The sequence below is a fragment of the Oryctolagus cuniculus genome, chromosome 10 (assembly GCF_051225735.1).
Source record: "Oryctolagus cuniculus isolate XC-2025 breed Fujian yellow rabbit chromosome 10, ASM5122573v1, whole genome shotgun sequence".
In the NCBI taxonomy this organism is placed as follows: Eukaryota; Metazoa; Chordata; class Mammalia; order Lagomorpha; family Leporidae; genus Oryctolagus; species Oryctolagus cuniculus.
This window is the reverse complement of record NC_142876.1, coordinates 125606165-126182880: the sequence shown is the minus strand read 5'-3', so window position 1 is coordinate 126182880 and position 576716 is coordinate 125606165. Positions and strand designations below refer to the sequence as shown.

At 48.2% G+C, this 576716-nt stretch overlaps 2 protein-coding genes and 3 long non-coding RNA genes across 23 annotated transcripts; 3 read left to right on the top strand and 2 right to left on the bottom strand.

The window, feature by feature from the left end:
* Window positions 1–28098: 28098 nt before the first annotated feature.
* LOC149124481 (uncharacterized) lies at window positions 28099–31700 on the top strand. 2 transcript variants are annotated; one of them, XR_016215176.1, is made up of 3 exons: window positions 28099–28208; window positions 30275–30395; window positions 30717–31700. It is a non-coding gene; the product is annotated as an uncharacterized LOC149124481 (long non-coding RNA). The 2 variants fall into 2 exon arrangements; XR_016215175.1 differs by having other exon boundaries at window positions 28110–28275.
* Window positions 31701–55453: 23753 nt separating this feature from the next.
* LOC149124480 (uncharacterized) lies at window positions 55454–76123 on the top strand. Its single transcript, XM_089304928.1, has 4 exons — window positions 55454–55565; window positions 55714–56350; window positions 60334–60446; window positions 74958–76123. The coding sequence occupies exons 1-4, from the start codon at window positions 55454–55456 to the stop codon at window positions 75110–75112; spliced, it is 1017 nt and encodes a 338-aa protein (XP_089161054.1). The 3' UTR covers window positions 75113–76123.
* A 202922-nt stretch (window positions 76124–279045) lies between these two features.
* Window positions 279046–286340, bottom strand: LOC138844155 (uncharacterized). The gene is made up of 2 exons (XR_011379693.2): window positions 285376–286340; window positions 279046–282134 (listed from the first exon to the last, which is right to left on the bottom strand). It is a non-coding gene; the product is annotated as an uncharacterized LOC138844155 (long non-coding RNA).
* Window positions 285586–536705, top strand: CNTN6 (contactin 6). Of its 9 annotated transcripts, none has more exons than XM_051831866.3 (23): window positions 285586–286061; window positions 342693–342826; window positions 411866–411992; window positions 417116–417291; window positions 449565–449660; window positions 457528–457731; window positions 459416–459518; window positions 486696–486880; window positions 490264–490400; window positions 491496–491625; window positions 492999–493149; window positions 509448–509575; window positions 522020–522195; window positions 522537–522654; window positions 523161–523319; window positions 523422–523571; window positions 525702–525772; window positions 526899–527133; window positions 527217–527332; window positions 529007–529193; window positions 534911–535023; window positions 535655–535823; window positions 536471–536705. In XM_051831866.3, exons 2-23 carry the CDS (start codon window positions 342772–342774, stop codon window positions 536572–536574), a joined length of 3090 nt encoding a protein of 1029 aa, XP_051687826.3. In that variant the 5' UTR covers window positions 285586–286061; window positions 342693–342771; the 3' UTR covers window positions 536575–536705. The 9 variants fall into 9 exon arrangements, 8 of the variants coding, with proteins under 8 accessions (XP_051687826.3, XP_069907347.2, XP_089161844.1 ...); XM_089305718.1 differs by lacking the exon at window positions 285586–286061 and adding an exon at window positions 311503–312301; XM_089305719.1 differs by lacking the exon at window positions 285586–286061 and adding an exon at window positions 336913–337093.
* LOC103352100 (uncharacterized) lies at window positions 527158–562614 on the bottom strand. 10 transcript variants are annotated; one of them, XR_016214523.1, is made up of 5 exons: window positions 562191–562614; window positions 547748–547936; window positions 535130–535362; window positions 530445–530678; window positions 527158–527295 (listed from the first exon to the last, which is right to left on the bottom strand). It is a non-coding gene; the product is annotated as an uncharacterized LOC103352100 (long non-coding RNA). The 10 variants fall into 10 exon arrangements; XR_016214525.1 differs by lacking the exon at window positions 530445–530678 and having other exon boundaries at window positions 562191–562470; XR_016214524.1 differs by lacking the exon at window positions 535130–535362 and having other exon boundaries at window positions 562191–562470.
* Window positions 562615–576716: the final 14102 nt, after the last annotated feature.

Sequence of the window (576716 nt, the reverse complement as noted above, 5' to 3'; positions counted from 1 at the left end):
AAACATCTGCCAAGCTCATTCCCACCAATCAGTTGAGTAAATAAAGGTAACAAAATGGTATGTTTGGTTTTTCATCTAGCACAGCATTTCTTTATTACCAGCGTTTAAAAGATGGATTTTATCACCATTTTATGTGCCTTGTAATTTGTACGTTAAAAATAAAGGTTTCAAAAATGATGACCACTTTGAGTTTTATTCATTGGAAATGTAGGGTATGAGATCTTGCTTGGATTGAATACTGAGTCACGTTCGGAATTCTAAGTGCCCCACATACCATTCAGTCTTCCCACATACTTATATGATAGTAACTGAATTTTACTGGAAAGCTGACAAACATGTCATGCATGTAAGTTTGTGTGTCCACAACAACTCACTTCAAATGGAAATCCTTCACCTTGTCCAGAATTGTTTTCCCTCCAGCTCTGGAAATTCTGCCATCAGTGTCTGACCTCAGTTCTGGTTGTTACACATAGATACAAACACCCCCACACAAAACACACCTCTAAACATGTATGCATATACAACGCACACAAACACATATATAGTACATGACACACAAGCAAAACATACACACATACAGGTACAAATATACATACACACAAGTACATATTCTCACATAGAAACACATACACAGGTACACATGTACTTGTAGGTGTACAGATACACAATATACAACACACAGCACGCAAACTAATGACCACACTCATACATATGCACATATATACATACATACATACACAACACATGTTGATGTGCACACATGGACATAAACACAGATACATATAAACACACATGCAAACACATAGACACACACTTGCGTTTTATAATGTTAATGTAAGGATCCATCATCTTGATGATGTAACGTGTTTTGTAAGCACTGACTCTGGTTCAAGTCATTGGGTTCTAGGTTTGCAGCCACAAGGAAGTTACATAACCACTCTTCTTCAGTCTCCTCTTCTGTGAAATGGTCTAACTAAGAGAACATGCCACACAGCATTTTGATGAAAAGCTCATGCCTGCATAGTACTTGTAATTTGGTCTGCCACATGCTAGATGCTGCGTAAGCTTTTGTTAAGCTCAAAATATATGAAAACAAGTATTTGCTAATTGGGTTGTTTCTTTCATTGGTATTGACTTGTTCCAACTCCTTACATAGTATGGATATTAACCTTTTATCTTTGTTTGGTTGCAGGTATTTTCTTTCATTTGCAAGACTGTTTGGTCTGTCAGTTCTCCCCCTTGCTGTGCACAAGGTCCTACATGGGATGTGATCCTCTTTGTCCATCTGGGATCACGATGAAGACCTGCAGAGGGCCAGCAGCACATGGGTAGGTCTCGGCATCACTGACCCTCAGGGAAATGCATGTCAGCACTGCAGCCACCTGTCCACTCTCACCTCTTGGAGTGGAATTGCCAAAAAATGTGCAGTAGTGAGTGTTGGTGAGGATGTGGAGAAAGTGATGCCTTGTACGCTGTTGATGCGAATGTAAATTTCTACAACCACTAGAGAAGTTGGAGGCCCCACAGGGACCTGAGGAAGCCAGGCGTAGGGGACAGATGAGGGAAAGCTGGCTGGGACAGGGGGACAGACCTAACAGGAGACCCAACAGTGCAGGCTAAATGGTCCTGTGCAGCACAAAGCCAGCCAGGGTACCTGTGCAGATGGGAGGTGTTGCAACTTGGAAGAGCATTGAGAAAAGCAGCAAGTGGATGCTGACTGCTACACTGTCTCCCATCTGCTTGGAGTGGCACAGGGAAATCCAGGTCTCCGTGGGGCGAATATCACAGTCAGTTAGCAAAGGGCGGTGTGCTTAGAAGGGGAGGAGTGGTCACGTGTGGGTCCCTGCTCGCCGTTCTTGCTCTGGTTCAGTTGTTCCTGTGGCACGTGGCTTGTTGATTCACAGAAGTGACCTGGTTTGTTCAAATTTAAAGCCCCAGCTAAGGATGTGTTTGACTCCCACGTCTTTTTAAAAAGCAGCCTTTGCTCCATGTTTCCCTCAGACAACCACCATTGCCTGTTTGTTCATTTAAATTGTAAATAAGATCTTCAATTATACAACATTAGTATTCACGCATCGTGTTGGAGCTTTGAGAACGTCCTCTCACAACCGAAACAGTCAGAGAGCTGTAGGTGCATAAAACCGGGACGCCATCCTGACTCACAGAGCAAGCTCAGGTGGGAATCTGCGTTGCTATATTTAGCAGAGGAAGCAAGTGACAGAAATGTGTCCTTGTGCAGCACAGTCAAGGTGACTGTTAGAGCTTTGCTTCATTTGGTGCCTTCTTGAAAGTCTTGGGCTCCCGACTGCACAATCACAGGCGTGCTTTGTCCTTGGTACAGCGTTTGCACACATGACAGCGGTTCATCATTCTGAACAGAGAGCGCGAGCGCGCCGTGCTGAGCTTCCTGCCTCCGCTCTCTCCTCCTTCAGGTTGAAGTTTAATGGGATATCAGTCACCCTCTGTTTTTCTGAAAGTTACTGTGAGTTGAACATTTGGTAGGAGATGGTAACAAAGAATTGTAGACTTTTGCTGAGCAGACAGGGAAACAGGTGGACAATAAAATAACTAACATCTCACAGATGAAGCAACTATAAAAATGTGGTGAAGCCACGTGCTTTGGTTTTCTCCTGAGTAAGAAAGTCTTTTACAGATTCCAAGTAACAGAAAGCTGAAATTCCACAGTGCCTGCTTTTGACAGGTGTAGCCTCGAATCTCTGGCCAGGCCTACACCAGGTGGTAAAAGAAAGCAGAAACGTCTCCCATGTAAGAAAATACAAGGCCTCGTCCACAGGATTAGAGGAGTTTAGAGCTGTGATGGTTGATGTAAAGACTAATTTAATCCTCTTTTGTGAAAACAAGGAAGCAGAGACCCAGAGGTTGTAGTGACTTGTTCCCCGTGGTGGCAGCAGGCGAAACTCAGGCTGTAGACTGTCATTTCTGTGGCCTTGCACTTCATTCACAGAATGTTCTGAAATGGACAGAATCATAAACGAGTTAAGCCAATTCCTCCCTCACAGGCATTTGCAACAGTGGTGATTTGGAAACCACATGATTTTCTCCCTGATTATTCTATAAAGGAATGTGCACAAACACCACTGGAAGACTTTATGTAATATCAGCTTTCTATTACAGTTGTCAAATACTGGCGCACTCAGAGCTGGTTTTGAGGACACAGCTATTTTCAGACTTTTTATTGTGGTTATATTTTATCAGATTCTACACATCACAAAGTTGAAGAACTCTAATTCAGAGAACCATCCAACAGCTGCTACAAGCTGCTGCTTACACGGGAACACGTAATTCACACTGGGAAAATACCTGCTAGCTATTAAATATGCACAGGACGCTGTAGCCAGCTTTGTAAAATGGAGTGGTTGCTTTGCTTGGAGATTCCACTGTTAGAGGCACATTGCGTTGATGTGTGTTGAGTGTTGATCTACATGAAAATGCTGGCATATACCACGGTTCCCAGCACTGTGGGCTGACCTCTACACCGTGCTATTCTTTATTAAGTAATTCTACACCATGTTATTATTTCAGTGCTTACTTAGAGCTGCCTTCTGCAGCTGGGCTTATTTTGTTTGAAGAATGAGTGGCTGTTAATATATAGATGACACAATGCATGTTTGCTGTTGAGTTGGTTCTCCATGTTTCTGCAGTTAATTTGGCAGTTGTATTTTGAATATTTTATACAGTGACCCTGTCAATCTGAGTTGGAGCCATTTGAGATTAAAGCGAAGGGAGAGAGCCTTTCAGAGGAAACCTTCATGACTTTGGGTTAGGGAAAGTCTACTTAGATCACATCAAAAGCATGATTTGTAAAAGAAAGTGATAACTCCAGTATATTTTAGGGTGTTTTATTTTTATGACAGTTGATAAAATGTGAGCTGTTACCAGTAATAAAGTTTAAAAATTGTTTTCCAGATCATTCCATGAAAAGAGAACGAGTTTTAATCACGCTGTGTCCCTATCCTTCACTGTATGGGATGCACAGAGTTTTTATCCTATATTTGAAATCAAGACTCAGGGTGGTGAAACCTGACCACCATCTGCCAGTTCTACCCAAAGCAGGCAGATGAATGCCCCCAGCTTATTTCTGGTGAGATGCTGCCCGTTCACGGTAGATCTGCAGCCTTCCATGGTGTGCTACGCGGAGTGGGTGGTGCCTGGCTCTGACACGTGAAATCTTCCTCAGGATGCCATCAAGCTGGTGCTCACCTCTCCCTAACACCCTCACCCTGCACACAGCCATGCCTTCCTTTTTCTCTCCCCTCCTGTTTCTTCATCCATCCTCTCTCCCAGACGCCAACCTCCATCATCTTTCATACGCGCATCTCAAGTACCCTTATCCTTTTAGAGTTTGACGAGGTTTTTCGGAGGGCGGGAGCAGTGTCCTGGGTGCTTTGACAATCTTTCCTCATTCTGAATCCCCCAGAGTGTGCTCATCAGCACCTTGGGGGAGAGCCACCCCACCTGGCTGAAGTCGCAGATATGCTGGTGTTTAGCTCTGTGACCAAGGGTGAGTGACTTAGCCTCTTTGTGCCTCAGTTCTCTGACATTTTATGCCCAGGAAATGCTGACACTTTCTATTAACTTGTTCTACGTGTATATAATTGCAGTGTCTTGCACATACTCAATGATAAGTTAATGTTAGATATTGTTGAAACAAAATTTTTGCTTAATATATAATGATAATAATGGTCTAGGCTGCTTTACCTCCTGTCTGATTTTAAGAAAAAGCACTTCTATATGGCTGTCACTAAGCAGCAGTTATACATAATTTTCACTCCTATTGATCCAAGCTGCTAATACACATTTAGCAGTTTAAATAGATAGTGTCATTAGCGGCAAGATGGCGGAATAGGAAGGGAGCACACTGATAGTCTGAGGAGAGATAGTTTAATAAAAGTGGAGATACTGCAGGTTCAAGGAAGAGTAGGGGAGGAAACAGCAGAAGAAACTCTTCCGGAACGCGTGACTCACAGCGGACCTGCGTGGAGAGCGTGGGAGCCCACAGTTCGGGACACCAGCGGCAGACTCAACACACCAGCACTGGAACGCAAGGTGAGCCGAACCTCAATAGCCTGAGACACCGGCAGGCAAGCGGAGAGAGGAGACTAGAGGGAACGACCCCTCGGGGGGGGGAAGTTTGCCAGGCTAGCTGGAAGAGAGAGAGAGAGAAAAAAAAAAAAAAGGGTGACTGGTACGGACACGGGTTTCTCTCTCTCCGCTCACCTCTCAAGGGCGAGCAAGACAAAGAGCAGGCGCCATCTTGGACATACGTCATAAGCAGAGCGACCTCAGGTCTGCACCGGCCCTGAGACTAGCAGAAAAACCTGACTCTGGGCGGGGCGAATTAACAGGAGATTAGGACCTAGTAAATTTGTGGTGCTACTGAACTGAGACTGTGAAAAAAGAGACGGTGGGGGAGAGAACTCACAGAATTCACGTGAGCACTCTCCAGAGACGCTACAATTCCGTAACTTTGGCAACCCAGTGGGAGACTGAAGGAGAATTTGAGCCCACTCTGAGGGCCGAACAGATTCCCTGTGGGGTCCTTGGGAAAGAGCTTCCGATCTCTGGCTCCTGTGGGTATATCATTTGCCTGCTAACTACCTCCAACTTCGTTCAGCTGTGCGGAATTACTTCCCTTTTGAATCAAAAAAAAAAGAAAGAGAGAGAGAGAGATTTACCACGCCTAACCTGGGAGTGTCACCTTTGGCACACCAAACAGAGCTCTCAGGCCACACCCATCTCAAGCCCTAAGGCTCCATCAAAAACAGATAGTCCACTTAATCTAGAGTCATAGTATAACAAGAAAAAGCACCACAGTGAAGAAACCAAATATCTCCAATATGCCAAATAACAAACGCAAAAACCGAGGTAATAAAAACAAGGAAGTCACCATGACGCCCTCAAATGAAAAAGACACCCCAATTCAAGATTATGAAGATGATGACATAGATGAAATGCAAGAAGCAGATCTCAAAAAATTGATAAGAACATTAAGAAGTTCTCAAAAACAAATTCTTGAACTACACAAATCCTTAATGGACAAGATAGAAAATCTCTCTCGTGAAAATGAAATATTAAGGAGGAATCAAAATGAAACGAAACAACTAGTACAACAGGAAACTGTGATAGTGACTGAAGTGAAGAATTCAATAGATCAAATGAAAAACACAATAGAGAGCCTTACAAACAGAATGGGTGAAGCAGAAGAGAGAATATCGGACTTAGAAGACAGAGAACAGGAAAGGATACAGTCAGACCAAAGAAAAGAAGAGGAAATTAGAAATCTAAAACATATTGTCGGGAATCTTCAGGATACTATTAAAAAACCAACATTCGGGTTCTAGGAGTTCCTGAAGGCATGGAGAGGGAGAAAGGATTAGAAGGCCTTTTTAGTGAGATATTAGCAGAAAATTTCCCAGGTTTGGAGAAGGACAGAGAAATCCTAGTACAGGAAGCTCACAGAACCCCTAATAAACACGACCAAAAGAGATCCTCACCACGACACGTTGTAATTAAACTCTCCACAGTGAAACATAAAGAAAAGATCCTAAAATGTGCAAGAGAGAAATGTCAGATTACTCTCAGAGGATCTCCAATCAGACTCACAGCTGACTTCTCATCAGAAACTCTACAAGCTAGGAGGGAATGGCGAGATATAGCCCAAGTACTAAGAGAGAACAACTGCCAGCCCAGAATATTATATCCTGCAAAGCTATCATTTGTGAATGAAGGTGAAATAAAGACTTTTCATAGCAAAGAGAAATTGAAAGAATTTGTTGCCACTCGTCCAGCCCTGCAAAAGATGCTTAAAGATGTGTTACACACAGAAACACAGAAACACGGTCATCAATATGAAAGAAGGTAAAGGAAGGAAACCAAGGAAGGAAACCTCACAGCAAAAGATCACAGGGAATTCAAAGCATATATTAGAACTTATCTTTGGCAAATGGCAGGGCAAAGTTACCACTTATCATTAGTCACATTGAACGTGAATGGCCTGAACTGTCCAGTTAAAAGACACCAAATGGCTGATTGGGTTAAGGAACAAAACCCATCTATTTGCTGCTTACAAGAAACACATCTTTCCAACAAAGATCCATACAGACTGAAAGTGAAAGGCTGGAAAAAGATATACCATGCCAACAGAAATGAAAAAAGAGCGGGCGTAGCCATCTTAATATTGGACAACATAAACTTTACCACAAAAACTGTTAAGAGAGACAAAGAGGGACACTATATCATGATTAAGGGATCAATTCAACAGGAAGATATAACAATTATCAATGTATATGCACCTAACTACAGGGCACCAGTTTATCTAAAAGATTTATTAACGGACTTAAAGGGAGACTTAGACCCCAATACAGTAGTACTGGGGGACTTCAATACTCCACTCTCAGAAATAGACAGATCATCCGGTCAGAAGATCAACAAGGATACAGTAGATTTAAACGACACTCTAGCCCAAATGGATCTAACAGATATATACAGAACTTTCAATCCTACAGCTAAAGATTTTACATTCTTCTCAGCAGTACATGGAACCTTCTCTAAGATTGACCACATACTAGGCCATAAAGCAAGTCTCAGCAAATTCAAAAGAATTAGAATCATACCATGCAGCTTCTCAGATCATAAAGGAATGAAGTTGGAAATTAGCAATTCAGGAATCCCTAGAGCATACGCAAACACATGGAGATTGAACAACATGCTCCTGAATGAACAATGGGTCATAGAAGAAATCAAAAGAGGCCGGCGCCGCGGCTCACTAGGCTAATCCTCCGCCTAGCGGCGCCGGCACACCGGGTTCTAGTCCCGGTCGGGGCGCCGGATTCTGTCCCGGTTGCCCCTCTTCCAGGCCAGCCCTCTGCTGTGGCCAGGGAGTGCAGTGGAGGATGGCCCAGGTGCTTGGGCCCTGCACCCCATGGGAGACCAGGAAAAGCACCTGGCTCCTGGCTCCTGCCATCGGATCAGCGCGGTGCGCCGGCCGCAGCGCGCCGGCCGCGGCGGCCATTGGAGGGTGAACCAACGGCAAAGGAAGACCTTTCTCTCTGTCTCTCTCTCTCACTGTCCACTCTGCCTGTCAAAAAAAAAAAAAAAAAAAAAAAAAAAGAAGAAATCAAAAGAGAAATCAAAAACTTTCTGGAAGTAAATGAGGATAACAGCACAACATACCAAAACTTATGGGACGCAGCAAAAGCAGTGTTAAGAGGAAAGTTTATATCAATAGGTGCCTACATCAAGAAATTGGAAAGGCACCAACTAGATGAGCTTTCAATTCACCTCAAGGATCTAGAAAACCTACAGCAAACCAGACCCAAATCTAGTAGGAGAAGAGAAATAATTAAAATCAGAGAAGAAATCAACAGGATTGAATCAAGAAAAACATTACAAAAAATCAGCCAAACGAGGAGCTGGTTTTTTGAAAAAATAAACAAAATTGACACCCTATTGGCCCAACTAACTAAAAAAAGAAGAGAAAAGACCCAAATCAATAAAATCAGAGATGAAAAAGGAAATGTAACAACAGACACCACAGAAATAAAAAGAATCATCAGAAATTACTACAAGGACTTGTATGCCAGCAAACAGGGAAACCTATCAGAAATGGATAGATTCCTGGACACATGCAACCTGCCTAAATTGAACCAGGAAGACATCGAAAACCTAAACAGACCCATAACTGAGACAGAAATTGAAACAGTAATAAAGGCCCTCCCAACAAAGAAAAGCCCAGGACCAGATGGATTCACTGCTGAATTCTACCAGACATTTAAAGAAGAACTAACTCCAATTCTTCTCAAACTATTCAGAACAATCGAAGAAGAGGGAGTCCTCCCAAATCCTTTCTATGAAGCCAGCATCACCTTAATTCCTAAGCCAGAGAAAGATGCAGCACTGAAAGAGAATTACAGACCAATATCCCTGATGAACATAGATGCAAAAATCCTCAATAAAATTCTGGCCAATAGAATGCAACAACACATCAGAAAGATCATCCACCCAGACCAAGTGGTATTTATCCCTGGTATGCAGGGATGGTTTAATGTGCGCAAGACAATCAATGTGATACACCACATTAACAGACTGCAGAAGAAAAACCATATGATTATCTCAATAGATGCCGAGAAAGCATTTGATAAAATACAACACCCGTTCATGATGAAAACTCTAAGCAAACTGGGTTTGGAAGGAACATTCCTCAATACAATCAAAGCAATCTATGAAAAACCCACAGCCAACATCCTATTGAATGGGGAAAAGTTGGAAGCATTTCCACTGAGATCTGGTACCAGACAGGGATGCCCACTCTCACCACTGCTATTCAATATAGTTCTGGAGGTTCTAGCCAGAGCTATTAGGCAAGAAAAAGAAATTAAAGGGATACAAATTGGGAAGGAAGAAGTCAAACTATCCCTCTTTGCAGACGATATGATTCTGTATTTAGGGGACCCAAAGAACTCTACTAAGAGACTATTGGAACTCATAGAAGAGTTTGGCAAAGTAGCAGGGTATAAAATCAATGCACAAAAATCAACAGCCTTTGTATACACAGACAATGCCATGGCTGAGGAAGAACTTCTAAGATCAATCCCATTCACAATAGCTACAAAAACAATCAAATACCTTGGAATAAACTTAACCAAGGACGTTAAAGATCTCTACGATGAAAATTACAAAACCTTAAAGAAAGAAATAGAAGAGGATACCAAGAAATGGAAAAATCTTCCATGCTCATGGATTGGAAGAATCAATATCATCAAAATGTCCATTCTCCCAAAAGCAATTTACAGATTCAATGCAATACCAATCAAGATACCGAAGACCTTCTTCTCAGATCTGGAAAAAATTGTGCTAAAATTTATATGGAGGCACAAGAGACCTCGAATAGCTAAAGCAATCTTGTACAACAAAAACAAAGCTGGAGGCATCACAATACCAGATTTCAGGACATACTACAGGGCAGTTGTAATCAAAACAGCATGGTACTGGTACAGAAACAGATGGATAGACCAATGGAACAGAACTGAAACACCAGAAATCAACCCAAACATCTACAGCCAACTTATATTTGATCAAGGATCTAAAACTAATTCCTGGAGCAAGGACAGTCTATTCAATAAATGGTGCTGGGAAAATTGGATTTCCACGTGCAGAATCATGAAGCAAGACCCCTACCTTACACCTTATACAAAAATCCACTCAACATGGATTAAAGACCTAAATCTACGACCTGACACCATCAAGTTACTAGAGAACATTGGAGAAACCCTTGAAGATATTGGCACAGGCAAAGAATTTCTGGAAAAGACCCGGGAGGCACAGGCAGTCAAAGCCAAAATCAACTATTGGGATTGCATCAAATTGAGAAGTTTCTGTACTGCAAAAGAAACAGTCAGGAGAGTGAAGAGACAACCGACAGAATGGGAAAAAATATTTGCAAACTATGCAACAGATAAAGGGTTAATAACCAGAATCTACAAAGAGATCAAGAAACTCCACAAAAACAAAACCAACAACCCACTTAAGAGATGGGCCAAGGACCTCAATAGACATTTTTCAAAAGAGGAAATCCAAATGGCCAACAGGCACATGAAAAAATGTTCAAGGTCATTAGCAATCAGGGAAATGCAAATCAAAACCACAATGAGGTTTCACCTCACCCCGGTTAGAATGGCTCACATGCAGAAATCTACCAACAACAGATGCTGGCGAGGATGTGGGAAAAAGGGACACTAACCCACTGTTGGTGGGAATGCAAACTGGTCAAGCCACTTTGGAAGTCAGTCTGGAGATTCCTCAGAAACCTGAATATAACCCTATCATTCGACCCAGCCATCCCACTCCTTGGAATTTACCCAAAGGAATTTAAATTGGCAAACAAAAAAGCGGTCTGCACCCTAATGTTTATTGCAGCTCAATTCACAATAGCTAAGACCTGGAACCAACCTAAATGCCCATCAACGATAGACTGCATAAAGAAATTATGGGATATGTACTCTTTAGAATACTATACCGCAGTAAGAAACAACAAAATCCAGTCATTTGCAACAAAATGGAGGAATCTGGAACACATCATGCTGAGTGAAATAAGCCAGTCCCAAAGGGACAAATACCATATGTTCTCCCTGATCGGTGACGACTGACTGAACACCAAAAAGGAAACCTCCTGAAGTGAAACGGACACTATGGGAAACGGTGGCTTGATCAGCATAGCCCTGACTGTTAATGAACAACTTAATACATTATCCCTCTTAGTAGTTTTTTTTTTATCTGTTCTACTTAATATGACTGATTTAGTTCTGTAATTGATGCACAGTTATTCTTAAGTGTTGAAAATTAACTGAAATGTGATCCCTGTTGAACATGGGAGTGGGAATGGGAGAGGGAAGAGATGTATAATTTGGGACATGCTCAGGCTGACTTGCCCCAAGTGGTGGAGTTGGAAGCATACCAGGGGATTCCAATTCAATCCCATCGAGGTGGCATGTACCAATGCCATCTCACTGTTCCAGGTGATCAATTTCAGTTCACAGTTGGTCATGGTGGAGGGACTGGGAGTCAAAGGGAGCACATAGACAAGTCTAGTACCTGCTAACGCTAACCGATGGAGTAAATAAAGGGGAGAGTGATCCAACATGGGAAGTGAGATACTCAGCAGACTCATAGAATGGCAGATGTCCTAAATAGCACTCTGGCCTCAGAATCAGCCCTAAAGGCATTCCGATCTGGCTGAAAAGCCCATGAGAGTATTTCAGGCATGGAAAGTCAAGACACTCTGGCAAAAGATCTCTGTGAGTGAGATCCCAGTGGAAAGAACAGGTCATCAAAGAAGGAGGTACCTTTCTCTGAAGGGAGGAGAGAACCTCCACTTTGACTATGACCTTGTCTAAACAAGATAAGAGTCGGAGAACTCAGAGGGCTTCCATAGCCTTGGAAACTCATGACTGGAGCATAGGGAGATTACTGATGCCATAGACAGGAGTGTCAATTGGTAAAGTCAACAACAGGAGTCACTGTGCACTTACTCCTCATGTAGGATCTCTGTCCTTAATGTGCTGTGCATTGAGATTTAATGCTATAACGAGTACTCAAACAATATATTTCACTTTGTGTTTCTATGGGGGTGCAAACTGTTGAAATCCTTACTTAATGCATACTAAACTGATCCTCTGTAAAAAAAAAAAAAAGAAATTATCAATTCCCAACTTGACTCTCACTGGGATTAAACATGACAATAGGTCTGCTCTGATTTCATCATTATTAAAAAAAAATCATCTATAAAAAAAAATAGATAGTGTCACACGCCTGAAGCCAGCATGCTCGAATCTGAGCCCGTTCTCGATCTGTGGAAATTGAGAAGAACTTTCTGACTCTGTCTTCGTTGGTCTGTGCCATTCTCCCTTCCCTTCGTGGTCAGAAGATTGCTATTTACTTTTTTTTGCCATTTACTCTTATGGTTTTGAAAATTTCCAGGGACTTTTTAAGGATAAATGCAGAAATGGGTATGCGTAAGAAAGGTTTGGAACTCTTCCTTATTGAGTGATGTACTTTCAGTTTTAAAATAAAACATCGCACCGCTGCAAAAACTGGACCTGCTCCTCAGGAGCGATGCTGTGTGAGTTACTGAACTTCCCTTTGGTGGTGGATTCTGGGTTCCGATGGTGGAGGAGCTCTAGCCTTGCCTGGCTGGAGGCCTAGGATCCTGGGCACGCATACAGTAGCTCCCTGCAGCCTGCTGGGTAATGCTCTGTTTTCTCTGCATGTACCGATCTGTCCCCAGTGCCCATCACCAAACGCTGGCTGTGCTGTGGCATTCAAGGAGCCATGGTAAAGCAGTGCTGTTGGGCATGATTCTGGAGTCATTTGGTAACGTAGGGAATTAATAATGGAACAATGAAAAGTCAGATCACAAACAGCTAGAAAGAATTAGGCACTGCTGTAATTGCCCATAATATTTCTCAAACCTTTAGAGTTTGGCTTAATGGAAAAAAGTATTTAATGGGAGTGTAACTCAATTAGTGGAAGGTCACATAAGTAGTGACAATTAGGTAAAATGTATAGTAAATACAAAAACATAAATGCCATTATGAATTTAATTGGATTTTTATTGTTTCCAGAAAATATTAAAATTCATTAGCCAGGTTCCAAAATATCTCCAGTTGAATGAATAGCAATATTACTCAAAACACTAACTGTTTTAAAGTTAGTACGTACTCTTGTCTGCTTTTGCCTTCTGACTACATTTTTTTTCTTTTATTACACTTGTGTGCAATTGCATCTTTGCTCCATTGGTTTAAATTGCTGCACGAATTTTAAATATGTGCAGATTTGATCAGGAACTGCAAGTACGGTGTTTTTAACAGCAAAACATGACTTAGTGAAATTATTGCAAATTTTGAGTGCAAGTTTGGTCCTGTTAAAATAATAAGCAGTTTATATGGAATCCTAAATCATATCTTACCATTGATGCAGATAATGATTGTGCCTACTCTAATATTTTCTGTGTCTAACATTTTTATAAGTTCACAAAAATGACTGTCCTGTGCTCACCACCCTGGCCACCACTTTCAGTTGCTTTCTGTTCTTAAATGTAATAAAAGTACCTTTGCTATCTGAGTTCAGTAATTAAGACTTTTATACAGTTGAGGCTGATCCTCTGAATGACTGGAAATGAGTGAGTAGAGTGAGATTCCTGGTATGTGTTCTCATGTTTCATAAGCAACCTTTGCCACACCTATCAGTTAGATGGTTTACTACAATGAGGTGCTATTTTGTCCATTTTCAGTGAAAATTTGGCTGTCTCAGATTTGGTCGATTTTTCTCAGTGCTTAAAAATAATCTTAAACTACAGCTGGTATGTGCAAAGATTGCCAGCTGGTGTTTATCAAATTTCTTCTAAATGTACTTGTATAGACTTTAATTCAATGCTTAAACATTTTCTTTTTAATATTGTTTAAAGATAAAGAAGGAACTTGATTAAAATATCATGTATCAGTCTGCTGAATATCCTGAAAAATGTTGCAAAAACCAATAATCCGAGATTTCCCTTTTGAAGCCCCAAAGTTCTTTTTTCCATAGCTCATGGTCCAATGAGAGTTGGTAAGTAGTCCATTTTCATCGTGGTCACCCAATGACTCAGTGTTGGAGATGTTTTCCCTTCCACAGTCCTGCTGATGGGATTGACCGATGCTCGCCCACACTTGCCTGCTAGAAAATGGTACACGTAATTGAAACTTGCATTGCAGGGCAAGGCCAGGTCTAACTTCCGGAAGGCTGACCAGGAACGAGCCTGCAATGAGTGGGATATCTGTGAGCACCTCTGTTGACCACCTAAATTTTTCCTTATGGTCAACAAAGGGATGGTTAATCCCTCTTTTCCATACATATGTGAACAGACCCATCTGCACACGGGACAGCATCCCCACGACAACATCCGCTGGCGTAAGAGAGAAGCTCAGTGAGTCCAACCGTGGCGTTAAGATTAATGTCTGCCACAAATGGGGTGATACTTGTTTGTCTAAGATCTTTATAATCGGCCCGCGACAATGAGAAATTAGTGTAGAAATACACGCAGTGAATGAGGATAGTCCCTCATACTGGGTATTAATGCGTAGTTGGTACACACAACTCTGTTAAAAATGTTGGTAGCAAATCAAATACAGCTATATATATATATATATATATATATATATATATATATAAAATGCAAAACTACTACAACATATATATGTAATGCAAAAATTATACACAATAATAATATATAAGACTTATTCCAGGTAGGCAAGACTTGTGTAACATTTGAAAAATGAATAAATATAATTTGCTGAATCAACACACAGAAAAAAATCAGGATTTTATCAATCAGCACATTGAAAGTTGGACAAAATCTAATAAATTTATAAGAAAAAATTTTAGGAAACTAAGAATAAAGGGGAACTTCCCAACTTAATGAAGAGTAACAATAAGAAATATAAAACTAATGTTACACGTGATGATATAAGATTGCCTGCTTCCAACCCAAATCCTGGGAACAAGAAAACATTTTTACTCAACATGGTAATGGAAGTTCTATTCACTATAAAAATAAAATAAATAAAAGGCCTATAAAACAACCTTGATTTCTAGATGATATGATTGATGTAGACCATAGGAGAATTGTATAAAATGAACTCTTATAACCATGATGTGAGTTCAGCATGGTGGCAGGACAGATCAATACATACAAAGTGAGTTATATATCTATTATATAGTAGCAATGAGCATGTAGAGACTAAAATGGAATACACTTTACCATTTATAACTCATCAAAACTGAAATATTGAGGTGTAAGCATAGCAAAACATTTACAAGAGAAATATGATGAAATTTAGAAGATAATGAAAGAAATCAAAGAAGCTCTAAGTAATTGGAGAGATTCACCATCTTTGTGGACTATATAATGTGTTCACTGACTGGATGAGCCAACATGCAAAGAAGTCAATTTTTCCAAATTAATTTAACTATTTGGATATTTTATGTCTTCAGTTAATTATGTGTATATCGGGAATATTTGCTATAATTCTCTTCAAAATCCCAGCATGTTTCGTTGTAAACACAGCCAAGCTTACTCTAAAATTTATGAGGGACACATAGGACTTGGAGCATGCATACCAATCTTGAAAACTAACTGTATGATGAATCACTCTATCTGATTACAAGGCTTCATAATAAGTAAAATACTCCAGATATTGTGGCATTGACAGAGGCAATAATCTGCAGTGCTCAGATTAGTAGCCATAATACAATAGACCAATAATCTGTAATTCTCAGAAGGACACCACTCCAACTGTTTTTTGACAAAGGCAGCAAAGTAATTTAGTGGAGGAAAAAATAGTTTTCTCAACAAATTGTGATAGAACATTTAGACATGGGTCACAAAGGGTGGACTTTAACCTCACCTCATATCTGATGCAAAAAGTAACTCAAAACAGACCACAATCTTAAAGATAAAAGGCAAAAATATAAAAGTTAAAAAAAAAACTATGCAAAATCTTTAGGTCTAGAGCTAGCTAAAACATTTTTAGGCTAACATCAAAACATGGACCCTAAGAAGAATGACTAATACACTGGACCTTTTGAAAATTAAAAACTGAAGCTCTGTAAAAGACGCTGTAAAAACAATGCAGAGAGTAAGTACACGCTGAGGAAAATGCTTACAAACCACACACCTAAGTGAGACTGACTTCTAGAGAGTATAGAATTCTCAAATTCGAAAGCAAACAAAATGAACAGTTCAATTAGAAAGTGGGCAAACGATATGAAGATGAATTTCCCTGATGAGAGTGTGCAGATGAAAAATAGCTGTGTGAGAAGATGCTCAACATCACTAGGCAGCAGACAGAAGCAGACCAAACACACAGTGAAACCTTACTGCACATTCGTCAAACTGGCTAAAAGAAGAAATGATGACATAACCAGATGAAGACAAGGAGGCAAGGGAGTCAGATCATTGCGCAGGGCTTCTGGGAATGTAAAACCCGATAGCAGCTTTAGAAAAGAGCTGGGTACAGCACAGTACATCCTGGCAGTTGAACTCATGGGCATTTATCCTAGAGAAGTTGATATTGACTAATGCGTATTGACATAAAAGTGTGTACACAAATGTTCATGTCAGCTTTATTAAGTAAGAGCCCCAAGCTGGAAACAGCCCAGATGATCTTCAGTTGGTATGCAGATAAAGCAACTGTGGTTCATCCACCTGCCATGGAGGAGCACTTCATAACCAACAGCAAGAAACTTTTGATGCATGGAACAACTTGTTTGACTTACCAGTGAATTTTTTTAAAAAATTGAATTATTTGTGTGATAGCAGAGTGACACAGAGAGAGGGAGACAGACAGACAGACATTCCATCCACAGATCAACTCCCCAAATGGCCCGTACAGCCAGACCTGGCCAGGCTGAAGTCAGGAACCAGGAACTCTGTCTTGGTCTCCCACATGGGTGGCAGGGATCCAAGGATGTGGGCCTCCTCCACTGTCTTGCAGGTGCAGGATCAGGAAGCCAGTCAGAAGCACAGCAGCCAGGACTGGAACTGGCAATCCTCTATGGGATGTTGGCATCACAAGCAACAGCTTAGCCTGCTGTATTACAGCGCTAGCCCATGTGATATTTCTTATAACTGCATGCATTTTTACAATTATCTAAAAATAAATTTATTATTTAAATTTTATTTGCATATCTTTTTGCAGTTGACATGGTTTTGTATATAGAAAACCCTAAAGACTGCACCAAATCACTGTTAGAACTTATAAATATATTAAGTACAATTGCAGCTTAAAAAATCAACATGCAGAGGGGATGGCGCTGTGCTGCAGTGGGTTAACGCCCTGGCCTGAAGTGCCGACACCCCATATGGGCACCGGTTCTAGTCCCGGTTGCTCCTCTTCCAATCCAGCTCTCTGCTATGGCCTGGGATAGCAGTAGAAGATGGCCAAGTCCTTGGGTCCCTACACCCACGTGGGAGACCTGAAAGAATCTCCTGGCTTTGGATCAGTGCAGCTCCAGCCGTTGCGACCATCTGGAGAGTGAACCAGCGGATGGAAGACCTCTCTCTCTCTCTCTCTCTCTCTACCTCTCTTTGTAACTCTGTCTTTCAAATAAATAAATCTTTAAAAAAATCAATATGCAGAAATATGCAGTAGCATTTTTATACAATAATAACGAACTATCTGAAAAAGAAATCAAGTGAGCAGTCCTTTTTACAATAGTATAAAAATTCTTAGGGATAGATTTAACCTAAGAGGTAAAACTAAAAACTATTGAACATTGATGAAATACATTTAAAAGGCAAAAGTGTATAAAAACATATCCTGTATTAAGGGATTGAAAGACTTACAATTGTTAAAATGCCCACACCACTCGGAATGATCTACAAATTCAGTACAATCCATATCAAACTTCCAATGATATTTTTCACAGAGATAGAAAGAAAACTGTAAAATTCTTATGGAATCACAAAAGAGCCCAAATAGCTAAAGCAATCTTGAGCAAAAAGAACAAAGCTGAAGACATCACACTCCTTGATCTTAAAATATACTACAAAGCTTTTGTAATCAAAACAGCATGGTGAGGGCACACAGACTTGTGGACCAATGCACAAGAAGGAGAGCTCAGAAGCTCAGAAGTGAATCTGTTGATTTGCATTAGGCTGTTTTATTAGCAAGAGGCCCAGACTGGAAACAGCCCACGTTTTGACAGCCCCGATTTTGACAAAGGTGGCAATATACACACTGGGGAATGGCATTCTCCTCATCAAGTGATGTGGGGGGAAAGTGGACATCTACCTGCAGAAGAATGAACATGAAACCTTGTTTCATTTCACATATAAAAAGCAAGACAAATGCATGAAATACTTATACACAGGACTTGAAAGTACGACAGGGTTGTGAGAAAACATAGGGGAAAAACTGACTGACATGGTTCTGGAGCAAGATATTTTTATATGCATCCCAAAGGATTGGCAGTAGTGCAAAAGTAGTCCAGAGGAACCGCCTAAATTAAAAACCTACACGTCAAAGGGAACAGTCATCAGAGTAAAGAGACAACCTACAAAACAGGAGGAAATATTTGTAAACCACCATCTGTTAATTGGTTACTACCCAAATATACAGTGATTTAAAACAGTTCATAAAAACAAAACATGATATAAAGCTGGACAGATAAGGCATGTGTTCAGCCTGGTTGATAAGACACCAGTTCTCATGCTGCATTGCTGGGTTTGATGCCCAGCCTTGTCTGGTGGCTCCACCTTCGTGTCGATGGAGACCTCGGGAGGCAGCAGTGAGGGCTCAAGTCATTAGGTCTCTGTCACCCACCTGGGACACCTGGATTGTCTTTCTGGTGTCCAGTTCTGGCCCCAGCCCATCCTGGCCCTGGTGGGTGTTTGGAGAATGAACTAACCAATGGGAGATCTCTCTGTGTGTCTGCATGCCTCTCTCTCTCTGTGTGTGTGTGTGTGTGTGTGTGTCCTCTTAAGCAAATAAAAAAATGGAAATATAAGTAAAAATGGGCAGAGGACCCAAAAAGATATTTCTCTGGCCAATAGGCATATGAAATATACTCAACATCACCATCAGAGAGATATAAATTAAAACCACAGTAAGAAATCATCTCATGCATGTTAGCATGGCTGTTGTCAGCAAGAGGTGATTTCTTGCTGGTGATGTTGAGAGTAAAACCCTGTGCACTGCCTTTGCACACGTCACTTGGTATAGCCATTGAGAAAGATGATGAACTGCCTTACGGTCCGGTGCCCTCACCTGTGGGGTGTGTTCAAAGGAGATGAAGTCGGGTCTCACAGAGATGCCTATGCCAGATTTCACTCCAGTGCTGCTCACAGTAGCCAAGATTTAGTCTTAAGACAAGCAGAGGATCCTGCCGTTTGTGATGATGTGGGGTAATCTGGGGGACATTGTGCTACATGAAGTAGGCTAGACGCAGAAATACAAGCATTCATGGCAGCTATGAAGGAAATCAAGCACACTTGAGGAATGTTTGTTTTAATTGTGTATGTGGATTATTAAAAATCTTGACTGCTCAAGTTTTCAAAATTTGTAGATGGACAAAACAGCACCCTTGCTAGCTTGTGAGAACTCAGTTGCTGATATATGTGAGAAATGTAATCCAGCCATGTTGTCACTGGTTTTATTTTAAATACACCATCATACAGTGAGGCATGTGTCCTCAGGGCAGTCACTGGAGGCCTCTTGCTAACCCTGAACTTGGCCTTGCCAGCCGCAGAGCATAAATTGGAAGTGAAACCTACACGCTAAGCCCCAGATCGCTGAACGGTGTTCCCTTGTTTGACATGTTGGCATTTCTTTTAATGATCTCCCGTTTAACTTGCTTCTTCAGCACTCACGCTCATTTTAATCATCGCGTGTCCTTGAAGTAGCCGCATCCAAATGTCATGTGATCATGGGATCAATCTCATTACACCCTTGAATGCTCAGCATTTACAAGGAGACCCTCCTTCTAAGAAGTCAATTTATGTTTAACTAGGGGAATGATATCTTTTTCTGTAGCTGGCAAAATGAGGATGAAGGGAGAGGCAGCAACTCCATTTACCATGTTAAAGTGTTGCTGTGGCTGCCTCCCGCTAGCAGGGTCCACCCAGCAGCTAATTTACATTGTCAAATCCTGTTCATCTCACCGTCACACCCTTTGTTCTTCTGCACGATGTGATTGAAGTAGGTGCTCTGTGGATCCTGTGTCTCAGTGTGACAAGTAGATGGTGAGGGATCCCAATGCATTGTTGAGTTCAAGAGGACAGTGTGACCAGAGCAGCTCAGCCCTTGCTGTGTCACTGGGATTTGGGGAAGATATGCTTGGTAACTACCAACACAGAACTCGGAATGCCCCAGGTCGTGGGCTATCCTGGTGAGGATGACAGAGAAGACACTGAATGGCATTTGCATCTTCAGCTGTTCCTGCATTGTCACCCTGTCAAGGTCCACAGTGGACTCCCTCTGAGCTTTCCCTTGCATGGCTAGGCTGCCTATCAGAGAGCATTCCAGAAAGTCCTATTGCTCTACAGAAGGATTTAAGATACAGGTGTGATGATAATCTTTGTGTTTTGAAAAATCAGTTGACAGAGCTTCGGCTGGTCCTAGCAAAAGCCTTGTGAGTGGGCAGAGGGAATCCTAACAGAAGAAAGGTTAGGTACTCTATCAGGATCTCATATTCAGGGCCGGCGCTGTGGCGTAGCTGCCGAAGCCTCTCCACGAAGTGCTGGCATCCTATAGAGACGCCGGTTCAAGGCCTGGCTGCTTCACTTCCCACCCAGCTCCTTGCTGAAGTGCCCAGGAAAGCAGCAGAGGATGGCCTAAGTCCTTGGGTCCCTGTACCCACATGGGAGGCCCAGAAGTCTGGCTCTTGGCTTCAACCTGGCTCAGCTCTGGTTGTCCATCCATTTGGGGCAGTGGATGGAAGATTTCTCTCTCTCTCTCTCTCTCTCTCTCTCTCTCTCTCTCTCTCTCTCTCTCTTTCTCTCTCTCTCTCTCTCTCTCTCTGCCTTTCCTTTTCCTCTCTGTAACTCAAACAAAATAAATAATATTTAAAAACACATCACACAACTACCAAAACACAGAGTCTAGACGTAATCCTTCCTGTCCATGGAACAAAAGCATGGATTCATTAATTAAACATAACTGCCCACCTATGGACAAATGCATACGTGCATAGAGGAATTAGGCAAAGCGACCAACTCCAGATCTCCAGGCATGGCTTGGCGTCCATGACATGCATACACATAGCATTGAGTTGTGCAGGTTCCTGTGGGAAAATTAAGTTAAATATGTTTATTTTGATGGAAAAACTTTTTGCCATCCCCTTAGAGGTTTTTTCATAGAAGGCACATTTTTCATGGGTTTTTTGAAGACTTTTTTTAATAAGGTCCCCCTCAAACTGTTGGTTAGTCTTATGCTTTTAGAGATGACAGTTTAAAAATGTGGCACTGACAAGCCCCCATGCAATCACCACTTCTGTCAGTAAGCGTCTAGATGTATCCGATTAGACAGAAACAGCATTGGATGAGTTCTGGCAATTCACATGACTGGGCACCCTGAGATTTATCTTTGCTGGAAGGAAGCTAAGGCCTCTGGTGAGGGGTGGGGAGGCGGCATGGAGTGTACAGCCCAGTGCACACCATCGCAGCAGCAGTGATACTGGGTCCTGGGACCCACGGTGCTCTTCTCAGATGCTGTCCAGTGCACACCATCATCGGATGCATTAGTCTGCCAGGCCATGCAGGTGCATCATGCTTATCCTCATCCCTGTGGAACCCCCAGAGCAGAGACAGATAAAAGAGGAGAGTGGGAAAGGGCCTTGAAATACCTGCTAAATAAAGCAGTGACTATTTGGAACTTTCTGTTTGCTTTCAGTTCTCAAATTCAGTATCGTCCACAGGAATTCTGTATAATATTGATGTCATTTTTATGAACTGCTACATCAGTGACTAATTAAAGTGTATTTTAGGCTTAAAGAATGTGCTGCTTTGCTTAATTATCTTAATAGACACATTTTATCAGTTCTAGCACATACGCCATTTCATTAAATTAATAGTTTTCAGGAACACTGATTTAGTTGACAGTTTGCAATTCTATGGTTACTTATTTGTGGAACAAATAAGTGAATGCATGTTTTATGTCTTACAAGTTGTGGGAGGCAGATTCATGAGCCATCCTTGCCTACAGATTTCATTAATTAACACTATTCCCATTAGCTGCATTGTACACTTCAGAGCAACAGAAGGAACAAGCAGCAAGGCATGGATTACTTTTTTCCTATTGCAAACAAAGCTTAGGTACAGGCATTGCTGACCGGGATCCTCTTGCTCAAGTCCTAAGCTGTTGTTGACTCTTACTGCAGTGTTAGCAAACCCACTCCCGCTCTGTCTGGTCTCAAACTCTGTCTTCAGTGTGGCACCAGAGGAAGGTTTTCCTAAAGCAACTGTGTTGTCCTCTCCATAGCAGAACCACTCAATGACTCTGGATTTCCTTTAGTGCAGAATGTAACAAGCCAACTCGAAGTTTTATAGGCTCAACATAGGCCTAGCTCAAGGTTATGGGCCTTTTATTCATACTGTGTACACACCAGATATTTCTCGTATGTGATATGCTGCCTGATTTTGATTCAAGGACCCAGGTTCCCCCCATGAATGATGCACAAAGAACAGGTGAAGAAACAACGTTAATTCCTGGACAGAGCACCCTAGAAGTATACTTTGGTTCCAATTGTCAGATTCGTAGAACTAGTCTGACGGCTGCCTCTCTGTGGACTGAGTCTGGGGTCTGTTCCTTCCAGTTCCTAGGGGACCGTTTGCCTCTACAAGTGACAGATGCAGGTTTTGTGAGTGGCTGTCTCTGCCACCCATCCCGCACTCCTGAAATTCCATCTTTCTAGCCGTATCAAGCACACAGCTGTTCTCATCCTGACATCCTTTCTGTCCTAGAACTCACAGGTCTCCTTGCCACACAGAGTCCTGCATGGGCTTTTCCTCTTTGCTATGATGACCTTTCAGATCTCAGCACAGCTCTGATTTCTTCCTCTAGTTCTTGCTCATCCTCTGAGAGCCAAGCTCCCATGTTGGGCATGCTGTTGTGTGTCCGACCACGCACCTCCACAGAGCAGCACTTGTCTCTCTTGCGATGCTCACATCTGTTTATCCTATGAGATAGACCCTTGCTACATTAGCATCATGAAGGGAGGATTTTTGGGGCGGGGTTGAATCATAATTTATGGTCTTTAACAGCGTTTTTAGCACAAATTAGGTACTTAATAGGTGCTGCATGAATATGTGGATCAATACCTTGACCTCATACTCTTCAAAACTTCGTAAAATGCTGTGACTGTGTTCTGAGTGCAGTCATCAATTGTGTTTTCAGTTGGGAGGGGTGTTTGGCCCAGAGACTGAGGTACCAAGTAAGATTCCTGCAGCCCAAATCATAGCACCTGCTGCGTGCCTGGCATGGACTCCTCACTCCAGCTTCCTGCTCCTGCGTACCCTGGGAGGCAATCCTCATAACTCAAGTGTTTGGGTCCCTGCCACTCACACAGGACCTAGATTCAGTCCCTGGTTCTTGATTTTGGCCTGTCTCAGCCCATTATTTGGATATTTAAGGAGCAAAACAGGAGATAGAAGATGGAAGCTTTTTCTATCTCTTGAATAAATCAGTTAATAAAAATTATATACAGAATGTCCTTGGTGAAGTACTAAAAATATAAATGAAAATGTTTCTCTTCATTTGATGAAAGGGTGCCCTTAGAGCCTATGCTCCTAAGTGAATAATCGGGCAATTTGGACTCTGATTCTAAAGCAGTTTACTAGCAGGTACAAGGAGCAAACAGGGGATGCACAAGTCGGGGCAGGAAGGGCAGTTGGGAAGCAGGGGTCACAAAGCCTTGGTTGGCAACTGAGTAACTCCATAGGGATGTCTCAGAGGTGATGTGCAAACCACATCTGGATTATCCTGTCTGCTGGTCATGACTTGGGGTCAGTTCAGGACTGGAGCGGGTGGTGCTGGCTTTCCCACAGGAGTTGTGGGGTAGGGGCCTCCCGGGAGACTCTGGACAGGGCACGCAGGTGTGCAGGAGATCCCAGGCTCTTCTCTTTCACCTTTGACAGTTACCATTTTGTTGGCCCTTTGTGTGCTCTGTTCAGTCCAGACTTCTCAGAACTACCGTCTCTGCCGCACATGCCTTCTCTGGACCCTGTGAACTCCACAGTTCCACTGAGCCTGAACTCATCCCTCAGCGGAGAGTTCAGTCTTAACCCACTCTTCTCACTCCTGCGTCCACCCTCAAACCTCGTTCTTTCTACATCTCTTTCTTGATCTCCCCTCACCAGAATAATCTTGCTATTGAATTCTATGTATTCTTCAAGGCAGAACCCTGATCCTGACATTCTCTACTAGAGTGTTGATCTCACTGCTTCCCAGACAGACTGCCTAGGAGGTCATGTGGTGGCTACTGCTGTGCATGCCTGTTACCCAGACGGGAGTGGGTGAGTGATGGGTCAGGCTGGTGGACCTGCAGCTGCCTTCTTACCCTGTGACTCCTTGGCAATCAGTCCTGCTGTGATTGATCATTCGTGAAATGTCCATGACAGACAGAGCTTTGGTAAAGCTTTTGAAACTAATCGAATGCATTTTTGTCCTCTGTGACCATTTTCATAGATCAGGGTCCTGTCTCCTTCACAAGTTTGTAAATCCTCAGCCAGCAGAGATATGCCATGATCAGTCTGCATCTGAGTGCAAGTATTTTGCTGTGGTAAGCAATGAAATTACCTAGAAAGGGTCACTAGATTTTTAAAAACCCTGAGGAATTTCATTTTTCTTGCTTCCTCCTGAGATCTGACAAGGGGCCAAGTATGTAATGATCCTGTTTCATTGACTCCAAGCTGACCCTTAAAGAGCGTGTGCTCTTCTGATGATCAACGCAGATGGCTCTGTGATGATCCCATTTCTAGAAATCACGTTGGAGACTTGCTGCTGCATGCACGATGCATGTTTTCTTTGAGCTGACTCTACAGATGCACTGGAAGGGTTGTGGTCACCTGCTAGGAACTTGGAGGGGACTTCGCAGACTCCAGCTGTGCCTGTGGTCTGACATTTCCCCTACCCCAGGTCACACCCTGTGGACATGGCTGTGCCTTGCATTTCTATCCACTGCCATCTCTTTTGACTGGGCACAGAGCTGGATTTACAAAACAGAGACAAGACTAACTGTCTGATCTGTCTGAGGTTAATGTATATGCCCAGTGCAAAAACAGTTGTCAACTGCACAAGTACAACACAAAAGCTAAACAGGCTGCTACTGAATAGAAATTAGCTTCTCCATTTCCTTCTGCTGCTCTCGCAGTACAACATGCGCTGTCAGTGCATGTGCGGAGCCAGGGTTCCTGCTGCTCCTCTCCAGCATGCATGCACACACTGAGTCCTCTTCCCAGTTCACTTGTGAAGTGTCTCAGTGATAGGTTCAATACCCACTGGCACAATGAGAAATGTCTTAAAAAGGATTTATTTATTTATTTGAAAGTCAAAGTTACACAAAAGAGGGAGGGAGGGAAGGAGGGAGGACACACTTCCATCCACTGGACCTCCCCAAATGGCTGCAGCCGCTGGGGCTGGGCCAGGCAGAAACCAGGAGTCAGTAGCTTCTTCCAGAGCTCCCACATGGGTGCAAGGACTCAAACACTTGGGCCATCCTCCACTTCTTTCCCACACATATATTAGGGAGCTGGATAGGAAGTTGAGCAGCGAGTCGCAAACAGGCTCCTCTATTGGATGCCGGCATTGCAGGTTGCAGCTTTGCCCGTTATGCCGCAATGCTGGCCCCTCAAACTTTTCTTATGTAAGTTCCACTTATTTCTAATTTTATTCACAAAGGCAGTGCATTATTTGTGATTCTTGTTTCCACCCTCACCATCCCACAATGAGAAAATAGATCATAGCGTGAAAGCTTTACTTAATGTGAATAATGGCTCATTTTAAATTCTGGCCGGTAGTGTTTCTTCCAGGGACAGCCTGGGAAGATCTTAGAAGTCCATGTTTGGGTCTTGCATCACAGACTCCGCACTTCATGGGTGCTTCTCAGAAGTTGGCCTAGAACCACCACAGACCTGCTCATTACTATTTGTGGTCTGACATGGTCCTCACGTACTTTATGTGCACATTTTGGATGCATGGGACTTGGACGTTCCTAGAGCAAAGATATATAGACATCTCTCCAAAGCATTTTCTTTTTGTTTAATTCTAGAGCTTTCTATATTTATGGTTTCCAGGTCACCTGTGGAGGGAATGCATTGCCTACCCTGGCTTGTATCAAGGCATGGCGTGAGAGAGAATCATGGTGGGTGGAACATCCATGGAACATCTCTGGGCTTTCCTGGTCAGCCTGGAGGGAGAATGTATATTAACCACCCTGGTAGATGGTCAAACTTGGAGCAGCTAAATCAGTCCAGAGCAGGGTGTCAAATCTTCACCATGGCTTCCCCAACCCTGGATATGCCAAAAGAATCGACACATTTTATCTTGGACAAGCCACACAAGATAAAATGAATTTTTTGATGTCATCATTTTTATTCCTTTTTAAAATAAGAGTGAACATACTATATAGATTTTTTTTCTATGTAGATATATTAGTGACAGTTATTGCAGGGCCCAGATGCATCCCCATTATCTCAGGCTGTTTCTGTGACATTGGTGGGAGGGGAAATGAGGGTCCGTGGTTGCCAAAGGTTGAATTTCTCTTTATTATTGAACTGCTGGAGGAGAACCGAGGCTGTCAGACACCGCTGAGGTGAGGAAGCCAGGAAGGGAGCAGCAGCCACTAACGAGAAACTCCGAGCCCAGAACAGGAAGCGCAGCCCATGGCCTGTCCCTGCCCCTGGCCCTCTGTACCAGGCACCCTGGGCCTGCTGAGGAGATACTAAGTAGGACAGGCAGGAGTAGGGCTTGGAAGGGCAGGGGAACAGTGTGTGTGTGTGTGTGTGTGTGTGGGCATTACTACAATTGTGAGATAATGTAACATCCAAAAGTTGATTGCATCTCCATCACATTTAAACCATACGTAAAGTGATTCAAAGTAAGGCCTGGGGTTGTTGTCATAACCTTGCATATTGACTTGTTCAACAGCTTGTTCATCTTGGTACACTGAGTTGATTAATTCAGTTTATAACCATTTTTGTCTGTTTTGCAACTTCTGAATTCATGCCCCTGAGCAGCATTTAAATTAGGCATGTTCCTCTATTTCTAACAGGTAAAATGAGGCGAGTGTTACTAGAAAAGTTACAAAAATATATTAGAGTATATAACATAATTAAGCAATTGTTTACCTTTCTGATTGTGAATGTTAATTTTGGTTTTATGTCTTAAACCCCACTTAATTGCTGTTTTTTCTGATTGTGCAGGTCTGCACTTGGCAAAATAAACACTGTTTAATTTAGGGACTTATCCTTCTACACACGATCCCTTGAGTATCAGGATCCATTCGTTGCACACTGCTCTGCAGAGAGTGTTTCCACTACAGAGCCTGTCTCCACTTTGCAGCTTTGGTCTGAGCAGAGATTTTTTTTTAAATACTATGTTTAGAACAGTTTTAGATTTAAAGAAAAATTGCAAAAATGGTGAATGGATACTTCCCACATTCAGGTGGGTTCTGCATGCATAGTTTCACATTCTCAGATCCAGCCAACCACAGATGCAAGATAATTGAAGGAACAGTTGGATATGTACAATGAATTTTCTTGTCATTATTCACTACACAATACAGTAATGACTAATAGAGCACCTAAATTGTATTGGGGATCCTAAGTAAGTTAGAGGTGATTGAAGGTTCCTGGGAGGGTGTGTGTGGGTTCTGTGCTAACACCACACAGCATTGCAGAGGGCGTTCAGGCACTGAGTGCTTCAGTGTCCAGAGGGGTTCTGGGACCCACGTGTTTTGGATCCTGAAGGGAGACTGCCTGTCGCTGACGGCTTGTGTGGATGTAGAGTGTTTGTTAGAACTGATGAGCCACTGCTGTGCGTGCCTTGTTAAGTACACATCGCAGTTCATTCAGGTGTCCCTGGTTTCGTGGATTGTTTCTCTCTTCTAGGACTCTGCCTGGTTTCATGTCACTGTCCCGCCGTCCTGGACTCTGACAGGTTGTGACGGTTTCTCATACTTTGCTGGCTTGGGACGATGTTGGCAGTCTTTGGAGGTGCTGGTCAGGTATTTCATGGGAGCCCTCCCGCTGCAGTTTGTGTGATGCTTTCCCTGGGGTCACGTGGGGGCAAGGTTTTGGGGAGGAAGGTCTCATAAACAAGACACTATTTTCCCACCTCGCATTAAGGGCACACGGTGGACATTGTTACAGTGGGGTGTTGACCTTGAGCACCTAGCTGGGCCGGTGCTCGCTGGGCTTCTCCACAGAGGTCACGTGCCCCCTTTGCATACTGTGCTGTTTCACAGCCCGACACGCCCACAGCCCACACCTAGGGACTGGATAGCCCACCCTCCTCTGTGAGGACTAGGCATCTGCTAGACTGAGCAGAGCTTTACTGTGGCTTTTCTGTGCATTTTACATTTGCCTTAGTTCGTCTCAGAAGATAATGCTGTTTCTGAGTATCTGGCAAACAGATTTCAGAGAAGCCTGAATGCCCCTATCTTCAGACAGTTAATATGCGCAATAAGATGATGAGAACTGTTCTGAATTTTTGGTGGTTCTGAATTTTGATTAATTATGGAGTCCACGTTTGTGTCGAGTGTACTGGTTCTAGGAAGATGTCTTAATGAAAGAAGGATAATATTTATTTATCTGTGCTGTATGTTAGAACTTTTCTAAGTGTCCTAATTAAATGTATCGCTTAATTGATCTTAACTCCCTATAGTGTATGGATATATGCATTATTACTAATCTATCACTTATTAAATATTTTTCCCAGTTCCCAAGGTGACTGAGTGGTGGGTCAGAGAATTTAGTTTGGTCTTATTCAATTTAGGTTTGTCAATATTTATAAGATTGTTTTTACATATTCAAATATTTTATTAAGACTAAAACAGTATATTAAGCAAAACTTAGACACACATCTTCTGAAAGTTCCAGGCATGAATATTTTTGACATTTTTTTCCTAATGATAGTTTTGTGATCCAATCTAAGTATTCATCTAAATTGAAAGGCTAATCCATCCTACATTGGTCACCTGGGAATCCCTGAATTTGAAATGCTTTGTCGCTTCAGTCCCTGAGGTCTTTCGAAGCCCCAGGGAGAATGCTAGCTGCTCATAACTGAGAGGGATAGGAATCAGGCAGTGTTTATTCTTCTGTTGAGAGAATGAGTACGGAATTTCATTTCCCAGTAGATCTTTCCATTGTATGGTTTTAGCATATACAAGTGTTTCCAATATTCACTGCATTGGCTGTATCAGGGCATAATTGCATAATGACATTGACAAGTAACAAAGAACCATGGCTATGATACCAGGCAGGCGTAGCAGAAATTTGTGTTTTTGACATTAACAGGCTTCGGTTTGTTAAAACAAAATTTATTCATTCATTTTAGAGAGAGTTACAGAGAGAGAGGGAGAGACACACACACACACACACACACAGATCTTCCATTCGCTGGTTTACTCCCTAGATGACTGCAACTGTCAGGGCTGACCAGGAGAAAGCCAGGAGCCGGTAGCTTCATCCGAGTCTCCATGTGGATGGAAGGGGCTCAGATACTTGGATTTTTTCCCCACACCATTAGCAGGGAGCTGGATAGGAAGTGGAGGACCCAGGACACAAACTGTTTCCCATATGGCATGCTTGTATCACAGGCAGCAGCTTCATTTGCTTATCTACAGTGCTGGCTCCAGGCATCAAATGAAGAGCACTTTAACTGGCATTTAAAGAGTTAACAAGACACCCATCACTGGGACAAGTTCCTTAAAGCACTGACACTGAGCAGAAATGGCTTTGCAGCACAGACAGCAAATGGAAAGACTTGCAGATTTCTGCTTTAATGGGAAGAGTAATGATGCCTTTGATAGTGTGGCATACAGAAAATGAATTAAGGGTGTTTTGTCATCATCTCATACTTTGAAAGAATAATGCCCCTTTGGCTAAATTTCATGTTAGCAATGGATCTCATTTACTTTACTGTTGCAATTTCTGTGGCTCTAAAATAAAAGTTAGATGAATTCATTGGACACTAACTTTGATGTCCATATTTTAAATCTGCAGATTCTGCTGAGGTCCAAATGGCTTTGAATCTCTTGTTTCCAACTATGCTGTGATCGCACTGTTTATCTTCTTAAAACCATGAGTGTTAAATACCTGAGGTCATTGGGAGAACTAAATCAAGGTACTGAGCATTTATCCTTTCAACTAGTGTTACAGACATAGGTCTCAAAAAAGACTCACTAAGTAGTATGGACTTTAGGAGCTGGTATTTCTATGTTATTACAGTTACAAATCAACAGTTTCTATACTATGTAACACAATTCCGGTGAAATACAATGTAAGATAGCTATTCCTTCAATATGGCACCAACGTTTAGTGCATGGAGCACATGCTTTTTGTTCCAGACTTTCTCTCCTTGTGTTTTTCTTGTTGGTAGCCTTCCTTAGAATTTATTTAGTTTCAGTTCACTGATGATGCATCGGGTTCTTTGCCATCCCTGCAGGCTCAAGTCTCTGAAGACGCTGATGTCATTACAGTCAAATTTCTCATTCCAAACCTAATCCCAAGCACTCATCGTCTACAGTGGAGGCCCTGATGGGAAGAAAGAAAGGACTCAAGGCTACTTAAACATTTCACCCTAAGCAAAGCAAATCAATAATAGAAGGTGAATCTACCTACTTTCTAAAGCAAGCACTGATGGAATGGCTATGGCATGGCCTGTCAATGAAGGTGTTTCTGCATAAGAATGCCTCATCATATGCAAAATGCCCAGGATACATTTTAGGGAAAAATGGAGTCTGTCCAACCCTAAAATCCCAGTTTTGAAAACAAACGTTTGACTATATGGACAGAGAGTCCAACAGGCAGATAGGTAGAGGGAGCAAGGAAGGGAATGGAAGAGATGAGAGAGTTTAAGGAAACAGCAGTGATATTATTCTGGGTTTATTTCTTTGTGCTTTTGAATTTCTACAAACATTGATAGTAAATTGCATTGATAGGCATCAAGAACAAAGCGATGCTCCCATTATTAAAACTATTAGAAATGTTGCGAGTCATCTGTGCCCATGCCCTTTGTAAAGATTTAGCCTGACTTCCAGATGGCGACGTCTTGCCCCAGGACCTCAGTGTCCCAGTGGGAGCAGCTGCCCAAAGCTAGGCATTCCCTGATGATGGTGCTAGCAGCAGCAGAATCCCTGACCTCTTCCCCCACTGGCCGGCGAGCTGCTCACTGAGGGCTGTAGTCACTCTCGAGTCTGGATCATTCATAAGGCAGTGGGTACGAAGTGATCTGACAGGGGGGTAAAAAAGAACTTCCTAATCTCCTAAGAGTTTGGGGAAGAAAGAAACTGGAAACAGACCTTCTTTCCTGAAGGTGGGCTAGCCCTGAACGGCACACTTGCAAAATGATTTACGCACAGAACAATCTCAGAATCAGGAGCTGAAAGACGTGGGACTTCACCCAAGGTGCGTTTTGAGTGGTACTTTACAATCCTATACCATGTGTTTGATTCAATTTTATTCCTCAATTAAGTTAAAGGGCATTTTTAAGAGCTTTGCTGATTTATGAGCAGTCAAACTCATCACATATTAATAGAAGGTGGTATAAGAAAGCTGTTCTTCATTATTAATTGTGGCAGAGAAATTGGTGAAGCACTGGGCAGCATCTAGATACTGCCCTTTCTCCCTCTCACGTTGCTTTTGCAGGAAATAACCAGGTGAGGTAGAGAACCACAGATTTGTACAGTTGGACTGAATTGGCGCGATCTGGACTTCAGGACTTGCTAGATTTGTGACCGTGTTCAGATGACTTACATTCTCCGATTTGAACATTAATTTCTTAGCATGTGTATGTGCGTACCCATGTGTGTATATGTGCGAGCACACGTGCCTTTTATTTATTTATTTTTTTTTGACAGGCAGAGTGGACAGTGAGAGAGAGACAGAGAGAAAGGTCTTCCTTTGCCGTTGGTTCACCCTCCAATGGCTGCTGCGGCCGGCGCACCGCGCTGATCCGAAGGCAGGAGCCAGGTGCTTATCCTGGTCTCCCATGGGGTGCAGGGCCCAAGCACTTGGGCCATCCTCCACTGCACTCTCGGGCCACAGCAGAGAGCTGGCCTGGAAGAGGGGCAACCGGGACAGAATCTGGCGCCCTGACCGGGACTAGAACCCGGTGTGCCAGCGCCGAAAGGTGGAGGATTAGCCTAGTGAGTGCGGTACCGGCCGAGCACATGTGCCTTTAATCTTTGGTTTATGGTATGTGTTAGAAATGTTTTCTCACAGTTTTACAGTTCTTTCTTGATTTTGCTTTTAGTGGCTTTGTTCCTACACAATTAAAATGCTTGCCTCATCAAAATTGTTAAAGCCTTCCTTTTTCATTCCCTCTGAATTCAAGTCTCAGAACACAGGGTGCGAGGAATGTACTCATGTTTCCATGCCCTTCCTTGGTTTCATTTCATGACAGTAGAATTTAGGTCCTTTTAGAGATGATCATGTGTATATGGGTTTAAATTTACCCTTTCAAAAAGGTGCCTGTTTGCCCCATTTCCATGTGTTAATTGGTCTAGCCTTGTCTAGGTGATTTACGGCATTCACCAAACACTCCTAAGTGTTTGTTTTTCAGTGACCCTGACTCTAATCTTTGAGTGAAGCATCATGTTGGTCTTCTACTTTCACTTTTTAATCCATAATTTCATATAGAAATTATCTCTTAAATAGTTGTCCACTACATGTAAAAGGTAGACATCTCAGGCTGAAGAGAACTGTTGGAAGTTGTTGTGTTGTTGTTTACAACAGTAGCCATGTACTGAAAGTTTCTCCAGTACTTCATTAAGTTCATCTTGCATTCATTTTTCAAGCCATATTTGTATTTATTTAAATGTTTGAAAAGTTTCTTTTTGCAGAAAGGCTGATGTTACATTGAGTGTATTCTTAGCTGTTTACAAGATGATCCTCTATCCAACATTACTGACTTCCAGACATGAAGTAAAGACAGAGTGGCTTATCCACAGACCTCAGGAGCAGCAGTAGCCCTGACCAGGGATCCTACACTCGGTTTTATTGATCTCTTTACTTAGTGGAGCGGTCAGCCCCTGAATGTAATCTCAATTAATATATTATCTCAAAAAAAAAAAAACAAGATAAGGAGGAAAGAAGAAAAGACAGACTGAGAGAGGTGAAGGGAAGGAGGGAGGAAGAGAGCATCATTGTCTTCTTAGAATTGTTATCTATGAATTAATTGAATCTTTCCTGTGTGTATTAATATTACATTAACATGAAAAAATAAAGTATCATAAAAAGAAGTCAAGGCACCATAGACTTTATCACCTATGACCTATTTTTTGAGAATTCACTACTTTAAAAGCTCAATACACAGTAGAAATTACTTGTCTTTGGAAGGGGAGCAGCAATGCTGACTTTTGTCTGTGCTTGCTCCTGGGGCATGCTCAGTCAGTGAGATGCTTCCAGCAAGATCTCTAAATCGGGAGGTGATGATGCAAAGAAGTCCTCTGGCTGATGCTCTGGCGAGGCATTCTCCCAGGGCTCAGCAGCGGCAGCACCAGCTGTCGGAGTACCAGAGCTGAGGTCGGAGCCATGCTGCGGCTTTGAGGTCTACAGTGTCCGTCGTGCCAGGGGTCAGCTTTAGTTAGCCTCATCGATTGACGTCATGACAAGACTTGTACCATGGTCGTCCCAGCTGGGTGCTTCTTTACCCCTGTCTGTCTTTGAGGCTGGCCTCCAGTGTCTGATAATTCTGTACCTTTGAAACTGTTCAAGGGATTATGTTCAGATTTGCAAAGGCCAGTTCCTGCAGTGCAGCCAGGGGCTCTGCTGCAAACATCCCGCAGCACTGGTAATGCGCATTTGCTGCTGGCTTTTTCTTCCCTTTCCATCTAGATATGAAATGTCCTATCTCAATTTGAACTGCCTTCAATCTTCATTTTAATCTCCCAGTGTCTCTTCAACGGGGCAGCCCCAGTCTCAGGGCCCAGAGAGCCTGATGGTTAAATCAAGTGAAAGATAGGATTCAGAGGTTGATTCTGTGCCTTAGTCGTTGTTCAACTTTTAGTAAATTAAGGACATGATTTTTTTCCAGTGCGAACTGGTAAAATGGGCATGCCATTACCAATTGTATGGCATTGTTACAGAATGAAATGAAGCAATGTCAGCAAAGGCCAGAGACCGTTTGCATAGAACTCACACGCGCTGGGCACTCCTACAGCAGGTGGTCACTGTGGTTGGTGACTGTGAAGGCTCCATGTTGCTGTGGTACCTAGAATCATATTTGCATCCCAGTGTGTAAAACCTGCCACGAGTTTTAGCTTGATCTATATGTTTTTCTTGCTTTTATTTTCTCAAAATTATGCCTGCTCACTTAGTTCTTGCTTTTAAAATGACACTTGGGCTTTCACAGCAGTGATTAGAGGTGTGAGAGAGCGGCACTCTCCAAGCCAGAGTGTGTTAGGGTAGTAAGGGTGGTGCTGGTTAAACACATTTTTACTGCTATTCATTTAAGTAGGATTTTATATTGCTCCCCAGGTGGGGAGAAGTGATGGAAGAGATCCAGCTCCACCATGCTGCTGGCACCTTGTGCCTAAGCAGCAGGTACAGGGCACAGAACACGGGACACTGAGTGGGTCAAGGGTCTCAGCACCCTTACCAGGTCAGTAGAGTTGTGAGCAGGAAGAGCTTTCTAATCTGTTTCACTGGAATCTCTGCTTTTTGGAGTTGCCCACTGAATGTCAGAATAACAAACATATAAGTCCCTCAGAGCCTCTGATTCCCAGTTCGAGAATATTTATTTATTTCAACCTGTTGGGAATATTTTATTTTAACTTGTTTTTGTAGGAAACTTGGTGATAGCTTCAGGAATACAGTTGATACAATTTAATACTAAACAAAGCTGCAAAGGGAAGTGTGAGCCATTGGAGAGGCTCGGGATATTCAGTCAGAATACATGGAATTTGTACCCTAAGCACTGGGGAGCCAGGGGAGACTTTTGGGGTAGGAGTTAGTGGGGACAGAGCCAACTCTTGAGGAGCAGCTTCACTGAGAATGAGGGGAAGAGCTGGCAGCCTGGGGAGTCATTATCAGCCTTTGCAACACCTCAGTTTGAGAAAATAATTAGAAATCAGAATGAAGTAAAATGTGAAAGGGTGCCACCAAGAGAAGAGATTAACTCATGGGTCCAGATGGTTAATGGACGTGCATAAGAAAGAGAAAAGAGGTCGAGTCAAGGAGAAGAAGTAAAAGCTGGCAGAGTCCACGTCTGAGTGAGTGGATACCATGTCTTCCAAAGTGACTGCACCTTGCTTCCCCACTGCGGGATATGGAAGTTTCTGTTTCATGCCGTTCTCACAGCATGTGGTGTGATTGTTTTGGATTTCTACCATTCTAATGGAAGTCTAGTGTGTTCCATTGTTATTTTAGTTTGCAATACCCTAGTGACATGTGACTTTAACATCTTTTGATGTGCTTATTTGCTGTTTTTCTTCTTTGATGTGATGTGATAATTAAAGTCTTATGCCCATTTTTAAATTAGATAGCTCATTTTCTTATTGTTGAATTTTAAGAGTTCTTTGCATATTTTTCCACTCCTTTGTCTGATATGTCTTTTGCAAATAATTTCTCCCAGGCTGTGGCTTCTCTTCTCTTGTTCTAGACACTATCTCTTGCAAAATAAATTTTCTGGTTTCAATGAAGTTACTATTAATGAAGTTCTCTAGAGTTTTCTCTTATTATCTTCCAAGTGGTTATATAATTTACATATAGGTATCTGGTGTATTTTTGAGTAATTTTTTAACGTCGATGCCCAATTGTTCCAGCACATTTGTACTGCCTTTGCCACTTTGCTAGAGATCAGACGGCTGTGTTGGTGTCTATTCCTTTGTGCTGGCTCTCTATTCTCTTTCATTGATCTGTTCAACTACTATTTCACTGGCACCACACTTACTGTAACTCTATAGTGAGTGTTGAAGTTGGACCAGTCCTCCAGCTTTATCCTTCTTCACTATGGCATGAGCTGATTCTTTTGCCCTTCCAAGTAAACTTTAGAATCAATTTGCTAATATCTGCAAAATATCCTGACCCAGTAGAGTTTTTTTAAAAGGATTTATTTATTTATTTGAAAGTCAGAGTTATACACAGAGAGAAGGAGAGACAGAGAGAGAGAAAGAGAGAGATCTTGCAACTGATGGTTCACTCCCCAATTGGCTGCAATGGCCAGAGCTGTGCCAATCTGAAGCCAAGAGCCAGGATTTTCTTCTGGGTCTCCCATGTTGGGGCAAGGGCCCAAGGACTTGGGCCATTTTCTACTGCTTTCTCAGGCCATAGCTGAGAGCTGGATCGGAAGTGGAGTAGCCGGGACTAGAACTGGGGCCCACATGGGATTCCGACATTGCAGACGACGGCTTCACCAACTACACCACAGTGCCAGCCCCAACCCAGTATAGTTTAAAAATACTGTTTAGGGGCCGGCGCCGCGGCTCACTAGGCTAATCCTCCGCCTAGCGGCGCCGGCACACCGGGTTCTAGTCCCGGTCGGGGCGCCGGATTCTGTCCCGGTTGCCCCTCTTCCAGGCTAGCCCTCTGCTGTGGCCAGGGAGTGCAGTGGAGGATGGCCCAGGTGCTTGGGCCCTGCACCCCATGGGAGACCAGGATAAGCACCTGGCTCCTGGCTCCTGCCACCGGATCAGCGCGGTGCGCCGGCCGCAGCGCGCTGGCCGCGGCAGCCATTGGAGGGTGAACCAACGGCAAAGGAAGACCTTTCTCTCTGTCTCTCTCTCTCACTGTCCACTCTGCCTGTCCAAAAAATAAAAAATAAAAAAAAAATACTGTTTAGGAGCTGTATGTTGAGAACATGGCAAGGCCTATAATAATGTGCTTTAGGCATTGCCAACATTTGCAGATTGAAGTGAGTGATATCAAAAGGTGCAGAACAGGGTCTCCAGTTTTCATCACACTAAATTTCGAGTTTTCACCAGGTTTCTTTGCGCCAGATCCCTTGGAGTAGAATGGAATCTGCTGTAGGACTAAGGAACCCTAAAGGTGTGCAGATACATAGTAAGTGGTAGATGCGTGAGAACTGATACTGTATGATGACCATGTATTGCCACATTTCAAGTACTCTTTACTAATCTGAATCTCACAAAAACTTTCTCCTGCAAACTACAGATGATCTGCCAATTTTGGTCCGTGAAATGCCTTCACCACCAGTTATGTGACATTGGTAATGAAGGTAGCACTGAGTGTCAGTCTCTTAACTCCTGATTGAAAGAGTAATGAAGGCAGGACAGGAATATAGGTCTTTTATTTTTTTTAATTTTTTAAAGATTTATTTATTTATTTGAAAGGCAGAGTTACAGAGAAGCAGAGGAAGAGAAAGAGAGAGAGGTCTTCCTCTCTGCTAGTTCACTCTCCAGACAGCTGGAGATGTGCCAATCCAAAGCCAGGAGCCAGGAGCTTCTTCCAGGTCTCCCACACGGGTACAGGGGCTCAAGCACTTGGGCCATCTTCTGCTGCTTTCCCAGGCCGAAGCAGAGAGCTGGATTGGAAGTGGAGCAGCCAGGACCCGAACTGGCAACCATATGGAATGCCAGCACTGCAGGAGGCTGCTTTACCTGCTATGCCACAGTGCTGGCCCCTGAATATAGGTATTTTAACTCCTAGTGTCATACATGTTTTTCTCTTCTACTTAATCTGTGTTTAATGGGGACTCACTTGTGTGTTGCAAATTTTTTAAGACCTATGGAAACCATACTTTAGAAAGAACGCACAACAGGTGTTTGTGGTTTGAGTTAGATGGAAATTTCTCAGTAAATACTTTAGTGATTCTGTGTGAAGCTCTGAACATACTGAACGACTCCATCTCTTCCATTTCTGATGGCAACACCACCCTGGCTGTTTCCCCAGTTCCTTTGTAACTTATCTCATATTTATCATATTCAAAACTGCAGTCTTGATGCTATTTTTGTGATTGTAATTCATGCTCAACAATCTGCTTCCATTCTCAACTCAGTGAGCTGGCAATCAATTTCTTAGTGCTATTTGAGAAGAAAGCAAAATCTAAAAATGAAGCTATTAATACATTACAAGTAAGTACTAAATCTGCGAGGCAGGGGCTGACAGACCACATTAGCATGGGCACCCTGAGGCTCTGGGAGGCAGGAGAAGGGGCTTGTGATGCATGATACCATTATTGACCTTTGAGTTACACAATTTATCAAAGAGGGAAAAATGGCTTCCTTTGTGTGGGTAGAAGCCACTATGTGAGCCCTTTGCCCTACATTCCCAGGAACAGCAAATCGGTCACCGGAGAAGTTCACTAATTAGGTTGTTTATTCTCCCAAACAGAAATGTGATTGCTGTGACCTGACCGGAAAGCATCTAGCATTAGCTCTTGGCGTGCTTGCGTGTTGGAAGCCAGGGTAAAATCTAGGCTGCATTGTGAGGTCTGTGGGATGGAGTGGCCTGTCTGATCAGTCTTCTCCACCACCCTCCTTGCACTCATACTGTTAAAACATGAGATTACAGCAGAACAAGCACAGCCCTCGGTTCCTGCATGGTGCTTGCGAGTAGCTCCCAGTTTAACTTATCTGTTTAACCTGTAAACTGTGCTGCAACATAAGTATCAGTATTCCCATTCCACTGACGTGGAAACCGATGGGGAGGGTGTCCGCGTCTGCGCAAGAGGCATGTGGCAGAACTGGACTTTGACATGTTTTTAAGCATTTCTCTGCATTCCAGTGCATATAAAATGAATGGATACTGCCTGAAGTTGGTTCCTGCTAGTAACTCTTGTGTGCGAAGTAGGGGTGGCTCTCAGTTTACAAAACATCTACTTCCTGATGAGCCCATCCCAGCCTGAAAACAGTGAGTTGAACATGTGTTTACATGTTCCCACGGGGCGTGTGGTTACATGTGTTTGCATCTATCCCACTGGGCATGGTAGCTCGGCCTATTTTGCCTCAACTATGCTTAGAGCCCTTGCATTACCTACAAACCATCTAAGAGGAGGCTATTGCATAATAAAGTGCTGAATATGTCACATGATTTGCTGAGCACCTGCATCCCAAAAGCTGCGGCAACACAGTTCACTTAGCACGTGGCTTACTCGCCCTCCCAGCCACATGGCTCTAAGGCAGCTGTAGGTGCTGCCGCCCAGCACACGGAAGTTCATGCTGGTAAAGATCCAGGTTCAACATGTGAATGAGGTCTCCATGAAATGCTGTCATGAACTTGGAGCATCCTAAGTGGAGGCACCTGAAATCTGGGACCATCCGCATTTGAAATAAACTGAATGTGCCAAGATCCAGTCACTGACATTCTGCCTGCAGGTAAAGCAATGGGCGTTACACCTTTCTCCTTATCTGTCACCAGTGCTAGATGAAGATGTGTTCTGAGTCTTACTGTTTTCACACAATACCTGACAGCCATGTGCCCTTCAAATTCCTTTTTTTGGGAGGGCCAGTTTAAAGCTATGTTTCTCGGGTATAATTGGCATACCATAAATTTAGTCTTTTTGTGGGCTGTTTTATGAATTCAGGTAATCTGTGTAAGCAACATGAGAATCAAGACTAATCGTTTTCCTCACCACAAAACTTTTACCATTAATTTTAAATAAGTCTTTTGTTTAGGACAGTTTCAGATTCACAGGCCAGTTGCAGTGAGAGTACAGGGAGTCCCCATGCTCCAGCGCCTGTTGTCTGCCTCTTAGCTTAATGGGCCCACCTGTCATTTTCCTGACCAGCTGGTTCAGTGTGGCTGTCCACATTGGTCACTCCTAAGGCTCCTGCAGACTGTGAACTATGAGGACCTCCCTGTGGTTGGCGGAGGTGGCCTTACAGGTCTGAGGACTGTCGGTGGACGTCTCTTGTAGAATGCCCCTCCTCCGGAACTTGTGCCGTCCCGAGGTTAGACAGGGTCATGTGTTTTCAGCAAGAAGACAAGGGATTGAGGGCCATTTCCAGCACCTCAGTTCACGAGCACTGACCACCACACGGCTTGTTGCTGTTGGTGCTGACTTTTCTGGCCTGGCCATGTCAGGGCTGGTCAGTTTCTGCACAGAGCAGTCTTTCTCATGTGAACGTGGAGAGTCACCGTGCCAAGCTCTGAGATTGAGGAGCCGTGCCCTTCCTGCAGGGGTAGCGTCTACAAGAACTATGCTCTGTGGAAGTTGGCCGTCACCTTCACTTGTCTGTTCATTCAGTCATGAATCCATGCCAGTGTGCACTCACAGGGAAGTATTTCAGGATTCGAGTTGTGATCTGGTGCTAAGAGTTTAATTTGGTTGCTCACGTGAATGTTGCCTTGACTGTGGCCAGAGGAGCCCCTTCGACTGATGACTGTGTGGCCGTGACATAGCCTTGTGGTGTTCCTTTTATTTTGGATTCCTTTTCAGTAGTTTCTTGCTCTCTGATACTGCATGGCATTCCAGGATAATGATATATGCCCCATTCAAGCCCTAGAATCAAACATTTCTCCAAGGAGTCCTGATTCTCGTCATTAGAGAAACAAGATGTAGGCCTGGCTGTGGCCACTGCTGCTGGCGTGGTGTCCTGCTATACATGGGGGGCGTTTTCTGGCCCTGTGGATGCTGATCGGCACCTGCGTTATGAGAGACATTGTCCACTCAGATTCTCTGTGATGGGGACCATTCTAAGTGTTCCTCCAGACTGCCTCTCATCCCGCACCCCCACTGTCAGCTCTGGCTCCAACCACCTGTCACACACTGGAGTGCCCGTCTCATACAGAGCACAGGTGGCTCTGCATTGCTAACCTGTACCCCCACAGGGACAGCGGTGCCACCTGCAGCTCACTTTCCTTTGGTCTGACAGCCTCACTCCTTGCGAGAGTTCATTAGGCCACACAAACAGACTTTTTCACAAGAATACTGAAGTTGATTTAGCATATGCCTATACTATCACTGACTTAGCAACCACAGTGTTCCTTACAACTGTGGCTGTGTAGTCATGGAAAATAGTTCTTGGTCTATGGTGTTCGTTGTATTTTAACTATAGTGAAATTGCTTTTCTTAGTTAATTTTATGTTTTTGATTTTCTCATTTTCTTCTCTACTGTGCATAATTAAACATAGGGTACCACAGTACTGATCAACAGAAAGTTTAAAAATATTTTCTGTAGGATTTGAAAGGCAGAGTTACAGAGAAGCAGAGGCATAAAGAGGGAGGGAGAGATCTTCCATCTGCTGGTACACTCCCCAGATGGCTACAATGGCTGGAGCTGTGCTGATCTGAAGCCAGAAGCCTGGAGCATCTTCCAGGTCTCCCACATGGGTGCAGGGGCCCAAGGACTTGGGCCATCTTCTATTGCTTTCCCAGGCCACAGTAGAGAGTTGGATTTGAAGTGGAGCAGCCAGGAATTGAACCAGCACCCATATGGGATGCTGGCACTGCAGGTGGTGGCTTTACCTGCTACACCATAGCGTTGGCCCCATACTTCTCTTTTAATTAACTTAAAATACATGAAAACATAAATATCTTCAACTGGGCTCCAAATATCAATGAAGAAATTGGCTATAAAATGTGATTATAGAGGTACATTTTTAATAGACATTAAATAAACACCTACCCTATTAATAGTAATATAAAATTCTTCTGAAAATATTTATCAGCTGAGAGAGAAATTCCCACCAAATTCAGGGCTTTCTCCTACCAGGGTAATCTTAGGAGACCCTGAACTCTCCTGGACCTGAGACATATCTTCTCAAAAACTCTTCTGACATTTCCTTTTAGAACTTCAAGAATGCATTTGTAAAATAATCCAGAAACAAAATACATGAAAACATTAAAATGATCAGAGACAAAGAACATCGCAGACAAGCATATGAAAGGGTTGGGCTGTCAGGCTGGCTGGCAGGGTAGGACTCTGACTTCTCCAGAGTCAGCTAGGGCACAAGCTGGTGGGTCTGGGACGCAGGCAGGTAGAAGAGGGGTTGCAGGGGTGAAGCAGTCAGAAGAGTAAACCTTTTGGTGAATATTGGGTATAAAACATTTAGTAGCCTGCACTGAAGGAATCTTCTTTTGATTAAAACTTAATGATTTTTATTTGTAAAATGACTAGCTTTGAAGTCTTATAAATTCATAGCTTCAAGGTTTCCCCAGATATTTGAACTGTATTGAAGCCTTTGTGATTCACTTTACATTAATGATTTATTACTTCCAAAAACATTTTTCAAGTTGTTTGTAGTGCATTTTTGGGCTCCAAATAGAAACAAGTGCCTGGAGCTCTCCCAGGTGGATGTCTGTCTTGCAGATTCACACAGAGAGAGGTTGAAGCCACCTGCATCCTTCTCAGACACAAGCGCTGTGGAGAGTAACTGAGCCTGTTTCAAAGCTGACTGTGTGGTCAAACCTGGGAGGCAGTGTGGGTTTTCTCGTGAAATTGCACTGGCCAGAGTGTGAGCAAGACTTTGAGGAAGAATTTATGATTCGTAGTCACACGTTCACTAACTTGAATCTCCTAGACTGCCCTGACAGAATCCCACCACCTCCACCACTGCAGCCCAGTGCACCAGGGCTCTTGGGGCCATTTTCCTGTGTGTGCCTCACAGAGACGTAGGCCTGTGGTGCAGAAGCACAGCCATTTCTTGAACAGCAGAACATAGCTGTTCCCAGTGGCTGGGGAGTGAAGAGAGGAGCGCGCAAGCGTGGTTGGCAGGTACAGCTAATACCTCAAAGAGTGCAAACGCAACGGCACAGGTTTTAAAGGGAGGCAGAAAAGACATTTCATTTGGGGGTTAGGAAAACTCTGGGGAGTTGATGAATAAAACGACTACAAAATCAGCCTGAGTCAGGAGAGGCTGACAGTGGGCAGTGGCTCAGAATTCCTGGTGAAGACACAATGGACAGAGAGAAAGGGACACACAGGGTCCTCCCACAGGCAACACTGCATTAGGGTCAGGCATGTGGGGAAATAATGAGTGATAAAACTAAAAGTGTCAGGGACATGCTGCTGAGGGTCACTCATGTTAGGGGAGAAACAAATTATGTTTTTATTCCCTAGGAAACCAACAAGGATGCCTTGTGCACAGATTTCAAAGGAAGAGCAGATACGTGGAAACAGGTTTAAGACAACCGCACAACACAGGGGTGAGGCCACTGGTGTTGGCGCATGGTCATCATTGAGAGTGGAAGAAGACCAGGTGAAGACCTGAGTGCGTGGTGATGTGAGACAGAGCTTTTGGAAATACCTCCACATGTTGAAACACAGAATCAAAGATGATTTGAATCCTCGGATTCTGTCACCTAGGAGAGTGAGTGTGTGCTCATCATCACACAGAGAGATCAGGCCTTAAGCAGAGAGCTGGATTGGAAGAGGAGCAGCTAGGACATGAACCAGCGCTCATATGGGATGCTGGCACCCCAGGCAGAGGCTTAGCCTGCTATGCCACAGCACTGGTCCTGAAATCTGAAGTTTCGTGAGGTTGTACACATTTGTAGTATCCCCTCAAGCATTAATGAGAATTATAGAATTTTTGGAGACTAACATGGATATCTATCTATCTAGGTAGCTAGCTAGCTGTGTGTGTGTGTGTGTGTGTGTGTGTGTGTAAGAGGAGGAAAAAAAAACCTTTAAAATCACAAAGTCATTTCTAGGTGTCTAAAGACACCCAGCCAAGAGAAGCAAGAAACTGGGATCTCAGCTCTGCAATTGCAAGAGAGGCTCCTGCAGACAAGGCACACACGAAGCCCAGAGCCCCAGGCAGGAGCAGCGCTGTTCACACAGCTTGGTGCCGTTCACTCTGTGAGATGGGCTGCGCTGCCTAACCTGAGAGGTGAGGGGTTTGGTACCTGGATGCAACCACAGTCTCCATTGCATCACAGGTTCAGATTTACCCAAGGAGTCAGTTGGTGCCAAGGAGGCACAGATGCTCTGTAACTCACGCCATGATGGAAGGGCAAGCAAGAGGATGTAGGTTGAGAGGAAGCCCAAGTTCTGAAGAGGATAATACGGGGGGAATGGAAAATCTTGATGGACAGCGAAAGGAAAAGGAATAAGGATCCAGAAGTGAGAGGAGAGAATTAACCACGTAAACGACAACTTACCCAGCTCTCTCCATGGTATGATTGTTGTCTTGAATCCTTCATTTTGTGCTATTAATATCTCTATTTTCAAGAAAATAGTAAATATATCCTTATTTAGTGTCTACATTTGAAGTTAATATGACAAAATGTTAAAATTGTTCAATTTTAAAACTAAAAGAGAAAATTATCACTAAGTATTATAATTTTTTTGTTTGAGCCTTCATTTTACAGAATTGGGTGTGAGGCATTTGTGGCAACCCCACTTTCCTTCTTTCCAATCCTGCTTTCTGCTCTGCAATTCTGCCCTAAATTTTAATCATGGATATCTTAAGAAAAAGATTCACACCATTCCTAGCTTCAGAAAGAATTTTTCCCAGCTCAGAGAACTATCGTAAAGAGTGAATTTGCCTGCAGACTGGCTTGCATTATTTGTGTAAAGATGCTAAGTATAAACAAAACACTGCTATTGCAATGATGTATTTGAGGCTCCCCATGCACTGTAGCAGAACAATGTTATCTAAGTGGAAAGTGCCTCATTTATTTTAAAAGAATACATGAGTTTATTTCTCAAGGGAAATTGTGAATTTATGTTCTGTGCTTGTTCTAAAGGTATGCACATGATTCATAAGTTAGTTTATAAGTAATTTTATGCTGTAGGAAGAGAGCTAAGAGGATGCTCAACTATTTCCAAGTATTTGAAAGAGGTATTTTATAATAATCAACTGTTCAACATTTTATTGTAGGAGAGAAAAGGAAATCAATTTAAATTTTTCTTGTTAAAGTTTGAATGAGATACAAATTTTACCTAAGCATCTTGATTTATGGAATGACATATAAATTTTACCTAAGCATCTTGTTTTATTATGGACTCTTGGAATAGGAAAATAAATATTTCCTTCTTTCCATTTTCTAAATTGTGTGCCCCTCTCTTTTCTATTTTTCTTCTTTCTTTCTTTCGTTCTTTCTTTCGTTCTTTCTTTCGTTCTTTCTTTCTTTTTAAACTTTTATTTAGTAAATATAAATTTCCAAAGTACAGTTTGTGGATTACAATGGCTCCCCCCCCATAACTTCCCTCCCACCCACACCCCTCCCATCTCCTGCTCCCTCTCCCCTTCCATTCACATCAAGATTCATTTTCAATTATCTTTATATACAGAAGATCCATTTAGTATATATTAAGTAAAGATTTCATCAGTTTGCACCCACATAGAAACACAAAGTGTAAAATACTGTTTCAGTACTAGTTATAGCATTAATTCACATTGGACAACACATTAAGGACAGAGATCCCACATGAGGAGTAAGTACACAGTGACTCCTGTTGTTGACTTAACAATTTGACACTCTTGTTTTTGGTGTCATAATCTCCCTACGTTCTAGTCATGAGTTTCCAAGGCTATGGAAGCCTCTTGAGTTTGCTGACTTCGATCTTATTTAGATAAGGTCATAGTCAAAGTGGAAGTTCTCTCTTCCCTTCAGAGAAAGGTACCTCCTTCTTTGATGGCCTGTTCTTTCTACTGGGATCTTACTCGCGGAGATCTTTCATTTAGGGTTTTTTTTTTTTTTTTTTTTTGCCAGAGTCTCTTGGCTTTCCATGCCTAAAATACTCTCATGGGCTCCTCAGCCAGATCTGAGTGCCTTAAGGGCTGATTCTGAGGCCAGAGTGCTGTTTAGGACATCTGCCATTCTATGAGTCTACTGTGTATCTCGCTTCCCATGTTGGATCGTTCTCTCCCTTTTTGATTCTATCAGTTAGTATTCGCAGACACTAGTCTTGTTTGTGTGATCCCTTTGACTCTTAGACCTATCAGTGTGATCAATTGTGAACTGAAATTGATTACTTGGATTAGTGAGATGGCATTGGTACATGCAATCTTGATGGGATTGTATTGAAATCCCCTGGCACATTTCTAACTCCACCATTTGGGGCAAGTCCGATTGAGCATGTCCCAAATTGTACATCTCCTCCCTCTCTTATTCCCACTCTTACATTTAATAGGGATTGAAGAAGCAAAGTGACTCCATTTTTAAACAATAAAAAAAAGCAGCCTCCATTTCCCATAGCAGACCCGGGTCCTCATAAAAGCAGGCATTCGAGAGATATCAAAGCTTACCAGGGATAGCTAGCTCGGTAGACCAAGGACAGCACAGTAGAGATTGCTGAACAAAGTAACTCCCTGTACCCAAAGTTTCCATGCTGTATGTAACTCTTTTTTCCTGCTGATGTGGCCCTATTTTCCTTTAAAAACTCTCCCTAACAAAGACCGGGGCCTCACTCCTTCCTCTGCTGTTCTGGTTGGTTGGATGGGGTCCCTGTCGCGACTTGTACTCCCGAATAAACCTTGCTTTTACAGTTCGGTGAGATCGACTCTCTGGGGGTCTCTGTGGGGATCTAATGATCTGGGCACAACATACTTTTTGGTGCCCAACAGGATCACTTTTCAGTTAAATTTCAACACCTAAGAATAAATGTGTGTTAATTACAGAGTTCAACCAATAGTATTAACCAGAACAAAAAAAAAAAAATACTAAAAGGGATAAAGTATTAAACTGTACATCAACAGTCAGGACAAGGGCTGATCAAGTCACTGTTTCTCATAGTGTACATTTCACTTCAACAGGTTTTCTTTTTGGTGCTCAGTCAGTTGTCACCGATCAGGGAGAACATATGATATTTGTCCCTTTGGGACTGGCTTAATTCACTCAACATGATGTGTTCCAGATTCCTCCATTTTGTTGCAAATGACTGGATTTCATTGTTTTTGACTGCTGTATAGTATTCTATAGAGTACATGTCCCATAATTTCTTTATCCAGTCTACTGTTGATGGGCATTTGGGTTGATTCCAGGTCTTAGCTATTGTGAATTGAGCTGCAATAAACATTAAGGTGCAGACAGTTTTTTTTGTTTGCCAATTTAATTTCCTTTGGGTAAATCCCAAGGAGTGGTATGGCTGGGTTGTCTGGTAGGGTTATATTCAGGTTTCTGAGGAATCTCCAGACTGACTTTCATAGTGGCTTAACCAGTTTGCATTCCCACCAACAGTGGGTTAGTGTCTCCTTTTCCCCACATCCTTGCCAGCATCTGTTGTTGGTTGATTTCTGTATGTGAGCCATTCTAACCGGGGTAAGGTGAAACCTCATTGTGGTTTTGATTTGCATTTCCCTGATGGCTAGTGATCTTGAACATTTTTTCATGTGCCTGTTGGCCATTTGGATTTCCTCTTTTGAAAAATGTCTACTGAGGTCCTTGGCCCATCTTTCAAGTGGGTTGTTTGTTTTGTTTTTGTGGAGTTTCTTGATCTCATTGTAGATTCTGGTTATTAATCCTTTATCTGTAGCATAGTTTGCAAATATTTTTTCCCATTCTGTCGGTTGCCTCTTCACTTTCTTGACTGTTTCTTTTGCAGTACAGAAACTTCTCAATTTGATGCAATCCCAATAGTTGATTTTGGCTTTGACTGCCTGTGCCTCCCGGGTCTTTTCCAGAAATTCTTTGCCTGTGCCAATATCTTGAAGGGTTTCTCCAATGTTCTCTAGTAACTTGATGGTGTCAGGTCGTAGATTTAGGTCTTTAATCCATGTTGAGTGGATTTTTGTATAAGGTGTAAGGTAGGGGTCTTGCTTCATGCTTCTGCACTTGGAAATCCAGTTTTCCCAGCACCATTTATTGAATAGACTGTCCTTACTTCAGAGATTGGTTTTGGATCCTTGATCAAATGTAAGTGGGCTGTAGATGTTTGGATTGATTTCTGGTGTTTCTATTCTGTTCCATTGGTCTATCCATCTGTTTCTGTTTTTAGTACCATGCTGTTTCCATTACAACTGCCCTGTAGTATGTCCTGAAATCTGGTATTGTGATGCCTCTGGCTTTGTTTTCATTGTACAAGATCACTTTAGCTATTCGAGGTCTCTTGCATCTCCATATGAATTTCAGCATCATTTTTTCTAGATCTGTGAAGAATGTCTTTGGTATCTTGATTGGTATTGCATTGAATTTATAAATTGCTTTTGGGAGAATGGACGTTTTGATGATGTTGATGCTTCCAATCCATGAGCATAGAAGATTTTTCCATTTTTTGGTATCCTTTTCTATTTCTTTCTTTAAGGTTTTGTAATTCTCATCATAGAGATCTTTAAAGTCCTTAGTTAAGTTTATTGCAAGGTATTTGATGATTTTTGTAGCTATTGTGAATGCGATTGATCTTAGCAGTTCTTTCTCAGTCGTGGTATTGCCTGCGTATACAAAGGCTGTTGATTTTTGTGCATTGATTTTATATCCTGCTACTTTGCCAAACTCTTCTGTGAGTTCCAATAATCTCTTAGTAGAGTTCTTTGGATCCCCTAAATAAAGAATCATATCGTCTGCAAAGAGGGATAGTTTGACTTCTTCCTTCCCAATTTATAGTCCTTTAATTTCTTTTTCTTGCCTGATGGCTCTGGTTAAAACTTCCAGAACTATGTTAAATAGCAGTGGTGAGAGTGGGCATCCCTGTCTGGTACCAGATCTCAGTGGAAATGCTTCCAACTTTTCCCCATTCAATAGGATGTTGGCCATGGGTTTTTCATAAATTGCTTTGATTGTATTGAGGAATGTTCCTTCCATACCCAGTTTGCTTAGAGTTTTCATAATGAAAGGGTTTTTTTTTTTATCAAATGCTTTCTCTGTGTCTACTGAGATAATCATATGGTTTTTCTTCTGCAGTCTGTTAATGTGGTGTATCACATTGATTGTTTTGCGCACATTGAACCATCCCTGCATTCCAGGGATAAATCCCACTTGGTCTGGGTGGATGATCTTTCTGATGTGTTGTTGTATTCTATTGGCAAGAATTTTATTGAGGATTTTTGCGTCTATGTTCATCAGGGATATTGGTCTGTAATTTTCTTTCAATGCTGCATCTTTCTTCGGCTTAGGAATTAAGGTGATGCTGGCTTCATAGAAATAATTTGGGATGATTCCATCTTTTTCCACTGTTCTGAATAGTTTGAGGAGAATTGGAGTTAGTTCTTCTTTAAATGTCTGGTAGAATTCAGCAGTGAATCCATCTGGTCCTGGGCTTTTCTTTGTTGGGAGAGCCTCTATTACTGTTTCAATTTCCGTCTCAGTTATGGGTCTGTTTAGGTCTTCTATGTCTTCCTGGTTCAATTTAGGTAGGTTGCATGTGTCCAGGAATCTATCCATTTCTGTTAGGTGTCCCTGTTTGCTGGCATACAAGTCCTTGTAGTAATTTCTGATGATTCTTTTTATTTCTGTGGTGTCTGTTGTTACATTTCCTTTTTCATCTCTGATTTTATTGATTTGGGTCTTTTCTTTTTTTAGTTAGTTGGGCCAATGGGGTGTCAATTTTGTTTATTTTTTCGAAAAACCAGCTCCTCGTTGTGCTTATTTTTTTGTAATTTTTTTTGAGTCAATCCTGTTGATTTCTTCTCTGATTTCAATTATTTCTCTTCTCCTACTAGATTTGGGTCTAGTTTGCTGCAGTTTTTCTAGATCCTTCACATCCATACTTTGGAATTTTACCAAATAATTGAGAGAGCATGCAACATCCACCTACTGTATGTTACTCCTCTTTTTAGTCTTTTTCAGACCTAAAAAAATGGTCCAGAGATTTTGGTCATTAACTAATGTATCTCCACCTGTTTTGGAGTTTGAATCTGCACCTGCCTGTAAATGTTTTGTCCATTCACACAGACACTTGCAAGTAGTACCTCACATCTGTGTAATTTTGTAACTTGCTGAGGAACAACACCCTGAGGGTAATGCTGTTCAGGGGAATGAGGTGACTGGCTTTTTTGTTTTAATTAATTTTTTGTTTCATTTTTGTCCAGCACGAGCAGCCTTTCCTTAAGGAGATGAACGGTTTCCAGATCTTCACTGAAAAGGTACCGGGGAAGGTGTTCTAGCCAAGAAGTCAGGCTGGCGTTTGCATTCTCAGGTACTGCTCATTCCCGCCCCCTGTGCAGCCATTAGTTTGATGTGCAAGAGTGTACGTGCAGCTAATTGTTTCTCTCATATGACTGGGGTTTGGCGACCGCCGTCTGCACCTGCTTCACGGGAAGCAGGCAGGAGGCTCAGTGGCACCAATGATAAAGTGGGAGGAAAAATCCCATGGCACGTTCCTGGGCTGGAAATGCTTCAGGCCATTTCAGTTCCAGCCTAAAAGTGTAAAAAAATTAAGAAAAAAAAATACATCGCTGAGAAGAGATCCTTCTGTGTATGTGAGTAAACCAGAAGGCAGGGAATCAAAGGGAGACACAAAAGCAGGGATGGTCTTGGCATCCAGATGGAGCCCCAAGCAGCAGCTCACAGCTGTGGTACCCATGGCTGCAGCCGAGGCCTCGTGCATCTCACACCTCAAGGGTTTCTTCTCCAGCCAGGTGAAGGTTTCATAAAGCTGAACTTTATCAAGAATTGGAGAAAGTACAGGTCAGGAATGAGGGAGAAGCAAATCAGAGAGCAAAAGGCATTCTGGAAAACACATTGGTAAAGAACAAGAGGAGCCAGGGAAGGAGCAGTGACTGAGTGCCAGGCACCACACGTGTGATGCTCCTTTGTAGCCTCTTGTTTCCATCAGGAAAGCTGTCCCATCGGCCACATAAAAAGAAACCAGAATTTAGACGTGGGTGTAAAGCCACCACACTGGCGTCCCATATGGGCACTAGTTCCTGTCTCAGCTACCCTACTTCTGTTCCAGCTCCTTGCTAAATAGCCTGGGAAAAGCACAAAAGAGAGCCCAGGTGCCTGGGCCTCTGAAGGTGGCACGTGGTTGAAGTTCCTGACTCCTGGCTTCGGCCTGGCTCAGCCCTGCCTGTTGTAGCCACTGGTGGAGTGAACCAGTGGATAGATCTCTCTCTTTCTCTTTAGCTCTCCCTCTCTCTAACTCTGACTTTCAAATAAATAATTTTTTTAAAAAAAGAAACAGTAAGTATATATTTTTTCCCATAGTTTGTCTGAGTACAGGCCCATTCAAGTCTTGTAATGCGTTTTTCTCAAATCACTGTTTATAATTAAATGTAGGCTAAGGTGTATGTGTTTGTTTCTTAGAGATGTGCATGATGCTGACCGGTGGTAATGTAGAAGACTAGTTTGTTCCCCTGCAGGTCTACATTTAACCAATATTTTTATCTTAACATTCCATTATTAATTCATAAATAAATACCAATTTCTTCCAAAAATGTCCCTGGAATCAGTTTAACATCCTATGTCTGTCTTCTTTAGTTAAGCATTGAATAAAAATTTGAGGCATTTTATATTTGCAATGGAGTTAAAAATCAGAACAAAGGCAAACGAGGTACAATGAGACAAATCACACAGACATCATTTCCTTGTTTTTTTTTTTTTTTAATTAATTTATTTATTTGAGAGGAAGAGTTACGGAGAGAAGAAGAGACAGAGAGAGGTCTTCCATCCCCTGGTTCACTCCCCAAATTGCCGCAATGACTGGAGATGGGCTGATCAAAAGCCAGGAGGCAGGAGCTTCTTCCGGGTCTTCCACGTGGGTACAGGGGCTCAAGTACTTGAGCCATCTTCCTCTGCTTTCCCAGGCCATAGCAGAGAGCTGGAGTGGAAGTGGAGCAGCTGGGACTCGAACTGGTGCCCATATGGGATGCAGGCACCACAGGCAGAGACTTAACCTACTAAGCCACAGTGCTGGCCCCTTCCCTGTGTTCTTGATAAGCAAAACAAATATTGATGAACCACTAACTGGAAAATAAAATTACAGGATCTAAGAGTAGAGTTTGGACTGTTACAATATTAGCAAATTAGTATTGAGATCAATACTGAAATATGAAAATATGTTCACTCTGCAAAGGTAGTGGTTTGAGAGGTGTTTCTACTTGGATATGTGATTATGACACAGAGTGAGCTTTTAGACTAGTGGTTAAGATACCTGTTGTGCACTGAGTCCCTGGGCTCATTCCTGTCTCCATTCCCTGAGTGCAGCCTCTTGCTAATGTGCACCCTGGGAGGCAGCAGGTGATGACTCAGGTAATTGGGTCCCTGCCACCCATGGGGGAGACTTAGACTGAGTTCCCATTTCCTGGCTTTGGTCTTAGCCAACCTCAAATATTATGGAAATTTAAGGTGTGAACCAGCGTAAGAGAACTGTTTCTGTATGTCTCTCTCTGCCTTTCAAATAAATAACAATAAGGAAATATTAAGACGCAGAAAGGGCATGAGCCTAGATTTTGCTGACTTGCAGGCATGTTTTCATTTTATTTTTCCTTTTGCTGTTTTCTGTCCTCTTCAGAAGACTTAATTCCCAGTATCTGCAGCCTCTCTGGTCATGACACCCTTCATCTCATAAACAGGGGTGTAGGGATGAGGAACCGATTACATTTATGATCAACCCATTCTTCTCACTATAGTGTTCTGTGAATTAGAGCCCAAGTAATTAGTTTTTGCCTATTGCCTTTTGTCACTCCCCCATTCGCGGAGGAACGACACTAGACCCTGCGCTGTTCTTTTTGCCTGGCTCTTCCCGGGTAAGCTGCTGGTCCCTCACTCACGGAGGAACGATGCCATCCTGGGTTAGCTGCCGACCCCTCCACCTCCGTGGAGGGGCGGCACCCCCTGCCGCTTTCCCCACTTCCGCGGAGGAGTGGCACACCGCCGGCCGGCTCTCTCGGGCGGGGGGGGGGGGCTGCTCAGATGTTCCTCAGGTGTTCCTTCAGATGTTCCTGGTGCATGTTGTCTCTCTCCTCCTTTATAGTCCTCTTCCACCAATCTCAACTCTGCTGCCCACATGCCGAGCACGCTGCTCTCCTCCAATCAGGAGCAGGATCAGCTCCTGCAGCTTATCAGTCAAACTGATGAGGCAGCTGTGTAGTTGTTTGCTCCTCCCCAGCGCCATATTGTGGGAGAGCAGATGCATAGAATTAGTCCTAGTTCCAGTAATTTAGTCTAGTCTCAGTTGCTCCCCACACCTTTGCTTGTTTCCCCCTATTTATTTTATGTATTTGAATTTGTGTTTTTGTGACAGAACAAAGGAATGAGCATAGATAAGCAGCTGTCTTATCTGTTAAATGTCACCAAGCCACACACTGTTTTCTGTCCTCTCCAGCCATGAGAGGGTGGGAAGGATTATGTTTTAGTGTCCTAGGAACATGTTGAAATGTCTCAGATACAGTCAGAGCATCATGTAGTTTTTTTGAACATGAAAATCTGCATGTTGTGTTCATATATATGACCACTCACTCACTATTTATCTTCATCATGAAACTGTTGTTTTTTTTGAGAATAACAAAACATGATTATACACACATAAAAATTTAAATAAACAAATGAGTAAATGAATGTATATATACAAATATCTAGGTGCATGTGTGTGTATACACACACTATATGTACACATATACACAAATGGATATTTCAAAATGGTCATAGAAAAAGAAAAGGGAATTAAAAGATATGTTTATTATTGTGATGCAAATTTTTTGAAATCCATGCAGTTTTTTAATAATATGCATTTCCATGAACATTTTCAAGACAGTTCAAATGCATGGTTTTCAATTTCTTTGCATGAAATAAATTCATTTTTAAATTGCATTTCTTTGAATATATATGTACATATATGTACATCAAACAATATTTGTGATTCATTCTCTTGAATTATCTCATCCACTTTGTTTTCCATATTAATTTATAAATTAAATGATCTATTTTAGGATCATATTTTCTATTAAGGGTTCTGGAGATGTTTAGAAACCTATACATTATTTTCTTTACATTTTGTTATTTCAGAAGAAATGTGTCCACATTTTAAATGAAATAGTTTAGAGCACTGAAATTTTAAACATCACCGTTAAACTTTTAACACGCAGCTATTTGCATTGTCAGTGGTGTGTGACTGTTGTCACTCTAACTGATCTTCTGTTTGTGACTTTGGAACAACTACTGATGAGTTTGCCTCATTCATCCGTCCTCTTCCTTCCCTAATGATTACAGACTCATAGTTTTCTGTTATTCAAGGTCACAGATTATTTCTAAATGCTTTTCATCAATGATTCATTCATTATTTCACTTACTGAATAAACATTACAAACATTCCAAAACTTTGTGGGTGATATTATTTGGAATATTGGCAAGGCTCTTAGACAAATCAAATGTACTCCTTGATTTTGTAATTACAATGTCATAACTACAATGCGGTAATAAAATATATAAAGATCACTTAATATTAATAATGTAGTTTTAAATTGTTTAAATTGTAACTGTGATTAATTTTGATGAAAGTATCCTTTTCTCCTCAGAACGTTATGCCCTATGGATATTTTAAGTAGGTGGAATGTAAATACCAGAGAGGTAATATCTTCTTTTTTAAAAAAATATTTATTTTTTTATTTGAAAGTCAGAGTTACACAGAGAGAGAGAAGAGAGGCAGAGAGAGAGAGAGAGAGGTCTTCCGTCCGCTGGGTCACTCCCCAGATGGCCATAATGGCTGGAGCTGCGCTGATCCGAAGCCCGGAGCCAGGCGCTTCCTCCAGGCCTCCCACGCGGGTGCAGGGCCCGAGGACTTGGGCATCCTCCACTGCTATCCCAGGCCTCAGCAGAGAGCTGGGCTGGAAGCGGAGCAGCCGGGACTTGACAAGTGTCCGTGTGGGATGCCGGCACTGCAGGTGGCGGTTTTACCCTCCGTGCCACAGTGCTGACCTTAGAGATAATATCTCCTTAAACTGCCCGAGGAAGTTGTGAGATACAGCTGAAGCTCTGTAGCAAATGTTGCAAACCCATAGCCTTTTCCAGGCGCGAGGCAGTGCAGCCGTCAGGGAGAGGCGGTGTGCAAGCTACGGGCCTGTGAGCCAGGCTGGCCCTGTTGCCGAGGTGAGGCTGCCGGAAAGCAAGGGCCGACCGTGTCCCCTTTCTGATCTGCCCCAGAGTGCGATGTCTTCCATAGATACTCATGAGCTGTTGCTAGGGAGAGTGTACGACACCTGCGCGGCGGTGACAGCTCTCACCGCAAGATGATGTCCTGGAGGCCCAGCGCGGTGAATTGTCTGCACGCTGTGCGTGTCCTGTGACTGCACCGCGCGCCTGACGCTGCTCCCGGGGGCGGCTGTTCGCAATCGGCAGAGTCTACCTGAAGTCGGTTCAGTCTAGGAAAACCGGCCTCTTCCAGGCTTCGAGACGACTCCTGACGAGCCTCCTGGGACGGGCTCGCCCCGGGAGAGGCTGTGACCGGGGCCGAGGCCGCCATGCGCCTGTGCGGGGCGCACGAGCCGGAGGACCAGCCGGGGCCCGCGCGAGCCCTACCCTGGAGCACCGGGGACGGAGCTGGGGGCCGCGGGAGGACCCTCAAGGCCGGGGGCCGCCACCGGGCGCCCGGGGCAGCCCCGTCCCACTCAGGAGCCAGGATCTCGCTCTGATTTCCACTGCACACGGCGTACGCGCAGGACAGGGACGTGGACCCTGTCAGGGTGGAAAATCAGGTTTGGGTTCGGCCTAGAGCGGTGAGGACCCCGCGCCCAGACTCCGCGCGCCTCACGTGATGCACACGCAGGGCACCCCGCGGCCGCGATTTACGTGCTGCCCGCTGCGCTTGGGCGCACGCTCCCGTGCCTCCGCTTGGCTCCGCACGCGCTCAGCGCTCGTGCACACTGCGCACGCGCACAGCCTGTGCCCGCCGCCTGCGCGCTCCCGTGCCTCCGCTGGGCTCCGCACGCGCTCAGCGCTCGTGCACACTGCGCACGCGCACAGCCTGTGCCTGCCATCTGCGCTCCCGCGCCTCGCGCCCCGCCCCCGGGCCTGCGTTTCCGGGCGGAGGGGCTGTTTCGCTGTTCTGTGACTGGTGCCCGTGTTGTCCTGGCAGCTAGTGCGCGCTGTCAGGCGGGAGCGCTGAGGTCGTGCGCGTTCCGGAGTCAGTCAGCCGGGCAAAGCCGGCCGCAGCCGGCCGCTAACGCGGAGGGAGCGCGCGGGCCGGCGCCTACAAACGGCCGCCCTGCGCATTTCCGCCCCGCAACCCTCAGAACGCAGATGGAGCCCAACAATGGCGTATCTCCCTGCTGGGGAGCACTTCACCGCCGGCTCTCGGGCTCTGCGCCCGGCACTCGGGACTCTGCACCCGGCTCCCGGGGCTCTGCGCCCGGCACTCGGTACTCTGCACCCGGCTCCCGGGGTCCTGCGCTCGGCACTCGGGGCTCTGCACCCAGCTCCCGGGGCTCTGCGCCCGGCACTCGGGGTCCTGAGCTCTGCACTCGGGAGTCCTGAGCCGACTCCCGGCTCTCGGGGCTCTGCACCCGGCTCCCGGGGCTCTGCGCCCGGCACTCGGGGTCCTGCGCTCGGCACTCGGGGCTCTGCACCCGGCTCCCGGGGCTCTGCGCCCAGCACTCGGGCTCTGCCCCCGGCTCCCGGGGCTCTGCGCCCGACACTCCCATCACCACCGGTCGAGGCTTGCGGCCCGCCATGTGGAGCTCTGCTCCCAGGACTGGAGCTTCGGCGCCCGCCATAAGGTGCCGTCACGGTCACTCGAGCCCCTGCGCCCGCCATTCGGTCCCTTCCCGCGCCAGGCCCCAGGGTCTCTGCGCGCCGTGCGGTGCTGAGCTTCCGTCTCCTGTGTTGGATGCGCTTCCCGGACAGCGCTCAGGGCGGCTGGCCCGTCCTGCGGAGAGGGCCGCACGCGTCCCTGGTCGCCGAGCAGGCGCTGCCTGACCCTGGCGCGCTCTGGCCCGGAGGGCGCGTGTTCACGCGGCGAGGGCCTAGGGTGCCTCTCGGTGAGTCGCTCGGTGTTCGCCTCGTGGCTTAGCCTCACGGTTTTATTTAACGTGGAAGAGCACCTCAGCTCACCTCACGCGGAAGAGCCGTCGAGGGGGTTCCTTCCGGTCCGCTGATGTTTGGGACGGTGAGATCCTCCAAGTTCACAGTCAGCATTTCCCAGGGAAATAAGAGAGCCGAATCTGCACATTTCCAAGGCCAGGACAGGCAGTGTTGATCCCGGATGTGTTTGTGCCGTATGGTGAGCAGATATCGACACATTTTCCATAAAACATCTCCTGAGGTGGACTGCAGTGGCGCGAAGTGAAATCCAGTCTTAATCCTGCTGTGCACCTCATGTGGATGACAAGTCATTCAGCCCCCGGCAGTCATGTTAGTACTCCGAAATCCTTCCGATTGCGTTACTGTTAGAAACACACGGTTGTGAGGCCCCATTATGGACGTTGTGTTCATTTCTAATTTTTGTGTGTGTGTTCCTAGAACATTTTAAAAGATAATGAGACCATTTCATTTATGGTACTGTGTAATAAATTTACATAATGAAACGAAGATCTAGTTTGACTTAAGGAAATTTTAAATACGGTGTGAAGGTTTTATTTTGAACTTAAAGCAATATACATTTCAAACAGTTCAACAATGCAGAGTTGAAAAAGATCTACTTTCTTTGCTCCACACCTAAACTCTTTTTTTTTTTTTTTAAGATTTTATTTATCTGAGAGAGAGAGATACAGGCAGCGAGAGGGAGACAGAGGAAGGCCTTCCATCTGCTGGTTCACTCCCCAGATGGCCGCAATGGCCGAAGCTGAGCCGATCCAAAACTAGGAGCTTTTTAGGTGTCTCCCTCCTAGGGTGCAGGGACTCAAGCTCTTGGGCGTCTTCCACTGCTTTCCCAGACCATAAGCAGCGAGCTGGATTGGAAGAGGAGCAGCTGAACCGGAGCTGTTGGAGGCTCAGCCTAGGAGGCCACAGCGCCAGGCCGCACACCTGAACACATAAACTCTTCAATTTGGCACTTGACTAGTGTTGTCAGATTGACAAAGCTGTTGCAACTTATTGTGCTTCCAGTAACATTCTTTTCTACCTTTTAAAAATATTTACACATAAGAGTAAAAATACTAAAGTTACTAGTCTGCAACTTGCTTTTATTATTTAACTTATTTTATTACAGTTTTCTAGGTTACTACTTATAGCTTCTATATGAAAAGCATAGTTGGTGTTTATTAGAAATATGTGAATATTTAAAAAAATTTGAAAAGGTAATTAAGAGGTAAGTTTCTTTTGATGCAAAAAAATTGAAATCGACGCACATGAGAGTTCTTCATAAACAACATTGGTTTCACAAATTTTTTTGTATCAAAGCAAACATCTTTTAATTACTTTTCCCACAGTCTTTTAGAAGTGCTTTTATTTGTGCAATAATTTGCTGAATAATTTCCTGCTCAAAATATTTAAATAATTATCAACAAAAATGCTACAGCAAAACTCCTTTACACACACCAGTGGCCTTAGAGCACGTATGGTTTCGTTTCTTGTCAGAGAAGAAGAATCGGGCATTATTGTATATCAGGCTAAGCTGCCGCCTTGAGATGCCTGATTGAGATTGCAGCTCCTGTGCTTCTGCCCCAGCTTCCTGATAATGTGCACCTTGGAAGGGAGGGTGTGATGCCCAAGTGCTTGAGCCCTACCACCCTGTCTGCTAGACCTGGATGAAGTTCCGGGGCCCCAGCCTAGGCATTACAGACATTTAGGAAGTCAACAAGCAGTTAGAAGCTCTCTCTTCCTCCCTCCCTCTCTCTCATATCTGTCTCTGTCTTTCAAGAAGATGGAAAAATAAATAGGTAAACAGTAAGAATAAGAATGTGATATAATTTACCAGTGTATAGACAGAAAATAAGAGCACCCTCTTTGAGAATGCACTTTCACTTTTCTTCCCTCCTCTCTGCTTCCCTCCTCTGCCCCTCTCCTCCCTTCTCCCCCACCCTCCCTGCCTTCCTTCCATCTTTTTTTATTTTTCCTCCCTCTGTCTTTTCATACTCCTTCCTTCCTTTCCTGCATTCTCCCATTTTTCTTTCTTAGGTTCCATGCATCTCTTCTATGTTTCTCTTTTGCATTTTATTTTATGTAGCTACAAAAAGTTACTTTTCCAAATTATGAAAATCCAGATGTTCTTCTGCTTACTAAGTAGAGAAGGGCAGTGTCGAACATAAAATGCTTGCTTGCTATTGATTTTTCACATTGACACTTAGACTTGGAGCTCTGCTCCCAGGACTGGAGCTTCGGCGCCCGCCATAAGGTGCCGTCATGGTCACTCGAGCCCCTGCACCCGCCATTCGGTCCCTTCCCGCGCCAGGCCCCAGGGTCTCTGCGCGCCGTGCGGTGCTGAGCTTCCGTCTCCTGTCTTGGGTGCGCTTCCCGGACAGCGCATCCAGCGTTAGCAGGCTGAGGAAACGATCCTCCACGCGGAAAGCGCACACGTGTCTTTCCTGGTGGTGATGTCCTGGGCTGCTGAGGCAGTGAAGGGAACACAAGTTTGTGTGAGGACTGCCGTGCTGGCCCCATTCTATGTGTCATAGTAGACAATTTGTTCAGTTCTCGTATCTCACTAAAAGAAGATGAAACTATCATGATAGTGCTGCTAAGTGGAAATTAGGTAACATATGTCACACGCATATAAAAATGCGTTGGATTGAGCCAAAGTTCCGAGAACTCAAAATTTGAGGAAGCATGAAAGCCGTCTTGCCATTCTTTCCATTATAGATGCCTCTGCATGCTTTAGCTTGATGCCTGTCCATCATTGCCTCTCTGAGCTTGTATAACGTAAGGAAATCTGTTTGCTGTCTCCCTTCCCAACCACTATAACAAATCACTCCAGGTTTCATGATATGACTGCATACTGGGAAGTTTTCTTTCAGGCCTTTCAGCAGTCATTTGAAGAGGTGGAATGGAGCTTACTCATTAGGGACTGTCTCAGAGGCCCACAATAGCAGTAGCTTTAAAATTAGACATGTGAGGCTCAAGACCCAAAGCTATTCGCCTTTATGGGGGCATAAAGTTGCTGCTGGGGAATCCATTCAGTTTACCAAATTGTAGACCAAAATTTTGTTTTGTGAGCAAAGGGACTTGGGGGCGTTAAGGGATATTTCTAGGTTTGCTGGTGAATTAAACTTCTTTGCTTTGAGGATATTTCTTGTTAAAGAAGTAGAAGTCACTCTTTAAGATCTGTGCATTCTTCTCTACTAAAAACTAATATGGACACCTTATTAAATGTTTAAAGTTCCTTTCTTATTAAGTAGATTTTTTTACATGAGTACAACTGATATACTCAGACCCTAGTAGTCTCATAATCTTTTCATTGCCATTACAGTATGGCAAAGAAGTCAGAGGGCAAACTGCACGTTGAACCCTGGAGATGTCGGATTAGAGGCAACACCTGCCAGTGGTTTCATCTGAGCAGAGAATCTTCCTCGCTGCTAAAATGTGAGTTCTTGGTTTTCAAAACTAAGAGTAGGCGGCCATTGGAGGGTGAACCAACGGCAAAGGAAGACCTTTCTCTCTGTCTCTCTCTCTCTCTCTCACTGTCCACTCTGCCTGTCAAAAAAAAAAAAAAAGTAGCTTTTGTGAACAAGCTGGGAATCTCAGTTGAAAGAATTTCATAGTTTGAGATATTTTCTTCCTGGTATTAGTAACATTTTGTGTATAATTTACATTTAGTCTAATCAAGAATCAAGTGATTTTTCTGTAAAAGGTTGCACACTTTGAACTTTTTTGGCTTTATGGGCGAGCAAATTTAGCCACACTAATCAGAAACAGACCAATACTGCTGACAAAGTGGAGAATTTTGGAATCTAATATTGAGCCTCAGAGCTGGACTCTTGGCTTAAATAATACATTTCTAAATTATGGCTAGTAAAAATAATACTAAAGTGAGTTTTTTCTTCTGTAACAGGAAAACTTTGGTGGTTATGAGGAACTAAATATAAAGCAGGCCACAAACATGTTTAAGGGGAAAATGACAGTAGTATGTGCTAAAGTGTCTGTGTGAGACTTGAGTCTGCAATGCAAACTTTCGGTCTGCCTGACACGTGCCACCAGCTCCCAGCTGTGATCGCAAATGGAACTGTCGCTCCCCCTCTTCGCGGAGGAACGACACAGGACCCTGCGCTGTTGTTTTGTCTGCTCGGCCCTTCCCGGGTTTGCTGCTGGTTCTTCCCGGGTTGGCTACCGACCCTTCCACCTCCGTGGAAGGGCGGTTCCCCCTGCCACTTTCCCCACTTCCGCGGGGGAGCTGCACACTGCCGGCCGGCTCTCTCAGGGGCTGCTCAGATGTTCCTTCAGATAGACGTTCCTGGTGCATGTTGTCTCTCTCCTCCTTTATAGTCCTCTTCCACCAATCCCAACTCGGCTGCCCACACGCCGAGTACGCTGCTCTCCTGCAATCAGGAGCAGGATCAGCTTCTGCAAGTCATCACTCAAGTTGGCAAGAGGCAGCTGCATAGAAGTTGTTACTCCCTTCTCAGCGCCATACTGTGGGAGAGCAGATGCATAGAATAAGTCTTAATTCCAGTAACTTAGTCTAGTCCGAGTTGCTCCCCACAGGAACCTCCAAAGCAAGATGGGGGTGGAGGTTGTGGACACAGCTGAAATGCTGAAATGGCTCTGGGTCACTGGTATGCCATCCCTGAGGGACAGGGCAGTGGCTTTACTGCGAAGGCACGCTGGGGCCTTCTTGCTGGCTCAGCAGAGCTGCCCTTGCAAGCTGCAAGGAATGCGATCCTGTTCTGCTGACTCTGCTGTCCATAAAGCTTTGAAGTTTACGCCGACCTCCTCAGTGTGGAGTGTCAGCCCAGGCCTGCACTCCTGACATAGGAAGGGCTGGTTAACAATTTGGCATTTTTCTATGATGGATGCTTTAGGATGTTTCCTCTTTTGCATTACGTATCATAAGACCTTTGGGATACATTGCGACCTGCTTGAATGTTTTCTCTTCACTGCATTCAGTGCTGTGGTCAGCAGGAGAATTGGGTGTTCATTTTGAAAAAAAAAAAAAAAATCTATTTGCTTCTTGCCAAAGCTGTTCAATTTTAGCCTTTGGCTGTGAGAATTTTATCAGAAGTATTTGTGATTCAGAGCATCATACATTTTATTTTGCAATTCCTTATAACAACCAGCCCTTGGGAAAACATGACAGTGAACAACCTATAATTTTACAAATTAAAAATGTTTTTTGACCTATTATTGAAAGGAAAAAGTAATCAGTGACTTCTCTGTGGACATAGACTCTAATGGTTTGAAACCTCAGCAGTTGTTTAAAATGCTGTTTATTTGTAATGATCAAGCACTTCTTAGACATTTTTTTCTTTCAGTGATTTTTGAAGCATTATCCTTAGACTCCCTGCATAATTATGGGTCAGAAATGTCTGGAATTACTGGTGATAGAATCCAAGGCTCTGCATTTTTCCTAAGCTTCCTAAGTAATTATGTGATATAGACTAAAGTTTGAACTATGCTATTCAGAACCTCAATTTTACATAAAATTATGATCGTGAGAAAATAGATGTGTTGTGTTTTTTCCCCAACAATCTGAAAAGTTATTAGTGGAACTTGAAGGAGAATTCAGGTCTCTTTACTCCAAAGATGGTTTCTAGAGCCAGTGTGAATTTGATCTCAATCGATTCTTCTTCCTACAGAACTCATAGAAAATGAATTTCATAATTAAAGAATTCTTGACATTCTTAGGATAAAATTAACATTTTCACAATTTTTCATTCTTAGGCTTATGTCTCACCTTTTTAAACAAACCTTTTCCTGACTAAGTCTAATTTCTCTTTATTTTGTGTGAAACAGTTCTGCATTTTGATTTCTGATTGGGTGTTCCATTCTCAAGACTGTGTGTTTTGTTTCATTTGTGTGTTTCCCATTAGTTTTCATCAAGATAAGGCTGCAGTTGCAAATGAATGAGCCAGAGTCCCAGCCCATCACAACAAAGGCTTATTTTTCACACACACACATTGCATGTCCAGCTTGGTTCAGCATAGAGCTCTGCTTTATTCTGGTGCTGTCAGTGTTTTACTTGTATAGAAAATATTTCTTGTTCTTCCCCCTTACACATATGGTAGGATTACACAATGAGTTTCTTTATGGTTGCATTGTGCCATGTGACTACTTCTTCTCAGTAACTTGTAAGTGGCAGTTGCAGCCATGGCAGTGGAACAGTTCCTTGTTGATGTGGGAACTGTGACATCTCTCTGGCATGGCAGCTGGGAGCATTGAAGATGGTGCCTGGTCCCTTGGCATGGGTCCCTGAAGCACCAGGACCAACAGAGCATTGCTGCAGACTCATAAGTGATACCTTGCAAAAGAGAAAAATGAACTTTTGTTATTTTGTCCTCTGAGATGTCTGAAATTGTTTGGAACCTTGGTATCAGATGGACTCTTTTGGCCACCTGCATAACAGTCAGAGAACCAGCCTGGAGGAAGCTGTGCCTACTGGCACGTGTGGCAAGTGTAGCATGTGGCCTCTTGATCACTAGTGACATGGAATATAGGTGTACACAGCCTTTCGCTGCTCAGCCCAACAATGGCACCAGCCATTTTCCCTCAGAGTCCATTAGCCAGGGCTGGTTCCTTGATGCTGACATACCACAAGGAGGGCAGCAGGCGTAGAGAGAGAAGAACTTGATATGCTGAACTCAGTCATGAGTGAGACACATCATTCTTGTTCTTAGGAGTTTTTCCATGATGCACTACTTAGAAGTAGACATAATGACTAGTGGACTTCACATAGCATCGAGAAGCCATAATGGAATAGACAGGTAAATATGCATGTAACAAAATTTGTAGACCATAGGTTTAAAGATAGATTTTTAAAAACCTGACAAATATTTTTGCAGGTAGTGACAGAGGTTGATGTTGTTACTCAATAAGTTTTCCAAGCTAATTTTTTAAAACTGGAAACATCATCATTGAAAGACAGGGGTAGTCTGTGAATTCACAGTGTGAATACACAAACCCATAAACCTGAGAGGAAAATGTGTACTCTCAATATCCTCAAGGAATGCAATAAAACAATCAAGCATAGATCTAGCCCACCAGATTGGCCAAAGTATTTTAAAAGATGATAATTACAAGGCCAAGAGTTGAAAATCTACAATTAGTTTAGAGATCAATTGAATAAAACTTATGAAAATTAAAAATATACCAAGAGAAGTATTGAAAAGTATAAATGTGTATATATATTCACTGGAGCATCATTTCTAACATTTAAAAATTAGAGCTATACTTATAAATTGGGGATGAGTTTAGCATGTTATGGTATACACATGTAATGGAATTCTGTTACAGGCAGAAAATAAAAATAATGGAATTCTGCTCAGTAGGAAAATCTTGGGTGTGTACAAGGAAAGGAGAGTCCAGGAGGCAGTGGCATGGTCAGCTGGAGACAGCAGGATGAAGGAAGGGCAGTGGGAGTTAAGCGTTAAGTGGTTGGTAGGTAGAGCGAGAGTGTAGCTTTTACTATGACTGATATTTGAAGCCTGTTTGATGGATTGGAACAAAAAAAGCAACAGTACTTTAAAAAATCAATTAAAATGATCTCTCTGCCTATTGTGTGGTGAATTGAATAAAATGCCAAGAAAAGAGGAAAGGAAACTGGGTGGGTAGCTTTTTTTTTTTTAATTGACTTTTTTTTGAAAGTTTATTTTATTCATTTGAAAGAGTTAGAGAGGTAGAGACAGAGAGAGAGGTCTTCCATCCACTGGTTCACTCCCAGATGGCCACAACGGCCAGAGCTGCGCCGATCAGAAGCCAGGAGCTTTCTCCAGGTCACCCACACAGGTACAGGGACCCAAGGACCTGGACCATACTCCACTGCTATCCCCAGGACATAGCAGAGAGCTGGATTGGAAGAGGAGCAACTAGGAATAGAACCACCAGTGCCCATATGGGATACCGGCACTTCAGGCCAGGACATTAACCTGCTGTGCCACAGCGCCGGCCCCTTTAAATTGACTTGTAAAATTTTGTTTCGGTGGGGGGGGGGTGTGAGCATTTGCCATATTTCTCATTCACTTGTTTATTCCCCATATGTTTGTGAGCAAGGCACTCAATCCAGCTCTCCTACTTGCATTGTGGGGACACAACCACTTGAGCTATCACCTTCTGCCTTTATAGGTAGCCAATTCTCATGTAAAATAAGAGATGTCAGAGACTCAGAGCAGAGTGGTAGTGTTGAGAAATCTGGAATAATTTTAAGGTAAAATAATTCATAATTTGTAATGGATTAGATACAGTGAGTTAGAGAAAGACTGGAGTGAAATATGATTCCAAGACTGACCTAGTGAAAGGCTGTGTGGCAAGGGCTGAGAAAGGAGTAGTCTCTGGGAAGATCACAAATGTAATTAGGGCATGATGATGCTGAGTTGCCTATTTGACATCCAAGTCTGACTGAATGTGTGCATTTTGGAGTCGTGAGCACACAGATGATATTAAAGCATTTTTATAGTGATAAACCATGTGATCATCTGGACGGAGCAGTTACACAGAAAAGGCAGCCATCCACTGTGCCATGCTGAGATGAGCAGAGTAAGCTAATAACAAAGAAAAGAAGCAAGTATGCAATTGCAAGGGTCATGCAGAATGGCACCTAGGAGCCAGTTGAGATATTTCATGGGGAGCTTGTGATAAGCTCTGTCAAATATGGATCAAGAGCAAGGAAGATGGCTGAAAATTGAAACCATGACCAGACAGCATGAAGATTACTGGTAGTCTTTGCATGAACATTTGGTGTTGTGTGAAAGTAAAGTGTAATTGCAGTTGTTTTAAGAGAAAAGGAGATAATATGGAAAAGTGTTGGAAGAGGGTAGAGTCTTGGAATAGTAGATGGCAGGGCATATGGAGTGAAGGCTTCTATTGCTGTTTATAAATAATAGACATTTACAATGTGTGTGTGCTGAGGGCAGTGATCCAGTACAGAAGAAAATACCAGGATGCACGGGATAGAAGGAGCAGTGTGTGAGAGGGGGTGAGGGGAAGACTTTTTTTCCATTAATTTTTAGGTATAAGTGCAGCATTGTAGCTGAAGATTCAACAGGAGGGAACGAGATGTCCTGTTAGAGAAGGGTGATACAGTGGAAGAAGGAAGAGGAAAGGGACCGTGAACTAACTTGTGCAAAGTAATTTACATACTGCATCACTTAGTCTTTTTCCTTTTGGCTTTTTTTATTTTTAGAGCTATTTTGGATTCACAGTCCAATTAAACAGAAAGCGTAGACTCATTTTACCTATGCCCACACCACACATGTGAAGCCTCCCCCATGCATACATCATGCACGTGTTTTAAAACCTTTATCCACATAGCAACATTATCTCAAGTCCACAGTTTACGTTAGTGTACATGAGGGTACAGTGCTGCTGCTGCACATTCTGCGAGCTTTGACACGGATCTACTACTGCAGCAGGTGCATTTCATTGTTCTAAGAATCCGATGCCTCCTATCTATTCACCATCCCCCCTTCTCCACCTAATGCCTGGAAACTATTGCTCTTGCCATTGTCTTGCAAATTTTAATTCTGTGTGGTACAGTACACACAATACAATATTTACTTTCTTAGCCATTTAAGTGTACAGTTCAGTGATATTGTCTAGTCATAATTTGTGCAACCATCCTGATCATCTACAGAACTCTCTTCATCTTATCTAACTGGAAGTCCAATATACACATTAAACTATATCTCCCATTCCCCTGTACTGCAGTTCTTGGCAAACACCCTTCTACTTTCTGAAGCACACTATACTGTTATTTTTGTGACTGACTTTTCACTTACCATAATTTACTCAATTTTCATCTATGTTATAGGAGATATAAGAATTTATTTCACTTTTAATAATGGATAATGTTTCATTGCATATATGTACTTTTTTATATCTAATTGAGTCTCTTTTAGACTGTGTATAGTTGGATCAATCTCTGTATTTCAGAAGTACTTAATCCGTTGCATCCAAAGTAAGAGACAATTTGTGTCATTTACTCATTGTTCTCTATATTTCTTGTAGCTATATCTGTTCTTCATTTCCTGTATTATTTTATTCTGTGTTTAGTTTGCCTTTGGTAGTAAAATTTTAAAATTTACTTCTTATTTACTTTTGTGTATAGTCTGTAACTCTTTTCTTTGTGGTTACCTTGCAAATTACATCTACTATCCTTAAGTTTAACATTCTAACTTAAATTTATATCAGCTTAAATAACATACAAAAACCAATTCTTTGTAGCTCTGTTGAGGTCACTCTCAGTTGTTCGCATCAAAAGTTACATCTTCTTTATATAAAAATATGTACCCTAAAATAGAAGCATAAACTAACATTTTTTAAAAAGAGTTACTAATTTATTTTAAAGGTGGAGTGATAGAGAGGGAAGGCAGAAAGAGGGAAAGAGAGAGAGAGAGCGAGAGAGAGTCTGATTTGCTGGTAAACTTCCCAAATGCCTGGACCCGCCAAATCCTGGAATTTGGAATTCAATCCAGGTCTCCAAATGAGTGACAGAGTCTCAACTACTTGAGCCATCACCTAGTGCCCCCGAGAGAGTTCATTAGCAGAAAGCTGAAATTGGGAGCAGAGTCAAGACTTGAGGCTGTGCACTTTGATTTGGGATGTCGGTACCCAAGTGGTATCTTACCTGTTAGGGAAAATACATGTCGCTGTTATTAAATAATATTAGCATTTATAATTTTTGTGTTTTTACCTGTACTGAGATACTTATTTCTTAACTTGACTTTGAATTACTGGTTAGTGTCCTTCATTTCACCTCGCAAGATTCAGTAAGGCATTTATTACAGTGTAATTCTAGGGGGGAAAAACTAGTTTTTTTATAGCTGGAAATGTCTTACTGTCTCCCTAATTTTATGGACAGTTTTGCAAAATACTCCACTGACAGTTTTTTCTTTCTGTCTATACATACATATATATAGCTTTTATTCTATTTTTCTCTTGTAAAATTTTTAATTTTGACAGCCTTGGTATAGTTTGTAGATACAATTCTAAGAGTACAATGCTATCCCCTCCCCCTTTCCCTCATTGCTCTCTCTCTCCCACCCTTTGGTTTAAATGTATCATTTAACCTTCTTCTGGCCCATAAAGTTTCCCATAGGAAATCTGCTGATAACCTCATTGTGGATCCTTTGTATGTGGTAAGTCACTCTTGTTTAGCTACTTTCAAGATTCTTTGTGTCTTCAAAGATTGGTTGTAGTATGTTTTGATTTGGGTCACTAGGTTCATCTTGGAGTTTTTTTTTTTTTTTTTTTCCAGCTTCTTGGCTTCTTGTATTCATGATTTTCATCAAATTCAGAAGATTTTAACAGTTATTTCTTCAACTATTCTCTCTGACCCTTTTCTATATCTTTGCATTTTTTTTTAAGTTTAATTCCATCCGCAGCCCCAGCTGCCCTGTGACAGGGCATAGCACATTCCCAAGATCCAAGCACTAGGATGTGGACATCATTTCTTGGCAGCAGACATTATTCCGCCTATCACACCTCACTTCTGGGTGCTTACAGTTTTTTTTTTTTTTTTTTAGATTTATCCATTTATCCAAAAGTCAGAGTTACACAGAGAGAGGAGAAGCAGAGAGAGAGAGAGAGAGAGAGAGAGAGAGAGAGAGAGAGACACTTCCATCCGATGGTTCATTCCCCAATTGGCCATGATGGCCGGAGCTGTGCTGATCTGAAGCCAGGAGCCAGGAGCTTCTTCCAGGTCTCTCACATGGGTGCAGGGGCTCAAGGTGTTGGGCCATCTTCCACTGCTATCCCAGGCCACAGCAGAGAGCTGGATTGGACGTGGAGTAGCTGGGACTGGAACTGGCACCCATATGGGATGCCGGAGCTTCAGGCCAGGGCATTAACACGCTGTGCCACAGCGCTGGCCCCTACCTTTGCATTTTGGACTCTCACAGTGTCCAGGTTGGTCTTCCTGATGAGTTCACAAAGAAATGTTTGACTTTATTTTCTTCAACAGGTTTTTCTTTCTGTTACTCATACTCAGTGATTTCCACTGTCCTCTTCACATTTGCTGATGCTTTCGCCAGTTTGAATCTGCCTTTGAATCTGTCTAGTGACTTCTAAAGTCTCAGATAGTACTATTTTTCAACTCCAGAATTTATTTTGTTTTTATTTGTAGGTTTTCTATCCCTTTATAGACAATCCAGTTTTGTTCATGTATAGTTTTCTTGACCTTCTCCACATCATCCTTTGCTTCTCTGAGCATCCATATGACAGTCATTTTAAAGTTTTATCTATGGATCAGTCATCAGGCATTTTTAAAGTACAGTGCCTGGCTCAAATTTTTTCCTTTGGATGAATCATAGATTTTTTTTTATTTACTTAAGAGACATAGTTAAGAGAGAGGGAAGGAGAAATAGAGAGAGAGAGATCTTCCATCTGCTGGTTCACTCCCCAAATGGTCTCAATGGCCAGTGCTGGACTGATCTGAAGCCAGGAGCCAGGAGCTTCTTCTGGGTCTTCTACACAAGGGCAGGGGCCCAAGCACTTGGGCCATCTTCTACTGCTTTTCCAGGTCATAGCAGAGAGCTGGATCGGAAGATGAGCAGCCAGTACTCCAACTAGCATCCATACGGATGCTGGCACTACAGGCAGAGGCTTACCCTACTACGCAATAGTGCCGACCTCGATTTTTTTCTTATTAAAAACTGTACTTGAGAATGTAACAATGGAATGTGGAAATAATGGAATAATAATGGAATAATGGAAATCAGACTCTCCCTCTTCAGTCCAAGCTGTGTCCTTATGGAAGCTAAATATTTGAGACGATCCGAGAAGAGATTGATAATATGAGGTAATTTGCTGGAGAAAAGAATTTTAGGAAGCACAGAAAGAGCAAAACAGATTTACAAGTCAAGGGGAGTGGGTGGTGGGACCAAACCAAGTTCTTCAGTGCCAGAAGAGAAGAGCCTTGCCAGAAAGGCTTCTTGGCCGGCGCTGAGGCTCACTTGGCTAATCCTCCGCCTGTGCCGCTGGTACTCCGGGTTCTAGTCCCGGTTGGGGTGCTGGGTTCTGTTCCGGTCGCTCCTCTTCCAGTCCAGCTCTCTGCTGTGGCCTGGGAGTGCAGTGGAGGATGACCCAAGTGCTTGGGCCCTGCACCCCATGGGAGACCAGGAGAAGCACCTGGCTCCTGGCTTCCATTTGGGGGGCGGTGAACCACCGGAAGGAAGACCTTTCTCTCTGTCTCTGTCTCTCTCTCTGTCTAACTCTGCCTGTCAAAAGCAAAAACAAAAACAAAAACAAAAGAAAGAAAGAAAGGCTTCCCTAAGGCACTTCCAGAAATAGAGTGAGCGCTGCTGTTGACAAGCACTGGTGGTCTGTGAAACAGACTGCAGGGCGGAGTCATGCTGGAGGAGGGGTCAGTGGAGTCACTGGGAGCACTCACTGAGCTGGGCTCCTCTCTAGGTCTGTGAGAAGCTTTGGAAAGAGACTGTTGCTGGAGGCTGTGCATATTCACAGTATGGATCGTTCTCTCAGGGGCCAGCGCCTTGGCGCCACTGGGTTAATCCTCCGCCTGTGGCACGGCATCCCATATGGGCGCTGGTTCTGGACCCGGTTGCTCCTCTTTCAGTCCAGCTCTCTGCTGTGGCAGCTGGGATAGCAGAAGATGGTCCAAGTGCTTGGGCCCCTGCACCCATATGGGAGATCAGGAAGAAGCTCCTGGCTCCTGGCTTCAGATCGGCACAGCTCCGGCCGTTGTGGCCATTTGGGGAGTGAACCAGTGGAAGGAAGATCTTTCTCACTATCTGTTATGTCTACCTGTCCAAAAAAAAAAAATTGCTTCTCTCAGTATGATGGGTTATACAGGATTCCAACAGTCTCATTTTACTTAATATTTTAAATAGTTATTAATGTTTTGTATTATAGTGAGATATATCGTGTGTTTTTTCTCACTTTTAAACTTACAAGAAAATACTGGTCTGGAATCAGGAAGATATGGTAAGTGCTTGAATTGTCTAATAAGGAAGAAATCCTTACATCTCTATTTTACTTCAGCTGTTTGCAATTACTTAGCTAAAGTAAACCCATGTTCACAGAGAAAATTATAATCATTTTACATAAAGTTGTTAAAATCTGATGGAACAGATTCTAAGAATCATATTTATTGATGTATGAGCAACTAACCTCCAAGCAGATGCCTTCATCTGATTTTCTATAATGTCTAGATAGTCTTAGGAAGATCTACTGTTTTCACAAGTTACATAGTGACTCCCTCTGAATACAGTCACCTACACCAAAGCTTTATTTCCTACATGACTTATAACGCCTCTGACCTGGGAAGTATCAGACGCTTGCTTGTGTATTTCGCATTCATTAGGGGATTGCAAGGATCATAAGGTGAGCTGTGGAAGTAGACTCCTAGTGTTTGGTGTCCAAAAGTATAGGCTTTGTCTTCAGAGAATTTACAGCATCTCTAAAGACAGTCATGTGCAGCCATTTCTACAGCACAAAGTAGACAGAAATAAGTATCACAAAAATGAATTTGGTTGAACCAGTGGAAAATATCATGGAGAGCATGACACTGGAGATTTTATGAATAGACTATTTTAGGGATAAAAATCTGTGTTAGGAATAAGGGAATTTCAGGCTAAAAAAGACTTTAATGAAGATGTGACAATGACAACCTGCTCTGATAAACAGGGAAGTATCTAGAAGGTGAGAGTAAACCCTGACATGGGAGAACCGAGAGATGTGGCTAAAAATATCTTTATAGGGCATGAATACCAGTCGAATAATTCTGATTTTAGTATACATTTGAATTTATGGGTTATTAAAAATTTATCTTAAACATTCTTAACCTGTATAGCTCACACCATGGTTGATCTTGCACCTGAGAGCAGTTAGTAAAACATAGACAGTTGGCCGGTGCCGAGGCTCACTAGGCTAATCCTCCGCCTTGCGGCACCGGCACACCGGGTTCTAGTCCCGGTCGGGGTGCCGGATTCTGTCCTGGTTGCCCCTCTTCCAGGCCAGCTCTCTGCTGTGGCCAGGGAGTACAGTGGAGGATGGCCCAAGTACCTGGGCCCTGCACCCTATGGGAGACCAGGAGAAGTACCTGGCTCCTGCCATCGGATCAGCGCGGTGCGCCGGCTGCAGCGCGCTGGCAGCTGCAGCGCGCTGGCCGCAGCGGCCATTGGAGGGTGAACCAATGGCAAAGTAAGACCTTTCTCTCTGTCTCTCTCTCTCACTGTCCACTCTGTCAAAAACAAAACAAAACATAGACAGTCATTTATTTTACTGGAGGGTACAAGACTATATCTTTCCTAATTTTTCTCAACCTTTAAAATTGGATGAATTACTATTGTTTCAGTTAATGAGATGATTCAGGACAAGAATAACTGCAAGTGAAACACCAAAAGATTAGGGAAAGTGCATATGCACACCAGACAAGTATCAAGTTGGAAAAAAAAAAATCTGAGCCATTTTTGGGTTACTGATATTCCACATCTGCCAGCTTTTGTTGCAAAACTTCCTCGACTTAGGAGGAAATTAGTGTTTTAGAACAGGAGCTAGCAGATCTACTGTGTCATAGGCTGGGAGGTATGTACTCTTGTCTTTGTAGGGCAAACAGTCTTGTCCCAAGACTCAGCACTGCCTTTGTGGGTGGAAGCAGACAGAAGCAGAGTGCCAGCGGATGGGATGCTCACCTTGTGCTAACATGTTTCACAAAACCATCCATGGTTTATTGGCCTTGTTCTAGAACATTGTTGGGAGCAGGTGTGTGAAGAGTTGAAGAAAATGACTGTGATATTAAGGCACTCTCATACGATGAAAGCATTCCCTGAGTGCTCACTCTGATCCACCCAGTGGGATCGAGGCAGGAACCAGGCCTGACTGTGGCACTGGCCTTTCCAACCCTGGGCTAATCAGCAATAAGAAAAGTTCTTCTTTGACAAGTCTTTCACTGCTGCAGGGCAGAGAACATTCAACACAAGCTACGTAAAAGACAGGCGCACATGAATGGCAAGGAGATCGCACAGAAGCGTAAGCCAGAGACTGCCCTAGAACTGGGTCTCAAGAGAAATACAAGCTGACTGGCGCCGCAGCTCACTAGGCTAATCCTCCGCCTGCGGCACCGGCACCCCGGGTTCTAGTCCCGGTCGCTCCTCTTCCAGCTCTCTGCTGTGGCCCGGGAAGGCAGTGGGGGATGGCCTAAGTCCTTGGGCCTTGCACCTGCATGGGAGACCAGGAGAAGCACCTGGCTTCTGGCTTCGGATCAGCGCGATGCGCCAGCCCCAGCAGCTATTGGGGGGTAAACCAACGGAAAAGGAAGACCTTTTTCTCTGTCTGTCTCTCTCACTGTTCACTCTGCCTGCCCCCCCCCCCCAAAAAAAAATAAGAGAAATACAAGCTGAAGGAGATTTTGAGGATAGTGACACATAGTTTTCTCTCATTTCATACCTTGGATGATGAATTTTTTTTTTTTTCAGTAAAACCCTTGAGGTGAATGCTATACCATCTCCATTATATAAGAAAATGGAGGCAGCTAAAGAATAATTGTATCCAAACAGTGTACAGAATGTCAGAGAAGTCAGAGAAGGTCTTTTAGTCTGACCCATTTGCCCCCAGAGCCAATGAAATTAAACATGGCCCTGAATAGTCCTCAAGCTTAAGGTGCTTTGCTCTGAAATGTGAGCTGGATACCGAAAACACCTAAGATTTACTTAATCATAATATGTAACATTAATTGATCACTTAATTTATGCCAGGGCTTCATGCAAATTATCTTCTTTAATCTTCATTACCCCTGGGTCCCTCCCCCCCCCAAAAAAAAAAAAAAAAACCATGAATAGCGATGACTAGAACCTGGACCCTAAACTGTTGTGTCTGACTTTAGAGTTTATGCATTTCACCTTCAGGCAGAAGAATACCTATGAACCAGACCCAAAATGGACACAGGGGCGGGCTGGCAGTGAGAGAAGGGAGATGTCACCTGGGTAAGAGCAAGCGTCTGTTTGATGAGGCAGAGGGGCCCTCAGATTGTCATCGTGGGTAAAGAAGGTAGAATTTTTATAAAAGAAGCAATTGAGAACTGCCACAGCATATGGCTGGGTTGGAGGTGTCAAACACCACAGCCTAGGAAGATGAGATCTGGACGAAGGCCAGCAGGTTTTGCAAAATATTGGCCTCTGGTTACATTTAAAGGAAGGGACAACCTGTGTTTATCTCTCAAAGGTCAATGGAAAAGCAAGTATCTGTGAGGAACAAACTAGCCACCTACTGACTCTTGAAACACTGTGGCTCAAATACAACAGCACAAAATTTGGAACATATGATTATTTCATGTATAATGAGTAATTGAATTTATTAACACACACTTTGTGAAGCTAAGTAACTTCTGTTGAGTAAAAGCAAGCAATAAATGCCTGGGAGGGCAGGATAAGAAGGGTGTGGGCCTGTTCGAGATGGTGGATTATGTTATTCATGGTGGTTTCATGATTGTATAACCATGTTTGTGTCTACATTTCAAAATTCATTGAATTATAGACTTTAAATATGTGTAGTTTGCGGTATGTCAATTATAGCTCAATGAAACTCTAAAGTAATAAAGAGTTTGCATAGAGTAGTAGTTAGCTTGCAAGGGCTTAAGGAAATGGCAAGTTAATATGGATCCTAGAGCACACAGTGTGCATTTCAGAACCTTGCCTATACAAAGGAGGAAATGGAAATAGATGACCTAGAAATGACAGGGTTTTTAGTTTTTAAAAAGTGAAATCTTACATTTCCTTATCTTGTATTCACTTTTGCTCCTGCAGCTCCAAGTAAAACATAGAAATGCTATTTGTTTTCTACTAATATTTTTTACTCAGATGGATTATAAATTGTAGTAGAAATATGTTTTAATTATTTTTTAAACGTAAACTGTTTTGAGCAGTATGATCCCATGAATAAAACTGGCTAATGTTGAACATGAATGTGTACAAATTCTGGTCCCTTCAGCTCTTCCTGGACTCCACTTGGCAATGCTGGAATGCACCATACAATCCCCATCTCCTGGCCACATGTTCCCTCCGAGGGAAACCAGTCTTGAAGGAGATTCTGCCTGCTTTGGGTGGGAAAATGTATATGGGAATAATCTCAAGATGAAATTTTAATGGTGTTTTTTGTGAAATGCTTGCAACATAACTGAAAATACAGCGTTATCCAAATTACTACAGCAAGGCTCTCACAATGGCATCGCTCTCTAATTTTAAATCCGTGGGTCTATTTTCGAGCTATTGTACTAGCCGTCATTTCCCTTCTCAGCCACCATGGTCTGCTGACCAGCAGTGTTCCTTGCAGAGGGATATCTGACTTTGCCGATCACTTTGTGTGCTGTGAGCCTGCAGGCAGCATGTGTGGCTCCCCATCCAATCTCCAGTTTACTCTCAGGGAATGGGTTTTCCTTTCCCAGTCAATGAGTATTTCACATAAGGACAGGGGGGAGGGAAATGTTTATTGAAGTCTCTTTAGAAGAGGAATGAAGGTAATCCCCATTTAAAATCGTTCTTGCCTTTCGCTCTAGTTCATTTTTAAAGGTCGAATAGTGTATGAAGGCTAAGCTTTAACGAAGGGATTTGTTTTGTATTGTAAGGGCGTTCCAACTAATGTGACATCTGTGCATATCTTTTTGTATTTTTGAAGGTAATTTTGTTAATATTGCTGCTGCATCACAGTGGTCAGGTCTTGGCAAGACTTGAGAGTGCAGTCTTTGTTCTATGGATGTGGGCTTTGGTGACTGGTGATTAACACAGTGGGGCTCTCAGGTGGCCTAAGAGAGCCCTGTGTGGTGTGAATGCAAGCAATTTTCCCTGTGCAGTCACTGAAAACTGGGCCTGCTTCATGGATTCCTGTCAGGGTGATTCAACCTCTGGACAAAATGCAGAGCGCAGATTGTGTAGTAAGTGTCCCTGGGTGTGAGGAGTAGCACGTGTGTTCACCTTTGTGTTTTTGTGCCCAGAGGAACTGTTGGGACTCAGTGCTCAATACTGTGACAGTTTCCCCTGCTAGCACAGAGACTGAGCATATGGAAGTCAGAGATGGGGAGGATATTTCTTGGTATTCCTTAGCTCTGTTTTTGGATTGTGATCTAAAATTGTATTATAATCTGTTTAAAAGTCTCCATATTAAAGCCGCCTACCCTTGTTTATGTTTGCTTGAGTGTCTTCTCTGGTGATTGTTGCTTTTAGCCGTAAGAGGTCCCTGGGGATGTCTCTGCTCCTGTTTCCCTGTAGGACTTGTGGGCTGTGTGGCCCTGGGCTCTGGAGCAGTGAACCCCACTGGAGCAGGAGGGAATACGCACCTGGTGTGCAGGGGGGCACTCCGTAAAGTTCATAGAAAAGGCAATTTAAAGATAGGTTTATTTTTTTTCTTTTCAACTTTTATTTAATGAATATAAATTTCTAAAGTACAACTTTTGAATTATAGCAGCTTTCCCCCCCATAACCTCCCTCCCACCTGCAATCATCCCATCTCCTACTCCCTCCCCCATCCCATTCTTCATTAAGATTTCATTTTTAATTATATTCAGAAGATCAACTTAGAATATACTAAGTAAAAATTTCAACAAACTGCACCCACAAAGACACACAAAGTATAGAGTACTGTCTGAGTAGTAGTTTTACCGTTGATTTGCTTAGTACAACACATTAAGGACAGAGATCCTACATGGAGAGTAAGTGCCCAGTGACTCCCATTGTTGATTTAACAATTGACACTCTTATTTGTGATGTCAGTAATTACCCAAGGTTCTTGTCATGAGCTGCCAAGGCTATGAAAGCCTCTTGAGTTCACCAACTCCGACCTTATTTAGACAAGGCCATAGTCAAAGTGGAAGTTCTCTCCTCCCTTCTGAGAAAGGTACCTCCTTCTTTGATGGCCGTTCTTTCTGCTGGGATCTCACTCACAGAAATCTTTCATTTAGGTCATTTTTTTTTTTTTTTTTTTGCCACAATGTCTTGGGTTTCCATGCCTGAGAAACTCTCATGGGCTTTTTTAGCCAGATCCAAATGCCTTAAGGGCTGATTCTGAGGCCAGAGTGCTGTTTAGGGCATTTGTCATTCTATGAGTCTGCTGTGTATCCTGCTTCCCATGTTGTATCATTCTCTCCTTTTTAATTGTATCAGTTATTATTAGCAGATACTGGTCTTATTTATGTGATCCCTTTGACACTTAATCCTATCTTTATGATCAGTTATGATCTTAAACTGATCACTTTAACTAGTAAGATGGCATTGGTACTTGCCAACTTAATGGGATTTGGAGTCCCCTGGTATGTTCCTAGCTCTACCCTTAGGGGTAAGTCTGAGGGAGCATGTTCTGAACTGTACATCTCCTCCCTCTCTCATTCCCAACAGGGCTCAATTTTCAGTTGAATTTAAACACCTAAGAATAATTGTGTGTTAATTAAAGAGTTCAACCAATGGTATTAAATAAAGAAAACACTGAAAAGAATAAAATAGTAACCTGTTCCTCGCCAGTCAGGACAAGGGCTGATCAAGTTATTGTTTCTCATAGAGTCAGTTTCACTTCTACAGGTTTCCTTTCAGGCGTTCAGTTAGTTGTCACCGATCAGGGAGAACATATGATATTTGTCCCTTTGTGACTGGTTTATTTTACTCCGCATGGTGTTTTCCAGATTCCTCCATTTTGTTGCAAATGACCGGATTTCATTTTTTTTACCCCTATGTAGTATTCTATAGAGTAAATATCCCATAATTTCTTTATCCAGGCTTCTATTGATGGGCATTTAGGTTGATTCCATGTCTTAGCTATTGTGAATTGAAGTGCAGATAGCTCTTTTATTTGCCAATTTAATTTCCCTTAGGTAAATTCCGAGGAGTGGTATGGCTGGGTCGTGTGGTAGGGCTATATTCAGGTTTCTGAGGAATCTCCAAACTCTCTTCCATAGTGGCTTAACCAGTTTGCATTCCCACCAACAGTGGATTAGTGTGCCTTTTCTCCCACATCCTCGCCAGCATCTCTTGTTAGTTGATTTCTATATGTAGGAGTGGCAAACTTGTAAATTATATTTTTTATATGCATGAGGTGCTAGAAACAGCACATCCTTATAGCAGAGGGTGCAGGTCCCCAGGAGTACTGAGCTCTCCTGGGAGTAGGCACCCTTGCTTCTGTGTCTGGTTCCTCTTACGGCTGCCTGTTGGCCTCTCTGTTGCCACCCAGGCATGACCTGAAACTCATCATGGTTGTTTGGAACCAGCTAAAGTGATGTGTCCCCTTGCTAAATATTTGAGGAAGTATTTGAATCAATGAAGATCTTTTCATCCATCTTTAACACATACCTTCAACTCTGTACATTTCCACCAGCTTCTCGTTAATAGGGTGGAGACGTGAGAGACTTCTTTTCCCATTTCTGACATGCTAGTGGGAGAAAACAAAGCCACTTCACCATCCCCCACATGGAGAAAACACTGTGCTAGATGGGCTTCAAGATACAAAAGCAGGAATCAAAAGCTTCCCACAGCACATCTGTCCTAATTTACAGGAATGAGACAACACAGACTGCAGCTCAGAATCGAGGTGAGCATCATACCCAGTCTGTCATGTTTGCAGGTTTTTATGAGTTCAAATTATTCCAAAGGTTTGGCTTGACACAGCTGCCTCATTAGGCTATGTGAGGCAGCACTGCCATCTTTGTCCAGCATCTCGCTAACATTTCCAGTTCAGAGGAGCAGACATTGTTCACTGTGTTTGATTTGATCTCAGGCTGTTTAATACTGGAAGATGTTGTGTGCAGACCATTCCTTTTGGATTTTAAAACACTGGGTTAAAGGTACATCCAATTATATTTTATCTTTAAGCCACTTGAAAGTACAGTTATGTGGAGAGATTTGTGACTGAACTGTGCTGATATGAAGTTAGGACCACGGTTAGGGTGACATCTTGTGCTTCCCTTGTGCTGTTGTGAAAATGAAGAAATTTGAGTCCAATGCAAGACCAACTCGCCAGCTCTAGAGTTTCAGTTTCCAATTTCTTCATAGATGCATATATACATAAATATGTTAATAATTATAACTTTTCTTACATGACAACTGGGAGTTTCAAAATGCCTTTCACCTATGTGATTTTACTCATGCCTTAAAACATCTCAGTGACACACATGGAGGAGGTGATGTTAGCCTGTTTCGCCTTTCAGAGGACATGTAAAATCTAAGCAGATGTTTTCTTCATGGCTGTAAGAATAATCAGATTGCATCTGCTGATTGGGCCCTGTTTTTTTTTTTTTTTTTTTGACAGGCAGAGTGGACAGTGAGAGAGAGAGACAGAGAGAAAGGTCTTCCTTTGCCGTTGGTTCACCCTCCAATGGCTGCCGCTGCAGCCGGCGCACCGCGCTGATCCGATGGCAGGAGCCAGGATCCAGGTGCTTTTCCTGGTCTCCCATGGGGTGCAGGGCCCAAGCACCTGGGCCATCCTCCACTGCACTCCCTGGCCATAGCAGAGAGCTGGCCTGGAAGAGGGGCAACCGGGACAGAATCCGGCGCCCCAACCGGGACTAGAACCCGGTGTGCTGGCGCCGCAAGGTGGAGGATTAGCCTATTGAGCCACGGCGCCGGCTCATGATTGGGCCCTGTTTTGCAAACATCAACATTGACATGTGGTCTCCGTGCTGCCAGTCAGCACATGTGTGGGTGTGCTTACCATGTGCCCTATACTTTTTCTAGTGGACAGAAATGGGAGAGCAGTAGGTTCAGAGACCAAGCTAGGTGCATTTCCTAGAGGAATATGATGATGCTGTCAGCTCCGTGAAGTTCAACACAAGGTGCTTAAAACAGCGATGAGGGTTTAATATTTGATGAAAATAGAAGTCCACAACCATCTATCACTCTTACAAACCTCCCAGATATCTGCCAGTCTTCTTGTTTCTGAAAGGTCAGTGTCAATTTCAGGAAATCTGTGACCACAAGGTTGCTGGATAAATCCTGAGTGCCACACAAGTTGAAGTAACCATGAAACCATCCCTGTAGCACAGGGTGGGATGCCTAGATGTGGGTAAGCTGCAGTGGTCCCTATAATGAGGAAAGGTTGTGGGGGTCTATGCTTTGGAATTGTCCTGATTTTGTCTTCCCCTTTGCTAGGGTTGCCAGCCTAGCACCTGCAGGGATGCTGTGGGAAGGGGACATGAACCCTGTGGAGACAATGCCCTATAAGCCGAGCTCTGACGTGTCACTGTTCAGTGCCTGCCCTGTACACACTCTGATGTGTCACTGCTCAGTGCCGGCCCTTTACACCTGTCATAGTCTGATTCAGGTCCAGAGGGAAGAAACAACATGTGCCTGAGTACATCCTTTACAAACTCATGGTGTATCCAAAGAAATGGAACTTCATTTCTCCTCGTTCATTCACTTTGATACTCGCTTTTCAGTTTCCACGAGGGAAACCTCATAAAGCAGTGTTCTAATGGAAGCCTTAGCTGCTGTGCATTCCTGACCTTTGTTTTTGTTTGTGTGTGTGTGTGTGCAATTTCAGCTGTATTTATGACACTGTACTGTGTAATTTAACCATATGCTATCATGAAATTTCTAGATTGTCCAGGCACATTTAGGTCATTTCTTCTTTTTGTACAGTTACCCGAGAGGAGCAGATACTGCATTTTACTTAATCACCCCCTTAGTCATAGGTGACGGTTTTGATTTTGACTTCTACCAGCTCAAGTATCCTTGTGATAAGCTCCTGCAGCACCTTCTTACACACATGTGTGAGGTGCGTTTGGCTCATGCAGTGGGGCTAGCATTCCCCACAGTGGCTTCCTGTGTCCTCTTTCCCCAACAGGAACGTGGGAAGACCTCCTTGCATCAACTGCACTAGGCATTACCCAGCGCTCTCAGTCAAGTCTCAGCACAGGAAAAGGGGATCATTCCATGTATTTTGGGGACAGCAAGGCTGTTTTTTTTAAAAAAGATTTATTTATTTCTTTGAAATTCAGAGAGAGGAGAGAGAGAGAGAGAGAGAGATATCTTTCATCTGCTGGTTCACTCCCCAATTGGCTGCAACAGCCAGAGCTATGCTGATCTGAAGCCAGTAGCCAGAAGCTTCTTCCGGGTCTCCCACACGAGTACAGGGGCCCAAGGACTTGGGCCATCTTCTACTGCTTTCCCAGGCCACAGGAGAGAGCTGGATCGGAAGTGGAGCAGCCGGGACTCAAACTGGCACCCATATGGAATGCCAGTACTGCAGACAGTGGCTTTACCCACTTAGCCACAGTGCCGGCACCAGCAAGGTTTAATACAGGTAATTATTTGCTTTTAAGCAAGTGAGGGATTGCAAACACTAGTCCAAACTGGGTCTCAAGAGAGACATCAGATAGCATTCAAATATATTCAGAAGGAGCTGCCACCTCGGAATCCAGCCTGGACCTCTTGGGCTTGTGGACTTGCCGCTTTGAAAGAGCCAGGAAATGAAGGGTGAAGGCGCCCCTGCTATGACCACAGACGTGGGTACAGCTTGAATTCCCAAGGTGACACTCACATGTGGGAGAATGGAGCATTGCCGTAAAATATTCACATGTCTAGGTCAGTCCCCAGCAGCAGAAAATTGTGAGAAGGGGAAGAAGAGGCCTTCCAAATCTCCATGTCCCAGACCGATGAGTGCTCCCCGGTTGGCAGAAGTTGACTTGTTTCTTGAGTCTTAGCTGCACGGAGTGTGGGATGCATGATTTAGCTTTAGCTTTAGCTTTCTGCCCTTTGTAACATGGGGAGACCCTTCACCAGGAGCTAAGAAGGATGCCCAAGGAGCCCATCCCCCATCCACTGCCAGCTCCTTAATGCTGCGGAGTATACCACATAAACGCGAGTTTGAGCTGTCTCTCTCCGTTTAAACTTTTAAGTAATTTATTTGAGAGGCAGAGGGAGACAGAGAGAGGAAGACACACACACACACACACACAGAACTGATGCACTGATTCACTCTTCAAATGCTTATAGTCTCCCATGTGGGTGGCAGGGACCCAAGTACTTGGGCCATCTCCTGCTGGCTTCCAGAGTGCATATTAGCAGGAAGTTGGATCAGAAGCTGAGCAGCTGGCACTCATATCAGATGTGGGCATCCCAAGCAACAAATTAATCACAGTCCCTATTCTCACCCCCTGTGATTTGAGGTTTATTGGGGAATTCCTTAGTCATTGCACCAAGAAGGAGATTTCTGTATTGAATTTTTTATATTAATACTTAGGTTGCTGTGTTTAAGTCTTCCGTCATTGGACGAATGATATTTAGGGTCTCAGAGACAGAATCAACATGGCTGAATAGAGGGGGATCAGAGGAGTCCATTAAAGGAATTGGCTCACATCATGATAAAGGCTGACAAGTGGTCTGTAGGTAGGAGACCCTGAAGGCTAGTGGTGTGACTCTGCAAGCACAGGGGTCTCAGAACCAGGGAGGAGGTAGTATAGCATGACTCCAGACTTGAGGGCCCAGATGTAACTGGGAATAGCAAGCTTGGTGCCACCCATGTTGAGGGCAGGTCTGTCCAGTCTGGGCCACTGAGATATACATCGGCCTCTTCTGGGGATATTTTCCCTGTAGCTCTTCTTCTTCCTTCTCCTCCTCCTCTTCCTTCCTTCCATACTTCCTTTCCAAAGCCAGGAGTCAGGAGCTTCTTCTGGGTCTCCCATGTGGGTGCAGGGGCCCAAGGACTTTGGCCATCTTCTGCTGCTTTCCCAGGCTATAGCAGAGAGCTGGATTGGAAGTGGAGGAGCTGGGACTCAAACTGGTACCCATACAGAAGTTGGCACTACAGGCATTGGTTTTACCTGCTATGCCACAGCTCCAGCCCCATCTCATTTTTCTTTAACCCAGTGAAGGTGATGGCTAAATTAACCATCAAAACTGAGATCCTACTTCCCATTTTTCTCCCCCTTTGTAGTCTGCTGGGTTTGTCAATAGTCCCTTCCTAACAACGTATCCTTTCTGTGTCAGTCTGTGGTGTACCATTAAGTTTCTATGTGTGTCTTTGTGTGAGTACGCACACATGTGTGGACCTGTGTATATCTGGATCCTTTGGTCTGTGTCTCCACCTGCCACCACTGCCTCCCTCGTTCCCCTATTTGGGGTTCATAGAATTTGCTAAGATACATCTCCCTCTTGTTTTTTTCCTTTTTATAGTTAATGACAGTTTGTTGACCTATATACTTAATGTAAATTTTCAATTGCTTTTATTCAGATTTTTAAAACAGTACTTTAATTATGATTACATTGACTTTATAGAGCATTATGCAAATAATCGCATAGTTTAATGTTATTCCATCAAAGTGTCTCTGTTTCTTGAGTGACAAAACAACTGTCCTTCATTAAAATTTTTAAATACTATAGTGTTTTTACCTATGAGAATGGCCGATTCTCACACAGCAGATTGAACCATAAGCATCTATCATTTTTATAACTCATGAAAACCCCAAGTATTCATGTGGCTCAACCTAGCACTTTCCATTTGAGTTGCTACAGTTGATGTTATATTTCAGCTTTCCATTTATTGTTGGTGTTAAAATAACTAATAAATACATGCTTTTTTTTTTTGACAGGCAGAGTTAGACAGTGAGAGAAAGAGAGAGAGAGAGAGAGAAAGAGAGAGAAAGGTCTTCCTTTTCTGTTGGTTCACCCCCCAAATGGCCACTACGGCCACAGCATGCCGGCCGTCGCGCTGTGCCGATCGGAAGCCAGGAGCCAGGTGCTTCTCCTGGTCTCCCATGGGGTGCAGGGCCTAAGGACTTGGGCCATCCTCCACTGCCTTCCCAGGCCACAGCAGAGAGCTAGACTGGAAGAGGAACAACTGGGACAGAATCCGGCGCCCCGACCGGGACTAGAACCTGGGGTGCTGGCGCCGCAAGGCGGATGATTAGCCTAGTGAGCCGCAGCGCCGGCCAATAAATGCATACTTTCTACTGAAGCAATGTCTTATAGTTACTTTGTTGGTCACATTGCCATTTTCCCCCTAAAAGCTGTCTCTTGTCATCTACACCAACATACACAATATTACCACTACTGTTCTATACTTATGTTTCACCTTTTTTCTATTTCCTAGAGCATTGATTGGGATGTAGAGCACTCAGTATAGCATGTCAGTAGAGTGTGGCTTGTAGTAGGTATGCTCTTTCTCCTACTCTTAAGAGAAATAATTTTAGATTTTTTCTATTTACATTTCTATTATCTACACTTTGCTATATTCATAAAGCTTTTTAGTTTTTTATTGCCAAGAGATTATTATTTGTGTATTACAAATATTTGAAGACATGTATTTAAATATTACATATGGAATTGGATGTTTTACTCAAATCCAGGCACTCCAATGTGTACACTGCTGTGTGGGTTGTGCTTCCTTACTTGGCTGAAGCAGGTTGCTACTTGTCCTCAAAAAGTCCTTCTCCCTGCGTATCTGGTGCACACTGCCTGGATGGAGCCTGTACTTCCAGAAACCTGTCCTTCTCCCTGCGTATCTGGTGCACACTGCCTAGGTGGAGTGTGTACTTCCAGAAAGCTGTCCTTCTCCCTTCATATCTGGTGCACACTGCCTAGGTGGAGTGTGTACTTCCAGAAAGCTGTCCTTCTCCCTGCATATCTGGTGCACACTGCCTGGACGGAGCGTGTACTTCCAGAAAGCTGTCCTTCTCCCTGCATATCTGGTGCACACTGCCTGGACGGAGCGTGTACTTCCAGAAAGCTGTCCTTCTCCCTGCGTATCTGGTGCACACTGCCTGGACGGAGCCTGTACTTCCAGAAAGCTGTCCTTCTCCCTGCGTATCTGGTGCACACTGCCTGGACGGAGCGTGTACTTCCAGAAAGCTGTCCTCCTCCCTGCGTATCTGGTGCACACTGCCTGGACGGAGCCTGTACTTCCAGAAAGCTGTCCTTGCAGCTCTTGGGGCTGCACGACTCAGTGTGGAGAGTAGATGAGAATGAAGTTCTCATCTCCAATCTGATACCCAGTTCCTGCTTGGGACATTGACCCCTCATCATCTGCAGGTGACAGGAACCGGTGACTTTGGAAGCCAGAGATCAGGCAGGGAAGGCCTCTCCCACCACTCTGTGCCTTTCAGAATCCCCCCTGAGAGAAACACAGACTTCTAGCCATGTGTACATCCTTGCGGTTTGGGATTCCCTTGTTACCCTGGTTAAACCTTTTCCCTAGCAGATGGCATCTTTGTCATTGGTGGTAAACTAGTTCCTCACAACATACTATGGACTTTATAGATACATGGGTGGACTAGTTGCACAAATACTTTAAGCGGTTTTCTGCATTTATATTAACAAAAAATGTGGCTAAAATTCTTGTACAGCCAGTATATCCAATAGTATTTTCATACATAATTTATTTAGATCATCATGACTTTTGACCAAAGATTATACTAGGCTTTGAAAATATTTTTGGAAACTTTCATTCTTTTATTGCCTGGAAAAAATAGTAAAATGTCTGTGTTCTGGATTGAATTGTGTCCATTTTTGGAAATAAGGTCTTTATGAGGTTGATCAATAAGTTGGGGAAATGAAGGGAGGTCCTGATCCTGTGTGAGTGGAGACACAGACACACAGAGAGGAGAGTGCTGATGCAGACACAGATGCAGCTTTCCTGATTCCTGCATATTTTAGTGAATCTGTCTTGGCATCCCTTCTCCTTCCGTGCTCATTAGCATAACCCTAACAGTGTGATGATGGCCTGTCTGTCCTCAGTAGTCTTCTGGTTTATCACCCACCCTCTGTCCTCTAAGCTATTTTATAAACATGAAAGAGAAATCAGGGAACATTTTAAATACCTTGTTAGGCATCTCCCAGTCCTCTATGTTTCTTTTTTCTTGCATATCACTGTAGACAGACCACAGTTTTCAACAAGATTTTCTTCACTTTCTTCAGATCTTTGTGTGTGCAGCACTTTGAGCTCTCACCAGCCCTCCCCAGCTTCTGTCCACTCCTTGTCTCCAAAGTCATTTGCATGGTTTAAAATTCTCATGATTCCTGCAGCCGACAGGAATTTAGTCATCTATCACTGCATTAAAAGTAGTTCCAAACTTAGGTTAAAATAACACACTTATTATCTGACAGTTGCTAGGGCCAGATGCTCAGTTCCTTGCCATGTGGCCTCACCATGGGCCACCTGGGTGTCCTCACAGCATGGCAGCTGACTTCCCTTGGGAGATATTGTTGGAGTCAGTGGAACCCTGGGAGACAACTGCATGTGGTAGGGGCATCCTTAAGTTTGGCAACTGCTGTCACCAAACCATAATCTCCATCATTCAATGTGGGTGCGAGTTGAGGCATAGTCTCATCACTCAATGTTGGCTCTGTTGAGTGTCACTGCCGAGTGACTGTGGATTTCATCAACCAGTAGCCAATTGCAATTACTAGTATTTATCATTTCATAGGGGTGTTTTATTATTTTGCTATACAGACCATAGTTTCTTGTAAGCAACAAATGATTTTAACACTTATATCAGTACAGGACTCATCTCTCATATATTCCCCTCATTCTACCTTTGAGATTGATACAATGGAGGTCTGTTTTTTAAGTGGCCTCAGTGAAGCATCAGTGGGACGTAAGTGCTCTTTTGGACCAACAGTGCAGCATCAGTTAGCGGTGCCAGTGACCCGTGCATCTACTGTATTATTGGAGGGTTGCCTTCGAAGTCTTGACCATGTCTCGCCATACTCACAGGCAGCATCAAATATGATTACTTCCTAATGTGTTCTTGAAGTTAGGAAGTCTATAAAGCAGTTTTAACAGGGCTCAGAAATGTCACTCCTATAAAGCAGACTGACATAAAGTTAATTCCTAATGCATTTAATTAAGAAAAAAGTGTTTTCTCTCCTCTCTACACATGATCCCCTAGCTAATCTGGGAAGGGTCACCTGCAAATGCTGTTGAAATCAATGAAATAAAATGAAATAATGACAGGTGTTGATGAGAACTCAGTGCTGCAGGATGTGTTCCCCTGTTGAAGCTGTGGTAAACCATGCTTGGTTTTGGCCATTCTGGCAGAGTAGACAAGGAACGATACGCTCACAGCAGTCCCATTAGGAGAGGCTCACAGCAGCGAGTCCTTGGAGAGGAGGTGTTTCTTCTCAGCCAGCATCTATTTTCAGTTGTGCATGCATGACTTCCTTTCCTTACTTCCTTTCAGCAAGAGTTAGCAGATATTCTATGGGAATAAGCTCCTCCTTGACAGAATCGCCAAATGCTGAAATCCGGAGGAAGCCCAAACTAGGCCTGCCAATTCTCATTCAGTCTTGACTCCCTTTGCAGCAACCAATTTTATATCTGGATTATTCCCTACAAACCCATGTTAAGTGTTTAAGTGTGGAACCATGGAAGAAAATACATTGAGGCCTTTCTCAGCAAGTAGGTTTGTACCTCTTCTCTGAGGGGCACCTGTTCACAACAGAAAAGCAGTAAAGTTATCAGAGATGGTACCAGCTCACTTGTTCTCCAGATTTGTACTTAACTCTTCTCCATAATCTGTGAGAATGGGTGCTGGGTCCTTCCAGCAGACTAATGATGTGATCCCATGACATCATGCTTATTGACAGAGCCGACTTTCCCAGAGTGAAAGCATTCGGGCAGAAGGCAGAGAGGGATCCTAGAATGGTAGGGGACATGGTGGCAAAGATGCTACCTGGGGCTACCTGCATCCTGCATTGGAGTGCCTGGATTTGAGTCCTTCCTCCACTCCGGATTCCAACTTCCTGCTCATGCATCCCCTGGGAGACAGTAGGTAATGGCTAAAGTCATTGGCTCCTGCCACCCATGTGGGAGAACTGGATTGAATTCCAGGCTTCTGACTTTGCCTTGGTAGTTGTGGCATTCTGGGTATTTGGGGAATGAACTGTTGGATGGAAGATCTCTGCCTCTCCCCACACCTTTAAAATAAATTAAAAACAATAAGGCTTTATAGATGCCATTGGTAGGTTGGGTTAGAGCCAGTGAATCTGAAATAGTAAAACCTTTAGGCATATCTAAAATGAAATGCAGATGACATTGTGGAGACAAGTTTATAAGAAAATTGATCACATGAAGAGTATTTTTTGACTTCCTATAAAAACATATTTAGATAATAACAAGCTGTTCCATAAAGCAAAGTTCCTACCCAAATAGGTCTTCTGAGTGAGGACAGCTTGTGCCTTATATGCATGTCAGTTTTTCTCGCTAAAACATTATCTGTGTGTTTCAGAACAATTTCAGCTGCTGTTGAACTACCTGTCTTTGTATATCCTAGTGTATCCTTAGTATTCATTAATGGATTGATACCTTGATAGTAAGAACTAGTCCAGTAATTCAGAATTAACAGTAATTTCAGGTGTGTTGTCAGGTTCTCAGGGGACTCTGTTCCTTCTTGAATGTAACAGTGAGGACGATGGACAACAGAGGGCAGGATGAGAACAGATGGATCTTTGTGGATATTTTAGGTGAAATCCAGGGCTAGTGACAAGTCAGAGTATCTCAGTTTTGCGATAAAGGAAATATAAAATGCAGCATGTCACTCAAGTATTCTCATAGACACTGAGTAGGACTTGAGATTAGTAATAATTATAAAAATAGTTGGATTATTAGATCAATGCTTTTTATCAAACAACTCCATGTGAGTGAGAAATGTGTTCCTATTCCTTGTTGTCTCTCTTGAGATGGTACCATACCAGACTGAAGGCGACCTCCTGGCTCCTCTCTCGTTGTTTCCATTATTTTATTAAGCTACCTTTTCCACCTCATTGTCTGAAGGAACTAACTACAGGGACTTCAAGGTTTAAAAGTGATTTATATAATCAAATAATTCATGTATAATTAATTCCACCAATTTGCATGAGTGTTTTAGGTCATTCTGGTATAATTAGCCATTGTTGAGGTTCTTCCCCCCATCAATTAAACTAATTGCTTTCACATAGGTGTACACTGGATATTGAACCCACTTTTTTCAGCTCACTTGCAAAAGCAAATTATCCCTAATTGCCAGCTTACTACATCATTACACACTTACCATCAATTACACAAAAATATACTCTGCTAATGATTTCTTTGTGTGGTGTTCTGCAGGGCTTTTTAATTGTGAGACTTGAAGCAACACTGTCATTTAAAAATATTAAACACTGTGTTTAAAATGATAACACAATAAATCACATTATTGGTTCACAAATATGCCAGGTCCCGACTAGAGGGTCATTTATCTTGGACTGTAAAGAACTACCTGAAAGGATTTGAAAGAAACTTACTGTCTTTTTAATTGTAGCAACAATACCAGTAGCCTGGTGGAATCCTCATAGGCTTGGCTCATTCCCTCTCCTTCCTGTTTCTGTGGTGGTTTCTACCCTGCCTGGTGAGGAGTGGGGGCTGGAGCACCCCTGCCCATAGTTCTTATGTGCGTCGTGTTGTTCTTTTCCCATGGTCCCGCTGGCTGGTTCTCCCTCTGTTTTCTTGGCTAGATCCTCTAAAAACAGAAAATACATGAGAAGGATACAACCCCAAGGTCACCTTTGTACTTGTGCCACATAACGTGATTCTCACAGGTTAGCTCTTCCTAAGGGCTGGTCTTCAAACCATTACCTATCTAAGTGTCTAAAATGTGGAGGGCCTGCAGACTCAAGTGGATCCACAGAGAGCCAGACAGTGGAATGCGGTCAACACTGGCCGCTTGGACGCTGGTGAAGGCACACTCCCCAGGGGCACCCACGCTCAGCGACAGCACCTAGGGCTGCATCCCAAGACGGCATCTGGACCCACAGAGAGCAATGTGGAGAAGAAGGGTCTCAAATTGTCAGACATTTTCTAGACCCCTTGGGTTGGCTGTCACCAGTTATGTACACCCAGAGCCAGCCCCTCTCTTCTCTTTTTCAACAGTCAGGGAAAGGAAAAGGAGAAAACAGAAGAGAATATCTCCAGGCCATTTGATGTCTGAGACCAAAGTGGAATCATCTTAAAAAATTATTTTATTTGGGGCCGATGCTGTGGCACAGCGGGTTAACGCCCTGGCCTGAAGCGCTGGCATCCCATATGGGCACTGGTTCAAGACCCAGCTGCACCACTTCCGATCCAGCTGTCTGCTATGGCCTGGAAGAGCACATGGGAGACCCGGAAGAAGCTCCTGGGTCCCAACTTCGGATCGGCGCAGCTCCGACCATTGTGGCCATCTAGAGAGTGAACCAGTGGATGGAAGACCTCTCTCTCTGTCTCCACCTCTCTCTGTAACTCTGTCTTTCAAATAAATAAAATGAATCTATAAAAAATAATTCATTTTAAAGAACATTTTGATTTTAATAATTTTAATGTAATTTACCCATTTTCTTGAATTAGGTGGTGATTTTGCACTGCAGGCCTAGACTCAGCTTACAGATCATAGGACATCAGAGTTACAGGGCCACTGGAGATAAAAGAGCTGTTCTGCTCATTGCCATGAACGTGCTTTGCACCTCTGGGGATGGGCACTCAATTTCCTGTTTTGGGAAACCATGGCATTTCCCAAGAGCCTTAATACCATGCTACTCTTACCTCACTCACCTTAGTCCTGCTCTTTGAGTCCAGGGAGTGAACCTAATTTCTTCTCTTTGCAGCTTTCTGCAGATAACTCATTATTCCTTGCTGTTTTCTGTTGTTGGCCACACACTCTCATATCTTTGTGCCTGGTTGCATTCAGTGTATATCTCAGTTTCTGATGGCATTTGAGATTTGTGTGCAGAAAAGTGGCATCTCTAGAATCCAAGAAAACAAAACAATATCCCAAACAGGCAAAAATCTATTGTTTTCCCATTTGCATCAAATATAAAGAGAATCAAATATAAAAATAAAAAGTCTTCTTTTGGCATCTGTGTCTGATTTATCTATATCTATATTTACTCCATCTAAATCTATATTTGCATCCATATATTATATATACAAAGAGAGAGAGGCTTGCTATGACAGAATAAAACAAAACTCCTACATTTTGTGTTATTTTTATTTCTGAAAATTTGTATTATATTGCGTTACTAAATCTTTCCTCAAATGTAATGTAACAACGATTGATTCATGATCATTTTCTAAAATCTGAAATACGTTTTGTTTAGTCTATAAATTGCTGACTAGTGATGAAAATAGTACAAAAGTTCAAATGTCATGTGATGGTCATTGAGATGTTTGATTGAATGTAAACTTTCAGTGCCTCTGTGATGGAGCTAAAACCTGATGAAAGCTTGGGAGCCCCAAGGAGGACTTGAGTGTTCTCAGATACTGTGTTCCACATGGCAGCATTCATATTTTCATTCCACATGGCAAGGAAACTGACCACTGAGACGCATTTCTGCCCAGGACTTCACAAACTGAACCAGCGCCCTGTGTAGCTTCTACTGAATCCCACTTTATGATTTATGTGGACAACGTATTTGCATTTCCAGTCATTGACTTGAATTAAAAATGAAAACATCACAGGTCAGGCCTGAAACTAGTTGGCAGATGTTTGCTTTGACAGAGAATTCACTACAATGCAGCAGAAATCAAGGGCTCGCTCGGCTTTAATTGCCGTGGAGAGGTCACTGTCTGAAACTAAAGACTAAGGAGCTGCTTTCCAACACACTGAGGGCTCCCCTCCCTCCTCACCTGCTCACTTCTGGTGCACCTTGTGACAGATTTCAAAGCAGATTTCAAAGGGCAGCGTCTGTTGTCTGAACTATGCATGGAAAATTTATAGAAAACTGGGTTTACAGATAGCTGAGGCTTAGAACAGCAATGGAGGAGGATGCTCAAAATGGAGTCAAAATGAACATTGAATTTGGCGAAATATAGGGAAAGCATTGTTATTTTATAGGGAGGGAGTAGGGTAACATTTATTGATGGGATTCAGACTACCCCAAAACAGGGCACCTCAGCACTGGGGAGAGAGTGGATGTGGGAGGGGCCCTCTCTAACCATTCCTCTCCTTCTCCCTAAAGGAGATCAGTAGGCCGTGCTGGTCCTCTGCTGGCCCTCTGCCGACAAGCACGGCAAAACTCTGACCACACAGGCCTGTGAGTCCCCTCCAGTGTATTCCTCACAGGTGCGGTCCCTCTCCTGGCTGCACTTTCCATACCTGTCAGGTTTGGTGCCCACTCCTCATCAAACCTGAACACACAGTGGCTCAGGTTTCCCTGGTTTGGGGGTGCACTCTGGAGGCTCCTGTGTGATATGAGGCATACCCAGTCCTGTGGCACGTAACCTTGTCGACAGTGGGCCGTGTGCAGCACAGTGGACTCGCGGCCTGGGACATGCAGGGCATTGCTGCTGCCCAGTGGCGTTGCGGCTATCGTAATGACCTGTGCATTGTGCTGCTGTGCACTCCTCTGTGTCTGTGGTGATGCTAGTGTGCACAGCCTTGCTGCACTGCCTGTCATAGGGAAGTGCATCACACGAGAGTGAGCACCACGTGGTACTTGGTGATGGAGGATGACTGTGCTACGATTTATCTGTTTGCTCTTCCGGCTTTTACCTGTTTTTTTAGAGTGTGCTTATTCTCCTTATACAAACGTCGCCGTTAAACAGTATGGCTCTGTCCCACAACAGTGACCTCAAAACTTTGCGGTTACTGGGTCTCTTGATCATGTCATTTTCCATGTCCTTGATGAATTCATCTTGTGTTGCTTCATTCACCACGGTCCTGGGAGCAGTAGGACACACCGCATGCGTATACCATACAACCTGGGTTTGGTTTGTGTGATCATATCTTGTGAGGATGCCAAAGGATGCATTCCTCAGCATGGGTTCTCGTTAAGTGACATATGATTGTACTGAGTAAATCTACCTGTTTTCTCTTGTCAGCCATGAGCCTAGAGACTGGTGAAGGAGAGAGATCTTTCCTGCCCACGATATTCATAGCTCAGAAACAGCCCTCCCCTAAGACCCTGGGCAGCTTGGTCTAGGACTCACACACAGGGCAATGAGTGTGCTTGCATGTTGGCTGCACCAATGTAGGCTCCTCACGATGTGTGTTTCTCACAAAAGCTTTGCTGCTCTCTGTTCCTCATTGTAAAGAAAAGGCTGGAAATGTCAAAAATGGCCTTCAGGGACTGAGGGGGCATTCACGTTGATTTGCTTGCAGCACAGGCAGGTGCAGGGCACGAGTGGGAAATGTCCTGTGAAGAGTGGGGTGTTGGGACCACCTGAGGGAATGGAAGATCTGCCCTTGAAATTCTGTGCCAAAGGTGGTGAACAGGTTAATGCAGAACAGAAAAGGCCCACATACAAATGGCCTTGGAGACCTTCCCCATCCTGAAAGAGTGGGTCCCTCAGTGTCAAGAGAACACAGGTCACTCACTGGGATGCAGGTCAGGAATCAAGCAAAGCTCCGTGGGGCCCGGGCCACCGAAGGGAACAGTGACTGCTCTGCACCTCAGCAGAGCTCAGGATGAAGGCTTGTGGTGAATTCATACCTGCTGATCCCCAGGCTGCACAAGAACTCATGGAGGAGTTTGCTGAGGCTGCTGTGGGTGAGACCCTGAGGCCAGACACCACCATCTGGGGGTTCTGCCCTGAGGGACACTGGCTGCAGCTGGCTAGATGCTGAGGACAGAACACCAGTGTGGGAAGTGCCATGTGTGCTGTGACAGGCACATGCTTGCATCCTCTGTGTGCTACAGGGCTGGCTTTCTCACCAGCTCCTTACTTTGCTAACAGAAAGCCATGGTCACCAGGGACATCTTTTCTGACAGTCTCACAGGTATTTTTTAGCAGTGTTCAAGTTCACCGCAGGAAGCTGGGCTGGATGATGGATGCAAGGACTTGTTCCCTGACAACTGTCCGCTCTTCCTCCAACTGAAATTCTTGTTAAAAAATCATGTTTATGTGACATACTTTCTGCTCACAGTGACTTCCCTAATTCTGCCATGTTAGCAGGGTGCTCTTAGATAAATGAAAAGTGAACACAAAGTGTTTCTTTGAGCAGCAGGGAATGGGAGTAGATGGTCTCCAAAAGGAGTTTAAAATGAAGTGTGCTGCCCGTATATGCTGCTGCCGATTCATGGCCACACCAACTGAAGACACAGTTGTGCAGGCCTGTCATGGTCTCTGGTCTCTGCCATGTCATGATCTGATTAAGTGGTAACTCTCAAGGCCTCTGTCCGCCAAGTGAGGAAGATGATGTCTGATCTGTTTCCATACCTGTCAGTGGGAAGAAGCTGACATTGAGGAGGCTTTTAATGTCAGTAATGAGGCTCTGATTACTTATTGATTTATGGATTGGTGGTAAAATAACAAGATGGTTGTGATTCAAGGTGACTATGATAGCAGTAATGATGAGGATGGCCTGACATCCTGCAGGGAAGGGTCTAGGGCAGACGTGGAGACAGTGTGGGATAGACTCAGGGAAGGACTGGAGCCACCTGAGCTGGTGAAAGAAGGAGAAGCGGTGTCTGTCTATAAAATAAAGAGGAACTTCTAAGGCAGAACCTCTGTGAATGGGGCTGTCGACTTGAGGAAGCACTAAGCAGAGTCAGAGTGTCTCATCGTTACAGGCACTTCCTGGTCTCTTAACATTCCTCATGTTTTCTCTCATCTGAAGAATAATATCCAACAGCAGGCCTAGTGAGAGTGGTCAGACCCCCGTGTTCCCTTCTGGAGAGCCTGGGTTGCCTGACTCCAGTTCCTAACTCCAAATTCCCACCAGTGCAGATCCTGGGAGGCAGCAGTGAGGCTTTAAGTAATTGGATCCTTGTCAGCCATGTGAGAGACCATGATTCAGGGCCCTTAGCCACTGCAGGCTTTGGGGAGTGAACCACTGGAGGGAGGCTCTTTCTAACTTTGTTTGACCACCAAAAAGTCAATAAAATGCAGTGCCCAGTATTCCTTAAATGAAAACATAGCATTATAGGTGGAGAGTAAATTTCTCAAATTGACACAGTCTCCAGTATGTGTGATACCACCCATGTTTTTCAATTTTGTATTTAAATCGTGTCATTGTAATTGAAGTATAGGGATTGCCCTCTTTGCTGCCTAATCTTTAACTTGGATTCTGTACTTGGCAATTATACTTTGAAATGATTTAAACAAAAGGTTTTTTTTTTTTTTTATTTACTTACTTGTTTGAAAGGCAGAGTTACAGAAGCAAAGAGAGAGAGAGGTCTTCTATCTGATGCTGGTTCACTCCCCAAATGGCCTCAACAGCCAGAGCTGGGCCAATCCAAAGCCAGGAGCCAGCATCCAGGAGCTTCTGGATTTCCCACATGGGTGCAGGGGCCTAAGGATTTGGGCCATCTTCTACTGCTTTCCCAGGCCATAGCAGAGAGCTGGATCGGAAGTGTAGAGTAGCGGGACTTGAAGCAACACCTATATGTGATGCCAGCATGGCAGGCAGCAGCTTTTCACGCTACACCATGGCACCAGCACCCTTAACAAAAGTTTTTGTCTCAAGTATGTATTTGTTGTGGAGACAGTCATCTGCTAATCACCAGAATGAAACGATTCCTTCTTCCTTAGTTCCGTGGATAGATCGCCTTTGCACCAGAACTTATCAGCAAGACGATGTTTCCACTGTGGAGAGATGGGCCCTGGCAATGGCCTGCAGTCTTCCGCTGTGGTCGCATGGTCATAAAGCACCTTGTCAGCCTGGCTACGGTCTGTTCCTCACCCCATCAGGATGAGAGTAGCGAAAACCAGTTCTGAGGTGATGCCTTTGCCAAGTCTGAGCTGGCTTCAGAGTTTGGCTTCAGACTGCAGTCATGGGTGATCGGGAGGTCAAACATGATTTCTGTATATCCCGAAGAAGACAGAATTTCCTCAAGGTCCTTGCAGTAAACACCTACTCTCCTTATTGTCTGGCTTGACAATCTTTTCTTTTCCTCCTGAAATTCACTGCAAAGCAAACTAGGATTTCCAGTTGAGCAATCTCAGTTTTAAACATGTTACAAATGTAACTTGGAGTTTTGTGGCACAGCCATGGTGTTTTGTCCTCCTGAATGGCAGCTGCAGACAGTTCTCCAAGACTGTCAATCTGCTCTGCCCTGGGAGCTGGCCCTCAAGGTGGGAAGCAAGGGGAGAATTGGGGAGACACAGGAGGAGCAGCTTGACTTCACTCCTGGAAGGCCACATGATTTCTCCCTAAGATCCTGTTTTTAACTTTTTAAAGATTTATCGTATTTATTTAAAGGCAGAGTTACAGGGTGGGGGATGGAGAGTGGTGAGAGAGAGAGAGAGAGAGAGATCTTCCATTTCCTGGATCAGTCCCCCAAAGGGCTGCAATAGCCAGAGATGGGTCAGACCAAAGCCAAGAGCCTAGAAATCCATCCGGGTTTCCCATGTTGGTGGCAGGGACCAAGTACTTTAGCCATCAAGCACTGCTTTCCCAGGCATATTAGCAGGTGGCTGGATCAGAAGTGGCACATCTGGGACTCGAATTGGCACCACTATGGGATGCTAGCATTGCAGGACACAAGGTAACCCACTGTGTCACAATGTTGGCCATTAAATTCTATTCTGAACCTGAAAACCAGACCTAAGATACAATTCAGAAATGGGCAGGGCGAGTGAGGGACATTTCCCTCTGCCTCTGAAGGTTTTCTGGAAGAAATTGACAAAGATTAAACCACAGAAAAGGTGAATGAAAATGAAAATCTTTATGAATGTGAGAAGGGAAATATCATATAAAAGAAGAAAGTCAGGGAGCAGCTCAAACAGGTTCAGAATTAGCGGGGGAGGGGCATCAGTGGACACCTTGGAGGTGGGAGAACTTAGCTGGTCTGGAGAGCGACAGTGGCCTGGTACAAGGCCCGCAGGGTCCTGGAGCAGACAGCAGTCTGCAAAATGTTTCCTGTGGCTGAGATGGGAGATGATGGTGTGTGACAAGCAGCCACCAGGGTTGTCCTTTGCTGTTCCTTCTTCTGGTGGCTCTCTGGCCTGAGGCAGATGTGGGAACTGCTCCCTGTGCTGGGGTGAGGACCTTCACTCTGATCGGGTTTTCGGGGCTCTTCACAGTCAGGGCCCCAAGTCTTTGAGATGTCTTTTCTGAGTTGCAACAGCCATTTTGAAGAAAACCGAACCTGCTGGCAGTTCCACACTCAAGCTTGGACCGTGGATATCTGGTATTTGCCGCATGGAGCACTTGGCTTGAGTTCCTCAGCAAAGAACCCATTTCATGACAGTTAAGGCTCTGAGTGTGGCTCTTGGCACCGAGTCTTAACATCAAGGATGCCCAACAGCCAGCTATGCTGTCAGCCTCATACATTCTACACAGAAAAGCGAAAGAAAATGTATCATTGATCAAGTAACTGAAGAACAGCATCACACCGTCATTCATTAAATGTAAACATCTTTAAGAGCTAGATCCAAGAAACCCAGAAAAATTCGATGCTAAGAGGAAACAGGGCTACCTCAGGGAACAGAGGAGAGCATAATGAAGCCTGGAAGAGAAGTTTGGCAAAAGGCCACATGCAAAGGGGCCTGTAGAGATCAGGAAATCATCACTATCTGTAATAATGGTGGCAGAAGAAGTTAAAGATTAGAAAGCAGAGATAGAATACAAATAAAAACATGACGTAGAAGTCTGATGAAGGACTTTTGTGAAATAAGGATCCCGTAATGTGAAAACAAAGTGAAATGACACAGGAAGTATAAAATATATAATATTTTCCAAAACTGAAAATTGTTATACAACTTAGATGGAAAGGGCTTCTAAAAACCCTGGAGACATAATGACAGGAGAAAATAAAGTCATCTCATGCAGTCTTTGAACTGCAAATATTTGAAAGTGAATGACTTTTAATTTCAAATTCTATTCTAGTCAAATTAGAAAGTAAGTGACAATCTTAAATGCATAGCACAATATTGGTGGTTCTCCCTGAATAGACCCAATCTTTAAAGATTATGTCGGGATGATTTCTGACAGAACCAAAGAGCTATCAAGGAGAAAAGATCACATGAGATCAGGAAATGGGGGATCTGGGTGAGTAGAGATGTGGTGGGAGGCCCCAGGGTAGCAGCTGAGCAGAGGACCTAGGTTGGAACCTTTTCTGATTAAAACTGGGACCCAGAGGATGGGGTGTGGCGCTGCAGATGCAGGCGAAAAATAAAGGAAGCCACGGACGCTGCTGTACCCAAAGTTTTACATGAAAGGCATGCTGCAACTTTAGATAAGGAAAATGCAAGGAGCTGAGTGTGTGATCTTGTGAACACATGGGATAGGTGTGGTGGTAAAGCCAAGAGAATTTCAAAAGTACTGACTCTGATACCCACAAGACTTCACTACCTACCCTTACATTTCTTGTGAAAAATGGATAAGTCTAAGCCAATGTAAGTGATCTCTGCCACTAGTGGCCAAATTAATTCCTGAGTGTTATTGTATCTTTCTCAAGGATCAGATGATACAATGTGATATAGAGAATTCTATTCACTTCATAAAACTAAAAGAAATAGCTCTTGTCAGAATGGAGATTGGATCCTGAACAGCATCTGCAATACCTTTGGCTGTACTGGGGCAGAGAAGGAGATTTTAAGGGATCATATCCTTTAGCTCAAAGTCTGCCTTTTCTTCTCATTGCTCTGCAAACCAAAGTTGCAAGCATTCAATGACTGGATCAGAAGAGCTCCAGTGATCTTTATTCCTCTTCACAACTTATTCCTGTGACTTGTGGTCTTTATTAAGCACCTGCTATCTAACAGGTGTTTTTAAAGATCTGAATGTAGAGCGATGCCTTCATCAAACTTACGGAAGTGACAAAATTCCAGGACTCAAACTTGAGTCCAAATTACCGGAAGCTTCGTTGCATCCGACCATAGGAGCATTGATCCCGGGTTCAGGGTGTACCTGGGTGGAGAGGCGGCTCCCTATAATAGGAAACCCCAGTGCCTTTGTCAGAAGGAGGCAGGGACGTAGGAATCACACACATTCCTGGGCCAGGGCTCCAGCAAGACAGTGTGGGACCCCAAACCTGAGTTAGTTATGCAGTCATCATGTGGTATTTATGATATAAAAGTGAAAATAGCAACCTTGCCTTTTTTTTTTTTTTTTTGACAGGCAGAGTGGACAGTGAGAGAGGCAGAGACAGAGAGAAAGGTCTTCCTTTGCCGTTGGTTCACCCTCCAATGGCCACCGCGGCCAGCGCACTGCGGCCGGTGCACCACGCTGCTCTGAAGGCAAGAGCCACGTACTTATCCTGGTCTCCCATGGGGTGCAGGGCCCAACCACTTGGGCCATCTTCCACTGCACTCCCGGGCCACAGCAGAGAGGGGCAACCGGGACAGAATCCGGCACCCCGACCAGGACTAGAACCCGGTGTGCCGGCGCCGCAAGGCGGAGGATTAGCCTAGTGAGCCGCGGCACCGGCCGCAACCTTGCCTTTTTACCTTTTGCAGTATTATCTTACAAATTCTCTTTTAAAGTCTAAGTTGTCCTTTTCTAGAATGCAAATCAGAATGATTTTTTTTCTCCTTAATTGTATTATTCCCCTGTAAAAACTTTTATGCAGTAAAATGGTTGCTCTGTCTTGGAAAACTGGCCAGACTTCCCATAAGCCATCTGCGGCATGCATGGACTTGAGAGTGGTGGAGTAGCCTCCGGCAGCAGAGGGGAGGTGTTCCAGGATGGGTCTGTGTGTTGGAGCTGAGGCAGCTCAAGATGGCAGCTGCGTCAGTGCTGTCGCAAGAGGGCAGTTAGCGAACATTTGCTGTGTTCCCATTGCTGATACAGGAGAAGGGCCGTGCAGCTGACCTTCTTGGCCAGTTTGTGCCAAGGAAACCTCTTCTCTAGCCCAGGACTGTGGTCTCTGCTGAACGGCAGGCTGGAGACCAAGGAGCCAGCGGCGTGGTCCTAGCAGTCCAGAGCTTCTCCACAGCACTCCGTTAGTGCTGCAGCACGGTCAGGCCCTGTCCTGTCCCCCGCCCCCCATCGTAAGCCCTATCCTGCCTGCAGCTCCTGGCTGAGCTGCACTCAAATGGTGTGTATAAAAAACTGCATCAACACAGACACAGAATAAAAAGCACCACAACACAGCCTTGCAGGGAAGCCAGTGGGTCAGCTTGGCTCACAGCGAGCTTTGTCTGCCTGTGTTGTGGTTCTGCTCCTACCAAGGGGACAGGAGTTTGCAGCCCGTGCTTAGCTAGGACTGTCCCCAGTTTACTGCCTACTCTGTTAGTTCACCACCATTTAAAAATCTGCCAGCTGTTCTGAAAATCATCCAGAGAGAAAATTATCCGTCATTTTCATTGCACCAAGAAGCAGATTTTTACATGTTTTAAAAACGGTCTAAAATTAAATTATGTCGACATAAGCAGAAGTCTCCTAAGATTTAGATTATAGTGCACTAAGTTTTCTTTGGTGCAAGGCAGACCTTCATGCTTACTAAAACCCAGACAAGTGGATGAGCTGATCGTGGTACAGAACATGACAGTTGGAAGAGAGCATGCTTTTCAGCTGCTGTGCCGTCCTGTAGTGCAGGAGAAGGCACGCCAACAAGGTGTGGACAGCAGTTACTTCACTGGCTTTCTTAGATCTAAGTATCCTATTTTGACAAGTGAGGGTAAAAATTGATTTCAACTTAGAACTTATCACTGATAATAATACATGCAGTTTTTATGTTTTGTGTGAAAAATCTCAACTACGACTTAAGTGTGAGTGCTAAATCCTGCAGTGTCTCAGATACTTAGAAGTGATGGGTGAAAATCCTATATATCTTTTCTGTTTACTTGAAGATAGTTAACAGCAGAAAAGATTAGGGAAAAAGAAACACTCTCCATATGTATGCATAAATTTTTGTGAGGAAGGAAGAAGAAATAAGCTCTGCCAATGTGCTATTTGCAGCTATTTCCAAATTTGATTCTGTGATGTTAGGAAGTTTTTGAAGTCCTACCTGAGACAGCAGCTGTGAGGCCTGAAATGAGTAATATCTAAGTGGCTCTAAAGTGAAACCAAGGATGTGAGCATGAGCAGAACTTTAAGTAGGTGAATCTCCGTCTGCCTGGTTTTCGTAGTATTCGTGTTAGGAATCTGCCTCGTCCCTGAGGTATGAGGTCACCCAGGATCCTTATCGAGCCCATGTGGTGGGACCTCTGTGAGGGCTTCGGGGATGGACGCTGGGGAACCCACCACTCTCTGGACGAACGTAACTGAGAAATTCAACCAGGGCACGTCTAACTCCTAACAACCACGCGTACTGGGAATCATGGCCTCCGTTTTGTAGCTGAGCACCAAATACAGAGAGGTCAGTGACACAGCCAGTGCTAGAGCTGTCCACCAGCACAGCCAGATTGAAAACCTGAGTCCCATTCCAGAATCCACGAAGCTTCACTTCACTGTCACCTCCAACACCAGCCTAGTAGCAGTGACTTCTGTGCTTCATAGGAAATCAAATCTGTCGACACGAGCACTAGTTCTGCTCAGAATCGAAGACTGGCCGTCTTGTGTAAACCTTTCAACTGCATTGCAGTAATTAAGCAGTGCAAGACTAAGTTTACGATTTAGGCAGACAAGGCAGGGAAAGCAGAAGGAATCCTGGCTACTGGATGGAGCCAGCCAGGTGGGGTACTGGGATCAGGGAAGTGGGTGTCCCAGAACCCAGGAAAGACACAGTGCACTGTTCACAAGGTGACTACCTGATACACTACTGCTTCATGCTGCCTGTCACCAACTCATTTTGAGAATAATTCACAGTAACGTCTGCAGATATCCAAGTGCTGCCCATGGAATCCAGGGACCATGGCTGTGGCTTCCCTATCTGATGCCATTCAGCACACTTGCAGGTGACTTGATCCACACTGATTTGTTACATCTGCCACATAAGATTTACCTGGAGGGGCCAGCACTGTAGCACAGCGAGTTAATGCTCTGGTTCTAGTCCTGGCTGCTCATCTTCCAGTCCGGCTCTCTGCTATGGCCTGGGAAAGCAGTAGAAGATGGCCCAAGTCCTTGGGCCCCTGCACCTGCGTGGGAGACCCGGAAGAAGCTCCTGGCTCCTGGCTTCGGATCGGCGCAGCTCCGGCCATTGTGGACAATTTGGAAGTGAACCAGCAGATGGAAGACCTCTCTCTCTGCCATTCCTCTCTCCTGTAACTCTGACTTTCAAATAAATAAATAAATCTTTTTAAAAAAAGATTTACCTTGATAATTAACAATTTGTTTTAAATAGACTTCTCATCAAATCTCCACATATATGGCCAGCTAAATAAGAAAGCATGTTAGAAATGCATGTGATTAAGAAAAGCCATGTGCTGAGGCCATCTTTTAGACTTCAGGAAAACAATGAGGATTTCATTTCTAATTTTATATGATTTTTCCCCATATATTGCTAGAAAATTTTAACTGTTAAGCATCCACAGCAGGCCTCAGCAGCAGCTCTGCTGAGGAGGAGCCAACAAGGCCTCCTGGGGAGCCTGCACCTGGACTCAGCGGCGCTCCACAGCATCTCCCCACACCTATCACCCATCTTCCGAGTTTGTTTCTTTCCTGCTCCATGCAGGGACCTCTGCTCTCATAAAAAGCAAATTTAAGAACTTTCCTTGTTCTGGATGTACTTTTGATGGCTCAAATGCAGCAGGGAGAATTAAGTTTTCAAAACTGAATGATAAAAAGAAAAGATATTAAAGAACACAAAGGTGCTGCCGAAACAGACTCAATAAAGAATGTGTAGCAGGGCGTTTGCACCTCTGAATTTTCCTCTTCTGAAGACAGTAAGTTGTTTTTTGTTTGTTTTGTTTTGTTTTGTTTTGTTTTTGACAGGCAGAGTGGACAGTGAGAGAGACAGAGACAGAGAGAAAGGTCTTCCTTTTGCCGTTGGTTCACCCTCCAATGGCCGCCGCGGCCAGCGCGCTGCGGCCGGTGCACCGCGCTGCTCTGAAGGCAGGAGCCAGGTACTTCTCCTGGTCTCCCATGGGGTGCAGGACCCAAGCACTTGGGCCATCCTCCACTGCACTCCCTGGCCACAGCAGAGAGCTGGCCTGGAAGAGGGGCAACCGGGACAGAATCCGGCGCCCCAACCGGGACTAGAACCCGGTGTGCCGGCGCCGCAAGGCAGAGGATTAGCCTAGTGAGCCGCGGCGCTGGCCCGACAGTAAGTTATTTAAAAATATTTTATTCATTATTCAAATCCTTTTCTATTTGTATCAATTATCCATTAGGTGATGGATACGTATTTAAAAAATGACTTCCCTGTTTTATTTCTTTGTATAGAATCCATCCCCTGTGAAGACTGTATTCTCAGAGCGTACAGAATATGAAATCTTCCCAGAAACGTGTGAGGAAAGGAGCAGCTTGCAGGCTGGTTATGGGGCTTAGGGGACAACTTCAGACGGAGGATGTACATACACACAGCTGCCTCTTTTTAGATGAAACAGGATGCACAGCAGGAAATGCAGAGGCTGTCCATCCCCTCAGTGTCCACAGCAGTCCCCAGCAACCCAACTGAGAGGTGGGCTTGGGGGGAGGCAGTTCAGTCGCTGCTTGAGACACCCATGACCCGTATGGAAATGCCTTGGTTCCAGTCTGGGCTCCTCTGCTTCCATACCAGCTGGTGGCCTACAAAGACCCCGGGAGGCACCGGAGATGGCTCAGGTACTTAGGGGCCTGCCACTCATGTGGAGTTCTCGTCTCCTGGCTTTGGCCTTGTTCAACTCTCACTGTCATGGACACTGGGGGAGGGAACCAGGAGATGGAAGATCTCTCTCTGTCTTTCACTGTCTTTCAACTAAAAATGTGAAAGAATTTCAGAGATTGCCTGCCTTGGCCTCAGACAAAGAGTCCTGTTTAGTTGCACCTGGTGTGGTGCTCCACACTCCTGGGAAAAGACACTAATGCCAGTCTATCCACTGCCCTCCCTGAGCCTTCGCCCATGCAGCCACCAAGGCAATTAAAGGACGGGTTGATGACTGAGATGCAGCACTGCTGCATGTCCTGCGTCCCTGCAAATCATGTTCAGCTGCAGGTGATGCAAGATTATTTAAATATGTCACACCTTTCTTAATCGTCTTAATGCGAATTTCAAAAGTGGAAGCTAATTAAGTAAATCACGGTTCAACTATGAAAGAAAACGTGCATCTTAAAGGAATAGCTGGGTGATAGAGGAAACAGTTATTTTGTTAAGTGAGAAAAAACCAAGTTTTGACATTTTGTGTTCCATACACTGCATGTTTCTAGACCTGTGCAAATAAAGGGCCAGAAAGTGATCCATCAAAATTGTGGTGGTGAACTTTCCCTAAATGACGCTGTCCAGATGTGTCAATAGCTTCGTCCCGCTTTGACCCCTGAGGAAGGACTGCATTGTTTTTCCTGAAAATGTGTCTTCCTGTATTCTGTGTCTTTTCTAAGCAAACCCAACCATTTCGTACAACCACGAAGATTTTGATTCTTTCATGCTTTATTTTTCTGAAAATACTGCTACTGGGAACATTGTGTTCTTAGATCCACTCAAAGGAAATCTAAGTTCTTTGGGGGCAGAATCCTTATTCTGCAGTACCTTATATTTCTTATAGCAGCTATATTAGAATAAAAAGTGGTTTGGTAAACATATGTAGGGTGAAAAAGGAAGTGTACAGGACATAATAGGTGCATATGCACTTACACATACAAACACACATACACATGCCTACAAATACACATATATACTCACCAGCATGCATGACTACACATACAAACATACTCAACAACTCACATGCCTACACTTATGCACATATACTCAACACACACATGCCTGCAAGCACACACACACGTTCAACAACACACAAGGCTACAGTGACACACACATGATCAACACACATGCCTACAAATACAAACACGTGCTCAACAGCACACATGCAGACACAGATGCAGGTACACACACAAGTGCTCCTTTCTCTGGAGTGGAGCCTCTCTGGTCCTCTTCATTTGTCCCAACTGTCGACAGAAAGGAAGCCTAGCAGCCCCTCACCTCGTGTGGTCTCCTCCCAGTGGTCCCTTTGCCCCCCGCTGAATTGTGGCTTCTCCAGCCACAGAGAAGCCTCTGGTTTATCGTGATGTCCTCCTTGGGGATGCCTGGTTTAGATGCCCAGCTGCAGCACTGCCAGTACTCAAATTAAAGAAAAAACTCTCTACCATCCACTATGCAGTTTAAAAGTTTAATGAATATAAGGCCTAAGATCTAAAATACAACAAAACTTTATGTGGAAATTAATGCATAGAATTACCTGGTTTGCTTATGTTGTTTTCCCTATCCTCAATATAGTTTAACTGTTTAAAGTATGTGGTTATAATCAAGGTGGCATGTACCAATGCCATCTCACTATTCCAAGTGATCAATTTCAGTTCACAATTGAGCATAATGAAAGGACTAAGAGTCAAAGGGAGCACATAAACAAGTCTAGTACCTGCTAACACTAACCGATAGAATAAATAAAGGGGAGAGTGATCCAACATGGGAAGTGAGATACTCAGCAGACTCATAGAATGGCAGATGTCCTAAATAGCACTCTGGCCTCAGAATCAGCCCTAAAGGCATTCCGATCTGGCTGAAAAGCCCATGAGAGTATTTCAGGCATGGAAAGCCAAGACACTCTGGCAAAAAGATCTCTGTGAGTGAGATCCCAGTGGAAAGAACAGGTCTTCAAAGAAGGAGGTACCTTTCTCTGAAGGGAGGAGAGAACCTCCACTTTGACTATGACCTTGTCTAAACAAGACAAGAGTCGGAGAACTCAAGGGGCTTCCATAGCCTTGGAAACTCATGACTGGTGCATAGGGAGATTACTGATGCCATAAACAGGAGTGTCAATTTATAAAGTCAACAACAGGAGTCATGGTGCACTTACTCCTCATGTAGGATCTCTGTCCTCAATGTGCTGTACATTGAGGCTTAATGCTATAACGAGTACTCAAACAGTATATTTCACTTTGTGTTTCTATGGGGGTGCAAACTGTTGAAATCTTTACTTAATGTATACTAAACTGATCTTCTGTAAAAAAAAAAAAAAGAAATTATCAATTCCCAACTTGACTCTCGCTGGGATTAAACATGACAATAGGTCTGATCTGATTTCATCATCATTTAAAAAAATCATCTATTATTTTCCACTTTATGTTTCTGTGTGGGAGCAAACTGTTGAAATCCTTACTTAATGTATACTAAGCTGATCTTCTGTATATTAAGATAATCGAAAATGAATCTTGATGTGAATGGAAGGGGAGAGGGAGTGGGAAAGGGGAGGGTTGTGGGTGGGAGGGACGGTATGGGGGGGAAGCCATTGTAATCCATAAGTCGTACTTTGGAAATTTATATTCATTAAATAAAAGTTAAAAAAAATAAAGTATGTGGTTATAGAAAATAATAACGTGGTTATAGAAAGTAATTCTGAATACAGTACATGCTGTTGTGTTATATTTATAAATATCTAACCTTATGACTTGAATTTTATTCCTTATATATTGATATTTTGAGGAATAAGCTTATATAGTTAAGGACCAATGTTATTTTTTTATTACACACAAAATAAGTACATTGGGCATATGTGAGTAGTGGGATTGCTGGATCATATGGCAAGTTTATTTCTTGTTTTTTTTTTTTTTTTTTTTTAATCTCCATGCTGTTTTCCACAATGGCTATACTAATTTACATTACACGACAGTATGTAAGTGTCTCCCCTTTTTCCATATCCTTGCCAGCACTTATACTCTCTGTCTTTTGGATTATAGCAATTCTGACTTGGGTGACGGAATAGCTTATTATGATTTTGATATGTATTTCCCCGATAACTAGTGATGTTGAGCATTTATATCCTTATATTTGTTGGCCCTTTGTGTTTCTTCTGTTGAGAACTGTCCATTAGGTTCCTTTGCCTATTTCTTAATTGGATTGGTTGCTTCTATGTTGTTGAGTTTAAGTTGCTAATATATTCTAGACATTAATCTTTTGTTGGATATGTAGCTTGTAATTTTTTTCACATTCTGTGGGATGTCTCTTGACTCTATTGATTATTTCCTTTGATGTGCAGAAGCTTCTGAGTTTGATATAATCTCATTTGTTTAGTTTTGCTTTTGTTACCTGTGCTTTAGGGGTCTTATGAAGAAGTCATCACCTATACCAGTGTCTTGAAATATTTTTCCTATGTTTTCTTTCAGTAACTTAATAGTCTCAGGTATTAAATTTAGGTCTTTGATCCATTATGAGTTGATTTTTGTATGTGATTAGAGGTAGGCATATAATTTCATTCTTCCGCATACATACATACAGTTGTTGGCAGAAATATTTATTGAAGAAATGATCCCTTCTCTAGTGTATGATCTGGAAACTTCTGTCAAAAATCAATTGGATGTATATACATGGATTAATTTCTGGATTCTCTATTCTGTTTCATTTATGTATGTGTCTTGTTTTTCTGACAATACCATGCTGTTTCACTTGTTTTAGTTTTGCAGTATGCCTTACTCCAGCTTGATTTTTTTTCTTCAGGATTGCATTGGTAGTTCTGGGTCTTTTGTGATGAATTTTAAGATTACTTATTCTAATTCTATAAAAAATGTCATTGGTATTTTGATAGGGATTGCTTTAAATCTGCATATTTCTTTAGGTCATTATAGACATTTTAACTATATTAATTCTAGTCTATGAGCAAAGGCTATCATTCCATTTTTGTGTCCTTGATGATTTCTTTCATCAATGTTTATAATTTTCATTGTAGAGATCGTTCACTTCTTTGGTTAAATCTATTCCTAAATATTTGTGGAGTTTTGTGGCTATTGTGAGGGGGGTTTCTTAATTTTTTTCCCTATTTCTCTTTGGGCAGGATCACCATTAGTTGCTGATGCTCTTTGGTTTTGTGTGTTGATTTTGTAACCTGCAACTTTCTAGATTGGTTTATCAGTTCTCATAGCTTTTTGGTGGAGTGTTCAGGTTTCTCCATGTACAACTTAATGTCATCTGCAAAAATGGATATTTTGACTTCCTCCTTTCCAATTCTGATGCCCTTTATTTTTCTCCTCCCAAATTGCTTTTGCTAACATTTCTAACACTATATTGAGTAAGAGTAGTGGAAGTGGACATCCTTGTCTCATTCCAGATCTGAGGGAAATGCTTTCAGTGTTTCTTCATTTAGTATGATATTGGCAGTTGGTTTGTCAAATATAGCCCTTATTATTTTCAGATATGTTCCTTCTATGCCTAATTGCGCCCATCCGAAGCAAGGAGCCAGGAGCTTCTTCCAGGTCTCCCACACAGGTGCAGGGGCCCAAGTGCTTGGGCCATCTTCCACTCCTTTCCCAGATCATGGCAGAGAGCTGAATCAGAAGAGGAGCAGTGGGACTTGAACCGGCGCCCATATGGGATGCCAGTGCTTCAGGCCAGGGCCTTAACCTGCTGAGCCACAGCGCTGGCCGCAGCAGTACATTTCGACATAAATCTTTATATACTGAAGTGTGGATCAACTCTCTTTTCCTCCTTTCCATCCTTTTTTCCGTTCTACCTTTTTTCTATTGTACTGCACTGATGGTGTGCTTTCTCAGTTGAATAGTTGTGGCACCCTTATTGTTGATCTTTTGGAGGGTGAGTCTATTTCTGAGTTCTCTATTCACTGCCATTAATATTTATGTCCCCCTTTTTGCTAAAACCACACTCTCTTGATTACCATTTCTTTGCAGTAAATTTGGAAATAGTTTAATGTGAGTCTCCAAATTGGTTCTTTTTTGAAATTTTGAGTTCTACAGTAATTAGACAATGTATGTATTGAGCAATATAACTTTAAAGAGAATGGTGCAAGAACTGATAAAGCCAAAAAGAAATAGAGAGAAACACATGCTTTTTCTTGGTGAGTTCAGCCTGCTCTTCTCAGTAATTTACAGAAGAAGCAGAGAGAAAGAGACAGAATATCAGCAAGAATACTGAAGACTTAGTGTCACCATCAATCATTTTGACCTAATTGACTTTTACAGGACATTCTTCCAACAAAAGCAATATGTGTACCAAAGAGTACCACAGTCTGTGCCAAAACTCTCAATTTTCTCTTCAGTTAGTTTAATTAAAATATTAGCAAATTAACGAGAAAAATAGCGCATAATTGTATCCATAAGTGAAGAAAATTCATTCCACAAAATTAACATCCAGTGGTGACCAAGAATAAAACAGTACTGGGGAAGAAAGTGAGTTCCTCCATGTGAAAGTGAACACCCATTAGAAAGAATCTGTGGCTTGCATCCCAGGAGCTGCTGAGCTCCTCCCCCTGTTGGAGAGGAGGAGCCATGGAAGCTCATCATCACTGCCATTCTCACTGCTTCTGGGTCAGGAAGGTGTGCTGAAGGCAAGAAGAAGATTAAAAATGGCAAGTTTAAAAGAAGTAAAAATCTCCCCAGTGACAGGAATCTACAAAAACAAAATTATTAAGAGTTCACAAGTGAGTTTAATGTGTTTGAAGGATACAAAGTTGGCATGGATAATTAGTCATTTTTTGTACACTAACAATGAACAATTAAAATCAATATACTAAGTACCCATTATCATTCCCCAGAAATAAAATATGTAAATATAACAAAATATGTACAGGATATATATGATAAAAATCAGAAAATGCTGGTAAAAGAAATCAAAGAGCCATGCCGTGCTTGTGGACTGAAAGGCTTATATGTGTAGACCACAGATGTAACTTTTTCAAGTAGACTAAATGACTATCAATAATTTAAGTACAGATAAAGGATTCAGTTGTTTTTTTTTTTTTATAAAATCAAGAACTAGCATAACAATAATATACAGTGTCAGATGCTCAAAAAGTTGTGGTCAAATAGATTCTTTTTTTTTCTTCCCTTTTCTTTTTTTTTAAACTTTATTTAGTAAATATAAATTTCCAAAGTACAGTTTGTGGATTACAATGGCTTTTCTCCCCCTATAACTTCCCTCCCACCCGCAACCCTCCCATCTCCTGCTTGCTCTCCCCTTCCATTCACATCAGGATTCATTTTCAATTATCTTTATATACAGAAGATCCATTTAGTATATATTAAGATTTCATCAGTTTGCACCCACACAGAAACACAAAGTGTAAAACACTGTTTGAGTACGAGTTATAGCATTAATTCACATTGGATAACACATTAAGGACAGAGATCCCACATAAGGAGTAAGTACACAGTGACTCCTGTTGTTGACTTAACAATTTGACACTATTGTTTATGGCGTCAGAAATCTCCCTAGGCTCTAGTCATGAGTTTCCAAGGCTATGGAAGCCTCTTGAGTTCGCTAACTTCGATCTTATTTAGACAAGGTCATAGTCAAAGTGGAAGTTCTCTCTTACCTTCAGAGAAAGGTACCTCCTTCTTTGATGGCCTGTTCTTTCTACTGGGATCTTACTCGCGGAGATCTTTCATTTAGGGTTTGTTTTTTTTGTTTGTTTGTTTGTTTTTTTGTTTTGTTTTGTTTTGTTTTTGCCAGAGTGTCTTGGCTTTCCACGCCTAAAATACTCTCATGGGCTCCTCAGCCAGATCTGAGTGCCTTAAGGGCTGATTCTGAGGCCAGAGTGCTGTTTAGGACATCTGCCATTCTATGAGTCTGCTGTGTATCCCACATCCCATGTTGGAGCGTTCTCTCCCTTTTTGATTCTATCAGTTAGTATTCGCAGACACTAGTCTTGTTTGTGTGATCCCTTTGACTCTTAGACCTATCAGTGTGATCAATTGTGAATTAAAATTGATCACTTGGACTAGTGAGATGGCATTGGTGCATGAAATCTTGATGGGATTGTATTGTAAAATAAATTCTTAAAATGAACTAATGGTAACAGTTTTTAAAGAAAACAAACACTGAATTGGAACAACACATACAGGACATGTGTTGTGATTCATGTCCTAAGAACTTGTGTGAAAATCGGGACCAGGAAAGAATGGGTCTGCCTCAGCAAAGGTGTGGAAGTCTGTGGCGCAGATGCACACAGAGATGGCATTTTATGATTAAGTCAAAGAAACTTCCAAGTAGGGATGGGACAGGACTTGACACAGTGAGAAAGAAAACAGGCAACAGTGTAGGCCCCATTGGTTATGGGCTGCATTGTGTACTCCTCCAACATCTGTCAGGGCCCGAATGTGACCCTATTTGACAATAGAATCTTACACCTAGATGTAAGTAAATTCTAAGTAAAGGGGTCGGCATTGTGGTGTAGTAGGAAAGCCACCACCTGCAATACTGGCATTTTGTATGGGAGCTGATTTGTAACCAGGCTGCTCCACTTCCAGCTGAGCTCCCTGGTAATAGCCTGGGAAAAGCAGCAGATAGCCCATGCCCTTGGACACCTGCCACCCATGTGGGATACCCTGATGAAGATGCTGTCTCCTGGCTTCCACCTGACTCAGAGCTGGCCTTTGCAACCATCTGGGGGAGTGAACCAGTGGATGGAAGATCCTTCCCACTCTCCCTCCTTCTCTGTCTCTCTCTGTGTGTCCCTCTCTCTCTCTCTCTCTCTTTCCTCCCTTAAGATGGGGTCATTCTGCAGTACCATGGTCCCATGTTGGAAGATGATTAATGTCCTTGTAAGAAAACACATGCAAGAGAAAACCCCTGTGAAGGCAGAACAGGGAACATACCCTGTGCCAGGGAGGCAGAGATGAGGGCAATGCAGCTGCCAGCCTAACTGGTCTCTTAGGATGGGACACATCTTGACAGAGTCTCTGATGAGTGGACTCAGGAAGAAGAGAACTCAGATGCATGGTATGGAGTCCTGTGACTGACAGTGAATCTTCCAGGGATGGAAAACCAGGACTTTGGCCTCTGTCTGGCAAGGAATACTGGTCTTGACCTGTCGTTAATTCTTGGGCTGGATCAGTTGTAAATGTATACTTTATAACCCAAAAGTTTGGTTTTTTTTTTTCAGCAAACCTGAAACTTTTAGTCATAGGTGAATTGTAATGATGATTAATTATTTTTAAATTCAGCCTAAGTAACATTAACTATGGAAAATTATAGGGACATCAACAGTCTGGTGAACGTTTTACAATACTACAGTTTTATTTGGTATAAAATTCTTGGTTTGAACTCACAGATTCACTCTTATTAAACAACTGTATGTTTGGGTGTCATTGAGATAAATAGTATGCTTCATGTTTTATGGCCTTGGGCCACTACAAATGTGTAAAATATCTGGAACAGTTCTGTTTATTAGTGAAGATTGTTTTCAAATGTCTAAGAAAGTCCCTACATTAGTGAGGTGATTATACCTTTATGCAGAATGGCAGTGGGGTCCCAGTTCTCCTTGAGTGCAGAATATCCCAGCCTCTGCAGGTGCCTGGAGTCTGCAGGGAGTAGAGATGAGAGAGGCGCTGAGTGATCCGAGGCTTCCTCTCCCTGAAGACCTGTCCTTTCTGTTTTGGCATTACTGTACCAGGATGAACCTTGTTATCAGTGTTCACACAAGAGTGCACACCTTACCCCTTACCAAACACTTCCCAATTGCGTTTTGGCCTTACTGCTCAATTTTTCAGAATAATTGTCAAATCTCTGAGCATGAATAGAAACAATTTAGAAAGCAATTGAATTTTGTGGACTTATACAATTGTCGCAAGAATCATCTTTGACAGAGTATTTCAGAAACTGTGAAGCCATCATTAACTAGAGAAGCACAGGTGAAAGCCTTGGTTATTCGGACAGTGTTTTGGTGAAGCAGAAGCTACAGGCAAAGCCTACACACAATTTGTCAGTATTCTAAATAAGACATTTTGGAGTGCCACCGTGCTTACTTTATTTTTGTTGAAATGATTAACATGTCATGCCTGACTCAGTGAACAAAATGCAAAGCACTCAACATAAGAAGCAAGTGTGAATTAACGGAAAACAAAATCTCTTTGTATGTCCAAGTGTTTCAACAAGAATTTAGGAAATAGTCAATATGATTCTTATTAGTACTTTCCTTTAGGCAAAATCAATAATTCTGATGAATAAATAGAATATTCAAAAGAATATGCAATGAGGAAGTAGCAGAAAGTTCAATGCAAAATGTAAAAAAAATATAATAAACCTTGTTGCAGATAGATGATATAGATATACAGATGACAGAGAAAAAGAAAAGAGACAGATGTGAAGATTGACTGATTCCAGATCCATATTTTATATCATCATTTAATATTACATAGAATAAAATCATCAGTCATAGATGCAGGGAATTTTATTTCAGAATACAGATGCCGTTAAATTCACTTGTATAAAACTATTTTGCCATAGGGCTTTCTGGAGAACCATAAAGTGAAGAAAAATGTATCCCCATTTACTAATAAGCAAAGTTGCTGGGTTTCAGTGATTATAAGGAAAGGAGAGAAGAAATCTAGAAAGAGACAGACCATTGGCACACAGATGAGTTTATAAATAATAAAGTTCTGCATCTGTTGTTTTCTTTCTCACAGACCCCACATAATGAAATTTGTGCTAAAGGTATTTAGACAGAATTGAGACCAGTGAAAGAAAAATGTGACATAAAATCTTGAAGTTTTGTCAGGACAAGAATTGTAAAACACATTTGCTGGAGACCTTTATGCTTAGTGAAATAAGCCAGTCCCAAAAAGATAAATATCATGTTTTCCCTGATTTGTGGTAACTAAATATATAGAGAACCAAAAAAATGTATCATATATGAGTGAAATTGACATTTTGAGATTTGATTATTGTTTATACCCCTTGTCTATACTCTTGAGGAACAGTGGTTTTTCTGCTTGCTACTTGTTGACTTCTTTTTCAGTGGAGTTTTTAAAATTTTATTTACTTATTTATTTTTTGTCAGGCAGAGTTAGGCAGTGAGAGAGAGAGAGAGAGAGAAAGGTCTTCCTTTTTCCATTGGTTCACCCCACCCCAAGTGGCCCCTATACCTATCTGAAGCCAGGAGCCAGGTGCTTCCTCCTGGTCTCCCTTGCAGGTGCAGGGCCCGAGGACCTGGGCCATCCTTCACTGTACTCCCGGGCCACAGCAGAGAGCTGGACTGGAAAAGGAGCAACCGGGACAGAATCCGGCGCCCCACCCGGGACTAGAACCCTGGGTGCCAGTGCCGCAGGCAGAGGATTAGCCAAGTGAGCCGCGGCAACGGCCTAGTGAAGGTTTAAGCTTGTGATTATGAATAGAACTGAAAATATGTCATTGCAAAATTTAAAAGAAAAATAAGAAAGAGGGAGGTTTGGGGGGAGGGTCAGCGTGGAAAGTGATTTTCCTCTTAAAACTAAGTATATGAAATACATAAAATTCTTTCATGAATAAAAGAATTTAAAAACATTTTATGCCCATACAATCTCCATTCAATGAGATGCAGAAATATTGTTGTTTAGATGGGCAGTGGCATCTGTCCACAGGGTATCCAACACCCTGAGCCAGACACAGCACAGCCAGAACTTTAGAGAGCCCCCAGATGCTGTCTCTTCAGTTTCCACTTGGAAGTGGGAGTCATTCTCTGATTTCCAACAAACCAAACCAGGGTATTTTTCCTGTTTTTGCAAATTATATTATGCAATGAGTAAATTTTGGTCCAACACCTTTCACATAATGTTTTTAAGATCCATGCATGCTGTTGTGTGAGTAATTCATTTGTTCTTTTTGTTTCCGATTAGAGCACCATTTTAGTAATAAGCCGAAATTTGTCATTTCTCCAGTTGATGTTGAGTTGCTTCTAACTTTTTTTCTACCATAATTAAGGCTGCTGTGTGCATTCTTATCCAAGTTTGTTTGTGGACATGCTTTAGCTGGATTTGGATGAATACCCTTGACAGGAATTGATGGGTCATAAAGCTTACCTGTGTGTATTTAACTATGAGAACAGGCTATCCTGTTTCTCAGTGGTGTTTCATGGCAGCAGCAGCAGCGTTATTTGAGTATCCAAGTTCAGTTAGTGAAGATTAAGGCCTCATCAAGAGGTCCTACTCCCATTCCTGGGAATCTGCCTCCTTCCATGGCCACAGATGTGATGCAGTTGTAGATGATATTTTTAAATATTTATTTATTTGAAAAGCAGAGTTGGGGAGGAGGCAAGAGGAGGAGAAAAAGAGAGAGATTCCTTCTGTTGATTTACCCCTCAAATCCTCAAATGTCTGCTGCAGCAGGGGCTGAACCAGGCCAAAGTCAGGAATCAGGAACTCCCATATGGGTGGTGGGAACCCAAGTGCTTGGGGGCTGCCACCTGCTGCCTGGTAGGATGTGCAGTTCCAAGCAGCTGGATCATAAGCAGAGGTAGGACTTGATCCTGGCACTCTGATAGCGGATGCAGGCTTCCCAGATGGTGGCTTCACCTGCTGTGCCTCATCAGTTGCCTCACAGTTGAGAATCTGGACATAGCAAGGTCCTCCTGGGTTATCTTGTGACCCACAGGTCACAGGGACCCTGTATGTTGTTTAAAAATCTTTTCCTAAAGACTTTTCTTAACTCTTTGAAATTACTCAGCACTAAAAAATGTTAACTCTTGACAACAATAATTGATCTGTAAGTAGGTAGACGGACAGATGTATTTTTTATGTTTTAACAAGATGAATGCTGAGAATCTTGCCAGATGGAGGCTCATGAACTCTACTCATATCTAAGTACACAATGGATCTCTAAAAACAGTTCAACACGTGAATTAGTACAGAGATAGCCTAGGATGAAAAAGACCGTTATCTTTCTGGGCAGACGATGCACTTTCTTGGTGGTCTTGATGAGGACAGGGCACAACCATTACAACCAATGAAAAACTATTCATGATGCTGAGGGACTTACTATATTTTTGCCAAGTCTAATCTATGCAATGTGACCCCTAAATAGTTCTTTATGAAAACTCATGTGTTTTCAGCATTGCCGAGCATCGTCTCCACAAGGCAGAGTTGGGGTTGTCATGCCGTCGTCCTGGAGCACAGCCCTGAGGGGCACACCCCTTCCTGTGCAAACCTCTCTCACCCCTCCAGGTTCGTATTGCACAAACGGTGCTAATTACAGCCGTGATCACTGATCCCAGGCAGAAGCTTGAAAGGGTGGAACAAACATGCATCTTGTCTATATGGACAGCAGTTTGTCGATCTGTTAATTCTGTGGAATCTGGCTCAAGGGGAGTTTCAGAGATGGGCTTTTTCCCCAGCACTGGTCAGCAGCCTGGTGAGCTGCCCACTCCTCAGTTCCTTGACTACCTTTGTTGTTCTTTGCAGAAAACTGTTTCCCCCCACCCCATGTTTTCAGGTTCACTGCCCGCTAGATAAAAACTTTATCACTTTCAGGATCTTACCAGTGTATTCTTTTGTGCCAAAGTTGAGCTGTTTCATGTCTTGTTTGGAGTCCAAAAAATGGGAGTTAGGACACTACAAGTCAGATACTTAAGTGACCTACTGAACAGTGTAACTCACACTTTAACTCCTGCTGCCCCATGCAGAGGCCTCATTGTAAACAGACTTTCTGCCTGGGTCACCTGGAGAATGGTCCAATAATTATCTTTCTTTTAATTCACAGAGATACAGGCTAAATAAAAAAATATGTTATGATCACCTGGGTTATAGGTGAAGCTACAGCAGTCTTATCAAATCACGTGTGCTTTTTCATTTTTTGACTGAAGGAGACTAAGTTTGCTGCCCAGAGAAGTCACTAGAGAGCAAGGAAAAGGAAGCAAATAAACTTGTCTGGGTCAGAAGTCTCAAGGAATCGCTCACTTCCTGCAACACGCAGATGATGTCAGGGCTCATAGATTTTCCCAGGGCTGAAGTCAGAGGCAATTGCCCTCAGTCTTCAAAGCCCCATTCATCATTGTTGCTGTCACAGCTTCACCGAAATGTCTGTGACTCAATGTGTCCCATTCAAACGTGAGGGAAGACTAGAGCCAGCAAGATAAATCCATATCCCCAAACTCTAGAGTAATACTTTATTATTCCTCAGTCATTATTATTATCTTTATTTTGTGGAATGTAGTAACAAATAGTTGTATTCATTATTTTTCTATACCAAGAGTGTTTTGTACTGATCACAGCACTTTTGTGAGATCAATTATGTGTATGTGTGTGTGTGTGTATGTGTGGTTCCTTAATATATTACTGCTATAGAGCAAAGGCGATATTACAATAATTATTGAAATGAAATAGTAAAACAAACAACAAGCATGGCTGAAATGATCCAATCTGGGAGAATGCCCCATGTGTTTCAAACTGAAGCTTGAATTTTCATTCTAAAATGTACTGGACAAGCTTTGAGCAGTTATTTAATGTTAAAAACTTTTTATTTATTTTCATCTACGAGAGAGCGAGCGAGAAATCCTTTATGCCCTTCACCCACCAGATATCTACAGCAATAAAGAATGGGCCATGCCAGTGGCAGGCGCCAAGAAATCTATCCATGTTTCCCATGTGGGTGCCAGAAACCAAGCACTCGAGCCATCCTCCATTGCCTCCCAGGTCTTGCCAGCCGAGAGCTGCATTGCAAGTAGAAGAGCTGGCACTCAAAAGCAGACACTCTGTTGTGGGTTGCTGGTGTCCCAAGCAGTATCTTAAGTCACTGCACCATACACCTGTCTTGATTCCAATTCAATAAGTTATCAGATAAAAGTATTAGAAACAGGGCCGGCGCCGCAGCTCACTTGGCTAATCCTCTGCCTGTGGCACCGGCACCCCAGGTTCTAGTCCTGGTTGGGGTGCCGGATTCTGTCCCAGTTGTTCCTCTTCCAGTCCAGCTCTCTGCTGTGGCCCGGGAGGGCAGTGGAGGATGGCCCAAGTGCTTGGGCCCTGTACCCACGTGGGAGACCAGGAAGAAGCACCTGGCTCCTGGCTTCAGATTGGCGCAGCGCACCAGCCATAGCGACCATTTGGGGAGTGAACCAATGGATGGAAGACCTTTCTGTCTGTCTCGCTCTCTCACTGTCTAACTCTGCCTGTCAAAAAAAGAAAGTATTAGAAACAGGACATATAACATAACCATTAGTAAATAAAAGTACTACTTACTGTATTAATATTAATAATAATATAATACTTGTACCCATACTCAGTTTGAAAATGATTTCTTGCATTAAATTTACTATGAAAATGACTAGTTGATTATGAAAAGGTGTTTATCAAAAGTTGTGAAAACATTGATTCATGATGGGTCATATCTCTGTGTGATAACTGCAAATTGAAAATATTGCAAATTGAATGGGCATTTAATGCACCTGACCTACTGAATGTCATAGCTTAGCTCAGTCCACCTTAAATGTGCTCAAACACTTGAGATAGCTTTCAGCTGGCAAAATTAGCTGACACATGGCTTGTTTTGTGATAAGAGGTCCAGGATGTACATTTTGTAGGCAGAATGGGATGCAAAAACAAAGAGCACAAAAATCCAGAAAACACTGACAGGGCTGCAGACTGGAGTACTGGTTACTCTCCCTCATGGTCCCGTGGCTGCCTGAGAGCGTGGTCGCTCCCATTGCCAGTGTCATGAGGCACTGATGTAGTTTCTTTACCGCATACCCCTACCTCTGGAAAACATCAGAAATCGATGTCCAAAGCGTGCTTTCTTGTGAATGTGTGTTGTCACACAGTTGTAAAGGTGAAACTTTGGAAGTTGAACCATTGTGAATAAAGGACCACCTGTCCTTCCGTGTGGCTGGGCTGTCTTAGATAGTTTCTCTTCAAACACACAACCCAGCCTGCACTGGAGTCGCTCATGTTTGTGCTTCAGATCATGGATATGCAAATCCCTGTAGGACTCTGCTCCCTCCTGCTCTTTCCCTGCCATCCTATTTGTTACTACTTCTAACTTAAACAAAATTCCAACATACTCGTAAGTGCTATAACACACTCTGGGCATCTCAGTATAGGGCCCATATTTTCACCAAGTGCTGAAATCTCATCCTGGATCTTCCTGGCATTCCATACACAGCTGCCTCTTTCCCCAGAGTCACCCTGTGTGGAAAAACTGAGTTCACAGCAACCAGTAGCTGCCCGGTCCTGAACCCACCCTCATCATCATCCATTATCACCTTAAATTGCTTTCCATTGTCTTCATCCCATTAAATTTGACACACTTGAAATTGATGTGAACAATTGTAGCCACTTGTGATTCTATTATTTCTTTTTTTTCTCTTTTTATTCGAGTGATTCTATTATTTCTACCTGTAGTGTTCTATTTTTCAAGAGTCTCTAATACCAATACCTGTGTGCCCTTAGGTTCCAGTGCTGCAAACCCTCTCAGGGCTTGGCTCCTAAGTGGTTATTCTAGTTGAAGCAAAATCCAAGTAGACACCAACTGATTGTTAACAAACTCAGGCTTAATCACCAAGCAAAAATATGCCTGTATGTCTATTGTATTATGTGTAATGCATTTTAGTGTAATATACATCTTTGAGTATAGTGCATATTCATATTTTCCAAAGAAATAAAGTATTCCGGATTTTTCCTAGATGTACAACCTGTCAAGGTCCTTGAATTACAAGGCATGATAAACTTCACAATTAATTTAAGAATTAAATTGTATGCCAATTGTACAGCATTACTAAATGTGTGAATTAATGTTAGAACTCAATGTGGGCCGGCGCCGCGGCTCAACAGGCTAATCCTCCCCCTAGCGGCGCCGGCACACCGGGTTCTAGTCCCGGTCAGGGTGCCGGATTCTGTCCCGGTTGCCCCTCTTCCAGGCCAGCTCTCTGCTGTGGCCAGGGAGTGCAGTGGAGGATGGCCCAAGTGCTTGGGCCCTGCACCCGCATGGGAGACCAGGAGAAACACCTGGCTCCTGGCTTCGGATCAGCGCGGTGCGCCGGCCGCAGTGCGCTGGCCGTGGCGGCCATTGGAGGGTGAACCAACGGCAAAGGAAGACCTTTCTCTCTGTCTCTCTCTCTCACTGTCCACTCTGTCTGTCAAAAAAAAAAAAAAACTTAATGTAATTTTTTATCAGCAGTCTTTTAACTAGGAAAATTATCAATAATAATGGGAAATCTGATAAATTGTACACTTGCATCCTAATTTCTACTTGTTTTCTGAGTACATATGGTTATCATTTGGCTTTCTACTATATTAGCCATAGATCTTTTTTAGTTGAAAAAAGATCTAGCTTAATAGAAAAATTAGAGCTTAGAGTAAGTATTAACACATTTGGAAGAAATCACAGAGAAAGGTTCAGACCTCTTTTGCTTATCAAAACAATGCTGTGCAAAGCCATCAGAGAGTCAGGCCAGGATCTGTGCTCTTTGATTTGATGAGCATCTTGAGAGTAGAACCACTGTTTCTGACACTGAACTTTTCTTTTACTGTTTAAAGAAACAGTTTTAGCTAGAAAACAAGAAAGAGTATTTTTTTAATCCTCTCTGTATGCAGGGCCTTTATCCCCAGGAGAAAAGCTTGAGAGAGGGCTTTAAATTTTCACCCAAACTGTTGTGCTGAGGTGAAACAACAGGGAGAACAGCTCTCTTGGAAACACATTGTTCATTATAGCACAAGTCTGCGACAAGCACTCTCTTCACTCTCTGTGGCACGAGTTTTGTGGCCTTGGCATTTGTCTTGCATTGTCAGTGGGCAAATAGGAGATCCACAGTTAGAAATAAACACATGGCAAAATTTTAAAAACTAGAAGAAGTGGAGCACATAACACAGAACTGAGATGAGTGTTTGGCTAGTGATTGAGACACAGTTTAAGATGCCATGTCTCACACTGGAGATCCTGGATTCTATTCCCAGCTCAATTCGTGATTTCGGCTTCTTGCTGATGGGGACCCTTGGAAGCAGTGGTGATGGTTCAAGTAGTTGGGTTCCCACAGCCCAGGTGGGAGGCACGGGTTGAGTTCCTGGCTCTTGTCACCTTGCAGTCACTGTGGGAGTCTGGGGAGTAAACTGGCAGATGCGAGAGCCCTCATGAGATGGCATGTTCCAGCTCCAGGCTCACTTGTCCTGTGTAGCTGAAGCATTGTGCCGTTCAAGCAGCATCTCCTCTTTCTCCACCCCAACCCCATTCTGCAACTCTGTGCTGCTGTCAGTCTGACTGGGTTAGACTCCACATGTCCGTAGCTCATGCTGCGTTTGTGTGTTTAGTTCCTTCCATATCACAGCTACTGTGAAAAATAATGCAACAAACATGGAAGTACAAATATCTGTATATATTTATATATACACACATATACACATGTGTATATATATATATATTCATTTATTTGAGAGGAAGTGTTACAAAGAGGGAGGGAGGGAGGAAAAGAGAGAGAGAGAGAGAGAGAGAGAGAGTCAGTTTTCCACCTGCTGGTTCAGTCCCCAAATGGACGCAAGGACCATGGCTAGTCCAGGCAAAAGCCAGGAGCCAAGAGCTTCATCCACATGGATGCAGAGGCCCAAGGACTTGGGCCATCTTCTGCTGCTTTCCCAGGTGCATTAGCAGGGAGCTGGATTGGAAATGGAACAGCCAGGACTCAAAATGGTATCCATATGGGATATCAGCAATGCAGGTGGTAGCTTTACCTGATATGCCACAGCACCAACCCCAAGAAATATCTCTTTGAGATAGGAATTTTCTTTTGTTTAGATATAGATGCAGAAGTGGAAATGCTAGATCACGCATTAGTTCTTTTGCTTGTTTTTGTTTTGTTTTAGAAAATTCTATATAGTTTTCCCTAGTGGCTGTATTGATTTACATTTTCACCAAGAGCGTACAAAGTGTTTTTTTTTTTTCTCAAATCTTCACTAAGACTTATCTTTGTCATTTTGCTGTTACCATTCTAACAGGTATGAGTTGATATCTCATTGTGCTCTAGGTTTGAATTCCCCTGATGATTAGTGATGTTGGACATTTTTACATATACCTTTAGATCTTTCATGTGTCTTCTATTTTAAATGTCTATTCATGTCCCTAGCTTATATATTAGTAGAATTATTTGTGGTTTTTGGTTTTCTTTTGTTTTGTGTTTGCTATTGGATTACATACATTGCATATGTGTGTATGTGTATGTGTGTGTGTATTCTGAATCCCTTACCCTTTGTCAGATACAGATGTTCCTTGACTTGTAACGGTACTACATCCCAGGAAACCCATTGTAAGTTGAAAGTATTATAAGTCAAAGTGCATTTAGGGGGCCAGGCCATTTGGAGCACTTGTTAAGACATTAATTGAGATGTCCACATCCCATATCAGAGTGCTTAGATTGGAGTTCCAGCTTTGCTTCCAATTCAGCTTCTTGCTAATTATCATTCTAAGCCGCAGCAGGTTGTTGCTCAAGTATTTGGATCTCTGCCACCCGTTTGGAAGACTTTGACTGAGTTCTGGGGCCCGGCTCTACCTTGGCCCGGTCCTGACTGTTGCAGGTATTTGGGAGTAACCAGCAGATGAAAGATCTCTCTGTGTCTCTCTTTGTCTATCTTTGTTGCGTTCTGTCTCTGCCTCTCAAATGAAATAAAATACAAGAGCTCTTAGCAAACCATTTAATATACCTACATAGTGAACATCATAGTCTAGCCCAGCCCACCTTAAGTATGCTCAGTACATTCATGACAGCCTGCAGTTGGGCAAATCATCTTGTACAGTGCCTTTTTACAATCAAGTGCTGAATAGCTCATGTGATGTATTGAACATTGTGCTGGAGATGAAAACAAAATGGTTTCACTGGTACATTTTTTCAATATCATAATGTCAAAAAATTGCAAGTCAGGCATCGTTAACAGGACACCTTGTAAACATGTTCAGCATGGGCTTTCTCCCATTCAGAGTGGTTTGTTCTGTTGTCTCCTTTGCTGTGCAGAGGTTATGAGTTTGGTAGACCCACTTGTTTGTTTTTGCTTTTGTTGCCTGTATTTTTGACACCGTGTTTAGGAGATTGCCCCCCAAAAATTTTGAAGAGCTTTTCCCTCTATTTCATTTTCATGTCTAGTTTTACAATTTCAGGTTTACATTTCTGTTTTTGATTGATCTGACATAATTTTTGCATGTGATGTAAGATGAGGGTCCAGTTTCATTCTTTTACATCTGGATATTCAGATTTCCCAGCATCATTTATTGAAGAGAAAATCCTTTCTCCTTTTGTGTTCTTTTATCTGCTGTTAAATTTATTCCTAATTTTTGTCCTTTTGTGGCTATTGTAATTTGAATTGTTTCTTTAATTCTTTTTCAGAGAGTTCATTGTTATTTTATAGAAATGAAGCTCATTTTTGTGAGCTGTTCTTCTATCTTGCTATTTTACTGAATTGCTTTAGTAGTTCTGATTTTTTTTTAAAGTGGAGTCCTTCTGGAATTCTACATATACATCATAGCATCTGCAAACTCGGATGATTTAACTTCTTCCTTCCTTTCCTGTTTTGATGCATTTTTTTTCTCCTGCTGAATTGCTGTAACTAGAATTTATAGTACTGCATGAGGTAGAATTTCCAGTATGCCATGAACACAAGTGGTGTGAACATCCCAACATTATCTCTGATGTAAAAGAAGTATTGGCAGGCACCGCAGCTCAATAGGCTAATCCTCCACCTGTGGCGCTGGCACCCCAGGGTTCTAGTCCCAGTCGGGGCACCAGATTCTGTCCCGGTTGCTCCTCTTCCAGTCCAGCTCTCTGCTGTGGCTCGGGAGTGCAGTGGAGGATGGCCCAAGTGCTTGGGCCCTGCACCCCATGGGAGACCAGGAGAAGCGCCTGGCTCCTGGCTTCGGATCAGCGTGGTGGGCCGGCAGCAGTGGCCATTGGAGGGTGAACCAACAGAAAAGGAAGACCATTCTCTCTGTCTCTCTCTCTCACTGTCCACTCTGCCTGTCAAAAAAAAAAAAAATATATTTTCAGCCTTTTCTCACTGAGGGTGCTACTAGCTGTGGGTTTATCATAGAAAGGGTTTCAAAAAGTAGTAGAAAATGTGTGTAGTGGGATTGGCATTGTGGCTCAGCAGGTTAAGCTGTTGCCAACAGTGCTGGCATCCTGTATGAGCCCCAGTTTTGAGTTCTGGCTGCAGCACTTCTGATCCAACTCCCTGCTCATGTACCTGAGAAAGGAGAGGAAGATGGCTGGAATGTTTGGGCCCCTGTACTCACATGGGAGACCAGGATGGTGTTCCAGGGGCCTAGCTTCATACTGACTTATCCCCAGCCATTGCAACCATTTGGGGAGTGAACCAGCAGATGGAAAATATATCTCTGTCTGTCTGTCTCACACTCTGGCTCTGTGTGTGTGTGTGTGTGTGTGTCCCTCTCTCTTTGTAACTCTGCTTTTCAAGTAAAAAATGCGTATTATTTAAGAAACCCTCTACATGGATTTCAAAAACATTTTGCACCAATTAAATTTATCTTTTCATCATATATTCTACAACTTTGTTCAAGTATGTTCTTTCTGTGCTCAATTTGATGAGAGTTCTTACATGAAAATTTCTTTTTAATATTTTATTTAATTATATAAAGGGAACAGATTTCATGTATTTCATATATACAGTTTTAAGACATAATGATTCTTCCCACCCTCCCTTGCTCCCATTACTCCCTCTCTTTCTTTTTCAAATTTTTTCAATACTCTACTTTCAATTTACTTTAGCGCTAAGTAAGTAATTCAACAAATAGTAAGTAGAAAAAACACTGAATTTTTTCAAATGGTTTTCAGCATCTACTGAAATGATTGATTTTTTAAGAATTTATTTGAGAGGCAAAGTTGCAGGCAGAGAAGGAGAGACAGAGAGAGAGAGCAAGATCTTCCATCCACTGGTTCAGTCTCCAAATGGCTGCAGTGGCTAGAGCTGGGCTGATCTGAAGCGAGGAGCCAGGAGCTTCTTCCTGGTCTCCCACGTGGATGCAGGGGCCCAAGCACCTGGGTCATCTTCTGCTTTTCCAGGTGATAAGCAAAGAACTGGATCAGGAATGGAGCAGCCAGGACAAGAAGCAGTGCCCATATGAGATAAGGGCGCCTCAGACAGAGGTTTAACCTACTAAACTGCAGTGCCAGCTCCTTATATAATTTTTAAAAGGTTATTTATTGATTTGAGAGACAGAGAAATAAAGAGAAAACTGCCATTATCTACTTGTTCATTCCCCAAATTCTTGCAATGGCTGGGATGGACCAGTGTTGAAGACAGGAGCTCGAAAATCAATCCAAGAATTCCTGGAGTTGGCAGGAACCTAGATTTTTGAGTCACCAGCTGCTTCCTCCCAGGATCTGCATCAGCAGGAAGCTGTAATCAAGATCCAGAAGCACATATTGAACCAGATATTCCAATATGGGATGACGTAGGCCACCAAATCAATGACTTTACCTGTGGTTGAAATGCCTGCCCTAATTGTGTAATTCCTATACTTCATTCTTATAATGTGATGAATTTCTTTATTAATGTGCACCTGAATTGAGATGTCCTGGCAACCCAGAGTAAAACCTTACTTGATCATGGTGTATAATACGTTCATTTTCTTAGTTTTTTTTTTTTTTTTTTTTATAGATTTTACATTTCTTTTTATCAGAGATACTGGCCTGTAATTTTCTCTTAGTTTGTATCTAGCTTTGGCATCAACATGCTGCTGGCATTGAAAAATGAACTTGGAAATAATCTCGTCTCTTTAATATTTTTGTAAGAGTTTGAGAAGCATTGGTGTTAATTCTTCTCTTAAATGCTTGGTAGAATTCACCCATAGAGCCATCTAGTCCTCAGCTTCTCTTTGAATTTTATTTTCTTTGTAACTGCCAAATACTTGTACATATTTATGGGGTGCAGTGTGATGTTTTGATCTATGTATACGTTCATAATAAGTGAAGACAATAAACATATCTGTCACCTTACACACAGCTTTTTCTTTGTGGTAAGCACATTGAAATTATTATGATATTTTTGATAACTGATTTATCTTCCTTAGTCATTTTTGTTCTGTTTAGATTTTATTTTTTTTATGATGAAGTCCTTTTAAGTTTTATGCTCCAGAAATTTATCCATTTTTTCTGTTAAGCAATTTGTTGGCATTTAATAGTTTTTATGATCCTTTGTATTTCTTGTTTTGATCCTTTTTTATTTCTGTAGTATTGATTATATAGTCTCTTCTTTTACTTATGTGAATCCTCTCTCTTTTAGCTTAGTGTCACTAATGATTTGTCAGTTTTAATTTTGTTCATCAAAATAGTTCTTAGTTCATTGATCAGTCTTTTTTGTTTTCTGTTATTATTTCTGCTCTAGTAGCTATTGCTTCCTTCTTTCTTCTAGCTTTGATGCTAGTTTATTCCAGTGTTTTAATTCCTCAAGTTATCATTAGGCTGTTTCTTTGTTATCTTTCTTTTTTCTTAAGGTAGGCATGCATCACTGTAAATAGTCCTCTTAAAACTTCTTTGCAACATAATTGTGTTTTATTGTGTTTCCAGTTTTGTGTCATTTTTGGCTTATCTTGTGATTTCTTATTTGGCCCTTTGGTTGTTCAAGAATATGTGGTTAAATTTCCACGTATTTGTGAATTTTCCAATTCTATTCCTGTTATTGATTTCCATTTTTGTACTCTGGAAATCTCAAAAGATATTATCTATAGTTTCAATCTTCTTAATTTTCAGGAATTTGTCTTGTGGCCTCATGTGTGATCTGTTCTGGAGAATCATGTGTACTTCCCTGCTAGTGGACTCAATATTTCGTGTGTGTCAGCTAGGTCTGTTTGGTTTATTGGGTAGACTGAATTCTACTGTCGCCTTACTGGTTTTCTGTCTTTTGTTGGGTCATTAAAGTCTACTGTTACTTTACTGATTTTTTTTTCTGAATGTTTCATCCATTGTTGAAAATGGGATATTAAAGTTCTTTACTGTTTTTGTACTGCTTTCTGCTTCCCCTTTCTGGTAGTATTTACCTTATATATTTAAGTGTTCTAAAATTTGATGCATTTGTATTTACAATTGTTAGTCCTCTTGAGGGACTCTCCATCTTACCATTATATGGTGACTTTTCTGTCTCTCACAGCAGATTTTGGTTGAAAGTCTGTTTTGACTGATATAGGAACCTCTGCTCTGATTTGGTTACCATTTTCACAAAATATCTTTTTTTTTTAATCCATTAACTTTCAGTCTATGTATGTCTTTAAAGCTAAAATGGATCTTTTATGCACAGCAAACTGCTAGATCTAATTTTTCTTCCAATCATATACTCTTTTGCCTAGAAAATTTAATCCACTTATATTTGAAGTAATTTTTGATAGGTAAGGATTTGTTGTTGCTGTTTTGTTAATTATTCTGTTTGTAATTCCTTTTGTTTATCTCATCTGTTATTTTTATTTGTCACATATTGATTTTTCTCTAGTGGTATACTTTTACTCCTTTTTATCTTTTGTGAATTTATGCTTCAAGAATTGTTTGTGGTTGTCATGAGATTTCTATGAAATATCTTATAGTTATGGAATTTCTTTAATTTACTCACATATATACATTTTATTCTATTGATATCATTCTTTAAATCTCTTTACATTGGGAGTCCATTATCAAATATTATAACAATAGTGATTTTAATACTTTGTCTTGTAACTTTTATATTAGAGTTGACTTTGTTTACATAAAACCATGACAGTATTCAGCATTTGACCATATAGTTATCTTTACCAGTGAGTCTTATATGTTGCATATATTATATATTCATATGTTTCATATGGTTGATTAATGTCCTTAGGTTTCAACTGAAAGAACCCTCTTTATCAATTGCAGTGCAGACGTGGTGGTCATGAACTCCCTAAGCTTTTGTTTGTCTGAGAACATATTTATCTCCTCTTCATTACTGAAAGAGAGCTTTGCAATGTACAAAATTCCTGATATGCATTTTTCTTTTTTTTTTAATTCTTTCAATATATTTTCCATTATCCTTCTGGTCTACATAGTTTACACAGACAGCCTTACGAATGTTCCTTTGTATGTCTTTAACAGTGCTGCTTTAAAGATTCTGTCTTTGATTTTTTCAAAAGATTTATTTTATTTATTTGAAAGGCAGAGTGACCCAGAGAGATGGAGACACAGAGAAATAGATCTTTCATCCACTACTTAGCTCCTCAGTTGGGTCTGGTCCAGGCTAAAACCAGAAGCCAAGAACTCCATATAGGTTTCCCAAGTAGCTGGAAGGGACCCAAGCACTTGAGCCATTTTTCGCTGCTTTTCAGGTGCATTACCCAGGAAGCAGAACGGCCAGGACTTGAACGGATGCTCTGATACGGGATGCCAGCATCACAAGCAGTGGCAATGATACATTGCTGGCCCCTGCCTTTGATTTATGAGTGTTTGATTATAATATGTCATATTGTAATCCTCATTGGGTTGATATTGCCAAGGATCCTTAGAAGTTCATCAATATGTATGTCTGTAATCTTCCCAGGACTTGAGAAATTGTCGGTCATCGTTGCTTTAGATAAGTGTTTCTTCTCTCTGTTCCTTTTCTGGAATTACCATAATTCATACATTATTTCTAATGAAGGAGTCCCATAGTTTGCTATAGTTTCGTCACTTTTCAGTATTCTTTAAATTATTATTTGTGTGATTAATTTCTAATGACCCATCTCTGAGTTCTTGATTCCATCCATGTGATTGAATCCGCTGTTGTTATCCTCTATGGAATTTTTCATTTTAGTCGTGTTTATTCTTCAGCTCAGGAACACCTGTTTAATTATTGTATATGGTTTATGTTTACTTATAAATCATTCAGTTTTGCTGATATATTCTCCCACTTTTATTGAGTTATATATGTTCTCTTATAGTTCATTGAACTTGGGCCTATTATTTTGAGTTCTTTGTCAATCAGTTTATGAATTTTCATTTATTTAGTGTTGGTTCCTGGAAGTCTGATAGTTTCTTTTGGTGATGTGTGGTGCACTGATTCTTTATGATCCATGTAGACTCACTCTTCTGTTGATGCATTTTAAGGAGCAAACATTTTGTTCATACCTAACAGCGTACTTTCAATGGGGAGCAGTCTCCTGTTGGCTCCAACACTATGCAGCTGCTCCCAAATCACAGCCAAGTGGGACCTGAGCCATGCTGTGGCTACTGCTAGGTCCACCACTGGATCAAGGGTTGGCTGACCAGTTACCAGGGGAATAGGTGGGCATATATCTGCCAGGTACCTGGGTGGGTAGACACTCTCCATGATCCTGTCTGAGCAGGGCTGGAGCTGGGCCGTGGGGCCTGATTTGGGTTCACAGATGGTGGGGCCTGTTACCAGGATATGACGAGTGGGGCTCCTGCCTGGCCCCTGGGTAGACTCCTGATTGGAGCCTGTGTTTGTCCCTGAGGATGGAGAACTCCCTGTGGAATTACCATGGAGAAGAGCTAAGGATGAGTCAAAGGTTGCTTCAGGGTCTGTAGCTGAGTCTGTAGGCAGAGATTCTGCCACTGAGGAACAGCCGGGTGTGCCTCCTTCCAGTTTCCAAAGTTCCTGGGCAGGCTGAATTTCCCAGGCTATAACAGCGCAGGCCTGGACTGAGTCACAAGGCTGCCTCAGGATCCTCAGCTGAAACCAAAGCCACCCGCTGAAATCATAGGTGGGGACACCCCCACCTGGCTCCGGAGGTGGCAGATTGTCTCAGAGTTTAACAGAATTGGGCTGATCCCAATGCAAAATGAAGATGTTTTCTCCTTTTCACATCATATCAGCTCCCAGAACCCAGGGACACAATTTCACTCCATTCATTTCCAACAACATTTGACCTTACTACTGAAATGTGTTGAAGATTTTATGTGCAATTCTTTATAAAGCAGTGTAAATTTAAGTGTATTTTAGATTTAAAACCAGTTCACTCTTCACAAACACACACATATGTAGATTATGTGCTCACATTTCTACACTTACACAAACAACTTTGCACTGAACTTTTTACTGGTTAGTTACACTTCCCTCAACTTAAATACTCTACTTAATAAGTGTGATAGTCTTATGCAAATAAAATAATCATATTTCAGACCGACTGAAAATATTTAATAGTACAGTTATTTAATTAATTTTATTTTCATTAAATATTGTATTTGCACATTCAAATTTCTGTCTTTCAGTTTGTTAAGCAAGTTATCAACTAAAACTAAGTTTACTATTCAAAAAACTGAAGTAAATATTGAAATGCTCTAAGACAGCCCCACTGTTGAGTGCGGGTCAGGTTAACCACAACAAGCAGCCTTTCTTTCCCACCCTGGGAGAAGTACTTAACATAACTGAATTTTGAACTCATTAAAGACAGTTGTATGTGTTGCAGTTTTTTATCTGTAGTTATTGGAAGTAAAACACAGAAAGTGCTAGATCATTTTTAGAAGCATATATGGATTATAATTTCAAATCTCAAGGCCGATTTTAGTAAGCTTAAACTTTTATCTCCTCTTATTTTCAAATATACTGTGTTCCTGTGTTTATATTTAGGAATGAATAACTGGAAAAAACAATTTAGAAAGCAAATATGCATATTCTTTTCACATGCTGGTTGCTACTCTTGAATGAGAGTAGCAGGAACAGGCAGTCAAGTGCCCTGTGTTACCCCTACAAACACACACACACACACACAATTAAAAAGCAATTTTGCTTTTCACACCATGTCTCAACACCTGCTTGGGAAACTCTAGAGTGATGAATCCAATGGAACAATATTTTCAGAATAGATTACTCTGAAACAGAATACCTCGCTACAGACACAGCTGGGGATACAGTGCAGGGTAGCTAACATGCAGACCTGTTTTCTTCACCTATAACTGGAGACAGCACAGTGTTGTTGATATACAGACCTGTTTTCTTTTCCTATAACTAGAGACAGCACAGTATTGTTAACATATAGACTGGTTTCTCCTATTGTAACTGCCAAATCCCTCGGACTGTCTTGTGGACAGCTGTCTGCTGCACTGAGTTGTGTTTTGTTGATCTGCTGAGCCTCCTGGTAACTGATAAGTGTGATCCTGCTGGCAGGAATTTGACCTCTCTTCATGGCATTTTCCTTTCCTTCTGTTCTAAGCATCTTTGGGAATGATTCTCTATTTCTACTTCTTGTGCTTTAGGGGAGGTGAGGGATGTGAACACTTTTGCCCCTAGGATGCCTTGTATTCACGTGGATCCTGGTACCCTATTCACTTTCTGGTCTGTCCATTTTCATTCTCTTCCTAGTATGCAAAACCCTTCCTTGGGCTAACATCACCACACCCTAACATTACCAACCCCTTAGTTTCTATATTGTCTAAGAAAAAACCTAGCTACATTTAAATCTGCTGATGAAGGTGTCCACTTATCCAAAGATATTATTGTCAATATCTGTTTTCAGTGATTCTAATTCTAAAGAAAATCGTAAGCAGCTTTCACCTTCAAGCTCTAAATTTGTTTTCAAAGGAATTGCCACCCTAAATTGCCTTATTTCTTAACAAATGGCAGCTTTGAGAGTCATTGTGTTGATAGTATGTACAGACAGAAGCAGCTTCCTAAAATCCTTTAAACCTAGTGAGTTTCTTTAAAGTCTTTAAAAGATTTCTCTTTGTTTGAACATTAGTTATTTGAAAATGTAAATAAAAGTATCATGGGTTAATATTAAATATTTGCCAATATCTTCTCTTTAGAACAAGAGTTTTAAAATGTGTGTGTGGGTGTGGGTGTGCGGTGTGTAGTAAGTACTGTGTGTAATATGCCTGTGGTGTGTGTATATATGTCTGGTGTATAGAATGGGCTGCGTTGTATGTGTGGTGTGTTCATGTATGTGTATGGTCTGTAATGATGTCTGTAGTGTATGTGTGTTATGTACTGTGCAGTCTATATTGGGTTGTACCTGCATGTGTGTGTGTGGCATTTGAATGTGTATGTGTAGTATGTGGACTCCTCCATAATGGTCTTGCCTGTGTAGCTTTATGTAGCCATCACCACAGACAAGAAACTGTCAAGTCCCAGCACAAGGACCCCTCGGACTCCCCTGTGGCAGCCATGGGAAGCGTTCTTAATCCATCAGTTCTTAGGTGTGGGAAGGGCTCAGAAGCCATTGTATCAGTGGCTTCTGTCCAGATTCTGTGAATTCATCGAGCCTGGTTCTTCCAGGGAGCTGCTGCTGCCTGAATTATGGGTCTCTAGGGGTTCCTCCTCTCGCTCTCTGAGACGCGTGATCTATTGCATGTCTGCACATCATCAGAGAAAATTGCTTCCTCAATGATGTGTACGTGTAATGCATCATCCAAATGGGGCCGGTGATAATGCATTACCCAGGAAAAATGACGATCACACTTGACAGACAAGGTCAAGGAGCAGGCCGAGAGCATGCACAGGCGTCAGCATTTCTGGGTGTGTTTGCTTAGAAGGAACCACTTGAGGTATGGGCAAGGCCAATGGCATATTTGTGCTCTGGCCTGGCTGCTTTGGTAGGTGACAACCAAGGTGACTGTGCTTGCTTCAGCATGACATGTGGATGATGTGTGTGGACAGGTTTTCTGTCTGCAGGATGTTTGGGATCCTGTGCTTTTCTCATGATTCATCATCAAATTGTTTCCAAAGAAACCTCTTCAACCAGGCTGCAGATTCCTTGGGGGAGATTTTTGCTCCCAGTGTCTGAAGCATTGCAGAGCTGCACAGACCCTTGTATAATGGGCTGGATTTGGCAGCACCAGTGACTCATGGCCACCCAGCAACCTCCCACACTGGGTTTTAAGGCTGCATGGGGAGGGTTCTTTTAGCTTCCACCTCATTTGCCATCTGCCTTTTTCTTTTTCTTTTTTCTTTTTTCACAAGTGCAGCCTTTTGGCCAGCAGCTATTTTTATAAAGGATTTTGCCCCTAGCTCATGTGGAATTTAACTTTTAAGTTTGCTTTGGGGCAAGGGAGAAGCACAGCTCACAGTGGTCATTCTTCCAGGGAGGTAGGAGAGGGTTTGAGTGGGGATGCTTTTGACCATGGCTCTGAGGTTTTTCCCATCCCTCCTTGCTGCCACATTAAACTTCCTTTAAAATACGTGGTGTTTATCTCTTGCCCTCTCCTCATAGCAGTGTTACTTCCATGTCCCTGATGGAGGAGAGGCATTAATATTTCGTTCCCAACTGGGGTTGAAAGCAAATCCTCCGAGGAGACCTTGGAAGCAGCCTGGCAGGAGGCATCACTGTGTCAAAAGCATACACACACACACACACACACACACACACAAACTGGAGGAACACAGTGGCCCTCCATGGAGGGTGAAGACGCACACAACCTGTCGCTCCCCCTCTTCGTGGAGGAACGACACTAAACCCTGCCTAGGTTTCCTATCTGAGTCACGGCACCATTATGCCTCCTAAGCTTCCTATCCGAGTCACGGCACCATTATGTCGCTCCCCCTCTTCTTGGAGGAACGACACAGGACCCTGAGCTGTTCTTTTGTCTGCTCGGCCCTCCCCGGGTTTGCTGCTGGTTCTTCCCGGGTTGGCTACTGTCCCTTCCACCTCCGTGGAAGGGCAGTTCCCCCTGCCACTTTCCCCACTTCCGCGGGGGAGCGGCACACCACCGGCCAGCTCTCTCGGGGGCTGCTCAGATGTTCCTCAGGTGTTCCTCTTAGATGTTCCTGGTGCATGTTGTCTCTCTCCTCCTTTATAGTCCTCTTCCACCAATCCCAACTCTGCTGCCCACATGCCGAGTACGCTGCTCTCCTCCAATCAGGAGCAGGATCAGCTCCTGCAGGTCATCACTCAAGCTGGCGAGAGGCAGCTGCGTAGAAGTTGTTACTCCCTTCTCAGCGCCATGTTGTGGGAGAGCAGATGCATAGAATAAGTCTTAATTCCAGTAACAGTCTAGTCCGAGTTGCTCCCCACAACAACCTATGACCCCACCAGCTGAGAGGCTGGCAGAGGGCAGGTGCTGTGTTGGACATGGGTGGATGCTGCACCAGCTCTTGTCCATGCCCAGTGGCAAGCCAGGTGGAGATTCCCGAGTCTGGTATGGAGAGTGGGTGGGGCCTGGGTGCTTGGGACTGTAATAAGCTGGTGTGCCAGGACTGTGTGGGAGGACTCAGGGTGTGGCTGGGACATTGGGCAGTCACTGTGAGAGGCTCCACATGATCAGGGTTTCCTTGCTACCTGGTAAGGGACATTGCTGGGGAATCTGAGGTTACACTGAGGACTGCACAGAACCTTTGTGTGATCCTAGTGGCAGATCAAAAGGTTAATACATTCATGGGGGCTAGTGCCCAGGCACTGGTCTCCTTCTAAGAGAGGCGCTCAGCTGAGTCTGTGCCAACAGAGAGAAGAAACCTCCCCTCTGATTAAAAAAAAGAAGAAATTTACCATGCCAAACCTGGATTTGTCAACTCAGACTGCCCTTCACCCTGGAGCACTGAACAGAGCTCCTTGGCCACTCCTCTAGGTTTTCCCTGAAAGCAGACACCACGCTAATCCAATCAGACATAATCCTAAGATAAAAGCTGCCACAGTGAAAAATCAAAGAAGAAACCAACAAGTATCCCCACAAATGCTAAATAACAAATGCACCAATCTGAGAAACAAGGACAAGGAAGATAACTTGACACCCCCGAAAGAACACAAAACCTGAATACTAGATTGTTGAAGATGATGAGATTGAAGATATGCCAGAAATGGAATTCAAAAAATTGATCATAGGATTCCTTAGAAGTACTCAGAAACAATTGCACAAACTAATGAAATCCATACTTGACAGGAAAAAAGATTTCTGCCATGAAATTGAGATTTTAAGGAGAAAATGAAATATTTGAAATGAAGAATTTAGTAGAACAAATAAAAAATACAGTGGAAAGCTTTAGCAATAGAATCAGTGAAGCAGAAGAAAGAATATCTAAACTAGAAGACAAAGCACAGGAAGTTATACAGTCAGACCAAACAAAGTAAGAAGAAATTAGAAAACTGAAAAATATTTTTGGGAATCTACAGGACCCGATGTGTGGGTTCTAGGAGTTCCTGAAGACATGGAAAGAGAGAAAGGATTAGAAGGCCTTTTTAGTGAAATAATAACAGAAAATTTCCCCATTTTGGAGCATCCACGTACAGGAAGCATATAGAACTCCTAATGGATATGACCAGAAAAGATCTTCACCTTGACACAGTGAATCTCTGCACAGTAAAATATAAAGAAAAGATTCTAAAATGTGCGTGAGAGAAACACCAGATTACTTTCAGAGGATTTCCAATTAGACTCACAGTGGACTTCTCATCAGAAACTCTACAGGCTAGGAGAGAATGGCAAAATATAGTCCAAGTCTTAAGAGAAAAAACTGTCAACCCAGAATACTATACCCTGTAAAGCTCTCATATGTGAACAAATGTGAAGAGTCTTAAGGCTATGCCACACACAGAAACACAGAAACATCAGTCATTACTATGGAAGAAGATAAGGGAAGGAAAGCTCCTAGTAAAAGTACAAAGGAAATCCAAAGTGAAAAATAGGAATATTTATGGAAAAATGTCAGGGAAAAGTTGTTACTTATCAATAGTCACCTTGAATGTAAATGGCCTTTTCTCTCCAGTTAAAAGATACGGACTGGCTGAACGGATTAAAAAACAAAACTCATCTATTTGCTGCCTACAAGAAAAAAAATAAAAAAAGAAATAAATCTCACCAACAAAGATAAATGCAGACTGAAAGTGAAAGGAAAGAAAAATATATTCCATGTTAACAGAAACCAAAGAAAAGCTGGTGTAGCCATCCTAATATCAGACAAAACAGACTTCAATACAAAAGCTGTTAAAAGTGACAAAGAAGGATACTGTGTAATTATTAAGGGATAAGTTCAAAAGGAAGATGTGACTTTTATAAACATATATGCACCTAATTATAGGGTTATTTAAAAGAAAAGTTAAGGGACCTAAAGGGATACGTAGACTCAAATACAATAGTAATAGAAGATTTCAATACCCTACTTTCTGCAATGGACACATCAACCAGACAGAAAATCAGCAGGGAAACAGCAGAGTTAATCAACACTATAGACCAAATGCACCTAAAAGATACCTACAGATTTTTTCATCCTACAGTGGCAGGATACACATTCTTCTCATCTGTGCGTGGAACCTTCTCTAGCAATGACTATGTGCTAGGCCATAAAATAACTCTCAGAAAATTCAAGAAAATCGAAATTATATCTTGCTTTTTCCCTGATCACAATGCAATGAAGTTGGAAATCAGCAACTCAGGAATCTCTACAACATATGCTAACACATGGAGACTGAACATATGCTCCTGAATGAACAGTGGGTCATAAAAGAAATCAAAAGAGAAATCAAAAAATTTCAGAAAACAAATGAAGATTACAACACAACCTATCAAAACTTATGGGATACAGCAAAAGCAGTGTTAGGAGGAAAGTTTATAGCAGTAGGTATCTACATCAAGAAATTGGAAAGGCACCAAATAAATGAGTTATCAGTGCATTACAAGGATCTAGAAAAACAACAGCAAACCAAACCCAAAACTAGTAGGAAAAAGAAATAACTAAAATTAGAGAAGAAATCAGCAAAATTGAAGCAAAAAAAGATCAGCAAAATGAAGAGTTGGTTTTTCAATAAAAAAAAAAAATTAACACACACCCATTGGCCCAAGTAACCAAACAAAAGAGGGAGAAGACCCAAATCAATAAAATTAGAGATGAAAATGGAAATGTAACAACGGACATCAAAGAAATAAAAAGAATCATCAGTAATTAATACAGAGAGCTGCATGCCCACAAACTGGGAAACCTAGAAGAGGATAGATTCCTTGACATATAAAACCTACCTAAATTGAGCCAAGAAGACATAGGAAACCTAAACAGACCGACTACCAAGACAGAAATTGAATTAGTAATAAAGGCCCACACAACAAAGAAAAGCCCAGGACTGGATGGCTTCACTGCTGAATTCTACAAGACATTTAAAGCAGAACTAAGTCTACTTCTCAAGTTATTCAAAGAAACTGAAAGCGGGGGAATCCTCCAACATTTTTTCTACTAAGCCAGCTTCACCTTAATTCCTAAACCTGAAAAAGATAAACCGAGAAGAGAACTATAGACCAATTTCCCTGATGAACATAAACACAAAAATCCTCAACAAAATTCTGACCAATTGAATCCAACAATACATCAGAAACATAATTCACCTGAACCAAGGGGGATTTATCCCCGGTATGTAAGGATGGTTCAACATTCACACATAAATCAATGTGATACATCACATTCACAAACTGAAGGACAGAAAACCATATGATTATCTCAATAGATGCGGAGAAAGCATTTGATAAAATACAACACCCTTTCATGATGAAAACTCTAAGCAAATTGGGTATAGAAGGAACAGTCCTCAACACAATCAAAGCAATTTATGACAAACTCATGGCCAGCATCCTACTGAATGGGGGAGAGTTGGAAGCATTCCCACTGAGATGTCCACTCTCACCATTGTTATTCAGTACAGTCCTGGAAGTTTTAGAGTCATTAGACAAGAAAAAGAAATCAAAGCGATTCACATTAGGAATAAGGAAGTCAAACTATCCATATTTGCAGATGACATGATTTTATATATAGAGGATCCAAAAGACTCTACCAAGGAACTATTGGAAGACATAGAAGAGTTTGGAAAAGTAGCAGGATATAAATTAATTACACAGAAATCAACAGCCTTTGTATACACAGACGATGCCATGGCTGAAAGAGAACTTCTAAAATTGATCCCATTCACAATAGCTATAAAAAAATTCAAATACCTTGGAACAAATTTAACCGAGGATGTCAAAGATCTCTACAATGAGAATTGTGGAACATTAAAGAAAGAAATAGAAGAAGATACAAAAAAATGGAAAGGTCTTCCATGCTCATGGATTGGAAGAATCAATATCATCAAAATGTCCATTCTTCCAAAAGCAATTTACAGATTCAGTGAGATACCAATCAAAGTACCAAATACATTCTTCTCAGATCTAGAAAAAATTATGCTGAAACTCACATGGAAACACAGGAGACCTTGAATAACTAAACCATTCTTACACAACAAAACAAAGCAGGAGGCATCACAATACCAGATTTCAAGAATGTACTACAGGGCAGTTATAATCAAAGCAGCCTAGTACTGGTACAAAAACAGATGCAAAGACCAATGAAACAGAATAGAAACACCAGAAATTAGTCCAAGCATCTACAACCAACTTTTATTTGACCAAGAAGCTAAAACCAATCCCTGGAGCAAAGACAGTCTGGTGCTGGGAAACCTGGATTTCCACATGTTGGAGTATGAAGCAGGACCCTTGCTTTACAGCTTACATGAAAATCCATTCAAAATGGATTAAAGACCTAAATCTATGACCTGATACCATCAAATTACTAGAAAACATTGGAGGAACCCTGCAGGACATTGGCATAGGAAAAGAGTTCTTAGAAAAAGCCCCAGGGATACATGCACTAAAAGCAAAAATCAACGAATGGGATTACATCAAATTGAGAAGTTTCTGTGCAACAAAAGAAACACTCATGAAAGTGAAGAGGCAACCGACAGAATGGGAGAAAATATTTGCAAATTATACAACTGATAAAGGATTAATAACCAGAATATACAAAGAGATCAAGAAATTCCACAACAACACAACAAAACAACCCAGTTAAGAGATCGGCAAAGGACTTAAACAGACATTTTTCAAAAAGAGGAAATCTAAATGGCCAACAGATACATGAAAAAATGTTCAGGATTGCTAGCCATCAGGGAAATGCAAATCAAAACCACAATGAGGTTTCACCTTGCCCTCATTTGAATGGCTTCCATTCAAAAATCAACAAACAACAAATGCTGGTAAGGATGTAGGGAAAAAGGTACCCTAATCCACTGTAGGTGGGAATGTAAACTGGTAAAGCCACTATGGAAGACAGTTTGGAGATACCTCAGAAATCTGAATGTAGACCTACCACATGACCAAGCCATCCTACTCCTGGGAATGTACCCAAGGGAAATGAAATCAGCAGATAGAAGAGTTATCTGCACCTCCATGTTTAGTGCAGCTCAATTCACAATAGCTAAAACATGAAAGCAACCTAAATACCCATCAACTGAAGACTAGATGAAGAAATTATGGGATATGTACCCTATGGAATACTACACGGTGGTTTAAAATGAAATCCGGTCATTTGCAACAAAACAGATGAATCTGGAAAACATCATACTTAATGAAATAAGCCAGTCCCAAAGGGACAAATAGCATATGTTCTCCCTGATCTGTGATAACTAGTAGAGCGCCTAAAAGGAAATCTCTAGAAGTGAAATTGACACTTACAAAATATACTTACAAAATTTGTACTCATCAAATAAACAGTTTATTTGGGGAAAAAAAGCACACACTGGGTGCAGTACAGTGTATAAATGCAGTGCAGCCATCTCTAGAAATACCCGATCCAGATCTCCCACAGTGGACTCCGACAGTGGTGTTCAGCAGAATCCTCAACTCTGCGGCCAGGTAGCAATGTCTGTGGCATCCGTGGAACATGAGTTAGCAACTGCCCTGCTAAGGGAGAGGCAGAGCCATGGGTCCGTGCTGAATGAAAGCATTGTGCCTGACAAACCTTTGGACCATGGACAAGCTGCTGAATCTGAGCACAGAACAGAAGCATTTTGAAATCACACTTTTAAGTCCCAGAAAGTGTAATGTTTTTGATTATGTTAAGCACACACAGATTACAAAGAGAAAAAATACTAAGTATTTTTCAATAAAATAACTTAAGTATAAACCTCACTCTCACTTGCCTGGGGAAATAATTTACAGATACCTCCTCAATACCTTTCCGCACACACCCATGTCTGATACAGTGTCTTCCTCACAAGTGCTCACCAGCTGCCACCCTCCACACACAAGCTTCACATCTTTCTGAAACAAAGTGCTGTATTCATTTCTGAAATTTTGTATTTTTTAAATTTTACTTAAGGTATACAGTTTTCATGTATTTCAAATATACAGATTCAGGAGCATAGTGATACTTTCCACCCTACCCTCCCTCACACCCTTCTCCTCCTCCCTTTCCTATTCTCATTCTTATTTTTTACAAATATATATTTTCAGTTGATTTTATACTCATAAAGTTAATCCTACACTAAGTAAAGAGTTCTACAAATAGTATGATTTAAAAAAAAAAACTAAAAATAGTTTCTTATAGTCAAGACAAGGGCTGTTAAAGATCATCCCATTTCAATCTTTACTTAATATATACTAAATCGATCTTCTGTATATAAAGATAATTAAAAATGAATCTTGATGTGAATGGAATGGGAGAGGGAGTGGGAGATGGGAGGGGTGCGGGTGAGAGGGAAGTTATGGGGGTGGAAATAGCCATTGTAATCCATAAACTGTACTTTGGAAAATTATATTTACTAAATAAAAGTTAAAAAAAAAATCATCCCATTTCAAAATGTCAATTTCACTCCTATAGATTACCTTTTAGGTACTGTATTAGTTACCACAGATCCAGGAGTACATATGATATTTGTTTTTTTGGTACTGGCTTCTTTGACTAAGCATAATGGTTTCCAGTTACATCCATTTTATTGCAAACAACAAGATTTCATTTTTTAACTGCTGTGTATATATACCACAATTTCTTTATCCAATCTTCAGTTGATGAAAATCTGGGATGTATTTCTTAACTATCAAGCATGCACAATTTATTAGGCTTCTATGAGTTGTTTTTCTGTGTGTGTGTGTGTGAGACTAAAAATAAGTTTGAGTGTTGTCTTCCTACGTCATTTTCCCCAGAAGTCCTGTAATTTTTATTATATGACTTTGCATATTGCATGGGGTTTTAGGAATACATATCACATTGTAATAGCACTTAATTGTGTGAGTGTGTGCCTGTGTGATTGTGTACATGCATACATGCGTGAGAGTGCGCATGCATGTGGACTTTCTGAAAGTTCTGTATCAGATATGAAAATCTAAACCATCTTTCCTGCTATCATTCAAAGCAATCCTTATGACACTAGCCATGTGGGGTCGCCCTGAAACACATACACAGCAATCCACATTCTCCAGCAAGCCACACCACTCTGTCCTTTAAGGCAGCTGGATTCTGTCAGCATTCACCTGAACCCCTGGCACCAGCTCCCACAGGTGGAGGGCTCAGGCCCACAGACTGGCACCCATCTGAGATATAAGAGAAACAAGGAGTATGTAGGACTGAATACAAGCTTAAATCTAAGGTGGCTAAATTCATGAGAACAGCACAGAGCACACATCAAAAGCAGAAATGCTCGCTTCAAGAATAAGCCCCGCCTCAAGAAACTGGAAAAAAAATAAAAGCAAAGGAATTCAAGGCCCAAAACAGTAAGCGGAAAAGAGAAAGATAATAGCAATTGAAAACTGGAAAAAAAAAAAAATCACGTCAGCAGAACTGATTGAAAAGATTGAAGATTTTAATAGCCTCCAGAATACTAACAAAAGCAGAAATGATACAAATTTCCATCATGAATAAGAAGTATCAAGGACTGTTACCCTCTAGACACCATAGAGAATACAGGGGACAAATACGCGTGCACATAAATCTGACAACACAGGCAAAATATGCAAGTTCTCAACAGAGATCACCATAATCTTCACAATACAAAGCCGCTGGTTTTAATACTTGTATAATCATTAGATGGGTTGAATTCATAATTTATTCTCCTCCAAACTCTCCAACAAAAGATGTCATCACTAGAAAATCTACCTTTGTTTTTCCAAAAGTATGTCTTTATTTATCATGGAAAGCACAACCATCCTTTCGTTTACACCCCAAAGGCCTGCAATGGCTGAGCCCTGAAACTGGGAGCTGGAACTCAACCCGGGTCTCCCATATGAGAGGCAGGAAGCTAAGTACTTGAGGCGTCACCTGCTGCTTCCCAGTGTCTGCTTCAGCAGAAAGCTGGATTAGCAGTGGAGGTGGCTGGGCACGAACCCGGGTCCTCCAGTATAGGTGCAGGCATCCTAACCAGAGTCCTGAGTGCTGTATGAAACACCTGCTTTCTACTATTTTATTTAAAGAAGAACTAACACCAACTCTACACACTTGTCATTTCATCCTATACAACTAGCATTACCAAGATAACAAATACAAACAGAACACTGCAGAAACAATTACAGAACAGTATCCTTCAAGTCTGTAGATGGAAAATTCATTGACAAGGTATTAGTGAATATTGTTTCGGAATATATAAAAAGAATTATACACCATGACCCAAGTGGGCTTGTTCAATAATTAGAAATACAACAATGTAATCTACCACATTAAAAAGCTAATAAAGAAAAATCTTAGTATTGTGTAAACCAAGGTAGGAAAACACAGTTATTTGTGTTTACACTCCCAGAAATACGGAAGTGGAAAGAAACTTCCTCAAGTTCCTGTCCTGAAATTTTGTCCTGAAATTCTACTTCATGGTGCAATGCTGAATCCGGCTCACATGGAACGAGGCCAGGGTGTCTGATCTCAGCACCCTTAGTCAATGTGGTTGTCCACAATTCCAGACAACATAATGTGGCAAAAAATGGAAATAAAATGAATGTCCATTAAAAAAGAAGACATTAATTTGTGCCTTTTGCATATGGCACAACACAGAAAATCCCATGTAATCTGTAAAAACAAAGAGTAAACCAAAACCTCTGAGACTAATAGTGGATTCAATAAGGATGCGGGACACAAGGTTAACCTGTAAAAGGAAAACTGTGTCTCTGTTAATCAAATAATGAATGCATGGAAATGAAAGTTAAAAAACTAAACACTCCATAACAAATCACGTATCAGACATTTATGTGATAACAATGGTGAAAAAAATTAAAGCAGTCCAAGTCAGTGGAGAGACTTGGTAGTAGTAAGGATGTCAGTTTTATCCAAATTCATATGCAGATTAACTATAAATTATTCTATGGTTTACATGGAAAAGCCAATGGCCCAGAATAAAAAAAAAAAAAAACTTACAAAGGAAGAAGAACGTGTGAGGAATCAGTCTGCTCAAATGCAAGATGTGTTACAGTAATCAGTACTGTTTGATGTTGGTGGAAGGATGGGAGCATGGATGTCGGGGGGACAGACCACATACACACAGCCCCCTGGATGAACCCATGGATGAGGGGGAAGTAAAACTGTGGCACAGGCCACATGTGCACAGCCCCACTGACTTTACAAAAATCCAGGAGGAGAGCGAAGAGTCTTTCCATACATGATGCTGGAGAAATTTGATAACCACAGCAAAAATATGAATCTCTACCTGTCTCATCCCTCTTACAAAATTAACTTAAAATGAATAGAGGCTGGCATTGTGGAGTAGCAAGGAAAACCACTGCTTAAGATACCAGCTTCCCATATCTGAGACCCCATTCAGGTCTTGGCTTCTCTGCTTCCCATACAACTTTCTGCTTATGAGTCTGAGAAGGCCACAGATGATGATCCAAGTACTTGTGCTCTTCCCATCTACAAGGGATGCTTGGATAGAGTCCCTAGCTCCTGGCTATAGCTCCTGGCTTGCTGTAGCCATCTGGGGCAGTGAAGCAGTGGAATGGAATATATCTCTCCCTCTATCTCTCTCTCTTCTTTGTGTATGTGTTTCCCTCTCTGATTCTGCCTTTCAAATAAATAAACCTTTAAAAATGGATAAAGGGCTTAAATAAACACTTAGAACTAAAACTTTTAGAAAAGGAAATACAAGCAAAATCACTTGGGGCCTAGAATTGGATAAGGAGGATTTTGATTTTCTATCAATTCATGATTCATAGAATGAGAAAAATTAACTACTTCTGTGGAAGTTCAAAGGATGAAAACATGTTTAAATCACATAACCAACAAAAGACTACTATGTGGAATATACAATGTAGACACACTCAGAACTCAGCTTCCAAAATGCAAACAATCTATGCAGAAAGTGAGCAACACATAAAGGCCACCACAGAGAAGAAGACGTTTGTGTGACCAACAAGCAGGGCAAGGCTCATCATAAATCATGAAGTTGTTAGGCAAATGCACAAGAAATGAAGTCAAAAAGAAAGACTGCATTTTTGTAATCTTAAAGGTTTGCAGAATACAAAATAAACCTTGACCTTTGTGTAGATCCTGGCCTACACACAATAATGAACGTTAGTAATGGTTACAGTGACTTTCTTTGGTTTCTTTTCCCCTCTCTGCCTCTCTCTTCTCTCTTTACCTTCTACCCTCCCCTCAGCAATTCTTAAACCCAGTTGTTTCTTTAATAACTTAGGTAACTTTTAAAATACTGATTCTCAAGTTGTGATATTTGAAAAAGAAACTCTGGAAGCAGATTCCAGGCAATTCTGTTGCAAACGTAAGTGTTGATTTTCCTTAAGAAGCCAAATGTGGATTTCTTGCCAGAATATCTAAAATGTCCAGATATGGGTCAAGACTTGAATTACAGTGTAAGAATGATTTATCCTTTTTTGTGACTTAGTGTTGACAGAATTCTCCTTGACAACAAGTGGTTTCCCCCATGTGGTTCTTTCTCACTACCACGTGTGTCCTGACAGTACCCTGGCTTGACAGAAGTTGGTGACAGGACTGTGTGTGGGCAAACTGGAGAGCAGGTCAGGCTTCACAGCTACCCTTAGACTCCAGAACAGATCAGGTGCCGTGAATTACATGACATAAGAGACAGGGTTCTTGCAGAGATAGGGACGCCAGTAATTCCATCTCTCTGTGTTTACTGAGTCCGTCAGTTCAACATTCAGAGTCGATTTCTTCAGAGAAACTAATGAACCTGTATTTTTTAATGTTTTAATTTAATTTTTAACTGACACAATTGTATGTATTTGGGAAGTACTATGTAATTTTGCACTACAGCTGTACATTGTGTAATGTTCAAGTCAGGGCACATGTATCTATCTCCTCAAAGTTTCATCATCTTTAATGGTGATGTGATTGCAAATCCTTTACAAGGCACACATTTTAAAGACTGGGCCATGAGAGAAGTAAAGGCTCTTTCCCAGCCTTTCTACTATTTTTGCGTTTGCCTACAAACTTTGTTTTGAACAAAAAGTTTTGTTTATCATAAATAGTTTTTTTAATCCTCACAGACTACAATCTTCTCACATCTTCAAGTACATCTCCCTGGTTAATTGCTGCACATATCATTGAAAAAAATTTAAATATAAAAGAGCACTTTTCTATTGCGGGTTGGCATGGGGTACTCTGCTGAAAATGCTGGAAGCGTTATCTGACTGAACTCCATGTGAGAGGCTCTCAGGATGCTGTAACAAGACCACAAACCGAGACACGAAAACAGCAGGACTTGGCTACGGTCCCAGAGACCCAGGACCAAGCTTCCACCAAGACAAGCGATGGTTGCATCCACATCTCCTCTCTGGGGCTCTCATGGTTCCTTGCAGCTGCATGAGTCCCAGTCCCTGGTTGTCACAAGTGTGTGCCCTGTGTGCTCTGTCTACTCATGCCACCTTGCCATTGCCACCTGTCATGAGCGACTAAGAGCTCCCTGCTCAAGTGCAAGCTCTTCTTACCTGGGTGTATCTGGAAGCAGTCATTTTCTTCCATTCTTTAATTTTTAAGATTTATTTTATTTATTATAAAGTAGAGTTGCAGAGATAAGTAGAGACAAAGAGAGAGTGGTCCTCCATCTGCTGGTTCACTCCCTAAGTGGCCACAGCAACCGGGTCTGGGCCAGGCCAAAGCCAGGAGCCAGGATCTTCCTCTGGGCCTTCCACATGTGTGCAGAGGCCCAAGGACTTGGGTTCATCTTCTTCTGCTTTCCCAGACCATCAGCAGCAGCTGGATTGGAAGTGGAGCAGCTGGGACTCTAACCGGTACCCATATGGCATGCAGGCGCTGCAGGCCAGGGCTTTAACCTGCTGCACTACATCTCCACTCCAACACTCATTTTCAAACAAGGTCATAGTTGGTGGTCCCAGGGGTTAGGACTTCAGCATATCCTTTTTGGAGGACACAGTTCAACTCACGGAAATGTGAGACTTGTATAACTGCCCTGTTACAGATGAAGAAATGAGTATGAGTGTTGTCACTGCACAGCTTCATAAACAGGGCCTGATTTAAAAAGAATCTCGTGTCACCAAAATGCCACACACAGAGTCAATCCCATTTGCTGCAGCAGAATGCGGTTTCCCATTACTTGAGAAAGGTGTAACTGACAACAATGAGTACAAGAAAACCTACAGAACAACACTAATCCCATGGCAGAGGAGGCATGCTATGTACAGCTAGCACACTGCATTTCACACAGCACCTTGTAGGTATCTGTTAAGCAGATGTGTTAATCAGCTTGAAATGAAAATCTGAAGCCAGTATCTTGGCCACTAACCCAGTCAGACATCCACAGTCATTTGGTCTTATAAGTATGGTGTAGACTGGCAATCAATGTCCTAAAAAATTCAGAACTTTGAGGGGTCCTTGTTCAGCTCTTCGATCTATAAGTTCAGTCTGTTGCAGTTTTCTTAGGGAGAGAAATGTTAGTTCTCAATTCAAATAGAATAAATAAGGAAGAAGATTATTACTCTTACTTGAGTCACTATCAAAGTCTAACTTGCTAGCCCCCTATGTATCTTGGTTAATTTACACACATGCAAATAAAATGCTAGATGAGTTAAGCCCAGCTGTTTCAGAAAATATTTCAGCCTCCTCCTGACATTTCTTAGGTATTTGATGAGGTTATTACATTAAGTATGTGTTTTTAATTTAAGTTAACAGAAATAACAATGGACTGAACTGTCAGTTTATGTGTCAGGTGTCTTGTTTACCACTGAGCGATCTGAAAATGATTCAAACAAGAGAACAGACAGAACTTAATGCCGAAAGGTTATCAGCACTGGAAACTCCAGCACACATGGCGGAGGGGCCACAAATCCACCCGGATGAGCTTTGGCACTTCCTACAGCTCTTTCCAGAAAGCACTGAAAGGGGAGGCACAGTCCCAGACTCCAAAGGCAGGCAGCCGACATACACAACAGAGTTGAGGTGGGGACTGCAGGTTGCAGTACAAAAATGGAACCTGTGAGAAAAACTCCCAGTGGACTTCAGCAACAGCCTTTCTGGTGCCACTAAAATGCTTTTCTTAATCCCTAAAGTGATGTTCTAGAAAAAAGCGAAACAACTTTGTGGTCCTAAATAAATTCCATCATGGGCGAGATAGAACTGTCATCCTCAAAGAAGTCTACACTGAAGTGCTGTGATCCAAATACAGGGACAGGAACAACACAACCATGACATTCAACAGTAACAGTAAAGGAACAACTGAACCACAGAGATCTCTAATAGCAAAGATGGAACAACACAACCACAGCAATCTATAATGCTGGGAACAGGAACCACACAACCATGACAATCTATAATACCAGGGACAGTAACAACACGACAATCTACAACGTGAGGGACAGTTAGAATACAACCGCAGCAATCTGTAACAGCAAGGTCAGGGACAACAGAACCTTAACAAAAGACAGGGACAGGAACCATACCACCATGGCAGTCTACAACACCAGGGACAACAGAACCATAACAAAAGACAGGAACAGGAACCATATCACCATGGCAGTCTACAACACCAGGGACAACAGAACCTTAACAAAAGACAGGGACAGGAACCATATCACCATGGCAGTCTACAACACCAGGGACAACAGAACCATAACAAAAGACAGGAACAGGAACCATATCACCATGGCAGTCTACAACACCAGGAAAAACACAACCATTACAAAAGACAGGGACAGGAACCAAACCACCATGGCAATCTAGAACACTAGGGACAACATAAGCACAGCAATCTACAACATGAGGGATAGCAGTAACATAACCACAAAAGTCTGTAACACCGTGGACAGGCACAACAAACCATGGCAATTTACAACAGAAGAGATAGAACAACTATGTTCTATTGCACTAGAAACACAAAAAGCACAACTACAACCACACATGATGCCAGACACAGAACATCACTACCATAGACTATAAAACAGAGACGAAACAATGCAACTACAAAATCTGCATTAACAGAGACAAAACCTTGGAATCATGCCAGCCCATTATACCAGGGACAGAACAATACAGCCACCATGTGAATGTGCTTTGTATCATTTCATCTTCCACTCAGTGAAATCTCCAGGAACAGGAAATTCATATTTAATCCCTCTTCACTTATACTCATGGCGTCTCATTCTAAGGGAAAAGTAATATGGCAAAATGACTCAAATGCTTATATACTCACAATACCAAATGCGCTGATTTTTGAATATGAAGTGAGACAAATAAAAGCTAAACTAGTAGACAGGTGCTCTACATGTCTGCTTTATGGAAGAGCTCTTTGGGTGCTGGTGATCCTTGTTACCCCACCAGCATTGTACTAGTGGTCATCATTGGGATTTTAGGAATTCAGAGAAGTGAAAATTCACCTTTCAGTGTGATGCTATAGGAAGTATGTTGTGTAAACGATATCTAAAGTTGGGTAGAAGAGCACCATGAACTTCCAAAAGTATGCTAAGGGTGGGGATCAGAGTAGCAGGGAAAAACTGAGCTTTTGAATACATCTGAAGGAGCCTGGTGCACATGGCAGAAATTTAAGGTAACATCTTTATTTATTTATTTGGCAGAGCTATAGACAGTGAGAGAGAGAGACAGAAAGAAAGGTCTTCCTTCGTTGGTTCACTCCCTAAATGGCTGCAATGGCCGCCAGGAGCCAGGTGCCTCTTCCTGGTCTGCCATGCGGGTGCAGGGCCCCAAGCACTTGGGCCATCCTCCACTGCCCTCCCGGGCCACAGTAGAGAGCTAGACTGGAAGAGGAGCAGCCAGGACTAGAACCCGGTGCCCATATGGGATGCTGGCACTGTAGGCGGAGGATTAACCAAGTGTGCCAAGGCGCTGGCCCAAGGTAACATATCTTAATAGTCCCACCCGCTGTGCAGAACCAAAGGAAAATTATCTAAATTAAAGGATAGGCCAGCCCTGTGGCCTGCTGTGCCGCTGCCTGCTGTGCCGACATCCTTGGTTCAAGTCCCAGCAGCTCCACTTCTGATCCAGCTCTCTGATAAGGCCTAGGAAAGCAGTAGAAGATGACCCAATTCCTTGGGCCCCTTGATACCTGGAGGAAGCTCCTGGCTCCTGGCTTCAAATCAGCACATCTCCAGCTTTTGTGGCCATGTGGGGAGTGAATCAGTGGATGGAAGGTCTCTCTCTCTCTCTCTCTCTCTGCCCCTCTGCCTCTCTGCCTTTCACATAAATAATTACTAAAAGTAAAAAGGAAAGAGAAATGGCTCAAAAGATCTAATTATAAAAAATACAAAGGAGAAGCTAGGGACATGGTAACTGCTGTGGATATGTGAAAAGAAATGAGATCGAGGAAAGAAAGATTTTCACATGTTAGCGGACCTGGGAAAGAAAGGGGATTGGCATCAAAAAGGACAAGTGGCCCTTGAATTCCTCCAGGCCTGCCCAAGACCCCAACAGCTTTTTGTGGGGAAAAACAGAGTTAGCTGGACTCTGGCTACTCAGAATGGTTGGCCCTAGCCTGTCAGCATTGGCCTTACCTGGGACTTGCTAGAAATGTGGATGCTTGGGTCCCGGCCCTAGACAGTTTTAAGGGTGTCTGTTTTCAGAATCAGGAGCTCCCAGCTGGTCCTGTATGTGTTGTACTCTGAGGAGCCCTGAAGCAGATCACGGGGCACAAGGTCAGACCCACCACAGGCCCTGAAGGCTTGGAGGCCACAGGTGCTAAGAAACAGCAGCAGAGAGAAAAAGAAAAGGGAAGCTATGGAGATTCGGACTTCACTTCAGGCTTGTTTAAATTCACAGAGCTGGCCTCTTAAGTCCATAGTTCCCTTGGCAGTTGGATCCTAGTAGCCTGCCTTGGGAGAGGGGTAGCCATGCTGCTCTCCTGGGGCCCAGCCCCCCTGCTTTCCAGCAAGTTCTCCTCAGAGGGGCCTCAGGTCTGCAGAGGGCATTCTGGCTTGACACTGACCATATGACCATTAAAGAATGTCAGTTTGCTACTGCAGTTGCAAATGAAATTTGCCTTTCTGAAGGATGTCTTAGGCCTCATCCTATATCATGAGCCGTCTTCCCAGAAGAAAGATCCCATCTGACATACTCCAGGAGCCGCTTCCGCTTCACGAGCTCCTAGCAGTCAGATCAGTGCTGCTGTATGCCTCGGTGGAGGTGGAAGTTCCTGATTGTGGGGAGCAACCCGGACTAGACTGAGTTACTGGAATTAAGACTTATTCTATGCATCTGCTCTCCCACAATATGGCGCTGAGAAGGGAGAAGCAGCTTCTACACAGCTGCCTCCAGTTCAACCAATAAACTGTAGGACCTGCTCCTGATTGGAGGAGAGCAGCGTACTCGGCGTGTGGGTAGCAGAGTTGGGATTGGTGGAGGAGGACTATAAAGGAGGAGAGAGACAATATGCACCAGGAACATCTAAGGGGAACATCTGAAGGAACACCTGTGCAGCCCCCGAGAGAGCCGGCCGGCGGTGTGCCGCTCCCCCGCGGAAGTGGGGAAAAGAGGCAGGGGGAACCGCCCTTCCACGGAGGTGGAAGGGACGGTAGCCAACCCGGGAAGAACCAGCAGCAAACCCGGGGAGGGCCGAGCAGACGAAAGAACAGCGCAGGGTCCTGTGTCGTTCCTCCACGAAGAGGGGGAGCGACACTGATTACAGTGGTTGGACATGTGTATGATTTGTCAGCTTTGTGACCTTGTTAAAGTGGTCTCCCTATATCCAAGAGGGTCTGCAGCTCTGTCCTGAATAGTGGATCTTCTACCAGCCATGCCAGGTGATGGCAAATAGCTGGGATGACACAGTGTGCTGGGCTCTGAGCTGTGATGATTGGCTGCTTAGGTGGGTTAGATGCATTTCCAACAAGGTATTTTTATGGGATGGGCTCTTTGTATCTCAAAGAATACTTGTATGTTTCCAGTTCCTTCAGGTTTCTGTGTTTATCCAAATCCAAGTGTTTACTTTTAAAAAATACCAAATGTATATTCCAACTCCCTTTCTGCTTGCCTTTACATGCATTAATTTAATTTTATTTTTAAAAGATGTATTTATTTGAAAGTCAGACATACACAGAGAGAGGAGAGGCAAAGAGAGAGAAAAAGGTCTTCCAACCAGTGGTTCACTCCCCAGATGGCCGCAATGGCTGGAACATGCATTAATTTTATAATCAGTTGAATTGCAAGGGCGTGCCAGTATCTGTTTTAGTCTAGGCAGGCAGAATGAAAAAATTCAAACTGTGCAGTGGTGATCTCTTAAAAGTAGAATGGAGTTTGGAGTTGGGAATGAATGAGGCTTGTTGTGTCACCCTCAGCCCATGTCAGAAGGTGGAGGCTGGAAGGCTTCTATGTGAGAGTCTCCCTGGGCCGAGGCAGGCAACATTAGGGATTTTTCTGGTTGGAAAGAGAGGAAGATGGGCCTCCAATGCGAGTACTCAGTTTCTCAGATTTTCAGTGTCTTGAGAATGAATGGATTTTTTGGCTTTGGTGGCACAGATTCCTGACTACTAAAGGAGATCAAAAAAAGCTTAAATGGCTGGTGCCGTGGCTCAATAGGCTAATCCTCTGCCTGCAGCGCCAGCACACCGGGTTCTAGTCCCGGTCGGGGTGCCAGATTCTGTCCCGGTTGCCCCTCTTCCAGGCCAGCTCTCTGCTGTGGCCAGGGAGTGCAGTGGAGGATGGCCCAAGTGCTTGGGCTCTGTACCCCATGGGAGACCAGGATAAGCACCTGGCTCCCTGCTTCGGATTAGTGCAGTGCGCCGGCCACAGCGCGCCAGCCACGGCGGCCATTGGAGGGTGAACCAATGGCAAAAGAAAGACCTTTCTCTCTGTCTCTCTCTCTCACTGTCCACTCTGCCTGTCAAAAAAAAAAAAAAAGCTTAAATGAAAATCCAGGGAGTGCTGAGTGGATGCAGTAGTGGAAGGAGGATGTATGGGTTAGGGTTGGGGTTTTACACAAAGAACAGACGTTTTATCTTAGCTTTACTTTTACAGAAAATTGCAGATGGAACAGAGACCTGCTATCTGACGCAGAGTCTGAGTTTTGACCTGACATCTTTCTCTGCTGGAGGACCCCATGCAGCATACCCCATTCATCTTCTCATCCTGTGTCTGTGTCTCCCCTTGGCTGTGACACATTCCTACACTTGCCTCATTTTCTTCTATTTGTTTGAAAGGCAGATGGGTGGGCGGGGGGAGGAAGGAGGAAGCAGCATACAGGGGGGAGAGAGAGAGAGAGAGAGAGAGAGAGAGAGAGAGGATGGAGAGGGAGAGGGAGAGAGAAGAGACTTTCAATCTTCTTGTTCCCTTGGCAGGGCTGGTCCAAGCCAAAGCCAGGAGCCTGGAGCTCCATCTGGGTCTCCTATATGGGTGCTGGAGCACTTGAGTCATCTTCCCCTGCCTTCCCAGGCACATTAGCAAAGATCTCATGTGCCACAGTGCTAGCCCCTTGCCTTATCTTTTGATTTTAATGGTCTCCAGGAGGGGGTGGCAGTGTGGCAGAGAGGGTTAATGCCCTAGCCTGAAGCACTGGCATTCCATATGGGTGCCCGTTCGAGACCCAGCTGCTCCACTTCCAATCCAGCCCTCTGCTATGGCCTGGGAAAGCAGTAGAAGATGGCCCAAGTGCTTGGGCCCCTGTACCCACGTGGGAGAACTAGAGGAGGCTCCTGGCTCCTGGCTTCAGATTGGCTCAGCTCCGGCCGTTGTGGCCATCTGGGGAGTGAACCATCGGATGGAAGAACCCCCTCCTCTCTGCCTCTCCACCTCTCTGCTTCTCCGCCTCTCCTCCTCTCCTCTCTCTGTGTGACTCTGACTTTCAAATAAATAAATAAATCTTTAAAAAAAAAATAGTCTCCAGGAGAACTGACACAGAGTGTTTTGTGAAACACCCATGCTTGGTTTGGATCTCTCTAATGATCATACTGGGATCGTGGTTAGGGGTCACCGAGGAAGCACCACTCTCTACAGGTCACCCCAGGGACCTCTCTGTGGATGCTGCCGTGGCCACCAGGTACAGGTAGTGTCTGGGCTTTTTCACTGTGAAGCTGTCTGTGCCCTCCCATGCACATTTTCAAAGGAAGAGGCCATGCACAGTCTGCACTGAGGAAGGGAAGTTGGGCTGCACCTCCTGGAGGAGTGGAACAAGAGCCGTTTATGTTGTTTGGCATTCTTATGCATAGAAGATGGGTTTATTCTACTTGAATGTTTACTCAAAAAATGTAAATAAATCACCATTTATACCACATGGACTCAGGGACATTTGTCATGCCTTAGGTTATAGTATCGTCCTGTGTGTTCTGTTTGTCTCATTGTTGTTGCTCTAGACATTTGGAGATCTTTCAGCACCCCTGGAAGACACTGCTCTCATAGGCAGAGCAGGGCAGAGATGGCAGCAAGATGGCTGGAAATGGCCATTTCTAAGCAACAGTGTATGGTGGAAAGGAGCCTGGTACTGCCTCCGTCTACTCTGGAGTTGCTCATTGACAAGGCTTTGCCAGCTATTCGTAGCAAGATCCTGCCTCAACCTGCCTGTCTGTATTCGGGGAATAATTTCAATGCCTTCCTTGTTTCACTTGACACTGAGGTTTAAAATACCTCATCCTTTTGTTGAAATAGAAAATGTGTCATTTCTGAGAATACCAAAATGGAAATGGGGCAATTTGTAACTACATCCCCAGACTGGCCAGAATCCCCAGTCTGAGGCTGCTCCTGGAAAGCAGTGAATGGAGTAGGAACTGGATGATTCAGCAGACAGGGAGCCCTGTGGCAGGCACAGGGGGATGCTGCCTGGGCAGCCATGTGGTGAGGCTTTGGCGGAAGGAGATAGCTGCTCAGAAGAAAATAAAAGTAAAGTTTAAAAATGCCTGTGAAGAAATAGGTTTCATGGTGTTCTCAGTGGGACACAGGCGGTTGGGCAAGAGATTATAAGCCCTTGTTATATATTTAGTATTACACAATGAAGATGAGTGGTGGTTTAGTAGACTGAGAATCCTTTGTTGCATTCAGTGTTTAGTTGTGTGTTTGTGTGTGGGGGGGGTGGTATTCGGTAGTAAGTATCTTTTAGGAGTGGGGCCTGGCTCATTAAATATCAGCTTAACCAGGAGAGCACTGCTGCTGAGTCTTCTGGCCTCTGCGAGGACTGTGTCGGAGTCAGTCCCCCACACGTGTCCTCCATTGATTATCGCGGGTCAGTCCCGTGAGTGAGGCTGGAGACTAAGGTTGAACGCTGTTGCTGTTTGTCGGTCTGCTTCTCTCTTCTCCTGCTTAGGCACCTCTGCGGCAGCCAGGACTCATTCCCTCTTTGTTGGTAAAGGTGGGATGGTGGATGGTTCTCCGGCAGGGGAGGCGGTGCCAGCCCTCCGGGGGCACGCACCTGAGTCCCATCCAGGAGTAAGCACAGCAGCCGCGGGGCTCCCGCTGGCGTTCACTCAGCGGCGAGTGCCGCAGACACCGCTCTGGGTACACCCAGTGCACCCGTCTACCGGTTGTGGCGAAGCCTTGACCGTGTTGGGCAGCAATTTGCAGTTTATAAGGATTCTTCATTTTGGAGGATACGAGCCTTCGTTCATATATGTTGACGTGAAAAAAAATCAGTGATGTGCATTTTAAGATCACTCGTAGTTGAATCCCACCAACGATATGGGGAAATTAACCTCAGGGTGTCCCCAAACTTTCAATATGCTGTGTGGACACATGTGGAATCTTGCACAGAGCTGAGGAGGGGTTTGGACTCTGGTCCGAACCAGCTGCCTATCCCAGTCATCACTGAGACTGAACAGGAAGGCGGTTCCCGTCTGGAGTTGTCTGTCACGCCTGCTGCTGGCAGTCTCCGTGCACCGTGAAGCATTTGCTGGTCCAGCTGCCCTTGTGGCCAGTCAGCCTGGGTCTCCTGTCCTCTCTGTTTCCCTCAATCCCTGTTTTATTTCTGTGTGGCATCTGTGATGTTTTTGCCCAGGGCATGTCCTCAGCACGCAGAGGTGCAGGAAAGACCAGGCAGCCTCTGGGGGTGATTTCAGGTGTTTTCCCAGCCTCAGCTGTCAGCTGCTCCAATGAGGGCAAGCTGGCTGAGCCGAGAGAGCGAGCCGGGCCTGTGTCCCAGCAAGGCATGCGTCTTTCTGCACGGTCCCACAGGAAACCTCAGTGGGATATGACTTGGTCTTGCTTTCATTCCAGCCTTGGGGCTTGATCCATCTTTAGAGCCCTAAGTGTTGTGTCAGACTTGGAGACACCCTATCCTGGGTCTTTGCTTCATAGCTTTTCATTTCTCCACCCTACATAATGAGAAGTAAATTCAATCAGCATTCAACAAATAGTTTTATAAGCCAGCTATTCTGCAAGTGTTCTGTTAGCCAATGTGGAGTAGAAGGGCTCCGTTTGCACTCCAGCCCTCATGTGGTCACAGGGGATTGTGACTGATGGTGGGACTGGTGGCCCAGCAGACACAGCAGCCTGGAGCTGTCTCATCTGTGGCCTGTTTGAGTCTGGACACACGTGCTTCTGGACTTCCAGCCATGGCTCTGGTTTGAGCTGGTGGCATCCGGTTCGGAATGTTACAGGACACTGTGTTTGGGACACATTCTGTGGAAGGGATGAGGTATTGGTGAGGACAGGGACAGTGCTCTCTGCTGGTGGGGTACAGCCAGGGAGGACTTGACTTTGATTCAGAGGGGAAAATGATTGGCAGCTTCAACAAGTGAGTGTTTCAGCTGAAGAAGCTGAGCCCAGGAGGAAACTTGAGGGAGGCCCACAGGACCACCACAGACCCAGGAAACTCAGGCCCCTCGAGGTGAGCAGAGAAGGGTGCAGGGCTGCAGCTCTGAGGGCTGCAGGAAGGGTAGGTGGGTCCCTGGACTGAGAGCAGGGTCAGGTGGGAGGCAGGGGGCCCAGGACCAGGGCCAGAGGATTGGAAACCATTACTTTCATTAGCTCGATTTCCAGGGCTGCCTCAGAAAGACTCGTGTTGCAATGCCGTGCTCACAGCGATCAGACCTCCACAGACTAGGGCATTCGTGAGACATACCCCAGCCTGGGCCAGAGTTCCGAGCCATCCCCGAAGGTGCTGTGTAGTGTTCAAGCATGAGGGATTCCCACACCCCCACACGCTGAGTATAAAAGCCCCAGAAAACTGTTTTAAGGAAGACATACTATTTAGGGAATTCTGCCTTCCCAATGTCTCCTTCTCTGTCTCAAGTCAGGAAAGCTCTCTGCCTAGCGCCTCTTCTGAGCAACTCCCAGTCCAGGCTAATTCTTTGGTGACACTGCAAACAGACTGACCCCTTGTGTCAGCACCTGAATTGGGGCCAGTGGACACCATGAGGCCTGCATGGAGACACAGCACCCAGAACCAGAGCACTGTGACTGCCGATAGGGGCCTCCAGCTGAACAGTGACAGCTGCATGACGTGCTGGGACTCTGCTCTGTCTGTGCAGCAAGGGCTGGGGCTGTGTTGAGTGTTAATCCACCATCCTGTCTATGCAGCAAGGGCTGAGGCTGTGTTCTGTCTTGATCCACCAGGCTGTCTATGCAGCAAAGACCGGTGCTCTGCTCTGACTTGACCCACCTGCCTGTCCAACTTACCATAGCCTCATTCTTCCTGACCTACTTCTTACCTTGTCAGGGGTTTCTTACTGTTTCCCCATGTCTGAGTATAGTTCTGTGAAAGACATCGGAGAGATTTTTCACAGTCTCCACACACCCTCCCCCCCGCAAAGGTGAAAAAGGAGTTTTCTGGCTGACTGACCACCATCCTGGAAAATGTCATTGTCCCAAGTACATGTTTTCCCCTGGGAAGGGAAAGTGTGTATATGTTCATCAAGTAAGATCAGAGGCAGAGCTCTTTTTTCTGTTAACCTCATCAGTGCTCTATGAAACATTCTTTCTTCAAACATGAGATGCTTTTCTGTCTTGCCCCCCCTCCCCTTGTTGTTCTTTTGCTTATCCAATATTCCTGGAATGCTAGCTCTGTGAGGGAAGGTGTTGCATCCCATTTGTTCCTCACTGTATCCCCAGAATAAATGACTTGCACATAGAACAAATGATAGTTAAGGTGAATATTTTGAGCTCCTCTATCTGCTTTATACCCAATGCTGTTTTGCAAATGCCTAAATATGGTTTATAACTAATTGTTCAGATAAGCATACATTAAAGAATTACATAATCCTGATAGTCTCTCTGATATTAAATAACAACACAACTACCATTGAGGCCATTACTGGCACTTTCACGTAACAGCAGTGTCGTATGTTGCGATTATGATTACCAGAGACTCCAGAAGTCAGTTAAATGTGGAGGGGAAACATGATATTTGATGGTCGTGCAAAGTCCTTTATTGTTTCAAAGACTCTGCAGCACCAGGCACATCCTTCAGATTTTATGATGAGATGCAATCATCAGCCACCTGTGAAGATTGTATGTGTGTGTGTATATATATATATATCTTCAAATCAAATGCCTTTCTAGCAAGCTTTATTATGCAAGATTCCTTGATTGTCTTGTAACATGAACCATGGATGGCACTTGCCAGGTATGAGAGTTTCTTTAGGATGGAGTTTCATGGGGGAACTATATTCCAAGGAAATGATTCATGCTGGTAAATAATTAGAAGCCAGCCTGGCTGCTGGGGTCCTGTTTGGTGGTGGCTGAAGAAGGCAAGGCTACCTGTACATATCATGGTCAAAATAAGCAGTTTCTACTGGGCTGAAAATATCTCGATAAAATTGATAATTGATAAAACTAATTAGATAATAAATGTAATTGCCCAGTGAAATTGGACAACACTCCCTAAAATCTACACTGAAATGTGGCCATTTTGAGTTCCCCAGCAGTGCTATCTGGGGTGCCACATGTGCTACCGAAATTTGGGGTACCATATGATTTCACCATGGGCTTATTACTAAATCCCCAATATTAATAAGCCCAAGAGGGTTCTTGCCTAATATTTAAAGAAGAATTCTAAATACCAGCACAGATAAACAAGGCAGCATGGTACATTTTAAGCTTTTATTTAGTGAGAAAAATGCATAGGAGAGTGAGAGCTTTATTTAAGAGAGAGAGGTAAATAGGGGTTCATACCAAGCACCAGGAACCAGGCACATGGAAGAGCATCTAGGTCTGTATCTGGGCCAGGAAGCATAGAGCACATGGCCCAAAGGCCATGCGCCCTGGAGGTGCAGGGCTACAGCAGGCCCCCTCCTGACAAGAGGCCAGGGAAGAAGAGCCACAGGGCCACCCTGTGTCTCGGCATTTAACCCACTTCCAAAGGGGAGTGGTTAATTAACCTGATTGGCTGGTAGGCACCCAGCTGTGGCCAGGTAGGGGAATTAGGCCACACAGGGGCGTGGCAAAGGCATGGTCCTCCAGTTCACAAATCCAATCAATTTTAACCTGTATGCCTGCCTACTTCACCCAGGATTCACACTGGTTTTATATCTAGTGGGTGCAGATGGATTTATAGTGGAGCAGCAGGGATAGCAATAGCAATGGCTCCTTAAGCTCTGTTCCTCCCAGAAGTGGTGGCTTCTGCTTCTGATTTAATTTCACTTGAGGGCTTCCTCTGTAAGAAGGTGGGGAAAAGAAAAAAACAATGTATATCAAGCTACCCTGACATCTTGTGACCTGATGGTTGCTGTAACCCTTGTCTGTACTCCTGAGGAGCAATGGTCTATCTACCATTTACTTGTAGAACTCTGTTTAGAGGAGCAGTGAACCTGCAGTTATAAAGTAGATTGAAAGTATGGGGTCACAAAAAAATTGAAAAAAGAAAGGAGTGTATTGTGTGGGGGAGTAAAATATAATATTCATAAAATCTGCTCTCTCTATATTAATAAATTTAAAATATAACAAAAATATATTTTACAATAGAAAATAATGAGAATCACAACACAGTTTAAGGGCCAGCACAGTGGAACAGTGGCTTAAACCATGGCCTACAGCCCCGGAATCCCATATGGATGCTGGTTTGAGTCCCAGCTGTTCCACTTCTAATCCAGGAACCTGCTAATGTGCCTGGGAAAGCAGCAGAGAATGGCTCAGGTCCATGTGCCCCTGCACCCACATGGGAGACCCAGAAGAAGCTCCTAGATCCTGGCTTTGGCCTGGCCCAGCCCCAGCCATTGTAGCCACTTGGGAAGTGAACCAGAAGATGGAAGATCTGTCTCTGTGTCTCTCCTTCTCTCTATTTAACTCTGCCTTTGAAATAAATAATAAATAAATCTTTAAAAAGAAGAATCCTTTAATGTGTTAAGATAACTGATACTAGTGTTCTTTACTGAAGTCCATAGATGACACTTTGATTAGTTTTTATAGTAAGTTTAGCATGGAATAAAATACTTATAATTTAATACTCATCTACTTCACATTCCTTTCACCACAGGAGAAGAAAGAAAGCTCAGAAAGACTAAGTTCTAGAGGGATTTCATTGATTTTGAGTCAGGCTGGAGTCAGGACTCACACCTGGGTCTCTAAAGTCCCATCCAGTGCCCATCAAAGCGTCGCCAGAGGGCAAACTGTTGTTTTCTTTTTTTAAGTTTTGTTCATTTTTTTTTTGAAAGTCAGAGTTACACAGAGAGAGAAGGAGAGGCAGAGAGAGAGAGAGCTTCCATCTGCTGGTTCACTCCTCAACTGGCCACGACAGCTTCGCTGATCTGAAACCAGGAGCTTCTTCCGGTCTCCCACATGGGTGCAGAGTCCCAAAGGGCTTGGGCCCTCTTCTGCTGCTTTCCCGGGCCATAGCAGAGAGCTGGATTGGAAGTGGAGCAGCAGGGACTTGAACCAGCATCCATATGGGATGCCCACTCTGCAGCTGGTGGCTTTACCCACTGCACCACAGCGTCAGTCCCAACCGTTGTTTTCAGTGTCAAGCGCCATGAAAAAGGCAAACTTGTTAGCAATATATGTTAGTTCCTAAATTCATCTTGCACTTCTATGCATTTTAATTTTAATTTAGAAAACAGAACAGGGAAATGAAACATCCATCTTCTAAGATGGTGGCATTTTAGAAAATAATAACCACTAAAATTATTTCTAAATGCCCATGAGTTGCATCATACAGCTTGAAAGAGGCATGAACGATTTAAAATTCAGGTTCAGGATTTCCTATGTGTTCATCGATTTGTACGTACATGTTCTTGGACCATATTATCAAACACACACCTACTGAAAATGCCATCTTATACCTCTGGGAGTTAGAATCCCTGATCCAGTTCCACGGCCCCCAGTTAGCCAGAGGTCTCTGCACCATGGGTTTGTTTTCAGTGGTTCCCTTCCCCTTTTGTGGCCAGGCCTGTGCAAGTTCTCTGTCAATGCAGAGGCAGAAAAGTCTGAGAAATCTGTCTAGGAACATGCATCACCTTGGTACACTTGTGATTGAAGAGCCAGCATCAGCATGCTCTGAACTGTGGTCCAGGGTTGACATTAAAGTGCTGCTGCTCCACACCTCTGTGGATCCTGCCCAAGGCCTGAGAACCAGGATCCAGCCGCAGTTCACACGGCAGAGCTTCACCTCTTCATCCTTCCCCACTCCCTCCAAGCCGCTACCTGCCTCTGCTCTTGATGGTCTCCAGTGTTTCTCCCTTTGCAGAAATGCCCTCTAGTTGGAAGTGCACAGACATTTTTCCCATTGGAAATATGCATCCAGGGTCCCCTGGGCCTTTTCATGGCCTACCAGCTCTTTTCTTTTCATCGCTGAGTAGTATTCTACTGGGCTGACCTACAGCTGATTTTCCATTGCCCAGCATAGCACACAGTTGGGACGGTTTCCAGTTTGAGGGGCTGTGGGCAAAGCCCTTCTAAACAGGTCTCTGTGGAGGCGTGAGCTCTCACCCTGCTTGCACACATTTCTGGGAATGGAGTTGGTGGGTCTGGGTCGTATGGTGAGCATGTGCTTGATTGATAAGAAACCCCCACGCTGATTCCAGAGTTGTACCATTTTGCAATCCCATAAGCAATCAAAAAGAGTTCCTGTTGCTCAACACCCTGACCACTGTTTGGTGTTGTCAGCATTTGGATTGTAACAATTGCAATACTAGTGTGTGTGAGTTCTGCTGAGTACTGCATTGTTTGCTCTTTTTGTACTTTACGGTTTATCTTAGTGGAGAGAGGGAGAGGGAGACTCCCTGTCTGCTGATTCACTGCCCTAAAACTACAACAGCAAGCCCTGGACAAGGCTAAAGCTAGGAGCTGGCAATTCAATCTGGGTCTCCCACCGGGGTTGGTAGGGACTGAAGTAGTTGAGCCATCACCTGCTGCCTCCCAGTGTGCTCATCAGCCGGATGCTGGAGCAGAGTGGGAGAGGCCCTGGAAGCAGGCACTCTGATATGGACTGCACTTCTTCGCTGTTCTAAGTGGACGTTAACAGTGCATTTCTTTGCTTTCCCTACCCTGCCACTTGATGGCCTCCACATCTCGAATTAGGGGCTGGTGTTGTCTCACGGGGATAGCAAGTTGAGGTCTTGAGCCTGTGGTGACTCATTGCAGACTTTTATAAAAGAGGATAGCAGTTTTTGTTTTTCAAATTCCTAAGAAATCCTTAATATGGAGAGAGAATAGGGCTGCAATCTGTGAAGACTAGAAAACTGTGTGCTCCAGGATTGAGGAGCCTAGGTACAAAATCCTGGAGAAGGCTCCCTTGTGCAGAGCAGGCCTTTCCAGGCCAGGCTGCAGAGGGAGCACTGGAGGGTTCTGTACACAGACAAGCCCTCCCAGGCCATGGGCCACAGAAAGAGCGGTGGGGAGGTGGGAACGGGAGAGAAGCCCCCCAGGGTCTCAGTTAGAGGGATGGTGGAGGTAGAACCTGCAGCCAGTCATTGAAGCCAGGCATTCTGATCCTAACAAGGGTCTTAACCATTAGGCCAAACACCTACCTCCTCCCCCAGGTTCATTAACACCCACTCTGTGGATATTTTCTCAACCTCTGTTTTTGGAGGTGTGTACCTGTTCCCACACAGGGAACTAAATTACTCTTTTCTCTCTGACTATCCTGGCTGTGTATAAAATTAGGTGAATAGACTAGAGTCTCGAGTTGCTAGGGATTTCTTATTGAGAGAACTTGGATCAGACATTTAGAGACTACAGTGTTCTTTCCCTCTGTCATTTTCTGCATCTCCTCACCTTTGTGTTTCAAAATCACTTTGTGTTAAGCTACCCATTGATTCCTGCAGGTGATTTGGATAAGCATGTACGTGTGTATGTGTGTGTGTGTGTGTGTGTGTTCAACCTTTGACGGACAGAATTGGCTCAGTAAAACATTTCATTTAATCTGAGAGCTAATCCCAAGCCAATATAATATTGCTGCTGATATCCCATCACTTGTATTTGCATCTGGAAAGTGACTCTTTAGTTCTTTGGGTTCCTCCAACATTTGCCTGCTACAAGTGGGACTTTCTGACCTCACCGTATCTATCAGTTATAAATCAGTCATAAACCAGAAATTTGGTTTCAGCTCTGTGAAATATGAGTTTAACGCAAGTCTTTATTTAACATTTTGTGTGTCAACATTTTTCCAAATCGACCTGCCAAGCGAACTTGACAGCAGATGACTTGGGAATGCAGACCAGTGTTACTCTTGTGTTTCAGCCATCAGTACTGAGTTAAAGACTGCAGGGTTTGGATCTCAGGCAGACCTCTTTGGCACCTTATGCTGTTGACGCTGGCCAGGGAGCAGCATCTGAGCACTCATGTTGATGCCTGTGGAATACTGAGGAATCTCTGGACATTTGCCTCACGTGTGCCTGTGCCACTGAGCCGCAGGCGCTTCGGAGTCACTTGCAGACAGCCTTCCCTAGGTGTGAAAGCAGCACTGATGCTGCAGAGATGGCACGGGAGCTGTTTTAAAATGTGAGTCTGGCAAACTCACTTGTGGGAAAAAATAAACCTCTAAATTCTTCAATAATTAGGCAACATTAGGAGTTACTGTGCAGAGTGGTGAGCCTGAAGTACAGAACAATGATGGGGTGTAAGAGTTTGCAGACCAGGAGAACTCGTAGTTGTGTATCTGATCCTAGTGTATCCATCAGTTCATTGACTGGCTCATGCTCTCGACATTTAGTGACCCTGGGCACTGCACAGGCTCTAGAAGTGAAGGTGAAAGCTGGGCACCCGAGTGGCAGCACCACAGCCACCATGGATGCAGCTGCTGCCTCGCCTTTTGTGTGACCATGAAGGTCATCCCAAGCCTATGGCTTAGACATAGTGGCCTTTTCCTGGCAGTCAGACCCCGGAATGCCCCTTATCTAACACCTGGAATGTTAATATTTCTTGAGCAGGCCTAGGTGCACTTAGTTTAGCTGTGGGCCACCTGTTCTATGAAACCCTTTTGTCTCCTGCCTTGTAGCATGGAGATCTGCATTTCTCATGACTGCCCAAGACTGTGGTTCTGTTCATACGTGTCCCACCCCAGCCCTCCACCCCACCCTGTGATCCTGGATCTGCCTCCTTTGGCATCAGCCTTCTTCTGCCATCAGTGGCCAGTTCTTCCTTACCTCCTATACCCAAGGTTCCTGTCTTCATGGAGCTCATGCTCTGAAGAGGCAGACGAATAATCAGGAAGATGAAAGTAGATATGTGGCTCAGTTATGACTCACATGGTTGCCAGGGGAAAATAGATTAATGTGAGAGGCAGTGCAGTGGGGATAGACACCGGCGTTCTGACACCCCCACGCTGCCACTTCTTCGTGACATGCACAGTGAATTGCACACACACATGCATCTGTGTCCACTTGAAACAGTGCAGATAACACAGTACTTGTTCTAAAAAAGTGATTCAGTTCAAAATGCCCAGCATCTTAACAGTGTCATACCTCTAGGTTTTAACAGCCATATTTTATTCATGAAACACAAATTTCAAGCTTTATTGCAGGCACAGAGGATACAACAACAAACAAGGAGGTAAAACCTCGACTTTACTTCAGGGATGGAAACATTCTAAGCAGTTTCCAGCCTTGGATATCTGATTTAGAGCAGCAAGAACATGGTACAGCTTTAATAATTAATCCTCATGGTACTGAGCCGTGAGTAAAGCTTATGCATTAAACACTGCATGTCCTTTTTAAAGAAATGACAGTCCTTGTAAACAGTGCATGTTGCCAAAAATCCACATGAGCGTTTTGGCTTCAAACCCTACAGCTCAGAACATTGCACTCTGCTGCAGAAGTGTGATTTTGTCTCTGGCTTGGAATGTATTGCATGACAGAGGATTCAGAAATTGTTGAACTAATTTTAAAATATGAGATGCTCATTCTCATTCGAGAGTTTATTTTGGATAGGTCTACCAGAATAGGGTGGGAATCCTGGATGAGATGTGTGCACTTAGTGGGCACACACCTTTAGCAAGTTACCCCATCTCTCTGCCTCTGCCTGTGCTGTGGCCAGCTGGTGTAATATCTCTCATGGCTTGTCTTTTTTGTAAGGAGCACATTTAAAAGTCATTACCCTGTGTTAGAAACAATGCGTCAGTTTCCTTTTTAAGACCGCTTAGAGGCTGGCGCCGTGGCTCACTAGGCTAATCCTCTGCCTAGCGGCGCCGGCACACCGGGTTCTAGTCCTGGTCGGGGTGCCGGATTCTGTCCCGGTTGCCCCTCTTCCAGGCCAGCTCTCTGCTGTGGCCAGGGAGTGCAGTGGAGGATGGCCCAAGTGCTTGGGCCCTGCACTCGCATGGGAGACCAGGAGAAGCACCTGGCTCCTGGCTTCGGATCAGTGCAGCGCGCCGGCCGCAGCGGCCATTGTAGAATGAACCAACGGTAAAGGAAGACCTTTCTGTCTCTCTCTCACTGTCCACTCTGCCTGTCAAAAAAAAAAAAAAAAAAAAAGGCAGCTTAGAAATCAGGCTTGCTTAGTCCAGTCCCTCCATTGTGTTCATCTCCAGCTCCAAACCAGTCAAGCACAAGGAGCATTCAGGTCTCAACTGTAAAGGCTCCTTGCTGTCTGGATAGAGACCTCTCCAGCCTGCATCCACGCCCAGGACAGCCCAGTGTGATCTTTCTAGAGGGGTGGTGATGGGGAGCAACACCACCGGTTTGAGTGTGTTCTGTGCAAAACCCAGCAGCCAACAGCGCCTGCCCAGAACACTGATCCAGGTGCAGACTGAAGTGGTGTGCTGAGGAGGAGGAGTCAGAACTGCAGCCCAGGTGCGGGTCGAAGTGCCCTGTGCTGGACTTCCGTGAGGGAAGGAACATTGGTTTTGCTTTTGTTTTTATTTTTAGATAGTTATTTGAGACAGAAGAAGAAAGAAAGAGAGCCACCCCCATCCACTAAGTCACTCCCCAAATGCCTATGTAATACCCTCAGCTGGAAACTCTATCTGAGTCTCCCATCTGGGTGGCGAGCACCCAACTGCCGGAGTCCTCACTACTGACTCCCCAGAGTCCATGTTAGCAGGGAGCCGGAGTCAGGGGCCACAGCTGCGACTCCAAGGCGGACTCTCTGATGAGGAGTATAGCAGCTTAGTGGCTGGGCCAAATGCCTGTCCTGGATGAATGTTTATTCTCTTCTGCATAGAGTGAACACAGCGGTTAGGGTCCATAGGTAACCAGTGACCAGCAGGCTGCCGATGGAGAGGACCCAACTTCCTTCTTGGTTCTGCTATTGTTTCATGAGAGCCAAGCTCTCCCGAGTTTCTGGAGTTCATTCCCATCTGTAAATCTAGCAGCAGTGCAGATGAGACCTCCTCAGTGAAAACGTGAACAAACCTGGGATCCTGTGACTTATGAAGGTCATGAAGAGTTTTTGAAGAGGGGTGACTCCATAGGTTCTCACTTGTCTTTAGCGACTTCTAGCCCCCAGAAGCACAAAAGACATGACATGAAGTAAAATAAGCAACATGTATGTAGCCATTTTGATTTTTCTAGCTCCAATCATTTTACTCCCAAGTGACTAATGCTTTTCTTGCCATTTCATGTAATGGACCTTTGTCCAATCATCTACTTCATATAAAATTGCTATAGTAAATTTGGTAAGTTTAGTTAATGAGAAAATTTTCAAAAAAGTAAAAATTACAAGAAATGAAACCATTCTTCTTCTTTCTTTTATCTCTTAAAAACTATTGTCGTCAGCACCGTGGCTCAATAGGCTAATCCTCCGCCTGCGGCACTGGCACACCGGGTTCTAGTCCCGGTTGGGGCGCCGGATTCTGTCCCGGTTGCTCCTCTTCCAGGCCAGCTCTCTGCTGTGGCCCGCGAAGCCAGTGGAGGATGGCCCAAGTCCTTGGGCCCTGCACCCCATGGGAGACCAGGAGAAGCACCTGGCTCCTGGCTTCGGATCAGCGCGGTGCGCCGGCCACAGCATGCTGGCTGCAGTGGCCATTGGTGGGTGAACCAACAAAAAAGGAAGATCATTCTCTCTCTCTCTCTCTCTCTCTCTGTCCACTCTGCCTGTCAAAAAACAAAACAAAACAAAACAAAACTCTATTGTCAGTAAATAGAATGATACTTACTCTTGATCCTAAGCAGTGAAAATGAATTTTGTCCAATCACAGCCCCTTTCCTGCATACTCTAATGACCAACAGTAATCACTTGTATTGACAACACAGTTTTTTAGATCTGATTTTTTTCAGGAAGAAAAAGAGAGATAAAACATCATTCTTCCAAGTTCTCATTTGGCATTTATTCAGAGAGAAACTTAGAAGCAAGAAAATGAGAGGAGCGAGGCTCTTTGGGAGAATAAATTTATTTTATTTATTTCTTTATTTTATTTGACAGGTAGAGTTATAGACAGTGAGAGAGAGAGAGACAGAGAGAAAGGTCTTCCTTCCATTGGTTCACTCCCCAAATGCCCGCTACGGCCAGCGCTGCACCGATCCGAAGCTGGGAGCCAGGTGCTTCTTCCTGGTCTCCCACACGGGTGCAGGTGCCCAAGCACTTGGGCCACCCTCCACTGCCTTCGCGGGCCACAGCAGAGAACTGGACTGGAAGAGGAGCAACCAGTGCTAGAACTCAGCGAACAAATGGGATGCCAGCACCGCAAGCGGAGAATTAACCAAGTGAACCATGGTGCCGGCCTGGGAGAATAAATTTAGTTTCTCTTTCTTCTCCAGCTGTCCCGTGAGAGGCATTGCCTTGACTCACTGGACAGGACACCCAACCTAACTGAACCTGAGAACCTGCACTTTGCACGACCACGGATCCACTGCCAAGCGGCTGCTAGTGACACATTCGTGTGCCTCAGAACCCTGCCAGTGTGTGTGGGGGGCGGGGGCAGGGGTTTGCTTCCTGAAGGAGACACATAGCCCATCTGCTTATCGCAGTGAGAGATTCACTTACGGATCTGAAGACTTGATAACTATTAGCTTTGATTTTCTCCCCATTACCTAAAAGCACAAGTAAGCTTGACTTTCTGTTTGTGTTCCATCATCATTATCACTCCCATTTGTAGAACTACAGGTGTGGGCAGCTCTGACTGTGATAGTTTAAAGTTCAAGGATAGCCCAAGAGTTTCCATGTGTCAGGCACTGTTGGTGTTGGTTTTTGTCATCAAGCTGAGAGCTGCAAACCCCAGTGAGAGATTAGGACAGGGCCACTGCTGGTCCACATATGAGCAGCTGCCCAAACGCAGCTGGCGGGGCCAAGGGGAGTTACAGCATGGAAGGGGGCCGGTATCAGTCACCAAGGGGAAAAAAGTGATACCTGAATAGCACAAGCATGAGTTGAGAACCCATTGGCCAATTTCACCTTTTTGTGAGGACCGGTATGTGTTGGATCTCCACTCCAGACAAGATTTTCACTGTACACACATTGTTAAGCCTCAAGCCATTTCTGTCAGTGCGAGTTGGCTACAGAGTCCATGCTTTGAGATCTGAGGGTAAATTTTCTTGAGATTGCTGCCTGATTCCAGCAGCAGCTCAGGGGGTTTTAGGAGACTGTGGCACGGAGCCTCCGATATTCAAACTTCTTGAAGGAATTCCTGTAACAGCCTCTTCTTATTTAACAGGGTCAGCGACAGTCCACAGTAGCCCTCAAGTTCCTGAGAAGAAGTCTTGCTTCCTAGCATTGCAGTGCTACATCTGTTTTCTGTTGCAGATTCTCACAACATCACCAGTGTCAAGTTACTCTCTCAGAATTCCTGAGTATTTCAAGGCACCCCCTGCTGGTTGTTCAGGCTGTGTTAAGGGAGGGAGGAGACCTCCCCTGGCCCCCAGATTTCCAGAGGAGGTCAAGCCCTCTGCCAGAATCCACTCCTCTTTAGGCCAGAGTTACACACACAGAGGCCTAGGGAAGCATCTTTCTGGTGTCCTCGTGCTGCTGCACTGCTGCTCCTGTCTCTCCTGTCTCACTCCCCACAGCTAACACGCATGTTCTTTCATCACATGTTCTTCAGTGAAAAGCCATATGCAAAACAAGTTCTCTACTCTCTGCCCAGAGAGGTTCATCAAAGAATTGTCTTGGGACCAGAAATGTGGCACGGTGGGTTAAGTTGCTGCTTCTGACGCTGGCATCTCGTCTGTTCAAGTCCTGGCTGCTCCACTTCCAATTCAGCTCCCTGCTAATGAGACCCTGAGGGACAGTGGATGATGGCCCAAGTTCTTGGGCCTCTGCCACCCATGTGAGAGGTCCAGGTAGAGCATCTGACTCCTGGCTTTAGCCTGGAGCAACCTGGCTATTGTGGCCATTTGGGGAGTGAACCAGCAAATGCAAGATTTTTCTCTCTCCCCTCTCCATCACTCTGCCTGTCAAATAAACAAATACATATTTTAAGGAAGAAAGAATTGTCTCCAGCTACTGCCTCTGCTTCTCACACCCTGGAGACCTGACTCTTAGTCAGCCATAACCCCACATAGCCAAGGCAAGCAGTCTCATCTTTATTCTCTTTCTACTTAAACTTTGAGCAGATTTTAAAATTTCTTTGATTTTTAAAATATTTTATTTATTTTGGAGTCAGAGAGAGAAAGATAAAGATGGAGATTTCCTCTGCTCCAGTTCACTCAGCAAATGCCTGCAGTGGCAGGGACCAAGGTCTAGACTGTAGCTGAGAGCCAGGAACTCAGTTCGTGTCTCCCACATGGGTGACAGCGACTCAGCCACTTGAACCATTACCTGCTGCCTCTCCGAGTCTGCATTAGCAGGAAGCAGGAGTCAGAAGTCAGAACCAGGAATCAAACCCAGCAGCTCTGACTGGGGACACAGCCGTCTTAGCTGCCAGGCCAGACACCAGGCTTTCAGTAGCTTCTGACATGTAAGTCGTTTCTTCTGCCAGTCTCACTGACGCCAGCCCAGGTTTCGGTTTATTTCTATGGCCTCTCCTTCCAGACCTCAAATTCTCAATGTGGGAATTGTTGTGACACTGTCCTTTGTATCTGCACACTGAGCCCTGGGGCCTTCATTTCACATCCCAGGGGTGCTCACAAATCCCACACCTCACCTCTTTAGGCCCAGGGTTACACACACAGAGGCCTAGGGAAGCATCTTTCTGGGTGTCTGCTAGGCTCCTCAGACCCACTGTGACCCAAGCAGACATCTTGGTCTGTGCCAGGTGCTGCAAATGGCCACAAGTCACGTGGCCTCCTCATGACCTTGTTAGATGGCATTTCCAAGGAAGACATTCATACCATTTGTTCACATTTTTCTAGTTTATTTCAGAGTGCTACAGAATCTCGTGGAGCCTGCAAGCACTTAAATATTTACGATCTGCCTTTTGCAGAAGTTTGCCAACACCTGCTGGCAAACATGTTGGGTGTTCTTCCTTATCTGAGTCAAAAATACCACCTTCTGTCTCGTTTCCCAAGCCAAAATTCTCATCATTGTCCTTGATTTCCTTCTGCTTCCCTGCCCACTGCATCCAGTGCATCAGCAGTTCTTACAGACTTTACTGCATTACAGTCCAAATCTGCCTACTTTGAAACTTTGAAAGTTTGAAAGTTTCCACACAAACTGCCATGGCTCTTGCCTGAAGCACCTTCCTGTTGGGTTCCTTGGAATGCTTTTCCCCCTTTGCAATGCTAAGTCTACTTAAATCACAGACCTCTTTCCACCAACATGTGTCAGATGCTTGAATTAGGCCTTTCAGTCAGTGAGATCTCCACTGCCCACCCTTGAGTCCTGGGCACTCTCTGTGCCCCTGGTCCAGCCTCACCGAGTTCTGTGCTGCTCCCGTGTGCTGTGTCCATGTGGGGCCCTTTGCCGTGGCTGGATCCTCCCGTGGAATCCAGGTGTGAATGACCTCTTCTTACTAGCCAGCCAGGCATGCATTCACAGGTCACTCCCTCCAGCTGTCCAGTCTAACACAGTCATCTGTCATGTGGCATCCTGTGACCGCATTCTGGGTCCTCATTCTCCACCAAGCCTTTTCACAGTGAGATAATTCTTCTACTTATGTCTTCATGTCTTGAATTATCTGTTGGTTATCTGCATTGCTTTCCAACATAGAACACAGGTTTCCCAAGCATGGGGATGGATCCCCTTGCCTTGCTTGTGGAAGCATCTCTCATCCTGGATGGATGAGTGAATACATAAGCTTCCTTCAGGTGAACGGAAAGACAGCAGAGCAATGCATTATATTAATGTAGGTTAGATGTGTGCCCCTGTGAAATAGTGGGTCTGTTCTTACTGTATTTGTATGTAGAGGCACAACACTGGTTATGAACTCCTATATTTGCTACTTGTATGAATTACCATAAAAACTGATGAAGTAAATGAATGAATCAGGACATGCTTGAGCTTGTCATGCTCAAACTCTTGAGAGCTGGGTTTCAGTATACATTGCTAATTAATGTATTATCTGTGCTTGACCTCACTACCAGGGACACAGACACAGCTTAACACATGTTTGTGGAGAGTTGGTGCTAAGAATAGATAAGAGGTGTGCCCACCACAGTCTAGCAACCTGAATGCTATGGGCTCCAGATCTGTCTGCTGGAAATGCCTCAGACCAACCCAGAGCTTCAGTGGTAACAGTGTGTACCCATTGGCATCAAGTCTGCCGCACTCCTAGAGAAATGACAACTCACTTAATGCTTAATTCAAGTGTGGAAGGTGTCTGTATTCTTACTCCCTTATTATAAGTGGGGGTGAAGGGAGTGGGGAGTTTGCTGATGCTGGTGATGCATAGTGGAGCAGGATTGGAAGCCAGGCTGTCTCTGTACAGAGCCTGATTCTGTTGCCTCCCAGCTAATCGAGGAGTGAGTGATCCCTTGTCATTTGCAGCAGCCAGGACCTCAGACTCACATAATCCCATAGAATAAAACAGATTTGTTGTGTGAACCTGATGCAATCAGTGGGTATAGTCTGTTACTTTATCTAAATTACTTGCCAAAACCTGTAGGTGAAAGGAATTTCAGCAATGGTGTTGTCAGACCCTTTCATCTGACCCTGAGGGATCCAAAGTGTTGGGGAGACTGAGTCACATCTGTCACCAGGTGGTGGCAAAACCAGGAGGGGGAAGAATCTTCCAGTGCACCACACAGCCCATGCTCACTTTGCCTTTGCAGATAGTAAAAGCAAATCAGCTGAAAGATTTCCCCCTCTTTGTCCTACTTTTCTTTACCTTTGCAATCTTTGCTGGAGTGTGACCACTTGCTCACAGCAGATGTTGGGAAGAGCGTCCCTGTGTGTCCTTTAGGTGTCTGCGTGCATACTTCTCATCCTCCAATCCCTTCATTCATTCATCCATCCATCAAGCTTCACTTGTGTGTCTGTTATACACAGAGTGCTGTTCTGGGTAAGGGGTGGGGGAAGAGTACTCAAATGTGATTTTACTCCTATGGATTCTATCCTGTTACATTCTATTTTATCATCTGTCTGAAATCTCTTCAAAGGTAGACAGGTGGTAATTTCTGAATGAAATAGATAAAAGGCACATAAAAACTCATTGCAGCAATGTAATAATGTGCTGTTGCCTGCACAGACTAGCTGTTAATTTGAAGCTTCTTTGTTTCTACTTGTATCAATATTACCACCTAACATTACTTAGGGCTTAGTATGTGCCAAGCTTTCGGTGAAGCGCTTCACATTATAATTCATTTAACCTCCTGGACAGTTCCATGGAGAAGTACAGTTACTGCCTGTTTTTACAGCTTAAGGTTATGCTCATAGTAAATGGTAGACAATCCAGACTGTCCTTGCCCGAGTGAATATGCTCTATTCCTGCCTAAAACTGCCTGTAAGTTCATAAGGTATCTAGAAAGCACCCAGAACCTCAAATGGGATGTACATTCAGGGGCCTGTGAGTTACTCCTCCCTGAAACTTAAAGAACTGTTTTGTACTCCCTCTGGAAAACACTCCTCTCTTTGCTTCTGAGTGTTTTCCATTAAATCCTGCCCCATCAGTAACAGGCATGTCTGTTGAATCCAAAGGCTAATCAGCAATGATGACAAATTTGGGTATCTTAGAAGCAGCCAGTGTACTGCACACCACATGCTTTTTTCCCCTTGAATGTATTTCTCTCTCAGAAAAACTCAGAGCTGTGCTTGTTTGAGTCCTGTATCATTTTTCAGAGCCCTACTTTGTGAGGGCATTCACGGCTGGAAAAACGGCATGAGTGAAAACGGCTGCTCTCCTGGGCTTGGCAGAAGATTGGAGAAGGCATAAATAGCAATCTGCTCCCCTGATTTATTCGGAGCACTCACACAACTGAGGCCCAAATAAATTATAAAGTGGTTGGCTCAGGCAGAGTTATTAAATTCCGTGTAGGCTGCAAGCATTGATCACTGGATACCCTTAGGTTTGCGTTTCATTCAAATGGTGGGAAGATATATTCTCACACATCACTTCAGCTCCGTGAGTAAGGCTTGGAACAGCGACCTCCATTAAAGCTAATGGCCATAGAGTGTGAGGTGAATTGGATCTGCTCGATGCATCAGAGCATGGGTGAATTGACCTACATTTTTTAAGCCAAAAATGTAAACTTCATTGTATGTCAGCAGATGCATGCTGTCAGCTCCCCTATGCATTTCTCAGTGTTAAGTGGTTGTATTATGGAAGATGAGTGATTCTGTACACACATTAGATAAATGTGGCTGTGCCTGCACTTCTGAAAGGATCACAGACAGTGTGTTCTTAGGGAACAACTTCAGAGTGAATGGGAGAAACTCAGTCCCTTCTAAGGCAGCACACGTAGTGGGGGTTTGGCTATGGCTGAAGGCACTGACACTGGCACCAGCCTGCTGTTCGGATGGACAAGGTGCACGTGATACATGCTGGATATTCCTCAACAGTTGACAGTTAGCTTCTCCGTTTGCATTATTTCTGACCACTACACAACTCACAGATGATTCACTTTGAACATGAGTAGAGGACTTCGGGAGCACGGTAGTAGGCCAAATAGAAAAATAATGACTCATTTGGGTTCCTAGATTTAGTGTTTCTGTTTTGGGAAAGAGAAACTAAATTCCACATTTGCTATTGTGTGTTCACTTATTTTTCAAAGCTCTTTGACATTAGGGAGATGGTTAGTTCTTCACTCAATCTTACCTGATTCTTTTATTCTGGAAGGAATGTAGCACACATTCAGAATTTTTAAATGAAGCACAATTTATTCCTTTATCTGTGCATAGAATTAACTGCCCCTATTAGTCATTCTCCACATGAATCACATTATGAAGCAGTGTTTTTCAAATATCCCAGTAATCTACTCTCTAGGGGTATAAATTGCCCTAGTTACCTCTGGATAAGGTACTCTCTAGGGGGTACCCATTACCCTTGATAAGGCACTTTCTATGGGGAGCACATGAACTCCTTAAATCCGGAGAGATCATTTGGCAGCTGCCACAAGGATTACTGAAGCCTCTAACATGTCGTCGTGGATGAAGGTAGGTGAAGTGTGGACACTCCTATAAAACACTGGTGCTGGGTAATTAGTCCCTGCTTAGGGCTCAAACATTTACCATGTCATCTCCCTTCTTCCTCTGCTGCTAGAGGTATGGCCATGGGTAGAAACCTAAGGGAAATCAGAACCCATTTTTTCTTCCAAATCTCACCATCTATCATCTAAAGTGCACTTGTTTTTTGTCATGTTTGGCCATGAAATTATTAATGCTGATGTGACTGAATAAAACATGTCATTTGTTTCCGAGTAGCAGTGTGAAGCCCTGGAGGAGTGATGAGTTGCTGGGAAGATAATTGGAATGAGTGGAATATCTTAATTTATCACATTAAGAAATTTATTTCTGGGCTTTCCATCTCTATTCATACACTCTGGCTCCCAAAGTGATGACATATGCATCCTTCCCTTTAAAATTACGATTTCTTTCAAGAGAATGCATTTTTATGTGACTGTGGTTCTATGACTAATGGAAGAATGAAGAGTTGTTTTTATACTGACAGAATTAACCTAAATCTCAGGTCCAGGACACCCCCCATGCTATACAATTAATTCTAAACAAGATGTGCACAGAAAGTGGGGACTGTGTGCAATAGTCCGAATTTTCAGGGTGTTCCCAAAACTGTTGTTCCAACATACTGTAATGCTGCAGTTGCCTGGAGGGTCACAGGTGGAATCAAGGTTACTAAACTGTTGAACTGTGGATGTGCGTTTGCAGAGGTTGTTCTGCATTACTCTGCTGGGTCCATGGCAATTTTTTTTTTTTTTGACAGGCAGAGTGGACAGTGAGAGAGACAGAGACAGAGAGAAAGGTCTTCCTTTTGCCATTGGTTCACCCTCCAGTGGCTGCCGCAGCCAGCACGCTGCGGCCGGCGCACTGCGCTGATCTGATGGCAGGAGCCAGGTACTTATCCTGGTCTCCCATGGGGTGCAGGGCCCAAGCACTTGGGCCATCCTCCACTGCACTCCCTGGCCACAGCAGAGAGCTGGCCTGGAAGAGGGGCAACCGGGACAGAATCCGGCGCCCTGACCAGGACTAGAACCCGGTGTGCTGGTGCTGCAAGGCGGAGGATTAGCCTAGTGAGCCATGATGCTGGCCCCCATGGATCCTTAAAAGTGAAAGATCAGGGCCAAACTCCTGAGGCAGGAGAGAGGTCAGGCACAGAAAGGGAGACATGCAGGGCTCTGGTGTTGACAAGGGTTGGTTTGAGCCTGGATCCACAGTCTCCAGGAGCCAGCAACGACATGAGACATTTCTGTACAACTCAGAAGGCTCCAGGGGAATGAATGTGGCTACAGTCACTGGACTCGGTACTCTACAGAGCCGCGTGAGAAGCTGTGCATGCTTTGATTAGTCATTAACTTTGTGGTGATTTCTTACCTCAGCGTCTACAAAATAACACCCATTTTTCCTGCAAAACAAATGCCCAATTCTGCATGCTGAACCTTCTCACTTTTTTCTAGGGGAGTTGTACCTCTTTCCCCCACTAACACAGTCAGCCTCCTCTGTGACATCTAGGGTTGTTGGGTTCAGGGCTTACTCACTTAGATCCCTTCCAGACAGGAGCAGCAGATGGAAAAGACAGGGATTTTGAGGAAGCCTCCAGGGACTGCTTTCTCCTCGCTGTAGAGATCAAGTTCTTCCGAATCTTGGGCAGATTGCTGCCTGATTGGCACTTCCAGAAGCCATCCCAGTCCTCCTCTGTCACCCCTGCTTACGCCCATCCATGCCTCCCATCTGCTCCAGGGCCATTTCATGAAGTCCTGCTGGCTTTGGGAGGGCATTCTCCATAACTGCTTTTGGGCGCAACCTCTGGGTTCTACAGCCTTGACCCCTTGCTGTCTGGGGCCCTGGGTCGGTGGTGGTGGGGAGTGTGGGGAGCAACTGAGATAGACTAAGTTACTGGAATTAAGACTTATTCTGTGCATCTGCTCTCCCACAATATGGCGCTGAGAGGGAGCAAACAGCCTCTACGCAGCTGCCTCATCAGTTTGATAAACTGCAGGAGCTGATCCTGCTCCTGATTGGAGGAGAGCAGTGTGCTCAGCGTGTGGGCAGCAGAGTTGGGATTGGTGGAAGAGGACTATAAAGGAGGAAAGAGACAACATGCACCAGGAACACCTGAAGGAACACCTGAGGAACATCCGAGAAGTCCCCGAGAGAGCCGGCCGGCGGTGTGCCGCTCCTCCGTGGAAGCGGGGAAAGCGGCGGGGGGTGCCACCCCTCCACGGAGGTGGAGGGGCCGGCAGCTAACCCAGGAAAGAGTCGGGCAAAAGGAACAGCGCAGGGTCCAGTGTCGTTCCTCCGCGAATGGGGGAGCGACAGGAAGGCTCCCCTGGTCTCACTGGCTCCACACTCTCTGGCAAGGTACTTGCCTGTGCTTCAGTCTCCTCTTCAATACTGTGGCAGGTCCATGGTGCCTGCTTACTAGGGCTAGGGTTGTCAGGTTCAGGGCTTACTCACTTAGATCCCTTCCATTTTCTGTGGATGTATTTTCTTCCGATATATTTTATAAGTATCTGTATCTATAAAGAAGTATCTTTGCAGATTTCTGATCCCAGGTGTAACCGTTAGGCACAGCTAACTTCAAAGTTTTCATCTCATAAGGATGAGTAACAGTACCCTTGAACTTCAAATGCAAACTAGTTAGTTCCTTTTTAGACTCATCCAGTAAGTAGACTTTTATTAATTACATATTGCTGAATTTGAGAAATGGAGAATTCGTCAATTAAGTATAGTTTATACATCCTATGTCTTATTATATGTTTGAGTGTATATGGCGGTAAATGTAGTGAATTTGAACAAAGAATCAATGGGAATATTTCAACAAGAGTTAGGAGAATATATGTAGAAGTTAAGTAAACCTTTGCCCTCGAAGAGTTGTGTTTCATTTTAATAAAGTCAGTCTTAGCAAGTGTTTATTATAAGCAAAACACACTGAAGTGTCCAAGAGGGTGCTTAGCATATAATGAGTGCTGATATTCTTCTAGTGCTGTGAGAGTTGGGCAGGAACAGTCACCACTGATATTTTTTAAGATTTATTTATTTATTTGAAAGACATAGTTACAGAGAGGCAGAGGCAGAGGCAGAGAGAGAGAGAGAGAGAGAAAGAGATTGTCTTTCATCCACTGGTTCACTCCCCAGATGACTGCAATGGCTGGAGTTGCGAAGCCAGGAGCCAGGAGCTTCTTCTAGGTCTCCCACGCAGAGGCCCAAGGACTTGGGCCATTTTGTACTGCTTTCCCAGGTCATAGCAGAGAGCTGGATCAGAGGTGGAGGAGCCAGGACTCGAACCACCTCCCATATGGGATGCTGGCACCGCAGGCGGCGGCTTTAACCACTATGTCACAGTGCTGGCCCATCACTGATATTTTAAGCACAGTAGGATATCTAGGGATGGCAACAATTGGCTATTTCAGAATAGCTATTAGGGAAGATTTTTTAGTGTTTGCAGCATAAACAAATGATAAATGGTTGAGGGAGTAGATACACCAATCACCCTGCTGTGATCATTACACATTATGTACATGCACAGAAGCCTCATGTTTGCCCCCTAAGTATGAAGAATTATTGGGTCAATTACAATATTAATTAAAGACAGCTACAGACCAAAATTGCTGATGAACATGGATGCATAAACTTGCAACAAAATATGAACAAACCATATCCAACTCTAAGTTCATCAAAAAGGTCAAACAGCATGATTAAATGGGATTTATGCTCAAAATGTAAGGATTGTTCAACAATCACAAGACAATAAACATCATAAATCGCATCAATAGAATAAAGAACCAAAAAGATTATCTCAGTGGATACAGAAAAAGCATTTGATAAAATGTATACAAAGTAGAAGAATACAGTTAGGTACTTACTTCTCATCATATGCAAAATCATCTCAAGATGTATTAAAATATAAGTGCAAAAATCATCTCAAGATATATTAAAAATATAAATGTAATACCAGAAACCATGAAATTGCTAGGGAAAACTAGGGGAACACCTCAAAATATTGGTGTAAGCAATATTTTCTTTTTGCTAATATTCCTAAATCTCAGTCAACAAAATCAAAGGTAGACAAAGTGGGATTACATTAAACTCAGAAGCCTCTGCACAGCAAAGGAAACTATAGAGTGAAAAGACAACTGACAGATTAGAGGAAATAGTTGCAAGGTATTTTTCTGACAAAGGGTCAACATGCAGAATGTATTTTTAAAAATTCAACAACAACAAGAAACAATCCAGTTAAGAAATGAACAAAGAGTCCTGAATAGACATTTATCAAAAGAAGAACTAGAAATAGCCATCAGATATGTGGAAAAACAACCTTCAATATCAGTAGCCATCAGGGAAATGTAAATCAAAACTAAATGAGATATCACCTCGCCCCAGCTTCAGTGACTGTTGGAAGAAGCACATGCTAGTGAAGGTGTGGAGAAAAGAGAACTCTGTTGGGGGGGATGTAAATTTGTGCAGCCACTATAGAAAACAGTATGGAGAATGGCTCACATTCAGAAATCTACCAACAACAGATGCTGGAGAGGATGTGGGGAAAAAGGGACACTAACCCACTGTTGGTGGGAATGCAAACTGGTTAAGCCACTATGGAAGTCAGTCTGGAGATTCCTCAGAAACCTGAAGATAACCCTACCATTCAACCCAGCCATACCACTCCTTGGAATTTACCCAAAGGAAATTAAATTGGCAAACAAACAAACTGTCTGCACATTAATGTTTATTGCAGCTCAATTCACAATAGCTAAGACCTGGAACCAACCCAAATGCCCATCAACAGTAGACTGGATAAAGAAATTATGGGACATGTACTCTATAGAATACTATACAGCAGTCAAAAACAACAAAATCCGGTTATTTGCAACAAGATGGAGGAATCTGGAAAACATTATGCTGAGTGAATTAAGCCAGTCCCAAAGGGACAAATATCATATGTTCTCCCTGACCGGTGACAACTAACTGAGCACCAAAGGGGAAACCTGTTGAAGTGAAATGGACACTATGAGAAACAGTGCCTTGATCAGCTCTTGTCCTGACTGTTGATGTACAATGTAATACTTTACCCATTTTAGTATTTTCTCTTTGTTTTGTTCTAGTACTATTGTTGAACTCTGTGATTAACACACAATTATTCTTAGGTGTTTAAATTTTAACTGAAAAGTGATCCCTGTTAAATATAAGAGTGGGAATAAGTGAGGGAAGAGATGTACAATTTGGGACATGCTCATTCGGACTTGCCCCAAATGGTGGAGTTAGAATCATGCCAGGGGATTCCAATACAATCCCATCAAGGTGGCATGTACCAATGCCATCTCACTAGTCCAAGTGATTAATTTCAGTTCACAATTGATCACACTGATAGGTCTAAGAGTCAAAAGGGTAACACAAACAAGACTAGTGTCTGCTAATACTAGCTGATAGAATCAAAAAGGGAGAGAACAATCCATCATGGGAAGCGGGATACACAGTAGACTCATAGAATGGCAGATTCTTAAACAGCACTCTGGCCTCAGAATTAGCCCTTAAGGCATTCAGATATGGTTGAAGAGTCCATGAGAGCATTTTAGGCATGGAAAGCCAAGACACCCTGGAAAAAAAAAAAAAAAAGAAGACCTAAATGAAAGATCTCTGTGAGTGAGATCCCAGTGGAAAGAATGGGGCTATCAAAGAAGGAGGTACCTTTCTCTGAAGGGAGGAGAGAACTTCCACTCTGACTATGACCCTGTCGGAATAAGATCGAAGTCAGCAAACTCAAAAGGCTTCCATAGCCTTGGCAACTCATGACTGGAGCATAGGGAGATTACTGATGCCATAAACAAGAGTGTCAAATTGTTAAGTCAACAACAGGAGTCACTGTGTACTTACTTCTCATGTGGGATCTGTCCTTAGTGTGTTGTCCAATGTGAATTAATGCTATAACTAGTACTGAAACAGTATTTTACACTTTGTGTTTCTGTGTGGGTGCAAACTGATGAAATCTTTACTTAATATATACTGAATTGATCTTCTGTATATAAAGATAATTGAAAATGAATCTTGATGTGAATGGAATGGGAGAGGGAGCGGGAGATGGGAGGGGTGTGAGTGGGAGGGAAATTATGGGGGCGGAGCCATTGTAATCCATTAACTGTACTTTGAAAATTTATATTTACTAAATAAAAAAAAATGAGAGAAAGAAACAGAACTGCCATTTGATCCAGCAATCCCACTCCTGGCTATATACCCGAAATACATGAACTAGTTGTTATCAAAGAGATCCCTGCTCCACCCTGTTTATTGCAGCATTGTTCACAATAGTCAATGTAAGGAGCAACCAAGATGTCCATCACCAGATGAACACAAAAAGAAAATGTGATATGATGCATGATGGAATAATATTCAGCTATAAAAAAGAATGAAATCCTGTCATTTGCAGCAACAAGGAAGGAACTTGAGGATATGGTGTTACCTGAAATAAGCCAGTCACACAAAGACAAATACTGTGTGTTCTCCTTCACATGTGGAAGCTAAGGAAATTCATTCTGAACACAAAATGCTGATTATTAGAGCCTGGGAGGGCTGGAGGGATAGAGGGAGTTTGGATAATGGGTTCCAAATCAGAGTCGGATTGAAGGAGAAGGGCCCTGGTGTCACACAGCACAGTGGGGTGACTGTCATTCACATTAACCTATTCTGTGTTTCATGAGCAAGTAGAAAACAGTGCTCCAGTCACAAAGTGTTGACAGAGAGGGGAAATGGTGGTTACCCGGATTGGATCAGATCTCATCCTAAGCATGCCTTGGAATGTCACACTGTAGCCCATAAATATGTACACTTATTCGTAATATTTTTAAGTCATTAACTTATACAAATATTATTTGAGTCCCTACAGTATGCCATTCATTTCCTGGGAAGCCAAAACATAGACATCAGGACCATTATGGGATTCTGTTCCATGGGAAGAAGGGGATGTTGAAGAAATGAACAGAGCATAGATCAATTGCAAACAGTTGGTTCAAAGTCCATGGGGTGCTGAGCTCCTCTCAGTGAGGTCAGAGGGAAGAGCTGAGGTGGGAAATTTCTTCATTTTCCAGGGTTCCACATCAACAGAAAACTCACCTGCAACCAGATCCTAGATCAGGGTCTCTCTCTCTCTCTCTCAATCTCTCTCTCTCTCTCTCTCTCAATCTCTCTCTCTCTCTCTCTCTTAAAACAACCAAACAAGGCTCTTTCCCTTCTACAATCCTTTATGGAGCTTCCTTCTCAATTGAGGTGCTAAAAGAACAGAACACGAGTCAAAAAAAAAAAAAAAAAAAAGAGCCGGTGCCGTGGCTCAATAGGCTAATCCTCCACCTTGCGGCGCCGGCACACCGGGTTCTAGTCCCGGTTGGGGCGCCGGATTCTGTCCCGGTTGCCCCTCTTCCAGGCCAGCTCTCTGCTATGGCCAGGGAGTGCAGTGGAGGATGGCCCAGGTGCTTGGGCCCTGCACCCCATGGGAGACCAGGAAAAGCACCTGGCTCCTGGCTCCTGCCATCGGATCAGCGCGGTGCGCCGGCTGCAGCGGCGGCCATTGGAGGGTGAACCAACGGCAAAGGAAGACCTTTCTCTCTCTGTCTCTCTCTCTCACTGTCCACTCTGCCTGTCAAAAAAAAAAAAAAAAAAAAAAAAAAAAAAAAAAAAAACAGAACACTGGACTAAATAATTTGGTTCATTGTTAGGTACCACAATTAGTACAAGTCAAATGATTAATTAGTATTATAACTGCTTATGTTATTTTGTTCGCATCCTACCATAAGAGATAATTTTAAAAATTCCCCTAATTATTATAATATTGCAAAAAAACCTGGATTTTAATACCTGCTTATGCTTTTCTTTTGCATTAATTGCCTATTTACTATAAAACTATAGCTAATTTCTACAGTACAAAATTTTGCAAGTGTTGCTTTATGTGTTTAATTATATCAATTAATTATTTGCATGATTTAACAACCCATAGGATACCAAAGAAATGATCATTAAAAAGCTTAAAATTGCTGACTACTTCTGAGGTAAACCTGGAAAGGATTCAACCTGGAGAATGATTGATTTCTCACTGACGTCTTTGTGTCAGAAACCCACAGTACTTGAGAAAGACATACTGTAATTTTCCCACAGAAAAGCATACTGCCAAATCCCAACATTTGAAAAGCTTGAAGACGTTACAAGTGTAATTGCATATCAACAAGAAAGCTGCATGAGTGTCCTACAGTTTCTGTTTTAAGTACAATAACTTGTAGAGGTCCTAGCAGTCAAGGCAAAGTCACAGTTCTTTTCTGCCATGGTTCAGACAACTGTAGCGAGTGCTGTTTACATCATAGGCACCATGCTAATTCAGAAAGATTCTTCTAGAATTTTCTGCCATATGAACATTCTAATGAAGGTTGTACAAATATTACGCAGTCACTACAATTATGTTTCTGTTTTCTTTTCCGTATTGAATGTTTACATTCTCAAAGCATTCCCAATCAATAGCATTTATTGACTTTGTTTTCTCCTTTCTCAGCTATTTCCTTACTTGTTTAGCTTTATGCATTCTTCTTATGGTGTTTTATCTATTTATTTCATTGCGGGTGTGGGGGATATGTTGCCCTCTTTGTATTAATAGCTGGATTGGTCAGTGGGTGCTGGGGCTTAGTGCCAGCCAAGGAGGATACAGAGAAGTCGGGGTTTTTTCCAGGACTACTTTCAACCTTGATTACTGACCTCTGGGTAATGTTGCACTAGATTCTGGCTGAGTATTTGCTGAGGATTCCTATTGTGCTTGTCTCAGCTTTGGTTGAAAACAAGATCAGGACCAACAGGAGCTGAGCTGTTTCTACATAGCTCTTCCTTCATTTCCCCTTTCTGTCCCAGGCCTCCTGCAAGCCTGGTGTGAATACTGATCTCACTTAAATCTGCAGCCTGGACCATGTGAAGACCTGGAAATCTAAACAGATTCACAAGACAAGGGGAACTCTGCATCATCAGATCCAAACAAGCCATCTCCATGTGCAAGTCCCTTCTACCTTCATCCTTTCTTGGAGGCAAAAGCACACCCTTGTATCCTTACACAAACTGCCCACCCAGACATGATCCTTGATGCTGCCTCCCACACAGGGGTCACCTAGACACTGCCCCCAGCCCAGAGGTCACCCTCGACACTGTCTCCAGCCCAGGGGTCACTCTTGACACTGCCTCCAGCCCAGGGGTCACCCTCGACACTGCCTCCAGCCCAGGGGTCACCTTGACACTGCCTCCAGCCCAGAGGTCACCCTCGACACTGCCTCCAGCCCAGAGGTCACCCTCGACACTGTCTCCAGCCCAGGGGTCACCCTCGACACTGTCTCCAGCCCAGGGGTCACCCTCGACACTGCCCCCAGCCCAGAGGTCACCCTCGACACTGCCTCCAGCCCAGGGGTCACCCTCGACACTGCCTCCAGCCCAGGGGTCATCTTTCATGCTGCCTCCCTCTTCCTCACACTGCTGTTCAACCAGAATTTCTGTTAATGCTCATCCATGAGTATCTTGCACCATTTTTCACTTCTGCCCACCACCAAGGGCTTCATGTTCACCATCTCTTTCTAAAGAAGTGACCTCCCCAATGGCTAACGCACAGCCACGCTGTGTCCTTTAAATGGTTCTCCTACTGCATTTATGTGAATACATCAGCGTTGGCTGCCTGTGCTCCATCCACCCCGTGGAACACTCCACAGAGTCTATCAGCAAAGTGTCCTGTCGAGTCTGGAATGTTCCAGCACCTCTCACAGCCTGAGTGCTCCCTACCTAGGCCTTTCGCCTCAGCACACGTTTGGTTTTCCCACCAGAATATGACCTTCCTGCTGTAAGTCACTGGAACTTCCTGTTCTTTCTAGTGTGGACTCTTCACTCATTCCTGCCCTCTGACACATTTTACAAGGTGAATTTCTTCTCATTTCATGTGTTTTCAGGTACCAGTTCAGTAGTTTCTTCCCCAGGAAATACATTTTGTCTCTAACAAGACCAACATGTCTCCATGAACTACTTACCACACTGTAATTTTTCCCTTTATTCCTAGGATTTATTGGACTCTGGACTGATGTTTCTGTGAGCGCAGGTGCCGTGCTTCCCTTGCTTACTACCCGATCCATGTCCTGCAGCTTGTTGCCACCCCGCACCACAGACCCAGTAAGTATTTATGAAAGCAGTGTCCACACAAAAGGAGTATAGCTAGGTTTTTTTTCAAGATTTATTTATTTATTTATATTTTAAAGTCAGAGTTAGATATCTTCCATTGACTGGCCCGCTCCCTGAGTAGCCTCAACAGCCAGGGTAAAACCAGAAGCCAGGAGCTTATTCCAGGTCTCCCACATGGCTGGCAGGGGTCCACATAGGAAGCAGCTTTACCTGTCTACCACAATGCAGGCCCCAGTTTTCCATTTATATTCCTCTGGATGTTTCCAGAGAAGCATCCTGCTTCCCACTCTGACTGGTATCTCTTTATCTGGGGAATAACACCCTTCATTTATTAATCACTTTCATGTTGAATTTTTGGGACCCTTGTATGCACTTCTCATTGTCCAGGTAAGTTACACACAGCTGAGAAAATAATGTGCAGAGAGACCAACCCATTGTTCGAAGCAGGAAATTCTTCTTTTCCATCCCTCTACATGTCAGCACTCAATGCCACATTCATTCAACTGCACAGAAGGCAGAAGAGTGGCTAATGTAAGACATGATGGGAACATGCCACCGATTTTAAGGCTAGCAGTCTACTCTGCTGTGCTGGGCAGTTTATTTATTGGTAGAGATGGCTTACAGTTTGTGGTAGTGTCCACTACAGTAGGTCTTCCTATCCCAGTGACAGCCATGTGCGCTTAGCCTCATAAATGCCACCACAGAATATGTACACATGAGGCCCTTTGTTCTAGAGAGGGGAAAAGGGATCCCCAAGAAATCAAATTTGTTTTCCTAAAGCTCTGACAAAAATCAGAGTTTGAGCTGAAGCACAATTTTCCTGATTTCTCCATAATTTACAAATATGTCAAAGATGAGTAGAAGAAACCTATGGAAGCTTTAAAAAATGTCTATTCTATTTTCTTATTTTTTAAAAAAGATTTTTATTTGAGAAGTAGGATTACAAACAGAGAAAGGGAGAGACAAAGAGAAAGGTCTTCCATCCACTGGTTCACTCCTCAAGTGACTGCAACAGCCAGAGTTGGGCCAATCTGAAGCCAGGAACCAGGAGCTTCTTCCACGTCTCCCATACAGGTACAGAGACCCAAGCACTTGGCCATCTTCTACTGCTTTCCCAGGCCATAGCAGAGAGCTGGATCGGAGCAGGAACAGCAAGGACTAGAAGTGCTGCCCATATGGCATGCTGGCGCTGCAGGCAGAGGCTTAGCCTATGACACCACAGAGCTGGCCCATGTCTGTTCTGTTTTCACACATCTTCTCTCTATTTTATAACTGTTATCCAAGAGTCTGTCTTCATTTTTCTGAGTTAGAATCTGACAATTGATATGAAGAAAAGAGAAAAAAAAAACTATCAAAGCAACTCCTTCTATGGAACTTCTGTAACTAACAACCAGCATCTCCTTAGGCAGTTGCAGTTATCATGTTAGAACACAGGAGGCAGTAAGTGAAACTCAAGTACTTGGGCCCCTTCCACCCATGTGGGAGGCCAGGATGAAGTTCCAGGCTACTGGTTTTGTTCTAGATCATCAGGCATTTGGGAACTCAACTAGTGGATGGGATATCTCTCTCTCTCTCTCTCTCTCTCTCTCTCTCTCTCATAAATAATTTTAAAATAGCTACATATTTTTAAATTTGTAAAAAGCCTTTAGATTATAGCCATGTACAAGCATTTAGAAACACTACTTATACTCTCAGATACCTCCGACATCACTACTCCTTTCAGATTCTTTTTAAGAGGAGTCACATGTCCCTTTCCATTTTTAGTCCCCAGGCCCCCATGTTGGCAGTGTAGACCACACTGCCATCCCATCCTGCTTCTGGGCCTCTCAGCTGCTGGAGGCACCCCAGCCATGCCCACAGCCGTGTGTGGAACTCACGGGCTTCTGTGCTGTCATTCCTTCCTCAGGGCCTGCAGCTTCCCTGTGGACAGGTGAGGACAGACAGACAGCCCGGAGATGAAAGGAGGCAGGTGAAAGTTAAAGGAGGGGGTGTGGGGAGAAGCAGATTCTGAATCAGTAAGAAAGGGTCCAAGTATTGTAACACCGAGATATTATTCCCGTAGACCTCACACTGAGAAATGAAGTCGGCCTCCCTCAGACTGGGTGACAGGAAGACTGATAACAACGCCTCCCTGTGGCAGCAGTGGTCAGCACAGGTAATGCCTCGCCTGCAGGCATCTACATCTGCTGAGCAAGTTCTCAAAACCAGGTTCTTCAGCCAAAGCTGTTATTAATTATGGGTTGTATACAAAGTTTGGGACAGAGTATTGAGAACATGTGATTCTGGCTCTTTTCAAAAATGTCCTTGACCTTGTACTTATTGCAAGACTCCTGTGAAGGAAACACTGCTTTTAGCTCCAGGGATCAAGCGTTACCAAAGGAGGAGGGACCTGACATCACTGGTGTGGCCTGGGAGAGAGCCCCATCAGCATCCAGGCAGCCATCCTGCTGCTCAGCAGTTGCAGATAAACTCAAGAGGGAAACAATAGTGAGGAGGGAGTTGAACACTGGGAAGAAGGAGACTTTGGCTTTCAATGCCCGGCCTATAAAATAACTAGCTTAATTGTGATTTTATATCATTTGCTTTTTCATAATGTCTGTGTTTTAATAACTGGCTTGCAAAACTTCTGGAAGGTTACCATTCAGTTCCCGCAGGCCTCTTTGGTCATATGAACAGCAAGACATAAAGCAAGCAGCCTCAACTGAGAAGGGGGTGGCTCTTTCTGGCTTTGCAGAGTCAAACACTCCAGTTCCTTTGGGTGCTGCTGCAGGCGCCTCTCAGCTCTGATCATGTGTGGTTACCCAGCATCTGTTTCTAGATGCACCTGTGGGACTGGTGGATCCATCTAAGGAAAGTGCACTTTTGACTCTTTTTCTGTTTATCAGTGCCTTTTCTTTTTTTTAACTTTTATTTAATGAATATAAATTTCCAAAGTACAGCTTATTGATTACAATGGCTTCCCCCCCCCCTATATACTTCCCTCCCACCCGCAACCCTCCCCTTTCCCGCTCCCTCTCCCCTTCCATTCACATCAAGATTCATTTTCAATTCTCTTTATATACAGAAGATCAGTTTAGCTTATATTAAGTAAAGATTTCAACAGTTTGCACCCACACAGAAACATAAAGTGAAAAATAATGTTTGAGTACTAGTTATAGCATTAAATCACAATGTACAGCACACTAAGGACAGAGATCCTACGTGAGGAGTAAGTGCACTGTGACTCCTGTTGTTGACTTAACAAACTGACACTCTTGTTTATGGCATCAGTAATCACCCTTGGCTCTTGTCATGAGTTGCCAAGGCTATGGAAGCCGTTTGAGTTCACTGACTCTGATCATATTTAGACAAGGTCATAGTCAGAGTGGAAGTTCTCTCCTCCCTTCAGAGAAAGGTTCCTCCTCACTTTCTAGCTTCTGACGGATGTAGATGGATCACAAAACTGGTACTGATTCCTACCACAGACAGAACCTCCAGAGAAAGGAAAGTGACACTGCAGCCTACTGAATGTTCTGTTTACTGCCAGATTGATTTTAAGGTTGCCTGATAAGGAACACAGAAGTTGAATTTACAGCTGTCCTGATGGCAGCCAATCCAGCCCTCATTTAGAAACACAAACACAGAGGCAGCTCGAGTGGGGCCAGAATCACCAATCCAGTAGTGGCAGAAAGGAGAACTCCGGGCTCCTTGATCCAGAGGTGTGCCTTCTGCCTCTGGTTCCTGGGTCGTGCTCACCTGCAGAATCCCCGCCCGTGCCCTGGGTGTGAAGAGAACCACCTCATCCATCAGGGTCCATACCTGGCCTGTTAGGCCATCGTCAGCACCGCCACAGGGAGGGCCAGCTCCAGCCCCTGGAGCCAGAAGTAAACGTACGTCTCCCAGCAGCCACTGCAGTCTAATTGCCTTGAAAGTCCACTCACAGGTTTTGTTTATTTGTTTGTTTATTCTTTCAGAGATGTCAACACACTCTCGCCCTTTAATAGCTCTTTCTTTGCTTCCTTGGAAAGCTTGGAAAAGCGTCTGTTTCTAACATGCCCGATGAGACAGCACAGGAAGGAGTTTCACAGAGCAGTGTGTACAGACACGGGGGCCTGCAGTCGCCCGGGGACGTTGGCTGCCGCTGGTTCTTGCGATGCACTCAGAGAGGGCATGGGAGGCTGGTAGTCTATGCGGTACCACCTTCAGTCTTCTGAAAATGAGGCAGCAAATAGATCTGGAAACCATGAACAAAGTGAGATAGGAAATTGCATGATGTCTGTGTTTACACTTGCACTAGTGAATGATTGACAGCTTGTGCCTGATTTAGTTTCCCAGACCACACACCACTGAGGAGTTTAAATACTGTGTGCTCAAGGCTGACGTGAGAAGTGCGTCTTAGTCACCTTCCAGTAAGTTCCAAGATGAAGATCATTGTTTTCTTTGATTACAGTTTTTCCAGTGATCTGACTAAAGTCATTGACATCCTGCTGATGTCTCAAAACGAAGTCATAAAGGTTTTGGCAGGTGTTGAGAACCAGTAGTCTATCAACATACTGAAATACTAATTTGGACCGAATAAGATACAGTAATGCTCAGTATATTTGAATTAAGGGGAGGGAACAGCAAAGCAAGAGGAACAAATACCAGAGGGAAGTGAAGTGAAGCAGTGGTGTGTGGTCAGGTCCGTGTCACAACAAGGCTGTAAAGTGCGAGGATGAGCGTGAACTCTCACCTTCCTGTGAGAAGCGTGGGGAAGAGCTGTGCCAGCCTCACTGCATCCCAGTCTGGAGGGACCACACCTGCAGTGCTGCAGCCCAGGCAACCTGCATTTTCATTGTCCGTGGCTTTCGTAAGGTGGGCTCACCTGGGGACCACTAAACTCAGTGCTGAGCTCATTTGCCATGCATGCATGGAGTTCCATCTTCTATCTTCTGTCTTCACTGCACTTCCTACTGCTTATGCTGCTGTGGCTATGTAGCTTGTTTCTGATAGTTTGTGGTTTGTTTTGCCAATGTGAGAAGTAGGAAAATTCATTTTATAGATATTCCATGTTTCACAGTTTTTACATACATAGTGATTTCCAGAATTAAAGATTTCTAGTGCATAGAGGGTGGATTATGCCTTGGGAGTCATAGGCAGAACACAGTGGAATGTTTAGAAATAGAATTTGCTTATATGAAAATCCCTGGGATGAAAACTCTGTGAAGCAGCATCTATGGAGAATAGTTGTAAAAACCGTAGAAGGCTAATTTATGCTTAACGAAAGAGAAAAAATAGTGCATACTTCCTAACTAGAATAATTACTTAAAAAAGAAAAAGTGGGAATCAGTTTGCTTTTGTGACCATCACTGGTTGAAAATAGCAAGGGAACAGACTCGGGCAAGCCTTAGAAAAGTATTTCAACCAACTGAGATGGTCAGAGGTGGATGTCGCACTTTCCAGCAAGCTTTCCATTCCTGGAGTTCAGGTTCTCAAGGGACTAGAACGCATGTGCACACACACACACACACAGAGTTTTTAAAATGGGAGTGAATTATTAGATAGAGGCATCTCATACCTGGGTTACAAGATTTCTTTCAACTCAAAGAATCCGTGTCTCAAAACTAGATCTTTGCTTCCTGCCTCTTTACATCTCACAAAACCTGACGGTGGCTTTACTCAAGCAGATGGAGGAGACTCTACGGCCTTCATTAGGGTCTCTTAATTAACGATCTCTCATCCAAAACACAATATTGATAGAAAACTATGTTTTAAGTTTTGACATTACCATTTTTCCACTTTAGTTATTCATCATAGAAGAATGGGCAGTAGCTATTTTCAGTCTTAAAGCTACCCTTTGATCTGATTTTTCCTCTCTAGATTTTTGAATATTTCATTTGCTTATAGGCAGTTTATCCATTACATCATAAAATGTAGATGTGGACTTAATATAGTGTGATTTTTTTTTTTATTTTGACAGACAGAGTTTGACAGTGAGAGAAAGAGACAGAGAGAAAGGTCTTCCTTCCATTGGTTCGCCCCCTAAATGGCCACTATGGCTGGTGTGCTGCGCTGATCCGAAGCCAGGAGCCAGGTGCTTCCTCCTGGTCTCCCATGCGGGTGCAGGGCCCAAGCACTTGGCCCATCCTCCACTGCCTTTGCAGGCCACAGCAGAGAGCTGTACTGGAAGAGGAGCAACCGGGACAGAATCTGGCGCTCCGACAGGGACTAGAACCCTGGGTGCCAGTGCCGCAGGCGGAGGATTAGTCTAGTGAGCTGTGGTGCCGGCCAATATAGTGTGATCTTTACATGAGAATGTTTAATAATGGAGAATGGCGTTTGATCAATGTCAAGTGTGGAGCCGCCTTTCAGTGTGAAAGGTCAGCAGTAAGAGCATTAAGAGCATATCATCCATTATGAGATGCCCAGTCATGCTTTATTAAGAGCTGCTCAAAACAGATGCAGACATCTGCGGAAGAATCCATTATGAATTTTGAGCTGGCCTTCTAAAATTTATGTTTTTTTAAAGAGAGAGAAGAGTGAAAAGAGAGAGAGAGGCATATATATTTATTTGAAAGGTGAGGAGGGAGAAAGGACATGGAGATAGAGGAGAGAGAAAGAGAGAATTGAGATCTTCGACCTGCTGATTCATTTCTCAGATGCCTGCAACAGGCAAGACTTGGCCAGGCTGAAGCCAGGAGCCAGGAACTCCATTCAGGTCTCCCACATGGTGTCAGGGACCCAAGTACTTGAGTATTCACTTCTGCATCTCATGCAAATTAGCAGGGAGCTGGATCAGAAGTAGAGCCGCTGTTCCACCACCCAGATGCTCCGATATGGGATGTGGGCATTTCCAAGCAGCAACTTAATCCCCTGTTTCACAACACACAGTCCCCATCCCACCCCCTAAAAAGCCCACAAGTTTATATTTCGGAAGCAAAGATGAAAAATAAAAAGAAGGAAACCAGTGAATTTATGGGTACATAAAGTTTTTTCAGAGCATAAGGAATTCTCTGAAGATAAACAGGGCAATAAGTGAGGGACTGTGGGTGGGGGTGGCAGAAGTGGTCTCTAGGGTGGTGGGCAACGTCTTCTGTGGGGAGGAGTCTCAGCCCATGGGAATAAGAGAAGAGATTTGCAGGCCAAGAAACTAAATGGGTAGGAGGCAGGAACGAGGAACGGCAGGAATGGTGTGTGTAGGGCAGAACTGGGGATAGAGAGGGCTGATGCGGGGGTTTGAGTTCTACCCTGCCTGAGAAGGAAAGACCCCAAAATATATTAAGTGTAGCAGGGGAATGATGTGGTTATTTTCTGGAACTGTTGGCTGCTGTGGAGGACTTGTGTTGGGCTGTGAGCACAGAAGCAGGCAGTGGAGACGGGGCAGCTGCCAGGTGCCGGGAGAGCAATTCAGAGCCTTGGCAAGTGGGACTTTGGGGGCACTGAGCAGTGGAGAGCAGTGCGGCAGAGGTGGGCAGGCTGATGGCATTTGGTGGTGGGATGTGGAGGGCTTGCTGATGGGTAGATGTATTAAGAAAAATGGACAACAGTCAGAAAACCCATCAAGTAAAAAGACCTGTCAGCTAAGCACAAGGACTTTTCCTCTCCCCACTCCATGCGTCCTGCAATCCCACTGCTGGAGCTAAAGTGAAGTGAAAACTGTTTGTGACTGGCACCAAAGATTTCTCTCTTGATTTGGACATGGGAACAAAAATGCATTCAGAGAAGCATCCAGCACATTGCAAGTGGATGGTGATTCTTGAGGAAGTTACTGCTTTAGAGCATGGATGATGAGAGAAGGGATGTGTGTTGAGTGCCTTTTCTTCATAATCTGTAGGGCCAGCTCCGAGCTCCCATGGCCTGTGTGCAGTGCCGCCTCCCGGCATTCCCTCCAGGCTTGCACAGATACACCAGTGCTCGCCACATGTCACCCCCCAGCCTCCCTCCAGAAAAATGAAATCACCAGTAAGCATTCTAATCCAAAAGTAATAAGCAATAAAAAATATTGATTGGTATTAAATCACCAATGCAAATGCAGTGTGAGAGGGTAAGACTGGTGAGAGCTACAGTATCATAAAATAAATGATATGCTAGTCACTGAAGTCTCGTGTTTATGTAAGTGAGTGGAAATATACAGTATTTGCTTATTATCTCCAACCCACACAGTAAATTACCACTGAATGGTGCAGAGTGAAGTGGGCATAAATTTGGGGTTTGCTGTGCTGAGGAGTGTAGATCTCGGTGTGTATTTCAGAAGCCCGTGGAGGCACCGGTCATCATGATATGCAGCTTGCTGCCACAGACAGAGCCCAGGGTGATCTCCAGCCAGAAACTCTGCCAAGGCTGTCCTGCTGACAGCTAGAACGTTCTTTTACTCTGAGAGAATTACAGGTTACCTTTCATTTCTTTTCACTTGGATCCACTGCCAAAATACCAGGTTATTTGTATTTTACTGTCTTTAGGGAATTGACTTCACAAATTAATCTATCAGCCATTTATTCCAATTTTCATCACAGGATGGTTGATTTATTCAAGATACCTCCCTATTAGTTCTGAGGCATACATAGCAGACACTGTTCTAGGCACTAGAGACTGTAAAACAAAGGTGATATTTGATGCCCTCAGAGTTTATCATCGAGGGGACTGGATCTTGTTTGCGTGAACATCGCTTTGCTTTTGGTCAAGGGTGTAGGTATGTTCAAAGTTAACACCATCTGGGAGGTAGCTGGGAGAGCATAGCTGTCTGCTTAGTCCCCGAATATCCCAGGTTGGGTGACCATAAATCTGACACAAAGAAGGTAAGATGCAAGGCTGAATCCAGGCCTGCCACCACGTTCAGTGCCCAGTCTGTGACCTGCAACGCATGCTGTCTTAGGAAAGACTCCTGCATGCCTGCCCTGCTTTCCCTACTGCGGATCTGGCTGTGTGTGCACATGGCAGCTTTTCCTGTCAAGGCTGCTGTACTTATTTTCATTGCGAAAGGTTCTGTTTCCTTTCAGAGGTGCTAGTGGTCAGTGACTCTTGCAGTGGGGCGCTCTGTCCCTCTGCCCCATGTCCCTGCAGATTGGCTCAGGATGCCAGCTCCATGACATCACGAAGGTGTGGTTCTCTCTCTCTCTCTCTTTGACAGGCAGAGTGGACAGTGAGAGAGAGAGACAGAGAGAAAGGTCTTCCTTTACCGTTGGTTCACCCTCCAATGGCCGCCACGGCCAGCGTGCTGCTGCTGGTGCACCGCGCTGATTCGAAAGCAGGAGCCAGGTGCTTCTCCTGGTCTCCCATGGGGTGCAGGGCCCAAGCACTTGGGCCATCCTCCACTGCACTCCCTGGCCACAGCAGAGAGCTGGCCTGGAAGAGGGGCAACCGGGACTAGAACCCGGTGTGCCGGTGCCGCTAGGTGGAGGATTAGCCTATTGAGCCACGGCGCCGGCCGTGGTTCTCTCTTAAACCAAGACCTCTGGGATGCCTGGGAGGGAAGCAAGACCAGAACCGCATCACGTGTTTGCTCTCTGGAGCTCTAAGCAATTCCCATGTCTTTCTGGGTATTATGGAGCCTTTCAGGTCACTTGTGTTTTTACAGGGACAGAAAACTCTCATCTTTTTGTAAACATGCGCATGGGCATGCATGTTACTGACATTTGCATGGTATTTTCTGTATCTGCTAACAGTGAATTGCTTCTTTAACTCTGTGAACATTCAACCCATTTTCATACAAGTTGTGTGATCCCGTTCTTTTATGAGCTTATGAGTTCTCTTGAGCATTTTCATCCCCATTCTAGGGAACAAATTGCAAATAATTTGTATTTTAATCATCAATTATCCTACCCAATTGTTCTACATAACTGCAAGGAAAACCTGGTGTATGCTTTGCCCTGTGTAAATGTTGGCGGGGTTTTGAAAGCACCAGGATTCCACTTGTGATCAACGCAGACGGAGCCCATCTTCCCCTGCTTTGTGTTCGGCAGGGAAGCCCACGTTTCTGATGCTGGCTTGGAGGCAGAGAACTGATGTAGCTGGTTAAACAAGTGCCTGCTGAGAGTAGCAGGCTTCTCCACTGACCTTAACCATCACAGAGAGTCGCAGGGGCACCAGCCATTGTCCAACTAATTGCTACTCCACGCTGGGTGGTGGAGCATAAAGTAACACAGTGGTGGATCACAGGAAGCCTGGGGTTTACATTGCTACAGGAATTTGCACATACCAAGAATCAATATTCTGTCCCAATTTTTGACCCATCTCATAAAACAAAAGTCAAAGGTGGGGGCAATCCTCTGCAAGGAAACCATTCATAAAGAGACTGAACTCTGTGGGAAATAACAATAAGTAATGTGAAAATCCAGAAAAACAGACTGACACTCCAAAAATATTGTGACAGTGACCAACTATTGGGGCACATATATCTCCATGTGTCTGAGCAGGTGTGTGCTGGGAACCAAGCAATAGGAAACGGGAAACATAGTCAAATACCAAGATGTGGCCTGGTGCTAACTCTCCGAATAAGGCCCTGCGGTACCACTCCATGCACTGCACTGCCACAGCCTGCCCTACTATGACATCACACAGGGGCACGTGGAAGCACATTTGAAAGGCATGAGGCTGTGTGACTGGTCGTCACTCCTGCATAACTGGGACTCAGAATGCTTTTTTCTTCTCTTTGTATTTCTTTGAAAAGTTTTGTATCACCCAAATGTTCTCTCTCTTTCTCGACGGATTTATGAAATGGTGATAATGGTTTTGGCTACCTGGATTTAGAGAAGAAAAAAATTCAATGCAATTCTGCAATGCACATTGAGAATTTCAGGGCTTTTATTTCAAGAAAAATACAAGCTTCAAAACTACTTATAACATACAAGGTTGGGCAACTGAAATTGCCTTCTGCTCTGTGGAGACTGCACAGTACGAGCTGTAGGGGGAAAATGATCCTGAAACATGAGGTTTCATATCAACAAATGAAAAAGAAGTCCAGCACATAAATTGTGGGGTTTTTTTGTGGAGTATTTATAGCAGGTCACTTTTAGAGCTCTGGTCTCTGGCTGCACAGGGCCGATGGACGACGTTCCTCTGTTCAGCGTTTGGTTTGATCCCTGGCTACACTGTGATTGATCACAGCAATTTCTTTCACATAAACAGAATCCTCCAGATAAGCTTGCTGCAGACACTCAGGGCTATGAATACACTGCAGACCAAAACTAATATTTTGTTTGCAGTGTTTAGAGTCGGTGCTGATAGAGCTCAAACTACCAGCATCATCGAGCAGCGCTCTTTCCCTCAACCTGATTTAATCAAGTTCAGGAAAAGGGCATTGCCTAAACATGTTTCTCCTGTCCAGAGGTATCTGTCTTTTCATTAGAGCCTGACACTCAGGGAACAAAACCTATGGTTTAAAGCAGTGAGCATCTTCAATCATTAGGAAACCACCCGGCAACTACTTGGCAATCTCACTTTGGAGAGCAGAGGCTGTGTCAGAAGAAAGAGCGATGGAGGACAGCACTTACTGTGATCCTGAACATTTTCTCCTATTGATGGCGGTCATTTCTGCCACTGGAGTAGCCGATCGTGATTGGAGAGGCGTGCATTTTCTGTAGACTGGAGACTTGTGCAGTCCCTCTGTTTAAATGACATGGTCCTGCAGGCTGGCAGTTTCATGGCCTGAAATTTGTCACTTCTCCATTGCCGGAGAGGGAACCATGGCAAAATGGCAATCAGTGAGCTGATTTTTGTCATCCCTGCATGCTCACTGACCGCACTTGAGTGGAGTTTCAATCTGTTGATTAGGTCGTAATATACCACCAAAGAGACAAGAGATCTGATTGTGGCTTCTCAAACAGAGGAGAGAGATGATCAAGCTAGGAGAGGGGAGTTAAGGAGGACGAGGACGAGGAGACCTACAAAGTGCTGGGTCTCCATTCTTGTCTTGGCGTCTAAGGGAAGTAGCCTACTAGCTTTCTAAAACCAGTTGAGCGGAACTGATAGTTTCATGTACTTATTAAACTTGAAGACTTATTTTTCAGCTGCATTTAGCTGTGTAGTCATATGAACAGTACATGTATGTATTGAGAAAAGGTTTTTCATTTTTGATATGGATATTTTTAAAGATGTGTGTATTTATTTATTTGAAAGTTAGAGTGACAGGAGAGAGAGAGAGAGAGAGAGAGAGAGAGAGAGAGAGAGAGAGAAAGTCTTCCATCTGTTGGCTCAGTCCCCAAATGACCACAACATCCAGGGCATGGCCAGGCCAAAGCCTGGGTCCAGGAACTCTATTCCCATTTCCCAAATAGGTGGCAGAAGCCCAAGTACCAGACCTGTGTTCTGCTGCTTTCTCAGGTTTATTACCAGGAAGGTGGAACTCAAGTCAATACTGATAAGGGATGTGGCATCCTAAGCAGAGACTTACCTCACTAGGCCATGCTGTCTGCCCCTGGATACATACTTTTTGTTATCCATAAAATGGTTATACACATTAGTCAGTCATCTGTGTGATGAAAATTCTGCCTGCTAATATATTATCCATTTGGGTCTCCCATGTGGGTGGCAGGGGCTGGAGTACCTGCTGCCTCCCAGCATACACATTAACAGGAAGCTGGAGTTGAAAGTGGAGGAGCTAGGATTCAACTAGGCACCCCTATCTAGGCCATAGGTGTCCCAAGTGGCAACTCACCCACTGCTGCAGGGGCCTAAGCCCTCGCTGAAGTATTGACGTACCGTGTGGGTGCCGGTTCATGTCCCAGCTGCTCCTCTTTAACCCAGCTGCCTGCTTGTGACCTGGGAAAGCATGGAAGATGGCTCCTGCCTCCTGGCTTCGAATCAGCTCAGCTTCAGCTGTTGCGGCCATGTGAGGGGTGAACCAGCAGATAGAAGACCTTTCTCTCTGTCTCTCCCTCTCTCTGCAACTGTACCTCTCAAATAAATAGATAAAATCTTAAAAAAAAAACACTGTGAAGAATGAGAGGGGGTTATTATTATGGGAGTACTTCAAAAAGAATATGAAGAACAGAATTAAAATACGACTTTTTTTGGTACAAAAAAAATTTAAGATCCATGCATATGAGGGGTCTTCAAAAATGGAAATGTGGATTATGAAAAAGCTGTGCATGGATTTCAATTTTATTTTGCACAGAAACTTGTCTTTTCCATTTCCCATGGGTTTTTGCCGTGCCTCCGCATACATCCTAGGAGTAGTGACAGAGCTGTGACTGTCCCCGGGGGAACTGGATGCACGGTCACTAAACACCTGGGCGCGGGACTCTCAGGAGTGTGTGTGTGTGTGTGTGTGTGTGAGCACCCACGTCCTTCCACAAATGCGTGACTTGTGAGGTTGGTTGGATACAAACCCTACTTCTGTGGTCTGGGCCGGGGCGGTGACACTGGGGAGGGGAACAAGAAAGTAGGGCAGGAGATGTGAGTCCCTTGTGTGAAGAAGTCAGTGGGATCCTCTCACCCAAGAAGAGAATACACTGAGTAATCCCCTCTTGTAGAGAATGCTCTCCCTGCTCCCCTCGTGGGTGCTGTCGGCCATGTGCCATTTCCTCCATATATTCGTGACTTTCTCTCTAGGCCACAAGTGGGGCTGTGAAGTGAAGCCGCCGTCTGACTTTGGCACATGCAGTTATTTGAATGTTGATGTTATGTCGACATAAGCTTGTGTCAAGCTCTTGTTCCTGGGTGGGTCTCCCTCTAGACCCAGTTCTTGCTTAAATAATCTAAATTTGTTCCTTGGGATGGCACACCCGTGTGGCTGGACAGATGAGTGGACGCCCGGTGAGGCTGTGTCTGGAAGGAGCACTGTCTGCCCACCGTCCCCTGAGAGCCACTGCCAGAGGAGTGCTCTGTGGATGAGGCCCCTGTGTCAGAAACTGCAAAGCAAGTTGCAACAGCTGCTCCTGGCTTTGTTTGTTATTATCAATTACAGACTTAGTTTTTATGTATAATTAAAGCCTTTTTTTTCTTCCACTGTAGAAACTTACCATTAAAAGCCCTGAATGTTTGTAAGCCCAGTTAAGGCAGCACTGACGGAAAAGCAACTTGGACTGTTCCTGTTCCTTCAGGTACTTTCATCCTTGGGCATGTGGGGCTCCCACCTTCCCTGCAGTCCCTGTTTCTTGTACTCTTTTTCCTCTCTCCTTCCTTTCCCACTCAGCAAATACCTATGCAGTGTTTGCTGCCCAGTTGACCTTGGGCTTGGGCATATCTCCTGCCTTGTGGAGCTACTATTCTGGTGGGAGGAGAAAGATTGCAAATACTGAAGCTTAGGACATGTGGACAAGAGCAGATCAGAGTGGGTATGGGGTCAAGGTCGACAGTGGGATTTTCACTGTACATGATCTGAGCCTCGTTGAGAGAGTGACTGGAGCTGGGTGAATTTGCAGGGACAGGTCCAGGAGTCACTGCTTTGAAGAGAAAACTGGCAGTACTAGCATGGCTGAGATAACAAACAGGAGAACACACAGGCACCTGACATGGGCTGCTCTGAGAGTGACCCAGCGCCTGTCATTTCACTGGCTCCTGGAGACACTGCTGGGGCCTCTCCTCTGGAAAAGCGAAGCCACCAGTCAGCAGCATGTGCCATGTGGCCAGCCTGTGGGGGGCGGCACTTTGCATCCACATGGTCTGAAGCTGGCCTTATCCCATAGCCTTGCCCTCATGAATTCTCTGTTACCAAGGACAATGCTGCTGCATTCCTGACTGCACCCTAGCCGGTATCCATGTGCCAGCATCCCATGTGGGTACCTGTTTGAGTCCCGGCTGCTCTGCTTCCAATCTAGCTCCCTGCTAATGTTCCTGGGAAAGCAGTGGAAGATGTTCCAAGTCCTTGGGTCTCTGCATCCATGTGGAAGACTGGGAAGAAACTCTGTTGCAGCCATCTGGGGGGTAAACTAGTGGATGGAAGGTCTCCCTCTCCCCGCCCCCACCCTCTGCCTCTCTTTAACTCTGCCTTTCAAATAAACAAATAATTTTTTTTTTTAAAAAAAGGATGCTCATAGCACCTGAACTAGACTGCATGGCAGTCTACATGAGACACAGCTCTGGACCATGATGGCCTGCCCCTTGTAGCTCTTAGTGGTGATGGGAACAACAGAATCCCAGCCTAATCCCTGGGCCACCCACTGTATCCTCACCAATAGGTGGAAATAAAAGGCCATTTATGAGTTCTAAAGGTAACTTTGTATATGCTTTTAATGTAGTAAAACCTGTGTGTTTCCCACCTTAAAAACCTGATAATTAATAATCTTCACGCTTCTTTGGAAAATTTAATAGAAAGTAATGTACTGTGACGTCAAGTCCCTAAATCCTCCTTCAGTCTTCAGTGATGGAAAATTAGAGCAGAACATCACAAGTAATTAAAACCAAGTCTGCCTGAAAACGTTAATAAAAAGTAGGATATTACAAATACACTTTAGCAATTTCAAAAAAACTGTACAGAAATAGAGGACAGAAGAGTGTTTTTTAAAAAAAGAAAGAAATGAAAACGTGTAGAACAAAACCCCAACAAAGATGAAAGTGCATATGGCTCCGAAACCAGTCATATGCTTGCAGAAGTCTTTTGTCCTTGTAGATGCAACTTGTTACGGGAAGAATTCTGACCATAATTCCTTAAATGCAGAGTTTTCTCATTTAAACTCATTTAAATCATCAAGAAGAAGAAAATGTCCTCCACCTCATGGTGACTTGATCTAATATTTCTACACCATCCCAACCTAGTCAAATACATAATTCAGCTCAGAAAGCTAGCCATACTAATTAACAAAACTGAAGGCCTCAAGGTTAAGCATAAGAAGCAGAAATTAATTGAAGTGTAGTTTGCAACTTTAGACCCCACACATTTGGAAAACTTTCCCAAGTAAGAAAGGGCCTGCACATGAAGCTTGGAGACCGGCCCTTGTGTGAATCAGCAAAGACAGTATCTTCAGCCCTAAACTTGCAAAGCTAATGATTGTGAAAGGAAACTAAGACACGTTCCAACACCCCCAGTAGTAGGGAGGATGTTAAAACCCTAGTAAGGACATGAGCACAATGTGAGTTGCCACCCCCAGAAGTAGGGAAGATATTAAAACCCTAGTAGGGCCGGCGCCACGGCTCACTAGGCTAATCTTCCACCTATCTGCGCTGGCACTCCCGATTCTAGTCCTGGTCGGGGTGCCGGATTCTGTCCCGGTTGCCCCTCTTCCAGGCCAGCTCTCTGCTGTGGCCCGGGAGTGCAGTGGAGGATGGCCCAAGTGCTTGGGCCCTGCACCCCATGGGAGACCAGGAGAAGCACCTGGCTCCTGGCTTCGGATCAGCACGGTGCACCGGCCACGGTGCACCAGCTGTGGCGGCCATTGGAGGGTGAACCAACGGCAAAAGGAAGATTGATTTCAAACCTTCAGAAATAGAAGTTGGAGTAGTTACAGTTGAAAATCCCAAATTCAGGATTCTAACAGAAGCAGAGATTGATGCTCACCTTGTTGCTCTAGCCGAGAGAGACTAAACATTGTCATTAGTTTACCAGATCCATGATGCCACTTGCCTGTGTGTTTGGTAACACCGTACCAACATTATGGAGGCCCCTAGATTGAAAAAGGAACCTCTCCCACTCCTCTTGCCACTGAAGTGGTTACGAGTCTGTATAAATAAAAACAGTGCTTTTGGAAAAAAAAAAAAAAAAAAAAGGAAGACCTTTCTCTTTGTCTCTCTCTCTCACTGTCCATTCTGCCTGTCAAAAACAAACAAACAAACAAAAAAAAACTAGTAAGGACATGAGCACAATGTGAGTCGCCACTAAGGAGGACGCACTCCTTCCAGGCTTGGGATGGCAAGTCCCAGAGACAGGGGCAGGAATTTGGCCTGACAATGAAGAGAACCACATTCCCCATGGGAGTGTGTGGATTCAGTGTGAGCTCTGGCACCTGCCTCCAGCTGCCTGGTAATGTAAACCCTTGAAGAGGGCAGTGATAGCTCAAGTGATTGGTTCCCTGCCACCACAGGGGCAGGGACGAACCCTGCACTCCTGCTCTGACCCTGGCCAGTGTGAGTGTTTGAGAAGCAGATCAGCGGATGTGAGGCTTTTTTGTCTGTCTGTGTCTCTTTGTATAGCTGCCTCTGTCCCTCAAGTAAATTTAACAAATTTAAAAAGAAGACTTCTGACAAGTGCAGTGGCTCTGGCGGTGTATATGCTGCATGGACACGCCTTGTTCACATGGCCAGTGACATGGGTCATCAGGAGGTATCTGTGCTGCCATACATGGGCAAGACAGTCCTTGTCCTCGATGGCATTATGGCTATTTGGGGAGAAGAGTTGCTTTATTTAAACTAAAATTGAAAGGTGAGGCTGATTTTCAAAGTACAAAGGCAAAGTCATCAAATGACCAGGATAGACAGTGATTGGCGAGTCACAAAACAGAATAGCCATCAGCCAAGGGTGGCATCCTGGGAATCAAGGTGCCTGGATAGGACCCTGAATCTGCCACTTCCTGCACAAGCAGAAATTCTGATGATAAAACACATCCTCCATCCCGGGTTGCACTGGAACATAGAAACACTCCGTTCCAGCCAATGTTTCTCAAGGTGCTGGGAAACCCAGTCAGGACTTGGTTTGCTGGGGTTTCAGGAAAGAAGAAGGGCTTAAGCCAAATCTGGAATACCTTTAAGTCAAGCCTGCATGGCCTCAGTATCCTCCTTCAGCTGATGAACATCACAAAAGAGCACATTTCCAGTCTCAGCACTTAGCTCCTCCTACATCCACCCAGAGAAATACCATCGCAAACTTAGTTCAGGAGGTGACCCTAGGCTAAATGATCTCAGCTGTGTTTCCTAAACTTAACTATTTCTGTTATTAATTTACAAAAGTCCGAAAAAATAAAAGGAACTAAAATAAATGGTGTTATCTTTAATTTCTTCATAGACAAAATAAAGCGAAAAATTATCTACCCCTCCCTGTTTTCTAAGATGCTAGAGTATGAGCCATATAATATCTGCAATAACAATCTGAAAGAATAAGTGATCTACAGAGCTCTGTGGAAGGATTTTATGCAAGCATGATGCATTTCCATTCAGCAATAAGCCCCATGTCCGGGAGGGCGGGTCCTGCACTATCCTGCCAGCCCCCAGGGCTTTGGGAAATGTGTGTGTGGTCTGCATATTTTCTGTAAGGCAAGCAGTGAATGCACTAGCATGTTTAGAGGTAGAGGAGTGACAATTGGGAAAGTGGATATGAGGATTAATTAGACAAGTGAGCTCCTGGGGTGCACTGTTCACTGTTCAGCAGGCGCAGTGAGTCCATTACTCTACCTCCTCTCCCAGATTCACTGAGGTCTAGGCTGGAGGTTTGTGTTTTGTGTTTTTGACCTTTCTAAGTCTCCCAAGTGTTTTAATCCATGCCTTGAGCAAGTGGAACTCTCAGCTAACCAGTACAAGCTATTATGCAAAACAGCCTAAATCATTATATTTGCATATGTTTTGCTTTACAAATAATGTACCTGTGGGAGACAAAGGGGAGGGTTGCATGCATTCACTCAAGTTTCCAGTTAGACAGATTCACCTGGACAAGGTTGCAGTTTTCTCTGCAGAAGCCAGGGGTAACTATTGTAGACTCCGTGGGCCCTGTGGCCTCTGCCTCCTACTCTTCTCTGTCATTGTAGCAAGAAGGTGATGGGAGATGTTACAGCATGCGAGTGAATGCCATATTCCACCAAACTCAGCTCCAGGGCAGGCAGCATGCCGGTGCCGATGGAGAGCAACTCAGCTGTTTCCCATTTGGGAATGCTGAGGGTAGAGTACGTTGGTGGGGTTGCTGGCTGGTGTTAACTGGAGTTTCATGAGCGGCCGTCCCTGCCTCTGCTTGTAGCTCCTGACTGCTTTGTGCGTGAATCCTCAAGTCTTGCTGATGATGCATTTGAAGCGCAGGTGGCCAGGCCTTTTCTGCTTTCGTTCCTTCAGCGGATGCCTGCTGACTTCTCTGTGGAGTTCAGTCTGCTCCCGCAGCGTGCAAGTCTGCATTCCGGGAGTTCTGCTAGCTGTGCAAGTGTGCAGGGATGGGGCCAGTTCTAGTCACTTCTGCCTCCTGAAACACCTGACACACCCTGATAAGCCTGCTTGCGTCCCAGGAGGAGCCCGAGGGTGAATCTGACAGAATGCTCCCCTCTACTCACCAAGCATACCTGAAGTGGAAGGACCGTGATCAGAACCGGCCTCCAGGTGGCACACGTGAGAGCCCCTGCCATCCCCCAGTGCTAGTCTGCGGTGACAGCATCACTCCCCTCTCCCCGCATGGGGATTTGTGACCTGGGGCCACTTTGGAAGGCTCAGGCAGAGGAGGCATGCCAAGATTCTATTCTCAAAGGCGCCCGACTCAGAAGCATCCAAGTGCCCTGATGTGTGAGCTGGACTCCTCAAGAACACCTTCACTCACACAGAGAAAAGTCACGGCCTGATCATTCTGAGACAAAACTCCCAAGCCAAAGAACCAGCTAGCAGAGCCGACGTGTGTGGGAAGATACCAGGCAAAGCGACTGGGAACCCACCTTCTGCTTCTCTCGGGCAAAGTCGTCATACTGAAAGTCAGAACCAGGAGCCCTCTAATTGGATGTCTCCTCCCGGAAGATTAAGGGTTTCATATTAACTTTTTATTTCTAAATGAATCAATTAACTTCTCAGCTCCACCTGTGCCATTTTTTATATAATTTGGTAAATTTATTACCCAATTTAGCAGAGCAGAACTCTTCAAACAGGAAAGTCTTCAGTTGGTGAGCAGCATCCCTAACATAACTGGAGCCTCTGGGGGCTGGCTTAACGCACACCCCAGCAAGCTCAGCACTCAGCCCCTTGCTTTGTGAAGAAATGGGGCTTTGCTCAAGGTCGCTTCGTCAGTTGTGCTTTCACTGGGACTCAGGTCCTAGGCTTTGTCCCATGGAAACACTTGAAAAGAAGGTTTGCTAATGACTTGCGGCCTCATGAGTAGCAGTGCATCCATCAGGTTACTGCAGCCAGGCCCTGGACATGGGAAATCACAAAATGGCTTAACATTAGTTAAACAGAGGGAGAAATTAGAAAATGAGGCTAAAAACAGAATGCTCATAATTTCCGGTAGCTGTCTCATTTGTGCTCTCCAAGCATCTGCTGCTGCTGCTAGAGCATGTTGTCGTCCCCTCCTGTGGTGGGTCGAGTGTGCCTCCCCCTAAATTCTCTTGCTGCAGCCCTGACCCCCCAGGGCTTGGGGGGTGTTCCTGCGTGGAGTGTTCCTGTGTGGAGACAGAGTCCTAAGAGAGATCATCGAATTATGTGGGGTCTTTAGGGTAGATCCTCACCCTCCGTGGTTGGTGTCTTCACTGAAGGGGGACTGGGACACAGAGACGCGCCGGAAGGGAAGATGACGGGGAAGGAAGAAGCCTTTCCCACATCTGGGCACCCTCTGTGCTGCCACCTGGACCCTCACCTTCCAGTTTCCAGAGCTGCAGGGCGCTGGATCCCCGCTGATTACGCCACAGGGGCTGTGGTGCTTTGTCAGCAGCGCGAGGAGATTAACACACATTAATCAGTCAGTTAATTAAACACAATAATTAACTAATCAAGTCCCTTCTTGGGTGAACCGTGCTTCCACCCTTGGACCATCCACATGTCTGCCTCCCGTGGGCTCCCAGTCCGCACTGGGTGCTGAGCAGCCTCGTGCAGGGCAGGGTTCTTGTGTGTCCGCCACTCAACCCGTGCCACCTGTCAGGGCCCGAGAGGAGATGCTTGTCTTTTCCAAGTGATGATTCAGTTCCTGTTTGGGAACCCCAGATTGCCTTCAACTCAGCTCACGCCACCAGAAGACTCCTTTCAACTAAAATTCTTTCAATTGGGGGAAAAAAAACAGAACTAGATAAAAGTCCCCAAAATTGACCGCTTAATCACTCAGCTTATCAAAGCAAAAGCTAATTATTCATTTAAAGAAGATTTTAGAAAAATGAAACAGTTTTGAAATGACAAATTGATGGTTTAGACTTTTACCAACAAATTAAAGAGTGATATTGTGTATGGGAATCCAGACGTAAACTTGCATTTGCCAGAGCAGGGCTGCTCGCAAGAGGGCCATATGCTAGCACTGCTGGATGACACTAAATGAGTAGCTGTTTGATCTTTCCTTTGTAACACATGGGAAGTGGAACTTCTTGAGTCCTGGCTGTGTGGTGGACACCATGTTAGATGCTTTGCATGTCAGCCAGCACTCAGCAGAGCAGGTGGTTTAATCAACGTGGTTAACCATGGAGAAGTTAATGAAGGGGTATATGGGTCAGGATTCAGGGTGCTGTCCAAGGCTAGCCTGAGTGAGAAGCTGGTACTGACCCCCCAGGCCTAAGGCGTGGATGGTTCACCAGGGTCCACAGGGGACCTGGAAGCACGGGTGCCTGCTGCCAGAGGACACACAGCTGGAGCCAGATCTGTGGGATGCAGAGACTGCTCTCTGCTAAGGCCACCATATCCTAGCAAGGCCCCACAAGGGTAAGGCTTGGGGGTCAAGTGGGTACCCTGCACAACCTGATCTCCATGATGCAGTGAGACCTTGGCAGGGAGGAGGAGGATGCACCAGGCCAAATGAAGAATGATGAGGAGGCCGGCGCCGCGGCTCAATAGGCTAATTCTCCACCTAGCGGCGCCGGCACCCCGGGTTCTAGTCCCGTCGGGGTGCCGGATTCTGTCCCGGTTGCCCCTCTTCCAGTCCAGCTCTCTGCTATGGCCAGGGAGTGCAGTGGAGGATGGCCCAAGTGCTTGGGCCCTGCACCCCCATGTGAGACCAGGAGAAGCACCTGGCTCCTGCCATCGGATCAGTGCGGTGCGCCGGCTGCAGCACGCCGGCCGTGGCGGCCATTGGAGGGTGAACCAATGGCAAAGGAAGACCTTTCTTTCTGTCTCTCTCTTACTGTCCACTCTGCCTATAAAAAAAAAAAAAAAAAAAAAAAAAAGAACGATGAGGAGAGCCAGCTCCACTGTACTCATGGGGTCCTCACCAGCATCAACCAACCATGCACAGGAACTGCCGGGCAGAAAATGCATGTGTACCGTAGTCCCTAAATGGTCAAGTGTAAGAGCTGTGTACAGAGCCTTTGCTGTGCCTGAGGGACTGTAAAGGAGGCGTGTGAAGCTTCTACGCACACACTGCCCTGTGTGACACAGGGACTTGAGTACCTGCCGACGTTGGTGTTGGCTGTTGAGGGATGATGCTGTTTTATATGCACGACCTAGTCAAATCATCTCCAAAGCCCATCATACATTTACCAATTTGGGAGCTGTAGCTTAGAGCAGTTAGAAATGTACCCATTTCTTCACCAGCAAAGTGGAGAAAGGAGCATGAAAACCTACAGCTTCCAGACAGGTTGTAGATGGTGGCAGGGAGAGAAAACAAAGGAAAGATTTGTTGTAAGTGAAGGAAGCTGGGCCAGCGCTGTGTGGCAATGTGGAGGAGTTGTGGCCAAGTCTCCTCCCGGGACGTGGATGACCCTGGGTGGGTGGGAGAGGGCTGGGCAGGCAGGTGTCTGTGGTGGTGATCAAAGACTGTGACATGGGGCCAAGTTTCAGCGTGGGAGCTGACTCCTGGTGGACACTGCACAGTCGGCCAGCGCAGGCCTGAGGATTCTGAGATGGCCGGGGCAGCTGTGGTGTGATGTGGCCCTGGGCAGTGCAGCTCTGGGAGCACAGCACTGAGTCTGCCTCGGACGTTTCTCTGCGCCAGTCTCCGGGACTCGGCGTGGCATGCTAGGTACCCAGGGACTGACTCTCTGTCTCCCCTGCCCCCCTCCCACTCGTGGACCTCGCCTCTCTCTCTTTTAAACTGGACTGCCCTGTGCTCTGAGTGAGGGAGCCACTAACCCTGCAGCCCCGAGCGTTGCTGCCCAGCAGCCCCTGCCTTTCCCTCCTCTGTCTCTGTCCCACAGCCTGGTGAGCACTTCCCTGCACAGTCACTCCAACACGTGCACCTGCCACCCCCGGAAAGTCAGTGCCAGGCTCTTCTCTTCTGCTAACGCCCAGCGGACGTTTAGCATCTGGATTTCTGGATTTCTCGGTATGTTACTGGACTATCTGGATGGGTTCCTCAGGGGCCTGGAGTGGGATTTCTCTGAGGACAGATCTGTGTAAGTAGAGGTCTACCGCAGCATCTCGCTGCAGTGTCTTCTCAGAGAACTTGGTTTAGTACAGTCTCTAAAACCCCTGAGATGCTTTTTTGGCTCTGTTTGGGCCGGCATGTACCAGCTAAAGCCAAACTGCTACAGCCCATGCATTTTCTGCATTTTATCTTCTTACTCCACGTAGGTGGCTGTGGATTGTGTGTAACAGTGTTAGAGAAGCCTGCACGCACATCTGCAAGGTCTGGGCCATCATATCGATTCTCCCACCCCCACCCAACTGCCAAAGCCTGGTACATATTAGGTGACAACACAGCTAATAGTCAGTGCTCACCTGCTCAGGTGAAGTTCAACTGGCTATTGAGAAGGCAACTGTTGTGGCTTAAGACTGAGTGGTGTTCTGGTAAAACCTTCCCACTGTAATAGATAGAAGCCCCCCTCCCACATCCCAGTTAAACTCCAGAGGATACTGGTAGCTTTGAGGGCAAGGGAGGAGGAGCGTTCAGATCTTGGGACATAGCTTTGTTGCTGTTTTCCTTGGCATCCTCTGTATTTCCATACCCAGTGCCACCACCTGAATTTACCTGCCCCCCCCCCCCCCCCCAGTCACCAGTCTAGACTAAGGCTAACTTTCTTCAGTTTCAAATTCCAGGGAAAAAGAACATGATTGGTTCATCCAGGGTCAAAAATCAGTACTTGGTCCAACTGACAGCTGCCCAGGGCCTGGGTGCCCCAGGAGTGCCAGCTGCCAAGTGCAGAGGCAGGGGCTCTCAAAGGGGCAGACCCAGCCTAGGATCCTCTGCAGTCTGTGGGGTGTCCAGGATGATGGGGTCCAGAGACATTTCCCTCAGCCCTCCACTTCCTCTTTGTCCAGCCACAGACACCCTGATGGTAATGCTGACCCAGGCGGGCTGTCAGGGTCACAACTCCAGCTCACAGTCTCCACCCCACCTCCTAAACCCTAACTTGTGTTTCTGCGTGTGGGGAGTGTTCAAGAGACGAGCATCCCTGAACTGACCCCAAGGACACCCACTGCATCATCGCAGTGGGGTTGCGTGAGACCGAGACCGTGGCTGCTTTTAGAGGTGAAAATGTGAGAAGACTGCTCGTTTTCAATAGGAAGAAGGGGAAGAGTAGGGTGAGAAATTTCTATATTTGCGCTGCAAGATATCTTTCCTGACTCTCTGCCCCTCAGCTGATGGCATTGCAACTGTTTCAGTCAGGCAGGGCCAGCATGGTTAAGATCTCCTGCAAAGCACTCAACTTTTTTTTCTGGCAAAAATGAGAAGGAACAAAATAGGGGTCACATAAGCCAGAAATTCCATTTAGGAAACAGTTAGAAAAATCTACCTCTTAATGAGCATGCTGTGCAGGGTGTTTTCTTCCTCAAAATGGAATCTAAATAAAAAGACATCAGGTCTGGGTACTGGTGGTGCCTTCAGGGTGGCAGCAGCACAAGGTCACTGCAGAGCTTTCCTGGGCGTCCAAGGGCTGGCACAGAAGCAGGTTCTTCTTCTTTAAAACACTGGCTGCAGCAGTCAGATGGGCCTGGCCTTGTTCTTGTTTCAGGCAAACAGGTCCTGGGGACAGGCAGACCGGGGTGAGGTGCTTTTATCCAGGGCCTGCAGGCAAAGGCCGGGTCCTCACCGTGGGGGCCCTGTGCTGGATGCCGCAGCCCAGGCTGTGGCACACGAGTTATGTGAAGATAAGGGGTTCGCCCGTCCTCAGGCACCCGAGTCATTACCGCCTGGTGCATGGAGGCCAAAGACTCCACCATGTGGACAGTGCTCGGGCGGGGCAGGGTGGGGCGAGGCCTGCCTTCTACAGTTTGTACAGTGGGCCAGTCGCCATCAGACGCCATGCTCCGAAAGCCAGTGCCTGCAGATGCACACAAGTGATAAGTTCACGTCTGTGAGCAACACAGTGAACGCAGAGGTGGGGGGAGGGCAAGCAGGCTACAGCAGCTCCTGCCAGGGCTCTCTGGAGTTGTGCCACTTCAAGGTGCTATGGTTGGTGGTCCTCCTCCTCCTCTGACCACTTCTGGGAGCCCTTTGTGTCCTCAGAGTAGACTCACGGCGCTGCTTTCTGCCCCAGCAACGGCAGGCTTCCTTGCAGGGTCTCTTTTCCACATGGCTGCTTCCTTCCTAACATCCCAGTGGCTTTCCCTGGGCTCTGTCATTGGAAATGATTTTTCCTTGTCTGAGCAGTGACCACGCAGTTGTCCATCACAGGTCTTTTTCAGTTCTCTTGTTGGCACTAGTCACTCTTTTATGTATTTATTTTAACTTTTTTATACTTATGCATTTATTTAGCTTTCAATATCCATTAAATGTAAGCGTCCTGAGTGCGTTTGAGCCTGGTTAGCACTGTCCCCTTTGCATTAGTGTTTATTTATCCACCGATGGACAAGTGGGGAAAAGCACACAGTTTTCTGTAGGTCTAATTGCTGGAGCTGACATGCGCTTGTGACACTTTTACGATACTGTTCTCTGCACGAACCAGACATACACAGCCATTAAAAGGGTAATTCTTTTTTAAGAAGGTGGCTGTTTTGACCTTTTTATCTACCTGCCTTGGACATCCCATGCAGAATAAGCAGAGGGAAATAGAGTTATTTTCTAAACTCCTTTTGTAATAAGTAAGATATAAATACAGATGCACACACATGTGTCCTGATACAGCAGGCGTATGAACATGTGTACTGATAGAACATGCATCAAAACACACACAGCAGGCATAGGGAGATGTGTACACATGTGTGTTGACACCTGCGTGTTGATGTGGATTTCAGGGACCACTAGGCCTGTGAAGGGCATATGGTCTGGTCATAGACTGGGTAGTGCCTGGCTCTTTGCTCCACAGAGTCCCAGCGTCTCGTAGTGCAGTGGTTTTCACTGCCATTGGCGGTTGTCTCAGCAGCACATTTGGCATTTGGTGGTAGGTGCTGGTCAGTGTTGGAAATGAGAACGCTGACGGTGTTTGGTGGCCAGGGACCAGGGTTGCTGCTTGTCGCCATCCGTGGACAGCCCTCACACAGTGGCAGAAGCGTTCGCATCTCAGCAAGTGTCCACTTTCACCTGAGCCTCTCTGTACCTCTGCTTCTCGGTGGAGAGCAGTGTTTGTACGCAGACCTAGCCCCAGGGGTTAAGCTCTCAGGTAGAAACCGTAGCCAGCTGAATTTTATTCCTCTTTTCCTGAAAATCCATCAAAATTCTCTTCTGAAGTCTGTCTTGAGCAATATCAAAGGGCCTTTGAACAGTGACCACCAGTGGGGTCCTTCCAACAACAGCTGTCTGTGCACACCCTGTGCCTCTCTGGGTTTCTACGAGTGCGTTAAGTGGGAACTAATCCAGACCTAGGCAAGGCGGGGACTGTACTTCTCTCACCCTGAGCTCTGGACCCTGGAGGGACCTCAAGGGAGTAGCCACCCTATGCCCATGGTCATTCCAGGCCCAGGGGTCCTGGGGTGGGAGGAGCCTTGACTGCTCTTGGATCCAGTCCAGGCAGCAGGTGTTTCCCAGACTGGTCAAACTGTGGGGTCAAACTGGTCAAGAGGCTGTTGGGGGTATGTCTGAATTTCTTCCCTCAGAGTTACAGCCGGAGGTTTGAGCCCTTTTGGGAAATGGCATCCCTCATGGTCAGGCTGCTCACATTGTAGGAACAGGCGTTGTGGCGCCTGCTTCCATCTGCATTTCCAGATTCCAGGTTTGTGGTCATCCACAGGAACAGATGCAAACAAAAGTGTGCGTGTTTTATCATCTGGTGTGTTACACTAAAGAATCACACATGAAAAATGTGTTATCAGCTAGGTTCCTTTTGTTGCTTTAAAGTACTGTGTATGTTTTCTGTTTTCTTAGATCTCATGTAGAGATAGCATGGCCGTGAGTTCACTTCCAGGATAATAAAGGTGGCATTAGGAAATATTTGTTCTCAGTGAAGACTACGGTTTTTTGAAAGCCACAGACTACTGTTCTGCTACGAGATTCTTGTTTGTGGCTCATGATTCTGAAACTAACAGAAGCTGAGCAGCTACCAAGAACACTGACCCAGTCACACACATGTGTGCTCTCAGGCTGCTAGACACCGGGCCACGGCAGACGTGGACCCGGGTGCAGATGCACAGAACAGCTGTGCTGACAGGGAAAACGTCTCCACTGAATGATAAAGGCTGAAGAGGAAGGGAGCAACTAGCAACAGAGTGCTGCAAAGATCCTCTCTGATCTTGCCTGTGTGCTTCCCACGGGGAACGGGAGGACACGTGACCAGAGGACCGAGGCCTTTGCACGTGACACGGATAGCAGCGTGCACTCCCTGCCCGTGAGGCCCCAGGGAAGTTGGTGCCCAGACGCCCTGACATTCTGAAATGCGTGCTCTGCTCTGGGGATCCCACATTCCAAGCAAAATCTCGAGCCGGCAGTACTACCGGCCACAGACCCAAGTTTTCTAATACCAGAGAGGGTGGCTATCCAGGGCCTGCTTCCTCCAAACCCTTCCTGGCTCAGTTTGCCACTTTTGGATCTGTGCCACTTCACTCAAGTATGCATTTTTTGAAAGGGAGAGAGAGGATGAAGACTGGAGAACAGAGAACTAACACTCGGTGGAAAGCAGTTTTCATACTGGCTCCCTTATCCCTCCCACACTCCCAACGTGGTGTCTTGGCTCCTGTGTTAATGGAGCTGCGCCCTGGAGGGAACAGGGTCACTGTGGGGATCACGGGTGAGCCCTTCCAAGCCTTGGGCTGTCCCTCAAGGAGATGGTGGCTTGAGAACTGGACCAGGGAGGGGCATGGCTGCCAGGGCTGCAGCTTGTAAGTGGCTTGGGTGCCCCTCTGCAACAGTTCCAGAGAGCCGCCCGGACCCCCACCTGTGCCTCCAGGAGGGCATCTGCTCTGGGCAGGTGACAGCCACCCTGTCCTTGAACCTGCCTACAGCTTGACCTTGGACGTCCAGCTTCCAGACCGGTGAGAAGCAAGCCCTGCCCTGTGCAGCAGGGGCCAGCTGTGATGGAGGCACTGCAGCCGTTTTCCTCTGTGGCAGCATCCCTGTTTGCATGAAAATGCACACATCTGCACACATGAGGTCCAAAGTGGCCTCATGCTCCTAAATTATTCCCTAAAATATGCTCTTATTCCTCAGAATGTGCCAAAGACCATGAGAAAGAGACAGAGACCTAGAACTGTCCGCCAGCCAAAAACTCCCGCTGACAGGACTTTGGTGGTCTTTGGATCACACACAGGTGTTTGGAAATCTGATTCTAAGATCACCTGTAATTTCCAGTGTTTAATAGCATTGTGAAGAGGTTCTTCAAGCTTGAATTGTTAGCATATCCAATTTGTCTGTTAATGGTGGGCCGTGGTCTTGCCCATTTTCGCACAAGTTGCCAAAGCATCAGCACAGATGGTTTCTGTGGGAGACGGCATGACCATCTCAGCACCAGTCAGCCCACTCTGCAGTGAGCTCTGCTCATGGAAGGGAGCAGAGAGGACGTTCCCTCCTGTGAACACCTGGTGCCTGTTCATCCGCTGAGAGCACGATCGCCCCAGTGGGTTTCTCTGGCGTCTTCCTCCCTTTACCAAAGGCTCTGGGTGAGAAGCAGGAGTGCAGACCGGGACACAGGCTGCCAGGAGGGGCGGTCAGCTGGCTCACCTACTGACCAGGCCCCGGGGTGACCATGGGGCCCTCGTGCCCTGCACAGGGACTCGGGAGTGAACCTGGGAGACCCCTGTGAGACAGCGTCGGTGTGAGGGCTCTCCTCATTACTCAGGTCCCTGGAAGTGACCCCTGCCATGGATACCACTCTGGAACTGGAGATCCGTAGTTTGGGACGCTTGAAACCCAAACATCATTGCATCTTTCATCCTGCCTTTTCAGTTGCTCTTATATTCACTCCAACTGATTATTTCATCACCATTTTAAATCGATAACTAACCAGATGGTCTGTGCCATCCCCCCACCCCGATAACTGTCAGATGCAGACATCCATTGGTTTGTGAAGTTAAATTTACAAAAAGGAGATAGGAAAAGCCAACAGACATGTGGTGTTGCATGCTGTGATGTGCGTTACCAAAAGATGCCACCATGAAAAGCAGTTGTAAGCAGCAGCAGGAGACTTTTTCAGAGGGTGTCATCAGCAGAATCCCACACGCAGCTGCCTGTCACATGCTGTTCACTTTAACCAGGCATTTCAGACCTGCGTGGTGACATAGTTTTCCTTTTGTTCATCTAGAAGTGATGCATTTTATCAGTAAAAATATACTGCGGGATCATCACTGCCCAGGTGATAGTGAAATGACACACTCCACTGTTAACTTTTCAGGAAGGTCAAGAATGCTTTGTGATGCTGATTAGCAATCATTTTTACAAAAATGAGTAAAGTGAGTGGGTACTGGGGAGCCCGCCCGTCTGTTATGAAAGCTCGCCTCTGCACTTCCTGCGGATTTGCCCTGTATAAAGATCTCTGCACAGTTTTTAGCAGTGAATCTAGCTCCTGGCTGATCCATTCCCTGCAAACCAGTGGTGTGGAGAGCATCCAAGCAGTGGGTTTGGAGCATCGCTCGGCCTTGGCAGCCGCGTTGTCTGCTGTCCATATGTGGTGCAGCCACACAGGGACTGGCTGAAAGGAGCCCACGTTGATAGGGCGAGCTGCCTTCAGTACAAGCATGTGACAGGTCCAGCATGGCATTCACACATTACAGAAATCAAGTCGTGGGGCTGAACACGTACAGAACATGTGGATCAGAACAGCAGTGCGTGGAGCCTGCTAAAGCTCAATGCTGTGGATCCTGAAATGTTTGAATTGGTTCAGTAAACATTTGTTATGTATAAAATGATATATTAAGGTCACTATTCACATATGTGTAATAAAGAATGTATATGTAAGTTATGAAACATATGAAATAAACACCATCACCTTACTTGACAAAAACTACGCACCTGTATTAAAGTCTTGCGTGAAGTTGAAAAGATTCACTGGTAAATATTCCAAAGTATTTCTTCTAACTTAAATATGATTTCATCTTTGATATTGGTCAGAATTATATTTTCCTTCTCTCACTTAAGCATGTAGCTTCTCAGACTTGAGAAAGGTGCTCTCTAACTATGACAGAGCAAATGATCCTGTACATCATTGGGGAATTTAAAAACGTAGAATTGTTTATGATCTCAAAAACTGTCCAGTATTCAATACTGTTTTGAACTTTGTTTTTAAGCTCTGTGTACTTTTGTTTTATTTATTTCCTAATTTTTTTCTGTCATACATGCAACTTCCTAAAGCTTTCCTGGGTGTGAATTTTGGTTTGAAAACAAGTAGTGGGGACCGATGTGGTTGAGCAGTGGGTTAAACCACCTCTTGGAATGCTGGCATCACATATCAAGGTGCTGCTTCAAACCCAGCAACTCTACTTCCAGTCCAGCTCCCTGCTAACGTGCTTGGGAAGGCAACAGAAGATGGCCCAAGTACACGGGCCCCTGCTGCCTACATGTGAGACCAGGATGGAGTACCTGGCCCCTGGCTTTGGTCTGACCAAGTCCTGGCATTTGTGTCTGTTTGGGGAGTGAACTAGAAGATATGTGATCTGTCTCTCCCCATCATCACTGCACCTTTCAAATAAATTATTAAATATTAAAAAAGTAATGATATATATGTTCTTTTCTGGTCTCAAATGCAATAATAATTTAATAAAGTGAGAAATTCTTTAAAAATTTAATAATTTATCAAAATTAGCAGTATTTTCCTACAGATAATCAGGAAATAATCATTTCCCGGCTTTATCAAGTTAACAAGTTGTAAAGGTCAAAGATCTAGCCTAGCACCACTTGTGAAGTGATGGCTGGGAGCAGAAGTCTCAACTGAAAGTCCCTTTTCAAGATGCCAGATGAAAAACTGACAGATACAAGAACAAACTCAGGACTTTTTAAAAGGTGAACGAACAGCTGAAAGGATTTTTTGAATATCTGTGGGAACATCACAAAAAAGTAACATGAGGGACAGACATTTGTCACATCAGTCAAGGAACCTTTGGGATGCTGGGGTCCCACTGCCTGGGTTCAAGTCCTGGCTTCATCTCCAGTTCTAGCTTCCCGCTCATGTGCACCCTGGAAAGCAGTGGTGATGGCTCAAGTAACGGGGTCCCTGCCACACATGTGGGAAATATGGATTGGGTTCTTGCCTCCAGCGTCAGCTTCATGGGCCATAGTGGGCACTCTGTGCGTAATTTGTAACTATACCCATCTGTCTATATCTTTGCTGTTCACTCAAATGAATAAAGAAAATATTTTAAAGAAAACACATTGAAATCCAAGTTTGACCTACAGACTTGTTCAGTGAAGACTGAGTTGGAGCCTTTTCTCCCCCAAGTTATCTGCCTTCAGTATGGTTATCTATGAAATGTAAGAAAATTCTTATCTGGACACATCTAGTTTAAAAATCCTACGTTATCAGCAGATGCTGAAATTCTGTTTTCAGATTTTTAAGTGCGTACTTCATTGTAATGAGTTCAGTGTATTCAGAAAAGGCAGCAGTGGAGACTGCTCTTGCCCTCAGCCGTCTCGTTGATCCAGTGGAGTGGAAAGAGTTGACACAAGGTGCTCCTGGCCTCAGAAAGGCGTGGCACCAAGTTCTGATCCCTTCTGTGGGAGCATGAGATGGCAGTAGCTGGAACAATAGCTATTCTGTGTTGTCAAATTCTTTTAGGAAATGAAGGTTCACACAGACACAACCTGAGTGATAGTTTGGAAGAACTGTTAAGTAATGAAAGCTTAGCCTGTGCTCCCAACAAGGAAGGAGAGCATCATGTCAGCACCACTCCCATGCAGTGTCCTGCACATGGATCATCTGAGCCTCTAGCACCACTGAATTTGGCACCGAGACATGCAAAGATCCTGTAAGAATCTCACCAGCATGTAGCAAATATTTGAGAAGCGAGACCTGGGCAATCAGTCTTGGAGAGCAATGGACTTTCATCTCACAGTGGACAGACAACCAGGAGGTAACCTACAAATATGCAAAAGGTGACAATAAGACTGGTGTTCGACCTTAAACCACATATTGTGTGTTTAATGAAAAATTAGGGAGATGGGTTTGGCGAGTGCAGAGTGCAGGCTGCCCACACAAGCCAGGTCTTGGTTTTCCCGGGGCACTCTGGGATATGGAGCCTCAGGGCAGCTCCACAGGGCGCTTTGTCGCATCATCAGGGACAGTAAGTCTGAAGCTGCTGGAGACATCGTGACTGACACCTTTGTGGAGACCAGGACCTTCGGAGTCAGCAGGATTGTGGCTCAAAACACGAGCTTAGACGTTCGTTCTCCTTCTGACTCTGGGCAGTTAGCATACATTTTCGGAACCTCATCTCTGTTTTATGTAAAACTGGACTAGAACCTACATGGCAGAGTTAAAATAATGAATCAGTCAAATAATTAAGCAGAAATATGGTATCACGGTGCTTAGCACATATGAGATACTCCAAGGTAGTTATGGTTGTGTGCATGATGCCGATTTTACACATGTGGACTTTTGAAAATCTTTTATTTATTTTCATTTTAATTAGAGGCAGAAAGAAACAGATTCAAAGATACAGAGAGATAGAGATCTTTCTACATCCAGTTCAATTCCCAAATGCTTGCAACAGCTGATCTGGGCCAAAGCCAAGAGCAGGGAACTCAGTCCAGCTCTCCAACATCTGTGGCAGGAAGTCAACTACGTAAGCCGTCACTGTCACTTGCTGACCCCCAGGGTGCACATTAGCTGGAAACTGGGTCAGAATTAGAGGATCTGAGACTTGAACCAGGCACTCCAGGGTAGGATGTGGGTATCCCAAGCAGCTACTTGAGTACTGAGCCAAATGCTTGCCCAGAAGTGTAAACTTTTAAGCAGAGTGTTAATTCTATGTCCTATTTGCTCCATCTTTAAAGTGAGAATGTCATCACTATCCATGAATACTTGTGGAGATTGATCAAGTTATTGCATCCAGTATGAGAACATCAGTGCCTGCCACACTGGAGTGCTCAGAGTGCTAGCTTTTGCTGTTTAAGATTTTTTTTTTTTTTGAGAGTCAGAGATATAGACAGAGGGAAAGACAGAAAGAGAGAGAGGTCTTCCATCTGCCAGTTCACACCTCAGGTGGACACAATGGCCAGAGCTGGGCCCATCCAAAGCCAGGAGCAAGGAGCTTCTTCCAGGTCTCCCACGCGGGTGCATAGGCCCATGCCCATGGACCATATTCTGCTTTCCCGGGCCATAACAGAGAGCTGGATCAGAAAAGGAGCAGCTGGGACTGGAAGCAGCATCCGTATGGGATGCTGGCAGCGCAGATGGAGCTTTACCCACTACGCCACAGTGCCCACCCCGCTTTTGCTGTTTAAAGCGGAGTATCACATAGAGATCAAGAAGAATGCTGGGGGCCGGCACCGTGGTTCACTTGGTTATTCCTCTGCCTGTGCTGCCAGCATCCCATAAGGGTGCTGGGTTCTAGTCCTGGTTGCTCCTCTTCCAGTCCAGCTCTCTGCTGTGGCCTGAGAAGGCAGTGGAGGATGGCCCAAGTGCTTAGACACCTGCACCCTCGTGGGAGACCAGGAAGAAGCACCTGGCTCCTGGCTTCAGATCGGTGTAGCTCCGGCTGTAGCAGCCATTTGGGGGGTGAACCAATGGAAGGAAGACCTTTCTCTCTGTCTCTCTCTCTCACTAACTCTAACTGTCAAAAAAAAAAAAAAAAAAACACATTGGATCTTGAACCTTCCTACCAGGACTGGAGTACTGACTCCAGCCCTCACTTAATCTCTCCGTGCTTTTCTTTAGCCCTAAAATTTGTGTTTTAGTAATAGCATTTGCCAAACAAGGGGCTTGTGCTGGTAAATGAGGCAGCAGAAACAGTGAGCCCAGAACAGGACCCGGCATGTGGTAAATATTAAAAAATGGTTTGATCTCTGGAGTACATGTGTATCATTTGTTCAAAAATAGAGAACATTGTGAGTATTCATATACACCAACATGTTGTTTCTTTCCAACAACACAAAAATACTTCAGTACCCTTTTTGTACTGAGTGGATATTGACATATTTTTCCCTTTGGTGCTGTAGTCTTGTCTCGTGAATATTAAAACCTGACAATCCTAGGTATTGGTAAGGAACATATGTCCTTGGTTCAGGTTTCCTAAGCGAGGCCACACAGTCCTGCCCAGGCTCTCGAGCCGTTCTTACCATGGTTCCCTGGAGAGCAAACGCTGACCATGCTTTACTGATAAGTTTGTTAAGAAGGGAAGAAAATGCTCATACAGGGGCTGCCATATAGTGTATTTTGGTGAAAAATGGAGTTCTGATACACTTTCTTAAAATGCTAGTAGTCTGGGACTTTGAAAGTCAGTTAATCTGCTCTCTTTCCTTTGCAATTTGAGATCTTTAAGCTTATACACACATTGTGCATTGGGACGTTTCATCCTCTTTGAGGCTGCTCTTTGAATTGTGGCTTTAGCATTTTCTATGGCAGTAGAGTTATTTTAACCGGACATGAGCAGAACTAAAAGCCACCCCATATGAATTTAGAATTAGGGGAGAAGGGTGTTCCCCTGTTGCTTACTTAATGTACCTGTGTGTTTCTCCAGTGCCGCATTCTGTGTGTCCAGTAAACATTTAAGTGGTGAGTGAATAAACGGATTCTTCGTTAAATGAACTGTTGTGTTTTTAGCTCTGTGGATATCACAGTTTCCATTGTCTGAATAGCAGGTCCTCCTGACCCCAGTCCCGCTCATGCTGATTTGTGTGTATGGGTTGTAACAGCCAACGTGTATTTAGGGTTATTTAATCTGTGCTAATTACTCTACTCGGCACTCTGCCCGTGTTAGCTCAATTCCTCCTCATCCCCGTGCCGTGAGCCGGGTGTTATTGGCCCCATTAGAGATAGAAGCTGAGGCACAACGACCAAGTGATTCTCCCATGATCACACGGCCGACAAGTGTAAGAGTGAGCCTCAGCCTCAGCCTCAGCCCCAGACCTCTTTTTCACCCACAGGCGACCCCCAAGTGTTGTCAGTTTACAAAGAGAAGGTGTTTTAGCCACCGACTCTTCCTGTGAGAAGGAACAATTTTAGACTCAGTTCCAAGATCTCGCAGGCTGAGCTGACAGAATTTCTGCCTCACAGAACACACAGAGTGAGAGGAGGAAAGGGGGTTGTAGCAGTCCTCTGTCTAGGACAGCGGGATGGGAGGATCACTGTAAGTGGGCTTTATTTAAGTGGAGCGCAATACTGGGAGCAGGCCTTGGGAAAAGCAGTCAGGATTCCCATGTCCCACGCTGGAGTGCTTGTGTTTCAGCTTCTGCTAATACAGATCATGGGAAGCAGCAGGTGATGGCTCAGCCAGCTGGGTCCCTGCCACCCACGTGGGAGGCCTCCACTGAATTCCCGGCTGCAGCCTTTGGCCTGGCTCAGCACCAGAGTTGGAGGCACTTGGAGTGATCCAGAAGATAGGAGATACCTCTTTGTCTCCCTCTCTCTAGCAATAATAATAATAAGCAACGTGTGTGTGTGGCATACCATGCTTTCAAATTACCGCTGGATCTGAGTTCACCAGAGAGACAGAAATAGAGCTAACAGACTGACTGAGGCGAGTCTCCTCTAAAGGATTCCTCTTCCTAGACCCCCGCCCTTGATGCTGTGCAGAAACCCCCTCTGCAGGATTCCCCTGATCCTGAAACTCAAGAACCTTCTTGTTAGCCATCCCTGTTCCACCATCTTCAGATTTAACAGTGGATCTCACCTTATTTTTAAGTTCCTGCTTCCTTAGGACAATGGCTGTGTTGGCCTGAGTCCCAGCCTCTCTAATCAGGACCTGCCTTGCCAGAAGTCTGGTTAGAGAGCAGAGCAGAATTCTTCTACCTCATCCAGGAACCGTTCCCCAGGACCCCCATCACAGAGGCAGATTTCAGCCGTGCTGCCTCTGCTCATTGCCGGCATGGAGCCTTTTTGTTCTCAAAAGACCCGTGTAATCGATCGCTTTTGTGTGTACGACAGGCAGCAGGCCGGCCTCATTTGCTAACAGCTCTGCTGACCATGAAGGGACCTAGAGCCCCGTGGCAAACCCCAGGGCATCGCATCCCTGCGGGGAGGGCGGCTTCCACCACCGTGTGAGCTTCCATCTTGTTGGACTCCGCACTCCACCACAGTGGTGGCAGCTGTTCCACACTCCTCCGGGAACACAACGTCTCTGGGTGAGCAATCTCGAAAGGGGTTTGCTCTGGCTGTGTCCTGTGGGGCCCTGCTGAGGTGAGGCCCCAGTTTGACTAACTAGGCAAGCCTGGGCTTACGGCAGAGACAGCCCTGTGTGGTCTGCTCAGGGAGCCCGAGGTGAGTGCACTCTGGGCCTCTGATGGGCACTACTCGTCCAGGACCCGTTGGGGTCTGTGTTGTGCGCACACCTTCTGTGGAATGGAAGGCGAGGGCTTTCGGAGGGATCGGCTGATTTCGTGCACCCTGAGGCCCCAGCTACACGGAAGCCTCAGCCACCTGCTCCGACTCACCTGCCCCATGTGGAGGTGCTGAGAATGGTGGGGCCTGCACCAGCAGTGTTCAGGACCGCAGAAGGTTGGCCTCCTCTTTCTGCCACCGCCAGGGACCCAATTTGGTCTGGCGGAGTGACTTCTGCTGGGACGAGTGTTGGGGGAGTGAGGTGTGCAGGGTGGCCTCAGGGTTGGCATGGCCCACTCCACAGCCTTGACCTAGGAGTTATCTGATTGGAATCCCACCTGCCTTGCTATCGAGGTGATCTTAGGAAAACAGGAAGTTTATTTCTTTCCACATCTGCCACTTGATTCCCAGCTTCTTCTAAATACCTGGCTTGCTCTGGATGAGTGAAAAATAATTTTTAAAAATCCCGCCAGGAGGCTGAACAGCTTTATGAGCCGAATCCAAACCCTCATTACCTGCTGCTGATCAGTGTGTTCCTAGGACCGTGCCTGTTAGGAGCCCCAGCGCGGCAGCTGAATGAGTGATACTAAAGCACCATGAGAAATGCCTGGTGTCCAAGAGGCACCTGGGGCGGAAATTTCATCAGGTCTTCGATGTGTGCTGTACATTTGTGCGTGTGGTGTCTCATGGCAAAATCCTCTGCAGATTGGTATTTTGACTGGCATGCAGATAAAGAATTCCTCATAGATAGAAAGAAAAATGCTAAATTTACCCAAATACTTTTTGGTTCACATAAATTATATCTTAGATAAATTGTTTGTTGGTAAATAGAAAATGAGGATTTTTAAGAATTTCTAGCACACATTTCTGGCTGGGTTTGCTGACCAGATAAAATTGTACTTATCTCTGTTACACATTTAAAATAATAATAAAAATATGATTTTGACTTCACAATAAAGAATGCAAGTAAAAGTACAATGCAGTTTCCATTGCTCCCTAAGCTCCAAGTACGAGAGTTTGGCTTTAGGGGGTTTTCTTTGACCAAAAAATAATTTGAAATAATGATCGTGCTTTTCTAGTACCTCAGTTTTCACAAGCAGTCTAAGCAAACTTGCTAAAAATAGCTTGAGAAGAGGAGGGGTTTTGGCCTAGCAGTTTCACCCTGCAGCCCCTGGAATCAATTACTTGGCCCCAGCTCCTGGCTCCAGCTTCCTGCTTATGCAGACCCTGGGAAGCAGTGGGGGTGGTTTGGGTGATTGGTCTCCTGCCACCTATGTGAGAGACCCTGATTGAGTTCTTGTCTCCTGGGTTTGGCCCCAGACCAGCCCTGCTTGACCCGTGGAGGCATTTGGGGAATGAACCAGTAATTGAGAGGACTCTCCCTTGCTCCTGTCTCTCAGTTAAATACAGTTTAGCAAATCTAAAGCAGATAAATGCTTCTAAATATAAACTCTATTATTCTGAATTTCCTCTTTCAAGTTTTATTTTATTTTTATAATTTGAAAGGTGGTGTTAGGGACCCAAGTATTTGAATCATCACCTGCTGCCTCCGAGGTGAGGGTATCCATTAGCAGGAAGCTGGATTGGGAACAGCAGGAACGTGAGCTCAGGGGATGCAGGTGTCCCAAGTGCTATCTTGACTGCTGCTTTGGCTTCTTAACTTCCATAGAGGACAATAGCTTTGGGCCCCTTAGCGAATGCATTTCCACGATAAGCATCAAGACTGCTTCAACATTACTAAGAGTTACGGTTTTTAAAAAGACTATTTTATAATGGTTCAAGTAGCAACTTTGTAACTCTAGTTAAGTCACCCAGAATAAATGGATGCCTGTTATTTCACAATGATCAAATGCTTTAAATCTTTTGACATATTTGCCAGGCTTCCTCAATATCAAGGCCCAAATTAAGTCTTTTTACTTTCAGATTTTCCGCTAGGCCTCTGGAGATCTTGAAAGGCTGTATCTTTCATCTTGTACAGATAATTATTAATTAGGTTTGTTTAATACACACACACACACACACACCTACATGCATATATAGATGAGGAACATTGTCAAGTAATAAAATAATGGTAATTTTTCTTTAAATTATATTTATATCAGATGTTAGTAATGGAAATGTTCCAACATTAAGTCAGCGTCTGTGAAAGCCCTGCAGTCCTGGCCTGGCACCGCACCGTTCACGCTCCTTAGATTCTTGAGAAGGACCTCACTTCCGAGATCTCTCTGCCTGCCCCTCCCATCCCAGCCACAGAGGACTTGGAAGGACAGGAATTGCCTCATGAAATCCTGAGGCCCTTTCTAAAATGCTTTATGCAACGAGAGAAAAGGAATTTCCGGTTTGATTACTGAGCTATCATCAGAGTGTTAACCATGGCTGTTCTCTGGCTTTTGGTTCTTCCTTAGAATCATTACAGTGACATTCCAGTACGTGGGGTGGACAGCAGGACTCCGCCACCTGCTGTTGCACGCGGGCTTCTGATACCTTTAAGAGCAGTGGACTTGGTAACAACTTCCAGGGCTCTAATAAGGAGCTGCTGGGTAATGAAAATGCTAAGGAAGAAATGCAGAATGAGAATTACACAACAGTAGATGAACGGACAACATGTATTTTTTATGTCTGTATTTAATACATTGCTGGTTCTTACTAAAATGCTTTTTGGTTTCTGGATTTGAAATTACTTTTTTTATAGATATATCTCTCATTTACCACAATTTAGCAAAATGTACTTGCTTCAACAATGATAGAAGTCTTTACTTTTTTCTGCCAACTTAATTCCTCCAAAATTCAAAAACCTACTGACACTTCAAAAGACAAGATGTTATGTGTAAACATCTGGAGTCTTTGTTGGTTTGGTGCCCTAACCTTGAGAGTTTTATAAATTAGAAATTATTATATGGTAAAATACTTTTTAGTATTTTTTGCTACACTTATGTAAATAACCAGTAACTAAATTAATTTTACAACCAATTGACATTTTGTAATCTTTGATAAAAATGGTGTAGCTGTAAAAGCAATTTCTAAAAATTAGAATATGCATGTTGTTAGATTATAGCTCTTCTGTATTATTTTTGAGATATAAACTCAATTTGTTACACACTTACTGATTTTATTTTGCATTTTCCTTTTTAACGTTTGTGCTTGCTGTCTGTCAAAATTCTACAGAAGTACTACTTAAAAATAAAGGTGCCCTGATACTCTGAGATGGTTACTGTCACCTACAAAGCAGATTTAAACCCAACAGTGGGCTCCAGAACAACTACCTAGAGCTCTCTGTGGCTGAAACAGAGCCAACTCTGTTCCTGATTCTTGCTCCTGGTTGTGAGCTTCTTCCTTCACATCATGGAAGAGATCAGACCACAAACAAGGACCCATCCAGCCTGCCCAGAAGGGATAAACAAGATCCAGCTGCATGATGGCCACCAGCATTTTTTTCTGGAAAGAAAGATCTTGATCATAAGGGAGAAATATGAAAGTTCTCAAAATCAAGAGGGCATCACTGTATCATCCATGATGAAAATAGATAAGTTTACCAGGAGGTCGTAAAGAAAGGGTGGCTTGATCTCTAAAGAGTGACTCCCATGAAGGACTCTGCCCTAACTGTAGCCTGTCCAGAGGAAATCATTTCAAAGAGAAATGCAAACTGAATAAGATGGCATCATCAAGAACACCCTCCTGGTATTCTCACACCTAGTGATGACATCTCCACAAACCAAGGCATGATTTGGAAACTGTCAGCTACTACTGTCCCGAAGCATAGCTCCTCAGCCAACACCCCCGAATGTGCCAACTGTGTGATTTTAGATAATCCCGCACATTGGAGCCCTGTAGCAAACGGGGCAGGGTGTGCGCTGCTGCCAATGCCGCACTCATTGTCGACTTAACAGTCCCGAGGAAGGTGAGGGTCAGGCCGAAACAATGCACGGAGCTCCGTGGCTGTAGGAAATGAGAGCGTGTCCTCCCCCTGTCTTACCAGCTGTGTTGTCTCAGGTGGCGGTCTCCACTGGGCGTTACAGATGTCATGATAATCCTTGTGGGGATTGCTTTGATCATTGTTCATGTTCTGGAACCACAAAATACTTACAATTTAATACAAAGCAATTTCATTCCTCTGCCCAAAATCCATACCCCTTTCAATAAGCAGTAGCACTTGTGTGTGTTTCTCCACTCCCTCAAGGCTGAAGAGGGAGCCTTTCCCTTCTCAAAAGCCCAGTGCGGCAGATACTTATATCTGTGCCCTAGCATGCTTGGTAACACCATCTTTCCACCCAGTGCCTTGCTGTGGAAGGTTTTCTGCACACATCTGTGAGGGGGTCTTCAAAAAGCTTATGGAAATATGTGCTGTGGAGAAACTGTATATCGATTATAAAATTATTCACCAAAATATATGATCTTTTAATTCAATTTTCCATGACCTTTCTGAAGTACATTTGTATTTCTGTATTCTCTCCCTTATGCACAGTTCTTTCTGCAGCTGTAATTCAACTGAGATCTGAAACTAGTTGGAAAATTCCAGAAACAACAGTGAATACGTTCTAAACTGTGCTCTGTCTGGAGTAGTGTGATGAAATCTAGTGCTGCGCAGCTCAGCCCTGCCTCGTTCTTGAATCAGCGCTTTGTTCAGCATGTCCTCGTTGTGTATGTGACCTCCCCTGTGGTTGTTAGTGGAAAAACACCACACCACATCCACACGGCTCTATGTAGTACTTTCTACTTGTTTTATTGGTTATTAGCTCCTTGCCTAATCTATAAATAAAGCTTCCTTATAAATTTGTATCTACGGAATATATGTGTGCACATGCACAAGCACACATATGTGCACATAGATGCACATACATGTGCACAGAATTCAGGAGCTTTGGCAGTTTCAGGTGCCTGCCGGAGGGATCTTGGGCCAAGGGTTGCTCTGATGGTCTCATTACTGTGCCGTGTGTGTGCAACGTGTGTCCATCTCCTCCACGGTTCAGGGTACTCTCAGGACTGGCTTGTTTTCTCAGCCACTTTTTCATCCCCACAGCTAGCAGAGCCCAGAACTTCACGGGCATCCTGAAAATATTCGCTTAACCAGTGGATGAAGCATGGAGGCTTCTAAGAAGCAGACTTTGTTGATACTCTCACCAGGCACACTGCACGACTCAAGACTTGATGACCTGGGCTGACAATCAGAGAAGAAGCATAATCCTTTTTAACCATAGGTTTAAGCTCTTAAATGAATAACAAATGAAAACCTTTGCCCCCATTAAAGGAGGCCACTTCCTTGTCATTATTGAGACGCATTAGCACACTGCACGGCTGGATTGCACCGCGCCTTACTTGAGGTGGCCGTGGAAGTCTCTAAGTGCGGGAGCTGCTAAGCTGTGAAGACAAACAGAGAAGATGAAGGTTTACATTTTCTTTGATCTACTCAGGGTGTCCGATTACATTTTCACTCTTTAAATATTCTGTCAGATTGGGGAAGAGCACTGGGGGATTAATGTTTTAGAGATTTTCATGTTATTTCATAGAAGAAAGTAATGATAGGACCACGTATACACAGGTGATTCGATTTTGAGTTTAATTATTGATATTAATTCCTATCTGTTTTACCACTGCACATGACATTCATGGCTAGACACACACACAGAAATGTTCTTTACCACTTTATGTCCTGTGTCACAGGCCGCACTTACATTTTTTTAGTTTGATGGTGTTTCTTTACCAGAAGAGGCCGTCATGTACAAGTGAAGCCTCCTGCTTGGTCCACACACCTGCCATGCCCCTCCCACTTTGTCCACACACCTGCCATGCCCCTCCTCAGTACTCTTACCTGCCTGGGTTTCCTGACATGATCCTTCCTGTAGTTGAAACAACTGAAGCTCAGATAAGTCAACTGAGTTTCCTCAAAGATGTGAAGAGGCTCAGAACAAAGCTTTCATTGCTGATACTGTGCAGGGGCCTGCCATGCAGTTTGCTGTCTGTGTGGAAGGAGCATTGTTCCCTTTGCACCTGATGACATACATGGAGTCAGGCTGTGCTTAACAGTGTACCCAATAGAGCCAATCCAGTGTGTGTCTCAATTCAGAACTGATAATCATGTAGAGAATGCAATCTAAAGAAGAGATGCATTGGTATTTTCTGGTGAACTAGTTTAACCTTTTCTCCATATAGATTAACAAAACAAATTGATGGGAATAGCATTGCATTAGTCAGCCTTTCATTACAATCAGCAGTACTGGAAAGAAGCTACTTTTGGTTTTTTAACTATTTTAGAGGTTTACAGTCCAAGGGTGGGCAGGCTCTGTTGGTCCAGTCATCTGGCAAGGTCAGGTGATGACAGTGGCAGAGAGTGGGCAGAGGAATAATCATGCAGTGAGTCAGGGAGCAGAGGGGTGATCACGTGGCCAGCCAGGGACAAAAGGATGGCCACGTGGGGAGCTGATGAGTAGGCTGATGACGTGGCCGGAGGGCTGGCCACGTGGGGAGCCTTGGACAGAGGGGCGTTTGTAGCAGCACGTGTGACTCAGTTCTATAATCAACTTTCTCACAGGAACTGGCTTCTGAAGGCAGGCCCTAATGCCCTAAGTCTTCCTGCTAGGCCCACCTCCTATATCTTTAGATGAAAGAATGTGGAATTGATAGAAACAGCGAGTCTGCAGAAGCAGAACAAGGCTTCCTTGTATTTAAACTTTGATAAATCACGGAACACAATTTCCATAACAACAAGCTGTCTCTCTTCTTAGTTCAGTACGGAGCCTCTGCCAGAGCTCAGAAGTGCCCTCAGCATACTCAGTCCTGAGACCCAGACTGACAGTGCCATGCTGCCAGACAGAAGCAATAAATCCTTCCTGGGAGAAGATAGCATCTTCCAGAGACCACATTGTCTAGAATTCTACTTAAAATATGTGCCCAGCACAGAATAAAATATTCCCAGATAGAGGAAGAAATTGGGGATATGCATGACAAAATGGATACATATTAGTCATGTTCAGGGTGAAATAATAGCAGATAAGTTTGCAAATTTCTGGTGAACTGGAAACCATACAACGTAATAGAACAAACCTTAAAAAAAGTATTATTTTAACTTTCAGAACTGATGTTCTAAAGAATCTTTGACCTGATTGTCGAGAGACAGTTAACTATCGTTAATTTTTACTGTGTATATCCTTTTGGTTTTGTTTTGTTGTTTTTTTTTCTTTTTCCTCTGTTCTCTCTCTCTCTCTCTCTCTCTCTCTTTCTCTTTCTCTTCATCTCTCTCTCATCTACCTCACACTATAGGCTGAACTCTCTATGTAACACAGAGTTAATTATATGTATTTTAAAGCAATTGGGAAAAGATACCAGTTAATAAAAGGGAGGGAATAAGAGATGGAGGAGGTAGTCTAAAACTGTGAAACAGTATAGTTCTGCATACAGGCATACAGACTCACCTCTAAGGGTGCAGCCTAAGAACTAATCATGGGGCTCCACACCCATAAGAATCAGTGGTATAAACACCATCTTCACTGTTACAATGATCAACTTAAGTGTTAAAGGCAACAGATAGACCGATCTAAGTTTAAAAGGGACAACATGAATAACATCAAATACCCAGTAAAAATAATAGAATTAAAAAGGAAGGACCAATATTGGAAGCAGTCCGCACAGCAGACTCCTAGAATGACTTTCGTACCAAATAACACTCTGACCTCAGAATCAACCTATAAGCTTTCCTGGTCAGGCTGAAAGGCCTGCAAGAGCATCTCAGGAATGGAAAGACAAGACTCTGGGGTGGGGGGAACCCTACACGGAGGATCTCTGCAAGACCTCAGAGGAAAGGAAGGGTCATCAAAGAAGGAGACACTCTCCTCTGAAGGGAGAGGAGAACATCCTCTTTGCTTATGGCCGTGTTCTAATAATGACGGAGTCTATAGTCACAAAAGACCTCCATAGCCCTGGCAGCTCATGACAAGAGCCTGAGATGATCATTGACATCATAAAAAAGAGTATTAATTGTTAAAGGAACAACAGTAGTCACTGTGCACTTGCTTCCCAGGTAGGACCTCTGTCCCTATTGAATTGCAATGTGAGAATCGACTACAAATTCTCTCCACACACTGTACTCTGTATGTTGTGTGTGGGTGTGGGGGCAGTTTGTTGAAATCTATGATTAGCATAGAGATGGTCCTCTATATATAAAGTCATACTAAAAATGATCCATAATGAAGAAGGAGATGGGAGAGGGAATGGGAGGCAGGAAGGGAGCAAGGTGGGGGGCATGAGGGAAAGAACCACTGTGTTCCTGAAGTTGTATCTATGTAAAAATGCATTCATTAAATGAAAAAGTATTATTTTATAAAATGATCTAAACTAACAAGGTACTGGATGTCTCAGTGACAACTTAGATTTGGCTGAGGGTTCTTAGCTAAAGAAAGATAATCTTGGAGATATATTAGTAGAAAGTACCCAGAATATAGTCAAAGGGAAAAAATTGACAGTGTTTAAAAAACAGGAGAGGGTCCAGCACGAGCCAGGAAGCCAAGAAGGAAGGGAGGGGGGCAGAACTAAGGTTCATCGACTGCCATGGTCCAGGTGGGTCCAGGTGGTCTGAGCTCAGGGCAGAACCTAAGGCCCAATAGGAGAGGGTTGAAGGGCGGGCTCTTGGGGGAGTGGAGTGTTGTGGTGGAAGGGTCCGAGGACTCAGTGCCCCTTTCTCTGACATGGGAGTGTGCAGAAGAGGCTGCCTAGGGCACAGGGAGAGCTCCCGCCATTCCTTGGAGCTGTGATGCCTGATCCTGGAGCTCCCAGGATGCAGAACTGAACACTCGAGTGACCCCTCTAAGGGGTTCTCTCGTAGAAACAGGGCTGAACTACGGCGGTGAGGTCGTAACTGGTCAAAATCTAGCTCCACAAACAAAAATTGACAGCTGATCACATTGTAGCAAAATACACATGGCAGAAAAACACATACACATGTGGGGTGACAAATGCAGCTTGGGTGAACCTGCAGAAATGACAGGATCCCTTCAGAGGAGCGGTGATCCGCAGTATCGGTAGCTTCTCAAGAGGGACAGTGAGGAACAGAGGAGGCTGGGGTGGTTTTACCAATGTACTGATTGAAACAGACTTAACCTAGAAGTGTCAGATACACAGTGACAATGCTGTGCAGTAATAAATGTCCCTCTCCCTCTCCTTCTCCCACTGCTTCTCCCTCTCTCTCTCCCTCTCTGTTGAATTTTGCCCTTGGAATCCTACCATGCTATGGGGAGCCCCAGCAGGGAGAGAAACCAGAGTCCCAGGCATCTGGCAGCATGTGCTTCCCAAAGGAGAGAAGGCGGGAACCCAGGGACTCCAGGTTCTGTGTCTGAGTCCAACCAAGATCTCAAAGCTTGTGTGGCAGACAGAGTGTCTCTGTTCCACGCTGTCCACACCGTGAACACTCAAAAACAGGAGGTAGAGATGATGCTGTTTTAAGCCTCTAAGTTCCAGTACTTTTGTAATCACAGTAATTGAGACAAATCCAAGTACCAAGAGTTGGATCCAACATAACAGAAGGAGCAACAATGACCATGGATGAAAGACAGAAGCTGGGAAGGCTTTGAGCAGGCAGTGAGTGGAGGCCTGCTGGTCTCTGAGGAAGCTGTCAGTGAGAGCCTAAGCAAGAGGAGAATTTGGAATGAGTGAAGGGAATCCTTGCCATGCCCTGGCAGAAAGTTTAGCACCTCCACTTTGACAGGAAAGCAGCAAGTGGGAAATGTACTTAGAAAGGAAATACTCTGTCTGAGGAGAGCTCAGGGTGGAGTGTGGAAAGGCCCTCCTGGCCCTTTGTGCCACCTGTCACCAAATGCTGGACAAGAGTCACACAGGAGATGACCGGGGTTCGAGGTTTGCTGGCTTCCCAGTGTCTGTGATTCTCATAAAAGAAAGTAACAAAGTGTTTCAGAGCCAAGCAAGATCCTTTATAAAGACTGGGCAGATATATGGGTAGTGCCTAAGAGAACCTCTCAGTGGGGCGCAAGTCCCTTCCTGAGTCTTGAAGCCTTGCTTGGAATGATTAAAAAATAAGTTACAAAGTCACAGTTAATAAAATGTAAGGATTGACACTTCCTGTTGTCAGCAGTAGTTTGACAGTGCCTCCGAGATGGGCTCACCGATAACCTTCTGTCATGGGAGTTGCTACTTGGTTTCCTTTAATGTTTTTGTGTCACCTGTGGCCATTTAGTGACCAGGTTGAAGCAAGCAAGATACATGGTAGACACTGATAGATGCATGGTGAGATTCTTAAACTGAAAGAGAAATTGCAGCCAAAGAAATGATGGCACAAGGTGCTCCCATTATTTCACATCTTCTTTTGAATAGTCTGCATTTAAAGTCTTTCTATGACATTACTAGGGATTGTAAAGATTTTTTTCTTCTAAATAATTCCCGTGTCTTCCCTGTGGACTTTGCAGTGTCCTGGGAGAATGTGACTGACTTGGATTATCCCTTGCCAGAGGCAATGGCAAAGCCGTTTTAAAGTGAGGGTGAGGCCTGTCCACCCAGCATGAATGAGCCTAAAAAGAATTAAAAGTAAACTGGGTGTCGTCTAGCCCCTGCATCACACCAGTGGGTGCTTGAGTGAAATGCTGGCGAGGGTCAGAGCTCTGCAGCTCGGCTCTGAGGTCTTACACAGGTCCAATCATTCATAGGATTCCAAGAGTTTCACAAGTTCTCTGGTTTCTGTAATTCGAAGTTTCCCAGAGAACACACAACAGCTGCACTGGAACAGCAGGTGCCTGCCTGGTGCAGATGACCACAAAGATGCTCTCTATCCACAAAGACCTGGCCAGCCCTGGCTCATTATACTGGTTTTAAAGCAAAACGTGTGCTCCAGGGTTACGAGAGCCAAACCTTTGCTTTGAAAAAATTGTTAGCTAATACAAAGATATAGGAGTACTGTGCTTGCTGAGGGATTTATGTTGTCTTTCTAAGGAGAGCTCACCATTTATGGAATGTATCGCTTGTATCTGCCCAGCACTGTTTCAGTCTCTCTAAGTGCACACGACTGTTTGCCACCAGAAAATGGTTATCATAAATGTAGCCCAGCAATGATGAGCTCTGTGACTCCTGGAAATTTTCCCAGTTGTGATTTTCATCACTCCTTATTAGTGAGTTACTCTGTGATTCTTTTTTCCTGCTTGCTCTGTATCAGTAATTTGACCAACACACATGCATTTCGCATTCCTCAGAGCTGCTTGTTTCTTTCTTTGAAACTGTGCTGTGGTTTTAGCCTCTGGTTAGAATCAGTGTGTGCGATTACCCAGCACTAAACACAGGTTGACCCGGGGAGGAGATGACAGGAGCTGTGTGCTTTTGACTAGGTCTGCAAGGACTATATTACTGTTATTCACAGTTCTGGCCCAAACAAACAAACAAACAAACAAAAACAAAAACAAAAACGAAACGCAAAATCGTTCATTTCATTTAAATGTTGGCCAAGGCACTAGGTGCCGCAGAGGAAGGTGTCTTGGAACGCTGGGGAGCACAGACACGCAGGTGCAGGCTGGCGAGAGGCTCCAGATCTGTAGTGATGATAGAAAGCATGGAAAGTCAGTGCGAGTTTCCTGGAGTTGTTTCCAAAGTAGCAGGGTAGTGTCCAGGTTCTGTGTCTCCGGGAGCATGAGGTGGTGGGAAATACTTTAGGGTTAAAGGTTGAGGGCCCAGGAGGCCAGGAGGCCTGCCCCAGGTCGCCAGCGGGAGAGAAGCAGAGCTTGCGGCCAACTGGGTGGATGTGATACACGTTGGGAAGGCTGAGGCCACTCTAGGTACTCTGACAGAGATTTGTTCCTGTGGACTCTTCACTGATGGCTGTGGACTGAGGAGTCTTGTTGTGGGGGCTAAGGTAATGAGCCCATGTGGCATCACTGGAGGAGGGTCTACCGACAGGTGCTGTGTAAGAGAGCACCCACCGTGTGGAGTGGCTTGACCCATGAGTATCTGCCACTGCTGCCTCCTCCGTGGGCAGTTCTGCTGACCTGCGCCCCTCCTGGCTGGTGCACTCTGCATCTGGGCCCACCTGGCAGATGAGCTGAGGGTCGGGTGTCCTAGGATAGACCTCACTCAGTTAACACCTGGTTGGTGGTCACCCGGCCCAGCTGTGCAGACTTGGTTATCTGGCAGAGCGTGTTGAGCTTGTTTTCATGGTGGTAGCAAATGACAGGAGTGCAGGTGGTGGCATGCAGGACCCTTTGTCAAAGCGATACGCACAACCCACCTGACCCAAGGGTTCAGAAAGACACCGATGGTGAGGGGAAGATTGTGTATAGTCACGCTACAAGAGGCTTGCACACAGGAAACCTGAGGGACGTAGTCTTAACTGGTTTCCCAGGTAGATTATAATGTTCTGGAGAAGCTACTCGGAGTGCCTGGGTTCAAGTCCCAGCTCCGTTCTTGAGTTGATCGCCCACATCACTAGGGTCCTGCCACCCCACTGGGAGACCTGGACTGGTTTCCAGCTCTGGACTTCAGCTGGTTTAGCCCCACCTGTTGTGGGTATCTGGGGAGTGAACCGGTGGTTGGGGTCTCTTGCTCTCTGTGTCTATCCCTGCCTTTCTTTGTCTCTCTGTTTTTCAAGTAAATAATCTTTAAACAGAGTCAAATATATGCCATATATGCGACAGAAAAAAAATGTTTCTGCCCATGTAGGTGTGAGGGGTAGAGTATTAACTAACTGAAAATAACTGGAGTTTTGTGATGCAAATTTTATGAAGACAGTGCTCTGATTTTAATTTATGTGAAATGTTGATGGTTGAAAAATGATGTAAAGAAACAATTATATTTGTCAAACAGATTATATCTAAAATACATTTTTATATAATGTGACTTCTACCTATAACATTTCTGTAGCTACAACTAAGCCCAAGCATTCAAATCTGGTTCACACTTGAAAGGTTTTGCACCAGAAGTCACAAGTAGGAATGTCGCGGGGCTGTGTCATCTCACAGCAGTCTATTATAATTGTCAAACGTCATTGTTGATATGGCTATTCTGTAAGTTCCCTTTCTAAAAATATTTAGAAATAATAACTGTTTTGAACATCCAGTTTTGAACGCCTAAGAAAATAACAGAAAAGGCTGATTATAGCAACACAAAGCCAAAAACAAATGGTCATGAACTTTTACTTAGAGTTATTCAGCAGCCTTAGGAAAATGGAGAGATGCTCAAGCTGACTTCACAGACTCTGAAAGGTCATCTGGCTTTTCTTTCCAGCTTGAGAGGGAGTAGCCCTCTTGTAACAATTCCATATTTAGCAGCAACAGTTCTGAAGCTGTGTCCACTGAAGAGTGAGGAACAGGTCATTTGGAATCCCCAGGGCCAGAGGGAGAGACCTGGAGTCAGTTCAGCCAAGGCCCGTGTGCTCACTCTGCCTACAAAGGGCTGCCTCCTTCCTGGGTGCTCCTCACCACGACACAACACAGCTGCACTAGGTCGCTGCCCTCCCCCCCTTCCTGTGCTCAGCAGATGGGGGTGTGGGAAAGTGGCATGCTTTGTGTGGTTGCGATGAGAACCAGTGCATGGTGAACATGCAATGTGGACTCAGCCACGGACACGAGCCTTGAAATCCGTGGCCTGCACTGTTCTGCAGAGTTCATGGCCAGTTGCGTGGCTCCATCAGCTGCAGCTGCTTCAGGTGTGGGGAGCTGATAATCAGCACTTGACATGCTGTGAAGGAGAAGTGAGAAAATGCAGTAGATGGGCCCTTTCCACCGCTGGGAAGTGCTTCCATGTCAGCCACAGAGAACTGGATGAATGTCCCCCAGGTCCCCTGGGGTAATGGGGAGCTGAAGGCCCGGAGTTAAAGAGGCTGCAGGTGAGTAGGCTCAAGGCCTGGTGGAACGGAGGCTGGGTCACGGGGCTCTGCAGTTGTGGCAGATCTCACAAGCCAGGGTCAGAGTGGAAGTGCCCTGCACTGCTGCCAGTCAGTCTCTGGAAAGGGACGTGCACACAGTGCTTTCTGGAAGTGCGTTTTGATTAATGTTTTGTTTGATATCATAAACAGCTAGCTATCAGTGACTTTCTGGAACAATCTGGAACAATAAGATGATCCAATCTTTCCTCATTTTCAGCCCTTCCTTACAGCTATCTTTTGCTATTTGAACTGTGAACATACAGACAGAATGTGGCACGACTTACATTTGTTAGGAGACAACTGGAAATGTAGAAAATGGGCCCATCAGCAGTTCCTTCTGTTCACAATGTGATGATCTCATCCTGCTCAGAGTGAGTCACTTGCACTCATTTTTTCTATACGTTGAAAAAAGTAGAACAATGAAATGAGCTTTTCAAACAGGATTTCTAATGTCTTGTGTATCAGAGCCGACATGGAACCTGGGGCAGTAACTTGCTCTGTGGAGGCAGCAGGCTTGGCTGGGCCAATCGAATAGGAACCTGAAGAAATGAGTGAGCGGCCACTCTGTCCCTTCCCTCACTAGCCCCTGGCAACAGAAGCCCAGCAAAGATGCGCAGCGATTCCTGTGCCTGCCAGGGACCCAAGAGACTCTGGTCAGACACTCACTGTGCACTCATTCAAGGACGTCAGGGCACAAGTAAGCAAGTGCTGAGGTCACACCGCTGTGGCAACACCTTAGCTCGCTGAGACAGAAAATTAGTATCTATGAGAAATCTGATTTAGATAATAGAAGTAAATTTTTTTTTTTTTTTTGGAAAATGGGAGAGTACCCAGAATTTTCTTTTTTGTAGCAAAGTTTTTGGTGCCTTCTTGGCTTCTAAACCAGCACTGGTGCTCCTAGGGTGCTCATGGGTAGGAAGCCATCTGCTGTGCTTCTGGGAGGTGACATGGACTCTCCCAGGGCTGCTGACTGCCTGGCCACCCGAAGAGCTGATGCTTCTCAGCCCACTCAGCTCTCAAGACAATGGGTGGAGACTTGGAAGCCACGTCCAGGTTGTCCCAGCCAACACCCGCTGGGAACTTGAGGTTAGCACACGCTTTGGCCTGAACCCCCTGCTTGTGGCCTCTTAGCTGCTCAGCAGGTACGGCCTGAACTCCACTTAAGCTAGCGTCTCCTCATGTCCTCTGTCCAAACGCAGTATCAAGACCATCACGAGGATTTTTCATGCTTCCCTGGCTCAGTGTTTTAGGGAGTCCATTCCTGGTGGAAGCCAGGGCACCTGTCAGGGCGCAGGGAGCCTTTGCCTCCAATTATTTCTGCCCCACGGCACCTCTCACGCAGGCGTCCCCACCAGGCTCTCCTCATTATTTCCTCTGCTGACACCTCTTGAGACCAAAGCTTCTGACAGACTGCAACTTTGTGACACTGGATGTTGCACAAAGCTCTCATTAGTTTGGCTTTTTCACGCCCAGGCTCCTCACACTCCTATAATTGCATGTGTTGCAGTATTTCCACTCAAGCTACAGCAGTGTTAAGAGATGTTTCTCCTCTTCTTTATTCCTGTGCTTATTACTGGAAAGAGGCTTCCCGGAACCTTGTTGGAACAAGGACCAATGTGTTTTGCTCATTTTTAATGCTGTCTTAAATTGAATCTTTTTTTTCTTTCATCTGCCTATATTCTGCATATCATGTGTGTTTTCAAAGATAACACGGAGACAGGACTCTCCCTGTCTTCACACATTCATTTGAAAGGACACTTTCCAGGGATGACACCATGGGCACAGAATCTCTCGTTGTCCGTTCACTCCCGCATCCAAACCGAGACAAATGCTTCTGAGAAAGAGGATCTTCAGAGGGTTATAGGCTTGGATAGGCCAGCATTTTGCATGATTCTAAGAGCCTTTCCAGTTGTATCATTCAGCCAAATCAGTCAGAAGTCAATTCTTTCACAACATGAGTGGCGAATGCCTTGTTTCCCCTTTGGCCAAATCGAGGAAGGTGTGTCTGCACAGCACACCAGTAAGGTGTGAGACACTTCTGAGACTCACCTCGGGCTGAGACTACTTCCTCCTAAAGAAACTCTGTAGATAATGGCCTGCAAGAGCACACGTGTACGACTTGACCCAACTGAAGCTGCAGATCTGTGCAATTTGGATTCCTTAGTAATGTGTATGTGAGTCTGCATGCACACCTTTGTGCAATGAGAAAACATCTAATTACAAAACAAAGTAAAAACTGACCATTTTTAATTACACAAATAAATTCTGAATAATTGAACAAGTCAATTGAAAAGATCATTGAGACATTAATAAATGAAGCATGGATTTAGAAGTTTTTTTTAAAGATTTTATTTTATTTATTTGCAAGACAGAGTTACAGAGAAAGGTAGAGACAGAGAGAGTCTTCCATCCTCTGGTTTACTCCCCAGATGACCACAATGGCCTGAGCTGTGCCGATCCGAAGCCAGGAGCCAGGAGCTTCCTCTGGGTCTCCCACACGGGTGCGGGGGCCCAGTCACTGGGCTTGTCTTCTGCAGGGAGGTGGCTTGGAAGCAGAGCAGCTGGGACTCCAACCAACTCTCCGAAATGGGATGCCAGTCTTGCCTGCAGAGGCTTAACCCACTGTGCCACAAACCCAATGAGTTTTAGAAGTTTTGTACAGCACTTACAGTACTTAAATATTATTTCTTTTAACTTTAAACAAAGGGAAATGGTTGCTGACTAAAGAATAAGATGGAAGTGTTGGTGTCATCTTTTTAAGCCAGATTTTTCCAATGCCAGCTCTTCCGGAGGCCACTGGGAGATGGAGATCACAGGCAACCGTGGGGAACACTGCCCAGGCAAGGTGACCTTGTTTGAAATAAGGATTAGCCCAGAAAAGTCATCAGATCTCTGGAACCTGTGCCCACACCCATACTCAGTTCAGAAACAACTCTTCTGTGAAGGAACACACATAGACATTCCTCTTGTCCGATTTTCAATCTTGCAAATTCTACATACATTTGAAAATGAGACAGAATCTGAGTCATTGGCTTAGTTGACCATGGTTGTGCACAGACGTCACCGTACCATGTGCATAGGTGTAGGTGGTGAACAGGATGTCCCGTGGGATAGAGGGGTGTGCCTTTCTGAGTCACCCCTACCAGCACTCAGAGCCTAGCTCTGCCATAGCAAGGTAAGGGGTGCGTCTGCCTGGGCCTCCTTTTCCACCTCCATGAGATAAACACAGTTCACATTTGACAACTATTGGGTGAGGCCACGCACTGTCATGTATGTCAACCCTGCCTTGCAAGTGAGGCAGTGCATGACACACAGAGTCAGGTCTTCTCAGCATCATCAGGACCACAGTGGGTTCTCCCGCTTTTGCTAACTGAGGTGAGAGTTTGAGAAACATGTCCCTGGTAAACGTGTGATCTACAAGATGTTTCTGGGCACATGGAGAAGCAGGTTATGGGCCTGTGTCCCAGGTGACATTGCTGGCTCAGTCTGCTGGCTGTGGGCTGAAAGGTTTAAGGGGTTCCCTGGAGGACTTGAATGACATACCTGTTGTGCTCCGGTCTTTGCTTCAAATCCCCACCAAGGCGAACGCCCAGTGTGTTCCTGGAGGGCTGTTGGTGTTGGGGCTCTGCCACACCAAAATCCTTGACGGACGTCATCCTTGACTGAGAGGTTCCGCTGCTACGCCTGCATTGCCATTTAGCCAGAGTAAGACCTCGCAGAGAGCAGCGTCAACCCACAGCCCGTCTTCCAGAAGACTCAGGAAGGCTGCACGTGTTTTCCTCTATGTACAGTCTATTAACTCGGCACCTACAAGATGCTTCCGGGTGAAATTAAGTGAATTCTGTGATATTCCAGTTATCATTATGTGTTGCTTAGAATTTCAAAATGCTGGGTAAATATGATGAAACACTGTGGAAAAAATGAATCCATCAGTTTTTGTTTAAAGATGGAGTCATCCACAGTGGGACTCGGTCATGTTTAAAGTCCCTCTGAGCTAAAATGATGAGACTGTAGTCTGTGGGCTCTAGATTTCAGAGCTAGAAATTCCAGCTTTTGGCTGTGGGGGCCATACGTCTGATCTCCAGCTCACATGGGATGCCGAAGACTGCTTTTTCCTGAGTCCTCCACGTAGCAAGGAAACAAAGGTTCAACACCAGAGCCATGTGAGGCTGCAGGGATCAGAGTCACCAACTCAGCCACCGCCCGGCCGTCACCTGAGCTACAGTCCCTGCAGGCTGTGACTTCACATGGAGCCGTAAGAGTCTCAGTACTCAAATTCAGCTTGAAGTTTTGTATAATAGGTGGAATTTTAAAAATTAAAAACAAAAACCCTTGGATAGAATTATGAGTAGGAGGCAAACACTGATGTACGCAGCACTAAATCACTCTGAGGGTCCCGGTGTTAATTTCAGCTGCAAAGAAAATCACACGTTGGCTCCTGAGAGTGCAGAAACAGGAACTTGTGTATTTTTTAATGTGATACCATGATACCATGGACTCATTGGTGGTTTGCAATGGCATCTTACAGTTTAATTAGGTCAAATGAACAAAAGCCTTGAGAAGGCTGTTTAAAATCGTACTAAACTTGGGGGTGGAGATGGAAGTTTTTATCCTATGTGCCTATTTATAACCCAATTATCTGAGGCTACAGTAGGAATTAATAATCCAGTAAAACCATGCCTGGAACATGTTATGTTTTCTATATAAATTCTAATTTATACTTTATGACATCATATCATTTTTAGCTGTATGGAAAAGCAGTCTTTAAATAAATAGACTAGAAATTGTCTGCTGGGAACTTGCCGCAGTGAGAGACCATCTCCAGACAAGCTGGTGGGAAGAGAGTCTTCAACAGCAAGAAGAATTTAGTGTTTTTCTGAGAAACCCTTACAGAGAAGCAAGATTTATTAGCAAAACTGAGATATTAGGTCTGAGCTTATAAAGTAAATACTGTAAATAGGGGAGCATTTGGCTCAGTTATCTTTAGAGGTAATCAGATAGACCGGGGGTCAAGATGGCTGAAAATCTGGGACCAGGCAAATGATTTTCCCTGGAATGAAGATGCTAGAAGAGAAATCGAGACCTGGATCTCTTGTGTAGCCGGAAAGCGGGAATTCCTAAGGAGGTGTTAATGCTCCTTCTGGAATGTCGGGAAGACAGACACAAGTGCAGAAAACATAAGCAGCCTGGAGTCTGGATTGCTGTGTTGATTGCACGAGGTCCCCTGCAGGCCATCACTCCAGCGCCTTGTCCTCCATCTGTGCAACAAGAAATTGCGATCCAGCTGCCAGTTCAGCCCAAGCAAGTGGGAGCATGAGTCTGGCGCAGGGGAGAGGAGCGTTCTCAGGACCAGGAGCAGAGACCTGTCAGAAAGGCCAGCCCAGAGCAGCAATGGGCTCCACGTCAGTCAAGTTCACGTTCAGCCGCACTCCTGACACAGCCTGAATGTGACAGCTGTTCTGGCTTCATCACTCCCGTCGTTTCTGTTTTTCACATCTTGCACTGTTTGTTTTGGAATTACGTGTAGGAAGAGTTCTGAGCCTGTGTTTGTGTATTCACCACTGCCACACTGGGCCTCTCTCTCTCTCGCCCCTTTGTGTCTCAGATGTTAAACAGGGGCATCATCGAGATGAGAAGCGCAGTGAGATCACACATTTTACAATCATGTCGTTATCCAGTTCACATGGTCACGGCAGATGTACTGAAAGAAGTGGTGTTTAAGCCAAGTTCTCAAGGACATGTACTTGTTCATTAGAAACCAAAGGTAATGAATGGGGGCCTCAGGCTTAGTGGAACACTTATGTGTTCAAGTGCCTCTCACATTTGCCAGTTTGCAAATACGGTTAACACTCAAGCTGCTGTGTTTACTGAACTCTCGAACTTCTTAAAGTCAGTTGAAATTGGTCTTTTTACACAATTGCTTTTGAGGCTCTGGGGAACTGCTGCCATTTCCACATGTCAATGATTTTCAGAAAGTGCTTCATTTTAAAACAAAAATCTACTCAATTACTTAGGAAGTCGCATTTGACAAGAAAACACAATATATAAGTGAAAAGAGTTATGTACACTTAAATGAAATTGTGAATTTTCTTAACAATATGTCGATTTTTTTAAACAAAAATATTTATGTATTTATTTGAAAGTAAGAGCTACAGAGAGGGAGAAACAGAGAGAGAGGGAGAGACCTTGCATCCCCTGGTTCACCCCCCAGATGACCACAGTGGCCAAGGCAGGGCCAGGCCGAATCCAGAGTCAGGAGCCAGGAGCTTCTCCAAGGTCTCCATGTGGGTGGCAGAGGCCCAAGCACCTGGGCCATCTGCTGCTGCTTTTCCCAGACCACTAGCGTGGAGCTGAATTGGAAATGAAGCAGCTGGAACTTGAGCTGGTGCCTGCATGCGTTGCTGGCATTGCAGGTGATGACTTTACCAGCTACACCACAATGCTGGCCCCAAGAATATGCAAATCTTTTCAATAAATGAACTTCAAAAAATATACTGAAATATAAGTAACTAGAGTGTCTCTACTCATTTAAAAATCATCTAAGAAGAGTAGAACCAAGAATATTTTAAAGTGAAATGTCATTATACAAAATGAAAACTTAATATAGCTACAAAAGAACAATTATTTCCTGATTTAACTGCAAACCTGAGCTCCTGTATGAGAGAGTTTTTCTTGTTGGGGCTGGCTGAGGTGGTGTTGAAAAGACTGCCATACCTCAGCTGTTCCCAGCAATGCTCAGAAGGTCTGGGCAAAATGAAAGAGAAGCAAAGTGTAGGTGGTGGTATCCGTCTGAGGACAAGGAAGGAGGGGAGGGAGGGTTACAGAGAGAGAGAAGGAGGGGAGAGAAGAAGGAAGGGGAGAGAGGAGAAAGAGACAAAGAGGGAGTTTCTGGAACCAGAAAGTGAGGAAGAAAGGGAAGAAAGTGAAAGTGTTGGGATGCCTGTGACAGTTTTCCCATGTGCTGAAATGCCCTGAAGCCTCTGACTCTCTGGGAGGGATGGGATGGGGGCGGGGCGGGGGGAGAATTCTTTAAAGATGAGCAGGTAGTAAAAACCGGTACTGCGGCTCACTAGGCTAATCCTCCACCTGCGACGCCAGCACCCCGGGTTCTAGTCCCGGTCGGGGCGCCGGATTCTGTCCCGGTTGCTCCTCTTCCAGTCCAGCTCTCTGCTGTGGCCCGGGAGTGCAGTGGAGGATGGCCCAAGTGCTTGGGCCCTGCACCTGCATGGGAGACCAGGATCAGTACCTGGCTCCTGCCTTCGGATCAGCGCAGCACGCTGGCCGCAGCAGCCATTGGGGAGTGAGCCGATGGAAAAGGAAGACCTTTCTCTCTGTCTCTCTCTCTCTCTCACTGTCCAACTCTGCCTGTCAAAAACAAACAAACAAACAACAAAAAAACCCACAGCTGAAAGTATCTAACATGACGCAACTGGAAGAGTCAAGAAGCAGGGGGTTTAGCACGATAAGGTGGACACATGCAGTGTAAAAAGGATGCTTTGTATATTTGAGGATTATTGAAAATTGCAAAGTTTGATAACTAACAGTTCTAAAATGTTAGGTTAGAAAGATGATAGTTTGGAGAAGGAACTGTAGCCAGACAATAGAGCAAAATCTGTAAGTCCACATAGGCAACAAATGACAATCTGCAAGCTGGCCGCATGTCCTCCCACAAAAGGAGAGTCCTGTCCCTCTGCAGCCATTCCTGTCCATGGGCTTTTTCTTTTTCATGTACTCGTATAGATTTAACCATTTTCTCTAAGTTGACTCAATTAGTATTAATTCTACTTCAAAAGGGAATTTATATCACTACAATGAATGGAATATCCTTGTCATTTGCCATAAACAAAAGGTCATTGTAATTAATACATGCAATAAAACAAGCTGATATTATTGTCATGATAAGTGAATAACAATAATAATGATAAATGTAATTAGTGTGCACATGTATATGGTAAACTGAGTTCCTGAGTGAGTGGGAAGGAACTGTAAAGGGACTGTGGCGTTCGGCACAATGCCCTTGTCAGCAGAATGATGAGGCAATCAGTGAGCCAGGTGATTGCATTTTCTACTTTTTTCCTTAAACAATGTCACCCCAGCAACACCCACCCACCCACCCACACACACACGAATTAATCTCTAACTGAAACAGTACGATTTTATTCAACAACACTTTGTTACAGAAAACATTTGAGGCAATGAACAATCTGGTTTTTCCTGAACGTATGAACTTCCAGAGGAGTAGCATAGGACTTTAAAATATACCCATGTTCTACAAGTCAAGTGAATGGCATCACAGGGAGGTTTTCAGATGATCAGCCTCACCCAGGTCCCTGTGATCTAAGACTGAAAAACACTGCTCCATCCTGTTCACAGCCTTGCGAGGGTGAATTTTGAGTTTCAGGTGAGGAAAACTATCAGCAGCAAACAAAAATTTGAGAATGCAATTCCAAAAGTGAATACATCGATTTGTGCCCACAGCTGAAGTGGGAAAGGCCATGGGCTCTGTGCCTGTCTCCTGGTGATATTCACCGTTTGACTAGGGGTCTTGAAGTCTCACTCTTCCCTGAGACTTCCCTGTGGTGGGAATGTCAGCATGTGTGTTCACACTGAAGGTTTGACACAAAGATGCTTTGGTTCAGTTTCTTTTCAGTAGACTGAGGAAGAGGGGGGAGAGGGAGAGAGGCAGAGAGGAAGGAGGGAGATGGAGGGAAAGGGAGAGAGAGAGAGGGAGAGGGAAAGGGGGAGAGGGAGAGGGAGAGAGGAAGAGGGGCAGGGAGGGAGAGAGGGGGAGGGAGGAGGGAGGGGAGAGGGAGAGAGAGGGGAGGAGAGGGTTAGAGGGGGAGAGGGAGGGGAGAGGAAGGGGAGGAGAGGGGGGAGAGGGAGGGCAGGGGAGAGGGAGGGGAGGAGAGGAAGAGAGGGAGGGAGGGGGAGAGGGAGAGATGGAGACATGGAGAGGGAGAGGGAAAGAGAGGGAGAAGGAGAGATGGAGAGATGGAGAGAGAAAGGGAAAGAGAAGGGGAGAGAGGGAGAGGGGGAGAGAAGGAGAGGGGGAGAGAGAGAGAGGGAGATAAGGAGGGGGAGAGAGAGGGAGAGGGGGAGAGATAGGGAAGGGAGAGAGAGGGAGAGGGGGAGAGGGAGAGAGAGATAGGGAAGGGGGAGAGAGAGGGAGATAGGGAGAGGGGGAGAAAGAGGGAGAGAGAGAGATAGGGAGGGGGGGAGAGAGGGAGAGGAGAAGAGAGAGTGGGGGAGAGGGAGGAGGGAGAGGGAGAGAGGGAAAGAGGGGGAGGGAGAGGGGGAGAGAGAGGGAGAGGGATATAGGAAGAGGGGGAGGGGGGGAGAGGGAGATAGGGAGAGGGAGGTAGTTTCCTTTTGCTGGTCTACTGCTCAGCTAGCTGCAAGGAAGCTAAAAGCCAGGAGCTTCATCTGGGTGCAGGGGCCTAAATGCTTGGGTCATCCTTCCGTGCTTTTCCCAGGTCCTTAGCAGGGAGCTGGATCAGAAGTGGAGCAGCCAGGGCGTGACCAGCTGCCCAGCTGGGATGCCATTCTACCCACTGTGCCAACAATGCCATCCTGAAAATGCTTCTCTTATTCAGAAGTCCTACTCAGACTTTTTGTGTCATTTGAGCCACCAAAATTTTTGCTTTTGAAGTATAATTCTTTATTTCTTTTGTTGTTTATTCTTTGGGTGTTATATCTAAAAATTCATTTCCAAATCCAGGGTCATAAGGATTTAACTTTATGGATTTTTTCTGTTTAATATTTTATTGCCTACATTTTGGTCCATTTTGTATTTATGTTAGGTCATTAACAACAATCCCATTTTCATTCTTGGTTTTATTAATTTGAACTCTCTTATTTTCATGGTTATTCTGGCTAAAGTTTTGTTAATTTGGTTGATCTTTTCAAAGAAACAACTTCTGATTTCATTGATTATCTCTATTATTTTCCTACTGTTTATTTTATTCATCTCTTAATTGTTTCCATGTTTTTGCTGACTTTAGGCATAGTTTCCTTTTCTTTTTCTAGTTTCTCAAGGAGTAAAATAAGGGATTGCTTTGAATTTTTTTCCTTCTTTTCAATGAAGGTGTTTACATTTGTAAGTTTTCCTCTGAGCACTGTCTGTACTGCCACCCATAAGATATGGTATGGCTGGATTTCATTTTCTTTCATCTCCAAGCACTTTGTAATTCCCCTTATTTTTTTTCATTGATGCAATAGCTGTTTGCACTGTCTTGTTTAAGTTACACATAATATTCCACATTATTTTTCATATATTTCACAAATTTTCTCATTTCAGGCTTCATTCTGTTATGGTTAGAAATGATATTTTGTGAGATTTCAATCTTTTAAAATGTTTGGTACATTGTTCACCTCCCAGCATACGGTCTACTCTGGGAAACCTCCCACAGGCACTTAGACAGGATGTAGAGTTGGAACCAGTCTTGCCTAGTTTATAGTGTTCTTCAAGTCTTCTATTTCCTTGTTGAGCTTTTGTCTATATGTTTTACATATTGCTAAGTACTTAAAATGTAATGTTCAATTATTTGTGTAGAACTGGCTCTCTTGCTAATCCTGACAGTATTTCTTCACTGTATATAAGGTTACTTGTAGTAATATGTCTTCTGCAGGATTTGGCCCTTTCATCAATGGTTGTCACCCTTCATTGTCATGATAGTATTTATCATTATGATAATATAATCATAGTAATGATAGTTATAGATCATGGTAATGTTATACCACTCATGATAATATTTATCATCCTTCATTGTCATCTATACTAGTGTTTGACTTAAAGTCTATTTTGTATGATGGTTGCATAGACACCACACCTCTTTGTTAGTTACTATTTTCATGGAAAATTTTCTCATTACTTTTTCATTCAACCTAGTTGGCAGTTCATATACTATAAAAAGCACATAAATGGATCATGTATTTTAAAATCCATCTTGCAAATAAATATCTTCTGGGTGGGAAGTTTAATCTGTTGCTATCTAGAATAAGTTTATTTCCTATAATTTATTTCTTGTAGGAAATAAAAAGTGCAGTTACAAACCCAAAATACAACAATCCTGATCTTTTTATTTGCCCATGTATTTATGTAACCACGGAGAATTAATTCTTCATAGAGCTTTTAGTTCTGTGTCCTTGCATTCCAGCCAGAGGGACTCCCTCCAGCATCACACGTAAGACATGGCCCAGGGGACACTCCCGCAGACTGTGTCACCCTGGCAGCATTTTCATTTCCTCCACATTTTTGAAGAAAATTTTGCCAGGTATAGAATTCTTGGTTGGCAGTTATGGCTTTTTTGGCAGGCACTTTTACTATGACTGTCTTTGGGCCTACATGAATTCTGATGAAAATCTGCGGGAAGATCTGCAGCACTGGGGAATGTGTCTTTCACTGCTCTCAGGATTCTCTGTCTTTCTAATGAGCCTCATAGGACTCTCTTTGAGTTTGTTCTACTTGCTAATCATTTTGAGTATTATTTATTTACTTTCATTTTACTTGAAGTGAGGAAAGGAGTTGGGGCGGGGAGACAGAGAGAGATCTTTTCCTCTGACTCACTCACTAAATGCCCTCAGCAGCCAGGTCTGAAGTCAGGAGCCAACACAAAATCTGGGTGTCCTACATGGTTGACAAGGACCCAGATATTTGAGTCATCCTCTGCCCCGCAGGGTGTGCATCAGCAGGGAGCTGGATTGGAAACTAGCTGGGAATCTGACCATGCACTCGGATACGGGGTACAGAATCCCCAGGAGCGACGTAAGCACTGTGCCACACACCTGCCCCTACTTGCTCCTCATGGAACTTACTAGATTTGTAGAAGAATGTGTCCCATCAAGTTTGGAGAGTTTTCAGTCACTTTTTGTTTGTTTGTTTCATATTTTCTTCCTGCTCCTTTCTTATATTCTCTTTCTTGAAATTCCATAATGAATGTGTTGGTACATTTAATGGTTTTCCAAACACCCCTTAGAATCTATTCACCTTTCTTCATTTTTTTGCCTTTTTGCTCCTCAAAGTCAATGCTTCTTTGTTTTCCTACCTTTAAGATTGTTCTCTGATTCTTTTCATTGCCTGCCTGTATCTGCTTTTGAACTCATCTAAGAATTTTTCATTTCAATTACTTTTCTTTTCACCTCAAAAATTTATGCTTGCTTCCTTTTTATAACTTCTTTTTGTTGATACTCTCATGTTGTTCAGAAAGTATTTTCCTAATTTCCTTTTCTACTTCACCCATATTTTTCCATTAATTCTTTGAGCATTTTTTTTACTTAAACAGCATGAGCAAGGACTGAGTTTATTTTTTTCTTTTTTTTTATTTAGTAAATATAAATTTCCAAAGTACAGTTTATGGATTACATTGGTTTTCCCCCCTCATAATTTCCCTCCCACTTGCACCCCTCCCATCTCCCACTCCCTCTCCCATTCCATTCACATCAAGATTCATTTTCAGTTATCTTTATATACAGAAGATCGATTCAGTATATATTAAGTAAAGATTCCATCAGTTTGCACCCACACAGAAACACAAAGTGTAAAATATTGTTTGAGTACTAGTTATAGCATTACTTCACATTGGACAACACATTAAGGACAGCTATTTAAAAGTTTTTGTGCAGTGGACCTGGTGTCTGAATTTCCTTGGGGAAGATTTCTGTTGATTTGTTTTTCTTGCTGTTCCTTTGAATGGACCATTTTTTATTTTATATTTCATTTCTTTCTGTTGAAAACTGGGAACTTGAATGTTATGATGTGATGATTCTGGATATACAATTCTCCCTGTTGCTCAGAGTTTGTACTTTAAACATGTTTTATGGCTTGTAGTAGTCCATTTGCTTAATAACTTTCATAAGCTTTTCATATAGACCATTCCTTGTTGTGCTTATGTACTGCACTGTCTTCTCTTTAGCTGGTGTTTAGTCTTTATATTAAAAGAGAGTTCATTTAATTACACTAGCTGTGGAACTGCATATGGAAAACAAGACAAAACTCTGCTCTTGGAGTTTGCAGCATGGTTCTGCCTCAGGTTCTGCTTGCACGGAGCCTAGGATTCAGTCCAAGGAGTTGTGGGGGAAACACAGGTAGAGAGCGATAACGCTTTCCTGCCCTTTAAAGTTTCCTTCCGTAATGCAGTTTTTGCCCGGATGCTGTCAACCTTTGCATCTCCCGGGTTCTTCCATGGTGGACCTGACGCTGTCTGCTTGGACTTCATTGTTAAATGGGGGACAGGAGATCGGGGCTGACATTTTGCTGACACCACTCCTTAATGTGCTTTGGCTGAGAGTGCATCAGAGTGGTTCGTACAATCCGAATTTGTCTCTCAGAGCATGGGGTAAGACTGTCAATTCCAAAATACAGACTACCTGTGTCACCCTTAGTCACTGTTGTAACGAAGAAACTGTGTAGAATTTAGACCATCTGAGATGCAGTGTCAAAGTAATGTCTTCAAAAAATAAAATATTTTCTCAAGAAAATCCATATATGAATACTGTTTTTTAGGGAATTATTGAAAATGACTATCTGAGATAAGTGCTCAAGATCCTCACCTCCCTGTGCCATCAAGCCTAAATTACAGCCTTGCACTTGTCCCGTCTAGATAACTTTTGTTTCCATAAAGATTTGCCTTAGGACGTTGGGCTTGTGATCCCTGTGCTGGACGTGCTCAGCTCACGCGCTGCTCTGCCGAAGAAGCCATGCATGAGAAATGCGGACCTGTGCGTAGCAACGGTTGTCTAGTCTGTCCGTGGCAGCCGTACACGCTGCAGGTCAGACAGACGTGACAGAAGTTCCCCCACGTTGGAGAACATCTGTGCCTCTGACTCCACAACTGCTCAGGCCGCAGTGTCACAGCCCTCCGATCTGGGACTCCTTAAACAAGAGCATACCCATTACATTTTATATCCACTGTGGATGTTGTTTTTTGTAAGTGGTCCAAAACTGTGACCTTGAAATAAAACCCTTGTTCCACAAAATATTGTCATAGGCAGCATATCTTTTTCAGTCTGTTAGCAAACACCATTGCCTCTACTTCCGACATCTGTGGGGCTGACTCCCTCGAGGGGATGACGTTGGCAGTGAGTCTGCACCCAATCCACGGCAGACGGTGCGGCAGGTGGAATTGTCCCCTTGCCTTGGGAACAGACAGAGAGGTGTGGCTGCTTGATGCAGCTGAGGTACTTGAGGCTAGTAACTGTGCAAGACTTCCGTCACTGTCTTCAGGAGCTCCACGCTCAGTGTGAAACAGGTGCCCTCTTGAGACCCCGGGGAACCGGCTCCCTGTTCATTCCCAAAACTCCTGGCCTCATGCTTTGGCAGCAGGTCCCAGCCTTAAAGGTCCCATCACCTCCTTTCCAGCTGCCTGTCTGGGGCAGGTTTGTAGTGCAACAGGTTGTGTCGCGCGTGGGACGCCCTCATCCCCTATCAGAGACCCCGGGACTGAGACGCCAGCCCCTGGGGCTTCCTGCTGTACACCTGACAGGAGCAGGCAGCCTGCCACCCATGTCGGAGGCCTGGATGGAGTTCCTGGCTCCTGGCCTCTGCCTGGCCCAGACCTGGGTGAACCAGTCGATGGAAGATTCTCATTCTCTCCCCCACTCCGTACCCCATCACTCTGCCTTTCAAATGAATGAATGAATGAATGAATGAAGATTTAAAAGCCCATATTTGGTGCTAGGACTTGGTTGAGGAGGCCCAGAACTTCCCGTGGTCACCGTGGGAGGACCACAGCAACGGCAGAACTAGAAGGAGCCCATGTCCCACAGAACCAAGCCCTGTCCTCTGGGGCCAGAGGGAAGCACTGGGTGGGGAGGGGGCAGTGCTGGCCTTGGCTGCACCCAGCTGGGCTTCCAGCAGAGCAGAGTGCACCCCTGAGCGGGGACTCGGCCCCTCCTTCCTGACTCAGGACGGCGGCGAGTCCTTATCATCCAGGAGGCAGTGGGAGTGACCTTCCCAGGCCAGACAGACACTGCCTTCCAGGGCCTCAGGTGCAAAGCGCACGCTGGAGGAACTCTGGAGTGGGAAATGGCCAGATGAAGCAAAGCACAACAAGACTCAAGATAAACACGACTTGGGGAAAAGTAGAGCATTAGAAAAAGAAAGTATCAGTATCCTTAGGGAAACCCCAAAATAAGCACAGGAAGCTACACTAATTGCAATTAGAGAACCAGCTGAAGACCTTTAAAGCTAAATAAATGATTAGATAAAACATCTGTAAAACCTTGTAAGCCACAAATCAAGAATTCGCTTGAAAGTTTTGAGCTGAGATAATCTTATGGAGCACACAAGAAAATTGAGGGAGTCAGGCAGTGCAAGAGAGATGTTCCAGAAAAAGACCACAGAGATAACAGTGGAGAGAAAACTATCAAAGAACACAGGAAAGAGCAATCCCAGAAAAGTGAATGAAAAGGCATCCACTTTGTAGTATGTGATCATGAAATCAGAAAAAAAAAAATACAGTGTACCGTGACCCTTCTCATCAGCTAAACCCTTTGGAACTTAAGAGAAGAGGGCTCCTGTGATCTCAAACTTTGAGCGAAACCATTTTCTTGTGTACTTATTCTTATAAATATACAGCTGCATAGAGCTTTGCATGTGAGCGTAGCATGATGCTGTCAAGGTGGGAGTAAAATGAATGTACAGTGCTCAACTTCGGGCCTAGTCAGTAGGACAAGCTAGTGGGTGGTGATGGTGGTGGTAGTGAGGAAGAGGAGGACAAAGCGGTAGGAGTGGCAGTGGTGATGCAGCTGTGTACCAAGCACAATATTTAATATTGCTCAGGCCTCCTTAAAAGCTAAAAAACCTGAAATTTTTTGGATAAAAATTTGAAACCATTCATTACTGAAAAATATAGTTCCTGAAGTTAAATCATAGTTCCTAACATTCAGAATTGTCGCTCCCCGTCTTCGTGGAGGAACGACACAGGACCCTGCGTTGTTCTTTCATCTGCTCGGCCCTCCCCGGGTTTGCTGCTGGTTCTTCCCGGGTTGGCTGCTGGTCCTTCCCAGGTTGGCTACCGTCCCTTCCACCTCCGTGGAAGGGCGGTTCCCCCTGCCACATTCCCCACTTCCGCGGGGGAGCGGCACACCGCCGGCCGGCTCTCTCGGGGGCTGCACAGGTGTTCCTCTTAGATGTTCCTGGTGCATATTGTCTCTCTCCTCCTTTATAGTCCTCTTCCACCAATCCCAACTCTGCTACCCACACGCCGAGTACGCTGCTCTCCTCCAATCAGGAGCAGGTCCTACAGTTTATTGGTTGAACTGGAGGCAGCTGTGTAGAGGCTGTTTCTCCCTTCTCAGCGCCATATTGTGGGAGAGCAGATGCATAGACTAAGTCTTAATTCCAGTAACTTAGTCTAGTCCGAGTTGCTCCCCACAAGAATATGAAATCCTAGTTGAAATATATTCTTTTTAATAATTTTTATTTATGTAACGTGAACAAACTTCATGTGTTTCACATATACAGATTCAGGAGCATAGTGATACTTCCCACCCTGTACTCCTTCCCACCCACACTCCTGCCCTCTCTCCTCCCTTTCTTATTCTTTCATCTAATTTTTACAGTGACACACTTTCAGTGTATTTTATAATCATAAACTTAACCTTCCACCAAATCACAGTTCTATACAACAATCCACTCTATCCCCTGTTATTTCATAAAGTTCCATTTGATAATATGTTTTTTGTTATCAAGATGGCTGGTATATTGAGCAAGTCCATAGATACTTTAAAAAATGGATCATCTCAAGAATAATTGAAGTTTTGTGAGTGTGCGTAGTTTCATCATTTTTCTTAATTTTGTCTCCATTATTTGCTCAATTTAGTTCTTATCTGGATCATATTTTTTCATTTGCTTTCGCTTACTAACACATGCCTCTCGTTGAAGTTGAATGTGGCTCCATACATGAATGCAATGTGGCAGAAAGGAAACACCCGGAGAGTGGACTGTGTGTTGAGGAGCGGCTTGCAGTGAGCCAGGTGAGGTGTCTGCCCCGCCGCACTGTTCCCAGACACTGGCGAAGCAGCGGAGGCTCAGTTTTCAGTTCTGGGCCTGTTGACGTCCTGCCCTGGACGTTTTGAATAACGTGTGCTTGAAAGGCTGTGCATCCTCAGGAGGTGCTGCCGGCACTTTTGTGCTGAGTTTTGCTCTGAATTACTAATCACCTTGGACAGTACAAGAGGTGAGAGTGTTTTTACATTTGTTTCTAGTTTGCAGTTTTTAATGTAGTTTCAGTTATTTACGGAAGAGAAAGAGTCACAGTGGTAGAGCAGGCCAGTTGGAAGTAGACTGTTGCTTCACAGTCTTGGTTTGAAGTGGCAGTAGCCACCTTTAGCTGTGTGTGCAGGGCCGAGTAGAGGAGGCTCACTTGTTGGCATGTTGTGGACTTCTCCCCGGTCTATGCACTGCCCAAGTGGCGCTTGAGAAAATTAGATATAATCCCACAGTGGGCCCGACACATAATCATGTATCAGTAATTCCCTGTAATCCTTGAGCTCCATAAGGACTCCATTGCTGTGACGAGTCTGATACAAAGTCAGGGATCCCCAGCAGCGGCTGGATAGGCCCAGGAGCAGGATGGAGGCGTCCACTTTGGACTTCTGCAGTGCTCGACTTTGAAAAGCTCTCAGTGCACTGGCTCTGCCGGTGAGACAATTCCAGTAGCCTTCTCCTTAAGAAGCAGTTAGAGATATAGAGGCTTGGGATGCATTTTAAATGTAGAGGTGACAGTGGGACCAGACTGTGCATGAGGGTCGATAATACAGTATCTGTTATGATTCTAGTAGCTGGTTTTTGTTGACCCTAATGACAGTCTGTATTTTGAGTTTTTTATCTCATAGATTCATTAAAGTTTTGATAGCTCGCTCAGTAAGAACACTGTGATTTTTTTGGTACATTTTTATTGTGAGTTTAGTTTTTGTTACTTTTGTTGTTTTTATGTGAGCTGCTGATCATATCCTGACCACAGATTGGTCTTCAAAGCAATGGACATCATGAGACAGCCAGACCGGCTCCCACATCAGTGCCTGGGTGCATGGCGGCTCAGAGGAATTTATTTGCAGAAAACAAGGTTTTTTCCTATAATTGCTTTATTCAAATCCCTCTTTAGTTTTGCCCAACATAAGTTTCTGAGTGCAGTGTTGAGTCCCCTGAGGAAACCCAAGCACTTTGTGGAGACTGGGATTCTCATTCTCACTCTCCCCATCCTGCTGTTTGGAAACAGCGCTGCCTTGGAGGCCTCACGTGACTTCGCAGGACGTGACCCAGGCTGACCTCCTGAGGCTGTCGCCCACGGGAGTGGACAGTGGTGGTGAAAGCTGAACTCAGCAGTCACAGTGACGTAGGACCAGAAGTCACCAGAAGGGAGACAGGACTCAGCTTTTCCATCTTTTCTCACTTGGCCTCCATCTTAAAAAGTTGCAAGAAACTTAAACTCAACTCAAAGTAACTCATGGAGAAATTAGCTCACCTGGGGCCGGCGCTGTGGCGTAGCAGGTAAAGCCACCTGCCGTGATGCCGCATCCCATATATGTTCCACTTCTGACCCAGCTCCCTGTTAATGCTCCTGGGAGAGCAGCAGTGCTTGGGCCCCCGCACCCGCGTGGCAGACCCGGAAGAAGTTCCTGACTTCTGGCTTTGGTCTGGCCCGGCCATTTGGGAGTGAAACAGCAACTAGAAAATCTCTCTCTCTCTCTCTCTCTCTCTGTCTCTGTCTCTCTCGCCTCTCCTCTGTAATCTGACTTTCAAATAAATAAATAAATCTTTTTTAAAAAAGAAAAGTAAGTTCAGGAGGGACGTGGGCATAGTATACCAGTGACAGGGATTCAGGGCTGAGTCCCTGGGTGGAGTGACACCAAGATTGCCTTCGTCTGGCTCTCATTTCCAGGCAGGCCCATCTTTCTTGTCCTGAACTTAGGTTGACTCCAGAGGAAAGTGCACAGTGATTTATCCATGCTTTGGGTCAGTCACTGCCCAGAAGTAGGTTTTAATGTTTGGCAAGTCCCACCGCGCTGGAGTCAGTGCAGGTGTCATCCTGGATCCAGCACCACAGCTGCCCTGCAGACGCCACGCCAGCATCGGCAAGGAAGGACCCTGGGCCAGGGCACGCGGGCCTGCTTCTGCATCGTCCCTGCTGCTCATGAGCACCCAGACAGTGAGAAGCCACTTTGGCGACACTGGGCCTTGTTTCCCCCTCTGTGAGGTCCCCTCAAGCTGGCTGCTATGTGGAGTTCAGTCTCCACCCGTAGGAATCACGACACCAGCACGTGCACTCTGTGGCTGGAGCACTCAGGTCAAGTTACATGGAGCTGAATTGTGACTCTCAAAAAACAGGCAGAAGCTAAGAATGGATTCTGGAGTCAGTGTCCTGGGTAGTCAGGCAGTAACTCAGAGGATTTAATTAGAAAAAGCAGGACTGGGCAGTGTGGCACAGCAGGTGCCTTCCCCACCTGAGTGACCTGGTTCATGTCCCAGCTGCCCCGTGCTTCCAGTCCAGCTTCCTGCTCTCGTGTCCAGGAGGCAGTAGAACCTGGATTGCTGCACTCATGTGAAAGACCTGAGTGGAGTCCAGCTCTTGACTTTGGATGGGATGTCAGAAGATGTGTGTGTGTGTGTGTGTGTGTGTGTCCCTCTCTATACGTCATTCTGCCTGTAAGATTAATAAATCTTAATAAAGAAAGTGTACACGAGGCATTTGGCAACACGTCTCATACATGAAAATGCTGAATAAGTGCTCGCCATTGTTCTTACTGCGATTGCTGTTCATTTCTTTAACTGCCAACATCTGGCGTTAGTGCTGCCTTCAAAAACCACGAGAACTAAAGAATGCCTTTTGTGGGAAGAGTTTGTCTCATCTCCTCTATGTCACCTGTATTTTTTAATTCCGTAGAAAAGAGGCCCTTGACAGCTCCTTGCAGGGTGGAGAAGGCACCCAGACTCCAGACTTTCCCCACATCAGCTGTCTTCTCAGTTTAATTGAGTTTTGTGTAAGTTGCAATCCAGAGACAGAGCAGCGTAGTGGCTGAAACCCGGGCCACGCGTGTAGGCTGAAACCCGGGCCACGTGTGTTCAGGCTACAGGAGCAGGTGGTCGAGCGGAGTTCCCTGAATGCCTGGGTCTCAAAGAAGTGTTTATCTGGAGAGTGACCTGTGAAATTGAATCCTCATTTTTTTGTGATGAAAGCTACTTTTGATGAGATGTTTTCTACTATTGTCTAGTGCCTGGAGGAAGGCAGTACGAGGTTAGAAAGTAACTGCTGTCTTAAATGATGTCTCAGGGACACCAAAACATCCCAGCCGTTGGTTAAAGAGTCACAGTACTTCAGAACCTGGGAGACATGGTTCATTTATGGAATGGACATTTCTGTCAGCAAAATAGCTTGGCCTGATCTCAGCTGGGTTCTTATGATCTGTTTTGACCTTACATAGTTTTATGAATAGTGAAAGCTTAAATTAATACGGACATGGAAATTTCAGAGCATTATTACTTCATTGTCCTAACAATTCAGAGATTGGTTTTGGGGGAAAGTGTGGTTTTCTTCCTTCTAGGAAATTTGCTCAAAGTCACCCAGTGAGTATATGGCCGGCAGAGATTCGCACAAAAGAATTATAACTTCAAGTAAATGTTTTTGTTAGAAAATAGGGCAAAGCAAGTGTTCTGCTTTTCTGCTGGTGCCCGGGGTTGTTAGACCATTAGTGTTGGGGGAGACATACATGCATCTGAAGATCAACGGAGTTAAGCTGGGCGACTCTAAAATCAAAGTTGGAGCACTGGCATCCCCAGGGTTCAACAGTCTGCACTCAAAGTGTTTGTGATGACAGGTGGTGGTACACTGCTGGCACGGTCCTCTATTGAGTTTTTCTCTTTTCTATCACCTTTCAGTTTCTACTAGAACCCCCTTAGGGATATTACTAATGAATTAATTGTTGCAAAAACATATACTGGTTCAGTATATGCGCTCAGCACAGTGGGCCTGGAATAGATGTGCCGTGTCCCTGCTGAAATGCTGATGAAGTGGAACAAAATCATCAGGGCTGGAAAGAATGCAGGAAAAAAGCTGGAATATGCATCATGTTCCTTATGGACGTTACTCCACGGAGCATCTTTAATACGAAGGAACAGACTCACGCGGGAGGTACTGACGGCAGTGGGTACCCGGACGCTGAGGACTTGGCACTTGTCTTACCAGTGTAGGAGCTGCCTCTCTCAGTGATGACCCCTGTTAATGTAGCATCTGAGGCTCCGGATCCACAGAGGCAAGCAATTAAAACTAACAGATGCAACCCTCTTCTTGAGGACACCCTCGATTTACAGTAGCAGGGGCGACATTGAACGTAATGGAGAGCACGGCTTGAGAATGAAGATGCACCGATGCACCACCAAGCACAGACACGTCTGAGCAGGGACAGACCACGCGGCAGGAGGTGCTGATAGCCTGCTCGTCAGCAGACTGACGGAGTTCTCTCAAAGCAAAGCTTGGGGGCTCACATTTGCTTATATGTCTATTTAGTTTTTTTAAAAAAGATTTATTTATTTATTTATTTATTTGAAAATCAGAGTCACACAGAGAGAGAAGGAGAGGCAGAGAGAAAGAGGTCTTCCATCCACTGCTTCACTCCCCAGATGGCCGCAACGGCTGGAGCTGCACCCATCTGAAGCCAGGAGCCAGGAGCTTCTTCCAGGTCTCCAACGTGGGTGCAGGGGCCCAAGCATTTGGGCCATCTTCTGCTGCTTTCCCAGGCCACAGCAGAGAGCTGGATCGGAAGTGGAGCAGCCAGGACTAAAACCAGCACCCCTATGGGATGCCGGTGCTTCAGTCCAGGGCGTTAACCCGCTGCACCACAGCGCCAGCTCTATCTATTGTTTTAATTGCATTTGTAATTGGAGCCTAGTACATGTAACCACAGCACTGCATCACACCCATCCACACACAAAGCAAAATAGTAAGATAATTAACCTGGTATCTCTAACCAAATGAATCTGTTCTGAAACATGCAGATGTTTGAATCAGAAAATGTATAGCTTAAACTATCATAAAATTGTGTTTCCTTCTGCAGCCTTAGAGGATCTATCATAATTACAGCTTCCATTAAAGGAAGTAAGTTTGGTTTACAGTTGGACCACAGCATGAAATCTGTTGTCCTGGCTATCAGGGGTATAGCCAGCCTAGTGCCATGGAGGGAACCCTAGCCTAGGAGTTAAGAGTTTTCACATTTTACCTCATGGTAATTAATTTATGCTTCTATGTTTCAAAAATATGTTGAGCCTATACTGTGTCTGTCAGCATGGGGAAAACAAGGGAAATGAGCATAGGACCAAGTCTAATTCTTGCCACTGACAAGCTCATGGAATACTGAGAGAGATGATATATAAAAATAATTATGTTCAGATGTGTTCATATTTGGTAGAAGCACGGGTGTATCAGATTTTGTTACAACAATGGGATACTCGAGGCTGGGGAACTTGATAGGGAAAGGGGGATTATTTAGCACACAGTTTTGGAGGCTGGAAGTGCAGAAATCCTGGTTCAAACTCTGTCCAGGAGCATGTGTGGGAGCAGGAGACCACGGGGTCGACGGGGAACAGAGAGGATGGCATCCCACAGGCCCTGCCACACCCCCATGCCCCCAGGATCCTAAGACTCTCCCGCTGGTCCCAGCCTCTCACAGACCCACTGTCTCCCCCTGCCACACTGAGGTCCCTCGCTTCCAGCACAGAGCTCCTTGGGCGTTTCAGCTGTCCAAATCACAGCAGGGTGCAGGAGACATAAATAGATTTCAGTCAACTGGGAGCAAAGAGTACACGAGTGAGATAATTTTTCCTGGTTCTTGCAGAATGATAATAGAAGGCCAAGGAATGGAATTAGGACATCAAGCAGTGAGCGTAAGGGCAGTGAAGGCCCAGGACGCTGCTCTGGACTCTGGCTTGCCCGGAGCACCTGGAGTGACATGCCCTGGGAGACCTGGCAGTGGTCAGCTTCGCGAGATACGGAAACAGTGTTGAAGCCAAGTGGCTGTTTATGCCCAGCCTGTATTCTTGCCTGGACTGGGAGACCCTGTACATTTTTGTTTCCAAACAGTGCCCAGTGACTGTGTTGAAAGAATATAAGTGAGAGAATACCTGTTCACTATCAGCATTCAGTTCCATGTTATAGTTTTTAATCTGTCATGTTAAGGGTTATGCTGTTAATAAATTAGACATTCAGTGGGCTTCCTGACATACTCTCATGTTCAGTTCGAATCCCAGGAGCATAGGGTGTTGCAAACAGCCCATCTTAAAGAGCCAGGGAAGAAATGCTGGGTCTCTCAGCTTCTCCTGGGGCCTCACTGTGACGCCACGTGCCTCATGTCATTGGTCACAGTGTTTTGCACTTGCTGTTGCGTAATGTATTTATTTTCACTTGCTTAAAAAGCAGAGAAAACACCCACACACGGAGAGAGGGAGGGAGACAGAGAGAGATGATCTTCTGACTGCTTCACTCCCCAAATGCTTGCAACAGCCAGGGCTGAGCCAGGCCAAATGCAGGAGTCAGAACTCAGCCCAGGTCTCCTGTGTGGATGGCAGGCTCCCAGGTACTTGAACCATTGCCTGCTGCCTCCCAGGACGCACACCAGCTGGAAGCTGGATTGGAAGTAGAGCCAGGACTCGAACCCAGGACTCTGATGTGGGCTATGGGCCTTCCCAGTAGCAACCCAGCCGCTGTGCCAGGTTCCTGCCCCTCCTCCAGGTCGTACTCACTGATTATACACTCACTGTGCCTCAGACGTAGGACATGGAGCTCCTGTTCTAACTGGGCTGAAGGAATGACTTAGAAGGAGCCGGGGCAGCTCACGCACTCGAAGGGGGAAAAGGAGAGGCAGGCGTGGGAGAGGCCGGAGAACCAGAGAGGGAAGTGGGAGCCACGCTGTGGTCAGTGGGACTTGGGCTGAGGTGGCGCAGTTATGCACAAGCTGAAGGAGCTTCAGTGGCAGAAACGGTCGTGGAAGCTGGACAGGAAGAGAAAATGCTTTCCCGAAGGTACCTTTTATCCTGAGACGACTTCTAAGGCTTTTTCTCGTTGTGAAAGTTCCAGAAGTTGACGTGAGATTGTGATTCGGGATTTCACGTTTTTAAAGGCATGCTTCCTTTTCGTTAAAGCACAGGCTTCCTTCACTGAATAGAGTTTCATAAATAAAGGAAAGACAGCCTTCATGACAAAGTAGAATGAAAAGATGTCGTGAAAAATATACATTTTTTTCCCAAAGTAGGGAGGGCTTGATTGTATGTAAAGTGGTGCTATAAATAAGCATTCTGAAATCTACAACACAATTTAGGGGAAGAGCGAAGTTTGCTATTGCAGCTCATTTAAACCTACATTCCCTGAGCTGAGACGGCCCGGGGAGCTCTATTTCCTTGGATTCACAGCTCCCAGAACATGGGCTGCGCGATGCTTAGTTACTTACCTCACCCGTCAGCAGAGTTCAGCAGTGGTGCTAGCCTTGGTTCAAGAACACGGCAGCATTATCAGCGCTAACCTGTGCAGCAGCATTAAAGCTATTTTTGGTGATAATGTCTTTTAAAATGCATTATTTTTAATTAGAACTTGGGTTGGAGTCAAGGAGGGTCACTAAAAAAAAAACTTTAATCATATTCCAGCTACTTTGTAAAATCTTTACAACATTCAATTATTTCTATCCAGTGTCGCACAAGCAACATTTGGGAACCGATTAAAACAATTCTTAAAGCAAATTATAGCACTGTCAGAAAACAAGAAATCAGGATGTCAAAACACAAGGATATTTCCATGCAAAATGTCTTGCAAGCATCTCTGACAGCTGATTTCTGTCTGCTTGCTATATTAGTTTCATTAATTTGGTTCACATCAAGCAAAAGAAAAAAATGCTTTCATACGTTTGCTATTGGAAATAAAAATCCTCAAATGAATAATATTCCCAAAGATAACCAAAGTAGCCATGTGGGGAAATTTTATGTTTTAATTTTATCCAAGCTTACTCAGCACTGTAAAAAATCTATGTACAGGTTTATGGCTGTGGAAATGTGGAAATTCCAAAATAACTGCTTTTTTTTGCAGTAAATCTACATCTATAAAATTTCAGCCTCTACTAATATGTAAATGCCATTAGACATAAATTTTATTTGTTGCTTCCAAGGCAGAGCCAAACGTAACAGTGTGCAGCGTGTCATGCATTTGATGTACATGTAAAAGTGAACTCATGAACCACAGAGGGCCGAGCCATGTTTCCTAAAGTATATTGTGGTTTTGATTTTGTTATTTGTACTTGAAGTGGATAGAAGATTAAAGATTTTTATTTTCTTTACAGCTCCAGACAAACTTGAGACGTTCGTTAGAAAGGTGAAGCCGTGGCCAGCAGGTAAGATGCTCGGAGCCCCGGCTCTGCGCTGCTCTTTGTTCTGGCTTCCTGTCCGTGCACACCCTGTGCTGCTGCTGTGACGGCTGCAGTAGCTGGGTCCCTTCCCCCGACCTGGGAGACTTGCCTGCTGAATGCATTTCCGGTGCACGTCAGAGTTGCAGTGGTGCCCCACAGGGTCAGTGAGTGAGTGTGCTTTGCATGTATGCAAGTGTGAGTGTGTGTTCCAGCGAAGCCAAGCCCTGACTCAGTGCCACGCAGCAAATGTGCTGCACCACGTGAGCGTGTGCACCAGTGTCTGCTGTCCCTCTTTGAGAGACTTGTCAAGGACTCATATATCCAGTGCTCACAAATGTTATGATATTGGGTTTTAGCTGAAATACAGCAGGACTCTGAATCATGGAGTTTATATTTATAGCCACTGTAACAGTGCCTACCTGTTGGCAGCTACAATGTTACATGAATCAGTTCTAGTCTTCTAAGTAATAAGAGGTAGATGATTATTTGGTGGACAGACGAATCATGCATTTTAGATGAAGAAGTTTCCGAAGCAGTTTGAGGTGGATTCAGGGTCACACACGTGCACGCATGGACGCTCACCCACACGCCTGTGTTCTCTGTCGCTGACTTCATTGTCCAGCAGCTCACCACCGTGTGCAGGTGCTCCCCAAACCTCTGAACCTGCACTTCGATGTTCCCCTGCTGGCGAGAGCTTCTCTCTGAGTACTTAGCAAAGGTCTCGGGACTGAGTCATTCTTGTAACTCCCTTCCTTCCCCTCACGGTGACCTCGGGGGTGAGGAGGGTTGGCTGTCGTTGTGGGTGTGTGTCTAGTTTCAGAGCCGTAGTCCAGTGTCTGCGGAAGGGAGGGAAATAAGAAAGAGGCTCCCAGAGGCACACATCAGTGCGCTGGCCCCACACGCAGGGTGCAAAGCTGCTAAAGCAAGCAGTACAACAGCCCGCACAGCAGAGTGGCAGGGAATTACGGGGGAGCATACAGGACGCCCTCCCTCCTGGTTTGTGCTGTCTGTCCCTGTCTGTTAGCATGAGCCTTCCAGTGTCGACCTCACTCTCACCAGACCCCTGCTCAGATATCAGAAGCCAGGTCCCGGCATATATGTCAGGTGCAGGCAACTCAGACCCAAGGGGCCAGGTGATTGCATGTGGCCAGCATGACTGACTCAGTTAGTGAGCACTGGAGAATCGGGCTGGACACCCACCGCGCAGCGTTTTGTCAGACTTGTTCAGCAGTGAAGGTCTTCATCCCATGCTGCACTCTGCCCTTGCTCGTGGCCCTGCCTCTCTTGGCCTCCCGCCAAAATCCCTTAAGTAAATATGGTCTCCTGGCTCCCCGATTACTTACAAACAGAACATAGCAGAACCCAGAAGCTCTGCGATGTTGGTCCTTGCTGAATGCCGCCTTTTGGTAGAAATGATCATATAATTGCTGAAGTACAAGCAGGCCTTCGCCTGCAGGACAGATGGACAAAGGCCCCTGATTTGTCAGCATCTCAGGAGAGCACAGTCGGAAAACTGGAGCCCTGAGAGGAAGCTGGGGACTCAACAGCAGCTGGACTGAGGCACTCAGGAGGAGGAGGAGGCTTAAAGCATGTGTGTGCGTGTGCTTGCACCCATGTGTGCAGGGAAGGGAGTGCCTAGGGGAGGTTTATGCATTATTACTTTTGCTCACAACTGCATGCTGTTGAATCTTCGCCATCTAAGTTTGTGAATAACATTCCCAGCACCTTGAGGTCAGCAGCCTTTGGAATGTGTTGAGAAAAGCCAAGCGCTGTGCTGTGGGTGCAGGACGGCTGAATGCACCCAGACTTCCGCGGGGGCAGCTGATCTGGCTGCTGGGAAGGTCTGGGCCTGTGCAGGAGCGGTTGACTCTGAAGCTGTGCATCGCAGCAGTAGAAATAATCCGATGCGCCAGTTCTGTTCCCTTGGTGTGTGCGCACATGCCCTCTGCCCCGTTTCCAAAGCATGCTGTACCGCTTGGGTTTCCACAGATCCAGCTTGGAACACAGGCAGTGACCCGGTCACTCCTACATGAAGTGCAGCACTGTGTTCTGGGCTGCCACAGATGCCTGGGGTCTCTGAACAGACAGCACTGACACCAGCTCTGTGGTTTCCATTTGGCTGGGACGTGGCTTTCACATAAGCCCTGAATTGGCCCCCCACCAGCCCAGAGAACACGGGCAATGTCTGGAGGCCCCAGAGTCAACAGCGCCAGGCTTAGAGCAAGACTTCCACCAGGTTCCTTAAATAGAAGCCTGGTTAGGGAAAACTTTGGATATATTGGAATCTCATTTTAAGGACATTTTATCACATAAAACCAGAGTTTCTACTAGATTTAGTTGTAAATCTCTTCTGATAGATTTTTACCAGTTGAAACAAGGGTCCAAATGATCTTTAGGGGAAAAAGGCAACAACTTGGTCAGTTATTGGCACTGGGGTGGCTCAATTCTGAGTAATCTGGAATTTGCCAATGACCGTGAAATTCCTTTTAGCTATTTTGCTTCTTCACTAAGAAAATGTAAAATTAAAATGGATTTCGCCTGTGCAGGTGTGCTTTGCCTTAAGCATTTCTATTTCTGAATCTTCGATTTATGAGGATTAATCTGGGGTGGATACTTTCTTCAGGTGAAGAACTTACTGCTTCTAAGTGACGATGAAAAGGATCTCTGCAAAATTGCAAATTCTGAAATGTGTATAGATAGTTTGATCCATTTTGTGGTGTAGGAAGCACAAATATTAATTAAAGAAAATTTAATACAATAAGCTGCTAGTTTTCTAACAGCAGTGACTTTGAGTAAATGCCGTCATGAAGGTACACATAAGTGTTGCATCTGTAAACCCTGTCCCAGGGATGGGCTTTCTGGTTCTCCACACGCTGATGAGAATGGTGTAAGAGTCTACAGCTTATGTCAAGGTGGTCATTCACATGTGCCAAAATTAAGACATTTTGTTTTCTATTCAGTGTGAGTGTTTAGCAGCATTAACGCAACTGAACAGATTTACGTGGAAGGCAGTAGAGTGTCATGGAAATACCAAATTCATATTGGAAAATCATAATATAATCAGAAAACACAGTCAGATGTAATCCAATACAAAACCCTACCGATGATTCCCAAGATTTCTGCAGCGTCACATAGTATTCCTTTATTCATTCATACAGGCATTCGTCCATCCACTCTCCCATTCCACCAGCGAGCACACATCTCATACCCAGGAGGTCAGTGCCCAGGGGACACCTTGCACCCAAGTGTCCCAGGTGATGGTGAGAGCTCTGCTGGGCTCACAGGAGCAAAGAGGAGGAGCCACCACGTCTGTTCCAGGGAGATGAAGGAGAGTGGGGTTGTGAGCTGCACAGAGACCAGGCAGCTAACCCGGTCAGGGCGAGAGCCCGGGCCTCCTCGGTGCCCCAGACACTGGCGTGCGCATCCGTGCCATGGGGCTGCACCTTAGTACTCCTGCATTTTATCACTTCTTAATTTTCAAACTTTTCTCAAGGGCAACAAAGAGAAATAGACAGACACAGAGAGATGATAGCAATAAAGAGAAAGATGTCACTTCCGCTGCTCCACTCTCCGAATACAATGGTTGGGACGTGGCCCAGAGCTGCAGCCAGGAACTCGATCCAAGTCTGCCATGTCAGTGGCAGGAACCTAACTCCCTCCATGAGTCAGCACCACTGCCTCCAGAGGTGCCTTAGCCAGGAGCTGGAGTCAGGCTCCAGAGCTGGGGCTTAAACCCAGGCACTCAGAGTGGGAGCGTGGGGTCTTAACAGTGTCTTAGCCACTTGGCCACCACCAGCCCATCGCTTACTTAAAAGCCTCCATTGAGAACACAAAAGAACTGGTCACCACAGCACCACAGCACCCAGAGACTCGGCTAGATTGCCCACAAGGACAAGTTACTAAATAACCATCGCCTGCAGCCCCATCGAAGCTATAATTTGCAGAATAAATTTGGCCACCTCTTCCTGACAAGGTCTTCCTTCCCGCTGAGGTCTGGATTCAAACAGGAGACCCCACATCTACACTGGAGGATTCACTGGCAAACTCTGGGTCTCAGAGCCATCCTTCTTCAAATGGACATAATAAATTCTGTCTTTTAGAATTTTGTTCTGAAGAGTCGAGATCAGCATCTCTAATTTCTAGCACACAGTAAGTAGGTCCAATGTGGTCATTAGTTTTTCTCTTAACTATGAGAGATTGCCACCACACCCTGAAAACAGTTCCCAGACAAAAGATCAATGATAAATGTGAATTTACACATACATAACACATATGTTTTCTGTGAAAAGCATCATACATGATTTGCTAATTGTGTGTAAAGAAAATAATTTTAAATAACTGTTATAAAAGACTGGCAAACCTGAGAGATCTGTACCACCACAATATAGGAGAAGTGCTTGAATATAAAATGGTGAAAAATCCGTGAAGATGAAAGCCAAGTCATGAGCGAAGTGGGTGGGAACTGAGTGATGGACTGTAGAAGTGTGCTGGCCTGAGGCCCACGTCAGCGCTGTGGCCAGGCTCATGTCGAGGGTGGGGCAGGGGACTCCAACAGGGGGCTTGAGTGAAAGGGCCTAGGATGGGAGGTGTGGTGATGTGTCTAGGTGAACCCTGTGTGACCCAGCCCTGGTGTCCTGGCTGGGGAAGATCAGACTTGAAGAGCACCCAGGCCTGCAGACACAGGAGCTCCTGTGGTGCCGCGAGGGGCCACGAGCCGGGAAGGCGGGAAGCTGGGAAAGGCAAGGAGATGGGTCCTGACCGGAGCAGGTGAAGATGCAGCCAGCTAGCTCTGAGGCCTCTGGTCTCTGACCCCAGCATCCACCAGCAGCAGACGTGGGGTTTCGAGCCATCGCGTCTGTGGCATTTCGTCATAGCGACAACCAGAAACTAACAGAGGCCCAAACATACGCATAAAGGGAGAAGTCTGAAAGTGACAGGTAGAATGAGGGAATCCAGCAGTCGAAGACTGTGTCTCCTATTTGTGTTTGCCCTTGCAGAAGCAACACAATGATTTCCACACGCGCGCACACACACACACACAGGCGCAGGTAGTGCACAGGTGGCAGGTGCTGTTCAGGCATTTCCAGTGGCAGGACATGAGAGTAGCAGAGTGGGTCCTCGTTCACCAGTCCTTTCTGTGCGTCTGTGCTCGGCGGTCCTGCTCTCCTGAGGCCAGCTCTCTGCTCTGGGGCTGTGCCCCAGTCCTGATGGGCGGTGCACTGTGTGGGCAGCTTCTGAGGGGCTTCCGTTTGTGCCGCTCATCAGAGGAGATTGAATGTCCCTTGTGGTGCAACTGCTCCTGTGTGACTACGTCCTCCACTTCCGTGATGTTCAGCTGCTGACGGAATCAGCATCTGTGTCGCTGTGCCATGGAGCAGAGAAGAGCCGCTGGGAGTTCCCAGAGCTCACCTGCCTCTGCCCTGTGCTGTAGCCGCACTTGATCTCCCACGTGCAAACCGACTCTGTGGTTGAAGCCACCTTTGGTAGAAACCATGAATGACAGCAGAGGCTGGGAGATGGGAAAAACTACCAGAAAATCTCCCTCCCATTCAGTTTCCTGAGAGCCAACTGCTCTGGAGAGCCAGGGAACAAACCCGGTTCCCTGGGGCATCAGTTGGTGGACCACACTGTTTTAGGACAGTGTCTCTGCATTTTTGAGTTCCCTGACCTGGGTTGCTCCAATCAAACAAATTCTATTCTTTTTCCTTGTCTTCTAGATGGGAGGAAATGCAGACAGCTGTCCAAGTAGTGACAGTCTGTCTTCCACATCCTTGCGTGCCATTATGTAGAGATTTACTTTTCCAGCAATTGAAACCCCGAAACCCAGTCATCAAGTCCTCCTCTCCCTTGCTTTGTGTCCCAGCTGTCATCAGTCGCTCACTCTCAGGAATAGTTCTCCAAAGTGGAGCCATGATGAGTACGCGTGGGCATTACCATGTTTGCTCTCGTTGGTGCCGTGTGCCTTTGTGTTGTTTGCAGTAATTAGCTGCTGCTGGTGATGCCGTAGACACAGCACAGCGGCAGCATGGACTGGCAAGGCCACTGCTCCCAGGAGGGAGGGACAGACACAGGCCATTGGCTGCCTGGTTGGTTGGTTGTGATGGAGACAGAAGCTTGTGATGGAGAAGGAAATCAGTGTCTCCACAGTTCTCAGATCATTGAACATGGATAAAGAAAGGTGTTTTTGGTTTGTTTGTTTTAAGCTGATGTGCTGATCATATGCATTGAAGAAGCAATACAAGGATATTTCAAAATCGGCATACTTAATTTAAATTGAATTTTGCATGTATTTCCTTACTCGAGTTAAACAGGCAGAGGGTGCAGTGACACCAGGTGCAAGGCTAGCGAGCTATCAAACCCTGTGGCCATGGGCCCTGGCAACCTTGGGTGGCCTCCTGGATGCTAGGAGGAATGGACAGGGGGAACTGGCAGAGTAGGCCAGAGACACATACACATGCAGCCATGGCCGCGAAGTGATGGGACCCTGCTTGCTTGTCCAGGGAAATTTCAGTTGTAAGGAGTGGTGCTTTCTTGCCAACTGTAGAGCGTGGCTGCCTCCTGAAACATAACCCTGCTGTGCGTCCACCAGTTCCACCCCTGGTTATTGAGCATCACCAGTGTTCATGGCGCTTGTCCAGTTGGAGACTGAAATCACGGCTCCTCCTGCAACAGCTGAGGGTCTCCACGACACGGACTCATGGGGGCAGGAGATGATGTGACTGTACCGGTGGTGCCAACAACGTGGCAACAGGCGTGAAGAGGAGGGGAGGGGATGGCATCCCTGTTAGAGGAGTCGGCAGCTGCAGTCCCCCTGTGTTTGCTATGTGTTCAGGTCTTTTATGTAGCACAGAGAAAGGCAGTGAAATTCCATCTTTGCTAGCATATTTTGAGATACAGAAAATGTATATTTTTGCAGGTACTTTAATATTTTGCTTTTTATTTTCTTTTCCTTTTTGCTCTGTTTTTTTTTTTTTTCTGATAGTATTCAGAGAGAATGGATCTTCAGAATTATTTAATGGCCAGAGAGGAGTGTATGATTCAGATACTGGGGCTGGTGGGTAGCAGGTAAAGCTGCTGTCTGCGACACCGGCATCCCCTATGGGCAGTGGTTCCTCACCAGCTGCTCCATGTCTGACCCAGCTCCCTGCCAGTGTGTCTGGGAAAGTAGCAGAAGACGGCCCAAGGGTTTTGGGGCCCTGTGTCCAAGTGGGAGACCTGAAGGAAACTCAGGTGGGGCCATTGTCCAGGTGCCAACTGTTGTCAGTTGGAGCCATTGTCCACATGTGTCTGTTGTCAGGTGGGGTCATTGTTCACATGCATCTGTTGTCAGGTTGGACCATTGTCCGCATGAGTCTGTTGTCAGGTGGGGCCATTGTCCATGTGCGTCTGTTGTCAGGCAGGGCTATTGTTCACGTGTGTCTGTTGTCAGGTGGGGCCATTGTCCATGTGTTTGTTGTCAGGTACGGCCATTGTCCACATGCCATATGTTGTCAGGTGGGCCATTGTCCATGTGCGTCTGTGTCAGATGGCCCAAGGCTATCCTCAGTCCTCCTCTCAGGATGTATCTGGGGACTGGAGTCAGAGTCTTGACCAAGCCAGGTCCTGACCTAGCACCTGACATGTCAGTGAGTCAGTGCTCCTTGGACAAATGCTGGGTGATGTGTTGACGGCACACTGATGCTCTGGCCGAGGTGTCCACACAGACCTCTGGGCACTGTGGCGTGAGTGGGGGCCCCAGGCAGTGGGCGTTCACGTGCTCGGGCGGTGCCGTGTGGAAAACCCTTCTGCCTTCCTCCCTGTGAGGAAGTCAGTGTGAAAGGTTCTCCTCCCACCTGATCCCCGGTGCAGAAACAACCACACACAAATCTGCAGTTGACAACCAAACTTATTCTAGTCTGTGAATTATTAAAAGAAAATAAGAATGGTGAAGTGCCTGCGGTGAGTAAATTGGGATGTCCTGGATACGGTGCTTCTCTGAAGACCGCGGACAGCGTGGAACGGCACAGCTGAACGACAGCGCATAATTTACGCTGATTATTAATCTGAAACTTCCCAGGAAAATACAACCTGCTTAAAGGCCTTCAGAGTCTAACCCTTCCCCATTGTTTCCAGACGTGTCCAATTATCTCCCATCAGTCCTGACAGGGAGTTGTCTTGTTAAAGAGCGTGCAATTCCATTACAGATAAGCTCCAAATATTGATTTGTACCTTTTATTTCCCTGGCCCCAGACACCACAGTGGGGCTGAGAATGTGTGTGTGTTGCTGTGTGGAGAGAGGGAGAGTTCAGGGACGTGCACACGTGGTTGGCTGAGCTTCTGCACTGCACTTGGTGTAGTCTGGGTCGATGCCGGCCATGAGAGAATGAAGTGCAGGCTGCAACAAGGAACACAGCGACACAGCTGGAAGACGGTGAGTGCTTGTGTGTTTGTGTCTACAGACTGACGTCCAAGTGTTGCCACAAGAGCTCTGGGGAGTGGCTTCAGAGAGACACGCCGAGGTCACAGTGGCCAGCAGAGAGGATGCTGTGCCTAACAGAGTTCACAGAGCTGCTGTGTAGGCAGGCAGACTACTGAAAATTCACTGTGTGAAGCCTTTCTTGAGAGGTCCTTGGCTAAAACAAACACAGCAACAAAGCTCAACCTTGTGCCACTCTCCCCACAGAATCTGTCGTGGTGTGTAGCTAGAAGGAGGAATGGGAGGGTGAGGGCAAGCCCCTCAGACTGTCACGACACACAAGTGGTGCCAGGAGGCTGCTCTAGGCTGGCCCTGTTGCACGCACTGCTCTTACTTGCTCTTGCCTGCTTTCAGAGTGTGCACAGTCACTCTTCCCTCGTGCACACACATGTCTCTTGTGCAGACTCCATTCTTCTATCATGCACACCCCACAGCCTCCCTGGTGCACATGCAGAGTCCCTCGTGTGTGTTCATGGCTTCCCTGGTGCACGCCTGGAGTCCCTTGTGCACACCCAGAGTCCTTCGTGCACACCCAGAGTCCCTCATGCACACCTGGAGTCCCTCGTGTGTGTTCACAGGGTATGCACTCCTGGTGCACACCTGGAGTCCTTCATATGTGCTCATGGCTTCTCTGATGTACACCCTGAGTCCCTCGTGTGCATTCACAGCTTCCCTGGTGCACACCCTGAGTCCCTCGTGTGTGTTCACGGCTTCCCTGGTGCACACCCGGAGTCCCTTGTGTGTGTTCACGGCTTCCCTGGTGCACACCCGGAGTCCCTCGTGTGTGTTCATGGCTTCCCTGGTGCACACCTGGAGTCCTTCATATGTGCTCACGGCTTCCCTGGTGTACACCTGGAGTCCCTCGTGTGTGTTCACGGCTTCCCTGGTGCACACCCGAAGTCCCTCGTGTACATTCACGGCCTCCCTGATGCACACCCAGAGTCCCTCGTGTACATTCACGGCTTCCCTTGTGCACACCCGGAGTCCCTCGTGTACATTCACGGCTTCCCTTGTGCACACCCGGAGTCCCTCGTGTGTGTTCACGGCTTCCATGATGTACACCTGGAGTCCCTTGTGTACATTCACGGCTTCCCTTGTGCACACCGGAGTCCCTCATGTGCGTTCACGGCTTCCCTGGTGCACACCCAGAATCCCTTGTGTGCGTTCATGGCTATCCTGGTGCACACCCTGAGTCCCTCATGTGCATTCACAGCCTCCCTGGTACACACCTGGAGTCCCTTGTGTACGTTCACAGCTTCCCTGGTGCACACCCAGAATCCCTCGTGTGCGTTCACGGCTATCCTGGTGCACACCTGGAGTCCCTTGTGTGCGTTCACAGCTTCCCTGGTGCACACCTGGAGTCCCTCGTGTGTGTTCACGGCTTCCCTGGTGCACACCTGGAGTCCCTCGTGTGTGTTCACGGCTATCCTGGTGCACACCTGGAGTCCCTCGTGTGCATTCACGGCTTCTCTGGTGCACACCCTGAGTCCCTCGTGTGCATTCACGGCTACCCTGGTGCACATTTGCTGTTTCCCCTCTGACTCAGGACCTGCTTCTACTGTTTCCACTGCTGGTCATATTTGCTTTTTTTTTTTTTTAATTTATTTTGACAGGCAGAGTTAGTGAGAGAGAGAGAGACAGGGAGAAAGGTCTTCCTTCTGTTGGTTTACCCCCCAAATGGCCGCTACGCTCTGCACTGATCTGAAGCCAGGAGCCAGGGGCTTCCTCCTGTTCTCCCATGCGGGTGCAGGGCCCAAGCACTTGGGCCATCCTCCACTGCCTTCCTGGGCCACAGCAGAGAGCTGGACTTGAAGAGGAGCAACTGGGACTAGAACCTGGCATCCATATGTGATGCCAGTGCCACCGGCAGAAGATTAACCAGGTGAGCCACAGCGCTGGCCCATATTTGCTCTTTTTAAAAATTCAGTTCATTCTTATCCATTCTTGGAGTGGGCAGTTAGTCCAGTGGTAAAGACACTTGCATACCACACCAGAGTGCCTGCATTCAATGCCAGCTTCAGCTTCCTGGTAATGTTGACCCTGGGAGACAGCGGTGATGATTCAAGTACTTGGGTCCCCACCACCCTGTGAGAAAACTGGATTGAATGCCCAGCTCCTGGCTTTGGCCTGGCCCTGTCCTGGCCATTGCCAATGTTTGGAGAATGAACCAGTGGATGTGAGAGCTCTCTTTCTTTGTGTCTCTCTGCTTCCCAATTTTTAAAAAGAAAAGAGAAAAAAAATTCTTATTGATTCTTAGACCTTGAGTCTAATTCTCCAGGGAATAAAATGTTATTCCTGAACTCCAGCTTTCATAATTAGTTCTTCAGTGTCTACTGATTTTAACTTGATTTTAAGAATTTTTACATGATAAGAAGTTGATTTGAAATTTTGAGGTTTTATTATTCATCAGATAGTATCAGATAAAGTAAAATGGAATGATTGTCCAATAAATGACCACATTAGGAACTACTAATTTAGGTAATCACCCCACCATAAATTGTATTTTTCCTTCAAAGTAAACTCTTTTTCAACTTGGGTGTAATCTTTCCATATGGCCCCTCTCACTTCATCTGTCCCTCGTGTACTCTTGGTGTTGGAAGTTTGGAGCCACAAAAGAGGTTCTGTTCTGTGGATGAATGAGTGTTTGCTGGTGGAGCGCCCACACTGTGGGAGGCATTGGGGTCACTTGTCTCTGTCTTTCATCTTCAGATTTAAGTTAACAGATCCTTTAGTGAGATGATAAAAATAATTCAATGGGGTTTTACAGGACCATATTATTCTGAAACCCATGTTTTAAGAGGCAAAACCATGGGATCCCTGCCAGCATGGGTGCCACACATGCCAGGAGGTTGGCTGGCAGTTCTTCAGGACGTGGGCAGAGGGATTTCCTAGTGTTGGAGCCAAGGTTCACACGTGCAGAAGACGTGCAGCAGCACCCCGCTGTGGGTCTGATGTCGCTGACTACACCTGACATGGCAGGGGACCAGGGGATCCTCCCTCCCAGGACTGGGGCAGAGCACTGGGCCTGTCGCTCCAGCCTTGCATTAGGGGCCCGTCTCTCTCCGTCTTCTCTCTCCTGGCACAGCTCTTAGCAAAGGGCAGTGCAGCGGCAGAATTGAGAGAGAGGCTCCGCTTCATCCTAAATCCCCTATTGGAAGTCAGTCAGGGGCTATCCAGCTTGTCCTGGGCTCAGTCCACTTTATACCGGGGAATTTTAGGTTTGTTTATGACCACGGCATAGCTTTGCCTACTCTGACAATGGAATGTCTTAAAACTGTCCTTTTAATAAACAAACAAACAAACAACAAAAAAAGCATGTGGATGTGGCTTGGTCAACAAAACCCATGCAATGAAGGTCTACTTAGCAAGCTCTGGCTGGGTGGTCAACTGCAGGCTAGAAATAAGACAAGAATTCTCCCTTTGTCCGTAGGACCGAGTAATTCAGCAGCAGGGAGCTAGCCTTATAAATCAATAAGCCAGTGTGATTTGCTACAATGATTTAAAATGGGGTGGTGGCTTGCGCTGGAACCGGGTTACGTTACTGCACAGCAGAGAGCTGGCAACGTGCACTGGGTGCCAGCAGGAGAAACTCTTATCAACCAAGTCACATTTTGAACTGGACTAGCAAACAACAGTCTCTCAAAATGGAAACTCGTAAAGTCAGTCAAATAGGCACAGATTAGCACAACAACATCATGTGAAATAATTTGGAGATGAACTTGAAAAAAAGACTCATCTTTCAGATTTTTTTTTAAAAGTTCAAGGAAGTGGAAAGGAAGAGAATATAAAGTAAGGCAAATCTAAGTTTGATTCAAGAAATTCAACAGAAAATCATTATATATTTTAGAAATAAAATGCAGAAGAATGGAGGGGAAGAAGTTACGAAGCAAAAAAGAGATAGGAGGTGGTACTGGGCACACAAAGACGGATGCCACTCGGGATCCCCACAGCCCACAGCAGGGGCCTGGGTTTCAGCTCCCACTCGAGTGCACCCGGGGGTGTGGCAGCTCGCATCCTTCGGGGCCCATTCAAGGACTAAATTGAAACTAAAATTTAAACTGCCATACTCTGTCTCGGGAACCCCCTAACAAGTCCTGGGATCAGGATGTGGTTGTCTTTTCAGCTAGAACAGGGTCATCCTGAGCACCCAGAGAAACGTTTGTTCTGGAAGCTCATCACTGGCATTCTTTTGCTTCTGTACTCTGAGCTTGCTTGCGTAAACTGAGATAAGGCGGATGTGGTTTTTGCTGTCCAAACCTTACGTGTAAGAGGGGTCTGTGCTGCTCGCTCAACTCAGCCGTTTGCTGTGAGAGACAGCTGCAGGGCGCCCGTAAAGACTCTCCAATTCATTGCTGCCCGAGTCCGAGTCTCATTTCACTGTCCGGGACGTGTGACCAGAGGCAGCTGTGATGGCTCAAGTCCTTGGTTCCCTGCCGCCCCCGTGGGAGACCTGGACCTTGAGGGAGTGAAGGAGGGGATGAGGGGTCTTTCTCCACTTTTCTCTGTCTTTCTACCTCTCAAATAAAATAAACAAATAAAAACTAAAATGCTAAAACTTGCAAAAAAGAAGATGACTTGAAGAGTGTGGAGGATTGGGCATCGTAAAGCAGCTCCGGAAGGCAAGGCTTTCTGCTCCTTCTGGGTCTCATTGACGCCACAGATCCTCGGCCAGCTCCATCACTGGAGCACAGGCAGGTGTCTCTCCGTGCAGAAGACTCGGGGAGATGTGTGGGTCCCCAAGAGAGAGCAGAGTCTGAGGTTCAAGCCGCAGTGGAACTAATTTCACAGTGATTAATAAAAATAAGCCCAGGACAGTGTGCAGAAGCTCAGCTCAGGAAAGGAAATCCCAAGATCAACGTTGAGTGATTTCAACAGTGGAGTGGAGCTCATCAGATGAACTTAGGAAAATAAGACACAGGATTTGAGAAAGCATTGTTTTCCTTCGCTAAGCAAGAATAAACTGAAGTCCACCAGAGAGTCACAAACAGTCACAGGGCACCCACGGTTCAGATGCAGCGTGAATCACAATATGACATGATCAGAAGCAATGCTGAGTTCAGAAAAGCAGAGTTTGTACGAACATGACCCTACGAATGGTGTTCACTGAACGTCGTGGAAGTGGCAGACATAGGACTCACAGGGGAAAAAGTGACTGCAAGACAGCGAAAACTACACCTGTGCTTCTCAGTCTTTCAAATCAGTTGATAAAATAATCATGGAAACCTTCATTATGCTTGTTGGGACAAGAAATTGTGTTTTCACAACTGAGAATTGTAAAGGAAAAATGCAGGAGACTGGGCAGCATGGGCGAAGGCTGGAAGCTGCAGTGGGAATGCAGAATGGTCGTCCATGGCAACCTGCCCCCATGTGTGTGGCCAGGGGGAGGTGCTCAAGGGTTCTGCAGAGTGAAAGGTAGGTATGCCTAAAAACAGCACCAACAGCAGAGAACATCAATTGGTAGGGAGGAAAATGTACTATAAGAAGTCAGGTGATGCCCTCTAAAGTTATTTGTCCAGGCATGGAAGTATAAATAAATATTTGTGAACTAAACATAGCATTTTAGAAAGTAACAAGAAACATCAAAGGCGTTGGAACCCCCACGTAGAAAGGAGAGTGTGACTGGGGGCAGAGCCAGCGTCAGTCAAACAGGAGCGGCCGCTGCTGCTCTAATCGTCACAAGCACTACAGTACCCATTTGAACAAAAGTGAGACTAAGCAATGAAACTCACAGAAATTCTGCTTTCCTTCCCTTTGTTTCTCAGAACAGTTATTTATCAGTTAGCCCAGGAGCAGTGCTGCAAACCCTTCCAGCCCCACACCTTAGCTCAGCAGACTCTGAGTGGTTTTTGACCTGATTCCCACAGGTGCCAGGGACGCCTTCTGCCCCAGAACCTGCACTGAGTGTCCTTTTTGTGCCTTAGGCTTCTCCAGCCCCGTGGGCACAAGACACCCCTGGCTCCCCGCACAAAGCACGTAGGGGTTAATGTCAGCCCAGGGGCAGGAGGACGGAATGTTCTTTGTGTCCTTAAGTTTCCAGTGGTCTGGAGAGCAAGCAGCTGGGCGCCCACCTGCACCCCTCTGCCCTTGGTGCCCGGTCCCTCCATGCACTTCCCCAGTTCCACTCCCCTGCAAGGCTTCACCTCTGGCTCTTCTGTACAGGAGACCAGGGACGAGACCCGGGGCTGGGGGCTGTGAGGGGGACTGCGTTGTGGGAGCACTTCTCAGCATTCCAGGGCAGACGTCTGCACGTGGGCTGTAACGCTCTCTGTGACAGCTCCGGGAAGTGCATGCTGGCGCCATTTCCAGCAAGCGTGTTAGGGGATGATACTCCCTTCCTCTGTGTGGAGACAGCGTCAGAGGACTCCAGACAGGGAGACGGCCAGGGCGGGTCTGTTGGGTGGCACAGGAACCTCCCACCGTGCTTCCTTGGGGGGCTGGGACGTGAAGCCCTAGGCTACAGATGACGGCTACAGGAGCACTCTGGCAGGGGATCCCTGCTCTCCCGGGTGACTGTTCCTTGTAAAGCAGCCTGGGTGATAGAACAGGACTGCCTTTATCCGCCCATGGGACGAGATTCCAGAGGGCAGCGGCATCCAGCAGCGGTGACCACGACTGGCACGAGGCCTAGGCAGCAATGCACGAGTCTTCACCGAGGAACCTGTGGATATGGCGGATGGAACATAGTTCACACTCATGTGTCCCCTTGGATGACATCATGGTCAGGTTAAGGTGTACTGGATTTACGTATTGAAAATAAAACGGGGCCAGCGCCGGGACTCACTAGGCTAATCCTCCGCCTTGCGGCGGCGGCACACCAGGTTCTAGTCCTGGTCGGGGCACCGAATTCTGTCCCGGTTGCCCCTCTTCCAGGCCAGCTCTCTGCTGTGGCCCAGGAGTGCAGTGGAGGATGGCCCAAGTGCTTGGGCCCTGCACCCCATGGGAGACCAGGAGAAGTACCTGGCTCCTGGCTTCGGATCAGCGCGGTGTGCCCGCCGCAGCATGTTGGCCATGGCGGCCATTGGAGGGTGAACCAACGGCAAAAGGAGGACCTTTCTCTCTGTATATCTCTCTGTCCACTCTGCCTGTCAAAAAAAAAAAAAAAAAAAAAAAGAAAGAAAGAAAAAGAAAAAAGAAAGATGTTCTGTCTGCTGGTTCACTCCACCAGCCCATGCGGGTGCCCGCTGAAGCCAGGAGTCAGAACTCCATCTGTGTCTCCCATGTGGGTGGCAGGGGCCCAAGGCATTGGGCATCTTCTCCTGCTCCCCCAAGTCCATGTGCAGGGAGCTGGATCAGAAACAAGAGCACGGGGGCTCAAACCAGCGCTCCGATGTGGGATGCTGACATGGCAAGTGGTGCCCTAACCTGCTGCACCACAGCGCTGGCCCCAGCTCTGTTCATTCTGATGCAGATGCCAGAGCAGCACTGTCTTCTGTGACTGGGTTACACGCCCCTGTGTGTGCTCATGTTTGTGTGTGTGCCGGCCACAGCGTGCTGGCGGCAGCGGTCATTGGAGGGTGAACCAACGGCAAAGGAAGACCTTTCTCTCTGTCTCTCTCTCTCACTGTCCACTCTGCCTGTCAAAAAATAAAAAAAGAAAGAAAGAAAGAAAGAAAGAAAGAAAGAAAGAAAGAAAGAAAGAAAGAAAGAAAGAAAGAAAGAAAATAAAACGGGAGTGAGGGAGCAGGTGGCTGATATCAGAGATCACAGTGGGAAAATCACTGTATTTTCAAGACGTAACTTTGGGGATTTCAGGCCTGACCCGGCGCTCATGGGTGGGAAGGAGACCAAGAAGAACCTGGAATGACTATGTGCTTCCTTGGAGGGAAAGGAGAGCGTCCAGACTCGGCCTGTCTCAGAATTGCTGTGTAGTGCTCTGATGGCTGGCATCTGACAAGCTGTGACCATGTTAGAGTGTGGGATTTGGAGACACAAAAACACAGACCATGGTCTGTGTGCTCAGTGGGGTCATGGAAACACCCCACAGCCAGCCAACTAAGCCTTCTAACTGGCTTCCTGCCACGGAAGAGGCACTGTGGGAGAAAGAAACAACTGGAAGATCCCTGCATATCCTGGGCCTTCCTCACAGCCAGGCAGAACCGAGAACTCTGGAGAAACAACACATCAGGACGGGTGGTGGGAGTCGGGCCCACTGGCAGAATTTGGGAGCTGCGGGGTTGGCCTCCGTGGGCTCTGCAGTAACAACGTGCACCAGCACATGGACCAGCAGGTGCAGCTGATGGCCGCTGTGTGCCCTGACAGCGGGAGCCCTAGGTGCCGGGGCTGTGCTGCGTGTGTCGCGTTCCCTGGACGACCTGCGCACAGCCACGGGCGCCTGGTGAACGGGCCTGCAGAGTGCACTTTCTCAACCCCCGAGGAAGGATGCAGACGCTGCTTGTCTCCTGGGAGTGACAGTCCCACGTTGTCTCGGTCTGGTCCACGGCTGAGTTAATTCTCCCACACGGTCCTGGAGCTGGAGCTGGGAGTCCACTGAGCCTCCATCATCACTGGCTTGTGCCGTGTCACCCTGACTGACCTGGTCAGCGGCAGAGGCAAGTAACTCGGATGTCCTGTTAAGACCAACATGCTCTACTGGGGACAGAGCCCTGGGGCCGTGGGACCCGAGATCTCTGCAGGCCACCGGGCATCTTTGGCATCCTCAGACACCCCTTGTAAGCCCAGGGCAGCTCCCTCACTGCTGCACTGTGCACCCTCTTTCCTCGAGAAGAGCCACGCCTCCTGGCGGGTTTGGGACTTCTGAGCCGGCGTATGTGGTACTTGGACTCCAGTGAGAGTGGTTGTGGACACACATGGGTCCCGGTGACCAGTGGGAAGGATTCCGGGAAAGAGAAGCATGGATCTTGGGAGTTGGAGTCTCAGTGAGGAGCGCGGTTCTGTTCCTTCCTCACGTCTGCCGTGAGTGTCCAGCAGAGGGCACCCACTGCAAGGAGGCCCTGCAGCCAAGTGCTGGAGAGCCCCCTGCGAATGCTGGTCATGCCCTCTTCTCAGCCACGCAGCTGCCAGGGCCACGAGCCCAGGGCTCCGAGATGGGTGGAGGCTGTGTGCGGATCCTGCCGTGTGGGCTCCCTCCACGTGTAGGTGCCTGGCCCCTGCTGCAGGCTCGTCTGCTGCCACAGAACAACTGGGGCTCCTCCACACAGCTCTTTTCCTCAAGGAGTCCGGGCACCCTGGGCAGTCACTGAAGGGAGCAGTGACTTGCTACCAGATTTGACAGCGCAGGATTCAGATTTCCCTTCTGCTGCTGCCGGTCCATCTGAAGATGTCACGAAAATCTAATGAACCATCAGGGGATCTTATCTATCATTGCAGGCCACCAAGGGGCCCATTAGGGTGACAACAGGAGAATGGCAGTGGGGCTTCCAGCAGTTTTGCTGTGCTTCCTGTCACTCAGAGGCGACGGCCCCAGGTAATCATGGAGTTGCTAGTTCAGCTAAGCAGACTGTTCCAGAGATAGCCCGTAGAGCTGAGGTCAGAGCTGTAGGATGGGGCATGTGCAGGAAACCTACAGACACCACATGGCCGCAAGCACGGCGGTGCAAATCGGGGACACGGGAACCGAGGGCAGAGGCGCACCCAGTCCTTGCATCTGCAGCATGTGTGCTTCCCATCTGCGCAGCGTCAGATCTCCAAGCTCAGAGGCCCTGGATCCTAAGGGGGAAGTTTTTTGAGCGACACAGTGATGGCTATGTGCCTCCTACCTGATTTCTATAGTCATCTAAATCCAGTGAACCACACAATAAAAAAGCAGTAACACCCAGTGGCCTCATTAACCACTAGTGCCGTAGGGGGCCTCATTTGCTGCTGGACACTGGGGTCTGCTCATGTGGCTCCAGAGGTCTGGACTGGTCCCTGGAGAATCTCCTGAGTGTCCTTGCTGGGCCAAGATTGAGCAGAGACAGATTCAGCAGTTTCATCCCAGTAGGAAATGGGTCAAAGGGTGCAGTCTCTAAATAGGTGGGAAACTCAGAAAAGTCAGATTGCCAGCCGAGGGTAAGGGGGTGTCCAGATTTTTGGTAAATGAATCAAGTGTTTGGTATCCCTTAAAACCTAAGATCTCCAAAGCCTGCAGCCCCTAAGTCATGGCAGGGAATGTGTCTGACTCCAGCCAGAAACTGGGGCTGCTATTGACTGACTTAATGAAGGTTCTGGGTAGATCTGACTGTTGCAGAGTGGCTATGGTGCTCCATGCCTTTTATGCACCAGGGCAGATCTCTTCTGCCTGATCCAGCATTCATGCTAACCCTTCAGCCAGCCTAGCACAGGTGGTACGGGACAGAGTCTTACCTCTGGCACTCTCACTTTGACCCAGCACATTCTCTAATCTCACGACACGGAGTCTCACACAGACCTGAATGTCACTCACCGATTCATGCACCCGCACACCCCGAACATCAGTCTTTGACCAGTGTGTGGAGTGGTTGTTCGCGCCCTGTGGCCAAGGACAGTGATGGGTGTTCTCTTCTTTTGCTCTCCTAATCGGCCTGCACCGTGTGATGAGGTGATGGGCGCATTGTCCCTGAAGAGCGGAAGCCCGCAGTCAGTGCTCCACGCTCGTCCTGGCTGCAGCAGGAGTCACGCTCAGTGTTGCAAGCCCAGCAACGCCTGCCTTTTTGGGATGCCTTCAGCTTTTCTTCACTGTTTCTGTGCCTCCCCGCTGCTCTCTGAGATAACATTTTCAAATGAGCTACACACAGGTGACCAAAGACACGTCCTGACTCAGGCTCTGCTCCTGGGAACACCCAGGCCACAGCAACTGTGTTTCAGAAAGCGACCCCTCTGTGACTGTCGTGCGCAGATGGCCTCAGCATTCGAGTCTGAAGACAGGGCTGACCGAGTTTCTCTCCCACGTCTGCAAGACAGACAAGAGGTCCTCCAGGCTGGGCTTGCTGGGCAGCTCCCCTGGACTGAGGTGTGGGCGCCAGCAGGGAGGTCTCTGCCCCACGTACCTTTCGTTCCTTGGCCTCCAGGTTGTCCCCGGGTGCTGTGCTCTGCTGCTGTGGCAGGGGAGCAGGAAGGTGGTGACAGGTGCACAGGGCCTGCAGCAGCTCACAGTGGCTTCTTCCTGTACCTCTCTCAAAGCAACTCACCCATCCCAGCCCCAGAACCAGGGGTGGAGTTCTGTCTACAGGGAGGCAGGAGCAGGAGTGTGGATTCAGTCAAGTAAGGAACTGGGACCCACACACCAAGCTACCACAAGGGGATGAAAGAAATGCAGTATGTTGTCTGTGAAAAGCCAGTGCAGTATTTCTGCTAGTGGTGCCACTGGGCCAGTAGGTAAACTCTGTTTGATGCAAACTGCTGAAATTCGTGATTTTGTCTATCTGGCATTTTCATAAATTACACCCAAGAAGAGGGAACCCAGGCCGTTGTTTAAGCAGCTAAACACTTGATGAGTATCCTGGTTTTAGAGTTTATGTGTTTTTAAAAAATATTTACTTATATAAAAGCAAGAGTTTCAGAGAGAGGAAGAGACAGAGATCTTCTGTCTACTGGCCCATTCTGCAAGTGGCCACAACAACCAGGGCTGAGCTAGGCTGAAGCCAGAAGCCAGGAGCTTCATCTGGGTCTTCATGCGGGTGGCAGAGGCCCAAGGCTTGGGCCATCTTCTGCTGCTTTTCCCAGGTCGTTAGAAGGGAGCTGGATCATAAGTGAAGCAGCCAGGACACAAACTAGTGCCCAGATAGGATGCCAGCATCGCAGCAGACAGCTTTACCTGCTGTGCCACAATGCTGGCCCTGAATCTCTGTGTTTTGACTTTTTCAGTCTGAGCAGGAAATAGGATACAATAATTACAATTCATGGGGAATCTCTCGATTTTGAGGGTTAAAAAGATTAGAGTAGAAAAAGAACTGCATCAATGAAATACATATATTTTCACTGGGTCCCATGCAATTGACCATATAATTTAGAAATATCACAATGAGCCTTGTGTTAGATAATACTGCTGAAACAGTGAACGTCCTACAGAGCAATGGCCACTCATTAAGACTCAGTGTCTGGTCCAGCAGGTGGCAGGAGTCCCAGGAGACAATTGTCAGTGTCCTTCTGTGGCTCATGTCAAGAGGCCAGGTGTTCCCCACTCCCTGGTGGAAGTTATCACCTGGAACAGTTCTTCTATTTTACATGAACATATTCAAGGGGCTTGAACTGAATTATTGAGAAAGCTTTCCAAAGCATGCATTTTCCTACCATGTGGTTGTAGGAGAATATATGTATTTCACCAATGATTTCCTGCTGGAAAAACAGTATTTTTCATGGCAAAATGCAGTTTCTCTTTTTTCCCCAGAGGGAATTGAAATTTTGAATATCTGTAAAATTGCACGTATGAGGTGTAAAGTGAGAAAAACGGATTTTGTTTGGGGTAAAAGACGAAGCGAATGGCTCTCCTGTGCTCTCCCTGTGCTTTTCCTGGGGGAGGGTGGACACAATGCCTGGAGCGGGTTTCTCCTCCTGAGGTTCCAACCCCCACGTCTCAGTCACCTAAAAGAGAAAGGAAAGGGAGGATCCTGGAATTCCTTGCATCTGTTACTGTCTTCTACCCCTTATCAAGGACCGGGGTAGGGGGTGGGGGGAGGGATAAATGTGCAGATTGAGATCATTTTCACAAAAAACATAAATAATTCTTGCAGGAATACACATCTTAACTATCTAGTTAATTATTAAAGTCCAAATAGCAGTTTAAAGCATTATACTTAAAAAAAAAACTTTTACTAGCTTTAAGGAATGCAGACAATGATAAAAACCATAGCCATGTTTTTGTCTTGCATCTGATTCCAGTGGATGGAGCAGAGTCCCCACACAGGGCTCAGGACGCAGACAGGGAGCTAAGTGGGCCTGGGTGCAACCCCTGGGTGCGCTTTGACAGTCTGGTTGCTCCTGGCTACAAATCTTTCCAAACCCCTTCTGCTTAGGGCTGTTGTAAGGACTAAGTGAGATTCTAGAGTGTGAATCTGGCCTGTGGGAAGCACTCCAGGAATTACAGCAAATTGTTCATGTTTAGGCACAATTGGGAAAATTGTGACAGAGAAAAAGACAATCTCATAATTTTTAAAGCTATATATTTAGCATGGTTGTGCATACTCATCAGTACATCCAGACCAAAATAACACCAAAAATAAACAAGCAAAATCAGTAAGTAACACCAAAAACACACCAACCAGTCGAGTTGCTGCACCATATGTCATTAGAATGACTGCACCTGCCAAGTAAGTTCTCACAGAGTCACTAATGTTGTGGGGATTTCTGTACAAGAATTGCAAGACTCACAACCGATAGTCGTAGCTTCCTGCAGGAGATGGAATGGGTCCTCATGCTTACAACACCACTAGCTCACCCATGAAGAGAGTGCTGGGAAAGTGTTAGGAGAGGGCAGACCCTGGGTTCCAGGAGCACAGAGGAAAGGCAGGGGTGAGGGGAGTCCTTCCTGAGACTGAGGAATGGAGTAGGTACTTCAGTGTTTTGTGGCAAAGGGATGCTGCCATCGAATTCCACCTGTCTGGCTGTGCCCACAGCAGGGGCTCCTGCAAACCGTGTGGTCCCAATTGGACAGGGTGGAAATTGTGTTGACCTGGTGTTCCCGCCGTGTTCCTAGTGCCTGGGGAGCTGCAATTCTAAGCGTCAGCAAGTGGGGAAGAAGTGATTCCAGCACAGAAATCAGCTGCCATGCTGCAGGCAAACGGCACCACCTGCGCATAGAAAGACTATCCGATTGAGTCCAGCTGTTTGATGATCATAGGAAAAATACGAAGGAACAGACATTCTTAATGCTCAAGCCCTGACTTCTGATCCACCCCCCTACTGATGCACCTGGAAAGCACTGGAAGATGGCCCAGGTTCTTGGCCCCTTCCACCAACATGGAAGACCCAGATGGAGCTCTGGGCTTCTGCCTTCAGCCTGGCCCAGCCCCAGTCACTGTGGCCATTTGGAGAGTGAACCGGTGGGTGGAAGATCTTTTCCTTTCTTGTCTCTCCCTCTCTTTCTCTCTGAAATGCTAAGTCTCAAGTAAAAATAAGTAAATCTTAAAGAAAGTAAGAAAGCTGTGAGAACTCACATGTAGGAGAGAGATACAGATTGAAAAGAGATTGTGAAGATGTTACATGAGCATGAAGTTGAAGTCCATTGAATAGCTGGGTATGGGTGCACAGTTCACACACGCATACAAGACCAATTGCGATGTACAAGTGTGTCACTTTATCCAGGGGCATTCAACAACAAAACACGTAATGCAAAGTCTTCTTCAAAGATACTTCTTTCATTTTAAAGGGATGTTATGTGTGGAATCCTGAATGTGCCTTTCACAGAATTTGACAAGCCAAGTAAACACAAGGATGCATGCGAACCTTGAGGACTCCACTGGTGCGTGTGGGCTCCTGAGCAAGTCAGCCGGGGTTTCCCCTGTGCAGGGGCTCCTGCACAGCTCCGCTTGCTGCCTTGTGTCTCCATCTCCTTCGTAGAGTGGAAAGTGATTACATCAAACAGCTCCAGTTACTGTGAGGATTGAATAGAGGACTGTTACCTGTGAATGATAAGGCTACAACCTGCCGCATCTTTTGGGCTACAAAAGTTACCTGTCCATATCACCATCACCATCTCCATTGTTTACTGGAAAACCTGATTGAACCTGGATGACTCAGGCAGGTGCCAGCAAAAGATCAGACAGGCAGTCTTCCTTGTTCTACTAAGATCAGTAACAGCAATGTATTTGTGGAATGATAGCATTATCTATTTTTATTCTTCCAAAGCTGTTATGAGAATGTGCCACCCTGTAATTCATTAGACCCAACTTCGTGGAAACGTGCCTAACACGAAGTGGAAGGCACCCCTTTGCACAGTGTGGTAAGATTTGTCGGATGCATGGCACAGCGGACCGATGCCCCGGTCTGAGACTCTGCTTTCGCTCACATGAGTTCCCTGGTGTGTGCTTGGAATTAATCTCCCATCTCAGCTCCAAACAAACATTCTCTGTTTCAGTCAGGGCAGCATTGCTTTGCTCTTCCTGGAGATCCTTTCTCATAGTAACACTTATGGAATTATTCCAAGGTATATCAGCAATTCATGCCTTTTACTTTTTCACTGGCATTAAGTTTATGAACACACCACAGTTTTAACATTCACCTAGCAGTGGTTATTAGTGTTGCTGTCCACTTGTAGCTGTCAACAGAGAGTCCCCTTTATATCTCTGGGTGGGAGCAGGCAGGTCTCCATTTCTTCTGGGCAAGCAGGTAAAGTTTCTCTGTATTGTTGTTCTAAGAATCTTCCAATTGTTTTTTCAAAATAGGTGTAGCATTTGCAGCCCTATAAGCAAGGTACAGGTTGCCTCTTCTTAAATGTTTTTGGTGTTTTTAGTGTTTTTACATCTGTCTTGCTAATGGTTAAATGGGTTTTATTTACCTTTTCTGATGAATAATGATGTTGAACCCTCCTTTATATGCCTAAATGTTAACTACATCGCGTGAAATGTCTGTTCACATCCTTTGTTCATTTCACTCACTGATTGGATTTTCTCTCTTTATAGTGCTGTGAAAACTCCTTAATGGCAGCTCTCCAAGATCAGCAGTTTTTTTTTTAATTTTCATGCAAACACTTGTTTTTGTTTGTGTTTTGTGATTTGTGGAGTTTTCTGTTTGTGTGTGTGCATGCATGAGTCCTAAGGGGTATTTGAATACACCTACAGGTCATATATTTCTTCTTTAAGTTTTGAACTTTTATGTTTTAAGTTATTGTTCTGCTCGTTCATGTGGTGCATGGTGTGAGGACAGGGTTAATGACTGTTTTTTCCCAATGAAATCCCTTTGTGCAGCACAACTCCTTGACCCCTGATGCTCTTGTAGCTGAGTTGCTTTGACACCATGCTGACGTCTGCTGGTCACAGGAGTGTGTATCTCTGTCTGTGTTCTGTTGACCTGTGCTACCATCTCTGTATTGCCCTGATGGCTTCAGGTTAGTGCTAAGTTGTGGAATCATGGGCTAAGTTCCCTAACCTTGTTCTCTGTCATCTGACTTCACTTTTCTTGATGATTTTCATTGCCATATAAATTTTGCCATCAGTTGCTGAGATTTTGACTGAACATATTTAAAATCTAAATGCCCACTGAGGGATAGTTGACCTCTAATAGATAATAGGTTTCTGATCCATGAACATGGTATATTTCTTCACTTAGTTATATCTTATTTAGCTTCTCTCAGCAATTCTTTGTAGCTTTGGTGCAGACTTACTCTAGGCCCTTGGTGCCTTCTCTCCACCCCAACTTTGAAGCATTAATAAATGAGAAGGTGTCAGCACAAGGACCTCGGAAAGAGCAGCCAGTGAGGAAGAAGGAAAGCAGGTGGCTACGAAAAGAGGAATAAAGTAAATTGTGACAAATTGAGTGCAGTGAGGGCTAAGAGCTGGCTGTTGGGTTTTCAATGTGGAATTCAGTGCTGTGTTTGGCCAGAGATGTTTACAGGGGACAGTGAGGGCAAAAGACAAGTTGAAGTATAATTCCAGATAGAATGAAGGGGGGTGACCTGACAGTGAACACAGACAGCTTTCTCCAAGGTGATTTTACTGTAGAAAGAAGCTGGGAAGTGGAAGGAAACGTGCATTCGGAGAGGTCAAGTTTTCTGATGGGCTCCAGATAGCTCCAGATATGCTGATCTGCAGGAGCCCTGGCTCTGAGGCACAGACGGGCCGCTGGCAGCCCCATGGGCATCTGGGACCCGCAGGGTCAGAGCCCCATGCTGGCCTGGTCTGAACAAGCCGCGCTTTTCCCAGAGGGGCAGGCGCAAAGGCAGAGCTGGGGTCTGTTGCAGCTGTGGTGCCAGACGCTCTTGGCTCCATAGGAAGCAAGACAATCAGTTGTCTTTGAATTGCAGGTTTGGATAAAGAAGTGTCCTTAAACGGAAAGCATTTCCCTCCATGGGAAGACCCATACACGGTGGATGTTTTTATTATATATAGCACCATAGCTAAATGCATGCTGGCATTTCTGTATATAGACAATATTTTATACCCAGAGCGATAATTTTAAGGTAAAATTTGAAAGCTAGGTTAGGACAAATATTGCCCCTGTACCATTATTCACGTGACGTGTCTACCTGTGAAGTGGGGGACAGAGGGACAGGGCATGGCCCATTGTGAGTCCCCCTCCGCGTGTGGAGGTCGACAGTCCCGTGCTCGGGGCCCGTGCAGGGGTGACTGGGCAGCTGTCTGTGCAGTGTGGCTACTCACCTCCATGGCTGGTTGGCATGGAATGCAGTCATGGCGGGCCTCGCTGAGCCTAGAGAGCAGACCAAGGCCAAGAGCACTTTGGACTTGCCTACCTTAGATCTGAGGGTTTTATTTTCCCAATATTCACTTACTTTAAAATGATAGGAGTGTGATTTCCTTTTATGGCAACAGAAGACTGTCGAAGCTATTCCTCTGTGCCCATGTTGTAGCCACACGTGCATCCGCTGGCGCCTGTGCACGTGTGGACTGTTCATGCTCCTATGCGTGTATTCTCCATGCAGTGTGTCCCTTCTAAAACCAATGGCAAGACCTGCACACGTGAAGCAGTGTAGCTGGGCAACTCTGGGACCCCAAGGGCATTCCTCTCCTTGCAGGACTAGGAAGCCACACACACACACACACACACACACACAGACACACACACACACACACACGTGCATTCTCTCTGGAAACAAGAAATGCATGACTGGGAGGGCAGCAAGGCTGCTTTGGGCTGTTTCAATTCCACTTTCTTCATACCTGTATTTGAAAAATCCCATCGCAAAAGGTTTCAGTGCCAGGGCATACAATCCTTTGGTTTTACGTCCTTTTTCTCTCACCCTCGCTGTGACAGGAGCTACCGGCACGTTCCTGAGCGCTTGCCTTTGAGCTCAGCCTCAGCCCCTGCAGCGCCTGGGCCGGCTTCATCTTTGCTTGCAAATGACAATGCGGTGAAGCCAGGGGAAGGGAAGGATGACTTCCTTGGCTGTCGGGAGCCTGATGAGCAGTCGGTCTGACCCAGTTTTCAGGAGCGAGGTTTCCTGATGACCCGACAGGAGTGACTGCCTCCGGTGAAGGGAGGAGGCTGGAATGGCAGCAGCGCTCTGCTCCCAGGTCCTGTGAGGGGTGAGGAGGGGGAGCCACCTCCCGTGCGGGGGAACTCTCCTTGTGGGTGTTCCAAACAGAAGCTTCACACACGTGCTGCAGAACTAATTGTCTGGGTTCCGTCAGGATTGCAGCAGGAGAGGCGCGTATTTCTTGCTGAAGACCAGGGAAGAGCCGTGCGTCGCTCGGCGGATGCAGGGCTTGCTGTCCCAGCTGGGGAAGGGTCCCGTCATCTGCCAGAGGCACAGACATTCCGGAGGGCTGGTGGCTGCCTGGACGCACAGCATGCCTGGCTGAGAGCTCCGCAGAGAAAGCTGTCAGGATCCGGAGACGTTTGCCTGGTAAGATCTCCAAGTGCAGAATCGCTGTCTGCGGCAGGGAGAGCATGGCCAGGAAGCCTCAGCTTTTCTGCCTGCCAGGGGCTTTGTATCAGCGTCAGAGGCAGCAGCCGGGCCTGGGAGCGGGCTGCTTTACCTTGCTGTGTTTCTGTGATGCTAATGCCGACAAGCATTTGCTCCTGGGGGGGAAGTGTGCTGGCTCCTGTCCCCGCTGTCCCTGGCTGAGGGTGGGGATTATAATCAAGCCAGAGAAGGGAGACTGTGGCCGGATTTTCTGTGTCTGACTGGGCTTTGCTGCAGAAAAAACTAATGGGCAAGAGGGGATGACGGTGCTAATTCTGGAACTTTCTGAGAGCCACACGCCCTTTCTGTAATGGCAGCTGGAGAAATGAGGCTGCCAGATGTTTTCACACAAGGGCTGAGGGGTGGGGCTGCTGGTGTCTCTGGGGTGATCTAAAGGATGGCCCTGGAAAGTTTCCAGGGTGGGGGTGGGGGGAGCTTCCCCCAGGGGAGCAAAGCCAGCCCTGGGATCACATGGGCTCCTGGAATTTTGCCTGGCACTTTGCTTTGTACCCAGATTCTAGGGTTTCTTTGGCCACGTGCTCTCAGTGAACTTGTCAGCATTACGAGTCTCACAGTACTTGATGAAGTTTCAGGAGCTGATGACTTGGGAACAAAACTTCCAAGAGCTCTGGAGATCAGCCACCATGGCCACTGGGGCTTGGGAAAAGCTGAATTCCTAGTTCTTGCCTCTCCCAATGAAAACAACTCCTGTTTAAATAATCAGCATCCTGTGTCCTCTGAGAAGTGTCTACAGAGTGGCTGAATAGAAGTTATAGAGAGGAAAAACAGAGGGAATGGTAGAATCACACAGAATCAATTTGGAAAATGAGGTATTCATAATTGTATTCTACAGTGACAATGCTTTTCCAAGATATCTGTCAAAGAAGGAGCCATATGTGGAATACTGAATTGCTGGCTTTCAGCAGTTTTCATTTATCTGATGGGTTCGTTTATCGTCTGTTTTTATTGTCGTTATGTGTACTGCATTTTACAAGGAAGGAAGACGTTTGAGCAGTCTTGCCTGCATCTCCCTCCCACACATGTGTGTAAACACACATCTTCACAAAACACACACCCACAACACTGGCACAGTCTGTGTAACAAACGGAAATATGCAGTCATTTCTTCTTCCATGCTTCAGTGACAGTTTTTTCAGCAACAGCCCAAAGATCTCAAATATACAAAGCAGGAAGCATTTGCATCGGGCTGTATATGAGGTTATGAAAATGCATAACTTATCACAGCTTAGCAGGAAGCCATCCAGGCGGGCTGTGTTTCTAGAGAAGTACCAGGATACGTTTTTAGAGTTTCCATGGAACTTTCCTTAATGAGAACAACTTCACTTGGTCATCTAGAAAATGATTGCATGCACTGTTTGTTCGGAACCCAGACAAAAGTCAATTATGCCGTGAAAGGAATGGAAAGTGGATTAGGTGATTTAATGCTTCTCTTTTTTTATAAATGAAAATGCAGTGATAGTATAAAAGTAAATTCATCTTTTTCATTCTTTCAGAGGTGCGGAAAGGATATGGACTACCTGGTTATTTAGTTACTGACATATTTATTTTATTAGCATATTAATTGGAATGTAGTAGCATAGGATGCTCATTAAAAATAACTCAAGGTAAACAAAATTGAAAAAATTCTCATCATCATGAAGACTACACTCATGCCTACTAAATTCATATAAAAAAGAGGAGAGAAAATGAAACAGAGGGATGAGGGGAGGAGAGAGAGAGACTTTTGTAGTAGTTTCTTATTACATATCTTGATTTTTAAAGAGTAAGACACTTAGATAATGTGATCAGTGATAGACAAATGTTCTTTTATAAGTATGCTATCTTTCCCTAAACTTAAAAAAGTGTCTAATTTAACTCCAAATTTTAGCAAATGTAAAAACATAAAGCTGAAAAGAGATATACTTCCAGCAAAATAACTAAATAGTTAAGAGCAAAAATTATGAAAATACCCTTAGTCTAAAGGCATCTTTCAGGATGCATGTTAGATATTAAGCAATCACTTCCAAGTCCTTGTTGTGAAAGGGAAATAGGTTTCACCTGTGCTCAGTGGTGCCCAGCCCAGCCACGCCCCCTGGATTCAGATGGTGCCATCATTTTACACCACTGAGGTGAACAGCATCTGCCTGCGGGCTACCCCGCAGCACAGCCTCCAGGTAGCACAGCTCACTTTGGAAGGGAATGGCTCCCCACCAACAGGCTGGTCCCACCCAGCTCCTCCCTCCGCCCCTCCCTGCCACTTGCTTCTTGCCATTAATAAGGACTGTGCTTCCAGTAAGGAGAAGGTGGCCGCCATGCTTCCTGTGTGCCTACTCCCTAACGCTCCTGCCTTCTGCCAAGTTGTCTTTCTTGGGTCAAAATAGTTTTTCTCCTCACAATGAGAAAGCATCTACAAGCATGGCTGGGGGCCGCTCGCATGCCGGAGGCTTTGTCAGGTCCTGTGCGGTGCCCTTCCCTGAAGCCTGTCTGCTTTCTCTGAGGGAGCTCCACGGGCCTCTTTGGTGGGGTTTGTTTTGTTTGTTTGTTTGTTTGTTTGTTTTGCCAGAACCTACCCTGCAGTTGTTCAGTCCTCATCAGCTTGTGCTTGAAGCTTACCCTACTCATTTGAATTTCTTTGCTCTCTGGATTTTCGTGGCACAGTTTCTTAGCTGGTGGCTGCCTTTTGGGAGTTCTGACAGTTTTCACTCTGCTTCTGTATCTCCATCAGACCCACCCGTTGTGGGCACGTTAGACCTCACTGGTCTTCCCGTCTGTCAGAGTCTCCAAATGTAGTCTCAGCGTTGCAACATTCCAGTTCATTTTGTATTATCTCCTGACGTTGGTGACTGCATCCCCACCAGCGTGGTTGTGTTAGGAGTTAGATGTGTGAGAGGATGGAGTCACGTAGATGGTAAGACTCCGTGAAAATATCTGTTGACCCACATTTTCAAAACTGGAGCCATTCTTCAGCTTTATGTTTTTCTATTGCAGTTTTTCTTTGTTCTTTTTTTCTGGTTATTTTCTGTTTCTTTCAAAAGATACACATGAGGGATAAACGGGTTGGATATGAAGGGTTTTCTGGGCAGTAAAAGTACCCTATGTGACCGTACAATGATGGATACATGTCACTATACGTTTGCCAAAACCCTGCTCCATGCCAAGGGTGGACCTGATGCAAACTGTGGACTGTGGGACTGATGACCTGTCATGCGGTCCATGAACCACTGTGCTGTAGGATGTTGGTGGCAGGCGAGCCATGCCTGTACTGGGGCAGGGGATAAACGGGAATTCTTGCTATTCAGTTTCAATGTAATCCATGCTCCAGAAACTAAAGTCTATGGAGTGGTAGAGAGAAAAAAAGGTACTTCCTGGTAGTTCCTTTTGCATATTATTCTTTTAGTGTTTTGTAAAACATTTAGTATTTATTATGTCAATTAATTATGTGAATAGCAGTGAAACTGTGGTAGAAAGACTAAAATAGGGTATTTGCAACTTCTATTCAGTTGCCCAATCACTTCTCTGTTTATTTGAGAAAAACTTGTTCACTTGCTGTTGTCTTAAGAGAATGTGCGGCTTGCATAATGGCATTCCCACCCAGGCCTGTGCTGTGACCTTGTGGGCTGCCTCCCGCCCTCCCCTTCCCAGCGGCTGCTCACCTGACAGGGACACGGGCAAGAGAAGGGACTCAGCAGTTTTGTTCCAAGGGCACCACAGATCTGATTTTATTTATTTGTTTGTTTATTTTGACAGGCAGAGTTAGGCAGTGAGAGAGAGAGAGAGAGAGAGACAGAGAGAAAGGTCTTCCTTCTGTTGGTTCACCCCCCAAATGGCTGCTATGGCCGGCGCGCTGTGCCGATCTGAAGCCAGGAGAGAGCCACCTTCTACTGGTCTCCCATGCGAGTGCAGGGCCCAAGCACTTGGGCCATCCTCCACTGCCTTCCCGGGCCACAGCAGAGAGCCGGACTGGAAGAGGAGCAACCGGGACAGAATCCGGCGCCCACATGGGTTGCTGGTGCAGCCGGCCCCTAAAGATCTGTTTTTAGCGTTTGCCAGTGAAGGAAATGCGCCTCACTGCAGGCTCCTGCTGGGCTGTGTCCACGCGCATTCCCCTCAGGGACAGGGAGTTTATGCTGTCTCTTGTTCTGGGTTCCACTGCCTCCCCCATCACCTTTCCCATTCTGTCCCTCGCTTCTCTAGAGCAAGGTGGGGCGGGCTGGGGAGTCAGCTCTTATGCAATGAGTTCTCAGTGGAAATCTCTCAGGTTGGACGGATTCTTTAAATGGGAATTTTATTAGGAAATTGTTCTTTTGGTTCATATTGACAAAAGCCATCCTAGCTCATTCGAGTTATTTGCACTGGGTATTCTGGGTTTACACGTTGCTGTGGTGAAGGCTAACTACAGACAGGATAAAAACAAAACAAACTAAATGACCATTGCGCTTACCTGCTGGTGGTTACCTGTGAGGCCCTGTTCCTGAAACCTACGGCCGGCTGAACTGTCATGCACAAATCCTAAGGCCATTAGGAAGTGAATTTGTGTCATCATAGCATGAATCAAAACTTGAAGTATTAAATAGTGTTTTATACAGGATTTAGATTTCCAACTAAATGAACAAAAAAAGAATGCATGAAATTGCCTAGATAATGAGATCTTTTTACAAGAAGCAATGAAAGAATCATCTTGTATCCTACGAAGTAGAAAATGACGGATCTTACTGGTACAACGATTCCGTTTCTCTGAGCATGGACAAATTGAGGGTGAGAGCAGGGTCCCGAGACTCCTTGGTCTGATGTGGCCTCCACGTTCCGCTCTGCTCCGAGCCTGAGTGGCACAATGGCTTGTGGTCCTCAGGCAAGTTACCCAGGCTGACCACGCTACTGCTCCTTCCCCTCCCAGCACTGAGTTCATAGCACCATTGGGAGGGCTGGATGGGCTAATAGGTGCAAAGGTCTTGGACGAATGCCAGGCAACTAGTAAGCACTCTATCTGTTAGTTTTTTAATTATTACTATATTATTATTACTATCATAGCATTTGACTATGAGACTTGGAATCAATTGGGTAAAAATAATATAAAGCAGTGAGAAGAATAACATAATCACCACTTTATCAACAGTATTGGGTATTTAGTAGAGAATTAACCTGGAGTGTTAGATCACAACTGGACATGAAACAGGGCTTGGGGAATCCTGGGAACACGTGGAGATGCTGGCCTGAACCCATGTGGCATAGGAAGAGAAATCATGTCTCCTGTACACCAAGCTATGAGATTGTTCAGAATAAAGGGTTGATTTAGTTTTCTGAATGTAAAAGCAACACAGAGAAAAGCTTAAGAAAATATAAGCCTCAAGTCCTTCCATCAAAGAAAGCCATCACCAGAGCCTTGTTCCTGTGAATGTTCATTTCTTTCTTTTTATCTTTCAGATATTAAGATATTTATGGCCCAAAGTAATGTATGCATCTGAAAACAGCAGCAGTAAAACTTGAAATTCTGGAAAATGTTGTAAAATAAGCAACACAGGTGCAGCCATTGTGGTGCAGTGGGGTAAGCCACCGCTTGGGATGCCTACATCCTGTATTTAAGTACTTGTTCAGGTCCCAGCTCCTCTGCTACCAGTGCAGCTTAGTGCTAATGCGTCCTTGGAGGCACCCAGTGATCCCTCAAGTGCTTGGGCCCTGCCACCCATGTGAGAGACCCAGATGGATTTGTAGGCTCCTGGCAACAGCCTGGTCCAGCCTGGAACCAGCAGATCAAGATCTCTCTCTCTCCTGTCCTCCATCTCTCTCTCTTTCTCTCTAGCTCTCCCTGTGCAGCTCTGCCTTTCAAGCAGATAAATATAAATAAATTTGGAAAATAGACAACACATATCTTCACATACATTTCCAGTCCCACTTCCAGGGATATTTTCACATTTGTTTTATTGTAATATTTTTAGTATGGTCACATTGTAAAATAAATAATACATTTTGACTTCTTTTGAAGAATCTTGACTCCATCTTTTAAAGATGGAAACTTCATATTTCATGATTTTCACGATTTTGCACCATAACTTTTATTGTTGCCTGAACTTCTGAATTCTTTGGTGAGTGATGCTCACCTGTACTTACGCTGTTGATGGGTACAGGATTTCCCGTACTCACCGCATTTTCCGATTTTATAATTACGAATCTCCATCGCTCAACATCACCAAGTGCCAGACTGTACTGGATATTTTCGTCCTTTGTTCCTAAAGCAGACAGAATCAACATAATTGAGGCCTGTACCAAAGCCTTCTAATTCATTCTCTGTCTGCATTACTCTGAGATTACGAATCACACGGCAGCACCTTGGAAAGTGCGGGAAATTGCACTGAAAAATAAGTTTATTATGGTGCAAGGAACTTTTGAAACCGATGAGGTGTTTTTTTCATGGTAATGCATTTTCCTATGAACTTTCTCAAGACTTAGCTTACATGTATTTTTAATTTCTTGTTAAATATGCCTAAAATACTATGTCTTAAAACAGCATGCAAATGGTATCTTCCTAAAAATAAACTTAGCTAATCTGCCACACACTCTAGGTGATGCTGTTTCATCCTAGACACGTGCCTTACTGACACGGAGTTTACCCGCTGAGTCACTACTGCAGTGTTCCCATGTCTCAGCTGTGCGCGTGTGTGAGAAGGCCACCAGGAAGGTCAAGGCCAAGTGGAGTCAGCAGCTTTCGGTTTGCTCCACAGGCATCAGAGTCTCTGTACTTAATTCATCTCTGTCTGTTATGATTGCGGGTAGAAGTTGACTTCTTATATTTTATTTCACATTCCATTAAAATGTTTCTTGAGCTTTTTTATTGGATTGCCCTTTATTCACTGTCTTCTAACTTTTACTATCTTAAAAATTACACAATCTTTATTATACCTGTACTTCATTGAACATAAATACTTTAACATAGACATAGCTTTATTTTTCTAATAAATGCTACCGCTGTCCTCTTCCCGAACAGAATGATGAGCTGTTTAAATTTCCTCCAACACACTCCTGCCTGTGTTTTTGCTATTTATTTTTAGACTTTCCCTGATATTTTTTGTCAGTGTTTATTTCAATTTGTGGCTTGTTTTCCTGAGATCTGAATTTACTTTTTCTTCCCATGAGTCATGAATAACCCCTGGGTTCAGTTACTCGGTACAGAAGAGCATTTGAAGGTCATCCTAGAAATTGCACTGAACTCCCTTAAAATCTGTGTGTTGAAAGTTCCTTGTTTTGCTCACACTCTGAAACAGTGCTGTGGTTGGTAAGAGAATTCCATTGACTGATATTTTTCTGTGAGCTTGTTTAGAATTCTCTGCTCTGGGATCTCCTGGAATATAACTGCTTGTACTCCTTCCGTTGGTTCACTCCCCTAATGGCCACCATGGCAGGTGCCACACCAATCCGAAGCCAGGAGCCGGGTACTTCCTCCCGGTCTCCCATGCGGGTGCAGGGACCCAAGCACCTGGGTCGTCCTCCACTGCCTTCCCAGGTCACAGCAGAGAACTGGGCTGGAAGAGGAGCAACCGGGACTAGTACCCGGTGCCCCAACTGGGACTAGGACCCGGGGTGCTGGCGCCACAGGCGGAGGATTAGCCAAGTGAGCAATGGCTCTGGCCTATTTTTAAATTTATGCCGAGTCCTCTACAAGTTTCTAAATCTGTTTTTTTTTTTCAATTCTGAAAATTCTCATCTATCATACATTTCAGCCTTGCATCATTTAAATCCCTTCATTTTCTCCTTCAGAAATGCTCATTCCATTTTTTTTTTTTTTTGTCTTCTGTTCTACCTTTGATTTCTTTGCTTTTCTTTGGTGCCCCATTGTGTGTGATTTCCTCCAGTTTGCCTAAGGGGTCTTCACAAACAGTTTATGGAAAAGGTGTTTTGTGAAAACAACATATGAATTTCAAAATCTGTTGCGCCACCGTACCCTTATCTTTCACCTCTGATTTCCATGAACTGTCTTACATACACCTGCATTTTGCACTTTCTTCTTTTTTTTAAGATTTTATTTTATCTATTTGAAAGTTACAGAGAGAATCCTTCCATCCTCTGGTTCTCTCCCCAGCTGACTGCAATGGCCAAAGCTGAGCTGATCCGAAGCCAGGAGCCAGGCGCTTCTTCCAGGTCTCCCACGTGGGTGCAGGGCCCCAAGGTCTTGGGCCATCTTCCACTGCTTTCCCAGGCCACAGCAGAGAGCTGGATGGGAAGTGGGGCAGCCGGGACTCGAACCGGCAGCTATATGGGATTCCGGCACTGCAGGCCAGGGCTTTAACCCGCTTCGCCACAGCACTGGCCCCTCCTTTTTCTTTTTAAGATGTGTTTTAATTTCCGCATTTCTGTTGCTGCTTTTCAGTATCCCCCTGCCATTCTGTTCCCTGCGTTGCCCCCTTGTCACCAGTGTGTGTTTTCAGTTCGTTTTGAGACCCTGAGCATCTGTCTCTCAGTTCCGTCCTTGGCTTTGCATCCTTGCCATGGGGTTTGCTGCACTTCTGCAGTGTGTGTTGTAGTGGAAAGTCAGGGCTCTGCGTCACCCGTGTGGCTCCTGTGCACCATGCTCTTCCGCGTGGTCTGTAATTCCCCTTCTACAGGTACTGTTCTGAGCAGTCCTTCACTTTCGCGCTTGCTGGTATTTTATGTCTCTGCTATCCTATGACTTCATGGGCTTCTTTGGGCATGTTCTAATATGGGCTCAGTGCCCACTCCAAAACCTTAGACCAGAAGTTTATTTACAGGTATAATAAATGATTTTCCTCTCAAATCAGTTACTTTTCTTAAAATAATCTTTATGTATGGAGAGAGAGAAAGAAAGAGACAGAGACTGAGAGACCGAGATGCTGTCTTCTAGCTCAAACCCTCAGTTCCCACAGTGGCTGAGGCTGGACCACAGCTGAAGCCAGGAGCCGGTAACTCAACACAGGGCTTCCCTGTGGGTGGCAGGATCCAACTACTTCAGCCATCACCTGCCCCTCGCAACATCTTCATTAGCAGGAAGAGGTAGAGTTTGGAAGTGCACCCAGATATTACAGTGTGGGAGGTGGGCATCTTAGTTGGCATATTGCTGCTCAGCTAAGTGCCTGCTTGCCCTTAATTTTTTGTAAGTATTTATTTATTTGAGAGAGTTATAGAGAGGAAGAGATGGGGCGGGGCGGGGCCCAGGGCCGGGTGGGAGAGAATTTCCATCAGCTGCTTCACTCCCCAGATGGCTGCAGTGGCCAAGACTGAGCCATGCAGAAGCCAGGAGCCTGGAGCTTAATCTGGGTCTCCCGCATGGGTGTAAGAGTCCCAGGTACTTGAGCCCTCTTCTGCTGCTTTTTCTAGGCTGTTAGCAGAGAGCTGGAGCAGAACTGGACCAGCCAGGACTGAAACTGGCACCATGAGATGTTGGCATTGCTGGCTGTAGCTTTACTTGCTACATCACAACACCAGTCCTGCCTTAAATTTTTTTTTTTCAAAAAAGCATAATCAGTAGATCCTCATTCTCCCTAATCTCTGTGGAAATACCATGAAGCCCCTTGAACACAGTCTAATCAGAAACGGGTCAGGCCAATTGGATCTGTAACTCCACTGCTTCTCTAAACACTGCTGTAACTCAGTAAAGTTCTTGATTTCCTACAAAGGACAATTCTCCCAATGAGAGAATAAACCAGGAAACACTCAAGAATTCAGTTAGCAGAGCTCAGCGGTAGATGCTATAAGTTTATGAATTCCTTGGGAGTGGCAGTTATTAATTCCTTAAGTTTGAAAGCATGGAAGTTCTGAAAATACAGAAGCAAGGGATCCACAACTTTGATGGCACAGCAAGGCCCAGCAACACAGCCCAAGCAGTCTTTCTTCCTTCGCAGGACTTCTGCTGAACAGAGGAGATGAGCTGGTGGATTATTCATAGTGCTTTTTTTAAAAAAAAATCTCTTCTTTTAAGGCAGAAAATTGAGACTCAGGGAAGATACCTGGTGAAAGTCCTGTGATCTCACAGAGGGATTTGGACATTTTGTTTTCAGTGCCTTTATTTGTATATTATTTCCAAGTTCAACTTATTTGACCTCAGACACGAGTACATGATGAAGGCGGCTGTGTGAGGAGCAGCTGTGAGCCTCCTGTGCATCTCTGAACACCAGGAGTGCTGTGCGCTTGCTGGAATGGGTTCCTAGCAGAAGACCTCGACTTCCTCCCTGGCACCTGCCTGAGGTCTCCCGTCAGCAAAGAGCAATGAAGCAGAGAAGGCAAAGATCAGCTTGGCTGATGTGCTGAGAGTAAATTAATGAAAGGCCTCAAGGTTTTGTTGGGCTGAAAATGTTGCCAGTACTCTAGGGTCATAGAAGGTAATCTTTGGAAAGATGATTGATTGATTGATTTGAAAGAGAGTGACAGAGATGAGGGAAAGACAGAAAAAATTCCCATCTGCTGATTCATCCCCCAAATGCCTGTAACAGCCAGGGTTGGACCAGGCCAAACCCCGGAGCCTGGACTCCATCCAGGTTGCCGTGTAGGTGGCAGGCACGTGCTTGGGTCATTGCCCACTGCTTTCCCAGGTGCAGTGGCAGGAAGCTGGTTTGGACATGGAACAGGCAGACCTGGACTGGCGCTCCAGCATGGGATGCCAGTGTCACAAGTGGTGTTTAACCTGCTGCACACAATGCCCCACTGCTAGTGATTCTTTAAAAAAATCCATGAATGAAGGTGTTGCTTAGGCATTTGCATTTATTAGCCATGGAGATGCTAAACATGTTCTATCATGAACCTTGATGCTAACAGATATGCTAATTACAAGTGTATTCAAGAGTTCTCTTAGAATCAGTGCAGCGGTTACAATGTAATTTGTCAGAGCAGCCATCTTTGTTTTTGCTGTAGTTGGTGCGGACCATGCCTGTGTGATTTGTGCACCAGACAAGGAGGCCCTGTCTTGCTCCTGAAAAGATACCAGGCCCTTATTTGGTGAAAGCTTTCTCTTTACGAACTTACTCCTGCTCTGATATCACAATGAAACAACATTCTTATGAAAAAAGAGAGACTGGAGTTTAAAAGCATAATAACCTATTGCATTGTATAGTTGAAATAGAAAGCTAAGGAGAAGTTTCCACATACTTACTTAATCAGCAGCACTTACTTTTCACAAAGAAACATGGAACAGCAAAACAAAAAGACCCAATCATTTTATGAGTGAAGTTTCAAGATTCATACGAATGCCACTGGATGTCTGCATTTGCCTGTTTTCTGTCACTATAACAAAATACTGGAGGCCAGGTACTTCATTAAGAAAATATTCTTGAGAGACTGGAGACTGAAAGTCCATGACTTGACAGCCCCATCAGTGCAGTCTCTGGTGAGAGTCTTATGACTGCACACAATGGCACAGCCGTGTGCAGGAGGCAGGGGAGTGGAGTGGCCTTGCTCCCAAGCACCCTTCTCTTGTGAGCTCCAACAAGGACCCTGAGAGCTACATTCATCCCCTCTTAGGGCAGGGCCTCTTTCTGAGACCCGTGAAGGCCTCCCCAGGAACCAGGTTCCTGGCCCTGAGTTCTGGGGGACAAACCGCCCCAACCACAGCAGTGCCTTTAGCAATGTCTCCGTCACAGATACGTTGTCCTTAGAGGTCATTTTCCTTCACGATTTCCTTTCCATAGAAAACTGTCTTCAAGTCATCCAGATATTTTGGCTGTTCCAGATGCATAATTTAACATACTGAATTACCAATATCAATAATATTCTAATTCAATAAAATGTATGGAAAATAAAGCAACAGTAAGGTGTCAAAGTTCAACTAAAGTGATTTTCAGAACAGAGAAATGTGCCGGTGTCACCTGCAAAGATGATTGAGAATGCAGCCTGTACAGGCACACGTTACTGCATTGTTGTGGTGCAGCCACACGGCTGCAGGCCCCTTGCTTCACGCCTGGACTCCTGGAAGCACCGGCCTGTCTCACCGCGGTGTTAATGTGGCTGGCTTGTGTTCCAGGTGCAGAGTGCCTCAAGGGCTTGGCCCTTGGCTTACTCCCTGTGGACATTCAGTGCCTGGTTTATAGTAGGTGTGTACTTCCCACTACCTGACTTATTCCTCAAGCATGCCCTGGCTGCTCCTGACAGGTCTGGCAGCTGCCATCCTGGACACCCGCGCTGCATCTGTGGATCAGATGGGGGGTGCTCTGTTCTGGGGAGGCGGGAGCTCGAGGTGTGGTTCGGCTGGAGACTCACCTCTACCTGTCAGGGAGCTACCTTACCTGAGAATGAGCACCAGGAGCCAGAAAACTCTCACTCCAGGTAGATTTTAAATAGCACAACCTTTGAGAGTGAGAACCATTCGCTGGGGATAGCAGTCCTCCCTCCTTGTTGTAGGTAGTGCTGAGTTCTGGTTCTTCAGAGAGCTCAGACTCTACCGAAGACACAGTGAATCAGCCAGAAATCAGGCCTCGGCTCAGGTGCAAGTTCGCAGAGTTTGCCAGTCCTGGGCACAGCTCTTTGCCCTGAACGGACTTCATTTTCATGGAGGCGGTGGCGTTTACGCACCCAGTGAGATGGTGAAATGAGTTACCAGTTTGCAAACTGCCCTGAATTCCTAGATACTTGTGGTAAATTACTCTGCACAGAGCCAGGGAAGTGAAATGAACAACAAATAGAATATGATTTATTTTAATAACTGCTTTAATGATAAAAGTAATATGTTTATTATGCAAAGTTTAGAAATTAGAAAAAAGAGACATTCTGCTTTGTCATGGGCATGCACTCCGTCATGGTGTGCCTAGGAGTAGAAAATACAGTGTTCTGCTGGGTCTGCACATTCTCTTCATAACCTGTCCTGTGAATTAGAAATTACAAATACCAAGCGTTGTCAACTGTAAGTGCCCTCTGGGTGGCAAAACAAACCCACAAACAGAATTTCTGTATTACTCTAGATCACCTTTGTTTCCCACTTGAGTGTGTGTTCCGTGGGTATATGGGCCATTTGTATCCTCTTCTTTTGTTAAGGTTTTCTCCTGTCTTTTGTCCAATATTCTCTTGGGAGTCTATTTTTTTGTTTGTTTGTTTAATATTCAAGAACTTCATCAGGAGTGGGTTGGGTACTGTGGCCCAGTGGGTGGAGCCACTGTTTTGGACAGCTGCATTGCATGTTAGAGTGCCTGAGATTAAGTCCCTTCTCTGACCCCTCTTCCTGTTAATTAATGCACACGCGGGGAGGCAGCAGATGATGTCCTAAGTGGGTGGGTTCCTGCCACACCAGTGAATTTCAAGTTTTTTTGAGTTTTGATTGTAAAGCGTAGCGAGTTTTCCTTGAACTCTGAACCCCGGTGCACACCGTGGAGGCGGCAGAGCCTGACCTGGCTGCTGCACGTTCAGGGAGCCTGAGACCTGAGAGGGCACCTGCTGCACTGCCGCACGTGTGCAGGAATTGTTCCCAGGCTTCTGAAATTAAATCCATTTTAACCTGCGAGGCACAATGGGTATAAATTGTAAATCAGCAAATTCAAGTTTATTAAAGACAAATCTGTGTTCAATTTTTATTTCCAGTTTCTCATGTAGTGTATGGCTTGTATGGGGTTCAACAAGCATGTAACGGATTAGATTCTAAATATACCAGAGAAGCGTAAGTTTAAATACATCTACACTCACTCCAAGAGTGCTATTATAGTGTCGTCTAAATCTAACGGTAAAAAAGCACACATTAAAATGATGATGTTAAAATTAAATTTATATCTCTGCCCTTGACAACCAAGGTAATCCACTCTGTAATGAAACAATCAGGAAATTTAAGTTGTTATTTTTTATATCAGGGCAAGCCATATTTGAGACCTGTCTTTCAGAGGTGATGAATATTGTGTGTTTTCCAGAAATGTGGGGTCTTCGGGAAACCCAAGCGTGTATACAGGGAATAGGAGATAGGCAGTTGTGAATTTGTGGATTACACAGAGAGAGAGTGAAGTGCGTGTGGTCTTTGTCTGACACCTCCTGCTGCCCCTGTGCTCAGAGCGGGGAGGGCGTCTGATTGTTATCCTAATGTGCATTTAAGCTATTACCTGGCATCAGCAATGGCTCACAGCAGTACAGAACCAAGAAAAGAAGGAAATGAGGTGTTGCACTTGGTGAGCCTTAGAAACAGATTTTCATTTGATTTACAAATGAATGCCTTGACACTTGTTTGGTATGTTTAGTAATCAGGATTAAAGCCATCCAACAAACACGTTCTCCTTGTAGTTTGAGACAGGGGCATTAATCAGCCAGGTCCGCTTACTTTTTTTTTTTTTTTTTTTAATTTGACAGAGTTAGACAGTGAGAAAGAAAGCCAGAGAGAAAGGTCCTCCTTTCGTTGGTTCACCCCACTAATGGCTGCCACAGCCAGAGCTACGCTGATCCGAAGCCAGGAACCAGGGGCCTCCTCCTGGTCTCCCATGTGGGTGCAGGGGCCCAAGCACCTGGGCCATCCTCCACTGCCTTCCCGGGACACCGCAGAGAGCTGGACCGGAAGAGGAGCAACCGGGACTAGAACACAGCATCTATATGGGATGCCGGCGCTGCCGGCGGAGGATTAGCCAAGTGAGCCACGGTGCCCGCCTACTTTTTGTGGCAGGAACAAGGTAGCCCTGAGTCTCAGGACAGCAGAGTCCCTGCGTGCCGCCTGTTCTCTGCATTAGGGCTCCGTGATCCGCCCTCGACAGCACACAGGCAGCGCCAGGGTCAGTGCGGACTTGCGGAGGTGTGTGAACCCTTCCCCTGGAAGGGAGATGGCTGCCTGAATTCACAGCCCTCGGCCAACGCCAGCCACTGCAACGAGTGAGGACATCAGTTACTCCTGCACCTACACAGAGCAGTGACAGCCACCAGCGAGCCCATGGCTTTGAGCTTGAGAAGAAGCCCCTTGCAGGCCCTTTTGCTGGCGATGAATTCGAATCCTGCTAGGCATGCTGTGCGGTGATGCAGGAGGCTCTTCTGCTTTGTTTTCTCCAGAGCGTTTTGACTGCATTTTAAGGAGTGAGTCAGTCCTTTCCGCTGCTGTGCACGGAGCAGCCGCCTCATGTTTTGGGCCCTTGACTGACTCGTGCAGTAACTGTTTATCAGGATCATCTAGCCACCTTGTTCAAGGCTGTGATATCAGGGCTTAGAGAGACACGCCTGTTCCCATGAACTCTAGGGCATTTCCAGGAGATAGATTGGAGTTCCATTGCCACGTGAGATGTCACCTGTCCCAGTGCCCGGCATGGCTCCCCGGCGCTGTGAGAACATGGAGCGGCTGAGTGACAGTGCTAGTGGAGCGGCTGTGGCGAGTTGTGGAGAAAACGCTCACAGGAGGAAGAGGACAACAGGCAGGAGCAGCTGTAAAAGCCGGAGTGACATCCAAGTGGGCCACACGTCCTGGGGCCAGAGGCGGCCAGAGAAGAACTTGACCCTGACCCAGAGCAGTCTGTAGCCCATGGTAACTGCGTCTGTGTGCGTTGTCACTGTGGGACCGCGGAGCTCCTGATGGCTTTCAGGATGCAGTAACACAGTCAGCCTTGGACACAGAAGCGACCACGCTGCCCACTGAGGGCACGGCTTCACCTTTCCTCCTGCAGGTGTCAGGGCCTGGAGATAGCGACAGAGCAACCCCCAGCTGGAGCTCCAGCAGGAGACCCTGCCTCGAAGGTCGCCAGCTCTTTTTCCACACGTTAGCTTTTTTATCATAGCAGTCAATGGGGAAAAAGAAAAGAGCATTTTACTAATTTTTATAGTGCAAATGCAAAGTAGAGAGGTTGGGAAATGCACAAAATGATAATACAGGGAAATGAAATACCTCACAATACATCCTTCCAGAAATCTCTCCTGGTATTTCCCTAAGTCTTTCTGTTCTAAGGATAACAGAAGTTCTGCATTCCCATTCTAAGCTAAAACTGTATAAAAATGTTGAGACACACAGGATTCTCACTGTAGTAGACAGTCTCCAGCAGCGGTCCGTCCCAACAGTTCCTCCCTGGCATTCCCCTTGCACTTCAGGAAGTGGTACCTGTTTCCCTCCCCTTGACCCTGATCTGACCTCATGATTCTACTGACCCATGGGATCCCTGGAAGTGAAGCCTGGGACACTTGGCCTTAACTGCCCAGGTAGCCTTCGCCTTCGTTGTCTGGAAGCGCAGGGCCCATGCTGGAAGGAAGCCAAGAATCTCTACAGGGAGGGGCTGCGAGGTCCCTGGAGGTGTGAGACGTCCGGAGGAGGGAGCTGAGCCGCCTGGCAAAGCAGTGGCCCCAACGCACGTGGGAGGGACGTTCTCGGGCCCACTGGTTCCGCTGGGAGATGAGTGACCGCAGCCGACCTTGTGTGGACCTGAACTCACCAGTGTACCCACAGAATGTTGAGAAATGACTGCTTCTTCAACTACTAGGTTTCGGAGTGGCTTGCTTGGCAGTATTAAATAAATGAAACAGCCACTAGTTTAATTCTTACAAGTAAAACAAAATGTTTTGGAGTAGCTTCAAGTTTCCTAACTCACATATTGCAGTTCCCTAATTCACTCATCCTGACTACTCATCACACGGCCAGAATGTGGCTCCGGAAGCTGTGTGTGGTTAGGTCCGGATGTAATAGTTTTTAAGATTATAAATTCCTAAGTCACACCATGAAAATGGAAAAAAAAAAAAAAAACAGAAACTCCCATGAGATTAATTTTCGCCTCAGTGTGTGTACGTGCAGAATTGGGCAGACTTTGAATGGGACCAACGTGCAGGACTTGTGAGCTGCTGTTGGCCTTCGAAGGGAATAAAAAATGAAGACTAAGCCAGGCTCACAGATACCCATATACTTAGAGTCCAGAATATAGATGGCATCCTTTCATTCTTGAAAGCCTGTATAAATTTCTTAAGTGATTTTTTTAGTACACTGTGGACTTGAGTGTTATTTTTATATCAGGTTATAAATATTGTTGTTTAGAAGTCTCCCCAATGAACTTCCCCCTGTACTGCATATATTCTTCTGTGTCTGTTGTTAGCCAGATAGTTCAGAGGTGAACATTAACCCGAGATGATATAAATAAATAAGCATAATATCACTGTTACAGTGACTGTCACCACGTGGATTTTTGTTGCAATGCGTGAGTATTTTGTTTCGCTGATGGACAGCCATTCTTCTGGTCAACACAATAAAAAATGAAAACAGCCCTGAGTTCCTCGGGCGTTAGGACTGTGTAGTGAGGCTTCTCTGGAGAAACAGAACCCACAGTGCCATCGACACAGCGATGTCCTGTGAGGAACCGGCTCCCGCGGCTATGCATGCTGCAAGTCCGTGACTGCTGCTTGCAACTGGGGAGGCAGGACCTGGTGCAGCCCCAGCCTGAGTCTGAGAGCTTGGGAGGCCCTGTGTGGATCCTGGCCTGAGGTCAGGAGATGGATGACCCAGCCCAAGAAGGCAGAGAGGAAGGGAACTGATCCTCTCTTGCACCACGTTGGTTCGATGTATGCTCCTGGCAGTTTGGACAATACTGAGCACTCTGGAGGGGGCATCCACTTGACTGTGCCCACAGATTCAAACGCCGCCATCAGCCAGAAGCATCTTCACAGACACATCCAGAAATCATGTAAATGGGCCCCCTTGGCCGAGTCCAGCTGACCCACGAAATGGCCCACCACAATATTAGCAGGTAAGAGAAACCCATTTGACTTTGTTCATAAACAGGCATTTGTCACATAAAAGGCAGTGAAGTGGCCATAAAATATAAGATTTAAAATCATCATTACTGAGTTCCCATTTTCCTAAAAGTTCCATTATTCATTGGAGGACTAAACTTTAAATTGGTTCAGCGCTCTCCATAATTACGATGTGGCTGGGTATTTATTCACGGCAGATTCAAGTGCCTTCATTTGCAGTTGCCATTCGTGTGCGTGTCAAAGATGCTGCTTTTTATTGCGTGCATTGTGAAAGGGCAACACCAACTGCCTTTCCTGCTGAAAATCAGAGTGCTCTGTAGAGGTGTCACTCATTGTGCTCCGGACTGCAAAAGATCAAAATGCAGTGCCCGGGGTTTCACATTTTCCAGGGTGATGAAAGCAAAGAGGGATGTTAATGTGTGACCGCACTCCAGGTGTGTCAGCTAATTTCCAAGATGATGCTCCTCTTGACTGTGTTGCCTTTCAGCTTTTATGCTGGGCGCTAATGTCTGCAATTACAGGATTTCAGAGTTGTGACCCCAGAGACAGACACAGCCGGATGCATGAGCTGGAACAGGAAGGCTGTGAAATGGATCGTCACAGTGAGCCCAGCAGCAGAGAGGTCTGCTGGAATCTGGCACAGGGGCTTCGAATCAAATCACTCCGATGCAGCCAGGACCCCAGAAAATCCACCTCCATCTACGGACCGAGACGTGGAGTCTCCAGTGCTCCTAATAAATAGGCTGACCGTCAGCAAGACTCAGTGTGCTGGTGTGAATGTTACGAAGAACGTTAGCCTAGACTAACAGCTCTCAGCACCTCCATCCTGCCAGCACATTTCTGTCCAATATTAATAATAAATAATTCATTTGAGGTATTGAAACTCTTTAGAGGATCAGTGTCTTTTACCTCTGGGTAGTGATAGAATAAAATATGGAAATAATGATATAAATAAAACCCATGACATTAATTCTTTTGAGTTAACATTATGATAAGTTTGCATCAGCTAGAACCATTTTCTATATTTTTGATGTAAAAAATGCTTTTCTCATGTAAGACTCTGGAAAGTCCCTGCCACATTGCATTGTGTTTGCACTGTTAGTTTTGTGATAACTGATTTACCAGAGTTAAGATGAAAAGCTTATGGAAATTTACTATTCTTAAGTTTTGAAATGTTTTAAGATACAGTGTAGTGCTTCATGATGTCGGGATTCATGGTATAAATAGCTGAACATATTTTCCTGGTTAGGGCCTGTGTGTTAATTGGTCAGACTGTGAAAACACTAAAGAGTACCGAATATTTCAAATTTTAAAATGCCATTTAAAATATTCAAGGCTGTTGTATAAAGTTGGTTGTCCACAGGCCTGGCAGTTGAAGTACAATCTGTTTGTTTTATCTGAAATAATTGAACATGAATTGTGGCAAAGTGAAGGAAATATCTCTTATTTTAATAAGGTTACCAGAATAATAGATTTATAAACAAAGCTGAAGTGTTTCAGAGGGAAATAGCATTTGTTTTGAGCTGCCACACACTGGACATGAATCAAGCTCTGAGGGGCTCTGTGGCCCTGAGTTCTCGGGAGGTGAGAGTCAGGGAGGGGCCTTGTCCAAGCCAGATGGGGTTGCACACACAGACCCAGAGGAGTGCCTTCTGCATGCATCCCCAGAGACACAGGTAGCTTTGTGCAGACGACCACATACCCTCAGATACAGTAACGTGGCCTCTGCATTCAGTTCCTAGCCTCTCAGAGTTCATTCTCTCTCTAAAGGCCAACAGAGCACTGAAAAGAACAAACTCCACATTACACTGAGAACAGCAAAGGTAACACACATGTGATGTCATCGTCCATCGCTTTTCTACCCTCAGTTCCTTTGGGACAAAACTTTCTGAGCTCCAGACAGAGCCAGTGGCACTTCTGCTGCTGGGACTTTAAGGGCCACCATTATTCTGAGGCTGCTTCCACAGGGGTTCCTGGTTAGAACCCACAGGGTTCCGGCTGCAGCTCACTAGGCTAATCCTCTGCCTGCGGCGCCGGCACCCTGGGTTCTAGTCCGGTCGGGGCGCCAGACTCTGTCCCGGTTGCTCCTCTTCCAGTCCAGCTCTCTACTGTGGCCCGGGAGGGCAGTGGAGGATGGCCCAAGTCCTTGCACCCTGCACCCACATGGGAGACCAGGAGAAGCACCTGGCTCCTGGCCTCGGATCGGCGCAGCGCCGGCTGTAGCGGCCATTTAGGGGATGAACCAATGGAAGGAAGACCTTTCTCTCTGTCTCCTCTCTGTCTCTCTCTCTCACTATCTAACTCTGCCTGTCAAAAGAAAAAAACCAAAAAAACAAAAAACAAAAAAACAAAAAAAAAACACCACCCACAGTGTTCCTGGTTAGAGCCCCCAGGGGTGCCTGGTTAGAGCCCCAGGGGTTCCTGGTTAGAGCCCCCAGGGGCTCCTGGTTAGAGCCCCCAGGGTTCCTGGTTAGAGCCCACAGTTACTCCTTTTGTGTTCTTTTACTTCCTCTGAGCAGATCGAACGGAAGCTCTGGCTGTACCTCTAAAAGTGACGTGACTTCTGCATTCTTCTCTTTACCACTCTGACGACGTTCCTCCAGGCCACTCTGCCACTCTGTGAGTGGGCAGCAGAGACCTGAGTCTGTGCTCAGGAAGCCTTGCAGCAGCCTCCTGACGCAGATTTAATGTTCCCATTGCCCTTTGCGTTGTCCTTACTCTCTCCTTTTATTAAACTTTGCAGGGTTTGATTATTTGTATATATTTTTCTGTACACAGGCCTTTAAGCTGGATGCCCACTTTCTGGCCACTTTTAACCTATCTGTAAGTGACATTTTAAAATATTTACCTTAAAGTTAAGGTGATGCTTGTGGATTCCATGAGGCCAAACACACATGAGACCTGTGTTCTTCTTCAGCAGAAGTGCTTGGCATTGGCCATATCTCACATCGACACCAGAGGCATTCAAAACACAGATGAAGAGGCAGACAGAAGAATCGTCTTTTTAAGCAATGTCAGAAAACCAGAATTGCTTTTTGATTTAGGTTATGTGAATATGCACTTTCATTAAAAGCTTGGCTTTAAAACACATCCACCTCTGCTTCACAACAGAGGAACCGGGGGTTTTCCTCCTCTCACTGGAGAAACCACAGGTGCAGCGTGATGAATAGAGAAGGCGGTTTCTGTTTCAGAATCACACGCCAGCAATTGCTTCTTGGTCTGGAATCCCATGAAGGCATGCGGAGGTGGGAGTGGCTGGGAGAAGTCTGTGCTACCCGTTGGTCTTGCTGGTGCACTGTGCACGTCTTCTGACCTCTGAACATTTCAGACAGCCTCTCTCAAAGATGGAAAATCAGGAAAATAGTAAATAAATGTCTTTGATAGATGAATCCCGAGGAAGATGACGCAGCTCGTGAAGGGTCTGCTAAGACTTGGGTTGAATATTCAGCAGCCCTGAGAATTTCTCTGGATATCGGTGCTCGGAGAAGAGATGACAAAGTCATCAGGATTGTGGTTGAGATGAAGCCAGAACTGCAAATGATGCAACTTAAATGCTCCCAGGCTCTGACCTGAACCCTTTCCTGATTTCAGGAAATCCTTTCTGCTGTGTCCTCTGGAGGTGGGAGGAGCTGGGGTTAGCACGGAGGCAGAACTGGCTTTGTCCTTCTGCTCATGGGAAGGGGCAGCAGGGACATGCTCAAGTCCACAGTCCGTCAGCTGAGCCACTTCCTAGCTGGGAACTAGCAGCACACATGTTGACTTCTCCAGCGTCATTCCTCCTACTTGTAACGCGAAAATAATAGTAGTCCTGCCTCATGTGGTTGTCTGGGGGATTAATTGAGATTAATGAATCTAAAAGTCTTGGCAGAATTCCTGATTTTCCTCGTTGAATTTCAGCTGGTATAGTACCATTAACATAGTATAAGCATGCAGAAGGAAATACCGCAGATGGTACCGAAAAACTCATGGTCCCCTGAGGACATACAGCAACCTTCTGCGATACCGAGTGGGTCTCTATTACGATGCAGAGCATACAATGCCAATGAGTAGTAATAACAATTAGAACAGCTACTGCTTTCGATCTTTCTAGGTGCTTTCCTAAGCACTTTCTGTAGACTAGCATGTCTAATTCTCATAATGAGCCTAAGAGATGTCTAGCTTCATCTCCATTTTATAGATAAGTAAAATGAGACCCCTGGAGTGGTAAAACGTCTCAAAGTGGAAAACAACCCTTAGAGAGTAGGGCCGGAACTCCAAATTCAGGCAGTATGCCACCAAGATCAGTGATTTACCACCTCACCCTGCAGCCCCACACTGACCACCAAGGCCCCTGGACGGCCCGGTGGGTAGAGGCATGGGCGGTGTCATTACCTGTCTCACACAGCAATGAAAATATAGTGGCAGAGAGAACAGGAGGGAGGGAGAGAGGGAGAGAGGGAGAGAGGGAGAGAGAGAGAGAGAGAGCTCATTATCTTCCATATGCTGTTTTACTCTCCAAGTGCCCACAACAGCCAGGGCTAGCCTTGACCAAAGCCTGAAGCCAGGAACTCCATTCAGGTCTCCTCCATGGGTGGCAGGGGCCCAAGTCCTTGAGCCATCTTTTACCTTACAAGGGACCTTGGCAGGAAGCTGGATCAGAAGCCAAGTAACCAGGATGCCATGATCCAACGCTCTGATACAGGATGTGGGCATCCCAAGGGGTGACTTAATGTACTGCTCCACATGTCCAACCCTACACATTGTATGTTTAAACCTAGGTTGTTAGAACGTAATAGAACATAATTATTTAAAGAAAAATTAACATGTGAAACTGCTAGGTATTTTTTATTATTGGCTTTAAAACATATCCACCTCTGCTTCACAACAGAGGAACCTGGGGTTTTCGGCCAAAATATGCAATTAAAAAAACTGCTGGGACAGTAGGGTCCACATGACCAAAAAGAGAATCCTGGAACTGTGTTGTTCAGCCCCGCAGGGAGAATTATGACATTTATGGGGCAGTTCATCAGACCTCAGTAAACACCTGTGGCTTCCAATACTTAGACATTCGGTTCTCCAGTAGCACACCAAAGAGCAGGGAAAATGAATACAGATGCATTCTGGGTACTGTGTGTGCAACAAGATCCCCTCTCCACCTGCCGCCACATCCAAATGGCCGGGGTGTTGAGGAATGAGAAGAAAATTCTGTGAATTTCCCTATCTCCAGGACAGCTAGGATGACAGTGACCGAGGAATATCATCCACACTGGGCTTCGTCAGGTCCTGAGCCAAGAAGGTGAATGGCACAGTGGCTTTCTTCAGGTGCCCATCTCTCAGGGTTCCCAGGAAGTGGTACAAGATGAGACTGCAAAGGAAGGTCGGGGGTGGAAGTAGCAGATTGCCATTAACTTCTAAGAGGTCAGGGATTGCAGAACAATAAACACAGGGTCTAATTTCTTAGGATTAACTAGTAATCAAATGCATTCACAAATATTGATATAATTCAAATTAGCTTCCATCTCACTGAAAACGATACTGAATTTGTGTATCCTGCTGAATAAATGAGAGACATATGTATATTTTTCCAGAATCATCACTTATTCAGTTTATGGTCTAATTATTGGTTGAGGAGATATGTAAACAACAAATTATCATATGAAAAACATGAGCCTGGGAGTAATTAATGCAATAAAATAGATGGCTCAATATGTGAGCAATTTCATTGTAAATTCTAGGAATAGGGCTTGGTTTCAAAAGAAAGATAAAATTATAAAAAATGTCATAAGGATTAAATTAAGAGATAACTTCAAGCATTTATTGATGCAGTATTCAAATTCAGTACATCTGGCACAGTGAGACTATTGAAGCTATATTGCACCGTTTGAGGGAATCAACTCAAGTGGTTAGGACGCGTTAGCTGTTCTTTGTCGTCGAGGTTGCCCTGGACAGAACTGTAGTGTTAACTGCGTATTTCTTTGTAGTCACATTGTGTATCAACAGTTCATGAATTGTTACATGTAACTAAAGACAGTAGTCGAATGGTCTCCCCTCAAGGCGGGTGCTGTGGCATAGCGGGTAAAGCCCCTTGCAGCCCTGGAATCCCATATGGGTGCTAGTTCAAGTCCTGGCTGCTCCTCTTCCAACCCAGATCTCTTCTGTGGCCTGGGAAAGTAGTAGAAGACGGCCCATGGCCCGACTGCTTGGGCCCCTGCACCTGCATGGGAGACCCTGCATGGGAGGCTCCTGGCTTTGGGGCAGCCCAGCTGTAGCCATTGCAGCCATTTGGGGAGTGAACCAGTGGATGGAAGACCTTTCTGTCTCTCTGTGTCTCTCTCTGTCTGTAACTGTACCTCTCAAGTAAATAAATACATCTTTTTGAAAATATCATCTCCCCTACTCAGTGGACTGTGATAGTTCTCCAAGATACCTGTCCTCCACTTCATGTGGTCATCATTCCTTTATTTGTTCACTTAATAATAAAGTTTTTCATGCACACATCAGGTATGTGGTAGCAAAAGGATTACTATTGGCAGCAAAATTATTACCTGATAAGAGAAACAGTTTCTGAGGTGTCTTCAAGAAGTCCATGGCACACAGTGCATGCGTGACAGCAGACTCTGGAGATGTGATACAAGGAGGGGATGAAGGCAGCGTGGGTGGAATCCACTGAGCACAGTGGCCCGTGTTCCACGCTGGGAGACTCTCCCACTTGGCCATCATATACCTTGAATATGGGCAGTCATAAATTTCTTTATTCATCCTACAATCATGTCTAGGAGCTGTTGAGAGCTGCATTTCTGTGTGTAGCAACAAATCAAAGGAAGAACTGGAAGTGATGCCACAGAGTAACACCCTCCTGCCTCTTCCACTTTTGATTGAATTCATGCAGTAGCTAAGGAGCATCTCCTGTGTGTAGGTCCTATGTGAAATTACATGGATACAAATTCAAGAAAAGACAAGTTGGCTGGCGCTGCGGCTCACTGGGTTGAGCCTCTGCCTGAGGCGCCAGTATTCCAGGTTCTAGTCCCGGTTGCTCCTTTTCCAGTCCAGCTCTCTGCTGTGGCCTGGGAAGGCAGTGGAGGATGGCCCAAGTGCTTGGGCCCTGCACCCATATGGGAGACCAGGAGGAGGCACCTGGCTCCTGGCTTCGGATCCGCACAGTGCGCCGGCCATGGCGGCCATTTGGGGGGTGGGCCAGTGGAGGGAGGACCTTTCTCTCTGTCTTTCTCTCGCTGTCTAACTCCGCCTATCAAAAAAAAAAAAAAAAAGACAAGTTTTTTGTTTCAAAGTGTTCATAGGTCAAAAGGAACTTAGATATCTAAAGAATCAAGATACATGTAACACGTGCTGGGGCTGTGGCGAGAAGGTAAAGTGTCCACCTTCTGTGCCGGCATCCCATATGGGTGCCAGTTCTAGTCCCATCAGCTCCACTCCTGATCCAGTTCTCTGCTATGGCCTGGGAAAGCAGTGGAAGATGGCCCATGTCCTTGGGTCCCTGCTCCTGTGTGGGAGACCAGGAAGAAGCTCCTGGCTCCTGGCTTCGGATCGGTACAGCTCCAGCTCTTGCAGCCATTTGGGGAGTGAACCAGTGGATGACAGACCTCTCTCTCTCTCTCTGTCGACCTATCTGAATCTACCTCTGAAATAAATAAAATCTTAAAAAAAAATACATGTAACAAGTGAAAGAAAACAAATGTAGACATAATGAAACAGTAGCCTACAAGAGGTCACACACAACTATTGATGACTGTCAAGAACGATGAATTTTTTTTTATTAAATTTTTTTTATTTGACAGGTAGAGTTACAGACAGTGAGAGAGACAGAGAGAAAGGTCTTCCTTCCATTGGTTCACTCTCCAAATGGCTGTTATGGCTGGAGCTATGCCGATCCAGAGCCAGGTGCCTCCTGGTCTCCCATGCGGGTGCAGGGTCCAAGCACTTGGGCCATCCTCCACAGCCCTCCTGGGCCACAGCAGAGAGCTGGACTGGAAGAGGAGCAACCGGGACTAGAACTGGCACCCATGTTGGATACTGACGCTGCAGGCGGAGGATTAACCAAGTCACCCACAGGGGCTAAGAAAGGCAAACAAGGTGGAGGAATGATTACTCATCATAAAAGAAGTTGTCCAAGGAAGACAACGTGATTGTACAGCTAGATCTGCAGTGTACAGGACCTGGACAGCCCTGCTGGGAACTCAGCCGATGTGGATTTGAAGAAAAACTGCACCAGGTTGTGCTGGGAGACCGTGGTGAGAGCGCATTGTCAGCCCTGCAGCTGAGGGTGGAGAACGCAGATTGCAGGAGGCCGAGGGCCCACAGCTGTGCGCCAGGAGAAGCCGCGTGGGCTACGGAGGTGTTTGCTAGTCCTGGCGGGGCTGAGCCCACGCTCGCTGCGGCTCGGTGCCACAGCTCGGTGCCACGGCTCAGGCCCGTCATGAGCCCACCCGAGAGGCCAGGGCGCAGCGGGGTCCACCCGGCGAGCCGAGTGCGGCCGCCCCAGGAGGAAGCAGGAACATCTTAGCACGCGCCAAGGTGTCTGCCTGGGTGTCTGCTGGAAGGTCCCGGGAAGCGAAGCAAGGCTTGGCCCGGGAGCAGGTGAGAGGCTCGGGCGAGCATGGACCCAGGCCGTGGGTGCACCCTTTCCTCTCTGGGCCAGCGGCTTCCGCACCCTCTGTCCAAGGGCAGGGCCAGCGCTCCCGGGTCGGTGTGGGTCCGGTGACTGCTGAGAGCCATTTCCTGTCCACACCAGCCCCACTCGTGTTTGTTTTTTGCCCTGTTCAAGCGCAGGTCACTGTGTCTCTCGTGTGGTCATGTTTCCTAATTCGTGTTTTGCTGGAAGTGGTTTTGGCAACCTCGGTGGGCATCCGAGAGTTAAGCTTAGTGTTTGTGTTGCTGGTGTCTGTGACAGCCTGCTGACCCCGGGTTAATACGCTGGCTGGCTTCCAGTTCCTCCATAGGAAATGCCATTCCCTCTCTGCTTTCATTTTTATTTACAAATGGAATCCCTGAACCCTAACTTCACGAGGTGAGCATGGAGAGTGGCCAGCTTTTCATGGAACCATAAGCACAGGGCAGACTCACGGATCCTTCTCCATCTTCCTGCCCACCAGGGAAGGGGTAAAGGGAGCCAGGTGGGGGAACAGAGGCCACGGCTGTGGGGAAAGGCGCAGGTGTGTTCAGATCACCTCTTCCCGTGTATGTAAGGGGAATAGATAGTGGAGCTCGTGGAGGGGTGGTGGTTTCAATCCTTTTTGGAACCTAATAGGGCTGTGGTTTTCGTACTTACTGACACCCTGAGTTTAGCCCTTAAAGCATCCATGTCTAGGCATATTTGAGAACGAGTGACAAACACCGTGTGTGCATGTGTGTTTGAGTGTAATAGCAAATGGCAGGTCCGTGGGGAGTGCCTCATGCACCCAGCTAAATGTTTACCTCTTAAAGACTCCATGATTATGAAGTTTGTTTTTAACACGGTTCTGGAAGGTTCTGAGAGGTGACTTGCCATATGACCTGCTTCTTGGGGGAGTTTGAGGTGGTATTCCAGAACGGGCTGGCAGAATCCGCTAGTCTGGTACCCTAGAACAAAAGGCACCAGCAGCCCTGAGGGAGAGCCATATATGTGTGGAAGCAGAAGTTCAGAGGGTACATAAGCAAATTTTTCTTGTCTATTTGTGAATTTTTCCCTCATTTGTACATTTTCCATCACTTCCTGTTTTTGCTCGACTGGAACAAACTTTATGGAGATAAGATTCACACTAAAGTACATACAATTTTTTTTTTTTTTTTGACAGGCAGAGTGGACAGTGAGAGAGAGAGACAGAGAGAAAGTTCTTCCTTTTTCCGTTGGTTCACCCTCCAATGGCCGCCGAAGCCAGGAGCCAGGTACTTCTCCTGGTCTTCCATGGGGTGCAGGGCCCAAGGACGTGGGCCATCCTCCACTGCACTCCCGGGCCACAGCAGAGAGCTGGCCTGCAAGAGGGGCAATTGGGACAGAATCCAGCGCCCCGACCGGGACTAGAACCCGGTGTGCCGGCGCCGCAAGGTGGAGGACTAGCCTATTGAGCCACAGCGCTGGCTTAATGTACATACATTTTTAAGAGACGTTTCAATGAGTTTGAAAAGTGTATACACTCACGTGGCTACCTGTGTTTTTTTTTTTTTTTTAATCTGGATAAAGAGTATTTCTGTCCCTGTGAAAAAGCTCTCAGTGCTGTTGGAGTCAAATACACCCCAGAGCCTCCCCACAACCGCAAAGTGGCTTTCATCGCTGTTGGTGTGTTCACAGGGAAGCGTCTGACGTGGGATTCCTTTATGTTTCACACTCAGCACAGTGGGTCCTTGAGTTTAATCCATGCGTTTCTTTGTATCGCTGGCTTGGCCCCTTTGCGTTACTGGCTAGGACTCCATAAACCACAGTTTGCTTTTCCATTCACTGCTGACGGATATTTGGGTTGCTTCCCCGTCTGGGACTGTTAGGATTAAAGCCTCTCTAGACACGTGTGATCAATTGTTTCTGTAGAGACGTTCCTGCTTTATCTGGAGTGACTTGGTGGCTGCATGGCATGCTGATCTCAGTAAACATCTTCCAAAGTAGGTGTGTCGTTTTAACTCCTGCCAGCACACATGACAGTTCCAGTGGCTCCATCTCCTCACCAACATTTGACATTTTCAGTCATTTTAGTTTTAGTCGTTGTACTGCATGTGAACTGGTATACTCACGGTGAATTCAAGTTGCATTTCCTACTAATAATTTGAGGAATCATTATGTGTTTATAGCCAACTTAAAAATCTGTGTAACGGGCCGGTGCCGCGGCTCACTGGGCTAATCCTCTGCCTTGCGGCGCCAGCACCCCAGGTTCTAGTCCCAGTCGGGGCGCCGGATTCTGTCCCGGTTGCCCCTCTTCCAGGCCAGCTCTCTGCTGTGGCCCAGGAGTGCAGTGGAGGATGGCCCAAGTGCTTGGGCCATGCACCCCATGGGAGACCAGGATAAGTACCTGGCTCCTGCCATCGGATCAGCGCGGTGCGCCACGCCGGCCGTGGCGGCCGTTGGAGGGTGAACCAACGGCAAAGGAAGATCTTTCTCTCTGTCTCTCTCTCTCACTGTCCACTCTGCCTGTGGGGGGGGGGGGAAATCTGTGTAACGCATCTCTTCAAGTGTTTTAATTTTCTATTTGCATTGGGTTGTTTCTTTTACTACTACGTGCTCAGATAGTTTACATATTTTAGATACATGTCTTCAATCAAATATACGAATATGAATTTTTTCTCTTGACCTGGTAAATAACAGGAGGTTCTTATTTTTATGAAACTATGTATCTATTTCTTCTATGATTAATTATGTCTTATCTAAGAAATCATTGCCTAGTCCAAGGTCAGTATATTTTCTCCTAGAATTTTATAATATTAGCTTTTATGTTAGCCTGTGACCCATTTTATAGTGCTTTTTGTGTGTAGTATGGTATCCTATATAGCCATTCTATTTTTTCTGTGGTAGTTTTTGAAAATATTATATTCTTGGTTGAATTAATTTATTCATTGCAATATTGGGTAAGGTTTTCTTTGTTGGTTTCCTTTTACTTTATGATACAGCATGTGAAGTCTTCTTTCTTTAAGATGTATTTGTTTATTTGAAAAGCAGGGTTAGAAAGAGGGAGATACAGAGTGATGTCTTCCATCTGTTGTTTCACTCCCCAGAGGGCTGCAATGGCTGGGTCCTCACTAGAGTGAGGAGCCTGGAACCTGGAACTCCGTCCTGGTCTCCCATGTGGGTGCGGGGGTCCTAGGGCTAGGGCCATGTCCCACTGTTCGCACAGGTGGTAGGCAGCTGGATCGGAAGTGTAGCAGCCAGGACTTGAAAAGGCGCCCATATGGGACACTGGCATTGCAGATGCCAACCCCAGGTGCAAAGTCTTCTGTTTGGAGATTAGCAGTAGTCCTCTGAATAAGTTTGATACTACTGGCTTTATCCAAAAGTCTGGGGATAGCAGCATATGGTTCAGAGGAGAGGAGTGCATGCAAGCCACTGAGTCGGAGGGAAGGAGTGTGGCTTTCCGGCCTTCGCTCCTTTCTCGGTGTGTTCATGTGTGCGTGGATATCCCTGGAGTGGCAGGTAACACGGAACCTGGCGTTAAACAGCCTGCTTCTTCATAGGGATATCAGGGAAACATTGTTAGAACTAAACCGCACGTCTTATCAGGATGAGTGTCATAAGAACAGTGAAACCCATGTTCACAGCTTCCTCGTAAGGTCTTTGTACCATGAAGCTCCTGTTAGAAGGCAGATATTAAAGAATTAGCCATATTAATCTTTATTTGCATTTATTTTTAGATTTAAAATAAATGGAGCCTAACTAACAAAACTTGAAATAAGAGTTAAAAATAAGCAGCTGAGAGTCTTCCTCCTGCCCTGCTGGTCTCACTTGCCTGTGCATGCAGATCTTCATATCAAGTCAAAACGTGTGTAACCGTAACCAGGCTATGCACAGCATTTTTAACTCCTCAGTTTCCGTAGCGTATGAAACTACGGCTGTTTTTCGTGTTGCTACATAGTTTAGAAGATGAAAAATATTCTGGACGGAGACAGAGCGTCATTCATTTACTGCGCTATTCCAGGCTGCCGTGTAAGCACTCACATTTCCTCTCGGCAGTGAGTCGGAGCCTGGCAGTGCTGATGGCCACTTCCTTCTTTTGTGAAACTTAGATTCGGAGCAGCAGCAGCAAAGTGGCTGAGTGTGGAGGAGCTAGGTCTCTCGGGTTCAACCTCAGCTTGCATTTTTTTAAAGAAATATTTATTTATTTATTTGAAAGTGAGAGTTACACAGAGGAGGAGAGGCAGAGAGAGAGGGAGAGACCATCTACACGCTGGCTTTTTGTTAATTTCTTCTTTTAAATTTTTAAAAATGAATTTATTTGAAAGGCATAGAGAGAGAGAGAGAGATTTTATGTTCACTGGTTCACTTCCCCAAGTGGCTGCAGTGGCCAGAGCCAGACCAGTCTGAAGCCAGGAGCTTCCTCCAGGTCTCCCATGCGGGTGCAAGGAAGGGCCCAAGGACTTGGACCATCTTCTACTGCTTTCCCAGGCCATAGTAGAGAGCTGGATCAGAAGTGGAGCAGCCGGGACTCGAACCAGCCGGCACTGGGATGCCGGCACTGCAGGCAGCGGCTTTACTCGATGGGCCACAGCACTAGCCACAACCTTGGCCTTCTTACTGTGAGGTGGGGTAACAGTCCTTACCTCTTGCATTGCTGTGAAGATTAAATGAATTATTCTGTTGTAAGTCAATTGAAATTGTGCAAATGAATATAAAATAGATAACTTAAAATCCTAGTTACTATGAATTTTATGTTAGTTCTCAATGAATTTGTGTGAGGTGTCCAGATAGCATGGAGTCAGACATGCTACCCTCTGGCTGGGAATGTGTCTCCACAGGGAAAGAAAGGAAGGAAAGGAGGAAGGAAGGAAGGAAGGAAGGAAGGAATGTTTTCTTTTTTTTTTTTTTTAGTTTTTTTCTGCTTTAATATATTTAGATAAAGGGAATGAGTTTCATGTATTTCATATGTACAGATTTATGAAAATGATGTTTCCTACCCTCCCTCCTCCTTCCTTTCTGATTTCCCTCTTAGTGTTCATGATGACATACTTTGAATTTATGTTATAATCACAAGCTTAGCCCTCCGATACAGAAATAATTCAATAAGTAGTAAGTAGAAGGCTACTGTTCAGGAGTAAGACAGGGGCTGTAAAGAACCATCAAATCTCCAGATGTCAGTTTCACTTCTATCATTTCTGGTATTCTATACATTACCACAATCAGAAATCATATGGTTTTTCTCTTTTTGGGACTGGCTTGTTCCAATAAGTCTAAAAGTCCCCAAGGGCATATTTAAAAAATATTTGTTGAGGTGAAAGTCACACGATGTAGAATTTGCCATTTTAAACTGAGCAATTTGGTGGTGCTTACTGCATCCCCAGTGTTGTGTGAGCTCCACCGTTGTTTTGTTAGAAACGTTTCCATCACCCCAGAGCGCACACTCTACCCGTTCAGCACTTCTACCCGTTCATTTGTCTACTTGGTTTTGTTGTTAATTATATCAGGAGATAAACACTGGTATTTGAATTGACTTTATTATTTCTCAAAATAACCCATAACATACTCTTGAACTTCTTACTGGAATAATGTTTGATGTTCTGGTATGTAAGCTGTACTTATATAATGTTTAGAATGACATACTAATAAATCAGTCTGTTAAAACAAAAGTCAATACGTTTTCCACCTCTCTCCCTTCCCCCAGCAGCCATCAGTTGGTCTGGGGTCTCTGGATTCATCTGCTCTGGATATTTCCTATAAATCTTATAAAAGATGATCTTTCGTGTCTCTGTCACTAGGAGTAAAGTTTTGAAGCTTGACATGTGTTAGCAGGTGGCAGTCCCTCACTCCTCCTTGTGGCTGAGTGAGTCGTTGCCCCTTGGGCATTTGTGAATGTGCTGCTGTTAACAAGGTTGTCTGTGTACTTGTTGGAGTGCCAGGTTTCAGTCCTCTGGGATGTGTTTCTGGGAGTGCAGTTGTGGGGTCTTGTGGAACTCTGGTGCCTTTCTGAGGAACTGCCAAGGTGCGTGCAGGATCCTATGCTTTGGTTACTGTGTATTTGTAATAAGTGTTTGAAATCAAAAATAGGAGGCCTCCACATTTTCTCTTTTCTAAGATCGCTTGGGTTATTTGAGCCCCTCGGAAGTACATACAAATTTAAGAGTCAGCCTTTCTATGACTGTAAAATGTACTAACGATCAGGCCATTGGGATTGTTAGAGGGGTAGCTTTGAGTCTGTGGGTTGCACGGGGTAGCTGACATCATGGGAGAGCAGTGAGTCTTCCCGGGAATGGGCGCAGACGACCTCTCCCCTTGTTCAGGTCTTCCCTAGTTTCTCGCGTGTGACTTTAGTTCTTACTGTACAAGCATTTCACCGTCTTGGTTAAGTTTATTTGATTGTTAACTGTAAGTGCAGTTAGAATGCTCACTGTTGGCAGGAATGTGACTGTGTGTGTCAATCTTACACCTTGCAACTGTGCTGTCGTTCACTCCAGGTGTTTGAGGATTCTTTGGGATTTCCCACGTGTGGCATTACGCTGTGTGTGTGAAGATGGCTGTCCTGTTCACCCCAGTGTGGGGGACTTGTTTGTGTTGTCGCCCCCTTGCTGTGGCTGAGCCCCCCACCACAGTCTTGAAGAGCCGTGCTGAAGGAGACCACCTGATCCAACGTCCCGTTAGGGACAGGGCAGCTTTCCATCTTTCACCCCTGAGTACGCTGCTGGTTGTAGATTTTCCTTAATGTCCTTTCAGAGATTTTGATAAAGTTCACTCGTATCTTGGGTTTTTTAGTGTGATGTGTTTGTCAAATGCTGCTTTGTGTATATGTTGAGATGCTCATGTCAGGGTTTTTTTCCACCTTCATTCTACTAAGGGGAGGTCTTCCATTGATTGGCTATCTTTCGTTGAACCATCTGTATATTCACAAGACAAATCTTGCATAGCAATGTGTTTGCAGGTGTGCCGTGTGCAAAGGTGATCTTGCCCTCCCGATGACATGGGCACTGCTAAGGTGTTTTTGGCTGTCACTGCTGGGGGAGATGCTGCTGCAGGGCCCTGAGGCTGGGACGGCTCAGACCTTAGTGTGGGCAGAGCAGACCCCACCCCAGCTGTACAGCAGAGGACTGGCCAGTCCAGGTTGCCCACAGAGCCCAGGATGAGATGTCTGGACGACGCCAACCCCACTGCCGTCCCTCTGGTGTGGACTCCCTTTATCCTCTACCTGCCGTTCTGACCTGTTGCCCCCTGTCTGCTCGGGACATCGCCGTTGCCCCCCTAGAGCTGCAGCCATGCTGAGCCTCACTTGATGTCTTCTCTCGGCCACACTCCTCTTGCCTACATGCACTGCATCAGATCAGTGGTCCCCCGCCCCCAGTCCTGCCATGAGCTTTGACTTGCTGATAGGGTCCAGTCATCTTCTGCAGGGGGCCTGTCTGACGTTTATGCACAGGAGGACTCCTTGCCATGTTTACCCCCAGTGCCGGCACTTCACAGAGCCCATCCAAATCCCCTGTTGATTCGCGTGTGCTCTGGGAGGGTCACAGGCAACCTCACTTGGTACGGTACTTTGACGATCTGGGGAGGTGCCAGGTCACAGTAGTTGTTTTTAAAGTGTCATAGGATGAATGCAAGAAGAAACGAGTGAATCAGCTTACACTGACTCTTATGATCTGGAACATTCCAGAAAAGTGGCAGTTAAGTAGAATTTTGAGTTTCTGTGTGCGAACCTTAGATAGGCTGGAGAAACAGACATAACCAACTAAAGTATTTTTATTTTATTTATCTAAATCTTTACTTCTCTGCTTAGCCCTAGTTGGCTGTAACTTTATCTGATGTTTTAAAAATTCTCTGATGATTGACCCAATGTCTATGCAAAGATTGAGACACAGACAGAATTTTATAGCTAGCATTTTTTATGATTTAGCCCTGAATAAATTATCAGATACATAACCAGGGTTTGGAAGCAGAATTTGGAGCAAAGGAAGCCAGTTCATCTCAGCCATTTAAATCAATAGTCTTGGCGCATGCTTTCTCAGAAATTGCTGATTTTCCCAGGCAGTGTCCAATTTCTGCAGAAACAAAATGTAATGTGCACACGGTCAGATGCCAGAGGCAATGTGAGTTGTGTGCAGGTTCAAGCTAGGTCAGAATAAAAATGACTACTAACCAGCCACCCAGCTTGTGAAATGGTAGAGGAAATAGTGCTTACTTGCTGCCCTCTTAGAGATTAAAAAATAAGTCACAGTGTCAGTTACCTCCTGCACAAACTTGTAGGGTTGCTTTATGGACTAGATGCGTTCAAGTAAGAGTTGGCTGCGATGCAAGTCTCTGTAAATCAAAGCCTACCTCTCCTCTGGATCTAATCAGAGTGCTGATGGAATGTCCCAAAGGGGATTTGACAGCACGCTGAGATGGGCTCGTCCTGGGAGGAGGATTTGAGACGGCAGCCAACTCCTGTGCTGGGTGCATGAAACACGCGCTGCCTTCTAGGCACCGAGGCTCTGTCTGCTTGTCTGTCTGATAGACCCTTCCCACCACCTGCATTTGAGAGCCCCTCTGATCACAAGGATTTCTAGGCCTAGGAATCTTTGAAATCAGTATTATGTCCCTTTCTTGTATGTGTGTCTTGATATTTAAGGGCTCCTTCATTTGGCAAAGCTTCTGATTTCACTGGGTTATTTTGCTTGAAGTCTTGCTAAGCCTCTGTTTTATTATCTGAAAAATGGAGCGTTACAGAGAATGTGAAGTCAGTACTTGGTTTTCAAAATGTGTTTTCCTGTGCTGAAGTCTGTGCACCTGGTAGCTGTGCATTAAAATGAACCTGGTCCTGCTGGCGGAAGCTTCTTGTGACTGAAACCGCACCTGGGACTTGCGTGTGAGTGGACAAGAATCCGCTCGCCTGGGAGTTTTCACGTGTTTGACCTTCCCCGGTCATTGTGTCTGGAGCAGCAGCAGGGACTCCCAGTGCCGTCTCACTGGCTTATCGTCCCGTGTAAGCCTTCTGCCCTCGTGCCACACTTGCTGATGGCAGTTGCACCCGTCTTCTCACGACTGTTGGCACCACCACCACAGGACATGAGTGCTCACGCGTACCTGGGCCGGCCCGTGTCTGACACGGCGCAGCGGAGAGTTGGGCCTCAGCCGGCCTTCGTTAGAGGGGATTGTTTTGGGCTGCAGATACCACTTTGTTCTGACGTAAAGCCATGATCTTGAGCCAAGTCTGAAGAGAAGGGAAAGAGACGAGGAGAGACGGGAAGACGAGAGACTTTCACAAAACGTGTGTCATCCTTACCCTTAGCTCTTCCTGCATCTGCTCAGCCTGCCTTTTCCTGCCGGCAGCGCCTAGAAACTCGCCCTGTGACTGGAGACAGGAGAAAAGGAAGTGTGCCGGGCTGCGGGCTCCCGTCCCTGGCTGCGCCCTTGTCGCCGCCCCGAAGCGGGAGTTCCCCAGATCAGCACAGCCTCAGACATCCCAGTCACACACACGCATGCACACGGACGTAAATCACATTCCATGTTCACACACACGCATGCACACGGACGTAAATCACATTCCATGTTCACACACACGCATGCACACGGACGTAAATCACATTCCATGTTCACACACACGCATGCACACGGACGTAAATCACATTCCATGTTCACACACACGCATGCACACGGACGTAAATCACATTCCATGTTCACACACACGCATGCACACGGACATAAATCGCATTCCATGTTCACACACACGCATGCACACGGACATAAATCGCATTCCATGTTCACACACACGCATGCACACGGACATAAATCGCATTCCATGTTCACACACACGCATGCACACGGACATAAATCACATTCCATGTTCACACACACGCATGCACACGGACGTAAATCACATTCCATGTTCACACACACGCATGCACACGGACGTAAATCACATTCCATGTTCACACACACGCATGCACACGGATGTAAATCACATTCCATGTTCACACACACACATACACACGGATGTATACACACTCCATGTTTTGTATGTACTATACATCATTTATTTATGCCTTTGTTTATTTTTTTGCGATCAAAATAATGAAGTTGAAAATGCTTGTTTTTCCTACTAAAGAATGTGGAAATAGTTACTTAAAAGACATTGTAGCATAGCTTCGTAATTGCTAAACAACTTCCACAAGTAAGGAAAAACAACTGACCTGGATTCTACAACCTTATATAAATGGTACTGTTCACCAGAATGTCATCATGGAGTAGACAGGAGAAGCCCCTGAGATTGATGTTGTATGTGTTAGGTCACAGCCATTTTCAATTACATAAATTCTTCCAGCTATAAAGTTTATAAATTAAATTTATTTGTGCTGATATCTGCTGTCAGAAATATGTGTAAGCACACAGATCCCTCTCTGTGATGATATTGTATTCCCCTCTAATCCTGAGATTGAATTACTGCCATGACTAATACCTAATAGGAACCAATAATTTGATTCGGCTCGCACAACCAGAGGAAATCTGCAGTCAATAAACTGACTCCATGTCTTGTACCCGAAAATAATGGATGAATCAGGTTTTTACTATTGAATCTGTTGCTTTGCCATCAAGCATTCTTAGCATTTAAGTATAATTTTTGACTTAATTCTTGCCCACTAGAAAAAGACAGTCTAACATACAGCTATAAGGCCTTTTCTATTTTTCCCAAGATTTTTGTAGTCTTCTGGGGTAAAGCAGTAGCTGAAGTGAGATTCTCCAGTATCTAATTCAGTCAGTCAATGTTGTTGAGTGTGTGGATTCATGAAATACAAATTTTCTTCAAGGAAGTGAAAACTGTGAGGAATCGAGCAACACGGTGGAGCCCGAGGTCTCCTGTGGCAGGAACGGCTTCCAGGAGAAGGCCTCCAGAGCAGGCTGGAGCAGGCAGGCTTGCTCAGGCCGATGCCCTTCAGCTGCTGCCCTCTCTCTGCTGGAATGGTTTCCTGCAGCCTCTGGGGGAGCCGTCGGTGCACAGCTGGACTTCTGCTTCCTCCTCTTGGATCGTCCGTCTTTCATTCCTCCAACTCAGAATATAATTTTGCAGGTCACACCGTGAGAGTGGTTGAGCCCTTACTCCATAAGGTAGACTCCACCGCCTCGGTTTCCACGTCTGGTGATACCCTGAGTGACCAGGACATATTGGGGCAGCTGTGGTTCTTCCTCATCGGGGAGGCCACTTGGGCTTTGGCTGCTCCAGTGGCCTCCCCGCTCCACGGCTTGCGAGTTAAAGAACTGACAATCAGATGGCAAAGTACCTCCCTGCATCAACAGAAAATCAGGTCCAGAACCTGTTCCAAAAGGCGGTTGTGTGGGAGGGTGATCATTCCGGAACAGCTGTGGGTGGTGGGGTGATGGAACACAGAGCTGGGCGGCCAGCAGCTTGGCCATGCGAGTTGCGGGGAGACCAGGTCACTGCCCACCGCCTCGTTTCCCTGCAGGTGCTGGTGTTCACGACAGAGCGGCGTGTGTGTCCGCTGCTTGTTTCTCACGTTCATGCTGACAGAAGTGCCAGCCCTGGGACTGCTGGTGTCCCCTTGAGTGATCCAAATGTATTCAAAGCATAGATTGAAGGATACTGGCCTTTAGATAATGTGAGCTTTTGGAGTAGTAAGTCCCATTAAGGTACTTTGGTTAGGTAATTGTTTCATTTCTTGTCACATCTTCAGTTCAATATTGAACAACTAGGTTTATGTTTTCTTTTGTTTGCAGGTTTTTAAAAAGTGTTTATGTAAATAGATACAAGTAAAAATGAATAAAATATATTCCAGGAAGGGTGGTAGCATAGTAATGTAGATGATGTTATTCCTGAGAACCGCTTAAGGAAGAGAAACGGATTCATTTAGAAAAACAGTTACAGGATGCTATCAATCCTAAGAGACCCCTAGGGGGCTACTGCAGAGTGTGCCTGGGGAGAACACCCATGGAGGGACGACCACCAGAGGTGTCAGCGTGTGCCCCTGAATGTGTGTGCAGATTGCGAGTGGGAGAGCCTCCCGTACCACACTCAAAGTATCACATCGGGAAGCTGTCCTCGGGCGGCTCACTGCCTTGGTCCTGTTGTAGCTGGAGTTGGGTCCTCACTCAGGAGGACTGTTTTTGGTTCTAGCCCTTCCTAGTTTCCTGGCCTAAAGCAGTCAGCTGAGTTCCTGCATGGTCACTAATGCTTTCCCTGTGTGTAGTTTGAAGATTAAATTAAATATGCATGTGAAACGCGCTCTAACATGTGAAATGCTGTACCAGTATAAAGTCTTTGCCCTCCAGGGTATCTCCAGTCCCTGCTGGGTCCAAGCAGAACTTTGTGCCTGATGCCGGCTTGGTGTCTTGGCTGTGGTGTGAAAGGTAAACACATATGGGTTGGTTTAGCCCTGGGTTTTCTGTGTTTTTCACACCTAGAAAGAATATGGCAGGAGAACTGCAACATGTTTGTTTGCATGAACTGACATTTGTTTTTTGAAAACTTTTCGTTGAGACTTGTATAAAATGGTACCTTGTGCATATATGTGTACGTGAATGCATGGATAGAGATGCATTTCTTTCCTCAACGCAGTTTGAAATTAGTTTGAAAGGCAGATCTTTAGTTTTTTGTGGGGCTTTTATATCAACAACTCAGTCATTGCTATGTATGCTTTACCTTAATGAAGAAGCCAGTTATAAAACAAGAAGATTGATGTGTGGTAGTGAGTTTAGTCTGTTGGTGATAAACATCCCTGCCAGTCCAGTCCTTAGAACAGGCGCTCCCTGCGTTTCAGGGGTTTTCCCGAGTCTGGCTTCTCCTGTGTGGACCCCGGGAGTCAGCCGTCGCCCTAGGGGCTGGTGCTGGAAGCCTGAGAAGCTCCCGCTTGCCTCCACACAGCGCAGCCCCAGTGCCTGCAAGTGCGAGCTCTCCCCACAGCAGCCCTCAGCCCAGAGCACGTGGGTCCTTAACTCCTCCTTCACGGCCCTTGTGCTGCCGCCCATGACCCCAGGGGCAGCCCTGGTGGCCAGCTCAGCCACACACCTGCTGGCCTCATCCCCAGTGTTTTGGGATCACTTCCCAGCTAAACTTCTTGGATTCCTGTCCTTGATTCAGAGTCTTTTTTTGCTGTAACAAGATTTGTTAAATGAGTCAGTCCACACGCATGAAAAGACAGGACGCACATGACTCAGCCCTGGCTCTTGTGAGCAGGGAGGTAGGTCACTGGTTTGACTCTGAGCTTGTCTCCAATGTCTGCAAGACGTTAGGACCCAGCTAAGAGTTGGCGGAGGGAAAAGATTTTAGTTAAAATGGAATCTCTGTTTGTCTCTGAGTTTCTTTGAATATAAATAATATAGCAGAAATCAAGAGACCTGAAGAACAGCAGAGAAAGAGAGACTTCTTCCCAAGTAGGAGACTGGCCGTAGGCCTGGGGGGCAGGTCACGGAGCTGTCCCGGGAGGTTCTCATTGCTAAGGGCTGGCTGAGAGCCCCTGGGTGACAGGCCCCCCTGCACTGAGTAGGGGGAGATGGGCTGCAGGGCAGCTCCGCAGGGCACACGGGCCCCGTGCTGTGCATCGGGAACTGCAGCCCTGAGCCGAGCACCGGGCAGGTGTTGGTTTCAGGGTCATTCCCGGGAGTCGGGCCCAGCTCTGCCCTGGCGTGTTGGACACCCTGGGGAGGTTCTAGATGCCCTGGCCTGTCAGACGCCCTGGGGAGGTTCTCGATGCCCTGGCCTGTCGGACACCCTGGGGAGGTTCTCGATGCCCTGGCCTGTCGGACACCCTGGGGAGGTTCTCGATGCCCTGGCCTGCCGGACGCCCTGGGGAGGTTCTAGATGCCCTGGCCTGTCGGACACCCTGGGGAGGTTCTCGATGCCCTGGCCTGTCAGACGCCCTGGGGAGGTTCTTGATGCCCTGGCCTGTCAGACACCCTGGGGAGGTTCTCGATGCCCTGGCCTGTCGGACACCCTGGGGAGGTTCTCGATGCCTTGGCGTGTCAGACGCTCTGGGGAGGTTCTCGATGCCAGCGGGGGCAGTGTGCGGGCTTCCAGTGGAACCTTGTGTCCCTCACAGCCCACGTCATAGGCTCTTGCAGGTTGTTCTCCTTGAGTTCACGGGGTGTGAGTGTTCGAGGAAGGCAGGTGAGCCTAGAAAGTGGGCAAGTGCCTTTTCGGGGCACTTAGCACCTGAGGGTCCCCAGGGCAGAGCTGAGGGGAGGAGAAGGTCACTCACCAGCCTCTGGGGTGATGGGGTTTCCAGCAAGCATTGTGCCCGTGCAGTGAAATCCCCCCAGAACCAGGAAGTGCCCTTAGCCTTGTCTAGCCTCTGTTACCAGTAATTGCCATTCATCCAGTTACGGATATCTTAACAGTAGTCACGGAGCACTTGGAGTGCCTGGGGGATGAAGAGGTGGAAGGAAAAATGTAGCTGCATATCATTGGCATTCATGAGAAACTCACATTAGCTGTTTGAAAGGCAGGTCCCCAGGAGGCAGTACCGGGATCAGGAACAGTGTTGTGCCAAAAATACCTCTGCGTGCGGGGCGGGGTGGGGGTGGAGGGAAGCAAAGGCATTAGCGTGTGCTCCCTGCACACGCCTCCTGCATTCGTGAGCACACGTCTGCCGAGAAACCGGCCGGTGCCGAAGGCTTGCAGCCGGATTTGGCCGGAAAGTTCTGTGGCCTGCGGTTGTGCTTATATTTCCCTCACTCTAAACGTCTGAATAGTGGGTTGCAAAACGCTCAGTGCGTTTTCAGACTCATGTTTTTTTAATGACCGTTTGCAACCAAAACCCAAAAGTGGGCTCTGCCCAGGCATTGCTGTGCTTTGGGAGCTTGGCTGATTTCCCGAGAGATTCCCTGACAGACTCCAGCGTCGTTGCCCTCTTCTACAGATGGGCCCTCCCCCTGGTGACACACCAGGCACGGAGGCTGTGACACGTGCAGTCGTGTGTCACGTAAAGCAGGGGCATGCTCTGAGAAACGCTGCCTCAGGTGACTTGGTTGCTGTGTGACCGTCACAGAGTGCACTGACAAAAGCCCAGACAGCACAGGTCCGTCACTGAACGTGGCCCCTGGTGCCACCAGGAGGCGTGGGGAACCTGAGGTGCGTGGGGCTGCTTCCGGTGGGATGCGCTGGCCCACTTCACCTGTGAAGAGAAGGGGCACACCTTGAAGCAGCGGCAGAAAAATGCATGAGGTGAATGTGTAAACCAATCAGATGTGGCGTGCTGTGTGTGCCCGTGCTCTGCTCGCTGCGGCTAGCAATGCTGCGGCTGTATTTGCCCAGCATCGCCTGTTCCGCCATGAGGCTGTGATGGCTCTGAGGTCGTTGGGTGGTAAGAATCGGACATCTCCGTGACACTTGGGTGGGGCTGGCCCTTGGCTGAGAAAGCAGGTGCAGCACGTGGCTGTGCACTGTGTACACGTGAGGGGGAGGCGGGCAGCGTATTTGCCCAGGGTCAGTTTTGTGCACCCAGTCCTTTCCCTCAATTTCCTGTCCGGGAATTGGAATAGCAGTCACTTTGTGGCAGTGCCCATGAAGTCTGCTTACTTCAGTGTCCCCTCGTTGGCGAGGTCTGGTGCGTCACCTTTCCCAGAGATTGCGGAATTCTACCACGGTAGCAGAAAGCTCACTCCCAGTGTACTGCCGCTGGAGGAGTCTGTGTAACTACACCTAAGTAGGGACAGACTTCTCAGGCACCTACTGAATTCACACACAAGACCCTGACAAAAAGACCAGCACAGTCTGTTGGGGACACACTGCAAATACCTGTTCACTCCTTCAGCAGAGGTGAAGGGATCAGAAATTGAAAGGGAAGTAAAAACCTTGGAAACAGAGGCGTAACAGAAAACTTCATGAGGTTTGGCTGCTGAGTCTTGGTAGAAGGCTGCCAGTGGAAAATTCCAGGAAGACCAAGAGAACCAGGACCTGGCATCGGTGAAATGCTGCTTTCTGAACAGTAATCCCGATTGTGGCACCAGCTGTAGCACCTACAGCGAATGGGGTGCTGAGGGCAACAGGTGTGGCACCTACAGCCAATGGGGTGCTGATGGCAACAGCCACGGCACCTTCAGCCAACGGGGCACTGATGGCAACAAGTGCGGCACCTACAGCCGATGGGGTGCTGAGGGCAACAGCTACGGCGCCTATAGCTGACGGGGTGCTGAGGGCAACAGCTGCGGTGCCTACAGCCGACAGGGCGCCGAGGGCACGGCAGATGCTGCTCCAGGCAGCTTCCATGACAGTTCCCCCTCAACTCACACCAAGTGCTGCCACTCAAGGAGGCAGCGGCTGGTCTCTGATGAAGGCAGCCTGGCTTCCAAGCCTGGACTCGGCCATCACCACCTCCTCCTGGTGCTCCCAGAGCTGCTGAGTGTGTCCCTTTGCTTCCATTTCTCAGACACAGATGGGCTAAAAAATCCCCACCTGCATGAACATGTATGCTCTGGGCATGATCCAACCGTGACAACATCAGTGCCAGCATGGACATGTGAGCTCAGAACTGGGTGGACCTATGGCACAGTCTGCCAGTGTGGACGTGTCGGCTCAGACGCCCCATTCTGTTCTGCCAGTGTGGACGTGTCGGCTCAGACGCCCCGTTCTGTTCTGCCAGTGTGGACGTGTCGGCTCAGACGCCCCGTTCTGTTCTGCCAGTGTGGACGTGTCGGCTCAGACGCCCCGTTCTGTTCTGCCAGTGTGGACGTGTCGGCTCAGACGCCCCGTTCTGTTCTGCCAGTGTGGACGTGTCGGCTCAGACGCCCCGTTCTGTTCTGCCAGTGTGGACGTGTCGGCTCAGACGCCCTGTTCTGTTCTGCCAGTGTGGACGTGTCGGCTCAGACGCCCTGTTCTGTTCTGCCAGTGTGGACGTGTCGGCTCAGACGCCCTGTTCTGTTCTGCCAGTGTGGACGTGTCGGCTCAGACGCCCTGTTCTGTTCTGCCAGTGTGGACGTGTCGGCTCAGAACAGGATCTCCTCGTGACAGGCCGAGTGCCCACATGGATAAGTGAGCTGTGGCAGGGGCTGCTCTTCCAGAAACGTGGGTGCTCTCCTTTTCTCCCTCTACTGGGAACGGCAGCTTCTGGAGCAGGCCCTTCCTGGACCTCAGCGCAGCCCTGCACATTCGGCCTCCCGCGCCGTGAGTCAGTTAGCAGTGCTTTCCAGTGTGCCAAGGAAGCGTGCTCGGGGACCTGACCACACCGTCACACTGTGTAAGTGACAGCAAAGGGCAGCTCTGTGGGCAAGGCCAGCTCGATGCTGCAGGTCTCTGCTTTCCGTCTGCTCTTGGGAGCATAGCCACCTTGGGCCACCTGCCCACCTCCTGCGGCGCCCCCAGCATCTGGTTGTCACGCTCGTCTGTGGTGAGCCTCCTGTTTTCCCATCTCATTATCTAATTCTGAGACCAGAGATGTTGCACAGTTGATTCAAATTACGTTGCTGACTGTAAGTGGCAGGGACCATCACTGTGGGTCACTGAGCCCCACTGAGTCTGCCCCCAGTGTGTCCGTTGGGGCCTTCACCCTGGACAGGCTCCACTGATGGCTCTCTGCTTCATGCAAAGCGTCGTTTAACACCTGCCCCGTCCCCTTCACACTGGTGACAGCCCATAATAATCTTGCCTACACCTGGGTACAAATAAGGATCCTGGTTTGTCTGAAGTCACCTGCATCCAGAGGGTGAGCACTTAGTCCGTGGGGAGTGCTCTGTCCACGCAGGTGAGCTAATATCTGACTCAGGTGAGCAGTTTGCTTCTCTCTGGGAAATTCTAAAACACGTCGTACTTGAGAAAGTACCTTTTACACCCCATATCAGTCTACAAAATGGGGTCTTGTTTAAACACAGACTCTGGATATCAGAGGGCAGTGAGAATGCAGGAAGCAAACAGAGTGGAGAAAAACCCAAAACGATGTCTTAATCCTCCACCCTTGGGAGGTGTCTAATTGGGTCAGCAGGAGGATTATTCTGCCCAGAGATTGTATGTCCTTTGGCAACAATTGGCCAAGGACTGGGGAGAGGCAGCCCTGTGCCCCATGATGTCACTGCGTCTCTGACTGCGACCACGCAGGTAGTGGGAAAACATGTCTGCCCCGGAGGGAACGGCAAGTGCAACCAGGCTGCGCCTCTGCAGCTTCTACACAGAACGGCAGGTGCCGTGGCCCTGCCTGCCCCCAGCGAGCTGCCGCCCCCGCTTTCTCCTTGGTGCTCCTGTTGTCTCCGAGACGCCCACGTCGCAGCCACAGGGAACTTGTCCGAGTTCTGCACATCACCGTTGACAGGAATCCACATCCCCCCCCCCCCCAGGAGACTCCTGTTTGTGCGCGGTCAGCACTGCCATGGAAGTGCCCGCCCCAGAAAACATCTGAGGGCGAGAAGGCAGAGGGGCGAGTGCAGCACAGACCCCGCACTGCATGGCTGCAGCGTCCCCACGGCAGTGCTCAGCTCACGTTGCCACCTGTGCAGGGGAGACACCAGCACACATGAGAGGGGTAAGAATCCACCCAGTGTCTTGACCCGGTTTTCAGGAAGGAGAGAATTCAGTCATGTAACCTCGTGTGAACACCTTGGACTCAATCACAGTGTTTGTTAGTTGACTCCTTTAAAAATTAGGCCCAGTGCACCGGACAGGTCTTGTTCCTCAGTGTTGACAGTGAGCAGCCCAAGACCAGAGGGTGCGAGACTGACTCAGATGATATCTCCAGCCGGGGCACGATTGGGACACTGAGACCTCTGGGGTTCGTGTGGAGGGCTTTTCCTGGATCTGGTTTTCCCTAAGTGTGTGCTGTGGGACAGTCGCCCTTGGAAAGACACTCAACAAAACAGAATCCCAAGAACATGAGATTCTGGGAAGCCCTTGCCCTCTGCAGCGTGCATTGTGCTTACTGTGGGATTTTAAGCTACCCTGTCCCAGGAGCACACTGTGGGGACTCGTGAGAAGTGCCATCCAACAGTCAGCAGTCCAGGCCGTGTCCAGAAAAGGGGGCTTCCGTTTGCAGCTCTCCTAGGGACAGGAGCTTCTTTTCTACTGTGAACTCTGGGCGAAGTCTCCCAGAATAAGCTCTTGACATGGTCGTACAGTGTTAGGTCGGCCACTGTGGTGAAAGCCCCGGTCTGGGCTGTGGACAGCAGAGGTCCCATGCAGGGCTTTCCTGGCACCTGTTAGCCAGCTGTGTGCACTTGGTCAGCTTGGCCTACGCCACCCACTTCCGTCTATGTACTACTGTGATGCGTGTACCACGCTCAGCACAGTCTGGCTCCTGTTCAGTGTGCCGTGAATCGTCACACTCCTGTTGTTGTCTGTGTTAGCGGCCCCTCTGCCCGCCTCCTAGTGCCTGGTTGTGTCTCTCCCTTCTCCTGTTGCTGCCCTGCCCTGTAGTGCAGTCCTCGGGACTCCCGAGGGTGCTGGCCCGAAGCCTCTAGACAGGAGTGCTGCTGTCTGGAGGGGAGCCTCGTGGGACGGCTGTGGGACACGAGTGTCCCCAGACTTCGGCTGGTGGTGCTGCTGAGGCGACTGGCTCCTGATGCTTGTTGCTCTGAACTTCTGATAGCGTGGTTTTACTGCTTGCAAATGTGGACTCTAACATCAGCTCTTCAGCTCGGGAGAAGCTAGAACGCTCATTTCTGTATGGATTCCCCAAGTGTTAAGCACTCGTCCAGATGAAGCTAAGGGTTGGACCAGCACGGCAGGACCCTGAGGCTCGGGGAGTCCTGGCTTCCTGCTCTTACTTAGAAATAAGAAGCTCCAGGCCTTGAGGCACGCAGGGGGTCACAGTGTAGCTTTTGTGTGTTCAGAAATGTTCCCTGTGGCGTCCCAGGAAAGGTGCCCGTGGCTACTCCTCCTGTGCTCCTTGTCAGGGAGGCTGGTGTGTCTCAGAGCAACCTCGAGCTTTTCACCATCTCAGCAGATCCCCTGGGGAGCCCTGTGAGGTAGCGTCTGCTGCTAACACTGCCAGGATCAGAAAGCCACTGGCTTTCTGTGGGACCCAAAGCTGGGTGCCTACAGGTCTGAACGATAGAATCCTCGGCTGTCAGCGCACTGCCAGTGCCTTTAACCCCTGGTGGCCGGTGCCGCTTGTTCAAGTGCTCAGGCTGGTAGCAGGCTGGAATTTGCTGCCCTGACGTGTCCACGCTTGGTCCCAGCTCTGCTCTCCTGAGACACAATAATAAGGGTAATCTATCTTCCGCAAGGCATCCTTTCAGCTCTGTGAGGATGGCTCTCTCTGCCTTCTGCAGGCTGAACACACTCATTGCTTCTCCCCAGCCCTCCTGAGCCAGGCTCGCAGGCACTCCATCATGCCTGCCCGTTCCCCCGGAGAGTGTTTCTATTTGTCGGGTTCATCCTAGACCTCTGTGCCTGCCGGCCACGGTCATGGTGGAGGACCGCCCTTGGCTGGGTCACCAGCCTGGGCGACATGGGCTCCGGCAACTATTTGAAAATATAAACAGCCATTGAATATTGGCCTTGACTTACTTGTATCACTTTTGTATTTATCGTTCTTTGTTTTTCAAAGATTTATTCATTGACCTGAAAGGCAGAGTGACGAGAGAGGGAGAGGTCGTATCCCATGGTCCACTCCCCAGTGGCGGCCATGGCCTGGGCTGGGCCAGGCAGAGGCCAGGAGCCCAGAACTCCCTCCGGATCTCCACACGAGTGGCAGGGGCCCGAGTAGTCGGGCAGCTTCTGTTTCCCTTCCAGGCACACCAGCAGGGAGCTGGATCCGGAGCAGAGCCCAGGGTTTGAACTGTGCTGCACTATGGGACATTGGCATCACAAGCCATGGCTTAACCCTAAGAGTTCTTTCTTCTCTCCTGCTCTAGTGCTACTCAGTGACTTCCACTTGTATTTCTCTCAAAATAGAAAAATGTTTTCCACATTTACTTGCTTTAATAGGAGCTTGCTCTACAGATTCTTCAGAGTTTTATTTAATTGTAACATAGTAAGAAACAAAAAATAAATCTGCTGCTTGCTCCCTTAGTTAAATACACATGCTGTGTGTTACATGGATGGCATACATGATGTGCTTGTCTTCTACACGTGTGCACTGGTGTGCTCTCTGCTGTGTCACCCCAGAGGTTGGGCGAGTGATGCTGGCTGGGCCTCAGACATGGTCACGGGAAGCTCCTCTCCTGGCCAGCTTTGACTCGGCTGACTGTGGCCTCACCGGAGGGTGACCCCTGGAGTTGTACTGAGACAGAGCCACTGCCACTCGGCATCTTGTCTGCAGCAGCGTCCGTGCTGCGGGGCTGCAGCCAGCAGGGGCGCCACCGCGCTGAGGGGTGCGCCCTGCTCCTCCTCTGCAGTCCCCATGCATTCTGTTCAGGTCATCCCTGAGGCTGAAACTCGCCTCCTACTTCCATTTTCCACTATTGTTCCACAAAGTTTATTTTCTGTGGTTGAAAGCAAGCAAGACACACAGAGAGAAACAGAGAGCTCCCACCCGCTGATGCATTTCCTGCACACCCACAAAGGCTGGGTCAGGGCCAGGCGGAAGCTGGGAGCTGGAGACTCCATGAGAGTCTCCCACGGGTGGCAGGGACCCAGCCGCTCCAGCAGTCTCTTCCAGCCTCCCGGGTAGTCCGTCAGCAGGAGGGTGGGGTTAGGCATGGAGCTGGGAACAAACCCAGGCACTGCAGTGTGGTCCCACCCGGGCGCCTCCAGTAGCATCTTAATGGGTGTGCCGAACACCTGCTCTTCCACGAAACTTTGGAAGTATCTTAGACTTGCCCCAGAGGATAAAGTTCACTTTGCAAGATGGGCATGGGGAGCCTTACCCCACTGTGTCTGCTGACGTGAATCCAGTGTGCCATGGCCCTGCCCAGTCCTAATCAGTCTCTGATTTTGCAAGAACAGACTCAGTCCAGGTCATAAAACTGTACAAATACCACCCGCATCTTCGTCTTCTGAGAAAATGCTGGAATTAGGCGAAGCTAAGCTCTCCCTGATCACACTACCTCCAGTAGACTGAGATGCTGACCTACAGGTATTTCTTCTCCCCTTTTTGGGAGTAGAGAGTTTCAAATTGTATGCGTGTCACTCTCACACATCTTCCGGTTAGGGTCAGTATAAACACGGATTATTTCAGTGAGGAGCAGTGCTCACACGCAGGGGCTGGTGCTGTGCTGCAGCGAGGTGTCCATCGTCACAGATCAGGAGGGACTAGTGGGGGGGACCCTCCGTGAGTGGTCTGCATTGGGGGTTAAGAACTGAATTGCTCTGAGATCTGCCTCCTCCAGGCCTGGTTTCCTCAGCTGTGGAAGTGTAGGGCTGACCTTCATTATTCATACACTCGCGACTGTTTCCATTCCAGAATGCTTGAATAGTATTGGTTTTTAGCAGCCTCAACTCAGATTCTTTACCCTGGTCTCTTTCTAGAAGGCCCTGTGTCCCCCGTCTAAAGGCAAGTGAGAGATGCATGGGATGACTGAGTTGGGTGCTATAGCTTGGTTTCTCTGATTTAAAAAAAAAAAAAAGTGGAAATGATTCTGACCACCTCCATAGCAAGCGTACTTGCATTATCTCCTGCTGTTAACGACTTGACGTGTCATCGTGCCTTCTAAGGCGGGAGCCCCGCTTCCTCCACGATCACATTGAATGTGCTGTGCTGTCTCTGTCCTGCCATCCATTAGGGCCACCTGCTTCGAGAGCTCAGCGTAACAATTAGCACAGCGACGGCAGCGTGTTCTGAAAACAAAGAGCGGGCAGCACCATCTTTCTCGCTGCTTCAGCTGGCTTCGTGGTAGCTGGGACTTCCTAGCCGGAACGAGATGTGTTCAGAACATAAATATTTCACCTTTTAGTTTATTATTGATACAGTGAGGTAGTAAATAACTCCATGAATGCTGAGGGTGGAAATCTGTTATAAAAATTATTAAGAATCTTTGCTTCCATCTGCCCATGGATTCTTACCATACAGAAGTAAGACAGTGGCGCTACCTGGAGAAAATGAATGCAGAGCTTTCGATTTGTCTGATATACTTGATTAACTTTTCGATTGCAAGTGAAAGGATAGTGAATAGCATGCCCTTTGCTCTGGAGAGAGCTGCGTCCTCTGGAAATACCGCTTGTTCTCGAGTCAGCCGTGGTGCCTGGGGCTGGTCCTGGTCTCTGCCACACAGGTCTTCAGTGTGCAAGCGAGTTGGCGGATCCTTGGGGAGGAAGGAGTCCCCTGGGAGTCATGCACCTGCAGCCAGGGGCCCTGATGGCCAGTGTCTCGAAGTCATTTTCCCCCACTGGCCATTCTAAAGTGCTGTACTTGGAGAACAGTAACTAGTCCATAGTACTGCTTCCTTCTCTCCAGATGCCAGTGTGAGGTAATCATTTGGAATCATGCAAAGGGGTGAGAGATGAGTTTAACTTGGAATTGGCCTGAAGATTTCCATTACAGTGTACATCAGTGCACCTAATTCTCCCTCACTGCGGCTGGTGTCACCAGGATGTTTTTGCGTAGGAGTGCAGGTTGTGCAGGAGTGGTCGGGAATGATTTGCTGTTTTCCCCGTCACTCTGTGTGATATCTGCAGTCACCCCAGGTGTTGTTGGTGTTTGTAAGCGTGGGGGGTGAGCGCCCGCCGGCTCCTTCATGAGCCCTTCCCACACGTACTGCAGCCAGTGCGTTCACGGTCACTGCCTTTGTATTGGAGCACACTGTGCCTAGTTCTCAGGGAAAAGAAAACGGGGAAACTGCTTGGTAAATGCTGAAGAACAGAGAGGCTGTCTCTGTCCCACCATCTCCCATGCTCGCTGGGGATGCCAAAGTGTAACACGCAAACAGCCCCCTAGAATTCTTGCCGTTGCTGCCTGGGTTGTTGGAGTTGGTGCACATTCACAGACTGAAGTGTGGCTTTAAGGCCAGAGGTGGGGGAGTTTTCCATTTCTAAAAAGTGATTATTCCATACCACAGAAGTGGTTAGTGTTGTCTGGGTTAAGGGTGTGTTAGTCCATGAGGGCTTCCACCAGTCTTAGAGCCTGAGTTATCAGGTAGTAGGCGTGTCCACACGGTCTCCACGGTCTCCGGCACCACCATTCTTCGTACAGTGCATCATGGGAGCACCCCAGACAGCACGCAAGTGAGTGGGTGTGGTGCATTCCAGCCAAGCCTTGCTCACCGGAGTAGGCTGGGTGTGTCAGCTGAGCCCTTTACAAAGACAGTGTGCTACAGATTTGTGTATTTCAAATGTGTGTGTTTACAAAGTGTGTTTACGTGTATATGCACGAGGGGATTTCAGACAGTTGGTGGAAAATGGAATAAAAGATAGCAGACTATAAACTTTGTTTCTCAACGTAAGCTCATTCAAGTTCAAGGTGCTCCTGTTAGTGGTCATACCAGCCTTTATCCCTTCCCTAAAAAACTGGGGGTTCTGAGCATTTAGCCAGGTCAGCACAGTCTTTTTTACATTATTAACTGAAGGAAAATGAGTACTTTTTAAATACTTTTAATTAGGAAAAAACATGTGGGGAGGAGCGGCAGAAGGCTGTGGGGCGGAGGGCGCTGCCCGGCCGTGCCCTTGCTCGGTGCTCTCAGCCTGCGAGGAAACCCTGCAGGCTCTCCTTCTCCTGCTGAAACGCGCGGTGCAGTCTCCGCTCCGAGCTGCCGCTCACCTGGGGGCCACGTGGTGTCTGTCTGGCGAGAGCTTGCTCCACTCTGTGTTTCCATCTGCTCCTTTCAGCGAGGGCACAAGCAAGATGAAGTTTCCTCCCAGGTTGATGAGCACTGCTGTGGGTTCCGTCGTCAGTCTCCTGTGTCCTTGGAGAGAAGTGTCCCATTGCACTGACGTTCCGTGCCACATCCCCAGCAGTGACCGCACCTCGCACACGGTCTCACCCCAGGTCAGTTTGACCAGGATCATGGTTCCGATGGGGAAGGCTTTTCAAACCGATGGCTTCTTCTTAGTGCCTCAGACAGGAGCCTGTTCACACCATGTCACAGCAGGTCACAATGCGTCTGTCTTAGTGCAGCACAGTGTTGACTTCTCTGTGTGGGTTTTTCATACTATGCATTTTCACAGATGTTTTGAAGACCCCTTGTATGTGTGTGCACATGTACATGTGTGTGCCTTTGTGTGTACACATGTGCATGCACATGTAAATGTTCACATGTATGTATATGCCCAGTGTGTAAGACCCCTGTCTTCAACCAACGCTTCTGGCTTGGCAGAAAAACATCAATGCTTGCACTGAGCTGGGCTAAACAGTCTCCGCAGCCACACATTCTTTTGGAACAAGTCTTGCCACCAAGCGAGTTTTGCCATCAAACCTACCTGTGTCCTGCAGCTTTGAGAGATGGCTCTCGAACAGCAGGGAGGGGGGTTGTGGGCCTGTTGGTGCTGTTCCCCTGAAGCCTTGGAAATGGTCACTTTTGCAGTGAAAATCCAGGGGGGATGTCAGCCTTGGTGCAGCCGGGGCAGAGTAGGCCAGGTCACCCCCGCAGTCAGGTCAGGAACCAGTGCCGCTTCTCTCTGGGCCGAAACGTCTTTCGGAAGATTGTGTGCCCTGTGACATCATCTGAAAACAAATGCTGGACTGCATTTTGGAAAGTTCCTGAAAGTTCCCGCAAGTTCCCGTAGGTTAGAGTTGTGTCCTGAGCTTCCTTCGTTTGTCCATTTGCCTCCAGGGATCTACAAGATTCCAGGACCTGAAAGTAATTCCTGGGACTATCCTGCTTGTCAGTGGCCAACATAAACTGTTCCTGCTTAATGCATCCGCTTCATTCTGCTGTGTTTTAAGAGCCAGACTCTCTTCTGGGCTGTTCTCATTAAGACCGCAGGCCCCTTCCTTGGGTGCTCACACAGGTACAAAGGGCTGGCGCGGAGCAAGGCGGGTGAGAGGTGCAGCTCGCGGACAAGTAATTAGATGATAACGTGGCGCTACTGCTGTGAACTTACCCATGGGACTGAACACGAGAGCTGGAAGAAATTTAAAAGTAATTTGTAGGTCAGACCTTTTGATTTTCAAAAGGGGAAACCAAACCAGTGCGATTGTAAATGAGTCCCCCAATGTCTTTCACCTGCGTAAGAATTGTAGCAGCAGCTTTCCAGGCCTGCTGGAGCCCGTTCCGCCCCACTCCCAGGCTGTCCTGCTGCCAAGTGCAAATCAGGTACACACACAGTGAGTGACCCATGCGTGGCATACCACACCAGGTGAGCAAGCAGGGGTCACACACGCTGTCACGTCCAGGTACGGTGTGCAAAGTTAATGCAGCAGATCTGTGGATTAGGACTGGCCTGAAGGGCCTGTTTGCTCTAGAGGCTTTGAGAAAAACTTCATGCAAACTCGGGGTGAAGAGTGAAGGTACCAGTCAGGTTATTTCATTTCTAGTAGCGAGAAAGCCGGTGAGCAGGATTACGGAAAATCGGTTCTACCGGCTCACGCATTTCAGCATCCCCAGGGCATGGGCAGGGCTGCAGTTTCCTTGACTGCACGTGTGATGATTGTCTCTGTGGACGTGGAATCCAGCACAGTGATGACACGCGGACGCACAAAGGCAGAACGAGAGGAAGGCTGCGCAGGGGGCTGCACCAGAAACAGGACAGCAGCGTCTGGGACGGCCAGGGGCAGCTTGGCGTGGCCAGCACGGGAGGAAGGGTGCGTCAGCCAGTGTTCTGCAGATAGAACAGGCCTGCGTACAGAGTTCTAGATGGACTCACGCAGTCCCAGGCTGAGACGTCTCGAGAAGGCCCCGCTGCAAACTGGCCGTCCAAGAGCCAGGCGCTCCCGCGCGGAGACCTCGGTGCAACTCCTGGCCCAAGGCCAGAAACTCGCAAGCCCAAGCGGGCAGCTGGGACAAGTCCCAGGGTCCAGAGGTCCAAGAACCCACAGTCTGATTCTCAGGGTGGCAGCAGCAGAAAACGCTCCCTTTGGGAGGAAAGACCAGAGAGAGCGAGCGAGAGCGCAAGAAAGTGATTCCTGTCCTCCCTGGTTCCCTGTGGACTGGATGCTGCCTGTCTGCTTCAGTTCTGTGACCCCTGTGCCAATCTCGTGTGGAAATCTCTCGCAGACACACCCAGAAGCAGTGATTGGTCAGTTCTGGAGGTGTCCTTGAAGAGTCAAGTTGACCCCAGTTCCATCATCCGCTGGGTGCCAGGTGCGTGGCTACCTGTGGTTGGCTGACTTGGGTCTTACAACTCAAATTGCTCATCTCATAGGAGGGCGGGAGGGTTCGTTTAGCACAGTTTCTGCAAAGGTAGTGGGGAGTTTCTAACCATTGCTTCATACTGGGTCAGTAACTCGTGGATAGAAAACTACACCAGATTAAATGGGCGCGTACCACAGTGATTCAGTGGGAAAACTGCGCTCTGGCCCTAATGTTGACAAAGGTCCTGGCTTGGACTGTCTCTGGATTCAGGTAGGGTGTGTGTATTCACTCTCACAAAGCACCGTGGCTGTGCGAATGGATCCATGAGGGCAGAGCCCAGAGCAGGGAGCTGGAGGCAGCGTCATCACAGCTCCAGGTGTGCAGGAGGGGTTGCTCAGAATTCTCAGAGCTGTATCTTAAGGAGAGGACGACTTTTAGTGTGGGATCAAAAGTGTGAATACCCATTGAGTAAGTGGACTATGTGATTCATCTTGTAAACCGGGGCTTTTATGGGGTGTGGGGGCGGTAAAGGCGTGTTCTGTTAGCCAGACACTGTCCGGGAAAGCCGGGATGCATTTTTGTGCCACTGTTGTGGTTTTGGGGGAGATGCCTGCTCCTGGCGGGGGGCTGGTGGGGATTCCATCACATCTCAGCAAATTAGCAGGTGCCAAGTGGATAGGGCCTGGGAGTTTGCTTCAGAGCAGAAGTGTTTAATAAGAAACAGAATTTGAGACAGAGGGCAGAAACTTAGTGTGTATGACCTTGAACGCCATTCCAAGGACTTTGGGATGTTTGTGCCACAGGAAGATGGTTTTGTTGATGCCATGCCAAGGGGTCGAAAGGATAGGAGATCCGAGGAGGGAGTCTATTCAGAACCTGATTTTCTTTAACTCCCAAGCTGCTACTCTGGCCAAAGCTGCTGTTACCTTTTCCTGGCCTCCAGGAGTGGCTCTGCTTCAGGTGTGTGATTCCCCTCCACACCCTCGTCTTCCATCCTCACAGCAGCCAGAGCCCTAGGGAAATCTTGGTTCCCTGCACTTCGAATCCTCGCTGATGCTCTGTCCCGGCAGCCACCCTTCCCTTTCTGATTGCCCCTCTGCTCCTGTGGTGGCTCAGCTGGGCTTCTCTCAGGTCGTGGACCTGTAAACCCATCCCTGCCTGGGCCCAGCGCATTCGCTGTCTGCACTCCTCCCTTGCTCTGTAGAACCCAAAGATTGTCCATTGCTTCTTGAAGAATGTCTTCCTGAAGTGTCACGGAATGTACCCCAAAGAACTGTGTGTGCGTGTGTGCGTGTGTGTGTGTAGGGTTTCTGCTTTGGGTTGGTTTAGTGTGTGTGTGCGTGTGTGTGTGTGTAGGGTTTCTGCTTTGGGATGGTTTAGTGTGTGTGGGGGGGGGTTTCTGCTTTGGGTTGGTTTAGTGTGTGTGTGTGTGTGTGTGTGTGTAGGGTTTCTGCTTTGGGTTGGTTTAGTGTGTGTGTGTGTGTGTGTGTAGGGTTTCTGCTTTGGGATGGTTTAGTGTGTGTGTGGGGGGGTTTCTGCTTTGGGTTGGTTTAGTGTGTGTGTGTGTGTGTGTGTAGGGTTTCTGCTTTGGGTTGGTTTAGTGTGTGTGTGTGTGTGTGTGTGTGTGTGTAGGGTTTCTGCTTTGGGTTGGTTTAGTGTGTGTGTGTGTGTAGGATGTCTTGTTTGGGCTGGCTCCCTGCTGTTTTGCTAGGCCTCTCTCTCACTACATAACAAGACCTCTGGGAAGAGAATGAAAGGCTCTGGACTCGAGGGCATGCTAGTCCCTGAGGTCTTAGAGAGGATGAAAAGGAGCAAATAATTGAATTAATAAATATTTGTTGAAAAACGACAAAAGTGCATGAATATACAAAATGATTGATGTAAACGTATAAGGCAGTGGGACGTTGATGCATCATACAAGAGAATTTGTGAAAGGACATAATTGGCTCAGTTTACTGTGCTGACTTGAATATGATGGATTTTGTGTGTAGCTTTGATCTTCAGTTAAATTTTCAAAGCAGTCCACTCGAAGTTTATAAAAAAGTTGAATACTATCAATGTTTTGGGTATAAGCTGAACAAATTAGTGACAAAGAAATTAGTTTTAAAAATTTAAAAATAAATCAGAAAATGATGAGAAATTCATTATTTACTATCTTCTTTCTTAAAATCCACATGCTTCCAAAAAGTATTTCAGGTTGCAGGAAAATATGTTTCCACTGTGTTAAAAATTTCCAAGGACTCTTATCCTTTGATATGTAACAGTTTCATTAGACATAGCATGTATGAGCTTACTCTAGTTTTATATGCAGTTAGCCATTTTTATGTGCCTCTCATTAGATTGCTCTTCTGGAGTAAAGGCCAAGCTGAGTTTATCTTGATTCCATTTATCATCAGATGGCTTAAATGTCAAAATAAATTAGAGAAGATTATGATGTAAACCCTTAGGAAAATCTCAGACCTAAAAGCTTACACTGCCAGGGGTTGATTTCTTGCAGGAATTTTGTAGCACAATGCTAATTTTAGCTGTAGTAACATGGGACAATATTTTTTTCTGAGATGTATTCCCAATAATGTTAAAAAAACACTTAGACAATCCATGAAGCATTGTTAATATTACATGAAATATTGTTAATAATGCATGAAATATTGTTAATAATGTTAATATATTCTCATTCTAAACTATAAGGAGATGCTTCAAAAAGTTCATGGAAAATGGAACTCAAGGATAAGTTTATTTAATTTGAATTTTTCTGAGAGCTTTTTGGAGTAGGGTGTAGCGCTCTGCTTCTAGGGTTTTCATGAACAAAGTCAAGCGCAGGAGGAAGTGCTGTAACTGAGAGGCCGGGTGGGCAGGAGAGGGCCGAGTCTGCTCTGGCACAGGTGCAGTCTGTTGTCCAGTAGGCGATTTGTAACTTACAGGAAGGGGCGCACACTAACAGTGGAAGCTGTGCCTGGTAAATGCATAGGTGTTGATTTGCATCGTCAAGTGTGATTCGGTCCACCTGACTGTGCTGTGCTGTTCCAGGACTCGCAGTGTGGGGGCGTGTTTGTGCACTCGGCCCCTGGTGCCCATGTCACTCAGGCAGTGGGTTGTCCTCTGCATGGTTATTGAAGGAGTTGTATACGCTGAGACATCATTGCGCAGTGCTGACTGGGCTGCATGTAGGAATTGAAATCATGGAAACAGGAACTGAAATCACCGAAAACCTGCCGAATGTGTATGTGAAACTCAGACATTTAAATTTTGGGGATAATATTTTAATACTAAATTGGACCAATACCTAGCAACCAATATACATATTAAAGATTCCTGTTTGTATGTTTGTCATTTCATGGCAATTTTTTCTTTCAGATTCTCAAGACACAGACTGGAAAGCAGACGTTTTTCCTGCTGATTGTATGGGAGAAATTTTTGACCTTAGCAAGTGGAGATGAGGTTACTATGGAAACTGGTAATTCTGCTGCCACTCATAAGCTCTTGTGCAGGTAAAGTGTTCTATTATTATGAGTGTTGATTGATAAATATATCGGCATTGTATCTCTATCTGGAGGTGAGGCAGTTTTCAGAACGTACAATACAGCTGCTCCTCGAGAGACTGAGTGGTGAAGTTGGAAAGATTTCTCTGGCTCCTGCAGGGAGAGTTTAATCTTTAAACTTCATCAGGTGGTATTGCAAAACAAACACTGTGATGAAGAAGAAAACATGAGGTAGAAGTTGACCTCAGCACTATATTAGGACTTTTTTCTTTACACTTAAGTTCTTAGAAAAAAAGGCCAGAGCTTGGATGTGTTGCCTTGTGATGGAGCCTCCCAGGCTGAGTGAGTCGCCTGCATGGCAAGCAGGACCACTGACGGTCTGCAGGGGATGGGCTGGGACGGACCGGTGCGCAGAGCTGGGCTGCCGTGGCTCTGGCCTAAAATGGCCTCCCCTGTTCTGTGCGCGTGGGCTCTGTGACGTGCTAGCTGCTCAGAGCAGCGCTGTGTCTCTGGATGCTGCCCCAGCGTTGTTTCTGTGTGCGCTTGTGACCGGTCAGATTCTGGGGATGGGGACGCACACTCCTCGCATGTCAGACAAGCTGCCAGGGACATGGAGACAGTCAAGGGGACAGCAGTGACTGTTTGCAGATAACCAGCCTCATTGGTGGAGACCCTGGAGCTCCCCGCCAGCTCGCCTGTGGGCTTTGTTGCAGAGCGTGCCTGGCTGGGGCTGTCTGATTGTCAGCGAGGCCCTTGCTTCCCTTGGCGATGCACACGTTCACATCCAAGCAGCGATACATCGGGAGAAACACGGGTTAGATGTCATAATTTATAGTCTGAAATAGGAACTGTAACAGACATGCATAGTCCCAGATACAACCGTAGCCCAGGTTAACAGCAGTTAGAGTGATGAGCTGTGCAGAAATCAGAAATATCAGGAAAGGTTGCAGAGGAAGATACGTTGCCTACTACTGGCTCCAGCAGCTGGAAATGCTGTAGTTGCATTTGTCCAAAATGACTTCATTGGTTTGACTTGTGTCACCTCTTACCCTGGGACAAAAATGAATAATAATGTTTCCTTTTTTGTAATAAATTGAGAAAAACCAGAGCACAGTCACCAAGGTGCCCCCACATTATACATGTGTGCATTAGAATTCTATTCCTGCCCTTCAATTCGCAGCAGTAACACTTCACCCTTTAAACGTGTGTGTCTCTTAAAAGACCTTCTGTGTTAAATTAAAATCAATTCCTGTTCTCGGAACACGCACATGTCTGGCGAATACCCCAAAACCTCTATTAACTTTTAGTTATCCAAATTGTTGATGTGATTCTCAGGACGTTTTGCTTTATTCCAAAGGGAGGAATAATCAGATATTCCTGTCACAGATCTGTTGTGAAAGAACAAATTGAGTCTGCTTTCTGAGTCCTAGCTCTCTGAGTACGACCGTCGAAGCTGGGCGCTGCCCCGGGGTGAGAATGCTGCCCAGGTGTGCCCCGGGGGGCGCTGCTTCGCGTCTGCCCGTGGTGTGACTCCGACCTGCAGACACGATGTGAGTCACCTGATGGGAGTATTCTGTGTCTGTGCATGCGCATGTAGCGGGCTTTCCCGAAACTTACTTCTTGTTTGCACTGCAAGGCCAGCAAATGCTTCGCAGTGACAAGTCTTTCCTTCCTGCTCTGACTATTACAATCCTTGGAATTCGCTGACGGTTTAAGGTCTCCTGAGGTTCTCAACTAAACTTAGCATTTCCCCTCCAGCCTCTGCTGTGCGCTGCTTGACTTCCACGCTACCTTCACCAGCTCTGGCACCTGCGCAGTGACTCTTGACCCGTCCAGGTGTACAGCCCTGCTTCTGGGACATTTTTGAAGTTTTGATTATTTAAAAGTTCTACTTTGGTATTTTTTTTAAAAACTATTAAGGGAAAACCAAGGCTCATATAACTAAGAGACACAGTTACTCATTATCCATTATTAAATTACTTCATTACTATCTATGGTAGGCCATATGGTGACTCCTAAAATAGCTAGACCCTGTGAGTCGGGGAATCTGAAGCTGGATTCTGCGACGTGCTCCAGGTAAGGGTCGGGGAGGTGAGATCAGTGCCAGTCCCGTGTGTGCTGGAGAGAGGAGCTGGGTTGGGTCTGACGCAGGAGAAGGCAGTGGAACGTGGACCCAGTGTGCCGTCGCTGGCCTCGCGACTGAGGCCGACTGAGGAAGGCAGCCCTGGGAGTTGGAGCGGCGAGAAGACAGCCCTGTGGTCTGTGTGTGTGCACTGCCTGTCCTGCCTGCTTTCCCGGGGACTTCTAGCTTCCGGGGCAGCCGGAGATTGAACATGAGGGTCCAAGCTCCAGGGCCTGTGGTGCTGTCCTTGTGTTACAGGGATGGTTTCTGTATCCCGCTGGGCGACTGTGTGCTTGCCAGCTCAGTGCAAGCCCGTGTGGAGGCACAGTGCTTCCTCTGCTGGGCCAGGCACTGGACGGAGTGCTGGGCTCCCACCGTGAAGGGCCTTGGTCCTGGCCTCTGCAGCCGAGGGTCCAGAAGGGACACTGGTGATACCGGGAGAAAGTCCCAGCTGCCCTGCGATAGCACCGTGCAGAGCCAAGCGGTAGGATGTGGACCGGACTCTTTCTGCTCTCTGATCCCAGGACGCGCTGTTCCTGGGGCAGCCACTCCTGGCTATGAGCCTCTGTGGTTTGAGTGAGGTGGGCGCAACTGTGTGGGCCAGCCAGCCAGCATTTCCCATCAGCCCCTCCTGTACTGACTGCCCTGGGACCCTTGTCTCTGAGTACATCCCTGACTTTGGCTAAAAATAAAGCCGCAGAGACGTGCCCTGCTGGTGCTACTGCGGTGCCACCAGGGAAGGGCCTACCTGGACTTGAGACTGACACAGAAGCAGGGCGATCGGGGCAGGAGGCAGCTGTGCCTGCGCGTGGACCACGGCTGGGCTGTGCACGCCGGTGAGGTGTGCTTCTCCTCGTCCAGCCTAATCCACTGGAGATTCTGTCCCCCCAGAAAGTGTCCTAACACCGGCTGGGAAGTTGTTTTCATGTAAAGGACTAAATACTCTGGCGTTAGGTTGGAAATGGAATTCCTCTGGGATAAATAAAGGGAGTGAAAACCAGCAGATCAAGAAAGGACAAAGGCACAACTCTCTGTACAGAACAGGCATCAAGAGGTGTCACTGAGACTTAGAAAGTTTGCTTTTAGCTCCAAGTTACTGGATTGTACATGTGTCTTAGGGTAGAAAAAAACATATATGTTAATGGTATAATTTGCAAAAACCAATTAGTAAGTGTAGAAAAATGTCCTATTGTAAGTCTAAATGGCCAGGTAGTTCCATGAAGAAAACCTACGGCTGGTGTTGCAGACTCGGGCATGAAAGCTAAGAGCACACCTCGGTAGTTCGAGTGATGGTGACATCCTTGACATTCAGTGTCCTTATCTTAATGATTTCTGCCTCTCGTGTCCCGACTTTGTTCTTGGCAGGATTCTTTTTGAGTATAGTTGGTTTGTGTGAGTCTTTTGATTCTGTGCCATTTCTGCTTGTTTTGTGATGGGTTGACCAGCTTTGTTTATATCTCATAAAATAGGAGCTGAGCATCTCTTTGGTCTGGTGAGTCACTATGAGGCTCACAGTTTTAAGGGAGAAACTCAGTAACCCAGGGAATGAGCAGGAAGCAGAGTGGAAGTGAGGGCCGGAGCAGGCGCTCTAACCGTGGGCCACGTGGCAGGGCTGAGGGCCTGGCTTCCCTATGTGTTAATTACTCCTAACCAACAAACCGGAACTCTTTCCTGATGCCACTGTGATGCCGCGTCTCATGACAGAGGTGGTTATCTTACTGTCGAAACTTCTCCCAAAGGAAAGGTTTCATAAAACTTGAATGAAGTTGTGTTGAGGGTCAATACCAATGAAGAAAAAAGTATTTTGCTAGCAAGTTGACTAGCTTAGCATTTTATAACAGGATGCCCTGAAAACAAACAGGGGACACAGTGTACCTCCTAAATACAGTCAGTGCCTGAGATGAGGGCTTACTGGGGAGCAGTTACCATCGCTTAGGTTTCATTCTGCTTCAGTCTTAGCCTTTTACTGAATTGGACTGAGAGCCAGAGCAAATGAACCACTGAGAGAGAAGCTGCAAGGATGGAAGTGTCCACTCTGACCGAGATTTCTTAACAAAGCGATGCATCCATGAGAAGTCCCTGAGAACTGGCAGGTGTGAGAAACCTGCTTTGCTCCCACATCGCAGATGCACAGAGCTGATGCTCCTTTGGGTCAGAGTGCAGTAAGCCCACTTTGCCTGTGCTCTCGTTCAAATATATGGTAGCATAACAGCGCCTTTAGGCATGCAGAACTGGGCTGTATTTTTAACCAGGTGACATCTTTGCAGTTCTTAATAGAGATGGCCCAGTTTAGAAATCCTGAAAATGCCGTTTTATGCAAAGCCCACTGATAAGGTGGTTTTATGATAATCAAACCTTCTCCCAGGTAATTGATTCTTAAACTCTAAGTGAAAATGTTGCTAGGACTGATATCAGTGTAGAAAAATACGTTCTGTTTTGCCAGCAGCGGCAGGAAGTGACTGGTCTGCAGCCTAGACGAGTGTAGGAGCTGTGGCCTCTTAGTAGAAGCTGTGTGAGAAGCAGTGACTTCACTGTGAAGCCGTAGACAGCGGCCAGCTTCTATGGGGGTGATAGAACCAGGGGACGCCTTGATTATAAGATTTCTCATATACAGCTGTGCTGCCAGTTGGACTAACGTAAGAGGTGGCTGGAGCTTATCTGTCGCTACTTAAGACTTTGCTGAGGTTGAATGCAGACCCTTGCATAGACTAGAAAGCGGCAAGACAGTCTTGCCTTGATCGGCCTCTCGGACTCCGTGTGCATGGAGCCCCTTGCCCATTGCACTGCAGCCACACTTCTTCCTTACGCTCGTGGCAGTATCACAAGGTTCCCTGCTCAGTTTTCTCTTGCTGTCCTGTCTCAGATCAGCCACCTTCGAGCAGACTCTTTCCTGAGAGCAGAGTCTGGGCAGCCAGCATGTGGCCCCTCCATGGGTGCAGCCACTCTCATCAGCCTGTTCCTGCCTTGGTTCTCTGTCGCCGTCTGCAGTTAGCTTATTTATGTATTTGCCTAAAGTTCATTTTCTGTCTGTGGAACGTAAAGACTGCAGGTGAAAATTTTGCTCTCACACATGAGTCCCTACCCCCTGCTTCTAACACCCTGTCTCTCGTTCTGAGTCTTCAGTAAATGTTTAGGACCCGTGAACATGCACAGGCATTGTGGTGCAGGGGGTTAGGCCACACTGGGGCTGCCCACATCCCATATCGGAGCACTGGTTTGAGTCTGAGTTGCTCTGATTCTGATCCAACTTCCTGCTAATGAGCCTGGAAGGCAACAGATAATGGATCAAGTGTTTGGCTCCTGCCACCCACATGGGAGATGCTGATGAGTTCCAGGATTCTGGCTCCAGCCTTGCATAGCGCTTGCTGTTGCTACCATTTGGACAGTGAGCCAAATCTCTCTCTCTCTGTCTGTTTCTCTTTCTGTCTCTCCTTTTGCTCTGCCTTTAAAGTAGATGAAAATCAGTCAATAAGTCTTAAAAATCAGCGAATAAATTGCTGTTCAAACTAGGTCATAGGACTATTTGTGGCTAATTTCCAAGCATTTTTAGCAATTTAAATGGGTATTATTAAAATGCACCTGTATTTTTTCTTTATTAATATAAAGAGAACAGATTTCATGGAGTTCATAGATAAAATTATAAAAATATGACACTCCCCTTCTTCCCTTTTTCTTCTTTCCTTTTGTTCCTGTTTTTAACTCTTGCAGAAACATTTTAAACTTACTTTATAATCACAGGCTTGAGTTCAGCATGACAGAAGCTGCTCCACAGGAGTAGAAACAAGATCTAAACAATAGGTCAAAGTGTGTCAGTTTCACTCATATACATTGTTTTTTGTACTCCATATATTAGCTATCATGAATCAAAGAAACGTGATATTTGCCTTTTTGGGTCTGGCTTATTTGAAAACTGTGCATCTGATAAGGAATTAATATCTAGAATATATAAAGAGCTCAAGAAACTAAAAAACAACAAAATAAACAATCCAGTTGAGAAATGGGCAAAGGATATGAAATACAAATGGCCAACAGACAGATGAAAAAAAAAATGCTCTAGATCATTAGTCATCAGAGAAATGCAAGTAAAAAGCACAGTTAGAATGGCTATCATCTAAAACTTTTTAAAAAAACCAGCAAATGGTGGTGAAGATATGGAAGAAAGGGTACCTTAAGACACTATTGGTGAGAATGGAAACTAGTACAACCATTGTGAAAATCAGTGTAAAGGTTGCTACAAAAAATCTGAAAATAGATCTGCGTGATCCAGCCATCCCACTCCTGGGAATACACCAGAGGAAATGAAATCAGCCTATCAAAGAGTTACCTGTACCACTGTGTGTAGCAGCTCGATTCACAATAGCTGACACACAGAATCCACCAAGGCGCCCGTCAGCTGATGACTGGATAAAGGAAATTTGGTGTACGTACACTCTGAAACACTGCTAAGCCATCAAAAAGAATGAAATTCTGTCTTTTGCAACAAAATGTATCCAACTAGAGAAATAGTCTCCTTTTAGGTACACATGTTTTAATCAAAATTTAGCGTTGGGTCTTAGACTTTTTTTTACAGAAAATATCGTGTATATTGACAGCACAAAGCAAGTCCTAATCTTTAAGATAACAGTCCAGTTTGCTCAGACACACTTGAGCTGTACCGGTACAACTTTTAGTGTGGTAGGCTCAGGGAGCTGTGCATTTAACAGACACCGAGTGCTATCTCAGTGTCGCCGAGCAGCACATGCCCCGGCTTGGTATTACCGGTGGTCCTGCCGTGGAAAGCCATCCAGCCGTGTTTATCCCAGGCCACATGTGTTCCTTCCTGCCTGGTCCAGTGTGAGCAGCAGAGTTAACCCCTTCCTTTCTCCCCAGAGTGTCTGTCCTGCCTCCTAAGGGCTCTGCCTGTCCAGGACACAGCTCTTCCACAGCCAGCCCTAGGCGTGCAAACCTTCCTAAAGCCCGGCTGATTCTACACTTGATCTTGGCCAAAAGGCCCAGAAGCGATAGCCCGGCTGGTCGTGTTGTTCTGAGTGTCCAGACCTTTGCAGACCCCATTTGTGTGCAATCCCGAGTACATCATCAGGCATTCAAAACCAGTTTCCTTCAGCAAGTACTGACGTTCTCTGATGAATTCACGGTAGCTCGAGCCGTGAGCCTTGCCTTCCTCACTGTCCCTGCACCCGTCTTTCAGTCTCAACCCTGCTGCTGCCAACATCTCTCACCGCCTCGGTCCCCCGGTCCCCACCATCACCTTCACTCTGACGCCCAGCCGGTCACAGACCGCTGCAAATGCTCTGCCCACCCCCGCAATGTCCCCAGCACCCGTTAGTTTCCCCGTCTCCTTAAAGTGATCCACAGAGAAGAGTGTCGTGACTTCACCTTTGCTGAGAACCAGGCCCCGTTTCTCGAGTAGGTGCTCGTCTGCGCAGTGGCGGTGCATAGCACCTGCTCTCAGTGAAACCGAGCTCACACTGCCCAGTGCTCCATGTGAAGCAGGAGGCGGAGCCTGAGCTTTGCTGTTCCGTCAGTGCCCGCTGGTGCCTGGTGCTGTTGAGCGTCTTGTGCCTTGTTTCCCTGGGCTCGACAGTGGGCAGCGGTGCGCGGCTATCGCCTGCCTCTGCACTTGAGGAAGCTGAAAGGGACACACAGCAGTGCCCACAGGGCTGCACGTGGCAGCATTCGGGGTGGGAATCGAAGAACGGAATGAGCGTTCTGTGGAGTTGAAGACACGGCTTCCTGACACAGAATGGGTTGATGTGGCGGTTAGTGTTTTATTTAGTTAATTTGTTTGAGAAAGAATGCAAGACTTTATTTGGGGCCTTAGGAATTGTGACTTGGGAAATGGGCTCAGGGAGCTGCACATCAGAGGGCGGGGTGTAGTGAGCATACTGCAAAGCAGGTGTTGTATTGTGTAAACACTCCAGGTGGGATTGAGAACCGGAGCCATCTATCCAGGTGTGTGGCCCCTAGAAGTGAAGAAGCGTGCCTATGCTTAGTGAGATGTCCACCAAACCAGCATCCAGTAACTGCCTGGTGTTCACAGTGAATGCCCATGTAATTATTTCTTCAGTTAGGACAAATATTCTTAGGGAGCAGCTTCTTTATAGAGTAAAATGCGGCTTGAGGAGTAGTCGATTAGCAAATAAAGGAAAAATATTTAAGGATACATAAACTCAGTATACCGAGGTCTACATTATGTTCCTTATAAAACATTCAAAATAGGTTTAAAAGTATTGAAATAAGCATATAAAATGCCTAGTAGTTTCTGTCTTCAGTATCAGTGGACCCTTTTGTATGCTCCACACCTGCGAAGTATAATCCATTGGGAGAGACTGCTGGAAACAGAGTACCTGCCGTGTGGGTGGGCAGGGAGTCGGGACACCACGCATTCCTGGGGGATTCCCTGACACCAGGAGAAGGGTCACGGATGTAAAATCACAAGTGAAGTGAGACAGGTGTAACTGGGGCAAACTGGATTCAATGTGCTCATTTCACTGACACATTATGCAAACCTTGAGAACACGTTCGCAGTTCTAAAGACGTCGTTTAAAATTGTAAATATCCGTGTTGGTCGTCAGTAGTGTGTAACTGCCCACCTCCGCACGTCAACACTTTAAAACAGCACCTCATTGGATTTTAATAGATTCTCTCCTACTTTGTTTTTCTAGAAGCTTCTCTGAATGGAATCAGGGAACAGGGAGGCGGAGTGGGAGGTGAGAGTGACATCACTGTAGGCCTCCCAAGTCAGCTGCGCTGGATTTTGTGCAGTGTTTCCTAATGGTAGCGATTTTTGGCAGAAATTATGTTCTTATTTCCTTTTAAAAAATAAAGTGTCATTACAACTATTGTGAACTGAAATAGTGACCAGTTATTTTCTATGGAAAATTTCTGCTGCTCACACATGAGTTTGCCCGAGACACTTTAAATTCTGGTGCCAGAGCTTCACAGCCAGTGTTTTAGATTTACTTTGTTTACCTGTTCATTCAGATTCTTGAAGAAATCCAGGATACCTCAACAATTGAAACATGCATAAGTCACGGGTGTCGGCTCAGTGAATGTTCACAAGCTGAACCCACCCTGTGACACCAGGTTCAAGCCTGAGACTGTGGCCGGGTCCCCATTCTTTGCAGTCAGCGCTGATGCAGAAGGGTGACCCCTGCCCAAACGAGATTCAGAGCACGGCCACACAGCCCCAGGGGGAGCCCTTTCAGTCCCCGCCTCCAGTTCCAGGCACCCCAGTCGGTGTTCAGGACATTCGTGTGGTTGTGTGAGTGTGTGATCTTTCGTGTGTGACTGTTTTGTTGACTCCACACCACCAGAGATGTGGAAGTGAAGAGACAGACAACCCAAGCTGAGTTGAGATTTGGTTCGCACTGTGTGGAATCTGCGGCACTATCCTAGACCTTCCACCCTTACCGTTTTTACCCATTGTCAGTATCTCCAAAATAATTAGCTGGGGTATGTGGAAGCTGCCTTGTAGCAGCATGGGAGAGCTGAGCGTTACTTTCAGGAATTTTGTAAGCAAGGTGTTCATCACAGTCATCATTAAACATTAAAACACATAAACCTACAGTGATATTGAAAAGTCAATGTGTTTAAAACTCGTTACTTCCAAGTTATTTTAGTACATCTCACTGTTAGGTTTTTGGGGTTGTTTACATCTGCTTAAGTCTGCATGGAGGAAGTGCTGAATTCTGGGGACTACTGCGCAACTTGTGAGTCCCCACCCTGTGCTGTCACGGGGTCAGCTCGGAGGCAGCCGCGCACATTGGCAGGTGTACAAGTGAGAGAAGGCTTCATTAGTGCCAGCGTGAGAGAGCCTTCAGTAATGAGCGCAGTTTTCTAAGGGTGAGAAATAGTTAAGGACTTGACCACATACCAGCTGCAGTAGCAGTGGGTTTACTGGACATGGCCAGTGGCCTGGGATGTAAGTGCAGCCTTCAGGTCGCGGGGAGCTGCAGGTTGGCTAGGGGTACCTGTGCTCAGTGAAGCTACACAAGTATCTCATTGAGAACCAATTGACTTCAACCAGGAGTTGTTTAACGTTCTTAATAGCGTGCCACATATCCTTTGCATTAGGAGCGATAATATGTGTATGCACACACACACATATATACATGTGTGCACAGTTGTTTTTCAGAGAACTGATGGTTAAGAAATTTAATGCCACTCCGGCAACTTTTTACTTTGTAGTCATCTTTATTGGAGTTAGTATGAGATTTTTACATATTGCATGCAGAAGATAAGATAAAGAATTGGCAACCCAGATTAACTTACATTTTGAGATTTGGTTTACCTAACAAAATGAGTCTAAATTCAGAAACAAAGATTATAGGTTTTGATTGTTACTTTTTATCTCAGTCTGAAGATCTACATAATAGGTTACCAGAAAAATACCTAAAGCATTTCTCTATTCCCACATAATTAAAAACTAAACTTGGCTTTTCTAAGGTAGCAGCTCAACAGGTGCATCCTCACTTTGGTAGAAGCCGCACGGAAAAGATCTGGTGCGTGCAGACATGGAAACAGCCTCTGAGCAAAGAACAGAACCCTCCTCAAGTGTCCTGATGGCTTCTCAGCACTGAGCCGGGAACAGGGATAGATTGGACGTCACAAAGGCAGGGGTCTTGTTTTCCCTTGTGTGCGCACCGTTATTTGCATGCATGGGGACTCTCCACAGCCCTGAGCATCAGGGCACACAGAGCTGCCCTGCCCCTGGGGACTGACCCAGCCAGGGCTGTCCCACAGGGGAGGCAGGGGTCAGCCCCTTTGCAGGCGTCAGGTTCAGATGGGACAGCTGGGGGAATGTGCTGCCCATGCACCAGTCACGGAGGTCGGTTTGTGCAGATACAGCGTCTCTTAGTCATGGCCCGTTGTCTGTCCTGTCCTGCTCCCTTGGGCACGTGGCTGAGCTGAATCCCAGTCGTGGCTGCTGTCTGCTGCACCTATGTAATGGCCACCCTGCACCTCCTTAGCTGCAGTGGACAGTCTGTTGAGTGATGGCGCCGTGTGATGGGTTCCTGGGAGCTGGACCACGCTTTGCCTTGCAGGACGCATTTCAGAGGCCAGGACCTGTGAGGATGGACAGCATAGGCGGTCCAGCTCTGCTGAGTTCCACTTGTGCTCTGCAGGTCTGTCCAGTGGGTTGCACATTCTGTGCTTTCGCTTGTATTGTTACAGTCTGTACAGTCTAAGCCACTCTGACTGAAAACCAATGAATGGAGCAGACCAGAGGAGCTAATGGAAAATAATCTATGTATGGGACGGCTCCTGCGTGTCATTCCCTGTCATCTCTTGGAGAAGTGGGGTTTGTCCCCCGTGTGGTCCCCTCCAGTTCTGACCTTCCATGCCATGAAGAGGAAGAGCAGTCACAGTTTTGCCTTTTTTTTTTTTTTTAGCAGTTCTGATAAAAGAGAGCTTTGTTAAGTTAGAGCTCCCTGTGGGACCCAACCAAGTGTTATTTATCCCTCTTCTGCGGTTCCTGTGGGTGATAACGAGTGGATTCTCACGTTGCTTTCACCAAACACTTGGAAGTGTTGCTCTGAAGTCGTGGCCGTGAGCAGATAGGAGCCGCTCACTGAATCCCATGCTGTCATCGAATGCCAGTGTCCTGGGGCGAGACTGTGCCACATGCCAGGCTTCAAAGCCTATTGATCAGGTTGCCTGACTGCAAGGTGGTCGATCAGCAGAAGCCGTGAGGTGCACAGACGCACCTCAGCAGCAAGCTCCTAGTGCAGGAAGCGCATGTCTCCCAGCTGACATGAGGAGATGTCAACAGTCATCTGTAATCACTGTGTTTGGTTTGCACTGTTGCTTGTGTTTAGTGGAAAACTGATTAAAATCAGGAGAAATCTGCATCAGGAAACACGAAGAACTATTGGGGCTGCAGCCTTGGCTAAGCTGTAACTCCGTTTCCCCTACAGGAGCTCACCCAAAGGGGATTGTGAGTGAGTCACGGGGCTGAGCTGCACTGCGTTCTGCACGCTGACGTATCTGGGAAGGACACGCCCATGTACCTGGCACCGCTGGCTACCAGTGAACCCAGGCCCACCCAGCATCACGGGCCACAGCCCACCCGTGTCCAGCACAGTTCATTCTGCCAGCTGGGATTGCATGTGTTCCAGAGGCCAAGGTGGGACCTGTCCATGTGCTCCAGGGACAAGGAGGGCTCGTTGGTCCTATCGCGGGGACCTTTCATGTCCCTCTCTGTGTGAAGCCCTCCCCCCATGGCTTTTCTGTGCGGCTACACTGGATGATGCACAGCAGGTTTGCAGGAGGGCCCCATGAGAGTTGGGCATGGCGGGCACGCGGGGCGGTGGTTTCCCTGCAGTGTGCAGTGGGGGGCTGAGAACACCTCTGGCAGGTGTGCTGGGCGCCCAGCACGTGGAGTGCTGTCTCTTCCCCTCTGCTGAGAAGCTCACTCCTGGGTCCATGCATCGCCTGGCAGCAGTTCCCAAGCTTATGGCCCAACTTCCTTTGTGCCATTTACTGTCTCCAAGCCAGGCTTGGCTATAGGTGCTCAATGCTACACACTAGCTGAGGGAGCAGTTTAAGTCATGGACCAAAATCGCCCATTGCCATGTGTTAGCTATGGGGCGTGTAACTGCACGCGCAAATCTGCCCAGGTCCACATGTCAGCTAAATTAGCACACATGTGTGCTAACTCATGCACAAAGCCTGCTCAGTTTGTGCTGTCATGGTGCCGGAACAGGTAAAGCCTCTGCCTGTGGCACCAGCATCTCATGGATGCTGGTTTGAGTCCTGGCTGCTCTGCTTCCTGTCCAGTTCCGTGCACATGTGCTGGGAAAGCAGAGGAAGACGGCCTAAATCCTTGGGCCCCTGCACCCATGTGGGAGACCCAGAAGAAGCCCTGGGCTCCTGGCTTCCACCTGGCCAAGCCCTGGCCTTTGGGGCCATATGGGGAGTGAATCAGTGGATGGGAAATCTTTCTCTCTAATTGTGCCTTTCAAATATGTGAAATCTTCAAAAAAAACAAAACAAAACAAAACAAAAAAAAACCCTCTTCACTGCCGTGTATTTTTTTTTAAATTTTTTTTGACAGGCAGAATTAGAGAGAGAGAGAAAGGTCTTCCTTTTTCCGTTAGTTCACTCCCCAAGTTTCTGCTATGGCCAGTGTGTTGTGGCTGGCACGCTGCGCCGATCCAAAGCCAGGAGCCAGGTGCTTCCTCCTGGTCTCCCATGCGGGTGCAGGGCCCAAGCACTTGGACCATCCTCCACTGCCTTCCCGGGCCACAGCAGAGAGCTGGACTGGAAGAGGAGCAACCGGGACAGAATCCGGTGCCCCGACCGGGACTAGAACCCTGTGTGCCAGCACCGCAGGCAGAGGATTAGCCTAGTGAGCCACGGCGCTGGCCCACTGCCATGTATTAATAAGGTGTCTGCTAACTCATGCACGAAACTTGCCCAGTGCATATGTTAGGTCAGGAGTGTGTCCAGTCGTGCTAAGTTTCTGTCACCATGCATACAGAAGCTGCCCAGTGTCGAACGTTAGCTCGGGGATGTGTTAACTCATAAAAATTAAGGATGAGGGTGCTTCCCGTCACTGCACCTCTGGGATCACTCACTTCCTGAGGAGGGGGCGTTTATCCTAGTGGATGGAATGCCCCTCTCTGACGTCTGACGGCGGGTACCTGCTGTTCAGGTGCCTGCCCTCTGCTCACGCACACCCTGGGAGGCAGCACGTGATGGCGCAGTTACCTGCGGCCCTGCCAGCAACGTGGGAGACCTGGTCTGGGCTCCCAGCTCGGACTTGATCCTGGTCCAGCCTGATGGTAGCAGGCGTTTGAGAGTGAACCAGTGTAGCAAAGCTGTGTGTGTGTGCCTTTCACATAAACAGTCTTTAAACAATTAGAAACAAACAGAGGTACAGGTTTCTGAATCGGTTTTAAAGGGATCGCAGCAAGTTAACTGGGTGGAGGTGTCGCAGGGCATTTGGGGAGAACGCCTGATGAGTGGAGACCGAATTCCCACCTGTGGACCCCGAAGGGCTGCTGTGGCCAGGATGGGGAGTGACTGAGAAGTGTGGCCTGAGAGGACGTTGGGGTCAGAACATGCTGGGCGTTGCGGCCTTGGGACCAAGTCAGGATGTAATTCTCAATGCCAGGAGCGTGTGGAATGGTTTCTTATGTTTAGCCCAGCAGGCATCCAGATGGAATTTAGAGATTTCTGAATCTTTAATCCAGGAGACAATACTGTGAATGGGAGGTGCCAGCTGACCAAGGGCAGGGGTCTGTGCTGGACAGACACAGCTCCTGGTCTGTCCACATCCAACTCCAGGCTGCAGAGCTTATGAGCTGAGCGGGATTTCAGCTCTTGAGGGATGCTGCACATAGTATGACAATGGCTCACTTTCTTTACCATAACTGTGTTGAACACGAGACTAGAAATTGTGTAAATAGGCTGGAAGGTCAGGTGTCAGGGCTAAATTGGAACAGTAATTATGAACAGTGAAATTCAGTGTGCTTTCTATCCTGCTTTTTATTTATTTTTAAGATTTCTTTATTTGAAAGAGTTACAGAGAGGGAGAGACAGAGATTTTCTATCCACTGGTTCACTTCCTAGATGGCTGCAAGGCCAGGGCTGGACCAGGCCAGAGGCAGGAGGTTCGTCTGGGTTTCCAAGGGGCCCAGACACCTGGGGCGGCATCTGCCGCTTTCCCAGGCCATTAGCAAGGAGCAGAATCAGAAGTGGGACAGCCAGGACACCAGCCGATGCCCATGTCGGGTGGTGGCATCGCGGGCAGTGGCTTTTCCAGCTGTGCCAGAACGCGGTTCTCTTTCTCCTGTTGTTTTTATGCTTGTAGATTTTCTAAGTAGATTTTAAAATTATTTTTAAAGCAAACATTTTTACAAGTTGCCCTGAGCAGTAGAGGTGTTTCTTCAACATACTGAAATGCTAACTGGTGCCCACTCATCCTTATTCCAGTGAAGTGACTCCTCAGCTCATCCACACTCCTCCTCATTCTATAGAACTGGCGCAACGCCTGAACCACACTCTCCCTTATTCCATAAGAGTGATCTGGTAGCTGTCCCACACTGCCTCTGTGCCGTAGACGTGGATCATTCTGAACTGGCCCCCAGCAGCAACCCGGGGATCTGCTACAGTAAATCATCACACACCAAGTTCTCTGTGCATTTTCTTTCAGTGACCCAATTACGTGTGCGGCCCAAATCATGCCTGTGCTAAGTTTTATCCAGAAAGGGGCTCGTTTAATATTCTTTTCTGCTTACACTGCTCAAAGTTCCTTAATTTCATGATTGCTAATAATCATTAAAAACATGATAAGACCTGCAGTCAGTGCTCAAACTGGGTCTGGATCCCAGGTGTCTGTTTAAATCGCCTGCCTCTTTGGGGGAAAATGCCTGCTCTCTGGAAACCATTTTTTTCTGTCTTCTAATTAACCTCTGATATTTGGGCATTTGCACAGGGCACAGTGCAGTATTTCAACCCAGATGTACAGCAAAATAGAATCAAATCAGATAATTATCATTTTCGGGAGCTCTTGACTTCACGAATTTGATATCCCAGGAGATAGATTGAGAAGCCAGCAAAAATAAGGACACTCAGTGTAGACCATGAGACATGGGCACAGGCACACACTCTCTGTGGTGGAGCTTGTCTGAGCAGGTCAGCGAAGGAACACCAAGTGCCAGACAGTGTCCAAAACCAGAAGCAAAGCCTAGTACCCTGGATTCTGAGCGCTTCCTGTGCCCTTGCTCCCGCCCCTGCCCCTGCCCCCTGCCCATGTCCTGTTCTCTCTGGTGACAGTGCAAAGTTTAACTTCGTAATTTTGACAATACCCTATCTGTAAGCGAGGGTTTGCCATCTCAGCACTGATGATCCTATTAGCAGCCCTGTTCTTTGCTGGGTGGGGCTGTGCCCAGGTCATGACAAATAAGAAATGAGTGCACGGACAGCCCTCGTGCCCCCGGGAGTGACTGCTGGGCACCCCTGATGAAAGAACTCTGGTTCTGACCACCGACCAGGTCCACTCTGCTTCCACTGGGGCCAAGCATCCACTGCTCCCTGTGCGGACCAGCTGTGGCCCTGGGGTTCTGTAGCCTGGGCACCCCGGGAACTTCCCCATCAGCCTGCACCCAGCGCTCCGGGCAGCGTGTCCACGCACACTCCGTCCTCCCACCTGCCCGCCGCAGACCTGCTTTCTCAGAGGTGCTCTCTGTGAGCCTCTGCTCACTCTTCTCCAACTCTCTCGAAGTCTGAAAACAGCAGGGTCTCGTTGCCATCTGCGGATGCTGCTACTCAGGAAGAAGTAGAATTGAAACAGACCTCTAACATTAAAGCAGTACACGAAGAAGGCAGCCGGGAGCCACCCGGGCCTGTGTCCCTGCTGTGTGCCAGCAGAAATCGCCCAGCTGAGGCAGGGGAGACGCAGTTCCTCGACTGTCCACCTGCAGCCCACCTTGGGGCCCATTTTCCTAACAGCGCACAGGAGTTCTTGTGTTAACAGATCTGTACGTGTGTGTGCATCTCACAGCTGAATCTGAAAGATCATTTTCATGCTGGAATCCTGAGTGGGCAGTATCCCTGCGAGTCACAGGACGGTCGGATCTTCAGGAAGCAGCCTCTGTGCACAGGGGCGTGAAGGCCTGTCTGCATGCAGGCCTGTCCTGAGGTGAGCTCTCTCTGACCGCTGGCCTCTCCTGACTGAGTGCCAGGCTCGCTTGGCCATTCATCATTGTCTCACCTAACGTATGCCTCTACCTCCTGAAAGATCTCTCTCCAGGAGGGGCCAAGTCCAGGCCATGGTCTCTGCTTTCAAAATCCAGATGGAACTCGGCCCTGTTTTATCACGGCTGTACTCCGTGCCACTGCCCGCCTAACTGCCTGTCCGCCAGCGGTGCTCCCTCTCTTCCAGCTTCCCTGCCAGCTCTGAGCTCGCAGGCAGCCCCAGGAGGGAGCACTGGCAAGGACCACGTTCTCCGCCCCGTCCTCGATCCTTCTGGCGTCTCCTGGTATTCCCAGTGGTTGTGCATCCCACCCTCTTCCTTCTTGGCAGTGGGATGGCGTTGGTCTGTTCTGGCCTCCTCTCTGACTTCTTCACTGGAAACCAGCCTTGATGCTAAGTGCCCTCGACTCACGTGGCAGATAGTACAGACTGCAGATGAAGAGAGCTATTTATGGGGCACTATTACAGCTGCCCGTTGTCACGTGGCCCATGTGTGACAGCCAGCCAATGTTAACATGGTCAGTGTATGTGGCAGAGCTGAGCTTAAACCCAGAGCTGTCCAGTCCCAGGGCCCAAGGGGTTCCACTTTATCACAGCTCTCACTAGTATCTGTTGGGATTCTCTTGTCTTGCCTGGACGTCTTCATTTTCTTTTGTGGTGGACATAATCAGTGCACTTCTAGGATGCTCAGGGATGTGGATATTGGGTTATGAGTAAAGGGGTCTCTGAAATTGTCCATTTGCTGTAGGAGGAACCAGAAATTAGCCAACTAGAAGAAATCTGATCTCAGCTAGGCCGCTGCTTGTTCTCTGACCCCAGAAAGGACACATAGCTTGCTAGATTTCAGTTTCTTTATTTGTAAGTCGGTGGGGTTAGAATTATGAATTTTTAAAAGATTTTTTGTTTATTTGAGGGTGGAGCTATGGACAGAGAGAGAGACAGAGAGGTCTTCCATCCCCTGGTTCAGTACTCCCCAAATGGCCACAGCAGCCGGAGCTGGGGCAGTCTGAAGCCAGGAGCTTCTTCCAGGTCTCCCACGTGGTACAGGGGCCCAGGGACTTGGGCCATCTTCCACTGTTTTCCCATGCCATAGCAGAGAGCTGGATTGGAAGAGGAGCAGCCGGGACATGAGCAGGCGCTCATATGGGATGCCGGCACCACAGGAGGAGGCTTAGCCCACTACCTCACAGCACTAGCCCCTTATTGTGGATTCTTAATTCCTTTCTGACTCTGACATTCTATGGTTTCCTAAAGCAGAAGGTATTTCTGCCTCACAAAGGGCACACAAAATACGCTGGAAAAAACACCAGGATTCAGGATTTCCAAATCCACTGCCACTTAGCATCGTGCTCCTTCCAGTATCTCTGTTCTGCGTCTCCCTAGAGACTCGAGTGCTTACGTAATGTAACTCAGTCCTTATGAAATGGGTCTCTGCAGATCTCTGCTGGAGGCATTTCTCAATACCCGCACCATACGTTCACTTTCACACAAGTTACACAAGTTATTTTTTCCCGTTCTTTAGCGACAGCCAGAGGTAAAGCTCGCACATCCGCACATCTCTTGAGTGCCCTGATTCGCTGATTGCCGTGGAGCCTGTGGAGTGGCCTCTGCGACACAGGGAAGAAGGTTTCCCTAATGACCCAGGCGTGAGGGACGTGTCTCCCGGCTGAGCCTTCTCACACGTGGTCGCACGGACTCCCCTCCAGACCGCAGTGGTTCAGCAACCTCGTGGAGCTGCGCAGGTTGGCTGTTCCCCATCAGGTCTCCTGCCGTGGGCAATGGGGATGACAGCCTCTGAGTCTCTCCCTGTCCCTCGGCATAGACTGTGGTAGGAAATACAGTCAGAAACCATTGGCGCAGACTTCGGTGACACCGACCTCGTGAAACTCCAGTCATCTGCCCAGCAGTAACAATTAGCCACATGCCTTGCTGTCATTCGCTTCTGCATCCCTGGTGCCTAAGCCCGTGAGGGGCTCACAGAAGGCACCCAGTGACTCACCCTGAATCATGCAGAGGGCGGCACCCAGGAGCGATTCCAGAGGGCTTCCACAAGCCATTGAAGACACCTCATTCTGTCCAAGGCTGTACATTTCACTCAAGAATTTCTAACAGGAAGAGGGAGGCAGGATGGGCAGAGGCGCAAAGGCAAATCAGATCTGTGTTGGAAAGAGAGCTTCAGCTCTTCGTGGCTGCGTGGTCTGAATGCGCGAGGTAAGAGTTAAAAGGCAGCCATGGCAATCAAGGCAAAAAAATCATAGTTTGACGTAGGGGTCTGGCTGGTTGGAGCATTCATGCTACTTGAGTAGATTTGGGATGTAACAAGAACTGAACGTTGGGCTTCAGCAGTTTCGTCAGTGGCGGCATTTCTGAAATAGAAAAGGAGAACCAGGCCTGAGTTAGAGCGTGAGCTCCTTCTTCCACGTGTGCATCTGAGGTGGCTTCGCCTTTGTGTAACTGCCCTGTGGCGCAGGAAGAGTCCATGTGTGTGGTCACGGAGAATGTGGGACCCGCCTTGTCCTGGGTGTGACTGAAGCAACGCAGAGGGCGCTGTGGTGGGAGCTGAGGCACTCTGGCGCATGCTGGTGCGGAGAGTAGCATGCAGGGGTGGAGGAGGAGGGAAAGCACAGCCGACAGCTCGCAGACCGGGAGGGGTCTGTGGTGATGGGTCAGCCGGGTAGAGGGCGAATCTGAAACCGTCCGGATGAGAGGGTAAGAAGCCTTGTGGAAAGCCTAGTTCCTGTCCCTCCCCCAGCTCCAGCTTCCTGTCAATGTGAACCCTGGCAGGCAGGAAGTGATGGCTGAAGTACTTGCTCTCTGGCTCCCACATGGCAAACCTGCAGAGCTGCTGGCTCCGAGCTGCGCACTGGCCTCACTCTAGCTGCTGGAGGCATTTGGAGGGGTGAATAAGTAGGCAGTAGACCTCTGTCTCTTCATGTCTGTCCGCTCTTCACATAAATAAAAAAAATGAAAAAGTCCATAGTTGTGATGCCATCCTGTGTGACCTTCACTGTGTCTTGTCTCCAAGGAGAAGTAAAACCAAACTTAATGACCAGAAATGCAGACACAGGGGCAGTGAGTGTGGGTGGGAATTAAAGTGCTGATGATGCATCAGGGAATGAAGTGTACTACACACAGCTTCAAATGGTCACCACAGATTATTTCTTAACGACAAACGCAGAAAGAGACCCACGTAATGAAAAGATCCGTGCGTTCCACGGTAACCGAGCAGTCAAACTGTGCGTCACTCACAGGGTCCCCTCGCTGAGGTGCAGGAGAGTGGTGTTGCATGACCGCTGTCATGTTGTTTGCCGCGATGTTTCTCCTGAGCCTGACTGGAGGAAGCAACCATGGAGCTCAGCGTGGGGAGCGTCCCCCTGGCCTGTGCTATCCTGGATGCCATGGTGGTGCAGGTCACGTATGAGAGAGCTGCCCTCAGTTGAGACAAACCAGACATCACAGTGCAAGGACCATCAAATTTCCATATTGAAAAACCAAATCAGATACAAGATTGTGGGCTCTCACTTGGACCAATCTGGCGATGACACGAGGTGTCTTCCTGTTCTCTTCCTTGGGGGCGGGGGGGACGCCCGCAGCCACCTTCAGAGGCCTCACCGTGCACTCCATTCTTGGAACGCTCACTTTTTTTCTGCCTAAGGAACTTTTAAAATACTTAGTTTAGTACCAGTCTGCTGACAGTGGAGATGTATTTGTCTGAGAAAGGCTACATTTCTCTCTCTTTGAAAGCTGTTTTCACCAGGCTTAGATTTGGGGCTGGACGGGCGTTTCTCGGGCCGCTCCTCAGAGCCGTAGCCGTGTCCCTTCCGTGTTGGGAAGGGGCAATGTTTGTAATGGTTTTGTTTTTTTTTTTTTTTTCTGATGCCTGGGTCATCTTTGTTTATCGTTAAGATTCTCTGCTTGTGTTGGTTTTTCAGTCTGAATATATCTTACCTGAGTGTTTTAAACTCTGGTTGATATTCTCTAAGTTTTCTGGATCTTTGATTTTGTGGCTTTCATTAATTTAAAAAAAAAAAAAACAAAAGTTGGTTCTTTCTGTTCCTTCTTCCTTCTTAGTGTCCTCCGGGAGTGCCGGTACACACGTGTAACAGCGTGGCCTCTCAGAGCTCCTGGATTTTCTGCCCTGCTCTGTCCAGCTGCTTCTCCCTTGGTGGGTGGTTTAGGGAGCTGTAGCGGCTCCTGTCCTTTCCTGGGCACGCCACGTGAGCTGGTGAGATATTGGAAGGCCATCTCCATCCCTGGGACTGCATTTCTCACCTCCGACAAACCTGTGTTTTCTGTCTGTCTGCTGAATTATGCTTGCTCCTGCTGCTGTGTTTTCTAGAAGAGCTTACTGTGTTGCTGTGGTAATTTGGCATTGTCTGTGTGACAGTGTGTGCACCTGGGTCCTGTCTGGTTCTGTGGCTTGCTGTGTGTCTTAGTGGTGTTTCTGCTCCTTTCCTGTGCTCTGTACCTTTGGGCAGATGTTGGATGCCTTGTATTCCACAGTAGTTGCTTGCTTAGAGAGTTGGAATCAGTTTGGTCAAGATGTGTGCAGGGTCTGGGATTTGCTGTTCATCCTGCCTGCCCCGGCCTCAACCTCCCTTGGTGATCCTTGTGTTGACGGTGAGCAGGTCTTCTCTTCCCACTTCACCCTAAACAGAGTCTCTACCCACTGGCTTTTGCAACCCCCAAAGCTGTATTCCAATACTCCATGTTACTGCAGCATTTTCAGCCTGGAGATTCGGTGCTGGGAGCAGCATTGTGTTCTGGCAAATGCTGTGTCCGCAGTCCAGGATGTGGCTGCCTGGTGTCCCTGTGTGCCCTCCCTGTGCTTTTGTGGGAACGGGGTCCAGACCGGCTTTCTCCAGCATCAGGGCCGCTCATCGTGCCCTCCAGAGCTTCCCCTGCAGATTCAAGCACCTTCCAGGGAGAAGTGGAGCAGGGAGGGGGCGTGGCAGCAGGTCTCCAGCCGTTTCTGGAGTGGCTACCATTCTGCTGTCGTTGTCTCCTACAGTGAAGATCCCCTCACAGCCACTTTTTTGTGGAATTTGGGTGAGATCCGAGGGGAGAGCTTGTAACTGGGAGAAAACTTTCTTCGTGTCTCTGGTCCCCAGGGTCCGTGTGGGGAGACTCCCTGGGTGAGCCCCCGCTGGTTTTGTGCCTGCAACCCAGTGGACCGAACTCCTCCTTTCCCAGTGGGCCACCAGGTGAGTCCCTGCAGGCTTCCATCCCCCCTCACACACACCTCCTCTCTTTAGTTCAGTATTCGTTGGTAGGAAAAGTAGTGCATTTATAGTTTGCCCACCTCTTTTATTCTGAGGTTCGATTAAGGCTTTTATTTGTGTTTGTGCATCCCAGGCAAAAACTGGAATTCTCTGCACCTCACTTTTAAATAGTTCAGCAGACAAACAAACAAACCAAAAAAAAAAAAAAAAAAAAAAAAAAAAAAAAAACAAGAAATAAAGAGAACTAGAGAGGGAGACAGTAAAAGATAAAGATGGCAAAATGTGTGTGTTCATGACACTTTCTGTTTCTGTGTCAGAACACAGACAGCGCCCCCTAGTGCCTTAAGCATCACTGCTGTGTAGCCTGTTGAGGGGCAATATTGGTTTATTATTAGTTCCAGCCAAGATGAGTGAGTCACTTCTTTTTCCTTTCTAGTTTGACATTGTCACTCTAAGATATTACTGCTGCTGATTCTGTTTTAAAAACCCAAGTTTACTAAATATGCTACCCAGTCACCTCTAATCAGTGTTTCACTCACGGGTTGGAATTAGAAGGGAACTGCGCGCCTGCAGGCTTTGTTTTACAGATGTTGACAGAGGCTTCCGCGTCCAGGTGTTTGTGGAGACACTGGAGACACAGTAGCTCCTGCAGCTCTGTTTTCACTTCGCCCTGGAGAGCTCGTGCCGACTCAGCCTCTGTCTCCATGTCCGAGGGCATCCCTGAGCATGATGGTCCCGGGAACACGCTGAAGTACTTGACAATCATAGCAGATCACCCCAATGCGTGTTGTGAAGGTTCCATCTCTCTGCCTGTTAGAGTTGTTGACGTCTTCCCGGGTCGCTGGCCTTTGTGTCTCGGTTTTATTCCAGCTGCTTACAGTGTTACAGCTCTTTACAGCTTCACATTGCTCAAAGCCGCGCATTCCAGGAAAAGGCCTCTGCCTAATCCGACCCTGTTCCCTCTGATCTGGGCGTCTCGGGCTTTGCACGCGTTTTAATTCCCTTCCATTACTGATGAGGTGGCTGAAGGTGACCCGCTGTTCTCCAGAGAGGGAGAATGAGTGAAGCAGGCTCCCCCACCCCTCACTCAGCAGCATCCGCAGGAGGGAGTCTCGGCTTCTCTTGCGTGGAGGTCATCTCACGGGATCTGACTGCTCAGGGGCTGTGAAGATATGCACGTTGTCCAGTTGGTAATCCAAATCCTAGCTTTTTGACATTTCATATTTTTTACAGAAAATTGAATAGCCAAAGTTTTTGCAATAAAAGAGTATAGTCTCTGCTTTTGTTTTGTGTTTTGGGCTCTGTGCAGGCACCTCTGTGTTAGGAGCACAAAGTGATCCATACATACCTCATACATACATGCGTACTTCCACACGCTTGTGTGCACGTGCGTGTCCAGGGGTCCCTGCGTGCAGTTGGAATTTGCAAGGTTACTTAGTTCTAGCTGCTTTGTGCGTGGTGCACGAGAGCCCTGTCTTTGTGACTTGTTTGTGTCATGTTAATGACTCATGGCTTGAACAGCTAGATGATTCATGGTGTGAAACACGGATATTTGAGCTCATTTTATTCTGCTCAGGCTTATTTTTTTATTAAGAGGCCAAACAATAATGGCATTTACAAAAAGCTGCTTAACAGAATATTTGATGAGTCTCTGTTCTGCACACCCATACCTTTCCACATACCCCACCGTGATGCCTTCTCCCCACCCCAGAGCCCACTGCCCTGTCTGCTCTGCAGTCAGCCCCAGCATCTCCCTTCCTGTCGTCCAGGGACTGTGCTTTTGTCTTCTGAAATCTACTTTCAAAACTTTATACTTTCTAGACACTCAGTATATACTAAACAAGTTGAAGGCATTGCTTTTTAAAGTATTTATTTTTATTTATTTGAAAAACAGGAAGAGATTTTTCCATCAGTGCTTCCCACTCCCAAATGCCCATGACAGCTGGCCCTGGGCCTAGTCAAAGCCAAGAGCTGGGAACTCAAGCCACGTCTCTCACGTGGGCATCAGGAACACAAGTACCTAAACCGTCACGTACTGCCTGCCGGGGCATGCTTCATAGGACACTGGAAAGAACAGAGCCAAGACTCTAATCCGGGCACTCTGCCGTGGCACGCGGGTCCCACGCAGCGTCTTAACTGCTGTGCCGAAACCTGCCGCTCGAGAGATCCTGTGTTCCTCTCCTCCACTGGTGTTTCCTCACCTGCTCCCAGAACTCTTCCATACAAGGAACAGCCCACCGGTGGTTCTGCCTCCACGTCCCCGAGGGAGAAATGGCTCTGGTGGCGAGTCTGGCGTGGGCTGAATCTTCCCATCTCCTACCAGGTTGAGTCAATGGTGAGCAACGTCCTTCCCCAGTTTGCACAGGGCTGCTGTGGTGCCCTGACTCCCACACATGAGGTTCCCGAGTGCTAGAGGAGTGAGCTGCGGAGGTCAAGGGTGCTGTTTGGGGAGCTGGGGGGGGGGGTTCTAGCTCACTGAGAGCCTGTCTGGTTGAATGTAACTGACTCAGAGCAGTGTGATCATCTGGCGCTAGGACAGCACCTGCGAGTGTCAAACACAGTGTTAATTATTCTGGATTAAACACAGGCAGGCATTCGCTCCATGTTCTTGCCATTTTCTCTAGTTTTCCTGTTTTAATTTCAGAAGTGTGACTATTTGGGAAGTGTGCATGTATTTATTTCATGTCTCATACATCTATGGGTAAAAGAACAGAAAACTGATGAAACATGTCTGCATGCTTGTGGCATAAAGTCGTATTTCAGGTCCAGCTATGAAAATGTGATCCATTTTGCATGTTTATCACATATGTGCGTATATTTTTTCTTGCATTCATATTAGTATTGCATGGACAATTTGATGTCTTTGTTTTAATAGTAATTCTAGAGAGAACCGCTCTGTATCTTCTCAAGAGGTACAACTGCAAACCAACGTGATATGAATCTAAGCTGAATGCATAGAATCTGTGGTATCAAACAATTATTTTTGTTTGACTTGTGTTGTCACCTAAACATAGAGAGGGACATGTGCAGTGTTCACGTGCATGGCCTCTTTGAGTCCATCCTGCATGAGCTAATGATGTGGTGTTTTATTTTTTAAAAGATTTATTCATTTATTTGACAAGGCAGAGTTACAGAGAGGCAGATCCAGAGAGAGAGAGAGAGAGAGAGAAAGAGAGAGATCGATCAATCTCCCGTCCGCTGCTTCATTCCCCAAATGGCCATGATGTCCGGAGCTGCACCAATCTGAAGCCAGGAGCCGGGAGCCTCCTCCGGGTTTCCCACAGGCATGCAGGGGCCAAAGAGTTGGGCATCTTCTGTTTTCCCAGACGATAGCATAGAGCTGGATCAGAAGTGGAGCAGCCGGGACTCGAACTGGCGCTCATATGGGATGCTGGCACCGCAGGTGGCGGCTTTACCCGCTGCATCACAACATTGGCCCCTGTGGTTTTTTAAAAGGCCAAGATGAAGTCTGCTGTAAAAGAGCCACAGAACTTTGAAAGCAACATATGTTGCTAACTTCACAGTGAAACTGACTGCTTTCAGAGAGACAGAATTCGCAATAATATCAAGATTGTCTTCAGAACATGAATGTGGTGAAATAAATATCGGAGTCAAATCAAAGCTACCTGTGAGCGTGAAAATATCATTTGACAAATTCTTCCCTTGAAAGACAATGCATTTATTCAAATAAATACTGAACTTTAATATATATTATTATCAACTTTTTAAAAAAGATTTTTTAATGACAGAATGACAGAGAGGGACACACACACACACACACACACACAGAGAGGGAGAGGGAGAGAGAGAGATTGAGATTGATTTTCCATCACCGGTTCACTCTCCAAAACTCCAGCCAGATTTGGGCCAGGCTGAAGCCAGGAGCCAGAAATTCCATCTTGGTCTCCCCGCTGGGGGGCAGGGGCCCTGGTGCTGGGGCCACCTTCCACTGCCTTCCCAGCTGCATTTCCCTTACTTGTGCAAGGAGGGGGCTTCTTGGATTCAGAACTGTTGTCTGAGCCAGCGTGTGGATTTTGCGTTGCTGCCTGCTGACATCACCACAGACAGGGAGACGTAAAGCACATGTCTAGCATGTCACCATTTCTGGGCTCCATGGGCTGAGCACAGCCGCACTGGGTCCCGTGCTTCGGTGTCTGGCTGGCTTTTCATCTGAAGACTGCACTGGGAGGGCTCTTCTTTCAAACCAATGTGGTCCTTGGCGGAGCTCAGGCCCCTGAGGGTTGTGGGGTGAGACATCCAGCTCCTCGCTGCTGCTTCTGGGCGTGTCTGCTGCACTGTGCTTGTTTCATTGTAGTGTGAGGCTCAGGGTGAGAGGCAACCAGCAGGAAGGTGCAGTTTCCCCAAACAGGTTGTGGAGGTGATGGCCAGCTGTGGTCCGAGCGTGAACCCCAAAGTCCATGTGTTGGAAGCTTGGTCCCCAGTGCACTGATGTTGGGGGGTGGGGAGGAGTCAATGCCTTAATCAAGGACGGGTTTGTTGTCGGAGCCACTGTGGTCCTGGTTCCCTGGCCGGGGATGCCATCACACAGGAAAGGGGTTCTGTGTATAAAAGGTTAGGACTGAGGGCGAAACTGCAGTAAGAAGTGACTGTGTCTGCCAGCAGCACAGAGATGCCGGTGGCCATTAGAGAGAAGAGCACGTGGCCTGCTGTTTTCTCCACCATTCCTTCGCAAGCTCCCAGGCAGGGAAGACGTAAGCAGGCAATGCCACCATGGTGAACCCTAACTGCAGGAGAACGCCACAGCCCTCACGGGTAGAAAGTCCGTTTACAGAGCTGACTGGGTCTGAGCGAATGTTTCACTCCAAAGAAGGAGCCTCCCCCCATCCCTGAAGCACCACACACGAGCTACTGTCAAGATGCTGTTCAATCGCACCTGCCGGGGGAGTAAGCACCCGTTCAGTACCAGAGCCTCTGTGGAGACAACAAGGGCAGAGGGCAGTCCTCTGCCTGGGTGGGAGCTCTGGGCACAAGCCCTGGGGCTCCTCTGCTTCCTCTGTGCCATGTGGGAAAGTCTCACTGGCTCCTGGGGCTAGTTGCCAGCAGCAGCCCATGTGTAATCCCAGACGTTGGAAGCCCCTCTGTGGCTCTTAGGGCACAAGCCCAGGCCTCAGCCTTGCATGCCCTCCAGTAACGGGAAGCAGGCCCTCTGTACCTTGCAACTCTGGAGATGTTTGTGCAGCTGCTTATCTTGGGGTAACTTGTACCCATCTGTGGGATCTCGCAGACCCCACCTATATTCCTCTGCTTTAAGCAGCTGATTGGGAAGGTTCTGTTCCCATATTCCGCCAGGGTCCTTATCCCTAGCATCACACAGGCATGTCTGTCACCAGGTGAGACAGCCTCCTCTGGGTCCCACAGCATCAGAAATACGACTTCAGACATCATGAACGCCAGTGTGATGATGCTTAATTCCCGAGAGCTAAAGGCACACACCTGTGAAAGCTCACGCCACTTCACAGTGGTATCACCACGTCCAGAACTGTGGTGCGTGGACAGCTCTGGCACTTGCAGGCACTGGCAGCACTGATGACTGCTGAGTAAGTCATTCAGAGTCTGCACCTCTGGGCTCACAAAGAGTCACCGAGAGAAACGACCCAAGTGATACTCTACATCCCATCTAAATAAAAGTCTTTTTCAATGAGAGCTACACCATGGAAAAGGGAATTATGCCGGTTGTGCAGATGTCAGTATAGGAAACCTGAAGGCACTTCCAAAAGAACACAATGTTCTCCAGAAGTAGGTCCTGACCTGCAGGTATTCTGTGAAATACCAGAAAGGAGTTCAAAATAATGGCCCTAAGGAAACTCAAGGAGATTATAGACAGACAGTTTAAAGAGATGGGGAAACCAATAGATGGCAAAAATCAAAAGTGCAGTAAAGAGACAGAAAATATTAAAAAGAGCCAGATAGGAATTTTGGGCCAGAAAACTTCAAACATGGAGATAAAATAAAAAATATAGTTGAGAGGTTTAACAGCGGAATAGAACAGGTAGAAGAAAAAGACTGTGATATGGAGAGCAAAACTTTGGATGTAACTCAGTCAATTGGAAATAAAGAGCTCAGAATTAAAAAGAATGAAGAAAGCCTACATGAAATCCGGGATACTCTTAAGTGAGCAAATATTTGTGTTATAGGGATGCCTGAAGGAGAATAGAAGGGGAAAAGGGCATTGGGAATCTGTGAGTGAAGTAACAGTTCACTTCCTATGGTTTGGAAGCGATAGGGACATCCAGATACAGGAAGCACTAAAGACCCCAAGATGACTCAACCAAGAAAGAGTTTCCCCAAGTCGTTGTCGTGAAATGGTCAGTTAGGGACAAGGAAGCAATCTGAAGACAGTAAGAAACAAACCATCACCTTCCTACACAGCAAAAGCAGTTAGACAAACAGCAGACGTCTCAGCAGAAGGCCTTCAGGCCGAAAGAGTAGAATGATGTATTCAAGGTCTTGAAAGGAAAAAAAAAATCCAGCTAAGAGTCCAATCTGTTGAAACTAACCTTAAAAGAGAAGAATTAAAATATTTCCTGGACAAACAAAAGCAGTGAATTCGTAACCACGAGACCAGCCCAGCCTCACATACACTGTTGAAAGTCCTGCATTAGAAGTAAGCAACATGACGGCACCCAGTTCACCAGCAGAGCAGACATCATCAGTAACTAATGAAAGGAGTTGCTTTTCATCTATCAGTATTATCTGTGACTGCGAATAGATAAAATTCTCCAGTCAGATGCTCAAGGCTGGTTGAATGGGTTAAAAATCAGCACCCACTTTTTTGCTGCCTATAAGAAACACAGTTCTGAGGTAAAGGCACACACTGACTGATCCTGAAACCATGGGAAAATAGGCCACGCACATGGAAACTGAAAACAGGCAGGCATATCTACACCCATATCAGGTAAGACAGATTTTAGTCATTATGTGTTGATAGCAGATCAAGTGGCATTGATCCCAGACATACAAGGGTGGTTCACAGTGTGCAGATCAATACGGGGCATTAGTTACATCCATAGACTGAAGAACAAAAGCATGTGGCCATCTCATGGATGCAGAGATTCCACTTGATAAGATTCGACATCCCTTCTTGGTTATAAGCAAACAAACTCAAGAAATTAGGTATAGAAGGAATAAACCTCAATTACACAGGTTATACGTGAAGGTGTGGCAGCCGGTGTCCTACTGGGCAGGGGAAGTGGAAGCATTTCTCAGCTCTTGCACCACCCCTGCTCAGTGTAGTGTTGTAAATGTCAGCAAGAGCAGTTAGGGAGGAGAAGGAAAGAAAGGGCGTGGGAACTGGAAGGGGGCTGTGAATACCTGACCTTGCAGATGCCAGTACTTCCTGTATGAAAAGACACTCCTCCAAGAAACTGATACAGTGATTGAGGAAAGCCATAGGATAGAAAATCAATATACAAAGTAGCTAGCATTTGTTAGAAAAGATTTCACTTACTTGAGAAGTAGAGTTACATCCACAGAGAGAGGAGAGAAAGGGAGAGAGCTCTTCCCTCTGCTGGTTCACTCTCCAAGTGGCTGCAAAGGCTGGAGCTGAGCGGATCCAAAGCCAGGAGCCCAGAGCTGCTTCTGGGTCTCTCACGTGGGTGCAGGGGCCCAAGCACTTGGGCCATCTCCTGCTTTCTCAGGCCATCCGCAGAGAGCAGCTGGGACATGACCCAGTGCCCATATGGGTTTGCAGCGCTGCAGGCAGGGGCTTAGCCTACTATGCCACAGTGCCAGCCCCAGCTGTTAACCTTCTTATACATCAATAATGATGTCATTGAAAAGAAATCTCATCCACAATAGCCACAAAAATATTTAGGAATAAATTTAACCAAGGACCCGAAAGATCACTAGAATGAAAATTATAATGAAAGACATAAACAAAGCATGCGAAGATTTTTTTTTTGATTGGAAAAATTCATGTCTTTTACAGTCTCTGTTACCTAAAGCCCTCTCTAGATTCAATGCAGTTCCCATGAAAATGCAAATGACATTCTTTATGGAATTTAAAAAACAACCCTAGGGGCCAGCATTGTCATGCAGCAGGTTAGGCCACCACCTGCTATGCAGGCATCACCTGTGGGAGTGCCTCTTCCAGTCCTGGCTGCTCCCCTGTGGATCCAGTTACCCATTAACCTGCAGGGAAAGGCAGTGGGAGATGCCACCAGGGCTGGGCCTCTTCCACCCACGTGGGAGACCCAGATGGAGTTCTAATTTCTGGCTTTGGCCTGGCACAGCCCTGGCCAGTACAGCCATTTAGGGAGTGAACTAATGGATTGCAGATTCCTCATTCTGTGTCTCACTGTCTCTCTGTAACTCTGCTTTCCAAATAAATAAATCTTTAGAAAAAAATCCCAAACTACATATGGAATCAGAGGAGACACAGAACAGCCAAAGTAATCCTGAGGGAGAAAAGTAACGAAGCTGGAGGCATCTCAGTGTCTGATTTCCAGGCGTGCTACGGAGGTCATTACAACAGCGAGGTACTGTTGCACGTGTTTCATACTAAAACCAGACGGCGCATGGGTTCGTGAAACAGCAATTCAGAAAATAACCCCCATGCTGCAGCGAGCTGGTGTTTGAGAAAGGTGTCAGTCACACCCACTGGAGAAAAGGCAGTGTTCAGTGCAGGGTGCTGGCCAAGCCAGCTGCATGGCATTGAGAAGAGTGAAGTTAGACCCCTGCCTCTCTCCACACCCAGAGATGAACTCAGAGTGGACCAGGGACGCCCTTCAAGACATGGTGCCTGGTGACTGCAAAGGCAACAAGAGCAACACTGCACATACCCAGAAGCTTCTCACAGCAGAGCAAGGAGGAGGAGGAGGAGACGTTTGTGTGACGAAGGATTAATACTCGAAATGTATCAGCTGCGCACAAGCCTGGATAGCAGCAGCAAAGCAGCAATCAATGCAGTGCAGAAACGGGCAGCCCGAGTAGACAGTTCTCAACAGGAGGGACGTAAATGGCCAACAGAAAGACGAAAATGCTCAGCGTCACTAGGTATCGGGAGATGCAAATCAAAACAACAGTCGGTTACCCCCTCACCCAGCCTCCTCACCCCCTTATCAGAAAGGCTGAGGGTGCCCAGTGCTGAGGAGGGTGTGGAGAGATGAGAACTTGTACGTAGCGTCGGTGGGTATGTGAGCCAGTGCTGCCGCTGTGCCAAACAGGGAGATTGCTTTACAACGAGAGAGAGACTAGAAATGGAACTGCTGTGTGATACAGTAAGCCGCCTAGTGGTGTCTATCCAAAGACGTGAACTTCGTCTGTCAGAGATACCGGAGGCACTGTGTTGATAGCATCACTGTTCCCAATATAGTAGGCAAAATAAGGAGTTAACCAAAGGGCCCATCATCAAATGAATGGATAAAGAAAATGGTGGTATATATACATAAAATCACACTATTCAGTTATTTAAAAGAATGAAATCCTGATATTTGTGGAAAAATGGATGGAACCAGAGGACATCATGTTGAGTGAAATATGCCAGAAACAGGAAGTTAAATACCGCATGTTCTCCCTGCGATGTGAGAGCTAAAATTTAAAACAGAGTAAATAAATAAAAACCTCCTTCTAAACACAGAATGTTGAACACAGGAGTCTGGAAGGGGTGGGAGGAATAAAGTCAGTTTATATACATGGAATACACATTGTATTACTACTTCACAGTTTATGTTTTATAAATTTTAAATTAGTTATAAAAAAACTAAATAGTGTTAAAATATTAAAGCCCTAGTGTGGAACTAGTCCTGGTACCTTAACATATGTTTTGATTACACTGGAGTACAATAATGATATCTGTCTAAGAATAAGTACAAGTTAGGTTAGTGGCCCATAAAAATGATGCCAGAAGTTGACTTAACACTGAGTGAGGCTGCCGGGGCTGAACAGACCTGGTGAAGCAGTGTGTTTCTTAGTGCCACTGTCACCATCCGATGCAGACTGAGTTCAAGTCCAAGGGTCCCAGGGGGATATGGAATGACATTCATTTACATCTGGTGTGTGTGAGAGGAGTGCGTGTTTCCAAGTCAGGGCGTGGTGACACGCAGCTGCGTGTCGCCTCTGTTGGGAGCATGCCAACACTGAATCACTTAAGTCTGTGGAGTCGTCGTCGCTGGTGCAGTCAGCCTAATGGGCCGTTTCAGAACTCAGCAAAGTAAGTCCTAGCAGACACTCCAGTCCCTTTTCCTTAAAGTTACTGGGCTTTGGAAGGCGCTCTGTGATTTCTGTTTTAGTTTTGGGTTCATTTGCTGTACTTTTTAGACTTTTGGCTTCCTTAGTTCTTCCATAGTGAGAGTCATTTGTTTAAATTGATATTTAGAAAACATGTGAAGAGATAAAGAGGAAAAAGCACAAAACAGTTTGGCATCAAAGAGAGATTTGAGTCCCAGATGGGCTAAGGGGTGCTAGGAACCCCAGGGGTTCCTACTTGCGTTTGACAGTTGCCACTTTGAAGAAAAACCTTGGAGACCTAAAAGGTTCAAGCTGGGCTTGTGAGGGTCCAGGCCCAGCTGTGTAGCACACATCCATAAACAGGATTGAGACCTAGGAGGTGACAGGGTGCTTGCAAGACACAAGGTGAGCGTTACAGTGGGAGAACTTAGAGCCCAGCCAGGGAGTGCCCTGGTTAGCATCCTGCTCTGCCCTCCCTTGGCAGTTTAACAACTCAGGTCATTATAGTGGGGATTATATAATTAACAGCTCCTGCACACGCTAAAATTATGTAAATTTTAAAATTACTCTAGTTCCTGGATATAGATATAATCTTACCAATAAACTGTAGGCCTTCATTACTTTGATTGGCTGAACAAATATTAATTGATTTATCTGCAAAGTTCAAGGCATTGTGACAAATAGTCAAAGGAGTATGCAAAGGAGTGAGCTGTGGCTTTGTGTTGGAAGTATTTATTATTAGCATAGAAAACACCTGTGCAGGTGTTACTGGCCCTTGGAGGAGACTGAGAGACGGTGCATGAGGCTAATTTCTCAGAGAGGGAACAAGTTGATTCTCTGTATACATGGAAGAAGTCATTTTGAGCAGTACCCGGGAGGTTTTCAGAACCAAGACACAGAGATGATGGAATCCATGGGAAGTGTTCCTAAGCGCTCTGGACAGGGCTGCGAGCCTTGGACGGTCAGGGGTGAGCGCTGCTCCTTCAGACCCGGTTACTGCCACCCACTGCACGCTCCAACCACTCTCCAGAAATGGGGCAGAAAAGGCTTGTTTCATGCTGGCTACTCTGAGAAACTTTGACACACCAGAATCTGTAATTTAGAATGCCAGGCCTTGGGACTGACTGGCGCAGTGCAGTTCCCGGGGAAATCCTTCCACCGCTCTGTCCTCCAGCGTGTGTGTTGCTTTCTGAGTGTTGGGTTAGGACTCTTGCGTCTTCTGTTTGTGTCTGAGAAGGAATACTGGCACCTCCTGGCTCCTGAGTTTCTAGGGCAGGCAAGGCAGCTCCTGGTCCTGCGGGCTGCGGGCTGTGGACAGTCACAGGTACAGCCCGCTCACCCGGGCTGACGGTCGGCCGTTCTCTGTTGCCTTTCTGGAGTCAGTTCTGTTCTAATTTCTTGCTAATAAAGGGACTAAAGACAGAAGTGAGATAAATTGCCCTGGAGGGCGCGGTTCCTCCTCGCCTGCTCAGATCCAGATGCGAGAGGCCGTGCCAGCCACAGAGGTGGGGGTCTCGTGGCCCACCAGGAAATGGAAGTGAGGGTCGAGGCGGTAAGGAGACAGGCCGTGTCCTCGGGAAGGCCCACGTGAGGACCTCGCCTGGCCCCCAGGAAGCCTCGCTGCTGTTGGGTGTGCACGGGCTCCCTGTGGTAGACCCCAGAGCTGGCGCCCGGGCTGCTCTGAATGCCGGATGGGCGTGATGTCCACCGTGGCCCTGGCTGATGCTGCCCGGCCGTCTTGTGTTGTGCTTTCCTGGGCCTTCTCCGCCTGCATAGCATCCCTTTGACCGTGTTAAGGTCTGCACGTGTTGTGTTGGAGTCTGCAGAGGCGCTGCTCTGCTGCTCTGGTGTGGAGGGCAGCGTTTGTGCAGCTGCAGGCCCATCATGGTTCAGGCTCCAGAGGCTTCATTTCCCCAGATCCAGAGCCCTCTGCCTGCTCTCCCGGGACACAGGCAGCAGCTTGCTCCCTGCAGCCCAGCTCGTCTGGCCTCACTTCTCCTGCGGGGACAGCGGGCCACTGGCGTGCTCTGAAGAGGCACAGCAGGGGCCCTGTGCTGCCCACACCCACAGCTGTCTGCCCAGTTTGTGGGACCACTGAAAAATGCAAACGCAAGTCCCTTGTTCATAAATCTCTGTTCCTTCCAAGCCGTGTCCAAGACGCTGCCCCACCCCGCCACCGCGCGCCACCTCCCATGCTCCGTGCTGGCCACTCTCGGCTCTGCCAGATGCTCCGCACCTTGCTGTCCAGGGCTCACTTGTCCGCAGCACACACCCAGAATCCAGGACAATGATCCAGAGTGGACAGCCAAACCATGCTCAGCAGTATCTGAAAAAGAGGCACGTGCCCGCCTCAGGCAGAGAGAGGAAGCCGTGGCTGCACCTGCTCCATGGGCACTCTGAACTTGGAGAACACGAACGAGGGGAAGTTTACATTTCTTCTTCTAAGCCACCCACCCACCTCGCACCCCAGAATGGGCTAAAAGACTTCCTGTAACCTCTCCCAAAAAGGGGGTGTCTATACCAGAAGTGGTGACCACTCATGCTGTACTCTGGGGTAATAAGTAAGGATTGCAGCTATTTGGAATTTGTAGTTGATCACGCAGTAACAGCTTTGAAGTTGAAAAGTTAACTGCATTAGAAAAAAAGTACTCATCTGCAGAACTGGCCGTCTTAGTGCACATGTGCCTTTTCTGGGGTTTCAGAGAAAGGGATTTTTGTTCAGAAAACAAATCTGTCACTTGAGGTGTGTGAAATACTTTATGTTTCAACAAGCCCAACAATGAAAAATGAGAGAGGACAAACAGGGTCATGTTAAAAGTGAATACTGTTGATGGCCTCATAACCTCATGTTAAAAATCTCCTGATTGGATGATGGATCAACTTACCCAGAAGATGTGAGTGAAATTACACCTCCCTAGTCCTTACATAAGGAGTCATACCCCCACATCCCTGTATGTTGACTAATGGTGCCCCAGGTCCTCATGTGGGTTACTGATACCCCAGGTCCTGACATGAGGAATCATAGTGCCCCCAGTCCTTACACATGTGGAATCCTACCCCAGGTCCTCCTATGTGGAGTAATAATACCCCAGGTCCTGACACGAGGAATCATAGCGCCCCCAGTCCTTACACATGTGGAATCCTACCCCAGGTCCTCCTATGTGGAATACTAATACCCCACGTCCTTAAACGAGGAATCATAGCACCCCCAGTCCTTTCACATGTGGAATCCTACCCCAGGTCCTCCTATGTGGAGTAATAATACCCCTGGTCCTTACATGGGGAATCATAGCACCCCCAGTCCTTTCACATGTGAAATCCTACCCCAGGCCCTCATATGCGGAGTAATAATACCCCAGGCCCTCATATGTGGAGTAATAATACCCCAGGTCCTCATATGCCTGGGAAACCCCCACCTTCCCCAGGGGCAGAACTAACGCTGGCATTGCCATGGTCATGGGATTCTCAGTTCCTTTGTACTATGAGTTGAATATGATTTATGGCTCTGCATTCATCCAGTTTAATACCCAAAGTTTTACAGTAGGGCTACAAAAAGGATTGAAAAATCTGTCTATGGTGTGTATAGGTAGAGTCTTTGGAAATGATTCCATTGGTTCAGGTCATTGGTGAATCCTGGTGGGTTTATATGGAGAGGGGAGATACCGCAGGGGCGTAGATGTGTGTGTCCCCATCATCCATGTGGTTCACTGTGCTGGTCACCTGATGGGGCCTCTAGGCCCTGGACCTCCTGAACCGGGAGCTGAAATGCACTTTGTGTGGTTAGGTTGTCTCAGGGGTTTCCTTAGAGTGATACTTTGCTGGCTCACGCACCCCGCTGGTGGACAGAAGTGCACAGTGGTCCACACATAGTGTCAGCGGTTGGACGGGTGCAGTGCACACCTGCATTTGCACTGTGCAGCTGCTCAGCAGGTCAGGTCCTCCTCTGTGAAGGGTGATCGGAACTGGGCCTACAGCGTGGGTTTTCTCTTAGTACCAAACAACACGTGTCAAATATGTTAGGCACACGAACAGCAAGTTCAGGAGATGCCCTCAGGACCACACTTACGTTTGCTGGACGGATTTACTCAACTAAGCAGAACCAACGTGCTCACAGATGGAGTTTACGACCATGGACCATGAAAGAATGGCATCAACTCAAAGAAGCAGTGTGGATAGCCAGGTGTGCAGCCTCCCACGGTCCCTGTAGGTGGAGCTGTGCAGACAGGGCTTACCCTTGACCACAGAGACTGACAGCACAGCAAAGCCCACAGAGCCTCGATGTTCCCATCAACATGTTGGCTACCCTCCTGGCTAAACCTCATCTTCTGGTACTCCAGAGAGCACACTGACACCACTACCATACCACTGGCAGAGACTACCCAGTGTAGACCAGAACCCCCACCATAAATCATGCCATTTGCAGAGACCATCCTGTGTAGACAAAATGGCCAGTGTGAGTCACTCTGATGGAGTGGACCATCAGTGTAACCCAGGATCCCCTGTAGTACTGATGGAGTGGACCATGCAGTCTAACCCAGGACCCACTGTAGTACTGATGGAGTGGACCATGCAGTCTAACCCAGGACCCACTGTAGTACTGATGGAGTGGACCATGCAGTCTAACCCAGGACCCACTGTAGTACTGATGGAGTGGACCATGCAGTCTAACCCAGGACCCACTGTAGTACTGATGGAGTGGACCATGCAATCTAACCCAGGACCCACTGTGAGTACTGATGGAGTGGACCATACAGTTTAACCTAGAACCCACTGTATTACTGATGGAGTGGACCATGCAGTCTAACCCAGGACCCCACTGTAGTACTGATGGAGTGGACCATGCAGTCTAACCCAGGACCCCACTGTAGTACTGATGGAGTGGACCATGCAGTCTAACCCAGGACACCACTGTAGTACTGATGGAGTGGACCATGCAGTCTAACCAAGGAACCCACTGTAGTACTGATGGAGTGGACCATGCAGTCTAACCCAGGAACCCACTGTAGTACTGATGGAGTGGACCATGCAGTCTAACCCAGGACCCCACTGTAGTACTGATGGAGTGGACCATGCAGTGTAACCCAGGATCCACTGTAGTACTGATGGAGTGGACCATGCAATCTAACCCAGGACCCTCTGTAGTACTGATGGAGTGGACCATGCAGTGTAACTCAGGACCCACTGTAGTACTGATGGAGTGGACCATGCAGTGTAACCCAGGATCCCCTGTAGTACTGATGGAGTAGACCATGCAGTGTAACCCAGACACCACTGTAGCACTGATGGAGTGGACCATGCAGTCTAACCCAGGACCCCACTGTAGTGCTCATGGAGTGGATCATGCAGTATAACCCAGGACCCACTGTAGTACTGATGGAGTGGACCATGCAGTCTAACCCAGGACCCTCTGTAGTAGTGATGGAGTGGACCATGCAGTGTAACCCAGGACCCACTGTAGTGCTGATGGAGTGGACCATTCAGTGTAACCCAGGACCCTGTGTAGTACTGATGGAGTGGACCATGCAGTCTAACCCAGGACCCCACTGTAGTACTGATGGAGTGGACCATGCAGTCTAACCCAGGACCCCACTGTAGTACTGATGGAGTGGACCATGCAATCTAACCCAGGATCCCCTGTAGTACTGATGGAGTGGACCTTAACGTCTAACCCAGGATACACTGTAGTACTGATGGAGTGGACCATGCAGTGTAACCCAGACCCCACTGTAGTACTGATGGAGTGGACCATGCAGTCTAACCCAGGACCCACGGTAGTACTGATGGAGTGGACCATGCAGTCTAACCCAGGACCCACTGTAGTACTGATGGAGTGGACCATGCAGTCTAACCCAGGACCCACTGTAGTACTGATGGAGTGGACCATGCAATCTAACCCAGGACCCACTGTGAGTACTGATGGAGTGGACCATACAGTGTAACCCAGAACCCACTGTATTACTGCTGGAGTGGACCATGCAGTCTAACCCAGGACCCCACTGTAGTACTGATGGAGTGGACCATGCAGTCTAACCCAGGACCCACTGTAGTACTGATGGAGTGGACCATGCAGTCTAACCCAGGACCCAACTGTAGTACTGATGGAGTGGACCATGCAGTCTAACCCAGGAACCCACTGTAGTACTGATGGAGTGGACCATGCAGTCTAACCCAGGAACCCACTGTAGTACTGATGGAGTGGACCATGCAGTCTAAACCAGGACCCCACTGTAGTACTGATGGAGTGGACCATGCAGTGTAACCCATGATCCACTGTAGTACTGATGGAGTGGACCATGCAGTCTAACCCAGGACCCACTGTAGTACTGATGGAGTGGACCATGCAGTGTAACTCAGGACCCACTGTAGTACTGATGGAGTTGACCATGCAGTGTAACCCAGGATCCCCTGTAGTACTGATGGAGTAGACCATACAGTGTAACCCAGGACCCACTGTATTACTGATGGAGTGGACCATGCAGTCTGACCCAGGACCCCACTGTAGTACTGATGGAGTAGACCATGCAGTCTAACCCAGGACCCACTGTAGTACTGAAAGAGTGGACCAAGCAGTCTAACCCAGGACCCCACGGTAGTACTGATGGAGTGGACCATGCAATCAAACCCAGGATCCCACTGTAGTACTGATGGAGTGGACCATGCAGTCTAACCCAGGACCCCACTGTAGTACTGATGGAGTGGACCATGCAGTCTAACCCAGGACCCCACTGTAGTACTGATGGAGTGGACCATGCAGTCTAACCCAGGACCCCACTGTAGTACTGATGGAGTGGACCATGCAATCTAACCCAGGACCCTCTGTTGTACTGATGGAGTGGACCATGCAGTGAAACTCAGGACCCACTGTAGTACTGATAGAGTGGATCATGCAGTGTAACCCAGGATCCCCTGTAGTACTGATGAAGTGGACCATGCAGTCTAACCCAGGACCTCACTGTAGTACTGATGGAGTGGACCATGCAGTCTAACCCAGGACCCACTGTGGTACTGATGGAGTGGACCATGCAGTCTAACCCAGGACCGACTGTAGTACTGATGGAGTGGACCATTCAGTCTAACCCAGGACCCCACTGTAGTACTGATGGAGTGGACCATGCAGTGTAACCCAGGATCCCCTGTAGTACTGATGGAGTAGACCATGCAGTGTAACCCAGACCCCACTGTAGTACTGATGGAGTGGACCATGCAGTCTAACCCAGGAACCCACTGTAGTACTGATGGAGTGGACCATGCAGTCTAACCCTAGACCCACTGTAGTACTGATGGAGTGGACCATGCAGTCTAACCCAGGACCCACTGTAGTACTGATGGAGTGGACCATGCAGTGTAACCCAGGACCCCACTGTAGTACTGATGGAGTGGACCATGCAGTCTAACCCAGGACCACTGTAGTACTGATGGAGTGGACCATACAGTCTAACCCAGGACCCACTGTGAGTACTGATGGAGTGGACCATGCAGTCTAACCCAGGACCCACTGTAGTACAGAAGGAGTGGACCATGCAATCTAACCCAGGACCCACTGTGAGTACTGATGGAGTGGACCATACAGTGTAACCCAGGACCCACTGTATTTCTGATGGAGTGGACCATGCAGTCTAACCCAGGACCCCACTGTAGTACTGATGGAGTAGACCATGCAGTCTAACCCAGGACCCACTGTAGTACTGATGGAGTGGACCATGCAGTCTAACCCAGGACCCCACTGTAGTACCGATGGAGTGGACCATGCAATCTAACCAAGGACCCCACTGTAGTACTGATGGAGTGGACCATGCAGTCTAACCCAGGACCCCACTGTAGTACTGATGGAGTGGACCATGCAGTCTAACCCAGGACCCCACTGTAGTACTGATGGAGTGGACCATGCAGTCTAACCCAGGACCCCACTGTAGTACTGATGGAGTGGACCATGCAATCTAACCCAGGACCCTGTGTAGTACTCATGGAGTGGACCATGCAGTGAAACTCAGGACCCACTGTAGTACTGATGGAGTGGATCATGCAGTGTAACCCAGGATCCCCTGTAGTACTGATGGAGTGGACCATGCAGTGTAACCCAGGACCCCACTGTAGTACTGATGGAGTGGACCATGCAGTCTAACCCAGGACCCACTGTAGTACTGATGGAGTGGACTATGCAGTCTAACCCAGGACCCACTGTAGTACTGATGGAGTGGACCATGCAGTCTAACCCAGGACCCACTGTAGTACTCATGGAGTGGATCATGCAGTCTAACCCAGGACCCACTGTAGTACTGATGGAGTGGACCATGCAGTCTAACCCAGGACCCTCTGTAGTAGTGATGGAGTGGACCATGCAGTGTAACCCAGGACCCACTGTAGTGCTGATGGAGTGCACCATTCAGTGTAACCAAGCACCCTCTGTAGTACTGATGGAGTGGACCATGCAGTCTAACCCAGGACCCCACTGTAGTACTGATGGAGTGGACCATGCAGTCTAACCCAGGACCCCACTGTAGTACTGATGGAGTGGACCATGCAGTCTAACCCTGGATCCACTGTAGTACTGATGGAGTAGACCATGCAGTCTAATCCAAGACCCTCTGTAGTACTGATGGAGTGGACCATGCAGTCTAACCCAGGACCCCACTGTAGTACTGATGGAGTGGACCATGCAGTGTAACCCAGGATCCCCTGTAGTACTGATGGAGTAGACCATGCAGTGTAACACAGACCCCACTGTAGTACTGATGGAGTGGACCATGCAGTCTAACCCAGGAACCCACTGTAGTACTGATGGAGTGGACCATGCAGTCTAACCCAGGACCCCACTGTAGTACTGATGGAGTGGACCATGCGGTCTAACCCAGGACCCACTGTAGTACTCATGGAGTGGATCATGCAGTGTAACCCAGGGTCCCCTGTAGTACTGATGGAGTGGACCATGCAGTCTAACCCAGGACCCACTGTAGTACTGATGGAGTGGACCATGCAGTGTAACCCAGGACCCCACTGTAGTACTGATGGAGTGGACCATGCAGTCTAACCCAGGACCACTGTAGTACTGATGGAGTGGACCATGCAGTCTAACCCAGGACCCACTGTGAGTACTGATGGAGTGGACCATGCAGTCTAACCCAGGACCCACTGTAGTACAGAAGGAGTGGACCATGCAATCTAACCCAGGACCCACTGTGAGTACTGATGGAGTGGACCATACAGTGTAACCCAGGACCCACTGTATTACTGATGGAGTGGACCATGCAGTCTAACCCAGGAACCCACTGTAGTACTGATGGAGTAGACCATGCAGTCTAACCCAGGACCCACAGTAGTACTGATGGAGTGGACCATGCAGTCTAACCCAGGACCCCACTGTAGTACTGATGGAGTGGACCATGCAATCTAACCCAGGACCCCACTGTAGTACTGATGGAGTGGACCATGCAGTCTAACCCAGGACCCCACTGTAGTACTGATGGAGTGGACCATGCAGTCTAACCCAGGACCCCACTGTAGTACTGATGGAGTGGACCATGCAGTCTAACCCAGGAACCCACTGTAGTACTGATGGAGTGGACCATGCAGTCTAACCCAGGACCCCACTGTAGTACTGATGGAGTGGACCATGCAGTGTTACCCAGGATCCACTGTAGTACTGATGGAGTGGACCATGCAGGTTAACCCAGGTCCCACTGTAGTACTGATGGAGTGCACCATGCAGTGTAACTCAGGACCCACTGTAGTACTGATGGAGCGGGCCATGCAGTGTAACCCAGGATCTCCTGTAGTACTGATGGAGTAGACCATGCAGTGTAACCCAGACCCCACTGTAGTACTGATGGAGTGGACCATGCAGTCTAACCCAGGAACCCACTGTAGTACTGATGGAGTGGACCATGCAGTCTAACCCAGGACCCACTGTAGTACTGATGGATTGGACCATGCAGTCTAACCCAGGACCCACTGTAGTACTGATGGAGTGGACCATGCAGTGTAACCCAGGACCCCACTGTAGTACTGATGGAGTGGACCATGCAGTCTAACCCAGGACCCACTGTAGTACTGATGGAGTGGACCATGCAGTCTAACCCAGGACCCACTGTGAGTACTGATGGAGTGGACCATGCAGTCTAACCCAGCACCCCACTGTAGTACTGATGGAGTGGACCATGCAATCTAACCCAGGATCCCACTCTAGTACTTATGGAGTGGACCATGCAGTCTAACCCAGGACCCCACTGTAGTACTGATGGAGTGGACCATGCAGTCTAACCCAGGAACCCACTGTAGTACTGATGGAGTGGACCATGCAGTCTAACCCAGGACCCCATTGTAGTACTGAGGAGTGGACCATGCAATCTAACCCAGGACCCTCTGTAGTACTGATGGAGTGGACCATGCAGTGAAACTCAGGACCCACTGTACTACTGATGGAGTGGACCATGCAGTGTAACCCAGGATCCCCTGTAGTACTGATGGAGTAGACCATGCAGTCTAACCCAGGACCCCACTGTAGTACTGATGGAGTGGACCATGCAGTCTAACACAGGAACCCACTGTGGTACTGATGGAGTGGACCTTGCAGTCTAACCCAGGACCCACTGTAGTACTGATGGAGTGGACCATGCAGTCTAACCCAGGAACCCACTGTAGTACTGATGGAGTGGACCATGCAGTGTTACCCAGGATCCACTGTAGTACTGATGGAGTGGACCATGCAGGTTAACCCAGGACCCACTGTAGTACTGATGGAGTGCACCATGCAGTGTAACTCAGGACCCACTGTAGTACTGATGGAGTGGGCCATGCAGTGTAACCCAGGATCTCCTGTAGTACTGATGGAGTAGACCATGCAGTGTAACCCAGACCTCACTGTAGTACTGATGGAGTGGACCATGCAGTCTAACCCAGGAACCCACTGTAGTACTGATGGAGTGGACCATGCAGTCTAACCCAGGACCCACTGTAGTACTGATGGATTGGACCATGCAGTCTAACCCAGGACCCACTGTAGTACTGATGAATTGGACCATGCAGTGTAACCCAGGACCCCACTGTAGTACTGATGGAGTGGACCATGCAGTCTAACCCAGGACCCACTGTAGTACTGATGGAGTGGACCATGCAGTCTAACCCTGGATCCACTGTGAGTACTGATGGAGTGGACCATGCATTCTAACCCAGGACCCCACTGTAGTACTGATGGAGTGGACCATGCAATCTAACCCAGGATCCCACTGTAGTACTGATGGAGTGGACCATGCAGTCTAACCCAGGACCCCACTGTAGTACTGATGGAGTGGACCATGCAGTCTAACCCAGGAACCCACTGTAGTACTGATGGAGTGGACCATGCAGTCTAACCCAGGACCCCATTGTAGTACTGATGGAGTGGACCATGCAATCTAACCCAGGACCCTCTGTAGTACTGATGGAGTGGACCATGCAGTGAAACTCAGGACCCACTGTAGTACTGATGGAGTGGACCATGCAGTGTAACCCAGGATCCCCTGTAGTACTGATGGAGTGGACCATGCAGTCTAACCCAGGACCCCACTGTAGTACTGATGGAGTGGACCATGCAGTCTAACACAGGAACCCACTGTGGTACTGATGGAGTGGACCTTGCAGTCTAACCCAGGACCCACTGTAGTACTGATGGAGTGGACCATTCAGTCTAACCCAGGACCCCACTGTAGTACTGATGGAGTGGACCATGCAGTGTAACCCAGGATCCCCTGTAGTACTGATGGAGTAGACCATGCAGTGTAACCCAGACCCCACTGTAGTACTGATGGAGTGGACCATGCAGTGTAACCCAGGAACCCACTGTAGTACTGATGGAGTGGACCATGCAGTCTAACCCAGGACCCACTGTAGTACTGATGGATTGGACCATGCAGTCTAACCCAGGACCCACTGTAGTACTGATGGAGTGGACCATACAGTGTAACCCAGGACCCCACTCTAGTACTGATGGAGTGGACCATGCAGTCTAACCCAGGACCCACTGTAGTACTGATGGAGTGGACCATGCAGTCTAACCCAGGACCCACTGTGAGTACTGATGGAGTGGACCATGCAGTCTAACCCAGGACCCACTGTAGTACTGATGGAGTGGACCATGCAATCTAACCCAGGACCCACTGTGAGTACTGATGGAGTGGACCATACAGTGTAACCCAGGACCCACTGTATTACTGATGGAGTGGACCATGCAGTCTAAACCAGGACCCCACTGTAGTACTGATGGAGTAGACAATGCAGTCTAACCCAGGACCCACTGTAGTACTGATGGAGTGGACCATGCAGTCTAACCCAGGACCCCACTGTAGTACTGATGGAGTGGACCATGCAGTCTAACCCAGGACCCCACTGTAGTACTGATGGAGTGGACCATGCAGTCTAACCCAGGACCCCACTGTAGTACTGATGGAGTGGACCATGCAGTGTAACCCGTGATCCACTGTGAGTACTGATGGAGTGGACCATGCAGTCTAACCCAGGACCCACTGTAGTACTGATCGAGTGGACCATGCAGTGTAACTCAGGACCCACTGTAGTACTGATGGAGTGGACCATGCAGTGTAACCCAGGATCCCCTGTAGTACTGATGGAGTAGACCATGCAGTGTAACCCAGACCCCACTGTAGTACTGATGGAGTGGACCATGCAGTCTAACCCAGGAACCCACTGTAGTACTGATGGAGTGGACCATGCAGTCTAACCCAGGACCCACTGTAGTACTGATGGAGTGGACCATGCAGTCTAACCCAGGACCCACTGTAGTACTGATGGAGTGGACCATGCAGTCTAAACCAGGACCCACTGTGAGTACTGATGGAGTGGACCATGCAGTCTAACCCAGGACCCCACTGTAGTACTGATGGAGTGGACCATGCAGTCTAACCCAGGACCCACTGTAGTACTGATGGAGTGGACCATGCAGTCTAACCCAGGACCCACTGTGAGTACTGATGGAGTGGACCATGCAGTCTAACCCAGGACCCACTGTAGTACTGATGGAGTGGACCATGCAATCTAACCCAGGACCCACTGTGAGTACTGATGGAGTGGACCATACAGTGTAACCCAGGACCCACTGTATTACTGATGGAGTGGACCATGCAATCTGACCCAGGACCCCACTGTAGTACTGATGGAGTAGACCATGCAGTCTAACCCAGGACCCACTGTAGTACTGATGGAGTGGACCATGCAGTCTAACCCATGACCCCACTGTAGTACTGATGGAGTGGACCATGCAGTCTAACCCAGGGCCCCACTGTAGTACTGATGGAGTGGACCATGCAGTCTAATCCAGGACCCTCTGTAGTACTGATGGAGTGGACCATGCAGTGAAACTCAGGACCCACTGTAGTACTGATGGAGTGGATCATGCAGTGTAACTCAGGACCCACTGTAGTACTGATGGAGTGGACCTTGCCGTCTAACCCAGGACCCACTGTAGTACTGATGGAGTGGACCATGCAGTCTAACCCAGGACCCACTGTAGTACTGATGGAGTGGACCATGCAATCTAACCCAGGACCCACTGTGAGTACTGATGGAGTGGACCATACAGTTTAACCCAGAACCCACTGTATTACTGATGGAGTGGACCATGCAGTCTTACCCAGGACCCCACTGTAGTACAGATGGAGTGGACCATGCAGTCTAACCCAGGAACCCACTGTAGTACTGATGGAGTGGACCATGCAGTCTAACCCAGGACCCCACTGTAGTACTGATGGAGTGGACCATGCAGTCTAACCCAGGACCCCACTGTAGTACTGATGGAGTGGACCATGCAGTGTAACCCAGGATCCACTGTAGTACTGATGGAGTGGACCATGCAGGTTAACCCAGGACCCACTCTAGTACTGATGGAGTGGACCATGCAGTGTAACTCAGGACCCACCTTAGTACTGATGGAGTGGACCATGCAGTGTAACCCAGGATCCCCTGTAGTACTGATGGAGTAGACCATGCAGTGTAACCCAGACCCCACTGTAGTACTGATGGAGTGGACCATGCAGTCTAACCCAGGAACCCACTGTAGTACTGATGGAGTGGACCATGCAGTCTAACCCAGGACCCACTGTAGTACTGATGGAGTGGACCATGCAGTGTAACCCAGACCCCACTGTAGTACTGATGGAGTGGACCATGCAGTCTAACCCAGGACCCCACTGTAGTACTGATGGAGTGGACCATGCAGTCTAACACAGGATCCCACTCTAGTACTGATGGAGTGGACCATGCAGTCTAACCCAGGACCCCACTGTAGTACTGATGGAGTGGACCATGCAGTCTAACCCAGGACCCTCTGTAGTACTGATGGAGTGGACCATGCAGTTAAACTCAGGACCCACTGTAGTACTGATGGAGTGGATCATGCAGTGTAACCCAGGATCCCCTGTAGTACTGATGGAGTGGACCATGCAGTCTAACCCAGGACCCCACTGTAGTACTGATGGAGTGGACCATGCAGTCTAACCCAGGACCCACTGTGGTACTGATGGAGTGGACCATGCAATCTAACCCAGGACCCACTGTAGTACTGATGGAGTGGACCATGCAGTGTAACCCAGGACCCCACTGTAGTACTGATGGAGTGGACCATGCAGTCTAACCCAGGACCCACTGTAGTACTGATGGAGTGGACCATGCAGTCTAACCCAGGACCCACTGTGGTACTGATGGAGTGGACCATGCAGTCTAACCCAGGACCCACTGTAGTACTGATGGAGTGGACCATGCAATCTAACCCAGGACACACTGTGAGTACTGATGGAGTGGACCATACAGTGTAACCCAGGACCCACTGTATTACTGATGGAGTGGACCATGCAGTCTAACCCAGGACCCCACTGTAGTACTGATGGAGTAGACCATGCAGTCTAACCCAGGACCCACTGTAGTACTGATGGAGTGGACCATGCATTCTAACCCAGGACCCCACTGTAGTACCGATGGAGTGGACCATGCAATCTAACCCAGGATCCCACTGTAGTACTGATGGAGTGGACCATGCAGTCTAACCCAGGACCCCACTGTAGTACTGATGGAGTGGACCATGCAGTCTAACCCAGGACCCCACTGTAGTACTGATGGAGTGGACCATGCAGTCTAACCCAGGACCCCACTGTAGTACTGATGGAGTGGACCATGCAATCTAACCCAGGACCCACTGTAGTACTGATGGAGTGGACCATGCAGTGAAACTCAGGACCCACTGTTGTACTGATGGAGTGGATCATGCAGTGTAACCCAGGATCCCCTGTAGTACTGATGGAGTGGACCATGCAGTCTAACCCAGGACCCCACTGTAGTACTGATGGAGTGGACCATGCAGTCTAACCCAGGAACCCACTGTAGTACTGATGGAGTGGACCATGCAGTCTAACTCAGGACCCCACTGTAGTACTGATGGAGTGGACCATGCAGTGTAACCCAGGAACCCACTGTGGTACTGATGGAGTGGACCATGCAGTGTAACCCAGGACCCACTGTAGTACTGATGGAGTGGACCATTCAGTCTAACCCAGGACCCCACTGTAGTACTGATGGTGTGGACCATGCAGTGTAACCCAGGATCTTCTGTAGTTCTGATGGAGTAGACCATGCAGTGTAACCCAGACCCCACTGTAGTACTGATGGAGTGGACCATGCAGTCTAACCCAGGACCCCACTGTAGTACTGATGGAGTGGACCATGCAGTCTAACCCAGGACCCACTGTAGTACTGATGGAGTGGACCATGCAGTCTAACCCAGGACCCACTGTAGTACTGATGGAGTGGACCATGCAGTCTAACCCAGGACCCACTGTAGTACTGATGGAGTGGACCATGCAGTCTAACCCAGGACCCACTGTGAGTACTGATGGAGTGGACCATGCAGTCTAACCCAGGACCCACTGTAGTACTGATGGAGTGGACCATGCAATCTAACCCAGGACCCACTGTGAGTACTGATGGAGTGGACCATACAGTGTAACCCAGGACCCACTGTAGTACTGATGGAGTGGACCATGCAGTCTAAACCAGGACCCCACTGTAGTACTGATGGAGTAGACAATGCAGTCTAACCCAGGACCCACTGTAGTACTGATGGAGTAGACCATGCAGTCTAACCCAGGACCCCACTGTAGTACTTATGGAGTGGACCATGCAATCTAACCCAGGACCCCACTGTAGTACTGATGGAGTGGACCATGCAGTCTAAACCAGGACCCCACTGTAGTACTGATGGAGTGGACCATGCAGTGAAACTCAGGACCCACTGTAGTACTGATGGAGTGGACCATGCAATCTAACCCAGGACCCTCTGTAGTACTGATGGAGTGGACCATGCAGTGAAACTCAGGACCCACTGTAGTACTGATGGAGTGGATCATGCAGTGTAACCCAGGATCCCCTGTAGTACTGATGGAGTGGACCATGCAGTGTAACCCAGGAACCCACTGTAGTACTGATGGAGTGGACCATGCAGTCTAACCCAGGACCCACTGTGGTACTGATGGAGTGGACCATGCAATCTAACCCAGGACCCCACTGTAGTACTGATGGAGTGGACCATGCAGTCTAACCCTGGATCCACTGTAGTACTGATGGAGTAGACCATGCAGTCTAATCCAGGACTCTCTGTAGTACTGATGGAGTGGACCATGCAGTCTAACCCAGGACCCCACTGTAGTACTGATGGAGTGGACCATGCAGTGTAACCCAGGACCCACTGTAGTACTGATGGAGTGGACCATGCAGTCTAACCCAGGATCCCCTGTGAGTACTGATGGAGTGGACCATGCAGTCTAACCCAGGACCCCACTGTAGTACTGATGGAGTGGACCATGCAGTCTAACCCAGGGCCCCACTGTGGTACTGATGGAGTGGACCATGCAGTGTAACCCAGGATCCCCTGTAGTACTGATGGAGTGGACTGTGCAGTCTAACCCAGGACCCCACTGTAGTACTGATGGAGTGGACCATGCAGTCTAACCCAGGAACCCACTGTAGTACTGATGGAGTGGACCATGCAGTGTAACTCAGGACCCACTGTAGTACTGATGGAGTGGACCATGCAGTCTAACCCAGGGCCCCACTGCAGTACTGATGGAGTGGACCATGCAATCTAACCCAGGACCCACTGTGAGTACTGATGGAGTGGACCATGTAGTCTAACCCAGGACCCACTGTAGTACTGATGGAGTGGACCATGCAGTCTAACCCAGGATCCCCTGTGAGTACTGATGGAGTGGACCATGCAGTCTATCCCAGGACCCCACTGTAGTACTGATGGAGTGGACCATGCAGTCTAACCCAGGGCCCCACTGTGTTACTGATGGATTGGACCATGCAGTCTAATCCAGGACCCTCTGTAGTACTGATGGAGTGGACTGTGCAGTCTAACCCAGGACCCCACTGTAGTACTGATGGAGTGGACCATGCAGTGTAACCCAGGATCCACTGTGTATCACACAGTTGGCACAGTGTGTGCCATGGCACGTGGTCTGTCAGGCAGGAGAATCCAAGGACTGGGAGAGGATATAAAACAGCAGCCATCCTAGGGTAACCCTCCACTGGGCAAGCACCTAGAATAGTCAACAGGGGCACCACAGGCCCTGGCCTGAGGGTTGGCGTGGCCATCATGCAGGCAGCTCGCTTGCTGAGGAGCATAGCCAGGGTTCTGCCTGGCCCTTGCTCATGCTGCTTTTCTCTGGCTCAGCGCCAGCGCCTCCCCCCATTCACAGGCTTACAGGCGTTCATGGAAAGGCGCAGCTGACAACGCGGAGCCTTGGTTAGACGCATGCTGTGCTGTCTTCTCAGTGTACCCCTAGAGAAAGCCTGACATCCCCAGACCTTCCCAGGCACAGATTTATCGTAGACCCCTGGGGCCATGTGGACCAGGATTGGTCTCATTCATTATGCATTGGGTCCGACTGTTCTCACCTTTAGGCCGTCTTATCTCCACATTATTGGGGGATGACACAGCATCGCAGCCCTCCGTAGTCCACACGAGACCTATACCAGGTACCTCAGCAGCCGAAGAGAAGACATTTCCATCAGACAAGGCAGAGTTTTGCATAAAACTTAGCTTTTCCCATTCTGAATAGGTGCCCTCTTTGCCCCAAAGCAATAGCCACACGAAAGGTTAGGCTCTCATCATCCCATGTCGTTACTGTTGTTGTGAAACTGCAAACTGATCTGCTTGTGCTTACGGAGCTGTCTCCTGTAACCTTGGTGATTGATCAGCGGAATTTGCCGTAGAGATGGGCATTGCCAACAGCATTTATCATTTTCTCAGGCCGAGTTCATGCGGACTGTGAGCTGCGTGTCCATCTGCAGTGTGGGCAGAAGCGTCGCAGGGAGGGCGCTGCCGGAACCTTGAGCCCAGTGGCCTGGTGTGGAGCAGGTGCGCTTCCTAAGTTTAGGAAGGGGCTCAGCAGTGAGGCCTCGGTTTACCCTGAATGCAGGCTACCTGAGGCTCATCAAGCTGCTACAAATTCTGCTAAAAACAGGACAGTGCTGACGTCGCTTTCATCTCCAGTTCTGTGAGAAGAAAGGACACTTCTTTCTTGCTCTGTGCTCTGCTGTAGGCTCTTCTTGTGAGCGTGGTTGGCGGGGCGGTACCAGGATGTGCGTGTTGTGCGCTGAGTGAGGATCCTGCAGAGGATTAACCGACATCCTGCACGTAGGCCCCCTGGAACAGGGCTTGGTCCATCTTGAGCCCTCGGGAAATAGTTGTGCAGAACACTGGGCTGAAATGAAATCCAGTTTGCTTATGTGAAGGGCAGAGTGACAGTGAGAAAGGGAAACAGAGAAAGAGATCTTCCTTCTGATAGTTTACTCCTGAAGTGGCCGCAGCAGTCAAGGCAGGGCTGGGCTCAAGGCAGGAGCCTGGAAGTCCACCTGGGTGGCAGGGTCCCAGGTATCTGAGTGGTCGTCCGCTGCCTGCCACGTGCGATTAGCGGGAGGATCCCGGACTAGACTTGGCCCCAGGGCAGTCTGATAGGGAATGTGGGCAAGCCGAGAGGCACACCCACCCGCAGTCACACCTTTTACTCAGGAGAGGGTTTGGTGATGGGTGTACAGGGAATATACCAATTATAATACTAAAACCGCACTCTGGGTTATGGTTGATTCACCAGAGGTGTGTGGAGCCCGTATTACACACACTGTCGCAGGTGTTAGGGTTCAGAGCAAGCAGAATCCCAAGAGGAGGAGGGAATTCCCAGGATGGAGCTGAGGGCCAGCTGTGGGCCCCGAACCAGTGCGGAGGGAGATGCTGGCCAGCAGGAACGGCGGGGCCTGCGGGTCAGGACCCCGCTGCTGCCGCCCTCTGTGGATCTGTCGGCTTCTCGGAAGTGCAGGAAATGCAGAAGCGTTCCCCAGCCTGTCCTCCATTACCACGTCGGCCGGCTGTTTGGGGCTCTGGACGGAACTGGCTGTCGGTCGTGCCAGAGCTGCTGGTCCGCAGTGTGTCCCAGCCTCCTGGGAAGCAAGGCCCTGATTGCTGATTAATCTGTGCTTGTCCTGGGGCTGTCAGAGCAGCTCCTGGATCATCGTGCACGTCTGTCTCTAACCGCGACCATTTTCTGGAGGCACAAGTGGCTGGGAGCATAGCACAAACCTTGTTCATCAGCGTTTGGATCCCCCAGGGGCGCCACTATTGGAGCTGGTAAAGCCAGGTGCTGGGAGAGGCTGTGAGCGAGGGTCGCTTTATCTCCGCAACAGGTGCACGCGTGTAATGAAACCCAGGAAATTCAGGATGTTAGAAAGCAGAAGTGAACAAGCAGCCCAGCGGGTGCTGCCCTGAGTGATGTGAGCCAGGCCCACCGCAGGCCACGAGGCTGGGGAGGCAGCCACGTGGGCCTCTGTGACCGGGAAGGGGAGCTGGAGCAGTGCTGGACTGAGCTGTGCGAGATCGTGTTTTATGGAGTCCTGTGTTAGATGGTGTGGGATAGAATGTTTGCAGCTGCGCCATGGCCTGTGTCGGTCACACGGTAGTCAGGACGACTCTAGGCCCAACCCACACAAAGAAGCAGTGGACGTCTCCTGATAGTTCACGTCGGGAGTATTGTGAATAGTAATCATGCTGTGACCGCACTGAGAGCCCTCGGACGAGGACTTCAGGGAGTTAGAGTGAGAGGCAGGAGCAGACGAGGTCAGCCCGGGCTGCAGCCAGGTCCAGAATCTGAGGAGACACAACAGCCGTCTGCAAGCCCGAGGCCTGCCCTCCCACCTTTCCCCAGTTGGAGGCAGTCACCACGCTGTCTGAGAAGAGACAAATGAGGAATCGTGGCATCAGGAAAGCCAGCTTGCAGCAGCAAGGTGCCAACAGGCGCTGTTCTCTCCGCTGAGCTGTGGAGTCGGTGCAGAAGCCAGGGTGGAGGCCTGTGTGTGCACCGGCGCAGAGCTGCCCTGAGTGATGTGAGCCAGGCCCCACCAGGCCTGCATTCGTTTCTTGACCGAGAACGTAAAAGCCAGCTCCTTTGTAACTGTGCTCCTTGGAGACGTGCATGCAGGAAGTGCCGTGGGAAGACGCAGGCTCGCAGGTACCTGACCGGGGGCGGGCGGGGGGTCGCTGGGAGCCGCCAGGGCAGCAGCACAGCCCCTGCAGGGCACCCACGAGGCCGAGGCATCTGGACCCCGGGGGCGATGGATTTTCCCCAGCTGCTTTCCTCCTTGTCTGGAGTCGCCTGGTATCTGGAATGTTTGACCTCCTTAAAGACCAGCCTGGAGGCTGTTACTTCCCAAACACGTTTTTCAGATTCTAAGGTGAACATGGCGGAAGGCACACCGCAGCACCACAGCCCTCAGGGTCAGCCCTGTTTTTCACAGTAGCCCACGGCAGGGGCTCCGTGGCACCCTGGGTCTCTGGCCCACCTCTCATCATCTTGCTGAATGACAAAGGTCACTGGGTTTTCCAGCCATGCTAGGTATCTGTCAATCCCAGACACCTGCGGCTGGGCTCCCAGGCTTCCTGGACCCAGCTCCGCTACTCTTGGGTTGTCTAAATCACGGCTTCCAATGGTCGACTGAGTGGTTTTGAATTCTGCTCTCTGTAAAATGGGAAATTAGCACTTTCTCATGCAGATAAAATAGGACAAGTTAGTGCGTGAACTCAGCAAGGTGTCAGAATTGCCATCCCCGCCCACGACTGTCACACCCAGCTTGCAGATCTTTGCCCTGGGAAGAACTTGCTCTCTCACAGGGTTCATAAGGCAAAGAGGAGCAGTAACTATCAGAACACCCCAACCTGAATTCCGTGTTCCAGGAATTCCACTTCTAGAAAAGTGGAAGTAATTCTAAATAAAGGAAAGGTATTTACCCTGCACTGCTCATAAACAGAAACAAAAACATGGGGCAGCATGAGCGCTTTGTTTTGATGTATTGGTCACCAGGTAGATTGCAAAGTTTTTGAAATTTATTAATCTATGAAAAATAAAGTTTTACAAAGGCCAGTGAACGGAAGAGAGGACACTTCTGCTACATAGTTAACTGAGTAGCCACAATGAGTAAACACTGATAGCACGGACTTCAAATCCTGGAGTTAAGAGATGCCGTCCTCCTAATGGATACCCTGAAAATCCTGGAGGTAAGAGATGCCGTCGTCCTAATGGATACCCTGAAAATCCCTGAGTTAAGAGATGCCGTCGTCCTAATGGGTACCCGCGGTGTCACCCTCGGGCAGCGCTGTTCTTCACGTTTCTGAGCTTGCACATAGTCTATCAGGAGCCTCAGTTACTGTTTAGAAATCGCTGGGGAGGCAGAGTGACAGAGAAAGGCAGAGGTAGAGGCAGAGAGAGCAGCTTCCATTCCCTCAAGTGGCCGCAGAAGCAGGGCTGGGCCAGGCCAAAATCTGGAGCCAGGAGCTTCGTTCTGGTCTCCCATGTGGATGGCAGACTTGGGTCGTTCGCTGCTGCTCCCCGTGCATTAACAGGGAGCTGGGTCTGTAACCAGTGCTCTGACTGGGGATGCTGGTAGCACAGTGCGCCACAAAGCTGGACTCATCAATTATTTATTAACAATTTTTAAATTTGAAAGGCGGTTGCCAGGGGAGGCAAGAGGGGAGAGAGAGAGATCAATTTTCCATTCACTGCTTCACTTCCCAAATGATTGCAATGGCTGGGGCTAAGTCAGGCTGAAGCCAGGAGCCTGGAACTGCTTCACGGCATCTCATGTTGGTGTCAGGGGTCCAAGAACGTGGGGCCTCTTGTTCATCTTCGGCTGCCTTCCCAGACACATTAGCAGGGGGCTGGATCACAAGTGGAGCAGCCAGGGCTCAGATGGTGCTCCTGTGGGATGCTGACTTTGCAGGCAGCAGCATAGCCTGCCCTGCCACAAAGCCCGTAACCCCAGTCAGTCATTTTATGACAGTTTGAAATAATAACTCGAACTTCAGAACGTGCTGGTTGAGTGAATGTAGCATTCTGTACGGTGTGACAGCACCTGACGGCCAGCAGGGGCAGAGGATCCTGTGGTCTGACTTGACCAGGGGAGACGAGGCTGCGGACTGAGACAGAGCAGGGAGGCAGGTGGGTGAGAAGAGGCAGGACAGGCAGGGAGACCTGAGACACGCTCGTCCTTGTGGGATGTTGGCCATGGCGGGGAAGATCTCCTGGAGACTTGTTCAAGCCCAGAAGCGAGAGAAGCAGGAACCAAAATTCAGAGCTGGCTGCACCTTCAAGGAGTAGACCAAAAACGTCAAGGCGTTTGTCCCACAAGGTTGGTTTTCCTGTTCATAAAAAAGAAAAAGAAAAAAGGAACAAAACAACGCAAAACCTTTGCTGGTTGTGAGTCTGCGTGTGCACGCCCTCAGGTGCGCCAGGTCCACGAGCTGTCCTCACACCTTCCCGTCCACACTGGGAGGAAGACAGCACTGTGGACGGATGGGGTGCAGCTTCACAGTCTGTCTTCATGTTTGAACCAGTGCAGCCCATCACAGCGCTGATGGAGTTTATGGGATGAGCAAGAGAGAAACGGGCTCAGTGCCGGCCTTCCCACTGCTGTCGGAGGAACTGCTTAAGAAGACCAGGAAGCGCTCACGTGTGGCACGTTTCATCAGCCAGTCATCGTCGCTTATAAGAAACTCTTACGGTATTTGCTGTAAAAATCGATGTGTGACGTATGTGTCTAAACAAATACATCTTAAGCACCCCCGACGACAAGACTAGTGGAACGGTTTCACACTTGCAGGGAGATTGACAAGGGGCAAAACCACAGGAGAACCTTGTCCCCAGCCGGGGTAGGGATGGGACTGGACGGGATCGGCCCTGGGGGGTCAGCAATCTGGAAGGAGGCGGCAGGTTTCTCAGCTCAGCGCGTCTTCTCTCCCGGGTGTGCTGGGCTCCCTGCATGGCTCAGAGGGCGGAGGAGGGACAGCTGGAACTAGAGAGAGCACAGAGCTGCGGTGGGGTGCATCCGGGTTTCCAGAGGTGGCACTGGGTGACATGTACTGCCCCCCGGCAGTTCCGTTCAGGTCGTTGGCGGGGGCGGAGTGGGAAGCAGGACTGGGGTGGGCGTGCTCAGCCATCCACCGCGTCACCAGTCACCCCGCTGTCCCCAGACAGCACGTGCTTGAGGCGAACCCGCGTCTGCTACCTGCAGGTTTCCCAGGGCACGACCCTCAGTTACTCACGTTCTTCCCACGTGTTCTTCATCTGGTTGACTCTTGGTGTGGACCTGGAGGCCGTGTCTCTCCAGGGAGGCTTAATCCTGTCCGAGTGGCCCACTGGCCGCCGTAGAATCTCAGTGATGATGACAGGTTTTACGGGTTTCCCAGCGTCTTTACTCCAGAACGTTTCAGGAAAGTGCTTTCCGGTGCTTTGTGTACTTGACGGCGTGCTGCTGTTTTTCAAAGGTTAATGCTGAAATGTTCTAAAATTGGGAAAGTAATGGGGTCAAGTACACACGACTGCAGAAGAAGCTGTTTCCTCCCAGTTTGCCTCTTAGCATCAGCCTGCACATAGGCTTGTCTCTCACCTAGAAATGGAAACAGTCAACATGGAACACACAATCCTGCATCTACACCAGCACACATGACACATACATGTACATACCCACATAACACATGTATGTGTACACACATCTGCATACACACACACCTATGCACACAAAGCACATGTGTGTACACATGCACACCTGTGCACACATGGCATGCATTATATCCATGCACACAATGTGATACGTGCACATACACAGGTGCACACACATGACACATATATGTACTACAGATTCTCCAGACCCTGCTGTCCTCCCACTGGCCAACTGGCTCCTTCATAGAGATCTGTAAACCGTGGCGCAGTCACCAGCCCTGAGTTCCCCTTGAGGTTGGCCTGTGTGTATCAATCTGTCTTGATTTTGATAATGGAATTTCTCGCACAGAACAAGCACGAGGCTCCCTAATTACCAACACTGGTGGTTTTCTGTGGTTTGTTTTTCATTTTTGTGCTTTCTACCATCTACAGGTCTTAACATTATAGAGCAAGGGTGACTCTTCATTGTGTCGTCTGTGTTCAAATCTCTCATTTATGAACTCCCATATGTTGAAAGTTGTAGGCACCACAACAGCTCCCCAAATGCCCATGCCTGGTCCCTGGAACCTGTCATTGTGTTAGGTGCCAGGCAGGGGGATTGAGGTCACTAAACAGCTGTGATCTTAAAATAAATAAGGGTTGTCCTGGGTCAGCGGGGGCAAGGGGAGCCCAGGTCCGTGGCTGGGCCCATAGGTGGAGTCAGGAAGTGGACACAGGGCAGGAAGGACACATCAGCATGGAGGGACATGGTGGGGCTCCACACTTGGTGCTGACTTTAGAGGTGGATAAGGTCAGCTGGGCTGACCCTGGATCTCTGGGGATTCTGACCACAGGGCCACAGGCCAGGCACGTGTTGCTCTACACCGCAGAGGGAGGCGGCTTGTTAGAGTGCCGATGGGAGACTCAGGGTGGCATCCTGAAGAAGTGCTTGCCATGTCTCTTTTACAAGCCCGGCCCTCGTCTCCTGTTTGTCAAGTCCATTGTGCTGGTGGTCTCCCGTCTCCAGTGCAGCTTTGTCTTTATTCAGTGCCACACTTCTCCCCACTTCTGCGTGCAGAGCCACCGACTCTGCCTCCCTCCCAGACCCACTCCTCTTTGTGGCTTCCTACTGTGTCTACACCTGTAGGGCACCCAGCCAGCTGAAGTTGTACCTGCTGAAATGGAATATTTTTAAAATAGCATGAATCTCAACATGCATGTATTGACACTATGAAAGGTTTGGCTTAACTGATTAATAAGGAAACCAGTAAAATATTGCAAATTATTCGAAGGAGAATTGAGAGAACCACTTATGCATAGGCAATAAGGGTTGCTAAAATGAATGTGTAAATAGATGCAAAACAAGTGTATCACGGGTGACTTGCATTATATGTGAATTATAGTTCAAGAAAGCTGTTACAAAACAAACAAAAAGCCCAGTTTATCCATAAGGGAGAAAGGGGGAGAAATCACTCACTTTCCATGCACACAGTTAATTTGCATTTCAATGGCCAAGAAGCATTTGCATTCTTAATAGTTTTCTCCTCACTTTGTTGTAAGGTAGTTAAAGTCCTTGAAAGGCAGAGTTCATCCAACAGAATTAGGCTGGGAGACACTCTCACATCTTTCCCCGTCTGATCTTTTTTCTTACATTATTCCCGAAGACCCTTCAATGCATATGTTTTCAGTCCACAATCCTTTCGAGAACTCCAGACTTGTATATCAAATGGCACCTTAGATTATCGTCAGAATGTGGACCAGAAACCTCACATTTGACATTTATGTCAACCCTCAGCTCCACAGGCACAGTCTGGTGCAAGGCCTCTTCTCCCCAGAAAATGGAACCTGTGCTTGCATTTTCCTGCCTGATCCTGAATACTTTACCCTGACCCACAAATCCAACACATCATGGGTGTCATTGTGTCAGTCTGGTATACGTGCAGGCACACAGGTAGCCGGGTTCCAGTTCCTGCAGATAGAGATGGACGCACACAGGTAGCCAGGATCCAGCTCCTGCAGATAGAGATGGACGCACACACGTAGCCGGGTTCCAGTTCCTGCAGATAGAGATGGACGCACACAGGTAGCCAGGATCCAGTTCCTGCAGATAATGATGTCCACTTCAGCCAGGCTCGTGCCTGCAGCCGCAGGACCTTGGCACCTGCTGCCTCTCCATGAAGACCCAGCAGAGCAGCGATTGCTCTGCTCCCTGCCTTTAGAAGCCTGCACTCTCTGCACCCCGCAACCCTCGCTCCCTGCCCTGTCAACTACAACAACCCCCTGCATCAGCTGCCTTGTGGCTGATTTCTCTGATGCCTGTCCCAGTGGGAACACATGCCTGTCACAGCAGCACGAAGAGTGGTTTCTGCTGCCATAGTTTCAGACCCTAAGATATTTCTTGAATTTTATAAGCCGTTCAGTAACTGTTCAGTAAATTAATTGGGGGGGGCATTGTGGTGCAGTGGATTGTACTGCCACCTGGAATTCCAGTTCCAGCTCTGGCTACGCTTCTGATCCAGCTGCCTGCGAATGCACCTGGGAGAGCAGATGGTGGTTCAGGTGCCCAGGCCCCTGCCATCTGTTTGGGAGACCCAGATGGAGTTCTGGCTCCTGGCTATTGAGGACATTCTGGAAATAAACCAGTAGATGGAAGATATTCTCTCTCTCTCTCTCTCTCTCTCTCTCAGTCTCAGTCTGCCTTTCAAATAAATTAATTAATGAACACAAGTTCAGCATACATGTTCTTCCTCTTCTTGCTCCTCACTGCCTCCCCTTTGCCGTCTTCCTCCTCCAGCGTTTACCCTGAGCAGGTGGGTGCAGGTGCTCTCCTTCATCCGTAAGGCCACCCAGAGTATCTCTACTGCTGCTGCCCTGCCCCCGACATCAGTCTGCTGTTGTATTTCACCGGTGTTGTTTCTGTGCCCTTCACAATAGCTCTCCGTTTGCTCTCGCTCCCTCATGCCTTTGACAGCGCCCGGTTTCCTCCGTGTTTTCAGCTCCATCAGCAGCCTTCCGGTGTGTGCTTCCTTGTCCCCATCACCCCCGGGGATCTGGGGGTCTAAGGGGGCCTCATCCCGCCTTAAACTGAGAGCGCACAGTCTGCACTTCCTGTGTGCGGACTGAGTTCAGGCTGTGCCACATGGCATAGCTGATACAGTACCCCACGCACCCCGTAGGTCCCATACCCTCCTGCCTGCAGCCCCCCCCAACCACCCACCCAGACGTCTGTCACCCTCCTACCTCCATCCCCCACCCACCCCGTAGGTCCCATACCCTCCTGCCTCCATCCCCCCCCCCCACCCCGTAGGTCCCATACCCTCCTGCCTGCAGTCCCCCACCCACCCAGACGTCTGTCACCCTCCTGCCTCCATCCCCCACCCACCCTCACATCCGTCACCCTCCTGCCTCCCAGACTGGTTAGAGTTCCGGAACCGCACACGTTCTCATGGCTTTATTTGGAATTTTCTTCTTGAAATTCCCACACTGTGCCTTTCAGTCGGATTCTTATTTTCCTTCTTTTACACAGAGCTCAGATATCGCCCCTTCGGCTTCTTCCACAACCTCGATGTAGAATTCACTGCTTCCTCCTCTGGACTCCGTGAAAATCAGATTTCGGCCATGGCTGATTCTTACCTGTGATATTTCAGCGCATCCACTGTGTGCTGTGGGTCTCCCTTTCTGGAGTGAGCATTGCAGTGATTTCGAGAGCTGGCTCTGGGGTTGGTGACGCCACCACACCTGGGAGCGTCAGGGCCTTCTGCACAACAGAGTTCTTTGACAGACAGGCAGTGTGAATCACGCACAGATCCCCCTGTACCTCTGGCATGGGCTGTGCCAGAATCGCTCGTCTTGTGGCCAGCGTCTCCAGGGCAATGCACACACGTGTTTTGGCATCACCACAGTCTGACCTGATGCGAGTCGAGTGAGCTGAGGTTGGAGTGACCAGGGTGCTGGCAGCATCCACACAGGCGGCTGCGTTGTAGAATCCTGTTCTGTGGTGGCCTTCCTTTGACAGGGTCCACAACAGGTACAGTCTGTGCACATCTTGTCTGTTTGGTGCCCTGTGTGCCACCGCCAGCATGTCAGGCCTAACGCTGAGCCCTTGTGTCCTGAAGTCTGATGCAACGCAGACTTCTAACTCTACGCCATGAGTGATACTCAGTTCACTCCACCAGTGCCCCTGGTATAATCAGAATGATGTTTAATTCTCTTAAATGAGGCTTTTCTAAGACTGTCTTCTCAGATGTCGATTGCCTGAGAGTCCTGTGGTCCTGGCCACCACCAGGTGCTGTGCTGTGTTCCTTGGAGGCACTCACCCCCGGCTGTGCGTCCTGCGGAACAAGTGCCGATTCCCGACTTCGGCTTGCCTGTAATTCCAGCTATTTTGAACGCATGCTTGTGAAATAACTTCACTTGTGCTGGTGGAATGTGAGGTCATCAGACCAGCACTAGAATAACCTCCTGTTTTCATGGAGTGAAGGGCGGTGACTGCGGCCACGGCTCCTGCCCTGCCCTCACCACTGAAGCCCAGCAGGAGACGCAGCTGCCGCCGAGACAGCTCAGCCATCACCACGCACCCTGGAACCCACGTCCCAGGTTCCCCGATCAGTCTCGTTCTCCTGATTACAAACCTTCCTCCTTGCTTTTTCCTCTGTTTTGAAAAACAGTGAATCTCCAAGGAACCCTTAATGTCTCTTTTCCTTTAATTGTCCTCTAATTTAATCAATTGTAAATCTCGAGTTTTGTTTTAAATTCTTACTCCCAGAACCGCAGGTTGAGACCTGTATCTCCACTTGGGTTGTTAAGGTAACCTCACAACTATTTTTTAATTCTGATTTTATTGCCCTTATTGTCAAATATAGCTGAAGAATAGTTTTTCTTATTTGTTGCTCGTTGCTCCTACAAAGTAAGCCTGGCGTGTCTTCCCTGCATGAGATCCGTCACAGCTACACACGACAGATGGTGGGATCCCAGGCCCGAGCATGGCCTCCAGTCAGGACACAGCTCTCCCTCCAGGTCTTCAGTAGGACACTGGACCTTCCCTGTGAGTGGGGATTTCACAGGCATTTCTTTCTTTTTCTGAAATGTAGGACTTGTCGTAAAACAAGCACAACTGGGTAGGTGAGAGGGAGAGAGAGAAAAAAAGGAAGGAAGAGTTCTTTGTGGAGGTATGCCGGGTGCATGTGGTGTGTGGAAACACACAAAGTGTGCTGGGTGTACTGTGGTGTGTGGGCATACATAGGGTGTGTGGGTGTACTGTGGTGGGTGCAAACATACAGGGCATGCTGGGTGTACTGTGGTGTGTGGAGACACACAGGGTGTGCTGAGTGCATGTGGCATGTGGGCACACACAGGGCATGCTGGGTGCATGTGGTGTGTGGAGACACAAAGTGTGCTGGGTGTACTGTGGTGTGTGGGCACACATAGGGTGTGTGGATGTACTGTGATGTGTGCAAACATACAGGGTGTGCTGGGTGTACTGTGGTGTGTGGAGACACACAGGATGTGCTGAGTGCATATGGCATGTGGGCACACACAGGGCATGCTGGGTGCATGTGGTATGTGGTGACACACAGGGCGTGCTGGGCACATGTGGCGTGTGGAGGCACACGGGGTGTGCTGGGTGCCTGTGGCGTGTGGAGGCACACGGGGCGTGCTGGGTGCCTGTGGCGTGTGGAGACACCCGGGGCGTGCTGGGTGCCTGTGGCGTGTGGAGACACACAGGGTGTGTGGGTATACTGTGGCGTGTGGAGACACACACCCGGGGCGTGCTGGGCGCCTGTGGCGTGTGGAGACACCCGGGGCGTGCTGGGCGCCTGTGGCGTGTGGAGACACACGGGGCGTGCTGGGTGCCTGTGGCGTGTGGAGACACACGGGGCGTGCTGGGTGCCTGTGGCATGTGGAGGCAGCAGGCCTCCTGTGGGCGCAGAGATGCTGTGCACTTGACGTCTTCGTGCGACCTTCACAACTCCAGTCTGTCCTCAGTAAAACTTGGAAGTTACCCAGTCCTGAACAGGAGCGTTCAAGTAGAACTGTTGCTGGTGGGGCACTCAGCTCTTAGATGAAGAGCTTGAACGTGCCCAACAACCTCCTGTCAACATGGGTTCTGCCTGCCCTAGCAGTCTGGGTCTGTGACTGCGGAGAGGAGAAACGGAACGGACAGCAGTCCCTCGGTGTGGGTGTGGGGCTGCCCTCAGGGCTGTCCTCGTTCTGATAAGCAAACTTCAGTTGGTGGCTCAGGTGAACCCGGGACCAAGGACGCAGACGCCTAGGGTCGGTGCCTGTCTTGCCCTACTTCCTGTTCCTCCCCGACAGTCTGCTGCCCGTGCCCTGTCTCTGTCACCAGCCTCTGCCCTTGGAGAGTTGCGTGGAAGGGAGGTGTTATGTCTGCCAACAGCCTCATGTCTGTTCCGTTAGCAGCAGCAGCACCTCTGGGTGTTAGGGACAAGTTCTCAGCAGTGCAGCAGCCCCTGGGGAAGCAGTGCCTGTGTTCCCGGCAGCCTTGGCTGCAGGAACGCTGTTGAGAGCCGCTTCCCCGGGAAGTGACCTCCGGCAGCGCCAAGATGAGAGACTGTTGGCTGCATTGGGTACAATCGAAAAGTCCCCAGAGTTCAGGAGTGAGGATGAACTTGAGCCCCATAGGTTTGTTCCAGTGCAGGGCTATAGTTTTGTTTTAATTCCATGCCGAGTACTGGAAGAGCAAAGGTAGGGGCAGAATCCAACACCTGTTTTCAGTAGCCTTGTAGTTTCTTTTCAGTTATCACTTAGAAGCATTTGGTTTTCAGGGTTCACCCCTTGCTGAATTCCTGATCTACTGACAGATGAAATATTTTTATGGAGTACCATTACAATCCTTGGTGATTATGTTAAAACGGATACCAAAGGCCATCTCACTTTGCGAGGAAGAGGGGTTTATTTTGGCTGACAGTTTCAGAGGTTCACCATCAACCTCCGGGCGGGCCTCTGATGGTGGCTCCTGGCGGACTTGCAAGGTGGCAGTGGAGCACCACGTGCCCAGAGCCAGGGCGCCTGTCTGTATGGCGTCTCTCTTCATAAGGACAGTGGCGTGCATTGAGAGGGCTCCACTCTAAAGCCAGACCCCAACCCTTTCTGAATGCTCCTCTCTAAGCCCCATAACCCAGGGACATTCCCACTCTCTCACACCGTGGGCTCGGGACTCTGGGGTGATAATTGCTGTGTGAGTCTAGGGGACAGGTTGTGTTCACACCGCTGCATTCTGGCTGTGCTTCCGCCTCAAGTGTCAGATCCCTTGGTTGTTGGAGAAGCTCAAAACGCCAACTCCCTGTTTATTATCCAACACGTTCTTAAAGCAAAAGTGCTTGGAAAACCTGCTGATTGCTTGTTTTGATATCCTACTGTCTTGCTTTTGGCTATTCTACAAAAAACCAATGTTGTCCTTGCTTTCTCAAGGTGTACACACAGCCGTAAACACCAGTTCTTTTTTAATATTTTCACTATGGTATGAAAAAAAAACTAACAATGTACCAGAAGAAATCAAGTAACTAGGCGAATAGCTAGATTGTTTACTTCCTGTGTGACATGAATGTAACCTCTTAAAAACAAGTAAAAATTCAAGTTAAATGCAGTGGCATGACTGGTGCTGAGTCACCAAGACTGGGTTCTGTGTCTCTCAGAGTGAGCCAGAGTTTATCAGGAATGCTGGTTCCTGTAGTCCGAGTCCCACACCTGTCCCAGGGAGAGGCTGCGTGCCTCTCACAGGAGTGCCGCGGGGACCTCACTTGGCCCTGATGCTAACGGTCCTTTGAGAATCACACATGGCTGCTGCAGACAGGTTGCTGAGCCAGGGTGCACGTGGAGTTTGGACTGCTGGCAGTGTGAGCAGGACTTTGAGGCAAGCCAAGGAACAGGAGTGAAATGTTGGCTGTGTGCCTGTTCTATGCCTGGCGTGGTGCTTGTTCCTTAGCGTGCATGATTTCAGTTGTTTGCTTTTTAAGCAGGAAAGGGAAGCCTAAAAAAATTTCAAGTTACCTAAATACAGAAAACAGAACTGAAAGGTTGTATATCCCCACCATGAAATGCAGGCTTCTCAGGGCACCCCAGATCTGAGTGCCCCTGGCCTGCTCCCGTCTCTGTTTCTGATTCCAGCTTCCCGACAGTGAATGCACGCTGAGGTAGAGTGGCGACGGCCGGAGTTCCTGCGTTCCTCTGTCTACCTCTCAAATACATAGATCATTAGTGTTAAACTGCCCATAGTACCCGGTGCAAGTCCCATAGTCCACAGCACCCATCAGCATGGCACTGAGGGGCAGGCATTTGGTGCACTCGTGACGCCTGTGTGCCTTGTCAGGTGCCTGGGTGCTTGTCCCACTGGCCCCAGGCTTGATTCCAGCTCCTGCTTGCATGTACCCCGAGAGACAGCCAGTGACGGGAGCCACCAGACGGGAGACCTGAATTGAATTCTGGACCCCAGCTTGGCTGAGCCCAGCGCTCGCTCTTGTGGGCACTTGCGGAGTGAACCAGGGGATCAGAATTCTCAGTGTCTGTCTCTTCCTCTCTCTCTCTCCTTCTCTTTGTTGAGCCGTCTCCTGCTGCTTCCCGGGGGTAGTCATTGGGACTGGAACCTGAGCTCCAAGAGTGGACTACCCCAGTGTGCCACAGTGCCCACTGTGAGATCAACCTTGCTAGGATATACGTTTTTATATTCAAAATGCATCTCATTCCTCCATTTTTTTAATTTGACAGGTAGAGTTATAGACACAGAGACAGAGAGAAAAGTCTTCCTTCTGTTGGTTCACTCCCCAAATGGCCGCTATGGCTAGCACTGCACCGATCTGAAGCCAGGAGCCAGGTGCCAGGTGCCTCTTCCTGGTCTCACATGCGGGTTCAGGAGCCCAACCACTTGGGCCATCCTCCACTGCCTTCCCAGGCCACAGCAGAGAGCTGGACTGGAAGAGGAGCAACCAGGACTAGAACCTGGCGCCTGTATGGGATGCCGGTGCTGTAGGCGGAGGATTAACCAAGTAAGCCATGGTGCTGCCCCCCCCCCCCCCATTATTTTTGTGATCTGTAGAGCAGTTCATTTGAACTGCCGGGATTTCATTTTTAAGTGATCTCTTTAAGAATAGTTGTTCACGTTATTTTGTTAGATTATTTTGCTGTTTTTATCTTACATATTTTTGATGTTCAGAAATGTCTTGCACACCATCCCATCTGAGGATCTGTAAAAAACACTCTATCACTGTTCCATTCAGCATCTGGTAGATTTCCTTCGTTTTCTTTGGGCATGGACCACTGCTGTTGAAAATCGGCTTACTCTGACTTTTCCTTTCACTGTCCTGTGTGCCTTGCCCCTCAGCCTGGTCCCTTGTTCAGTGTTGCTCCAGTGTGGAGACCGTCACCAGCACATTGCCTGTGCCCCTTGCTCACTCCGACTCTCTCCTGGGTGTGGAGTGTGTTTCCTCGTCGGCTTCTTCTGATTCTCTGACGCCAGGATCTTCGTGTGGGATGGCTGTTATCTGTCGTTCTTACCCATTACTCCTGCGCTTTATGGTCCGTGCTTTCTCAGGCACGTTCATGGTCATTATCTCAAATCTTTGTCAGTACACTGGAAGACGTCGGCGTTGCGTCTTGCTGGGTCTAATGGGTTGGTTCGTGAATGGCGCTGCACGGGTGCGATTTGATCCTTAGGTTTGCAGCCTCTACCATGTCTAATCCTAGAGTGCGTGTGTACCTTTCACCTGCTGTTGTAATGGTATTTTTAGAAATTCATGTTCTTACTCTGTGGTGTGGAGGCACTTTGAGAAGTTCCCTGGTTGCTTGACTTCTGCTCTCTCCTAGAGCGGGCGAGACGCCTGCCTTCAGCGGTGTGCTTCCCTCTCGTGCTGTTGCCTTGCGTCCGCACAGCTGCTGTTCCAGTTTTCTTTTTGTCATGCTTGGAGAATGAGGCACTTAGCGCCCAGTGGAAGGGTTTTTTCTTTTACCTTTGTTTTCATCATATCTCCGGCCAGTTTGTTTTCTACAGCTTGGAGACCACATGTCCCATGGGACTACATTCTGTAGCCTGGAGCCATGGCGGTGTTGAGGGAGACTCAGCGGTTTCTAAGAAACCCTGGGTGGTCTGTGTTCTGAAACATTCCTTATTGGATCAGAGTGATCCCGTACGGGGTCAGGCATGCATAATGGGAGTGGCACAGTGTCTGTCCCGGGCCCTGGATTCTTTGCTGAGTGAGCTTCTGTTAAACAGAGTCTGCTCCACCACTCCTGTTCCTCTTCTCTCTTCACCCCTTCCTGCCATAGGAGGACAAAGATGAGAAACACAGTCCACGGGTACCCGACCTGCTCAGGCCCAGGTGTGGAGGTTGTGGCGAGAATTCCCAGGTGGCTCTGCTCTGCCTCTCATGGGGAGGCGAGCTGAGGGATTTAGGCTCTCGCTCCCGGGCCAGCTGCCCACAGCCTACACTGCAGCTCTGCCTCTTGTGTCTCTGCCGGCTTTGATGGTCTCTCAGTCAGCATCGTGGGCACTGTCCCTTTGCTCGCTCAGGCATTAGTGTTTCTTGTGTGCTTCTGAGGCCCTGCACGTCTTACCAGGCGTTGGAGTAAGAAGAGCCTGGGTCCCTGTGGGGAGCAACTGAGACTAGACTAAGTTACTGGAATTAAGACTTATTCTATGCATCTGCTCTCCCACAATATGGCGCTGAGAGAGGACCAAACAACTTCTACGCAGCTGCCTCCAGTTCAGCCAATAAACTGCAGGAGCTGATTCTGCTCCTGATTGGAGGAGAGCAGCGTGCTCGGCATGTGGGCAGCAGAGTTGGGATTGGTGGAAGAGGACTATAAAGGAGGAGAGAGACAACATGCACCAGGAACATCTGAGAGGAACACCTGAGCAGCCCCTGAGCAGCCCCTGAGAGAGCCGGCCGGCGGTGTGCTGCTCCTCCGCGGAAGCGGGGAAAGCGGCAGGGGGTGCCACCCCTCCACGGAGGTGGAGGGGCCGGCAGCTAACCCGGGACGGCGTCGTTCCTCCACGAATGAGGGGGCCGGCAGCTAACCCGGGAAGGGCCGAGCAGACAAAAGAACAGCGCAGGGTCTAGTGTCATTCCTCCGCGAATGGGGGAGCGACAGGTCCCCTCTCTCCATCAGCAGGCCCAGGCTGCACCAGAGAGCTCAGTCGCCAGGGGACTTGCTCAGCCGGGTGGAGCTAATCCTGGACTGGCTGAGGTGGAAACGGTGCTTGTCCACAACCCCAGTCCAAGAGTGGAGGGCACTGCAGTGACCTGTGAAGATCAAGTGACCAGAAGGGTTTATCTCACTGGTGCACCTGTGTTAGCACGCTCGTGCAGGCAGCAGTCTGAGTGCATGGGGACAACAAGAAGGAAGGAACTTCCAGAACTGAAGTTAATTCTTGGTCTTAAAGCAGGTGGGGACTTTGGAAATCCTAACTCAACTTCGTGGCTGTGAATTTATTTCCTAATCTGTAGTGGTAATACGATGGTGACGATGATGGTGATGGTGGTGACGATGCTGCGTGTGTAATCTGATGTCCGTGCTAGGCATCATGTGACATAACACAGATCCTCTGATGTGAGCGTCACATCTGTCTTATGAGTGAGGACAAGAGATGTGCTCCAGTCACCAGACCTGCTCTTTTCTCTGTCCCGTTTTCTTTGCAAACCACAAAGCCTGGCTTGACTGATGTCAACCCTTGAGCCTCCCTGTTGCTGTGGTTGGTGTCACAGGGAATGGCTGGGCCTCATGCGCCCCTCAGGTGTGACTGCGGAATCAGGAACTGCGTGTCCTGAAGTTAAGTCCAGGTGTAGCCAGGGTTATGCTTCCTGTGGTGGGTTTGCACACAAACACTGAATTTCAGACCTGAGCTCTGAGCACCCCCTCCCCTTTTCTGCCTTTTACAACATGTCAGTCCCCACACCCTGGAGTGGAAGCAGGTAAGGTGGGCACCTGTCCAGGTGTTGACAGCCATGTGGCCAAGCTGGGCACGAGACAGAAGATGTGTGCTGGGCTGGGGTCAGGCAGGGGAGGGCAGAAGGGGGCAGAGCCCAGGGCCGCTCAGAGAGTGGTAGAGGTGTGTCCAGGCACAGGGAGGCCAGTGTGCAGGGCAGTGGAGTGTAACTGCCAGTCAATAAGAAATTGGCGTCATCCTGGTTGAGTAAACCACACTGATGGAAGTATGTGAAGAGAGTTAGGTGCTCAGCAGGGAAAGAGCCGTCTGTGCCATCAGAGGCCATGAGCACGACATTCCAATCACGAGGCAGCAAAGGCGTGTGGCCGGGGACCTTTCCACACGCGGCTCCCCTCAGGCCGTCCCTGTCCCTAGTTCCTGACGCCCAGACCCAGGCAGAGGGGGCCACGCCAGCCGCCCGCCTTGTGATCGCACACAGCCTGAGTCAGGAAATCAGGGGGAGACTGCGGGGCTGGTCCAGAGAGAGGCTCGGAGACGGAGCAGTTCAAGGACACTGGTGCTTCTCACACACGTCCTCCTGCTGTGAAAGACGTGGCGAGGAAGGTGGTAAAACGGGCCTGCGGTGCCGGTGCTAGCGCCGAGACACTGTCAGTCTCTTAGTGTTACTTTCACTTGGGTTGTGTGGGAGAATGGCCCTTGGTTTGTAGAAGGTATCAATAATCATTTGGTTCGATAGAGGATCAGCCTGAAGTTACTCTAAATGGTTCTGGAAGAAAAATTCTTGCAGCATTTTCCATAAGGCTGAGCGTTTCCAACGTGGAAGTCCGTGCATGCCGACCTGCTGGTTAGTGCAGCCTTGTGCTCAAGGCAGGGCGCAGGTGCTCACGCGAGGCTCTTTGCTTTCACAGGGGACGGTGCTGTGAGTTGCCCTGCATTTACCCAGGAGCCACGAGACGTCACTTTCCCTTTGGGTTCATCAGCATCCGAAGTCATCCTGAGCTGTGCTGCTGCCGGTTACCCTGCACCTCATTACAGGTGATGTCTGACCCCCGGCCTCACAATCTGCTTTCCTCGCCATTGATGTAAAGCACACCCGGACACAAACACACATGTATGCAATGCACACACACATGGCTGCACATGGACACACTCAAACACATGCCCACAGACACACATAAACACATGTGCATGCGCACATCCATATACATGGATACACATACATACACATGGACACACATGCACACAATGTATGCAGTGCATGCATGCATACACATGTGTACATGCACACACATGGCTGCACATGGACACACTCATACACACACCTACAGACACATGGACACACGTATGGACACATGTGCATGCACACACATGTGTACGTGCACACACATGGCCACATGCCAATCAACATGCACAGATGCACATATAAACACGGACACACATGGACATGCACACACGCATGTGCACACACACAGATGCACAATAACGCACTATCAAAGTGTCCTAGGCTGGCAGGTGCAATCCATAAACTCTTCCATAGCTGTACAGTCGTGTGCCTGCCACTCAGATACAGACGTGGACAGTTCAGTTCAGAGCGCCGCTTCACACCACTCCCCAGGCAATCAGGACCACAGCCGCACCTCCAGGTGCCCCTGGCTGTACCTCTGTCTTACTGGCTAGGTTGACACCACTGATTCATGGAAAGGGTGCTCAGTGGTGCACGTTGTGTGGAGAGAGGGGGAGAAAGGACCTGAGCCTGGGAGAGGAAAGGAGAGGGGACTTGCTTCCTCACTGGAAGGCCTGAGGTGCACCTGCTTGGCCTCCTTCTCCCCAGGCTTGGTTGTCTCTGAACGTCCCCTACTAGGGAATCACCAAGGTGGAAATGCAGCAGTTCTGTGCGATGCAATTCTGTGACTCCACTGTGGGGGCAGGGGGAAGGGAGTGTCCCATCACTAAAACAGCATTTTGGGAAAATGTGCCAAAGGCGGCCTGTGGCTCTAAGGCTGAATGAGAGTTTTTATTCAGGGAAAATTGGGAAAAAAATTGTTTCTCGCGTATTACCTGTGGAGCAGCAGAGAGGAAGGGTCAGTCATGTGTTTGTTGTTTATGCAGTTGCAATAAAGGCAGGGTGTTCTCCATGTTGTGAGTGGAATTCACATATTTAAAAACACACGCATGAAGCAGTAACTACAATGTCAACAGTAAGGATATTTTGCTAAGGAGAATTGCGTGTGTGGTATGAATATAGGACAACTGCAAATAGCAAAATGATGCATTTGGTTTTAAAATAATCTTTTAGGTTCTTTTTACATTTATCTAATTTTTAAAAATTTTATTGATTTTTTATTTATTTGAAATGCAAAGTGCCAGAGAGAGACTGAGAGAGGGGTGTCCTATCTGCTGGTTCATTTTGCAAATGGTTGCAATGGCTGGGGCGGAACCAGGCCTAAGCCAGGAGCCCCGAACTCCACTCAGGTCTGCCACGTGGGTGACAGGTGCCCGAGTACGTGGGCCATCCTCCACTGCCTTCCCTGTCACATCAGCGTGGAGCTGGCCCTGCAGCAGAGGAGCTGAGACTCTAACCGGTGATGTGAGTGGGATGCCGGAGTCCCAGGCGGCGGCTTTCCCGCTGTGCCACAGCGCTGGCCCCAAAGTCTTACACTTTGAATGTGAAGTTGAATGGGCACACACAAAGGAACACTTGAGCGTGCTTTGGAAAAATAGTCTCCTTTGCCTAATTTTTAAATGGTAGCCAAATATATTATTTACAGGCATAATTACTTTGAACTCAAGATTTCTAGGTGAATCTGTTAGGTGACTTCAGTGCACAAAGCTGCCCAACTTGTACTGGAGCTGACGGTGGCACTGTCTCCTCCCAGGGAAAGAGCTCAGAGCTGGGTCTCTATCTCATGGATCCCATTGTCCTCGGGGTGCCCCAGCCAGGCCCATCCTCACCCCGAAAGACAGGATCCTGCTTTACACGCTGGTTCACTCAATCCAAGATTTGTTTTCCTTAACCAGTGAGCTGTCTTATTTAATTGAACACATCATTAAATATATAAAAATATAATTCATACATTTTTCAGATCACTGAAACGCAAAGTTGTGGTTTTACGGTTGTGTTTTTGAGAGCTCATTGGACTGACCCTAGGGATGGGAGATGTGCTGGAGAAGACCAGCGCGTCTTTTCTTAGGGGCGCTAAATCTAAGATAAATCAGTCAACCGTGCGTTGTGTGTGCACCAACTAGGAGTAGGCAGGAAGTGATTCTCAGGGTAACCCGTTTCCCTCTGGAGGACCCCAGCGGCGAGGGAGACTGCAGATTCCGCAGGCTAAGGTGCTGTTGTTGCTAAGACATGAGTGAACCAGACACAACTGGACACTGAGAACAAGCTGTTTAGTGTATTTCCAGCCCAAGGTGGGTCAGCTCATGTCTGATAGTGTTTTTTAAAAACTCAAGGGGCTTTGGAAATAGCGAGGAAAGAATGACGTTTGTAATACTTAAACGTCAGACGCAGGCCCACTTCCACTGACAGTAAGGCAAGAGGCAGAGGTATCGAAGATAATGAGTATTAGCAAAAAAATTGTGGAATTTGAGTTGCAAATATGCAGGGCCCCGCCTCTGCCCACAGGGGCAGCTCCCTAGGCAGACGCAAACCTGAGGCCTGGGGAGGGGCTCAGAAACAGGCACTGCTACCGCGTGCCCCGGGCCGTTCTGACGTGAGCCCGCGTTGACAGACAGCAGCCTGCACTCACACGTGTGAGCACAGCACACACTGCCTCAGACATGATGTGATGTAGGTACTCAGCAGTGCAGGAGGTCCCCCAGCAGTAGGTCAGGACGTCAGATCAAGTCAGTTCTGTTTCCTGAAGTTCTTGTGAAGGTAATTCAAATGCTTAGATAATCTTTCAAGGCCTATTCCCTGCTTTGCATCCTAGGAACGCAATGCAACCAGAACCATGCATGCAGCGATTACTTGAATTTGTCTGTGCTGCTCCTCCATTGACTTAAACACGTTGGTTGGGACAAAGTGCACACCAGGCAGGAGTTGACCCCTGATGTATGTGCACAGTTTAATGATCATTGCACCCCCGTGATTAGAATGATTATGGAACACTGTGGAAAAGTCCTTCTCTGAGACTAAGCCCACAACTTTGAATTTGTGTTGGAAAACAATTACTGGGCTTAATTAGGAGCGTGTAACAGTGACAGCAGTTGTTTCGATGATTGATTCCAGAATTAAAGAGAGCTGGCAAATTACGCACCAAGTATCCTTGGCTTTGAAAGCAAGAGGGGACGTGGGGTTCCAAAGGCCGTGCCCTGGAAGCAGACTGAGAAAGACCCTGAGGCAGGGCTGGCAGGGAGCCCGTCGGCCTCAGAACAGACCCCCGTAGGAAACCGTGGTCAGAAGCCACTCCGAGCTGCTGCCTTCCCACTTCCTGCCAGTGCGGGGAAGTGGTGCACAGGAACGGCTGACCCACTGAAAGTGAGAAAGGTGGTTCCCAAACTGGGACTGATTTGGTGTTCAGTCCTTCAGGGTCGTATATTCCCTGAGTACAGCCCCTGCTGTGCCGTGGGAAGCATTCACAACACTGGGACAACCGCGGAGGTGGTGGAAAATGCCGTTCCTTCCTGCCAGCACCTCCACCCCAGTAATCCAGCATGGCGTCAGTGCAGACGGGAGAGCACAGCAGAGCCAGTGTAGACCCTACAAGACGGTGTGGAAATTGAGAGTGTTCCCCAGGAACGGGCCCTAACCGTGTTCTTCTAAGTGGTTGTGATGTGGGTCAGGAAGTGCCAAGGTCAGCAGTCGGTCATTTGAGAACACACCAGACCCAGGGAGGTCAGTCCTGGTCCTGCCTTCCCCTCGCCCCCTGCCCTAAGGCTATGGGAGGCTTATTCAGAGGGAGTTTCCCCAAGGTCAGAGCAGGCTTCCTGCACCAGGTTCCCCGAGATGGTGGAGACCTCCTTCAGAGGGGGCAGGAGCGTCTCTGTCCTCAAAGACACGGCACGGACGTCGCCGTGCCCCCCGCTCATCAGCGTCTGTCCCCCGCTCTGTCCTGCTGGCTTCCCTCCTCCTCCAGGTCCTGGCTTCTGGAGGCCCCCACTCGGGAGGTTTCTGTCGAGCAGAATTGGGGGCTTGTCTCAAGGTGATCTGCCCTTTGTGACCGAGGCTGCGGCCGTGAGCGCGCAGCGAGTGAGGAGAGCGGCTTTTCCACCCTGACCATGGCCGCCGTCCCCACGTGCTTCCCAGGGTCCTCCCCAAATGGTTTATTTGACTCCACACAGCCCGTGCCCTGGAATGCATCTCCATAAACACACTGCAAGCACACCTCACCATCTTAAGGGACTGTGGCAGACTTGGGAAGCACAAGGTGTTGGAAGTGAGTCTGGTTAGAAACAGTTACCTGCTGCTTGTTTGTCTTGAACTGACCAAACGGAATTTCTAGAACTACTTTCAGTTCTTTGAAAATAAACTAACTTTAAAGCTCTTCTGTTAGTTAATTCATGTGCTACAGGATTGTTGACTAATAACCAAGATCAGGTGGTTTCCTCCTAATATAAACCCTTCTCACAGTGCATGTTTTTGCTAACATAAGTTGTGAGGTTGGCACTTCTGAGGACCCCTGAAATCTTTGCAGGGAGATTAACTTTCCGAGGGACCTAGGAACAGACACAGCTGTGTTTTCATGTAGTCAGGCGATCACTGGTGTGCTGTCAGCCGCAGGTTGGCACTGTTCAGTCTTGGCTGCCATTCTTCTTGCCACTTGCAATGTATGCTTCTTGGACTAGGATCTCTAAATCATTTTGACATTCAATTTTGCAGGATCAGTTGTGGGTGTTCAGCTGCTGTTGTGTTACTAGAAACATCTCTAAAAGAACAGGATTGGCCGGTATTATTGACTGGATGTCTTATTTTAATTTCTCATGTCAAGAGTCCTGATGCCTCTTTGTACGGATGTGGGCGAATGTGGCTTGCAAAGAGCAGATCTTTTCAGACACTAGATGCCGACGTCACTGAGCTCGAGACACCTGCCTGCGGTGACGCGTTCTTCGTCTTTGCTTCTTTCCTGGCTGCAGGAGTTAAAACTGCAGTTGTTGAGACAAATGGTGGTCAGCTCTGAACGTTATCAGCATAATGTGATGTTTTTCCTTTTAAGGTGGAGGCACAACGGCACTGCCATTGATTTTGCCGTGAGTGAACGCTACAGGCTGGAGGGAGGGAGCCTGGCCATCAGGAGCCCCCGCACGGATCAAGATGCAGGTGTATACCAGTGCCTGGCCACCAATCTCCTGGGGACCACTGTGAGCCGGGAGGCGAGACTGCAGTTCGCCTGTGAGTGTGGGAACCTTGTGCTCCCGTGTGCTGAGCGTAGGTTGTTCTTACTGTGCACGTGGCAGGAAAACGCAGCCTGAGGGTACCCTGCTTTCCGAAGCAAGTTAATTCTGTGTCTGTAAAAAGTTTGAAAACATGTGTTTTGTGTATGTAGATGCCTGGGGATAATGGAAACCTATTTCAAAAAGAAATGTGTGCATATGTGTGTACACATGTGTGTATGCGTGTGTGTGTGTGTGCCACTGTACATTTGTTACTGCAGTGTGTGAATTATTTTTAAAAAGCATCTCTAAAAGTTCCAGATGAAAGTATGAAGACGAAAGTGTATGATACTGGCACTTTTCTTTGGTGATGCGTAGTGGTGTGCAGAGCACGGACATAAAGCAGGGCACAGGTGACATTTGGGCAAGGCCGATGCTCTCTGGGAGAAGGGGTCGTGCACTCAGCATGTGGTGCAGGTGGGAGTCAAGGGGCTTGAAAGGCAGCCACCTGTGGACTGGAACGTTGCGCAGCTGCGTCACGTGAATGTCACGCAGGAAATGACCTTGGTGGCATTCGCGGATGAACAACGGTCACACTGCCTCTTGTGCCCTGTCTGGGTGGTGTTCCCAGGGCCGGGGATGTTTCTGACGCAATGCCTTGAAAGCCTTGTGGAGAGTAATTACATCTGCTGATATGAACGAAGTGCAAGCTTCACACTTCTCCCTCAGCGCCACTGCCGTGCCCCACGGCGGAGATCAGGTGGCCAGAGAGATGTGGCTGTACTTCCTTCAGGGCTTGCTCAGCATCCACGCCATCCACTGGAAAGAGGAACTGTCCCGAACAACTGTGCGCTCCGCACCTGCCTGGAGGGCTTGCCCTAGCCCCTGGCAGGTAGAGGAAGTGAGAATTGGGCATGTTCCTCACTGCCGACCTCGTGTGCCTCAGCTTGCTCTACACCCACGTCCTCGGGGTCTGGCTTATCTCGACCTTGTTTCTGGTTTTGTACACACATACACATACATACACTTAGACACACAGCACACCCAATACATGCACACACATACATATATGCACACATGCACACGTATGTACATGCACGCTCTGCTGAGTGTCTCTGAGTGTATTTGCTTCTGTGGAAACCACACCAGGATGAAGAGTTTCATGGCCTGAATGGAATCCGGACAAAGGCTGGTGGCCGTTTAGAGACTGAGGGTAAAACCATGATAGAACTCAATTTCTCCTTCTTGTCACCCACGCATTTCTTCTTCCCACTTAAGAAACGTTACTATAACAGCTTTTCTCCCATGTTAAAAGAGGCGTGCATCTAGAAATTCCCCTAGTTGAAGTGTATTTTGTCTTGACTGTAGAGAGAGAGGTGAAGTCAAGAATGTGCTCGCTCTCAGTGAAGGGGTCGCCTCCGTGCTTGCTTGTGCTTGCTCATGCTTGCGGTAAACCTCGTCTGCAGGGCGGAGCAGTCTGCAGTCAGCCAGGTGGCGGGTGTGGCTGTGCTCTGTCCACATCCCCAGCTGTCCATGCCGTAGCTGCCCCTTCTCCGTGTTGCATGCCCACAGCTCCCCAGAGGTGCCGGCAGGAACTGGATGACCTTGACAGAGCCTGACTTTGCCTCTGCACTCGCTCTGCCCTCTCTGCTCTCTCCTGGCCTTTCTCACGCACGGGAATCCCTGCCTCAGGTTCTGCTTGCAAGGAATTCGTCGACAGACAGACATTACTTTGAAGGTGAGGTGTTGGTCTGCTTATTGATAGAAACATTGAATTAGAAACCCCACTCATAAGGACGTCCACAGATGCAGAAGGAGCTGTGCATCCAGATAAAAACCGCCAGCTCCTCTGCTTCCTGGCTGTGGTGAGCCCGTTGTATGGAGTCGCTTTGCACAGATGGACCTGGGAGCCGCTCTTCAGAAGCTAAGCCGTGCGTGGGAGACTGCAGGTGCACCTCTCAGTAGCTGGTGGCTGTTTTCTCAGCTTTATGCTGGTGTTTGGCAGTGCAGAGGCAGGCTTGGGGTTGCTCTGCTCCCTCCGTGACTCACCCTGCGTGAGAGCATCGTGAAATGCGGCACATGTCCAGAAACCCCCAGCTAAGGAACTGATACAAGTCCTTTGCTTCGCTAAGCTCATAAAGATAAATGTTGCAGGGTTTGATCAGAAAAGACCTCCCCAGCTCCTCAGCATGCGATTCCCTCCTTTCAGATACTTGGATTCTCACTTACACCCCGATCCCCTCATCCACACTCAACCCCAGGGCAGGTCCAGCAGGTGTCGTTCTGCAAGGCTCCTGGTAGCACCCTGGCGTGCTCGAGTGATGAAACCAATTTGACTTCTTAAAGCACTTGTGGCTGCTTTGATTTTCTTTTTTTCTCAAGGACTTTGGGGGTGAAGGTTGGATGTAGACTTCTTTCTTTCATATGTATGCTAATGAATTACTCTGGGCGCCTGTGAGGGACACGGCACTTGTCACTGCTGTGAGAAAATGCCATCCTTGAGAAAATGCGATAGGAGTGTTCAAGAAACCTGTGACTTTGCTGAGCTGTTTTATCTGGAGGCTCTTAACAGAACTGCACCCCTGCAAAGACAAACATGTAGGATAACAGTGAGTCGTGAGTAGGGCTTCTTCATCCTGCGCTAGTTAATCTTTAATCACAGACCCCATTTCAAGTAAGTTTGTTCCGTTATTGCAGAAGGAAAAGCAGCTAGACCGGGGCCTCCCCGTTGACTGTTAATTTACTCGTTTAGCTTATGACTAGAGACACCTAATCTGTGTGCGTCCGGCCTCATGCTGGGTCCTGCACATGGGATGCCAGAGAGAAGCTGCTGTCCGCTGTCCTCTCGGGCAGACAGGTGAGGACCCAGATGCAGTCATGGCCCAAACAAAACGGAAGCAGTGAGGCAGCCTGGCCAGCACTTGCATGGTGTGTGTTATGTGCAGGCGAAGCTGTGGGGTCCCTGAGGGGACTTACCCCATGGGTCCCTCAGCATTACCCCATGGGTCCCTCAGCATTACCCCATGGGTCCCTTGGCATTACCCCATGGGTCCCTCGGCATTACCCCATGGGTCCCTCAGCATTACCCCATGGGTCCCTGAGGGGACTTACCCCATGGGTCCCTCAGCATTACCCCATGGGTCCCTGAGGGGACTTACCCCATGGGTCCCTCGGCATTACCCCATGGGTCCCTCGGCATTACCCCATGGGTCTCTGAGGGGACTTACCCATGGGTCCCTCGGCATTACCCCATGGGTCCCTCAGCAGCCCCCTGGCATTGTTGCAGCCCCATTTCAGAGGAGCAAGTGCAGGTGTGGAAAATGAACTGAGCTGCATCTTTGTGGGTGGGTGCCAGAGTCCGTTTCCAAACCCGAGTTCAGAGGACTCCGTGCTTCTACTGCCACCTGCACTGCTTCAGAAAGCATGGGTGAGCTGGGGAACTGCAACACGGAGCTGCGCCACAGCCGGGAGTGGCCACGTTTCTCCAGGCTGGAGTCCTGCAGGGACACTGGGCTTATGTTACAAACAGGCAAGCTGGTTGGAGGAGTGAGGTGGGGAGAGTGACAGCAGAAGCAGGTGCGTGCACTAGGCTCGTGTACTACAGGAACGTAAGGAGGTGGGCGGTATCCAGGCGTGGCAATGGAACACAGAAGCCTTGCTTCAGGAAATGACTGGGTTTCCTGGGTGAGGCTGAAAAGCTAATTTGGAGTGAGTCGTGGGAAGCTCCGTAAGTCAAGCTTGGTGTGTGGTGATGGGACGACTGAGTGGTACATAAGGTACCAGAGAAAGGGGCAGTGACCGTGACACCACACTTGTCAGCAGGGGCCTGGGGGCCCAAGACTGGAGGGACGCTCATCCCTCAGTGTGACACTGTGTGTAGCGCGAAGGGGGCGAGTGGGCAAGGGGTCTGGCCATGCGTCCCTCACTGGGGACCTTGGGTGCGTCGCTGTTTGTCCTGTGAGCAGTGGAGCCAGGCGAACCAAGTCAGGGATGGCAACGTTGTATATAAAATGTATCTGGAAATGCCATGTACTTGCCCCTTTAAGTGTCATCTGACACATTGGCAAGAGTCCTACGTTATTAACTCTGCAGACCACGCATGCCGGGCGTCCCGACCTCTTGTGTTCCTACAAGAGTGTGTATGATGAGGCGACAGAGCCCTTGGCGCACCACCCAGCAGTGACTGCCCATGTCTGCAGGTTACGCACAGTGACGGGGCACCGGGAGACTGTGGGCGTGCAGGCATCACCAGTCCTGGCCGACTGCTCCCTAGGGACGCGGAAGGTGATGCCGAGCAGTCGACCTGTGCCGTGCTCTCCGCCACGTGTGGATACGGAGAAGCACGCTGGGACCAAGAGCACCACCCTGCAGCAGTCTCAGACTTCTCACATCTCCATCTCAAGACCAATTTTAAAATGCTTATTTATTTTGAAGATAGAACAAGTAACACAGAATTCCCTCCACAGTCACAGAATATCAAAAAGGGAGAAGTCAACACAGAAGGAGGAGTCGTCCTTAGGACTTGCAAGATGCCTGTTTGAAAGTGATACGGATTTTAACTTATATATATATATATATACATATATATATAATTTTTTTTAACAGGCAGAGTGGACAATGAGAGAGAGAGACAGAGAGAAAGGTCTTCCTTTGCCGTTGGTTCACCCTCCAATGGCCACCGCGGCAGGCGCGCTGTGGCTGGCGCACCACGCTGATCCAAAGGCAGGAGCCAGGTGCTTCTCTTGGTCTCCCATGGGGTGCAGGACCCAAGCACTTGGGCCATCCTCCACTGCACTCCCGGGCCACAGCAGAGAGCTGGCCTGGAAGAGGGGCAACTGGGACAGAATCCGGCGCCCCGACCGGGACTAGAACCCAGTGTGCCGGCGCCACTAGGCGGAGGATTAGCCTATTGAGCCGCAGCGCCGGCCGGATTTTAACTTATATTTAATTTTTAAAGATGTAGTTGGGAGGCAGAGAAATAGACACACACACACACACACACACACACACACAGTTCTTTCATCTCTGATTCAGTCCCCAAATGCCCACAACAGCCAGGACTGGGCCAGACCAAAGCTGGGAGCCAGAAATGTGTTCTCAGTCTCCCACCTGCAGGGCAGGAATCCCACTACTTGCTCCATCCACCACCTGCAGCCTTCCGATGATGAGGGCTCCGCAAGCAGCTCCTTGGGTCTTTGGAGGTGACAGTCACAGCCCCTCCCCACAGTGTGTCCTCCTATTTGTCAGTCCATGTTGCACCTTTCCGTGATCCATCTGTGGCGTGGAGCCCTGGGTGCAGGTGAGGTAGAAGGAGGTGGGAGGCGGGAGCGGCCTCCCCCAGAGTTGCTGGCATCTGTCTTCGGTGCTCAGACGGAGCTGTCCCACTGCCCGCCCCTGTTCACGGCAGGGCTTCCTAAGCGCAGGCTGCGTTTGGTTTCCCCTTCCTCCCTGGTTTGTGAGCAGCTCTCTGGCTCATTTGAGTTGTGTGTTTGTGCAGGATGGCCCACACACGGGCACGAATGGGTGTTTATTCCCCCACTGCCAGGGAAACTTTGCACACAACACCAGAGCCTGGGGGAGAATTAGTACATTAATTACCACATCACCAGGAAGCTGGAGTTGGCAGTGGAGCCAGGAACGGAAATCAAACAGTGCAGTGTGGGACACAGGGGTCTTAACACCCCACCCACACCCACACCCACACCCACACCCCCCATTTATCACAGCCACCCCCACGTTCCCCATTTATCACAGCCACGGCCTTTCTAGGTGGGGGAGATGCTCTTGCATTTAGGTAACAATTTGAAAAACTTCATGGGCTCTAATCACTCCCAAATGCCTTTAAAATTCTTTCTTATATAGGAAGTTTAAAAATAATCACAGCTGGCCGGCGCCGCAGCTCAATAGGCTAATCCTCCACCTAGCGGCGCCGGCACACCGGGTTCTAGTCCCGGTCGGGGCACCGGATTCTGTCCCTGTTGCCCCTCTTCCAGGCCAGCTCTCTGCTGTGGCCAGGGAGTGCAGTGGAGGATGGCCCAGGTGCTTGGGCCCTGCACCCCATGGGAGACCAGGAGAAGCACCTGGCTCCTGCCTTCGGATCAGCGCGATGTGCCGGCCGCAGTGCACTGGACGCGGCGGCCATTGGAAGGTGAACCAACGGCAAAGGAAGACCTTTCTCTCTGTCTCTCTCACTGTCCACTCTGCCTGTCAAAATAAATAATAAAAATAAAAAAAAAATCACAGCTGATTCGGATGATACAGTGATAAAGTGCATTCACTTCTGGAAAAGAAATTAAGACCAGGAGAAGGAGTTTTAAAAGTAACACTTAAAAATGCATTTAGAAATTGTCAAGTGTCTGATAATTGTGAAGTGTGTATTAAGTGGGCAATGCATATGTAATTATAAATGAAAATACTAAGTGCCTTTTAGCCTTTTTGTACATGAGAAAAAAACTAGCAAAACAAAATGCACAAAGAAGTGTGCTTTCTTTAATTTCTTAAAAGACAGTTGAGAAATTAGCATTGAATTTTCATTCTCATTTTGAAATAGCAGTAACCAACATTGTAATGACTTAATGTTCTGAATCTGTGTTAATGTAATAATAGTGTAACTGACAACTGGTATCGTATCAAGGAGAAAACTTAGAGCCTTTACATGAATTTAAATCTTAAACAGATTGTGCATGGTCACATGATTGAATTACAGCAAACCACTGTTGTGTTGATTTTTGAAATCAACACGGAAGCAGATTATGTGCTGCTCTGGCCTTGTCACGCCACATCATCGCTGCGGGAAGACCTGCTTGTGTGTCTTATCAGAAACGGTGCTTTCTCAACACCCAGGCCTTCTCCCAGTGCCCCGTGCTTCCCTCGAGCAGAACCTGACCTTTCTGGTCTATTTGAGTAAAACTGAACCTTCTGGCTGCCCAGGCTGAGCTGGAGCAGGAGGGTGCATGTGAGGAAGGAAGGGACTCATTCTCTGAACACTAAGAGGTTTTCTGTTTTTATATAAAACCCGAAATGCTTGCTCATCACTTGTATGCTACTAGACAGACAGCTTTAAGGAAGTCATAAACAGAACCCACACAGGTTTTGTTCCTGAGATTTGTAAAGGTGGTTCACAGTCCTCACGTGGGAGTGTGCATTTGGCCTGGAGGTTGTGTCCGGTTGGTATGCCGGAGGCGCGGACCAGAGTGCCTGCTTTGAGTCCCAGCTCTGCTCCCAGCCACCTTGGGAAGTCACAGGTGCCAGCTCAGGTAGCTGAGATCCTGGCACGCATGTGGAGACAAGCACTGGGTTCCCAGCTCCTGGCTTTGGTCTGGCCCGGTCCTGGCATTGCAGCTATGTGGGTTGTGAACGGCAGTCAACTGATCTGTCTGTCTCTCTCTCTCAGCAATTAATAATGATTTCAAAATACTTATTTGCATACGAGGATCAGATAAAAACACTTTGTGGCATGTATATGTACATAAAAAGGTATGTATAAATATGTATTTATTTATTTGAAAGAGTTACACAGAAAAGGAGAGGCAGAGAGAGAGACAGGTCTTCCATCCGCTGGTTCACTCCCCAACTGGCCGCAACAGCTGGAGCTGGGCCGATCCAAAGCCGGGAGCCAGGAGCTTCTTGCGGGTCTTCCTCAGGGTGCAGGGGCCCAAGCACTTGGGCCATCTTCCACTGCTGTTCCAGGCCATAGCAGAGAGCTGGGTCAGAAGTAGAGCAGCCAGGATTTGAACTGGGATGCTGGCACTGCAGGTGGGAGCCTTACCCGCTACACCACAGTGCTGTCCCCGGCATATATTTTGAATGTGTATCAGATGCTAAAAGCTTAGTTAGCATCAAATGTATAAAAAACGCTTAAGAATAGCTTAGAGCTTTACTGTAAAGCCCTGGAAATCATCCTTGTGCTTTAAAGTTTTACTCATAGCCTACTGTGTCCTGGAGCTGACACGCTCACAGATATGTGCAAAGAATACAAGAGACAGCTCAGCAGAGTGCCACGAAGGCAGGTGCGGGGATAGCACAGCCGTCCGCAGCCCTGGGTGCCGCCCCTTCGTCGCCTTCCAGCCGCTACTGTGTTCTTCCGCCCCAGAGACGAGTCTGCTGGACCTGTGAACGACTGACTAGATGTCTGGCTCTTGGAAGTATTTTACTGCAAACCCGACAGTGCGTACTCCGTGATGGCTCTCTCCAGCGGTGTTTGCCAGGTTCGTCCGTCCTCGCGGCAGCTGAGGTCCTTGCTCCTGTGGCTGCCAAGCACGCTCGTGTGTGAACGCGTGACTGCGGCTGCCATCAGCAGTGCAGGTTACCTGTGGGACAGTGAGGTGCAATTCTGTGAACACGCTGGTGTGTGCCCTGCCCTGCTCCCTGTTATGGGGACAGTAACTACTTTTCTGTTTTTCTATAGAAAAATCCCTGCATGTTGATTCTAGATTCGAGCACATTGTTGCTTTTAAGACAACACAAACAAACACACAAGCACACATTGCCTTTGGTCTTTTTACTCTGTTTTGGTTTGGTTTTTTTGTTGTTGTTGTTGTTGTTGTTGTTTTTGACAGGCAGAGTGGACAGTGAAAGAGAGAGACAGAGAGAAAGGTCTTCCTTTTGCGTTGGTTCTCCCTCCAATGGCCGCCGCAGCCAGTGCACTGCGGCCGGCACACTGCGCTGATCCGAAGGCAGGAGCCAGGTACTTCTCCTGGTCTCCCATGGGGTGCAGGGCCCAAGCACCTGGGCCATCCTCCACTGCACTCCCTGGCCACAGCAGAGAGCTGGCCTGGAAGAGGGGCAACCGGGACAGAATCCGGCGCCCCGACCGGGACTAGAACCCAGTGTGCCAGCGCTGCTAGGTGGAGGATTAGCCTAGTGAGCCACGGCACCGGCCTTGTCTTTTTACTCTGAAAAGGCAATCAGACCTTTTGGTAAACAGAAAGTTTGAAAGTCAGTATATTCGCTTCTCGGCCTTTTGGCTAAGATCAAGTGTAAAAGCCAGCGTAGCCCAGTTCATGACCTTTTACCATGCAGGATGGTGCTTGGGATGCAAACACTGAGAGGCGTCTCCCCACGCCGAGAGCATAAGATGTGTGTGTGTCTTCTCTAAGGCACGTCGTGTTGTGTTGTCCTTGATATCTAACATGGCGGTGCACCTGACCCACTCGTCTGTGTAACGTGAGACTAGTCAGTATGCAGTGTTTGTCTTGTCTCAGGAACTCATTGCAGGATCCCCGTGGGAACCAAAATTGCCGTTCCTCGAGTCCCCACTGTGAACTGGGACAGGATGAGCGCAGGACCTGCGCACATCTCCGTTGTGCGCTGTGTCATCTCCGGATTGCTTGCAGTGCCTGAGACAGTGTGAACGCTGTGCAAATAGGTGTTGTGCCGGAGTGTTAGGGAATGCTGACGAGGAGACATGTCTGCCTGTGTTCACTACAGGTGCAGCTTCCCTCGTCCCAGTGTTTTGATCTGTGGCTGGTGAGTGCTTGGAGGTGCTTTCACAGAGACCTGAATGGGCCAGTTCCCGCATCAGAAGCGAGTCTCAGACCCCAGTGCCACCTCTGAAGGCAAGCGTGGCTGTGGAGCAGACTTTGTCCCTCCCCCCTCCCTTCTTGGTTGAATGTGTCTGCTGGCTCAGATTCTATGCCCTGCTACTTGATGCAGGCGTAGGCGCACTTGAACTGTTGGGTCACATGACTTGGAGAAAAGACAAGGGAGGGTTAAGGGCAGGGTTTACCCTACAGGTTAAGATCCCACATTCCATATCAGAGGATCTGAGTGTGGCTGCAGATCCTCACTACAGCTCCCTGCTAGAGCAGACCATGGTGGCAGCACTGCTGGTCAAGCAGTTGAGGCCAGGCTCCCTGCATGAGAGCAGGATTGGGATCCCAGGTCCTGCCCGTGGCTCCGCTCAGGGCCCTTTTGGACATCTGGGCAGTTAACCAGTGGATGGGAGCTCTGTCTATCTGTCTTTCTCTCTACCTTTCAAGTAAATATTACTTTTTAAAAAGAGATTCAATTGTAAGATAAACCATGGAGGAAGAAACCAAGAGAATAAAAGGAAAACAGAAATCTCTACCATTATGTGATAATGAATTGCTAAATTTGAGCTTCCTAGTGACCAAGGCAAAGAGGGTACCTATCTGACATGGGAGATACCTAGGCCTGTTGTCCCTGACAGCCTGGTCGCCATGACTCCAAACCTGGGAAAAGTTTCTCCTGTGATCCTTACCCAGAGCAAAGAGGGAGATTCGGGGGGCAGAGGCCCCTTGCTAACACGGCAAGACACACAGTGTTGGATCTCATGGTGGCTACTTCTGTCACATGTGGAAATTAATAGCTACTGTTTATTAGGTACTTGTTAAGCTTTTGCCAAGATATTTGTTATGTGACATCCCAAACTGTGCCTTAGTTTTCCACCACTGTGGCCGGGGCTATGCCCTGTTGGGAACCCCACGAACTTCCAGATGCACCTGTCAAAGGATCAGTAGACCCTGCACGTGACAGGTGGGAGGGATGCGTTCTCCATCCATCAAACATCCAGTGAGCCTGGCGCTTGGTTTACTTGTGATGTGGCCTGTCGTGGTGGAAGGCTCACACGCGAGTGGCTGACATAAGCTTCTGCCTGCAGGTTTCAGAAGCCAGGGCTAGAGCATTGCCCTTGGGCGTCCCTCTGCTGTAGACAGGGGGGCCTCTGTCCGCACACCTGGGGGAGGTGCTGTAGGGAGGTAGGGGCTCAGCTTCCTGAGCCGGGGCTGGTGTGGGTTTGTGACGGCCACCACGCTCTGTGCGGGGGCGGTTGAGGGGGATTGGCAGCGGTGAAGCAGTGTTTCCAGTGCTGTGACGCTGAGCACAGGGGATGGACGCTGTGGGTGTCCTGTGATGGACACTGTGGGTGTCCTGCGATGGATGCTGTGGCTGTGTCCCCCATGATGGACGTTGTGTATTTCCTGTGATGGACACTGTGGGTGTCCACCATGATGGACGCTCTGTGTATGTCCACCATGATGGATGCTGTGTGTGTCCCGTGATGGACGCTGTGTGTGTCCTGTGATGGACACTGTGTGTGTTCACTGTGATGGACGCTGTGAGTGTGCCCTGTGATGAACGCTGTGGGTCTGCCCCGTAATGGACGCTGTGGGTGTGCCCCGTGATGGACGCTGTTGGTGTGTCCCGTGATGGACGCTGTGGGTGTGTCCCATGATGGATGCTGTGGGTGTGTCCCATTTTGGACGCTGTGGGTGTGTCCCGTGATGGACGCTGTGGGTGTGTCCCGTGATGGACGCTGTGGGTGTGTCCCATGATGGATGCTGTGGGTGTGTCCCATTTTGGACGCTGTGGGTGTGTCCCGTGATGGACGCTGTGGGTGTGTCCCGTGATGGACGCTGTGGGTGTGTCCTGTGATGGACGCTGTGCGTGTGCCCTGTGATGGACGCTGTAGGTGTGTCCTGTGATGGACGCTGTGGGTGTGCCCCGTGATGGACGCTGTAGGTGTGCCCCATGATGGACGCTGTAGGTGTGTCTTGTGATGTACGCTGTGGGTTTGTCCCGTGATGGACGCTGTGGGTTTGTCCCGTGATGGACGCTGTGGGTTTGTCCCGTGATGGACGCTGTGGGTGCGTCCCGTGATGGACGCTGTGGGTGCGTCCCGTGATGGACGCTGTGGGTGCGTCCCGTGATGGACGCTGTGGGTGCGTCCCGTGATGGACGCTGTGGGTGCGTCCCGTGATGGACGCTGTGGGTGCGTCCCGTGATGGACGCTGTGGGTGTGTCCCGTGATGGATGCTGTGGGTGTGTCCTGTGATGGACGCTGTGGGTGTGCCCTGTAATGGACGCTGTGCGTGTGCCCCATGATGGACGCTGTGCGTGTGCCCCGTGATGGACGCTGTGGGTGTGCCCCGTGATGGACACTGTGGGTGTGCCCTGTGATAGATACTGTGGGTGTGCCCCATGATGGACTGTGGGTGTGTCTCCTGTGGCAGTACAGATTCGTTTCCTCAACCTGCAGCTCCCACGGTAGCCATAACTAAGCAAGATCATCTCCTTCCATGCTTGACCACGACACCAAGACAGACCTCGGATTCCACACGCAGTCTTACCGGTGAAGAGATGGAAGCTCAGAGCGTTGAGTGGATTTGTTGGATTTGCTGCAAGACAACGGGAAACGCTGAGGCTGGGGCTTGCTGCCCCTCGGTTCTAACCGCCGTGTGGCTGTTGGACCAGTGCTTCCGATTCACTGTGCGTGTGGGGCTTCTCGCACGTCCACAGGTCCTGTCCAGCCAAACACTGGTTCAGTTAGCTCCGAGGCTGGGCTAACAGGAGGCATTCCTAGGTGACGCTCATGGTTCTGGCCTCATTGCTGGCCTGGGAGTGGCAGAAAGCTTCAGAAATAGGCCTTGGGCTGGTGCCCTCAGCAGTCCATGGCTGTGTTTCTGCTGGGTGGCGCCAAGGGGGTGCCGGGGCAGCACTGCCCTGCTCTGTGCAGTCCAGGGGAAGAGCAGACATGGGCTGCCGCTGCAGGCGGAGGAGGACGTTCAGTCTGCGCGTATGTGCAAGTGATGTGCATGTGCTGAGGTCCTTCTCTGGCCAGTCACGTTTGTTTGTGGTTTTTAGATTCCTTTATTTACTTGAAAGGGACAGAGCGAAAGAGAGGGGAGAGGGAGAGGGAGAGGAGGGGGCTGATCTGTCAGCCACTGGTTCACTCTCCAGTGCACGGTGGCTGGGTCCAGATCTGGCTGAAGCCAGGAGGCCTGAACTCCACCCGGGTCTTCTGCGTGGGTGGCAGGGGCCACGGTACTCGTGCCGTCTTCTGCATCGGCAGGGACCTGGATCAGAAGCAGAGCAGCCAAGACTGAAACCGCTGCCTGTGCAGGTGCCGTCACGGCAAGCAGGGGCTTACCCCGCGGTGCCACAGTGCCCCCAACACAAGTTACACATCAGGAATAATAATTCTAACTTCTATGTTTATGCATCTACCCCGCTATAACTACAGATGCACTTAACAAAAATCAAGCAAACGTATGAGTGCCATTGCAGTAAAGAAGACACGAGCGGACTGGAGCGATCGATAAAGCATTCAGTCCCTAATGAGAAACACGTTGCTCCCAGGCAGAGTCTGCTCAGGACGTAAGGAGTCAGTCGCAGGGCCTTTCCCACACTAGAGGACAGCCAGAGAGCTGCCTGCAGGCGCCTGTTTAAGGAGCTGTCCGTCAGAACTGTCTTATGAATGGAGGTTTTATAACCCTCCTTTAATTCTTCCAGAAATCAACCCGAACGACTCCCGGAGTCTTTCTCACTAGGGTCTGTCCCGCGAGTTCACAGGGTTGATGTGAGTTTTTTCACCAGTTTTCAGCAAAGTCATCAGATCTGAACAGCTGTGCTGGAATGCTGCCCCTCTGCAGCCCTCAGGCTTCTGGAAGGCTCCGCCCTGTTTCCAGTGCCCGTTTAGAAGGAAACCCAAGTTTTCGTCTTACGAGACATGGGCTGCAGTTGGGGCACCTTTGAAGCCCAGGAGGTGGCTTGGCAGCTGTCTCCTTTCCTAGGGCCACAGGACCCAGGCGGGTCAGATGCCGGTGTTGGTGGGAGTGCAGGTGCACGGCACTCCAGGCCTGCCTGGATGCCACGTGGCAGCTGGCACAGCCGGGACCCAAACTGGGGCTGACTGGCTGCAAGGGCTGAGGGCACAGCATCTCCCCAAGGAGCACCTGCCCTGTGCCTGAGGCTCCGTCAGCTCAGCCCCCCTCACCACACTTTCCGCAGGGGCAGTGGGGGACTCGCCGATGCTCTGGCTACGGCTGACAGCAGGAGTGAGGAAGGGCCCTGGGGAGGACGCCGCCAAACACTCCCAGCACACATGTCCCTGCCGCCCTCGCCTGGACGTCCGCCCCTCTCCTGGGCACATAGGGTGTCACCTCAGTCCTCGTGGCCCATGGCCTCGTCTACACAGAGCCTTGCCTGCCCTGGATCTGAACCCATTTCCCTTCCTCAGCCGCCATGTGAAGTTCTCTCGGGACCCCTGTGCCCCTAGGCAGCCACTGGCAGTGGCCCCAGGGCCCTGCTGTCCCCGCGCTGAGGCAGCTTCCTCCTGTTCCCCCCCGCCGGGCCTCCGTGCCAGCACAAAGCCAGCCCCAGAAGTGCTGGACGCATGCTGGTCCCACAGCCTAGACCTAGAACGGCCACCGCCACTCATGGGCGCTGACCCCTGCCTCCCTAGGTGCAGTCGTGGGAGGACTCCTGCTCACTGCCCCCCCCCCCCAAGGACACGCCCAGGGACTGCTCCTCTGTTCTGGGACTTCGAGGTTGTCTGCTTCTGCAACCATCATGATTCTTGATGGTGAGGAGCAATTAGAAAATAAAGAAAAGCTGTTAATAATCTCGCCCAAACCAGGGACAACCATTACTAACACTGCTCTGTTCTTTCTCATGCAAATTAGACGCACAGACACAAAGATATGTGTTATCGTTGACAACTCATTCACTTTACAAAAATAACATAATAAATATTTTAAAGCGAGTTTCTCATGTTAACAAGGAAGGAAATTGTTAAAGATAATCTAGTGTGGGGAATAAAGGCTTAGGGTTCTCGGGGTTTGGAGGGTCATGTTCTGTGTTGTAAAATCCAGGTCTCCTGATTAGGAAGTGTCTGGGTCTCCAGACTGAGGAGTAGGATGGCCCACTCCCCAGAGGGAGCCCAGCAGTGGGCGAGGGGTGCACGGGAAACCCCAGGGGGGCCACCCCAGCCCTCTGGGTGCTGGCCCAGCCCAGGCGGGAGGGAGGCCCTCATGGTGCTTCCTGAACAAGGAATCCCTGCTGAGCGGGAGGGTGGCCAGGGCAGCCCCGAGAGGCCCCTATGCTGGCTTTCTGCGTCTCCTTCCTCTGAGCTGCGTGTGTGTGCTCTGGCCCAGCTGACAGGGCGAGTCCTCGTCCCACTCTCCCAGCACTCATGGCCCCTCCCAGCGCCGATTGTTTTCCATGCTCCCAGCGGGGTGGCAGCAGGGCTGGGTCCTCGCACCCTCTCCTCCCGAGCCAGGTGCGGAGCGGAGCGCCTGTACTCTCTGTTCGCCAGAAGCTGAGTCTGCGCAGGCGCTGTGGCGGGCACTCCTCCCTGGTGTGGACAGCGCTGGCCGCTCGCGCGCGTCTGCTCACTCCAGAGGCGGTGGAGGTAGGTGAAGGGCTGCCTGCAGAGATCCGGGCTCACCGCACTCTGCCGGGTGAACCCGACATGATCTGCGTGACAGTGTTACCTGAAGCTGGGCGAATAATTTGTTACCTGGAGTAGAATTTTCACTCACAGAGAAAGGAAGGCCTGGAAGCAAATCCAGAGAACCGTGGTGCCGACACGTCAGAGCATCTCGATAACTGTGCTCGTGCTTTTAGGTGCTTGCATTGTTGACTCTGCCAAAATTATTTTGAATAGTTGGCTGTCCTTGGATTTCTCCAGACAGTGACAGTAATTATCTGTTGTGTGTTCCTTTACTCATCTGGCCACTGCATCCTCCGAGTAGATACTGGGAGGTTGACTCTGGTAGGACTGGGTTATGTGTGTAAGCGTGGAGACACCGTGGCGCTACCACAGGGCCGTGCCACGTTACGCTTGAGCAGCGGCCTCACACCTGGCTCATTGTCCACTGGGATTCGGTCTGCACAGGCAGAGGCGCGTGACTGCTGCTTTTGCTTGCATTCCTGTGTTCTTGATAGAATCCCACCTCTCTCCTCTGCTCACTGGAAGTCCCAGATGCGTTCACGAATCTCCTGTACTCAGTAGTTGCCTAGTTTTCTGTTTAAGATTTTATACTCATTTCAGAAATTACGCTTTAAACATATTAATACTTCTCTACCATAAATTATGCAAAATGTTTCTATTTTTATTCTAAATCTGCTAGTGGTATTTTTGTCATACAGAAATCTTCAGCATGTAAATTGTTTTTTTTTTTAATTTCAATTCAACTCTCGTTTCCTTTATTATTTGTATTTTCTGTCACAACAGATGTCTTTTATCAGTCCCAGGATAGTGAAAGTATTTGTGCAATTTCATGGATTAGGTCAAAGCTTTTGTTTCACCTAAACTTAAATGTGTGTACTTATTCATTTCAAAGGCAGAGGGGCTGATCTGCCACCCACTGGTTAAATCCCCAGATGCCCACAATGGCCATGCATGTGTCAGACTCAAGCCAGGAGCCCCTCACTCAATCCAGATCTCCCCTGTGGGTGGCAGGGACCTGAACACTTGGCCCATCCCCTACTGCCTCTCAGGGTGTCATTAGCAGGGGCTGGAAAATGGAACCTCAAAGCCAGGCGCTCTGGTGTGGGATGCCGGTGTCCATGCGACGTGTCCGCTGCTGCTCCAAGCACTTCTCCCACCATTATGTACCTGGTGAGTCTGCGGGCGTCCACCAGGCCCCCTCCCACACAGGGAGACTCTCAGCTCCATTTAGTGTGGACACAGCCCCTGCCCACGTGACACCACGTGGCTCCTTGGTGGCAGTGGGGTGGAGTGAGGGACTTACTCCCCTGGCCTGCCAGGCAGGAAGCCACCCACTTTCTGTAAACTCAGGGCCAAACTTTGACAAGGGCAGCACTGCCTTGGTCTCAGTGTTTTCCCGTGAAGAGTTCCGATTGATCGGGGCTTGCAAAGGCAGCTGGCCTACTGCAGACCGGGAGGGTTGGGCCGGGCGAGCCGTTCCCCCCTCTGCAGGCTCCTGTGCTGTTTGCCACAAGTGTGCCCTCAGCGTCTCCTCTGTCAGCCTCGTCACTAACCTGTCCCCCGCACTTTGGCACAGCGTTGGGGGCGGTTGGGATGTCGTGCACAGTGGAGCCAGCTTTGGCCGCACAGCTCGTAGATTCTGACACAATTTAATCTTCTGGGGGAAGGGAGGGAGCAGTGGTGACTGCGGATGACTGGTTTGTGGCGGCAGTGAGGCAGTTTTGCCCTTTGTGGAGGATGACTGAGACCCCGTGAGCTACTGGGTGCCGCATCCCTGTGTCTGCGGGGTTCTCAGGGCCGCTGCCCTTTGTCACTGGCCGAGTAAGGATTGTCGGGTTTCTGCAGAACGTGTCAAAGCTTTGCAATAAAAATGAGGATTCCACGGAACAGAAACTAATGACGTCACCAGTTTATATGCCTTTCGCTGTCGTATCGCAGGTAAATCTGGCTTCCCAGGGTTGCAAAGCCGGGGGTGCCGTGGCTCTGCTGGTGTGGGGTTTATGTGCACGTAAACGGGACATGTGCTGACAGATGCCTTTGAAGAAAGAGTGGGCCAAGCAGCCTAATCTCAAAGGAAAGACATTCTGTTTGTGTCTGGAGGCCACCCCTGAGAAGCGTCGGGCTCTCCCACTCTTCCCCCTGCCAGGCCCCGTGCCCAGCAGCCCTGCTGCCCAGGCTCAGCGCCTAGCACACGTCGGGGCCTGTGCGGGAGCATCCCTTTGGTTTCTCTCGTGGGCGTGCCCCAGCCAGCAGGCAGCCTGATGGGGCTGTGGGGCTGCGGGAGTGTGCTGACAGGCAGGCTCCTGTGGGAGGGGCTGGGAGGAGCGTGTGGGAGATGCTGCCCAGGGCCTCCCTGGGAAGGGCACAGGCAGCAGCGTGGCGTGGTTCTGTGCCGACAGGGTTAGTGTACCGAGGCAGGGGCTGCGGTGGTTCCTGGGTTCAGGTTGCCGAGCCTGGGAGCAGACTGCAGCGAGGATGGCAGCCAGCACTCCCCGGGCTTCCACAGAGGTCGGCTTCATCTCCTGTGCCGCGTCGGTCAGCACACCTGCAAGGTGCGTGCCCTCGTGAGCCCACTTTGCAGATTGGTAAATGAGCCGACAGAGAGCACGCGCCCCGCGAGGGAGCGCTCGCCCGCCTTCGTGCCAGCCACCTCTGCCTCACGGTTCTCCAGCTGCCAGCAGCAATTTAAATTCCGTGGAAACTGGCTGTGGAAGGGGGCTCCTACGTGTGAGTATTTTCTTTTAGTTTTGATACATGAAGTGCCGCATCGTGTGTTCCGGGTTATGGTCACAGGATGCTAGATTGCTGTTGACCGTCTGTGGTTAGTTGAAGTGGTCACGTAGAGAAGGTTCATCCTGGCTGCGCTTGTAGGCAGCACAGAAAACCTGGTGCAAGACACGGGAAGTCGCATGGGAGGAGGCGGGACCGCGGGGCGCAGTGCGCTGGCCTCTGTCCTGGCTGCAGGCTCTGAGATGCTCGGCTTTGGCCAGGTTCCCTCAGAGCCTTGATGATATTGCGTGTGAATTTCGAGAAGCACTGGCTCTACATATTTACATTAAAAAGTATTTTATGTGTCTGCTGAGTTACTACATGGCGAGTTGCTTGTGCAGGTGTGTTAGTGAGTGATAATCATATGTGCTGGGTCACAGAACACGCGTGTGTAATTAGATAAAGGTGAATATCTACCTGTACACACACACAGGACACGAAGTGCTGAAAGGTCACCTTTGATTTCCTGTAATCTTCTTGAATTGGGACACGGCACGTGTGCGTACTTCTTGGGTACACTGGGACGCTTCAGTGCGTGTGCACACCGTGGAATGACCGGGTCAGGTCATCGGGCATGTTCAACGTCTCCCTGACCCCAGCTGTCCTAAATACAGGGCTGTGGGCCCCACAGGACCCTGCTGTGCTGTAGGGTGCGGTTATTCCCGCCGCACCCGCTGTCCTTCCTCTCTCCAACCTGGGGCCTGGGTCCAGCGTTGTGCGTGCGGCCCCTTTCGATCCTGTGTGTGTGCCCCTGTGGCACTGGAGTCACCTTTTCCTTCGGTGGCAGAGACCCTGCACACAGGTGCTCTGAAAGGCTTAGACTCGGCAGCCAGCGTTTAGAGGAGGTCTCAGATCCTGCGGCCCGTGGAGTTCGTGGGGTCATCTGACCAGTCCTCCGTCTTCCGGGGGAGGTGTCCTCAGGCCCGTGCAGGTGCAGCCCTGTCTGCTGCCTTCACAGACGCAGTTTGGTGACAGTGGGGGCCATTTGTGGTTAGAAAGAGAAGCTCCCAGCTTTCAAGCGACGTGGTGAGCTTCGGAAAGGCGGAACATCAGAGACGCATGGCTTCGGTGAAGCCGTTGCCTTGTGTGCCTGTGGCTTTCAGATGGGGCTTCGACTCCGAATGTCAGAGGCTCCCGGCGTATGGTGTGCAGCCCGGCAGCTGCAGGCTGTATGGTGTGCAGCCCGGCAGCTGCAGGCCGAGGAGTGCATCCGTGTTGAGCACCGTGGAGACCCAGAGGTGGGCTCAGGGGATCGTGGTGAATTTCTTTGCCTGTCTTGGACGTTTTCACAGTGCTAACCACAACTACACCATTCCCTTGATCATTGGTGCTTCAGGTAAGAATTCACAGAAAGACAGAAATTGATGTGTTTCTGTGGCGAACGTTCTCTGCTTTATGCAGAATGATTGAGGAAATTGACTTTCAGACTTAGTGCGGGGTTTCAGAAGACTCCGTTTGCACCATGGGAAAACGTATTAGATTGACACTGATTGCCGCAGAAGACGGGTCAGTGTTGTCGTTTAGCCTGTCGCTGCGTGTTCGGCTGCTGGAGCAGGGCGGGGGACCGTGGAGCTGCCCGGTCACACGGGTGAGGCTCGCCGTGCATGTCTGTGGCTCACGCCTTCTCTCAGCTGTGCTCAGAGGCAGATCTCCTGGCAGAGCTGTGGGCTATGTGTTGCGTCTGGGCTGCACCTCAGGAAGTGTGCAAGCAGCTGGGGGCAGACCCCCAGGGGAGGGGCAAGTGGTGCAGGGGGTCCTCGCTGCAGCTGGCGACCCACGAGGGCACCTTGGGTGACCCCGGCGTCCGGGAGCCGCCCTCTCCCCACGTCCCAGGTGGAGGTGCTCACTGGCCTGCTGTGGTCTCAGAGGGCACAGCCCTGAGGGGCCTCAGGCAGGACCCCGGGTGCTGGGTGTAGCCAGGCCTTCCCCAGTGGATGTGGGCACTGACTGCCGCGGTCACGGTGCAAGGAACCCGCCCGCCTTTGTCCCACGGCTGGCGGGGAAAGCTCTGAGCTGCCGGTGGGAAAACGCAAGGTGCCCGTGCGGGCTCAGCGGCTGTCTGTGTCTCGTGGTTTCTCTGTGTCTCGTGGTTTCTCTGTGTCTCGTGGTTTCTCTGCATCCTGGGCCTCAGTTTCTCTTTCCTTTTCTTTTCGAATGTTTGTCTATTTTATTTCAAAGCTAGAGTGAGTGGTAGGAGAGAGCTAGAGCTACAGCAAGAGTGAGACAGAGAGAGCGAGAGAGAGGAAAAGGGGAGGCGCGTGAGGCACCGACAGCTCTTCCATCTTGGGTTCACTCCCAAAAGACCTCCAACAGCCAAGGCTTGGCGAGGCTGAAGCCAGGAGCCAGCAGCTCCACCTGGGTCTCCCACGTGGGTGGCAAGGCCCAAGCACTTGAACCGTCATCAGTTGCCTCGCAGGCACATTAGCAGGAAGCTGGATCCTAAGCGGAAGAGGTATAGCTGGAACCCAGGCCGTCCAGTGTAGGGTGCAGGTGTCCCAGCTTAACCCGCAGTAGCACCCCCACACGGGCTCTAGACTTGCCGAGTGAATACGTGGGTTGAGTTGGTACCGGCTGGCCGGGCCGCACTTACTCTACCCCTAAGGTAAATGAAGTGCGGAGCTGAGGGGCCCGACGCTGCAGAAGACTGTCACTGCTGTCCTCCATGAGGGCCTGGCTGCCACGTGGGAGCCTCAGAGTCCGTCTGCGCATTCTGCAGCAGGTGCCCTTGTTAGCCTCCTCTCCACAGTGGGGAGCACTGAGCAGAAGCAGACGCACCAGCCTGCCCTAAATGGAACCGAGAGCAGGGCCAGGCTAGCATTTGCACTTGCGTCATCTGGCCCTACACCTGTGCCTTTGATAATTCAACTTCTCACAGCCTCAGCAGGCCATCTGTGTAACGTCTGCATGCCTGTCTGGAGTGCGTCTGTTTATCTTAAGAACACTAATGTTGTAGTCATGCATCTGGCATCTGGGTCTGTCCCGGGCTATGAAACCTATGGGACTGCACAGTCCTCTGCCTGTCTGTCACCACGGCTGAACTGGAAAAGTGAAGGTGTGAAGTGCAGGTGCAGGACCACCTGGAGGGGTGCAGGTGTGAGGAGCAGGTGCAGGACCACCTGGAGGGGTGCAGGTGCAGGGCTATCCTTGAGGTGGTGTAGGTGTAAGGAGCAGGTGCAGGACTACCTGGGGGGTGCAGGTGTAGGGCTGTCCTTGAGGTGGTGTAGGTATGATGAGGAGCAGGTGCAGGACCACCTGGAGGGTGGGGACAGATTCTCCAAGGGAGAAGCACTCAAAGGGAAAATGGCGCTGGGTGGAAAGCAGAGAACGTCAGCCCTGGACGTGAAGATCAGATCTGATACCCACAAAGTGAGGAACAGCTGGCTTTGCTTCTGAGACGTGGGAAGACAGAAGCCGAGCAGTGTCCCAGGTCCTCGGCAGGGCGCAGGGAGGAGGCTCCAGGCCTGTGAGTGGGAGGGGCTCAGGCACCGGCAGGTGGTCGGGGCAGCAGAGGCTGATGGAGAGGCGAATGGGGGAGGAGAAGCCCTGCACTCAGAGGAGGGGGGAGGGCTTCCAGGAATGACACCCACCCACCTGCCTTTTAGGATGTTGGGCTAGCATTTCCCTAAGTCAGTAAGCCTGACACAGGCACAGAGTATGGTGACACCTCGGGGTGCTCCATGTGCCCTGGTCTGCGTGTGGGTGTGTGTCTGTGTAGGCAGAACATCGGGCCGAGTCCCACGTTCGCACTGACACGAGGATGCAGGTGCCTGGAGAAGTAAGGATTTCGAGGAGTCAGGGCGCCTGTCGGCTGACGTGGAAACACTTTGTGCAGTTCTGTGTGGTGTGTGTGGCATGTAGATGGTGTGGAGTTTGAAGTGTGAGCTAAGGAGTCACACTCCCCTTTCCACTCCAGTCCTGACACAGAGACCCTGTGGCTTTCCTCCCTGGACCCGGTTCCTCCTCTGTTCACAAACGTGGCAGTGGTACCCACGTTACTGGGTGGTGGCAGGGAATCACTGAGAGTGTTGGGGGGTTGCCTGGTCCAGGTTCTCGTCTTTGTGGCTGGAGGGAACTTGTGAATGAGACAGAAAGGTCAGGAGGGAGACAAGAGTGACTTGCATGGGAAGCCAAAGCACACACTCAGGAAGGAGTGTGGCCGTGCTCAGCGAGCTCAGAGGCCATTGCTGCCTGTGGTCTGGAGGCACGGGGTGGCAGGTCGGGGCCGAGCCTCACTGAATATTCACAGGGGCCAGAGTTTGGGGCGGGAATTGAGTACAGCCCCTTCCCTTGCCCTCTTTGGCAGATCGAGCAAGTGTAATGGCATCAGGGAGTGTCAGCCGTGCTAGTTTGATTGTAATGACACTGTAATTAGGGGAAGGTCATCACAGGGGCACAGTGGCAGTTGTGTTGACGTTGTTGGATATTGTCGGATTTGAGCAGCAGAACCGCGGAAGTGGAAGTTCTCTGTGCCCAGAAGGGAGGGTTTGGAATGTTGCGTGTGGCCTTGCTGCCGGGCCCTTTGTGTCTCGGGCATGGTGTGGTGGGGACTTCCGGAGGCTGGGTTGTAGAGCTGATTGCAGTGTCCTGGGTGACAACCTCTGCTGCCCCAGCTGCGCCTGCTGTTCTCTGGTGCTAGGGCTGTGTCCCTTAGGGCTGTTTCCCTTAGGGCTGTGTCCCTTAGGGCTGTGTCCCTTAGGGCATCCCCGCGCTGAGCTGCAGCCATTCCCGGAGGCTCCAGAGCTGCCTGGAGGAGAGCCAGCATCAGTCACGCTTCCGGGCAGTCCTCAGAGTCAGTGGACCTGTTCTTTCCATCCACGGGCGTGCTTAGCACTGGAAGGCGGATCTGGAACCTGCAAGTATTGACTCCCCTGCCTTTTTTTTTTTCTTTGACAAAGTTAGTGAGAGAGCGACAGAGAGAAAGGTCTTCCTTCCGTTGGTTCACCCCCTAAAATGGCCATTACGGCTGGCGCGCTGCGCCGATCTGAAGGCAGGAGCCAGGTGCTTCCTCCTGGTCTCCCATGGGGTGCAGGGCCCAAGGACCTGGGCCATCCTCCACTGCACTCCCGGGCCACAGCAGAGAGCTTGACTGGAAGACGAGCAACCAGGACAGAATCTGGTGCCCTGACCGGGACTAGAACCCAGTGTGCCAATGTCGCAGGCGGAGGATTAGCCAAGTGAGCCACGGCGCCGGCCGACTTCCCTGCCTTTGTGTGGCTGGAAAGCTGTAGCCACGGCACCAAGCACAGTCTGTTGAACCGAAGTGCTTGGTGTGAGTACCTGCAGCTCTGCAGCATGGGTAGCATCCGCTGTGGCACATCCTGCCTTTTAACCCCTGTTCGTGACCCTACGGCCATCAGCGAGCCCTTCCACGTCGGGGTTTCCAAGGGCCATCTTGCACCTCGGCTCTCCTGGAGAAGGCCTGCTCTGCGGTCTCTACACAGAGTGGGTGCCCTCAGATGGCAGACGAGCAGGTGCACTGAGCACTGGCCATCCTTTGAGAGTTAGCTCTGGGAAGTCCGCTCGGAGAGCCTGGTCTCGACTTGGTGTCCTCATGTTGGCCACTGCTGTGCGTTCCTGGCTGGAGCCCCTTGCTGTTGGTGTGGAGCCTGAACCTCAGGAAAGCTGCCTGAAGAAAGTTGTGGGTTCCTCCACCAGAAGTGTGGAGGAGCAGTGCTCCCAGCCACCCAGGCCTCCCCAGAGCAGCCGAGTCAGTGTTAGACGCAGGCCGCGTGCGGGCCAAGGTCACCCAGGCTGCCGCTTGCCTTCTGCACACGGGCCGGGTGCAGGGCTCGTCTCAGTGAGCAAGCTGCTGCAGGGGCCTTGGCAGCAGAGCCTTGCTGATCCGAACGGCCTTGTGCTGCTCCCTGTTCCTTCCTCTGGGTCAGCCTCGGGCCCCTGTGGGGCCTCCAGATCCTGCCTAAATCTGCCATTATCAGGTATATCCTTAACTGCCTCCATTCATTGAAGTGAGAATTCAGGATTTTCTGCACTAAGGACACAGCCCAGGGAGCCTACTGGGCTTTCATCCGGGCAAACTATTTCCTTGTTCCCCGCATCCCTAAAATTCGGAACCTGAGTTGTTTTCCTTCTAGTTCTCCTAGAGGGACTGCAGATCAGACTGTCAGCTTTGCACTGTAAAATGGCTCCCAGGTTTGACTGGAGCTTCCTAAGGCCCTTGGCAAGGGTGTTGCAACAAACAGGGTCCTTGAGGAAGGGCTGTGCAGGTGAGCTGTTGAGTCCCAGCAGGGACTCTGGATGGAAGGGCGTGCAGAAGGAGGTGTCTTTGGGGCCGGGACTGAGAGGATGTGCCGCCTCCAGGGCTCTGGGCATCAGTCGTGCAGTGATCCGATGCAGTGTGTGAGGGAGACAAGAGCCTCACTATAGCCAAGGGCACTGACGTGGAAGCGAGACCCCTGATTGTGAAATTCACCCGTCGGAAGTTGGAGCCTCCACCCGGCTCTGGTTGCGAGGGATACTGGTGTTGATGAGGAGTTTCTGTCTCGTTTTTTGGAAGGGCTGTGACTGGAGCAGCAAGTGCAGCCTTCTCTGTGCCCTAACCCGCATATAGGATTTCAGCAGGGGCGTCAGGCAAGGTGGGATTTCTCAGGACTCAAGAGCATCACCACGAAAGACTCAGATTCAGGAGTGATTAACCTGAGCACAGTACCCAAGAGGCCGAGCAGTCCTCTGCCGAGTGAAAGGGCGGGGCCTCTGGCATCACCGAAAGCTGGTGGGAGATGAGGATGTGTCCTCTGGCACGCCACAGGCAGTTGTCAGCAGTGGACCTCGCCACCGATTCCCATGGTGACGCAGCTCTGAGGACAGGGGTCCCACGTGGGAATTTAGAACAGATTAAATGACTCGTGTCCATTAGAAAGTCGCTATCTCATTTCTGGTGTGCGGAGTCACCCGGGCTCCAGGAGCCATGTCAGTCACATGGGTTGTGGGAGTCCCCGAGTTCCCTGGCACTGTCAGTTTTTGGAGAAGGACACAAGGAGCTGAGCACAGTCCATTCCCTGTGCCCCCGGTGTTTACAACGGGGCAGGGTCCAGGCGGGCTTTGCAGGCAGCGATGGCCTTGCACTGACATCCTGGCATCTCACACCTGCAGCATTCTCTCCTGGGTGTTGGCCCTGGTTAGGTGCCCCCCGGGTAGGTCCCAGGGTGCTGCTTAGAGCAGCTGCTGCCCTGGGGACGTGTCGCCTGCTCTGTAGTTTCCCACACTGGCGCCCCCTGTCCTCTTCAGCCCTTTCTCCATGAATAAACACCCTGAAGGCTGGCTGATGGGAGTTTGGGGCAGCGTTGCCAGTTTCTGGTTTCTGGACTTGCTCTGAATGTCTGGGGCTGACCGGTGAAGTGGGTACAGAGCAAGACCTGTGCTTCCGGAGCAATGGGCCTGTGTTAGTATCTCTTTAAGGCCTCTGCCAGCCATTCCTGGAACAAGGCTGAATTCTCCTCCTCGTGCTCTGTTAGCTCCCTGACTGGGTCATCCTTTTCCGACGTGCGACACAGTGTGTTTTTCTTTTCATCCCAGCCGTAGACGGGCAACCATGTGCCTCAGCACCTTAAACCCTGTGCTGTCTCTGGCATCCAGTTAGGGTTTGTTTCTGGGACTGTGGTTCCCACAACATGTTTGTTCAGCCACCAGGGCGGCAGGTTCACTGGTGTCCTCTGGAGTGCAGCAAGGGGACGGGGCAGTGTGCAGTTTCCTGCAGGTGCAGTCAGAGGCCGGAGTCAGGGCCTGAGTCTCCTCCATGTTTGGTAGCGTTCTCTGGAAACCTCCCAACTCCTGTTTGCATGATGTGAATTGGTCCTAGAGAAGAGCCACGAGCTGTGGTTGCCCCGGTGTCGCCGCTAGCCATGTCCCTGAGAAGACAAAGCTTCCTTGTACCCCGTGGTGGCAGGTCCCTGTGCTGCTTACTCTGGTGGGCTGTCCTCTAGTAGAGGGGTGAGCAGGCCAGGTGGTAGGATAGGGGCTGTGGACTAATAGGAGGCAAAAGAGAACTGGGGCCTGAGGGAGGGGGAGGCCTGGGATACGCCGAGCTCAGGGTGCTTGAGTCCTGAGTGGTGGAAGGACACAGTATGTACGTGGATTCCCCTGCACCTAGTGTTTCTGGGAGGGGGGTGGGCCCAGTGGGGTGTGGCAACCTCAGAGGGTCGAGTTTTGCAAGAGTGCCATGAAGGCACGGATGTAGGGGACTCCTGGCCTTTTGCTGCTGTTACCGCCGAGGTCAGGTTGGAGAATGGTGTTACAGTGGCGGGTCCTGCTGGGCAGCAGTCTCGCCGTTCTCCAGCTCACAATGGGCCACTCTTGTCTAGGACGTCAGTCTGAGGGCGTCCCAGTGCGTCCCTGGGTGAAAGCCTCTTCGTGAGCTGTGGCGGGAAGGAGCAGGCTGTGGCTCTGTGACAGCCTTGTTTTGTGTCTGTGGTCCTGAGGCTCTGTGTGGGGGAGAGGGCCAGGTCTTTGTTCCACACTCTGGACAGCCCTGGAGGGCCCTGTGGACCGATGCAGATGTGGCGTCCCAGATGTCGAACACAGTCCATGGTGCCCACGCGTCCTCAAGCCGCTGCATTTTCCCAGGCACCCGCAGCCCTGGGGACATTGAAGTGGGGGGGGATCTGGCAGTCGCAGGAGGTGTGCGGCCTCAGCTGCCGTGACTCAGCCCTGGCCTGGCTGGTTCTTCAGGCCCAGCCAGCAGTGACCCAGTGTGGCTGAACCCGTCCTGAGCATCCTCGGATGCAGGGGGGGAGGGGCCCTTCTTTGGAAGGACGTGGGGAGCTTCCACAGAGTGTCTTGTGAGGTACCTGTCAGTCCTGTTTGGCACCGCCCCTGGGGGGTGGCAACACTGTAACAAACGGTGAAGCAAGCTGGACCTCGGTGTCTTGTAAGTGTTGCGACCACAGGCCCAGGGGTTTTCCACAGAGGCCCTGAGGATGCTTGGGTCAGGGGGTGGCAGCGTTTGCTCCCTTTGCTGGGTGGTCATTCCCAGCTGTGCTGAGGTCTGCCACCAGCATGCACTTTCTCCTGGTGGACTTTTCCCAGCCCCACCTCTCAAGGGCCCCAGGTAGCCGCCTCCTTCCTCTGAGCCTGGGAGACTTGGTGTTGCCCGCGTGGCTTCCTTGCTTTCGTTGGGCTGAGATTCCACCATGCACGGGCGAGCAGTGAATTCTCGTTCTGCTCCCACTGCCCCGTGCTGCCCGGCCCTGACATTCAGCCCTTCCTGGCGGCCCTGCCCCTCCTGCGCACCTAGCTGCTCTAGGAGAGAGCTCAGGGCCCCGTGAGCCTCCCAGGCCTGCTCTACTGGCCATTCCCAGGCGCCTCCTGCTGGCCCTTGGAGCAGAGCCTCTGTGTGACTGCAGTTTTGCTTCTGCTTCTGCCGAATGCTTCCTCCAGAACCAGCAGTAAAACCACAGGACCCTGTGAGCCGTGGCCCTCAGAAAGGCTTAATGAGAGCGACCACAACGGCCAGAGCCTATAACAGCCAGCAGCACAGCAGGACCCGCGCCTCTGGCACAGGCGCAGCCTGGGCAGGTCACCTCTGAGGCCTGTGGAAGTATCTCCAAATATCACAGGGTTTGAGACCATCACAGGGAGTGAGCTCACACAGAGCCGTTTTTCTCTTAAGCAAAAATGAATAGGACAAAAATAGCAACCCGGGGGTGTCTCTGGCCTCTTCCTGTAGAAGAAAAAATCTAGAATTTTCGAAGCAATGAAAACCCACACTGGATGCTCATGTGGCTACGTGGTTCATTTAACCTCATCTCAGAAACTCCTGGCTTAGCCGCGTTTCTAGCCAGTGGATCTTCATACTCACGGGTGCGGGCGTCTCTCTCACGTGAGGAAAGGGTTAAACAGTGTGCAGCCTGTGTCACTCACTGACACGGACAAACTAGGGGCGTTCTGCGACGACTGGACTTGATGCTGAGCAGGCCTCGTGTGCCTGACGAGACAGGTTGATTTCCTTTCACGTCAGCCCACCGAAACAGCGTCGCGCCCTGCACATCCCAGAGCGATTGTGTCCCAAGGGCCTGCTGCTGGGTGGAGTTGCGCACAGAGTGGATTACCGGTCCCTGGTCTCATCACGGTGTGCTGTGATCAACACCGAGACATGATTGTTGTTCCTGGGAATGTGGCATTGTGAGAACTCAGTCCAGAGCTGGCTAATTCCATGGAATCATTCAATTTCTCATTATTTCTATGTGACAGTGATTTTTTTTTAACAGTTAACGAGTAATGACAATCTAATGAGACCTTTCAAAAATGATGGTAAGGAAAAAACCTTAACCTCGTCACCCGTTCCTGTGACTAGATAGAAACAGAGAGTTCCGTAGGCCGGCTTTCCCATTTCAGATACAGTCAGGCTGGTGTCTGTTAGTGGTCACGTTTAACTGGATGCAAAGGCATGAGGAACTCCCGGCAAGGAGCCAACACATGTAGGCTGATTCCATTTTTCCACAACCAAAGAAGAAAGAGAATTTGTTAGAAACACTCTGAGACACAGGCCAGGCATACCAGGTGCCAGTCGAAGCTCACAACTGCCAATCAGGTGCAGGGTGAGGGATGCGCATTATGGCGCATGAGTATAAGCCACCTCTGTGACTCGGACATCCATCTGGGAGCTGATCAGAACGCCGACTGCAGTCTCTCCTCTCTCCCCTCTCCCCCCCTCCTCCCCCCCTCCTCTCCCCCTCTCCTCCTCCCCCCCTCCCCCTCTCCCCTTCTCCCCCTCTCCCCTTCTCCTCCTCTCCCCCTCCGCCTCTTTCCCCTCCCTCTCCCCACCCCGTAACTCTGCGTTTCAAGTGAATAAGTACATATTTGTAAAAAGTAAAGAATATGTGAGTTGCTAAATTTAGAGCTAGTGAATGTACTTCATTAACCTCTTCTACTTCTCACTGATAGACAGTGAGCATTATTTGGGAAATGCTGTACTTAGGGGAGTCACAGATTGTGGTTATTTCAGATGGAATTATCTCCCTGCAAAGATGTTGTGAGACCTACGCTGCTGTAGTTAACTTGCCTTGTGGGTCAGTGTGTCTGAATTTTCTATCAGAGAAAAATAAAACAGTTTGCCCTGACCACCCGGAGTGCCACAGGCAGGGTCCTCACCGCTCTATCCCAGGCCGCGCGGCCCAGGGACTTCACATCCCCATAGCCCATCTGCTGCCACCGTGTGTGCTGCCTGTTTGCGCAGAGTCGCACCTGCCCGTCCCCAGCGCTGCAGGTGCCGCGTGCTCACTCAGCAGCAGCAGCGGCTGTGCATCGCTTCCCAGCCCGGCTCTCTTCCTCCTCCTCTTCCTCCTTGCGCCAGGCCTGCCCTGCAGCCCCAGCACGCTCTGGCTCTACCAGGACCTTAGTCTCACTCCTCCCCCGTCTGCCAGTGGAGGGCCCTCCCCGTCACAACCACGCCTGTTCTCCCTGGGCACTGGGGCCGCGCAGCCTCATGCCCTGCCCACCTGCTCCTCGGCTCTCACCACTTCTTCCCCAAGCTCTGCAGCTTCAGTCTCTGTCTGTGGACTGATGGACGCCGTACACTCAGCCCACAGCCCGTGAGGTGCTTCCTGGATAACACAAGAGGTCCCCAACAGGATTCCTGAGTTCTCCTGAATGATGCTAATAATTTACTCCGGTTAGACCACAGGACTGTTAAATAACATCACCCCCACACATACCCCTCCCCCGATACCACCCCCCCATACACACACACACACACCTCGCACATACACTCCCCTGCATACACGCACACAACTCACCCATACACTCCCCTACACACCTGTACCCATAAAGCCACACACACACATACACACACACACAGATACACACATAAACCCCATACACCCCCCACATACATACACACCCGCAAACATACACACCTCATATACCCCCTACATACATACACACACACACCTTACACATACACTCTCCACACACATACACACACCTGTCACATATAAACCCCCCACATACATACACACATACCCCTCATGCATCCCCCTACATATACACATATACCTCATACATACACTTTCCCCACACATGTACACACCCCTCACATACACACACCCTCACACATACACACATTACACACCCATCACAAACATACACCTCACACATACACTCCCCCTATACATACACATTACATACCCCTCACACACACACATACCCACATACATACACATAACTCCCCCACATATACACACACATACACCCCCACATGCAAATGCGCACACATACACACATACCTCAAACATACACCCCACCACATATACATCCCCACACACCCTCACCTATACCCTCTGCACATGTACACACATACACACATCCCACACACATACACACATACACATACATACATACCTCATACATACACCCCACCACATATACATCCCCACACACCCTCACCTATACCCTCTGCACAGGTACACACATACACATATCCCACACACATACACACATACACATACATACATACCTCATACATACACCCCACCACATATACACCCCTCATGTCCCCCCCACAGACACACACATACCCTTACCTGTGCACCCCACACACATACACACCTCACACATATACCCACACACACCCATACCCACACCCCCCCACACACCCCCACACACACACCCTACCCCCCACCTAAAATCTATAACATTTTGAAAGATGCACGAGTGTAGGGAGAGGTTCGTTGATCTCCTCTTCCGCATCTCACATCCACTCCTCTAAGATAACCAATGAAAATATTTGAAGACTCCATCTGTAATTTTCTGTTCCAACCTAACAAGAAGCTGCTATTCAGATTTTGGCCGTTTTCCCCCTAATGGAATAATGTAGAATTTTTACTGATGTTTTCTCAGCAGGATGACATTAGGAACTGGGCAGGTCAGTTCATTTAGATCTAGCGCATCCCCGTCTGATCCTTGGTGGCGCTCGGGGCGTTAGCATCCCCGGTGACCCTTGGTGGCGCTCGGGGCGTTCCCATCCCTGGTGATTCTGGGTGGCGCTCGGGGCGTTTGCATCCCCATCTGTCATTCGGTCGTTGGCTTGGACATGCCATTGCTCAGGTCCACTTTCCCTCGGTGCTTTACACAGTGCACCTGCGCTCTGAAAGCCCGCGTGCCTGCTCTCCGTGGTTGTCAGTGAACCTGGGCCAGGGTGCATCAGCCACACAGCCGCGGCTTCTCCACACGGGGCGCTCTGGTCCTGCCTTTGACTGGGCGCCCTTTACTCCAACCATCAGCTGTGTTCTCTGTTTTCCTCCTGGGATGTCTCCTGTGACGAGGTCACCTGAGATTAATGCCTGCAGTGGGACAGAAGTTTGTGTCTCTCTCACTTCGAGATGTGTGTTCCGGATACGCTGTGGCTCTGCTGCACACACTCCTGCCAGTATCCAGGCTCTTTGGAGACCAACCAATGGCTGCCAAGGTCTCCCTCATCACTGCCTCCTGGGTGTTGCTGGAGGGCTGGGAGGGGGCTGTGCTCGTCTCATCTGTCCCCCAGGTTTGGCTGCCGGATATGGGGGACGTGTCTGCTGGTCAGCAAGGGAGATGGTCAGAGTCTGTGGCCATGCAAGGGACGTGTGGAAGAGTGGGCGGGCACGTGGCAGGCTCCGTCTCGGGACGCTGACCACAGCGCGTAGATGACCTGCTTGTTCTAACCCCTCGTCGAGTTCTCCTGTAAGGGCAGGTGCATGCCTTTCTTGTTCTTTTTGCTCTCGCAAGCATTCCAGACTTGTGGTAGACACCCAGCCCACTGAGTGAATGACTGGCTGAATGAGTGGGAGGGTTTTACAGGTAAAGAAACTAAGAAATGAAGCAGCATCCCCATCCCAGAGGCTGGGCGACCGTTCTCCAGGAACGCGGGGAGATCTGTGCTTCCCGTGGGTGTTCCAGCGAGACAGTAAGCTGTCTCGACTCTGACTGTAGCCTTCTGATGCAGGCCATCACAGTATTCCGCATAAGGTCTTACAGGGGCTTTGTGAAGGGGCGCATCAGGAGAGAGCAGATGTCCTGCCTCATCAGTTCTGTCTCCAGCCCTCCCTCTCACTGCAGACCCCTCCTCGTGCCCACGGGGCAGCCGGCCGTGTGGAAGAGCAGGTGGTGAGCTTTAGTGGGGGCCTCACAGCGTCTTGACTACATTGTCTGTTTCATGGTGCTGAAGGAAGGGTGCAATGCTACACACGGTTTGAGGCAGAGTGATCAGTGTAAACAAATTGTCCCTGAAACCTTGCAGTCAGCCAGGCACGGGCATCTGGGACCCTTGATGCTGCAGTACACGCAGCAGGTTTCTTCTGCAGAGAAACTCACTCTAAACCTGCTTCTCTCTGTTTCCCAAGATATCGAAGACTTTGAAGCCAAGGCCAGAAGCGCCGTGTCCGTGCGAGAAGGCCAGGGCGTGGTGCTCCTGTGCGGCCGGCCGCCCCACGTCGGAGGTAGGCCGGGGTCGGGCAGCACTGTGGGCTTGCTCGGGGGTGGCACGGAGCCCAGGCCTGTGCTCCTTCTAGATCATTGAGGAACACTAAGACTGTCAGGCCCGCTCATTGTCGGGCTCCCTGGAGACGCGCACTCCGGCCTCCGTCTGGCCTCAGGAGTACAGAGGGAGCCGGGTGTGCACAGCACAGGAACCTGTGTTGTGCTGGCTGGCAGGCGGCCTGCTCCGGCCTCTGCCCCAGAGAAGTCGGCACTGCTCCAGGCACCAGCTTCGTGCCAGGGATCCAGGACACCGTGGGTGCTCGTCCCCTCGGGGCTCCACATTTCTCAGGTTGCAGGAGATTGGGTAAACTGGGTCATGATTCCCGACAGTCGGTGAACTGGAGGAGGTATTCACTCTGTGGTTTCCTTTGGTGCCTGCAGAATCGCATGGCACTGCTGTTCACACCGTGATAATAGAGCGGGCACACACAGCGGAGATCAGAGCGGGGCCTGGATCACACTCTGAACCCTCGCAGCAAGAGCAGTGCAGTGCGGTGAGGACCCCCGGGCAGTGCAGCCAGCTTTCACATCCAGCCCTTAGGTCTTTCCCACCACTGCCCGTGACCTAGTGGATGTCCACTCTGCAAGAGGAAAATTTTCAAAACAGATGGGCCAGGTGTTTTCAAATAAAGTGCAGGCAACTTTTTTTTGTAATATTAAGCCAAATTTTATTTTTTAAAAAAGATTTATTTTATTTATTTGAGAGGCAGAGTTACAGAGAGAGGGAGGGAGAGATACATAGAGATCGTCCATCTGCTGGTTCACTTCCCAGATGGCAGCCACAGCCAGGACTGGGGCAGGCTGAAGCCAGCACCTAGGAGCCTCATCTGCATCTCCCATATGGAGGCAGGGGCCCAAGGGCTTGGGACATCTTCTGCTGCTTTCCCAGGAGCATTAGCAGGGAGCTGCACTGGAACTGGAGCAGCTGGGAGTTGAACCAGCGTCCGTATGGGATTCTGGCATTGTAGGCGATAGCTTGAACCATTACGCCACAATGTCAGCCCTCATATAGCATTTTTAAGCCTTTAAAAACCTGAGAATACACATACACATGTGTGTGTGTGTGTATGTGTATTTGAAAAGCAGTGACAGAGAGGGAGAGGGAGAGGGAGAGAGAGAGAGAGATTCTCTCTGCTGGTTCACTCCCCGAATGTCTGCAGCTGTTGAGGCTGGGTCAGGCTGAAGCCAGAAGCAAGGAGCTCCGTCCAGGTCTCCCACTGGGTGACAGGGCCCCAGCAGCTTAAGCAGTCACCTGCTACCTCCCAGGGCGCACAGTAACCGGAGGCTGGGATTCGATGTGAATGTGGGTGTCCCAAGTGCCAACCCCCACAAGATATTTCTTATAATTATTTTCACTTTTATGCAACATTGTAAAATACCAATTCAGAAGAAAAGGAAGCAGATGGAAGCTAGCCCCATGGTACGCGTGGCGGCTCTCCCTGAAATGGGAGGGAGAGGGCAATGCTGTCAGTGCGTCTTCAGGGGCGTGCCCAAGTTGCTCAGGCTTTCAGCTGGCACTCGTCGTCTACCCATAGAGAAGATTATTTTCCAGGACCATCATCAAGGATAAGCTATGCAGAATCATCTGTGCCACCTGTGACTCTTGTGCCCTGACACTGTTCGAGGAGTCTTGACTCGTTCGGCGCTTGCTTTCAACTTTGTTTACTCTGATCGAGGATGGCAGGAACATAACACTTTGGTACCGTGAGTCAGATACACATATCGAAGAGCCTCCCCCACCGCCGCCTCAGCTGTGCACAGCAAGAATGTGTCCTCGGATGCATGCCACGGAGTGAAGTCCCAGACCAGCCACACCTCCATCAGTGGAGACCTTGGAACTGCACCGCTGGTCCCTTGTGTGGGAGGAGTGGTGTCCTCAAGTGATGTCCTAGGAAGCAGCCCCATGGCCCTGGCGTACCTGTCAGTGTTGGTGACACCCGGTGTCTCAAGGAGCATTACCCATGGCCCTGGGGGTACTTGTAGTGTTGGAGACATCCGGTGTCTCAAGGAGCATTACCCATGGTACTGGGAGCACTTGTCAGCATTGGAGACACCTGGTGTTAGAGGAGCATTACCCATGGTACTGGGGGTACTTGTAGTGTTGGAGACACCTGGTGTTAGAAGGAGCATTACTCATGGCCCTGGGGGTACTTGTAGCATTGGAGACATCCGGTGTTAGAAGGAGCATTACCCATGGTACTGGGGGCACTTGTCAGCATTGGAGACACCTGGTGTTAGAAGGAGCATTACCCATGGTACTGGGGGCACTTGTCAGCGTAGGAGACACCTGGTGTTAGAAGGAGCATTACACTCAGTGTCTCAAGGAGCATTACCCATTATCCCAGGGTACCTGTCAGTGTTGGTGACACCCAGTGTTGGAACATTACTCATGGCCCTGAGGGTACCTGTCAGTGTCGATGACACTCAGTGTCTCAAGGAGCATTACCCATTGTCCCAGGGTACCTGTCAGTGTTGGTGACACTCAATGTCACAAGGAGCATTACCCATGGTCCTGGGGGTATTTTTCAGTGTTGATGACAGCCAGTGTTGGAACATTACCCATGGTCCTGGGGGTACTTGTCAGTGTATGGATCATTTGTTTGTCATAAGGTGTGTTACCCATGACTCTGGGTGCATTGCGTGACATTCAGTGTCACCTGAGTGATCTCCTGAGGTCAGGAGTGCTGGAACAACGTTCTTTGTTCTTTATTGCTGTCCTAGATCAGAACTGAGGAGGGTATTGACCGACATTCATGGGTCCAATTAACCACCTAGAGATTGATTAGTCAGAGGAAAACATACCATTAGTAATAGCAGCTATCAATGATTGAATTATCACTGTGGCACTGTGAAAAGCGCTTCCCTTTTGTTTCTTATACTTGTCTACTGAGAAAGTCTGGTTTGAAGAGATGAACTTGGAATTCATCTTACATAAGAACACTTCAAAAGCTGTGTGGTACATGGGGTGAAATGCAGGCGTTCCTGGATCCCTTGTGGAGCGAACGTGCACTCACACGGGGTGGGTCGTCACAGTGGTGGGTCGCAGGTCTCGGGTGAGTCGTGACCCTGCTCTGAGTTCTGTGGGGAACGCGGTGTTTGGGTTTTCGTTAGGTTTGCCGCTGCAGTAGCATAACCAGGACTTAGCACCGGTGTTTAGCCCTGAAGCACTGGACCAGGTTTGCAGTGAAGTGCCCATTCTGGAATATTCCAAAGGGCATCTGTCCACTGACTCTCAGCACTGCACTCCAAATTCTTTATCCTGCTCGTTTGTTTTCTGCCTCGAGAAATTTGCTGCCCACCCTGCCGGGCCCATCCTGTGGCACCAAAAGCAGGTGTCCACGCCCATCACCACGCCCCCCTCCCGGAGGCCGCGTCCCACATGGTGGGTAGAATCGCGGGTGTCCCGTGTGTCCGTGCTGGAGCCGCGGCAGGGCGACAGTCAGGGCTGTCAGTGACCTGGCTGCATCTGCTCAGGGACGGAGTCCGCCGCACGCTCACGCTCGCTGCAGCTTTGCTGTCTGACCCAGCAAGAGCGTCAGGGTGCAGGTGAGTGCTGTCGGCGTGACCCACAGGGGACCACCTGGGGGACCCTCACCCTGAGGGCCCGCGTGGCTGCTCGGCCATCGCAGGAGCCCTGTCACAGGCACTCACGGCTCATGAGCCACGTAGCAGGTGGAGAAAACACTAAAGAATTCAAGGGTTTCAGCCTGAGCTGCGCGTGACTTACACAGCAGTTCTGAAAAGCCAAGTGGGGGGGTCATAAACTTCTGGTTTGGGGGGCATTAGTGTTCTTCCTCCCATTAAACAGTACAGAAATGGAGCAGCAGCAGCCATTGGCGATGGGGACAGAGCGGGACAGCCCCATGTAGCTGGGAGAGGGGAGGGCGGGGAGGGGGGTGTCCAGGAGAGCCTGAGCAGATGGACAGAGGGTGGGCAGTGTGGAAGGCTGTGCAGCCTTGCCTTTGAGTGTGAGGCGCTGAGACCGCCAGGGGGCTTGGGGACAAGCAGGGGAGGCAGGGGGACCACAGACAGGAAGGGGGTCGCTGACAGAGGACCAGGGGCTGGTGCACAGGAGCATGTAGGGGCCTCGGAGAGAGCAACAGTCTGACGTCAGAAAGACCCAGAACCAAGCCAGTGGCAGTGTTTGGGGGAATGAAGCTCACAGATCCAGGACCCACTGTGCATGCTGGGCACGTCAGCAATGCCCAGTTAACCCCACAACGCAGTGTTTCTCATGGGATTGTCCCAGTGTCTGGCTAGAGTCTTCCAGTGGGTTCTAAATAGTCCCCTACCGAAGAAAGACACACCAGGGTAGGGAAGGGCTGGAAAGTGTTAGCAGCTAAGATAAAAATGAATTCACCAAGGGAGAGGTGAAAATCACAGCTTCAGGGCCTGGATTACAGGTTGAAGAATACAAAGGTTTCGCAGGCACCCGTGGCAACCTGTAATTTCCGTTACGCGGAGGGGCTGTGTTCGATTTCAGAAAGCAGAACCTTATTACTCTCGCCAGATGGGAGGGAATGGGGACCCCTGCGCAGACACGTGGCCCGGGAACTTGCTCTTCCTCTGTATTTCACAAAAGCTGACACTGCGGGGAGGCAGCGAGGACAGGGCCCTCGGAACTCCCTTTTCCCTCTTGACGGTGAGGAGCGCCCTGTCGACTGTCCTCAGTCGGAAGCCTCGTGAGCAACTGTTGGGGAAGAAGTGACAGGCTGGGACGTGAGGCAGCAGAGGGCACCAGGGCGGGAGCTGAGAGCAGGGGCAGGGGAGGCCGGAAGGAACGAGGGGTGAGGGTGAGAGGCAGCTGTGCACCTGTGGTCTGGGGTCCAGGGAGGTGAGGCCGGGGTCAGAAGTTTCACAGGGCCTCAGCCGACCCTCTACCTGCCCACTGCGCTGCAAACCCAAGTCTCTGTCTCTGTGTCCAGCCTCCCACTGAGGTCACCCGCACTCTGCCGGCATCAGCTGGCATCTGAGGCTCAGGGTGGTGAGGGTCAAAGCCGTTAGGGGCCCAGCTGCCTCAGGCCCTGCTCCTGCCCCCTGGGTGTGGGCACAGAGAGGTTCCCTAGCGCCCGCTGCACGGGGCACCCTGCTGTGCGTGACAGCAGCTGTACCCTTCTCCGAAATCCTTGTCTCTGGGTCACAATGGCCTTTTCCCGCGTTTCCTGTCGATGTAGCCCCAGGCCTTGGCTGCACTTTGTCGTCTGCCTCCCCAAGTCTCCAGGGAGGGTGTGGAGGCTCGAGGGCACAGGAGCAAATCCCCTTAGAGATTCCCTCACCTGGGGGTGGGAACTGGGGCCGGGCGAAGCCGAGTCCTGAGCCCGTGGGTTCCAGTAGTGACCGGCGACCCTCTCCCTCGCCTGGCCTGCAGCCTGCCCTCGACCTCCTGATTCCTCCGGTGTCTCTGGATGAGTCACAGAAATCCCCGGTTCTGGTGACGGGAACAGGAAGGGGAGAGCGAATGCCCGATCTACAGTGCTTTTCCCAGAACGCTACAACTTGGGTTTTTGTGTACTTGGCCTGATTTTTTATTTCAGAATTTATTTCAGATTATTTTTTAATTCACAAAACTAAAGCTGTGAGTACTGATACGAGGAGTTCCCATCTCGTAGGCCCACCACATTTGGCGTTCGCACACTTCAGGCCCAAGTGGCACTTTTCCTGCGATTGTTCCTCGTCGTGTCCTCGCCTCGTGTCGTCTTCGTTCTTGGGAGAGACAGTAGAGTTTGTGCACTGCATTTCTGTTGCTGGCATCATTTATGGATCGTAGGGAGTGGATCCTTTGTTCCTCCGGGGGTTAACAGCCTTTCTCTTGGGAGACACGCTCTTCCTTCCGTTGTTTTCCTTCCTTTATAGAATCTGCCGCCCTCTGTGTACTGTGCACACTCTGTATTACACATCAGATTATATATTATACACAGTATTCTTTATGTATATCCCTGCCCCCCACTGCCTTGGCAGAAGGGAGAAAGCATGGCGCCACCCCCCCTTCCGCCTCCCTGAGAGTTCTGTTGGATCTGATTGAGGTTCGGAGCGGCTGCTGGTCTGCATCCCGGCCTCACGCTTCTGAGAATTGTTCGTTTTTGAGACAGAAACGGAGACTGACACAGATGTCCCACCCCGGGGCCACTCCCCACATGCCTGAGGCAACTCCGGCTGGAGAGGAGTGAGTGGGGTGCTGTGCCCCCAGCTGGGGAGACTAAGAACAAGCCGGACGGGAGTGTTCTGTCTCCCTGGCGTCTTGCTTCTGTGCAGTGTTAACATAAGTGCAGAGGACAGACACGAGCTGAGGCCTCGGCTGCACACCCTGCTCTCCTGTGAGCTGTGTGTGGATGCCCAGGCAGAGACCTTTCCGCCTAATGACCAGGCCTCAGCGGGGTCCCAGCCCCACTTACTTGGGGTCCCCTTTGAACCAGCTGTGTTCCTGCCCTTTGTAGACCTGGTTCCATGCCCTCTGCTCTCCACAGTCAGCCTCATCTCCTCGACCTCACATGGAACCGCACGTGCAGAGCCATAATGCATGAGAACATTGTCTGGTGCGGAGATTTCTGGACAAAAATCTTTTCAAAAATGACACTGTGATTTCTGTGAGGACCTGGACAGTTGTAACCCCTGGCCGCCGGGGCAGCTCCTGTAGGTCCCACAGCTCACTGCTGGCCACTTCCCCAGGAGAGAAGAAAACGCACCCACGGCCTCAGACGAGACTCGGGCTTCGCCTGGCGTGGAAGACCCAGGCAGACGCCGGGCACGTGTCCAAGGACGTGGTGACGTCATCACAGGACGGAAGCGACTCAGCGAAAAGGAAGAGTGCTGAGGCTCCGAAGGGCAGCTAGAGAAAATCTCAGACAAGCCGTGAGACATCCGTGCCGTCGGGCTCCGTCTTCCTGGCACCAGTGGCTGTGAAGGACTCTCAGGACGGCGTCGGGTGTCTGAGGAGCAGGGGAGGGGCTGGAGGGGCACGGGGCGGAGCCCTGAGTCCTGCTCCTCTCAGTCTGCTCGCGCAGCTCAGCTCAGTACAGCCCTGGGGGCGGCTCTGGCCCGTGGCCATCTGTTGTGTGGGCAGCTGTCTTCACCCAGCTGGTTTCAACGTGGGGTTCCTTTTTCTGCAAAGCCTGTCTTGGTCACAGCACCCTCTGGGCTCCCTGCCTCTGTCCCATTCTACGTCGTGGTGATGCACACCAGTGGCACTGGCAGTGGCAGGCAGGGCCTTGGTGTGGTTTGGGTTTCTGCACACCACGTCCCCCGGTTGCCCCAGAAGAGGCGCTCAAGAGTTCTGGAACGTTCAGTGAGTGAACCCAAGGTCTGTGGTATGATCCTTGAACTTGAACAAGTACCCTCAGTGTGTTGGATCCTTCTGAACGCACAGCAGGAAGCTCAGCTTCAGAACAAGCTGCTTGGGGGTCCGGGTCCACGAGACTTCATGTACGGGGCTTTCAAGGCAGTCCTGAGAGAGGGAACACAGTTACACGTTTGTTTTTGTGTGAGAAGCGTTGAACTGCCTGTATCATGTTTTGTAACCCGCACGTTCCATGAACTTGCTGAAGCGCCCTTTTGTGTCTAACGGCTCTACCTAACGAACTCGCGCACTCACACCCTTGACGTCCCATCCTCACCCCCTTCATCCCCAGAGAAGGCAGCGAGGGTGGGGTGGGGGGTTACCACCCACCCGGGGTGCACAGGAATGCAAGTGAGCGCTGGGGTTGTGCCAGGTAATCTTCATAACCTGGCCACGAGGGTCCTGGTTCTATTCCAGTTATAGAGCAGCAGGACACAGAAATCACAGATGCGGGTGAATGCAGCCAGGAAAGCAGAATGTGTTCTGTTTTCCAGATTTGTCTTACGCATGGGCGTTCAACGACAGCCTCCTGAGTGTGCACGAGGACAGGAGGCGGTTCATATCCCAGCAGACGGGAAACCTGTACATCGCCAAGGTGCAGCCGTCGGATGTCGGCAACTACACCTGCTTCGTCACCAACAGGGAGGCCAGGAGGAGCGTGCGAGGCCCACCCAGCCCCTTAGTGCAGCGAGCCGATGGTAAGAGCTTGCGTTGTCTCGGCCTGTGCGTGTGGCTGTGAAAGCCGGGGGTGCAGAGCTGTCCGCTCCCTCTTGCTGCGGGAGCCACGGCACCCGGGAGTGTAGGCGACGCTCACAGACAAGAGGGCAGCCACACACTGGCAGAGGGGCGGGCAGCAGCCTGCGGTCCACCCACCTGCTCGGGGTGTCCTGGAGCCTCCTCTTTCCTTTGTTCAAGGACATGCTGTGAAGGTGACTTGGGGAGGGGCTGGCTGTGTGTGTGACGTGTGGGTGCCGCCCGGTCTACTTCACCTTCCGGAGCATACGCTGCAACCTGTCCACGGTCTCCTTTCTTCCACACACTGATTCTTACGGTGTCCTTTTACGATTTACCTGGCTGGCACAGTGGGGGAAAGTTCCTGTCGAGGGAAAGCAAAGCAAACCAGCAGCGCCAGGTTCACACTGATTGTATTCCTGTGAAGGAACACACCCAGCCTGGCCTCTGACGGAGCTGGTAGGAGACTGGGACGGCCAGGAGGATCATTTAAACAGTCACAGTGGGCACACCAGGTGCGTTGTGAGATCAGACTTGGGACTTGAACTGCAACACCACATGGGATTTCCTGCTGTCTGAGGGTGTAAGCAGAGCAGGGCCGTAGCACTGACGATGGCTGGAGCTGTGGACCCCACCCCAGAGGGAGTCTGGTGACAGCCCGTCACGGTCACTGTCCCCCCAACACACACACATCACAGGGCTGTGTTCCTCAGTGACCCTCTCCCCTCACTCACCTACTCACCTCTGTTCCAGGCTGCGTAGACTGCCCATTCTTCCATCGTTCATCGTCCCTGCCCGATCTCTCTTTCTGCCCTACTTAATCCCTCCCTCCTCCCATCCCCTCTGCTCCCTTCAGCACATTTATGTCAACACAGGCTGGCAGCGTTGTACAGAAAGTAAACAAAGCCAACCTCTTCTGCAAGTCAGCGTGCAGGAGATGTCAGATGTCAGGGAAATGAAACACCACCCAGGGCAGGGCCTCTGCCGATTCCTGAAGGACGTAGCTCCCTCCACGGCAGTCCCAGGCCTCCTGGAGCACTCCAGGGCCTGGCTCTGTCCCATCTGCGGGGCGCTGGCCCCCAGCACTCTGTTCACTGTAAGCCTGCAGGCAATTGGTCTGGAAACCAGTGGTGACCAAATGCTGCTAAGACCTCCGGCTGTGGTTGGCTGAATTTGGGAGGCTGCCACCCCTCTCTGGGAGGAGGTGTGTGCTGCAGGCAGACCTCTGTCCTATCTACTGCAAATGTTAAAATTGTGAAATAGAAATTTCTGTTGGTGTACAGCCAACAAAATCGGCAGCAAAATCCCAGTGCTCCCCCACGTGCATGGCTGATGGCTGTGAGCCCTCTGCCTGTTTCGCTGTGGAAATACTGACTTCTGGATTAAGTGGGGCTGCCCCAGACGTGCCATGGGTGCCTGGGAAGCTCCCTCACTCCCAGGATGCCCCTCCCCGGGCTCCTGTCATGGGAGCAAGGCCAGGGTCCCCGGGACAAAAGTGTTTTTGGAAATTCAGAAGCATGTGTTCTGTCCTTAATTGGAAAAGTGCGTTCTCGTTACGAGCAAATGGCCAGGTGTGGGGTGATGAAGCGTTTACGTCACAGAAAACCTCTCTTCTCCAGAAATGCTGCTAGCTCTTTTGATATTTAACAGGTGTGATGGGGGAATATGAGCCAAAGATTGAAGTGCGTTTTCCCGACACTGTCCCAGCCGCAAAGGATTCGTCTGTAAAACTGGAATGCTTTGCCCTTGGAAAGTAAGGTGGTTTCTGGTTTTGTTTTTTTGTTTCTGGTTCCTTTAATTTTTTTAAACCTTTTTGTTATTCCAACATCGGTCTAAAGTAAATCACAGTAGATTTCAAATGCTGGCCAGCAGTGCAGCCTTCCGATTGGAATCTCAATAAGCGCGTCTGATGCTTCCAAAATGATCAGCTGCATTTTCCCTTACGTGTGCTGATTTTCCTGTGGTGTGAGCTGCTGAGACCCACGTAGGGAGTGCAGAGGGCGGAGCACGGGGGCCTGGTGAGCCGTGGGCCAGCCAGGAGGCCTCCCACACACCCTTCCCTGCACTCACGCCCATCCTGCACGCGGGCCTGGGCTGTCTCTCCTCTCAATGGTCAGCAGACCCTCAGTGCTCAGCTCCAAGATAAGCCTGGTAACAATCCAGGGTCGCTGGGCCTCAGGGGAACCGGGCCCTGCGGCCTGGCTGTGGGGCGTGGTGTGTGGCTCTGGGAGACGCCTCTCGGGCACGGGGCTGGGTTCTGTGTCTCGTGTGAGTATGGAGGATGTCTCTGTGCCTGTTGGTGATGTTCAGGTTTCATGTTTGTGCCCATGAAGGTCGGGAGGCAGCAGGGGAGAAGAGCAGACAGACTGGAGCCGGCCATGGTGGCGCCGGTGTGCATGCGGGTAACTGGGACGTCGCTGGTTCCGGTGCTGGCTCTGGTTGGGTTTAATTTCTCCATCTCTTGCGTACTCCCAGGCCAGCCTCACCGCTTGTCAGTGCAGTGCGTTCCACGCCGCGGGACGGGACTGTCCACACGACACGCAGTGGCAAGAGCAGCCACTACCCCTGGGCTAGAGGGCCGTCTTTCAGCCCCAGGTGTGGCCCTCACAGCCAGAAACACTGATCTAGTGACTTCTTTTCCAAACCCTGGGAAGCAGCTTAGAGATCTGTGTTTCTCAGCGAGAGAGGCTCAGGCCTTCCAATACCTCTGGGTGCTCAGCCTTTGAGTTCTTTCCTGGGGATGAATTTTGTGTATCTTTGAATCAGATGTCTCAGGTCATTCATTTTGGAAACAGGGTTTTATTTTCATGCAGTGCTGGTCTCATGGTATTTGTCCAGTAGATAATAACTTGCTGATTAAATGATTCTTAAGGAGCTGACAGTTGGGGACTGGCATTGTGGCCTAGCAGATAAAGTGACCATATGCGATGCCCGCATCCCGTATGAACACTGGCTTGTGTCCTGGCTGCTCCACTTGCAATCCAGCTCCCTTCAAGTGGCCTGGGGAAAAATGATAGCCCAAGTGTTTGGGCCTCTGCCACCTACATGGGAGACCCGGATGAAGCTCCTGGCTCTGCGCTTCAGCATGGCCCAGCCCTGGCCATTACAGCCATCTGGGGAGTGAGCCAGTGGGTGGCAGGTCGGTTTCTCCCCCCGCCCCCCAATCTCTGTAATTCTGACTTACAAACAAATAAATCTTTTTTTCTTTTTTAAAGAAAGGAACTTAAAGAAAGGTTTTTAAGTCAGTTTTTATTTGTTTGCTTGCCTCCTAGGACATGGTGCACTTTCACTGTTTATAAGCCTCCCTAGAAATTAAAGTTGACAGAATGTCAGATGTTTGCCAGCAAAATACTTGGAGAATCAGATGAGTCCTTTAAAAAGAAAATTCATTTAAAGCATCGTCTGAAAGGATTTTCCACAGCTAGTCCATCATAGTTGGTGCATTACTCGGGGGTGCTCTGACATAGGCGTGACTCTGAAAGTATTGGGGCCCCCTCCAGCGTCTAATGCAGACAGCGTCATGCATGCAGCATGTGATTCAAGCTGACGACACGCGTGTCTGCTCAGACACCTGCGGGGTACGCTGTGTTCTCTTTCATTAGATGGGAGAACCTGAGGCTCTGCATGGCTCCGTCACCTGTTCAGCTTCCTGCTTCTGTTAAGAGGAGGTAGAAGGATTCGAGTGTAGGCCCACTTGATTTTAAATTCTGAATTTAGGAACTTTGGAGTAAATGGTAAGATAACTGCTTTTGAAATCACCGGAGGCAGATTCAGTTCCTGATTTCTCCGGAGCTGTGTGGTTGCTGGGAAACATGAATTTCCATGTTCACAACCTGCAGGCGTCAGCAGGGCACCTACGCACCTGTGCTGTGAATGCAGAGCCCTGTAGCCCTGGGCTGGGGTTCAGGCCCTGAGTGGGGACTGACTGATTCTGAACCAGACGGGAAGTTCCCTCTGAGTTCCAGGGTGATCAGACTAGGGCAACTCTGATTCTCCCGCGTGTCTGACCTCTGAGTTCCAGGGTGATCAGACCAGGGCAACTCTGATTCTCCCACGTGTCTGACCTCTGAGTTCCAGGGTGATCAGACCAGGGCAACTCTGATTCTCCCCACATGTCTGACCTCTGAGTTCCAGGGTGATCAGACTAGGGCAACTCTGATTCTCCCGCTTGTCTGACCTCTGAGTTCCAGGGTGATCAGACCAGGGCAACTCTGATTCTCCCACGTGTCTGACCTCTGAGTTCCAGGGTGATCAGACTAGGGCAACTCTGATTCTCCCACGTGTCTGACCTCTGAGTTCCAGGGTGATCAGACTAGGGCAACTCTGATTCTCCCCACTGCCCACCCCTCCTCCGTTGCCTGAGTGATGACCACCTTGCGGGGCGGGCGGAGGTGAGTCTGGGTGAAAGGTGAGCAAAGGCGAGAGCAGGTGGCCGCCGTCGTGGCTCTGCTCGGCGTTGGTCTCTGTGACCTCGTGTATTTGCACTTTCTGCAGACCCATGGGAGAGGTGAGTGCTGGCTGCGACACTCTGCCGTATTCATATCCATGCTCTCTCTCTGTCTCCACACACACACACACGCAGATGGATGACAAGTCGTAACTTAGCCAGTACTTTGGGGAATATATTTATTCCCCTCAGAATGTTGTTAAACATCCACACCCCCCGTGCTGCCTGACTTGCTGGGAAATTGCGTAATTGGGAGAGAGAAGGGAGGAAGAAAACAGAGCCAGCAGACTCGGACCCTGCCCTTGAGAGGTGCCCTTTGACTTCCCCGTTTTGACCCACAGTGAGCACAAAGAGTGTTCTGGAAGGATGTGGAGGAGTGGGTTGGCCTCCCAGGGAAGACCAGTGGAGCCCTGGGGTATGTGAGGAACAGGAGTGACTTGGGAAGAAGTGAGAAGGGGGGAGTGGTGAGGACTCCTGGGACAAGGAAAGTGCTGCCCTAACGTGGACGGCAGAGAAGAGTGTGGTCAGAGGACCAAGAGCTCTTTGTGTGTGCGTTTCTTGGTAAGCGTATGGTTTTTCAACGACATGTTAAATAAGAGAAGGTAGAAACAGTCAACACATTAAAAACTGGCATCCAGTTAATTCGCTAAAGGTAAAATTTAAAATCTTAAAAGCCTCTGGTGGTTCCTAAATTTACTGATAAAATTCAAACTAGCAATATATGACCTAGAAAAATTTGAGTTGGGAAAATACTAGCTTAAAAGAACTCTTAGAACATTAAAATCTGATGAATCTGTCCAAAGGCACCCTGGTTGATAAAGCAGGGCTTAGCCTGAAAGCACCTTGCGTAGGAAGCACAGCAGCCGGTCGAGGGAGGTGCTGGCGGAGACTCCTCACGTCTCAGAACATCCGCAGGCGATCCAGAGACTCGGCTGCACAGGCTGCCCCTGAGACCTGGAGACCTGATGCGTGCCGGCAGCGCCTGACTCCGTCACTGGTGGAGCACGGTGGTCCCGGGGGCCCCTGGGCCGGGTGCTCGTACTAAGATGCCCAGCACAAGAGACCTGGGCTTCGTGAGACTGGAGCACAGACGCGGTCCTCACGTCTGCAGGTGGACAAGCTGTGTGAAAACGCTGTGTGTCTTTCGACAAACCTGCAAATGTGCGCTGTCACCCAAGGGTTTTGTGTGTGCTTGTGCAGTTTTCACAAGACACCTCAACTGTGTTTGAAACATTGAAAAATACTGAAAATGTTTCTTAGCCCATGGTACATTTTGACATATACCAAATACAAGTAAGCCAACTTTTTCAAAATTGCAAACGTAAAATGGACAAATATTAAAAACAACACATTTGCTAGAAAATTATGTTATTGGTATAACTGGCAATCCCAAAATAGGAAGATCATACTTCCTGCTTTTCCAGTTCTACATCTGCACTTACAGGCTTCCTGCCAAGTGTTTCTGGAGACTCCGTTTCAGTTGCATGTAGTTATAAATCACGTTCTCGGACATCTCTTTGTGAAGATGTCACTGTGCGATATTTGGCTTTAGTTGTATTTTCCCCCAAATGTGGAGAATCTTTGTCCTGATCCATCAGAGTGAGGTTCTTCACCCCTGAGAGATGTTCCATCAACTCAGACCTCAGCGACATGGATTGCTTTGTGCGGGGAGGAAATCAGCTGTGTTTTCTCTCGTTACATTTCCTGACCAGCTCACGACCAGCCTCAGTGGTGTCTCGGAACAGTCACCAAACAAGGGTTGCATATGTTACTAGATGGCTGGAGGGAGAGGAGAGGGAGGGAGGAAGTCAGGCTGTGAACACCCGGACAGGAGAGGAGAGGAGAGGGAGGGAGGAAGTCAGGGTGTTAACACCTGGAAAGGCAGGGAGAGAAGAGGGAGGGAGGAAGTCAGGCTGTGAACACCTGGACAGGATGGGAGAGGGAGGGAGGAAGTCAGGCTGTGAACACCTGGAAAGGCAGGGAGAGGAGAGGGAGAAAGTCAGGGTGTGAACACCTGGAAAGGCAGGGAGAGGAGAGGGGGAGAGAGGAAGTCAGGCTGTGAACACGCGGACAGGAGGGGAGAGGAGGGGGAAGGAGAAAGGCTGTGAACACCCAGACAGGAGAGGAGAGGGAGGGAGGAAGTCAGGCTGTGAACACCCGGAGAGGAGGGCAGAGGAGAGGAAGGGAGTAAGTCGGGGTGTGAACACCCAGACAGGAGGGGAGAGGAGAGGGAGGGAGGAAGCCAGGGTGTGAACACCTGGACAGGAGGGAAGAGGCAAAGGCAGCTGACCGGGTCCAGAGCTCATTGTTTAAAAGCTTTATTCTAAAAAGCTTTATTAGAATAAAAAAAAGCAGCCTGAAGTTCAGGGGAGTGCGTGTGCCCCACAGATCTGCTCGCGTCACGGGAAATGCCCCTTTTTTCCTGTTCTGGCATTCATTCGCCCTGCTTGCTGTTCTTGGCACTTCCTGGGTCCCTGATTTTCTCTCTCTGTCATTAATTTTGGAAATATTTCAGCCATTGCTCCAAGTAGTTATTGTCTCCTTTTCTCCCACCTCTGGTTTTCCCAGTGCGTGGTTCATCTCGTGCAGATATAATCTGGTTGGTTGTTTGCTTCGTTGTCGTTTTGCTGTTCAGTTGACAGCTCCACTGCTGTCTCCTCTCACCCCACTTGGCTCCCCTCCCCCTGTCCGGCCCCATCGGATTCCTCAGAGGCTCCCCTGGTTTGCCTTGCAGTGAATTTTGTTTCTGCTCTCCTTTGGGTCCTTTCTTAGGGTTTCCTCCTCTGTGCTCTGTCGCATAGGACAGCATGTTAACTGTAACAGTTTTAGTCACCGTGTCTGATAATAGCAGCTTTATATCTGATAATGACTATTTTCATTTGAAAACCCGTCAGAGGTCTTCGCCATATTTGGGTCTGATTTTGATGGCCACTTTGTCTCTTCAGACAGTTTTCCTTAACATGCCTGGAAGGTTTCTGTGAAACTGACGTGGTGCACCAGGCAGAGGTCTTTGGCAGCTGTGGTGTCCGGGTCTAGAATTTCTTGTGGAATTGGCGATTTTGTGTGCTGTGTTGTGAGGCTGAGGACGGCAGTTATCTGAGCTGCGCTTCCCTGCCACCGCACGGAGCCGTTTTGATGAGGAGAAAACCTTGCTAATCCCATCATTTCCAGCAGCCATACGTCTGTGTCCGTGGGCTGTGTTTGCTGCTACTCATGGGTCTCATTTTACCTGCTCATGTGCATATCTGGTAATTTTTATTGCCATCTAGATGTGCAAATTGTCCCGTCATTGAATGCTGGATGATGGCTTCTTATATGAAGATTGTTGAACTTGGCTCTGATTGGAAGTCTGGAGACTGCGCCCCCACCTGACGGTGCTGAGCTTTCTGAGTGGGTTCAGAGCAGCGCTCAGGAGTGCTGCGCTGTGTGCTCACTGAGCGCTCCAGACATTGGCAAACTTCTCTTCCAGGCGTGGCGGAGCTCTGGCGCCTTCCGGCCCTGCGTGAGCTCTGTGCTTCGTGGGAGACTCCCGGGCAGCCCTCTGGGGCGTGCTCCCTTGTGTCACAGCCTGTCCTCAATTCTGTCCTGCAGTTCCCAGCTGCCGTCAGCTCCACGACTCCACGCAGCCATCCGGCACTGCCCTGGTCTCGAAAAGCCTCCAGACGGAAAGCCGCGGCCACCGAGGACTTCATCTGCTCCCCTGCGGCAGGCACCACGGCCTCGCTGCCGGGGTGGTACCTCTGGAGAGGCTTTTGTTCACATGCTGGCCCGCTTTCTGCTCTGTGCAGCACGAGATCAGGCGCAGTCTCGGTGCACCCACAGGGCTCAAAGTCAGGGGTGATTGATTATTATTATTATTTATTTATTTATTTTTTGACAGGCAGAGTGGACAGTAAGAGAGAGAGAGAGAGAAAGGTCTTCCTTTGCTGTTGGTTCACCCTCCAATGGCCGCCATGGCTGGTGCGCTGTGGCCGGTGCACCGCGCTGATCCGATGGCAGGAGCCAGGTGCTTCTCCTGGTCTCCCATGGGGTGCAGGGCCCAAGCACCTGGGCCATCCTCCACTGCACTCCCTGGCCACAGCAGAGAGCTGGCCTGGAAGAGGGGCAACCGGGACAGAATCCGGCGCCCCAACCGGGACTAGAACCCGGGGTGCCGGCGCCGCAAGGCGGAGGATTAGCCTAGTGAGCCACGGCGCCAGCCAGGGATGATTTTTTAATGAAAAATGTGAAGGCAAGTAGAGCGACCGGGGAAGTGCATGGACACACGTAAGCTGCAGATCTGGGATTCAAATTCACATCTCCTGGATTCTGACTTCAAAATTCATGCTCATAATCTGTTGCCACTAACCTTGAATTTTCCTTTTGCTCTATGGGTTAGCCCTTCATATGCAGAGGTACTGGGGCCTTCAGTGTGGAAATAGGATACTAGAAAAGGCTTCAAAGTTCACACAAAATTGAGCAAATGTTTTATCTGGGAAATGGGATGATGGAAGTGTTGACCAATTGTGTTATCTTCAATACTTCAGCAACAAGCAAATTTTAATTCTGTATATTAAATATAACAAAAATTCAAAAGATAAACCTCAAAGCAGTGTTTTAATGAGAAGCCTTGAGTGTGGTAGGATTGCTCAGGGTTCCCGAGGGGCACACAGCCCACTGGGTTATATGTGAGGGTGGCAGTGGACACTGTGTCATACGGCTGAGGGGCAGCTGGGAGACACCGTGTGTGGCAGGGGAGGCGGCTGCGACGTGCAGATGGGGAGTGCAGGGGGGAGCCCTGGGGAGCCTGCCTCAGGTGTTCCATGGCCTAATGTGAACATGAACTCATTCAGGCACACTTGCAGCTGTGTGAGCTTCCTTTGCACAACCCTAGGTATGTGAAGCTTACTTTCTACGCTGGGGTTTCAGAGCTGACACGCTCAGGACTCACGACTCCTGGTTTTGTCCCACTGGTCTGACATGACAGCCTCTTAATTATGCGACCTGCAAACCAGTGTTGTTGTGAAATTCCCCATGAAACCCTGCATCCAGGGGCCACCCAAAGGCAGGCTCACTGACGGGACCCGTGGAGGCAACAGTGGGCCTTTGCGCTTCGTGAAAGCCACATCGGTGTCCCCACAGCCCTGGCTGCTGTAGTACACAGCTGGCGGAGCTTCCGTCTCCAGAATCTTCATTTGGTAACTTTGCTGTCCGTGTTCTGGAATGTAAGTAGAATTCGCAGCTGCGCTGAGTGTCCCTGTGCGCTGGGGAACCTCGCACCAAGGACTGCTTCGTGTGCACTTCTACGTCCTCCTCATTTTTCTTATTTATGAAGACAGTTGTACCCGGCTTGGCCACTAATGCCAAACAGTACATTTGAAATCTCGTGGTATTTTAGGTGTTCCAGAACTTTCCGAGGTCAGGGAACTCGTACAGTGTTTGCTTTTCTTCCTCTTCCTCCTCCTCCTCCTCTTCCTCTTCTTCTTCCTCCCCCTCTTCTTTTCTGCATCTAGAAGGCAGAGTTAGAGAGAGGGAGAGACAGAGATCCTCCATCCTCCGGTCCACTCCCCAGCCATCTTCCATTGCTTTCTCAGGCGCACTAACAGGAACCTGGATTGGAAGTGGAGCAGCCAGGGCTTGAACCTGCGCCCATGTGGGATGCTGGCATCGCAGGCAGTGGCTTTACCCGGTGAAGCTGCAACACCGCACCTGCTTTCCTTCTCACGTGCGTGGATGCTTTGCAGCTGGAGCCTCAGGAACGCCTCCTGTTTCACTGGTGCTCCTGTTTTCAGGGGAGGTAGGTGTGGGCACTTCTCAGGTCTTGGACCTTTTTTCCTAAGCAGGTAGACATTACGGTAGTAATCAGGTGTCTCCTGAGTGGTCTCCCCTGCTTCCCAGGTTGAATGAGTGAGCAGAAAACAGAATCTCTATGGCCGGCACCACAGCTCCCTTGGCTAATCCTCTGCCTGCGGTGCCGGCACCCCGGGTTTTAGTCCCAGTTGGGATGCCGGATTCTGTCCTGGTTGCCCCTCTTCCAGTCCAGCTCTCTGCTGTGGCCCAGGAGTGCAGTGGAGGATGGCCCAAGTGCTTGGGCCCTGCACCCCATGGGAGACCAGGAGAAGCACCTGGCTCCTGGCTTCAGATCGGCGCAGCGCACCGGCCGTAGCGGCCACTTGGAGGGTGAACCAACAGAAAAGGAAGACCTTTCTCTCTGTCTGTCTCTCTCCCTCACTGTCTAACTCTGCCTGTCAAAAAAAAAAAAAAAAAAGAAAAAAAAAAAAGAAAAAACAAAAACAAACAAACAAAAAAAAACACCACCAGCATCTCTTCTGACATCCGGTTTGCTCTGTTTGCCCCAGACTCTAGGTTCTTGGCAGTGGTTTTGCATTCTAACTTGACATCGTATTGCTTGGTGTGACATACAGTAGTGAACTCTGTAGAACTGCCACTGTTGTTGGTCATGCATGCAAATCTGAAATCTGACAAATCTGCAAGCCTGTTGCTTACAAACTCAAAGGAAACATTAATTCCCAAAATGCAGGCATGTGCCCATGCGTTTGTGCGTGTGCACACACATGCACACATGCATACACATACTAGCGATAAGTGATTTGTTAGTGCATTGACCACTGTTTGATGGGAACATGGTCTTCCAAAAAGAGTATGGCTTTTGAATTCAAAGATATAGATGCTTAATTCTGACTTATTCTGTCAATATGTGAATGACTCTAACAGTTTTCTTATGTGTGTAAAATAAATGCATAGATTGATAGACAGATGATAGATGCAGTTGGATGTTACACAAATGGATGTCTGAAGAGATGGATGGATACATAGGTGATGGTTACATATTTGGATGGGAATATAAACAGATGGTTGTAGATACATAGATGTCTCCGAGACATAGAGGATACATGCAAAGACAGCTGGTGAATGGGTTGATAGATAATAGATGACTGGTTGATATGATGAACATAGATGATGTAAAGACATAGATTTAGATAGGTAGGTTGATGGATGGTATATAGATGGATGGGTAGATAGCTGATAGATTGATAGATGTAGTTGGATGGATAGAGACGGATAGATCGATAGATAGATATGGAAGATTGTTGGGAGGTCTGAAAGTACTATCAAGTTCTCTTGCTGGAGTACATGGCCCATGGTAGGCAGTCAGTAGATGGTAGGTGTTTTATTAGCCCTAAGAATTATCAAGGTGCTTCAGCTGAGAAGGTAAAAAGGAGACCACGTGAGGGAGAGAAGTGGGTTTCTGTGTTACACTTTAGAGTTAACGGTCTTCGGAACTTCCCCACGGTACTGGATCTATCATTTTCAATTTCTGTACTTAAGATTTGTAAGGATTATTGGCATTCCCTCGCCTATTCATTTAATAAATTGAATGCCAATTATTTAATAATCAGCAAATACTTGTCGAATATCTCATTCAGTCAGTAATTCCTCCGTTCCTTCATTTAGTCGGTCAGTTGGCACGGAGGGATTCCTCGAGGGGGTGCCAGGCATCCCTGGGAAGTTAAGCGTCTGTGCAGGCCTGGGGCGTGCGAGGTGCCAGGCATCCCTGGGAAGTTAAGCGTCTGTGCAGGCCTAGGGGCGTGCCGGCAGAAGGAAGCAGCGCGGATGCTGATGACGTGTGACCACTTGTTTCTCAAGGGCGCAGCTCTCTACTTCCAGACCTCACAGCTGGAGCCGCCAGCGTCTGCCCCTGGGGCTTCGTGGGTCCCTTTCCCAGGCTGCCGTTGTTCAGAGCAGGCTGGTGAAGGTCACTCGCAGCTCCTTGGGTAGAGTGACCATCAGGCTGTTATTTCAGGGCTCCTTTGTATCTTAACACAGGGGCATTTTTTTTTCCTTTCTTTTTCCCCTTTGCCTAATAATTCCTGCGAGTGCACTTTTGGTAACAGCTCTAGAGGAGAAGAGCGAGCCAGCAGTGCAGAGGTTCCGTGTGGCTGCTGGGCGGGTTCCCCTCCCTCCTGCAGCACACGTGGTGTGGCCTTCATTAGCACTGCTGAGCCTGTGTTGCTGAACTCGTGCTGACTTGTTCACGTGTGCGTGGCTGCTGCGAAGGTCCAGGGTCCCATCCACGCCGCCCAGGGTTTTGTTGTCCCCGAAGTCTCCGTTGGCTGATCGGCTTCTCATGGTCTGGGCATTTTGGAGGAAGGGGGCCCTGCTGCTGGGATTTTTCCAGCAGGTTTTGAGGGGGAAGAAGATGCACAGTAAGGCATCGCAGGGACGCAGCTCTGTCAGGCAGAGGCCTGTGCACTGCCCTTGGCCTTGCTCCCCGGTGGGAGGAGTTATGTCAGGGTCTCCCCCGTCAGATGGCTCGGGAAGACGCACCTCGTGAGGGGAGCTGGCACTCCCCGCCCACCGCTGTCCTTCCCCACCCACCGATTCTCAGTACTTTATCACAGGAGACTCACCTGTGAACACGCACTTCCTACTTTGCTTGTGATCCAGTATTATTCAGTGTTTGCTTCTCAGGTTATTTCGGGTTTGCTGCTGGGAGCCCTGTCAGCTGTCCTGGGTCCCATGGGGTGCCCTCAGGGCCCTCATTGTCTTCCCACAAGACGGCCTGGGTGTACCTTGTTTATTTCCTGCCCCAGACAGGGATCCATGATTTCTCATGGGCCCCTCCGGACCTCTGGTTCAACACATTGGAGAATGGTGTTGGGAACCAGTCTCTGGGTGCTCGGGCATCGTTGCTAGGCAGGGCCGTTTCCGTGCCCCCTCAGATGCCAGAGCGGGACACTGTGTGCCTGCACTGCCTATCATGGCACACACCAGCCAGCGTCTCTGCGCGGCTGACTGGGCTGCAGTAGGTGAGATCAGTGCTGCTGCTGGGCCTCCAGTCCTGTTCCCTCTACGGGGCCACTCTGCCCTTCTCCCTCCTGAGAGTGGACATGCACCACGTCCACTCTCAGGGCCACGCTGCTCGGCACCCTACTCGCGATGAACTGGAGCCCTGTTACTGCACGCCACACCAGCCTTTGACACTGTGTTTTTAAAGCTTGATTCGCTCCAATGGGTGGGTACTTCCTCGCTGTTAATTTAATTTGGAATTCTTGAAAGATGAAGGATGTCAAACATGTTTTAATATGCTTCTCTGCCATCTGTGGATCTACTTTGGTAAAATGTTTGTTCAGATCTCTTACCTGCTTTCTCATTGGGACATTTACCTCTTTAAACAATTTTTATTAACTTAATTGAAAGTCAGAATTATGGAGAAAGTGGAGAAAGAGAGAGACAGAGAGAGAGATCTTCATCTGCTGATTCATTCCCCAATGGCTGCAACAGCCAGGGCTGGGCCAGACTGAACCCAGGAGCCAGGAGCTTCTTCTGTGTCTCCCATATGGGGTACAGGGGCCAAGCACTTGGGCCATCTTCTGCTTTTCCAGATGCGTGAGCAGGGAGCTGGACTGGAAGTGGAGTAGCGGGGACTCAAACCAGTACCCGTATAGGATGTCGGCACTGCAGGTGGTGGCTTTACCTGCTGTGCCACAGTGCTGGCCCCATTTATTTTCTTATTACTGAATTTTGAGAGTTCTCTGTATATTTGGATACAAGTCTTTTATCAGCTATTTCTCCCGATCTGTGAGTTGTGTTTTCTTTCTCTTAACAGCATCCTTCACACTACGTATGTTTGAAAATTTTACTGGTGTCTAACATAGCATTTTTTTCTTTAATGATCATGATTTTGATATTTAATGTAAAAGCTCATCACACTATCCAGTGTCACCTAGACTTCTCTGTCATCCTCTAGGAGTCTGTAGTTTTGTGTTTTACCTCTTGGGCTATGGCCCATTTTGCATTTTTTTTGTGAAAGGTGTGAAATCCGTGTTTAGACTGACTTCACAGCATATGAACGTCTGATTGTTCCAGTGTTTGTTGATAACTTTTTCTTCATTGTGCTACCTTTGCTTGCTCTCCAAATGCGTGTTGTCTGCATCTGTGTCCGTCTGTTCCTGGGCTGCTCCTTGTGCCGCTGCTGTCTTGACCCTGTCTGCTCTGCTGTGGCTTCGTGAAGTCCCCGCAGTGGAATGCTGGCAGGGCTCCAGGTTTATTGTTCTCTGGTACCGTGTGGCCCATTCTTTCTTCATTCTGTTTTGTTTTCTTGTGCAGAGTTTAGAATCACTTTATCTATATCCATAAAATAGGTGGCTGGAGTTTTGCTTAGAATTGCATTGAATTCATTGATCTGTTTGGAAGACATAACATGCTAACAGTATTGAGTTTTCCAGTTCATGAACACAGAGTAATTCTCTATTTAATTAGATCTTCTTTCATTGCTTTCATGGCTGTTTTGTGGTTTCCTACATACAGATTCTGTATGTGTTATGTTATAATTAAACCTAAGTATTTTATTTTATAGTGTTAATACAAATTGTATTTTTAATTGCACTTTAACTGTTTAATTCAAATTCCGGTGGTTCATTGCTAGAGTAAAGGAAAGTAATTGACTTTGTTATATTAACCTTGTATCTTGCGACCTTGCGAAAATGGCTTATTAGTTCTGAAATTATTTTCCGTTGGTGTCTAGAGCTTTACAATGACATCTGTGAGCAAAAGCAGCTCCGTTTCCTCCTCTCCCACCTCTGTAGTCTGTAGTGTTGCTTCCTGTTGCCGTACTACTGTACCGGGAGATCCCCGACGCGGTGTGACTGTGAGAGTGAGAGCTGGCCTGCCTGCCTTTCCCGTAACTTTGGGTGAAGTCCAGTTCCTTGCCAGTATGCATCAAGCTTCCTCTGCGTTGCTTTGTCAGACGTTATTGTTTCAGATTTGTTTGAGAGGCAGAGTTACAGAGAAAGAGGGAGAGACAGAGAGGATCTTCCATCCACTAATTCACTCTGCAAATGGCCACAACAGCTGGGGCTAGACCGGCTAAGCCAGGATCCAGAGCCTGGAATTCCATCCGGGTCTCCCATGTGGGTGCAGGGGTCCAAGCACTTGGGCCATCTTCTGCTTTCCCAGGTGCATTAGCAAGAAGCTGGATCAGAAGTGGAGCAGCCAGGACTCCAACTGGTGCTCATATGGGGGCATTCTTTACCAAATGAGTCTACACAGATTCGGAAGCAGCCCTTCCTCCTCTCTTCTTCTTCCTTCTAAGGTGCTGGTAGTAGCAGGGAGGGAAGACTGCACGTCCAGGCTGGAAGATCTGGCAGAGAGCAAGCCACTAGTTTCTTATTTTGCAGCTCACCTGCAGCCCATCTCTCAGCTTTACAGGAATTTGGAGTTGTCTCAAGATGTTTAAAAAACAACAATGATATGATTCTATGACTTCACATCCTTACTTGGACACAGTTAATTCTCTGTGCTGGTCACGGAGCACCCTGGTGGATTCGGCGAGGATTGATTGCCAAGCACCTGTCGTTTTCATGCTTACTGGTGAGGCTCACTCCCGTCTGTAACCATCAGTGCCTGCGGGAGCACCCTAACCTTGGTTTATGGTCCAGTCTCTACTGGCAGACTTTGGCTCGGATTCTTGTACTGAATCTATTCCGTGGCACTGGGCACATCACCCGACTGTGCTGGTCCCAGTCCACTCATCTGCACACGAGGGCAGCCGTTCGGTTTCCTGGGGTCGGTGTGGTCTTGGTGGAGCCCCCGGCACAGTGCTCACATGTGACACGTGCTCAGAAGACGTGAGATACAGCAAGGGTGGAGCACTTAAATGTGAACGTGCCGTGTGCAGTGTCTCCTTTACTTCCCTATATCAGGGTTGATGATGATGAGCAGGTTTCAGATGGTGAGCGTGGCCTTGCAGAGTATACTCCCAGTGACGTTCCTGTTGCATCTTCTCCTGTGGCCGTTGCTGTCTAGGGAAAACGCAGGCTCAGAGCAGGTTGGTCCCTCTAAAGCAGCCCCTCGCTTTGCCGGTGTCCTGTCACTCCCAGCCAAGGTGCTGTCCTGCTGCCCCTGTTGGTCTGAGTGGACCATCTGTGGCTTTTCAGTCGTCCATAGGAGCTGGGTGTCCAGTGCAGGCTAAGGCGTGCACCTCGTCAGCTTTCCTCCTGCGTGAAGCAGGGTCTGCACTGCGTGGCATCTCCACAACAGCACAGTGGAGACTAGAAGTCCCGGAGTGGAGCGTCCGCAGCCCGGAGCCTGGAGGGTCCCGCTCGGGTTCGTGGATAGAACCTACTCTAGATATTCCCTCCTGGTGGAAGTGCCAGGCCACCCAGGGCCTGCTTCCTAAGGGTGCTGATTCTGTCCATGGTGGGGGCACACAAGCATTTAGCCCACAGCAGTGCAGAATGAGAAGTTCCTTTAGACTGCTCAATGGTGTCCTCTGTCTCTAGCCATGAGATTGCTTTATGTGGAGCTCATGAATGAGTCCACGTTCTATCCCCGTAGGACGGCCTTGCACTCCAGGCTCTGTGTTTGAATATTTCCAGTTTAAAAATGAAGGCTTCGTGCTGAAGCATCCAAGAATTTAACAGAGGCATTCTTGGCTGGTTTTGTCATTCTTTTTTGCTCTCGGAGACTGAAAATAGCTACTGACAGGATTTCCTGAAATGAGATTCAAGTTAAGAATAACCCCAAATACAAGCATCTTAAGAAAGTGGTTCTCTGTACCAGTCTCTAGTTAATGTGGGGAGCAACTCGGACTAGACTGAGTTACTGGAATTAAGACTTATTCTATGCATCTGCTCTCCCACAATATGGCGCTGAGAAGGGAAACAGCTTCTACACAGCTGCCTCCAGTTCAACTAATAAACAGCAGGACTTGCTACTGATTGGAGGAGAGCAGCGTACTCGGCGTGTGGGCAGCTGAGTTGGGATTGGCGGAGGAGGACTATAAAGGAGGAGAGAGACGGCATGCACCAGGAACATCTAAGGGGAACATCTAGCTGAAGGAACACCCGTGCAGCCCCCGAGAGACCCGGCCGGCGGTGTGCCGCTCCCCTGCGGAAGTGGGGAATGCGGCCAGGGGGAACTGCCCTTCCACGGAGGTGGAAGGGATAGTAGCCAACCCGGGAAGAACCAGCAGCAAACCCGGGGAGGGCCGAGCAGACGAAAGAACAGCGCAGGGTCCTGTGTCGTTCCTCCACGAAGAGGGGGAGCGACAGTTAAAAACTCAATGTGGCCTGTATTTAAGCCATGGATAATGAGGTTTAAGAAATCCAGGTGGGGCTGGCGCCGTGGCTCACTTGGTTAATCCTCCACCTGCGGCACCAGAATCCCATATGGGCCCCGGGTTCTAGTCACGGTTGCTCCTCTTCCAGTCCAGCTCTCTGCTGTGGCCTGGGAAGGCAGTGGAGGATGGCCCAAGTGCTTGGGCACCTGTACCCACATGGGAGACCAGGAGAAGCACCTGGCTCCTGGCTTCAGATCGGCACAGTGCACTGGCCTTAGCAGCCATTTAGGGGGTGAACCAATGGAAGGAAGACCTTTCTCTGTCTTTCATCTCACTGTCCATATCTCTACCTGTCAAATAAATAAAATAAAAAATCTTTTGAAAAATCCAGGGGAGAAATACAAGCTTTCTCAAATGACACTAGCAATGACAATTCTGTTTATGGTCTTAAAGTATGGAACAGAAGCTCAGTTCCTACTGCAGTGTGGAGAGCTTGAATTTAACTTCCAAGTCTAGACTGGGCCAGGTGGCTAACAGATGTGTTCCCTGTGTTCAGATAACGTTGCTAGGATGCTTGGTCTGTAAAAGCAGCGATGTCAGAGGAGTGGAAGCCCTTAGTTATGGCACTGTGTGTTTAAGAAGCACAACACCAGAGTTGGAGAAAACCCTGTTTTTATCACCTATCAATCAGGATTTCCCAACTGTGAGGACTCACATTTCAGGTGCACTTGACAGAGAAAATAGGAGCCCAGGCAGGAAGGACTTTGCATTGTTCCTTTGAGAGCACAACGCTCCTGAACCCGTCAGCCATCATCCAAGGTCTGAGCAAAGTGCTGGGTGAGATGCTTGCTTCAGGCTGGACTTCTGCACCAAGATTTGCATCCTAGCTCCTTTTCTTAAAAAAAGGGGATGCGAGGGCCATTGGAGGGTGAACCAACGGCAAAAGGAAGACCTTTCTCTCTCTGTCTCTCTCTCTCACTGTCCACTCTGCCTGTCAAAAAAAAAAAAAAAAAAAAAAAAAAAGGGGATGCGAGGCCGGTGCCGCGGCTCACTAGGCTAATCCTCCGCCTTGCGGCGCCGGCACACCGGGTTCTAGTCCTGGTCGGGGCGCCGGATTCTGTCCCGGTTGCCCCTCTTCCAGGCCAGCTCTCTGCTGTGGCCCGGGAGTGCAGTGAAGGATGGCCCAGGTGCTTGGGCCCTGCACCCCATGGGAGACCAGGAAAAGCACCTGGCTCCTGCCATCGGATCAGCGCGGTGCGCCGGCCGCGGCGGCCATTGGAGGGTGAAACAACGGCAAAGGAAGACCTTTCTCTCTGTCTCTCTCTCTCACTGTCCACTCTGCCTGTCAAAAAATTAAAAAAAAAAAGGGGGGGATGCAGGGAGGGGTGGGGGCAAGGGCGTTGGAATGAAGGGGGGATGTTGGCAGAGAAGGCTGCCCTCTGCAGTTGGGCTGATGGAACAGCCCTTTGTTTTGGCTCCATCAGGCAGAGTTCCCAGACTTGTCAGTAGTCTCCCTCACTTGCTCCATGGCACTCTTAGTGTGCTTAATACATTAACTTTCTGAAACAAAATGCACCCGTGAATATTGCATTGCTGGTGAGATGGACATGGACAAAGCAGGCCGAGCCTCCCAAGAACGCTGAAGCACTGAGCAGTGTCTGGGATTGCCGTCTGCTTGTCTGCTTTGGGGGAGCCTGTCACATTCCCTTCGCCATGGCAACAGTCCTGAGCCCGTCAGCCGGGTGGGTGGAATGCCCTCCACAGCAGCACAGATGTCTCAGCTAGGATCCCTCGCCATGCGCAGTGAACACGACCGTTGTGTTGGCCTGTGTCAGAGCAGCCATGGCGACAGGCGGCAGCAGGCAGGGAGCAGGCATGGGTAGCCCTGTGTTCATGGTGTGGAGATGTGGCTCCAGGCTGTGAATGACGCCTGATTGTTTTATGTTGCATGCCTGTCATATGAGGCTCTAACAGAGCAGAAAACAAATGCATATAAATATATATAGTGCATGACAGTGTATGCTGTATGCCAATCCATGCTTTCAAATGACGGCAGTCACATTGTAGTGGTTCTCACAGTTTCATCAGTGGTACCGTCAACACTCAGACATGATTTCATGTGTGCTGAACAGTGTGTTAAGTACATGAAGAGTTACCAAGTAGTCCTCACAGTACTCCTGTGGGTTACCTAGAGTCCTCACAGTACTCCTGTCGGTTATCTAGTGGTCTTCACAGTACTCCTGTGGGTTACCTAGAGTCCTCACAGTACGCCTGTGGGTTACCTAGTGGTTCTCACAGTACTCCTGTGGGTTACCTAGAGTCCTCACAGTACTCCTGTGGGTTACCTAGAGTCCTCACAGTACTCCTGTGGGTTACCTAGTGGTCCTCACAGTACTCCTGTGGGTTACCTAGAGTCCTCACAGTACTCCTGTGGGTTACCTAGAGTCCTCACAGTACTCCTGTGGGTTACCTAGTGGTCCTCTCAGTACTCCTGTGGGTTACCTAGAGTCCTCACAGTACTCCTGTGGGTTACCTAGAGTCCTCACAGTACTCCTGTGGGCTACCTAGTGGTCCTCACAGTACTCCTGTGGGCTACCTAGTGGTCCTCACAGTACTCCTGTGGGTTACCTAGTGGTCCTCACAGTACTCCTGTGGGTTACCTAGAGTCCTCACAGTACTCCTGTGGGTTACCTAGTAGTCCTCACAGTACTCCTGTGGGTTACCTAGAGTCCTCACAATACTCCTGTGGGTTACCTAGTGGTCCTCACAGTACTCCTGTGGGTTACCTAGTGGTCTTCACAGTACTCCTGTGGGTTACCTAGAGTCCTCACAGTACTCCTGTGGGTTACCTAGAGTCCTCTCAGTACTCCTGTGGGTTACCTAGAGTCCTCACAGTACTCCTGTTGGTTACCTAGAGTCCTCACAGTACTCCTGTGGGTTACCTAGTGGTCCTCACAGTACTCCTGTGGGTTACCTAGTGGTCCTCACAGTACTCCTGTGGGTTACCTAGAGTCCTCTCAGTACTCCTGTGGGTTACCTAGTGGTCCTCACAGTACTCCTGTGGGTTACCTAGAGCCCTCACAGTACTCCTGTGGGTTACCTAGTGGTCCTCACAGTACTCCTGTGGGTTACCTAGTGGTCCTCACAGTACTCCTGTGGGTTACCTAGAGTCCTCACAGTACTCCTGTGGGTTACCTAGAGTCCTCACAGTACTCCTGTGGGTTACCTAGAGTCTTCACAGTACTCCTGTGGGTTACCTAGAGTCCTCACAGTACTCCTGTGGGTTACCTAGTGGTCCTCACAGTACTCCTGTGGGTTACCTAGAGTCCTCACAGTACTCCTCTGGGTTACCTAGTGGTCCTCACAGTACTCCTGTGGGTTACCTAGAGTCCTCACAGTACTCCTGTGGGTTACCTAGAGTCCTCACAGTACTCCTGTGGGTTACCTAGTGGTCCTCTCAGTACTCCTGTGGGTTACCTAGTGGTCCTCACAGTACTCCTGTGGGTTACCTAGAGTCCTCACAGTACTCCTGTGGGTTACCTAGAGTCCTCACAGTACTCCTGTGGGTTACCTAGTGGTCCTCACAGTACTCCTGTGGGCTACCTAGTGGTCCTCACAGTACTCCTGTGGGTTACCTAGTGGTCCTCTCAGTACTCCTGTGGGTTACCTAGTGGTTCTCACAGTACTCCTGTGGGTTACCTAGAGTCCTCACAGTACTCCTGTGGGTTACCTAGAGTCCTCACAGTACTCCTGTGGGTTACCTAGTGGTCCTCTCAGTACTCCTGTGGGTTACCTAGTGGTCCTCACAGTACTCCTGTGGGTTACCTAGTGGTCTTCACAGTACTCCTGTGGGTTACCTAGAGTCCTCTCAGTACTCCTGTGGGTTACCTAGAGTCCTCACAGTACTCCTGTGGGTTACCTAGAGTCCTCTCAGTACTCCTGTGGGTTACCTAGAGTCCTCACAGTACTCCTGTGGGTTACCTAGTGGTCCTCACAGTACTCCTGTGGGTTACCTAGTGGTTCTCACAGTACTCCTGTGGGTTACCTAGAGTCCTCTCAGTACTCCTGTGGGTTACCTAGAGTCCTCACAGTACTCCTGTGGGTTACCTAGTGGTCCTCACAGTACTCCTGTGGGTTACCTAGTGGTCTTCACAGTACTCCTGTGGGTTACCTAGAGTCCTCACAGTACTCCTGTCGGTTATCTAGTGGTCTTCACAGTACTCCTGTGGGTTACCTAGAGTCCTCACAGTACTCCTGTGGGTTACCTAGAGTCCTCACAGTACTCCTGTGGGTTACCTAGAGTCCTCACAGTACTCCTGTGGGTTACCTAGAGTCCTCACAGTACTCCTGTGGGTTACCTAGTAGTCCTCACAGTACTCCTGTGGGTTACCTAGAGTCCTCACAATACTCCTGTGGGTTACCTAGTGGTTCTCACAGTACTCCTGTGGGTTACCTAGTGGTCCTCACAGTGCTCCTGTGGGTTACCTAGAGCCCTCACAGTACTCCTGTGGGTTACCTAGTGGTCCTCACAGTACTCCTGTGGGTTACCTAGTGGTCCTCACAGTACTCCTGTGGGTTACCTAGTGGTCCTCACAGTACTCCTGTGGGTTACCTAGTGGTCCTCACAGTACTTCTGTGGGTTACCTAGAGTCCTCACAGTACTCCTGTGGGTTACCTAGTGGTCCTCACAGTACTCCTGTGGGTTACCTAGAGTCCTCACAGTACTCCTGTGGGCTACCTAGTGGTCCTCACAGTACTCCTGTGGGCTACCTAGTGGTCCTCACAGTACTCCTGTGGGTTACCTAGTAGTCCTCACAGTACTCCTGTGTGATACCTAGTGTTCCTCACAGTACTCCTGTCGGTTATCTAGTGGTCTTCACAGTACTCCTGTGGGTTTTTAGTGGTCCTCACAGTATTCCTCTGGGTTACCTAGTGGTCCTCACAGTACTCCTGTGGGTTACCTAGAGGTCCTCACAATACTCCTGTGGGTTACCTAGAGTCCTCACAGTACTCCTGTGGGTTACCTAGAGTCCTCACAGTACTCCTGTGGGTTACCTAGTGGTCTTCACAGTACTCCTGTGGGTTTTTAGTGGTCCTCACAGTACTCCTGTGGGTTACCTAGAGGTCCTCACAGTACTCCTGTGGGTTACCTAGAGTCCTCACAGTACTCCTGTGGGTTACCTAGAGTCCTCACAGTACTCCTGTGGGTTACCTAGAGTCCTCACAGTACTCCTGTGGGTTACCTAGTAGTCCTCACTGTACTCCTGTGGGTTACCTAGTAGTCCTCACAGTACTCCTGTGGGTTACCTAGTGGTCCTCACAGTACTCCTGTGGGTTACCTAGAGGTCCTCACAGTACTCCTGTGGGTTACCTAGAGTCCTCACAGTACTCCTGTGGGTTACCTAGAGTCCTCACAGTACTCCTGTGGGTTACCTAGTGGTCCTCACAGTACTCCTGTGGGTTACCTAGTGGTCCTCACAGTACTCCTGTGGGTTACCTAGTGGTCCTCACAGTGCTCCTGTGGGTTACCTAGAGTCCTCACAGTACTCCTGTGTGATACCTAGTGGTCCTCACAGTGCTCCTGTGGGTTACCTAGTGGTCCTCACAGTACTCCTGTGGGTTACCTAGAGTCCTCACAGTACTCCTGTGGGTTACCTAGAGGTCCTCACAGTACTCCTGTGGGTTACCTAGTGGTCCTCACAGTACTCCTGTGGGTTACCTAGTGGTCCTCACAGTACTCCTGTGGGTTACCTAGTGGTCCTCACAGTACTCCTGTGGGTTACCTAGAGTCCTCACAGTACTCCTGTGGGTTACCTAGAGTCCTCACAGTACTCCTGTGGGTTACCTAGAGTCCTCACAGTACTCCTGTGGGCTACCTAGTGGTCCTCACAGTACTCCTGTGGGCTACCTAGTGGTCCTCACAGTACTCCTGTGGGTTACCTAGTGGTCCTCACAGTACTCCTGTGGGTTACCTAGAGTCCTCACAGTACTCCTGTGGGTTACCTAGTAGTCCTCACAGTACTCCTGTGGGTTACCTAGAGTCCTCACAATACTCCTGTGGGTTACCTAGTGGTCCTCACAGTACTCCTGTGGGTTACCTAGTGGTCTTCACAGTACTCCTGTGGGTTACCTAGAGTCCTCTCAGTACTCCTGTGGGTTACCTAGAGTCCTCACAGTACTCCTGTGGGTTACCTAGAGTCCTCACAGTACTCCTGTGGGTTACCTAGAGTCCTCACAGTACTCCTGTCGGTTATCTAGTGGTCTTCACAGTACTCCTGTGGGTTACCTAGTGGTCCTCACAGTACTCCTGTGGGTTACCTAGTGGTCCTCACAGTACTCCTGTGGGTTACCTAGAGTCCTCTCAGTACTCCTGTGGGTTACCTAGTGGTCCTCACAGTACTCCTGTGGGTTACCTAGAGCCCTCACAGTACTCCTGTGGGTTACCTAGTGGTCCTCACAGTACTCCTGTGGGTTACCTAGTGGTCCTCACAGTACTCCTGTGGGTTACCTAGAGTCCTCACAGTACTCCTGTGGGCTACCTAGTGGTCCTCACAGTACTCCTGTGGGCTACCTAGTGGTCCTCACAGTACTCCTGTGGGTTACCTAGTGGTCCTCACAGTACTCCTGTGGGATACCTAGTAGTCCTCACAGTACTCCTGTGGGTTACCTAGTAGTCCTCACAGTACTCCTGTGGGTTACCTAGAGTCCTCACAATACTCCTGTGGGTTACCTAGTGGTTCTCACAGTACTCCTGTGGGTTACCTAGTGGTCTTCACAGTACTCCTGTGGGTTACCTAGAGTCCTCTCAGTACTCCTGTGGGTTACCTAGAGTCCTCACAGTACTCCTGTGGGTTACCTAGAGTCCTCACAGTACTCCTGTGGGTTACCTAGAGTCCTCACAGTACTCCTGTGGGTTACCTAGTGGTCCTCACAGTACTCCTGTGGGTTACCTAGTGGTCCTCACAGTACTCCTGTGGGTTACCTAGTGGTCCTCACAGTACTCCTGTGGGTTACCTAGAGTCCTCACAGTACTCCTGTGGGTTACCTAGTGGTCCTCACAGTACTCCTGTGGGTTACCTAGTGGTCCTCACAGTACTCCTGTGGGTTACCTAGTGGTCCTCACAGTACTCCTGTGGGTTACCTAGAGTCCTCACAGTACTCCTGTGGGCTACCTAGTGGTCCTCACAGTACTCCTGTGGGTTACCTAGTGTTCCTCACAGTACTCCTGTGGGTTACCTAGTGGTCTTCACAGTACTCCTGTGGGTTACCTAGAGGTCCTCACAGTACTCCTGTGGGTTACCTAGAGTCCTCACAGTACTCCTGTGGGTTACCTAGAGGTCCTCACAGTACTCCTGTGGGTTACCTAGTGGTCCTCACAGTACTCCTGTGGGCTACCTAGTGGTCCTCACAGTACTCCTGTGGGTTACCTAGTGTTCCTCACAGTACTCCTGTCGGTTATCTAGTGGTCTTCACAGTACTCCTGTCGGTTATCTAGTGGTCTTCACAGTACTCCTGTGGGTTACCTAGAGGTCCTCACAGTACTCCTGTGGGTTATCTATTGGTCCTCACAGTACTCCTGTGGGTTACTGAGTAGTGTTAATTGCATTCTGTGGCTTATAAATTCATAACAACCTGCAACAAAATGTCTCTAAGGGTAACAGCCACATCCCTTCTGCTTACCTAATTAGTATTATACTGTTTGGACTTTATTACAATTATTATTTATGTAGAATGGCCAATCTTGGAAAAATTAACTTGCATTAATGATCTAATGAGCCGATTGTTTTGGGCTTCTGGGGAGTGAATTGCTAAATGCAACATCTCTGTCTCTCTTTCTCTTTCTTTCTCCGTGCGTCTGTGTGTGTCCCTTGCTGTCACTCTGCATTTAAAATAATCCTGCCTTAAAAACATTAAAGCTCACCACCGAGACAAGTTGTTCATGGGCTCCAATTCTTCCCTCACTCCCCTTTGGCATTCTTTCAGAACAGGGTCAAATTTTAGAGTTCATCATCGTCTCGAGGATAAAATGGGGGATATTTATTAGAAGGCATAAACACTTAAATATCTTGTGTTTTGCATTTACTCTCTATTCTGCATCACCCGTGATGGTCAAGGAGAAAGTGGCATGTATATTGTGCAGTAATAGAAAACATCTGAATGTTTAATTAGGAATCATGACATCTTCAAAACTGCTCAATTTTTCTCCCATTAGATATTTTCTTGCCATGAAATGTAGCCACGAAATACACTTGCTACATCTTCCACAGCTTCTTGAATCATTGTTTTTGATGATTTAGTGGCTGCAGGATCCCAGAGCACCCAGAGCATAAACCCTAGGAGAGAAGTGGCCCCCACACCATGTGGTGCAGTTGCCCGACGGACCCTGGCCTCACCAGTGTTTGGACTGAGGCGTTCCGAGTCTGTTTGTCAGGTCTCTTTGAGCTGAAAGTGGCAGGAAAATGAATCAATTGGGCATAAGACAAAAATGGAATGTATTGACGGAGATGTTCAGAGAAAGATGTATTTAATTTGCTTTGTCATTAGGCACGACTTGCTCGAGGTGTGTGAAGGACGCACTCTAAGGTCCTTCTGCCTCAGTTCTGGCTTTGGAAGCTTCTCTCCCGTCTGGGGGCACTGCTGCCCGGATGCTTGGGGAGACGTCCCCTCTCGCAGCTCTCCCCGAAGCAGGCCAGCTTCCAGCCTCACTGTCTCTCGTGAGCTCGTCTGGCTCCTTCGAGGGCTGTGCTACCCCTTTGCTGTCATGTGTGATGTTGCAGTTCAGCCCTGCAGACTTCTCTGTGTGGGGGTGTCCGCTTGGGACAGTGGGAACTGGGACAAGGGAGGGGTCACAGCCAGAGGCGTGGAGCAGGGAGCCCAGGAGGCCACCAGGCTGTCAGGAGGGGCTGCTGGCGCCACTGAACCCCAGGTGCCTTCAGCTCTCCGGGAGGGTGAGGCTGACCACGGCAGTCCATGGGCAGTGGCCAGGCGGACACACAGGTGCTGCTGTGGCGGGTGAAAGCTCACAGGGACCCTTGCTGTCCACTCCCCGGTTGGGGGGTGGGTCTTCCTGGGGCGCCCCCTGCTCCTCCTGAGAGGTCCCTGTCCGTGAGGCTCCAGTGCTCTCTCTGAGCTCTGTTCTCTGGGGAGATGGGAATAACTGGATCTGGTTGAAGTCCTTCATTTTGCCTGCACACGTGGGTCGCTCACGGTGAAGATGCTCTTTGGCACCGTCTGTGGGGATGCACCCACGGTGTGGGGTGGGCGTTGCCTGGGACTGACCTCAGCCAAGCTTCTGAGTTAAGCTCTGTCCGGGCTGTTGCGCAGTGACTGAGAGAGCGGGTGTGCAGCCTGCACAGGCACGCACCTGCCGTCAGCGCTGTCCGTTACTTAGGTATCTGCTTATGCAAAGTAGTTGACGTCTGTCTTCACGATCCTAATGTAGATGGCTACAGATAGGGAGCAGTGGCCTGTAGGCTCTGGCTAAGGTGCCTGGATTCAGTCCCAGCTTCAGCTGCTGACTGCAGCTTCCTGCTAGTGCACACCCTGGCGGGGGCAGCGCTGATGGCTCCAATACTGGGGCCTGCCCCGTCCACGCGGGCCGGGCTTGAGTTCCTGCTTCCTGGCTGTAGTCCCAGCCCAGCCCCAGCACTTGGGAAATAAGCAGCAGATGGGATCTCTCTCTGTCTGTCTTCAGATAAATAAACAAAATAAAAATAGGCAACTGTAGAAAGAACACTCAATTTTTACTTAAATTTTTGTTGGACTGTTGTAGGTTAAAAGCTTTTAGTTAAATACTCTCCGTGTGTTTGTCATAAACGGCAGAAATACTATCATCAACAGATACCAAAACCATGAATTCAGACGAGCCTCAGAGCCGCTGTTTATTTTTCTCTGGGTGAATTAATTCTCTTAGAACATTTTTACTACACAGCTAATGCATCTGCATTGTGGGAGCATGATGGGGAGCAGAAATAAGCAGGGAGAGGAAGTTAGAAGGCGTTGAAATCGCCACCTCCCACTGCCGGCAGCGGCTCTGGGTTCACACACAGAGCCCACACGCGTTTGAAAGCTGAGCGCCACCGTGCACGCCGCAGAATTCACCAGGCTCGGTGACCATCTCTGTTTGTGAGCCTGTTTTCCTGTAGAGGTTTGATAAAACCAGTGGATAAGAAGATCTGTTCCTGAGGGTAGCTGTTGCCTGGAATATGCCGGTTGACTGAACGTCAGCCTGGATTTGCGGTGGGCCGCGAGGCTTTCTAAAGGGACGAAATCTAAACCTGGCTTGATCGTTTGCTTTGTTTTGTCTTTCACTCTCTGCTAATTCTCGCACGCGGATTTTTGACAGCTGTGTGTGGTGAAGTTTCTGCACGGTCCCCTGTGTGCGTCAGTCCCTGTCCCTGGGCTTCCTCAGCTCCGGTGCAGCTGGAGCCCGTCTGGTCCCGCCCCTTCCTAGTTCACTGCCCACTGCGGTTCTTGCTGGTCCTGCTGCTTCGCCTGTGCTGTGGCCGCCCCTGCCGCCTCTGACGGCTGGAGGAGACCCTGCGTCCTCTGCAGGGCTTCCTCGCTGACTTTGCAAACTCACTTGAGCTGTTTCCATCATCTGAAGGTCTAGAGGCAAGTGCGGGAAGGCTTGACCATAGGAAGAGAGCGTAAACAGACGGCCGCTGCACCCTACAAAGCGTCACCTGTTAGCGTGTACCTGTGGGGACTTGGCCTATGGCCTGTGTTTGGGGCTTTCCAAACCGTGGGCTTCCCTTGCTTGTTGTTAGATACTCGGTTGCCTGTTATAAAGTTGACTTTCGTGATCTTTGAAGATACCACTTTAGGCTGAGGATATGAGACTGACTTCCTCCAAGAAAGTAACGACCAACAGCAGTGGGTACATTGTCACAGCTTGTGCAGACCGGCTAATGGTGCAGTCCATCCCGCGTGTCCTGTAGATTCAGCTGTAGAGGGGTCCGCACCTTGTCCTTTCAGTCTATAAATGCCTGCAGAGGCTTGTCTGGCCCCCACAAAGGAGGTTCTTGGCCACCACATTTAAACCAATTTCGTCTCCTGTCTTTTCACCCTGTTTCCTTTTGATCACTGAGTTCAATTTGCAGATTTATCTACTTCCACTGTTTGTCCAGGAAATGTTTCTCTCCCGGTCTGTAAGCAAACAGGAGGACAGAGAACGTGCCGTGTGTTCTCACCGGGTGCATCCCCTGCCCACAGTACGGTCACTGCCCATGGTAGCCCCGAGCAAGGCTTAAGCAAACCACAGCTGCGTGCATGGTGAATGATTGGCTGCCTGACCAGCGCGAGTGGCAGCGCGGTGGGCTGAAGTGCTTCGCTGGGAGTCGTCTTTGAGGATGGCCCTACTGTATTCTGTTGCTGTACAACAAAACTGCCTTCTGCTCTGATGAGGTCTCACTGTTTAGTCCGGTCCCTGACATTAGCTGGAGGAGGTTGGACGGAAGCCCGTTGCCAGGCAAAGCCCGGTTCAGCAAGTCCCAAGCTCTCCTGGAGATCCCGAACTTCCAGCAAGAAGACGAAGGCGTCTACGAGTGCGCGGCGGGCAACCTGCGAGGAAGAAACCTTGCGAAAGGTCAACTCGTTTTCTACGGTGAGCTAACTTCTAAAAGTGTGCGGAATGTCTGGTGCTGCCCCTTGTAGTACACGCTGACGGTGCTGAGCCTGGACTCGGGGAGGCACACTTCCGCCTCGGATGCCTTGCCGTGATGGCGGGTGGGGGCGGCGTTCAGCCTAGGTGTTCTGCACAGGCTGGTGCTGTCCCAGCTGCTTGGATAAGGCTATACAGCTGATCCCGTGAAGTCACGTGGATCAGCCTGCGGCGCTCCTAGCTGGGAGCGAGCGGATTTTACAAGTGGAGGAGAAGTGACAGGAAGAGGGGTGTCCGAGGGGGGCGTGCAGCAGGGGTTCCTGTTCGGCAGGCCCTGCCCACCCATGCAGAGGTCATGGACAAAGCAGGACGCTGTGTGTCTCAGGTGTTCGAGCCTGCCATGGGCTTGGGAGGTGATGGCTGTGTAGTGTCTACAAGTTCTCTGACGTCTCCCTTCATCCAGGCCAGATACATCCTTGCCTGAAATTTTGTTCTGTTTCACATAAAATAAGCCACACACCTCCTCCAAGTTATGAAAACGTTCTGTGTTTGTCAATAGTAGTTAACCCAGTGCACCTGCATCCAGCATGTTTTAGCAGCGTGTGTTCCACACAGTCAGAGTTACTCCATGTGACATATTTATAGTCAGTGATCAAGTAGCTGAAGCAAATAGCCATTTTCTGGAAAACAAGTGAAGTGTCGGACATCGTACCGACCTCCCAGCAGTGCCGGCTGGGCGTCTGCTGGGGAGACCACGGTGCTCCTTGGTCCTATTATTTCCCATTTCCTTTAGAATTTCCAATTTTAGCCTGAAATGAAAAGTACTATTTTATATACAGTATGTGATTTCCTACCAATTATTCCCCTACAGTTTAAGCAATGAGCCGAGAGAAAAATACTCTTTTCAGTAATATCTACTTGTTACAGCAAAGTCCTTGGAATTCAGCATCATTTGCAAATAAAGTAGTAAGAAAGCAGCATAGAGTTTTCAGGAGAACCAAGATGTTAAAAGGCTTTGGATTGTTTGCCACGGATAATTTTCCGTGTTTCTTTTCAGCGACAGAGATAGAACCCAGAGATGCGCTGGGACACACAGGTGCATACAAACGGGAAACCCACAAAGAGGGATTTCCTCTGCACCCATCCTGCCACCATTAGCTCACAGGGAAACCTGGAAATGGTAACTCGTAGGATTTTTCTGATGATGCTACGAGGCATTATTGAATAACTGTGGGAGATAAATGGGTGAGCACCCTGGATGAGCTGCGCAATGGCTGTGGGCCACAGAGGGGCCCCGGAGGCGCCTCTGTCTGGCCTGCTTCCGGCGTGCTGTCCCAGCCCAGTCACGCGGCATGGCCCACCACCTCGTTTGCCAGCTCGTAGTTCCAAGTGGTCCCTGTGGGCAGCGGTGGATAACTGATCAGAAGGACGATCATTGCACCCTCAGTCGCATGCTCACTAATTTGCCAAAGTGCTCCCCAAAGAGAAGAGATTTGGCTTAATCACCTCAGAGCTGAATAATACCTGGTAAACTCAGGGAGTCCCTCAGTTTTGTTATATTACTGGGTTTACATTACAAATCAGAATCACGTAATCTTATACAACTGTCTGTATTGTGTATTTTATAAACCCTGAAAGAAGCCTGTGAGGTACTCTTACCGTGACAGAATACAGAGGATGCTCAGAGAACTGAATTTTAGAAACGGAAATCTAAACTTCGAGCCTGTCTGATAGACCTCAGATCCCAAGTTCTTTCTTGCAAGTGCTCAAATGTCCCTTGTATTTGAAGATTTGAAACTTCACTCTTCAGAATCCTAGACACCAAAGGATGTGCGTGTTTAAAAAGTGTTTTAAAGTTAAGATACTGCACTGAGCAAAAAAAACAGGTACATCTCAGACCATTTAATTATATCTGAGCATATATTCCTTATCCTAGGTCAAACATACATGAGGGACACTTCTAAATAAACGGATAAACTATCTACTACCAAGAAAATGCTGTTAGTAAAACTCAGCGAGGGTTCAGTGTCACCAATACACCCAGTTCCTCTGTCCCTCAAGGACGTTCAGAGACTGGGCATTGTCCTGAAGCCACAGAGCTGGCCCGAGACCTCCTCCCGCCCCCCACACCTGGTGACAGCACAGTTCCCCCGACTCTGGAAGGGGCTGCTACCCTAGGGGAGGCGGGGTTTGCAGGGTGAAATGCCCAGGAGACAGGCAGACGTGGGCCTCCTGTGGACACTACTTCACATACGCAATGAGTGCTCTTCTGGTCCCACGGCCGAGTGGTGGCCAGCTCAGCAGCGCCCTCTGTGGGTGCCACCTCCAGCACCTCCTGCCTCCTCTCAGCTCCTTTGGCCCCTCAGTCCCTCGGCAGCCCCAGCCTGGAGATGCCTGAGCCTTGGGAGCAGAGGGAATGCCCCCTGCCCGACCCAGGTGCACAGTCACTGACCCTCCTGATTCTTCAAGGGGACAGAGTGAAACGGCCCGGGGGGTGGCCAGCTCAGTCCCTCGCCCTAGGAATCCTCTAGTTTCTGAGCGCGACCTCTGGAGCAGGGCACCTAATATCTGCACAAAACCCCATGGCAGAGGGCAGTGGGAGACCAGGTGCCAGTGAAGCCTCTGGCTTGGCCCAGCCTGAGCCTCCAAGGGGAGACCAGGTGCTGGGACGTCCCCGGGGCCTGAGGAGGGTGGGGGCGTGGCCGGCACACCCCGCAGTCTCCAGTCACCTCCATGGGGACGATGCCAGGGTTCAGAGGCATGCGATTCTCACCTGCTTCCCTGGACGATGTAAGGATAACAGCGTGTGTGGGTCACGTCAGCTGTGCCACTGTCCTTTCACCTCATTCTATGCAGAAATTTCTCAGAGGAAAAAATGTGATTTCGAAAAATTTATGACCTGAATTGAAGTTTGCTCCTGAACCTTGATCCAACCCCAGAAGTTCCCGTTCACTGTGAAGCGTTATCTGCAGGACCCTGAACCCTCACCCTATCAGAACGTGACGTGGCTCACGGTGGTTCATGTGTGGTGCTGTGGGGAGTAACAGTGTCCGGTGGAGCCACACGTGGCCGCCGAGGATCTGGGTTTGGGTCACTTTTCCTACTGGACCATGCACTGAAATTTAGTGTGGAATTCTTCTCTGCCCTCTTCTACATTTTGATCTTTGCCACCACTGCCACGTTGTCACAAAGGTGTGGAGATGGCACTTAGCATGAACCAGTGCCCGGTGAGGTGTGTGGCAGGAGTCGCCCACCTGGGAGTGCCTGGGGTTCTACCTTCAGTGCGTGGGTGTGGCCTCGCTGGCCATGAACCTTAGCCTGCCAGGGTCTACAGCCCTTGGAAGGTGGTTTAGTGGCTGATAATTGCCTCGCCTTTTTCTATTCAGCCCCTCCAGAATGGGAACAAAAGATCCAAAACACACACCTCTCCATCTACGACAGCTTGTTCTGGGAGTGCAGAGCCAGTGGAAAGCCGAGCCCGTGGTACACCTGGTTCAAGAACGGGGAGCCCCTCCACCCTGAGGTGAGCAGCTCGTGTTCACAGAAGCACGGGAGGGGCACAGATTTCCTTCACCCTCAAGCAAACAGGGCACCTGCTCTCATTCTCACCTTTCGGTGAGGAGATCAAGTGTAGAGAAGACACGTGTGGCCTGTAGGAGGCCACTCAGTGGGTCAGACGTCCTCATTAATGTCAGCCTCAGCCTCGTCCTGGCTGACTTCATGGAACTTGCGAGGTTTCCAGGCCCTATCCTCAACTTCCTCCGTGCGTTTTCTTGTATTCTTGTAGCGACTTGGAAGAGAGCCACAATTATCCTTTCACATAAGGGGTCGGGGACATCAGACCACAGGCCCCAGAAGGCCCGGGAATCGCTGGGTGTGGTCTTGCCTGGACAACTGCAGGCAGAAGAATGGTGGGGTGCAGAGAGGGCTCCCAGGTCTCCAGCTGGGGACTCAGGCCACCACATTTCAGGCTTCGTGAGCCCCGGTGCTAGAAGGCGGGGCCCCAGCCTCAGCCTGGTGTCCACACCCAACATCAGCGCACCAAGGTGACACTAAGGGAGAGTGGAGTGCGCCATGTTATTCTACGACACCCGACAGAGTTAACGTGCATTCTGTGGAGACAGCTACCATTTTTAGAGAAATGGCATAACATAAAATATATTAAGCACTGAAGTTACGGCAAGTGTACTTCTGTGTTTTGAACTTAAACGGGGCTGGAGTCGGGGTGCAGTGGGTTAAGCTACTTGTGACAGACACCAGCTCTCCCCGTGGGAGTGCAGGTTAGCGTCCTGGTTGCCCCACTTCAGATGCAGCTTCTGGCTTTGCTCATGTGCCTGGGAAGGCAGATGATGACCCAACTGCTTGGGTCCCTGCCACCTGTATGGGAGACCCAGATGGAGTGCTGGCTCCTAGCTTGGCCTGCTCTGTCCCAGCTGTTGCACACTTGGGGAGTGAATCAGCAGATGGAAGATTCTCTCTCTCTCTAATTCCTTCACTTAAATAAACTTTAAAAAAATGAATACCTTACAAAAGCTGGTTGGGACGAGTGCTCCAGTGTCAGATCTCCTGGTGTTGCAGTGTCGCCTAACACGTGGTCTTCATGCCTGTCCTCTGTCAGGAGAGGATTCAGATAGAAAACGGGACGCTCGTCATAACCACGCTCAACGTGTCTGACTCTGCCGTCTACCAGTGCGCTGCAGAAAACAAGCATGGGGTCATCTCCACCAACGCAGAGCTGAGGGTTTTAGGTAAGTCGTTCACCTGTAACCAGCAAGCTGTGACAGACAGAACCTAAACCCACTTCTTTCCCCGAGCTTGCACGCTGCTTTCTCTTGCAACTACGGGCCACGTCTAAACCAGCTTCTGACCGAACTCAGGGTGGCTGCTACTCTGCTTGGGCTTGCGGGAGGGCCCAGGCTCCGGCACAGCCGCCCCAGGAACGTTCCCAGCAGCACCTGCTTCAGCAAGGGTAGACCGTCACAATCTGCAGTGACGTCGGGGCACCCATGGATATTCCCTCTTCACAAGAGGGGCCCCGTGACTTGGCGTGAGAAGAGTCAGATCTGAAACATGGCGGTTCCATCGTCAAGTGGGCGGTTGCCGGCAGCTCGCGTGGTGAACGTCCTCTGCTCTGAGGACGCAGCAGATGTCCCTGCAGGCCGGCTGAAGGGCACAGCGGGGCCTGGGCAGGCTGGTGCTGGGGGGCGTGGCCTGTCTGCAGGTCAGCTCCTGGAACGGCAGCGCAGGGTCAGGGATGGAGGCAGGATGCTGTGTCCCGCGTGCACAGCCGTGGGAGGACTCGGGTGCACCCGGCGGTGTACACACCCTCCCCCGCCTGAATTCCACTGTGCCCAGCAGTTACGGAGCGGGCACAGGGCTGAGCCTCCCTGTGTACTCCGCCTCTGCGGAGGACAGACTGCACTTTGATCGAAGGTGACCTAGAGGAACGTGTGGGGCTTCTGTGGTTACTTCTCCCACTGTGAAGGTTCTGGTCCTAGTGGGCTGTCTGGCCCGTGGGCCTACATAGCCTGCAGGGCGCGTGCTCTGGCCTTGCCAAGGCAGACACAGGCGGGACTCAGCGTCCCACCAGTCTGCGTGGGCTGCTTTTTAAGTGGGTAATTTTTAGTGGACTGCAAGTGGTGCTGTAAATGTCCACCTGGCCCTTGTCACAAAAAGGGTATCTAACCCTGATTAGGATTGTGATGCGGACGGGGGTATTCCTTCTGCCCAGAGTTGACATCCTCTGGGACAGTCCCCTCACCTGCTGCAGGAGCGAGCTTCTCACTAACGTGCTTCCTCCCTCCTTACGTCCACCAGCAGCCCCCAGCGGACTAGCCCAGGGAGCACACCGCATGCCACACACACCGCGTACCACACACTCCGCGCGATAGGCTTTGACAGCCGAGTGTCATCGGTGCCCCCCAACTGCATGAGCTGATCGCTGCTGTCCACTTCACATCGCAGAGGGAAGCAGACCCTAGCAGGCTGGCTCAGGGACCCGCTGCTGGCTTGCGGTGGTGCTGGTTGTTCCTACAAGAGTGCACCCGGGGTCCCAGTTACTGCTTTAGTTGGCGGCTGTTTTACTAGTGAGTAACGTAACATTTGTAAACTTTGTTGTTAGCCTCGGCTCCAGATTTCTCCAGAAATCCCATCAAGAGACACTCCATTGTTCACGTTGGTGGGGACGTCACCATCGAGTGCAGGCCGAGAGCTTTCCCCAGAGCAACTGTCTCCTGGAGAAGAGGGGCAGAGGGCCTGAGACAGAGCAGGAGGTGAGTGGGCGCCAGGAGACATCTTCCCACGGTGCAGGGTTTACCAGGCCTGCTGAGGCTCTCCTCACGGCAGGTGTTCATGGAACACCGAGACATTGACGTTCCTCGGGGTAGAGAACAGCGGGATCTTGGGACGCTGTGACCTGCTGGCACGTTTGGCTGTCGCATCCTCAGTGCATGCGCCCGTAAATGTGTTTCAGAAACCCACCAAGACCTTTCCTGTATTCACCGTGAAGGCTCCCCCCCGGCCTGCTGAGAAATCAGTGGCGGGAACGTTCCACAGAGGAGGCTCACCTGGGTGCACTCCCCTGGCGTTGCCGATTCCAGAGAGTCGCACGGCCTTCGCCCTGTGGCACAGCGCATTCTCCACAGGGAGAGCGTGGGCAGGGGCCCGACGTGGCTGCAGCTGGGGAGCCGGGACAAAGCCGGTGCTCTCCTCCACAGCACACGCTCCGCTCCTCCTGTGTCCAGACGTGACTGCTCAGCCCAGCTCTGCTCGCTGCTGTGCGCCCAGACGTGCACCGCAGAACCAGCAGGGAGGGCCGCTGCTCCGCACACGTGACACGGGCCTTCGTTCAGTGCGGCGTGTGCACAGCTGGCCAGGCGGGTGGCACAACAGCTAGCAGCATGTGCTGGGCAGTGGCAGCTGCCAGTCTGGGAGGAGGGCTGTGACAGGCAGGAGAGTAAGTTTGGCCCCAGCTCGGAATCCCGCCAGCTGCTGTGAGCCGCGGGCATACGCGGCAGGCAGAGCTTGGACATCTCAGGGAAAACCAGGATGTGGGTCGTGAATCCCACGAGCCGGAAACAGGACACCTGGGCTGGATGTGGGGACTCTGCTCTGTCGTTCACAAACTCGAGTGCTTTGTGGCTGAGGAAGAGGGGAAGCTGGGTTAAAACTGGTTAAGGCCCAGGCTGAGTGGCCTGAGTGCGGGTGCCTGGGGGTCAGTCCACACTGACCCACGCATGACAGGACGGAGCGAGCATCCCCTGGTGCCCTCCTGCCTCACCCTGCCTGCCTCCAGGTGCCCTGCCACCCCTGCACCGAGGCTCTCCCCAGGGCAGGACCAAAGCTGCAGCAAACTTCCTGGGAAGGGCTGCGGGCTGTAGAGAAAGCTGGTCCCCGGGAGGTTCCGGGAGGTGAGGACCCACCTGACAACTTCACAGTGCTTCCAAGTAGGAGTGGTTTTTCTCTTGGCCTTGGAGATAGCCATGCAGGAAAATGTGTATTTGCAGTGTCTGCTACAAGCACGGTGCTGTCTGCTTTGAACTGGCGGCACCACCAGCTCTTCTGGCACAGTGTGGGCGGCGGGGCGGCTGGGAGGCCCTCTGCCCGTGGTGCTGACTGTCTGCTCACAGCCAATGCGCACTGCGTGTGTTTGGGGCTTCCGTGAGGTGACAGCCCGTGAGGACAGAGCTTGGCTGGGTGCCCAGTCTGCCATCCCACCTTCGCTTTTCCTCTGTCCTGGGGGGTTGGTTACTGAGGTCAGATTGTGGATCTCCAAGTGGTTGGCGTGTTTCTGGTTAGCCGTGTGCCTTCCTGGGAGCTCTCTGCGTGCACAGCAGCTTTGGGGGGAGGAAATTGAGAACTAAAGATAGGCAGAGGCGTGGCCCAGTCCGAGGCTGCTTGGTTTCCGGTTGGGAACATGGCCACGTGACACCTGCCTCACCCTCGCTGGGCTCAGCAGTGCCACGAAAACTGAGAACAGCTTGGAAGGGCCCCGTGGGCAAAGCCAGCACGCTGTGCAGGGGCCTGGGCGAGGGTCTCCTTGTGGACCTGCAGCATGGCCTCGGGCGAAACCACCAGGCTGCCTGTGGCTTTGAAGTCACTGTTTGTTGGCTGTATGTGAAGGTTAAATGATATGAAAACAACGTTGGGAAAATTAACCACACGTCCATGCTGCACAGACAGCATCAGTAGAAAGCATGACGTGGTACAGTGGGGCTGCGAGCTTGTCTTGGCTGTAACTGTGCGTGCACCTGGGCGATTCGCTCAGTGGACCGGGCGCCTGTGCCAAACGTGACAGTGGCTGAGAACTGAGGACACAGCACACTCCCCGGAGGCCCAGCACCCTGCACAGAGCCGACACCCTGTGCTGTTAGATCAGTGAGTTGAAGCCCACCTGCTGTGACTGAGTTTAGCGACTGCACAGGTAGGCCCACAGCCTCAGTAGCTAATACAGCCGTGGTGTTTATCACTGCACACAGCTGCTCAGCACCCGTTCGACCCAGCTGCTGCGTGCTGAGGTGATAGACCTTCCCCTGCCCTCTGCAACGGCAGCTCTGGGCTCCAGTCCCAGTTCTCCTTCTCGCTCCACGGATAACTTGTAGTCTGTTCTTGAACCACACTGGGTCTCAGTTGGTCACCACGGAGCAAGCGGCTCAGAGCTTGTATTTCCAAGGGGCCTGATGGGACTCAGGTGACATCGCAGTGAAAGGGAGGTGGCCCACCCGTGACCACTGCCCTGGACACCTGCACGCAGACCCCAGCTGTGTAGGCTCGCCCCTGGCAGCCGGAGCAGCACCCCAAGCCTCACTCGGGGACCACGGCCCATGAAGACGGAGCTTCTTGTGTGCGCCGTTCTGAGGCGGTGAGGGAGCCCGCCCACGTCTGCTGAGTGTGATCGGTCACTTCTGTGGATCTGCTTAGCAGGTGAGCCCACAGAACTGAAGTCCCTGATCTGCCTCTAGTGCCAGCGACTGCTGGCTGCCTCGGCAGGGATCAGCTGCCGAGTCACAGGACACGTTAACCCGCGGGACACACAGCGCAGGCCCTGCCCTGGCAGGCATCGTCCAAGACGACCCCCGAACCAGCTGGGCCACGGTGGACTCCAGACAGGAAGAACCAGACGTGGAGGAATTTCATCCTGTGATGGGAGGGAGAGGAGCTGAAGCCATGAAGAAGGCACAGCATTTCTCCCTCACCTCCTTAAAGAAGAAAACCATATCCACGGCATGTCAGGCCAGTTGTCGATAATATTTAAAGTAAGCAGCTGAACCCCTCCTGTGTGCCTGGCAGTCCTGGGAACATGATGGCTCTCTAACAGGGAAGCTCATTTTCCATATTCAGCGCTAGCTTTTTAGTTTTATTTATTTATTTGGCAGGTAAAGAGAGACAGAGAGTGATCTCCTGTCTGCTGGTTTAATCTCCAAATGACTGTGACAGCCAGGCTGAGCCAGGCTGCAGTCAGGAGCTGGCGCTCAGTCCAGGCCTCACATGCGGGTGTCAGGGCCCCCAAGCACTTCCGTCGTCTGCTGCTGCCTCCAGGGTCAGGGTTAACGGGAAGCTGATGGGATTTGGAGGAGGAACTCCATCCCAGGAGCGCCGATACAGGATGGAGACATCTTGAGTGCGAGTTAACCCGCTGGGCCGTGATGCCTGCGTTTCCAAAGATGAGCGATGTCAGAGCGCAGTGTGGACCCTCCGTGGACACCAACTCTGGATGCTCGAGTCCCTGGCACGGAAGAGTCCTGTTCACGCGGACCCTCACAGGCCTGAGGGACTGCAGGTCCAGGTGGGCTGGGACACCTGGCACCGCACGTCTGTGTACTGACCGTGCGACGGAGACGGGACCAGCGGCGTGCGTGGGCCTCGTTTGCTCATCTCACAGTGCTCCACGTGTGGGGCAGTGGTGTGTGCTTGTGTCTGCAGGACTTTGGCCCGTGCTCCCCAAGGGGTAAACTCTGCAAAGGCCCCGCGGAATCCACGCGGAAGCAGCCGCACCCCCTCAGGAATGCTGCTCTCAGGCTGAGGGAGCTCGGAACCAGTTCCACCGCCTGCACCTGCGGCCGCCCTGTGCTGAGCATCTGCGCACAGACCCTGGGGTGCCGCACACGCGTGCGCGCGTAGAAACAGGGGAGCCCGGAAGGTGCCGTGGGGCCATCTTCAGTGGTGCAGTGAGTGGTGCTCCTTCCATATCCTTGCCTCAAGCCCCGGATCAGAAATAGAATAATGTCACTTCTGTCTGCCCGACACTCGAGCAACGGGGGACCTCCCTCTGGGACGCGCTGGTCCAGGAGGGTGACAGCGGAAGCTGACAAAGGGTGAGGGGTGCCTCTGGGAGTCCATCTCCCTCCCACGCACGCCAAGCACCTGCACAGACAGCTGCACCTTCTCCCTGGAGCCCTGTGCAGCCACCGTCCCCCGTGGGGCATCAGCTTCCCGAACACAGGAGACCCAGGCAGGGGGGAGAACAGGCCTGCCTCTCTACCCCTGCCTCCTCCTGGTAGAGCTTCCTAATGGAACAAGTGGGTAAGCCTAACTCTGTTTTGTATCCCCACGCCTTGGTGTAGTGGTGCTCTGCACATCAGGCAGCAGGATCCCAGGCAGATGGGCCATCTGGCCCTGTCTAAGGAGCAGTGACAGCCTGCGTGATGCAGCCTCCCGTCTGTGCAGCTCCCGGTAATACAATTTTCACCTCTTCACTGCCACTCCTCAGAGCCTCGTTAACGGTGAGCCTGTCCAGGGAATCCATGCCAAAGGCGTCAGGAGCCGTCTCACGGAGAGGCCAGCCAGACCCAGGCGTGCCCGTCCGTCTCGCCCTCAGTCCTCGCTGCTGCCGCCCGACCCTGCCCTCTCTCTGCCACCTGCCTGCCTGGCCTGGGGCGCTCCCCTTCAGACACTGTGTCAGCGGCACCTGCCTGCAGGCTCACAGCAGAGGAAGCTCACCTGGAGACCGTCCTGCCTGGGGTGGCCGGGGACGGCGCTGCTCCCCTGTTCCCAACGTGTTGGTCATGCGCAGCCGCATCCCGAGCCCTGACAGAGCAGCCTTGCACGGCACCCTAGCCTGCCTCCCAGGACACAGGGCGGGCGAGCTCTGCGGGAGAGGAGCCGTGAATTCAGTCCGTCCCCAGGCTCGGCCTCGCGTCAGGAGAACCCAGGAGAGGCACAGGCTCTGACTGCATAGCTGTGAGGCCGGGCGAGGAAGCTGCACCTCCTGAGTTCACCGCTTCTGCCGCCAGGGGCAGCGGGGCCGTCACGGGACCTCCACGCCCTCCACCTGCCCCTGAGGGCTGCTGCTTCATCCCCACCTCGGCCCCGCACTCCGCTTCCTGTTCCAGCGTCCCTCCGATGGAAGCTCGTTCTTCACCCTCCCCCAGCCGCCTGCCCTCTGAAGGTAGGGGTGTAAGTGACCCTCGGATGTGTCCACTTATCTTAGTGCCGGCTTCTAATCTGTGAGTGACATTTACCTCTTCCGCATTTACATACATATTCCGCAGCAATAATTTTATAGACAGAAAAGGTCAATTATTCCTGTAATTTATACAAATGACCTTTTGTTCTTGGTTTAATGTTGGAGACAGGAAGTGACTCCTTGATGTGTCTGAAGTGGAGCGTGGGCTGCCTCTCAGCTACAGAGACAGGGGCTGCTGCCCGGCCGTGTGCATGGACGAACAAATGCCAAGCACAGCGGCTGGGCCACGGCCGCAGGAGCAAGCCTCGCTGCCACTGTCTCTCCAGGGAGAACGGAGGCTTCGTTTTCTCTCGTGGAGCACTGTTCTCTCGAAAACAGCACTGGCTGTGGCCATGGGATTCCAGTCTCATTCTTTGTTCTTGCTGGGGCAGGTCAGTGCGTTCCCCCTAGTTATTTCAGGGGCGTACGTTTTCTCTCTCACATTTCTCTGCTAGCCCTTCATCAGCTATATCGGTTCAGCACTGGGGTCCATGCCAGTTCGCCTCTGTGACTCTCAGACAACTCAGGGTCCCACAGCCAACAGGGACGCTTTTCCTGACCCATTCCTGCCTCACCTCGGGCCTGTGAGGCTGTCCTGCACGTGTCCCTCCCCGGCTGGACATCAGGCACCACGCCCAGCTCCTGTGTGATTTAGGGGTGGTGTGTGTCCGCCCTAGGCCCCGAAGGTCGTGTCCTGCCCCCGAGCCTGGAATGACTCACGTGGGTTAAACAGGCAGGCACACGCTGATGAGCTGTGAGGCCGGGGTCTCTGGTGCCTGGCTTCCGCGTTGGCACTTGGCACGGCTGAGCCCAAGCCTTGCCTTGGAATCTTCCTACTGCTCACAGCGGCTAAGTCACATTTGGCACAAAATATGATTGCAGAAACCAGGAATGCTGGGAAATGAGACACAGGCGGCAGTAAGGTTTTAGCCCATCTCTGGTCTCCACACAGCACGTCCAAACAACCCTGCACTGATGAGGCCCGCTCACACACGCGTGAAGACCCAAGCCATTTCCAGATTCCCCGAGCACGGGGAGTGCACCCTTAGCTCTGCAGTCTGCTTACCGTATGTCGCTCCCCCTTTTCGTGGAGGAACGACACAGGACCCTGCGTTGTTCTTTTGTCTGCTTGGCCCTCCCCGGGTTTGCTGCTGGTTCTTCCCGGGTTGGCTACCGTCCCTTCCACCTCCGTGGAAGGGCGGTTCCCCCTAGCCACTTTCCCCACTTCCGCAGGGGAGCGGCACACCGCCGGCCAGCTCTCTCAGGGGCTGCACAGGTGTTCCTTCAGATAGATGTTCCCCTTAGATGTTCCTCGTGCATGTTGTCTCTCTCCTCCTTTATAGTCCTTTTCCACCAATCCCAACTCTGCTACCCACACGCCGAGTACGCTGCTCTCCAATCAGGAGCAGGTCCTGCAGTTTATTGGTTGAACTGGAGGCAGCTGTGTAGAAGCTGTTTCTCCCTTCTCAGCGCCATATTGTGGGAGAGCAGATGCATAGAATAAGTCTTAATTCCAGTAACTTAGTCTAGTCCGAGTTGCTCCCCACAACCGTACATCCTCCTCTTGGCTGTGGAGGGCGGGGCATGTGTCGGGGTGGAGTCAAGGCACCCAGCCTGTGTGGGTCTGCCACAGGCACCTGAGAGAACTCTGTGTTCTGGCAGAGCACGGGGGAGCTGAGCTTACTGTGCACCTGTCTGCAACACCACATCTCGTGGGTGTGCGCTGCCGTCGCCCCAGCAGATGGATTCTCTCTGCGGCCAGTGCGGCTAAGTGCACCGCCCCAGAGCAGCACTGCCACCTCCCCGGGGCTGGGCAGAGGCCAGGCGTGTGCTGGGGCAGCACTGCCCACCGTCTGTGGTCACTTTCATATTCAGGACCCCTGAACACATACAGAATGCACTTGATCGTGACCACCAGAATGTGTGCTGTGGCTGGAGCTGGAGAGAGTGACGGACTCACCTGCTGGGTTCAGGGCTCTCCCACTGCCTCATTCATTCCTCTGTTCAGCTCCTACCTCAGTGTCCAGAGAGCGCCAGCAGTCAGAGGACGCCAGCAGGCACACGCCATGCATTCCTGTGCCCAGCTTCTGTCTGCAGACAGAGTGCTCCTGTGCTGGGCTTGGTGATGACGTGAGTGAAGACATGATTGGGTCTACAAAGAAAAGGCTGAATAGTTGAGAGAATACAGTCAGAAAACAGCTGTGTATTAAGAGAATGCAAATACCACCCAATACCAGCTACCACCTGGGGCACGCATCCACCTCCCGGCTTCACACTGCACGTGTGATGGTACGATATATGGCATGTGACCTATACATGATATGCCTGATAGTGTTTGTGACAGTATATAGAATAGGTGGCATTCAGATGACATGTAGGGTGTGTGATATGTGACATACGTACACATATATATAAGTGCAGTCTTGTGTTGCTGGTAGTATGATTGTTACTATGTGGCATATGGATACCATATGATATGTATGACACGTGACATACATATGCACATATATATGAATGCAGTCGTGTTGTGTAGTGTTTGCAGTGTGCTGTATAGATGGTATGTAACGTGTGGTATGTGACAGACATGCACATGTATGAACACAGCCTCATATTGGGTTGGTGTAGTATGAGGTTTACTGTGCAGCATATAGATGACATGTAACGTGTGGAATGTGACATGTGTACATGAATGTAGTCTCATTGAGTCATAGTGTATTTACTTTGTGGCATATGGATGACATGTAACGTGTGTGATATGTGACAGACATGTGTACATGTGTATGAATGCAGTCTCATTGTGTTGGTGTAGTATGAGGTTTACTGTGCAGCATATAGATGACATGTAATGTGTGTGGTATGTGACACATATACATGTATAGGAATGTAGTCTCATGTTGGTCATAGTATATTTACTATGTGGCATATGGATGACATGTAATGAGTATGATATGTGACATGCATATGTGTATGAATGCTCTCTCATAGTGTGTTGGTGTAGTAAGATATTTACGGCCAGCGCTGCGGCTCAATAGGCTAATCCTCCGCCTGCGGCGCCGGCACACCGGGTTCTAGTCCCGATCAGGGCAACGGATTCTGTCCTGGTTGTCCCTCTTCCAGGCCAGTTCTCCGCTGTGGCCCGGGAGTGCCGTGGAGGATGGCCCAAGTGCTTGGGCCCTGCACCCCATGGGAGACCAGGAGAAGCACCTGGCTCCTGCCATCGGATCAGCGTGGTACACCGGCCTCAGTGCGTCGGCCGTGGCGCCCATTGGAGGGTGAACCAACGGCAAAGGAAGACCTTTCTCTCTGTCTCTCTCTCTCTCACTGTCCACTCTGCCTGTAAAAAAAAAAAAAGATATTTACTATGTGCCATATAGATATGGGTATGAGTGATATGTGACAGACCTAGCACATATATGAACACAGTCTTGTGTTAGTAGTATGATATTTACTATGTGGCATGTAGATGGCATGGAGTGTGTGATATATGACATATATGCACATATGTATGAATGCAGTCTCATACTGAGTATAATATTTACTATGTGGTATATAGATGATAGGTAACATGTGTGATATGTGACATATATGCACATGTATGAATGCAGTATCATGTTGGTGATAGGACAGTTACTATGTGGCTTGTAGATAACATGGAATATGTGTGGTATGTGACATACATATACATACATATATGAATGCAGTCTCGTGTTTGTGGTATATTTACTATTTAGCATATAGATGACATGGAGTATGTGTAGTATGTGACATAATATAGTCTCATGTTGGTGGTAGTATACTTTCTGTGTGGTGTATAGATGACATGTAACGTGTGATATATGACATACATACATATATGAATGCAGTCTCGTGTTGGTGGAAGTATATTGTGTGGTGTATAGATGACATGTAACGTGTGATGTGTGACATGCACACACACATTTGACTGCAGCCTTCCTTGGTAGCTACAGAGGGCTGACTCTGCCAGACGCCCCATCACAGGAGAGCAGAATCCGCAGGTGCCCAATAGTGCAGCCACGTGTGTTAAATCACCTCTTGGATATTTAGGAAGCCTGATGCAGCATCAGTGCTGCGTGCGTAGTGGTACTGTGCTGTTGTGGGAACGACAGCAGGAAGACGGCTCGGTACAGGTGGAGTGTTTCCTGATGTTCTCACGTGACGGTCGTTGAGCGAAGTGCAGCAGGACGAGTGCCCCTGCGTTTGTTTCTTCGGAGAACAAGCTGAGCATGGGACCAGTGCCCTCCCCCACCTCCTCCTCTCTGTAAAGTTCACACACCAGTCAGCCAGGTGCTCCCTAACGTGGGGGGCCACCGCGAGGGGCCAGGCGTGACCCCGGCATAGTGTGAGGTCAGCACTCAGGTGGCCTGCCCTTCGCCGGACCACCTGCCTCGAAAACAAACAGGAAAACCACGCAGCTTTCTAGTGCAGTCAGAGAACATAGCCTCAGTAAAACAGGAACATGGGAAGAACCCCTGCTCTGGCTGTGATGGCGGCTTGAACACTGCGTGGGCTCACAGCACCTGCTGTGTCAGGGGGAGGGAGGGCCGCAGTGGCGGGAAAGCTGGGCTCCTGAGCGTGTTCCCGGGCAGGCAGCAAGAGTGGCGCAGGTGAGACGTGTGGAGCCACAGGGCTGCCCGCCCGGTCTGTGTCGGGGGACGGAGGGGACCTCCAGGCGCTCCGGGCAGCTGGTCTTGAATGTCCTGCTCCTGGGAGACAGCGTGGAGAGTCCCCGGGCTCAGCAGGAGGCAGGGCCAGGTGGGCGGACCCCGAGCAGCGGTGGGCCAGGTGGGCGGACCCCGAGCAGCAGTGTCCTGCTCGGGTCGCATGACCCTTTGCTGTGAAGACTGTGTCCTTCCCGGAAGTCAGACGGGATGCAGGCGGTGAATGCTTTCCTGACATTGGGTCTGTTCCTCACACTCCTGCCTGACGAGAGCTGCCTGGGGTCTCGCGGGGCTGAAGCCGTGATTTGTGGGCTTCCCTCCTGTGGTCTGCGTCCATCTTTCCGGCTTTCTCTTCTTTACTGTGCCGATGACCTTATACGGAGGGAAGAATTGTCCAGTCATTGATTCATCGAGTAAATCGTTAAGTTTGGCCTGGCCAGAGGCATCAGATAAGCTCTAACCTCCTTTAATGCCGTTGCAAATGACTGAGTTAAAGAGTGTGGCAAGGACAGCCTGTACGCTTGGGGAACTGAGCGAGCCAGCGCATTTCCTTGTTTGTAGATCAACATGTTAGCCATGTGTGTTTTGTAGCTTCTGAAAGTAAGGACTTTTTGAAAGATAGCTTATAAATGATAGTGGGATTAGCATAGATACTGCACCTTAAATATGATAATCAGGTGCAAAAGTCATTAAAATGCAGTATCAATATTTGATCTAAAATGGATTCCAGTGGGACATTTTACCTAAAACCTAAATTGTGAAGAGTAAAAATTTATACACACTTTTCTGCTTCTTATCTAACTCATTTTAATCCAATCTATTTTACATTTTCAAGATATCAGTGAAATTAGAGATTCAATTAAAATTTCATGGTCCACGGTATTATCTTCAGACAGAACTGGAAGCAATACTCCAGTTAATAATCTAACTATAAAAATAGCAGTATCGCTCTGGTTCTCTGATTTCAGTAGTAAGAAGTGAGAATCGCCCAGTGTCCTCATTTTTCTTAGTTTAAGGAATTTAGCTGTTGCTCATTTCTTTGCCCTCAAACTTTGTCATGGGGGGTGGCTGATGGCACACACGTCACAGCCTTTCAGTTGCACTGCACACTTTAGCATCGACGTAGAGAGAGTACTCTTTTGTAAGTGGAAGGCCTACCTAATCTTTCCATGGAATCAGCTGTGTATGAATACTGTGAGTGTTGGTCTTCATTGTATTTGTCTCATTTGTGATGAGTAAGCTCACATGCAGCCCAGGAAAGCAAGAGTGTAAAGGCACCAGGATGGAAGCACCTGTTCTAGGTGAGGCTCAGCCAAATCAGCATGGTGTGAAACCCTGGAGCTGGGCAAGTCGGCACAGTGTGATTGCCTGGAGCTGGGCAAGTGGGCATGGTGTGAAGCCCTGGAGTTGGCAGGTGGGCACGGTGTGAACCCTGGAGTAGGACAAGTCAGCACGGTGTGAACCCTGGAGTAGGGCAAGTCAGCACGGTGTGAAACCCTGGAGTAGGCCAAGTCGGCATGGTGTGAAACCCTGGAGTAGGCCAAGTCGGCACGGTGTGAAACCCTGGAGTAGGCCAAGTCAGCACGGTGTGAAACCCTGGAGTAGGCCAAGTCAGCACGGTGTGAAACCCTGGAGTAGGCCAAGTCGGCACGGTGTGAACCCTGGAGTAGGGCAAGTCAGCACGGTGTGAAACCCTGGAGTAGGCCAAGTCAGCATGGTGTGAAACCCTGGAGTAGGCCAAGTCGGCACGGTGTGAAACCCTGGAGTAGGCCAAGTCAGCATGGTGTGAACTCTGGAGTAGGCCAAGTCAGCACGGTGTGAAACCCTGGAGTAGGCCAAGTCGGCACGGTGTGAACTCTGGAGTAGGCCAAGTCAGCATGGTGTGAACTCTGGAGTAGGCCAAGTCAGCATGGTGTGAACCCTGGAGCAGGCCAAGTCAGCATGGTGTGAACTCTGGAGTAGGCCAAGTCAGCATGGTGTGAACCCTGGGGTAGGCCAAGTCAGCATGGTGTGAACTCTGGAGTAGGCCAAGTCAGCATGGTGTGAACCCTGGAGCAGGCCAAGTCAGCATGGTGTGAACTCTGGAGTAGGCCAAGTCAGCATGGTGTGAACCCTGGAGTAGGCCAAGTCAGCATGGTGTGAACTCTGGAGTAGGCCAAGTCAGCATGGTGTGAAATCCTGGAGTGGGCAAGTCAGCATGGTGTGAAACCCTGGAGTAGGCCAAGTCAGCACGGTGTGAACCCTGGAGTAGGCCAAGTCAGCATGGTGTGAACTCTGGAGTAGGCCAAGTCAGCATGGTGTGAACCCTGGAGCAGGCCAAGTCAGCATGGTGTGAACTCTGGAGTAGGCCAAGTCAGCATGGTGTGAACCCTGGAGTAGGCCAAGTCAGCATGGTGTGAACTCTGGAGTAGGCCAAGTCAGCATGGTGTGAACTCTGGAGTAGGCCAAGTCAGCATGGTGTGAAATCCTGGAGTGGGCAAGTCAGCATGGTGTGAACTCTGGAGTAGGCCAAGTCAGCATGGTGTGAACCCTGGAGCAGGCCAAGTCAGCATGGTGTGAACTCTGGAGTAGGCCAAGTCAGCATGGTGTGAACCCTGGAGTAGGCCAAGTCAGCATGGTGTGAACTCTGGAGTAGGCCAAGTCAGCATGGTGTGAAATCCTGGAGTAGGCCAAGTCAGCATGGTGGGATTCCCTGGAGTGGGCAAGTGGGCGCGGTGGGATTCCCTGCCTTCACCGCGTCAGGTGCGAGGAAAAGCCCGACTCGGGCATCTAAGGGTACCCACAGCTTCCGTGCCCCTCGTGCTACCCCTTCCCTGAAGGTGAGACGGCTGCCGTGCTGCCGTGCTGCCGGATTCATTCCGCCGTGGAGCCCGCCTCCAGCTTGTCTGTGCCCCTGCACGAGGGCTGCTGCTGGCTCCCATTTCTCCCTGCCCGTTTCCCAAAGCCACCGGACACAAAGCCTTGCCCAGGTTCACCGGCGTACTGGATGCCTTGTTTTTATAGCCACAGCGCCACGGGGGAGCCGTGTGGCCTGTTAAGATGCTAACTTACGTTCCCTCGGGTGAGCAGGCATGCACGTCTGCGCGTGTAACCATCTCTCCATTGAGCTGTCAGGGAAGACCTTCAGTGCCGCGTCACAGGTGCAACTGCATCGTCTCCGGAATGCGAGGCTTTGGTCCCTGGGGACGGTTTTCCACTCAAGCCCATGAATGGCTGGAACATTCTGACCGAGCAGCCGAGGGTGCAGGCTGAGAAGAAGGCCGCTGCCCCGAGAAAGGACCGGGGTGAGCGAGGGGTCGAGTGTCTGCCAGTGACACCAAAACCACAGCACAGTCCAGGGCCGGTGACCACAGCTGGGCTACGGCCACGGGACCTGTCGCCCAGTGCATCCAGGTTCAGGCAGAAGCTACAACCGCAACAGGATGAGAAACAGGAGCTGAGTCAAGGGGAACAAAGGTGAACTGTTAACAGCAGACAGAAAGAACCGCTTGAGTAGCCATATTAGTTCATTTCACGTGGGTCAGAAAGATACAGTCGCCAAGGACACTGGCAGCCAGTGTGGGAGTCCCGGGAGGGGTTGAACAGGAAAACCCAGTGCTGAGGACGTCTCCCTGGCACCAGGCTCCTGGCGAGGCCTGGCCTGCACCCCTCTGCCCCTTGTGCAAACTGCTGGGCCTGATGTTCCCCTGCGCTGCTGCTCCTCGTGGGACTGTGGAGACGCTTCTGTCTCAGCAGGGCGAGGCATCCGTGCGTGGAGCTGACGAGTGCGTAGCGCCAAGCACAGTGAGGAATCTACGTGGAAGTCGTGGCCACTGGCTGCTGCATGGGGCCAGGTCCAGTGTGAGCGTCTTCAGCACTGCTGTCACTCAGTCCTCCTGACTCTGACACAGCAGAGGGGTGTATCGCATGCCACGGGGTGTCAGGTCGGGGCTTGGACGTTAAGTAACTTGGCCCTAGTGTTACACAGTGATATTTAATAGTAGGGCTCGTATTCAGCTGCGAGCGGTTGGACGTCAGAGCAGGCTCCCTCCCTGCTGTGCTGGTAGCACTGAGGTTGTGTGGGGCACGACTGGAGGGAGTCTCCGTACTGGCGCCACCCTCAGCAGTGTCCCGTGAGTGACCTCTGTAGCTCAGACTCCCCCATGATGGGCACGCCGAGTCCGCCCTTACGGCCTCACAGACCTAGGACTCCTGAGAAGACGCACGTACGAAGGGACTTAACAATGTTGTGGAAAGTTAGATTTAAAAGATGAGTATGGATGGGAAAAAATCCAGAAATCTACATGTAGGTTTTTGCACTGCATGGATTTTCCATGAACTCTGAGGCCCCTTCTGTGCATGGAAACGTTTTGCATCGAAATAAACAGCCGCTCATTCCACTGCCCAAAACCCTAGTGAAGAGCTCTCTGTGCCCACACAGCTGCTGCAGCAGACAGCAGGCAAGTGAGGGACTCCCTGGAGGTCAGATGAGGAATTTCCAACATTAAGTGTCAATCGTTGCAATGAAATCCTAGCTGATAAACAGGTAGCTGTCAGCTGAGAGAGAGATGATGGATGACAGGTGCGTGATAGGCACAAGTGTGTGCTGCTCCGCTAACTGCACACTCAGTAAACTGTGCTTGGAAGCTGGAAGTCGGAAAGCTCTCGCAGAGTCGGGTGCTTCCTGGCCCGAGGAGAGGATGGGTGAGAGGTCGGCCCTGCACCGCCCGCTGCTAATGGGGTCACTGGTTGCTCTGTGCGTGCTCTCAGGGTTTCGCGGGCTGGCAGCCGTTCCACTCCGTGGAGGGCCTGAGCGGAGTTCACTCCCGGCGATTTCTCAGTGCCGCCTCCTGACATGGGAAAGCCCCCCTGGGTATGTAACACTTGATTTTCCATACCCTTGTAGCAACACATATTGCACCAAACACTGTAGGCACATATGTAGGGTACATATTTCCTGAATAAATTAAGATGGAAACAATGTTTCAACATTGCTACATTTCCAGTCACTTATCCAAACTGCTACAGAATTTTTGGAGTCCATTGCGCAGTTCCAAGGTGCCCACTCAGTATTTGCACCCATACATTATGATGTGTTCTGTCTTTGTAGCATAACCTCAGCATTCATCCTGAAACACATGCAATCAATCACTTCATTGCCTTCTACTTTCTTCCCAACAACCTCATTGGCTTTGGTAGCGATTCCTGTAGACCTCCACTCGTCAGCAGTTTCCCAGTCACAGGTAGCCAGGCGCCCCCGTGCCGGTGCAGGCCTCTGTCCGCCAGTGCCAGCAAAGCTCACGTGTAGTGAAGGTGGAATATTGCAGTACAGCTTATCGATACAGAGTAGTAACCTTTGGAACATGCCAGAAGAAGTGTGGGGAAATCAGTCTTGATCTTTCTCCACGAATGTCATCAAAAGCATCAGTTAGAGCGTTCTGTTGATTCTTTGCGTGTGCCCTGCCTATCTGGAGAGACCAGCTGCGGGGCAGTTTGATCTTAGCGGGCGTTTCTTATCTGCACCACATGTTGACACGTGCAGGATGCAACAGGAAATTTTCACTTTTCTTTTCATATTTTTGCTTAATTATTTTGTATTAAGCTAGGAAAATGATTAGGTGGTTTTGTTCCATTTACATTTTAGTAATATTTTCTTACTGTCTTTTTACATCTATTATTAATTAAAGGAAAAGTAAATGATAAATTGCAATATTCATACAACTTATCAGGCCATAAAATCCTGTTGTGGTTCAATCTCTGGACTTCTATGTTCTAGGTCAGCAGAGACTTTTTAACCATTCATTTTAACATGTTATAAATTAAATTGGTTACTAGTTTGTTTTTCATAAAACATTTAAAACCTAGTATTTTTATTGTTTAAAAATTTGTGCAGATTGATTTTATGGAAACAGGATGAACCTCAGGAATGAAGTGAGCTCTTACGGGCTGCACTGAGGAGCCCAGCACTGCTCCACTCCACGGTGGGCTGCCTCTGCTGAAGGGGCCGGCATGACTGGGAGGGCCTGAGACCAGGCCACCCTTCTGGGGGCAGACGCCCGGGGACGACCCAGCGCAGACGCCTGCATCACAGTCCTCATGCAGAACCAGGGTTGTGCGAGTCGGGCAGCTGGCTCTGGACAGAGCCTCAGAGCAGGTTTTCACTTGTCTGAATCCTGAAACAGTAGCAGGCACTTGAGATGCACTGACTCACTGAACTCAAGAGAAACCACTTGCTGTTGTATGACTGGTTTATTCTGAGACGGAGAACCGTCCCGTCTGCTGATTCACTCCCCAGTGTGCTAGTGAAGGATTCAGAGGGTGCTCACAGTGAGACAGTGATAAGGAGGAACACGGGTGTGACTGGGATTGCAGGCACCCAGGAGTGTGGTGGTGCCTTACCCTGAGAACACGCCGCTGGCTTTACCCGCGTGAAGCGCCTTCTCCCGGTCACTGCCTGTTTTCTTTGTAGGCTGCTTCTCCTGGAGGACGGCGGCCTCAAGATACACAACGTCACCAGGTCGGACGCTGGGCCGTACACGTGCCTAGCCACAAACCAGTTCGGCACTGCCAGGGACACCAGTCAGCTGATTGTGAAAGGTATTTCGTTGTCTTGATCTGTTCTCGGTGCGTGTTGGAGACACACGTGTGCCGTGCCCTCCGTGACCCTGTGAAGTCTGCGTCACGCTATGTGTGGAAAGGCCTGGATTTACTAAGATCTCCCTAGGATGCACCTTGGGCTGGTGGGTACCACGGTCGATGAGAATGTTGGCAGTTGAAGTGCCATCAGTGTTACAAAACCCGCACCAAAGCCACTTGATATGGCCCGGGATCGTTCAGCAGTCACTGGGTAACGGTTTCCTCCGTCCTCACACATGTTTCCCATGACTGGAAACACTCAGTGTGCTAAGGAGGCCTAGGTGCGCGAGTCGGGGCGCGGGGGTCTCTTGCCGCCATGTTAGAAAGCAGGTCTTTCAGGGAGGAAAGCTGAACTCGGGTGTCCACGTCCAGCAGACAGGCCGTGCGGTTCCGCGGTGAAGCCGCCTGCCCCGGGTCAGCCAGAGGTCCCCGCCGAGGGGTGTGGCTGCGGTCAGAGAGGCTGCTCCCCGTGTTCACTCAGGCTCAGCTCACAGAGCTCCTCCGGTGCCCGGAAGCCGCTCCCCGCATTTGGTTGCCTTCCCGTGATGGGAATGGCGTCTCCATGAAGCCGCTCGAGCAGCTGATGCGGCCCAAGTGGTGAAACTCACACTGCGAGCTTACAGTAGAAGTTACTGCCAGCGCCTCCCCTGTCGTTAAAATGTGCCAGGCAGAGCACGTGCCCACCGTGGTCCCTGCAGGGGGTTTCTGTCAATTCCTCCGGTGTGCCGCGGGCACGCGTGCCTGACACACCCTGCCCGGCCTGGTGCCCCGGACACTGCACTGCCTTCCGATTGCGTTGTCCTCGGTTTCTACCACAGAGGTGGGCTTTGTGTTCAAGATGCGTGCCAAGGCTAAATTTTCTTTTAAAGATTTATTTATTTATTTGAGTTAGAGTTCCACAGAGAGAGGAGAGGCAGAGAGAGCGAGGTCGTCCATCCGTTAGTTCAGTTCCTGGATGGCTGCAGCAGCAGAGCTACACTGATCCGAAGCCAGGAGCCAGAAGCTTCTTCCGGGTCTCCCACGTGGGTGCAGGGGCCCAAGGACTTGGGCCACCTTCTACTGCTTTTCCCCAGGGTATCTCTCCCGAGTTTTCTGGAAAGCCTCCCGTACTGAAAGGTGTGCGTCCTTGGTACGTGAATGGTACCGTGTCCAGTGAGCGGAATGCAGAGTACTGCGTTACTCCAGGTGAAGACGGCGCGGGCAGTGTGCGTGCGTTGTATTAGGCAGCAGGTGAGGACTGGCAGAAGACAGAAGGCACTGTGATTACAGGCACCAGGTAGGGAGGATCCCAGGGTCGCCAGCGTGCCATGTAGAGCGTGCGAGGCGCCGGCAGTGGAAGCGTGCGCTCCGGGAGCACAGGAGGCGGCAAAGCCCAGTGACCACACCCGTCCCCAGCGGCCAGGCAGAGCTGCAACTGCGCAGCCTCGGGGCGCACGGTCCCCTTCCCAGTCTTTGCAAAGATTTTGCCAACATGAGCTTTGCTGCCCACCAGTAATTGTGAAGAAAAATAAGTGAATAAAAGGCAGAGACTCACGTATGCGTGAACCGAGAACCCGGAAGCGGTTGGGCTGGGCCGGGCCGGGCCGGGCCGGGCCGGTGCTGGATGCACGCCACGTATTCCCGGCACGGAGCATCCTGCGAGGTCCACAGCACGGGAGCACAGCTCTCGCCCTGGAGACCAGCTGGTCTGGGGGTGCTGCGCTCCCCTCTGTCCTCAATCACAAATGAGACGGCTCAGTGAAAGCACCGACCGACGTACTCTTCTGATACAAGTGTTCTTTGTGGGGCTGTTGAAAGAACCAGCCCACCCTGCCTGGCCACGGACCCTTGCAGACCACTGAACCCTCTCACGACCACGTCCTAGGTGTTCACCTCCCGCCCCACCCGGCACAGGGCACCCAGGGGGCAGGGGTCTTGGTTTTCATCAGTGACAGGTGATAAGTGGCAAGTCTAGAATGTCCCTGGGAACTGTGTGCCCAGGTGCTGCTGATGACCGCACCCCGAGCTCATGGACGTGGCCTCCATCCTGTTCCTCAGGGTATAAGCCTCTTAGTGCACCTGGCGAAAGAGCAGCGCAGACTGTCGCTTTGCCATCCCACACGTTTGTGCTCTGGTGTGGGGAGGGCGGGCAGCTGCACAAAGACCCTAAGGCTCCGTGGGGCTGCAGAGCTGCCACCTGCAGCACCGGGCAGCGGTGTCACTCACAGGCACACAGCTGACGTCAGTGTGCAGTTTCCACGTGCGCTGTCACGCGTTTCTAATTCAGGGAGAAAACTTGGCTGTTTTTTAACCTTCACGAAGTCTCCGCTCCCCATTTCAGGGAACGTGGAGCCCTTGTCGTCTTTGCCATTGACAAGAACCCACACCATGCAGCATAATGCTGCACACGTCACACATCACAACCGTCACGTATGATAAGCATTATGCACATCACCACACAATGCAAACATGGACACATGTCACAACCATCACGCATGATAAACATTACAGCATTACACAACACAAACATGGACACATGTCATAATCATGTATGATAAACATTACACACATCACACAATGCAAACATGCACACATATCATACAATACACAGATCACACAACCTAAACATACACACAGCACACAATGTAAACATACACACATCACAATGTAAACATGTACGCACATCACACAAAGCAAACATGGACACCCAGCATCACACAATGCAATGTACACACATCACGCAATGCAAACATGGACACACACATCACACAATGCAAACACATACACACAGCATCACACAGTGCAAACGTGCACGTACCTTACAGTACACACGTCACACAATACATACATCACACAATATAAACATACACACATTACAATGTAAACATAAGCACATCATACATTGTAAACATGCAAACATCATATAAACATTGCATATATCATCACACCACATGAACATACACACATCACACAAAGCAACCATGGACACACACCATTACACAAAGTAGGCATGTGCATATTGCACAAAAGCAACCATGTGCACACATCACCACACATGGCAAACGTGGACACATCACAGTGTGAACATGTGGACACATCACACAAGGTAAACATGCACACACCATACAAAGCCAGTATGTATGTAGATCATCTCAAAATTTAAGCATACATGCATCATCGCACAAAGTGAATGTATACACAGGCCATCATGCAGACACCCAAATGAATGAAACGTCCATTTGGGCACAGAATGTGGGCACAGCACGAGTGAGTGCGCTGTGCTTTCTCAGCCGCCTGGCCGCCACGCAGGCACAGCACACGCCTGGCTGTCGTCCGCACTTCCTCTTGGCCAGAGGCCACCTGCTTCTGTCCCACGCAGGAATGCTGGTGCTTAGTCCTGTGCAGGGACACCCGTTTCCTTTCGTTAATGGAAAGGCAGAGAGAGACAGAGGGAGAAGACCTCCTGCTGGTTCACTCCCCACATTCCTGTAACAGCCAGGACTGAGCCAGGCTGAAGTGGCTGCCGGGAACCCCATTCCCGGTCTCCCGGGTGGGCAGGGACTCAAGGACGCGAGCCGTTCCCTGCCTCCTCTCAGGGTGTGCATTAGAACGGGGCCAGCAGCAGGGCAGGGACTCGGATCCAGGCTCTCAGCCTAGGACGCAGGCGTCCCAAGCAGTGTCTCAACCTCGCGCCCACGTCCGCCTCCTACCCACGAATTCTTATTTTGCAACCTGCATCTCTGAGCTTTCATCTGGGGAAGAATGTTTTCCACCACTTCCTCATCTCTTGCATGCGCAGCCTTCTGGTTCCGTGCTAGGATGGCCATGTGTGTGCATGCTCTCAGGCTGTAATGTTCTGATTTTCGTAACAAAGTCAAACGTAATTTTGAGTCTCAAACCGGCATCATCACATCACGACCTTAACAGCAGTAGGGTGCGGAGGAGCAAATGAGAAATTTCAGTAAAACTGATAAAGCAATCATCTCTCTTTGAATTTACTTATCAGCCTCAGTCATGCGAGAAATGTTGTTGTTAGATAACATGTAAAAAGATAATAGTTACAAGAGTCAGATATTTCGCAGCTTAGTTTTTGGCTGATATGGCTTATCTGTGTAAGAGGATTCGGAAGCTCTGCACCGCGTGTCGGGAATGTCTGTCTCCCTAAAGCAGCTGGGCGAGGCCGTCTTCCACGCAGACTCCCGAGTGCAGTTAGCAGCGCTGAGCCCCGGGAGACGCCCAGAGGCATCCACGGACGTGTGCTGCGCGAAGAGACGCGGCGTTCCAGGGTTTTCACGTCAGAGGACACGGATTGAAATCACGCTGTCTGCATGCAGCGAGAGAGATGAAACCGCCTAAAAGGAGCACTTACCTGCTTTGGCACTGAGCACATTCCTGGGGAGCAGAGTAGCAGCAGGCTGTAGAAGGGATCTCGTTTGCAGGCAGCATTTGTCTGTGCCTCCCCACCGGAGAAGCTCTGCGTGTTCAATTACAGGGCTCATTGCTTCAGCATTATTTGCTGCTGAAATGTCGGAACTTGGAAAAGCATATCTAATGTGCAAATTAAGTTTATTGCTGCTCGTTTTGTTGTTTATTCTTTGTGCTCGAAGACTTTATTATACCAGCACAGAGAGTGGCCTCTTCACGCTGTGCAGTGGCCCAGGGTCCTCACCAGGGTGGCCACCCTGCCAGGAGCAGCCCCGGAGACGGGCAGAATCCCGGGCTCTGTGCCGGCGGCCGCTAGAGGACTTGAGGAATGGGGGCAGCTGCGTCAGGAAGCCCAGCCTGGGTAACGCAGCCGAGGACCTGCTAGAGCGCACCGGTCACCCTGCGGTGGGGGACAGCGCCGGACCGCCCCCACCCCCGCCCCAGTTCTCTGTGCCACAGCCCCGTGTTCTACAAGGAATGCACGAAAACGTTTAAACAGAAAGGGGACCTTGACTTAAGAACCTGATGGGGAGTTATTTTCAAGTAGAGAAGATGAATCAGGAGTCCTACCCGGGGGGGCGGGCAGCTCCTGCTCTTTCCACGCAGACAGTGATGCTGAGTGGACTCCGGAGACTTGAGTTCCAGGGCACGTTCAGGAACGTGCATCCGTGTAGACACACCTGCTGGCATCAGCATCATCTTGGCCTTTATACAGTGTAGCCCATACCCTTTCAGATTAGTGGTTCTCACCACTCTGATTATTTGAGTGTGTACCTTACAGCATAGTTCTCCAGTGTGGAGGGGATGCATCCTTTTCTGTTGTAATCATTATGGTAGGGATTAAGATAAGAGTTGCATTTCATTGTTTAGCTTTAATGAACACAGGGGTATATGCCAAGAGAGGGGCCAGGGACATGGGGGTCCCAGTCACTTCTCAGCCAGGAATCGCAAAGCCTGGCCCTGCTGTTGAGCATGGAGCCCGAAGAGCTTAGGTCCATTCAGAAGGCGCCACCCCGTTTACTGTCTCCGAGGACCATGTGTCCAGGGGTAGAGTAGCAGGGGCATGGACTTGGGCTGTTTGTTAGCGAAGGGCCCGTGTCTTTGACCATGTGTCCAGGGCCGTGGGCTCGGGCTGTTAGCGAAGGGCTCGTGTCTCTGAGGGCCATGTGTCCCTGAGTGTGGACTCAGGCTGTGTGTTAGCCAAGGGCTCGTGTCTCCGATCATGTGTCCACAGCGTGGACTCAGGCTGTGTGTCAGCCAAGGGCTCGTGTCTCCAACCACGTGTCCATGGCGTGGACTCAGGCTGTGTGTTAGCCAAGGGCCTGTGTCTCCGAGGACCATGTGTCCATGGCGTGGACTCAGGCTGTGTGTTAGACAAGGGCTGGTGTCTCCGAGGACCACATGTCCATGGCGTGGACTCAGGCTGTGTGTTAGACAAGGGCCTGTGTCTCCGAGGACCATGTGTCCATGGCGTGGACTCAGGCTGTGTGTTAGACAAGGGCTGGTGTCTCCAAAGACCACGTGTCCCCAGGTGTACACTCAGGCTGTGTGTTAGCCAAGGGCTCGTGTCTCTGACCACGTCTCCATGGCGTGGACTTGGGCTGTGTCAGCCAAGGGCTCGTGTCTCTGAGGACCACATGTCCATGGCGTGGACTTGGGCTGTTTCTTAGCGAAGGGCTCGTGTCTCCTCGTGTGGTCCCTATGATTGTTGCTGTCACTGAGGACCTTGTGTCTGCCCCAGTCAGCGTTCTGGACTGCATATGCCGTGCCAGGCACTTAGCCAGCGTCTGCTGGAGGCCTCAGGGTGGTGCTTTGAGGTGGAAGCCGTCTGACTGCTGGGGAGGGAGCCGAGGTTCTCACAGCCCCGCCCAGCCCCTGTGTCTGTAAGGAGCAGTGCTGTTTATTCCTAGTCTGCTGGATCCCACAGCCAGGCCCAAGGACAGTGTCCTCAGGGCAGCACCTTGAAACCTGCAGGGTAAAAGCCCTGCCATTTGCCAAGCCGGGCTCGCCCGCCTCGCAGTGCTGCAGCCAGCAGAGGCTCCCGCCACTGTGCACGAACTCCCCTGGTTCTCCTAGGCATCTGGACTGTGACGTGGCTGCTTTCCTTTCACTCTGCGGTTCTTGGCAGTCCTTGCTGTGCTTACATGTTGCGGTGCAGGATAAATGGGCAATGGGACCTACAGGTGAATGGCAGAGGTTCTGTGTGCTGAAATTCATTGTATGTTGCCTGTGGTGGTTTACGGTGACAGGTGCACGTGTAGATTTCCACCTGTACTTAAGGTGAGAGAGGTGATCCCGCACTTGGCTAAGAGACAAAACGTCGCAGTTTCACGCATCATGTGACGGAGAGGAAAAGTACTTCTCCTTCCTAAAACCCCAGCCGTTGCTGCATCCTGGGGGGAGGGAAAGAAAGGCATCCTCCCCCTGCCTCCTCGGTGGGTTTGGGCCGCGCCCAGGATGCTCTCTGACTTTCCTGCGTGCTGCGTGCTGCGTGGCGTCTGTGCCTGCACAGAGCTCCATCCCAGCTGCCCTCGTCACCCGATTTCAGCCCTGCGTGCGTCAGGACCGCACTGCGCAGACACTGTTTCCTTCTCTTTCTGAAACCCCCTTCATTTTGTTCGAGCAAATCTCCCAGTGAGTTTTGCAGAAAGAATTCAAGAGCTGTACACCTATTTGAGATCTTCAGGTTGAAGATGTCTTTATCCGATGCCTCCATCTCACTGATGGTTGGTTGGGCGGATTCCAGATTGGCAATCGTTCTTCTTCAGGAACTTGGGGCGCTTTGCTGCTGTGAAGGCTCCCAGGTGGTGCCTGTGGCCTCCCTGCGCCCAGTGACCACGCGTGGCTGGCCTGCATCCACTGCAGCCCTCAGGCTGGGCGGGGCTGGGTGGGTCCACTCCAGACACTCACGCTTCTTGGCCCTAGAATACCTTCTTCAGCCATTTCATGTTTATTCTATGTTGTTTTTTCTGAAAATGTCATTATTAACTTAAATTGAAATGTATGTAATTGCAAGTCAGAGGGACAGAAAGAGAGACGGAGAGCTCCCGTTTGCTGGGTCACTCTCCAGATTCCCACCATGGCCAGGGCTGGTGTCAAAGCCAGGAACTCAGCCCTGGTGGTCCAGGAGTATGGGATGAGGGCACTCCAAGACGCAGTTGAACCTGTGCCATGGTGCCCCCCCCCCGGCCAGGCCCATGTTCCCATGTCCCCTACGGATTGACCAATTCAGCATTTCTGGCGAGAGCCCCAGAATTCACATTTTGAACAAACGCTCCAGGGAATTCTGGTGCGTGCTGAAATTTTTAAAGCATCACACCAGCCTTCCTACAAGTATAGCATGAAAAAGCACGAAGGAGGAAATGGGATGGAGCAAGATCTATTTTATTTCATGGGAAAGAGGCTAAAAAATCGCAAAGGTTTCACAGATGATAAAGTCTAGCACGGTTGATTTCTCTCCATTACATTGTGTTGTAAGCCAGAGCTTCATGGTCTCCCGTACCATAAATACCAAGGAGTTTTCCCATGTGCAGGAGCCCCTGGTCACTGTGCCCACTCTGCTGCGTGGAGCAGGTCTGTGTGTGAACACCCCAGTTGGTCATCTGATGGCGTGAAGGCATCTCTCAGAGGCCTCAGTCTCCCAGGACCGACGGTGTGTGCACGGAGAGAATTAATGGAATCAAAAGTGAGCACCGGCGTGGGTTTCTGCTGCCTGCGCACCACTCTGCCAGCCTCTGAGGCGTGTCTCTCCGGGCATGCACTTGGAATTCTGAACCAGGGCTGAGCTCGGTGGTGCAAGTGAGCCCCTCAGGACAGTCGTCAGCCGCCTTGGGTGGCTTCAGTCTGCTTGCAGAGGACGGAAGCAGCAGATGGAGATGTGCTGGTCCAAGCACCATGTACACACCCAGGAACAGACACCCAGACAGATCACTGAAACTGACCACTTGCGTAGGTGAAGATGTGGCACATGCACGTGAGGGCTGCAAAGCTTCGGAGCAGGTATGCAGTGTGTGAGTGTGCAGATAGCATAGGAGTGCACCAGCAGACATGAGTTCTCAACACACACATGTGCAGTGTGTGCAGTTAGCCCAGGAGTGCACATGTGCAGACATGGGATTTCAGTACGCAGGTGTGCAGCTGGCACAGGTGTGCAGGTGTGTGCTTAGCCCAGGAGTACACATGTGCAGACATGGGGTTTTGGTACACAGGTGTGCAGCTGACACAAGTGTGCAGGTGTGTGCTTAGCCCAGGAGTACACAGGTGTGCAGCTGACACAGGTGTGCAGGTGCTGATCTGATGTTGGTGAGAGCAGGGCCACGTCAGGGCCTGGGCCCCAGATGAGGCAGTGGTGGTGGCAGCAGCAGGAACATCAGCAAAGCTCCAGGGAGGGAGGGGCTGAGAGGTCAGGGTCAGAGTCTGGGGTGGCGCCACTGGCCCTTCTGTCTCTGGGGGCTGTGCCAGCAGTGTGCACAGACATGCTGGCTCCTCCAGTTCAAGCGCCAGGACAGGAGTTTTCAATCAGTTACGAGGAAATAATGGCGTCCACATGGACATTGCAGGAAAGCAAACCACAGAACTATTCAGTCCAGAGTCAGGAATTCCTGCATCATGGCAAAGCTAATATCCACTGACTCGGAGGTCAGAGTATCCTACGCCGTGGACAAGGACACTGGCTTTATACGGAGCTTCAGAGCAAACAACTCAGAGTGAGTTCTTCCATGCAGCTGAGGGGGTGCAGACGGGCAGCCGCCCACGCCGCCTGTGCAGCCCCACAGCCAGGGTCAGAGCACACAGCGAAGTCCCATCACCTTTGCTTATTTTTTTATTTTTATTTTTTGACAGGCAGAGTGGACAGTGAGAGAGAGAGACAGAGAGAAAGGTCTTCCTTTTATTATTGGTTCGCCCTCCAATGCCGCTGCGGCCAGAGCGCTGCAGCCAGCGTACTGTGCTGATCCGAAGGCAGGAGCCAGGTGCTTCTCCTGGTCTCCCATGGGGTGCAGGGCCCAAGCACTTGGGCCATCCTCCACCGCACTCCCGGGCCACAGCAGAGAGCTGGCCTGGAAGAGGGGCAACCGGGACAGAATCCGGTGCCCCGGCCGGGACTAGAACCCGGTGTGCCGGTGCCATAAGGTGGAGGATTAGCCTATTGAGCTGCGGTGCCAGCTTCTAAGTTACAAGATGTACTCAACAGAGATGTATACAAAGAGTTCAACCTCTTGAGGTAAAATAATTCCATGAGAACGTGTCCTAAAGTTCATATGTCAAGAAATGGGACAAAGGAAGGTTGACTTCCAGACCTTATGCTAAGGTCAGATTGGAGCAAGACGTGGTGGGTCTGCTGCACAGATAGGGTGACTGTAATGTTAACATGTATTTCTCTATGAAAGATATTAAGATGGGACTTTGAATATTTTCTTCTTAAAGAAATGTTAAATGTTTGAAGAAATGGATACATTTATCCTGATTGGCTATTGCAGGAGGCATTTCTGGATTAGAATATTGCAAGATATCCCATAAACCTGTACATTTTTATGTGTCTCTTAGAGGGTTCTTAATTATAAAATGTACTTGATCGGGGCTGGCTGCTTTAAGATTTCTCTATGTATACGAAAGGCAGAGTTACAGAGAGGAGACAGATCTTTCATTGATGGGTCACTCTCCGGATGACTGGGTTGGTCAGGGTAAAGCCAGGAGGCTGCAACTCCACGTAGGTCTCACACATACTGAGTGGATTCCCAGGTGCATTAACAGGAAGATGGATCAGAAGTGTAGCTGCAGGGACTTGAAGTGGCGCTCATATGGTTTGCCAGCATTGCCAGCGGATGGTTAACCCACTGAAACACAAGGCCAGCCCCAAGGCCACCCACTTGCTCAATGCTGGCCCTACTCTCTAGGTAAAAACTGTGAAATAGACACATCTTTATTTGTTTAAGAATCATTTATTTATTTGCAAGTCAGAGTTACACACAGAGAGAAGGAGAGGCAGAGAGGTAGAGAGAGAGAGGTCTTCCATCCACTGGTTCACTTCCTAATTGGCCACAACGGCTGGAGCTGTGCTGATCCAAAGCCAAGAGCCAGAGCTTCTCCCAGGTCTCCCACATGGGTGCAGGGGCCCAAGGACTTAGGCCATCTTCTACTGCTTTCTCAGGCCATAGCAGAGAGCTGGATTGGAAGTGGAGCAGCCGGGGCTCAAACTGGCGCCCATGTGGGATGCTAGCACTGCAGGCAGTGGCTTTACTGCCTTTACAGGAAGTGGCCACAGCACCAGCCCCAACACATCTTTCTTATTTGTGCCATTTTCCCCCATCTCCCTCACCACGGCGTCTGTACTACTCAGAGCGGGGATGGACACGCACTGGGTACTCAGGTGGGCACTAAGTCATCTAAGTTATAAATGACTTAGCCGGTGAAGCACGAGCAGTCTAAACTAGAACACACGCTTCCTTATTCGTGGTGGTTTAGTGATAGTCGCTGTGCTGCCAGTGAGCCACGTGGGTCGGGAACCCTTCCGTGTGGCCAGCCCGTGGTGTCCTACGTGGAGGAGCAGTATTGTGAGTGCAGATCTGAAACTTTCCGTGGGGGCAGCGTTGGTCTGTCAACACTCCCCAGTCCAGTTAGCCTACGCATCCTTCCATAAGTGTGAAGAACACGTTACCGATTCTTTGTTTTTCAGAGAACCCATAAGAAGAAAACATTCCTTCTAGTCTGAATGGTTTTCTTGAAACCCCAGATGTCATTCCCCTTATGTAGGAATAATGTCTTAGTTTAAGAGGAATAATCAGCTGGGAATTTGAAATGGCCAGCGTCCACAAAGCCATTCTTCAAACTTCTCCCTAGAAAACAGTACATTAAAAAGTGTATGCATCTTCCATAGTAATAAAGCATGAAGACAGAACTTAGAGGAACAGTTAGCTTTATCTCCGATAACTTCAGAATGGGACAATCTTCACCCACTGTGCCCTGAGCAAGGGGAGTCCTTCTGCTTTGCTTCCCCAGTCTCTGAAGGGCTCGGCTGATGCCTCTGACGTGAATGGTAACCGGAGCCTCTGAAGACAGAAGGCAGGCATACAACCCGGTCGGTGCTGGTTTGGTTTGGTGGACGGAATGGGTAGCCGCTGGGGGATGGGCATGGTTGGCATGTCTCCTGGTTTTCGCAGCTTTATCCTACGGGTGTTCTGCAGACACAGTTCTCCAGGGTCATCCTCCTATTTTGAAACTTCTTCCTGTACCATATTTCTTTCATAATCGTTTGCCTTAGAGCTAAATTCTCACCTGTAAGTCCCTCAAGACCTGCTCATTCCTGGCAGGCGGCTCAGCTCTGCACACGGGCTGGCTCTTCTCAGTGCATTGCTCTGGAAATGAAGCCGCGCACTTTGTAATAAATAAGTCGTCAAAACGACACGGAACTCAAGTACAACTGCAGCATCGTAGAGTGGTCCCTTGAAGTGCCCGTGAGTAAAGGCCAGCTCGTGGGGAGCAGGGGCTGACGCTGAGGTGGCGTTTCCAGAAGGCGTAGTTCATGATGAAAGTCGAATTCCAACACTGCAGAATTTGAATGAAAATGGGCAATTTTGGTCTTTCCCACGCACGTTGCATGTTGAGCTAACATGGGAAAGTCTGACCAGAAGTGCATTAAGAGGTTAACTCACTGCACTGATACTCAGGTGGAATGCACATGCCGTCTCTGGTGCTGGTGTGTGAAGCCGATGTGGGCTCGCTGGAGAAGCACCTGCGTGTCAGTGGTCGTGCTGCACCTCGCATTAGAAAGCAAACACAGCAAGAGCGTGTGCAGTGCACGTGTAGGGAATGCCGTGTTCCGAGGGTGTCAGCGGGACTGTGTGTTTAATTCCACTACGTAACAAGCCAGGCTGATGGTAAATACAGCGAGGCGCGTCTCGGGCTGGACGTGGTAGAGCGCCCGGCTGTGTACAGTTTCGTGTGATTTCCCGTCCCCACGCTGGCGTTTTAGATGTGTTTGTAAGGAATGTTTTCTCCCCACAGAGAGGACTGTCATAACCGTGCCGCCGTCCAACATGGACGTTACCGTCGGCGAGAGCATCATCCTGCCCTGCCAGGTGTCGCGCGACCCCTCCACCGCGGTGGCGTTTCTGTGGTTGTTCAACGGCGACCTCATAGACCTGAGAAACGGAGCCACTCACTTTGAGAGGGTTGGAGGAGTGAGTCGCGGACTATTTCAAAACACCCAGTAACACGAATCGAGCGTGGGCCATGAATCGCCAGCTTTCGTAATCACTGCCCACGTCTGTGCGTGGATAATTACTTACTGTGCGTTCACGGTGCTGCATCTGGTTTTTGTTATGCCTTTCACGGCGATACTAGTTGCCCTGTGCAGTTAGAAGAGAGGGAGTGATACAAGGCATCAGAGAGAAGCTGTCCCGGCACGGGTCTGTCTCCTAACTCCAGAGCTGTCTTTTTGTTTCACATTTATCCAGCATAGAGAGGTGGGGCTCGCTGTGTCTAGTGACGCTTTCCTCCATCTCTCGCGTTCTGTCGGCAGGAATCTGCTGGGGATTTGATGATACGGAATATCCAGCTTCGTCACTCTGGGAGGTACCTGTGCACCGTGCAGACGCCCCTGGAAAGTCTGTCTGCTGCGGCTGATGTCACTGTCAGAGGTGAGCGGGTGGGGCAGGCGCGACCTTGGTGCTCGTGCCCGGTCCCAGGCACCGATGCGGCCTCACCACACAGACCTGAGGGGGTGTGGAGTAAGGGCGTGCACGCTGCATTGTGTGGGTCCTCTGTGGGCAGTGAATGCTTGGCCTGCGGTGTCAGGTCCGTTTAACACAAAGCCCTCCCTCGGAGCAGAGGCCACACTCCCTGCATTTGCTGGACGTAGAGTTGAGGGGCAAATGAGAGAGCGCGGGTATCCGTTTGTGGGCTTGGCTCCCTCCTGGGTGGCTGTCAGCCATCTGGTGCCTGGCATTTTCTGTTCTCCAGAGAAAACATTTCTAAGTCAGTGTTCTACCACGTGAGCTGATTAATACGACCTGAATTTCTAACGGCATGCTACCAGTTCTTCCTGTTCAACACTGTGTTTTCTAAGCATAACAAGGAAAATGAGCCATGAACCCGAGCTTGTCCAAAGCATGATCTGAGCATCTACTGTAGCATGTTTGTCCAGGCCCCCCAGGTCCGCCGGAGGGCGTGAGCGTGGAGCACGTCTCCAGCACCAGCTCCCACATTCGCTGGCGGCCAGGCCCCGACAACAACAGCCCCATCCAGATATTCACGGTGCAGACGCGGACGCCGTTCTCCGTGGGCTGGCAGGCTGTGGGGACAGGTGAGCCGGCGGCGCCTCTGGGCGGTGTTCTGACACTGGCTTGTGGTTGCTGGGTTCTGACTAGTGCTGACTTCGATGGCGTGAGTGTCCCACTCTTTGTAGACCCAGAGATCCTCAGCGGGCAGACGTACAACGCCACGGTGGTGGGGCTGAGTCCTTGGGTGGAGTACGAATTTCGAGTTGTTGCCGGGAACAGCATTGGCATCGGAGAGCCGAGTAAACCTTCAGAACTGCTGAGGACGAGAGCCTCAGGTAAACACTCCTTGTCTCTGAACACACCCAGGACTCCCAGCAGGGAGCCAGCCCTGAGGCAGGGTGCTGCTCCCGGGTCGCGGGCTCCCCGGGCGCCATCTCCCCTCATGGCCCTGGCACAGCAAGGCTTCCTGGGAAGCTGTGTCTGCGTCGCAGCTGTTTGCTCACAGCTGTGGATTTGAGGATAACAAGGAGTTCCTGCTGTTTTTATCAAAATGGTCTGAGAGGCCGCAGAGAGGGTCAGGCGCCCAGCCAGACACGTGCGCCCGTTTCTCCACACTGGGTGGGGCACAGCTCTGCTGAGCAGTCGTGTGACTTCTCCCTGTGCAAGTGAGGTGGGTCCCGGCCTCACAGCTGCGTGGGAGGAGCCTGGCTCGGACACAAGCCTGCGGCTTCGCAAACCCACCGGGGAGGTCCCCAGAGCCGGGGCCGCCTCTGCCCACAGCTCAGCAGGCTGGGGTTCTCGCTGTCCCAGGCACCGGGATCCCTCTGCTGGTGCTGGCCTAGTTGAACAAACAGGGCTCCCTCAGAAAGTGCCTACCACGCTCAGGTAAGTTCAGTCATGGCAATGTCACACTTGTGGCCCTGGATTGAGGCAAAGCCCCATAGGTGACAGCAGTGGCGTCCAGTGCAGTCAGGCGGGGAGCTCTGTGCTGTCTCAGGGGTGGACGATGAAGACCGGGTGTCAGCTGACTGTCTCTGACAGGGCCAGGATTTGAACCCAGACCCCTGGACTCCCACCCCCATGTCCCTATCTCACGGTTGAACGTGGGTGCAGACAGTCCCGGCCAGAGACAGTGCAGATGGCCAGGCCCGGGCCCACTGTCCCAGACGGTGGAGAACGATCTTCAGGTTCTCCTTGTCTGTCTCCAGCTCATTTGTATTTCGGTTACATTGAGCTGGGTGGTCCAGACCCTGGTGGTTTTTTGCAAAGCTCTGTGTGGCCACCGGGAGATGGGAGCCAGGCGCCCTGACTGCCCCGGGGGTTCCCTGTGACTTTGCTGTCCTGCTGGGTACTGTTAAAGACTGGCTTCTCAGTACGGATTTGAGATTTCAGCATGGTTAATTAGCAAAGAAACTTGCTCTTTCTGAGGACACGTAAGTGTCAGAGTCCTTCTCCTTACACAGCCAACCACTGAGCGCTCCCGCACGGGGCCCTGGGCCACCGTTGGGCAGCTGCCCTGCCTCCTGCCGCTCTTGCCCAGGATCAGAAGACTCAGAAGAAGGGTTAGACTCAGCTGACCTTTTAAACACTTAGGAATATCAAGGCAGGCAAAGCTCAGGGTAAATCTGATGAATGCTATTGTGAAAAGTAACAGATTAGTGCGTCACTGTGTTATGTATCGGGCCAAGCATCTGTATGAACTGGGAATAACAAATTGACAGGGATTTATTCCGATCCTACCTATGACGGGAACAAGGCTGAAGTAAGCAATTAGATGTCAGTGTCTTAACCTCCGGCCGCCAGTTCTCAGCACACCTGTGCGTGTGCGGCTGAACAGCCCAGTCCGCGCCATGTCAGAGACGTGCACCTGGAGACTGGCCTGCTCTCACGGACCTGGGCTCCTGTCTCGGTGTGTAGAGATGGTCTGTGCAGTCGGGCATGCGTGCTCACACACGTGGTGCCCTCAGCCGCACGGCTCGCCCTGAGCCGTCAGCATCGCGGGTTCCCCAGGACGCAGAGAGGCAGGGGACTCCATGGGCTCCCTGGGCTCCCCTTGAGGGGGCGGCAGGCTGAGAATGTATCTACACATTTTCTAAGACTCAACTTTAAAGAGGAAGATGTCCTGATGGCTAATAGGGAGAGGAAGAGTATCCGTCCGCTCGCTGACAAAGGTAATGGGCGAATGCTCTCCCTGCTACCTGCTGCACACTGCTGCAGTCGGGGTTCACTCGGCAGTGGGGGCGCCCCGAGCCAGGCAGCCGCCGACGCTCAGCCAGGCACCTCACCGGCTGCAGGAGAGCCGCGGAGCCAGGCCGCTCTGCATCCAACACAGCTGTGTCCTCGGGGAAGCCTGCTTTACCTTCCTTAGGCAAGGCAGATCTCACAGGTGCCTGCCCGAGATGGGGTGCCCCCCACCCCGCCCTGAGGACAGATTCCATAACCCCGCCTTCCTCCCATCCCTCCAGTGCCTGCTGTGCCTCCTGTCAACATCGAAGGCGGTGGAGGGAGCCGCTCTGAGCTCGTCGTCACCTGGGAGGTGAGTCCATGTCCCACCGAGTCATTGAGAAGGAAGGGGACTGAGCTGGCTGGGAAGAACACAGGAGACACTCGGCTGATGTGGCCGCTGGTGGGAATCCACAGGCGCCGGACGCCGTCCGTCCGTCCTGGAGTGAGGGGCAGCCGGGCTCTGTCCTGGAGGCCCTCGCTGCCCCCTTCCTCCTGGCTGCCTGCTCAGTGCCGCCCCGCGTCTTCCCAGTAGAGAGCTCTGCCCCCGCCCATGTCTGGCCCCGCCCTCTAACACTGCACCATTCCACGTTCACACAGGAGCCCTGTAAGCTGTGGGCTCCACCGGTGCTACAGAGGTACGCAGACACACACAGCTGTAACGGCACGGTGCACAGACTCTGCACCCCCAGTACTGACCCAGTGGCTCCCTGGAAAACAAACAGCACATCTGAAAAAAGCAAATTCCACTGACTTTTAAATACAAGTTTCTTGTAATCAGGTGGAATGTTTGCCTAAATGAAAGCACAAATTCACTTTCATTTGCTTCGTTTATGTGGTTATTTATATTTTGTAACTGCTTCAGAGCTCTGTTGGGATATGTATATAATCCTATTTTTTAAATTTTAGTAATTTTTAGAATGTGAATGTCTGTTACAGAGCTTGCCCTCGCTGGGGTCACCAGTGGAGAAGGCGTGTGCTTGGCGGCCCCGAGGCCTCTGGCTGGGCTGCGCAGCTCTGAGCGCCAGAGCACCTGCTGTTCTAGCCACGTCCCACAGAGCGCCACTGAGCTAGCCTTGAAACACAGTTAATAAGTTAATGCTGTCAGATTTAAAAAATCAATATCAAAATTATGTTTCAGATTTCATCATAAACTCTTGCAATCTTCTAAAACCATTTTATTACAATTTATGAATGATCAAGGGAGAAGATATAAATATGCAAAGCCCATGTTCTATTTCTACCTGAAATCTTCAGCTATTTTTCTGAGTCCTTTAAACAGTCATTTTCCTAATTGACATTCCAAATAAGAGTATTTTAATACAGGATGAACTAGGATATGTCTGTGCAGAGGGATGCCAACTTATCCATAAACAGTATCACAGCTCAATAGAAGACTTTTCAAGAGCAGAGTGACTGACTGACCACCCTCTCCCAAGCCCATTGCAGAAGAGCTACAGAGTGGAGACGGATTTGGGTACCTGGTCATGTTCCGGCCACTGGGCTCGACAGCCTGGACCAAGGCCAGTGTGGCGTCCGTGGAATCCTCCAGGTTTGTCTACAGGAACGAGAGCATCGCCCCCCTGTCTCCCTTTGAAGTCAAAGTGGGCGTGTACAACGACCAGGGGGAAGGGTCGCTGAGCCCCGTGTCCATCGTCTACTCCGGGGAGGACGGTGAGTTTTCCGGGGCTCGGGGCTGGGTTTCTGTCTCTGTGCCTTTGTGTGCTGAAGACGGCCATGTCTTTCTCTGGAGGCAGAACCTCAGCTGGCCCCTCGGGGAACTTCTGTCCAGAGCTTTTCGGCTTCTGAAGTGGAGGTTTCCTGGAACGCTATCGCCTGGAACAGAAACACGGGAAGAGTGCTGGGCTACGAGGTAACACCCCAGCTTTGCTGTCCTGCTGCTGGCCTGGGACCGTGCATGTCTGTGTGCACCGTAGGAGAGGGGCACGAGCAGGAGGTCTTCCTGGGGGATCTTGGGAAAGCAAATTCACAAGCGACAGCCCCTTCAGCGTGCATTTCCTGTTGGGATGGACAGTGTCTGAGCGGCACTGCTCCCTGTCCCCGCTGGGGTCGGCAGCCCTGCACTGCCCTGCACGTGGGTGCTTGCTAAGACCACGTCACCTCAAGTGTTCTCACCACAATACGACGTTGAAGGGAGCAGCACACTTATTTAATTATTCAGATTGTGGCATTTTGTTCTTGGAGGGATAGAGTTCTCTCTCCCCCACCTCACCACACACTGGAGAATTGCACAGGAAACCTGCTCTGGGACCTGGACCACCCTGCAAGAAGCAGTTCAGTGGTTTTTTGAAAAAACAAAAAACAAAGTAGGTTCTCCTAAATCCACTCCGAGGCAACTCACATTTGTAGGCCTGGGGAAGCTATCAGTGGCTCCCTGCTTTTGAAATTCCAAGTCCCCCAAGTCACAAAGTGGATGACGTGGTTTGGTTTCCTTTGGCATCAGAGTAATGCTGGGGCCTGCCTTGTGGCGCAGCCAGCGAAGCCACCACCTGCACCAGCATCCTATATGGGTGCCAGGTGAGAGTCCCGGCTCTTCCGCTGCTGATGGAGCTCCCTGCTGATGCACCTGGGGAGGCAGTGGAGGACGGCCAGGTCCTTGTGCCCTGCACTCGCGTGGGACACCTGGATGAAGCTCCTGGCTTCAGCCTGACCCAGCCCTGGCCCTTGAGGCCTTTTGGGAAGTGAAGCAGCAGACAGAAGAGTACCTCTCCTTCTCTAACTCTGCCCTTAAAATAAATACAATCACTATTTTAAAAATGTGCCTCGTTCTACCTACCAGAGTTCTTCCTGTACTGCTAAAGGAAGCTCCTGGTGCAGGCAGCAAGTCCTGCTCACCTGTGGGCGTCTTTGGGAGGTCTTGCTCCTGTCTGCGTCCCCTCCCCCGCCCTCACACTCCCCGCCCACGCTTCCTCCCCCACTTCTCTGCCGTGTGCCTGCACTTGCTCTTCCCGGGCGGGACGGCGCTTCGAGAGGTTTGTGGAAAACTGACAGAAAAGATGCTTAGTTTTGTGCAGAACGTTGAACTCTGCGTGTTTCATCATGCACATGTTCTACGAACTTTATGAAGATCCTTCATATGTGTCAATTCAACATGTTTTGCACAAAAATAAGCTTTAACTCAACGTTGCACCTTCTTCAGTAGATTGTAAAGGACTTGACATGTCTGCAGAATTTAACTCTCGTCGCCTCTTCTGATCTACCTTGAACACTTCACTGCACGAGAAGGGGTCGGTGTGAGCTGACTGATTCGTCAGCCACGATTCAAACAGTTCTGGAAGAAAAGGCAGCAGCACGGCGCCACGGGTGGAATCCCTGACTGAGCTGTGCAGTCTGCGGCCTGCCCCCCGTGCCCGTGCCAGAGCTCGGGCCTTCAGCCGCCCGTGGAGTTGCTTCCTCTACTGTCCACCGAGAATGTCTGTGCACACAGACTCTGGTTGATTCACTCTCGTGTAACCATTCTGTGCAGAAACACATGTTGTCCTTTGTGCTGCTGCCTTGTCCCTCAGTCTTTGTTTTTGATGATCAGGTCTTGTACTGGACGGAAGACTCCAGAGAGCCCATGATTGGCAAAGCCAGAGTTAGTGGAAACATCACCACCAAGAACATCACTGGGCTGAAGGCTAACACCATCTACTTTGCTTCCGTGAGAGCCTACAACACGGGTGGGACAGGGCCCTCCAGCCCCCCGGTCAATGTCACCACCAAGAAGTCTCGTAAGTATGGCTGCACGTCGGGGAGGGCGACGCGGTGTGGCCGCCACATCCCGGTGCTCACTGTCCCTTTCCTTCCCTCGCCTCACCACGTACCAGGGGCTTGGCTCGGTTAGACGATTTCTCTCTCATATAAGGATAACTGTTGACCCTCTGGTAACCATCAAAAGCCCACTTGGATCTTTCCAGAATTCCCAGTCTGAGCACCAAGCTGAGAGACAGTGGTGGGACATGTTCAAGAACCCGGGTGGTGCTGCCCCAGCCAGGGGTGCTCAGCCCAGAGAGGCCAGGTGGTGGTCTAACCAGCCGAGACTTGAAGACCCCTAAGAAGCTGTGCCCTCACAGGGCTTCATTCCTTGTGGAAGGGTCTGATAACGAGGGGCCAGCTCCTGCCTCAGTAGTGAGCAGGCTTGTGAGTTTTCACTGGGTTTTGTTCACACGTCTCTCCTGGAGCAGGCCTTGCTCTGTCAGGTGCCAGACGTCCCTCCTAGGGGCTGTATCCCCGTGGCTGACCTGGGGGCCTGAGGTCCACCAGTGAGCCGCACACGTCTCCTCTCCTCCGACAGTCAGTCTCTTATTCGGCACCTACTGAATAAGGGGAATGGTGACTGTTGCTGCTTTGGTACTCCGAGTCTGGTTTGCACAACTCTCCCATGCTTTGAGGCACAGAAATAAACTGGGTCAGGTTTCACCATGCAGGATGGCAGCACCTGCAGTGTTCTGTGTGATCGAGGGCAGATGAACAGGAGTCCCCTGTGCTAACAGTCGTGCAGAGCACGTTCTCTGGTCTCTGAGCCACTCAGTCATCCATCAGGAATGAGCCCCTCCCCAGGGCCCTGAGAGAGCTATGACACAGGGAGACCCTTGGTTTTAGGCTGTTTCCATGTAGGGAGAGATGGCCCCAAAAGAAAATAAAGACCCGGGAAGGAAACAACAGAGTTAGTGAGAGAGAGAGACAGAGAGAAAGGTCTTCCTTTGCCGTTGGTTCACCCCCCAATGGCTGCTATGGCCAGCGCACCGCACCACACCGATCCAATCCAAAGCCAGGAGCCAGGTGCTTCTCCTGGTCTCCCATGTGGGTGCAGGGCCCAAGCACCTGGGCCATCCTCCACTGCACTCCCGGGCCACAGCAGAGAGCTGGACTGGAAGAGGGGCAACCGGGACAGCATCCGGCGCCCCGACCGGGACTAGAACCCGGGGTGCCGGTGCCGCAGGTGGAGGATTAGCCTAGTGAGCCGCGGTGCTGGTAACAACCTGAGCTCTTGAAAGGGAGACGAAGAAGGAAAAGTAGGGGCCTCTCAGCAGCAGAGCAGGTGCAGCCCTTCCTTGATGTCTGCTGCTGACGCTGGCGGTGGTGGCACTGTCCTTCTCACAGAGATGTCGGTGATTCCGCCACAAGCGCCGCAGCCTGGTGGAAGTGATGTTCCCATAGACAGCCGAGAGGCTCTGCGCAGACACCACTCGGGAAGAACCCTATTTCCATCAATTCTGAGAGAGGCAGGAAAAACACATCACTGCTTCTGCAGAAAAAAAGTCCCAGACATAATGACTGCGACTGTTTGCAGCTCCTGCCTTAATTTGGCGCCTGGTGTTGACTGACTGTCACTCTGCACTAGACTCCTGCTTGCTGTAAAAATGCAATCACTCCACATTTAACATAAAAGAAGCGTTAGGCTTTGATTCTGCCGTAACGCACGTTCTTTCTCGCCTGCCCCATGCTGTTCCTCAGAACTCGCACACAGGAGCTTGTTCCTGAGTTCACCGTGGGCACCGCGGTGAATACAAATGCCGTCTACAGCGAACCTGATTACAGGGCCAGTGTGTGCTGCTCTGTCACTGAGCAGAAAACAACCGAGTCTTTGGAAACTGACTGGAAGGACACAAATTCACGAAACTGTTTGTTTTCGAGTTTTCCCCTGACACAGCCGGTACAGGCATGGTGACGGTGTTCTGGTTGTTCAGGAAAACGGAAATGTTAGTTCCACAACAGACATTTGCGATCCCATCAAGCCAAAAGTGTTATTTAGGTGAGGGCCCTTACAATGCAGCTTTCAGAGGCTTTTTTAAAAAAACTTTCCTTTGATAAATATGAATTTTGAAAGTACAATTTTTGAATTATAGCAGCTTTTCCCCCCAAACCTCCCTCCCACTCCCATCTCATTCCTCACCATGTATACAGGAGATCAACTCAGTATATACTAAGTAAAGATTTCAACAGACTGCACACACAGAGACACATACAGAATACTGTTTGAGTAGTAGTTTTACCATTAATTCTCATAGTACAGCACATTAAGGACAGAGATCCTACATGGAGAGCAGGTGCCCAGTGACTCCCATTGTTGATTTAACAATTGACACTCTTATTTATGACATCAGAGATTCCCCCGAGGCTCTTGTCTTGAGCTGCCAAGGTTATGGAAGCCTCTGAGTTCACAAACTCCGATCTTATTTAGACAAGGCCATGTTCAAAGTGGAAGTTCTCTCCTCCCTTCAGAGCTTTGATGGCCTGTTCTTTCCACTGGGATCTCATTAACAGAGGTCTTTCATTTAGGTTAATTTTTTTTTTTTTTGCCACAATGTCTTGGCTTTTCATGCCTGAGAAACTCTCATGGGCTTTTTAGCCAGAAACAAATGCCTTAAGGGCTGATTCTGAGGTCAGAGTGCTGTTTAGGGCATTTGTCATTCTATGAGTCTGCTGTGTGTCCTGCTTCCCATGAGGGATCATTCTCCCCTTTTTAATTCTATCAGAGGCTTTTTAAATAGGGCACATAGGGCATTGGCATGGGAGAGATGAGCATGGGTACAGATAAGAAAGCCTGTGGACAATGCGATCTCTCAGCTGGAACTCTCCAATTTCATCTCCCTGCAGAAGGCATGCAGAATCCCAGTAAAAGCAATATACTGAAGGGGCAATCTTGAATCCAGGCTGACTGTGCTAATAAATGAAATCATTTGCAAACTTCAGAATACGATTACTAGGAACAAACCATTTGAACAGAGTTGGAAAACTGATTATGTCCTAACATCACAGAGGAGAACTTCTGTTCTCAGGAAGTGAACAGTGACTGAGTGAGGATATTTTCATATTCTTAGTCTCACTTCAAAAATGGGAAACCTGGGTCCTTGGAAAAGACTAAATGGATCTCCCTGACATCGAAGCTCTATTCTTTCTACCTTGTAACTGGCAGAAGAAGCAAACTCTCTAAATAACCAATGCACTGCTCCTGAGACAGGAGACACCCAGACTTAGTAGGTGTGCAGCAGCTGCGTCAGATCTCTGAAGGAAATGTTTCCGTTTCCATCGGTAATGAGTGAACTCTGACATTCGTTCAGTCTCACAAACTGAGAAAAAGGTGCCCAGAATATCTTACTGGGCAGTTTTATCTTTGCTTCTGCTTTTCAGATGAATTATTTTTAATCTTTTCAGTTTCTTAAATTTCAAAAACAGTCTGGTGGACTGGCATTGTGAGGACAGAGAAACACCAGGCTGGAAGGCAGTGCACCACGACTCAGATCCAGCTCAGCCACCCACCCACCCACTCACACAGAATCCTGCCCTGCCCTCTGGAAGCCATGCCTGCAAAATCTGATAAAGGACGAACATCCAGAATATGTAAGATCTCAAGAAGCTCTACAGCAACAACAGAACAATCTAGTTAAGGAATGGGCTGAGGGGTGCTGGTGCTGTGGCTTGGTGGATAAAGCTGTCCCCTGTGACACTGGTGTCCCATATGGGTGCCGGTTTGTGTCCCAGCTGTTCCACTTCTGCTTCAGAGCCCCACTAATGGCCTGGGAAAAGCAGTGGAAGATGACCCAAGTGCTTGGACCCCTGCCACCCGTGTGGGAAACCTATATGAAATGCCTGGCTTCACCTTGGCCCTGTGCCATCGGGGGAATAAACCAGCAGATAAAGATTCTTGCTCTCTCTTTCTCTCTCTTACTCTTTCAAATAAATACATATATTTTTTTAAAAAGCCATGTGCTAAAGATATGAATAGGCACTTTTCAGGTGATGCAATGCAAATAGCCAACAGACACATGGAAAGATGCGAAGATGCTCAGGATCTCTAGTCCTCAAGGAAATGCAAATTAAAGCCACCCTGGTTAGAACTGCTGTCGTACACAAATCTAAAAATTACAGATGCTGGCAAGGATGTGGAAAAAGCTGCCCTAATACTCTGCTGGGAATGTAAACTAGCACAACCACTGTGGGAGACAGTCTGTCCCTCCTGGGAGTGTTCTCAAAGGAAATTAAATCAGTATATGAAAGTCAGCTGTGCCCCCATGTTACAGCAGCTCAACTCACAACAGACAACGTACGGCATGAACCCAGAAGTCCATCAACTGATGGCTGGATAGAGTGTGGCGTATAAACATGAGGGAATACTACTTAGCCATAAAAACAATGCAATCCCATCTTGTGCAGCAAAATGGATGCAGGTGGAGACCATTATGCTTAGTGAAATAAGCCAGTCCCCAAAAAGACAGCAAACATGTTTTCCCTGATGTGTGCCAACTATAGAGTACAAAAAATGTATGTGAGTGAAAGTGACACCTTGAGGTGTGACGACTGTTTACAGCCCTTGTCCATATTCCTGAGGGACCGTATTCTTTCTACTTGTTGAATTCTGTATTTAGTGGAGGCTTACGAGTCCAAGGTACATTGAGCGTATGTCATCACAAAAATTCAAATAAAATAAGAAAGCAAAGAGGAGGGAACAAGTAAGTGTGGGGAAAAGCATTATGTACTTAGAAGTATAAATAAGAAACATACCAAGTCCCTTCCCTCTACATAAATATGAAAATTCTCTAGCTGCACACATCCTCTACTTCCAATGGCATATTCTAAGTCCTTCCTCCCTTCCTCGCCATTCTCTCTGCATTCACGTCAGAACGAGAAGCCCGTCTGGATTTGGAGTGGGCATCTTTGGGATGACTGCTAGATTGTGTTCATTTCCCCCAGCAGCTCTCTGTATGTTAAATGGTCTGCATCTTTCCTAAGATACATTCACATTTGATTGGGCCAAGGTAAACATAAGCCAACTTGTGTCAAGCATCAGCTGTCTCCTGGGAACTGAAGAGTGGCCTGCCTCTGGGGAGAGGAGCTGTCACTCAGCAGGTGTGGTGGCAGATGTGACGCCTGCTGTAGGCACCGTGGAAGCAGAAGAGCCCTTCCTGGTGTAGGACGCTGACTCCACCTCTTCTGAGCCGCTGCTGCCTCTGCCACGGGTTCTAGCAGATTCTCCCGAATCCCTCACTCAGGTTTCTTGTGACACGTCTTGATCTGGAGGCGTCAGCTCTATCTAAGAATCCCAACTACTGCAGTGTGGAGGCACGAACGCCTGCAGCCTCACCTAGATGGAGTGTCGGCCGCAGTGCGCGTCTCCTGCACACGGACTGACATCCAGCGGAGCACAGAATGGCCCCTCCACCCACTGCTGTGCCACGCAGTGCACAAGCTCACCAGCCGCGATTCATACTGACACTTAGCAAGTCATCACGAATCCTAAGTGTCAGGAAGGCATTCTCAAATGACCAGAATTTGAATAAATTTGCTTCCTCTGATTAGAATTAATATGTTATTTCAAATGACTGAAAACATTTCAGCTCCTCCTACACTAACACTGAGGACTTGTTTTTCCTTTTCATGTTGATGTGTCACACAGTGACCGTGAGCAGATTAATATTCATTTGGATCTTTGATTATCTTTTTCCAGCTCCAAGCCAACCCCCAGCAAACATTGCCTGGAAGCTCTCAAACTCTAAACTGTGCTTGAACTGGGAGCACGTGAAAACCATGGAAAATGAGTCGGAAGTGTTAGGCTATAAGGTGAGTATTTCCTTCTTTTAAATACAGCCGTTAAATTACTCAAGAACCAAGTGTGTCTCAGCAAATAGAAAACAGATTTTATGCATATGGAAATCAGAATCCTTACCAAGTGGTTCAAAGACACCGGTCACTGCCGATCCCAGAGTGCTCAGAGAAGAGGTTTTAGAGCTAAGTCCAGTCATGTGTCCTCCAGCGTCATAAAGTGAAATCGGGCAGATGCCACTCCGGCCCCTGCCGCAGATGGCAGCGCGTGATGGCAGACGGGAGATGAGGATGAGGTCAGAGACGGGATTCGCCTCTCAGCGCAGATGGAGTTTCTAGCGGCACTAAGACAGGGATCTAGGAAGAGTCGAGAGAGACATTTCCACAGGAGGTGACGGCTGTCACCTCTTGTCAGGCGCGTGCATGGGGACATCTGAGCAGAGTCAAAACCAAGTGATCACTTTCGCAGCAGCTCCAAAGATTAGGGCCTCAGCTATTCACTTAATAGAGAGAAATGGGCTTCATTCCGGAGTCACTGGCCAAGTAGGCAATCTTGTCCCTAGCAGGACAATCGGGTCTCCGTCCCAGGAGGCCTCGTCTGCCCCGGGAACAGCCACGTGCTCGTGCTAATAGAACGTCACCATCTCAGATTCTCTACAGGCAGAGCAGGCAGAGTAAGATGCACGTTCTGGAAACCAACAACACCTCGGCGGAGCTGCTGGTTCCCTTCGAAGAGGATTACTTGATAGAAATAAGAACCGTGAGCGACGGTGGAGACGGGAGCAGCAGCCAGGAGATCCGGATCCCCGGAATGTCCAGTGAGTGCAGCCCCGCGGCCTCTGCAGGTTTCTAACCCACACCACTGCCCCGGGAGCTATCCGACCGTGTGTACGTGTCGGGTGACGTCAGAGGTCCGGGCTCCAGGTGCAGTGTGAGTAGGAGGCGGTGACCTGGTCCCCTGACTGACCCGTCAGGTGTGCACCGTGTACACAGCCAGTGTTCTGTGTGTTCACTGAAACTCTGAGGGACTCCACTGTGAGTCACTGGAGCACCGGCACCGGGATGGGGGGACCCCCACAGCCACTGTGCACGGGCCCCTTCCGCACTCCTGGCTCACGGCGGCCACTCAGCCCCCCAGCTCCCCAGTCCTCCTGAGCGTGCTAGCACCCTCAGAGCGGGCATACAGAGGTAACCGCTGCTTCTGCTGTGGAGGAGTCACTCGGCAGCCTGAGGCTGTGCCGCAGGTCACGGGCCCTGCCCGCCAGGCCGACTGTGCCGATGCCGGCATTGTTCGTTTGCATTTTTATACTGGAAACAGATATCAAAGGACAGAGGGTCAAGGCACTTCCTAAAATTGAATAAAATGCCAATGAAACAGGTGTAACAGGATAAGCTCCTAGAGAGAATATAACAAGCAACTTGACTTTCCCTCAAGATGATCTTGTTTGATTTTCCTGTTTTGCAGGTTTGAGTTCCAGAGGAATTCAGGTCTTGGGCTCCAGTGCCCACCTCCTGCCAGCCGTGCTGGTTTCTGCTGTCTCCCTGTTCGGCCGCTTCTCTGACGAATGAACCACAAATCTGCACTTTTGAAAGCAGTTAACTCTGACACATTCTTTACACGGACTTGTTTGGAGAGAAAGTGTATATTATTAAGATCTTGTAAATATCTGTGGCACATTAATAAACAGATTTTAAACATGTTTGGATTCTGATCGCATACACGTGAAGGTGCCACATGACCCGAGGAGCAGTGGCTGCCGGGACTTGAGGGTAACCAGCCTGGGGTGGTGGTGTCAGTGTCCCCTGATGATGGCAACGATAGGAACTCAGTCTCCAGTCACCACCGCCGGGTGCACCCCCAGTGCTGCAGCCGGTTCACCCCAATGCCTGAAAGGTGCACCCAACTCAAAAACACAATGTAAGTCTTTGTTTATAGTTGAGATTATTTAAAAGTGTAAGCCTGCTAACCACGGTGAGCTTCTACCTCTGGCCTGAGCTGCAGCGAGGCAGCTGCCGGCAGCCCATCACTGTGCAGTGTCCACCTGAACCAGCTTCCGCGAGTTGCAGAGCGAGTGAGCAGAATCAGGCACCTCCTGGAGACCTCCCCCCACCCCGCCCCTGCAAGGCGTGGGTATGGCGGCCATTTCTCACTGCAAAGCTCAGCTTTCCACTGACCCCACACTCCCGACTTGCAAGAGGCATGGGTGTGTCGCAGGCAATTATTAAGAACTGAGAGCAGAGTGTGTGGCCTCCTTGTATGAACCAAAGAAGTCTGGGAGCAGAACTGTTGGACCAGATTTGCTATGCTTTGGTCTAAATACCTGTGTGAGCTATAACATAACAGACAATAACAGCGAGAGCTTAGGGTTTTGTGACTTGGTTCTGTCCAGGGTTAACCGAGTGTTCAGGACACACACTCTGGAGAAGGTCCAGACATGACACGGCCACTCTGGCCACCAGGTTCCCTCACAGCACCTCAGGGCGTGGGTCCTGCTCTGCTGCCCGCACAGCCAGCTTTGCTGTCCTGGGCCTCAGGTGAGAAGTGGGCTCACTAGTGTTGCCTTCTTAGCAGGGTGCAGATTTCAGTTATGAGGAAAACACCTGAACCATACCCACAGCCCTCAAATCACACAGTTCTCAATGCTGGATTCTGTCCTCTTTACTTCTAAAGTATGCAGAAGTCTGAACACCCAGGACACGCTCCTCGTCTGAACGGCACAAGGTCCCACGCCTGCCTCTCCCCGGTGCTGCAAGCTAAGAAGCAACAGCAAACACTCGTGGTCACAGCTGCGGTCTGTCCCACGCTCGTCCTGAGTCCAGGCAGTGTCCATACGTGGACAGGATGTGTGTCTTGCTCCCCGTGACTGGCACGTTAGGGGCACAGGCATGTGTGCGAGGCTCTGACAGCTGGCACGGTTCTCACTCATAACTTTTAGTGTCTGCAGAGTGCACGTTGCTTCGTGAGTTGTGAGTTCTTAAGTCTACTCACTATCTGCAATATCCCTGACATGTCCTCAATTCACTCTCAACTTCTCAGGATATAACCTGCATAAACACTCAGCCGCATGTGCTTGGCTCGTTTCAGACCTCCACAGTTAGCAAGCCCGGGGCAGGCCCCGGACCACCTTCATTTCACTGATGCTGGGGTTGCAGTACACAGAGCGGGGCAATGGAAGTTGTCTACGCAGAGCTGCTGTCCTCTTCTGCTCTGAATGAAAGCCCTGATTTTTAACTTACTGCGTTTCTTTGGTTTTAATATAATCTAAAACAAATTCAGTATTTTATCTTAATGTCAAAATCTTTACATGGCAAAATAGTTTCTATAAAAATGCAAAAGTGGGTACCAAGATGGCAGAGTAGGGAGGGATCTTACTGGTCTAGCCCAGGAGAAGATTGTTTTAAAATGTGGAGATAGTGTATTCTCAAGGAAGAGTTAGGGAGAAAATGGCAGAGGAAACTCGAGCGAAATCAGAGGGGCACAGTAGACCTACGTGGAGGGCATGGGCGCCCACGACTCGGGACTCCAACAGCCAAGAGCCTACACACCAGTGTTGGAAAGTGAGGTGAGACCAGACCCCAGCATCCAAGCCACTGCTGAGAAAGCTGCAAGAAGAGCTGAGAGGGAACCAGCTTGGAGCCCCATGGGGGGACGTGCACCAGCCAAACTAGAGGAAAACCAGAAAAAGGTAGGACAGACACGTCACTCTCCACTCACTGGACAGTGGTGGGCGCCATTTTGGACATACGTAACAGCTGCGCCAGCAACCAGCCAGGACTCCTGACTCTGGTGGGAGGACAAACAGGGCCGGGAGCCTGTGTGAGGCTTCTGTGCTGGGACTGAAAATCCGAGGGTGTGTGGGAGGACTCACGGTGTGGCTGGCACTTCGGCAGTCTCAATGGGAGACGCCACAAGCAAGGGGTTCCTGGCTACTTGGAGAGAGACGTTGCGGGGGAACCGACCTTACACAGAGGACTGCACAGGTCCTTTGTGTGGTCCTCGGGACAGAGCGGATGAGTATTATACCCAGCGGGGCTGTCACTCAAGCAGTGGTCTGCACTGAGGAGGGGAGCTCAGCTGAGCAGAATAAATTTCCCTTCTGATTAAACAGTGAAGACTGACCAGGCCAAATCTGGGTGTGCCGCCCGAGGCACGCCCTTAACCCTGCAGAAACGAACAGAGCTCTCTGGCCACACCCACTACAAGCCTCTGGAGATTCACTGAAAGCAGACAGTCCACTTATCTATAGTCATAGAACAGTGATAAAAGCAGCCACGGTGGGGGGACCGAATATCTCCGTCTGCAAATGCCAAACAACAAACACCAACTCAAGAAACAAGAATAAGAAAGACAACGTGATGCCCATAAGAACACGACACTTCAATACTAGATTGTGAAGATGATGAGATTGAAGAAAAGCAAGAAATGAATTCTAAAAATTCATAAGACTGCAGAGAAGTAATCAGAAGCAAATGCACAAACGACTGAAATCCATACAGGACATGAAAGAAAGTTTTCTCCCATGAAATTGAGATCTTAAAGAGAAAGCAAAATGAAATGAAGAATTCAACAGAACGAATATAAAATATAGTGGAGAGCCTTAACAACAGAATCGGCCAAAGCAGAAGAAAATTGGACTTAGAAGACAAAGCATAGGAAAGTTGACAGTTAAACGAAAGACAAGAAGAGGACACTATACAACTGGATAACACTGTTGGGAATCTACAGGACACTATAAAAAGACGAACATGTGGGTTCTAGGAGTTCCTGAAGTCATGGAGAGAGAAAGGATTAGAAGGCCTTTTTTAGTGAAATAATAGCAGAAAACTTTCCTGGTTGAGACAAAGAAAGGGACATCCAAGTACAGGAAGCACACAAAACTCCTAATAGACATGACCAGAAAGATCTTTGCCACAACACACTGTAATCAAACTCACCACAGTAAAACATAAAGAGAAGATTCTAAAATGTGCACGAGAAAAACGTCAGATTACTCTCAGAGGATCTCCAATTAGATTCACAGTGATTTCTCATCAGAAACCCTACTGGCTAGGAGAGAATTGCGAGACATAGTCCAAGTCTTAAGAGAAAAAAAAGACTGTCATCCCAGAATATTATACCCTGGAAGGCTCTCATTTGTGAATAAAGGTGAAATAAAGACCTTCCATAACAAACAGTAATTGAAGGAATTTGTCACCATTTGACTAGCCATACAAAAGATGCTTAAGGATGTATTGCACACAGAAACATGGTTATCAGTACAAAAGAAGGTAAAAGAAGAAAATCTCTCAGTAAAAGTTCAAAGGAAATTCAAAGTAAAAAATGTGAATATTTTTGGAAAAATGACAGAGCAAAGTCATTACTTATCAATAGTCACCTTGAATGTAAATGGCCTCAGCTCCCCAGTAAAAAGACACAGACAGGAAGAATGGATTAAAAAAAAACAAAACCCATCTATTTGCTGCCTACAAGAAACACATCTCACCAACAACGATGCACGCAGAATGAAAGTTAGAGGATGGAAGAACACAGTCCATGCCACAGAAATCAAAAAAGAGCTGGTGTAGCCATCCTAATATCAGACAGAATAGACTGTAACACAAAAAATGTTAACAGAGACAAAGAGGGGCACTATATAATGATTAAGGGATCAAGTCAACAGGAAGATGGAACTATTATAAATGTATATGCACCTAATTACAGGGCACCTGGCTATTTAAAAGATATGTTAAAGGATTTAAAGGGACACTTAGACTCTAATACAATAGTACTGGGGGACTTCAATACTCCACTTTCAGCAATGGACAGATCAACCAGACAGAAAACCAATGAGGAAATAGATTTAATTGACAATATAGACCAAATGGATCTAACAGATATCTACAGAACTTTTCGTCCTACACATAAAGAATTTACATTCTCAGCAGTACATGGAACCTACTCTAGGATTGACCACATACTAGGCCATAAAGCGAGTCTCAGGAAATTCAAAAACGTTGAAATAATACCACGCACCTTCTTAGACCACAGTGGAATGAAGCTGCAAATCAGCAACTCAGGAATCTCTAGCACATGTGGAAACACAGAGAGATGAACAACATACTCCTGAATGAACAGTGAGCCATAGAAGAAATCTTAAGAGAAATCAAAAACTTTCTGGAAGTAAATGAGGATAACAGCACAACATATCAAAACTTATGGGGTACAGCAAAAAGGGTGTTAAGAGGAAAGTTTATAGCAATAGGTGCCTACATCAAGAAACTGGAAAAGCACCACACAAAGGAGCTTTCAATGCATCACAACGAGATAGAAAAATAACAGCAAACCAAACCCCAAACTAGTAAGAGCAAAAGAATAATTAAAATTAGAGAAGAAATCAACAAAATTGAATCCAAAAAGAACCAACACAAAAGATCAGCAAAATGAAGAGCTACTTTTTCAAAATAAATAAATAAATAAACAAAACTGACACGCCATTGGCCCAACTAACCAAACAAAAAGGAGGGAGAAAACCCAAATCAATAAAATTAGAGATGAAAAAGGAAATGTAACAACAGACACCACAAAAATAAAGAGTCATCAGAAATTATTACAAAGAGTTGTATGTCAACAAACTGGGAGACATGGAAGAAACGGATAGATTCCTAGACACATACAACTTACCTAAATAGAGCCATGAAGACATAGAAAAACCTAAACAGACCTATAACCAACACAGAAATTGAATCAGTAGTAAAGGCTCTCCCAACAAAGAAAAGCCCGGGACTGGATGGATTCACTGCTGAATTCTACCAGACATTTAAAGGAGAACTAACTCTAATTCTTCTCAAGCTATTCAAAACAATTGAAAGAAAGGGAATCCTCCCAAATTCTTTCTACTAAGCCAGCATCACCTTAATTCTTAAACCTGAAAAAGATGCAACAGAGAAAGAAAATTACAGACTAATTTCCCTGATGAACATAGATGCTAAAATCCTCAATAAAATTCTAGCCAATTGAATCCAACAAAATATCAGAAAGATCATCCACCCAGACCATGTGGGATGTAGGTCAGGAAAGCAGGAATGGTTCAACATTCACAAATCAATCAATGGGATACATCATATTAATAAACTGCTTAACAAAACCATACGATTATCTCAATAGATGCAGAGAAACCATCTGATAAAATACAACACCCTTTCATGATAAAAACTTTAGGCAAATTGGGTATAGAAGGAATATTCCTCAGCACAATGAAGGCAATTTATGACAACCCCACAGCTGGCTTCATACTGAGTTGGAAGGATTTCCACTGAGATCCAGTACCAGAGAGGCATGCCCACTCTCACCACTGCTAATCTATATAGTCCTGGAAGTTTTAGCCAGAGCCATTAGGCAAGAAAAATAAATCAAAGGGATACAAATGGGGAAGGAGGAAATCAAACTATCCCTAGTTACAGATGATATGATTCCATACAGAGGGGATCCAAATAACTCCACTAATTGACTACTGGATTTCATAGAAGACTTTGGTAAAATGGCAGAATATAAAGACAATACACAAAAATCAACAGCCTTTGTATACACAGACAATGCCATGGCTGGGAAAGAACATTTAAGATCAGTCTCACTCACAATAGCTACAAAAAAGAATCAAACACCTTGGAATAAATGTAACCAAGGATGTCAAAGATCTCCACAATGAGAATTACAAAACATTAAAGAAAGCAACAGAAGAAGATACAAAAAATGGAAAAATCTTCCATGTTCACGGGTTAGAAGAATCAATATCATCAAAATGGCCATTCTTCCAAAAGCAATTTCCAGATTCAACGCGATACCAATCAAATTGCCAAAGACATTTTTCTTAGATCTAGAAAAAATGATGCTGAAATTCATATGGAGGCATAGGAGACCTCGAACATCTAAAACAATCCTCTACAACAAAAACAGAGCCAGAGGCATCACAATATGAGATTTCAAGACATACTACAGGGCAGTTATAATCAAAACAGCCTGGTACTGGTACAGAAACAGATGGATAGACCAATGGAACAGAATAGAAACACCAGAAAGTCAATCTAACCAGCTGCAACCAACTTATATTTGATCAAGGAGCTAAAACCAATCCCTGGACCAATGACAGTCTATTCAACAAATGGTGCTGGGAAAACTGGATTACCATACCTTACACCTTACACAAAAATCCACTCAACATGCATTAAAGATCTAAATCTACAACCCAACACTATCAAATTATCAGAGAAAATCAAGACACCCTGCAAGGCACAGGCAAAGACTTCTTGGAAAAGACCTCAGAGGCACAGGCAGTCAAAGCCAAAATTAACAATTGAGATTACATCAAATTGAGAAGTTTCTGTATGGCAAAAGAAACAGGAAAGTGAAGAGGCAAATGACAGAACGGGGGAAGTTATTTTCAACTCATGCAATTGATAAAGGATTAATAACCAGAATCTACAAAGTGATCAAGAAACTCCACAACAACAAAACAAACAACCCACTTAAGAGATGGGCCAACTTAAACAGACATTTTTCAAAAGAGGAAATCCAAATGGCCAACAGACACATGAAAAAATGTTCAGGACCACTAGCAATCAGGGAGATGCAAATCAAAACCATAATGAGGTTTCACCTCACCCGTTAGAATGGCTCACATTCAGAAATCTACCAACAACAGATGCTGGCAAGGATGTGGGGAAAAAGGGACACTAATCCACTGTTGGTGGGAATGCAAACTGGTAAAGCCACTATGGAAGACAGTTTGGAGATAACTCAGAAATCTGAATATAGCCCTCCCACATGACCCAGCCATCCCACTCCTCGGAATTTACCCAAAGGAAATTAAATTGGCACATAAAAGAGCTATCTGCACCTCCATGTTTATTGCAGTTCAATTCACAATAGCTAAGACCTGGAATCAACCTAAATACCCATCAACTTTAGACTGGATAAAGAAATTATGGGATATGTACTCTATGGAATACTACACAGCAGTAAAAAAAAAAAACAATGAAATCTGGACATTTGCAGCAAAATGGATGCACCTGGAAAACATCATACTTACTGGAATAAGCCAGTCCCAAAGGGACAAGTATCATATGTTCTCTCTGATCTGTGACAACTAACTGAGCACCTAAAAGGAAACCTGTAGAAGTGAAACTGACACTATGAGAAACAGTGACTTGATCAGCTCTTGTCTTGACTGTCAAAAAACAGCTTACTATTTAATTCTTTTTAGTATTTTCTTTTTCTACTTAATACCATTGGTTGAACTCTTTACTTAACAAAGAATTATTCTTAGGTGTTTAAATCCAATTGAAAATTGATCCCTGTTACAAATAAGAGTGGGAATAAGAGAGGGAGGAGATAAACAGTTTGGCACATTTTCCCGTGGACTTACCCCTAAGTTAAAGCTAAAAACTCACCCCTAAGGGTAAAGCTAAAAACTTGTCATAGCATTCCAAATCCCATTAAGTTGTCAGGTACCAAGGCCATCTTACTAGTTAAAGTGATCACTTTGAGTGCGCAGCTGATCATATAGATAGGAGTAAGTGTCAAAGGGATCACATAAATAGGACCAAGTGTCTGCTAATAACAATTGGTAGACTTAAAAAGGAGAGAACAATCCAACATGGGAAGCCGGCCACCCAGCAGACTCACAGAATGACAAACGCCCTAAACAGCACTCTGACCTCAGAATCAGCCCTTAAGGCATTCAGATCTGGCTAAGAAGCCCATGAGAGTAATCAGGCATGGAAAGCCAAGACACTGTGGCAAAAAATGATCTACATTAAGGATCTCTGTGAATGAGCGCCCGGTGGAAAGAAGGGGCCATCAAAGAAGGAGGTACCTTTCTCTGAAGGGAGGAGAACTTCCACTTTGCTTATGGTCCTTTCTAAATACCGAAAACATTTGTGGACTCAAAAGGCTTCCATAGCCTTGGCAGCTCATGACAAGGGCCTCCAGTGATCACTGACCTCATAGATAAGAGTGTCAATTGTTAAATCAACAGCAGGAGTCACTTACTCCCCATGTAGGACCTCAGTCTTTATTGAGCAGTACTATGAGAATCAATGGCCAAATCTGTCTTCAAACAGCGCTTTCTACTATGTGTGTCTGTGTGGGTGCATACTGTTGAAATCTTCACTGAGTACAGAGTTGGTCTTCTGTACATAAAGATAATTAAAACTGAATCTTAATGAAGAATGGAATGGGAGAGGGAGTAGGAGGTGGGACAGGAGTTGGGGTGGGAGGGCAGCTGTGGGGGGAAGAACAAATATATTCCTAAAGCTGTACCTATGAAATTTATATTTATTAAATACAAGCTTTCTAAAAAATATAAAAGCATTTTTCCCACTGCTTTTATAAGGCATAAGATTCCCATGATCAGAAAAGAAACAAGAGAGTCACTATATTTTTAAAACCCTGTGTTAGCACACTCTACAAAGTCCTGGGGACAGAGAATGAGGCTTCCAACACACACCTGCTTTCTGGACTGCCTTATTTAGCCAATTGCGGGCACCGTTTGCTTTCCCTTAGTTTCCTGTTTTCCTGAGGAAGTAAGTTACTTTCCATTTTAGGCTGGACTGAGAAACAAGCTAACCTAAGCCGCAGGTTTTGCTTGGGAAGTAACATATCCTCAGAACAAATGAAATGAAAATAAAATTCTGGGAGTATAGCAGTTTTTGAGAAAACACCAGAAATGCCAAGTGATTTTGGTTTTGGATGCCATGCACATCAAAATCTTCTTTGCAATGCCTTAGAAGGTGCTCATTCAGTTCAGACTGAGGGCGACAGAGAAGGCACGGTGACTGGAGAGGCTGTGCAGAGGCCAGTGGGCCCTGGCACGCCAGGCACTGCCCGAGCCTGCTGGCTGGGATACCTGCAGCTTTGTCCCATTATTCCTGGAGCAGAGTGGCCTACAGGGCAGGGTCCTGGCTCGAGAGATCAACTGATATTTACAAGTCGTATGAAGATGAAAAGCAGTACATAAATTCTAGTGTTTATATGATTTCCCCACAGGAATGCTGACTTCTGCACTGGCCCCATGGGAAGTGTGCTTCCGGGACTGACGCCAGGCACCGGCCTGCAGGAGGCGGACCTGCCTCAGGTCAAAGGCCAGTTTGGAGGCGATGAAGATCCAGATGAACGCCTAACAGGCCACCCAGGGCGATGGTTTTACTTCCAACTTGAAGTAACACCGTCTGCTCGTGACTAGCGCTCTCCATGTCACTAAGAACAGCAGCGACACATGTGTTCCCTACATGACACACAGGCGTAACAGGCACCGGCTGCTCTCAGGGACTTTAGAGCACCACCGAGACGTGAGGAATCTCAGCCTGCCTTGTCTGGGAGTGGAGCACAGCCGAGTACATCCCGTCTTCTAAGCCAGATCATTTTTTTTACCTGCTGTCATTTAAATTAGTGTATTTATGCCAGCCAATGCCCACGGTGCTGTTTCCGGACTCTGAGTCCTTAGGGGAGTCCAGTTTAGCAGGCTATCGAGAGACCCCCTGCACACGGACGCAGCTCAGCTGGCCTCCGGCAATGTCTGCAACCTCTTAAAGTTTCGAGCTAGACCGTAGCTGGAGAATGCTGCCACCAAAGGCGATTCAAATTCCCATACCTTGTCAACAGACCAACATATGTGAGCGTTTGTCACAGTCAACAAAATGGGTTTGTCTGGCACCAATGCCCTGTGTCAGGAAGCTCCGTGCATGGAGGTCCCATCTCACGTGGCAGTGACCGAGGCACGGCTGGGCCTGCGTGTTCATGTCCCATCTCACCCAGAACAGGAGTCCCATTCGTCCTGCATCCTTCACTCCCAGGGCAGGAGACAGCAGCGCCTGCAACAGCATGGTGCTTACTGAAAAGCAGCCAGGGGGAGAGCTCTGCATAAAACCAGACTCTCACTGCTGCGCCCCTGCAAGGCACAGGGCTACCTGAAGAGCGCGCCTTCTGAGTGAAGCTTCTGCGATGCAATTCCACCACTTAATGTGATGCACACTTGGTGCCTTCCCTCTTTTAATTCTTCAAAGCCGTCTAAAATTAAAGTGAATTTTAAGGGCAACTTTTTAAAAACAGAAAACACTACGTAATATATAAAAGCGTCTTCTGCAAGATTTTTATCATACAAACTATTCAGAGGTTCTTGGGGAGAAACAAGACCCCTGGAGCTGTAACCCCAAGCGGCCGCAGGGCAGCTCCCCGGGGTGGGAAGCCTGGGGCAGCGTCTCCGGCTTTTTCTGCAGCACACTGGCTAAAATCTACACAGTACGAACGGAACGCGCATGCGTCAATGCCAAGTCCGCCACCAGTCAATCTGGAGAGTACTTTCAGTTGGTGGTTGTAGCACAGCCTGTCTGTTCATGGCACTGCTTCCCTAAGTCATACCATAATACTGCTTCCCTAAGTCATACCATAAGAGTCAGTTTTATTTTTAAAAGCTGAAAATAGCTGATGGGCTTCTTAACAATGTCAGAAACAAATAGTTCTTCAGCGTTTGAGAAGATGCAGACTTTTGGCCCTGGGCAGAACCCGCAGAGCCAAGGCAGAAGTCACCAGTGTGTGTGTGTGCACGTGTGTATGTGTGCGAAGATGGAACGTCTCAGTGTCTGGGTGCACCTTGCACACCATCCCACCTGCCCCCCTGCCCCCCTCACCCAGGGGCTGGGGACCCTCCTCCCTGCACCACCGCCCCGAGCTTTCATAGACCATTCAGGAAGCTGGCCCCGTACTCACCGGAGTCCCGACTCTCCGTCGTGTGTCGTGTAGTGTATTCAGACGACGTTTTGTATGGTAGAACGGCCACTGGAACAGCAAACCCTTACTCAGTCACCTTAAGCAAGATCCGTATTTGTTCTGCACTTCAGTTCTTCATCCGTGAGTGAGCATCACACGCCTTCCTCCATAACACTTCATAGGACCGTCCTGGGGAAACATAAAATAAATCTAAGTGGTTTTGATACATACTTAGATACATACTTAGCTGCATACTTAGATACATACCTAGATACATACTAGCAGAGTTGGGACAGAGTGGGTTGAGCCAGCACTTGGGACACCAGCAACCTGCTGACCTGCTGGGAAGGCAGTGGATGACGGCCAAGTGCTGGGGCCTTGCTCTCCACAGGAGATCAGAATGGAGACTGGTTCCTGGCTCTGGCCTGGCCTAGACCTGGGGTTTGTGGGCTTTTCAGGATGAAGCAGTGAATGAAACACGCTCGCTCTCGCTCTCACTCTCTCATTCTTGCTTGGTCACTATTTCTTGCAAATAAATAAATAAGTTGGTGGGTTTTTTTTTTTTTTTTTTGACAGGCAGAGTGGACAGTGAGAGAGAGAGAGACAGAGAGAAAGGTCTTCCCCTGCCGTTGGTTCACTCTCCAATGGCTGCCGCAGCCGGCGCACCGCACTGATCCGATGGCAGGAGCCAGGAGCCAGGTACTTCTCCTGGTCTCCCATGGGGTGCAGGGCCCAAGCACCTGGACCATCCTCCACTGCACTCCCTGGCTAGAGCAGAGAGCCGGCCTGGAAGAAGGGCAACCGGGACAGAATCCAGCGCCCCGACCGGGACTAGAACCTGGTGTGCCGGCGCTGCTAGGCGGAGGATTAGCCTAGTGAGCCGCGGCGCCGGCCTAGTTGGTGGGTTTTTAAAAAGAGCAAGCGTACAGCCGGCGCCGTGGCTCAATAGGCTAATCCTCCACCTTGCGGCGCCGGCACACCGGGTTCTAGTCCCGGTTGGGGCGCCGGATTCTGTCCCGGTTGCCCCTCTTCCAGGCCAGCTCTCTGCTATGGCCAGGGAGTGCAGTGGAGGATGGCCCAGGTGCTTGGGCCCTGCACCCCATGGGAGACCAGGAAAAGCACCTGGCTCCTGGCTCCTGCCAGGATCAGCGCGGTGCGCCGGCTGCAGCGGCGGCCATTGGAGGGTGAACCAGCGGCAAAGGAAGACCTTTCTCTCTCTGTCTCTCTCTCTCACTGTCCACTCTGCCTGTCAAAAAAAAAAAAAAAAAAAAAAAAAAAAAAAAAAAAAAGAGCAAGCGTAATGGCGACAAGTTCCTTCTAATCCACTGCTTCAGATGAAGTGTGGTGAGCAGGGGAGAAGCCCTGTGGTGACTTTTCCAAACAGATTCTGTTGTCACTTTAATCATGTAAATACCTAATTTTACTCTTTGTTTTCAAAGGCCCAGTAATGAACTCTGCCGAAACATTCCTTGTTTACCACGTTCCATACGCTGTGCGTGGCTCCGTAGAAAACAGAGAGGAGAAACGTGCTGCTGAGACGGGGACGAGGCATGGCCCAGCCAGCGCTGTCGCCATCCTGAAGGAATTCAGAGCCGGCAGCGGCTGCAGGGGACCAGCACTGCACGGCGGCGCTGCCTGCCGAGGGAACGTTTCTGCACACAAAGGCAGGGACGCGGGGAAGAAGCCGGGCACTGACAGAACGAGAGAAGCCTGCTCCAGAAAACCGTCCCCACAAACGCTCCAGCTCCTTGGGGACCGTGGGTGCGAAAGGAGAGAGAGTCAGAAGGGGGCCTCTCCACTCCCGTGTAAATGGACGACCCTGGCATTGTCCTAGGACAAAGGAGTGTGGCCGGCGGCTGGTGCCTGCGATGCACTCCGCAGACCTGCTGAGAGTCGCCCACCGGCGGGCTGCAAGGCGGGCGGTGGATGCCCGAGGTTTATTCTCAGTGTTACTTTATCAGGGAAGGAAGCACCTAGCAATGCAGAGGGAAGGGAATCGAGAACTTCTGTGTGCAGGTCTAAGGGGGAGAGAGCTCTGAGAGGTCAGGGGTCACATCCGGTGCAAGTTGGGGACACCTGCGAGAGGTTTGGGAGGCGTGAGTGGAAAAGCCAGAGCTACCCACAAGAGGCCGCGGGCACCGCTGGATGGGGGACTGAAGCTTTCTCTCAGCACCCTGGTGGGGTGGGGTACATGTCAGGGGTCAGCTCCCCAACGGAGAGCAGTGACCCTGGCCTCTGGGTGGACCACTGCCACGATGCACTTCCTCTCCCAAGTCTCAGGTTGCTTCCATATAATGCACTGCTTCGTCTGGCAAACTCTAAGCAACTTGGAGTGATGTAAGTTGTGTAAGTGATTGATGCACATCGCTGCTCTAAGACAAGACCCTACAAGTACTGCAAGAGCCTGACTCAGCCATCAAAGCAATTCCAAGTATTCTCTCTCTCTCACTTTATCCAGCTTAAACATGGTTTTCACCCGTGAGACGCGCAGGAACATTTGACATGCACAAGAGAAAACCACTTAGCCGTACCACAGACAGCTCCTGTAGCTTGTGACAACATGGGTGAAGCTGGAGGAACCGTGTTCAGCAAAACACGGGAGGCACAGGAAGATAAGCACTGCACGCTCTCACGCACATGTGGACTTAAAACATGACCTCAGAGAGACAGAATGAATAGGGGATGCCAGAGGCTGGGGTGGTGTGGGCAGGACAAAGGACACAAAGTGTCAGCTGCAAAGGAAAACGAGTTGTAGAATCCAGTGACTGCATTACAGGGATGTGGCATCATTAGGCAGGGATAAGGCAGTAGTTGTACAGTGTCGTCCCCACAAAATTCCTGATCATCTGAAGTAACCCATGTATGACTTAACCAGGTTTAGCCTTTCCACACTGAAATATTCTTTTTTTTTTTTTTTTTTGACAGGCAGAGTGGACAGTGAGAGAGAGAGAGACAGAGAGAAAGGTCTTCCTTTGCCGTTGGTTCACCCCCCACTGGCCGCTGCGGCTGGCGCACCGCGCTGATCCGATGGCAGGAGCCAGGTGCTTCTCCTGGTCTCCCATGGGGTGCAGGGCCCAAGCACTTGGGCCATCCTCCACTGCACTCCCGGGCCACAGCAGAGAGCTGGCCTGGAAGAGGGGCAACCGGGACAGAATCCGGCGCCCCGACCGGGACTAGAACCCGGTGTGCCGGCGCCGCAAGGCGGAGGATTAGCCTAGTGAGCCGCGGCGCCGGCCTGAAATATTCTTTAAAACATCACCTTGTACACAATGAATACATACAGTTTGCTATGTCAATTCAGAAAAAATGTACAAGAGATAATATACAGTGAGAAGCCCTCAGTCAATGGGCTTTGCTCACATACAAATGAGAAACAGACGATCACAAATATCCAACAGCAGATCTCGACGTTGTTACAAGCGCAGGGCGCGAGGAGCCGGTGACCGGCACTTGCTCCTTGTCTTCAAGACCTCGCTGCACAAGACTCCAGGCAAGGCTTCTGCTGACTGACCTCCGGAACACGCAGCACCTTGTCTAGCGGTGTGTCATTTCACAGTACAGAGAACAGTGTAAATACGAGCAGTTTCCACTTCATGCTACGAAAGGCCCCTCTCCGCACGTGCACTTACAACGCACTGCTGTTTCTAGCCCAGTGCAGCAGACGTCCATCAGCTGCCCTGCAGCTCAGCCTGCGCCGTTACCAGAGTGCGTCTCAGCGCGGCGCTGCAGGCAAGGGTCCCTGACTCGATCACGGCAGCGCAGAGGGTGCTCACGTGCAGAAGGCCCCTCCAGGGAAACACGGTGGGGACCCCCTTTCTGACTATTCCCATGGCTTTGGTTGCATCCACACAGCAAGAATAGCTTTAAAATTGTTCTAAAGCTTTCACAGGCCAGCATCGTGGCCCAGTGGGCTCAGCCGCTGTGTGCCACGTCTGCGTGCCGTATCAGAGCGCTTGTGCAGGCCCTGGCCATTCTGCTGCTGGTCCAGCTCCTGACAGTATGCCCGAGATGGCAGCACACGGCTGCCCAAGGACTTGGGCCCCTGCCACCCTAAGATCCAGAAGGAGTTCCTGGCTCTTGCTGTGACATGGCACAGAAGGGCAGCTGCAGCCATCTGGAAGATGGAAGATCTCTTTCTATCTCTGTGCTCCTGTCTCCTGTCTCTCTGTCACTCTGCCTTCCAAACAAATTAATACAGCAAATGAAGGTTTCACAAAGCATCTCTGACTTGATATCTTTCTTCTGAGCGTGCACTTGGGAGAGACAACAGGAAGTCTTAGGACAGGACGGGTGGTGGGTCTCCCTGACGGTGCCTGTAGCCCACACAGGACCTGGGGATGTCTTGTCTCTCATGGCCAAAGGGATGTTAACAGTGTGGTTCGATGAGGGTCTTGCTGTGGGAAGTGTGCCCAGGGTTGCTCTAGGGCCCCAGTGTAGTCTCTCGAGTCTTCAGAGGTGGACACGGGAGGTGGCAGCCAGGGCTGTCCCCGGCTCTGAGGGTTGAGGAAGGGGTCACAGCCCAAGGAGGAAAAGGATGACGCAGCTCTCGGGAGGACGCAGCCTCAGCCTTGATTTCACCCGGGGAAATCTACTTTGTGCTTTAAAAAGAGGGAGAGAGGGAGGGCAGAGAGGGGGGAGAGGGGGTTGGGGGAGGGGGGCAAGGGGAGAGGGGGGAGAGAGGGAGAGGAGAGGGGGAGAGGGAAGAGAGGGAGAGGGGGGAGAGAGAGAGAGAGAGAAAGAAAAAGAGTTCACTTCCCAAATGACTGCAAAATTGGGGCTGGTCTAGGCCGAAACCAGAGGCTTCCTCTGGTCTCCCACGCGGGTGCAGGGGCCCAAGCACTGGGCCATCTTCTGCTGCTTCCCAGGCCACAGCAGGGAGCTGGACTGGAAGTGCAGTGCAGGACCCTAACTGGCTCTACTATAAGGGATGCCAGCACACGGTGCCACTACGCTGGTCCCCACTTTGTGATTTCGTAAGCTCACGCTGTGGGCCCAGCAGTGGGTGTGATAAGCTGCCAGCTTCACACAGGGCTGGGCTAGTCAGAAACAGAATGCCGGCGGAGAACACAGTTTACCTGACTGCCAGTGTCAACACTACCAAACTGTACACACATGGGAATGTTTACATAACGCAGCACAGATACACATATGCACAGGGCCGTGCCACGTACACCTGGGGCTGCATTACATACGCGGAATGCACATTTGTGTGTTTACACATGGATATGCCATTGCCAAGGTTTGATGAACTGAAAACAGCACTCTACGGTAATGGAAGATCATCCTAACACTTGGAATCAAAGCGGTACACAGCACGGTTGTACAGCCTGCTCTAAAACGCACTGCCCAGCATAGCACCTAAAATCAACACGAGCACCGCCAGTGTGGCCCTCAGCTCGCCAGCTGATCACGCTTCGAGAGCTTACCTCACCTCATGTGTGTACACGCGTGTGCGTCTTCTATGAAAGCAGTGGGAATGTTTACGACTGTTGCTAGTGACTGCTGCTGAAGTCTTCATGATGTGGACTCCCTGACAAGAGGTGTGGAGAAACAGGAGGAGGGGCCGGCGCTGTGGCGCAGCAGGTTAATGCCCGGGCCTGAAACGCCAGCATCCCATATGGGCGCTGGTTCTAGTCCTGGCTGCTCCAATTCCCATCCAGCTCTCTGCTGTGGCCTGGGAAAGCAGTAGAAGATGGCCCAAGTCCTTGGGCCCCTGCACGCGGGTGGGAGAGCTGGAAGAAGCTCCTGGCTCTGGATTGGTGCAGCTCCTGTCGCTGCAGCCAGTTGGGGAATGAATCATCGGATGGCAGACCTCTCTTACTCTGCCTCTTCTCTCTGTGTAATTCTGACTTTCAAATAAATCAATAAATCTTAAAAAAAAAAAAAAGGAACAGGAGGAGTGCCCGTGAGTGCAACCGTAATGGGAGATGCAGCAGGCTGTACCGAAAGCCAGGATTCAACGCAACCTGGAGGACAGGCGAGCAGACAGAGCAGCGATGACGGGGCCCTCTCACAAGCGACTCAGGAACACTCGGGGTGACAAGGTGTCCAAGGCTCACAACACCTCCACACGCAGAGAGAGGCACAGCCAACGCCCACTGGTCAGGCACCCATGCCCAGCAGAGCCAGGGCCCCAGGGACCGGGCTTCTGAGCAGGTGGCCTTGGTGGGGATAGTCCCCTCAGAGGTGCCAGTTCCGGCCTGCATTACCTGTATTTGTCAAACATCTGTCTCAGCAAAATGCCACACCTGGGAAATAACTACTAAGTGACAAGTCCTCTGCATAGATACAAATGTCAATGCTCCCCTCCCCACAAATGCAGGAGCCAAGACTCGGTTGTTTTGATGTACTGCAGGTCTTACAACGGCAGGCCTCAGAATCACCTTCCAAGTCTAAGGCAGTTGACCTCAAAAGAGGTGGCAGTACCTGCACAGCCCATCACCAGGTAGGCGGCCATGACAGGGCTTTCAGGGGCTGGGAGCCACCGAGCAGGTGCAGGACATGGAGCTGGGTGGGTGAGGTAGTGGTGGATGCCTGGCCACCTCAGTTTGGTCCGTATAGCAGGGGTGTGGGTCGGGGGGCCCGTTCCTGTCTGTCCCGGTGTCCACTGCGAGGGAGAGTGAGGCAAACTGTTCACACACGGCTTGCAGAGGTGTGGGTTTGTGGGATGCTGTGTGCGTTCTCATGTCGTGAAGACCGTGCGCTTGGTGGCACATCTGAGGCGACGGTGAGGCCATCTGCGCGGCACACTCGATGCACTGGAAATTTCCACACACAGCCTGAAAACCGGCAGTGCCACCACGGAGCCAGAGGCCAGAGAAGTGAGGGCGACCCCCCCAGCCTGCACACAACACAAGTGAGGGCGACCCCCCGAGCCTGCACACAACACAAGTGAGGGCGACCCCCCCAGCCTGCACACAACACAAGTGAGGGCGACCCCCCCAGCCTGCACACAACACAAGTGAGGGCGACCCCCCCAGCCTGCACACAACACAAGTGAGGGCAACCCCCCCAGCCTGCACACAACACAAGTGAGGGCGACCCCCCCAGCCTGCACACAACACAAGTGAGGGCGACCCCCTCAGCCTGCACACAACACAAGTGAGGGCGACCCCCCCAGCCTGCACACAACACAAGTGAGGGCGACCCCCTCAGCCTGCACACAACACAAGTGAGGGCGACCCCCCCAGCCTGCACACAACACAAGTGAGGGCGACCCCCCCAGCCTGCACACAACACAAGTGAGGGCGACCCCCCCAGCCTGCACACAACACAAGTGAGGGCGACCCCCCCAGCCTGCACACAACACAAGTGAGGGCGACCCCCCCAGCCTGCACACAAGTGAGGGCGACCCCCCAGCCTGCACACAAGTGAGGGCGACCCCCTCAGCCTGCACACAAGTGAGGACGACCACGTCAGCCTGCACACAAGTGAGGGCGACCACGTCAGCCTGCACACAAGTGAGGGCGACCACGTCAGCCTGCACACAAGTGAGGGCGACCCCCTCAGCCTGCACACAAGTGAGGGTGACCCCCCAGCCTGCACACAAGTGAGGGCGACCCCGCCAGCCTGCACACGACACACGTGAGGACGACCCCACCAGCCTGCACACGACACACGTGAGGACGACCACGTCACCCTGCACACGACACAAGTGAGGACGACCACGTCACCCTGCACACGACACAAGTGAGGACGACCACGTCACCCTGCACACGACACAAGTGAGGCCGTGGCCTGACAGGACAGCAAGCATCCTCAGAGCCCGAGCATCTGACTCAGGACATGAGCTTTGCAGACAAAGGCGGTGCTGAACAAAGCCAAGGGAAGAAAGAGGACGCAGGCTGATCGGTGCGGATGCACTGGCTTAAACACCAAGCAGAATTCTCCGGTTAAAGGCTCAAGGCAGCGCCGATTCTCTGGAACAAGGTCATGATCTTCCAAGTGCCTTCACTGTTCCAGCTCACACAACTGCAGCAAGTGCAGGGTCTGGCGTTTGGCACTGGAACAGAACAACTATTTTAATGACTCCATCATTGAGGGCCACGTGGGTCCCAGGAGCCTAGCCCAGCAGAAGCACGGAAGCCACCTCCGTCCCCTTGAGTGCAAGGGGCAAAGGCAGCATTGTCCCTTTGGAAACAGTAAGAGGGAAACATCACCTTCAGTTCTCTGGGCCACGAGAGAAGCACTTCTTGTGCCACTGGACCGTTTCTGAAAGCAAAAGGTTAAGAGCGAGTGGCCCTTCTTGCAGAAGCATCACACAATGAAGCCCGCAGTCAGGAGAGGAATAAATTAGTCACTGTTTTTCTGAGAGAAAAATCAAAGGGCTGATTGTGAACTTATCAGACACTTCCCAGCAGCAGGCACTGTGGCCCACGTCCACTGGAGTGCTTCCATCACCGGCACTCACAGCACAGCTCTCCAGCACAGGGTGCTGGCTGGCGCCAAGGGCCAGGCCTCTGGGGTCTCGAGAATGTCCTGGGTCTTACTGCAGGATTCCAGACCTGGAGGGCTTTCTCAAGACTTCCCTGAGCACCCTGAACCGCACTGTGAGCACTACAATTTTCTAAGATAGGAAAGAGTTATGGGACTTAAATTAGATGCCCCTCCACCTGCACCTCAGCAACCCCGTACCATGCAGGTAATCCTCCTCCTCCTCCTCCTCATCCTCCTCCTCCTCCTCCTCCTCCTCCCCACAGCTAAGAGACAGAAGTGACCACGCCATGGACGCTGTCTCAAGCCTGAGTGCACAAATGACCCGAGGTACCCAGTTTGTGATGTCCTCCTCTCTTGGCCGAGAAAGCCAGGGCAGTCTCTGCACTCAACCCATTTCAAAGCCCAGCTCTCAGACTCACCTGCCATGTGGTGCCTGGAACGACACCTTCAATGAATACAACCAAACCCACATTTCTAACTGCAGAGTGCATGTTTCACCTGAAAACCCCTGAAGCAACGTGAACTGACCCAGCAGACAGCTCTGTGTCCGCGGGTCCGGCCCCGGTGCTGTCGCTGGGTTTGCTTCCCAGGACTCGGCCCTCAGGAATGTGCTCTGTTTCCTAATCCTGAAAGGCCAGTTGGCCTACTGTCCACTCAACTAATAGGGGTGGTGTCGTGGATCTCATGGAATGATGCAGGGGGAACGACTCACACACCCCAAAGAACTGTGCAAATGCAGCTATCAGAATTTTCCTAGGCACCTGAAAATGGACAGGAAAACACTGCTTGCTTCAAAATTTCATGGGGCCAGCACTGTGGTGTAGCGGGCTAGGCCTTTGCCTGCAGTGCCGGCATTCCACAGCAGCGCCGGATCGAGTCCTAACTGCTCAACTTCTGATCCAGCTACCTGCTGTGGCCTGGGAAAGCAGTGGGAGTCAGCCCAAGTGCTTGGATCCCTGAACCCACACAGGAGAATAGAAGAAGCTCCTGGCTCCTGGCTTCGGATCAGCTCAGCTCTGGCAGCTGCAGCCATTTGGGGAGTGAACCAGCAGTGCCTCTGTCTCTCTGTAACTGTGCCTTTCAAGTAAATAAATAAATACATAAATAAGTTTTTTAAAGTTCATAGCCATTGAAAAGTCATCTGGGAGGAATAAGGGACTTGCCCTATGTGCTCACCTCAGAGAGAATGGTGGCAGACACTCCAGGGTCGGGACGCAGCCCCCGGCTGTGCCAGCAGCGTTTCTGAGGACACACAGCCCTGCAGTGCTCTCTGCCTGGGGTCCCCTCATGGACAAGAGATTTGTGGGGTCGTGGAACACTGGCCAGAGTTATCAAACCCTGTTCCTGCCACACAGCCCCAGAGAACCTCAAGATGAGCGTGGGCATCCATCAGTCCCACCCACACAGGTGTTTACCTCCTGGGGCCAAATCCAAGACTTCCAGTCTGGCTCAGCTGCTCTCTCCCTCGCCAATCTTCTGTCTGACAACTTTTCACTTTTTCATAGGCCTCTCTCTGTTTCTTAAAGTATAGCTCATGTCTAAACTTTTTCCTTTTTTTTTTTTTTTTTTTTTTTGACAGGCAGAGTGGCAGTGAGAGAGAGAGACAGAGAGAAAGGTCTTCCTTTGCCGTTGGTTCACTCTCCAATGGCCGCCGCAGCCGGCGTGCTGCGGCCAGTGCACCGCGCTGATCCGAAGCCAGGAGCCAGGTACTTCTCCTGGTCTCCCATGGGGTGCAGGGCCCAAGCACTTGGGCCATCCTCCACTGCACTCCCGGGCCACAGCAGAGAGCTGGCCTGGAAGAGGGGCAACCGGGACAGATCCGGCGCCCCGACTGAGACTAGAACCTGGTGTGCCGGCACCGCAAGGCAGAGGACTAGCCTAGTGAGCCACGGCACCGGCCTCATGTCTAAACTTGAAAGTCCCTGTGCTCGCCTGCATTTCATGTAATGTAGGTAGAAACAGCTAGAACGGTTTGTAGCTGGATCTACCCTGCGGCTGCCCTTTGCTCTGACGGGAGAGCAGGAGGGGGCGCTGACCACCCTCTGTCCCACACAGTCCTCTCCTCCTGCCTTCCGGGGTGCACCTGTGGTTCCGGCTCTCACAGCATTTCTTCTCAGACAGCTCAACGCCACAGTCCTGGGACAACGCCAGGTCAGGGCTGCTGGTGCTCACCACACCCTGCCTGGCCTCGCTGTTCATCTGTCTGAGGTGCTGCAGGTCCCAAAGTCCGTGTCCAAGCAAAACACTCTCTGTGTGGCCAGCGCTGTGGCATAGCAAATAAAGCCACTGCCTGCAGTACCAGCATCCCAAGTGGGTGCCGGTTCAAATCCCCACTGCTCCACTTCCAATCCAGCTCTCTGCTATGTCCTGGGAAAGCAGCAAAAGATGGCCCAAGTGTTTGGGCCCCTGCACCTGAGTGGCAGACCTGGGAGAAGCTCCTGGCTCCTGGCTTCGGATTGGCACAGCTCCGGCCGTTGTGGCCATCTGGGGAGTGAACCAGCGGATGGAAGACCTCTCTCTCTTTTTTCTCTCTCTGCCTCTCCTTCTCTCTGTAACTGTGAATTTCAAATAAAAATAAATAAAAATGAAAAAATAAAGAAACCACTTTCTGTGAATATCACAGAGGAAGAAAACGACAGTAAAATTCTCACAGCTGTTGCTGGAGATCAGATGCGAACAGGGCTGGAATGAGATACAAAGATCCTGTGTCAGCTAGCGCAGGCACTACACGGCACGACTGTGAGATCTCGCCAAGTCTGAGAGTACACAGATGTGTCATACGATGAACAGGGCTCTAGCTACACTGAAAACACAACTCCTACCCCCTGGGAAGGCTCACCTGCCTGCGGGTCCACACAGCAGGGCACGGATAGAGAGCCGGTGAAGTCCATGACTCCTGCGACCCAGGAGCCTCAGGCAGTCCCAGGGGACCCCCGAGACCCGTTAGCTCCACCTGCTGCTTCCTTAGTACCCACCTCACAAGGACCTCGCAGAGCTGAATGACTGAAATCTGACGTCAGCAAGTGACTGTCTCTATTCCTTGCTTGGTAGAAAAGTTGATTTACAGCCTCAGGGAGATAAAACTAAGAGTGTGAAAAACCCATTTCTTATGAATGTGATTTTTAAAACTTTAGCATCATGTATGCTATGAAAATATTAAATATTTAAATACTGTGGGAGATTCTTCTTAGATGTGAGATTTGAAGTGTTCAGAACATTTTTAGCTTATTTTTTCTGTTGGGTAACCCTCTCTATGCTCTCCTTGTAAACTGCACTGTGAATTGAGAGATTAGTGCTTAGTGTCATTGCATTAGTGGAGATTAGCATTTACAACAATGGCTGCAGAGTGACTGGAGAATTAACTCCAGTGACTTCAGCAATTAAAACACTGCAGGTGTTTGAGGTTTGGAAAGCACAGGTTGCTAAGGGGAACCCAAATACTCCAGCGTGGCTACAGCTGACACAGCCTCTTCAGGAAACAACCATCTCCCACCAATGAGGCTTTGGGAATGGCTGTAGTTTAATTAGCACCTCAGTGCAGATTTATGGAAATGAGCCCTCTCCCCAGACGCCTGGCTCCCAACCCTCTTTCCAGCTCTCACAGCCATGACAGTTCATTATGGTTTATACAGGATTATTCATAAAATAGCCCCAGACTAATTGGTGACGCAGTGTGAATCCCCCCCTCCCCCAGCACTTGCTCTCCCTCTCCGAGAGCCCCACCTCTCAGGAAAGCCCATCCAAGTCACCTGAGGCCCCATCCTATTCTGCCCCAAGAACTGCCGCTGACCCAACTATGGAAGCCCCCCAACTTCCTCCTTGAACGGAAAGTGAGGAGGACGTAGCCAGGTGGGTGGGGCTTTTCAGTATCCTAAGCCCAGGTGACTGTGCACCCCACGGAGCTGCACGGATGCCACGGGTAGGTAGACTCCAAGCTCTGCAGCTCCAGGGCTCATCCTCCTCAGCTCTTTGAGGGCTACAATGTATCAACTTCACAAAATGATTAAGGAATAATACTAACTGTGACTTATTTCAGACAGTAGAAGAAAGTGACTGTCTGCTGTGTCTGCCGATGAGATCAGTGTACAGAAAACAAAGGACCGTGTACTCTGTATGCTTAACACAGATGTCATGCACAGCACTTGGCCACATACCCCTAATGTAACAATGGAGAATTACAGAAGTATACCTATGACATGTTCCATTAAAATATACTATGAAACTACAGTAAGAATACTAAGGCCTACTGATGACCATAGACACAACAATCCACTAAACTATAAGCTTATCTAGTCCACAGTTGTTTACGAGTATAACCAAGTGGAATGCAAGTTTGGGTTAACACTCAGTTAGTGCAATCACCCTAGTAACACAGTTAGGAGGAAAATCAGATCAAGCCACTAGTGGGGGAGAAAGAATCTGATAAAATTCTGCACTTATTCACAGTAAATACACTCAGCAAGCAAAATATAGACCAGCTTTCAAAGCATCTACATATATTCTAATGCTAGTATCACACTTAATGTTGAAACATCAATTTTTCCCCCTAAAAGGCAAAGAGGTATTCTCATAAAACTTATATGAAGCATTGTGATGCAAGTCCTGGATAATATTTAAGCAAATACAAATATCTATAAAAAGGAGACAACAGGATTGTGTACATTAAAACAAATCTAAAGAAACTGACAAACCTAGTAAGTAAATGTCATACGTACATATAATAGTCACACGGTCAATGTACCACACCCACAATCAATGTACCACACCCACAATGTACTACACAGTCAATATACTATACACACAGTCAACATACTGCACAGTCAATGTACCACACACACAACGTACTACACACACAAAGAAAATCACACAGTTAATGTAATAGACACACACAGTCAATATACTACACACAGCCAACGAACTACACACAAAAAACACAACCATACAGTGTAAAACACAAAGACAACCACACACAGCTAATGTAACAGACAACACAATAAAACACAATGTACTATGCACACCATATACTATACAGTCGACTTACTAGTCACACGCATACAATCAGCAAATGAAAAAGATTAAGATACCTTTTACAGCAGCATCAAAAATGAAGTGAGTGCAGCAGGAATAAAAACAATGAAAAACGTGCAAGAAGACATTATACAAAAAGCTACAAAAATACTACTGATAGAAGAACAAAACACTTGCAGAACTGACCTGGCATGACTCACCAATTCTCCTTAAGTGGATCTGCAGAACCGGTGTGACCAATAAAAATCCCAAAAGGCCTTCCCAAAATAGGAGTGAACAAGCACACTGTCACAACTATATGCAAGGCCGAAGTGCCCGGAACATGTGAGGCACACTGCAGCCACGCTACTGAACTGAGGCCCTGCTGTAGCTGCTGGGCCCAGGGCACTGGGCAGGGGGTGTCTGTGTGAGGACGCACACGTCATCGTGGGCACATAAAGCTGACACAAGACAGGCCCCAGGGTGAGCTGCTTTTGTTCTAGGCATCAAGGCAACATCATAGATCAATGAAACGTTCTGTTGACACTTGACACCACAGCAACATATATTTTGGAGAAAATATGAATCTTCTCACCATTCAAAAATAATTTTAGATCAATCATAGAGCTAAACGTGAAAGCTAAACCCAGGACGCTTCCAGAAGCAAACAGAAGATGTTCACAGCTTTAGCATGGGCAGAGAATATTTAAAGTTTTGCTTCAACAACAGCCATAGAAGAGAGTTGATAAATCCAGTAGCAGCAAATGAAACCTTTGCTGGTCACAAAGCCAACTTGGGAGAATGAAGGGCAGACCCCAAGCTGGGGATCACATTACCAGGGCAGGAAGCAACTGTAACAAGACAACCATGCAACTCCAAAAGTGGGTGAGGCTCTGTGACCAGAGCCCCCCAAGCCTGCACAGCCCCGTGAGCCCTGCTCTCCGGCCGTGAGCCCTGCCAGTCTCAGGGTCAGAGTGGAGCAAAGCTTCTAGGCACTCACCGTGTGTCGCTCCCCCTCTTCGTGGAGGAACGACACAGGACCCTGCGCTGTTCTTTCGTCTGCTCGGCCCTCCCCGGGTTTGCTGCTGGTTCTTCCCGGGTTGGCTACTGACCCTTCCACCTCCGTGGAAGGGCGGTTCCCCCTGCCACTTTCCCCACTTCCGCAGGGGAGCGGCACACCGCCGGCCGGCTCTCTCGGGGGCTGCACAGGTGTTCCTTCAGATAGATGTTCCTGGTGCATGTTGTCTCTCTCCTCCTTTATAGTCCTCTTCCACCAATCCCAACTCTGCTACCCACACGCCGAGTACGCTGCTCTCCTCCAATCAGGAGCAGGTCCTACAGTTTATTGGTTGAACTGGAGGCAGCTGTGTAGAAGCTGTTTCCTCCTCTCCCAGCGCCATATTGTGGGAGAGCAGATGTATAGAATAAGTCTTAATTCCAGTAACTTAGTCTAGTCCGAGTTGCTCCCAGTTGTTCCCCACAACCGTGCAGAGGCTCATTCGGCGACAGCAGAGAATGTCAGATTTTAGAAAAGAGAAAGGCAGTTATGTGTGTGCAAACAGACAAGTAACTGAGACACAGACACAAATCACCTGGGAAGTATGTTTCAGAATGTATCTTCATCATGACGGTGGTGGTGCAAAGCCGGTGGAGTGTGCGTTTGCACGTGTGAGTGCATGTGCCGACTCTCACCTCACCCTCACCCCTGGGCTGCCACCTTTCCTCGGACCGGATTCCACAGCTGCACTCACTGCGGCGCAGACACCTGAGCTGTCTCCCAACGCCAAAGCAGAACAACATAGTCCCTCACGGTGTTTCAGCAACTGACACCATTAATTTATGTTCTGTTAAAAATGTAGTTTTACTCACAGTGCAAAGGCCAAGCTAAAACCCAAGGAAGACAACACTTCACATCCGCTAGCACAGTTAATAGTAACAAAGTCTAACAACTGAGTCCTGGTGAGGATGTGGGGACCAGGGTGCTTCAGAGAAGGAAGGTGGGGTGTAGGACGATGCACCCACAACAGAAAACATGTTTACAGCTTCTGACCGAAACAGCATCTTAGGATCCAGAAACCGCGCCTGTAAATGGGTCCCTAGGGAATACTGAACGCTACTTCCATAAAAGACGTGCTTAAGACTGTTGCTATGAGAGCTTCCCGGGACTGACATCTGAATTCCCATCAGTGTAGCGCCTGAATAAATTATCTATAAAATAGAGTACGACTCAGGAACAAAAGGAGCACCCTGCTCACTGTGCAACATGGATTCACCCCTGAAATAGGTTAAGACCAAAGTAGCTAACCGAATCAATGCACACACTGATGTCCCACAGGAACACAGAAAATTAATGAACAGCAGGAGAATTAAAGTTCAGGGGGCTCTGCAGGTAGCAGGATCAGCAAGCAGGGCTGGCGGTGTTCTCGAGCTTGACTTAGGTCATGGGAACAGCCAGGGCATGCGTGCACACACGCAACAACATACATGCACACTCATGTTCACACACAAGTAGGGTATTCAAAAGGTTCATGGAAAATGCTTGTTAGGAAAAAACTGCACGAATTTCAACTTTTTCTGTGTTAACAAAACCGCTCATGTTTTAGTTCCAAGTTTCCAGGAGACGTCTGGAGTTCCCTCATAGGCACCAGGGCTCACTGAAGACGACCCTTCAGGTCTCTGTGTTTTTGTCTGTCTCAGGTACGAGAGAAGTAAACCTGTCTGTAGATGCTGACGCCATTTCAGTCAACAGGGTTAACAACAGGAAGGCACTTTCCTGGCAAATGTCCTTGTTAGCGCAGCACAGGAAAACGCAAGGAAGGAACTTAAACATGGAGGCAGGACGACGCACCTTTCCAGGCAGGCTCGCTGCACAGCTGGACTCTCTGGACTACGGCAGGTCCCAGAGCTAGCCCAAAACAACCATGCTTCTTTTATTTATTTTTTTGACAGGCAAAGTGAGACAGTGAGAGAGAGACACACACAGAGAGAAAGGTCTTCCTTTTTCCGTTGGCTCACCCCCCAAATGGCTGCCACGGCCGGCGTGCTGTGCGGATCCGAAGCCAGGAGCCAGGCGCTTCCTCCTGGTCTCCCATGCAGGTGCAGGGCCCAAGCACTTGGGCCATCCTCCACTGCACTCCCGGGCCACGGCAGAGAGCTGGACTGGAAGAGGGGCAACCGGGACAGAACCTGGCACCCCGATGGGACTAGAACCCAGGGTGCCAGCGCCGCAGGCGGAGGATTAGCCTAGTGAGCCACAGTGCCGGCCATCAACCACGCTTTCTGTCGTCACAGAAACACAACATGCTCCTCAGTAACCCAGCTGATGTGCTAGGGGTGAGGGGTCAACACTGGCAATGAGGACGGTTATCATGGGGGTCACATTGAAAACAGAGGCCAGTGCCACACAGCAGGAGGTTGCTGGTGAGCGGGCCGCAGGGGCCCGGGCAGCGAGCGCTAACCACGCTCACTGGGTGATCAGAACAAGGTTGTAAGATCTTGCTGAAAATATGTTCCCCTCCGTGTCTGGACTCCAGAGGGTCAACAAGTATCAGCAATGTCCGGTTTTACTCATTTCTCAGTATCATGGGAAAAAAGCACACTGAGGATGACTTGTTTTTGAAATTTAAATTTACAAACCCTGAGTGTAAAAAGAGGAACCTGTTTCTGTTGAGAGGAAACGTAGCTCCAACTCAAGTTATCAAGTTAAGTGCCCATCCTCCCCACAGTGGAATAAACACTCTGCGCTTTAGGAAACAGGTCTACTCAGAACCCATGCACACGCATGCACGTGTGCACACACACACACACACTCTAGAATGCTCTGGGTTAGCACCAAGGTCATAATGAAAATGTCATTTTGAAACTTGCGACCTCCAAATCCTTTTGTGTTCATGTCAATTACTTGTCTGCTGACCCACACACACTCTTTTATAATCTGAAAATAGTTAGGGGCCGGCACTATGACCCAGCGGGTTAAGCTGCTGCCTGTGACGCTGCTGTGTCATCTGGGCAAGTGCCAGTTCGAGCTCTGGCTGCTCCAGTTTCGATCGAGCTTCCTGCTAATGCACCTGCGTAAACACATTTGCCAAACTGCCTGGGCCCCTGCACCTAAGTGGGAGTCTCAGAGGAAAGTCCTGGCTGCTGCATTCAACCACTGCAGCTACTTCAGGAGCAAACCAGTGGATGGAGATCCCTCTCCCTCCCTCCCTCTCTCTCTCTCCATCTCTCCCACTCCTTCTCTCTGTAACTCTTTCAAATAAATAAGTAAATCTTAAAAAAGAAAATGATTTCTTTGAAATTTAAAGCTCTGATATTGTCATATATATTGCTGTGCTATAGAGACATGTTTTTACTTAACACTAATGGGTGTATCTCTCTTCAAGTGGGTGCCCTTCTTTGAAAATTATTGCTGCTTTAGAAATCCATGCAGGTGCAAGAGTTAGTCTGCTGTGTAGCTGTGGGCTCTCCCTGATCCCTGTGTAGCTGTGGGCGCTCCCTGACCCCCTGTGTAGCTGTGGGCTCTCCCTGATCCCTGTGTACTGTGGACTCTCCCTGACCCTGTGCAGCGGTGGGCTCTCCCTGACCCCCTGTGTAGCTGTGCGCTCTCCCTGAGCCCTGTGTAGCTGTGGGCACTACCTGACCCCCTGTGTAGCTGTGGGCTCTCCCTGACCCCTGTGTAGCTGTGGGCTCTCTCTGACCCCCTGTGTAGCTGTGGGCTCTCCCTGACCCCTGTGTAGCTGTGGGCTCTCCTGACCCCTGTGTACTGTGGGCTCTCCCTGACCCCTGTGTAGCTGTGGGCTCTCCCTGACCCCTGTGTAGCTGTGGGCTTTCCCTGACCCCTGTGCAGCGGTGGGCTCTCCCTGATCCCCTGTGTAGCTGTGGGCTCTCCCTGACCCCTGTGTAGCTGTGGGCTTTCCCTGACCCCTGTGTAGCTGTGGGCTCTCCCTGATCCCCTGTGTAGCTGTGGGCTCTCCCTGACCCCTGTGTAGCTGTGGGCTCTCCCTGATCCCTGTGTGTCGCTCCCCGTCTTCGTGGAGGAACGACACAGGACCCTGCGCTGTTCTTTTGTCTGCTCGGCCATCCCCGGGTTTGCTGCTGGTTCTTCCCGGGTTGGCTACTGTCCCTTCCACCTCCGTGGAAGGGCGGTTCCCCCTGCCACTTTCCCCACTTCCGCAGGGGAGTGGCACACCGCCGGCCGGCTCTCTCGGGGGCTGCACAGGTGTTCCCCTTAGATGTTCCCCTTAGATGTTCCTGGTGCATGTTGTCTCTCTCCTCCTTTATAGTCCTCCTCCGCCAATCCCAACTCGGCTGCCCACACGCCGAGTACGCTGCTCTCCTCCACTCAGGAGCAGGATCAGCTCCTGGAGGTCATCACTCAAGTTGGCAAGAGGCAGCTGCGAAGAAGCTGTTTCTCCCTTCTCAGCGCCATATTGTGGGAGAGCAGATGCCTAGAATAAGTCTTAATTCCAGTAACTTAGTCTAGTCCGAGTTGCTCCCCACAGATCCCCCTTTCTTTTTATTTTTTGGCATTGATACGCGCCTGTCTTCGGTGCCCCGTGGCACACACTCTGCTCTGCTTGCTAGAGTTGCCCACAGGTGCTTATAAGTCCTATCAATCAGGCAAACCGAATCCGGGTCCTCTCTTCGCCATGTTGTGAGGAGGTTTTTAGGCGCTGATGCGTGCCTGTGTTCGGTGCCCTGCAGCGCATGCTCTACTCTGCTAGAACTGCATGCAGGTACTTACAAGCCCTAACAATCAGGCAAAGCGAATCCAAGCCCTCTCATTGCCGTATTGTGGGGAGACTTATTGGTGTTAATTCATGCCTGTCTTCGGTGACCTGTGGAGTATAAGCTGCTAGCTGCCCGCAGGTGCTTATCATCCTAATCAGGCAGACCAAATCCAAGCTCTCTCATTGCTGTGTTGTGGGGAGGCCTTTCTCTATTTCTCTATCTCCGGGCATTCCTATTTCTCCTATTTTACTTCTATCTACCAGCATTCCTATTTCTCTCATTTTACTTCTAAACTTCTGTTTCTCTTATCTACGCGGCTTCCCGGCGCCCGCCCCGAGGCTGCTTCTCGGCGGCTTCCCGGCTCTGAGCTGCTTCAGCACGTGCCTCTCTCATCTGCGCGGCTTCCCGGCTTTGCGCGGCTTGGCTTCGCGCGCTCCGCGGTCTCGCGCTAGCCCCACGTTCCCTATCTATTCACGCCCCGTGCTCTCTCTGCACGCAGCGGCTTCCGCGAATCACACAGCGTAGCTTATGTTTCCACCACTAGCATTCAATCTAAGTTCCCTGGGCTAACCTGGCAAATTCAACCTATAGCTTACGTTTCCGCCTTATGGTTTGGCTTCCCTTCTTTTGCTCCCCAGGCTAATCTGACGGATTCCAACCTGGCTTACGTTTCTGCTTCTGGTTTTAACTTTTCGCCCCTTATTCCCTGGGCTAACTCGACGAATCCCAAGGTAGCTTTCGTCTCCGCCTAAGCCTGCCCCCACGGCTTCAATTTCCCTAACATTTTTCTCTACCCGGTATATTTCCCCAAGCTTTCCTCCAACAATACTCCTCCCTCATTTCTCCTGGCCTCTCCCCACAGTCCGCATCCGAGTCTGTTTGTTCTAGCTTTCACTTTCGACCTTAGAGATTTCTCCCAGCTTCCCCCCGTAGTCTGTATCTGAGTCTATGCCTAGGCTTTTGATAGCTTCTTCCGGCACCTTTTTCGTCCGGCTTTCCCTAGGCCCTTTGCTAGTCTCTCTCTCCGGTATTTTCCCACTTCTTCCTGTTTCTTCCCTCCTAAGTTTCCTATCCGAGTCACGGCACCATTATGTCGCTCTCCGTCTTCGTGGAGGAACGACACAGGATCCTGCGCTGTTCTTTTGTCTGCTCGGCCATCCCCGGGTTTGCTGCTGGTTCTTCCCGGGTTGGCTACTGTCCCTTCCACCTCCGTGGAAGGGCGGTTCCCCCTGGCCACTGTCTCCACTTCTGCAGGGGAGTGGCACACCGCCAGCCGGCTCTCTCGGGGGCTGCACAGGTGTTCCCCTTAGATGTTCCTGGTGCATGTTGTCTCTCTCCTCCTTTATAGTCCTCCTCCGCCAATCCCAACTCGGCTGCCCACACGCCGAGTACGCTGCTCTCCTCCACTCAGGAGCAGGATCAGCTCCTGGAGGTCATCACTCAAGTTGGCAAGAGGCAGCTGCGAAGAAGCTGTTTTCTCCTCTCCCAGCACCATAATGTGGGAGAGCAGATGCATAGAATAAGTCTTAATTCCAGTAACTTAGTCTAGTCCGAGTTGCTCCCCACACCTGCGTAGCTGTGGGCTCTCCCTGCCCCTGTGTACTGTGGGCTCTCCCTGATCCCCTGTGTACTGTGGGCTCTCCCTGACCCCTGTGCAGCGGTGGACTCTCCCTGACCCCCTGTGTACTGTGGACTCTCCCTGACCCCTGTGTAGCTGTGGGCTCTCCCTGACCCCTGTGCAGCGGTGGGCTCTCCCTGACCCCCTGTGTAGCTGTGGGCTCTCCCTGATCCCCGTGCAGCTGTGGGCTCTCCCTGAGCCCCTGTGTAGCTGTGGGCTCTCCCTGACCCCTGTGTACTGTGGGCTCTCCCTGACCCCTGTGTACTGTGGGCTCTCCCTGATCCCTGTGTACTGTGGACTCTCCCTGACCCCTGTGTACTGTGGGCTCTCCCTGATCCCTGTGTAGCTGTGGGCTCTCCCTGACCCCCTGTGTAGCTGTGGGCTCTCCTTGACCCCCTGTGTAGCTGGTGTCCCCCCAGCAGAAGGACCTGGAAAGATGAGCGCTGGCCGGGCCTCTTCTACTAGATTTGTGTGACCAATATCAGATGAAAAGGAGAGAGGGGACCCTTCAGGGAGCTGACGGGATGCCCAGGTGCGAAAGGCCCAGGTGCCCACTGTGTGAGTGCTGGCGCTGGGCCACACCATCCACACCACGTGTCAGTCCTGATCCATGGGGCCCTGCGCTTCCCTGACTGGGTTCACAGCTTGGCCACTGCTGTCCACAGTGCAATTCCCATTGCTCAGCCTGAAAGGAGCACCAATCCCCTTCACGTTATTCTCCGCTTTGGTGACAAGGCCCCTGGTTCCCACCGATGGGCGCATGTGGAAAAGCCAAACTGGCTCCTGAGAGCCGGCCCCGAGTCCTGGAGGGACTTCGTCTTCCATGGCAGGAGCAAGGACAGAGCTGCTGTCCGCTGTCACCCCCTGCACTCAGCGCCAACCCCGTTCCAGAGAGACAAGTCGAGGCCGGTTGTGTTATTCCGGAGTGTGAAGCCCGTGGCCGGGGGTGGAGGGGCTGGGGCAGCAGTGCCCCTGTTCACAAGGAGAGGCAACCCTGCCCTCCCCACTGCCCTCCAGGAAGGCCACAGCCCCTGGTGCACACACCAGACCCCATCGACCCCCCTGCGTTTCCAGCTCCCAACCAGCACCCCGGGCCAGGCCCATGGAGGATTCTGGTGTCACAGGGACAGCCCTACACCTGTCTGCTCCTGAGGGCTCCTGCTCGACCCTCGGCTCCCCGGCTCCGGCTGGGTCTGACAGGGAAGACAGGAGCTGAGCCCAGGCTGGCTTCCCTTTGAAATGTGCACCTGAGCCCCGCGTGCCCCCGGACTCCCCCAGACTCCCCACCTGGCCAGTGCGCACGGAGCAGCGTGGAACGTCAGCCTGGGGACAAGGCAAGGGAGGGGTTGTGGCCCAGCTTCTTCTTTTGTGCCCTGCCTCACCGTGTGGTCGTAGCTCTGCACACACTCGCCACTGCCAGCCACCCAGACACCATGCTGACGGGGCCACCGATCCTGAACTGTGAACCCAAAAACCTAAGCCCGAATAAACCTTTTCTTTCCTAAAAACGTTCCTCCAGATACATTAAAGTAGTGAGCAGCTAACGCAACGACTAGAGTTCAAAGAGCAAGAACAAAAAACATTGAGGAAGCCAAAAGGACAAGTTTCCTGACTCCCGTCTGAGCACACTCTCCCCTCCCCCCACAGCAGTGGCGCTGGTGAACAAACAGGCACATCAGTGGGTCCGGCCCTCAGTGGCTGCTGAACAAGGCCCACCCAGGGGCTGCGGGAGGCGGCGCTAAGGCAGTGGGGCAGCGTTCCCAGCTCCGCGTGCTCACGGCCCAGCTGCGCGCACTCACGGCCCAGCTGCGCGTGCTCAGGGCCCAGCTGCGCGTGCTCAGGGCCCAGCTGCGCGCTCACGGCCGGCTTTTTACTAGTTCAATTGTTGGGTGGAAGAGATTTGCTGTGAACTTTCTAATAGTAGTCAGCTAAAGACCTTCAAGAACAGATCGATTGGAAAAGGTGTCTTTTAAAGTCAACGCAGACCACTGGAGGACAATGCTGGTGTCCACAGCCAAAGGCAACATGGCTCAGGGCCTAAGAAGACGCCATTTACATCCCAAGACTCTGGCGAAACAGCATGACTCTCCTGTAATCACAGGCACTACAGACTTCCAGGTCCTCAGGACGCCAACGCTTCAGGGGAGTAAGACAGTCTTCCCGGCTGCCCCTCATTGTCGAGGTGAATGGTGAGCACGGGAAACGCAATTCTGTTGTTCTGCTGTAGTCTTGAGTTCTTCACAGTTGCTTGTTAGGCTAAGGAGATTCTTTGAAATTGTGCAACAGAACTTTGTATTTTAATCCAGAGTTTTAAGTAAAATCTAAAGGAAGGATTTAGTGAACACAGTGGGCAGAAGACAGAAAAATCACTGGGGATGTGGCCAAACTCCAGGGTCACACAAACTCAGAACTATAGAGAGTTCTGGAGCAGCAGCCCAAAGTCTCCATTTTCACCCACTTCTCTGGGTTCTGACAAACTGCTGGTGACAGGTGGACAGGCGTTTTTTTCCTAAGACACTGTGCGTTTCAAGAAAGAATGAGAGGTAACTGGGACGAGGTTGTGAGCTCATAGCCACGAGGGCAGACATGAGAAGACACAGGAGCCATGGCTGTGGGAGTGCCCAGGAGGGCCCGGTCTCACCTGCACCCCCACAGAGGCAGGGCAAGCACAGGGCCGGCAGACACGGAACGTGCGCACCTGGGCGAGGTGAACATTCTCCGGCCCCCACCCTGCAATCTCTAGGAAGCCTCCTGCGGGTGAGGCAGAACCGCCTGTGCCGAGTGCTGAGCCCGGTGCCCTCCAGCCTCTCCTGCCGAGCGACCTGGGCACCGGCGCTGGTCCACCTCCCTCCCCGGGCTCCTGAGCTTCTCTGGCTGCACGGCGCGGGCTCCTGCACAAGGATGGCCTGGCCCAGCCCTGGACACCGCCGGGGCAGAAGTCTGTCCCGGGCAGGGTCTGGCTCCGAGGGCTGTAGTTCCTCCGCGGCTCTGCTGTGCAGCCGGTCAGGTCTGGGGCTGACCACCTTTCCCAGCACCGCCCTGGAAGCACACTGGGCGCCCAGCATGGCAACCAGACCGCTCTCGCACACCTGTTTCCCCTCTCATCCTTTCTCAGTGAAGACTCTAGAGATCAGTGACACTTGGTGGTTTGGGTCAGCACAGAAGTTCCTCACCCTGCTATACTCAACAGCAAACAGAAGCAGAATGCTCTGAGGAATGTACTGAAGGCAGCTGCTAAAACACCGAGACGCGGAACAAAGCCCCCATGCTCACCAAGGCCCAACACGCCCCTCCCCGCCCCCCACTCCTGGGTCTGAAGAGGCGGCCTGCTCCTCCATCCTGCGGGGAAACTGGGGAGGGCGTCTCACACTCCCTGAAGAACACAGGACTGTCCGCCTACCCATTCTCTCTCTCTCTCCCATCTCTCTCTCTCTCTCTCCCATCTCTCTCTCCCATTCTCTCTCCCATCTCTCTCTGTTTTCCCCACCCTTCTTTGTCCTTTCCTTCTCTGAGCCTCTTCTTTCACAGTGAGATGGGGCTTCCCCTCCAGGTAAGGAAGAGACAATTTCCAGGGGCCGGCGCTGTGGTGCAATGGGTAAAGCTGATGCCTACAGTGCCGGCATCCCATATGGGCACTGGTTCAAGTCCCGGCTGCTCCTCTTCTGATCCAGCTCTCTGCTATGACCTGGGAAAGCAGTAAAAGATGGCCCAAGTCCTTGGGTCCCTGCACCCCCACGGAGACCTGGAGGAAGCTCCTGGCTCCTGGCTTTGGATCAGCTCAGCTCTAGCCATTGTGAGCATTTGGGGAGTGAACCAGCGGATGGAGGACCTCTCTCTCTCTCTGCCTCTGTCTCTCTCTGCCTCTCTGTAAATCTGCCTTTTAAGTAAATAAATAAATCTTTAAAATTTCCAAGTGGGGCCCATGAGAGGCGCTGGGCATGGCGGCACCCAGGGACCAGTCAGAGGCCCTGGCCACAGTGTGTCCACGGCCCTCCTGGTCTGGGTGTGACTGCTTTCCTGAGGAACACCAGCTACTTACGTTCCATTAGAGAAAACAGCAATGGCCACAGGGCTCAACGCTTTCCTGCCCAGCTCCCCTTCAACCTCGTGCCTGCCCCCCCTTACCGCCCTCAGGCAGTCGGACGTCGCGTCTCCCTCACACAGTTGCCTGGGAGGCAAAACACGGCCACCTGGACTCAACCAAAACCCAGGGCTGTGCTGGACGTGGTCAGTCTCCTGGACACCCACAGGGTCGGACTCGCGGGGAGTAGCGCCTGGTGCATGGCTGTTCCTCCTGCACCCCCTGCATGCGCTCAAACTACAGCTTCACTTACCCTCTAGGAATCTTTTCCCCACTATCACACGAAGTCATTTGGCCACAGAAATGCAGCTATGTTTTCTCCAAGTCTTTCTATTTATTCATTTGCTTGAAAGGCAGAGTGACAGCAAAGGAGGAAGAAACACGGGGAGAGAGAGGGAGAGAGGGAGAGAGGGAGAGAGGGAGAGAGGGAGAGAGGGAGAGAGAGAGAGAGAGAGAGAGAGAGAGAGAGAGAGATGTCTTCCATCCACTGGTTCACTCCAGAAATGCCCACAACAACCAGCACTGGGCCAGGCTGAAGGAGCCAGGAGTCTCTTGAGTGGCAGGGACCTGGTCCAGCAGAGGCCGGATCAGAAGTGGGGGGGAGGACTCTGTCCCAGGGACTCTGATAGGCGACGTGGGCACGCCAAGTGGCAACTGGACCCACGGTACCACAATGCCCACCCCAGCTCTGACATTTCACAGAAGCAAACTTTCTCACACAGTCAGGGAAAATGCTCATTTACTCACTTCCAAAGTCCTGGTAATTTTCACTCTGCTGTGAGAAGATGGCGGTGAGCACGCTGGCCTTCTGAGACAAGAGACCGCATGAGAAGTGTGAGCACTCAACGCTGTGATGACGCACGTCGACTCTCAACTCCGGAAACCCCACAGGGATTACAGTTTTATTAATTAACAGGTCTCCATACCACCATAGTGCGAAACAGCCCTTCCTCCCACTGATCTCTGCATTTACAGTGGTGGCCTCCGCAGACGTGGTGTGCTTTTGTGTGAGCATGGACATGTGTGTGTGCTTGCTGTGTATGGGTGTAAATGTGTTTCTGTGTGTGCTCTGTGTGTGCACTGTTAGCATGTGTGAGTGCAAGTGGGCCTTGTGTGTATGAATATGTGAGTGTGTGCATGGCTGCTTCTATATGAATGTGCCTTCTGTGTGTCTGCATGTGTGCTTGTGCGTGGGCCTGTGTGCCAGTGTGGAAATCTGCCTGTGTGTGCATACCTCTGTGCACATCAGTGTGTGCATGTGCAGTCATGTGTCAATGTATACATGTGTGCTTCATGAGGTGTGTGCACTCACATGTCTTCATGTATATTTGTGTGTCAGCACGTACTTGTCTCCACTTGTTTGTGTGAGCACGTGCCAGTGTGTGTGCACCTTGAGTATGAGTGTGCATACGTGTGCATGACCATGTGAGCATATGCCTGTTAGTGTGTGCACGTGTGGCTGTGTGTGTACGTGTGTGTTTGTATGAGTATACGCCTATGTGCATGCATGTTTGTTGTGATGTACCTGTATGTGTACATGTGACTGAGTGCGGGCAAATACCAGTGTGTACACATGATTGTGCATGAGTGTGCAATGTGTGCCTGAGTGTGTGAGCACGTGCCTCTGTGTGTGTGTGCATGTGTGGCTGTGTCTGTGTGAGTGTGAGCCTGTGACTGTATGTGTGGGAGTGCCTGGCCATGTCCACCCTTTCCCATCTCCATCCACTAACCAGGATGTCCTGACTGGACAGGCACATTCTGCTGCAGCCTCAACCCCAGCGCCCTGCACCGTCCTTGCCAGGGTAAGGACAGAACCTGTCCCTCACCTGACGTTCATGGGGTCACCCAAGCGGAGTTAATCTTCAGACCGAAACTACTTGAATCACGACACTATTCCCTGCACACCTTCCCGGAGCTGCCAGAACTTAGGCTCTGGTGGTGCCTCTCCCTCTCTCCAGGCCCAGGGGCTGTGCCCCCATGCGTGCGTTGCCCCAATGCTCTTCCTGCTCTCTCTTGACCACGGTGGACGCCAGCTCTGTCCCAGATGTTGACCACAAACACGGGGACTGAATTCAAGCCATACCTAGGTCTCCTTCTTTTTCATCTGCTCCAGAAAAAAAGTAGGAATAAAGCAGGAATGGGCCTTGTGTCCCCACCTCAGCAGTCCAGCCAAGCTGCGGCGACAGAGGTCAGCGCCCCTTCTTGAACTAGAGGAATGGAGATGCTCCCGGGCCCACTGATGATCACGAGCAGCCATGCAAAGTGTGCATCCCAACCACAGCTGTGTTCTAAGGAGCCAGTAAACAACAGCTTGATGGCCTGTATGAATCAATCCAGCAGGCTTTCAGAGTGTTTTATTCTTTTGCCTTACAAAGGAACAAAAAATACATATTTCAGAAAGAAGATGTAGAATTTAGGGTGTTTTCTCCCATTTTCTTCCTTGAAAATAATCTATCTGATTTCTTTTGAAGACAAGTGGACATTTGGCATTTACAGCTTTGTAGAATTTTAAAGTCTTGTCTCTCCAGTAACAAAGCCTAGTGCTCTATTTCTGAATAAATAAATGGATTCTTCCTTGAATTAAAATTACTTACAAAGACTGTAATAAATCAATCCTAGTCCTCGGATTCACTGTTTAAGGTCAGATATCTCAATCATGTTTTTAAATGCAGGTTCCATTTTGTAGCTTTGCTTTATAACCTGTCTGATTTCTGGCTGAGTCGATCAGTCCTGGGAGAATCTGGACTAGGTCCACCAGAAGGGAAAACACGATGGCTACCATGGCTCCCTCTCAAAGACTTCCTGTTCACATCACATGTAACACTTTTCTCAGAAGTTGCAATCGCTCTAGCAGGAGAAGTGTGGCCATGTTTACTGTGGTGCAGCCATACAAGGGCACCCTCCCCTTGCTGGGGAGATGTCTGACGGGGAGGGGAGAGGGGCCTGGGTGGCACTTCTCAGGGCAACGGTGGAAGAGCTGCAGGACTCCAGGTCACCTCACTGCGGGCAGCCCCAGGAGGTCTAGTTGCGGTAGCGGTGCTGTGCACCTGCGCAGTAGGTAGAGTCTCCCGTGGAGCAGGGAGCAGTGGAGGAAGCACACAGAACGTTCTGTGTTGGTTTCTGGATGAATGCAATGTGTGTTCACTTCAGCTATGGTGTTTCATCCTGGTCTAGGGTGAAACTGTGGCCCTGGGGGCTTCCCCCTGCTTAGTCCCTGGTGTGGGTGTTCAGGCAGACGGAATTCTTCATAAACTGGCTCCACAGAACCCAGTTCCGAATGCTCACTCAGTATCAGGCAGACATGAAGTGGACCCTAATGATGCTGGGGTGGGGGGCCGACAGTGACTGCTGCTCGACTCTGCACCTGGACAGGACAAGGCTTACAGGAGCTCAACTCAGAAGAGCAGAGACACAGAATCAACACAGGTGTCCATCAACCAACGACTGATAAAGACAATGTGGTACACACACACGATGGGATACTACTCAGCCATAAAAGGGAAGAATGAAATCCTGTCTTTGATACCAAAATAAATGCAAATGGAGACCATTACGCCTAGTTCAACGAGCCAGTCCCACAAAGAACACTGTATATTTCCTTTGCTGTAGCTAACATATGAGAATGGAAAGTGTAACGTATATGAGTGAAGCTACCATCTTGAGATGTGACTACTGTTTGTAGCCCTTGTTGATACTTCTGAGAACAGAGGCCTTCCTACTTCCTACGTGAATTCTTTATTTAGTTGAATTCTTTATTAAGCCTGTGGCTATCTAGTAATTGAAAGGATGTCACTGTAAAAATTAAAGGCAGAAAAGAAAGGAAGGAGGAGGGAGGGCGGGGGGGGAAGCAGTGTCACGGGCCCAAGACTGTATCTATGAAGTATGTGAAGTCTGTTCTCACTACACAAATACAAACGCAGACCCAGTGACTGCCCCGTCTTCATACTGTCTGGCAGCCCTGAGTTCCTGCGCCAGTCCCGTCTCTCCTCGCACCATCTTCTGTGCGTGTCAGAACACCATGTCCGGGCTCTCACAGACACAGAAGACAGGTCTGGTTCCGGGCAGAGCCAGGAAGCTGCTTCTGCCCTGTGCTGTCC

Coding starts and splice junctions, on each gene's coding strand:
- LOC149124480 (XM_089304928.1), top strand. CDS start 55,454: ATGCGCCTGTGCGGGGCGCACGAGCCGGAGGACCAGCCGGGGCCCGCG. Junction 56,351..60,333: donor GGCTCTGCGCCCGGCACTCG/GTACTCTGCACC, acceptor TTGCCATTACAG/TATGGCAAAGAAGTCAGAGG. Junction 60,447..74,957: donor ATCTTCCTCGCTGCTAAAAT/GTGAGTTCTTGG, acceptor TGGTCCCTTCAG/CTCTTCCTGGACTCCACTTG.
- CNTN6 (XM_089305716.1), top strand. CDS start 410,147: ATGGGGGAGCGACAGGTCCCCTCTCTCCATCAGCAGGCCCAGGCTGCA. Junction 410,457..411,865: donor AATTCTTGGTCTTAAAGCAG/GTGGGGACTTTG, acceptor TTGCTTTCACAG/GGGACGGTGCTGTGAGTTGC. Junction 457,732..459,415: donor CTTAGTGCAGCGAGCCGATG/GTAAGAGCTTGC, acceptor GATATTTAACAG/GTGTGATGGGGGAATATGAG.